Source organism: Eleutherodactylus coqui, chromosome 5 (genome assembly GCF_035609145.1).
Source record: "Eleutherodactylus coqui strain aEleCoq1 chromosome 5, aEleCoq1.hap1, whole genome shotgun sequence".
Taxonomy (NCBI): domain Eukaryota; kingdom Metazoa; phylum Chordata; class Amphibia; order Anura; family Eleutherodactylidae; genus Eleutherodactylus; species Eleutherodactylus coqui.
The window spans coordinates 59,793,961-60,370,676 of NC_089841.1; the positions used below are offsets into that span (position 1 = coordinate 59,793,961).

Consider the following 576,716-nt stretch of genomic DNA (forward strand, 5'->3'; position numbering starts at 1 on the left):
ACCACGCGATGTTCGGGTTACTTTCACTTTCATCTCTGAGACGTTGGCGCACTTTTCTGGCCAATTGAAAGACAGGGAAGGCATTACAACTTCCCCCTGTGATGTTCCAGCCCTATACCACCCCCCTGCTGTGAGTGGCTGGGGAGATCAGATGTCACCCGAGTATAAAAGTCGGCCCCTCCCGCGGCTCGCCTCAGATGCCTTGTGAGATAGCTGAGGGACAGTGCTGTTGGTGCCGGAGCTGCTATAGGGAGAGCGTTAGGAGTTAGTGTAGGCTTCAAGAACCCCAACGGTCCTTCTTAGGGCCACATCTAACCGTGTGCAGTACTGTGGAGGCTGCTGTTAGCAGTGTTGCACATTTTTTTTTTTTCCAAATCGGCCGTGCAGAGCATTGCGCCCTGCAGTAATACTACAGGGACAGAAGTGGTGGTTAGGCAGGGAGAGTTTAAGGAGTTAGTGTAGGCTTCAAGAACCCCAGCAGTCCTTCTTAGGGCCACATCTAACAGTGTGCAGTACTGTGGAGGCTGCTGTTAGCAGTGTTGCACATTTTTTTTTCCCAAATCGGCCGTGCAGAGCATTGCGCCCTGCAGTAATACTCCAGGGACAGAATTGTGTAGGCAGGGCCAGAAGACATATTTTATTGATTGAATATACGCAGTGGGCCTTTCCTTTAAAAAAAAAAGGGCAAAAATTCTATTTGGCCTGCAGGCTTGCGCCAATTTATTTCCTGCCTGGGAAATCACCGCTCTGCTGTAGTTAATAACTCTGCAATACTGCAGTTCTGTGACACATTGCAGGGCCACAACACATTTATTATTGATTGAATATAGTCAGTGGGCCTTTCCTTTAAAAAAAAGGGGAAAAATTCTATTTGGCCTGCCTCTGACAGTCCTCAGCGTTCTGGGTACGTGTGTGCTGGGTGGAGAACGTAAAAAAAATCATACGCAGCCAGCTAAGTTTAACAGCAGGCTTGCGCCAATTTATTTCCTGCCTGGGAAATCACCGCTCTGCTGTAGTTAATAACTCTGCAACACTGCAGTTCTGTGACACATTTGCAGGGCCACAACACATTTATTATTGATTGAATATACGCAGTGGGCCTTTCCTTTAAAAAAAAGGGAAAAAATTCTATTTGGCCTGCAGGCTTGCGCCAATTTATTTCCTGCCTGGGAAATCACCGCTCTGCTGTAGTTAATAACTCTGCAACACTGCAGTTCTGTGACACACTGCAGGGCCACAACACATTTATTATTGATTGAATATACGCAGTGGGCCTTTCCTTTAAAAAAAAAGGAAAAAAATTCTATTTGGCCTGCCTCTGACAGTCCTCAGCGTTCTGGGTACGTGTGTGCTGGGTGGAGAACTTAAACAAAAATCATACGCAGCCAGCTAAGTTTAACAGCAGGCTTGCGCCAATTTATTTCCTGGCTGGGAAATCAAATCACTGGTAATACAGCATGCTGAGGGGTAGGGGTAGGTCTAGAGGACGTGGACGCGGCCGAGGACGCGGAGGGCCAAGTGAGGGTGTGGGCACAGGCTGAACTCCTGATCCAGGTGTATCGCAGCCGACTGCTGCGCGATTAGGAGAGAGGCACGTTTCTGGCGTCCCCACATTCATCGCACAATTAATAGGTCAACGCGGGAGACCTTTATTAGAAAATGAGCAGTGTGAGCAGGTCCTGTCGTGGATGGCAGAAAGTGCTTCGAGCAACCTATCGTCCACCCACAGTTCTGCGCCGTCCACTGCTGCAAATCCGAATCCTCTGTCTGCTGCTCCTCCTTCCTCCCAGCCTCCTCACTCCACTACAATGACACATGCTCAGGAGCGGGAAGACTCCCAGGAACTGTTCTCGGGCCCCTGCTCAGATTGGGCAGCAGTGGTTCCTCTCCCACCAGAGGAGTTTATCGTCACTGATGCCCAACCATTGGAAAGTTCCCGGGGTCCGGGGGATGAGGCTGGGGACTTCCGGCAACTGTCTCAAGACCTTTCAGTGGGTGAGGAGGACGATGACGATGAGACACAGTTGTCTATCGGTGAGGTAGTAGTAAGGGCAGTAAGTCCGAGGGAGGAGCACACAGAGGATTCTGAGGAAGAGCAGCAGGACGATGAGGTGACTGACCCCACCTGGTTTGCAACGCCTACTCAGGACAGGTCTTCAGAGGGGGAGGCAAGGGCAGCAGCAGGGCAGGTTGCAAGAGGCAGTGCGGTGGCCAGGGGTAGAGGCAGGGCCAGACCGAATAATCCACCAACTGTTTCCCAAAGCGCACCCTCGCGCCATGCCACCCTGCAGAGGCCAAGGTGCTCTAAGGTCTGGCAGTTTTTCACAGAGACGCCTGACGACCGACGAACAGTGGTGTGCAACCTTTTTCGCGCCAAGATCAGCCGGGGAGCCACCACCAACAGCCTCACCACCACCAGCATGCGCAGACATATGATGGCCAAGCACCCCACAAGGTGGGACGAAGGCCGTTCACCGCCTCCGGTTTGCACCGCTGCCTCTCCCCCTGTGCCCCAACCTGCCACTGAGATCCAACCCCGCTCTGAGGACACAGGCACTACCGTCTCCTGGCCTGCACCCACACCCTCACCTCCGCTGTCCTCGGCCCAATCCACCAATGTCTCGCACCGCACCGTCCAGCCGTCGCTAGCGCAAGTGTTTGAGCGCAAGCGCAAGTACGCCGCCACGCACCCGCACGCTCAAGCGTTAACCGTCCACATAGCCAAATTTATCAGCCTTGAGATGCTGCCGTATAGGGTTGTGGAAACGGAATCCTTCAAAAGTATGATGGCGGCGGCGGCCCCGCGCTACTCAGTTCCCAGTCGCCACTACTTTTCCCGATGTGCCGTCCCAGCCCTGCATGACCATGTCTCCCGCAACATTGTACGCGTCCTCACCAACGCGGTTACTGCCAAGGTCCACTTAACAACGGACACGTGGACAAGCACAGGCGGGCAGGGCCACTACATCTCCCTGACGGCACATTGGGTGAATTTAGTGGAGGCTGGGACAGAGTCAGAGCCTGGGACCGCTCACGTCCTACCCACCCCCAGAATTGCGGGCCCCAGCTCGGTGGTGGTATCTGCGGCGGTGTATGCTTCCTCCACTAAACCACCCTCCTCCTCCTCCTCCGCAACCTCTGTCTCGCAATCAAGATGTGTCAGCAGCAGCAGCACGTCGCCAGCAGTCGGTGTCGCGCGTCGTGGCAGCACAGCGGTGGGCAAGCGTCAGCAGGCCGTGCTGAAACTACTCAGCTTAGGAGATAAGAGGCACCCGGCCCACGAACTGCTGCAGGGTCTGACAGAGCAGACCGACCGCTGGCTTGCGCCGCTGAGCCTCCAACCGGGCATGGTCGTGTGTGACAACGGCCGTAACCTGGTGGCGGCTCTGCAGCTCGGCAGCCTCACGCACGTGCCATGCCTGGCCCACGTCTTTAATTTGGTGGTTCAGCGCTTTCTGAAAAGCTACCCATGCTTGTCAGACCTGCTCGTAAAGGTGCGCCGGCTCTGCGCACATTTCCGCAAGTCCCACACGGACGCTGCCACCCTGCGGACCCTGCAACATCGGTTTAATCTGCCAGTACACCGACTGCTGTGCGATGTGCCAACACGGTGGAACTCTACGCTCCACATGTTGGCTAGGCTCTATGAGCAGCGTAGAGCTATAGTGGAATACCAACTCCAACATGGGCGGCGCAGTGGGAGTCAGCCTCCTCAATTATTTTCAGAAGAGTGGGCCTGGTTGGCAGACATCTGCCAGGTCCTTGGAAACTTTGAGCAGTCTACCCAGGTGGAGAGCGGCGATGCTGCAATCATTAGCGTCACCATTCCTCTGCTATGCATCTTGAGAAGTTCCCTGCAAAGCATAAAGGCAGATGCTTTGCGCTCGGAAACGGAGGCGGGGGAAGACAGTATGTCGCTGGATAGTCAGAGCACCCTCCTGTCTATATCTCAGCGCGTTCAGGAGGAGGAGGAGGAGCATGAGGAGGATGAGGAGGAGGGGGAAGAGACAGCTTGGCCCACTGCTGACGGTACCCATGCTGCTTGCCTGTCATCCTTTCAGCGTGTATGGCCTGAGGAGGAGGAGGAGGAGGAGGAGGATCCTGAAAGTGATCTTCCTAGTGAAGACAGCCATGTGTTGCGTACAGGTACCCTGGCACACATGGCTGACTTCATGTTAGGATGCCTTTCTCGTGACCCTCGCGTTACACGCATTCTGGCCACTACGGATTACTGGGTGTACACACTGCTCGACCCACGGTATAAGGAGAACCTTTCCACTCTCATTCCCGACGAGGAAAGGGGTTCGAGAGTGTTGCTATACCACAGGACCCTGGCGGACAAGCCGATGGTAAAATTCCCATCCGACAGCGCTAGTGGCAGAAGGCGCAGTTCTGAGGGCCAGGTAGCAGGGGAGGTGCGGAGATCGAGCAGCATGTATAGCACAGGCAGTGCAACAGTCTTTAAGGCCCTGGACAGCTTTATGGCTCCCCAGCAAGACTGTGTCACCGCTCCCCAGTCAAGGCTGAGTCGGCGGGAGCACTGTAAAAGGATGGTGAGGGAGTACGTAGCCGATCGCACGACCGTCCTCCGTGACGCCTCTGCCACCTACAACTACTGGGTGTCGAAGCTGGACACGTGGCCTGAACTCGCGCTGTATGCCCTGGAGGTGCTTGCTTGTCCTGCGGCTAGCGTCTTGTCAGAGAGGGTGTTTAGTGCGGCTGGGGGAATCATCACAGATAAGCGTACCCGCCTGTCAACCGACAGTGCCGACAGGCTAACACTCATCAAGATGAACAAAGCCTGGATTTCCCCAGACTTCTCTGCTCCACCAGCGGACAGCAGCGATACCTAAGCAATACGTAGGCTGCACCCGCGGATGGAAGCATCGTTCTCTCTCACCATCCAAAACGGGGACATTTCTGCTTCATCAATCTGTGTATAATATTCCTCCTCCTCCTCCTGCTCCTGCTCCTGAAACCTCACGTAATCACGCAGAACGGGCAATTTTTCTTAGGGCCACAAGGCTCACTCATATAATTTTTCTAAACAATTTTTATACGTTTCAATGCTCTTAAAAGCGTTGAAACTTTAACTTGAACCAATTTTTCGTTAAACTGGGCTGCCTCCAGGCCTAGTTACCACTTAAGCCACATTAACCAAAGCGATTAATGGGTTTCACCTGCCATCTTGGTTGGGCATGGCCAATTTTTTCTGAGGTACATTACTACTGTTGGTACACCAATTTTTTTGGGCCCTCACCTACAGTGTAATCATAGTAATTTCTATGTTCTTCGCCTGCACTCATGGTACAGAAAGGTGTGTGGGGTTGGCCTACACTTTAGCTACATAAATGTAACTGGGGCCTTGTCTATACTGCAGCTACTGAAATGTGAAAGAGACTGTTATCTCCCTAAACTGCTGCAATGGGAATGTTACTGGGGCCTGTCTTGAGTGCTACTATTACTGAAATGGAACTAAGACTGCGCTCCCCCTATACTGCTGCTAGTGATATGTTAGTGGGGCCTGTCCCTAATGCTACCGCTGAAATGTTAATAATTGTGGGCTCTGCCTATACCGCTGCTAATGGTATGTCACTGGGGTGTGGAAACAGAGGCTTCACAAAGACATGATGGCGGCGAGGCCATTTCCCACCAACGCTGTTACTGTTAAGGTGCATATAACCACGGACACGTGTAGAGGACACATAGTGCCTCCAAAACATCCCCCTCCTCCTCCAACAATGAAAACATTCTTGGCAAATACCTTTGCATTGGTCCGTCTGGTGGCAGTCCAAGAATTTCACCTTTAACGACACAACAAGAGAGCACCACCACCATCCCCCCGCCACGGCCCACTTAATCCTGGCCACATTCCGAAAACCAACTACATAAAACCGCGCTACCAGGTCCGCAGTCACCACCACATTACCACCAACGAGGTTACTGTTAAGGTACATATTACCAGTCTGACTGGGGCATGCAGTGTGGGCCGAAGCCCACCTGCATTAAGCACAACATTACTACCTCAGCTGTGTTGGGCAATGCAATGGGATATTTTTATGTACCGCCGGTGGCTTCCTGGCACCCACCCATGCTGTGGGTCCACAGGGAGTTGTTACTACATCTGTCCATTTGTAAAGAACCCCAGTCTGACTGGGGCATGCAGTGTGGGCCGAAGCCCACCTGCATTTCATCTGACGTTAGCTCTGCTGTCCAGGGCACTGCAATGGGATACATTTATGTACAGCGGGTGGGTTCCAGGGAGCCACCCATGCTGTGGGTGCACACGGAATTCCCATTGCGGAGTTGTACCTGCCTGTGACTATTTATAAAAAACCGCGGTCTGACTGGGGCATGCAGACACCTTGACAGAATGAATAGTGTGTGGCACATAGGTTCCCCATTGCTATGCCCACGTGTGCAGCTCGAGATGGAGGTGGCACAGGATTGGATTTCTCATTGCTTCTGTACAGCATTGTGGACTATCGGCCCGCCCCTTTTATGGGGGGGTCGCTGCCTAGCCATGCCAACCCTCTGCAGTGTGTGCCTGCTTTTCCTGTGGCAGACGCACTTATAAATAGACATGAGGGTGGCGTGGCATGAGGGCAGCTGAAGGCTGGGTAGGGACAATTTGGTGTACGCTGTGGACACTGTCGTGCGGGGGGGGGGGGGGGGAGGGGGTTGGGCAGCATGTAACCCAGGAGAAGTGGCAGCGGAGTGTCATGCAGGCAGTGATTGTGCTTTGTTGGAGGTAGTGTGGTGCTTAGCTAAGGTATCCATTGCTAATGAGGGCTTTTCAGAAGTAAAAATTGTTGGGAGGGGGGGGGGCCACTCTTGCCACTATTGTGGCTTATTAGTGGGACCTGTGAACTTGAGATGCAGCCCAACATGTAGCCCCTCGCCTGCCCTATCCGTTGCTGTGTCGTTCCCATCACTTTCTTGAATTGCCCAGATTTTCACACATGAAAACCTTAGCGAGCATCGGCGAAATACAAAAATGCTCGGGTCGCCCATTGACTTCAATGGGGTTCGTTATTCGAAACGAACCCTCGAGCATCGCGATAATTTCGTCCCGAGTAACGAGCACCCGAGCATTTTGGTGCTCGCTCATCTCTATTAATGATATTGCAATGATTTTCCCAATACTAATCCAACTGATTCTTGACTGTGCCGCATTAACATTTGTGTGTTTGTTCAGCATTTCACATCTATAGAATGAATGTATGAATGAAACTTGTACATTAAAGTTTATAGAAAATACTTAAACTGCAGAAAAAAGTTGAGATCCCTGCAGACCTTTTAGAGTTGCCCAGAGGAATAATACTACAGTATTATAGCAGTTATATTCTACTGCGTAGGCAGGAAGTATTATAGTAATTATATTCTTGTACACAGGTGGCAGTATTTCATACTTATATTCTTGCACATATGGGCCAGTAATATAGTAGTTATATTCTTGAACAAAGAAGGCTGTATAACAGTAGTTATATTCTTGTACATAGGGGGCAGTATTATAGTAGTTATATTCTTGTATATAGGGGGCAGCATTATATTAGTTATATTCTAGTACACAGGGGGGCAGTATTATAGTAGTTATATTGTTGTACATAAAGATCAGTATTATAGTAGTTATATTCTTGTACATAGGAGGCAGTATTATAGTAGTTATATTCTTGTACATAGGAGGCAGTATTATAGTAGTTATATTCTTGTACATAGGGGGCAGTATTATAGTAGTTATATTCTTGTACATAGGAGGCAGTATTATAGTAGTTATATTCTTGTATATAGGGGGGCAGTATTATAGTAGTTATATTCTTGTGCACAGGTGGAAGTATTATAGTAGTTACAGTCTTGAACATAGGACGCTGTATTATAATAGTTATATTCTTGCATATAGGGGGCAGCATTATATTAGTTACATTCTTGTATATAGGAGGCTGTATTATAGTAGTTATATGTACATAGGAGGCAGTATTATACTAGTTATATTCTTGTATATAGGAGGCTGTATTATAGTAGGTATATGTACATAGGAGGCAATATTATAGTAGTTATATTCTTGTATATAGGGGGAAAGTAGTATATTACTTATATTCTTGTACATAGGGGCAGTATTATAGTAGTTATATTCTTGTACATAGGGGGCAGTATTATAGTAGTTATATTCTTGTACATAGGGAGCAGTGTTATAGTAGTTATATTCTTGTACATAGGAGCAGTATTGTAGTAGTTGTTTTCTTGCACATAGGAGGCAGTATTATAAAAGTTATATTCTTGTACATAGGAGCAGTATTATAGTAGTTGTATTCTTGGACTTAGGTGCAGTATTAAGGTAGTTGTATTCTTGTACTTAGGTGCAGTATTAAAGTAGTTATATTCTTGTACTAAGGGGCAGTATTATAGTAGTTGTTTTCTTGTACAAAGGGGGCGGTATTGTAGTAGTTATATTCTTGTACATAGTAGGCATTACTATAGTAGTTATATTCTTGTACATAACTATAAGAATATAACCACTGTAATACTGCCGCCCTATCTACAAGAATATAACTACTATAATACTGCTCCCTATGTACAAGAATATAACGTCTATAATACTGCCTACTATGTACAAGAATATAACTACTATAATACTGCTCCTATGTACAAGAATATAACTACTATACTACTGCCTACTATGTACAAGAATATAACTACCGTAATACTGCTCCTATGTACAAGAATATAACTACTATAATACTGCCTCCTATCCAAGAATATAAGTACTATAATGCTGCCTCCTATGTACAAGAATAAAACTAATGTAATAGTTGCTAATATAATACTGTCCCCTATGTCAAAGAATATAACTACTATAATACTGCCCCCTATGTACAATAATATAACTGCTATCATACTGCTCCTATGTAAAAGAATATAACTACTTTAATACTGTCCCCTATGTACAAGAATATAACTACTATAATACTGCCCCATGTGTAGAAGAATATAACTACTCTAATACTGCTCTTACGTACAAGAATGTAACTACTATAACACTGTCCCATGTGTACAAGAATACAACTACCAAAAAAACTGCCCCCCCTATGTACGAGAAAATAACAACTATAATGCTTCTTCTTATAGTAATTATATTCTTGTACATAGGGGGCAGTATTATAGTAGTTATATTCTCGTACACAGAAGCAGCATTATAGTAGTTATATTCTTGTACATAGGTGCAGTATTATAGTAGTTTTATTCTTGTACATAGGGGGCAGTATTATAATAGCTATATTCTTTTACATAGGGGGCAGTATTATAGTAGTTTTATTCTTGTACATAGGGTATAGTATTATAGTAGTTATATTCTTTTATATGGGGGCAGTATTATAGTAGTTATATTCTTGTACATAGGAGGCAGTATTATAGTAGTTATATTCTTGTGCATAGGAGGCAGTATTGTAGTAGTTATATTCTTGTACATAGGAGGCAGTATTGTAGTAGTTATATTCTTGTACATAGGAGGGAGTATTAGAGTAGTTATATTCTTGTATATAGGAGGTAGTATTATAGTAGTTTTATTCTTGTACCTAGGGGCAGTATTATAGTAGTTATATTCTTGTACATTGGTGACAGTATTATAGTAGTTATATTCTTGTACATAAGAGCAGTATTATAGTAGTTATATTCTTGTACATCGGAAGCAGTATTATAGTAGTTATATTCTTGTCCATAGGAGGCAGTATTATAGTAGTTATATTCTTGTCCATAGGAGGCAGTAGTATAGTAGTTATATTCTTGTACATAGGGGGCAGTATTATAGTTTTTATATTCTTGTACATTGGTGGCAGTATTATAGTAGATATATTCTTGTACATAGGGAGCAGTATTATAGTAGTTATATTCTTGTATATAGGAGGTAGTATTATAGTAGTTATATTCTTGTACCTAGGGGCAGTATTATAGTAGTTATATTCTTGTACATAAGGGTCAGTATTATAGTAGTTATATTCTTGTACATAAGGGGCAGTATCATAGTAGTTATATTCTTGTACATAGGGGGCAGTATCATAGTAGTTATATTCTTGTACATAGAGGGGAAGTATCATAGTAGTTATATTCTTTTACATAGGGGGCAGTATTATCGTCGTTATATTCTTATGCACAGGTGGAAGTATTATAGTAGTTATATTCTTGAACATATGAGGCTGTATTATAGTAGTTATATTCTTGTACATAGGAGGCAGTATTATAGTAGTTATATTCTTGTACATAGGAGGCAGTATTATAGTAGTTATATTCTTGTATATTGGGGGCAGCCTTATATTAGTTATATTCTTGTACACAGGGGAGCAGTATTATAGTAGTTATATTCTTGCATATAGGGGGCAGCATTATATTAGTTATATTCTTGTACACGGGGGGCAGTATTATAGTAGTTATATTCTTGTACATAAGAACAGTATTATAGTAGTTATATTCTTGTACATAGGAGGTAGTATTATAGTAGTTATATTCTTGTACATCGGATCAGTATTATAGTAGTTGTATTCTTGTACTTAGGGACAGTATAATAGTAGTTATATTCTTGTATATGGGGGCAGTATTATAGTTATATTCTTGTACATAGGAAGCAGTATTATAGTAGTTATATTCTTCTACATAGGAGGCAGTATTATAGTAGTTATATTCTTGTATATAGGGGGCAGTATTATAGTAGTTATATTCTGGTACAAAGGGGGCAGTATTAATACTGCCCTCTATGTACATGAATACAGATACTATAATACTGCTTCCTATGTACAAGAATATAATTACTATAATACTGCTTCCTATGTACAAGAATATAATTACTATAATACTGCCCCCTATGAACAAGAATATAACTACTATAATACTGCCCCTCTGTGTACAAGAATATAACTAATATAATGCTGCCCCCTATATACAAGAATATAACTACTATAATACTGCCTCCTATGTACAAGAATATAACTACTATTATACTGCCCCTTATATACAAGAATATATATTTACATAGGAGGCAGTATTATAGTCATTATATTGTGGTACATTGGGGGCAGTGTTATAGTAGTTATGTTCTTGTACATAGGCGTGTAACGACTGTGGATGTGGAACCACTGTGTCAACTGGGTAGGTGATGATAAAGTCCAGCACGGTTGATAGCTGACCCCAGCGTGGGAGGTAAGATACAGGATGTACTAACCCCGTATGCAGATGGAAACTAGGGAAGGTATCGTGCTCTGAACTAATAACCTGGAGAGGGGAATCCCTGCAAATAAGCAGAACACTCGTCCTGATAAGGATGACCCCACAGTCTTCATCTGGGCGCTGACTGACCCTGATAGGACAGAACAGCTATAAAACAAATGACAGAACAATACCAGGGCATACAAGATCACAGGAGGTACAGACTGACAAAGATAAAGAGAGAGGCAGACTCACGAGGATAACAGACAGCTGGATACAGAAACAGAGGACACAGAGCCTGAGAAGAAGGCAAGGTAGCACGGAAAGCACTGACTAAAAGGCCCAGGGCATCTGTGTAGGGCGCTGATTAGAAAAGATGCATCAGCTGAGCAGGAGGCCAAATAGCAATTAACCCTAGGAGTGCTGGAAGAAAGTAAATGAAAGTTCAGTGAACAGGGAGAGTCGGACGACGCCCATGCTTGCAGACACAGAAGCAGAGGATTGTGTTTGACCAATGCACCTAACAGTACCTACCCCCTTACACCCCCATCCCCTCCTGCCAGTTCTCGGCAGAAATTTCTGAATCCAATGTGGGGCGTTGATGTTCTCATATGGCTCCTATGACCTCTCCTCTGGTCCATAACCCTTCCAATCCACAAGGTAAAAGGTTTTGTTCCTAACCTTCTTAACATAAGGAATATTCTTCAACTCGAAGATATTCTCTGAACTGACCAAAGTGGCATCTGGTCTGGGATTTTTGGAAACCCTATTGAACACAAGTGATTTGAGAAGAGAGACATGGAAGGAGTTGGGGATACGCAGTGAGGGAGGGAGTCGCAGCCTGTAACACACAGAATTAATTCTCTCCAAAATTCAAACGGACCCAAAAATGTGGGTCGAGCTTATAAGACGAAACTCTCAGCCTGATATGTTTGGAAGAAAGCCACACTTTATTCTCTGGGACAAATTGCGGAAAGGACCAACGCCTGCAATCAGCAAACCTCTTCATGGAAGCTACTGACCTTACCAGATTCACCTTGGTCTCCTGCCAAATCTTGGCACAGCTTTCTGCTGAAGAGGCTGCGGCTGGAACCACAGAAGTAGTGAAGACAGTCAGGGGAATTCTGGGTTGGTGCCCATATACTATGAGAAGTCTTTGTGGAGTCACTGACGTGCTGGTTATGAGAAAACTCCGCCTAGGACAGTAGACTGACCCAATCATCCTGGTGGGCATTGGTAAAATGGCGGAGATATCCTGTCAGGATTTGGTTGGTGCGCTCCACCTGCCCGTTGGACTGTGGATGGTAGACCGAAGAGAAGTCTAGTGATATTTCCATCAATTTACAAACAGATCTCCAAAATTTATATGTAAATTGCACCCCTCTATCCGAAACAATATGCTTATAAAAGTTATGGAGGCGAAAAATGCGATCAATGAATTTCACCGCAAGTTGACTGGCAAATGGCAAACGGATCAGAGCCACAAAATGGCCATTTTAAAAAATCGGTCCACTGCGACCCATATAACGGTACAGCCACTGGACCAAGGTAGATCTGTAATGAAGTCCATGGCAATAGGCTGCCATGGAGCCTCAGGTATTGGTAATGGACACAGGAGGCCTGCGGATCTCAGTTTCTGCGGTTTATACTGGGCGCAGGAGGTGCAGAAAGACACAAATTTGTGGATATCCATCATGGACGGCCACCAGTACAGACTGCGGATTATCTCGCTAGTCTTGCGAGATAATAGAATCATAGAATGGTAGAATTGGAAGGGACCTCCAGGGTCATCGGGTCCAACCCCCTGCTCAGTGCAGGATCACTAAATCATCCCAAACAGATGTCTGTCCAGCCTTTGTTTGAACACTTCCATTGAAGGAGAACTCACCACCTCCCATGGTAACGTGTTCCACTCATTGATCCCCCTCACTGTCAAAAAGTTTTTTCTAATATCTAATTTGTATCTCCTCCCTTTCAGTTTCATTCCATTGCTTCTAGTCTTTCCTTGTGCAAATGAGAATAGGGATGATCCCTCTGCAGTGTGATAACCCTTCAGATATTTGTAGACCGCTATTAAGTCTCCTTTCAGCCTTCTCTTCTGCAAGCTAACTGTTATGTGTGCTGCTGGGATCTGTAGTTCTAAGCTTCCTAGCAGCACAGCCCTCACAGGGTTAATCGATTGAGCTAGCTGTGTGTAGTACTTCCTGCTAGCCAATCTCCTGGGTCTGTGCTCACATATAAACCCAGCTCCTGGTCAGTCTTTGTATGGCCCCTAGGGTGAGCAGTCAGGAATCCTTGTCTGTTGAAGTTTGCTGTGTGACCTGCTATCTGTGTTTTGTTGCAGCTTGCTGTGTGATCTGTGCCTTGCTGTTCATGTCTGTTTGTTCATTTATTTTCTGTCAGTTTTGTGTTAGCTTGCTGTGTGACCTGCTATCTGTGTTTTGTTGCAGCTTGCTGTCTGATCTGTGTCTTCCTGGTTCATGTCCGTTTGTTCATTTATATTCTGTCAGTTTTGTGTTAGCTTGCTGTGTGACCTGCATTCTGTGTCCTGTTGCTGCGTTCTGTGTGAGCTGTGTATGGTTCTGCTGGACTCCTGGTTAGTGTAGGGACTAGCAGTATAACCAGGAGCCGTGAAGTGGCCTGCTAGCTTTCACGTTTTGTACAAAATGTCAACTAATGCCTGGTATTTATATTCAACTTCCTATCTGTTACTAGTGGTTACATTTTGGCTGTTGTATGCTGTGTATTCTGGCTCTGTGTGTCCTGTTATTTAGTCCCTGTCATGTGGCATGTGAATGTGTCCTGTTCTGGTGCGTGGCTCCTAGGATCAGCTAGGGCCCAGATCCAAAGACCGCTGGGCTGCCCTTATTGGGGCAATGTCCCCGCTTAGGTAGGGCCAGGTCACCTCCCTATAGCCAGGGCCAGCTGCTTGAATACCGTGTGATACCCGTGTGCGTACCCAGTCTGCCTTGGTTGCGATCGTGTAGGCCCGTGCTCACTTTGCCCACACGATCGTAACACTAAACATTCCCAGATCCTTTAACCGTTCTTCATAGGACTTCATTTGCAGACCACTCACCATCTTGGTAAGTCTTCTCTGAACTTGCTCCAGTTTGTCTATATCTCTTTTAAAGTGGGGTGCCCAGAACTGGAGACAGTATTCCAGATGAGGTCTGACTAAGGAAGAGTAGAGGGGGATAATTACCTCACGTGATCTAGACTCTATGCTTCTCTTAATACATCCCAGAACTGTGTTTGCCTTTTTGGCTGCTGCATCACATTGTTGACTCATGTTCAGTCTATGATCTATTAGTATACCCAAGTCTTCTTCACATGTGCTGCTGTTTAGCCCAATTTCTCCAATTCTGTATGTGCTTTATTCATTTTTCTTGCCCAGATGTAGGACTTTGCATTTCTCCTTGTTAAATACCATTCTGTTAGTCGCTGCCCACTGTGCAAGCTTCTCTAGATCTTTTTGAATACTCTCTCTCTTCCCTAGTGTTAACTATCCCTCCTAGCTTTGTGTCATCAGCAAATTTGATCAGTTTCCCATCAATTCCCTTCTACAGATCATTTATAAAAATGTTGGACAACACTGGGCCTAGGACAGAGCCTTGTGGTACCCCACTTGATACATTCTTCCACTTGGATGTGCAGCCATTTATGACCACTCTTTGAGTACGATCACTCTGCCAGTTCTGAATCCACCTAACAGTTGCCTTGTCAATCCCATATTTGGTCATTTTTTCAATAAGTATAGTATGAGATACTTTGTCAAAAGCTTTACTAAGGTCAAGAAAAACCATATTCACCGCATTTCCCTGATCAACCTAGTCAGTGGTACTATCATAGAAGGAAATTAGATTAGTCTGCTGGCTCTGGTTAATTACTCCATTTTCATCCAAGTACTTGCATACATGCTGTTTAATAATTTGTTCAAAGAAGTCAGGCTCACAGGCCTGTAGTTTCCTGGATCCACCTTCTTCCCTTTTTTGAGGATTGGAAAAGGGCAAATATTGTCCCTACCTTCTGGGACTTCTCCTGTTCTCCAGGAATTTTCAAAAGATTATGGCGAGTGGTTCAGCAATTACCTCTGCTGCTTCCTCTAGTATCCTAGGATGTAATTCATCTGGACCTTGAGACTTGAATTCATTTAAGTTAGCTAAGTGTTCCCTCACCATCTCTCTGCTTACAGATAGCCTGCATTCTTTTATTCCCCCAATAGCACGGGGAAGATCAGTTGATGTTCCATCTACTTTCTGAGAGAAAACAGATACAAAATAGGAATTTAAAAGTTCAGCCTTCTCAACATCATTCTTAACCTGACAAGATGAGAAGGCTACTTTTAAGGCTTGAAAAGCGGATTCTGCCTCCGAAGACCATTGCTTGGCATCAGTTCCTTTTTGTGTGAGAGTAGAGATGGGAGAAGTCAGACAGGAGAAGTGTGGACTAAATTTTTGGTAATAGTTTGCAAAGCCAAGGAATCATTGGATTGCCCGAAGGCTGGAGGGACGAGGCCAATTTAGCACTGCAGAGACTTTTTCAGGATCCATCTTCAACCCCTGCTTGGAGACAATATACCCCAAAAAGGGGAGCGACTCGCATTCAAAAGCACACTTTTCCAATTAGGAAACAGACGATTCTCCCTTAATCGTTGGAGCAGCGTGCGAACCTGTCTCCGGTGCGAGGGTATATCCGGGAAGAAAAAAAACAGGATATCGTCCAAGTATACGACAATGCATTGCTGCAGAAGATCTATGAAAATGTCATTAACAAATTTCTGAAAGACAGCGGGAGCATTAACCAGACAAAATGGCATCACCAAGTATTCGTAGTATTCGTCTCGAGTATTGAAGGCTGTCTTCCACTCATCTCCCTCGTGGATGCGGATCAAGATATAGGCACCATGCAGGTTGATCTTAGTGAAAATCCGAGTGCTACGTAGGCGATCAAATAGCTCAGGGATCAAAGGTAAAGGATATTTATTCTTAACCGTGATCCCGTTCAGACCACGATAGTCGATACAGAGCCGTAGTGACCTGTCCTTTTTAATGAAGAAACAAACAGCCCCATCAGGATATGAGGATTTACAGATGAACCCTTTGGCCAGGTTTTCCTTAACGTATTTGGGCATGGGGTCTCAGGTAGAGAAAGAGGGTATACTCTACCTCAAGGGGGCACAGCACCAGGCATGAACTCTATAGGACAATTGTAGGGGTGATATGGTGGCAGACATTCAGCCTTTTTCTTGTCAAAGATGTTTGCAAAACCATATTAAGGTTCCGGTAGACAATGGAGGTTAGATGGTAGAGTGACCCGTTGAACAGGATGCACAGGACACAATTACTTGGTATAGCAGGTGGTACCCCAATTTAATACCTTTCCAGTACTCCAGTCCAAGGTGGGGGTTATGAAATCGGAGCCACGGTAAACCTAAAAGAGGAAAACTGGTTGCCTCAGGCAGCACTAGCCGGGAAATCCTCTCAGAATGGAGAACGCCAAACCTCAACTCAAGCAGCTCTGTAACAAACTGAGAGGGTACTACCATTAACTGTGGTTACCACGAGTGGTCTCTCGAGATAGCGGACTAGAATCCAATAGCAGTCCACAAAAGTTTGTTGAAAGAAGTTGCCGGCAGGGCCAGAATCCAAGAAGACTGACATGGAAACCTTGACCCCTGAAAGAACGATGGTTACAGGTAAGTTCAGCCTGGGAGAGGAGCAATCCTCACCTAGGGTAGCCTCTCCAACTGGCCCTAGGTGGAGGAGTTTCCCAGTTTGAGGGGACAAGCGTGAACAAGGTGACTTGGAGACCCACAATGCATACAAAGGTTCTTGGTACGTCTATGTGTGCGCTCCTTCTTGGAAAGTCTAAGCCGCGCCACTTGCATAGGCTTAGGTTTGCTAGATTGAGTAGTGGTCAGTGGGGAGAGAAGTGGTCTCAATGAGCCAGACAGATAGAGCTCCGCTCTTGGAACCGCAGATCAATCCTCGTAGCCAGAGAAATCTGGGCGTCCAGAGAGGTAGGAACCTCATGACCCGCCAACTCATCTTTGATGCGCCCTGCTAGTCCCTCCCAAAATGCTGCTTCGTTGTTCCACCCTAGCTCTGAGGCCAATGTTTGGAATTGAATAGCATATTGCCCCAAAGTGGGGTTATTTTGATGGAGACATAACAGGATGAAGGCAGCTGAAGAAGATCGACTGGGCTCATCAAACACCTTCCAAAAAGACTCTATTAACAGACCGAGGTTATTAAACAGTGGATCAGTGCGCTCCCAGTGAGGATTCATCCACGCCAAAGCCTGGCCAGAAAGGTGCGACATTATGAATGCGATTCTGGTGCGGTCTGATGGGAATAAATGTGGCAAAAGCTCAAAGTGCAAGGTACATTGGTTAACAAAACCGCAACCATCATAACGAGGCGGTGCAGCCAGGCAAGGACCTGGGCCAGAAACGAAGGCTGCCAGTGGAAACAGTGTAGCACTTGCCACAACAGTGGAGGGCTGCGGTACCGCTATGGCGGGGAAAATATTACCAAGACAGGTACTCTCATTGTGAAGCTAAACCAGGACTTGCTCTTGCCTCTCACATTACTGCATCATCTCCTGGAATAATTCAGGATGACCTCCATGGTTGGAGCCAGCGGGATCTATGGCTGTTGTGTGCTGTAACGACTGGGGATGTAGAACCACTGTGTCAACCTACTGGGTAGGTGATAATCCAGTCCAGCACTGTTGACGGCCGACACCACAGTGGGGGGGTAAAATACCGGATGTACGAACCCCATGTGCAAATGGCAACTAGGGAAGGTATCTTGCCCTGAACTAATAACCAGGAGAGGGAAACCCCTGCCTATAAACAGAGCACTCGTACCAATAAGGATGACCTCACTGTCTTCTTCTAGGCGCTAGCTGACCCTGACAGGACAGAACAACTATAAAACAAATGACAGAACAATATCGGGGCATACAAGAACACAGGAGGTACAGACTGACAAGCATAAACAGAGAGGTAGACTCACAAGGATAACAGACCGCAGGATACACGAATTGAAGACACAGAACACGAGCAGAAGGCAAGGTAGCAAGGAAACTTCCGGAGCAGCGGCTGAACATGGAGGTATGGACACGGATCAAACAACAACACAACAGCACTGACTGAAAGGACCAGGGCAGCTATATAGGGAGATGATTAGAACAGATGCGTCAGCTGAGCAGAGGCCCAGAAGCAATTAACCCTAGGAGTGCTGGAAGAGAATAAATGAAAGTTCAGTGAACAGGGAGAGCAGGATGACTCCCATGCCTACCAGACACAAAAGCAGAGGATTGTGTCTGACCAGTGCAGCTAACAAGGAGCAGTATTATAGTAGTTATATTCTTGCACTTAGGGGGCAGTGTTATAGTAGTTATATTCTTGTACATAGAAGAAAGTGTTATAGTAGTTATATTCTTGTACATAGGGTATAGTATTATAGTAGTTATATTCTTGTACATAGGAGGCAGTATTATAGTAGATATATTTTTGTACATAGGGGGCAGTGTTATAGTAGTTACATTCTTGTACATAGAAGAAAGTATTATAGTAGTTATATTCTTGTACATAGGGTATAGTATTATAGTAGTTATATTCATGTATATAGGGGGAAGTGTTATAGTAGTTATATTCTTGTACATAGGAGGCAGTATTATAGTAGATATATTTTTGTACATAGGGGCAGTTTTATAGTAGTTATATTCCTGTACATAGGTGGCAGTATTATAGTAGTTATATTTTTGTACATAGAGAGCAGTATTATAGTAGTTATATTCTTGTACATAGGGGCAGTAATATAATAGTTATATTCTTGTACATAGAGGGCAGTATTATAGTAGTTATATTCTTGTACATAGAAGAAAGTATTATAGTATTTATATTCTTGTACATAGGGTATAGTATTATAGTAGTTATATTTTTGTACATAGGTGTATTATAGTAGTTATATTCTTGTACAAAGGGAGCAGTATTATAGTTATATTCTTGTACATAGAGAGCAATATTATCGTACAGGGAAAAAAACTAAATATGCAAAGATAAGATCAAAATTGCTAAGGAGGAGGCGGAAAGACTGATCGCCAAAGAGAGCAAAAACAACCTGAAACTATTTTTCAACTATATTAACAGCAAAAGGATTTGCACTGAGAGCACTGGCCTTTTAATGAATAATACAGGAGAAATCATTGATGATGATGGAGGGAAGGCAAAACTACTAAATAATTTCTTTTCAAGTGTATTCACAAACGAAAAGAATATGCCCCACGAGATGCAGGGGAATAAAATGAACCCCTCACAAAATATCTCATACCTAATGCAGGAGGAAGTGCGGAACCGGTTAAAGAAGATTAAAATCGATAAATCGCCAGGCCCAGATGGAATACACCCAAGGGTACTAAAGGAACTAAGTGATGTGATAGCTAGGCCGCTATTTCTAATATTTGTGGATACTATCAAGACCGGGATTGTACCATTGGATTGGCGCATTGCCAACGTGGTTCCAATTTACAAAAAGGGGACCAAAAGTAAGCCTGGTAACTACAGGCCGGTAAGTCTTACTTCAGTAAATATTCAGAAAAATATTCAAGGGGTTTCTGGGTGAAAACGTGTGTAATTGGGTTAAGAATTGGCTCAATGATAGAAAGCAGAGGGTGGTAATAAATAGTTCATACTTTGATTGCACCACCGTCACTAGCGTGGTGCCACAGGGTTCAGTATTAAGCCCCATTCTGTTCATTATATTTATTAACGACCTGATAGTGGGACTACACACTAAAATATCAATATTTGCAGATAACACAAAATTATACAATATAATTAATGCAACGGAGGACAATGTATGGCTACAAACAGACTTAGATAAGCTGGGGGTTTGGGCAGAAAAATGGCAAATGAAGTTCAATGTTGATAAATGTAAGGTTATGCACATGGGCGGGAGAAACGGATGTCACCAATATACACTAAATGGGGTACTGCTAGGGAAAAGTGAGATGGAAAAAGACCTGGGGTTACTAGTGGATTGTAGACTAAACTGGAGTAACCAATGCCAGTCAGCTGCTGCAAAAGCTAATAAAGTCTTTGTGTGCATGAAAAGAGGTTTAGGGGCGAGGGACGAGAACATTATCCTCCCACTATATAAGGCACTTGTCAGGCCTCATATGGAATACTGTGCACAGTTCTGGTCACCGGTGCTCAGGAAAGATGTTACAGTGCTGGAGCGGGTTCAAAGAAGGGCAACTAAACTAATACATGGAATGACGGGACTGGAATACCCAGAGAGGCTATCCAAATTAGGATTATTTACCCTGGAAAAAAGAAGGTTAAGAGGCGACCAAATAACTATGTATAAGTACATGAGGGGACAATACAAGGATCTCTCCCATGATCTGTTTACACCAAGGACTGCAACGGTAACAAGAGGGCATCCGCTACGTTTAGAGGAAAGCAGGTTTCATCACCAACACAGAAAAGGGTTCTTTACTGTAAGAGCAGTGAGACTGTGGAACTCTCTGCCTGAGGATGTAGTGATTTCAAAATTCATAGAGGAGTTTAAAAGGGGCCTAGATATCGTTCTGGAGGGGAAGGATATTACAGGATATAAATCTTAGGTTAATTGTTAATCTGGGTATACAGGCAGGTAGGAACTATTAGGGGTTGATCCAAGGATTAGTCTGATTGCCATTAGGGAGTCGGGAAGAAATTTTTACCCCAAAAGGGCTAATCGGTTTCTGCTCTTGGGGCTTTTTGCCTTCCTCTGGATCAACAACACAGGAGGATAGACAGGCTGGACTAGATGGACATTGTCTTCATTCGGCCTTACAAACTATCTTACTATGTTAGTTATATTCTTGTACATAGGGGGCAGTATTATAGTAGTTATATTCTTGTACATGGGAGACAGTATTATAATAGTTATATTCTTGTACATAGGGTCAGTATTATAATAGTTATATACTTGTACATAGGAGGCAGTATTATAGTAGTTATATTCTTGTACATGGGCGACAGTATTATAGTAGTTATATTCTTGTACATAGAGGTCAGTATTATAGTAGTTATATTCTTGTACATAGGAGGCAGTATTATAGTAGTTATATTATTGTATATAGGAGGTAGTATTATAGTAGTTATATTCTTGTACATAGGGGCAGTATTATAGTAGTTATATTCTTGTACGTAGGAGGCAGTATTATAGTAGTTATATTCTTGTACATAGGGGGTAGTATTATAGTAGTTATATTCTTGTACATAGGGGGCAGTATTATAATAGTTATATTCTTGTACATAGGAGGCAGTATTATAATAGTTATTTTCATGTACATAGGGAGCAGTATTATAGTAGTTATATACTTGTACATAGGAGGCAGTATTATAGTAGTTATATACTTGTACATAGGGGGCAGTATTATAGTAGTTATATTCTTGTACATAGGGGGCAGTATTATAGTATTTATATTCTTGTACGTAGGGGGCAGTATTATAGTAGTTATATTCTTGTACATAGGAGGCAGTATTACAGTAGTTATATTCCTGTACATGGGAGGCAGTATTATAGTAGTTATATTCTTGTACATGGGGGCAGTAGTATAATAGTTATATTCTTGTACATAGAGGGCAGTATTATAGTAGTTATATTCTTGTACATAGGGGGCAGTATTATAGTAGTTATGTTCTTGTACATAGGGGCAGTATTATAGTAGTTACGTTCTTGTACATAGGGGGCAGTATTATAGTAGTTATATTCTTGTACGTAGGGAGCAGTATTATAGTACATATATTCTTGTACATAGGGGTCAGTACTATAGTAGTTTTATTCTTGTATATAGGGGGCAGTATTATAGTATTTATATTCTTGTACATAGGAGGCAGTATTATAGTAGTTATATTCTTGTACATAGGAGGCAGTATTATAGTAGTTATATTATAGTACATAGGGGCAGTATTATAGTAGTTATATTCTTGTAAATAGGACCAGTATTATAGTAGTTATATTCTTGTACATAGGGGGCAGTATTATAGTAGTTATATTATTGTACATAGGGCCAGTATTATAGTAGTTATATTCTTGTATATAGGGGGCAGTATTATAGTAGTTATATTCTTGTACATAGGAGCAGTATTATAGTAGCTCTATTCTTGTACATAAGGGGCAGTAGTATAGTAGTTATATTCTTGTACATAGGGGGCAGTATTATAGTAGTTATATTCTTGTACATAGGAGCAATATTATAGTAGTTATATTCCTGTACATAGGGGGCAGTATTATAGTAGTTATATTCTTGTACACAGGGGGCAGTATTATAGTAGTTATATTCTTGCACATAGGGGACAGTATTATAGTAGTTATAGTCTTGTACATAGGGGGCAGTATTATAGTAGTTATATTCATGTACATTGGGGGCAGTATTATAGTAGTTATATTCTTGTACATAGGAGGCAGTATTATAGTAGTTATAGTCTTGTACATAGGGGGCAGTATTATAGTAGTTATATTCATGTACATAGGGGGCAGTATTATAGTAGTTATATTCTTGTACATAGGAGCAGTATTATAGTAGTTATATTCTTGTACATAGGGGAAGTATTATAGTAGTTATATTCTTGTACATAGGGGACAGTATTATAGTAGTTATATTCTAGTACATAGAGGGCAGTATTATAGTAGTTATATTCTTGTACATAGGGGGTAGTATTATAGTAGTTATATTCTTGTACATAGGGGCAGTATTATAGTAGTTATATTCTTGTACATGGGGAGCAGTATTATGGTAGTTATATTATTGCACATAGGGGGCAGTATTATAGTAATTATATTCTTGTACATAGGAGGCATTGTTATAGTAGTTATATTCTTGTACATAGGAGGCAGCATTAGGGCTTATTCACACGACTGTGTTTTCAGCACTTATTACAGCCACGATACCTGGCCACTTGAAACATGGTGAATGGAGTCAGTTAAAGTAAATAGACTTTCAGTGATATGTTGACATTAGCGTGAAAACACTGCGTGTCGATACGCACGAGAAATAGATTGCAGCTTTTTCTCTGCATACCACACATCGCGAGCCCTATACTTTTGTATGGACATGTACACAAGCGCTGTACATACACAGAGTACGAGAAAAAAAAGACAGAGTCACTCTGCGCATGACCGTGTGTGCGAGACAGGCGGTCATGCAGAATACACTCGCTGCCATCTGCCGGCTCACACATACTGCTAAAACACTGCTGGACTTCCACAGCATTTTACAGATACAGTCGTGTGAATTAGCCCTTAGAGTCGTCACATGCTTGTACCTAGGCAGTATTATAATAAATATTCTATTTATATTGGTGTTCATTGTTTTCCATCACTAACATAATATATTTACTACGGTCAATAGGTAGCGCTCCGAACGGCGGATACGGTTAAATGTTGAGAATAAAAGGGAATGGACTCACCCGACGTCACCTGGTAGCCCCCCTGGAGGTACCGATACGTCAAAATCCAGAAAGGCTACTAGTGTCCACTAAACATTACACCGGTTGGTTGCGACATACCTTCGGGAGAGCGTCATGGTATGGTTCCAGAAGTGCGGGTGCACGGAAAGTATAGATGGACAATAAAAGAAGAGTAAAAAATTACCAGAGCTCGGGTGTAGAATGCAAATGGGGAGTAAAAGAAAATAGTACAGATCAAACTTACTTCGCAGGGGTGCCTAGTCCTCGTCACCCCTCATCCCAGACAGCATGTAGTTTCCCAGACATAAGCATGAAAAAGGCTTCTGAAATAAGCCGAAACGCGTTGCAACCCTGGAGCAATAAATTGTCATATTCAACTTGTTGAACCTTCCATTTTGCTACGTCTGGGATACTACATGCTGTCTGGGATTAGGGGTGCTGAGGAGTAAGTTTGATCTGTACTATTTTCTTTTACTTCCCTTTTGCATTCTATTATTGTCCATAATCTATTTACTGTAAAGCACAGTCTCATGAGAGCAGTGAAGAATCTTCCTCAACAGTCCCAAAATCTTCTCAAGTCTATTCCAGTCTCATCAGGTTGTAGCTATAGGGGTTCCGAGGTTACTTCACTTCTGAGCCTGATGCCTGAAGGAACCCAAAGGTCCCTCTTCAACATAAGAAGACAACAGTTTTATCATAAACGACACATGGTAGGTGGGGGTCCCGTTTTTGATTTTGCATCGACGCCCAGGAGCTTTGGGTTTTATAGGTGGCTGACAAATATTCATAGTAGAAATTTACATAATAGTTCTTCCATAGATGATTTCGTAATCTTTGTACTTGTGAAGAACCTTTTCCATATTACATGAAGACGTTCCAAGATTTTTCTTGTGACCCTCGCAGACGTCTCTTGAAATGTCCATCCTGGCTGAGCTGTCTTCTTGGCCGCTCTTTGATAATGATGAGTTTTGTAGGAGGCTGGAGGAGCAGATGTTGTTTGCAGTGACACGCTGTGATTCTTCCTGACTCTACTACACGGTCTCCGGGTATAATTGTCCTTGTCAATGATTTTTCTGCATTTCCTTGCCAGACAGACAAGCTTCCTGTAGGCCAAGTCCTGTTCCATCTGAACGAAGTATCATTTTCATAGAGATCTAGTACAAAAGACAACAATACAAATTCCCCATACAATCTCTCAATGTGCTTCTGATTGCAGCCATTATTCTGCAAAGCACAAAGCCAGAGACGTGTCCTAGAATTGCAGATGGAGCTCCTAAGACGGCACATGGTACAGCAACCCTTACGAGGAAATGAGTCTATCACTTCTATTTATTGTGAGACGTAATAGATTCAACATGAGTAACTAGACCAAGAACCACATATGGTATGGTGGATTTCAGAGTATTTCAAACTGATCTACTGTGTTGAGCTCTCGCGGTTGGTTTTGGGAGTATGGCAAAGTCAGGACCCCGGGGGTGTAACTATAGGGAGTGCAGAGATTGCAGGTCCCAGTACCTGAGGGGACTTCTGCATCATATATGAAGACAGCAGTGTTTTAAATGGTATCTAATAGCTGGGTTAGTGATGCGTAAACTTTTCAAAAGTTTGGTTTGGCCGGTTTTCAGAATTTGGTACTTAACGCAACAGGACATAAACTTACGTTGTGTGGATGGTGTGGGCTCAGAAGTGAGCTCGCACTATTCTGCAGCAGGCACCGGCTATCAGTCACTGCAACAGAGAGGATCGATGGGAACAGCGATCCCCGCTGTAAGTCCCCTACTTCATAGCAATCATAGCTTTTATGGTTCAAGTCCACTATAAATAATAATAAAAATGTAACAAGAAAATAAAAATAGTGTAAAAAAAACACAAAACGAGAAAAATCCCTCTTTTGCATACTTACCTCTGTATAAATTTTTCTTTTTTTAAATCCCACAAATTTAGTATCACCGTATCTGTAATGACTTGTACAATAAATGTAACACACTACTTAGCATGCATGGAAAAAACACCTAAAAATGGAGGCAAAATGCTTATTTTGTTCATTTTATCAACCAAAAAAAGCAATAAGGGCTCTTTCCCACGAGCGTAAGCGTCCTTACGGGCGCCCGCCGGGGCCATAAAATTGCGTGAATGGGTGAACAAATTTAAGGTTTTTGCGCCTGTTCAGATGACACGGGCCCGGCACATATACGCCGAGGCCACAATGCTATTGCCTCCCCTTCACCAGCCTACCTCCCCTCTCCTTCCCTCCGGCTGTGTGCAATGAGAGTGGGCAGGACAGGAGAGGAGCTAATCACACCCCACGCCTTGTTCGCAGCCAGCAATGGGAGGGGCTCCCCTCTCCCATTGCAAATATTCGGAGGGGAGGAGAGAGGAGGAGAGAAAGGGGAAGGAATTTAGCAGTTAGCTGCTAAACTCCCTCCCAAATCCCTTTTCGGCTGCTGTCATTGGCTCTCATAGGAGCCCATGCAACGACCAACGTAATCTGGGCACAAAGATAGTTCCAGGACTATCTTTGCTGTCCGGAGTAAAAGTGCCCGGCGCTATATTTGCCGGCTGGGCGCTTTTACGCCACGGGAATAAGCTTGTGTGATCTGCTGCATTGGAATCAGAAGGTGCGATGTTGCGAGAAAAAAAGATCACGGCATGCTCTATACTGCCGCAATTTGAAATGTTTTGTAGCCCATAATCCCCTATGGAGCCTCCTTGTTTATCGCATCGCATCTCACGATCTAGTGATTTTCGTCAGATGCAATGCATTTTCCTACCACTGTAATAAACCCTAGCTGCATTCCTAGTGAAAAAAAAAGAACAGTTACCTATCAGGCTTGGTCCGGGTCCTCCTGCTGCTCTCTGGAGCTCCACCGGGTGTCCTAGAGTCCTCGTTCGCGCACAGAATATCACTTCCTGGTTGCAGGATTCAAAAATCCCGCTTCCAAGAAGCGATGGCTCTGATTGGTTCATCCACCTGCTTTGATTAACCAGTACTCTCAACATGCGTACTAATGCACTGACCAGTCAGAGCAGCAAGTAGTGTCTTAGACCACCGATGCATAGTATGTATATCAGGTAGTCAGAGAAGCGGTTCAGCCATCTTTGTTTCTCCAGGCCCGGAGGGATCACTTTAATGAAGAAAAAGGAAGAAAAAAAGGTTGTTCCACTTTTAGCTATTTTGCTGCAGGAAGCAGGCAGCTCCGGGAATGGTACTGTAGGTTTAATCCTATTGAAGTGAATAGGACTCAGCCTGCAGTACCAACCCTGGCCACTACTCAATGTACGGAGCCATCTGCTTCCTGCAACAAAAAAGCTAGAAGTGGGACAGCCCCTTTAAATAGAAGTATGCTATTAAATAGATCAATTTACCCAACAATGAATAAAATGTAACAGAGCCGTGCCGGCGATGACTTCCAGAACTGGTATACCATGGCGACAAGCATCCATTGTGAACCATACAGACCCCGAGGATCTTTCCTGGTGAGCTGATTTTGCTTTTCTATCCTTGTGCAAAGAAAAATTGGAGGCGTTAACCATAACAACCAATCAGATTGCTTAGCTAATTTTCCAAAGGTTGCTTGTGAAATGAGAGCTGGAATCTGGTTGGCTGCTCTGGCTGATTGCTCCACTTTTTTGCACCCGCTTTGATCAATTTTGCTTATTGTTGTGTGTTGTAGCGCTGCGGTTCTGCAATCTGTTTGGTGCCCCTTCTTCTCTTACCTCCTGGATGTGGCGTTGTGTGCGTGGATTTCTCTATTTGCTTTCCTCTAATAAATCTGTCTGCAGTAATTTTCTGCTATGTGAATCTCTCGCTCTATTTCATCCTTAAAATTTGCAGATTTGTTCCATTACTATTCTTACAGTTTGGGGAAATTCATCGTCCTATTCTTATGCATCTTCTGATTATAATGCTGTTACATCTGCTCAGTAGTCACCGACTAAAATATTTCCCCCATAAAGCATATAAGATTCATCAGTAAATAATAATTTCCTTTTCTATTGGGTCCTTTAAATTCTGTCCCTTTGTTTCTTAGTGAAATCCGTTCCTAGGAAAGCTGTGTGAGTGACCGTAACCCAACTTTCCCAGACTCCTAAATCCTAAAGAGGGCCTGTCAGCTTTCATGATATGTCTATTTAAAGGGTTTTTCTAGGACTTGCATATTGATTACCTATTCTCAGGACATGTTATCAATATAAGATCGATGGGGGGCCGCCACTTTAAACCCCCACCAATCCGTTATTTGAGTGACTACCACAGCACCTTCTCACGCCTGTAACCTCTTGTCATCGGTCACATGGCCTAAGAGCAACTCAGTAACATTCAAATGTGCCTGATATGCAGAGTGCGCTACGGCCACTTTAAATGGATGACTGGCCGGGGGCCCGAATGGTAGCCTCCAACCAATTTGATGTTGATGACCTATTCTGAGGACAGTGCCAGAAAACCCCTTAAAGTTACCTGCTATCCACACCGTAGGGGGTTACTTGCTGATCAGTAGGGTCTGACTGGTCGGACCCCCACTGATCCAGAGAACTGCAGTGCCGGCAGTCCCATTAAAATGAATGGAGTAGCAGCATGCATACTTGACCGCTGCTACATTCCTTCAGGACCTCTGTTCTCATGATCTCAAGCAGTTGGACCCCAACGATCAGCAAATTATCCCCCTTTCCATTTGTAGGCCATCAATATCTTAGTCCTGGGAAATCCCTTTAAGTAAATACTTGCATTTTATTTGAAAGCATTTTGGAGCTTTTTTTCTTAGAACTCTTCATTGTGACGTTCCTCTGTCATTCCTCCTGGAAATGTATCAATAAGTTGACCACTCTGCTTTACCATTCCTCTTGTCAGTAGGGTGTGACACCAGGAAATCTGACAGGACAGTGTCAATCATCATGACAAACCAGAAAGAAAAAAAACACCAAAAAGGAGCACAACAAACAACACAGTAAAGTATGTCAACTTTTACCAGTTTAACCCCTTAGTGACGAAGCCTGTTTGCGCCTTAATGACTAACTATCTTGTCACTTTTCTTTAGCATTGCACTCCTAGAGCCATAACACTTTAATATTCTTGCTGATATAGCCATATGAGGACTTGTCTTTTTGTACAGTTTTTTTATGTATTGCTACACTTTTTTAAAAAAAGATTTGCTTTTGTGTCGCCGCATTTCAAGGGCCATAGCATCTTTATTTTTCCATCGACGGAGCTCTGTGTGTGTGTGTGTGTGTGTGGGGGGGGGGGGGGGGGTTGTTTTTTGCGGAATGAACTCTAGTCTTGATTTATCAAATTTTTGGGAACATTTTGATTGCTTTTTATTCCATATTATTATTTTTTCCTAGAGGCAAGATTCACAAAATCTGCAATTCTAGCATGTTTTTATTTTTTAATGGTGTTCACCGTGAATAATACATTAATTCCGCAGGCCAGCATGATTACGTCAATACCAAATATATATATATATTTTTTTTCCCCAACTTTTTCACACTTAAAAAAAATAAAAATGAAAAAAATTGCGGGTATCTGATGAGTAACAGAGGGAGCCCCCCACCCTCTGTCAGCCTTTTACATGCCATGGTCGCATTATGCGCGGCATGTAAAGGGTTAAACAGTGGGGATCAGTGGTTTCTCTGTTCCCCGCTGTTGGAGCAAGTGCCAGACTGTTATCCAACAGCTGAGTGCCTGCTCCCCATAGCATGGAGTCCATACATGAGTAAGCTCTTAAGTTCTTGTATACTCATGAGGAAGCAATGAATCTAGTGACAATATGTGTGGGGCATCTTGCCCTCAGGATCTTGTCCATGCTCATTGTCTTGTCCTACTATACCTCCTTACTTATGGATGCTTGGTTTATGATGCCATATAACTGTCACCAGCTACATGCTGCCCGAACCACGGGGAGCATGAACCCGAGATGGAGACGCCCATTTGGTCCATTTCAGAGTTGAAGGGGCAGGCTGCACCAGGCTCCCCCCTCCCACACCATAAAGAGTCACAGCCTCTCTCCCTGCTTGTATATAAGGAGAAGGCTGTCAGTCTTGATGACACGGGGCGGGGGGAGAATCCGGTGCGACCCTCCTCCATGACTCGGAGCTCAAATTTCTAAGTATATTTTTTTCTGAAATGCAGCATAGTTTCAGAATGAAACATACATGGGTCAATATCGAACTTGGGTCAATATCGCACTTGTAAAATTGCCTGTGAGTATGATGCGTGTCGCGATGTGATGCGGTGCGATTTTAACATTTGAAAGTCCTATTAACTTTCACCCCAAAAATCGTGTGAAAATGGCGCTATAAAAATGCGCAAGAAAATTGCGAGCAGCAGCAATGAAAAGGAAGCGCTGATGCGCAAAAATCGTGATCGCCTGCGTGAAACTACCCTTAAATAGATAAACATATTTGCACATGTTTTTGAATGCGTGACTCACGACCGCAAAACGTGCTGAAGGGAACCCTTTGATTTCACTGGGTAGGCTTTCATGAACGTGTTTTTCGCACATAATTCCTGCATGTGAGAAAAAATAGGTCTTGCCCTATCTTATTGCATTTACCCCCAAAGCTGCCGTAGAAGTCTATGTCAGGTTAAAAAAATCCCGGGAAGGGTGCGACACTGCGGACAACGCAGGGAAAAGAAGACAACTGGCAAGTATTAGGCTTTAAACAGCCGTACTATTTCACGGAAAGAGAGGATCGTGCATGCGTGAGAACTGACGATAGGAATTTTAAGCAAAAACGTTTGCAAGCTCGATATTGCGCCAAAGTTTTTCAGCCCAATATCATGCTTACCCATGTGAACATAGCCTCACAGTGATTTTTCTGCACAAAAACATAATTTTAGGCTAAATTTACATGTGCGTTAGGGATTCCGTTTTTCTACTCCGTTATGGGAGCAGGAAAATGGAATCCTTGGAGGAAATGATCCGTCTCATAACGGAGCCAGATCGTGCTGATCGGACCCCACTAATTATAATGTGATCCGTTCGGTTCCTGTGCCTGTCTGGCATTTTTACCGAATGAAAAAGGACTTTTGATATTTTTGGCTGGTGTTTCATGTTAGATCTGCGCCGGAGGCCCTAAATGTAGCCTATGACGCACTTGTGAACAGAGCCTGAGGACTTCAATAGATGAGCACATGCGCGAATACGCTCGCCGCTACGGAGCGTATTTACGCATAAACAAGTCCAAAGTCTTTTTTTTTTATCGCACGCGAAAAAGAAAAAAGCTAAAAGATAGGGCAGGACCTATCTTTTCTTGCCCATATAAAACACACATGCAAGAACGGTAGGGCAAGGCCTACCATTTTTCACGCATAGGAATATCGCACGAAAATCACACTCGTAAGAACAAAACCATTGAAATCTATGGCTTCGCTTTATCACATTTCGCAGGCATGATTCTCACGCCCCCAAAAACGTTCTGAATACTCGTTCGTCTGTTTAAGGCCCGATGTCCACGGTCGGGTCGGATCCCGCAGGCAGGAGCCCGCAATGGAATCTCACCCTGCCCGAGGACCCTCCATTCTTGTGCGAGAAATCGGCGGCGTCCGCATGGACCTCTCCACTTCTGGGTTATCTGTACTGCGGATGGCGCATCTTCAGACATGGGCAATATATATATATTTTTTAATCTCCTGCTTTCCCGCGAGATCCGCAGCCTGCCTCCAGTGTCAGCTGCGGACGGGCCGCGGATAGGATGGTCTCCATTGACTTCAATGGAAGCTGTCCGCGCGGGAACCGCAGAAAAATGTAGCATGCTTAAATCCAAAAGGTCCACAAATCTGCATGCTTAAATCCATTTGCGGACGCCCATGGGGGTCTTGATTTGCGGATCTGCAAATCAAATCCACCCGTGGACAATGGGCTTTAATGTGACCTGCACTTTTGCTAGTTATCCCATTAGCTATCACATAAGCACAAGTTTGAAAAGTTAGTGACCATTTAAAGTTTAATTATTAGTATTACAGTTAGCAAAATAATAAATGTGATTACAAATATTACTAGTAGTAAATAATACTGTATAATAACAAAATTCTGCATCAGGATATGAAGCTCAGGTGATTTCCATAATATCATATATGTGCATAGAAAAGGTACAAAAGAATAAACAAACAAAAAAACAACAGTACAGGATTTGGTTGAAAACGATGTAATATTTCTCCTTCACCCACTGGCAGCTGAGATAAATCATTGCAGAATACTCAGCCTGCCTGGTGTCATGCAACAGGGCACAATGCTGTATGCCTGGAGCTGTGTCCTTGGGCAGATGCACGGTATGACCTTGGCTATGTGCAGACACAAGACCCTCAGCAATCAGCCCTGTGATCAGGGAGAGAGGCTGCAGCTCAGCTCTGTGCACTGACTGTCAGCACAGAATGCAGCTCCTTTCAGCCCAGCACAGACAGGAGCCCAGCACTGCAGCTGATCACTGCAGAGGCTGGCACATCTGATGCTGCTGCCAGGGCACAGACATGAGGGAGATCTGATGCTGCTGCTGCCAGGGCACTGGCATGGGGGAGATCTGGGGGTGCCTCCTGCTCCATGAGCTGCTCACAGTCACCAGGAACATCAGCCTCATAATGGAGAACATAATTACAAGCAGCAGCAGAGGTTTCTGAGAGGGGAGGAGAGACAGACACAGAGAAAGGGGCTGCAAGAGACCTGCCTGTTCTGCACCCCTCTAAGTGGGGAGATCAGGGGGGGAAATCGTCCCTTTTCCCATGTCCTGGGCTTTTTGTAAACTTTACCCTGGAAGCTGCACAATGGGGTACCTTGTCCTCTGGATGGTAGAGCTAAGGGGGGCTGGGCAAGGGGCTTGTCATGCTTTCACTGTGAATAACAAGGACATCTTCTTCCCTGCAGTCCTGCAATAAATAAGCAGCTTCAGATACATCACAGTCCCTGGGGTGGTGGTTTTGGGGGGGTGCCTTGGTCATGGGGTACGCAGACCCCTCATCCAGCAGGGATCTGCTGGGGAACCGAACTTTATTTTTCATCTTCATCTGCGCCTTTGCCCTGGTGACCTTGCTGCAACAGATCCTGTATGGCAGGAACTACATCAAAAGGTAAGTGGCCCATTCATTAACCCATTCTTCCACAGCTAGTCATGCTGCATTAGAGACCGTAGCATAATTCCTGTGACTTTGGGCAAGGTGATCCATTAACCTTTTCATTAACTCTAACCCTGCACCATTGTGGTGGTGAATATTTCTGCAAAGGTCTGCACAAGAGGGGTTAAGAGACCATGTGGCCAATGCAGTCACATTTGTAATGTATCCATGTGTGTGTCCTGTTATGGTAACATGCTGGGGACAATGTATCCTGCACCAGGAGCATGACATAAGTGTGAACAAGCAGGGCTGCACATAGAATCAAGTTTTTAGACTGATAGCACCAAGTTGTGATGGGTGCTAAGAAAAAATGAGCTTATGGGGTTCATCAATTTTTAGGACTGTATTACCTCTGACTAAGCAATATCACCTTGTTCTTTACCACCCCCTCCTCTGTAACAGCTTGCAATAACATAGGGTTTCGCCTGTACATAGAATGAAAATCAAGTTTTTTGACCCATGGCACCAAGTTGTGCTGGGCAGTGGGCACTCAATTGTTAGCTCTGTGTTACCCCTGATGATGCCTTATCACTTTGTTCTGTACCAGTCCTCTTCTATTTAAGTGTCTGAACAGCTTGCAATAATATAGGGTTTCGCCTATACATTAATAATGGTGCAAACTGTGTGTTCTGTACGTAAGGTTTATAATGGGTGCGCACTGTGAGAGTGGGTGGCAGTGCCACTTTGTACTGAACAGCAGATATAATTACGAGTGACTGTAACATTTTCCATACAATCGTGTGCATACTGTGTGGGGTGGGCGGCTCTAAGAGCTCCTGTGTGCATCCCTAGGGGCTTATTCACACGAACAATTTAAGTGTTGTGCCCGAGAGTCTCAGGTGTAACTCGCATTGGACAGCACGCGGACACCCTGCTCGATATGCGGGACACCGCACATTTACATGTACTATTTCCTTTCGAAAATGAAGCAAGAAAAGAACATGATGCAACTTTTCCCCCTATGAATGTTAAAAAATGGCAAGTGTTAATATCACCATCTAAAACAATATGCTTTATGTCCGTCTGATTTCAGTGCGATTCTTTGGGTCCGTAAATTGGACAGGTAAATTGTCCTGAAAATTCGGTCCTGAAAAATTGGAGCCATTTCGAATAACATGATTTATTTCTATACAATTTCAGTCCGATTTTCAAACTGACAAAAGTTGTTCATGTGAATATGCCCTAACACTAGCAGTATCTAAAGAAAGTAGTATAGGGATGAGCGAGTATGCTCACTAAGGCACTACTCGCTCGAGTAATGTGCCTTAGCCGAGTATCTCCCTGCTCGTCCCTGAAGAGTCGGGAGCCGCCGCAGCTGACAGGTGAGTCGCGGCGGGGAGCGGGGGAAAGCGGGCGGGAGAGCGGGCGGGAGAGAGAGATCTCCCCTCCGTTCCTCCCCGCTCTCCCCCGCAGCTCCCCGCCCCGCGGCGGCACCCGAATCTTCAGGGACGAGCCGGGAGATACTCGGCTAAAGCACATTACTCGAGCGAGTAGTGCTTTAGTGAGTATACTCGCTCATCCCTAATGAGGAACTTTCGTACAGTCAGAGTTAAGCAGAGGGGCGTGATTTTGTCCTGTTATGCGGCCGTGATGATCATTGATTTCAATGGTTTCGTTTCCACCATCGGGATTTTTGCACGTCAATACTACATACGAGAAAGATAGGGTAGGACGTATCTTGCAACTTTTTTCAAACTGGCTCGCATTAGTGCAAAGTTTGAATAGTCCGAAAAAACCCGCCAAAATCCCGGTTTATGTGTTTATATGCTCTGTAGCGGCAGGCGTATTAGCGCATGCGCCCATGTGTTTTTGCCCTAATATAAAGGATGACAGAATAGGTTCCTGTATGGATGTATATATGTACACAAAATTTGCAGGCGCAATACACAAAGAATAGAACCCATTGTATCATTGGGTTTACAAACCTTTTTAGTTTTTGCCCTCACTAGGACCTGCTCTATTTTGTGCGCATTTGCGCACCAAAGGTCCCCACAGAAGTCTATTACACAGATGTGCAGCATGTTGCGCAGTTCCGTGAAAAAAGAACACATCTGGTACTCACTAAGCTTAAGAGACATTTACATAGGGTGTGTACGCCTGCGTGCGCAAAAATACAATAAACTGCAGCGATACACGCACATAAAAACCTTGTTCGTAGCACAAATGCGTTGTGCTGAGGTGTGCGTAAAAATGCATACGTGAAGGAGCCCTAACCATAATATAAAATGCTGTTCTATCACCTATACACAATTGCACAGAAGTGTACCGATGATATTACTTATAGCTCTGCATCTTGGTGCGTATTCACACGCTTGATTTTTCTGTGCAAACTTTGGACCAAATAAATCTTTCCGAAATCGCATGAAAATCGAACCAATTGGCGCATTTACGTGGGCTACTTTTTTATTCAGACAAAATTCCAAGTAATTTCAACATGTCCTATTTCAGTGCAATTTTTGTAAGAAAATCAGCCATTCAAGCCTATGTATGTGTTAAAAAAATGGATTGCACTTGCACTTTAGATGCATGTAACGAGGGTGACCATAAATTAAATAAAAAGAAAATCTCAAAGCGTTTTTTTTTTGTACGCAATTCAGAAATGCAGGCAAAAAAAGATGGAAATCCGTACAGAAAAGCTGCAAAAGTGCAAAAGCAAAATCAAGCCAATTTGTTGAAACTAGAGATGAGTGAGCATACTCGCTAAGGCACATTACTCGAGTGAGTAGTGCCTTAGCCGAGTATCTCCCCACTCGTCTCTAAAGATTCGGGGAGCGGCGGGGGAGAGCGGGGAGGAACGGGGGGGGGGGGGGAGATCTCCCTGTCCCTCTCTCCCCCCCGCTCCCCGCCGCAACTCACCTGTCACCCGCGCCGGGTGCAAAAAAAGATTAAGACTGCCTGTCCACAGGCATTGCGGTATCCGCCCGGGAGTAGGAGCCGGCAGACGGATCTCTGCTGTCAGCCTATCTGACAGATAGGCGGACTGCGGAGAATCGCAATAAATTCACAGCATGCTGCAAATTGCCGCCCGCGAGCGGATAATCGCAATGATTCTCCGCTCATGGACAGGGGGAAAGCGCTCTCCATAGTGCTATGGAGAGCTTTCACTGCGTTCCCCGCGGCCGGATTATCGCCACGGGGAACGCAATTCAAACCCGCCAGTGGACAGGCAGCCTAAGTGAACCCTTTGGAATGATCTGGGTTTCTGAATTGATGTGGTAAAGTTGTTATCCAACTCACAACTACACACAAACGCAATCTGACAAATAGTCGTACTGTTCATGTCTTTTATTGAGCACACTAACATCCACAATGCACGGAGATAAAGTTAGTGAACCTCTCTGTTAAAGGGGTTTTCCGGCATTGTACTATCCTCAGGATAGGTCATCAATAGTTAATCGGCAGGGATCTGCTGCTTGTAATCCCCACCAATCAGATATTGAAGAGGTTGCGGTGCTCAGGTAAGCGCCATTGCCTCTTCTCAGGCCTGTGACATCATGTTCATCAGTCACATGGCCTGAGAGCAACTCAGTCCCATTCATGTGAATGTGATTAGGCTACAATACCAGGCGCAGCCACTATACAATGTTTGGCACTGTGATCAGTATAGACCGAAGTAACAGCTGCACTTACCTTTGCACCACTATCCTTTCAATGAACTGATTGGTGGGGATCCCAAATGGCGGATCACATAGACGGTAGAAACTGCCTGCTGACTCAGCAAATAACTTGCTGTTCAACTGTTGAGGCCCCAACCAATCATGACAGCAAGGGGCGCCAAAGCAATGAAGTACCGATTGAGTATGCGTGCTGCTCCTCCATTGATTTCGCTGCGACTGCTGAAGATAGCTGAATTCAAACAGACATCTATGCAGGGCTGTACCATTGAGATGAATGGAGTGGCAACATGCGTGCTTAACCACCGCTCCATTCATTCGGGGATGATCTAGACTCTTGTTCACTGGATACAAGAGGTTGCACCCCCACTGATCAGCACATAATCCCCTATCTTGTGGATAGGGTATATCTAGTAGCAACCCTCTGGTTCTGGAGAAACAAAGATGGCTGCAGCAGCTTCTCTGTCTACCTGATGTGTATAAGTATACATCATTAGTCTAAAACTGCTATGATTAACCAGTGCTGCCCACATGAGCAGTGCTGACCAGTGGGATCAGCGTATAGTGCTTGGGACTTGTTCACACAAGGGACCTAATTTTGCAAAAATTCTGCGCGCAAACAAATTCACAACTAACTCGCAAGAAAATTGTGTGAATACACAATTTTCCACTATCAAGTCCTGAGCTTAATTAGCAGTGAAATTGCCCATTCATACGATTAGTAGCTGCGTGTTACAGAAAAAAGTGCTGTTCCTCCGAGAGGAGAGAGAAATGAAGGAAAGTCCCGGGGTGTTTACCTTCATTGCTGGTGATAGGGGTCAATCATACAGTTCTTCCCAAACAAGAAATGTAATTAACAAAACCTGTATTATCACACTGTAACTGTTTCCATGTCTACTTCAAACAGTTTTGTTGATACCTTTTGTTTAGAAAAGCTTGTTGATTTACAGTTGCCAAAAGTACTTTGTAACCAGGCATCAGGTAACATTTGGAAACGCCTTCTTTACAACTTGCATATAAACTAGCAATGTACAACAATAAACAGAATTCATTCTGATCACTAGACGGTCTTATGTGTAGTGGTTATTATGGTTCTCTATGAGTACTCTATATAATATTTCCTCTTAATTTGGATACAGGCAACATTCGCATTACGGTCTGCGTTCCAGACCCCCACAGTTTATTTGGCGCCCAACGTGGGGCAGAAGCTAACTCCTTACCTGCAGCCGATACCTGACTACACTACCTGCCGACCAGCCGGACGAGAGGCCACGGGACCCCAGATCTACAAAACACCGGTATACGGTAAGCTCTTGACTTACCACTCAAGCTCTGGGCTCTCCTGACTTCAAGTCTCGTGTCGACAGGGGGTGAGTTGCTGTATGTTATATAGGACGCTTCTGCCTGTTATTTACGGTGTTCTTAGTAACCGTGCTAGACGGAAGAACCCTTGTGTGTATATTGCCATGTTGCCTGTAGTAATTGTTGAAATCTGTACGTTGATAGTCTGTGTCATGTTAGCCATAATTTGCTTTTACTGAGTCTGTTATAATATCACCAGAAATCCCCTAAACCCCCCCTTAAGGAGTCCGTAAAACTATTCCAGGACCAGGGACCAGGGGTCCTTAGTTTACTAGGTGATATCAGGTCCTGTTTACTTAGTGATGAATAGTGGGAAATAAAATAAATAGTTATCCTGCCAGTTTCGGACTTGGCAGAAGGGACCGCCAGATTTATCTGAGGAAAGCCGTATGCATCCTCAATGCTGTGTTACAGTGGTAAATCAAGAGGTAAGTCCATAAGAGAAAGGGAAGGGGGAGACGTACGATAAAATATAGAAAGATAGGACTTAGAAAAGCGGGAACCTTTAACTATGAGTTCTGGCAATAGTACGGGAAAAAGCATATGAAAGATATCAGAGACGCCGGTTTAGATAAAGGAACAGACAATATGGGAAACGTACAGGGCAAGTAGTATGCCTATATGGAAATCAGCTAGAGAAATAGTAAAAGACTGCACAGAAAATAGTGAAACACAATTGTTTTATGTGTGTGAAAGAATACAAAATAATAAGCCTCTTGGTGTACATAAACCGCCAGCCATTGTCCATACTGCTGGTAAAGAGGATAAGGTGTGAAGGATGGCTGGGGAGGTTGGCGGATGAGTGTTGGTCCCCATCCCACTTGTTGGGGTCCCAATCAACTACAGTATGAACCTTTTATAGTGTCTAACTCTCTTTAAAGCGTAATTTGAACTAAGTCTTGCTCCTTGCAGCAATATACATTAATAGCGCTGTGAACAGGATTACGCAGAGAGTAATACACTAGTTTGTTTTAAAGGAAAATTTTGATAAACTGATAGTTGAAGAATTTCTTGTGATAATCTGGCATAGTGTGAAAATGTCGCCTTTTAAGAAAATCCGCAATAGTACGAAAATGTCGGTAGCTAAGAACAAAGAAGTGTCCGATGAATTGTTAATTATGCCAGGGTGGAATAAAGCCCCCTATAATATATTGGCCGCTGAGTGGTCGCAGTGTGGTGAATATCAGTATGTGGGTAGAAATGGGCATAAGTTGTATTGTGTTTGTCATTGGGTAGCCTATTCTGAGCGAATCGTGTAAAAACCGCGGTACTAAGAGTTTTTCTTATCTATACATAATTCGCTCATTATTGGAAGTCTGGTGTACAGTAAATACAATCCCAATTTCTACTTCACATACTATCAGTCCGTATAGGAATGAATAAAACCCCCCTTAGTGAGTGTGAATTTGCAGTTTAGAAGATGTTTACAGGCGGTGGAACCAGTTATACAGCTATTTGTCTGGAGAAGTTTCTGTGTTCTATAGAAGATAAGATACATTTCAAAGGGTGGGGAGTACTGGGCTTTAGAAGACCTACTTGTCTTTGCAAAGAAATGTGAATTAAGAATTGGTTATATTTGGCTACATAGGAAGTATGTTGTATTATATATATATATATATATATATATATATATACTGTTCAATAGCTAAAAATAAAATGAGAAAAGAATTCAAGACACAGGTATATAATGTTCTCTCATTGTGGGGTCAGTTTCCTCTTCAACCTTCACCCCCTCCTTCATCTCAATTCCAACCGTCTCCTCCCCCCCCCACCCTATGCCAAGTCATCCACTCCAAGGTCAAACATTGGACTGGAGGGATGGACCTGCTGGCATTGTGGACAACAGAACCCGGATTGGAGAGAGAGCTGCCCTGCTTGCGGAGCTCCTCGGTGCAAACCGGTTATGCCTATGCTCACTAGATCCTAGGCTAGTGAGTGGAAGCATGAGGACAAGAAAGAGATGCAGGGAGCGGAGGGTGATATAGAAGCAGATGTAAAACAGGGAAGGCAGTGGGAACTATAATCTAAAATTATGTGAAAGACTATTGTGGCACAGATTGGGATAAAAATAAACATAAGAGAATTAGTAGAGACGAGGGAAATAAGCAGGGTTGGGAAGTACCGACACTTTTAGACAAGTGAGGAAGTACTGACACTTAAAAAGTAGTAACTGACATGCAAATGTTTTTGTCTTTATGTGTGTGTATTAATGAAGGGCCCGTATGAGAGTTAGATTGTGTTATATGGTGTATACTGTCCGGTGGCTAGAAACTAAATGAGGCAAGAAAGACCAAACACTGAGCCAGACCACAGGGGGTGGGGCTAGGTGATGTAAGGAGATGGGAGGGAAGAACAATAGGAAGAGGTGTTCTTCCACCCTCAACACAGACCAGCCTAGGAGAGAAGTATACGTCTAGTAATTACTAATAATTAATGCTGTTTGAAGTCTGAATGTTTTAGTTGCTTATTAATATCTTAGCTATTGTTTCATAGAGATAAAATTCAGTGTCATAGAAAGGAAGAAAGACGCTGATGAAACAAGAAACTTGTAATGAATTATGTGAATTATACGGTCTTAAAAATAGAGAACATAGGGATTTTAAGATATATATATATATATATATTTTTGCTTTTTGTGTAAATGTCAGTTCTGTGATTGGTTGGACGTCTATATCACTGCTAAATGCTGTTAGTACTGCACTGTCTCTGAAAGAATGTTCTGTAGGAGAGACATGCAAACGACCAGCATCGAAGGAGTGGAGCTAGATAATGTAAAAGTAGGTAATGTTTCATCCTTCTTTTGTCTACAAAGGAGGGGGTGAGGAGCTTGGGCAGTTAGGAAATTTTTTTTCTTCTCAAATTTGATGAGACATTGCAGGCAGGATCAGATTAATAATGAATTTGCTTAAAGAATATCATATTCCAATATGAATACATGTTTGTGGATTATTCTGCCTTGTTGTAATTCATGTCTGTTATTTGTACTAATATCTTACAAGCCTTATCTGCATCCATCAAATTTTCACCGGATGGATCGGTACGGGTTGAGACCTCAAGTGACAGTTCAGAGGAGGTTTTGTAAACTAACTGCTCTCTTGGTAGATCCGGCTCATGTATTTGTCTTGATAGTTACTGCAGAAACTCAGCTTTCCGCAGGTCCTGACAAATAGTAAGTCACCTCCAAGACAAACTCCAATTCCTGAGTCATTGCTTAGCCCAAGGAACTGGATATCTGACATAGGTGATCCAGGTATTGCAGGTCAGCAATTTCTAAATTTTTAATTTTTAATTTTTTTGCTACAAGGTTCTGATCTATTTTAATAGAATACCAGCTTGATTATCTAGCAGTAATTGGTGCAAGGGGTTTCAGGAGTGCCGATTCAGCTGGCAGAAACTGAACCACTAGAGGTAATGTTTAAAGGGTCACGATGCCTCATGCGCTTCCTTGTGCTGGAAAGTCCTGAAAGCATATTGGGAACCGAAATGATGGGATCCTTGGGATCTTGTATCGAATTTCACCCGTCCGGTGAGGCTCGTATACACCCCAGGTCTGAAAGTCACCCGACCTTCGGTCGGATGGCAGCAGACCTAGCGACACCTCTCCCTGTCTTCACTCTTACGCACGCAGAGAAACAAGTTCTTAGTGTCGTTCCTTTGAGCCTTTGGGCTACCAGTCAGACGGACCTCGACAGACTGTCTGTATTTGTTTGTATTTAATTTCAGAGGAAAGCAGTACTGTTGGATAGTGCTGCCACAAGGGGCACAGTATAGCCCAATACCAGTTCACCAGATTCATGAAACTGGTATTAGACGCCTGGCCAATTCGCGAGGGCACCGCCCTCTTGTAATATGTTGATGATTTGTTTTTAATTTACTTTTATGTACTGCTGACAGTTACCTCAATGCATCACTAAGCCTTTTGTGTTTCCTCCATCAGAGTAGAATGGCTGAAAAGCCAGCAAAGAGAAACTTCAGTTCTGCAAGTCTCACGTAGTGTTCTTGGGCCACTGCCTAGGTCCAGGTACTAAGCACCTGACGCCGGAACGCATGAAGGTGGTAAGTGACATGTAACTTCCCACCTCCCATGCCCAGTTGCGTACCTTCTTGGGACTGGTTTCATACTATTGGCAATGGACGCTCTGCCTCCATGACCATGCAGCCTCTGTACGACTGTTTGGGTTCACGGCCATTTGCCCTGACCTCGCAGGCCGAGTCAGCCTTCTATCTGCTGAAAGTACAGGTAACCGGGTGCACTGGGGCTGCCAGACTATGACAACCCTTTCCAAATGTACGTCACTGAGATGGAGGGACACGCCACCGCTGTACTGACACAAAAAGCGACCTGTAGCATACTACAGTGCCCATCTTGACGCGGTGGCTAGAGGGTCTCCATCCTGCGTCCGAGCGGTTCTAGCAGTTCAGGCACTAATGGACAAAAGTTCTGACGTTGTCCTAGATCACACCATGGTGATCTACACCCCACATGACATACATGGTATCCTGACACAGGTAAGCCATAGACATCTGTCCCGTGCTAGACAGATCAAAATGGAACTTGCAGTACACTCTTCATCCAATGTCTCATTTCAACGTTGCACCACTTTGAATCCGGCCACCTTATTACCATTAGGTGACACTGATTCAAATGGGGGAGTAAGTACAGAGGACCAGCTCTTTGCAAATTCTCTGACTAATGATGAAGAGGAGGCCTTTGACGCAGAACACCAGCATGATTGTGACAGCTGGGTTCGCACATGTCACTGACAAACCCCTCCTAAACCCCCACCTTGAAATGTTTGTGGATGGATCTAGATACCTGAATGACAAAGGAAGGCTTGTAACAGGTTTTGAAGTAGTCACACTGAATGAGATACTTGTACAAAAGCCACTGCCGCCATACATGTCAGCGCAGGAACTGAGGCCTGTACGATTGCGAAAAGTACCACTGCCAGCATCTACACTGATTCCAGGTACGCCTTTGGTACTGCACACGATTATGGACCCATCTGGCGGTCCAGGAGCTTTCTCACGGCACAAGGCAAGCCCATTAAGCTATCATGTTGCCAGGACAAGTGGCCATAATAAAGGTTAAAGCACACACGCAGGGGCAGTCACCAGAGAACAAGGGGATAGGGCAGCCAAGGCTGCAGCTCTCCTAGGACAGGACGCAAGACCCCTTGTGCTGTAAGTTGGATCTTGGTCCCACCGCTCTTGTTGATTTGGAATTTGGCGTCCTACGGGACGTAGATGATGTACCAGCGGCTGCCTACACCCACCTCGCCGTCCTAGCTCACGGGAAAGTGCATGCCTCTCGGAATGCCATGGTTTCTGTTATGGACAAGGTATGGTATGCTCCAGGGTTCGACAGGTTGGCAAAGGCATATGTGAAGGCATGTGAAGCGCACACCCAGACCACTGTATCCTATTCAGAGATTACAAATCGATTACATCCAGCTTCCCAAATCAGGCAGGTATGAGTACGTCCTTGTGTGTGTGGACCTGTTCAAAGCCACCGCACAATGTACAGTGGCTAAACTTGTGTCAGAACTTGTATGTAGATTTGGGGTACTAGAGACAATTGAGAGTGACAGAGGTACACAATTTACAGGTTAAGTGATGCGAAAGGTGATGTCAGCCTTGGGGTGGAACAAGCGTTTTACACTCCATACCACCCGCAGAGTTTAACAAAGTTGAAAGAACTAAAATTATATGCTTAAGTTAAAAGAAGTGTTGTTTGGCTCTATGCCAAGATTAGGCCTGTACCATCCACAGGCCCTACAGCAGGGGTGTGATAAGGTTATTGAATATGTAGAAGAACTATGTCGTAAACTGAAAATAACACCCGATCTAGTGTTTTCCCCAATTCCAGACCCTGACAACCTAGAGGGGACTCATTTCTTGCCACCTGGAGATTGGGTGGTCGCAAAAAGACACGTAGTAAAGGCCTTGGACCCAAGGTTTGACGACCATACCAAGTTCTGTTGTCAACGCCTACTTCTGTAAAAGTGGATACATGCCTCCCACTGCAAGAAAGTTCCCGAGCCAGAGGAAAAGTGATGGGTGGGATCCCGGCGTTGTTTGGGTGGGGGAGGTAATGGACATTTTGATTTTGATTTCTGCATTTGTCTTATTGGACTGTCTTCTTATTGGGAAGCACCACTACGAACGATCCACATGGAGAAGCGATGGACTGGATGGGCAAATATTTCCCACACATGTATGCCCAACCTCAGGAGTGGAGAAGACATTTTGCGGACTTGTCTATTATCTGTCCCCACTCCTGTAGAGACTTTTTGAGACATACCCAAAAATACACCCCTTTAAGTGTCTAATATGACGATGACGATATTGATGTTGATAAATCTAAGATTACTGTATTGTGAACTTGATTGACTTGCAATATTTGATATTATGTCTTCATATCTTGATGGACATAGAGTGCACCATTCCTACCTGGGAACCCGGCACCTATGGGTGACAGAACCAGGAGATAATGGTGGCTCTGATGTCCAAATGGGGGAATGATAGGGGTCAATCAATATTTTTAATAACCTAATATAAGAAAGATAAGGAAACAGTGTAATAAATGTGACATTAGTTATTTGGTTATATAATGTTATGTATTATATGTAAAACATTCCGGAAGTTGCTAGTAGAATTTGGATATAGAATCATATGTAAAAAGGTATATTCAAGCGTTTATTTGAATATTGATTTTAAAATACTAAATGTATGACTAATTAGATTTTATTCAGTTATCTTACTGAATACCAACTTACCAACTTTGTGCTGACTTCCGAGTAGGTGGCTGAACCAGTTTTGTCTATGTGAAAACTAGAAACAATGTCCCCTCTTTTGATGTGCAAATTGCTGATGAACTTTGAAGATTACAGTTCTTCCCAAACAAGAAATGTAATTAACAAAACCTGTATTATCACACTGTAACTGTTTCCATGTCTACTTCAAACAGTTTTGTTGATACCTTTTGTTTAGAAAAGCTTGTTGATTTACAGTTGCCAAAAGTACTTTGTAACCAGGCATCAGGTAACATTTGGAAACGCCTTCTTTACAACTTGCATATAAACTAGCAATGTACAACAATAAACAGAATTCATTCTGATCACTAGACGGTCTTATGTGTAGTGGTTATTATGGTTCTCTATGAGTACTCTATATAATATTTCCTCTTAATTTGGATACAGGCAACATTCGCATTACGGTCTGCGTTCCAGACCCCCACACTGGGGATTCCCTTCATCTCAGCGGGGATGGAGGGATTACCCTTTAGGAGAGATGAAGGTATATCCCCATAGCGGGAAGAAAGAGAGAGGCCCCCACAGGGCAGAAGGAGGAATATCCCCACTGCAGGGATGGAAGGATTCACTTGCAGGGGGAAAGGAGGGATTCTCTTGTAGCGGGGAGAGATGGGTTTCCTCCAGCTCTCCTGCAGGGGAATCCCTCTCTCCTCACCATGGGGAAATCCCTCCAGCTCCCGGGCTCGCATAGTCTCCCATAGGAGTCTATGGAGGCTTCTGCGATTTTATGCCAGAAAATTGCAGTTTCTGAATTCTGCTGCTGGTGTCCTATCTTTTTCTTGATTTTTTGATGTGGCTACAAGTCGTTCATCTGAAGATTTCCATAGGAGACCATTAATTCTATTAGCCGCAATTTTTTGATGCATGTAACGTGCGATAAAATGCCAGCCCAAAATGGCGACCATCTGAAGCATTGGATTCCAATGCATTTGTTCAGATGGGCGATTTTCCGGTGCTTTTACGCTGGCCAGAAAAGATAGGTCTTGGCCTATCTTGTCCAGCAGCTTACACAGCTAAAGTCTCTCTCCCTCCCCTTGCCGGCAGCGCCATATTCTGGGGAGGGAGTTTAGCACGAATAGCTCTGATAAACCGCCGACTTGCCTCCTCCCCGGCAAGGGGCAGAGAGGGGGAGGGAGTTTAGCAGAGCTGAACTTTCTACCCCCGGCCTACGGTATTCCGGGCTGTTGCGTGTACACGCCGCACTCGACCTTCTGAATGTCCGAGAAAACAGGAGATGCAGCGGCGACTTGGTCATGGCTGCCTCTCATTCATGCGATTTTTAGCCAAAACTCACAGCGTTCGTGTGAAAGAGCCCTTAGCTACAGAAAATGGTCCACGTGAAAGAGACCTAAATGTAGCTGATTCTATCTGTGACTGCTTCCAAAGAGCCACCCAGCTGCAGGCCCCCCACATGCGGTACGAGCCTCACCTGGACCAGCTCTGTCCCCCGGGTGTTAATACTGCGCATTCAGCACACTTGTGCGGACGGAGATTCCTCGTATCCTCCTACAACCGCTTTAGGCTCATTTAGCAGAATAAAACATGTCATTTTTCAGATTTTTATATTTTTTTTTCATTCTTTTTCTGGATTGATAATCTCTTTTGTCAACTAAATTGAGCTCCCACTAAGCTGGTTCAGCTGTAGATTGAAGCACGTGGAAAGCAGCTTCCTCACAATCCCGCAGTCTTCAGTCTGGACTAAGCATAGGACGACATGGTGAAAACCATCATGTAATTAGCGCTGGGGCACATTAATATATATAAAAAATGGAGATTAATTATATCACATATATAGGTGCGTAAGAGACTTGGGTGCAACTTGCGCTTACAACCATGAGGTTCGTATTGTATTTGTGTAGCCTCGTTGGCTGGAAGAGGCCCGTGTGCTGTTCATGGAATTACAGAAATATGCTGGTGGCCAAATGCAGCTGCAAATACAATATAATGTAGGAAGGAAGTCTTTAGTCTCCAGCGTTCCATCTACGGCGTGCTTGTGACGCACTGCGACCCCTCCTTGGCAGGGATGACGTCACATGCATGCACCATCCTCAGTGCAGTGCGCCGTACGTGGAGCACATGACGTCTTCAGCAGACGGAGCAGGGGACGTCCATCAATATAGAAGGGAGCGTTTTTAATGGAAAAGGGGGGGGGGGAGAGAGACCGCTGACAGAAGGGTGGTCCAAGGCTAATTAACATATGGTCACAGTGCGCAGAGGTAATGGTATCGTTCTAACCATCATTCAGTTGCGCATACGTTGATATATTGAGTTTGCGTGTCACACAAATGTATTTGCGCACAGTCAATTGATTCCAATGGGTTGGTTCACATAAGCATATTTTCCGTGTACATTTGGTTTGCGCAAAAAAAGTTTGCAGCCTGCTCTATTGTCCTGCACAGGGAAAGAGCACGTTAAACTAATTACATTGACAGCCCACTTCAATGAATGGGAGAATGGTAAAACATGCACATATATGCAACACCTATTGGGTAAATGCACGCATTATGCGCTTACGTCCATGTGACACTGACCTTATAGGCAAAAATGAGCTGACAACCTTCCTTTAAAGGGTTTTCCTATATTTCTGAAACAGCACCTCTCTTATCTATAGGCTGCTGCTTAGTCCAGTGATGTAGAATGGGGCTAGGCTGCAATACAAAACAGCCCATTGAAAAGAGTGGCGCTGTTTTGGGGGAAAAAAATGCATATCCTTATTTTTAAACATGGAAAACCCCTTTAAAGGGAACCAATCACCATTGAAGAGCACCATTACCTTTAAAGAGATGAGGGAGAGTGGGGATGTATTTTTTACCTGCTCTCTCGTTCCCATGGTGAAGTCTTTGTTCGGTCTCAAAATCTGATTCTTTTCAGACTACTGTGTGTAGAAGTCTATGGATGACCCATCCTATTCCTAGCGCTCGTGCAGAGCATTTAAACAGGCAGGTCACCGCTTAAGTATCGCTCGCTTCTCGCTCAGAACATACAGAACATTATCTGTGTGTAGTGTTACTATCCTGACTTATCTAGGCCTCTAGCTGTACAATAAAGACTTCAATAACGCTCCTCACTTTCTAATGACAATGAGATGACTCTGCTCATTGTGTCTGAATCTATACAGCAAAGTTGACAGGTAGGTTGCAGAAAACAGGAAGTGTTTATTGTGCTGCTTTAGTGGCCAATATGAAAACTGCAATATTTCAGGATTCATTTATGTGAATAGTTACAAAAAATAGCACTCATTTTTAGAATAATAGCCTGATTTAAGTAATATGTCATTTTCATGGTTCCCTTTAATGAATAAATTTGTAGCCCTGCTGTTCACGGGCAGTTGCTTGAAGATGATCGACTGTTTTGTAGCAGTTCTCACCACGGCGGACAGTCTAGACACAGAATTTCCATGCCGTGACCACTAGGAGAGCCACATTTTAATTCTTGTTAAAGGGCCCCCTCGTTTATTGTACTGCACAATGAAGAAATCCATAAATCTGTCATGTCATCACTACCATCTGTCGTAAGGAAATGAAACATGAGTTCTGGATTCTGTGATCCGGGAGCCGTCAGGATGTTGAGGTTTTGAACATTCAGCATTTTTTCGGAGTAAATTACTAGTTTTCCCTCTGTTGAATTATAGACGGGATCTGAGCGTGCCATTAGCTTCTATCTAGACGTGGTTTGTGTTTGGGAAGTTCCAGGCACGGGGCACAAAATCTGAAAACAATTTAAAAAATCATAGAATGTGTCAGTCACTTGTCGTCCTCTTTTATGAATCTTCACACAAAGCTTCTCTTTTCCACGCCGGGCTCCTGTGAAAAGGACATTTGTTTCCTTTGCTAGAGCTTTTGGAATCCGATTTTTCAACTTTTTGACAAAATATTTCCCTTAATTCTTAGAGATCGGAATTAGAAGTGGATGTCAGCCCTGATTACGTCATGACGGGAACCTCAGTTCTGGTATAGAAGCACTAAAAGATGGATTTTAGATTTTTTTTCATTGAATAGTGTAGTAATTGCTTCTGAAAACCCATTACGGCCTGCCATAGAAGGGAAGCCCCTTGCTTAGGACTTCCCTCTAGCACAATGGTGGTCAGTGATGGACTTACCCTCTTAGGAGCCATAGCAGTTTCTTTGGGGCCGCTGTTCCAGCGGGGCTGTCCAGGACATCATATGCGGCAGAAGTGGCACAACACTGTACATAAAGTTACCAAGCGTTCCCAGGGTCGAAGCGGGATAAATAGGTGTTGTCAGGGGCAGGGCTTATCACAGCATATGATTTTACCTCAGTCGTTATAAAATGTACCAGGGCGTTTAAAAGAAGTCAGGGAGCCAATTGTGCATCATTTCCCCATCTAAAAACAGGCAAAATCTGGATCATTGGTGCGGATTTTGACTGGAAATCAGGCGCATACCTGCAGCTGATTCCACACTATGCAGCACTCCCCCTCCCCTTCTCCATAGGCTTCCCATTGTCAGCACTCCCCGGCTTCCAGGTCACAGCGACCTGGTCATGTGAAGCCACTACATGTCGCTGGGAACTGCAAGCCGGGAAGCACTGACAGTGTGAAACCTATGGAGGAGGGGGAGCGCCGCACGGTGTGAAATCAGCTGTGGATACGCACCAATGATCCGGATTTTGACTGTTTTTGGATGTGAAAATGCTGTGGAATTTGCAGAAGAAATTTCCACTGTGGACATTCCACAGCATTTTTGCCATGTGTAAACATATCCTAAGTCAGCTTGAGATATGCTGCCACGTGTAGAGTGGCCCCAGTAGTAATAGTGACCTCTACAATGGCCCCAGTAGTAATAGTGTTTCCGACACTGACCTCAATAGTAATAGTGTCCCCCACAGTGGCCTTAGTAGTAATAGTGTCCCCCACAGTAGCCTTAGTAGTAATAGTGTCCCCCACAGTAGCCTCAGTAGTAATAGGGACCCCCGCCAGTGGCCTCAGTAGCAATAGTGACTCCCACAGTAGCCCCAGTAGTAATTGTGACCCCCCCCTTCCCCACAGTAGCCCCCGTAGTAAAAGTGACCCCCACAGTGGCCTCATTGGTAATACTATTAATACTAAGGCTGATATAGGGGAAGCCATTACCAGTAGTGTCCCCTATATCGACTCCAGTAGTAACTGTAACCCCCCACAGTAGCTCCAGTACTAATAGAGCCCCCCTGAAACCCATATGCTCACCCTTTCCCTGGTCTTCAGAGCGCCACTGCTCCTCTTCTCAGCGTTGCTGCAGGTGGAAGTGCGTGAACCTGCAGCAGCACTTACTTTCTTCTCCTCTGCTTTTGCGGAATCAAAGAGGAGAGGATGAAGATCCCGGATGCACACACTGCCGTCATTGTGTGCATCTGTCCGTGACGCAGCTAGGTGATTACTAGCTGAGGAGCTGCGGCACCCTGGTTGGTAATTACTTTAATGGTGACTCGACGTCCCAAAAGCGGGACAAATGGGTGTTTAGCTCGGTTCCCAGGGGAAAGCGGGATACAGGGTCCCAAAGTGGGACTGTCTGCTCTAGGGTGTATTCACATTTTGGCATGGATCTGCACCAAAATTCATGTCACATTTTGAGTCAAAAGCAACATAATTGTTGCGGATTTAAATGCGAATGTTTCACCCTTTCAGCTGAAGGGGTGAAGTCTGCTGCAAATTCACATCAATATCTGCTCCAGTGGTGCGTATTTCTACTCGGAATGTGATATGGATTTTGGTCTGCATCAAAAAATCTGCATCAAATCTGCTTCATGTAAACACATGCTGAAAGGGGTTGTACCAAGATTTTAAGTTATCCGCTATCCACAGGATAGGGGATAATCTGATGATTGGTGGGGCTCTCACCACTGAAACTCAGGAGAACAGGACTCCTGGAAACTTTAGGGACGTAGGCAAATATCAGTAAGGGCAGTCTTACTGCACCCACGCAAAATCTGCACCCGCAAGGCGCAGCAAATAGAATCCATTGACTTCAATCGGTTCCTGCACATGTGTTTTTTTTCCAGGCGCATTTCGTGCGTGGAGAAAAAAATGCGACATATTCTCTTTTTTCCGGCCGCAATTAGGCACCCAAGGCCCCCATAGGCACAAAATTGTGCATGGAACTGCACAATTTCACGGGACTAAACGATAGCACCTGAGCCAACAAGGTCAGCTGATCTGCCTACAGAGCCAGTTCTCCCACTTACCGAATCAGCTGACCTGCTTATTGAGTCAGCTGACCCACATACTAAGTAGGCTGTCCTGCCTTCTCAAATAAGGAGCTGCTGGGACCATGCCAATGTGAGCGGTCCCGTCAGCGCAATAAATTACAGTAGAATGCGCCGATATGGGTGCAATAGCCTGTGATCATGCACCCTGCTTAGCGCATATATGCCTCTCAATAGTGAGCATATATGTGCTTACTATCATGTGAGGCCGCCCTATGGGTGCATTCACATGGCCGAGTGTGATATCGGTGCAAGAAATTCGTAAAGAAATTGTACTCTTAGGTCTCCTTCACATGTATGTATGTGCAAAAGCACACGCTTCAGCGCAATGTAATTACAATACAATTCCACAAAAATAAGACCTACTACTCAGCCCTACCCTAAATTTCGGGGGAGAAGGTGGGCTTGAAATATAAGCCCTACCCCGAAAATAAGCCCTAGCTACACTACATGAAAAAAACAATACAATACTCACCTAGCAGGCGCCAGGTAAGTCCCACTGGTCTCCACAGTTCCGGCAGCCTTGCTTCCAGTTCTCAGCATCGACGGAAGAACGCTTGCTGGTAACGGGGTTTGTAAACCCCGCCTCCAGCAAGCAATTGCTCTGATTGGTTCTCAAGCGCCCCGGCTCAGCCAATCACTGCAGCACTCAATCAACCAATCACAGCCATTGCATTGAATGCCAATCAAAACCATTGTGTTTAAATAATGGTTAGAATTCCACCTTTGTTGAACATAGTTCATAAAACACATCACCACACAGAAAAACCTAAAAACATTAAAAAACACACGTGCGGCCAGAATTATTATCATCATTTGAGTGCTGGCATATGTTTGCTTGCTTCTTGCTCTCTCTGTATGTACCGTGCATTGGCACGCCCATTGAGCATGCATTTGCACACCTTCCATGGGAATCTTTGCTGCACAGGACAAGAGAGTATTTCCTATTTTTTTGCATGCGCACGAAATGTGCCCCCCAAAACAGGAAATGTCTACAAACCCATTGATATAAATTTTCTGAGTCGTTTTTTTATTCTATTTTCCCTGCACTATTATGTGGGCGGCCATCTTGCCTGAACTGTTCTTAACAATAGTTCAAAGTTTGGTTTACTGGAGCCACATGCATCATAAGAACCTGGTGATCTAGTGATAACTCCCAGACTTCAATGGGAGTGTGTTGTGAGCATCCTCTGTGACCTATACAGGGAGGGGGAGGAGGTGAGCTGTGATCATCACCTGTTGTCAATCATGGATCCTGTGTTATCTATATATTTAACATATAAACTTGATTTAAACAATAGGTCTTTTTTAGATGACACTTTCCCTTTAAGTTCCTGACGTGACCGAATGTGCATATTTAGATAGTTCTACGGGTTGCATGCTTTACAAAACCTCCATGTAAAACAGAGAAATTTTAATATACACTTTAAGATTATTTTTTAAGGAATTTTCTAGTACTTCATTGAACTCAATGTGAGTTGCGCCTGCATTTACTAACCCGGGCCGCAGCAATGTGGAAGGAGCTGTCGGCTTCCAGCTCTGTCCTCACTGGCAGCAGAGAATGATCAGCTGATGGATGGGGATCCAGAGTAGCGTACCCCCATCCATCAGCTGATTGCCTGTCCAGAGGATAGGTCATCAGTTGAAAAAAGGCAGAAAAGCCCTTAGAAGTCACAGAATAGTCCCTTTAATATCAATGGCCTATTCTTAGCAAAGGCTAGCAATATTTAGTCAGTAGGGATCTGTCTCCTGGCATCTCCACTGATCAGCTGGGAAGGGGACACTTTTTATTCCAGTGAGATCCATGTTCCCTTTATTATATACCCAGGCATAGTGCCATACTTATCATTGTGGTTGTGTCTGGTACTCCAGCTCAGTTCCTTTCTCATGGGGGTTCCAAGAAATAGACACCCACTAATTAAGAAGAAAGAATTGAATGTAGACCATTGTTATTAAATCAGCCAATAGATCCAGGGTCCAAATTTTGTCCAGGAACTCAAGGCTGGAGTTCTATTATTCGCAGTCCTTCCTCAGAAACATTGTCCCTTTTTACCAGTTACCATTTTTAGTCTTCCAAGACGCCACTGCAGTCTTCTGACTATCTAATGCAATTGCACATTGGTAGAGCGTTAAGGCCCATTTACATGCAACAATTATTGCTCAAAATTAGTTCAAACGACCGAAAATGAGCCATAATTGTTACATGTAAACGCGAGCATCATGCACTTTTCACCTGAACGATGATTTTAAGGTGAACTTAAAATCCATCGTTTAGCCACAGAGAGATAAAGTATCTGTCAATAGACCACGTGCTGTTATCTCCACGGAGGTCAAGGGATTACATTGTAAGCTGCCGAAAGCCCAGACGAAAACAATGCAGCTGTGTACACAGCTGGGCGTGGGATTAATCACATGCTGGGCTCTGTGAACAGCTCTTGAAGGCCCTTTTACATGCAAATGAAGATGATAATGTCCATTAACACATTATGCAAAAAGATCGCAAAAACTTTAAATCTTTCAATCCTTTGAAAGATTCTTTACGTGTAAATGGGCCTTTAGACTACAGAATCACTACACCTGCCCTCTGATTGACCGATGCTGTTCATGTGACCTGCGCTGACCAATCAGAGAGCTATGGAAAGTGCCTAGGACTACCAATGCATAGTGTGCAATAAGTAGGTAGACGATTACAGTGAACATCTTGGAGGACCGGACATGGCACCCGGGAACCTGCAGATCCGAGGCACAATGGTATAGAGGACGGAGGGCTGGTAATATCTCAAACCCTTCAGCACCATTGGTATCGGTACAAAATGTTGTCCTTTGAGCAGAGAGGTGCTTTAAAGTCCAGGAAACTCCCTTTAACTGTAGATCTTGATAGTCCGTAGGGAATTGCTCTGTATTTGACTGTCAGCGGTTGCACTCAAACATATTAATATTTCAGGTTCTGGCAGTGATTTGTATACGTTGATGTGGTTGTCCTCGCAGTCCCCTGTGGTGTTGAAAGAGTGAAATATTTCGTGAGAATAAATGTAATGATTTTTACTGGACAGAACAATACGGGAACACAATGTAAACTGCTTCCTTTTCTTACTAGAGGGCTGCAGTTTAGCTGGCAGAGCGGAGAGGAGATGGGGAATTGGACGGGGATCTTTAATTTCACGGATGACGGAGCAGTGAAGACGGGCAGTGACGCAGGCGCCAGGTACAAACTCACACGGAATGACAATACACAGCAATATACAGTATGACAGACTGCTGCTCCTGAGAGTCAGTATTAATACACAACACAACACTGTACAGCCTCACATAACCTAAAGAACAATTCCAGTCATGTATGAAGTCACCTAACTGTACTGAGCAATGTTCTTATACAAGGGGGGGGGGGGGGGGGCAGTATTATAGTAGTTAAATTCTTGTACACAGCGGGCAGTATTATAGTAGTTATATTGTTGTATATAGGGGCAGTAGTATAGTAGTTATATTCTTGTACATAGGGGCAGTAGTATAGTAGTTATATTCTTGTACATAGGGGCAGTAGTATAGTAGTTATATTCTTGTACATAGGAGGCAGTATTATAGTAGTTATATTCTTGTACATAGGAGGCAGTATTACAGTAGTTATATTCTTGTACATAGGGGCAGTATTATAGTAGTTATATTCTTGTACATATGGGACAGTATTATTGTAGTTATATTCTTGAACATAGGAGGCAGTATTATAGTCGATATATTTTTGTACATAGGAGGCAGTATTATAGTAGTTATATTCTTGTACATAGGAGGCAGTATTATAGTAGTTATATTCTTGTACATAGGGGATAGTATTATAGTAGTTATATTCTTGTACATAGGAGGCAGTATTATAGTAGTTATATTATTTTACATAGGAGGCAGTATTATAGTAGTTATATTCTGGTACATAGGGGGCAGTATTATAGTAGTTATATTCTGGTACATAGGAGGCAGTATAGTAGTAGTTATATTGTTTTATATAGGGACAGTATTATAGTAGTTATATTCTTGTACATAGGAGCAGTATTATAGTAGTTATATTCTTGTACATAGTAGGCAATATTCTAGTAGTTATATTCTTGTACATAGGAGCAGTATTATAGTAGTTATATTCTTGTACATAGGAGGCAGTATTATAGTAGTTATATTCTTGTACATAGGGGACAGTATTATAGTAGTTACATTCTTGTACATAGTAGGCAGTATTATAGTAGTTATATTCTTGTACATAGGGGGCAGTATTATAGCAGTTATATTCTTGTACACAGGGGGCAGTATTATAGTAGTTATATTCTTGTACATAGGAGGCAGTATTATAGTAGTTATATTATTTTACATAGGAGGCAGTATTATAGTAGTTATATTCTGGTACATAGGGGGCAGTATTATAGTAGTTATATTCTGGTACATAGGAGGCAGTATTATAGTAGTTATATTCTCGAACATAAGGGGCAGTATTATAGTACTTATATTCTTGAACATAAGGGGCAGTATTATAGTAGTTATATTCTTGTACATAGGAGCAGTATTATACTAGTTATATTCTTGTACATAGGGGGCAGTATTATACTAGTTATATTCTTGTACATAGGGGGCAGTATTATAGTAGTTATATTCTTAGACATAGGAGGCAGTGTTATAGTAGTTATATTCTTGTACATAGGAGGCAGTATTATAGTAGTTATATTATTTTACATAGGAGGCAGTATTATAGTAGTTATATTCTTTACATAGAGGGCAGTATTATAGTAGTTATATTCTTGTACATAGGAGCAGTATTATAGTAGTTATATTGTTTTATATAGGGACAGTTATATAGTAGTCTTCAATATGAGAAGTTACAGTTCCTTAAAGGGGTTGTCTCGAGGAAGCAGTGAATTTTTTTTTTTGCCCAATCCCCCTAATTAAACATACATTACTAAGCCCCCCTGTAAATGACTTTTCTAGCTGGTTTGTACTTACAGTTCCAGCGTTTCAGCAACTTATAAAAATTTTCCCAAGATGGCCGCCGGCTTTTTTCCCGTCGCTTGCTGTAGCCCGACGTGCGCGCTCCCGAGACGCTACCAGCTATGTCTCCCTGACAACCAGACGCCCCGCAGCCGCCGACCGGACCCACCGCAGCCGCCGACCACGGCACACAGTCACCCACCGCCAGGCAGCAGGTAACCGGCGCTAGACCCCTGACAACAGACGAAGGCCCCCCCGGCCCAGCGGCAGCCCCCCCCCCGGCCCAGCGGCAGCCCCCCCCCCGGCAAAGCGGCAGCCCCCCCGGCCCAGCGGCAGCCCCCCCGGCAAAGCTGCAGACCCTCCCGGCCCAGCGGCAGACCCTCCCGGCCCAGCGGCAGACCCTCCCGGCCCAGCGGCAGACCCTCCCGGCCCAGCGGCAGACCCTCCCGGCCCAGCGGCAGACCCTCCCGGCCCAGCGGCAGACCCTCCCGGCCCAGCGGCAGACCCCCCGGCCCAGCGGCAGACCCCCCCGGCAAAGCGGCAGCCCCCCGGCAAAGCGGCAGCCCCCCCGGCCCATCACTTACGTGGGCGGCAGGACGGCGGGACAGCTGGGCGGCTTCTCGGGGCGGCTGGGCGGCTTCTCGGGTCGGCTGGGCGGCTCAAGTTTCTGCACCTTCCTCTAAGAGAGGATGGTACAGAATGGCCGCTCCAGCGCGCCCCGGAGAAGTGACAGCTCGTCTGCGCATGCGCAGAAGAGCTGTAGCGGCTAGCAGGCTGAAGCGGCTCGTGCTCAGAGCAGAAGACCGGACTGCGCAAGCGCGTCTAAAAAAGCAAGCTGCCAGCGAATTTAGACGGAACCATGGAGACGAGGACGCTAGCAACGGAGCAGGTAAGTGAATAACTTCTGTATGGCTCATATTTAATGCACAATGTATATTACAAAGTGCATTAATATGGCCATACAGAAGTGTATAACCCCACTTGATTTCGCGAGACAACCCCTTTAATTACATAGAAGATGCATGAACATTGACTGTTTAGTATTTAGAAAATGTTTAATTGTTTCATTAATGAAAGTTATCTTAAATATTTTATATCTTACTGAATGTATCAGCTGAAATCTAGAGATAGTGTTTAAAGGTAATGTCTCTTGTATGTTATTTTGGGTTCATTGCTTAGCTGTTAGTAGGTCTGTAGAAGTGAAATAATGTGTTTTTTTTTGGTGAAGCTACTGATTGTCACACACTTCTGTATTGTCTGCATACACAGTGTAGCACAACGCTGCATGCAGAGATCTAGATCTCTAGCAGTATGATAGAACTCTTATCTATCATTAAATCCACTGCATTTTAATGAAATGATGAAATTACTCTCCTTATTTGTCGCATTCTATACAGCAAATTGGATAAGTAAGCTACAGAAAACAGGAAGTGTCATTGTATTTAATCTGATATATTTGCTGGTGTGAAATGGCAATATTTCACAATTTTTCATGTGGATATGAAGAAAAAAGCACAACCGCAAAAAGAAAATAAAGTGATATATATATATATATATATATATATATATATATCATAAAAACCTGATTTAAATAATTTGTGTTTTTCTGATAATACATTCCCTTAAAATTGTTTTGCTATATTCTGATTATTTTTCTTTAATCTTCCGGATTTGTTTTTCTATCCTACAGCCACCTTCAGCCCTAGTGGTACCTTTCCACCTACCAATTTGCCATCTGCCCATTCCCCATGAACTCCTGTGTGATTTCTCTGCACACTAAGCTAGAGACAATCCCGGGTGGATTTTGCTGTATCTAATAATAGTGAGTGTAAAATTTATCACAGCAGCTCCTTATGTCGTCCAAACACCTTAACAAGTGAGAGGAACACCTCAGCTTGTTATTCTGCCAGATACCAGTCATAATTCTGTTCTTCCTTTTATTTTTCTTCCTTTTTAGGTCTCTTTCTAGTTATGGAAAAGAAGTCTGCTTACAAAAATGCTGGACATGATCAAAATCAGTAATCAGTATTAAACAGTAGTTCCACCTAAAAATCATGTTCGCACTACAAACATAAACACTATAACACTACCCCTTATGTACAAGAATATAACTACTATAATCAGGGGTGTAGCTAAAGGCTCATGGGCCCGAGTGCAAAAGTTTATCTTGGGGCCCTCTAACGTCTCTTAACCCTTTAATGCAGAGGTGTAACTGAAGCTCCTGGGCCCCAATACAAAACCTGTAACAGGGTCCCCAACTATAATCCTTTATTCATAGTACTGGGCTCCCTATATGGAGAAGAAAGACCTTATGGGCCCCCTAAGGCTCCTGGGCCCGGGTGCAACTGCATACCCTACATCCTCTATAGTTACGCCAGTTACGCTATGTATGACGTTAGATCATGCAGCGATCTTCCTCCATACATCGTGGGCACCGGCTGTTTCTTACAGCCGCGTAGCTCATCGGAGCTGTTAACCCTTTAAATTCTGCTGTCAATTCTGACAGTGGCATTTAAATCCCCCAAACGATGTTTGGGGGTCCCGTATGGCCACCCCCGCGATGAGATAGCAGGGAGACCTGAGGGTGTCATGGCAGCCAGGGGCTTTTGAAAGGTCCCAGGACTGTCATGGCAGAATGCATATGAGGTGGCTTGATAGAATGCCTGCCCAATCGCAGTATGTTGTAATGCTATGGCATTACATCATACTGCAGGAGCGATTAAAGCACCTCAAGTTGTTCTCCTCTCTGGGTACTAAAAAAAAGTAAAAATAAGAACAATAAGATTTTACTAATCATTAAAAAAAGTAATAAAATACAGATTTAAAATAAAATAATCTAAATAATAAAACAAAAATACATATTTGGTATCGCTTCGTCTGTAAAAATCCAATCTTTCAAAGTATCGCATTATTTACCCCACACAATAAACGTCGTCAGAAAAAAAAAGAACCCCAGAAACGCGCTTTTTTGGTCTCCCTGTCTTCAAAAAAATGCAATAAAAAGCAATCAAAAACTCATATTTATTCCAACACAAACTTCAGGATGTCCCACAAGAAATGAGCCATCGCACAACTATTGTGCGGTAGAAAATAATTGTAAAAATTTAAATATCTTTGAAAAAAAATACAAGTAGTACAGCAAAAAAAAGAACTACACAAGTATGGTATCGTAGTAATCGTATTGACCCATAGAATAAAGTTATCATTTTTGTTGCAGTTTGTGCGCCGTAGCAACAAGGCGCACCGAAAGATGGCAGAATTTCATTTTTTTTATCATTTCTTAGAATTTTTAAATATTTTTTCAGTACATTATATAGTAGATTAAGTAGTACCATTGAAAAGTACAACTCGTCCCACAAAAAAAACAGCCCTCATACAGCGACATCGATGGATAAATAAAGTGTTTTTTTAAAGGGGAGAGGAAAAAATGAAAATGGAAAAACGAAAAAAAGCGCGCTCCATAAGGGGTTAAAGTGGCAAAATAATGCACTCATGCATACGTTTGTTGTTTCAAAAAATGTGCTTCAGAGAACCTGGCCACCTGAATGAGATGAGAGACGGAGCAGCGAGTGCGCAAGTGCTGGACACCGTTGCTCGATAGCGGAAGTGGCTGGTTACCCTGGCAGCAGGCTGTAAACAATTAGTCTGAACTAAGAGGAATATATGGGGAAGTGGCAATTTTAGAAATAATTAACTTGTTTTAAACATGGTGAAAAGGGATTTCAGAGATAGGAATATGCCTTTAAGGATGGAGAAGCAGAGTTCAGATCTTATTGCGCTTCGCTATGATTTCTTCCCTGCTGTGAGTATAGTGTTCCGTCTATAACTGCTGCCACAATACGTAGACCATGAAGCATGTAGGTCTTGGCTGCTCTCTACAGATGGTATGTGTAGGATTAGCACAAGGGGACATGGAAGATCCAAGCACATGATAAGTGAAGGGGACATGTCAGAACTGAGGCCAAATATGATACCAAGGCAAGGTCAGGACTGTCATTAGTGTGACATTGTCAACTGATTGTGGTATATGGGGTTTTCTATTGTAGATTGATGCAGAACTCCATAGGACTGAAGAGATAGCGGAAACTAAAACAGATACAAAAATAGTGGTCCATTCCTCTCTGTAACATTCCACTATCCTTTGTAGTGTTGGCTACATGAGGGTATAGCATGGATATAGCATAGCTGAGCTTGACGTTTGGGACGTTCCACTGGGTCATTCATGTAAACCTTGCAGGTTTCAGCTCTGCTGCATCTCTATCCAAATCTTAGATTGTATAGATGCATCAAAGTTTAAAAGGGATTGTCCAGTTACTTGATGATTTTGCCAATCTAGCTCAAACTGTGTAAAAATAAGAAAAAAAGCAATACTTACCTGTCCTCTGCGACGGGGATCTTGCACTGCAGCCCTGCTGTGGTCCCGCAGTTTGTTGTTGCTGCTGACATCATCATAAGTCACCTGACCGCTGTAACCAATTAGAGGCTGCAAAATCATTGCCTGTTCTCTTGGCATCAGTGCTCACATTCTGCCAGGAGTTCAGAATGATGAAGCTGCTGTCTCTGATTGGCTGCAGCAGTTATATGACTTCCGGTGACATCACCAGCAACAAATTCCATGTCGGAGCTACAGTGCTGGATCCCTGTGGCAGAGGACAGTGAATGCTTCACTCATTAGGAGAGCTTTAAATTAGAGCAATATGGAAAGGGAAGTGAAAAACCAGGTAAATATATACTGCTAATTAATACATTTGAGAACCTCACTATTGGAAGTGGAAAGAAAGAACAGAGATAAAAACTTCAGAAGGAAAGAAGAGTAGTAAGAGACACCGATCACAAACTAAAATGTTTCTACACAAATGCACAGAGCATGGGAAACAAACAAGGAGAATTGGATCTCCTAACATAGGAAGAGAAATATGATATCATAGGCATCATGGAAACTTGGTGGAATGATACACAGGATTGGAACACAAGGCTTGAAGGATACAACTTATTTATAAGAAACAGACCTAGTAAAAAGGGAGGAGGTATTGTGTTGTATGTTAGGAAAACCTTCATCTCCACAGAAAGTCCAGCTTCAGAGCATGGGAGTTCTGTAGACACTGAGTAAGAATACAAGGAGAGAACAACAGAGAGGACACCATTGTGTGCATTTACTATAGGCCACCTGGACAAGCAGAAGATTTTGATGAACTCTTCCCACATCAGATGGCCAAGCTCTCAAAGAAGCATAACATAGTGATTATGGGAGATTCTATTGGGTGCTTACAATATGAAAATGGTGAATTGGTTAAGGATGATGTTGAGAAGGCTGAACTTTTGTATCTGTTTTCTCTACTTTATGTTTTCTCTCAGAAAGTAGATGGAACATCAACTGATCTTCCCTGTGCTATTGGGGGAATAAAAGAATGCAGACTATCTATAAGCAGAGAGATGACGAGGGAACACTTAGCTAATTCCTTGAGGACAGGAGAAGTCCCGAAAGACTGGAAAAGGGCAAATGTCCCTATCTTTAAAAAAGGGAACAAGGTGGATCCAGGAAGCTACCAGCCTGTGAGTCTGACTTCTATAGCGGGAAAGATCTTTGAACAAATTATTAAACAGCATGTATGCAAGTACTTGGATGAAAATGGAGTAATTAACCAGAGCCAGCATGGATTTGTAACCAACAAGTCATGCCAGACACATCTAATTTCCTTCTATGACAGAATTACTAACTGGGTTGATCAGGGAAGGGACAAAAGGTTTCAATAACGATTTATGGAACACCTTGTGAACCCTCCATGTAGCTGGCAACCCCAGTTCGTAGGCGAGCGGGTTCACCACCCGCGTGATGACAAACGGACCCACGTAACGTGGCGCCAGCTTCAGGGATGGAACCCTTAATTTGAGATTTTTAGAAGACAGGTATACCTTCTGTCCCACCTTGTAAGGTTCAGATACAGACAGACTCTTAGCACTATGCAACTGCATACGAGTCCCCGCTGCTTCCAAGTTTTTCTGTACCTCTTTCCATACTCCCCTAAGGGTATCTGTGGCGACATCAGCTGTAGGGCAGACCGAGGGAGTAGGGATTGCTGTAAGGAAGCGAGGATGCTGACCGTATACACAGAAAAATGGAGATACCCCAGTGGAAGAACAAGGGCGGTTGTTTAGTGCAAACTCTGCCAATGGCAGGAACTCTGCCCACTGATGAGCCTTTTCGCTAGCAAACAACCGTAAATATTGCACTAAATCTTGGTTCTTCCGCTCAGTCTGACCATTAGTTTGCGGGTGGAATGCTGAAGAGAAGGAAAGCGACGTTCCCAAGTTTCTACAGAAGGCACGCCAAAACTGCGACACAAACTGAACCCCGCGATCAGATACAATATTTTGGGGAACCCCATGTAGGCGAATTATTTCTTTTACAAAAATCTTGGCAAATTCTTTTGCCAACGGTAGCTTCTTTAACTCCACAAAATGTGCCATCTTTGAGAACCGGTCGACCACCACTAAGATAGTGGTGCACTTCTGGGATTCTGGTAGATCAGTGATGAAATCTACCGATAAGTGCGATCATGGACTGGTAGGGACCGGTAGCGGTCTCAGGGGGCCCCTCCGGAGGACGCCGCTGACTCTTACTGCGAGCACAAACCGAACATCCCCTAACAAAGTTGCGGATCTCCTGAGACATGCTCGGCCACCAGGAGTGTCTGGAACAAAGATCCAGGGTCCAGTGGATCCACCTCCATCGGCTCGGGAACAGAGACTGGTAAGGAGGATGAGGGACCAGGGCAACCGACCTCCCTGACTCTACGGGTCTGCCTGTCTTGCTTCCTAGACCTGAGCCTCCTATCTGCCTTCACCGCTAGCTCCATAGCCTCCCTTAAAGACCCGGGAACGGGATGGGAAATTAACAGGTCTTTAACTGCGTCCGAGAGGCCCTGCAGGAAAACGCTTTCAGAGCGCTATCGTTCCATGCCGTAGCCCCCGCATAGCATTTGAAGTTGGAGCAATAATCCTCCACACAAAATGACCCCTGCTGCAGCGCCAACAACCGCGAAACCGCCAACCCCGCTCGGTCCGGTTCGTCGAAGATACCCCCGAGTTCCTGGAAAAAGGAGTCCACAGACTGCAGGCAAGAGGAACCCTCGGGGATGGAAAAAGCCCAGGTCTGGGCAAAGCCTCACAGCAGGGACATTATCAGCCTGACCCTCTGAGCCTCCGACCCGGAAGAACGGGGACGCATCCGAAAAAACAGGCGACACGCCTGTCGGAAAACAAAAAACTTGTTCCTCTCCCCAGCAAACACCTTCGGAAGAGGGCACTTGGGTTCTGAGCTGGTTGAGGCGTCCGGCCCCTGCGACAACCCCCGCTGCTCCTGGGCTGCCATGCGAGTGGATAAATCCTGGACCAGGGCTTGCAGCTGGGTCGCGAGGGAGCTGATCGCCTTCATGGAAAACAGTTTAAAGGGCCAGTTATTATGTTACGGCACTCTGACCCCCGAGCGCCAGGTGGGGTGCCCTGAACTTCCCAAACCCCACTATCCCTGCCTACTTGCCTCGGCCCTGGCTAACCCCAGGCGGACAACTGGGCGGCGGTCCCTGCTCTGGCTAGGGACCTGGCGACTACCTAGATGGAACTCACTAACGGGGGACAGAGTGCCGACAGAAGAGGCAGGTGGAACAGACCAACAGAACAAAGACTGAGCAAAGACAGGCTGGAGGAAGCTGACTAGCAAACTAGGAGCTGCTGAGACGAGCTGCAGACAGACTAACTAGTGGCTAACAGAACCAATAACTGGCAGTGAGCTCAGGTCACTGCCAGCCTTATAACTGCAAGCCTCCGCCCAGGGGTGGAAAGTGGGAGGAGCCGACTCTCCCACTGCTGCATAAGAAAGGTGGATGAGTGCGGGCGGCACCCTATGGGCGGACACGCCCACGCCGCCGCACACTGGCTGCCCCACGCCGCCGGGAGAGCCCCGACTCCAGAGCTCCAGGACGCCGGAGCCGACACTGGAGCGGCGCACACCGACCGTGGGACCCTGCGCCGCCCTGCATGGTAACACATACTTATTGAAAAAATGACCAAATATGGGATTGACAAGGCAACTGTTAGGTGGATTCACAACTGGCTGATCATACTCAAAGAGTGGTCATAAATGGCTGCACATCCAAGTGGAAGAATGCATCAAGTGGCGTACCACAAGGCTCTGTCCTAGGCCCAGTTTTGTTCAACATTTTTATAAATTATCTGGAGGAGGGAATTGATGGGAAACTGATCAAATTTGCAGACAACAGAAAGCTAAGAGGGATAGCTCATACTAGGGAGAAGAGAGAGTATGCAAAAAGATCTAGAAAAGCTTGAACAGTGGGCAGCGACTAACAGAATGGTATTTAACAAGGAGAAATGCAAAGTCCTACATCTGGGCAAGAAAAATGAAAAAAGCACATACAGAATGGGAGGAATTGGGCTAAGCAGCAGCATATGTGGGTATACTAATAGATCATAGACTGAACATAAGTCAGCAATGTGATGCAGCAGCCAAAAAGTCAAACACAGTTCCGGGATGTATTAAGAGAAGCATAGAGTCTAGATCATCTGGAATACTGTGTCCAGTTCTGGGCACCCAGATTTATAAAAAAAAGACATAGACAAACTGGAGCAGGTTCAGAGAAGAGTTAACAAGATGATGAGCGGTTACCAAGATGGGATCAAACTGATATTAGAAAAAACGTTTTCACAGTGGGCGTGATCAATGAGTGGAACAGGTTACCATGGGAAGTGGGGAGTTCACCTTCAATGGAAGTGTTCAAACAAAGGCTGGACAAATATCTGTCTGGGATGATTTAGTGAATCCTGCATTGAGCAGGGGGTTCGACCCGATGACTCCTGCAGGTCCCTTCCAACTCTACCATTCTATAATTCTATGACAGGTAAGTACTGCTATTTTTTATTTTTACACCGTTCAAGCTAGATGGGTAATGTCCAGAAACCAGAGAATCCTTTTAACTTGTCTGTGACAAGTTTCTGGGACACGTTATCTTATATTAAGCCATTGGAACAGTTATTGAAAGGGCAAATAACCTGTTGCATAGATACTTATCTTAAAGGGGCACTTAAGCCTCATTTACACAGGACAAATTTCGGGCAAACGTTGCCAGACACTCGTCCCTGCATGTACTCGATCCCGTGCTGCTTCACAGGAACGAGTATCACTGGCTCTTTGACAGAGCAGCCAGCAGGGGATCGGGAAGGCTGGAGGAGATTTCACTCCTTTCTCTCCTCCGCCCCTCTCCATTCACTCAACACAGCGGCTGTTCAGTACTGAATGGCTGCTGTTTACACTGAACGATCATCGTTCAGGATTTTATGCAGCTTAAAATTCTGAACAATGATCATTCAATGTAAACAGCGGCCGTTCAGTACTGAACGTCAGCTACTAAAGTGAATGGAGAGGGGCAGAGGAGAGCGAGGAGTGAAATCTCCTCCAGCCACCTCGCTGTGGTCCAATGATGCTACACAGGAGCGAGTATGTGCAGGGACGAGTGTCGGGCATTATTTGCCAGACAGTCGTCCCGTGTAAATAGGGCTTAACTTTTCAGACAACTTCTGGCCGTTTAATTAAAAATGTTTTCGTTTTACCTCTGTATATCAAGGCTAAAGTGTATTAGGGATTTCCCTTCCAGCTCTTCTACAATCCACTGGCTGCTGTTAGGTATTGAGCGGTATTAGTGTAATATGTCTCCTCGGGAAGTGTGGGTGTGACCGGGCTGAGCTAGAAGTAATGCCCAGGTCATGGCCACAGCTTCCAATTGGCTGCGGCATACATACACCTTCACCGAGCTGCAGAAAGAGAGAGATAGCTCGGTGGAAGTGATGGCGAAGCGGGACGCCTGTATCTGGCATCCTGTTGTCATGGTGACCCATCGGGCCTCAGCGATTTTTCTCGCAGGGATCCGATGACCTCATGGAGGGAGCGCGCTCCCTTTGTGAAACCTTTTTACACACCACGATCTACATAGATTGCGGCATGTAAGGTGGTAACAGCGGGGGTCGCAGCTCCGAGGCACCCCCAAGCTGATGCAGCTGGAGGCCGGCTATCACTGACAACTTGATCTCCCGCCGCTGCTGAAGCTCGTCAATATCTGGGCTGATGGCAAAGCAGGATGCCTGTATCTGGCGTCTTGTTGCCATGACAACCCATCGGGCCTCCGCAATTTTTTTTATCGCGGTGGTCCGATGACAATACCCTGTACACGCTGCGATCAACATAGATCTCAGCATGTAAGCGGTTACTGGCATTCCTATAATGCAGCTTGGTCAAGCTGGGTACGCCACTCGGGAGCTGTGGGCGTAGCATGGGCATTACCTGTAGCTCAGTCCGGACATGCCCACACCTTTGTTGTTTACATATTAGTTATTGAGATGCTGGGACATGGTGGAGGAACTATCTTCACAGGCTGCTGTCATGCACTTATAGAACGACAGATCTGCAGGCGTAGTATATACAATCTCCACAGTCTCTGCCTCTCCTGGCATTACAGCATGTGTTTGCGCATTATTTGGCTACCAATAATAATATTCCATTTGGACAATGTAAACGTATTCAGAAAAATGACGGTATTATATTCCAGAAACAGGCCATATTACTTTGGAAGCTGTTTACGTGTAAAGGGTACCCTAAGGGCCTTGTTAATAGTGCAATGGCTTGGATTAGCAACCTGACTCAAGCAGATTGCTTATCTAAAAAGCCTTTGAATAGTCCCAACCAAGGAGTCTGAATGATCTGGAGGGGTATATAAAAGGAGGAGTGCTGTGCCAGAGAGACATGCAGGACAGGAGCTGTGGGAGCGGCCCAAAGGCCACAAGCTGGACAGAGACTGCAAAGCAGGGGAGCCATAGTAGTGTGCATAGTTTAAGGCCTCTTTCACACCAGCTTATGTGCATGTACGCAAGACTCAGCGCAACTTTTTTTGTGCACTGAACGAGGCTTTTTGCACGTGTATCGGTGTATCTTACTGTATGTTTTGCGCCTGCAAGGCCCGTTCATTTCTGCGCAAAAGACATACCAATTTAAATTGAGTGCCAGATATGTTCTTTTTACTATGCAGTTACCCAGTGTTTCTTGCATTTTCTCGTGTATTGTGCGTGCATTTGTGCATCCCCCATTGATGCATGCTGTGTTTTTTTTGTGTGACCAAAATGCACAGGAAATTTATGCGCATGTGAACAAATCTATTGAAATCAAAGGGTACTATTCTCTGCGTATTGCGCGCGTACATTTTTGCAAATACGCTTGTGTGAAGGGGGCCTAAGAGGAGATCAGCAATCTAGCTGGTGCTGCTGTTTTGATAAGAAAATAACCCCAAGAAAGAGTTCCCTGTACATACAGTCATACACAGATAGCTGTCAATCACTGGTAGGACCGCCCATTGGATTGTTCAGCTCAGGATGTGCAGAGGTATAAATAAATAAAATACAAGTAAGGCTGCCTGTCCACGGGCGGGCTTAAATTGCGTTCCCCGCGGCGATAATCCCTGTCTACGAGCGGAGAACTACTGCGATTTCCCGCTCGCGGACGGCAATTCGCAGCATGCTGCAAGTTTACCGCGATTCCCTGCAGTCAGCGGGATACCGCAACGCCCATGGACAGGCAGCCTTACACTAAATCTTTCACCATAAAACTATATATAAGTCTGCTCAGCTCCTCCTATTATACAACACCATGCCTGCAGTTTGGACAGTATGTTCCAGGTGACAGACTCCCCTTAACAGTCCTGCTAATAAGGACTCAGGACCAGTGCATTGACTAAAGCAATATGTGTTTATCTGAAACATAAGACTGAGTTTAGTAGCAGGAACTCGGGAAGTTTTGTCATAACTTTGGAATCTGCCCGTTGTGGAGCTGGTGCACTCGATTTATGGACTGAGTGAGGCAAGCTGTGATCACCAGTAAGGCCTCATGTCCACAGGGAAAATCAGGCCCGCCGCGCATTCTTTATGCAGAATCCTGCAGTGGGTCCCTCCTTTCCCGCGGACATTAGGCCTAAAAAGACTTACCTGTCCGAACGCTGCGGATCTTCCCTCTGTCGCGGCTGGATCTTCTTTCTTTGGCCCAGCACATGCACTGTGCACTCTATCTTTTTTTTGAACTCCTGCTCTTCTGCGCCAGAGAGCAGAAATTCAGCTGCAGGTGTGCAGGGGATCCGGACGGCTAACATAGGCTTCAATAGAAGCCTGCGGGAGCCGTCCCCGCAGGAGACCCGCACTAAAATGGAGCATGCTGCAGGTGTTTTCCCGCACACGCAATCCGCGCCTCAGGGGAAAATGACATCTGCAGGTATTTAATTACCTGCGGGTGTCCAATGCATCCCTATGGGGTGCGGATCACGCTGCGGATTTTAGCCGTGGACATGAGGCCTAAATGTAGTATTTCTTGTTATAACTAAGCTGTCCATTACTGTTGTTGCAAATTAATAATTGCTCTTTTACATGACATATAAAAGCAGTTGTTCTCACTTTCAGTTAGCAGTGATCAGGCTTGTGTAACATAGGAGTTATATATTTACTATACGGCTTTCTAGAAGTTGCACAACCATTTACCTTTCACAGTTTATTCTTTACAATTAAAATATGTATTTTTGTAACTCTGATGTCCGCTTCGTACCCTGGTCCCTGTGACGCCTACCACCTGTGTCGTGAGCCTCTCATAGATTATAATGGAGGAAGGTGTACACATGCGGTTTACCTATTAAAGGGGTTGTCTCGCGAAATCAAGTGGGGTTATACACTTCTGTATGGCCATATTAATGCACTTTGTAATATACATCGTGCATTAATTATGAGCCATACAGAAGTTATTCACTTACCTGCTCCGTTGCTAGCGTCCTCGTCTCCATTGTTCCGTCTAAATTCACTGGCGGCTTGCTTTTTTAGACGCGCTTGCGCAGTCCGGTCTTCTGCTCTGAGCACGAGCCGCTTCAGTGTGTTTGCCGCTACAGCTCTTCTGCGCATGCGCAGACGAGCTGTATCTTCTCAGGAGCGCGCTGGAGCGGCCATTCTGCTACCATCCTCTCTTAGAGGAAGGTGCAGAGCCGCCCAGCCATGCCGAGAAGCCGCCCAGCAGAGCCGCCCAGCCCAGCCCAGCCCAGCTGCCCAGGTAAGTGATGGGTGACGGACTGACGGGGGTGACGCGTGACTGACTGCCGCTGTGGCCCCGGAGCCTACCGCTGGGCCCCGGAGCCTACTGTTGGGGAGCCGGGGCTAGCGCTGGGGAGCCGGGGCTAGCGCAGGGAAGCCGGGGCTAGCGCGGGGGAGCCGGGGGCTAGCGCGGAGGAGCCGGGGCCTAGCGCCGGTTACCTGCTGCCTGGCGGTGGGTGACTGGTCGGCCGCGTTCAATCCCGGGGACCGGTCGGCGGCTGCGGGGCGTCTGGTTGTCAGGGAGACACAGCTGGTAGCGTCTCGGGAGCGCGCACGTCGGGCTACAGCAAGCGACAGGAAAAGAACCGGCGGCCATCTTGGGGAAACTTTTTATAAGTTGCTGAAACGCTGAAACTGTAAGTACAAACCAGCTAGAAAAGTCATTTACAGGGGGGCTTAGTAATGTATGCTTAATTAGGGGGACTGGGCAAAAAAAAAATTTCACTGCTTCCTTGAGACAACCCCTTTAATGGCTTATCATAATAAGCCACCAAGAGTATAGTCCCAGAAAACCCCTATAAAGACTTGTTCATGTTATTATTATAGCTGTCCAGTCATGACATAGATTTAAAAGGAACAGTGGGGCAGAAAATTGCACCAGTTTTTTGCCCCAAATTGCACCAAAAAAACTGTCTTACATGCTTTGCATCACATTTATGATATGTTTTAGATACTTTTAGGCACTCTGGAATCCTGGACATCTTAAATAGGTTCATTTTCCAGCTAGTCCAAAAGAGGAATGTGTCTTCATAAGGAAAGGGGTGTGGCTTTGTAGGAGAAGGGGCATGGCCTAATGACAACATTTTGGTGAAAAATCTATTAGAAAACTAAACAAAAAGCTAGACTATACAGTTTAAACATGTGCCAAATGTATCCACCACCAGTGTGACTGTGATAAATCTTGCACATTTTAAGACTAAGGCCATTCTCACATGGCTGAAAAAATCGTATGAGAATGAACCCCATTCTTTTGAATTAGGTTATTCACATGAGCAATTTTTTTCCCTCCATTGCGCATGTCCTATCTTTGGGCGTTCCCTTAGAACGACTCACATCGCATTGCTCATTGTTTTCAATGGGGCCAGCACGGCATCACACAGAGTGTGAGGTGCACTCAACCGTTTGCACTGTCTAACTATTACGCCTCATGTCCACGGGGACACATCCGCAGCAGGTCACCCGCTCTATTGATCCGCGCCCCATAGGGATGCATTGGACACCCACAGGTAATTAAATACCTGCGGATGTAATTTTCCCTTGAGGCGCGGATTGCGTGTACGGGAAAACACACGCGGCATGCTCCATTTTAGAGCGGGTCTCCCGCGGGTACGGCTCCTGCAGGCTTCTATTAAAGCGTATGGAAGCTGTCCGAATCCGCGGCACACCTGCAGCTGAATTTCTGCTCTCTGGCACGGGAGTGCCGGAGAGCAGGAGTTAAAAAAAAAAATAGAGTGCACGGCGCATGCGCGCGGCACGCTGCCGGCATGCCGAGCACATCTGCCGGGCCGAAGAAAAAAGATCCAGCCGCAACGGAGTGCAGATCTGCAGCGTCCCGACAGGTAAGTAATGCTTACTTTTTAGCCTCATGTCCATGGGAAAGGAGCGACCCGCTGCGGGATTCTGCATGAAGAATCTGCGGCGGGCCTGATTTTCGCCTGGGACATGAGGCTTTAGACAGCATTGGTAAATCTTCTCCAGTTTGCCTAATGTGTCTAGTAAGATGTGCCACTTACCAGTATATTATGCCACATGCAGCAGTTTGATAAAGTTGTTGTAATTTGCGCCATTTCTGCAAACACCTAAATTTATGTATCTTTCTACATTTTTGATAATTCTCCTCCAGTGCGTCATGGTTGGGAGTAGATGGATTTATTCTTCTGTTCAGCCCTATTTTATCTCAAGTGGTCAGCAGCAGAAACCGCTTACCTCTAGTAGGTAGTCATTGGCATATTCTACTATTGCCAGCTTCATTTTCAGCGTTCCCCTCCCTTTTTTTCCTGTCACCCCTGGTATTTTGTGTATGTTCCTATCACATGTCCAAGTGCAGAGTTTATTGTCTCTGTGTGTAATGTTATAAGAGCAAAGTGTCTCATAGCAAGTGGAGCTGAAGAGACATGGGCTTTGTGATGTTCCTCCCGGAGAGCGCAGTTATGGGGGCATTGATCAGGGGTCATTAAGCAGACATCCCATCCATGGCGAGATCATCTGGCAGGAATGCCGCAGGTTTTCGAATCCGAGTGTACGCTCTGCTGAAGAGAGCACAGCTGAAAGCTGAATGCCATCATTATATAATCCCTCTATTCCTTCTACTCTTCTGCACCAAAGCTGGTTAACCCCTTGTGACTGGACCCCGGGCACACCCCGGAGAAATGGGTCTCACACTGATTTGCATTTGCTATGTGACAGCCTGACATCTTGGTGCTTTCTTTTCATAATACAAATCATCTGGCTTTATTCTCAATATAACTTCCAACATAGTCTGCAGAAACTGGAGATTACTTGTATGGGGGCCTAAACCTACCCTGAAGAGCTTACTATCATGTGGATGCTGATAAATGTCAAAGTCTTTTCTAATCGTTACATTATATTTCGCTTGACTGACATGTCAAAAAATGGTATCTACCCTATCTGGGAAGAACAGTTAGTCTTGTTCATCCTGGGCCGCCTGCTTCATGAATATGCCAAGAGTGCTTGATTATGTTTGGAGAGGCTAAGCAGTAGGGAAGAGGGATCAAAGGAGTAGGTGCAAGAAGGAGGAGAGGTGGGTCATAGATGACTGATCTATCTATCTGTATGACTGTCTGGGGAAGAACATATACTGTTGCAAGAAAAAGTATGTGAACCATTACTTTTTAGCACAATGGTGTATTTGGAGGAGAAAGAATGCTACACACCAACACCAAATTCTCATCCAACTATGAGGCATGGTGCAGGGGGCATCATGGTTTGGGACTGCTTTGCTCCCTCAGGGTCTGCAGACTTTGCAGTGATTGAGGGAACAATATATCTTAAGGTGGATCTGAACATTTTACAGGAGAATGTAAGGACAGCCAATGACCTCAAGCTGAAGAGACGTTAGGCACACAAAAGCACACAAGGAAATCAACTAATAAATGTTAGGGCTTATTCACACGGGCGTATATCGGCCGGGTTTTTGCGCCCTGGCCGTTATACGCTGCCCCTCTGATGCATAGGTTTACAATGCATCAGTGCACAGGGGTGTATCCCCGCAGCGTAAAAGCACCCAGTCGGACGCTGCCACGTCGGCGGCGGCAGCTGCATTGACTCCTCTCCGTCCCTTTCTGCTGTTTGCAATGGTAGGTGCGGGACGGGGGTGGGGTTTAGATCCACCCCTTCCAACCTCCCATTGCAAACAGCGGTGAGGGGTAGCAGCTCAGCACACTAGCTTGCAGAGAACCGGCCGATATACGCTCGTGTGAATGAACTGGATCATATTTTCCTCCAGCAGGTTTCGGGGTATTCTGTAGCTTCCAAATTGTATAGTGTGCACACATCATCGACCAGATCAGACACAAGTGCTGGTCTAAAACTGGGAGAGTCTCTACCCAAATGTGTAGAGTCTCAGGCGTTTATTGTAACACATGATAACCGCCTTTTTATGGGTGTGCAACAGATTACATCAGTAACATATATATATTCTTATTCGTCGGATCATATAGAATCCTCCCCTCCTTCCTGCCCACCTTCTCTCAAGTCCAATGTAGCTTGGACTTTGTCTTCTTAGCATGCAGGCAACCTTAAGGAATTTCTGTGTACGTGACAAGTCATTGTTTGAGAGGTCTCTGTGTTATTTAAGAAGTTTCTGTGTGGGGGCTGGGCTGGGGAAACATCCAAGATGAACACAAGCAAAACATATAGTACTGTGATTTAACTCTTTCCTTATGCAGCAGAGTTCCACATTAGGCTGAAGTTATAAAACACACATCTTTCACCATGCCATTGTCCAGCAATTACTATAATGAAATTATGCAGTCATTAGCCTCTAAGAGTTAAAGTCACTACAGCTGCGTAATACATCTAGTTTAGTACAAATCGATAGACATTTTACACTGACTAATCATCATGTCTATCACATGAATAAGCCCTTAGAAATAGAAAATTTGTGTTTCTGATTGGATGAATAGCTAAGCACTGCCTGTAATTGGCTGAGCGCTCAGCCAATCAGCACAGCCCTTTCAGGAGGTGGGGTTTTTTAAATCCCCGCCTGCTAAAAGTGCTGGACAGCAGTGCTGAAGAGCCAGCCAGAGGACACGCCTGAGCGGTGAGTAAAAATTTTTTTTGTTTTTTTTAACCAACTAGGGTGATTTTCAGGGAAGGGCTTATATTTCAAGCTCTTCCCCGAAAATCACACTGCAGGGGTTGTCACAAAACCACTGCTTTCAATGAGGCCGGCAGCAGCACCGACCCCATTGAAAGCAATGGGATAGCATCCTGGACTTCTGCCACAGCTGTGGCAGAAGTCCGCGATATACTCCCTATGTTTTCAGTGGGGCTAGCCCTGTTGTCGCTGGCCCCATTGAAAACACTGAGCGATATTGCAGATTTCTTCTCTGCGATGCGAAGCTCTGCTGAAACATCGCAAATGATTATGAAGCCATTGAAGATCATTGGTTCCATAATCCTCGCTGTCACATCGGAGAAAAAAAAAGTGCAAGTGGGTGTCCACCCTTAGGGCTCCTACACACTTGCGTTTTTCTTGCACATTTTTTTCACGCGATATCGCTGCGGGGTTTTTTGCGCAATTGTCAATGGGACTTTCTAATGTTAAAAACGCATGGCAAGTTGGTGCTTTGCAATTTTTGTGCAATGTGTTTTTACTAGAGATGAGCGAGCACGCTCGGTAAGGGCAGTTACTCAAGCGAGCCTCGCTCATCTCGAGTAACTGCCTTCTCCTCCGAGCATGCTCAGGGGACGGCGGGGTAGAGCGGAGGGGAGCGGGAGGGTGAGTGAGAGAGATCTCTCTCTCCCCCACCCTGCTTCCGCCCCCCCCCCTTCCCCCCGAGCACGTTTGGAGGAGAAGGCAGTTACTCGAGATGAGCGAGGCTCGCTTGAGTAACTGCCCTTACCGAGCGTGAGAAAAAAAAGTTGTATGTGCCCTAAAATTGTATCAATAAAAACAACAGTTCATCATGCAAAAAACAAGCTCCCATCTATGGAAAGATACTAATGTTCTGGGACTTTGAATGCAATGATATAAAGAAGAAAAAAAAGAAGTGGAAAAACCTAAAAAAAAAAATAAAAAATCGTAGTATCGTCGGTAGGTCATTTATGCTGCATGATTAATGCGGAAAAATATAAACAAAACAATGGCAGCATGGATGTATTTTCTCTCTCTAGAAAAATGTATAAAAATTCATAAAAGTTTTATAATATATTATATGGAACAAATAAAAACTACAGTTCGCCGCACAAAAAACAAGCCCTCATATGGCTGTGTTGACAGAAAAATAAAATGGTTATGGAAAAGTGGAGATGAAAATCCCCCCTAAAACCCTTTGCGCCCCTAAGGCCAAAATAGACAATGTCCTTAAGGGGTTAAACGTGTACAGCTTGAGGTGGATGACCCCTTGAAGTTGAGTTGTTTCTAGCAGGGTCCTATGGAGGAGTGTGCTGGAGAGGACATTACATGGACCCCCTCCCGTCTCCTGAGGCCGAGCAGTCAGACGGGGGCCATAAGTGCCGCTTCCTCCGGATCTGAAATGTTATCTGTGAGCAGCTGCAGTGCGAGTGTTATTACATGACTGTCAGTAATAGGTATGCACAGGCTCCCAGTGTGAAATACTCTCCATATTAGTGTACCCTATGACTGGAAAATATACTGGCTTCAAGATTTCTGCTTGCTGTCAGTGAACGGAACGTCCTCATTTACATTCAGAGTGTGAAATCTAACATTTTGCTACTTTCATGCATTTTGTTACAGTGCGTTAGTCCAGCAGGCGCAGAGGCCACAGTCGGACACCGGCCCCGGAGCCTTAGGGGCCCAACAGGACACCAGTACAGGGTTATTACAAATCATCTTCCCGATGTGACCCCTCATGCTTTCCGTATAATGACATTCAGATACAGAAATTTGATCTCAATGTAAACAGAGACTGAAAATTTCTCATTCAGCAAAACAGTCTACCATAAAGTGTCCTTGTTGCCCCTAGCAACCAATCACAGCACAGCTTTCATTTTTCAAGCTGGTGAGGTAAAATGAAAGCTGTGCTGTGATTGGTTGCTATGGGCAACAAGGTCATCTTACTGGTAGACAGTTTTGTGGAATGAGGCCCAGATAGTTTTATTCTGCCCTAGACGTTGCTAGGGGAACGTGAGACAAAATGGCTGCCAAGAAGCTAAAAGAGTGTTTTTCGTCCTTGATTTTCACATCTACCATCAGTTATTAATGTACAGCGTCGTCTTTAAAGTTTTCTGAAGCACCACCAAAGGCCGCTCTCACACAGGCGTTTGTAAAAACGCTGCATTTTTCCACGCAGCGTTGTTACTGTGGGCAGAGCTGCTTTATACGGCGTTTTTGTGAGTTTTTGCCTGCGCTGTTAATGCATTTTTAGCGCAATGACAATGCAGGCAAAGCAAGCTGATGACATCACCACTTTCGTTTCCCCCTCCCGGTTTTACCGCGGTTTTAATGCACCCCATTCAATTCAGTGGGCAATGCAGTGTGTTAAAATGTGACACCCATCCGGCCATCCAGCAGTAAGCGAGGAAACAGCGGAGAGCGTCCGTGCAAGCTTCACACAAAGTCCTCAGAAATCCACCGTCAGAGCAAGCAGAGAACTACACTTACCACCGCCGACTGTGTGGAAGATTCTGCGCAAACTTTGCCATGTTATCCCCCCAATTGAAGATGTTACCGGCCCTAAAACCGGACACGGCGACATTCTTTCTGCAAGTATATGCAAAGCGATAGTCTCATGGAGTCTTTAGTGTTTAGTGATGGAGCCGCCATCAACTGTAATGTCAGAATCTGGGGGAGAGAAAACCCACCGGTCTACGTGGAGAGTATGTGCGGCCCCCCACCTGTAGGGAAGTGTCCGGCCCATTCTATTTCAATGAGGAAACCATCCCGGGGATTTCATACCTGGACGCTCCAGATATGACTTCTGCCGCAATAAAGTCAGAAGTGAGCTCAGTAGGCGACTACCAGACAGACGGATTAGTCGTGTAGGTCGTGACGACACTGAACTTCTTCCCTAGGCTATTTGTCTGTGGTGGAGTGTTAGGGCTCCTTCCCATGGACGGATTTCCACCGCGTAATACGCAGTGGAAATCCGCCGCATTGCCCGCAGCTATTAGGTTCTATTGAACCTGATAGCATAATGCTCACGGTGTGGAATTCCATTGCGGAATTCCACACCGTGAAATCACCCGACCTCACCCGCGGCATGCTCTATTTGCCGCGGGCGTACGGCTTCCATTGCAGTCAATGGAAGCCGCCTGTCACGCTATCTTCCGCTGTAGCACAGCGGAAGATAGCGTGAAACCGCTTCCCCGCGTACCGTTAGGCGCGTCATGTGACGCTGTGGGATAGTTATATGACGCGGCCGGCGTCACAGGACACTATGGCGCATCACGCGCTCTAGTGCGCATGCGCGCCAAAGTGTCATGCGGGACGTAGGACGCCGGATCCACAGGTAAGTATTGGGGTCTCAGGGGGGGCATCGTGACGGGCTCCGCCGCGGAATTCCGCGGCGGAACCCGTCGCGGCCATGTGAAGCCGGCCTTAGAGTCTACATGCCACCCACCATGCATGATCTGCCAGTACACATCCCAGAAGCCATTGCATCAGTCAGTCGTGATCCGCTACAACGTGTATGGCTGGAACTTGACTACAAGCTCCATGTGTGCCGAGTGACAAAGGGGGCAGCACCGATCCCCTCTGATGGCGAAAAAAATTTCTACGTCGTACAACGAAACTTTGTGAGTATCTGTTCTCATTGATATCCAATTCATGTATCCGAGTGTAATAAACTTCAGTTATGAGGGTTTCAAATTGTGAAGACCATTTGTTATAACCCTGTATTTCAAATGTCACATAATAGGCAGGTGGCGCTGTGATAGACTTGGACCCAGGAGCTTCATGTCCCACTTCTACAGTCTACATAAGAGCTATAAGCCTGGGGTCTGGCACAGCTTATTCGCAGAGAAGTATCTACGCTGATACATTATAACAAAACTTCAGGATCAGATAAAGATCGTTTACAACTTCTAAATTGAACCTTTGGAGCATCTTAAATACTAATCTACTTGACTGTATTTTTGGCATGGCTATTTGCCAGCTAAAAGAAGCTGTACTTGATAGACAAAAATGGTGAGTGTTGATCTATTTGCATATTACCCAGAGGAGCGTGCATGGCCATTTGAGTCTCCTCACTTAATTTCTAGTATAGTTGCTCTCCCTAAGGAGAAAAGATAGCGTTTCTGACCCCCTTGATCTATAGGATGACCCAGAGTCCGCAACGACTGAATGATTAATTGTTGTCATTTTTGGTTCATGTCCCATCCAATTCTACAACATCTGACAGCACGCAGACCCACAGTAGTCAATGAACCAATACACACACCAGTTTTTTCACATGGACACACAGTGCACTATTCTAATCTGATTGGTTGATGAGACTTGCAGTCTTTAAGTCAATGGCGACGCAAAGAAACGGCCAATGAACTCCCATTTTTTTCATTATTCAGCTCTGTGGCTTGTGATGGGTAGTCTGGGATTTCGGACTGTGTTAAAGAACTTGAGCTACGACCCCTATAGAGAAATGTAAAAGTCAGAGCCACCTGTACTGTCTCCTGAATGGAAAGTGATACAAGTAGGGAAGTTTGTAGAACACCTAGATGAGTGGGGGACAACGTTTTGGCACTAGGGTAGTGCCTGTTGACCATCTTAGTGACAGTGATCTTGGATTCAGCCTAACTTTATTAGATCATGTAATACCTGAGTTCCAGGTGGCCCTGAAGTTTGAATCACTCTGCATTATGAACCTAATAAGCACAGAATTTTAATCCTACATGTCTATAATGAAAATTATTACATCTTCGTGCAATGGAGGGTACATGTTGTACATAAAGTCTTTAGATTTTATGATGTCCCCACCAGTCAGGACATGCATATTTAGCATTGACTTTTCACCTTTTGCACCATGAGGATGGGGAATACATATCAGGATAAACAGGAAATAATTAACATAACTGTGGGTTATAGGGATAATAATATCCATCATATTAATGTCTCATTGCTATAAGTAGCCGGGTTACTTCTGTCTGTGAAGGACGTGTGATATGCGAGCTCTGCTCTATTGGAGGGTGATTACACATTCCGGAAAGTGAGCTTCCAAGAGCAGAGATATCTCAAGAGGTCCCTCTATCGTGTATATAGGAGTCTTCTAGCACCTCATGGGAGCTTTCTGAGTAGATAATATAGTACTTATATTAACTCAGATGTTCAGGACCTGATTGGTGGGGGTCTGCTGCTGGGGACCCCTACGGAACTACTGTTTGCTGGGCCCGCTATCAGTGGGGACAGTGTTGGAAGAAGCCCGGGTTGCTACTGTAGGCACAGCTCCCCATGATTTTAATGCTAAAAGTGCCTGTAGTGCCAACCCAGGCCACCGCACTGTTGACAGCGCTATCTGCTTCCAGGTTTGTATGTGAGTGAGTGAGTCTCATAGCTCGGCTCCCTGGCGACATCATAACCCACTTTGATGTGCAGAACGTTGTGCCAGCTTGTTGAAAGGAACCTTCCGTTGATTCGTCATCTGTTAATTGATTTTTTTGTATGGTGCAACAGTATTAACAGCTGCAGTATTAAGGAAGAGTCATTGTGCCTCAAAATGCGTCCTATATGGCAAATATTACAATATGGGTACGTTCATACGTAGTGGAAATGCTGCAGACTTTCCGCAGCAAAATCCACAACATTTCCATATCATAAACAGAATCAAAATCCAGACTATTGGTGCATATTTTGACTCAAAATCAGATGCATATCCTCCTCTCACCTCGCAATCAGTAGCTGATCACTGCAACGCACTGAGCAGACCTCATCCTGCAACAGCTACTAAGCACTGTGGCCGCCGGTCAGGTGATGCGCCCACTTCTGCATCACCTGACTGGTGGAGCTTTCCGGGTGAGGGATGCGAGGACTGCCCTGTGTGCTACAGTGTGGACCTGCTGATTGCGAGGTGAGAGGAGCTGCAGGCCGACTCTGTTTTGATGGGGAAATTCTGAGGATATTGCTGCAGAAAATCCCCAGCGTTTCCGCTACATGTGAATGTACCCTAGAAGAGAAGTTGGGTTTTAATTCTTGCCTTCATGTTTCACTCCTGGAAAGTTGTACCATACAGTATTCTTTCTTCTCAGTCCATATACTGTGTTCTTCCTTCTAGTCAGGTGTCCAATTTGGTCTGGCTGCACCCCTATATTACACCCTTTGTCCAAAAACATCACAACATAGATAGAGTTGTTTTGCTGCAAACCTCAACATGCAGTTACATCTCAGGCAGATATGCCAATGATTAGAGTTGAGGTGCGATTAGATGAACAGTCTTACCACTCCTGGCCTTTAAGAAGACTGTCAGAGGCTCCTTGTGTGTAGTGCCCTCTTCTTCTGCTTGTGTAGAGCTTGTTGACCACTAGACACCTCTATGACGCAGAGAAGAGATTTTACCCCTTACAAGAGTTTAAGAGGGGCGCATTATTGGAGTGTGAGAAGCTGGTTGGTCCTATTGACAAACTGACCACTGTTGGGGCTATTCTGACAAGACTTTTAAGAGGTGTTGGGACCAGTGGATGTGTGAGGGCACACAAGGTGACTGGGCTCAGGATGCCTTCGACAGACCACCAGTAGAGAGGAGTATCTGGTTGTTTGACAAGCACATGTCGACAACTCCATTGCGGTACACTGCCCCCACTACTGGTGTGACCATTGTGACCAATCACATAGAACAGTCAGTCACCTCTAGTAGCCTAGTAGTGGTACGAAGGACAACAACAGCTCAGTGATATGTTCAGGACATCCTACAGCCACATGTGTTGCCTCCCATGTCAAGGCTTCTAGGAGGCATATTCTAGCAGGACAATGCTCGGCCGCACATACAAGGGTATCATAGGAATGCCTCCACAACAAACCAGATTTAGCTCCAATAAAACATGTATGGGAACATCTGGGACACAAAATTCGATACCCTACGAGTTTTCACAATCTAGGGGCTCAGTTATAGGAAATGTGGAGTGATATGCTGCAGGATACAATACGGAATCTGTATGCCTTCATGTCCGCTAGAGGCGGCACAACAGGATACTAGAGCCTCCATGTCCACCCATATCACACCTTACATCCAAGCTAAAGTCAGTACAACATTATTCTGGAGCCTCCATGCCCGCCCTTATCACATCTTATATCCAAGCTAGAGGCGGAACAACAGGGTACTAGAGCCTCCATGTCTGCCCATATCACATCTTACATCCAAGCTAAAGGCAGTACAACATTATTCTGGAGCCTCCATGCCCGCCCATATCACATCTTATATCCAAGCTAGAGGCGGAACAACAGGGTACTAGAGCCTCCATGTCTGCCCATATCACATCTTACATCCAAGCTACAGGCAGTACAACATTATACTAGAGCCTCTATGTCCACCCATATCACATCTTACATTCAAGCTAAAGGCAGTACAACATTATACTGGATCCTCCATGCCCACCCATATCACATCTTATATCCAAGCTAGAAGAGGAACAACAGGGTACTAGAGCCTCTATGTCTGCCTGTATCACATCTTGTATCCTAGCTAGAGGCAGTACAACAGGACAATAGAGTCTCCATGCCTGCCCGTATCACATCTTATATCCAAGCTATAGGCGGTACAACAGGTTACTAGATCCTCCATGCTGATCTGTATCACATCTTGTATCCAAGCTAGAGGTGGTACAACAAGGTACTAGAGCCTACATGCCTGCCTGTATCACATCTTGTATCCTAGCTAGAGGCAGTACAACAGGGTACTAGAGCCTCCATGCTGATCTGTATCACATCTTGTATCCAAGTTAGAGGTGGTATAACAGACTACTAGAGCCTTTCTTCAGGGGGTCAGTTTTGTTCTGATATTGTAATCACTTACTTATATCAACGTTACAATCACACAGAGAAAGTTTCATTCCATTCCGATAACTTCTAGGGGAGGGATTGTTTTTGACAATCAGTGTATATTATCACGCTCCATTCTTCTGCCCACAAGATTCTACCAAAGTTGTTAGCCTTTGGCATCACACCAGGTTCCTCCATCCTCCTTTTTTTTCTCCTTGCACTCACATTAATGGTGCTTTAAATTAATAACCTCATAAAGGTGCACCTTCTCTTTAATGCGTTTTTGCATTCGCCCTCTGTATGTCTGTATGTCTGATGTCTTTTGGTTTTGCTTTGTTTCAGGTACTTTGAATTTTATGAAGGTCCTTTGGATTTCAACTCATCCAAATGCTTGGAGTTGAGGCAGGACATCATCGATGTGAAGGTTCTCTCAATGTGAGTATGGAAGAAGATGGGAGAGTGCCCATTTGTGTACTATCCAAGCTACACAGAAAGTGCACATTGCATGTTCTATTCTTATCCGTAAACACTGACGAGCAATGGATTTGCAGTGTGGTTTTATTTTTTTTACACCGATTTGTGTGAAAACTTGCCCATGTGTATAGCCTCATAGGACAGGGTACATCAGCTGTCCATGAAATACACAGGCAGCACACAAACAGAAAATATGCCCATCTGAATAAAGCCTCAGGCCAGCTGCACGTGGGTGTATTTGCGCAACGGGTCCAACCCCATGCTCAATGCAAGATTCACTAAATCATCCTAGACAAATGTCTGTCCAGCATCTGTGTGAAGGCTTCCATTGAAGGAGAACTCACCACATCCCGTGGCAACCTGTTCCACTCATTCATCACCCTCACTTTCTAATATCTAGTCTGTGTCTCCTCCCTTTCAGTTTTTATCCCATTGCTTCTAGTCTTTTCTTGTGCAAATGAGAATAGGGCTGATCCTTCTGCACTGTGACAGCCCTTCAGATATTTGTATACAGATATTAAGTCTCCTCTCAGCCTTTTTTTACAAACTAAACATTCCTAGATCCTTTAACCGTTCCTCATAGGACATGATTTGTTACCATCTTGGTAACTCTTCTTTGAACTTGCTCCAGTTTGTCTGTGTCTATTTTGAAGTGCGGTGCCCAGAACTGGACAAAATTTTTCTGATGAAGTCTGACTAAGGGAGAGGAGAGGGGGATAATGACCTCACGTGATCTAGACGCTATGCTTCTCTTAACACATCCCAAAATTGTGTTTGCCTTTTTGGCTGCTGCATCACATTGTTGACTCATGTTCAGTCTATGATCTATTAGTATACCCAAGTCTTTTTTCACATGTGCTGCTGCTTAGCCCAATTCCTCCCATTCTGTATGTGCTTTTGTCATTTTTCTTGCCCACATGTAGTACTTTACATTTCTCCTTGTTAAATACCATTCTGTTAGTCGCCACCCACTGTTCAACCTTTTCTAGATCTTTTTGAATCCTCTCTCTTCTCTAGTGATAGCTTATGGTGAGAAATAAAATTAGGCCGATTTTTGCTAAATTGGATCTTCCTGATTAAAATTTTTGCAAAAAATCAGCAAAATATTTCCTTTCTGCATAAAGGACAGGTGTGTTGGCTAGGCATTGCTGCCCTGCAGTGCTAGAATTCTAGGCTTGAATCTGATCTTGATGTGGATTTGAATCTGGGAACCACTTGGCCACCACCTCCACTGTTGTTCAAAGAGCCAAAGTTAGAGAACCCAAATTTTACTTTTATCGATTTTAATGGATGTCAGAATTGGGAGTCACGATTCACAATGACTTTTTAAAATCTGTTCCGTCACTCACGACCCGATTTATTTCACTAATCACTCAACGCTATTGACCCAATGTCCTCAGGTCATCTATATTTGATCAGCAGCAGTCAGCTACTCAGGTTCTTTGCTGATCACAGGGCTGCCTTCATTGTGGACAGTGCTGGAAACAGATAGCACTGTTTGTATTGCAGCAATCTGGATTGGTACTGCAGGCACAACTCCAATTGAATTCAATGTATTACCAAGCCGGGCTGATGCTATGTTAACAGCGGACCCGGTGAACAGCTGATTGACGGGGCTCCTAAGTGGCAGACTCCCACTAATCAACTATCGATGACTTATCCTAAGGACGGCTTCACATTTGCATATTTGCGTGCGCAAAGTTTGGACACGCAATACGCAGAGAATAGAACCCACTGAAGGGGTCCATTCTCATTTTCTCTTTTTTTTGGTGAGTGAATTTTGCACGTGCAAAGAAAAATGTTGCATGCTCTACTTTTGTGTGCATTTGCATACCAAAGGTCCCCATAGAAGTCTATGGGGGTGTTCAATTGCATGTGCAATGCACAATGGAATGCGCAATACGCTGCGCAATTCCGTGCGAAAAAGGAACACCTCTAGAACTCATAAGCCATTTCAATTGGGGCATGGTTTTGTCCCGTCACCAAGAGAAATATGCCCAGTGAGTGCAAAAAGTACAGTAAAATATGCCAATTTGTGTGCAAAACCCTTGTTTGTTCCGCAAAAAAGCAGCACTTAGGCGTGCACAACGACTCATACTCCTGTGTGAAGCCCCGCCAAGGATAGTCCAACTATAGCAAACTATTCTAGTCTCATAGTAATGGTCTTAAAAATGTTATTATTTGGCAGTGATGGAAAATCAGAGAATATTAGTAAGGACACAGTATAGAGAGTTCCATCTATTTCGGCTCTTGTGATGCATTAGGGTCTTTATACAGGACACTGAGTCCGCATATTTCAGGCCGCATTCTAGAACACCATTGATTTACCCATAGCATCTGGGTTTGGCAGTGAATCTCCAGCCACTTATCCCACTTAGTACTGCTGCTGACTCACCCCGAATCCTTTAGGAAGTTACAACATGTATAATTAAAGAATAGCGGCTCCTATTTTTACATTTCCCATGATCAAATACTTTTTAAGCTTAAAGTGAATGTGTATCTTATAAATAGGCCCCGAATTCTGTGCTGATTAATTTCTAACTTATCTTTTATAGCAATTGGAGCTCCATTTTTCTTATGGAGAGCCCTAAATGGGGAGCCTTAGAGGTGCCTGCAAACTTATGTTAAACTACTAGCTTTTGACCACAACTTTGTTCGCGTGAAATTTGTTTTACTCTTTCTAGATGATACAAATTGTAACTATCTTCATAATTATTATATTGCTTACCCATCGCTAATTAACTTATGTTATGTCACGATCAGGTGCTGGTTCGGAGCTTCTTGTTGCAACCAGTACAGGCCGATAGAGTAGTCAGGGTGAAGGTAGTGGTTGGTACACGGGGAGTATAAGTTGCAGTATAGTAGGAGGAGACAGGTAGCGTAGTCAGGGTGAAGTCAGTGGTCGGTACACAAGTCTATCCATTTTGCAGTGTGGACGAGTGGGCAGGTAGTGGAGCTCGACTACAGGCTTAGAGCACAATAATCTCGCAGGAAGAGAGAGACAGGGCCAGGTTTATATAATGTAGTTACTCAAGGGACAGCATGGGGCTAATCAGGGAAACAAGAGTAGGGAACCAGAACCAAGTCATGCAGGAGAGCTGTCCAAAGGGCTGGATAGCTCAGGCAATAGAGCCGCTGCCTGGAGTACAGGAGAGTTCGTTTTTCGACAGTTATATAAACTATTCTCATAATACCTGCATTATGAGAGGCCCTTCACTAACCTTCAGATTCGTAGTATTACCTTCAGGCGCAAGGATCACCAAAATGAAATGTTCTGACTGACTGATTCATCAATGCAGAGCCGAAACTACTGAAGTCAGAAAAGTGAAATTTGGACAGTTTCATATAACATAGAGATCCACTAAGAAAGGATTTTTTAAAATTCAATGTCTAAAGGGGGTAAAAAGGTGGTCAGAGTTTGTATTGGAAAACAAAATCTAATGCACCTATGAACGTGAAACCTGGCAAAAATAATCTATTGAACAAATAATTAAAGACGTATTTTACAGATTATCGAAAACACTGACTTAAATATTTGCCTGGCAGCTACTAATTTGCACAAACCACCATAAGTGTGAGGTCTCGACATATCAGCAATATAGTCAGCAGAACTGTTATAATTATTCCCATCTCTATCATGAGATAAAATGACGAAGTCATCCCAGTGAAATCATCCCATTACTGAAAAATAATAATGAAAAACAACCCTTTTTGCGCATTTTCCTTTCTTTGTTTATAAAAAAATATTGTAAAAAATAAAACCCCCATATGTTTGGTATCATTGCATCCATAACAACCTGTACAATACATTAAACACATTTTTCCTGCACAGCAAAAACTGTAACAAACCCCCCTATAAAATGGAGCCAAAGTGCTTATCTTGTTCATTTTGCCTCCCCAAAAAACAATAAAAGTGATAACAAAGCCATCTGTACCCATAAACGGTACCAATAAAAATTACAGCTCGTCACACAAAAAACAAGCTTTTACAGTGCTACGTTCATGGAAGAATAAAAAAGTTATGGGACTTTGAATTCCACCGTGATGGATAAATAATATAATCTCCTAACAGTTTGGACTTTTACAATGATACTAACTATATCTTTTTTATGTTTTAGATTTTTTATATGATAAATGGACAAAGGCTTTTAAAAAACTTTTAAATTGTTTTTTACATTTTTATATAAATTTATGCTTATTTTTTAGTCCCATTAGATTGTTTGATAGATTTTACAATACACTTAAATACTTATATATTGCAGTGTATTGTAGCTGTGTTGGCATTCTATTACACCTTGCTAGAGGCTTAGAAGTACTAAATGGCAAACCTGGGAGACGTTACTGGATTCCTGGCTACCTTAACAACCACCCCATGATCACTTTGCGGAATGGGCAGTCGTGTTAAAAAGTGAGCTTCCTCCTTCTCTCTGGCTGCTCAAAATCTGTGGTCATTATTGACTGACATCAACAGAGTTAAACGGCCTCGATTGGAGTTACCTCAATTGAATGTGGGGTGTCAGCTGTATAACACAGCCAGCACCTTTCCTGTACAGGGTCCGCCCAGCTCCTAAGCCCCCCAGATGCATGTTCTGTACATAATGAGTTAAGAGTTGCATCTTGGGCTATCTTCCCAATTTTTTGACCAAGCCATTAAATATGAGCAGGTCCAGAGTTATGTTTCTTATGCCGGCTTCACATGGGCATATTTGTGTGCGCAATACACAGAGAATGAAATACATTAATTTCAACAGGTTCGTTCACATTTACGTATTTTACATGCGCATTTTGTTTGCACAAAAAAAAAGAAAATTCCCCAATTTTTTGCATATTTGCGCACCAAAAGTCCCTATAAAAGTCAATGGGGGTACGCAAATGTGTGCACAATATGCAAGGAGATGCATGAAGCACTGCATAAGGGTGGGTTCACACAAGCGTGTTTTTGTGCGTACTTAGGTCCATACATACGTGCGCACCTAGGTACGAGCAAAAACACGCGTGAACACAGCTGCGTGCTTGTTGTCAATGGAGCCGCAGCTGCTGTCGGCGGCTCCATTGAAAACAATGCTCTGCCGAAGGGCTTTACATATAAACCCTTCCCTGAAAAAGAAACATTTTAGCGTTAAAAAAAAAAGTAAAGAAAAACGTACCTCTCCGCCGCTGCCATTTCCCGCGGGGATGCAGAACAAATCTGCTGTGTGCGGCAGATGTTTCCTGCATCCCCGCAAGGAAAAATAATTCCCTGCTGCACCTGCCACATCTGTGACAGATGCAGGAGAGGAATTCTAAATCCCTGCGGGGAATAAAGAAGTCCCTACCGCAGCTGTCACACATGACAGCTGCAGTGGAGGATCCTGCTGCCAGCACCCCTGAAATGTTTTTTCAGGGAAGGGCTTTAAATATAAGTTCTTCCTCGAAAAACAAAGAAAAGTGTTAAAAAAACAAAACAAAAAAAACATACTCACCTCCCTTCGGCTGCCGGGCTCAGACGCGTCTTCTCCTGGCTGCCCCCGGCTCTGTAGATCTCAGCTATCAGCAGGCGGGAATTTAAAATCCCCGCCTGCTGGTAGCTCTGATTGTGATTGGCTGAAGCACTCAGCCAATCATAATTAGAGCTACCAGCAGGCGGGGATTTTAAATCCCCGGCTGCTGATAGCTCAGAACTACAAGCCCCGGCAGCTGAAGGGAGGTGAGTATTGATTTTTTTTTAATACACTTTGTTTAAATGGCTTTTCAGGGAAGGGCTTATGAAGCCCTTCCCTGAAAAGCCATTGACGGGGATGCCGGCAGCAGGTAGAGAATTGAAGAATTCCTCTGCTCCATTGAAAACAATGCACGCATTCCCTATGGTGCACGCATGTCCTATCTTTGCAGGCACGCACCTGCAAAGTATGGACATGTGCACACACCATAGGGAATGCATTGTTGTAAATACAAGCATGTTTTTGTGCGTGCCCACGCACGCACAAAAACATGCTCGTGTGACCCCACCCTAATTGTGCAGAAAAAAGAACACATCTAGAGACTAATTAGCTATTTCAATCAGTGTGTCTGTTTGCTGCACGCAAATGAACCGGCTTTGTGAGTGCATAAAGTGCAGTAAAATATTCTGACACGTGCGCAAAAAACCCATAGTTCATTCCGCAAAAAACGCTACTCTCCTGTGCACACAAATACGCGTATGCTTGTGTCAAGAGGGCCTAAATCAGTCATTTTCTGGAATAAAATGTTATAAATATTGGCCTTGTCTCCTCCTGCTAAGCCCCTCCCTATTCCTTGTCACTTTTAAAAATTGGCAAAAGTAAATAATTAAATTCGTGTCAAAATTTGAGACTTTTTAATGTCAAAATATTGGCACAAAGCCCTTGATAAGCTCCCCCAATAACTCGGCTCCATCCTGAGGCATGATGGGGGGGGGGGCAATCACTGTGGTACGGCGATTATACAGCAGTCTCTATTTACAGCGTCTCGATCTTATAACTTGATTTAACTATTCGTTTTAATATATTTATTTATCTATTCTTCCCCAGGGTGAAAGAAACAGATTTGTTTGATCGCTGGAAAAGTCTTCAGATCTGCAAATGGGAAATGAATGTGACAGAAGCCAATATGTTCAAGTGAGTGACCCCCAAAATCAATGAACATGTAAGGCCGCCTTCACACATGCAGGATCTGAATATACTCTTGCGGAATCGCTGCAGAAACTTCACAGCAATTACAATACAAGTCCACAGAGGGGATTTAAAAAGATGTCCATATGGTGCAGATATTTTCTGCGACGAGTCCGAAGCATTTTTGAAAAACGCTGTGCATTCTGAATCCACAGCATGGCTATTAATGCTGCGAAATTGTGCTTTTGAAGCTGTTCCACAAGTGAAAATGTTACCAAATGTTGCCAAATCCGCTACATAATTCTTGCGGAATTGCTGCGGGTACTTAGGATAAGACATCAAAAGTAGATCAGTGGGAGTCTGTTGCTCAGGATCTCTGCCGATCAGCTATTCGCCGCGTCATCAGACAGCACTGGCAGCAGATAGCGCTGTTCGTATTGCAGCCCCCCAAATTGGTATTGCAAGGACAGCTCCCATTAAATTCAATGTAATACTAGCAGGGCCACTACAATGTTGACAGCGCTCTTTGCTAACAGCTCTTTCCGCACTGACAGTGGGCCCAGCAAATAGCTGATTGGCGGGCATCCTGAGCAGAAGAGCTCCCGCCAATTAAGTGTTGATGAGATATTTTAGATCATCAGTAGTAAAAGTCTCGGACAACAATTATAAGCCAAAGCAATACCAGCAACTCTGCATGGTTTAGAGCTCACATTTCCCAGCCATTCCTGCTTGCTCAGTGTCTGCAGTGCTTGCTCTGGCGACATGCAGTCTGGGAATAGTACTATTTATACAGAAAATGTATAATAATGAGTAAAACTAACCATCCCACCGCATTAGTAATACAATTTAAATATGTAGTAAGTCCGTTTTATTACTATATAGCAATTGGTTATTAAAAAGATATGTATTTTTTAAGTGGGTGCCAATATTTTCTCTGTCATCGGTAATCATGTATTTGGCAACACAACATTTTTTAAGGACACACAAAAAAATTCTATCTTGCATGATGCTTGGATAATCACTCTGCAGGTTTGTATGCTAGAAAACAATTGAAATCGTTGCCAAACCAGGCAAGTAATAGGAAATGCAGTGGTTACAGTGGTGTTTCTGCATATCTAAAGGTTCCTATAGAAGAACCACTTCTATAAATGGAAAGTTGGTAGCGGCTCATGATTTGCACTGGTGCCCAATCGCTTCATAATTGTCTACATCCTGTTTTTAACCCTTGTGACCCTCCATGATGACGTTCTTGGGTTTTATATTTTCTAGATCTCAGCTGTCTAAATGTTGCAACGCCCCTTCCTTCCTTTTCACCACCCAGAAGAACACACCACTCGGGACGAAGCTCAGATATGAAGTTGATACGAGTGGTATATTTCAGATCAGCCCTGAAATCTTCAAGATATTTCCCAAGGTACTATCACTACCAGGGGCTGCCTGAAGCGCATGTCATAAATACAATACCAAAACCAATCACTACATAAATACAGTTCTAGAACCAAGATCATAACTTAAATACAGCACCAGAATCAAGATTATAACATAAATACAGCACCAGAGTCAAGATTATAACATAAATATGGCACCCGAACAAAATTTATAACATAAATACAGTACCAGATCCAAGTTCAGTGCATAAATACTGCACCAACTCTGAGAACTGCACTTGCACTACCAAGCCCACAGTCCTGGACAAAACTTCTAATGTGATCTATATAGTCATCCATAGTGTTTAAGGCTGAAATAAGACATATGTCCATCCAGTTCAGCCTATTACTTCCCAGTGTTGATCCAGAGGAAGGCAAAAAAAAACAACAATGAGGTAGAAGGCAATTTTCCTTATTTTAGGGGGGGGGGGGGGGGAAATCCTTCCACACTAATCTGGCAATCAGAATAATCCCTGGATCACCAACACTTCTGAAGCAATCAGTGATATAACATGTAATATTGTTGCACTCTAGAAAGGCCCCTCTTGAACACTTTATCGAATTTGCCATCACCGCGTCCTCAGGCAGAGAGTTCCATAGTCTCACTGCTCTTACAGTAAAGAACTCCCGTGTATGTCGGTATAGAAACCTTCTTTTCTCTAGACGTAGAGGATGCACCCTTGTTACAGTCACAGTCCTGGGTATAAATAGATTATGGGAGAGATCCTTGTCTTGTCCCCTGATATATTTATACATAGTTATTCGGTGGCTCCTTAACCCCTTCCCGCTATATAATGTACATTTACGTCATGCAGCGTCAGGGTATGTATGAAGAGAAATCGCGGGGAGACCTCTCTTCTTACAGCTGACAGCCGTGGGCAATTGCTGCAAACAGCCGCACGTCTGATCGGCACTATTACCCTTTAAATGCCTGGAACGATGTTCTGGGGTCTCGTACGCCCCTGCTCCTGTGTGAGATCGCAGGGAGCCGTGTGGGTGTCATGGCAGCCGGGGGCCTTCTGAAAGGCCGCAGGGCTGCCTTAGCAGACCGCCTATCAAGCCATCCCCATGGGGCGGCCTGATAGACTGCCTGTCAGATTGCCGTATGATGTAATGCTATAGCATTACATCATACTGCAAGAGCGATCAAAGCATCGCTAGTTGTGGTCCCCTAAGGGGGCTAAAAAAAAAAGTAAAAATAAGATCAATAAACTTTTACTAATTGTGAGAAGAAGAAAAAAGTATCAGAAATTCAAATCACCCCCCTTTTGCCATATCTATAATAAAAAAAAAATCTAAATCCTAAAACAAAAATATATATTTGGTATCGCTGTGTCCGGAAAAAGTCCGATCTATCAAAGTAGTGCATTATTTACCCTGCACAGGGAACACCGTCCGAAAAAAAATAATAATAAGGTACACCACAAATGCACTTTTTCAGTCACCCTGTCTCCCAGGAAAAATGCAAATAAAAATCAATGAAAAAGTCGTATGTATTCCGAGAGGGTACCAACGTAAACAACAGCATGTCTCACAAAAAGCAAACCCTTGCACTAGTATATCGACGGAAAAGTGAAAAAGTTATTCCACGCAGAAGATGGCAGCAAAAATAATTTCAAAAATTAAATGTCTTTGAAAAAAAATAAAATACAGCAAAAAAAAAAACTATACACGTTTGGTATGGTAGTAATCGTACAGACCCATAGAATACAGTTATCACGCCATGTTTGTTGCAGCTTCTGCGCCGTAGAAAGAAGACGCACTGAAAGTTGGCGGAATGTCCCTTTTTTTTTCATTTTACTCCGCTTAGAATTTTTTTAAAAGGGGGGAGGATAAAACCAAGATGGAAAAAAATGGCCTTGTCATTAAGGAGTTAATGTCTTTTTTTCTAAACTAAATAACCCCAATTTTGATAACCTCTCTGGGTATTGTAGTTCGCCTATTCCATTTATTACTTTAGTTGCCCGCCTTTGTACCCGCTCAAGCTCTGATATGTCCTTCTTGAGTACCAGTGACTTGTAAAGAAATTTCTCATAGCTTACTATAGGTGTTTCTATTTCTTGCAGGACATGCCTTATTACCGATCACAGTTCAAGAAGTGCGCTGTGATCGGGAATGGAGGAATACTGAAGAACAGCAAATGTGGAAAAGAAATAGATAATGCTGACTTTGTCTTCAGGTAAATCAAATATCGGTCACTGTGCAGTCAAGTATAATGTGGTCAGAGGCTGGAAATTTAGGCTACACAGTGACTTTGGCCACGCCACATGTCATGTGATCAAGGAGTGTAGTGTTGCGCTGCCTGTGTCGGATGTTATATAAATGAATATGCTCACATTGCGTCTCACAAGTTTCCTGACAATCACAAGAAGTCTAGAAAAAAAATGGATGCCGGCCCAAAATACATGCATTTAAGGGAAAAAATGTTTCTCCCCCAAAGGTTTCCATAGCCTTTAAGTATTTTTTTGGTATCTCACTCACTGCATTCTTTGTAACAGCCATGCTGAATGTGGCAGCTCTTCCTCCAATTCAGAGCAGGAAATCACAGCATGATCTGATACACAAGCCAAGACCTGAGTTCTATACATGTATTAAGCTTTAGGGTGCATTCAGACAAGCGTGTGCTGGTGCGTACATAGGTGCCCACAAAACCGGCGCCCTGCACAAATATGCGTGAATGCAGGTCTGTGCAGCATTGCTTTCAACGAGGCCGTGGTTGCTGCCAGCAGCCCCATTGAAAGCAATGATCTGCCAGCAACCCCTGCAGTGATTTTCATGGAAGGGGTTTAAATATAAGCCCTTCTCTGAAAATCATTCCTATCTGGTGTAAAAATGTAAAAAAATACATACTTACCTTTTTGCCGCTGCCGGGGCTCAGGCACGTGTAGCCGCTTGGGTCCCATCACTGTAATAAAGTTCTTTCAGCAGGCAGGGATTTAAAATCCCCATCTGCTGAAAGGGCTGCATCTGATTGGCTGAGTGCTCAGCCAATCACAGGCAGTGCTCAGCCAATAATTGAATGACAGCTGAGCCGTGCCTGTGATTGGCTGAGCACTCAGCCAATCAGACGCAGCCCTTTCAGTGACCAATGCAAGTATGCATTTAAAATTTTTTTTTTTTACTACAACTAGGATTAATTTCAGCGAAGGGTTTATATTTAAAGCCCTTCCCTGAAAATTACTGCATGGGTGCCGGCATCCTATTGCTTTTTAATGGGGCCGCCGCCAGCAGCGGCCCCATTGAAATCAATCGGAGAGCTTCGCAATCCTCTGCCACAGCTGTTACAGCTGTGGCAGGGAATTCTTTACTCCCCGTGGGAAGTCCCGTGTCACTAAACACTGTGACAGTGCTGTCACAGTGTTCAGTGATGAGGGGACTCCCCGGGGGGAATGTTGACATGCACCACGGACCTATGTGGTGCACGCATGTCCTTTCTTTTACAGGTGCACACATTTGCATGCATGTAAAACACGGACATGTGAACACACCATAGGGAACCAATGGTTCTAATACGTGCGTGGTCGTGTGCGCACGTATGTACGCACATAAACACACTCGTCTGAATGCACCCTTACTGCTGATTATTTTACAATTTTAACACCTTTAATTGAGTCAGGAAGGGTATAGTTTCTCCTTAAGGAGAGCACCTACAAGGTGTGTGAGGAAACTTATAAAGTCATCCAAACTCCTCTGGCAAATATGCAAATAGGGAAGATGGAACATTGCCTCTGCAGCATAACTATTGGAAGGCAGCATTCCTGCAAGTCAATGTCAGACTCTTTATACAAGCCTTGTAACAGTGACTGGGAATTGACAACCAAGCCAGAATACCATACACAGACAGCTGTTTTAGGGATTTTTGCCCCTCATCAGTGTGCAGTGGGTTTCTGGCTTAGCTAGTGAGGCCTATGAGTTGGGTCAGAAAGGGTATTGTGTCTCCTTAAGGAGAGCAGCTAGAAGGCGTGTGAGGAGACAGCTAGAAGCTGAGTGAGGAGACTTATAAGGCCATCCCTGCTCCACTGGGAACTATACAAATAAGGAAGATGGAATAATACTTCTGCAGCGCCACCTATTGGAAGGCAGCATTCCTGCAAGTCGATGTCAGAATATTTATACAAGCCTTATAACAATGACTGGGAATTGACAACCAAGCCAGAACACCATACACAGACTATAATTACTCTGGTAGGGGATACTCAGAATTAGCTGGAGTGCGTAGGTTAAAGAGTGGATACGATCCATGGAAATTACAATGTCCTAGAACATTCTGTCTCATTACAAAGATTTTGTCAAAGCAGCTGATTTTTCTAATCCTTTCTGAAGCATTGTTTTTCATCCTGACCTTGGTTTTAATCTACTGAGCACCGCTGCTTCCGCTTTCGCTAATTTATCAGTAGTCAATAGCTGCACAGTCAAGGCCGCAGCAAGGACAATGCTCGGCTTTCTGTCAGGACGGCTATTTCTAGAATGTGTGGATTTACAAATGAATGAATACGATAAATGTGTTTTGTCCTCACCGTATTGTCTCTTGCTGATCGGAGAATTACGCTATCAATCTGTTTGGCTCCATCTGTTGTCCAATACAGACAATTACAGCCTCTGCTTTCGCTTGGTACATTGCGGTGCTCGTAGAAGGGAACAGAATGTAAAAATGGAAATTTTGCAGATTTCATTTAATGATTTGGGTTCTGTGTGCCATGAAGACTCCAACAATGTTGACTTCTTTGTGACTGGACTATTTTCTTCCTTAAAGGGACCTTCATGTGTCTGGACAAAATTTTGTCCTGGGACCAAAGAAGGCAGTTATGTTACTTGCTGGTGTTCTTCTGTGCTAGTGTCCCTCCCATCACATGCTCAGGGTCCCATTTTTAGCCATCCAAGATGGCCGATGCAATCTTCAGACTACCCAATCCCCACAGTGCAATATTAGTGCTGGAGTACCTGCTCTCTGATTGATCAGCGCTGCTCACGTGATTAGTGCTGGCCAATCAGAGAGTAGTACACATCATATTTTCTCTTTCATTATTTTAAACACACTTTTCCCCTATAGGCGATGCAATCAATACATGAAGAATATAGTCATGTATATCAGATAGTTGTCACAATCTAAACGAACTTGGATGACGTTGAATTAAGCAGCTTTGTCTGAGTACTGGCATCCTGGCCGTCAGTCATGTAACACAGGAAGCATCACTGCAAGGCATTGACCCTTGTGTATATAATGATGAAGAATTCAGGACAATAGCTGAAACTTTATGGGGGGCTCTCTTCTGGCACAATTTATGGGGACACTGTTCATGAATTGTTCTCGGCTAGTCTGTTTATGGGTCACTTTGATGGCATTTTTAAAGGTGGCACTTTAGCTGCCATTGTGTGGATGTGCACTGTATGGATGGGGTTATTTTGCATGCCTGGCACACATTGAGTAACCATCCACAATGCAGGGATAAAAGGTAAGTGAACCATTGAATTTAATAAGCTGTAGATTCCCTTTGGCAGCAAACACCTTCTCCAGGTGGTTGCTATAGTTGAATATACAAGTTTGAGTCCTGACCATACCCGTATAGAGATGTAGTGGCATGACCTGAAGAGGGCATCCCAGAAATATCGATAAACTGAAACATAAATGCAGGTAGGAATAATCCAAAGTTCTCTTCAGTATACACAAGTATTAAATAATGCTGAGGAGGACTTTTGGACCATTCCTCCCCGCAGGTGTGTTTCAGTTCATTAACCCTTTCCAATCCACTGTCTGACCTCCTGAAGATATTATGATTTAAGACTTTACAGCTCCATTGTTGGAAGACATCTGTCGGGGTTCTCTTACTGTATACTGCCAGCCTCTCTGCTGTCGGAGCCTATCCAACGTGTCACCTCATGCAGTACTGGCTTTAGAGAGCATATAACGCCCTTGTATAACGGCAAAAAAAGAGTAAGCCCCCTAGGAAAACCAGGATACAAATTGGATTGGAAAGGGTTAATATTTCTGGAATGCCTTCCATCCACAGTCCTCTTCAGGTCATGCCACAGAATCTCTATAGTGTTAAAGTCAAGTCTCGAACTTGGCAATTCATTGTTTACTGAGCACTCTTGGTTTGACTATTGTATTTTGTCCCTTTTTTCAGATGTAACCTTCCTCCCATATCTGATAAATACCTGGCAGATGTTGGTATGAAGACAGACGTGGTGACAATCAATCCAAGTATTATAACAGAGAGGTCAGTCAGTCATGTGATCAGGAATGAGGTGCCATTTTTTCAGGTTAAATAGGTTAGAGAGGCGATTTATAGTATAGCTGACTGTAAACTGTACGGTCCAAGGAGTCTTGGCAAAATGTCCGAAAATATTGAGACAGCTTGCGAGGAGGTCATTGTTGCCCTCTGTCTCAATGTGTTTGGATATTCCAAATGTAAAAATTACATCTATCAGCCTATTAGGATTTCTAAATGGCCAAGATTCTGCTTACTGTCAATGCATGTCAACCTTCTTGCTTACATTCTGAGGAAGAAACCTTATCTAGTCCTGCTCACAAGGCTAAGGATTTGTAATAATGTATCAGTAGGTTAAAGGCTTATGCAGCTTTCTATATAATGGTGCTGTACAACCTTTGAGTTGTATGTTGCCATAACAGAACGCCCATAGAAGACAATGGGAATCTACTGTAGCTCCATATGTCTCTGATTTCATATAAAGGCATACATTGTTTTTTGGTCAGACTTTACATAACTCTGAAAGAAAGTAAATTGTGCCATATACCATTGGATGTTATTTTATGACATTCCCCCCATTCTGCTACATGTAGGTAACCATATGGTGCCTATAGCTTCATTGTAGGGAGCTTCATGTTTCAATGGGAGGGATTTATCATCCTAAGACCATGCGCCCACTTGCCGTGTGTGCAATTTGCCCCCAGTGGTTCAATCACAACTCACATCAGATGCCATACGGACACCTGTCTTTGTGCTGTCCAATACAGTGACAGCCCGCACGTTATACACTGACAGCCTGCACGTTGACATGCATTTGCATTTCCTAATTCTTGTGTATGGCTTATCTAATTTGCATACTTTTTTCCCATGAGACTCCATGCACAGCTAGATCTCCACAATTAAAACCAGTACTCCCCATAGCAGCCTCCAAATGTAAACCTTCTCTACCACCACTGTAATCATTTATATTCTTCATTGATAGGTTCCAAAAGTTGGAGAAGTGGCGGAAACCTTTCTACGATGTGTTACAGGGTTACGAGAATGCTTCTATCCTTCTCCCTGCCTTCTACAACACCCGAAACACTGACGTCTCCATCCGGGTAAAGTACGTCCTTGACGACTTCGAATCTCAACAGTCCGTGTATTATTTCCATCCTCAGTATCTCATCAACGTCTCCCGATTTTGGCTCATCCAAGGTGTGAGGGCCAAACGCATCAGCAGTGGCTTGATCCTAGTAACAGCCGCTCTGGAACTGTGTGATGAGGTCCACCTCTACGGCTTTTGGGGCTTTCCCATGAACCCATCAGGAATCTTCATTACTCATCATTACTATGACAATGTCAAACCTCGACCAGGCTTCCACGCCATGCCTTCGGAGATCTTCAACTTTATCCATATGCATAGTAAGGGCATCCTCCGTGTCCATACCGGTACCTGCTTCTAAGAAGCTTCATCCATGCATACCATATGCGCGTTGGATGTTTCAATCGAAAATTATGCAATAATGCTTTGAGCAGACTACAAAGGATGATGCCTCCATATGAGTTGGCGATCACTAGAGCCACTATAAGAAATTATTTATCGTCAAGGGGGAGTATGGGGAAGCCAAAAACATAAAAAAAGCATTTTCATCAGCAATGGTTTGACAGCTACAATTCCGCAAAGCACACAAGAAGAATTAGCACACGCAGTGCATTTACCAGCATTTACCAGTAACCCGCCATCCACCCTGGAGATTGGTTGAGGACAGAAACAGTTGGTGTCCTCACCATGACCATAGCGTTCCGCATTATCTTCCGCTTTTTGGGTTTGATATGACCCTCGGAAAAAAAAAAATTGGTCAAGGAAAACAATGGAAGATTATGTTGCGGTGGAGGCCAATGAAGCACAAACAGGAGATTATCTATGGGGCAAGCTGGTCCATTTGTGACCCATTATGCCTTCACCATGAAAGCTTGCTATTGCCTGTCCCAACTGGTCTTACTGGACACAATCATAAGTCCTTTCTTGGAACCGTGGGCATATGCAACATTGGCGCACAGGTAGACAGGAATTACAAGCGGAATAAAAAGGAAAGCAAAGAATATGATGTATTTTAAAGTGAAGCGAAGCTCCAGTTTGGAGCCCCTTTTAAATGTTTGTATTAGGGAATTGCATTATATGCGATTCTCTATTGTAATGTAAGAGTGAGGGCGAACCTGATACAAGCCAATTGGATGGGGAATTACGGCGTTTTCAAAGCACTTTACTGCATCGGACTTCTTCTCACTCTTAAAAGAAGCTGCTCCAGTATCAATTATTAAATGATCGCTCATAATGCAATTCCCGAATATCATTTTTACAATTGCTCCAAACCAGTGTGTTCCTTTTAATGGGGTATTTTCAGGATATGCCATAATATCCCCAACTCTGGGACCCTCACTTATCCTGAGAACTGGGGTCCTCTGCCTGGCGATGCTACATACAAATCAAGATGAATGGGCTACCTATCCATACTTCCCGGTCTGGACATGGCATTACCAAGCAGGACGGAGGTTTGGGGTTCCCCATTCTGGAGATTTTAGAGATTTGAAACTGCACCTATAAGACATTTATGGCATATCCTATGGATATACCATACATGTCTATAATGTGAATACCCTTTAAAGGGGTTTTCCAACACTCAGGGCCTAGGGAGTAACAAAAGAAGTCATAAAATGTTCCCCAGGTCCATCACAATCACTCTCATCCCCGCCACTCTGGAACCTGGAAGTTGTTGCAGCGGTCACATGCTATTCATTGTGCATGTGACTGCTCAGCCAATCACAGGCTTCAGTGGTCACATGGTAGAATCACTGCTCAAGCTTGTGATTGGGCGGGAGTGATCACATGCACAGCATGTGACCACAGCAGCAACTTCCTGCTTCTGGAATGATGAGGGAACGGAGCTGCTGCTATGTCATCTTGGGACATATGATTGGTGAGTAGGCCTTAGTTTCTTATTTTGTGCCCTCCGCCACTTCTTTCCCTGAAGGTTGGAAAACTCCTTTAAAGAATTTACCACCATTTTATGCCTTTTCTGTTTGTTAGAAGATTCTTTCGTCAGCGGATTATCCGCTCCCTTTGTTCTTTGTTGTTTCGGGAATGTTTTTGGAAGTACTGTTTTGTCTTATTAATGTCATAGCAGGCAATACAAATAAAAGAGTCAATATTGATTTGGTGTTAAAGCTCAGGTATATTTCACAGTACACTCACTTTTACCGCAGGCTGGCATGTATATATTTTTTTTATTTTTGCTCCATTTTACCTCAGAAAAAAAAATTAGATTTATTTTTTGAAATTTCAGATCAAGTTTGTGAGAATTAGAGGGTAAAGTAAAGATCAACATTTTTCTTTCCTCCTCTGTGGATTAGGTTGGTCCATGGCCTTGTTCACACACGTGATCATATTGTGCTTGTATCTGCAGCTTTTGCACCTCCTATTGGCCAATATGTGGGAGGGGGTTGGGGTCCCTTTTTAAAAATCTTTTTTTTTTAAATCAATGTATCATGTTTTTGTTCTTACTTATTGTAATTGAAATTCTTTAATATTTGTAAAGATTAAACATTCATTTTACATTATTAATGTTCTATTGTTGAAAACCCTCTTGATCGATCACTTAGCAGTAGTGAGTCCAAATTTACGGCAACTGGCTCCCTCTGCTGGCCAACGGTGGAAAATATGAAATCTGCTAAACACATTTTTCATATTTCCTTTTAAGTAAAAAATAGAGAAAAAAAGGAACATATAAAACATAATGCAATCCATTTAAGAATTCTGTATCAAAAATATTGGTTAAATCTTTTATAGTAAGATGGCAAGCAAATGGGGTACAGCATGTAAAAATACAGCAGAATTTTTGTTTTTACATTTTATGATTTTTCCCAGTAAGTCAATGTGAAAAAATGTTGTAAAAACGGGTTTTCTGGCTTTATGTAAATTAAGCTTATTTATTCTGTAATGAAGAGTTATGAGCATAAGAATCTATGATAAGCCTAAAATTTCACAATTCCAGATAGAAAATTCTGGATAAAAACTGAATAGAAGGTTAACATGTTTTCCCTTAAAGGGCGTTTCTGCCCTTTTTTCATCTGATGACCTATCCTCTGCATAGGTCATCAATAGATGATGGACAAGGATCCGAGACTCGGGACTCCGTGTATCAGCCGATTATCCAGCCCACTGTTACTGCAGTGGGCCGGATGTCATCATCATCGGATAGGGAAGGAAGTTGGAGCAGTGGCTTCACTCCCATTGTAACAGGAGCAGAAAGTGGAATAGCAGTGTGACGCTCCCATTGATCTCAATAGGAGTGAAGCCGGCGTTCCCACGTTGATAAGCAGGCAGCATAGAACATTTGTGATTTTCCTGTCTGTCCTCCTGTCTGAGGGGAGGTGGGACATTGACTTTTCTTCTTGTTATTACTACCTCCCTCATCAATCAGAGAGCATATTTGCTCTCTAATTGTCACATGTAGGGATCTTTTTCCCAAAAGAAGAGTGGGGGTGAAAAGATGAGGATTTGCCCATCTAATCACTCCTCTACACTAGAGGCACACTGGACGGACTGAATGATCAGCTGATGGATTGGGGTCCTAAGTGTTGGATCCTCGTTCATCTTCTACTGATGACCTATTCAAATGATAGGTCATCTGGTAATAATAATAATAATAATCTTTATTTGTATAGCGCCAACATATTCCGCAGCGCTTACATAGACAGGGGGGAATACAGAAAGACAAAATACAAACATTACAGAACCACGGTTACATATAGTAATCAGTTGATGGAAACAATAGGGGTGAGGGTCCTGCTCCAACGAGCTTACATACTACAAGTAATGGGGTGATACAGAGGGTAAAGGGGCTGGAGATGTGCACAGTATGGCGAGGTGGAGAGTGAGCGATGCTATACACATAGACAATGGTCAGACATTTAGCCGTGTGACGGCAGAAACGGTGTGACTACAGGAGCGGTTTATGATGGCTAGCAGGGATTGCAGTCAGTAGGTCAGGGAGCATGTTATCAGGCGGAGTACAGAGAGGTTTGTTTAGGGAATGCGGTATGCCTCCCTGAAGAGGTGCGTTTTTAGAGCACGCCTGAAGTTCTGCGAGTCCTGGATTGCTCGGGTAGCCTTTGGTAGTGCGTTCCAGAGGACCGGTGCTGCTCTGGAGAAGTCTTGGAGGCGGGAATGAGAAGTTCGAATTAAAGGGGCGCTCAGTCTGGTTTCATTAGCAGAGCGGAGAGCCCGGGCTGGTTGATGGATTGAGATGAGGGAGGCGATATAGGGTGGCGCTGTACTGTGGAGGGCTTTGTGGATGAAGGTAGCGAGTTTGAATTGAATTCTGTATTTAACGGGCAGCCAGTGCAGTGACCGGCACAGGACAGAGGCGTCCGAGTAGCGGCTGGACAGGAAGATGAGCCTGGCTGCCGCATTCAGGATGGACTGGAGAGGGTAGAGTCTGGTGCAGGGGAGGCCGATCAGCAACGAGTTGCAATAATCGAGCCGGGAGTGGATGAGGGCGACAATAAGCGTTTTTAACGTCTCCACAGTGAGAAAAGAGCGGATTCTTGCGATGTTCTTGAGGTGCAGCTGACATGTTCGGGCGAGAGATTGGATGTAGGGGGCAAAAGAGAGATCAGAGTCAAATATGACCCCAAGGCAGCGGGCGTGTTGTCTAGGAGTTATGGTGGCGCCACACACTGAGATGGAGATGTCAGGATGAGGTCGGTTAGTGGAGGGTGGAAATACCAGTAAGTCAGTTTTAGAGAGGTTTAGTTTTAGGTAGAGAGAGGACATGGTGTTAGAGACAGCGGACAGACAGTTAGTGATGTTTTGGAGGAAGGGTGCAGAGATGTCACGGGCAGAGGTGTATAGCTGGGTGTCATCAGCGTACAGGTGGTATTTGAGGCCAAAACTCCTGATGGTTTGTCCAATAGGGGCTGTGTAGATAGAGAAGAGAAGGGGGCCAAGGACCGAGCCCTGGGGGACCCCAACAGCAAGGGGAAGAGGAGGGGAGGTAGAGCCAGCAAAGGAGACACTGAAAGAGCGGTCAGATAGGTAAGAGGAGAACCAGGAGAGGGCAGTGTCCTTTAGGCCAATGGAGCGTAGCATACTGAGGAGGAGTTTGTGGTCAACAGTGTCAAACGCTGCAGAAAGGTCGAGGAGGATCAGTAGGGAGTAATCGCCCCTCGATTTGGCTGTCAGTAGGTCATTGGATACCCTAGTAAGGGCAGTTTCTGTCGAGTGTTGAGGTCGGAAGCCAGACTGTAGGGGGTCTAGGAGAGAGTTCTCTGATAAATAGCTTACAAGGCGGGAGTAAACTAGGCGTTCTAGTAGTTTGGAGATGAAGGGGAGGTTTGAGATGGGTCTGTAGTTGGCAGCATCAGTCGCGTCCAGAGTCGGTATCTGGTGAAAAAGAGCAGAAAAATTCGATAAATTACAGCAAAATTCCTTTAGTTCGCCATGTGGTAAGATGGAAATAGAAATTCTGATATTTTAGAAACAGAGCAGACAAATAATTAATCAGGAATGACAAGAAACTAGAGAGATAACAAGTATGAGACTCTTAAATAAGGTGATGGCTGGATATTTTATATCTGGCCTATCAATTTTATATATTTTCTGCAACAATCCAATAATCCAGAACTTTTGATAATCTGGCAGATAGTATTAGTGCACATTTAAAGCAATCCAAGTATATTGGTTTTTTGTCAAGGTCTTTAACGTAATGTGTGATCTTCATATGGTACAGGAAGCCATACTGTTATATCGCCAATAGTCGCACGACTAATGTCAGTGCTTCCCAGCTATATAATAGGCAATGGTGGAGAGACTCATACAAGGGCCACAACCTACTGCCATAACTGCTAGCAAATAATAGTAAAGCACTCAAAATAGAGAAAGTTAAAGTGACCCTCTGGTCTTGAGACAAAATCTTGTCCTGGGTCTAAGGGAGGTAGTTACACTACCTGCTATAGCTCTTCTGTACTGATACCACTCCGATTGACTGGTTCTGGGTCCCATTTTCAGCCATGCAAGATGGCCAATGCAATATTTAGACTACCAATTATAAAATCGGAGGGTCAATTTAAGTGAAAAAAATTATATTAGAGCAAAGCATATGCAAATGAGTGATGGAATAATCCCCCATAGCACCACATAGTGAAAAGTAACTACCTTACAATAGATGGCCCTGTGGAGGATAAGTCCATCACTTTTTTGCATGGCTTTCTTCCATGCAGCATTGCATAGCCTAGAAGACTCCCAACAACCTCATGGTGCTCTCCACAAAGAGAGACATCACCCCCCAGTGCAGAGCATACACCAGTAAGTTACTAGTAAGTCATCAGGTCAACTTGCTAAGTTGCATAAGTTAGAATAATAGAAACTAAAAAGTTATTATCCACTATGTGTATTCGGGTGTGGGTTCATGTCAAAGTTTTGATATTGATTTTGATGCAGATTTCACCCCCTCATAAAACATGGTGAAATCCGTACTGCAAATCCAAATCTTAAAGTGACATGCTGCGGATTTAATATATCTATAGTTTAGGATGAACAAAGCTCATCCAACTTTAAGCAACTGTGGCTGTAGTTCTATCAGTGCCACTGATGTGTTTTTGGTGTAATTGTATAACCAAAATTCTGGAGTTACAACCTTTTGAAGTGGGGTTGGTAATAAAGAATATACAGCTGTCACTTTTCAGTGTGTGCAGAGCAGAGGGGGAGGGGGATAAGCAGCCAGCATAGAACAACTATTATTCTCCTGTTTGAGGGGAGGTGTGACATTGACTTTTCTTGTTATGGCTACCTCCCCCATCAATCAGAGAGCATATTTGCTCTCTCCTTGTCACATACGGGGATCTTTTTCCCTAAAAAAGATTGGGAGTGAACAGATGAGGATTTGCCCATCTAATCACTCCTCTACACTATTTAACCCTACAGATGCCACTGTCATTTGCTGACCGTGTCATCTAAACATTTTTACAGAAAATTTCAAAAAGCTTTTTTTTCCTCACACAAGTATTTTAATGATGAAAAAGAGAGAAAAAATGCCCCTTACTATAAAATATTACATTATTTATCCAGCATAGTAAATTCCATTAAAAGAAAAAGGGGAAAAATGCCCAAATCAGTTTTCTATTCATCTTGCTTCCTTAAAAACAGGAATAAAAAGTAATGAAAAAGTCATATATATACCTCAAAATAAATACTACGCGTTGTCCCGCAAAAAAACAAGTCTTCGTAGAGCTTGTGTCGACAGAAAAATAAAAATGTTCTGGTCTTGGAATGTGATAACACCCGAGCAGTCTTTTTGTACAATAAAGAACTGCTGTGCAAAAGTAGTAAAACACAATAAAACTCCTGTAAATACGGTGTTGTCAAAATCGTAATGACCCGTAGAATAAAGGTGGTATAATATTTATATCACACGGTGAGCACCGTAAAAATAAATGCCAAAAAATTATGGTGAAATAGCTTTTTTTTCCATTGCCCTCTAGCAAAAAAAAGATGAAAGATTCAATACATTATAGGTACCCAAAAATTAGTTCTTGTAAAAGCCAGAACTTGTCAAAAAGTTCTGACCGCTGAAACACAAGAGAGCAAACTATTTACTAGTTCTTAATTAGTTATGTCACTAAGGGGTTAAAAATGCGACTGATTTCAGCTCCAAATATATTTACATAAGACATAAATGTAAAATCTACAGTAAAAACGTGACTTTTTGAAGAAGGTTTATATGAATATAATGTGATTGTTGGGGGTTCGCTACAGGTGAATGTACGCTGTGGATTCTTTCCGCAATGTGCATCTACGCTGCTGCTACTATACAATGCTACAGATTTCCGACAGTCAATTCCGCTGCAGAAAGTCTGCAGCATTTCCGTTACATGTAAACGTTAAAGTGGCCATAAGGTAAATGAGATGTTGAGTTGTTGGGATGGTTGTTTTTAATGAGCTAAGTAGGACATGTTTGACTTTCATGTTAGATTGCTATTATAAATTGAATTATATCAGGGTGGTGGGTAATATAGACCCTCGTACCCCACCGCCATCTTGAAATGAGAATGCTTGCAGTGGCTTTCCCTTTGGATGACCTCAGATGGCCATTATTTTCAATGGATGATATATAAGGCTTTACTTTATGGGAAAAGAGCAATTATCACATTGAGAAGTGCAGATAAAGGGGTTGTTATGGGTGACCACCACTTTGGTCTTTACGATGAGTGGACACTACTTGGAAATGAAGTGACTGCACTTTCTGGGACAGTTGAGCAAACTATATGTGTGTCCTTACAGCTATGTACACAGTTAAGGCAATGCAAATACACTCTAACCCCCCTTAAGCCGTGATTCCCAATCTCAGGACTGGAACCCAAAATGTGAATCTCCCCTTCGGCACAATGTTGGTTGTACCATCTGCTGTTAGACAATCTTGGGAGATTTGAGCCCCCCAAATCAATTTAGTCTAAGTAATGCTTGTAGGAATCCAAAGTAGAGAAGAAGTGACGGTACTCGTCATGTGATGCTTTTCTAGCCAATCGTATAACAAATACACCTTGCTTATCTTGTGATTGGCTATAGCCGTACCGCCACTTCCTCTCTGCCGTACACACAAGCATGTTCAATTTGAAGGGCAAAGTTCAAGATCCTCCAGCAAAGTCACCACATATGAATAGGGCTTCCTAAACCCCTGCTCATGTGTAGAGGAGCTTCCGCTGTGGACTTGAGGATGGGCTGCTGATGTCCAAACCCTCACCATGTCTATTATGTTGTGAAATCTGTGGCAAAATATGTGTCCGAAGTCAACCTTAGGCCTCATGTTCACAGGCAAAATCTGATTTTAAATCCGCAGCGGATCCGCACCCCATAGGGATGCATTGACCACCCGCGGGTAGATAAATACCCACGGATGGTCAATAAAAGTGAATTTAAAAAAAATGGAGCATGAAAAAAAACGTGACATGCTCCATTTTCATGCGGGGCTCCCGCAGGCTTCTATTGAAGCCTATGGAAGCCGTCCGGATCCGCGGGAGACCTAAAATAAGAATAACTTACCCGCAGCGGACCGGGCAGGTCTTCTCTTCTTCACGGCCGGATCTTCTTGCTTTGGCCCGGCGCATGCGTGCGGCACGCCGCCGGCGTGCCGAGTACATCCGCCGGCCGAAGAAAGAAGATTCGGCCATGAAGAAGAGAAGACCTGCCTGGTCCGCTGCGGGTAAGTTATTCTTATTTTAGGTCTCCCGCGGATCCGGACGGCTTCCATAGGCTTCAATAGAAGCCTGCGGGAGCCCCGCATGAAAATGGAGCATGTCACGTTTTTTTTCATGCTCCATTTTTTTTAGCGCTCATGTCCGCGGGGCAGGAGGGACCCGCTGCGGATTCTCCATGGAGAATCCGTAGCGGGCCTGATTTTCCCCGTGGACATGAGGCCTTAATCTTAGTGTGTTATAGAACTGTATCGATATGTCATTATTCTGGACCCTGACTGTCACTGTGTCATTGTGCTATACCCAAAGTGCCATCACCCTGTACCACATGTGGCAGTGTATTGCTATTCTGTACCCAAAGTGTCAGTGTGTCCTTGTCTTGTCACCGCATGCGTCAATGTATCCTTGCCCTGTCACCTCATTTTAGTATGCCATTGTTCTGTTACCCCAAGTATCCATTTATCATTGTCCTGTAACCCCAAGTGTAAGTGTATCATTCTTCTGTCACTCCAAGTGTCAGTGTCCCATCGATCTATCACCCTCATGTCAATGTGCCATTGTTCTGTCACCCCACATGTGGCAATGTTCTGTCTGTCACCCCAAGTGTCAGTGTGCCATTGTTCTGTCACCCCACATGTGGCAATGTTCTGTCACCCCAAGTGCCAGTGTATCATGCTTCTGTCACCCCAAGTGTCAGTGTCCCGTTGTCTCATCCCAAGTGTCAGTGTGCCATTGTTCTATCACCCTCCTATCAGTGTGTCACTGTTCTATCACCCCAAGTGCCAGTGTATCATTCTTCTGTCACTCCAAGTGTCAGTGTCCCATTAATCTGTCACCCCACATGTGGCAATGTTCTGTCACTCCAAGTGTCAGTGTATAATTCTTCTGTCACCCCAAGTGTCAGTGTCCTGTTGTCTCATCCCAAATGTCAGTGTGCCATTGTTTTATCACCCTCCTATCAGTGCGTCACTGATCTGTCACCCTAAATGCCAATGTATCATTCTTCTGTCACTCCAAGTGTCAGTATCCTATTGTTCTATCACCCTCATGTCAGTGTGCTATTGTTCTGTCACCCCACATGGGGCAATGTTCTGTCTGTCCCCCCAAGTGTTAGTGTGTCATTGTTCTGTCATTCCAAGTGTCAGTTTCTTATTGTTCTATTACCCTTGTGTCAGTGTGCCATTGTTCTGTCACCACACATGCGTCAATGTTCTGTCACACCAAATGTTATCGTGTCATTGTTCTGTTACTCCAAGTGCCAGTGTATCATTCTTCTTTAACCCCAAGTGTCAGTGTCCCGTTGTCTCATCCCAAGTGTCAGTGTGCCATTGTTCTATCACCCCCCTATCAGTGTGTCACTGTTCTGTCACCCAAGTGTCAGTGTCCCATTGTTCTATCACCCTTATGTCAGTGTGCCATTGTTCTGTCACCCCACATGTGGCAATGTTCTGTCACCCCACGTGTGGCAATGTTCTGTCTGTCACCCCAAGTGTTGGTGTGTCATTGTTCTGTCACTCCAAGTGTCAGTTTCTCATTGTTCTATCACCCTCATGTCAGTGTGCCATTGTTCTGTCATCCCGCATGCGGCAATGTTCTGTCACTCCAAATGTTAGTGTGTCATTGTTCTGTCACTCCAAGTGCCAGTGTATCATTCTTCAGTCACCCCAAGTGTCAGTGTCCCATTGTCTCATCCCAAGTGTTAGTGTGCCATTGTTCTATCACCTCCCATCAGTGTGTCACTGTTCTGTCACCCAAGTGTCAGTGTCCCATTGTTTGTCCCATTGTTCTATCATCCTTGTGTCAGCATGCCGTTGTTCTGTCACCCCACATGTGGCAATGTCCTGTAACCCCAAGTGTTAGTGTCTCATTCTTCTGTCACCCCAAGTCTCAGTGTCCCATTGTCTCATCCTAAGTGTCAGTGTGCCATTGTTCTGTCACTCCAAGTGTCAGCATATCAATATTTTTTAACACAATAATTGTGTTATTTATCTGTCACCTCATATGTCAGTGTTAGTTGTCTCATGTCCCAAGTTTCAGTGTGTGATTATTCTGCACCCCAAGTGTCAGTGTGTCACTGTTTCGTCACCCAAAGTGCCAACGTGCCATTGTTCTATCATTCCACACATCAGTGTGTGATTTCCATGTAAGCCCAAGTGTCAGTGTGCTATTATTCTGTACCTGTCAGTGTGTCATTGTTCTTTAGACTGCACTAGTATCATTTATCTGCCACCCCAAATGTCAATGTGTTATTTGTCTCAGATCCCAAGTATGAATGTCATTGTTCTGCACCCCAAGAGTCAGTGTATCATTGTCCTGTACCTCAGGTATCACTGCACCACTGTTCTGCCACCCTAAGTGTCAGTGTGTCATTGTTCTGTAGCCACGTATGTGAATGTATCTTTGTTCTGTACTCCAAGTGTCAGTGTGTCATTACCTTGTCACCAGAAGTCTCAATGTGTCCTTGTGTTGTGCCCCAAATGCTACTGTTCTGTCACCCAAAAAATAGAAGACACCTGAAATAAGCAATGTGAGGTGTTTTTAGAATTTATGGGGTTGTATACTTTTGCAACCAATTTTATTTTCAATTGCTCCAAAATACCTAACTAAAATGTAGCAACTTTGCAAATTCTATAGGGAGAATTTATCTTGTCTTACTCCAGTTTTCTGGTATAGAAAAGTTTCCCATTTCTGTAGCATTTTGACCTTTCTCTGGCCCTCTGGGGAATTTTCTAAAAGTGGGTTGGCCAAAAAAACGAGTCGGGACCTCCAGCGGCCTATAATTTACACTAGTTCATAGCTGGCAAAAAATTCACATTCTGGCTCATGTGCTTGAGCCTCTTGAGAAATTTGGTGCACTTCACTCTAGGGCACTTTGGACATAGACTGGCATATAAACCACCGGTCTAGGTAAATTTCCCCCTATATGTCTCTATGGTTACAGACTAGAATGAAATCTTGTGTACTCTGATTCTGCTGTCTCTCCCTCTGCTCCCTCTTCTGTAGGTGGTTATCAGAGGGAGTTGAGTGGTATACAACTGCAGGGTCAGATTATACTATGGAGACACATAGATATGCAGAAGAGCTGTAAACACAAAACAGTAGGAAAATTGTTTCTTTTTTTAATTTCAGATGCAATAGAACAATTGAAAAGACTTGCCAAAATCAAACCTCTTAGTGATGAGCAAACTTTTCAAAAGTTTAGTTTGGCCAGCTTGCCGAATTTGTGCAAAAAATTTGGTCCCATCCAAATCAGTTCAATCTGAAGTGGAAATTCACCAATGCCCCTAAAACTAGTGTATAACACTGTTTAAGAGCCATAAAAGCCCTGTATAACAGAAGAAGAACAAAGAAGCAAGAAGAAGCGGCCATTATAGTGAATTTGTATGAGATCAACCATCCAAAGTTTATGCCGAACCAAACTTTTACCAAAGTTTCACCCAAACTTTGACTGTTTTGGTTCTAACAACACTATTACCCTTTACTAATTAACAATCCTCAAACACCAGACTGTCCCATTTCGTAAAGTTATGGATATAAATTGTACAGTGCCTTAATATACGTTCCAGATCTGCCTCCCTTTGGTGCTATATTTAGTTGTGAAATTTGGAAATATTGAGAAGATCCCTGACTGCTTCCAGGACTGTCCATATGGATCCTGTAGTGAATAGTGCCCAGGATATATAGATGACGTGTATAACACATCCACCATATTCCATGGACATGTCTTTAACAGGAAGTTGTTTTCATTTAAGCAAATCCTATTATATAGAAGAAAGAAAGTCCAAGAGGCGATGGGTGCCCCGCTGTGAATTTTGGCTATCCGTCATAAGGTTTTTGAATGGATGGTGCAAATTTAGAGATTTACTACATAGTGTAAATTAGAGGAAGGGGCAGAACAGATTGTGATCTATTTTATATGCTAGCTCCCAGTCCGATACCGACTCTAGTGCCAGCTCCAATGTTAGGCGGAGTTCCCACTGGCGCTTTTTCAGTGGATCAAGTTTTACAAAAAAATGAAGCTGTTCAAAAGGAATGTGAAATGGAAATGACCGGAAAACATTCTTTCTATTTTTTGGGCGGATCCATCATGCAGCTCCTTCACAAAACCGGAAAGTATGCTTAACGTTTCCATTTTTCAGCCTTCTAAACGGATCCAGTTTTTGTACTGCTTGATTGGTTCATCTTCATTTTCAATGTATTTCGATGGACAGGAAAACTGAAACATTTTCTTTCCATTTTGCTGCCCCCACAATTAAAACAGCTAAACGGAAAGTAAAAACGCTCATCTGAAATAGACGAAAACCAGTCACTGCGAATGGGAACACTTTGGCGTCTGACTTGTATATTAGCCACTTTGTAAAAATGAAAGTGGTGATAGCCATTATCAAGGGGGACGATCGTCATTAGGATTTAACCCTGTCTTTTTAAAGAATTGCCATCTTAGACCAAACACTGTATCTGTAATACGTCATCTACACTGTATATTAGTCATAAGCAAAATAGGACTGTTGTATAATAGCCATCAATAGCATAGATATGCTTTGTATGCTGGCGGTATGCTTTATAGCTATTCATTGGTAAAGTAGAATCTGCTTTTGTATACTTGCTATCAATAGTGAAGGTCTGCCTTGTATATTAGACATCAGTAATCTACTGTATAGTCCGCTTTGTATGCTAGCTGCTGATGCTACTACCTACTAATGAACGGTTTGCCTTGTATACTAGCCATCAGTAATGTGCTGTCTGTCTTGTGCACTGCTCATGAAAATGTGAGGTCTACCTTGTATACTAGCCTACAGTAATGTACTATCTGGTAAAAAGAAAATCGTTTCGTACCATGTTAGCCAACAAAAAAGAATGTGATTGTTCTTGGTAAGACAAAGTCATCTTACAGATATGGTGCCTTTTAATAGCTAACAAATAGAAATGATGTCACAGTAAGCTTTCAAGACCACTTGGATTTCTTCATCAGGCAGGGTGTAACTTGTTATGCTAACCTGATGAAGAGGCCCAAGTAGTCTCGAAAGCTTGCTGTAACATATATTTTTGTTACAGCCATTATTGTTTTAACAGGATTACTTTTTTCTCTTATTGAGAACAATCATGTAATGTGCTGTCTGTCTTGTATACTACCCATTAAAATAGGGTCTACCTTGTATACTAGCCTACAGTAATGTAATGTCTGGTAAAATGAAAAAGCTTGGTACCATGTTAGCCAGTAGAACAAAATGTGATTCTTCTTGGTAATACAAAGTAATCTAGTAATCTTTTAATAGGAAATAGAGATGAGCGAGCATACTCGCTAAGGACAATTACTCGATCAAGCATTGCCCTTAGCGAGTACCTGCCCGCTCGGAAGAAAAGGTTCGGCTGCCGGCGGCAGGGGACAGCAGGGAGGAACGGAGGGGAGATCTCCCGCTCCCCACTGCTCACTGCCGCAACTCACCTCTCACACGCGCCGGCAGCCGAACCTTTTCTTCCGAGCGGGCAGGTACTCGCTAAGGGCAATGCTTGATCGAGTTATTGTCCTTAGCGAGTATGCTCGCTCATCTGTAATAGGAAACAAAAAGAAATGGTGATACAGTCAGCTTTCAAGACCGCTTGGGTTTCTTCATTAGGTAAGGTGTAACTTGTTATGCTTGCCCAACGAAGAGGACTAAGTAGTCTCAAAAGCTTGCTGTAACACTTCTATTTGTTATCTATTAAAAGGTATCTTATCTACATTATCTATCTTACTGAGAACAATCATATAGTGTGCTATCTGTCTTCTCTACTACCCGTCAAAATGTGAGGACTACCTTGTATACTAGCTAGCATTAAAGCACTGTCTGTCTTGTATACTACTAACCATCAATATGCGAAGACTACCTTGTATACTAGTGATCGGTGATATGGGGGTCTATCTTGTATACTAACCTTCAGTAATGTGCCGTCTGTTTTGTATACTTGCCATTACTAAAAGGGAATCTGCTTCACATACCAATCATTATTAATATGGCATCTGACTAGTATGTACAGTATAACATTGGGCAGGGATGTCCACAGGCGATACAACCGGGCCCCTGCACAGAACAGCATGAGGGGCCCTAGCTTTCCATCTACTAATGAATGTTTCTGGTCATCTCTTTAGGTACCTTTATATAGTACGACTACTGAGTGCATAAGTGCCCAACGTCTGTACAAGCGACTATTACTCCTGTGCTTCACACAGTGAATGGAAGCTGAGCGGGTCAGGGATAGTTCCGGCCCACCCACCTCCATTAATAGGTAACGGGAGTTGCTCATAGATTGAGCGACTCCTGTTTACAGTGATCAAGAAGCCACTTAGCAGTCGTTCCGCTTCAGTAAAACAGACTGTCTAGCAACTATTGAGCAACTTCTCGCTCAGTGCCCTATTGAGTGCATGTGTCCACGGGCCGACAGTCGCCTGAAATCACTCATTTGAGCGATTTTCTTTTTTTTTGAGGGGGGGGGGGGGGGCAACTATCGGCTCATGTTACGGTACTTTTGCTGCGCCTTCATCTCTGTCTAGAAGTACTTGTGAACCATGCAATCTAATGGACATTAGGAAGTCTTTAGGGACCAGATTGCATATATGGCATATCTTCAATTGCAAATCGGGAATACATGGTGTATGCTAGCCTTCTCATTCACTATTAACTGTCGGGCAGACGTAAAGAAGTGCATTATTACTTAGATGGGGGAGCTGTGCTGTGCTCTCACATATCTCCACCATGCTGCTCCAGAGAATTAGAGATACTATACTGCATCTGCATCCCCCTCCTCCCCCTCTATATTCTCTAGAGAGCCTACAGACAGTAAAAGGGGAGCTACAGGCTGCCGGAAGGTGAGGAAGATGCCACTTAATAAATAAAAGATTATAACTATAGCAACGCTGTGGTAATTAGAATATACTAAAACATTACTAAGAACAGATGGACAAATGCAGTTTTTTTCATATCATATTTGCAAATGTAAATTACTCGTTATAGTAAAAGCAGAGGAGACTTTTATATTGTATCCAACTGGGAATTAGTGGTATATATAGGAAATTTTAAATGATTGCATGTTAAAAAATGGAACTATGTTTAGGGGTGTTTTCTATCTGTGCTGGTAAAAAGTAGTACTGCAAGCAAAATAAATAATTGCTAATTTCCTTAAGAATTCCTTTTAAATGGTTTTTTTGGGACCTGATGTTGATGACCTCTCAATATCAGATCGGTGGAGGTCCGGCGCCTGGTACCCCCATGATTAGCTGTATGCAGGTACCGCTGTGCTCGGGAACTAGCACACCTTTTTACTGTGTAGTGGCCTGGAATGGTACTGCAAGCAAAATAAGTAATTGCAATTTCCCTTTAATATTGTAAGGAAGCATTCCTCAAAAATTATAGGCATCAGGTATTATTATCATCATTTTTACAAGGTTTTTGCAACCAATTATGAGTTAGCTTTGTTTACTGCAAATCAGTTTCTCCATATATGACAATTGTAACTGTTATTACAGCTCCAGTGGTCGATGATGGGATGTTATATATGTGATAGATAGTTGAACGTTATACATGTGTTTGTCATCTCACTTTATGCATTAAAGGGGTCATCAATAATTAATCACCAGGGACTAACGCTTAGGGTCACCCAGCTGATCACCCAGCCTGCTGCCAGTGCAGCAAGCCCGACATCATCATCGGGGATGGAAGCGGAAGTGCCATAGCCAGCTTTATTCCCATTGAAATCAATGGAAGCTGAAGCCTTCTATTAAACTTCCATGTCCAACCCCTTGTGGAAGGCAGAAGTGCCGGAAATTTAATAGCCAGCTTCAGCTCCCAATAGGAGTGAAGCTGGCTATGGCAACTTCCGGCCCCTCTGCACTGACAGCGGGCCAGACGATCAGCGTGGATCCCCGGCAGCGGGTCCCGGTCGATTAACTATTGTTGAACGATTACAATCTTATTGAAAGTTTAGACAATCATAAGAAATTAGCCCTTTCCTACTACGATGACGGACAGCCATAAGGTATATTTGGTATATTAAAGGGGTGTTGCAGTCTTGGCCAAACATGGTCAAGATGGGGACACTGCTGATTTTAAGGTAGCTGCAATGATGGAGATAGCTGAGATCAGCTGAACTATGCCGTTTCTGTAACTCCCATAGAAGTCAATGATATAGCACAGTGAGCTATGCTGTTTCAGCAGCTCCTGAGTTACAGAAATAGCAGAGCTCCCTGTGTGTAACTCCCGTTGACTTCTATGAGAGTTACACAAGCAGTGCCGTACATGGAGTTTGGCTATTTAAGTCCTCCTGACCACCTCTTGCAACTGAATTCAGAGTGGCCGGAGGAGGTGCGGGGCCCTAACTCAAGATAGGTGCAGGTCCCAAAGATGGGATATCCGGTGGATATGCTGCAAAGGTTTGAGATGGCAATACCTATTTAAGGAGTTACCTCCTTTTCATATCCTGTTAGTGAGTGTAAGTATCATACTGTAGTAACGGCTCCTCATTTGGGGCCCCTCTGTTAGCCAGAGTCGAGAACCCCCGCAAACACCCCAAGTAAAGATGGTAATTTATGCAGGGCCATCACTTTTAGGTAAAATTGGAGGTACAGACCCCTAGGACTGCACTCACTTTTAGGTTTCCATATATCCCATTGATTTTAATGACCATGGGACATCCATCCAGGATAAAGAGTCCATGAAAGTGGATATTAGTGGGGAATGTATGAGCAACATGTTATTAAAGGGAATGTATTGTTTATATATTTTTTGTTACTAATTAAACCAGATAAAATATTTTAAATTTTTCTAATAAGTTTATATTTTTTCGATTGTAGATGTTTTTTATTCTGTTGTCTATACATGACTGTGGGGGTGGCCTTTCTTGAGATGCAGTTAACAGCAATTGGAAATACGCTTAAGAGCAGCCTCATGGACCAGAGAATTAGACTGGAGATTGTTCATTCATTTCTATGCGAAAGCGCTGCGGGCATGCTCTATGACATGTACAGATGGGGAGGAGGTATGCTGTGACCATCATCTATTATGAATCATGGATCCTGTGTTATCTTCATATAGATAACAGTTACCTTTCATTGTTATCTTGCCTGTGATGATAATGAGATGACAGCTTAGAAGGTTCCTCTATAGAACAGGGAGTGTCAGACTATTATTAGGCTTAGTGGTCAGTGTACATGGAGGGGGAGGAGGTGAGCTGTGTCCATTTCCTATTGTGAATGCTGGATCCTGTGTTATGTATGTTTAGCTGTTACTTTTCATTGTAATCCTGCCTGTGATAATAATGAGATGACTGCTGAGAACTTTTCTCCACAGAAAAGGAATTTTCAGACTATTATTAGGCTTAGTGGTCTGATTTAAGACTTTTTTCACATATCAAAATTAAAAAAAAACACCAACAATTGTTATAAAATATTTTTAACATAAAAAACACAATTTATACAATTTACTGCAGCACTATTTTTCTGTCCGAAAAAATGGAAGCCTAACGGAATGGAAGCCTTTCTGTTTGCTTTCCATTTTTTTGAAACCCCATTGAAATCAGTGGAGAAAAAAAGTGGATCTGTTTTTTTGCGTTTTATATCAGTTTCTCTCCTCCAAAAACAGAGGAACGGACACCCTAAATTGATCCTAATGCTGGTGTGAAAGCAGCCCTACCTGCCTACTTTGATTCCTATAGAAATCAATACAGCTACGAGCCGGGATCCTAAATGTATGAAGATAAGCAGGTAGCAGTTTTGATGTCCACCCTGAGACTTTGAATAATTTTTCATAAATGATCTGAAAATGCATTTTATAGTTTTTATGGGAAAATCCATAGCTGACAATGAATTTTCATTCTAGCAGTCTCAGCAGCCACCATGATCGATGGAAATGGATATACCAACTATGATATATAAGTCATGTCACATCTTCCTGGCCTCATATCTTTTGGTATATCCCTTGTTCCAGGGATCAGATTACTACTTGGTTGGCTTCATCTCATGGGTGCAATTATGACTTTGACAGGATATGAGTAAGATCTGAGAGACGGATCCTGTAGGGTCATCCCGCCATTGTGCTAGGCAACTGGCTAATGATAACTGGTACTGACAGAATTAAAGGCTATGCCTTCCTTTGTAACTGATATAATATAAAATGAAGCAACTTTGTAAATAATTTTGCTTAGAAACATCCTACCGTTCTGTGCATACAGCACATATTCAGATCTATGTGTCCCCATAGTAACAGACTACAAGCAAATCTGTATGTAGTCTGATCCTGTAGTCATGCTCCGTTCCATTTAGTCTCTTCTTCTAACTTACCAAATATACTGTCCCCATTACCCGTGGTAGCAATCTCCAGAACCTGAGTACACCTGAGTGCAGGAGCTGCAGAGTGAAGAGGAGGGGTATTTTGCTATTTAATGACATTTTTTGTGGATCCTCTTTAATTTGTACTTCAGGGAGAAGGGTTCATGGGTTTTACTGTTTTTTCTTTTCAAGTGAAACCTCAATATTTTGAAAATCTCTCCTTGCTTTTCGGAATGGAATCACTCTTATGTCCATTCAGCAGCTGAATAACTGTATTGACATGATACTTCTTACGTCTCAGTTTGGTGGGATTGTATCCTGTGTAAATAATCCTCGATGAACTAAACCGCCTTTACTGCAGAAGACGCACTTAATACATTGTAGCATCACTACAGGAAAGAGTTGTGCTCCTGATATCAATATAGCTGACTTCAGCTGTGAGAAGTATTAGGTGTAAATAGTTTTCAGCCTCTAGGTGTAAACATGAATATACATTTTCACAGACAGCAAGCAGAAATTTTTTACATGATGTTAACAAGACTATGGACACTTTTGGGGGTATTCTTGGATGACAATCATTTTTGCAATGGGGTTTGATTAGAAATTGTGCAGTTTGTCTTCTGCAGCTTCTACATATCACTGTAGATAGAAACTGCAGTCTAAGGATACTTTTACACGGGCTGATAGTCACCCAAGTAATTGCTAAAAAAAAGCGATAATGGGTGACTATGATCCTGTGTAAACATGGGACTCGACGGGGCAATTGAGAGAGAATCACTCACTTGTCGGAGTCACTTGGTTTTTGGCTCACCTAAAAATCAAGCGACTGTTGGCCCGTTTAAACAGGCTATCTTCAACTATGAGTGACTGCCTGTTTGCAGTGCATTGAGGCAGGTGGCCGTAATGATCTCTGGCTCTCTCCTCCATTCAATTGGCAATCACCGCTCCTGTGTGAAAACAAAGAAGCGGTCATTGTTGGAATGACTGTCAGGCACTTAAGTCCCTGATAGACATCCTGTGTAGAAGTACCCTGGATCTCAATAGGAGATCTGTCAGTGAGGCTGGACTCATGGCTTGATTTCCCTCTGCTCCCTCCTCTCCGGCACCTTCTTATAAATTCATTTATGATCACAACAATGTTTATCTTTGTGGTTATAAGTTAGCCGATAAAAAAATTGCAAGAGAGGAGAGATAAGGGCTGAAAACTAAGTTGTCAGTCCAGCCTCACTTACTGATCTCATATGGAGACTTAATCTGTCTTCACAGCGGTGTCGAAGGTTTGGTTCAGAGCCTCCGTGAAAGTGCTGGAGTGCCTAACGGCACTGAATGGAAATCCATTATAGTCAATGGGTTCCGTTCCATGCTGGACCCAACACTTCCACTTTTGTTGTAGTTCGGCTCCTAGAACTAAATCAAACAACGGAGGCTGTTCCTGCAAATGTAAATGAGCCCTTAGACCGCAGTTCCTATAAACAGGGATATGTACAAGCTGCGAAGACACAGTGTATATTTTAAAATAAATCCTATTGCAAAAATGATTATCAGTCCAAAATGCATGCATTTGGGTCGAAAAGAAATTGCCCCCAAGGTGTCCATATTCATTAGAAATAAATATGCCCCCTTGTGTTTAGTGTTTTGCCAGAATTCTGATGTAAGCTGAGTCATTTTTTGGTTCAAATCAATTTAGACAAATTCACTATTGATTTGTGCCAAGAACACACGTCACGCTTCTTACTCCACTTTACAAATATGTCTAGAAAGGGGGGCGAAGTGAGACATTTTTTTTTAGAGACACTTTTTAAAAAGTTGCAAAGTAACGCCACATCTCTAGACATATTCAAAGATGCAACAAATTTATGAACATTCTGCAACATTTAATACGTTTCTTGCATCTTTAAACCAGAGAAGGGAAGAAAAGCTGCCAGAAAACTGATGATAAATTCCTCCCAAAGTATATTAGAAAGTTGCAGAACTTTTCATTATGCAATGACTAAACTTTTTATTTACATAAAACCAGAAGGAAAAAAACTTTGTTAAAGAGTTTTGGGTAACAGTTGCACCCCCTGTAGACATATTCTGGAACTGCAATATTGTATAAAGGATGTGTTTTAATGAAGAATGTAGAGACGTATATAACAATGGTGCCTGGTGATACAATATTTGTTCATATTGGTCCCACCCCTGTGAATCCTGTGGGTGCTGGTTGAACTATTGTACTATATACATTGGCTAAAAGAGACATCTAAGACTATTTATGAAGCAAATGGAAACATTGTAATTCTGCATTATCCTGAAGGAAGTACTGAGAGGACTAATCTTGTGTTAGTTAACTGTACAAACTGTACAAACCAGGAGAATGCAGAGCAAAGCTTTGATATGAGCCTAAATCGCTGATGTAAGCCATAACATGTAGACTGCTATCAGGGTAATACTTGTCTGTCACTGTGTCCACAGCAAAAATGATGTGCGTGTAATTCCATTTGACAATGATGAGATTACAATAAAGTCATAAATGATAAGAGACAAATTTTGTGAAGTTTCATTGTTTTGTTGCATTTACCACTGTGTTTCAGTAGCTGATCTTGATGGCTCTGCTTGTTGTCATTAGTGCCCACCCATGTCACCAGCCACAGTGGGTCCTTGGATTTTTGGGTAAGATTTTATAGCCAGGTGGAAACACTGGGAGATGTAGTTCTCTCCTCTTCTGACTTCCCATTATAACAGCCTGGGAGTGCTGGGAGTTGTAGTTCTTTTATACCCCCTCCTTGTAATGTTTTTTCATATCACATAACAACATATGCATGCTGGGACTAGTAGTTCCACCTCTTATATTGTCCCCTTATAATTTCCTCTGGTATTCCGGGACATTTTAATTTTTTTTCTTAGTAGATGATTGGCAGGGATACACTGTTCGGGATCACTGCCGATCAGCTGATCGTGTGGCTGCTGTCACTGCAGTCAGCGCACAAAGCAGATTGTGCTGACTGTTCCGCAGTGGTTCGGCTTGGTACTGCAGGTATTGCTGCCACTGAATTCAATGAGAGCTGCACCTGCAATACCAACCCAAGCCACTGCGCTATGGTCAGCGCTTCTGCTTCTTGCGATGACCTAAATGACAGAGGCCCTTGGAAACAGATGATCAGCAAAGATCAAAAGCAAAAAATAAAGTCCCAGAATACTCCTTCAACAGAGAAAATTACAGAGGCAGAATATAAGAGGTGAACCTACGAGTCCCAGCGTGTTTTATGATATCACACCTCCCAAGCATCTCGGGTCCTGCGGGACAGTCCCAGTTTTCACCTGCTGTCCCTGAAGTTCTTTTGCTTGTCTCGGTTGAAAGCCACTCTGGTGGCCTGATGATGTCACTGCGTCGCCTGCATCATTCCAAAGGATGTCAGCCAGAAAAATACAAGAGGTGGATGTAAGGCAGTGTGGGACTGTGGAGGAGGTAAGTTTATTATTCTAATATGGGCAACATTATGTCTATATGTTATTACAGGCTATGGCTAATTGTTACTATAGGGGGACAGTAAGGCTTTATTTATAACCATAGGGAAAAGTATGGCTATTTATTACTACATGAGGATATTATGGCTATATATTACTACAGGGGGCAGTATGGATGTATATTCCTACAGGAGGGCGATATGGCTATTTATTACTACAGAGGAACCTTATTTACTACAAAGAAACAGTATGGCTACAGGGGGACATTATGGCTAGATACAACCCGAATTCCCAAAAAGTTGGGATGCTGTGTAAAAGAAAAAAAAAGCATTGATTTGGAAATCTCATATGACCATATTTTATTCACAATAGCACATAAAACACATATCAGAAGGTGAATGTGAGACATTTTTCCATTTTGTTAAAAAAAATTAACTCCTTTAGAAATTGATGGCAGTAACACATCTCACAAAAGTTGGGCCAGGATCGTGTCTACCATTGCGTAGCATCCCCTCTTCTTTTTACAATAGTCTGTAAATGTCTAGGAAATGAGGAGACCAATTGCTGGAGTTCTAGGAGAGGAATTTTTCCCCTTTCTTTTCTGATATAGGATGCTAGCTGTTCAACAGTCCTGTTATATAGGGATTATGACAAAGCAAAGAGCCAAAGATATCTGTGTGGAAATCTCTGATGAGACAAGTTGTGTCCAACAGAAGCCGTCATGTCGGTCTGGAGAGGATGGAGAAGAATACCCCAATGCTAATTAGTGATGATGTCCTTTGTGAGTCACATGTGAGAATGTTGTTGTTTATCCTGCCACTGACTACCTCTGATAAGTCACTGTTTGGTCTGTAGAGCGATGATGGGTAGTGGCATTCTTGTTTGTGAACTGATACCTCTGATAGGTCATACTAGGAAGTACAAACTTAAAGGGGTTGTCCAAGCTGTAAGAACTTTGGACAACCTCTTTCCCATGTATTCAAATAACAAATGGTGATATATTCACCTCTTATTGCTCCCGCTGTGTCCTACGATGGCATTTGGTCCACCGCTCTTGTCTCGGTTGACAGCTCCAGTCTTGCCCAGTTTACGAGACATAACAGGGGCTACAGTCAATAACAGAGCTTAGTGATTGATCACCGGTCCTTTAGCTATCTCTCCTTCCTTCCCAGTAAAGTTGGAAGGTATGACATTATGAAGGGACCATGTTTGATCTTTGCTATGGGTCTTCCTCTCTTTTACACACTTTCTACCAGTTAACTAACATAACACTTACTGTATATCTAATACCCATCTACAAATTAAGGGTGAAGTCACACAAACGTATATCGGCTCGGTTTTCACGCCGAGCCGATATACGTTGTCCTAGTGTGCGGGGGGGGGGGGAGGATGGAACAGCCAAGTGCAGGAACTGAGCTCCCGCCCCCCTCTCTGCCTCCTCTGCACTATTTGCAATGGGGAAAGGTGGGACGGGGGCGGGGCTAATTCTCGGCACTTAGCCCCGCCCCGCCTCTTCCCATTACAAATAGTGCAGAGGGGCGGAGAGGGGGCCGGGAGCTCAGTTCCTGCTCCTGGCTCTTCCATCCTCCCCCTCCTGCACACGAGGACAACGTATATCGGCTCGGCGTAAAAACCGAGCCGATATACGTTCATGTGACTTCACCCTCAAGGTGACCAATTAAGAATGCTTGTTTAGCTGACAGATATCCCTTACAAGCTCCCCCATATACATGCATAATGAGTGTGCATGTGTTCTTAATACAGTGAAGAAACAAGCAGCTCCCACAAACTTCTGGCGGTTGCTTATTTCCCTTGAGAACAAAAATACATTAGTCATTGGCGGAGAGTTGGGACACCCTCACATACATTAAACAGTTGGTCAATCTAGCTGAAATCAGTATGTCTCCACCTTAATGATTTTGACATTAATGGTCATATGCAGCTGATGTGAGCTAATGCTCAGTAGCATCAAGGAGTATTTCAGTCACAAAGATTTATTACATATCCACTGGAAAGATGCTCGGTGTGGATCTGTTACGGTAGGGGCAGGCGACACAGGAATCAGTACGATGCGGACTGCGGGCTTACAAAAAATATGTGTTTTTTTTTTTTTAACAAATAAACTTGGGGGATAAGCAATATGCTTAATTCTAACACGAGTGGGGGATGGTAGCAATCTTTTATAAATCACAAAGGTCAGCACACACTTCAACTGTTGAACACATGATAGTATCACTGAATGTTTCAACTCAGCAATGGCAGTCGCTCCCAAGTGTTGCGCAATAACTTGTGCACAACTGATAGATGAATACGTGTACCGCTTGGGTTGGCTCGAGTTTACATATTTTAACTGGCAGGCCTGCTTTTAGTCACTACTCTGTGCACACGTTGAGCCTTTTCTTGAGGGCCTACCTCACTTACTTATCTCCAAAGTGTTTGGTACCACAATGTAGGTGATGCATTTTTGAATGTCTGTTGGGAGAAGCCCGATTCGCAGAGCTGCAGGACGATGTGAATCCTGTATAGCAGTCCCTCTAGCTGAAGTTCCTGCAGTTCTGTTCTCTTAATGATGTCGCTTCTCAAACACTGGCTGCCTTCTTTCTTGTGCAACTGTCCCTCTCTAGCAGCCACAGATTCTCCTGGACATGTCTCACATGATTCCCCAAACAGGTCCTCTGCAGCCAATGGGAAGTCACATTAAACACTCCCTAGAGAAATAAACTGCAGTAATGTAGGATGACCAGTAGAGGCCACATTATACCATCCAGATTAAATAACTATAGCAACCATAACAGAGCTCATTACAGCACAAACTCAAACCTGGCCTCCCTCCTTACAGGTCTAACCACTGGAATCCCCATGATCACTAGAATGAGTAACTCTATTCTACCCCAGTCAAACAATTGGAAGTGTTTGAATAGAGCAACAGATGATCAAGCATCCTGGTGCTCCATTCTATGGGCAGAGGTGGCACCATCACCCAACAGATTCGGGCAGATGCAGAGGACCACTTTTAGGGTAAGTTTACATGGCGTAATTGATGGGGCTGAAATAAATTCAAATTTTGAATGTGTAATACACAGTGTATTAAATTCATCAATTTCAATGGGTCTGTTCACATCAGCGTATTTTTTCACGAGATGTGTGATTGCATGGAACAATATGCCGCATGACCAATCTTGTGCACGTCTGCGTGCTGCAAGAGCCCACTGAAATCAATGGGCCTCCGTGAGTGCACACAACATATGCATAAAATCTGCATATTCGCTGTGCAAACACGCACAAAATGTGATTTTGTGCATATTTTTTGTGCACACTAATACATGCTGGATAACGCAGGGTACAAGAGCAGCCTCACATGGGCGTAAGCGCATATATGCTTGCTATTGTGAGACGTATATGTGCAGCGTCCTGTAGGATAACCCCGGACACATGGCATACACTGAGGTGCTGGGAGGGTAAAGTGCTGACTTTTCACGATGGCACTTACCAGACTCCCTTCTGGAGGGACACACGTAACCAAGGCCAGGGCAGCGCTGAGCCTCTTCCGGACACCCCTGGGCATGGGGATGCCTAATAAATAGGAAAACAGGTGTAGGGGATGTCACGGGTGATGCCACCATTCCAGTACCCCTCGGCATGACCATCGGTGGGGAAAATAAATGAGCCACAGACAGTTTAAGTACTTCAGGTCCCCGGCAACGGTCAGAGCCTGAAAAGAACTTTACTGAAAAGTCCACTTAAGTAGTACAAGGCATAAATTCAAAAGATATACTAGTGCAGGCAAAAGAAGAGATTTGAGATCAGAGAGGAAACTCAGGATGACACCGGTCCTGCAGTCTACATTATCTATCAGGTACCGCTCCTGGACGGGGAACACTCCAGAGGAGGAAAAAGGTAGGGTCACTCCACAGACTCTCTAGCAGACAAGTACCTCCACTCAGCGAGACTCAGATTTCAAGACGCTTGAGTGTGAACACAGACAATTGAGTACCTCTGCACTAGGCCTTGACTGACTGAACTTGCACTCTACTCACTCTCTCTCTTTGGGGGCTCACTTACAGTTTGAGTTGCAGACACATATTCCGGGAAAACCTCTCCTCTTCTTCCATCTTCAACACATGAGGGCTGACGGTGCCCCCATGTGCCTCTGTGTTTTCTCCTCTGGTGGAACTCAAGATGGAAGACAGATTAAGGACCTCTTCCCACTCTCATGCACTCACATTTCTAGTCTCTCTCATACCACCCGACAGGATAGAATTGACACATTCACAGGCAGACAGCTCATGTTTTGCAGACATTAACCCATCACGCACTGCAGCTGTGCAATACACATAACAGGATGACAAGACAGTTTGCCCAGTGCATCAAGAAAAGACATTACATGTATGACATTATGGAGGGGGCCAGGAAAGCATGTACTGGGCCACTACATATGCGCTATGCAGTGCGCATTGACGCGGGCTATTGCGTATCTATCCCCAGCAGTGCCATGTTGAGTAGGCGGGTCAGTTGACTGAGTGAGCGGGTCAGCTGACTTGGTAGGTGCGTTAGCTGACTTAGTTAGCTGTGGTTGCATTGTTTAGACCAGCAATATCCCGCTGTTCATGCAGATGAGAGCCTTCGGTGCACAATTGCACCCGAAAATAGAGCATGATGCATTTTTCCCGCGCGCAGAAGAAAAACATGTGAAGGAAACCCTTGAAGTCAATGGGTTCTATGTGCTGCGAAATGCGGGAAAACATTTTGTGCCCGCAGATGCACTCGTCTGAGGCAGCCCTAAGTGCATTTCGGTCACGCAAAATCGTGGCAGAAATGTGCTTACACCCGTGTCAACTTGCCCTGATCGAAACAGCCAAGAGCTGTCTATTATATCTGCAATGATCTGTCCTCTGCTCCAATATTACTAAAAACCTAGGTGTTTTTACTGTTCAGAAGTCTGGGAAAGCTGGGTGACTAGAAGTGTAATGCAGCCATACATATCATCATGCCATAACTAGTGATTAGGTGGAGAGTGCAGCTATAGTCATTGCAGAAAATGGGATTAATCAGAAAATCAAAAGATGAAGCAACAAGAATGTTACATATAATAGAATAATGAATATTAGTGCTGCAGTGATCCGGGGTGGTAGAAGGAGGACGAGTGGTTGGGATCTATAGATCAGTAGTGATCCAGGGTGGTAGAAGAACGAGTGGTTGGGATCTATAGATCAGTAGTGATCCAGGGTGGTAGAAGGAGGACGAGTGGTTGGGATCTATAGATCAGTAGTGATCCAGGGTGATAGAAGGAGGATGACTGGTTGGGATCTATAGATCAGTAGTGATCCGGGTGGTAGAAGGAGGACGAGCGGTTGGGATCTATAGGATTAGTAGTGATCCGGGGTGGTAGAAGGAGGGCGAGTGGTTGGGATCTATAGGAATAGTAGTGACCCGGGGGATACAATGTTCTGCTAAGTGTGTATTGTCCTCACAGCTTCTTCTTTGGTGACTCATTCAGTACCTAATACCTTACACACCCTCAGGCTGGTCTCTGCGTCCTTAGCAACTCCTGTGACTGCATGTCTGATATACATACCGTATGTGACTAGAGATCCCTGGAGAATCCTGATCCCTGCACACACAGTAGATCCAAATATCACCCTCTGCAGCAGATTTGCACTCACTAGAGCTGTGTGTATACCTGAGGAATATATAGTAAGTGCATTGTTTTCCATAGAACAGCTATCTTATGGACTCTAAATGTACTGGTCACTGCACTGCAAGAATACTGGTCTACTAGGCACAACTGCTGGACACTACTACTGGTCTACTGGATACAACTACTGGACACTACTTCTGGTGTACTGGACAGGACTACTGGTTTACTGAGCACAACTACTGGTCTACTGGGCACAACTACTGGACACTACCAGTGGACTGCTGGTCACCACTACTGGTCTGCTGGTTTCTACTACTGATCTACTGGACACTATTACTGGTCTACTGGGCACAACTACTGGACACTGCTACTGGTGTACTGGACAGGACTACTGGTCTACTGAGCACAACTACTGGACTACTGCACACTACTACTGGTGTACTGGACAGGACTACTGGTCTACTGAGCACAACTACTGGACACTACTACTGGTGTACTGGACAGGGCTGCAGGACACTACTACGGGACTATTGGACACTACTACAGGTCTGCTGGTCACTACTATTGATTCACTGGTCACTACTATTGGTCTACTGGGCACGACTACAGGACTACTGGGCATGACTACAGGACTACTGGGCACTACCAAGGGACTGCTGGTCACTACTACAGGTCTGCTAGTCACTACTACTGGTCTACTGGGCATGACTACAGGACCACTGGACTCTACTACGGGATGACTGGACACTACTACTGGTCTACTGAGCAGAACTACTGGACACTACTACTGGTGTACTAGACAGAACTACTGGACTATTGGATACTACTACAGGTCTGCTGGTCCCTACTATTGATCTACTGGTCACTACTACTGGTCTACTGGGCACAATTACTGGTCTACTGGGTACTACTACAGGACTACTAGACACAAATACTGGTCTTCTGGGCATGACTACTGGTCTACTGGGCACCACTTCTGAGCTAGTTGAATTGTATTGCTTGTTCTTCCTCAAGGCATCGCTGTGTACAGATTCTGTGTATTATTCAATGCAACAAAGCTTTGTAACTTTTCAAGGAGCGCAGAGAGGAACTTGAGAACTGATACAAATCTTCAGGTAAGAGACCTAGAGAGGACTGGGGATTGCAGAATAAGTGAGGGGTGTATTTAAAGGGGCTATCCCACCCAGGTTTGGACTGGCCCACAGGGTGATTCCCTGGTGGGCCCCCAGCCTCCTACCTTCCACATGAACTGTGCACATATTAGGTAAATGAGAGTCTACAACTTCCTGCCCATTGCATTCTCCATATACTTCAGTGGAAATGGGGCCGCAGCCACCTTTCTATTGACGTGTATTGAGAATGCAGTGGTGAGGACTTTATGAATGAGGATCAGGTAATATTTGCAGGTTGCAGTATGGTGGGCCCCAAGAATTCATCCGACAGGTGGGCTCTTGGCGACCCAGTCCGATCCCATGAATGGGGGTCCTGTGTCCCCCTCTCCTCCTCACTGCACCCCCTACAATAAAGAGGAGCTTGAATGGATTGGTAGTCATGCATGTGTGCAAATAGAACCCGTAGACTTCAATGGGCTCCTGCAGATGTGTTTACCCATGCATTTTGAGCGTGGGGGAAAAAACCGCAACTCTATTTTCTGACGCAATTGCGCACTGAAGGTCCCGGTCTGTACAAGGTTGTGCATGCAGCTGTGCGATTTCATTGAATTAAACGATGCCACCTGGCCTACTAGGTCATTTGACCCACCTACCAAGTCAGCTGAACTGTCTACACGTCAGCTGACCCACTTACCTAGTAGGCTGGCCCGCCTACTCAAACATGGCGTAGCTTTCATTTTACCTCAGCAGTGTAAGAAATGAAAGCTGAGCTCTAGCGACCAATCACAGCGCAGCTTTCATCTTACCTCAGCAATAGAAGAAAAAGCAACCAATCACAGCACAGCTTTCATCTTACCTCGGCAGTATAAGAAATGAAAGATGTGCTGTGAGTGGTTGCTATTGGCAACACAAATTTGACTTTTGCTCCTGATGTTCTAGATCAGTTTCTAGAGAAATGCGTTGTTTTGGACCTTTTCATAAGCTTTAGGCCGGCTTCCCACGGCCGTGACGGGCTCCGCCACGGCACCCCCCAGAGACCCCAATACTTACCTCCAGATCCGGCGTCTTCCGTCCCGCATGACGCTTCGGCACGCATGCGCAATAGAGCGCGGGACACGCCGCACCGTCATGTGACGCGCCGGCCGCGTCATATGACACGCCCACAGCTACAGCGGACGACAGCGTGACGGACGGCTTCCATTGACTGCAATGGAAGCCGTCCGCGCGTACACCCGCGGCAAATAGAGCATGCCGCGGGGGAGGACGGGAGATTTCACGGTGCAGAATTCCGCATCGTGAGCATTGAGCTATTAGGTTCAATAGAACCTAATAGCTGCGGGCAACGCGGCGGATTTTCGCCGCGTATTACGCGGGGGAAATCAGTCCGTGGGAAGGAGGCCTTATATATAGATTTTTTTTAATAAGATATCCAACCAATGCATTTTCAATATTTTTATATCTATAAGGCTAACTTCACACAGGTGACTGCGATATCGGGCTGTGAATCACGGGCCAATACTGTGCTTGCCAACATGTGATTTCCCCTCGGATGCAAGGCGTTTTTATATCAAAACTGCCTTGCTTCACTTCGGGGAAGTCGTGGTGAAGGATCACAGAGACTCACATGGTTTTCAATAGGGATACCTTACATCGCAATGCATGCAGCTTGATTGCTGTGCCGGCCCCATTGAAAATTGCACACAGCGCAGAAAAAACTTGCGCTATGAACACGGCTTTTTTGCGTGCGCATTAGTACATTTTACTACATTTTTTGTGCATGCAGGACAGCGTTTTTTGTATACGAGACACGACCTCACCCTGAATTAAAAGTCTATTTAGCCTAATGAGCTCCAAATGTTTTCTTTTTTTTCACGGAACTAAGCAGTATATTGCGCATTTGCACGCGCATTGAGTGTGCATTTGCGCACCCACCATAGACTTCTATGGACACAAAAATAGAGCATGTCCTTTTTTTTTTTGTGTGTGTGCGCATAAAAGGAAGAACAAACCCATTGAAATCAATAGGAATGGTCCATTTTTTTGACAAATCTGTCTATTGGATCCGATAAGAAAAACTAAAATAATGGCTTCTATTTGGTTTAGTTTTTCATCCCTTTTGCTATTGGTTTTATTAAAAAAAAACATCTATTAAAACCGAAAAGCAGAGCGCCAATGTGAACTAACCCTGAGGCAGACTGGGGCACATTTACTGGCAGGTCACAGGCCAATCTAAGTAAATATGTATCAGTGTTCCAACCACGGATGGATTTAGTTTTCTGGCACAATTTGTATGAAACGCCCTTCTACTTTCGTGGAATTGTGCAGCTTCATGCGCACCTCCTATAGACGTCTACGGGGCCCTTTGTGTGCAAATACACAAGAAAATAGGGCAGGTCCGTTTTTTTCTGCGCGTGAAAAATACGGAAACGAGAATGAACGCATTGAAATCAATGGTTCTATTCTGTACGTGTCGTGTGAGCAAATTTTGGACGCTCAAATATGGTTGTCTGAAGGAGCGCTAAGACAGATTTATTAAAGGGTCACGGTCATTATCTTTGAGCTCCTTAATGACGTTATCGGGGTCAGAGGTGATGGAACGGGGAGTCCACGGAGTTGTATTTCATTAGGCGCCCCATTCCAGTTCAGCATCGCTACAAAGTTGGTGTGCACTAACCGCTTGACTCTTTCTGCACCAGAAAATGGCGGTAAATTTTATCGGAAATCTATGCTTGCACATAGCAGGAGTAGATTTCATTTTGTGACTTCAGGAAACTTCAAAATATGCCAAATTTATCAAGACACGTTTGTACTTTTATACATTTGGCACAATTAACTCCAACAATATTTTTTCTTTTAGGCTAACATATAAATCGCCAGTCCTAATAAATGCGGGTAGAAATATAGTAGAAAGTTGCAGAATTCGTTATCCACCTGAATAAGCCCTTTAACACATTAAGTTGTCCTAGAAGAAGCAGGTTAGTAACACATTTAGCTCTGCTACATGTAGTAGTGAGGAGAGGGTTAAGCAGTGCCATGTTTGCTCCTACGATGGGGAACGCTGCTGACTGTCCCGAGGATCAACCGCGTCTCTAAGGAGCGATGACAACATTGCAGGTTGTTGGGAGGAGACTAGAACTTTCCATGCTTGCTACAAGTCCTGCAGGCCGGCTTCACACGAGAGTATTTACACGGGGAAAGCACAATGAATAGAAGCCATTGATTTCAGTGGGTGCGTTCACATGCATGTATTATGCGTGCGCAAAAAAAAAAAGTCTTTCAACTTTTGTATGCTAGGGCATCATAGATATGTCCCCGTTGTCTAACTTGAAGTCAGCAAAATGCTCCAACCTTTAATAAGTTTAGCTCAAATTACTTCCGTTTTAGGCCGCTTTCACACGGCCAAGAAAATTGTGCGTTGTGAAACGCACAAATCACGCCCGAATACTAACCCTATTATTTTGAATGCTGTCATACACATGTGCGATTCTTTTTCCGCATGTCCTATCTTTGGGCGTAACCTCGGAACACATCGCATCCTCGGGGACGTCGCACTTTGGTGAGCACAGTATTGAGCCGAGTTAAATGGGCCGATATCGCACTCGTCCGTGTTAAATTAGCCTTAGACTAGCATGTGAATCATGGCAAAGGGAGGTGTCTAGTGATGAGCGAGCATACTCGCTAAGGGCAATTGCTCGAGCAAGCATTGCCCTTAGCGAGTACCTGCCCACTCGAGAGACAAGGTTCGGCTGCCGGCGGCGGGCAGGGAGCTGCGGGGGGGGGGAGCGGGGAGGAACGGAGGGGAGATCTCTCTCTCCTTTTCTCCCCCCCGTTCCCCCCTACTGACTGCTGCAACTCACTGCTCCCCCGCGCCGGCACCCGAATCTTGTCTCTCAAGCGGGCAGGTACTCGCTAAGGGCAATGCTCGCTCGAGTAATTGCCCTTAGCGAGTATGCTCGCTCATCTCTAGAGGTGTCATATTACATAATGATGGTCTTCTGTACACTTGTCCCTCTGATCCATTGCTCCTGGGCCTTTTTTTACCATCATCAAGGACAGCTGCTGAAATTTTCAAACTCTACCTAATCCCGACAGTGCATTGGAAGTGTTAGACTACCTATGCACTATACTTGCCCTCTGATTGGCCAGAACTGATCATGAGATTGAAGCTAGCCAATCAGAGATCATACACAATGTGCATAAGGTAGTAATAAAACTGCTATGGCCATCTTGGACAACTGATAACGGAGCCTGGCACAGAGGATCACCGGCAGTGATCGAAGGATACCTTTAATAAATCTTCTCCCTTTGGTTTCAATTCCTCGCCATCTTCAAGATCTCTGCTTGCTGTTATTGAAAGAAAATATTTTTTTCTTACTTAGATTGATGAACACTTTTGAGACCTAGCCTAATGTCGGTTTCACATCTGCATCAGAACCTCTGGTTGGAGGTTCCATCACACATCCGGCTCAAAGTACTGATCCAAATTCTGGGCAGGAACCAACGAACGCCATTATAGTCAATGGGGTCCATCTGGCACTGTTTGCTTCTTTCCAGCTGTGTGGATTCCCCTTTCCTGCTGCCCGAACGGAGCAGGAAAACTAAACCCTGAACAAAGATGTGAAACCACACTTACACAGTTTCGTTACAATGTATCAGATGAGTATAAGACTGTTTTCACATCTTCGTCAGGGATCCTGTTTTCCTGCCCCGTTTGGGGAGCAGAAAAGGGGAGTCCCCTGGCTGAGTGTGCCCATCTTATGACATGCCGAACAGAACCCATTCACTATAATGGGGTCCATTTGGTTTCCGCTCAGCTGCCTGGCATTGCAGCGCTATTTCTTTCAGTATTTTGTGCCGTATCTGCGAAGAAACCTCTGGAGGTTCCAGCGCAGATGTGAAGGCAGCCTTACAGCCATCTTTCTGAAGTCCAAGTCCAAATCTAAATTCTTCCTCCATGCTAGACAGATATTAGAATAACCCCTTGTGAACGTCTCCTGCAGATTCATAGTGTCTGCAGTCATTGTCACCCAGCTTTTCTCTGACCCTGAGTGGTGCCTACACCTGTATAGTCTTGGAATTATGTCATGTGTTTCTGTTATAGGAAGAAGACGGATATTAAATCATCACAAATCTGCAAATGCCTACCCAGATCCAGTATTATAACTCTTCGCCCTCAGTCACGGGCATACTACAGCCACAAAATGCTCCTGGTTCTTTTGGCGCAGTCAGACCCAAAGATGTCTACCCTGCCGCCACAGTGCCACGTATCCGTCCTTCTACTGGTAAGATATGAATAAGATGCCATGTGCCCCCAAAGTAACTAGAGACACCCCTTCTAATTAATAGCTTTGGCCATTTCTACCAATTCCAAGAGATGTGTGAAATTTTCTATGCAGTCCACCAATCACCGTAGACCAACCTTACAGTTGTAGCAAATGTTATCTTGACATTTAACACATTATGGTAACTTAAAGGGGTTATCCAAGCAGCAGATGGCGGGATATAGATATAGTATAGAATAGCGTAGTCAATTAAGTTATATACAAATATAACGGAAACTAATGGAAACCTTATAAAACAGACACCGAAGAGGTGTCTGATTCACAAGAGGAAGAAATGGCCACATTTGTTTCAATTCAGGGATTCTAGTTATTGATAATGTCACAACTTTTTTTCCTCTCGGTGGCATAGTGACCTGTGTAGAAATGCAGTATTACGCGTGCGATTGAATATTTCCTGCGTTTTTAATGCACACTATTTACTTCAATGTCTGATTTAGTGTGTAAAATACGCATTAAAAAGGCCGCAAATAGGACATGCTGCAACGGCAGTGTGAGAAGCCCCATTGAAATAAATGGAGGTGTAGTGCTGCATATTTTGCGCGTGCGAAATACGCAGCAAAAACGTTTGTGTGAGAGTGGCCTAAAGGCTCATGCCCATGAGCGTTGCGGATTTCCGCCACGGATTTCCACTGCGGGAGTACCGCATTGAAAACCGCGAGTAATCGCGGATTTCTGGGTCTCTATGAGTACTATATTAATTGAGACCTCCTGCTGCGGAAATCCGCGGTGAAATAGAACATGCTGTGTTTTTTTTCCCGCAGCGGAAATCCATGGCAGAATTCTGCATGTGAGCATTGGCAGCAGGAAAGCTATTAGGCTCAATAGAACCTAATAGCTGCGGATTTCCGCTGCGGGAAACGCAGCAGAAATTCGTCCGTGGGCATTAGCCCTAAGGCCCCCTGTCCACGGCAGTGATTTCTCCGGCAGTAAATCGCCGGTGAATCACTCCGCCTGAAGCTTTCCCTAGCATTGCTATGGAAAGCGCCGGCCCATGTCCACAAGCGGAGAATTATTGCGATTCTCCGCTCGCGGCCGGGAATTCGCAGCATGCTACGAATTGCCCCGGTTCTCCGCGGTCAGCCTATCTATCAGATTAGGCTGACCACAGAGATCCGTCTACGGCTCCTGCTTCCAGGCGGTGGCTCCTGCGGCAGAGCTCCGCCGCGGGATACTGCAACACCCGTGGACAGGGGGCCTTAGTCTGATCTGGTGTGGTTTGTAGAGATGAGCGAGCCTACTCGGTAGGGCAGTTACTCGAGCGAGCATCGAGAAATCTCTCTCGCTCTTCCTCCCGCCCCGCTGCCCCTCCTCAGCCCAGCCGAGCCTGCTCGGATCACTAAGCAGATACTCGAGAAGAGCGATGCTCGCTCGAGTAACTGCCTTACCGAGTAGCTTCGCTCATCTCTAGTGGTTTGTTATCAAAACAACTCTGCCGTCATGTGTAGGCATGGGATTATAAATCATAACTAACAGTAAACTTTAACCATATCAATAAGGCCAAATGCCCATGGACGAACCTGATAGCTTTTCTGCCAGCCTATGCCGACATTTTGAATTTTAATGCCAATTTACACGAGCGTTAAAAAAATTGCAGCATGTTCTATAGTATTAATGGAGACCGTGGAAAAACGCACGTTTTCCCGCAATCACCAGCAGGCACGTTTTGTTCACCAACGCGGTACTTCCGTGGTGTAAATCTGCGGGTGTATCCCGCGTGACGGTTGTGGGCATGAGCCCAAAGACACGTGGAGACAGGTGAGCCAATAAATCAAATAACTGAACATAATACTCTGGCTAAGCTAATACATCAGTTACCCGATCCTTATGCCTGAAAGATAATCCCCAAATCAGCGGCATGAATCTCAACATTAATCTATTGACCTGTTTCCGTATACCGTCCAAATACTTCAAGTTGGAGCAGGAGAACCAAGTTAACTTGGGCACGATTTCAAAGAAAACTCGGCGCACATCCGGAAACAAATGCTGGGTACGGACCATACCCTTCTTAAAGGGGTTGTCCGGCCACACAGGGTAAAAATTTTTATAATGCTGCTGCTTTCCTTTCAATAAGGATAGTAACAGACAGCATACAGGGGCTCAAACCGGCCGGCAGATCAGCTGCAATGTCAGTTTCTTACCTTAGATTCTGATCTTCACTGCAGCTTTCTAAGATGGCGCCTCTGTGCTGCCTTCCCACAATGCTCTGCGCTCTCCCTCTTCTGTGTGCGCGCTCTCGATGGTAGTAAGAGACATGAAAAGGCAGGATTTCCCTCAGCTCATGTCCTAGCCCCGCCCACGACACGCCCACCTCTATTGAACTGATCTACAGTCTCTCCCCGCCCAGGCCCCGCCCCCTGCTGCATACTATAATCAGAGGGGTTGTGGCCAGGGGAGACTGTCATGGTTCACGATAAAATCCTACCATGAGTGTAAACAGCAGCACAGTGTATAGTGAATGGAGAGGGGCTGGGGAGAGCCGAGAGAGAACTCTCCTGCAGCCCCCCCACTGCAAAGCTACTTACTGCCCCCCCACCCTGCTAAAGTAAAGTAAAACATAACATTTCCCCACACACACATGCCCTCATAGTGCCCCTCCCACAGCGACCCCTCTCACAATGACCCCCCCCCCGACTTCTGTCAGCCGGGTCCCTGCACACACACACACACACACATCACTGCACCCCCCCCCTTGCACACATCCATCCATCCATCTATCCATCCATCTCTCCCTCTCCACCCCCCCCTTCCCCCGGGACTTCTGACAGCCGGGTCCCCAGACACCACGAACACACACACACATCACTGCACCCCCCCCTTGCACACATCCATCCATCCATCTCTCCCTCTCCACCCCCCCCCCCCCCGCGAGAGCCCGCCCCTCCACTCATTCTTACCTTGGAGATGAAGAGCCAGCAGCCACGCCTCCCCTGCAGGCAGAACTGAGCTTCCCAGCGGCTGAAGTTCTTCTGCACATGCGCAGAGCTGTGCTGGAGAAGCTTGTCCCCGTCGTTCCGACAAGAAGAGGAGAAGAGACTTGTCGGAACCCATGGCAACCGAGGAGCAACACAGGGGGGGGGCAGCCCAAGAGGTAAGTGAATAACTTCTGTTTGCCTAATTTACAATGCACAATGTATATTACAAAGTGCATTGTATTGGGCAAACAGAAGTAATGAGACCTAATGTTTATGGCCGGACAACCCCTTTAAGCTCAAAATCCAACTCAATGGTACTCATCCTCCCCAAGTCATTGCCCCTGAATAGAAAATAATGACATTAATATCAGGATACAAATCACTCGTCTGCAATACTGCATCAATCCAACCTTTGCAGTGAAGACCCCCAGATGCCAAACCAGTAAACCCGGGCCTCCGCTGCATCCAGTAACAGGTCCACGCTGTACAATCCTTATTTAGCTCTATGTTGTGCCCACTGAATTCAGGAATGGCCAAGGATCCATACGGTACAACCTGTAAAAGCTAGCACAAAAAGTAAAAAATGGTAGTAAGAGAGTAAATCCTAGGAAAAAAAATGTTCCCTTAAACCCAACCCGTGCAAAAATTTGGCCGGCGTCAACGAAGACCGATTCTCATGGAATTAGAAATGATGCCCACCCGCTGGCCTCATCCCCAAAAACGTGGATAGTAGAGATGAGCGAGCACCAAAATGCTCGGGTGCTCGTTACTCGGGACGAAATTTTCGTGATGCTCGAGGGTTCGTTTCGAATAACGAACCCCATTGAAGTCAATGGGCGACCCGAGCATTTTTGTATATCGCCGATGCTCGCTAAGGTTTCCATTTGTGAAAATCTGGGCAATTCCAGAAAGTGATGGGAACGACACAGCAACGGATAGGGCAGGCGAGGGGCTACATGTTGGGCTGCATCTCAAGTTCCCAGGTCCCACTATTAAGCCACAATAGCGGCAAGAGTGGGCCCCCCCCTCCCAACAATTTTTACTTCTGAAAAGCCCTCATTAGCAATGCATACCTTAGCTAAGCACCACACTACCTCCAACAAAGCACAATCACTGCCTGCATGACACTCCGCTGCCACTTCTCCTGGGTTACATGCTGTCCAACCCCCCCCCCGCACGACCCAGTGTCCACAGCGCACACTAAAGTGTCCCTGCGCAGTCTTCAGCTGCCCTCATGCCACACCACCCTCATGTCTATTTATAAGTGCGTCTGCCATGAGGAGGAACCGCAGGCACACACTGCAGAGGGTTGGCACGGCTAGGCAGCGACCCTCTTTAAAAGGGGCGGGGCGATAGCCCACAATGCTGTACAGAAGCAATGAGAAATATAATCCTGTGCCACCGCCATCAGGAGCTGCACACGTGGGCATAGCAATGGGGAACCTATGTGCCACACACTATTCATTCTGTCAAGGTGTCTGCATGCCCCAGTCAGACCGCGGTTTTTTATAAATAGTCACAGGCAGGTACAACTCCGCAATGGGAATTCCGTGTGCACCCACAGCATGGGTGGCTCCCTGGAACCCACCGGCTGTACATAAATGTATCCCATTGCAGTGCCCTGGACAGCAGAGCTAACGTCAGATTAAATGCAGGTGGGCTTCGGCCCACACTGCATGCCCCAACCTGACCAGGGTTTTTAATTCGTAGACACAGGCAGGTACAACTCCCTATTGTGAAGTCCGTGTGGACCGACAGCATGGGAGGGTCCCAGGAAGCCACCGGCGGTACATAAATAAATCCCATTGCATTGCCCAGCACAGCTGAGGTAATGTCATGTTTAATGCAGGTGGGCTTCGGCCCACACTGCATGCCCCAGTCAGACTGGGGTTCTTTATAAGTAGACACGGGCAGTTACAACTCCCTATTGTGAAGTCTGTGTGGACCGACAGCATGGGAGGGTCCCAGGAAGCCACTGGCGGTACATAAATAAATCCCATTGCATTGCCCAGCACAGCTGAGGTAATGTCATGTTTAATGCAGGTGGGCTTTGGCCCACACTGCATGCCCCAGTCAGACTGGGGTTCTTTAGAAGTGGACACATGCAGTTACAACTCCGTGTGGACCGACAGCATGGGTGGGTGCCAGGAAGCCACCGGCGGTACATAAATATATCCCATTGCAGTGCCCAACATAGCTGATGTAACGTCAGCTTTAATGCAGGTGGGCAAAAAATTAATTGGATTACACTGTAGGCGAGGGCCCCAAAAAATTGGTGTACCAACAGTACTAATGTACGTCAGAAAAATTGCCCATGCCCTACCAAGAGGGCAGGTGAAACCCATTAATCGCTTTGGTTAATGTGGCTTAATTTGTAACTAGGCCTGGAGGCAGCCCAGTTAAAATAAAAATTGGTTCAGGCACAAGTTTCAACGCTTTAATGAGCATTGAAACGTATAAAAATTATTTACAAAAATTATATGACTGAGCCTTGTGGGCCTAAGAAAAATTGCCCGTTCGGCGTGATTACGTGAGGTTTCAGGAGGAGGAGCAGGAGGAGGAGGATGAATATTATTCACAGATTGATGAAGCTAAAAGGTCCACGTTTTTGATGGTGATAGAGAACAATGCTACCATCCGCGGGTGCAGCCTACGTATTGTTTAGGCATCGCTGCTGTCCGCTGGTGGAGAAGAGAAGTCTGGGGAAATCCAGGCCTTGTTCATCTTGATGAGTGTAAGCCTGTCGGCACTGTCGGTTGACAGGCGGGTACGCTTATCTGTGATGATTCCCCCAGCCGCACTAAACACCCTCTCTGACAAGACGCTAGCCGCAGGACAAGCAAGCACCTCCAGGGCATACAGCGCGAGTTCAGGCCACGTGTCCAGCTTCGACACCCAGTAGTTGAAGGGGGCAGAGGCGTCACGGAGGACGGTCGTGCGATCGGCTACATACTCCCTCACCATCCATTTACAGTGCTCCCGCTGACTCAGCCTTGACTGGGGAGCGGTGACACAGTCTTGCTGGGGAGCCAGAAAGCTGTCAAAGGCCTTAGAGAGTGTTCCCCTGCCTGTGCTGTACATGCTGCCTGATCTCCGCGCCTCCCCTGCTACCTGGCCCTCGGAACTGCGCCTTCTGCCACTAGCGCTGTCGGATGGGAATTTTACCATCAGCTTGTCCGCCAGGGTCCTGTGGTATAGCATCACTCTTGAACCCCTTTCCTCTTCGGGAATGAGAGTGGAAAGGTTCTCCTTATACCGTGGGTCGAGCAGTGTGTACACCCAGTAATCCGTAGTGGCCAGAATGCGTGTAACGCGAGGGTCACGAGAAAGGCATCCTAACATGAAGTCAGCCATGTGTGCCAGGGTACCTGTACACAACACATGGCTGTCCTCACTAGGAAGATCACTTTCAGGATCCTCCTCCTCAGGCCATACACGCTGAAAGGATGACAGGCAAGCAGCATGGGTACCCTCAGCAGTGGGCCAAGCTGTCTCTTCCCCATCCTCCTCATCCTCCTCATGCTCCTCCTCCTCCTCCTCAACGCGCTGAGATATAGACAGGAGGGTGCTCTGACTATCCAGCGACATACTGTCTTCCCCCGCCTCTGTTTCCGAGCGCAAAGCGTCTGCCTTTATGCTTTGCAGGCAACTTCTCAAGAGGCATAGCAGAGGAATGGTGACGCTAATGATTGCAGCATCACCGCTCACCATCTGGGTAGACTCCTCAAGGTTTCCAAGGATCTGGCAGATGTCTGCCAACCAGGCCCACTCTTCTGTAAAGAATTGAGGAGGCTGACTCCCACTGCGCCGCCCATGTTGGAGTTGGTATTCCACTATAGCTCTACGCTGCTCATAGAGCCTGGCCAACATGTGGAGCGTAGAGTTCCACCGTGTGGGCACGTCGCACAGCAGTCGGTGCACTGGCAGATGAAACCGATGTTGCAGGGTGCGCAGGGTGGCAGCGTCCGTGTGGGACTTGCGGAAATGTGTGCAGAGACGGCGCACCTTTCCGAGCAGGTCTGACAAGCGTGGGTAGCTTTTCAGAAACCGCTGAACCACCAAATTAAAGACATGGGCCAGGCATGGCACGTGCGTGAGGCTGCCGAGCTGCAGAGCCGCCACCAGGTTACGGCCGTTGTCACACACGACCATGCCCGATTGGAGGCTCAGCAGCGCAAGCCAGCGGTCGGTCTGCTCTGTCAGACCCTGCAGCAGTTCGTGGGCCGTGTGCCTCTTCTCTTCTAAGCTGAGTAGTTTCAGCACGGCCTGCTGACGCTTGCCCACCGCTGTGCTGCCGTGCCGCGCGACACCGACTGCTGGCGACGTGCTGCTGCTGACACATCTTGATTGCGAGACAGAGGTTGCGTAGGAGGAGGAGGAGGAGGGTGGTTTAGTGGAGGAAGCATACACCGCCGCAGATACCACCACCGAGCTGGGGCATGCAATTCGGGGGGTGGGTAGGACGTGAGCGGTCCCAGGCTCTGACTCTGTCCCAGCCTCCACTAAATTCACCCAATGTGCCGTCAGGGAGATATAGTGGCCCTGCCCGCCTGTGCTTGTCCACGTGTCCGTTGTTAAGTGGACCTTGGCAGTAACCGCATTGGTGAGGGCGCGTACAATGTTGCGGGAGACGTGGTCGTGCAGGGCTGGGACGGCACATCGGGAAAAGTAGTGGCGACTGGGAACTGACTAGCGCGAGGCCGCCGCCGCCATCATACCTTTGAAAGCCTCCGTTTCCACAACCCTATACGGCAGCATCTCCAGGCTGATAAATTTGGCTATGTGCACGTTTAACGCTTCAGCGTGCGGGGGTGTGGCGGCGTACTTGCGCTTGCGCTCCAACACTTGCGCTAGCGACGGCTGGACGGTGCGCTGAGAGACATTGGTGGATGGGGCCGAGGACAGCGGAGGTGAGGGTGTGGGTGCAGGCCAGGAGACGGTAGTGCCTGTGTCCTGAGAGGGGGGTTGGATCTCAGTGGCAGGTTGGGGCACAGGGGGAGAGGCAGCGGTGCAAACCGGAGGCGGTGAACGGCCTTCGTCCCACCTTGTGGGGTGCTTGGCCATCATATGTCTGCGCATGCTGGTGGTGGTGAGGCTGGTGGTGGTGGCTCCCCGGCTGATCTTGGCGCGACAAAGGTTGCACACCACTGTTCGTCGGTCGTCTGCACTCTCAGTGAAAAACTGCCAGACCTTTGAGCACCTCGGCCTCTGCAGGGTGGCATGGCGCGAGGGGGCGCTTTGGGAAACAGTTGGTGGATTATTCGGTCTGGCCCCGCCTCTACCCCTGGCCACCACACTGCCTCTTCCAACCTGCCCTGCTGCTGCACTTGCCTCCCCCTCTGAAGACCTGTCCTCAGTAGGCGTAGCAAACCAGGTGGGGTCAGTCACCTCATCGTCCTGCTGCTCTTCCTCCGAATTCTCTGTGCGCTCCTCCCTCGGATTTACTCCAATTACTACTACCTGAGTGATAGACAACTGTGTCTCATCGTCATCGTCCTCCTCACCCACTGAAAGCTCTTGAGACAGTTGCCGGAAGTCCCCAGCCTCATCCCCCGGACCCCGGGAACTTTCCAAAGGTTGGGCATCGGTCACGACAAACTCCTCCACTGGGAGAGGATTCGGAACCATTGCTGCCCATTCTGGGCAGGGGCCTGAGAACAGTTCCTGGGAGTCTGCCTGCTCCTCAGAATGTGTCATTGTAATGGAGTGAGGAGGCTGGGAGGAAGGAGGAGCAGCAGCCAGAGGATTCAGAGTTGCAGCAGTGGACGGCGCAGAACTCTGGGTGGTCGATAGATTGCTGGATGTACTTTCTGCCATCCACGACAGGACCTGCTCACACTGCTCATTTTCTAATAAAGGTCTACCGCGTGGACCCATTAATTGTGAGATGAATGTGGGGACGCCAGAAACGTGCCTCTTTCCTAATCCCGCAGCAGTCGGCTGCGATACACCTGGATCAGGAGCTCGGCCTGTGCCCACACCCTGACTTGGGCCTCCGCGTCCTCGCCCGCGTCCACGTCCTCTAGGCCTACCCCTACCCCTCAGCATGCTATATTAGCAGTAGTGCAGAAACAGAACACTGTAATTAAATGTGCTGCTTATTGGCCTGTGGTTGGAGGCTGACTTTGCTTACGGAACGCACAGCAGAGGCAGGAAAGAATTTTGTGCAAGCCTGCTGTAACACTTAGCTGGCTGCGTATGAGTTAGGACAACTGCCCCCAGCAGAGACGCAGTACACTGAGGATGGTCACAGGCAGCCCAGATAGATTTTTTTCCCCAAATTTTTTGGGAAAAGCCCACTGCCTATATAGACTGTATATGTCTTTCACTGTCCCTGCCTCACCACCACTACTGGCCCTGGACTATGTAAAATTACTGCAGACTGTTTCACTCTGGACAGGATGACAGCGGTGATGTAAGAGGCAACGCAGAGCCAGGAAAGAATTTTGCGCAAGCCTGCTGTAGCACTTAGCTGGCTGCGTATGAATTAGGACAACTACCCCCAGCAGAGACGCAGTACAGTCAGGACGGTCACAGGCAGCCCAAATAGATTTTTTTTCCCAAATTTTTTTGGAAAAGCCCACTGCCTATATAGACTGTATATGTCTTTCACTGTCCCTGCCTCACCACCGCTACTGGCCCTGGACTATGTAAAATTACTGCAGACTGTTTCACTCTGGACAGGATGACAGCGGTGATGTAAGAGGCAACGCAGAGCCAGGAAAGAATTTTGCGCAAGCCTGCTGTAGCACTTAGCTGGCTGCGTATGAATTAGGACAACTACCCCCAGCAGAGACGCAGTACAGTCAGGACGGTCACAGGCAGCCCAAATAGATTTTTGTTCCCAAATTTTTTTGGAAAAGCCCACTGCCTATATAGACTGTATATGTTTTTCACTGTCCCTGCCTCACCACCGCTACTGGCCCTGGACTATGTAAAATTACTGCAGACTGTTTCACTCTGGACAGGATGACAGCGGTGATGTAAGAGGCAACGCAGAGCCAGGAAAGAATTTTGCGCAAGCCTGCTGTAACACTCAGCTGGATGCGTATGAATTAGGACAACTACCCCCAGCAGAGACGCAGTACAGTCAGGACGGTCACAGGCAGCCCAAATAGATTTTTTTTCCCAAATTTTTTTGGAAAAGCCCACTGCCTATATAGACTGTATATGTCTTTCACTGTCCCTGCCTCACCACCACTACTGGCCCTGGACTATGTAAAATTACTGCAGACTGTTTCACTCTGGACAGGATGACAGCGGTGATGTAAGAGGCAACGCAGAGCCAGGAAAGAATTTTGCGCAAGCCTGCTGTAGCACTTAGCTGGCTGCGTATGAATTAGGACAACTACCCCCAGCAGAGACGCAGTACAGTCAGGACGGTCACAGGCAGCCCAAATAGATTTTTGTTCCCAAATTTTTTTGGAAAAGCCCACTGCCTATATAGACTGTATATGTCTTTCACTGTCCCTGCCTCACCACCGCTACTGGCCCTGGACTATGTAAAATTACTGCAGACTGTTTCACTCTGGACAGGATGACAGCGGTGATGTAAGAGGCAACGCAGAGCCAGGAAAGAATTTTGCGCAAGCCTGCTGTAACACTCAGCTGGATGCGTATGAATTAGGACAACTACCCCCAGCAGAGACGCAGTACAGTCAGGACGGTCACAGGCAGCCCAAATAGATTTTTGTTCCCAAATTTTTTTGGAAAAGCCCACTGCCTATATAGACTGTATATGTCTTTCACTGTCCCTGCCTCACCACCGCTACTGGCCCTGGACTATGTAAAATTACTGCAGACTGTTTCACTCTGGACAGGATGACAGCGGTGATGTAAGAGGCAACGCAGAGCCAGGAAAGAATTTTGCGCAAGCCTGCTGTAACACTCAGCTGGCTGCGTATGAATTTGGACAACTACCCCCAGCAGAAACGCAGTACACTGAGGACGGTCACAGGCAGCCCAAATAGATTTTTTTTCCCAAATTTTTTTGGAAAAGCCCACTGCCTATATAGACTGTATATGTCTTTCACTGTCCCTGCCTCACCACCAGTACTGGCCCTGGACTATGTAAAATTACTGCAGACTGTTTCACTCTGGACAGGATGACAGCGGTGATGTAAGAGGCAACGCAGAGCCAGGAAGGAATTTTGCGCAAGCCTGCTGTAACACTTAGCTGGCTGCGTATGAATTAGGACAACTACCCCCAGCAGAGATGCAGTACACTGAGGACGGTCACAGGCAGCCCAAATAGATTTTTTTTCCCAAATGTTTTTGGAAAAGCCCACTGCCTATATAGACTGTATATGTCTTTCACTGTCCCTGCCTCACCACCACTACTGGCCCTGGACTATGTAAAATTACTGCAGGACGCAATGCTCTGGACGCAATGCTCTGCACGGCCGATATACAAAAAAAAAGTGCAACACTGCAAAAAGCAGTCTCAACAGTACTGCACGCGGTCAGATGTGGCCCTAAGAAGGACTGTTGGGGTTCTTGAAGCCTAAAATCAATCCTAACACTCTCCCTATAGCAGCTCCGGCATCAGCAGCACTTTCCCTGATCTCTGTCAGAATGTATCTGTGGCGAGCCGTGGGAGGGGCCGATTTATATACTGGGGTGACACCTGATCTCGCCAGCCACTCACTGGAAGGGGGTGGTATAGGGCTTGAACGTCGCAGGGGGAAGTTGTAATGCCTTCCCTGTCTTTCTATTGGCCAGAAAAGCGCGCTAACGTCTCAGAGATGAAAGTGAAAGTAACTCGAACATCGCGTGGTGCTCGCCTCTAGTAACGAGCATCTCGAACACGCTAATACTCGAACGAGCATCAAGCTCGGACGAGTACGTTCGCTCATCTCTAGTGGATAGCATACTTACCGGACAGATCTTGCTTCCAACCACCTCCACATGCAGCCAAGTACCTCTGCCTTCCCCATCCGTCTTGGAAAGAAAAAGTAGAACATATTTAGAATGAACCCGCAGACGACACAATGCCAGGCCCGCGCTACTTGTCCTAGGGAAAGCTCACCAATTCTAAGTGTTCCCCAAAACATAACAGAATGCCACAGAAAACACCATTACCTCAAATCAGTCTATGCACTTTGTAGGCAGAATAGTGAGTGCAGTTCTGCAGTATAACACAGGATGTAACTCAGGATCAGTACAGGATAAGTAATGTATGTACACAGTGACTCCATGAGCAGAATAGTGAGTGCAGCTCTGCAGTATAATACAGGATGTAACTCAGGATCAATACAGGATAAGTAATGTATGTACACAGTAACTCCACCTGCAGAATAGTGAGTGCAGCTCTGGAGTATAATACAAGATGTAACTCAGGATCAGTACAGGATAAGTAATGTATGCACACAGTGACTCCATGAGCAGAATAGTGAGTGCAGCTCTGGAGTATAACACAGGATGTAACTCAGGATCAGTACAGGATAAGTAATGTATGTACACAATGACTCCACCAGCAGAATAGTGAGTGCAGGTCTGGAGTATAATACAGGATGTAACTGAGGATCAGTACAGGATAAGTCATGTATGTACACAGTGACTGCAGCAGCAGAATAGTGAGTGCAGCTCTGGAGTATAATACAGGATGTAACTCAGGATCAGTACAGGATAAGTAATGTATGTACACAGTGACTCCACCAGAAGAATAGTGAGTGCAGCTCTGGAGTATAATACAGGATGTAACTCAGGGTCAGTACAGGATAAGTAATGTAATATCTGTACACAGTGACTATATAGTAGTAGGGTAGTTATAGAGGTGATTAACTTTGTTTTAAATTTATGATGTAGTTTCTGAGTTTTTTTCTTTTCTCAGGGTTTCAGTTTAGAGACATTTCCCCTCCTCATGGTAAGCCAGTGTGGAGTGATTTTCGCAAATCGGGGGTTTGGACAAATTCATTACGAAGATCTAAAGTCAGCCTCCATCATAGGCCTGTGGAGTCAGTGCTAAGTAAGCGGGCTCCATTTGCAGGTAATAGAGCATTACTTAAGGTCTAACAAAAGTATTGTAGAATGTAGCTACAAGTGATTGATGACAATAACCAACCAAAGAGTCCAGCTCTATAGAAACATAATACTGGTAATCCTGAGAGTTCTTTGTTTCCACGCAGATAAGTCCCTCTGATTTCTAATCCAAATGCAGTAAGAAGCATTTAAAATGAAGCAGATAATATTCAGTATTACCCATATTATGTGTAGAGTGCCTGCAGGTGGGCGGGCACGGCAGGAAGTCTGTGAGGTGCAATTTCAGCCAATAGCTGCAGAGCAGGAAATGATGTCGGGCAAGGGGACATCATTGTGGCAACTCTCTTACAGCCTAGTTACATGCAGCTATTTTTTTACTCCCTGTGATGTTAAGGACTCATAGTGTACTGGTCACCCTGGAAACTTTCATTTGAGGGGCCAGAGTAAAGGAATTAATTACCCTTATTAATTTAGTGAAAAATTGGCTGGGTCTTCACTTTAAGCACTTTTTTGATTCCCTTTGTATATTCTGTCTTGTTACCCATGAATGGTAATAGGCACAGCATATATTTTGTTTGCACTCCCACAAGCATACTGGTTGTCAAGTCACTGTGGACCAGTGTCATCCCTGCTGTGGCCGATGTTCCCCCTCCTGATGCGCACTGGGCAGCCTGGGAGATCTGACAGCCGCCGGGGGGCATATTAGCCTTTTACTCCCCACTTCTACACTAGCCAACCTAAACAACCAATCACCGTGAATCAGCCAAACCAAGTAACCAATCATCGTGAATCAGCCAACCCAAATAACCAATCACCGTGAATGAGTAAATCCAAACAACCAATAAGGTTACGAATGGTGTGGATTTGGGGAATAATATAGATATATGCCGCCGGGGGACGTGAACAGAGACAGCGCACGGCGTCTTTCAGTGGCGGAGGACTATGGCAGCAAGCATTACACCATATAGGGAAGGCGGTGGGGGAAAGTGACAACGCAGGGCCAGGAAGGGGACAAGGGAGAGTGGCTGAGTGTCACTGCCCCCCACTGCTCTGCCTTCTCACGTCTCTGCTCCGGCGCCGTCGGTCACCCGCTGTCATTCTCCTTGCCGGCCTTGCATAATGCTTGCAATATGTGAAGCCCGTGGGGAAAATGACAGTGCAGGAGGCGGTAAAGGAACAAGCGAGAGCGGCGGCAGAGGGGTTAGTGACACCAGGCAGGAGGAGAGATAATGGCCACCCAATCTCCACCCCAGCCAATCAAGTTGGGGCATTGGTTGTGGGCGTACATCTTGTCTCCATCCATTCTTGTGGTGGAGACAGAATACAACAGTACCGATGGCACTAACCATAGTGCAGTGGCCGAGATTGGTACTGCAGGCCCATCTCCTATTGAATTCAATAGGAGCTGCACCTGCAGTACCAACCCGAGTCGCTGCACTATGGTCAGTGCCATGTGCTTCCTGCACTGTCCGTACTGACAGCAGTATCAGGAGTCAGCTGATAGGTGATGATCTTTAGCGGTATACCTCTGCCGATCATCTATTGATGGCCTGTCCAGAGGATAGGTGATCAATCAAAAGAATTCAAAAGTCCTGGACAACCCCTTTTAATTAAAGGGTTATTTCCATCTTAGATGTTTATGACACATCCATGGGATATGGGAGTTTTCTATATCAAATTTCCCTCCATCTCTTTTCTATATCAAATTTCCCTCCATCTCTTTTCTACAGCTGCCGCAAAGGAGAAGTCTTGGAGAAAGGTGTTATGAGGTTGAATGATAGTCATGTCATTGGTTCACTGAGCAGATGTAGTTTGGTAGATAAGATAAGAAAAGACATTGAGGGAAATTTGTAGATGAGGAACAAGACAGGTTGAAAATCATAAAGACCGACCCACAGTCCTGATACATAAAACTGTGAAGAACCATTAACTGACATGATATTTCTTTAAAACCATCAGCACGGACCATGAGCGCCAATTCTGAAGGTTATCGGTATAAAAATGGGCACGTTGACACCCTAACTACATACAGCTCCATGAACGACCCTCATTTATATGATTACTATGCTAAGAAATTTGGGCTACAAGTGAACACACATCCTTCAACTAGTGTGAGTATTCCATATCGGAGGAGGACATTAATGGAGGGTTAATGTCTACACTGGAATTCGGTCATTAAAGGGGCTTACTGGTGAAAAAAATGAAAATTCTGAAAATGCTGAAATCTAGGAGGTACAGCTCAGTAGCGCCAACCTGTACCTTTATCTTTTGTTGTGGACCCTCTTTTTTGTCCCGTGCAGCCACCGATCTTCCGCTGTGTTTGCATGCATCATTTCCACAGTAAACACAACAACAGACTGTCATCTACAGTTCCCAGCATGCATAGAGCTTGTTTACTGGTCAGCACTGTAGCTCCGCCCACAGCTTACAGGTCCTACAACTTACCAGCACCAACCTCCTTCTCAGAGTGCAGAGAAAGCTACTGAAGCAGACAGGAGCTTCCAGGACTCCGAACTGCACATGAGCAATACAGCACAGTGCTTTTTCCTCTTGTCCTCCCATCATGCACTGCTCACAGGACGTTGGAGGCAATGGAAAAGGGAGGAAGAAGCAAATGCAGACAAGATGTCTGAGGAATTGGAGAAATTTTTCAGGTGGAGGGTCATGTGATATAGATAGAGAATGAAGAAAGTAGCTAGACAGTGAACTTATTACAAAATGACTTATTGTGATGGTGTACATTAGAATTTATAATACCGCGTTTCCCAGAAAATAAGACACCCCCTAAAATTTGCAGAAGTCCCAAATATAAGGCACCCCCTGATAGTAAGGCATAGTAAAGTGTGCAGGCAAGTCAAGAGGCCTGTCCCCTGCTGCCATCCCCGTTGTCTCCTACCTCCAGATGTATAGGTAGATCTGCACACAGTCTGCTGTTATCCTGTCCCTGCTGTGCTGTACGAGTGTGCTGTTGTGAGCTCCCCTTGCTGGCTGGAAAAGTCCATACTGTACGTTCTGTTCCTGCTGTACATGTCTGCTGTGATGAGCTCCCCCTGGTGGCCGGAAGCTGCAATACCATCCCTGCTTACAAGTGGTACAGGAACTTATGTCTGCAGACAGGTACGTTACTTTACAGCCCTTATTTTTTATGGCTCTGTGTGTGAGTCAGGCAACCTGTGTGTGATTTTTAAGGCTGGGTTCTCACAGAGCGTATTTCCAGCGGAAATCTCGCAGTTTGGCCACAGCGATAAACAGCGAGATTCCCGCCGGGAAAGCGCTGCTTCAAAACCCACAGCACTCAGCCGCTTGTTTTGAAGCGACCTGGCTGCACGCTTTTCTGTTTCTGTGGCTGGTGAATCCGCACCACAACACCGGCTTCTCCCAGCTTTACTGTGACAGATTTGCTGTCCCATGTGGATGAGATTTCTGAGAAATTTCATCCACAAAGCTGGCCAATTGAGGGACTAGCGGCCACAGACGGATTTGCCGTGGCGAAATAAGACACCCCCTGAAAATAAGACGTAGCGCATATTTGGGAGCAAAAATTAATATAAGACGCGTCTTATTTTCGGGGAAACAGGGTATTAGTCTGTGCCCAGAATACTCCCCTAAAGAGTGGAAAATTCCATCCTCTTAATGGCTTCCATTGATATGTTGAAGTCCATTTATTTTCAGGCTCTCCCCAATGCCTACTTCTGCATCATTTCCAGAGCAATCTTCTCGTACTTCCAGTTATCTACGTGAAAAAACACAGAGGGCGGCCATACTTACTGATATACGGGTACAAAATACAAGAGCAGGTATAGACACCACATCCCACAGCATGCAGACAGGCAGATTACTATATGGAGGAGTATTGCACATGTTAGCGCAAATTTTACGCTTTTTCAGATATACTGTGGGTGCCATATTAGATAATTTACAGGCCTGGAGAGCCTTTCAAAGACCACACGTCTGACCATCATGTGTCCCCAAAAGAGTCTGTCTTTATTCACGCGCGTAAAGTTTAAATAAAATTTCAACACAGGAAGTTAGATAATTTAGGATAGTTACATTATTTAGTGTGCTGATAGGTCATTCTCAGAGGGAGGTATTTGTGAGGTAGCTTGTGATGTCATCCATCTGGGAGGAACTTCGGTGAGCACGCTCAGTTCATTCTTGAATTTGGTCTCATGAGAAGAACATCCTGTTTCTCCTCTCTGCTTGTCCAAGACAAAGACATTCCTAGATAGGTTTCTGCCAGTTAGAACCAGTCTGACCAGTTTATGGACACAAAACACTGCTCCTCCAATTCTTGTGGAGGTGGGGGGGGGGGGGGGGGGGGTGATGTTCCCTTCCCCCAGAGGTTTACATAATAGACACCATATAGTATCTTCACAGTTGACAACAAAAAATACATACAAAATAGTGAACCTATCGGCCATCTCCCACAATTCCCTCCTTTGTTGTGCGTTTTTTCATTCTCCTGGATAGTTTTTTCCCTCCTATTTGTGTTCTCGGGCCTTTCCCTACCGCCTACAGGGGACCCTAGCTGTCACCTCCGCCATGGGAAATGCCTCCCGCAAGGGTGACACCCCAAGCTGCTGCCCTTTCCCTGTCTCCTGCCTTATCCCTTCCTACTGCTGGGTGATATCCAGGATAAGGAAAATACCTCACAACACGTTACAGTTTCCCAACGGTATTCTAGGTAGATGGCTCCTAAAAGATTGATTTTTTTCACGTTTTCTGCATAAGCCACCTTGTTCATAGTTTGGATGCCATAACATTTCTATTGTGATCGGCTTACCAAGGTGTGATTTCAGGTTATATTGTTTGTTACATGTTAACATTTGTCTGATTACACAATATGGCTGAATCATTGGTAGATTTACTGCTACCTTATTGTATCTGTTGACATTTTCCGATCTCTGACACATTACCAGGGGCGTAACTTTAGAGGATGCAGGGGATGCGGTTGCACCCAGGCCCAGGAGCCTTAGGGGGCCCATAAGGCCTCTATTCTCCATATAAGGAACCCAGTACTATAAGTTAAGCATTATAGTTGGGGGCCCCGTTCCAAGTTTTGACTCGGGGCCCGGGAGCTTCAAGTTACGCCTCTGCACATTACATATGAAACAGTATAACCCTCTCCACAGGATTTACGTCTTGTGTTACCCTTATGAGGAAGAATAGAAATGACAGCCCAATGACCGCAAGGGTCTTACATATAACAAAGGATATGGGACACATTTGTCTCCTTCCTTGATAATCTTTATTCAATGTCTGACATGAACCCAAATTAGCTTTCTTCAAGTGTCACAGAGACGTGTGGTCTTTGAAAGGCTCTCCAGGCCTGCACATATTATCTAATTTTGCACACACAGCTTATCTGAAAAAGCGTAAAAATTGCGCTAACACACAGGTGCAATATACTGATGAACCACAATTAACACACCTCCACATATTTTGGGAGAGTGGCTGCTTAGTATTATAGTAGCACATAGATAAGGCAAACAAATGGTTTCAGTCCCACTAATATGTGTAATGCACCATGCAGGCTTACAGACTATTAATGACACCCCAAACGATGAAGCCCACAGGGCTGCCCTGCACCTCAAATGTGCACCACAAGGGTACTGACACTCCCTCAGCATTTTAAAGGGAGACTGCTTCTTACAAAGATAATGCTAAGTACTGATTAATGCAAGGTATTATTTAATATTTTGGCCAAAATATTAATGCTCGCAACCCACGTCAAGGGTTCTTGTTATCTTGCAGGTCTCTCTACACTAACAGAAAAAGGGCATATCAATTCAAAAATCACTGCCAGCGGCCATACTTACTGATACAAAATACAAAAGCAGGTATAGACACCACATCCCACAGCATGCAGATGAAGAAATTGCTATGTGGAGGCGCAATTGTAATCAACATATTACCAAATACCTCATATTTATTGGTATGTCTTGTTATTTTTGCAGCACACAGTCTGGCCTTAAATGCTAGGGAAGCTCAGGGTGTCAGTACCAGTGTGGTTCACCTTCGAGATGGAGGGCAGCCCACTGGGCTTTAGTGTATGGGGTGTCATTAATAGGCTGTAAGCCTGCATGGTGCATCACATATATCGGTGGGACTTGGCACCCTTCGCAGGACTTGTCTATGTGCAAGTATAATACTAAGCAGCCACTCCTCTCAATATATATCCGCCCGCCGAAACGTGTCGCTCTGTCATAATAATAAAAAATAAAAAAATCTTTAACCCTACGAGCACAATCAGCTGTTTTTCCCTATTACAAGTCCTCTCAATATATGGTGGGTAAGTGGTTGTCCATCAGTATATTGCACCCATGCAATGCTTCTCTATATATACTGTAACAATTTGCCTGTCTGCATGCGGTGGGATGTGGTGCCAACACCTGTCCTTGTACTTTGCTTTAGTATTATCAGTAAGTATGGCCACTTTCTGTGATTTTTGAATTGATATGTCCTTTTTCTGTGAACTGTTATCTAAGTGGGAAGGACCTAAACAAGTCTGTATTGGATTGTAGAGCCACTCTAATGTATAGCAGAACTTCCTAAACTCACTCATCCTAGAAAAAATCCTAAGGCCCCCTGTCCACGGCCGTGATTTTGCAGGCGAATCATGCCGTCTGAAGCTCTCCGTAGCATTGCTATGGAAAGCGCCGGCCCCGTGTCCACGAGCAAAGAATCATTGCGATTCTCCGCTCGCGGCCGGCAATTCACAGCGTGCTGCGAATTGCCGCGATTCTCCGCGGTCAGCCTATCTGTCACACAGGCTGACCGCTGGAGATTCGTCTGCCGGCTCCTGCTCCCGGGCGGTGGCTCCTGCTCCCGGGCGGTGGCTCCCGCCACGGTATAGCGCAACGCCCGTGGACAGGGGGCCTAAAAGAAGGCTGCAGGAAAAAAATAGCCTTGCAGGAATGCATCTTACGGACATTGAAATGTTCTGCTTGTTTTCCTTTCACAGAAGCGGGCCTTCAGTGCCCCATCCAACAGATCCCAGGCTGGTTTTACCGCAGTAAAGAAGGGGGTGTACAAGGTGGTAGTGAAGACTGGAGATAAGAAGCAGTGTGGGACCAGTGCCAGGGTAAGCTGTGCTGCCTGTCATCAGATCCCAGAAGGGGTATTCATCAGTCCGTCATTCAGCTACTGATTTTTCTTCTCTATCGCGCTAACCTTGGCATGGGTCAGAGGGGGGAAAGTTATAACCTTAGCATGGGTCGGAGGGGGAAAGTTATAACCTTGGCATGGGTCAGAGGGGGGAAAGTTATAACCTTGGCATGGGTCAGAGGGGGGAAAGTTTCTTACGGGACCTTTAATACTGGTTGGAATTGCACTGCAGGAAGCAGCTAAATCTGTAGCTGTGGAATTCCACACCAAAATCCAAAGCTCTAACTGTGAATTTTGATGTGGAATTGCGGGTAGGTTTTTTAAGCGCTTTACATTTTGGTGTGGAATTTACTGCGGCTTGCAGTGCGTTGTGCGGCCTATTTCATCCTATTTGAAAGGATCCTTAGGGAGAGCATGTGAACGGTGTAAGGAGACTTATAAGGCCATACCTGCTCCTCTTGGAAATGTATGCAAATGGGAAAATGGAGCAGTGCCTCTACAGCGCCACCTATTGGAAATGCATGTAACTGCGCAATTTCGCAGGGTTAAACGATATCATCTGGGCCTACTAAGTCAGCTGACCTGCCTACCAAGCCAGCTGGCCTGCCTGCTAATTAGGCTCTCCTGCCTACTCAAACACGGTGCTGGAAAGACCACGCCAATGTGAGTGGTCCCAAGAGTGCAATTAAGGACAGTAAAATATGCCGGGACAGGCGCAATAGCCTGCAATTGTGCACTCTGCATAGCGCATATACGCCTTACGATAGCGAGTGCATATGCGCTTAAGCCCATGTGATGCCGCTCTTAAAGTCACATGGGATTTTTTTCACACACGTGAAAAACGCTTGTACTGCTATGTGAATTCCGTGGAAACGCATCGCAGAAGCCTTAAAATCGCAGATTCCTATATCGCACTCGCCTATGTAAATACAGCCTGAAGTGTTTTTTTTTGTAATGTTTTTTCTGCTTAGATGTGGAAATTAATGTATTCTTGGCGAAAACCTTTTCTCTGCACCCCAGTGAGGTTTCAGCTGCATGTGCTTATTTTATATGTATATGATATATAGAATATTAATAGGCTTCTTATGTTCTAGGTGTATATTCAGATGAAGGGAACCAAAGGAAAACTTAACAAGATGCAGCTATATAAGAAATCGGGCCCTGACAAAGCTGCAGAATTTAAATTCACTAAAGGATCAACCAACACGTTCAAAGTTTACGGCCCTGATATCGGGGACATCAAGAATATCACACTGGAGGTAAGTATTGGAGAAGCCATCCAAATGCCTGCTAATCTGAATGGGAGAACTTGCTAAGTAAGGCTGGATTCACATGAACGTATATCAGCTCGGTTTCCACGCCGAGCCGATATACGTCGTCCTCATCTGCAGGGGGGGAGGATGGAAGAGCCAGGAGCAGGAACTGAGCTCCCGCCCCCTCTCTGCCTCCTCTCCGCCCCTCTGCACTATTTGCAATGGGGAGAGGCGGGATGGGGGTGGGGCTAATTCGTGTAACTTAGCCTCGCCCTGTCCCGCCTCCTTTCATTGCAAATAGTGCAGAAGGGTGGAGAGGAGGTAGAGAGGGGGCGGGAGCTCAGTTCCTGCTCCTGGCTCTTCCATCCTTCCCCCCTGCAGATGAGGACGACGTATATCAGCTCGGCGTGAAAACCGAGCCGATATACGTTCGTGTGAATGCAGCCTAAGGGAGGAGTGTGCAATCTATTGTTAAATGGTTGATTATACCTTCCAACATTTGCACCCCATTTGTGTTGCACATTTAATCCCACCCCAATATGTCTAGGACTGCCCATGGAACTCCTACTTTCACATGAATTTAAATAACCCTGACAACTTTGTGACCCATTTTGTGGGACAATCTCGTGAAATAAGGGAAAGTTGGAAGGTAAGTAGTTGATGAGGTTGAAAAAAAGATGTAGGTCCAACTTAAAATCCTACAGTATTGATTGCATAGACCAGCAGAGATTAATGGGCGACCAACTAATTTATTGTAACTACAGCCCTCCCAAGCAGTGGCTGTCCGCTCTAGGTACATTAGTGTTCAAAAACATAGCAGTGACTTGGAAAAGCAAATAAAGTGCGAAATCATTAGGATAACTTTTTTCTTCATAAATGTCCTGGAAATACTACACATTCAATTCCAAGTCAAAACTATAAGAACATTTGAGTTTGTGTTATTCCTTTACAGAAAGTAAAGAAAAAGGAATTTTGGGCTGTAAAAAAGAAACTACAGTGCCAGCGTTTTTCTAAAATTGCTGCTAATTATGAGGTCCTATTGTCTTTATCAGTAGGGGTGCAAGCCATTAGTGTTTTTCCTGGATAACCATAATAATCTTCTCCCAAGTTACAGTTCTCTTACAGAATGCAGCAGGTTTATTTGCATTTTCCTTGCAGTCTCTCACAGACTGCAGCAGGTTTTCTTGCATTTTCCTTGCAGTCTCTCACAGACTGCAGCAGGTTTTTTTGTATTTTCCTTGCAGGTTTTTATACACTGCAGCAGGTTTTCTTGCATTTTCCTGGTAGTCTCTTACAAACTGCCTTAGGTTTTCTTACATTTTCCTTGCAGTCTCTCACAGACTGCAGCAGGCTTTTTTTGCATTTTCCTTGCAGTTTTTTACAGACTGCAGCAGGTTTTCTTGCATTTTCCTTGCAGTCTCTTACAGACTGCAGCAGGTTTTCTTGCATTTTCCTTGCAGTCTCTCACAGACTGCAGCAGGTTTTCTTGCATTTTCCTTGCAGGTTTTTTTGCATTTTCCTTGCAGTCTTTTACAGACTGCAGCAGGTTTTCTTGCATTTTCCTTGCAGTCTCTCACAGACTGCAGCAGGTTTTCTTGCATTTTCCTTGCAGTCTCTCACAGACTGCAGCAGGTTTTCTTGCATTTTCCTTGCAGTCTCTCACAGACTGCAGCAGGTTTTTTTGTATTTTCCTTGCAGGTTTTTATACACTGCAGCAGGTTTTCTTGCATTTTCCTGGTAGTCTCTTACAAACTGCCTTAGGTTTTCTTACATTTTCCTTGCAGTCTCTCACAGACTGCAGCAGGCTTTTTTTGCATTTTCCTTGCAGTTTTTTACAGACTGCAGCAGGTTTTCTTGCATTTTCCTTGCAGTCTCTTACAGACTGCAGCAGGTTTTCTTGCATTTTCCTTGCAGGTTTTTTTGCATTTTCCTTGCAGTCGTTTACAGACTGCAGCAGGTTTTCTTGCATTTTCCTTGCAGTCTCTCACAGACTGCAGCAGGTTTTCTTGCATTTTCCTTGCAGTCTCTCACAGACTGCAGCAGGTTTTCTTGCATTTTCCTTGCAGTCTCTCACAGACTGCAGCAGGTTTTTTTGTATTTTCCTTGCAGGTTTTTATACACTGCAGCAGGTTTTCTTGCATTTTCCTGGTAGTCTCTTACAAACTGCCTTAGGTTTTCTTGCATTTTCCTTGCAGTCTCTCACAGACTGCAGCAGGCTTTTTTTGCATTTTCCTTGCAGTTTTTTACAGACTGCAGCAGGTTTTCTTGCATTTTCCTTGCAGTCTCTCACAGACTGCAGCAGGTTTTTTTTGCATTTTCCTTGCAGGTTTTTTTGCATTTTCCTTGCAGTCTTTTACAGACTGCAGCAGGTTTTCTTACATTTTTTCTAACGCTTTAGAGGTTTCTCCTCCAAAATCACAAACCATCTAAATAATTAATTCCACAGCATAATGCTGCCACCCCCGTGGCATACAATGGATAGTTTTATAGTTAGTTATTCTTTATTTAATATTTGAGATATACTTTTGAGTTAAAGAGTCTATTTTTGTCAAAAAGTCTAACTGCATCAATTGTGATTCTATGATGTAACACAATGAATAATGAAAATGTCTAAAGGCTGTGGGTGGAATACTGTTATCTCTTGTCTGCATTGTTACTAATCGGATTGTGAATTCTAATTAAACTCTTGTGTTTTTGCACAGCATGATGGGCTGGAACAGCATCAAGCCTGGTATGTGGATGAAGTATTTGTAACCAATACAAACCGAGACAAGACTTGGCATTTTCCTTGCCGGAGGTGGTTTTCTCTGTACCATACAGATTGCCAGCTCAGCCGAACATTAACACCTAGCAGAAAAAGCTCTACGCATCTGCTGGATGGCAAACCAGGCGATCACACTGGTAGGAAGACACTTCTCCTTTTGTAATGTACTTAAATTAGGATTAGGCATACACCCCCACGTTTAAAGAGGAACACCACTATAAATGTTCTATATTCCCTAAATGGTAGTACAATTGTATTTAAAGTGTAACTCCATAAACATAGTTGAACATCTGGTGGGTCCGGGACTGGTGGGAGGAGTCTTTTGTGAGCAGATGAAGCAGCTGATTCTTGCTCTAAAGTTCTTCCAAGCTGTCAACAGAACTGATTCTGCTGTTAGATTAGAGGTTTGCTTACAGCAGCCCACCCCAGGGGCCCCATAGCAATTGCTTGATCTACCAACATTGGATGTATGCCACTCACTACCACCTGTTATTGCATACTGCAGGCTGTAGATTAGTGGTCAAAGGAGGTTATATATTGCTCTCTATAATACTAATTTTATTGCCCTTGCTATGGTGCAACAACCTACAACCATCAATTAATGAGATTTTAGCTGATTGACTGAATTAAGAAAGAAATTTTGCAGAAGAAACATTTCTAAGGCAAAATGTTATTCCAGTCATGGATACAACTAGTCATAATAAATAAATCAATATGCATGCTAGTGGCCAACGTCAGCAGTCACTGACACATGACGCCCAGTTTCCTGATGGCAAAAGTCCTAGAAAGTAATTTATGCCGGCAGAGGAACCTTAGCTGAATCTTCCTGCTCTTCTATTCTAAACCCTCAACAATAACAGGTAACTTTAGCCATTTCCTTGTTGTAGAACCAAGGATATATCAAAGGTTGCCCCAGTAATCGAGTCCTTGGGGGTTACTCCAGGCTGCTCATTCCATCACACTCTCTCAAGGCTCCTTCACTCCCTGTTGGCTTCATATTTTTTTAAAGAACTCATTAAGGCTGAAAGGCATCTAATTTCTCAAGCAGTGTGGTTAAATACCCTACGTCAGCCTTCGAGACCCTTCTTGTCCGGCCGTGGCTGTCCTAAGAGAACTACCTAGAAAGCTCTGTCAGTTTGACTTGAGCAATATATCTAATGGAATCTGACGCAATCACTGGTACTTCACCTCGCCAAGGGTAATACATTACTGACACCTGGGATGTGGTGGCGGAAGAAATGGCAGAGTCGGAAAACTGGTAGGAGCCAAGAGTTTCTATAAAATGTGAATTTGGAGGAGATTTCTACCTATGGTCACCTAATGCTCCTCAAGGGGTCTTCATATTTTCTTATCATCTGATTTCCGTGTTTCTATCTCCTATGTATAGCGCTATGTCTGGTTGATCATTCACCAGGAAGAGGGTGACACATTGTTTTAAGATGGTTCTCAAGATGGCCATAGACATGACACAACTGTTGGCCATATTTTTGGATGGAAAGAGGGGTAGAGAATGAATATTGAACACCTCGTATGATACCAATTTTGTGGGGCAAACATAGAGGTTTGACCAAAAGTACCGAAAATGCCAATTCTCTCGCCACACTCCCGGTATGACTAACAAGTGGTATCATGGGCCTGGCCAGGAAGGCAGTGGTGTTGGGTGGATAATAACGCCCCATGCCAGGAGAACTCTTTAACCTGTACCATCCCAAACTAAAACGATCTCCTCTGCTCTCTTCAGTCCCAACAGATTTGAAGGGAAGTACGCTCTATTTATTGATTGTAGTCATCTCAGACATTGGACAATGCTAGTAACTAGGCATTTATAACAGAAAATAAAGTACTGCTTTGTATAGATCACATGCGTCAAACTCAAGGTCTACTGGCCAAATCTCACCTTGACAAGGTCTGAATGCAAGACTGGTTGTCCACTTTCCCCGGAGGACGCAGTCATTGTTTGGCAGAGGGGGAGCAGGTGCCATCTTGAATTATGAGCCTGGCGCGCACCTCCAGACTGCTCTTCTCAGCAGGTGGAGGCACAGCTCTGACAGCCCTACCCAGACACCCTAGCCACCCTCCAAGGTAGGAAGCTCAGTGCTAAGGAAGTGGTAGGGGAAAAAACACCATCATAGTGCGTAGAGCGCCATAGCCATGTTACGGCTATATTCACACGGATGAGTGCAATTTAAACCCATTGAAATTAATGGGTTCTATTCTTTTTGTATTCGTGCGCAATATGCCCGTGTGAAGCAGCCATTAAGGTCCCATTGAAAACAATGGTCGAGGCGTTCCGAGGGAATGCCCAAAGATAGAACATGCTGTGAATGAATCCATTCAAAAGAATGGATTTTCATATTGCATTGCACAAAACATGTGTGAGAATATCGTTCGTGCAAATAAGCCCACACTTACAGGCCCATAATGCGGATGAGGCTGTCGGTGGAAATTAGTGTGACCCCCCTGGAATAGATGACGATCCGGGGCAGTAGATGGAAATTTTATTTTAGAAAATCTTTATAAGTTTCTGCAGGTTGCGATGTGATAGTGTGTTGGACGATTCTTCAAGTTCTGCTGTCATAAACTGTAAGCGGGCTTGAAATAAGGCGCCGGTATGGTTATACGGCCAAGATTATTCCAGCATGGTCTATATGATTAGATGCTAATATGCATGGTATATTGCATATGCTATGGCGGCACTGTGGCTTTCATTGTTATTGGTACACGTTGTGGTTGTTGCTGTAATGAAAGCTTCCTATGTGGCTCTTATGACGGCACTGTCACTGCTACAGTGTTTGTGGCACAATGGCTCTCCTTGGTGGCTGTGAACTATGGCCACCATTGATATAAGGGCACTGTGGTTTTCTCATTGTGGGGGCGCTGTGAAGATCATTATTGTTGTGCATTATGACCATCACTGTTCGGCCTTTTTCACATGGGAGAGTGTGATTATTGTTATAGTATCATGCCGCGGTCATTGTACATAGATTGTGAGTCTCAATGGTGAGATAACCCAATACCATGTGATGTAAAGTGTTGTGTATATAAATGAAGGTGATTATCATGGTTATGGAGGTACTGTAGCTGGCTTTGTTATGATATTAGTTGTCACTATTATGGAAGCACTGTGATGGTCTCTGTATAAGCATACGTACATTTGCGCGTGCACAAGTGTATCATTTTTGCAAAATGAACAATACTTTTTTGCATGTTGTCCTGTGACTGTGTCATGTAAAAGGCTGACAGAGAGAGAAGGCTCTGTCTATCACCCATCGGAGGTGATCGCAGGGTTCGATGGGTTGCTATGGCACCCGGAAGCTTGAATATGGCCTCCACGTCTGACGGCTACGGTGGCCTATGAGGCTTAGCCTATGGCTGAGCTTCAGAGACTTTATATTATGCTGCAACACTGAAGTATTGAAGTGTATTATAAGATGATAAAAATGGGCATATTCAAGTTCCCCAGTGAGCTGAAAAGAAAAAGGTAAAAAAGTATACAATAAAAATGTCAAAATGCCACCTTCTCCCCCTTTACTATGTAAAAAAAAAATCACAAATGTGGTATTGACGCGTTTGTAATAACACAGAGAAAAAGGTTGTTTTATTTAACCTGCACAGTGAACGTTATGAAAAAAAATACAGAAGACATTTTATCTATCTTGAATTACAAAAAGCAGAATAGAAAGCGATCAGAATGTCACATGGATCAACAAATGGTACCATTAAAAAGTACAACTCATCCCACAAAAATTCAAACCTCACACAGCACAGTTGGCAAAAAAAAAGAAAAATGTTAGATGTTTTTGAATGCAGCGTAAAAATAGACTTTTTTTTAATAAAGTTTGAAAAAGTTGCAAAAGAAAAAATCTGTATAAAAATGGTATAAACATAATAGCACCGGCCTGTAGAATGAACTCAACATATTATTTATACTTCACGGTGAACACCGTTAGGCCGCCTGCAGACGGGCAGAAATTCCGCGGCAGGATTTCACGCGGAATTTCCACCCATGGAAGCTGCCATATGATTGCGTTAGCAAACGCAATCCTAGGCAGACGGCCGCGATTTGGTCGCACGAAATCTCGCGCGGCAAACAAATCGCGGTATGCTCTATTTCTATGCGGGGCTCGCAGAACCCCGCACAGAAATCTCACTCCCTGGCCGCCGGCTCCGGTCTGCGCATGCGTCGGCTGCCCGGCAGCTGGCACATCAAACAGCCGGGGGCCGCGGGAGCAGGTGAGTGACGCGCTGCTCTCTGCAGGCGCTCGGGTCGGGTCCCGCTGCGAGAATTCCCGCAGCCGGATCCGAACCGGCCGTCTGCAGGTGGCCTTACAAATAGAAATAAAAACATGCCAGAATTGCAGATTTTGTTAACCTTGCCTCTAGAAAAAATGGAATAAAAAGCATTCAAAATGTTCTATGTTCCCAAAACTTGGATAAATAAGGACAATAGTTCATCCTGCAAAAAAAACCAAGCACTTATAGAGCTCCATCGATGGAAAAATAAAAATGCTATGGCTCTCGGAATGCGGCAACAGAATAGCAAATCATTTTTTAAAAAGTGTTTTTATGTACAAAAATAGCAAAACATAAAAAAACCTTTATAAACTTGGCATTGCCCTAATGGTGCCGACCCAGGAAATTATGTTATCATAGGCATGCTGAATGCCATAAGAATGAAATCTAAAACCCAACTAGCAGAACCTCTTCTTTTTTTCAAATCTCCCTAAAAAATGTATAAAAGACATACAATTCATTATATGTACCCAAATACGATGTCGTTAAAAATACAACTTGTTCTGCAAAAATCAAGCGCTCATATAGCTGTGTCGTCGTAAAAATTAAAAACTAATAGCGCTAAGAATGGGACGATGAAAAAAACTGAAAAATTAGTACTTCAATAAGGCACAAACAAGCTTTGTCACTAAGGGGTTAAGGATGCATCTAATTCATCTTGCTTATACAGTGCCATCTAGTGGTCAAAGATGGTTAGTACTGGTGTTTCGTCCTGGGTTGCCAAGCTGAATTTTTCTTTTTTTAGGACCACTTATCCAACCTCCTCAGACAGCCAACATTTTTTATGGACCTACAATGAATGATGAAGATTATAGCTGTTACGTGTTTATACATCAGAAACGGATATTAACCCATTACCAGCCTTAAATTGATGGTAATTAGTTATAATGACCTGAAGTACTAACAGTCTCCCCAAAAATCATGGACGCTTCTATTTTTTTCCATGAACACTGAAAAACTTTGCCCTGTTTTACAGACTGTCCAGGAAGTTGTGGCTGGTTGGCGACTATGGTTGCATCCTAGACAATCAGAAAACTCCTCCAGATAAAAAATGAATAAATCTATTAAGACTCTAACAGGGTGAGGTGTCATTCATAACGACGCCGCGTGATGTGGTGGGCAGTCACTGCAGATGAAGGAACACTTGGTCTCTACTCATCTGACAACTTTGACATAAACACACTGTAAGGGCTCATTCACACGGGCGTACTTCGCGTCCATATTTTCTACAGACAGCATAGAGCACCAGCGGTTCCCATTGGTGTATTCTGACATGCAGTTTTCAGATGCGTATTTTACGTGCATGAACAAAAGAGCAGCATGTCCTATTTTGGTCTGTATTATGGACCATAATTGCCCATTGAGGGCTTATTTACAGTGCATTAGGTGCAACTACCCTGTTTCCCTGAAAATAAGACATACCCAAAAAATAAGACATAGCATGATTTTCCAGAATTTTTGAGGATGCAAAAGGATTTTTCAGGCTTTTTGAGGATGCTTGAAATATAGGCCCTACTCCAAAATTAAGCCCTGCTAACAGTTAATTAAAAAAGTCAATTTAAATAGTGTCCAGGCAGCTATACATGTAAAAAAGTTTAACTTTTTTGAACAAAAATTAATATAAGACACTGTATTATTTTCGGGGAAACACGGTATGCTCGGCAGTATGGAGCGTAGCTGCGCCTGAATGAGGGGAATCCCTTCCTTTTGGCTGCCAATTCGAACCCCACGCCAGAGTGCAAGAGGTGGGACGGTAGTGGCAGCCTGTTCCATCCCGGCAGGTCATATCTTTTCCTGGCCGTACAAATCACGGCTGGGAAAAGAGGTGGTGAAAACGAAAGCACTGAAGTCCATAGAGATCAGTGGTTTTGTTTTGTCCCGTTATGCGGCTGTGATTATCACGGCTATATAAGGGGAGAAAACCTTGCTTGTCTGAGTCCGCCCTTAAGGGTGAAGTCAAACGAACGCATATCGGCTCGGTTTTTACGCTGAGCTGACAACATTGTCCTCGTGTGCAGGGGGGGGGGGGAGGATGGAAGAGCCAGGAGAAGGAACTGAGCTCCCATCCCCCTCTCCGCCCCTCTGCACTATTTGCAATGGGAAGAGGCGGGGTGGGGGCGGGGCTAAGTTCCGAGAATTGGCCCCCGCCCCTGTCCCACCTCTCCCCATTGCAAATAGTGCAGAGGGGCGGAGAGGAGGCAGAGAGGGGGGCGGGAGCTCAGTTCCTGCTCCTGGCTCTTCCATCCTCCCCCCCCCCCTGCACACAAGGACAACGTATATCGGCTCGGCGTAAAAACCGAGCCGATATACGTTCGTGTGACTTCTCCCTTAGACTATGTTACACGCGTATTCCGTACATTTTTACATGTGAAGCCAGGGGGCAGTGTAAAAAACGTGACATAAATTGGTCTTTCTTGCATTTTTTTACACACATGAAAGACTCAGTGAATACGCGTGCAAAAAAACCCAAAACATATGCGCCAAATACGCACTGAGCGCGGTTTCAGACGGCTATATGCGCACTGACCACAGTGTCCCATGAAAGTGATAGCCACAGCGCCCACATAAACGAGTGAAAACAGTCTTTTGCATGACTATATGATGTAATGTGCAGACTGACCACTAGAGGGCTCCACAGGACCACCAGCAGGTTATGTAACACCTATGGAAGTGCCCATAATAGCGCTTTATTTTAGTAAGTGTTATTGCACTCACAGATTAGATGACATCCTTGGAACTCAATCCAGTCTTGCGGCAGGTCACATAAGGGCTAAACACACCATATTTCCTCCGTAAAGATGGCTATCTCTGATCTGCGCATTTGGATAATTGGATGTCGGCTGAATTTAATAACATCTATCATTGCGGAGACCGCGTGTGCAGTAATAACGGTGGGTCTTTAGGGGGCACTGACTTATTGGGAAGGCTGCAGAAAATGAGAACGCAGTCCTGGAAAGAGAGGTGGAATTATACCCTCCATCATGTAACTGGAGCAGGCGTCCTGAGGGTTCAGGGCGGCTAAGAGGATATCGGAACTATGCGGAGCGCACGGATCAGTTCAGGTGCATGACACGTCACCATTCTGCCGATGGACATGGAAAACTGGCTCAAAATTGCAGACACGTATTTTAATTCCAGGCGTCATATTCGCCAACCCCGGTGATAGCTGGCCGCAGTTCGGTTGAGGTGATTGAGCTACAACTAAGGGCTTATTGAGTCAATGGAGATATGCGGACATACGTTTTTTTTAATGGTGGTCCGTGTAAGAAATTGCTATTCAGGTCCGATTTCTTAGACAATAGTCATCCATTCAAGTCAACGGGTGCGCAAAATATTCCAAAGCACACATCCGCATACGCTTCGTTCTTCAAGGATCACTGCTACACAATGCTATAAAAAAAAAATCAGGCCTCCTTCCATTTTTTTTTTGCACATGAGAAAAAGCGGATGACATTTGAATGTTAAAAAACGGACACGTGCAATACATAAGATGCGAAACCGACATATGCGCAGATTAAAATTGGTACATTTTTCAAAGACCAAAATTGGACACATTCGTTTGAATAAGCCCTAATTGTCTCACGACTCCTTAGTAACCAATCACATTAGGGCTGCGCTCACACGCTGTGTTTACCTGTGGGCTGCGCGTATCTCTCAAGCCCGCAACAAGTACGCAATGACATGCGCACTTGCTGCATGCCACCAATCCACATACACTACATTGGTGTGCATGCGCCAGTAATAGGCACCAAGATAGGACATGCCACGACTGTGAGTGGGCGAATATAAATCTGTTGGCTAATGGCATTGTGTGCGAAAATTGCAACGTGCAATGACCATACACCCCTGTGAGCCCATTGTTCCGCCAGCTTTACTTATTAGGAAGGCAGCTGCCAACATAGTGTGGGAAACTCCATACAGGGACTCTAGCGCTAGGCATAAACGCGCTTATGAGAATGAACCCCTTGAAATCAGTGGGTTTTGTTCTCTGTGCTTAGCGTGTGCAGATTTCGTGTGTGCAATTCCTGCGCAAACACGGTGATGTAATGGAGCCTGAAGACTGTAATCCTATATGTACAGTAGTTTTTAATGTAGTCTTTGAAGCCAAAGCCCGAAATGGATCCATCAGGACTAACACTGCCTTCTAATCTGTGTTAGGGGGTTGCGTTAGAGATCTGGCACAAAATACCGTAGCAGCTGAGCGGAAACCCAGCGGATTTCAATATAGTCAATGGGGTCCATTTGGCGCTGTTCGGATCCGTGATAAGATGGACCTATCCTGCTGCTGGGATTCCCCTCTTCTGCTCCCCGAAAGAAGGAGGAAAATGGAACTCCCGGAACAGATGTGAAGGCAGCCCAAGTCCTTTCTTTGTATTTTCCATTCCTTGTAAATCCACTTCTGACTTTGGCTCAAAAAAACTTCCCCCAAAACTTTTGTGTGTGATTCCAGCCTTCAGCGAGTTTCCATTTTTGTTGCAGTGTGTGATTTCTCTCTCGGTCCTCTGAAGCTTGGCAGAAGGTTCCCCTGTCCTCACCCCGCACCAGTTATCAGCAATAATGACATAATAAGCTCTTATAAATACACTTGACAACTTTAACTAAGGTTTCCAGCCAGTTTCTTGGTCGTTTTCCCAGTTTTCCTCTATGCACCAATACCTTCTATTGTTATCAGCCACCTGCCTGTAAAAGGGCGATCCTGACAAAGAGCTCAATGGGCTTCTCCTGTTATTTAAGGGAACAATTACACAGGTCGGGGCTGTACCCTTTTCTCTTGGCATTGGCCCTGTGGTATTACGTTGGGAGGACTGCTTGATTGTGTCCACCTTAAAGATTTATCCAGTTTAGAAAGCTGATTTTCATGTACCCTATGAGGGAACTGTGAGTAATTAAAGGGGGGGGGGTCTTCTGTTCAGGATTCTCATTGCCTGTCCAGAATGGAAAGTGGTTACCCAGAGCAGGAGGTCTTGGAGGGCAACCATTGATCCAGTGGGAGTGCTGCAGGGGAATTGACCACACAGATTACCCCCACAACTAATCGCTGGGGGTCCACTCACTGATCAGCAAAATGTTAAGGGACTCTACTACCCTGTTTTCCCCCAAATAAGCAGGGTATTATATAAAATTTAGCTTGAAAAGATTTTACTTTTTTTTTTTTTTACATGTATAGCTGTAATATGTATAGCTATTTACATTGACTTCTTTATTAACTGTAACTAGGGCTTAATTTTGGAGTAGGGCTAATAGATCAAGCATCCTCAAAAATCCAGAAAAAATATTCTGCATCCTCAAAAATCCTGAAAAATCATGCTAGGGCTTATTTTCAGGGTATGTATTATTTTCAGGGAGATGGAGTGACAAGTGGGCATTGTGGAAAGCGACAATCCCATTAAGTTAGCCCCACAAAATATTTTGCCAACATGCATCTGCCAGTCTTGATCTGGTCCTGCGTCTTCTTATACACTAGTCATACTGGGTGTGACTGAGACATGTATGAGCCCGATGAATTTGCCACGGACAGTGGCCTTTGGGGTCCATAGATCGAAGGGTGTTTAGCACAGGGTCAGGGACAGACCATACTTAACTATAGAGAATCTAAGGATGGTCTGTCCAATTATCCATCAGCCCTATGTGAGCATAGGGGCCCCAAATCATTAAGTGACGCTACTGCTCAGAGTGGTACCATACCCGTTCCTCAAGGCCAGTTAAGGCCCATTTAGACACAACGATTATCGCTCAAAAGATGTCTTTTGAGCGACTTTTGAGCGATTTATCGTTGTGACATTTACATTGCAAGCTTTTAGCGATCACCTTGCGCTCCAGAGGATGCAGAGAACAAGCGGGGGGCTGCTTGTTCTCTGCCTCCAGCTGTTCCCCGCTGGGAGCGCCCGGCTGTCAAACATCCAAGCGCTCCCTGCGGAGGATGCAGAGGACAACCAGGGGGCCACTTGTTTTCTGCATCTAGCTGTTCCCTGCTGTGAGCGCCCAGCTGTCATACAGCCGAGCGCTCCCAGCGGAGGATGCAGAAGACAAGCGGGGTGTCCCTGCTTGCCTTCTGCATCCAGCTGTTTCCTGCTCGGAGTGCCCGGCTGTTATACAGCTGGGCACTCTGAGCAGGGGATGCAGAAGACAAGCGGGGTGTCCCCGCTTGTCTTCTGCATCAAGATGTTTTCTGCATGGAGTGTACGGTTGTACGAGTGCTCCGAGCCCGGTATGGAGAACAGAGCTGGACCACTCTGTTCTTCATACCCAGCCTGTCATCAGCGAGCGGGATACAGCTGAAACGATAGTATCAGCTGTATCGCACTGTGAATCCCTGATAAGGCTCATCGTTGTCTTTTAGCATGCTGAAAGACAACAATGAGCGACGGCTTAGCAAAAATTGCACCATGTCAGTGCACTAAGACTCAACAATTATCACTCAAAAGACGGCTTTGAACGATTTTTGAGCGATAATCGTTGTGTCTAAATGGGCCTTTAGTGCTCCCTTAGATGACGGTATTTGTATGCGAAAAATAAAAGCTTTAATAAGGAATGTCCTGCAGTACCACTTTAAAGGTGTTAACTAGAGATGAGCGAGCATGCTCGTCTGAGCTTGATGCTCGATCGAGCATTAGTATACTCGAAAGTACTCGTTACTTGAGCGAGCACCACGTGGTGAGAGAGAGAGAGAATCACACACCCTCCCATATGCAGAGCATGGGCCACCTTGAAAAATACTCGAGTCTCCCATTGACTTCAGTGGGGTTCGTTACTAGAACCAAGCTCTCGAGCATTACGAAAAGTTCGGCTCCAGTAACGAGTACCTGAGCATTTTGGTGCTCGCTCATCACTAGTGTAACCTATTCTCAGAATAGATCATCAATACTTGACCAGCTGAGGCCCACCGTTCATCATTCCCACCGACCAACTGATCCTCAGGCTGGAAGCAGATAGTGTCTATATCGCAGCAGTCAAATTTGGTACTGCAGGCATAACTTCCATTGAATTCAATAGAAGTTGTGTCTGCAGTATGAAGGCAGGCCACTGCAATATGGACAGCACTATCTGCTTCCAGCGCTGTCCACTCTGGCAGTGACCCTACAATCAGCTGATCGGCAGGGATCTCAAGCAGTGGACCCTCACCAATCAACTACAAATGACTTATCCCGAGGATAGGTCATCAATAGTGAAACTCCAAAACAAACCCTTTAATATAATGAGTAAGGGCCCTTATCCAGCAGGAATTTTTATATTCAGTATAAATGCATGCCCCGACTTAACTACTAACAAGAATTTGTTCCCTTCTCGTTCGTTGTTCAATTTCTGCATACTAAAAAACTAAATGACGGATCGGACCATATAAACAGGCACTTGTTCACTTACTGTGAATGGAAGTGGGTGCGCTGAAACGATCTCTGTCCCGCTCTGCCTCCATTCAGTCAGCCAGTTTTAAGCCTCCTACACAGCTATTTCTGTTTCAGTTAATGACTGTGGTGATATCTGGGGGTATTGAGCTCATCGGACTGTCATCTTTCTTTCATCTGATGGGTGGCAGAACTCCAAAAAACTCCATCCAGGCCAGGAGTTTACAAAACCTGGTAAATCAGTACTTTTATTGTGGTAAATCAGCAGCAGTCATACAGTCCTTACACTGCTGTTAATCACCACCGTGTACTCTATACAAACAAGACCTTGGCCATGGGGCCGCTAAATAACATAGGCTTAACATAGCATAACTCAAAGTCCATCACCTCATACCCATCCAGGGTGCCAGTCTAAGGGCTGTCCACCCTTGTCAGACTCGTGGTACAATCTTACAAAAGTGTACCATAGAAGAACTGATGCCACACCAAATATTGATTTGATTTAGATTTCTCTTTTGTTCATTTTTATTCATTCACTTTGCATTTTGTTAATTACCAAAACTGATCATTAATTTTAATTGACAAACTATTATTACTTCTATTTTTGAAAGCATTCTTACTTTGCAGCATTTTTACATACAAAAATAATGGGGCCAATGGCAATGATTTCTGGTCATCTATAGCATTAATACAGCATAGAGAATATAGGACCCTCTATGATCTCTCTTTATGTTCTCCTTTTTTGATTTTCTGCGCTCTTCTTCCCTTCAATCTTTTGATGATAGCTGGACCGGGTCTCTGAAAATATTGAAGTAAAACTGAGACATCTCTTATCTGTAAAGCGATCCTGACACTATGAATAATGGAGAGGAAACTCAGTGCAGTAAGATAAGCTAGCTCAGAGGATCTCTTTTTTCACAGTTGCTTTCTCTGCCGGTCACATGGCATACGAAGCAGTAAGTAATTTTTCATGAGGTTACTCCCAGCAGGACATAGTATCAGGGACAGGTAGATCTTTCTTTCGTAGCACTAGAGACAAGATCAGAGTTTAACCATGTGCCCCTCTTAGGTCTTTTTAATTAAGGGGCCCGGATTCCATTGGCCAGTTTTCATATCTCTGCCTATATCATTACTCGATTCAGCCAAAGGAGGTGAAAGTCAAGGTTGAAAAAAGAGGGTACATTTCCATAAATAAGTGATGGCCCCGAAAAAGAATAAAACACAGAGCCAAGACGAAATCCAAGAGGGTGATGAAGACGGGGACTTGGAGGAGAGGCCATCTAACTTGAAAAGCAAGAAGAAGTCTTCGAGTAGTGCAGCTAGTCACAGTAAGCAGAAAGGTGAAGTCGCGCTAAAACAGAGCCTCTCGGAAGAAGAAGATAAGAAAGCAGAACCAGTGAAAAACCCACTACGCAAGTCAACAAAGAAGAAAAAAGACCACGGAAAAGTATCTAAACCCAAAGAAGAAGCTCCGATTTATGAAGAAGAAGAGAAACTTTTAGAAGAAGAAGAAGAAGAGGATGACTTTATAGAAGAGGAACTCAAAACTATTAAGGAAAAAAATAATAATGACATGAAAGAAAAGCATAAAAAAAAGAGAGATGAGGAAGAAGAGGAGGAGGCGGAAGAAGAAGAGGAAGAAGAGCTTGACGATGAAGAAGATGTTGTAGAGAAGAAGAAGAAAAAGTCGAAATCTGGAAAAGATAGTGATGGGAAGAAGAAGAAGAAAAAGAAAAAGGATGAAGACGAGGAAGAGATCTCTGATGTAGATGAGGACGACGATAGCTCAAAGAAGAAAAAGTCCAAGAAGTCTGGCAAGGAGTCAGACAAGAAGAAAGGGAAGGATGATAAGTCGAAGAAACCCAAAAAGTTGAGTTACCTTGAGCAGTATGAACAAGAACTTCTTCAGTATCACTCTGAGTCTTCCAATGAAGACGAGGATGACTACAACAAGAAGAAAGGTTAGTGATATGTGTGATTGCTTTACCAGAAGCACAAGTCTACACATACATGGATATGATCATACTTACAGTAAACCCTTAAACGTTGTAACCAGAGATGAGGGCAAGATTTACGTCATATATTCAGTGGAATTTAAATTATATAAGTTCTTGCTATTTATCACTTGCAATGTTATAGCATATGATCTTTACTATCTATGGCCAATGCATGTGGTTGTGGCAGCAGAGGACCCTGGGTGTCTATTAGATTTAGTGGACCTCAAATGACTTTGGGGTGCTCTATATTATAGCCAAAGAGGTCTCCACAGAGAGAATGCTCCATTGCTATTGTGGTTTCCTATACATAATACACTAGTTGGACAATAATCAATAAAGGCGCATTTATAGAAAGGGGATTAGATGATGCATATCATTTCCTGGAATTGTTCAAGATATTCGCTTGCTGTTAGTGAATGGAAACATTTTTCTTTTACAAGGAGAGACTAAAAACTCCTATAGACCTAATACTTTGGTAGCTGGGAGTTTGTGATGATGTATCAATGTACGCAACTCCCTATACATTTAACTCAGCAGCACAAATCTTTCTCCTATCCTGCTCTCCAGCAGATTGTGATAACTTGCACTGATGCATTGTAACGAGCTCATAATTACTGTGTCTTAGCAGAAATGCTTAGTTATATTTGTATCTGGATTTTTGACATAAACTGTATCTTGATCATAGACAATATTTATAATTTGTAGGCTTTTCTAAGGTAGGATTCATGTTATCAACCCTGTTTACAACTTTCCTGCATGATAGGAAGATACAGTAAAACTAAGATGTTGTGGCACTTACTAGAAAAATGTGGCACGTCTATTATTTTAGTGCTGTCTATCCAAATAAATGAAGTGGCACAGTGAAAGTCTGCTAACAGCGGGTGCAGAGCTTTCAAGGATAAGGCTCTAGGTCCACAGTAGAGACCAACAAAGGGTGAAAAAGGAACACTTTAATATCTTTTATGAGATGTGCAAGGTGTAGTCCCCCCATGGTTATACAGCAATGTCTCAGCTCCACATTGGGGTCACTTATGAGGAGCTGAAAACGTGCACATCTTATTGAATATATTGGCGCGCTGGTGCTTTTTACCTTTATTATTTTAGTACAATGTCATTCGGTGTTCATTTTAATAGTGTCAATCAGTGTCAAAGTCATAGTCCCATACAAGACCTAAATTCATAGATTCTTAGTGTCCAAATAATAGTTCTAAATCAACGATTAAATGTTATCTGCAAATAATATTACCATAAAATGTCTAAATACTGCCAAAGTGCCCAAATAGTAGTGCTATGTAGCATCCACATAATAGTGCCCTATAATATCACCATAATATGTACAAATAATAGCGCTATACAGTGACTAAAGAATAGTGCTGCATCATATCCTAATAATAGTGCTTTATAGTACCCAGCGGCACCACTATAAAATATGACTTTCACTGATGCAGAATGAAGGTCTATTTCCAAAACTAAATGCCCTCCACAGTATAGACACCGCTAAAAACAAAACTTGATTTGATATATTAAAACTAGCGCTGAGTCACACATACATAGACAAACAAAAGAAACCCTGCAAGCCACTTTGCGAGATTAGGAGCCTACATTCTGGGTCCTCCTGAGCTTGGAGTCTTGCAGAACCTCTTTCTAAACACAAGAGTCTTTTCCATTCAGGCAACTGCCTATTGAGACCTAGTACTTTGCTAGCCGCACGAATTAGATCTAGATACGCTTACGCTCTGATTCTAAGTTCTCACAGACTTGGCGATACCATATCACCTTTAATTCTATTAAGAAAACGCTCAAATGGCTTCTGATGAAGAGTCCAGACACAGAGAAACGTGTCAAACCGAGAACCAACTAAATGTATGAATGGAGAAAGTACTAACTTTACCTGAGATACTATATAGAACAAAGAACCAACTAAGTGAGAACTATTCAATTATATCTAAGATACTATAGAACAATGTACTTATTATCAGCGTATTCAACTGATCGTATCATGCATCTTATGGCAGGAGTGAGTGAGGCCATGGAAATATTTTCGCCCACCCATTCTCATTGCATTCATCTTATTCGATTAGCTAAACTTCAATAACTGACTCCTTTGACCGGCCCTCTCATCTTCCTGCTGAAGGGTACTGGCTAAAAGGATTTAGGTTTACCAAGATTGGTCAGGAGATCTCTACCTTTCAATCACTGACCTACCTATCCGCAATAACTGATTGACTATATGTGTGGTGTTTGTATGTTGAGGGGCCTGGGTATGTGTTATTCAGCCCTAGTTTTAATACATCAAATAAAGTTTTGCTTTTAGCGGCGTCTATACTGTGAAGGGCACTATCAAATGTGCAATTAATAGTTTTATATAGAGCCAACATAATAGTGTTATATCATATCTTAAATAGCACTTTATAATACCGAAAAAACACCACTATAAAATGTCCAATTAATAGTGTCATGTAGTGCCTAAATAATACTGTGATGTCCTATTCTAATAATAGTGCCTTATAATACCCAAATAGTACCACCGTAAAATGTCCAATTAATAGTGTCATATAGTGCCTAAATAATACTGTGATGTCCTATCCTAATAATAGTGCCTTATAATACCCAAATAGTACCACCGTAAAATGTCCAATTAATAGTGTCATATAGTGCCTAAATATTAGTGTTATATCATATCTTAATAATAGTGCCTTATAATACCAAATTAATAGTGTTGTTTAAATAAAGCCCAAATAATAGTTTTATATCATATCCTAATAATAGTGCCTTATAAAACCTAATTAACAGTGTCATATAGTGTCTAAATAATACTGTGATGTCCTATTCTAATAATAGTGCCTTAGAATACCCAAATAGTACCACAGTAAAATGTCCAATTAATAGTCTCATATGGAGCCCAAATAATACTGTGATGTCCTATCCTAATAATAGTGCCTAATACCCAAATAGTACCACCATAAATTAAACTTTTACCTGCTGAATAAAGATCCACCTCACAATCCAAAGCAAGGCAGCAACTGTGTGAATCCACTGTTCTAATTTTGGAACATTGACAGATAAAAGGTTAATAGTGCCAAAAGGTGCCCAAATCATAGTTTTGTACAGTATTCAAATATTATTGTTAATGGGATATTCCCATCCTGGACTTTTATGACATATGCCCAGGATATGCCATAAAAGCCTGATAGATGCGGCACCCACCTTTGAGACCAGAACCTGTCTCGAGAACGGGCACCAACTACCCTCCGATCAGTTATTTGGTAGTCAGGGGTGGGTTGATAGTTACAGAAACAGCCAAGCTGGCTGTCTCCGTGCTATGCTGTTTCTGTAACACTCATTCGCTTCCAAATACCTTTGTCCATCCTGGCCATGGAATACAGAGTGTTATTCTTACCTCTACTATGACTACCCCCTTAAACTATTTTCAAATAATACCACCACGCAATGCCCAGCATGAACCCTCAGTAGTGACCAAGACGTTCTCACCATGGATGAATGTGGACAGTTGGCAAACAGGGTTAAAATTCCTGCATGCTAAGTAATTAAATGGGAACGCGTCCGTGGGGTTCTTGACCAGTTGGATGCCTCAGCTAAACCGTCTGTGTTTGCCCCCTGATTCTGGCTTCTCATTTAGAGGTGTCCTAGTTTGTATTGTGAAGTAGGCTGATGCAAGTTCTAATATGGTGGAGCTCCAGGGTAATTCTCCCATATGCCATTTGGATATGCCCCTGCATGCCATTGACATTTGTTAGAGTCTACTCACAAAAGTAGCTGTGAAACTGGATACAAAAAGAAGAATTAGCCGTGTTGAGGACACATAATGAGCTCTTCTTTCAGAGGACGTGTCACTGTCGGTGTGATTGCTCTGTGCCCTGTACCGTATATTGTTGCTGCCAAGTTCCTGACCTGGCACAGACTAATCTTGTTTCAAGTCTCCGATTTCACTAGATATAAAAAAGAAATCTTCATTTTCCAGGAAAGTGACAGGTACAGCACCAGGGACTGTCAAACAATGTTCTGTCTGTCCTTGCAAAACTGGCCACAGGCCACTCATGGTGGGACAAGGGGTCTCACCGAAGCTTTTGATGGCTATGATCTCTGTTTGTATCTCTTACCCCAGTTTGATTACATTGTTTCATTCTCTTTAGTACGTTAGTTATAGCGACATGGCTATTGTGCCCTTGGGTAGTTGGATGCTTGGTACCTTATCCCCTACGAAAGCACTGCACTGATGTGGCATCTTTGAAGAGTCAGTAAGAGGATAGCATCCCATAGATGCCAATAGAATTACTACTCCTATTATGTTCTTGTGCTGTTCAGCTGAGTAGGCTCTTATGGGGAATGCCAGACATTGCCTAGCACCCTACCATCAGGTGTTTGCCCAACAATGTCTGAGGTATATTAAAATGGAGCTGTAACTTTAAATGAGATTTTAATTGCTGCACAAATATAGGGCTGCTTATTTAAAGTTTATGGAAACCCTTGTACCTAAAAAAATTAATGCACATATCTTACTAAGTACCTCCAGAACAAATTGTGCACTTATCTGTGTTTTGTATTGTTTTCCTTCTCATGCATTTATAAAACCTCATACTTGGTCTTGCATTCAAGTGTCTGGCAGGGGGGTACCCAGCACTGATCAGCTGGTCTCTTTCATGAACATGCACAAACTAAGCTCCCACTTACCCGTCCTCTTTCAGAGGTTGTGTAGCATAGCCACACCTACTCAATACTACTCGGCTATCTCTCCATCTATCTCATCCTGTCTCTGAGTAGCTGGTCCTATTCCCTCTCACTTCTGATAAGAGCAGAGAATTCACCCAGATTGAATGACAGCCCTCTGTAACAGTAGCTTTCTTTGTTCTCTGTCCTCATGGTCTCCTTCACCATTTACTGGCACTCTGTAATAGTAGCTGTCTCTGCTCTGATCTCCTCCACCATCCCCTAGCACTGTTATACAGCCCTCTGTAATAGATCAGTGATAAGGCAGTGAATGCACATTCACAACAGGGGGCAGGTTAGGAGAGGAGATATCAGTTTACTCTGACAGAATTAGTTAAGATCTCAGTCCTTTAGTCTGCAGTGTCTTGGAGAACAATACAAGCATAGAAACCAAACAGTCAGACATTTGTAATGAAAACCAATTACAAAAAGTCTTTATTTCCAAAAACACATTAATTTTAAAAAGTGCTAAGGTGTACATAGCCTTTAAAGAACATTATTCAGTAGTCATGTGAAAAAAGTAACTGCTCCCTTACACTTAATATATAAAATCTTTCGGTAGTCAGTCTTTCATTTTTTGGGGAATTTTACCCAGCTGTTCCATGCATATGTCCTCTGAGGGCATATAGACCTCATAAAGGGGGCTCCCTAAATTGGGACCACACTCTGAGGCCTACAAGAACTGTAAGAGATGTGTCCGCTTTGGATGACCCAGCTATTCCATAAATTCCATGCTATATGAAAGCCCAACATGTAATACTGCATTTTGCTACAGGGGGGCTATTGCCTGATTACTGGAGGTTAGAGAAGCTGGACCCATTGACTTCTTCACCACTAGCATTGGGCAAAAAGTGACAAAAGTGGTGAAAAAAATCAAAATAGTTGCACATTTTTGAACTAATATGCTTTGCACCAATTTATGCAACAGTTTAACCCCAGAATCTGGCACATTTCACTTAATAAATTTCCCCCCTAATGCAACGAAATTTGAACACATTTTACAACAAGGTCTACGCACAAACATATTAGTAAGTCTGCACAGTTTTGTTTATAATATAAAGTGAATTTAAAAAAAACATTTGACTTTATTATTTAGCCCCAGTTATTGTCACACGGCGGGCTGATTTGATTTTCGGCTTCTCTTGCGAGTAGCAACTAGGGGTTCACTGGTTTTCACTGGAGGAACAGGCAGAGATGTAGTCAACACACAGGCCTAGGTCAGGACAGGTAGTGTTCTTGCCTAAACGGAGAGACAGGCAGAAGATCAGGGGAGGCGCCAATCGGGAAAAAAACATGGTCATATGACAAGTTGAGGTCAGAACAGGAGAAGATGGAAAAACTGGGTGAACAGGCACAGGTCAGAACCAGGAATCCTGAAGAAATCTTTGCAGGAAGAAGCACAACCTGTTTCTCAGGCACCTTCCAGTGAAGCAGGGTGCCTTAAGTAACCAAAGGATAATTCGGATTGGTCTGGGGCACGAAACTTGGATGCATGTTCTGGCCTTTTAGAAAGCAGAATAGGCTGTGTGCGAACACTACGGGTAGCTCTGACTATGGCAGAGGCACTGAAAGGTACACTGATGGCTGCAAACAGCGGGAAGAGGGGGTGGAGAAAGCTGCAGGCCGCAACCAGCATCTACAGCAACTTTATTGCTACTTTTTGGTGTATTTCATTTTAAATATTGCAAAATTAGGAAAAAAATGTTAAAATAGATTCCCATTTTCATTATTATGCTTTTAGCGTATGATTTCAGGTGATTGTGGCAAGCTAAGAGTAGGATTTGGCTTGGCATCATGCTTATATTTTATTATTGTTTTTTCTACATTTAGTATTGTATGAATACACTAGCTTGTTACTCATGACTTCCTCCTCGTGGAATTTGTATCTTTTTTATCTAATCTATGTTTTGCTGTATATTGAAATGTAAAAAGTTTAAATAGTCAAAAGAATGTAACTGCAATCTGCTTTGTCAGCACCATTCTGTACACAACGTTTTTGGTCTTGTCATCAATTTCTAGGATATAAAGGTTTTGTGGGCTGTATACACGTGAGCACGCCTCATACAGTTGCCCATGAGAAAAACCAGTTTTTTTCTAAATGTACACCTGCTACCTTAAGTGTTTGCCATAGAGCCTTATTGATTGTCATCACAAATGCTAATTTAAGAGGGAATTGCAGCCTTTTAAATTGAAAAGGCAAATCAATTGGTCTTATCGGTATGCATGGAATGAAAACACTTTCTCCTTTTGCTATTCCAGTCATGATAATGACTCTTACAATATTTCGCCCCAGGTGTGTAATTTGTAATTGTTTGCCATTGCACAGTTTAGGCACATCAAGAGTATGCATTAATATGACCAGGACACCAACTTTTAATCTCAGTTCATAGAAAGGCACTGCTGACAATTCCAAAGTGTTAAGGAACTCTACAGGGTATAAGGCGACTTGTTCAGCGTCCATAATATTATCCATCAACAGATACGCTACAATTTCTCCTTCGACTTGTGAAATAATTTTTTCATACATCTGTCCTACAGGTTCATTAGTTGGTGTCAAAATTGCCCTTTGACACAATCATCCTTTATTCCCCATATTAGGCTGCAGTTGAGAATAAACCTTGCAAAATCTATCTGTTTGTGTCGTACAGCCCAGCTCTCGTTTGTTATACTGCTGAGGTAAAATGAAAGCTGCGCTGTGATTGGTTACTATTTGTTATATTGCTGAGGTAAAATAAAAGCTGCACTGTGATTGGTTGCTAAGATTTTCTTAAAAAAACTTAATCCATGTATTAATGTGCCTTTTGTTCAAGTTTCAATGCCGGGCAATGCTGGGTATCCCTGCTAGCCTAATAATCGCATACATGTGGCAACGACGTCTGCTCTCACGTGTCTGCCCGTTTGTGTAGGCACAGCTTATAATTTGCACCCCCTTCCACTGCCTTGCCACACGCCGCAGCGGAGGGGAGGTGTGCCTGCTCCTCACAAAATAAATCTGTCTTGTCGCGCTCCCTAGAGAACTCTATAAATTTTCAGGATAAAACATAGCCTATGTCCTTCTTCAAGATGCAAGCCATCTCCCTGCCAAATTTCATCAAAATTGCTTCAGTGGTTTAGCCCTGAAAAGGTAACAGACAGACAGAGTTACTTTCACATTTATAATATTAGTATGGATATGGTACAGTATATTTTTTTTCTTACAAACCTAGTCTCATTCATCAACCCTGTCTAAGACCAAAACTGTTCTTGTTGCTGATAGCAACCAATTACAGATCAGCTTTTGTTCTACCAGAGCAGTTTCAGAAATTAAAGTTGTGCTCTGATTGGTTGTTAAGGGGAACACAGTTTATGTTTTAGACAGTTTTGATATGAGGCCCAAAATGTGCTCCCTTTTGAAAGGTCTGGTTTGCAGGAATGCTGCCTTCCAATGGATGGCACTGTAGAGGTACTGTTCCATCTTGTCATTTGCATATTTCCCAGAGGAGCATAGTTGGCTTTATAAGTCTCCTCACACCTACTAGGTGCTTTCCCTAAGTAAAAACGATACACATTCTGAACCTTGGAATTAAGAGACAGTGCTTTTTTTCTGTTACACATGTTCTTTTTCACCAAGACTGAGACACAGAAACGTGTTGCATTCTGGAATCCTAGAATGGTAGCGTTGGAAGGGACCTTCTGGGTCATCGGGTCCAACCCCCTGCTCAGTGCAGGATCACTAAATCATCCCAAACAGATGTCTGTCCAGCCTTTGTTTGAACACTTCCATTGAAGGAGAACTCACCACCTCCCGTGGTAACCTGTTCCACTCATTCATCACCCTCCCTGTCAGAAAGTTTTTTCTAATATCTAATTTGTGTCTCTTCCTTTTCAGTTTCATCTCATTGCTTCTAGCCTTTCCTTGTACAAATGAGAATAGGGCTGATCCCTCTGCACTGTGACAACCCTTCCGATATTTGTACACAGCTACTAAGTCTCCTCTCAGCTTTCTTTTTTTGCAAGCTAAACATTCCCAGATCCTTTAACCGTTCCTCATAGGACATGATTTGCTGACCGCTCACCATCTTTGTAACTCTTCTCTGAACTTGCTCCAGTTTGTCTATGTCTTTTTTAAAATTAAGATACTCAGAACTGGACACAGTATTCCAGATGAGGTCTGACTAAGGAAGAGTATAGGTGGATAATTACCTCACGTGATCTAGACTCTATGCTTCTCTTATTATATTCCATAATTGTGTTTGCCTTTTTTTTGCTGCTGCATCACATTGTTGACTCATGTTCATTCTGTGATCTTATAGGCCCCCTGTCCAAGAGCATGATTCCGCCGGCGGTAGATCGCTGGTGAATCACTCTGTCTAAAGCTTTCCATAGCATTGCTGCGATTCTCCGCGGTCAGCCTATTTGTCAGGTAGGCTGACAGCGGAGATCCGTCTGCCAGCACCTGCTCCCGGGTGGCGACTCCCGCAGCGGAGATCTGCCGCAGAATACCGCAACGCCCGTGGACAGGCAGCCTTAGTATACCCAAGTCTTTTTCACATGTGCTGCTTCTCAGCCCAATACCTACCATTCTGTTTGTGCTTTTTTTCATTTTTCTTGCCCAGATGTAGGATTTTGCATTTCTTCCAGTTAAATAGAATTCTGTTAGTTACCATCCACTGTTCTACCTTGTCCAGATCTTATGTAGTTGACCAAAAAAAGTATCCAAAAATTTATCATGTCTGTACATTTTGCACCTACCGCAACAGTTTTGAAAAGTGTCTAGAAACTTAAAATTATTTTTGCCAGGGACTTGGTCACGGATTCCGCACCCCAAACTGCTGTGAAATCTTCATTGGTTTAGGATTCTATTCAATGCCCTGAAGATCTGCGCTATAATTCATACAGAGAGAATTTTTCCACATGTCACGTTGCAGGGAAAAAAATGTAATGTGTCAACGACATGTCCAAGACTGACCCACATAGTTCTGCCGTGGACGGAGATGTCAGATCCACGCCAGGAAAATCCTGTGTGGAACTAATAAATAAATTCCTGTATGATTGAGGCCGAGGGTGGTTTCACGCATGGTTCAATATTTTGCATGTAAAAGTATGCACCAAAATCTTTGTCTAAAATGCGGATTTTGACAAAAATTTGAGATGGAATTGCTATGGATTTCATCATTTACAAATTTATTAGACATGTGGATTTTGGAGCAGATGAGGTGGTACCCGTTGCACCAAATTTTTCATGCCCCGAGCACCATTTTAATTTTTGCCATGTTCTAAAATGATTCATCTAAAATTTTTTAAATCTTCGCCATTATTATCCATTTCCGTAATTCTGGAGGTCATTGATGCAATGTGATCACAGTCTAATTCTTCTGATAATACATACTTTGTCTTCTTTGTAGTTTATGAAGTGGTCACTATCACCGGAGATGTGCGAGGGGCGGGAACTGACGCCAATGTCTTTGTTACCCTGTTTGGAGAGTGCGGGATTACTCCAAAGATTCACCTCACCAGCAAGTATGTATTAAGGCAGAGTGAGACGTCAGGCAAGAGAATGATTTAAATACAGTAAAATAGAGACAATGTCCTCAGAAAGGGCCATTTTTTTTAATTCTTATTTTTTGTAGAAATTTTATTTCATTTTTGTAAATGTTTACTTTATATTTGGTCATGTCTAGATGTTAAAAAATGAAATATTGCAGTTTTCTCATGTACTGACATCTAGTGGCCAAACAGACTACACTGCACACTGGTCCAAAAATACAGCATCTCATTTTACAGCCTGGAGTAAAGCTGATCAGTAAAATGTTATTACTTTACCTTACCATTTATTAACATAAGACCCAAAAGCAAAAATCATTAGAGGGAAGGGATGGGGTGAGAAGGGTTGGTGATGTCACCATGACCTCAGTCTGTTAACTCAACTGTATAGCTTCCTTGGCCTCACGAATTAACGATAATGTAATTTGAAATTATTATAAAATACGTATTTTACATGAAAAATACTTAAAATACTGCTCCTAAAGCAAACGTTTCTTAAAAGTGTGACCTTCTTAGGGTGCTTTCACACATTCTGGAATATTCTGCAAGACACTTTGAAATATGAAAGCAGCCCTGATACTGCAGATATTGGCACCTTGAAAATTGGGAAATAGGGAACTTTACAGGTTCAGATGGCCCACAGTACATGTACATCGGTGCCGCCCGAGCTCTGTGGAGCAGCAGCGAAAATCAAAGTTCTGCCAGTGGACGATCGCAGCCCAGCATGGCAAATTCAACACCTGAATATGCTATTATCAACAGTCTGGTCGGCTGCCGTCATTCGGACTTGATTGATTCAGGTCCCGATGACGTCATCACTAGAAGCAGAAACCAAAAAGCGGCAACAGCCCTTAAAATACATTTACTATCAGAGGTATATATACCTATAATCAATACTCTAACCACATTAAATAATGTAAGGTTCTTGGTATATAATCTGATCAAATCATATTGGCCCATCTACCAACGTCCAGCTGACCAAGCTTTCAGATGGGTCTTAACGATAATACCAGGTAGTTTAATCTTAACCCGGAAAAGATGGGTACCTACCTCTCAGAATGCTCCTCTCTTGGGACTAAGCCTACAAATAAAACCAGGGAAAATAGGATACCATTTATATGGTCCAATAGGAGGGACAGAAGGTAAATGGGCGACGGGCGTGCACAACTTGGTCACCTGGACGTTGGTAGATGGGCCAAAATGATTTGATCAAATTATATACCAAGAACCTTGCATTATTTAATGTGGTTAGAGTATTGATCATAGGTATGTATACCTCTGATAGTAAATGTATTTTGCGTGTTGCTCCTTTTTGATTTCTGCTTCTATTGTATGTTGCAGTCCTGATTTAACATGCACCTATAGATATCTATTGGAAGCGATGACGTCATCACTCACAGCCAATCACAGTGCTGGGCAGGAAAGTTTGTACACTACATCTGCTGTGTCTCCTCTCTCCCCTGCTCTCCTGTCAGTGTGAGATAAAGAGAGCATACAATGTAAAATACCACACATTAACCCCTTCCACTACATTACATTCGACACTACATTCTACATTAACTTCAAATTAACCCCTTCTATTACAATCACCTATACAACTGAGTTAGTATAGGCAATTGTATAGTGTAACATTAATTTTTAATTTTACACCCTTCGGCTATGTTCCCACTAGATGGATACGCTGTGGAATGTCATTTTCGGATTTTCAAGCGCAGCTAAATGAATGACTTTTGCTGCGTAATAGTGCTTGCGCAAGGGATTTTAATGTTGTGGAAAAGGAGCCTATAAGCATCTTTATGTGCACGTTTCCACAGGAGAATTTAACATAGAGGTAATATAGATCAGTGTTTCCCAACTCCAGTCCTCAGGGACCGCCAACAGGTCATGGTTTCAGGATTTCCTCAGTGTTGCACAGGTGATGTAATTATTGTCGGTGCCTCAGACATTGCCACAGGTGTTCCTACTATGGGATATCCTAAAAACATGACTTGTTGGGGGTTCCTGAGGACTGGAGTTGGGAAACACTAATACCCTGTTTCCCTGAAAATAAGACATAGCAGGCTTTTTCAGTATTTTTGAGGATGCTTGAAGTAGAAGCCCTACTTCAAAATTGAGCCCTATTTACAGTTAATAAAAAAAGGACCATATAAATAGTGTCCAGGCAGCTGTACATGTAAAAAAGTACAATCTATTGGAGCAAAAATTAATAAGACACTGTCTTATTTTCGGGGAAACAGGGTATATAGGAACATATTAACATAGAGGAAATTCCGCATAAATGAATGAAAATCAAAATCACACTAAAATCCACACCAAAAAAAAACGCACCCATAGCCAAGAAAAACACCACGATATCCGCAACAAACAGCAACTTTATGTCTTGCAGATTTCAGGACGGTTTATCAACTGCCCTGTGAAAATTCCGCAGCGGGCATTCCGCGGCGTATCCATCCAGTGTGAACATAGCCTAAAGGTACTTGTCATAGAGCACCTGGTACAGTGAATGTGAATGACTGAACGGTTTGCCAACGCAATTCCGAACAAAATTGTGAACAATTTATCTGCCTACAGGCTGCACAAGCGAATGAGTGTACTCTGTCATTCTCTAGTCCGAACGAGTTATTGCTCCGTGTAACAAAAGTCTAAATAGGAAGGAGGTTGCAGGCTACTTTACTCCAGTACCTCTGTGTGGCCGTTACACATGCATTATACCTGACCCTGCCCTAATAGCACTAAATTAATGACACATCTGCAAACTCTAAAATATGGACCCCGCAATGTGTAGTTTGTAATATTAGATTTTTAGATTTTTCACGCTTGATAAGTTAATATTTCAAATTTTAGTTAACATATTTTACTTGCAGCACCATTTGTGACCACACGGTGTGCTGTCTACAGGAAACACCTCTATGAGTGACACGGAACACAAAGCACTTCCATTGAGGTCCATTTAATATTTTAAAGCACCCTCTAGTGGCTAGGAATGTTTACTGCAGCCATTTGCATTTTCTCATTTTGCCCTTGTGATAATTGTGATGTCATTTCCATAAATTGCATTGTTAAAGTTTGCATATTGTGTTTTATCCTTGTTACAGCACTGACAGAAGGTAACCGCACTGTTCTGAGTGTTAGGAGCAGTCAAGCGACCCTTACACTCTGTACAGAAACTGAAGTGGGACTGGTAAAGAAAATACATGGGATTTCTAAAGCCGATTTTTTTTTTTTTGCCATACATTTAGAGTTTTGTCTCTAATCTCTATCTGCAGGAGACCCTGCTTGGGTGAGCAGACACAATAAGGCGCTCACTCATTGCCTTAGTGTGAGAATAAGGCAGCGATTAGGCATGTCAAGGATTAAGAGGCTGGACGCTTCCTGGGACTGATAACGCCATTTTCTCATTAAAACCCCTTCTAAATTATATGATTTTAATAAGTTTTTCAGGCCGGCTTCTCTATAGTAAGGTGCCACTCTGGAGCAGTTTAATCCTTGAGATGCTAAGGAATGCACCTTAAACGTTTCAGAGGAACAGTAAATGAAAGCAAGAATATTTCAGGTCTCTCTCCTCATATGATGCAGCTTTCACATACAGATATGAAGGATATAATTCCTTAAGGGAAAGCTTATTGAAGAAGACTTAAAGTGAACTTCACAATGTACAAGCATAAATTAAAAAAAACAACTATTTCTCAAGTTTGTAACCTCTAGGTGGCGCTGTTGCTATTGATCAAACTTATACTTTAGAGGCAATAGTTGATATAGTTGATAAGTATCTGAGTTGCGGCAGTGAGCAGGGGGGAGCGGGGGGTGGGGGGAGAGAGAGATCTCCCCTCTGTTTCTCCCCGCTCTCTCCCCGCCGCTCCCCGCCCCCTGCTGGCAGCCGAATCTTTAGAGATGAGCGGGCAGGTACTCGAATAAGGCACTACTCCCTCGATCCAACAAAAACCGGAAACGATTGTTTCAGATTGCCATCTGTTTTTAAATCTGTTTATAGAAGTGTATTCATATGTGAACAGAGATGCTAAAGTCTTGCTCACATCTGCGTCGAAGATTAGGTTCAGAGCCTCCATCACAGATAACCATTAAAGTCCAAGACGAAATAGCAATGCATTCAGCAGTATTTCATCCCAGAAAATGACAGATGTTAATGGGGTCAGTTTGACCCTGTTCTATTCCATCATAAGATGCACCCGTCTGGACAGGGGATTCCATTTTTCTGCTCCAATAACAGAAAATAAAAACCGAAACCATAACGCTGATATGAAAATGGCCTTGCTGAAGTTATAATTACAACTCAGCCTTAGGGTTCATTTACATGGGCGTAAATGCGCTGTGCATTATGCACATTTTTTGCACATATAATATACAGTGTATAGAAACCATTGTTTTCAATAGCTTCATTCACAGCTGCGCAGTTTTTCACACAGCCTAACATGTGAATAAGACTTTGGTATACTAATAGACTGCAGACTGAACATGAGTCAACAATGTGATGCAGCAGCCAAAGAGGCAAACACAATTCTGGCATGTATTAAGAGAAGCATAGAGTCTAGATCACGTGAGGTCATTATCCCCCTCTACTCTTCCTTAGGGTGGATTCACACAAACGTATATCAGCTCGGTTTTCACGCCGAGCCGATATACGTCATCTCTCTCTGCAGGGGGGGGAGGCTGGAAGAGCCAGGAGCAGTGCTCTGAGCTCCCGCCCCCTCTCTGCCTCCTCTCAGCCCCTCTGCACTATTTGCAATGGGGAGAGGCGGGATGAGGGCAGGGCTAATTCTCGGAATTTAGCCCCACCCCCGTCCTGCCCCCTTTCATTGCAAATAGTGCAGAGGGGTGGAGAGGGGGCAGAGAGGGGGCGGGAACACAGTTCCTGCTCCTGGCTCTTCCATCCTCCCCCCTCCTGCAGATGAGGATGACGTATATCGGCTCGGCGTGAAAACCGAGCCGATATACGTTCGTGTGAATCCACCCTTAGTCAGACCTCATCTGGAATACTGTGTCCAGTTCTGGGCAACCCCAATTTAAAAAAAACATAGACAAACTGGAGCAAGTTCAGGGAAGAGCTACCAGGATGGTGAGCAGTTTCCAAATCATGTCTTATGAGGAATGATTAAAGCATCTGGAAATGTTTAGCTTGCAAAAAAGAAGGCTGAGAGGAGACCTAATAGCGGTCTACAAATATCTGAAGGGTTGTCACAGTGCAGAGGGATCAGCCCTATTCTCATTTGTACAAGGATAGACTAGAAGCAATGGAATGAAACTGAAAGGTAGGGGACACAGATTAGATATTAGACAGTGAGGGGGATCAATGAGTGGAACAGGTTACCACAGGAGGTGGCGAGTTCACCTTCAAAGAAAGTGTTCAAACAAAGGCTGGACAGACATCTGTCTGGGATGATTTAGTGATCCTGCACTGAGCAGGGTGTTGGACCAGATTACTCTGGAGGTCCCTTCCAACTCTATGATTCTATGACTTGGTCTTGCGAAAACTACAAGGTTCACTGAAGGAGTTCTTCAGCTCAGAAAAAGGCTGCAATCAGATTTATTTTTGCATAGCAAAAAAAAAGAAAGAAAATCCATGTATTTTCAGAGTATACATTGACTTGATATAAGCATGCTGCTAATCATTGTTTCTTTTGCACAGGAAGATGCTCAGACTACCATGTACTGTAGCCATTTAGAGGACTGGATTTACAGCAGTATTCTGGGGCTTAAAGGGGTTCTCCACCAAGGTTTAAGAAAAATCTCATTTATATCACAGCTTTTGATGGAGACTGCCATGGCATGACTGCTGCCACGCTGCTCTCCAGCATCTCTCTTGTCAGCACAGCATTCATTTACATCACATATGCATAATTGAGACTGACCTTTGCTAGTGACAAGTTGCCTAACTAAAGGCCCATTTACATTGGACGAGTGTCGGGCAAACGATACCCGACACTCGTCCCTGTGTCTGCGCTCCCGTGCTCCTAGCACAGCTGGCTCTCACATGGAGCGGCCAGCAGGGGGGCGAGGCAGTGCAGGAGATTTCTCTCCTCTTGCTCGTCCGCCCCTCTCCATTCACATAACACAGGCGCCATTCGCTATGGAATGGCGGCTGTTTAAACTGCACTGTGAGCGATGAGCTTCATCGCTCATCTTTTAGCGCTACCAAGATGAACAGGAAAATATGTGCATGTGAATGAACCCATTGAAATCAGTAAATTTTGCGCTTGCAAATACGCACGCAAATACATCCATGAGAATCTAGCCATTGGCTCTATTCACAGGGGCGTATTGGCGTGCACAATACGCAAAGAATAGAACCCATTGATTTTGCTGGGTTCGTTCACATGCCCGTATTTCTCCTGGCATTTTGGTCACGAAAAAAACCCAACAGAACGCAGAAGTCAACAGGGATGCGCAAATGTACAATGACTTGCAGACTCAAAAAAGTACAATAAAACATGCCGATGTGCGTGCAATAAAACCCCATTGTTCATCCCACAAATACGCTTGTGTGAAGAGGGCCTAAGAGTGCAGCCTGGAGGCCTGGTGCCCAGTTCCTACACGTACCCCACCTCGTCCTCTACCAGGCCGTGCAGTCGGAGGTCCTTGGGAACATCGGATTACTATGACCAGGACTAGGACTGTGCTGGCGACAGAGAGCTCTATGGGGCTGCACGGCACACAAACCTCACATTCTCGTGCCCTATTAATCAGATTTTCTCTTTAGGTGGAGAACTCTTTACCCCGCCACAAGCTCTCCTGTCAGGGGCAGTTTGTTGGTTGCCCTGGTAGTCAAATACATGACAATTTACTTTATAGCCTTACTGTATATTACAAGTAATGTGTCATCTAACTTTGCAGCCGGTGCTGGAGGACAGGCAACAAGCCGTCCTCCGCCTCACTGTGTGAGCGCCAGCCGCAAAGCAAGTGTCTAAGTGTAGAAACAAAAAGTTAAAATATATGTATTTAATTATCATGTATTTAAAAAACATTGCCTTTAATAATTCTGCCATAACAAGTCAAATTTAGATTGTACTGATCACCGAGGCTCAAGACACCTGATGCCTCACTTATGTCCAGCCTTCTTCTGAACTTTTAGTACAGCAGCCAATCACAATGCAAGAAGGCCAATTCTTCTGACAGACGGTTTTGTGTGTGGGGATTCGAACCGCCATCCATATCATTGTCTAAATATACAATATAAACACAACTGTCATTCTGCAGGCTTATTTGAGTATTTAAAGGGGTTGTCCAGTTGTACACTATTGATGATAGAGCCTTTAGGATAGGCCATCAATAGTAGATCGGCAGAAATCTGCCACCTGGGATCCCCACTGATCAGCTCTTTGCAAGCTCTGTTCCTGGCAAACACTAGCCCCACAAAAAGTTTATCGGTGGTAGTCCTGGGCATCAGACCCCACCAATTTGCTATTGATGACCTGTCCGTAAGCTTTGCTATTAATAGTTTATATCTGGACAACCCCTTTAAGAGGATGATGATTAGGATCTGTAATGTGTCCCTATGAGAACACTGAACTACCAGGAAGTTTCTTGTACACCAAAGGGCATTTTTAACTCTTTCTGTCAAGTTCCTCTAAGTCTTTAAAACTATAATAAATGTTACCATTTCCATTCTTTTGGCAAAATTACTAAGGCAAATGATTTTTTTTATTGTGTCCTCTAGGAAAAATTGCTGATACTGTATTTGCTGTTGACTGGTTCAGAGTATTGAGTACTGCGGGAATTTTTTTTTTTACTTATATCCTGGTGCAATTAGTATAACTGTGGGACCAGGTTGAGGGGACCTCAATGTGCAGGTGCAATAAGAGACAGAGAACGGAATCTAGTAGTCAACAACTTTAATCGGCAGCTGAATCAGAGGTACATTTACTTGAACACGTTACACAGTTTAGGAACCTCGCGACACAAAGGCGAACACTCTAGTCGTGCTGACTTGCTCTGCAGCACTAATAATGATCACCTTTATTTATAAGCACCTTGCTACAACTCGCCAACCTTTGTGGAAATTAGTTTCAGTCTTTCACAAAAGATTGCCAGTCTTTAAGGTACGAAGTAGTCTCAGTCTTTGACACAAGTATGGGCCTAGTGTATACAGTATTAGCTAGCAGTGCAGCCTTATGTTAGATAGCACTCACTGCAGAATGTTTTTTTTGGCACCCCCTTGTAATATGAAAACAATTATATATATATATATATATATATATTGCATTGATAGGCAGTCTGCCTATACTCTGCTTGTGCAGAAAGTAGAAAGACAGCAACAAACCCACACCAGAACAGCTCGATGATTAAATAATCTACCAGAAGCACGCTCAGTGCATAAATACAGCACTAGAACCACACTCATAACATAAATACAGTCCCAGAACCAGGCTAAGTACATAAATATAGCATCACAACCAAACTCATAACATAAATACAGCACCAGAACCAAGCTTGTAACAAAGTAGCAGAACTAAGCGATTGTATTGCAGGAGAACAGTTTGGTTAATGAATATATTCTACCAGAAGTAAGCTCGGTACATAAATACGGCACTAGAACCAAGCTCATAATATAAATTCAGCTCCAAAAACTGGCTCATAACATAAATGCAGCACTAGAACCAAACTGATAATGCAATACAGCACTAGAACCAAGCTCAGTACATAAATATAGCACCGCAACCAAGTTTATAACATAAATACAGTAGTAGAACTAAGCAATTGTGCTGTGGGAGCACCAATGGGCTGACAGTGGCACCTTGGAACAATCAGAGGCAAGGAGACAGAGCCTGGAGGAGGATGATTCATCTAGCTCCAATAGATACTGCCAAATAGAAAAAAGATCATCTGGCCAGGTAGACCTAAGCGGGACAATTGCCCCCAGTCTACATCCGCCTGATACTCCCCTTAACAAGCAGGTGACTGGTGCGCTGTGTGACTGCATGGGCCGCATGTAGCTAAGAGTAGCCATGTTTTACAAGGGTTCCATTTGTCTCCCTTCTATATTGCGTGTAGAATAGTGTCGGATGGACCACAGGATGATTCGAACCCCATTCTAAACCCCACAATCCAGCTACTTACTATACATATTACTACAAATCAGAGGCACATGCAGACAAGAGTTGGTGAAATCCCAAACTGTTCCTCAAGAGTCAGCTATGCAGCCCAGATATTTACCTGATACTCTGCAGTTAATAATAGATTACAACATTCATTTTCTATGCCTCCATTCGCCATGATATAAGAACGTTATTTAACCCTTACATGCTTCTTTATCAGAGTGAACAGACGGTTATTTAAAGGCAGCGGCCACCTTTTGAGGGCATTTTTTACTTAAATGCATGGATTTTCAGCTAAAAATCATTTTTGTAATAAGGTTTTATTAAAAATTTTCACCATTTTTATCTTCTGCAACTTTTACATATCACTGCATGCTGCAGAATGCTGTTCACCAGCAAGTCCACCTGTGAGCTTGTCTGCTGCGCAGTTTCCAGCCCATTTCCTCTCCTGAACAAACTTATCAGCTGATTTTTGACCAGAACTAAAAATAATTTTTGATCTGATCATAAATCAGCTTAGAGGTTCAATAGGAGAAGAGATAGAGGAGCCTGAGACCAAACGATCAGAAAAGCTCAAAGACAGATTTGACAGTGAATGGCTTTCTGCAGTTTCCATAGACAGTGATATGTAGAAACTGCAGAAGACAAACTGTAAAATTTTTAATAAAACCCTGTTGCAAAAATGTTTTTCAGAACAAAATACATGCAGATATGTAAAATAAATGCCCCCAAAGTTGTCCACAGCCTTGAAAGAAAAAAAAATACCGCAGTACTCCTATACAGCTCCATGGGGTAATTGTATGAAAATTGGGTGCAGAGTACAGAGTGCTGTGGTCTGTAGCAGCTAGTGCCGCCTGAAATAGCCATGTTGTCACTGATAGTAGAAACGTGACCAGTTGACCCTCCAGACTGTCTTTGTTCTTGCTGCCTCTATACTGTGAGATACAGAGTCCATATTCACAGCGGCATAAGAGTATCATCCATGATCAGTCCTCACTTTTTGTTATATTGCACCCACTTCCCTGCTAAGAGTAATTGGTTGCAAGGCATCCCACCATTGGAAGATCCTGCAGTTTGGGTTTAGCATATAAGAATTATCTGTGCAATCTCTGATCTTCCTAGTACTGGACCTTATTGGATAAGTATCTCTTGTAATTCATTGGGAGTCATGGAGGAAACATCATAACTTGGGAGCTGTGGAAACTGTGTAGCTCACTGTGTTAGGCAGTTTATGTAACTACTGCTCACTTCTGAGTTACTGAAACAGCCTAGTGCAGTGCTTCAGGTATATCCCTAAATCCAACCATCCCCAGCTACAGGCTGGGTAGTGGAGGTGGAACTAGAGATAAGTGCAGGTCCCAGGGGCAACCCTGCATCTATCAGACTTTTTTTTGCATATTTTGTGGAAATGCTATGAAAGTCTTAGATGGGAATACCCCTTTAAAGTACACTATCCTATCAAAAGTATTTGGATACCTGAGCAAGAATCAAAAGTAGTATTTATTACCAGATCTTAATACTTAGTGAGGCTCCTAGACCCTAATGACATCAGATACTCTACGTGGCATACCTTCCACTTACGCCTGATCCACTTCAGCTGGTATTTTCCTACATTGATCCTGCAGATGTCTGGAAAGTTCTCATATTTCCTGACCCAACGTTCCACTTTGTGTTCAGTAGGGTTCAGGCCGGACTCTATGCAGCCATTCCAATCGTGGAACATCCATATCCTCAAACCAACATAAAACAGCGTTGGATGTGTGATAAGGTGCGTTGTCTTGTTGGAAGTATGGCTGACCATTCCGGAGTATTGTCCCGTAGTCGGCAGCACATAAATGTCTAGAATGTCAGGGACACCTCCGTGTTCATGGTTCTTGTCACTACAACTAGTGGAGCGAGACCATGCCATGTAAAATATCCCCAGACCATAACAGAACCTCCGTTGTATGTAATGTGAAGATGGAGTAGTGTGATTCGTCACTCCACAGAATGTTCTTGCATTACTCAACTGTCCAATGAAGACGTTCCTTGCACCATTGTAGACATGCTGATGCAATGCACTTCGTGACGTAACCCGTATCTCCAATAGAGTGTAGTTCCCGCTATAAAGTACGGCTGACATCTTAAAGAGTCCGCATCATATGTAGCATGGTTTAGGACACAAGACATGCTAGTAAGACACGATCCATTCTACTGATAGGGCTATCCAAATACTGTTGGTAGGATAGTGTAAATGTTCATCTTCCAACTCCATGTTGCTTTTAGATTAAAAGGGTTTTCTGCCCTCTTTTTCACTGATGCACTGGACATCGAGCTGGATGATCAGCTGATGGATGTGGATCCCGGAGCGGTGGACCACCATCCATCAACTACTAGATAGGTCATCAGTGGAAAAGAGGACAGACAACCCTTTTAATGCACAAGATATGCCCTAAATGTCTGATAGATGTAGGTACCACTTCTATCCCCCAACCCCATTCCGTCCCACCTCAACGGCCACAAGGGAATAGTATTATGGTAACTGCTAAGCTCACTGTGCTACTCTGTTTCCACAACTTCCATTCACTTTCATGAGAGTTATGGAAGCAGTGTAGAGCAGCTAATCTGGCCGTTCACAGGATCACAGCCACCAGTGGCCGTGGCATTAGGCTAGCTTTTCCCATCTCCACCCTAATGCTCATGGAGTATATGAGTGTCCATCACACAAGCACTTTGGATTTACCATTATGGACAAAACCTTTAAGCCGCCATTTTTTCTAGTACAGTGAACAATGAATTTCAATTAGCTGACTGGCTGCTATGACTTATAGAACTTTTCAGCATATATTCCTCTGCACCGGATTTTATCTACACGCCCCATGTATATAAGGTAATAAACTTCTTCTGCTCTGACAAAGAGGATTCTGGGGCTTTATCCGTCCTGGAATTCTCATTGACTTTGCACTTTTTATAGGTGTTTCATGCACAAGAAACACATTTGGAAGCGATGTATATAAATTACCGATCAGTATGGCCTCCATGACTATAATGACATTTCTTCCAAAGATCCTAACCTACATACTGTCCGGTTTTCCTCCTCTCTGGTGGCATGCACCTAACTACTGGATTCAACGCCAAAGAATGTTTTCCCATTTGTTTCGATGACTTTTGCTTTGTTTTTGTGCCTACGGTAGTTTTGTGGTGTATTACTGATGAATGTATGTATGTTATAGGAGCAGAACAGCTTTTGAGAGAACGAAAACAGACGTGTTCCGGGTAAAAACCAATAATGTCGGACCAATTAAAAAAATAAGGTAGGAGCTTTCAAAGGGGAGTTGTGCATGTGCTGTACCTGCTAACAAGCTGTAGATGGCGGCATAAACCTGTTTAGTTTCCAGAGGAATAATAAGTTTAATTTATGCAAATCTTCTTTGGAAATATTTGGTACAGGTGATTATTGATAAGGGGTAAAAAAAACAACAACCAAAAAACACATTATTAACCCCTTAATGACATTGTCCCTATTTTTACATTTTCATTTTTGGATTTTCCTCCCCAGTTTAAAAAAAATTATAACTCTTATTTTTCCATGGACGTAGCGGTCTGAGTGCTTGTTTTTTGCAGTACAAATTGTATTTTTGAATGATATTATTTAATGTGCCATATAATGAACTGAAAAACTTAAAAATTTCTAAGTGAAGGGAATTGGAAAAGAAAAGCAATGTTAGGTGGGTGTGGGTGTTGCTTTCATGGCGTACACACTGTGACAAAAATCACATGATACCTTTATTCTATAGGTCAGTACTATTTGAATGATAGCAAGTTTATGTAGTTCTTTTTTTGCTTTTATAAAATTAAATATCTTTTGAAAAAAATGTAATTTTCTCTCACCATTTTCTGACAGCTATAACTTCTGTTTTTCTGTTGAGGCCTCTTTTTTACAAGATGTCCTCTAGTTTCTATTTTGGAGTTCATCTTACTACTTGATAGAAGAAAATTATGATATAGTAGGAATACCGGAAACATGCCTTGATGATAAGTGCGATTGGGCAGTGAATTTACAGGGTTACAACCTCTTCAGAAGAGACTGTGGAAATCAGAAAGGGGGAGGGGTATGTCTGTATGTTAAATCCTACTTAATGCGGAGGCTACGGGAGGATGTAGGGGCAGGAGATGAACACGTGGAATCTCTGTAGGTAGAAATACAGGCAAAGAAAACTAACAAAATCCTGATAGGAGTTTTCTATAGGCCACCAAAAGTAACAGAAAAAAACTGAAAACTTATTACTAAAATAAATAGAAAAGGTGTCAAACCACAATGAAGTAATTATTATTGGAGACTTTAATTATCTGGATATAATATGGAAAGACAAAACCTCCGAATCTCACAAGGACAATAGGTTCTTGAGAACAATTAAAGATGACTACCTTACCCAACTTGTGCAGGAACCAAATAGAGGGAGGGCCACCCTGGACTTATTATTAACTAACAAACCAGACAGAATCATGGGGGTGCAGGTTGAGGGACACTTGGGAAATAGTGACCACAATATAATTAATTTCCAGCTGTCATTTAATAGGAAGCCTTATCAGGGAGCGACAAAGAAACTAAACTTTAGTAAAGCAAAATTTGATCAGCTCAGAATTACTCTTGGCAGCATTAAATGGGAAAATGTCTTCAAAAATAACAGTATAGGTGACAAATGGGTGAAATTTAAAAACATGCTAATTACCTCAGGTGAGCAGTTGATACCCTTCAAAAATAAAATAACTACTCCCTAGTAGAAGGAAACCAATGTGGCTCAACAAGACAAGGGGTTCACTATAAGCGAAAAAAGAAAGCGTTTAAATTGCTAAAAAGAGAATGTAGTGAAGACAAATTATGTAAGGAAAAGATCAAAACTGCCAAGGGGGAGGCAAAGAGACTGATTACCAAGGGGGGCAAAAATAACCCTAAATTATTTTTCAATTATATAAACGGTAAAAGGATTTATACTGAAGGCACTGGCCCTTTAACAAATAATGCAGGAGAAACCATAGAAGATGATGGGGGAAAGCAAATCTATTAAATAGTTTTTTCTCAAGTGTATTCACGAAAGAAAAAGAAATGCCACATGAGATGCAGGGGGATTAAATGAACTCCCCGCTAAATATCACCTGCCTAACGCAGGAGGAAGTGCAGAGTCGGTTAAAAAAGATTAAAATCAACAAATAACTGGGTCCAGATGGGAACTAAGTGACTAGATAGCTAGACTGCTATTTCTTATATTTAAGAACACTATCGAGACCATAGTTGTACCACTGGATTGGCGTATTGCCAATGTAGTTCCAATATACAAAAGGGGGTCAAGAAGAGAGCTTGGTAACTACAGGCCGGTAAGTCTCACTTCAATAATTCAAAAAATATTTAAAGGGTTTCTGAGAGATGCCACCCTGGAATAGCTCAAGGCAGGGGCGTAACTATAGAGGATGCAGGGGATGCAGTTGCACCCGGGCCCAGGTGCCTTGGGGGGCCCATAAGGCCTCTCTTCTCCATATAGGAAGCCCAGTACTATGAATAAAGCATTATAGTCGGGGGCCCCGTTCCGGGTTCTGCATTGGGGCCCAGGAGCTTTAAGTTACGCCTCTGGCTCAAGGAAAACAATGCTATAACTTCTCATCAGCACAGGTTCATGAGGGGCCGATCATGTCAGACCAATTTAATCAGCTTCTACAATTAAGTACATTTTAGGCTGGAACTGGGAGAATCTATTGATCTCGTATATCTGGATTTTTCTAAAGCACTGTGCCGTGTAATAGGAGGATATATAAAATGAGACAGCTCTGTCGGGGTTAAAATGTGTGTAGTTGGGTAAAGAACTGGCTCAGAGATAAAAAGCAGAGGGTGGTAATAAATGGTTTGTACTTTGATTGGACCACTCTTGCTAGTGGGGAGCCACAGGTTCAGTACTGGGCCCCATTCTGTTCAATATACAGTGGTGCCTTGGGTTAAGAGTTTAATTTGTTCCGTGACGGAGCTCTTAACGCAAAACACTTGTAAATCAAATCAATTTTCCCCATTGAATTTATTAGAAAAGCTATTAATCTGTTCCGGATCGCAAAGCTCACCCACTGATTTCAATGGGGATGGCATTGCCCCATTGAAAGCAATAGGATGCTGGCACCCCGCAGTGATTTTGAGGGAAGCGCTTCAAATAAAAGCCCTTCCCTGAAAATCATCCCTAGCTGTAGTAAAAAAAAAATATATATATACTCACCTGTCTGCCGGGGCTCAGGTGTGTCTGGCACCTTTTCATCAGACAGGGATTAAAAATGCAGGGACAACAAGCAGCGGATAGACACGCCTGAGCCCCGACAGCAGCGGACAGGTGAGTATATATTTTTTACTACAGCTAGGGAAGATTTTCAGGAAAGGGCTTAGATTTAAAGCCCTTCCCCGAAAATCACTGCAGGGGTTGCCAGCAGGCCATTGTTTTCAATGGGGCCACTGGCAGCAGCTGCGGCCCCAATGAGAGCAAGGCTTGTAACCCAAATTTTTGCTCTTAAATCAGAGCTAAAATTCGGGAGAGAGCCTGCTCTCAAGTCAAAAAGCTTGTAAGCTGAGGCACTTTTAACCCAAGGCATCACTGTATTTGGGTAAAGAACTGGCTTGGAGATAGAAAGCAGAGGGTGCTAATAAATGGTTCGTACTCTGATTGGGCCACTATTGCCAGTGGGGTGCCACAGGGTTCAGTAGTAGGCCCCATTCTGTTAAATATATTTATCAACGACCTGATAGAGGGGGTGCACAGTAAAATATCAATATTTGGAGACTATACAAAATTATACAAGATAATTAATACAATGGAAGACAATGTAGATAAACTGGGGGCTTGGGTAGAAAAATGACAGATGAAGTTCAACATTGATAAATGTAAGGTCATGCACATGGGCATGACAAACAAATGTTACCAATACACACTAAATGGGGTACTGCTAAAGAAAGGTGATATGGAAAAGGATCTGGGGGTACTAGTTGACTGTAGATCTAACTGGAACAATCAATGACAGTCAGCTGCAGCAAAGGAAAATAAAGTCTTTTGGTGCATTAAAAGAGGTATAGGGGCGAGGGACGAGAACATTGTTCTCCCACTATATAAGGCACTTGTTAGGCCTCACGTGGAATACTGTGTATAGTTCTAGTCACCGGTGCTCAGGAAAGATGTTACAGTGCTGGGGGGGTTGGGTTCAAAGAAGGGCAACTAAATTAATAAACTGAATGAAAGGACTGGAATACCCAGAGAGGCTATCAAAATTGGGATTATTTACCCTGGAAAAAAGACGGCTAAGGGGTGATCAAACAACTATGTATAAATATATTAGGGGACAATAAATCTCATGAACTGGTTATACTCAGGACTATGACGGTAACAAGACTATAGATGTGGCAAAATATACCACATACACTAAATGACCACTTTATTAGAGCCCTCGACCCTTTCCTGATTGGAGCTTCCCTGCATGGAATTTAGAGTCGTGACCCTGGAGTGCAACATGAAATGTGACAAGTTTTCAGTGGATCATTTTTAGTGTGTATCCTCATTAGATGGGAAAATCAGGGATCTGAACGACTTCCAATGAGGCCTGGTCATCGGTGCTAGACTATCGGATTTCACTGCCAGTCTTGTAGAGTTTTCTCATGCAGTGTTGTGGAAAGTATACCGAGAATAGTGCGATTGAGAAAAACATCCAACGAAAGAGGGTCAAGTGGACGGAAACAACTTATCACTGAAAATGGTCAGTGGAGGATGTCAGGAATAGTTGTGATGAGCAGACGCTGCTCAGTCAAGCAAACTGTGCCAAATAAAATACTGATGCTCCAACTAATTTATCTAAATAAACCACTGGTTGTTCCTTAGAATAGATGAGCTATAACAGCAGAATGTCTAAGAGAAACAGAAAGTCAAGACTCCAGTGGGCATAAGAACACAAAAATTGGATCACTGTGCAATGGAAAGACATCCCCTGGTCAGACGAATCCAGATTTCTGTTGGACAATGCAGAATTTGGCACAAGCAGCATGAATTGATGACCCCTTCCTGTCAGATGATCAGAACATGTCAGCACCTCCATCTAATTTGTGCTAACTACAAGAAGCTTCCTGTCCACATGAGCCAATATTCTTGCAGAACGATTTCAGCACCTGTTGCAATCTCCACCATCATGATGCTGTAGTTCTGAAGTCCAAAGGAAGTACAACGCACTACTAGATGAGGGTCTCTAATAAAATTACCATTCAGTGTAAGTGGCATTAGACTTAATTAGAATCACAAATCAATCTTATAAGGAAATAAGGATGAACCTTCACAGTTCTGAAATGAAGCAGAATAGTACTCAAAGCATATAGGACTGTCCCCCGTGGAGCACTGCAGATCTAAGCCCCGCCCATGAGTAACGCCAATAAATCATGTTTGTTCATATGCCAAGCCTTGCTTTTCTTGGAATTAATACTTAATAATTGACATTAAAACACCACTATAAATGTAGCAGATTATTGTGGAAGCAAGGGCCATGCCAATAGGAAACAAAATCTTCATCTTATTCATTGAAATTCCAAATTCCCTTTATGATCCACTCTACTTTTATTGCCCACCCTAATTGATTGAATGGTCTCCTCATGATTCATTCAGATGCACATGCCTCATTTAAACAGGGAAAAATGTATTTTAATGCTGCATAAGCTTCATACAAAATATGTGACCCCATAATAGTCTCACCAACTCCACTACTATTTCATTATTAGTACTTTTCCTTTACATCGTGATTCTTACCAGTACCATATTTATAATAATGTTTAATCCATGTGATCAAACCCTCCCTGAAAGCTGTCATATTATTTTCTAGAATTGAGCACGATAACACAGGGTTGAATGCAGGCTGGTACCTCGATCGTGTCATTGTCACCGACATGAACAGGCCTCATCTGCGCTTCTACTTCCCATGTAACAACTGGCTGAGCAAAGAAGATGGTGATGGGTTGTATGTCAGAGATCTGCTAGGAAGCCTCAACCCCATGGACGTGCCTAAAAGTAAGTGCGCTGGTCTACTAAATCATCATATTTCTCTTAACTTTCTACATCCTTTTCCATTCTTTCTAACATTTTTGTCCCAAATTATGCGACATTTAGAAGTCCCACCTCTTTCTGCTTAGTAATGCCACTAACATGCTATAAACACCCATTTTAATGTAAATTAAGTCCCATCCCTTACTCTGCATTTATCTAAGACCAGTGTGTAAAACTTAGTTATGTTACAAAATTACAGAGCCCTTTAACGATAAAGGGGTCTTCCCAAGACAGACCTTTATCACCTACCCAGAGACCATCACGATCCTGAGAACAGGCGGCCTGTGTTCCCCTCTCTTAATTCACTGTAGGCTCACTGCAGCTTTCACAATAAAGAGGAGATTGAGTGAGACGTGTGTGGGTGTCACTCCATTCATTTTTAATAGGGTTGCAAAGCGCTTCTATTGGCCTATTTCTGCAGTTTCTGTAATGACAAAAGGGGGACATGGGGAGGTAACAAAAGACAATCTTTGGATAACCCCTTTAAGAAAAAAAAGGAGTGCCACTGTTAGGGCTAAGTGGGGGCGGGGCCTATTCTGAGTTTTGCTATGGGGCCCCACTATGATGTTTCAAAATCTGGAGATACTTTTCAGAATGGGTCTTAAACAAACGACCATTAAATAAATATTTTGTAACTAATTCGAATACATTACATTTAGCTTATGGAAAAAATATCATTTTTCATTTTTTTTCCTGTTTTCCCTACAGTCAACAAATATATCGCTCGTGTGTTTACTGGTTCCGCCAACGGCAGTGGAACGGATGCCGATGTGTTCTTGAATCTCTTCGGTGATAACGGAGACACGGGTACAGTAGATGATCCTTTTATTGACACTATTCGTTGGTACATTGCATTAGTGTATCAAAGTTCAGGCTGTTGGCAATCTGACTCATTCAGTATCTATAGAAGTCTGACCAGATCTGTGTACAGTCCCATACATTCTGGATCGTTCGTAGTCACAATGAGGGAGCTGCTTCCACCCTTAGATGGAAGTGGTAGAGTATACGGTGGACTGTAACAGATGGAAAGAGCTTTAGTGTGAACTACTGTGCTGTAGCTATAATATGTGTGGAAAATACAGTCAGTTGGTAGATGTAATACATTACCCGACTTGCACAATCCTGAAGCCTGCATTATACTTCAGAGCTACATTCACAATTATGTTTGCTATTATTGGAAACAATCAGCAAGTATCTTGCCAGATACACCCCTAACAGCTTAGCTGAGCTAATGTAATGCAGGGGTCTCACACCACCGTGTTTGAATTGCGGAACCAGCGATCGTTACCCAGACGAACGATCTACGGCATTCCAAAAACATTCATGCAAATAGAACATTTGCATGTCCGTTCACATTGAAGTCAATGCAAGCCGTCTGACACGCGGCCCTTCCATAATTGATATTGTGGAAAGGACACGGAATCCGCATCAGCACCTAGCGACGATGCGGGATAAAAATGCTTTGAAAAGAAATTTGCACTGCACCGTCCGGAGCAATCGAAGTACAGATAAATTCAGGTGCGCACGGACGCACAGGGTTGATTCCGCTGTGGGCTCCCGCGTGCGGAATCCAACCCGTTTGTGTGAGATCGGCCTAAGTATACTGTACAGGGCCTGGTGTGCAGATACATAAAACAAAATGCAAGTAACTTGAGCAAACCCTATGCAGTACTAAAGTCTGCAGAATTTTGAATACAGCTCTTGAGTATAATAGAGGATATAACCCAGGATCAGTACAGGATAAGTAATGTATATACACAGTGACTCCACCAGCAGAATAGTGAGTGCAGCTCTGGAATATAATACAGGATGTAACTCAGGATCAGTACAGGATAAGTAATGTATGCACACAGTGACTCCATCAGCAGAATAGTGAGTGCAGCTCTGGAGTATAATACAGGATGTAACTCAGTATTAGTACAGGATAAGTAATGTATGTACACAGTGACTCCACCAGCACAATAGTGAGTGCAGCTCTGGAGTATAATACAGGATGTAACTCAGGATCAGTACAGGATAAGTAATGTATATACACAGTGACTCCACCAGCAGAATAGTGAGTGCAGCTCTGGAATATAATACAGGATGTAACTCAGGATCAGTACAGGATAAGTAATGTATGCACACAGTGACTCCATCAGCAGAATAGTGAGTGCAGCTCTGGAGTATAATACAGGATGTAACTCTGGGTCAGTACAGGATAAGTAATGTATGTACACAGTGACTCCACCAGCACAATAGTGAGTGCAGCTCTGGAGTATAATACAGGATGTAACTCAGGATCAGTACAGGATAAGTAATGTATGTACACAGTGACTCCACCAGCAGAATAGTGAGTGCAGCTCTGGAGTATAATACAGGATGTAACTCAGGGTCAGTACGGGATAAGTAATGTATGCACAAAGTGACTCCATCAGCAGAATAGTGAGTGCAGCTCTGGAGTATAATACAGGATGTAACTCAGTATTAGTACAGGATAAGTAATGTATGTACACAGTGACTCCACCAGCACAATAGTGAGGTCAGCTCTGCAGTATAATACAGGATGCAATTCATCTTTTTATGTAGACTAATCGTAAATTTATAATTAAAGACTATAACATTTTTAAACTATCGAGCATTCTTCAGTTCACATTGAGCAGCAGTACCACGCTCTATCTGTATCGCTGGGCTCATACGGCTGCATACTGCCACATACGGCGGCAAAATTGTACTGCGCTTGACAACGTATTCATGCACACTGTCATGTGCAGCACACCTGTTTTTTTTTTGTTCACATTTCCGGCGCTGTCACTAAGCGATAGCGCATATACAATGTAATTGCGTAAGGGTGAGCATATATACATGCCCATAGAGAACAATGGGTTCAATCCTGTGTATACACATGGCAAAATAGAACATGCTGCGTTCTATTTTTGTGCTGGCGGTTTACGCAATTCTGACAAACTAATGTGATTAGAACTGCGTTAGGCAATGTAGTTGATTGCCTGCAAGTTACCGCATATCGCATGGTCGTACAGAGCCTGCGTAATACAGAGTAATCATGTGCCCGTGGGAGCCCGGCCTATTTGTTGTGGTGCTGTTGCACTAATATTCAGTAGCTCAGTGTCTACTATTGTACTGAAAATTTCTTAATTTTTTTTACTTAGTACTTGTTTTTTTTTCTACATATTTATTGATAATTTTGTTAGATCTCCCCTCATATACAAACATGATGAAAAATTATATATCTGCTCTTGTAATGAAGAGGAATATTAAAAGAGGTGATATATGTGATATACTTGCTCTGGTACTGATATTTTTTCTTCATTCCATCCCATCCTGTCAGGGGAGAGAAGATTGGACAATGATAGAGACAACTTTGAAAAGGGAGCGGAGGACAAATTCACCATTGATGCGCCAAATTTAGGAAAACTTAGGAAAATTACAATTGGCCACAACAATAAAGGAGGATCTGCTGGATGGTTCCTGGAAAAGGTCTGTAGAGGGGAAAGACTTAGAAGTTGTTGTACTTTACTTATTTTATACAGTTCTCTGCAACTTAAACTTTGTTGGCTTATTATTAGGATAGCCCACCAATGTTTGATCGGTGGGAGTCCGAATCCTAGGTCGATCAGCACAATGACTGTGGCTTGCTTTGTTGGCTATGATGTTGATGTGGCTATGGTGCCACTGATGCCCCATCCTATTCATTGTTTACACAGACAAGGTGATTTAACATGCATTGGGGCACATCACATATCCAGTTCAATCTGTTTCCACCCCCCCATGTTGATCCAGAGGAAGGCAAAAAAAACCTAATGAGGTAGAAGCCAATTTACCCCATTTTTGGGGAAAAAAAATCCTTCCAGACTCCATAATGGCAGTCAGAATAATCCCTGGATCAACACTCTTCAGAGAAAGTTCCATCCTGACTCCAAGTCCGGCTGTTGGAATATGCCTGGATAAACAGCACTTCTGACTATTTAAGGTCTATATCCTATAATATCATAGCGCTCTAAAAAGACATATAGTCCCCACTTAAATTCCTCTATTGATTTTGCCATCACCACTTCCTCAGGCAGAGAGTTCCACTGCTCTTACAGTAAAGAACCCCGTTCTATGTTGGTGATGAAACCTGCTTTCTTCTAGATGTAGCGGATGCCGTCTTGTTACTGTTGCAGTCCTAGGTATAAACAGATCATGGGAGAGATCCTTGTATCGTCCCCTAATGTATTTGTACATAGTTATTTGGTCGCCCCTTAACTGTCTTTTTTCCAGGGTAAAAAATCCCACATTTTGTAGCCTCTCTGGGTATTCCAGTCCTCCCATTCCGTTTAGTTGTCCTTCTTTGGACTCCCTCCAGCACTGTAACATCTTTCCTGAGCACCGGTGACCAGAACTGTGCACAGTATTCCATGTGAAGCCTGACAAGTGCCTTATATAGTGGAAGGATAATGTTCTCGTCCCTCGCCCCTATACCTCTTTTAATGCCCCCCAAAACTTTATTAGCCTTTGCAGCAGCTGACTGGCATTGGTTACTCCAGTTTAGTCTACAGTCCACTAGTACCCCCATGTCTTTTACCATATCACTTTTCCCTAGCAGTACCCCATTTATTGTATATTGGTGACATCCGTTTCTCCTGCCCATGTGCATAACCTTACATTTATCAACATTGAACTTCATTTGCCATTTTTCTGCCCAAGCCCCCAGTTTATCTAGGTCTATTTGCAGCCGTACATTGTCCTCCCTTGTATTAATTGTCTCGTATAATCTTGCATCATCTGCAAATATCGATCTTTAAAGGCCCATTTATACACAACGATTATCGCTCAAAATTCGCTCAAAAGCTGTCTTTTCAGTGAGAATCGTTGTGTCTAACTGCACTGACATCGTGCAGTTTGCATTAAGCAGTCGCTGATTGTTGTCTTTCAGCGTGTTGAAAGAGAACGATCAACCTTATCCGGAATTCACAGCGGGATACAGCTGATACTATTGTTTCAGCTGTATCCTGCTCCCTGAACACAGCCGGGATATAAAGAGCACAGCGCTCCAGCTCTGTTCTTCATACTCTACACGGAGCGCACAGCTGTATACCAACTGAGCGCTCCGTGAACAGCTGGGGTATGAAGAACACAGCGGTCCAGCCGGGCGCTCCGAGCAGAGAACAGCTGGAGAACAGCGGCCCCGCTTGTCTTCTGCATCAGCCTCTTATGCGGCATGGTGTCAAATGCTTTGGAAAATCTAGATGTACAAAATCAATAGACTCTCCCTGGTCCAGCCTGGAACTTACTTCATTGTAGAAGCTGATCAAATAGGTCTTACATTATCGACCTCTCATGAACCCATGCTGATGAGGGGTTATTCTGTTATTTTTCTTGAGGTATTCCAGGATGGCATCTCTCAGAAACCCCTTGAATATTTTTCCAATTATTGAAGTGAGACTTACTGGCCTGTAGTTACCAGGTTCTCTTCTTGACCCCTTTTTGTATATTGGAACCATATTGGCAATGCGCCAATCCAGCGGTACAACCCTGGTCTCATTAGAAATATAAGAATTTCTAATTATATATAAGAAATAGCGGTCTTTCTATCACATCAATATTATTACTGGGGCCTCTTCTGGGCACTGCTGTGAGCGGAAGTGTGTGCACCCAGATGCCTCCTCCCTTCTCCTCTCCTCCTGCGGAACCATGGAGGAGAGGTCAGGGTAGGATGATCCCCGTTGCACAGACTACTGTCAGTGTGAACATCCCCCAGCAGTGCCGCAGAGTGATAACCAACCGGGGAGCTGCGACACCCCAGCTGGTCATCATCTCCATGGTAACCCCGCGTCCCAAAAGTGAGACAAAAGCAGGACAGACATCCCGAAAGCAGGACTGTCCCGCCTAAATTGGGATGTCTGGTCACCTCAGTATTCATTCGTATTATTTTTTATTGTGCAACAAAACCAGACCCATATTTGTCCTGTAAAAAAGTGAAACCAATGGAAGCAAATGCAGATGAAATACTGATGCAATTTCATCTGTATATATCCGTATTACAGATATGTTATAATACACTTTCGATTCAGGATTTCCTAGGGGTTTTTCTTTTTCTGCCATTATACAATGGCACCACCTGGTGGCTAGAGTCAGTACTGCAGTTTAGGACATGCTGGAGAGGCTTCTGACAACAGAGCGGCCAGTAATATACAGTAAGAATACCCTGCCGGACGTCTTCCGACATCGGAAACTGTACAGCCTTCAATCAGAATGTCTTTAGATGTCAGACAGTGGATTGGAAAAGGTTAAACATAGAGAATGAATGTAATTAGTACTATTCATTATGCCTGAGGAAGAACCCTGAGTAGTATTTTTGTAACCATTAATAGGTATCTACAAAAGTACTCTTACTGAGAACAATCACAATTAGTACTACATATACTGAATCTTAACAAGGCAAATATTCATATATGCGCATAAAGATCAAGGCAATAGTTTGCCCCTGATACAAGCCTATAGGGATTTAGGTATATTTAAAGAAATATTCCCCTCTGGCAGACACATTGTTATTGGAATATTAATTCTAAAGGGATTATACGGTAAAAAATATACGAGGATGCCTCTTTAACAAAGGGGCTGAGCTGAGAATTCCAGTTACAGAGTTCAGTCATCAGGGTGCTTTCATATCGGCGTTGGAATCTCTGGTCGGAGTTCCATCACAGATCCGGCACAAAATTCTATAAGAAAAAGCGCTGCATGCAGGGCTTTATTTTCCGTCAGAAAGCGAACAGAAACTGGAATCTCCAATGCAGATGTAAAACCACCCAAAGGCCTCATGTCCACGGGGAAAAGAAGAATTAAAATCCGCAGCGGATTTTAACTCTTCTCCCGCATGCGGATCCGCATCCCATAGGGATGCATTGACCACCTGCGGGTAGATAAATACCCGCGGATGGTCAATAAAAGTGAATACAAAAAAATATAGAGCATGAAAAAAATGGACATGCTCCATTTTCGTGCGGGTCTCCCGCGGGGACGGCTCCCTCAGGCTTCTATTGAAGCCTATGGAAGCCGTTCAGAATAAGAATAAACTTACCCGCAGCGGACCGTGCAGATCTTCTCTTCTTCGCGGCCGGATCTTCTTTCCTCGGCCCGGCGGATGTGCCCGGCGCATGCACGCGGCACGCCGCCGACATGCCGAGCACATCCGCTGGCCGAATAAAAAAGATGCGGTCGCGAAGAAGAGAAGACACAAATGGACCCCTGCGGGTAAGTTTATTCTTATTTTCAGCGCTCATGTCCGCAGGGCAGGAGGGACCCGCTACGGATTCTCCATGAAGAATCCGTAGCGGGCCTGATTTTTCCCGTGGACATGAGGCCTAAGGCTGGGTTCACACAGGGCGGATTTGCCACTAAAAATTCAGTGCGGAATTTCGTTGCGGCAAATACGCCTGTGGCCTCTTATTCCGTGATTGAGCAGCCATGTGGATGAGATTTGTCAAAAATCTTGTCCACATGGGACAGCCAATTCTTCGCGGCAAAGCTGACAGAAGTAGGATTCCCCGGTCGCAGCATGCTTATTTGTTTTCCGTTGCGCCCGCGCAGCTCTCTATGGAAGTGCCGTCCGCAACGGAATAGCATGTGGCCAAGCTGCTCCAAAACCTGCGGCTAAGTGCCACGGGTTTTGAAGCAGCGCTTTCCTGGCGAAAAACTTGCGTTTTTTCGATGCAGCAAAACCACAAGATTTTGACCTCTTAACCCCTTAAGGACATGGCCTATTTGGGGCTTAAGGACGCAACGATTTTTGGCTGATTTTTATCCCCATTTTTCAAAAGCCATAACTTTTTTACTTTTCCGTCGACGTGACTGTATAAGAGCTTTTTTTTTGCGTGGCGAACTATAGTTTTTGATGTTGCCATTTTTGGGTACATAGACTGTATTGTAAAACTTTTATTATTTTTTTTATGATAACAGGGAGAGAAAACGCATCAATTCTACCATAGATTTTTTTTTTTTTTACAGCATTAATCATGCAGCATAAATGATGCAATACATTTTTTGTGCAGGCTGGTATGGTTACAACTAGAGATGAGCGAACGTACTCGTCCGAGCTTGATAATCGTTCGAGTATTAGCGTGCTCGAGATGCTCGTTACTAGAGGCGAGCACCACGCGATGTTCGAGTTACTTTCACTTTCATCTCTGAGACGTTAGCACGCTTTTCTGGCCAATAGAAAGACAGGGAAGGCATTACAACTTCCCCCTGTGACGTTCAAGCCCTATACCACCCCCCTGCAGTGAGTGGCTGGCGAGATCAGGTGTCACCCGAGTATATAAATCGGCCCCTCCCGCGGCTCGCCACAGATGCATTCTGACAGAGATCAGGGAAAGTGCTGCTGGTGCCGGAGCTGCTATAGGGAGAACGTTAGGAGTGATTTCAGGCTTCAAGAACCCCAACGGTCCTTCTTAGGGCCACATCTGACCGTGTGCAGTACTGTTGAGGCTGCTTTTAGCAGTGTTGCACAATTTTTTTTGTATATCGGCCGTGCAGAGCATTGCGTCCTCAGTCTGCAGTCATTGTACAGAGTATAGGGCCAGTACTGGTGAGGCAGGGAAAGAGATATTCAGGCTATATAGGCAGTGGGCTTTTTCCGAAAAATTTTGGGGAAAAACTATATTTGGGCTGCCTGTGACTGTCTTCAGTTTACTGTGTGTCTGCTGGGGGTAGTAGTCCTAATTAATACGCAGCTAAGCGTTACAGCAGGCTTGCGCAAAATTGTTTCCTGGATCTGCTGTCTCTGTTACATCAGCGCCGTCATCCCGCCAGAGGGAAACAGTATACATAATATTATACGCTGCCCACAGTATCTATCTGCTGGGGGTAGTAGTCCTAATTAATACGCAGCTAAGCGTTACAGCAGGCTTGCGCAAAATTGTTTCCTGGATCTGCTGTCTCTGTTACATCAGCGCCGTCATCCCGCCAGAGGGAAACAGTATACATAATATTGTACGCTGCCTACAGTATTTATCTGCTGAGGGTAGTAGTCCTAATTAATACGCAGCTAAGCGTTACAGCAGGCTGGCGCAAAATTGTTTCCTGGATCTGCTGTCTCTGTTACATCAGCGCCGTCATCCCGCCAGAGGGAAACAGTATACATAATATTATACGCTGCCTACAGTATCTATCTGCTGGGGGTAGTAGTAGTCCTAATTAATACGCAGCTAAGCGTTACAGCAGGCTTGCGCAAAATTGTTTCCTGGATCTGCTGTGCGCTCCGTAAGGTAAGTCAGCCTCCAACCGCAGGCCAATAAGCGGCACATTTAATTACAGCGTTCTGTTTCTGCACTACTGGTAATACAGCATGCTGAGGGGTAGGGGTAGGCCTAGAGGACGTGGACGTGGGCGTGGACGCGGAGGCCCAAGTCAGGGTGTGGGCACAGGCCGAGCTCCTGATCCAGGTGTATCGCAGCCGACTGCTGCGGGATTAGGAGAGAGGCACGTTTCTGGCGTCCCCACATTCATCTCACAATTAATGGGTCTACGCGGTAGACCTTTATTAGAAAATGAGCAGTGTGAGCAGGTCCTGTCGTGGATGGCAGAAAGTGCATCCAGCAATCTATCGACCACCCAGAATTCTGCGCCGTCCACTGCTGCAACTCTGAATCCTCTGGCTGCTGCTCCTCCTTCCTCCCAGCCTCCTCACTCCATTACAATGACACATTCTGAGGAGCAGGCAGACTCCCAGGAACTGTTCTCGGGCCCCTGCCCAGAATGGGCAGCAATGGTTCCGAATCCTCTCCCACTGGAGGAGTTTGTCGTGACCGATGCCCAACCTTTGGAAAGTTCCCGGGGTCCGGGGGATGAGGCTGGGGACTTCCGGCAACTGTCTCAAGAGCTTTCAGTGGGTGAGGAGGACGATGACGATGAGACACAGTTGTCTATCACTCAGGTAGTAGTAATTGGAGTAAGTCCGAGGGAGGAGCGCACAGAGGATTCGGAGGAAGAGCAGCAGGACGATGAGGTGACTGACCCCACCTGGTTTGCTACGCCTACTGAGGACAGGTCTTCAGAGGGGGAGGCAAGTGCAGCAGCAGGGCAGATTGGAAGAGACAGTGCGGTGGCCAGGGGTAGAGGCAGGGCCAGACCGAATAATCCACCAACTGTTTCCCAAAGCGCCCCCTCGCGCCATGCCACCCTGCAGAGGCCGAGGTGCTCAAAGGTCTGGCAGTTTTTCACTGAGAGTGCAGACGACCGACGAACAGTGGTGTGCAAACTTTGTCGCGCCAAGATCAGCCGGGGAGCCACCACCACCAGCCTCACCACCAGCATGCGCAGACATATGATGGCCAAGCACCCCACAAGGTGGGACGAAGGCCGTTCACTGCCTCCGGTTTGCACCGCTGCCTCTCCCCCTGTGCCCCCACCTGCCACTGAGATCCAACCCCCCTCTCAGGACACAGGCACTACCATCTCCTGGCCTGCACCCACACCCTCGCCTCCGCTGTGCTCGGCCCCATCCACCAATGTCTCTCAGCGCACCATCCATCCGTCGCTAGTGCAAGTGTTGGAGCGCAAGCGCAAGTATGCCGCCACGCACCCGCACGCTCAAGCGTTAAACGTGCACATAGCCAAATTTATCAGCCTGGAGATGCTGCTGTATAGGTTTGTCGAAACAGAGGCTTTCAAAAGTATGATGGCGGCGGTGGCCCCGCGCTACTCAGTTCCCAGTCGCCACTACTTTTCCCCAATGTGCCATCCCAGCCCTGCACGACCACGTCTCCCGCAACATTGTACGCGCCCTCACCAACGCGGTTACTGGCAAGGTCCACTTAACAACGGACACGTGGACAAGCACAGGCGGGCAGGGCCACTATATCTCCCTGACGGCACATTGGGTGAATTTAGTGGAGGCTGGGACAGAGTCAGAGCCTGGGACCGCTCACATCCTACCCACCCCCAGAATTGCGGGCCCCAGCTCGGTGGTGGTATCTGCGGCGGTGTATGCTTCCTCCACTAAACCACCCTCCTCCTCCTCCTACGCATCCTCTGTCTCGCAATCAAGATGTGTCAGCAGCAGCACGTCGCCAGCAGTCGGTGTCGTGCGGCGTGGCAGCACAGCGATGGGCAAGCGTCAGCAGGCCGTGCTGAAACTACTCAGCTTAGGAGAGAAGAGGCACACGGCCCACGAACTGCTGCAGGGTCTGACAGAGCAGACCGACCGCTGGCTTGCGCCGCTGAGCCTCCAACCGGGCATGGTCGTGTGTGACAACGGGCGTAACCTGGTGGCGGCTCTGCAGCTCGGCAGCCTCACGCACGTGCCATGCCTGGCCCACGTCTTTAATTTGGTGGTTCAGCGCTTTCTGAAAAGCTACCCACGCTTGTCAGACCTGCTCGGAAAGGTGCGCCGTCTCTGCGCACATTTCCGCAAGTCCCACACGGACACTGCCACCCTGCGCACCCTGCAACATCGGTTTCATCTGCCAGTGCACCGACTGCTGTGCGACGTGCCCACACGGTGGAACTCTATGCTCCACATGTTGGCCAGGCTCTATGAGCAGCGTAGAGCTATAGTGGAATACCAACTCCAACATGGGCGGCGCAGTGGGAGTCAGCCTCCTCAATTATTTACAGAAGAGTGGGCCTGGTTGGCAGACATCTGCCAGGTCCTTGGAAACTTTGAGGAGTCTACCCAGATGGTGAGCGGCGATGCTGCAATCATTAGCGTCACCATTCCTCTGCTATGCCTCTTGAGAAGTTCCCTGCAAAGCATAAATCAGACGCTTTGTGCTCGGAAACAGAGGCGGGGAAGACAGTATGTCGCTGGATAGTCAGAGCACCCTCCTGTCTATATCTCAGCGCGTTGAGGAGGAGGGGGAGGAGGATGAGGAGGAGGGGGAAGAGACAGCTTGGCCCACTGCTGAGGGTACCCATGCTGCTTGCCTGTCATCCTTTCAGCGTGTATGGCCTGAGGAGGAGGAGGATCCTGAAAGTGATCTTCCTAGTGAGGACAGCCATGTGTTGCGTACAGGTACCCTGGCACACATGGCTGACTTCATGTTAGGATGCCTTTCTCGTGACCCTCGCGTTACACGCATTCTGGCCACTACGGATTACTGGGTGTACACACTGCTCGACCCACGGTATAAGGAGAACCTTTCCACTCTCATACCCGAAGAGGAAAGGGGTTCGAGAGTGATGCTATACCACAGGACCCTGGCGGACAAACTGATGGTAAAATTCCCATCCGACAGCGCTTGTGGCCGAAGGCGCAGTTCCGAGAACCAGGTAGCAGGGGAGGCGCAGAGATCAGGCAGCATGTACAGCACAGGCAGGGGAACACTCTCTAAGGCCTTTGACAACTTTCTGGCTCCCCAGCAAGACTATGTCACCGCTCCCCAGTCAAGGCTGAGTCGGCGGGAGCACTGTAAAAGGATGGTGAGGGAGTACGTAGCCGATCGCACGACCGTCCTCCGTGACGCCTCTGCCCCCTAGAACTACTGGGTGTCGAAGCTGGACACGTGGCCTGAACTCGCGCTGTATGCCCTGGAGGTGCTTGCTTGTCCTGCGGCTAGCGTTTTGTCAGAGAGGGTGTTTAGTGTGGCTGGGGGAATCATCACAGATAAGCGTACCCGCCTGTCAACCGACAGTGCCGACAGGCTTACACTCATCAAGATGAACAAAGCCTGGATTTCCCCAGACTTCTCTTCTCCACCAGCGGACAGCAGCGATACCTAAACAATACGTAGGCTGCACCCGCGGATGGAAGCATTGTTCTCTATCACCATCAAAAACGTGGACCTTTTAGCTTCATCAATCTGTGTATAATATTCATCCTCCTCCTCCTGCTCCTCCTCCTGAAACCTGAGGTAATCACGCCGAACGGGCAATTTTTCTTAGGCCCACAAGGCTCAGTCATATATTTTGTAAACAATTTTTATATGTTTCAATGCTCATTAAAGCGTTGAAACTTGCACCTGAACCAATTTTTATTTTAACTGGGCTGCCTCCAGGCCTAGTTACAAATTAAGCCACATTAACCAAAGCGATTAATGGGTTTCACCTGCCCTCTTGGTTGGGCATGGGCAATTTTTCTGACGTACATTAGTACTGTTGGTACACCAATTTTTTGGGGCCCTCGCCTACAGTGTAATCCAATTAATTTTTTGCCCACCTGCATTAAAGCTGACGTTACATCAGCTGTGATGGGCACTGCAATGGGATACATTTATGTACAGCCGGTGGGTTCCAGGGAGCCACCCATGCTGTCGGTCCACACGGAGTTGTAACTGCATGTATCCACTTCTAAAGAACCCCAGTCTGACTGGGGCATGCAGTGTGGGCCGAAGCCCACCTGCATTAAACATGACATTACCTCAGCTGTGATGGGCAATGCAATGGGATATATTTATGTACCGCCGGTGGCTTCCTGGCACCCACCCATGCTGTCGGTCCACACGGAGTTGTAACTGAATGTGTCTACTTATAAAGAACCCCAGTCTGACTGGGGCATGCAGTGTGGGCCGAAGCCCACCTGCATTTAATCGGACGTTACCTCAGCTGTGATGGGCACTGCAATGGGATACATTTATGTACAGCCGGTGGGTTCCAGGGAGCCACCTATGCTGTGGGTGCACACGGAATTCCCATTGCGGAGTTGTACCTGCCTGTGACTATTTATAAAAAACCGCGGTCTGACTGGGGCATGCAGAGACACCTTGACAGAATGAATAGTGTGTGGCACATAGGTTCCCCATTGCTATGCCCACGTGTGCAGCTCCTGATGGCGGTGGCACAGGATTATATTTCTCATTGCTTCTGTACAGCATTGTGGGCTATCGCCCCGCCCCTTTTAAAGAGGGTCGCTGCCTAGCCGTGCCAACCCTCTGCAGTGTGTGCCTGCGGTTCCTCCTCATGGCAGACGCACTTATAAATAGACATGAGGGTGGTGTGGCTATGAGGCCAGCGTGTGGCATGAGTGCAGCTTAAGGCTGCGCAGGGACACTTTGGTGTGCGCTGTGGACACTGGGTCGTGCGGGGGGGGGGGGGGGGGCGGTTGGGCAGCATGTAACCCAGGAGAAGTGGCAGCGGAGTGTCATGCAGGCAGTGATTGTGCTTAGTTGGAGGTAGTGTGGTGCTTAGCTAAGGTATGCATTGCTAATGAGGGCTTTTCAGAAGTAAAAGTTGTTGGGAGGGGGGGGGCCCACTCTTGCCGCTATTGTGGCTTAATAGTGGGACCTGGGAACTTGAGATGCAGCCCAACATGTAGCCCCTCGCCTGCCCTATCCGTTGCTGTGTCATTCCCATCACTTTCTTGAATTGCCCAGATTTTGACAAATGGAAACCTTAGCGAGCATCGGCGATATACAAAAATGCTCGGGTCGCCCATTGACTTCAATGGGGTTCATTACTCGAAACGAACCCTCGAGCATCACGAAAATTTCGTCCCGAGTAACAAGCACCCGAGCATTTTGGTGCTCGCTCATCTCTTGTTACAACAATACCAAAATTCTTATATTTTTTTAAGGTTTTTCCACTTTTCTGCAAAAAAACCCTTTTTTTGGAAATCTTTTTTTTTCTAAATCGCTGTATTCAAAGTCCTGTAACGTTTTTTTTTTCTATGTACAGAGCTCTGTGAGGGCTTATTTTTTGCAAGCCGAGCTGTAGTTTTTATTGGTACAATTTTGGGGAATATGTGTCTTTTTTGTTCACTGTCATTGCATTTTTTGGGAGGCAAAATGCTAAAATTAGCATTTTCCTCTGTTTTTTTCTTACGCTTTTTGCTGTGCAGAATAAAAAGCATGTTCAACTTATTGTACATGTCGATACCCCATATGTGCCATTTAAAATTTTTTTTTTATGCTAATATTAGAAAAAGCATAAAAAAAGGGTTTTTTTTACATTTTTCTTTTTTGTACATTTTAATTATCTTTTTTCTTTACACCATCTATGTCCCTCTGGGGGACTTAAAGCACAGCACTGATGATCGCTGTGATAAGGCATGGCAGGACTTCTGTCCTTCCATGCCTTATCGCTTATACAGTGGCCAGGCTTGGTTTTGCAGGCCAAATTGTCATTGAAGTGAATGGATGCTTTGCCTGCAGTACCAAGCCTGATCACTGCAGTAGGAAGAGAACTGTCTGCTTCCTGCAGAAATCAGCTTTGTGGACGAGCACACTGATCCAGTGAACAGCTGATCAGAGTGGGTCCCAAGTGGCGAATCCCCATTGATCTACTATTGATGGCATATCCTGACAACAGGCCATCAACAGTTTATAACTGGGCGACCCCTTTAAATGATAACATTTTGGGCACCTGAACCCACAACTAGGGAGAGCACTATATGTATGTATTTTCTATGGAGCTCAATAAAAGCTATATACAGAGGCATGCATAAAATTGACAGGGCCCCAAAGTGAAAACTTAATTGGATCTCACATTATGCTGTTTGCTTTTGCCACCTAGGACAGGAGGGGCTGGTGTTTGTTTTCCATTCCATGCCCTTTAAAATGACCTTTGGGCCAAATCTCTACCTCAGTTTTTGCTAACAATGCAGGTTCTCTTTGGAGAATGAACCTGCATAAGTTGAGGTCCATTTAGACCCAACAATTCACGCTCAACATTTGCTCAAAGCCGTCTTTTGAGCGATAACCGAATCGGTCATCGTTCAATTCTAGCTTTCTTGAATTGAGCGATGAACTCTTATCAGTGGTGCAGGCTGTTATCACAGTTGGCAGTACCACTGGTCCCACTGGTAGTTCACAGCTGTAATCCTGGAGAACAATACAGCTGTTTGCTTATGCAGAACAGCTGTATTGTTCACCGAGTGATAGCGGCGGTGTCACGCTCTGCCTGCATAGCTCTTAGCTACTATAGGCTATGCAAAGATGATCGCACAAAACTGTCACTCAAACTATTGTTTGAGGGACTTTTGAGCGATCATTTGTCAGTGTAAATGGGGTCTTAGAGATAATAATAAACTTTATTTGTATAGCGCCAACTTATTCCACAGCGCTTTGAAAACACGGGAGAACATAGAGGGTACAACAGTTACATGCAGTATTCAATTATTAGGAACAGAAGGGGTGGAAGGCCTGCACCAATGAGCTTACATACAACAAGGAGGAGGTGATGCAGAAGGTACAGGGGCTGGAGATGTACATGGGAGGCAAAGTGAAGAAATGTGGGGTGCCATAGATAGATCATATTAAGAAAAAACGGAAAACAGCGCCAAAGGAAAGATATACAAAACTTCTCCTTATACTTCCAAAAGAAAGGAGAAAAGAAAATTGGTATAATACCTTCAAGATCTCACCTCAACGTGGATCTTCTCAAGTTCTGTATTTGTATGCAAAATATCCTCTCTTGTTTGGAGGAGAGACGCTGGGAGTCACTCAGGGATCCATAAATGGAACCCCCATATAGAAAACAAAGAGATTTTTCATTCAATAAAAATACTTCCTGCGCTCACAGAACTTTAAAATCGCATTTAAAAGAAAAAAACTTTTTCTCCTTCAAAAGAAGGAGACTTACTTTGAAGGAGGGGGTTATGATGTCCAATATTCCCCCTCCTATTTCCCACAGGTCTTAGTCACTCCCAAAGGATAAGGTGTCCAATCAAAAGTTTTCTCCTTTAGAGTTTATTAAAATATAGCAAAGCAATGGTGCAACAAGTCAACTCATATACAATGTGACAAGTTCACCAAACGATCATAACAACGCGTTTCGGTACAAACGGTACCCTTATCAAGTTATGCAATTATAAAAATACAAGCCATTTATATAGGAAAGTTTACCTTTGATGGTACTGATTCTGATTCCCTTCAGAGGAGTGGGGATTCATCAGCGCATTCACAGCGTCATGTACTGCGACTCTGATGAGTCCGACGTGTGACGTCGACGCGCTTGAACACATGTCATTACGCTGTGCGTTCCTGTGTAGCGTGAGTCCGCTGAGCGGGCGGTGCTACTGCGTTCCACCTGGACACGTCATTTGGGGCGTGTCCATGTGGCGCTTATGCCTGGATCCCGTCGGACTGCACAGCGTAACAGCGTCATCACGTTCCATATGTTGTATTTCACGAATGCGTTTCACTCTGAACCGCAACGTTCAGCTATCATGTCCTATGGACCTATCGTACCCTAATTTCATCTTTCTAACAATTTGAGCAACTTTGTACATATTGCTCAGTATGTATTCAGGCAAATATCTTAATATTGCCAAATATATTATTTCAATGATAACTTCCTAATCCTTTTAAAAAAAGAGAGAGAGAGTGAATACAGGGGAAGGGAATAAACACCATATCCTACATAGTGCAACCAAATAAAAAATGTCTAATCCATATGCTCTAATAAACACATTATAACTTATAAATAAACATGAATAAATTAGCATAAAAATCCTTTTTGTTAAAATGTTATTAGATTTTTTCTAAAACTTCATTTAGTCCCCCTGGTTTGAGGGTTCCCAATCTAAAAATCCAATACATTTCACGATTTTTAAAAAAAGTAAATAATCCTGGTTTGATACTCTCTAGCGGTGTAATTTTTAATAACGAATCATCTTTGTTATGAAAATTTAAAAAGTGTTTCGATACACTGTGTTTTGTAAATCCATTTTTTATATTTGTTCTATGTTTATTGGTCCTAGTCCTCAATGCATTCGTGGTACGACCTACGTACCTAAGTCCACACGGACATTCTATAAGGTAAATGACATAGGTCGTACCACAATTCATATATTTTTTCAGTGGGTATGGAGTCTTGCCCTTTCCCATTTCTATTTCTTTTCTCCCATGGGTTATATTATAACAACATTTGCAATTACCCACCCCACATCTGTAGGAACCTAAAATTTGTTTTTTTATCAAAAAATTCCCTTTTCTATTATCACCCACGGGTCTAGCATCTTTTAAGTGTGGGCGAGAGGGGGCCACAAAGTCTTTAATATTTTTATTTCTCCTAAAGGTGATTACAGGGTTACTCGCAAGAGAGGACTTCAAAAATGGATCCTCCTTAATGATATCCCAGTGTTTCTTCATAATGTTTTTAATTTCTTTATGTTGAGAGTTATATTTGGTTATAAATCTGGATTCTATCTCCTTTTTGTCTTTTTTCTCCCCTGGTTTGACTAATTCTGTGTTCTGGAGAGCTTTTTTATAAGCTGCTTCCACCAGGTTGGAGGGATACTGTTTTTCTTTAAACCGTTTTTTTAGGATTTTTGATTGTTTATGGTATATCTCCACATCCGTACAGTTGCGTTTAATTCTTGCAAATTGTCCGTACGGGATGTTGGTTTTCCAACATCTAGCATGACAACTTTTAAAATTAACATAACTATTAGTATCAGTCTTTTTAAAAAAAGTTTGGGTCTTAATTTGACCTTCCCTAATATTCACTTCTACATCCAAAAAGATAGCCTTGTTCGAACTATGCTCCCCTGAAAACTCTAAACCCCAATCATTATTATTCAATTCTGTTATAAAATTTAGCAATCCTTCCTCCTCTCCTTTCCATATTAAAAAGATGTCATCAATGAATCTACAATAAAATTTTATATTGGGGGTTAAAATATTTTTCTCGAATGCCCCCATAAATAAGTTGGCGTATGCCGGGGCAAAACGAGTCCCCATTGCGGTCCCCTTTTTCTGGATAAAAAACTGATTTTTATATATAAAATAATTATTTTTTAAAATGAATTGGATGCCTTCTATAATGAAATTTTTTTGTCTCTCTGGCATCTCCATATCTGTTTGTAAATATTGTTTAATGGACTCAATTCCCTTATCATGGGGAATGTTAGAATAAAGCGATTTAACATCCAGTGTACATAAAATGTAATCTTCCTCCCAATCTATCTGGTTTAAAAGTCGTAAAAAATGCCCTGTATCCTTAATGTACGCAGGGAGTTTTATAACTAACCTCTGCAGGATGTGATCAATATACTCCGATAGGGCGCTTGTTATAGAGCCTACCCCCGCTATTATCGGGCGCCCTGGAGGGGCTTGTCTATTCTTATGCACCTTGGGTAAAAAATAAAAATACGGGACCTCCGGTTGGCGTATCAAAATAAAAATAAAATTCTTCTCTTTTTTAGTCAAACAATTTGATTCCGAGGCTCTATTAACCATAATATAGAGGGATTTTGAAATATCCGCTGTAGGGTTGTGGTCTAACCGACCATAATACTCTTCATCATTTAAAATTCGTAGGGCTTCTTTTTCATAATAGTCTGCATCCATGATGACAGTGGCACCCCCTTTGTCTGCCTTTTTAATAATAATATCCCTATTATTTGCTAGGGCTATTAGGGTATTCTTTTGTTGTTTGACTTTAAAATTTACATAATCATGTTGTGTTTCACATAATTTAGTAAAATCACTTAAAACTTTCTGATAAAAAGTTTCTAAAAAACTCCCCCTGCTTTCTGTCGGATAAAATACACTTTTGGGTTTAAGTCCAGTTACAATTGGTGGAAGTTCATCACTTTCATTATATTCTAAATCATTCCTTTCTTTGGGATCCGCTATCTGTTTAATATTAAAATACCTCGTGATAGTGAGTTTTTTAACATACTGATTCAAATCTATAAATAATTCGAACAAATTAGCTGGGGTAGGGGGGCTATAAGACATACCTTTTGCTAAAATCTCTAATTCTTTTCTAGTTAAAATATATTTAGAAATATTAAAAATACCTGCTAATTCTTCATCTTTTTGGGTTATTTCTTGATTACCCGTTTTGATAATTCGTGTTTTTTTACCTCCTCGTCTACCCCTTCTCCTCTTTTTTTGGGGGGGTGGGTCGCTACTACTTTTTATTGAATGAAAAATCTCTTTGTTTTTTATAGATAGATCATAGTCCAGGCATGCAGTGGGAGGGGGGGGGGGGGGGTGGCATGTTGTAGGGTGTGAGCGGGGATTAGTTCAGGAGATTTCGTATGCTTCTTTGAAGAGGTTCGCCTTTAAGGCATGTCTAAAGTTCCGTGCATCGTGGATTGTATGGATGTTTTGGTGTAGTGCCTCCCAGAGTATTAGTGCTGCTGTAAAGAAGTCCTGGAGGTGGAAATGAGAGGTTCAGATTAGGGGGGGTTTAGTCTGATGGTGTTAATGGAACAGAGAGCGCGGGCTGGGTGATGTATGGACAGGAGGAGGCAATGTACGGAGGTGCAGCGCCATGGAGAGTTTTGTGGGTGAGGATGATGAGTTTGAATTAAGTTCTGTAGCGGATGGGCAACCAGTGCAGTGACTGGCATAGTGCAGGGGCATCCGAGAAATGACTGGATGGGAAGATGAGTCTGGCTGCCGCATTTAGTATGGATTGGAGAGGGGAGAGTCTGGCGTGGAGAAGGCCAATTAGGAGCGAGTTGCAGTCGTCAAGTCGGGAATGGTTGAGGTTGACAACGAGTGACTTTAGCATGTTTGTGGTGGGGAAGGAACTGATTTTTGCAGTGTTCTTGAGGTGCTGGGGGCATGTTCGGCCCAGTGATCGGATGTGGGGGATAAAGGAGAGGTCAGAGTCCAGTGTGACCCCCATGGTAATAATATATTTACAGGGACCGTTTCATCAGAAAATCTTCACCTAAATTAATGGGAATTATGGAAACTTCCAATGACATGTCAACAAAATCTTGAGTCTTTATCAAGATGTAATGAGCCAAAATATCATAACCTATGAATTAGTATATTGCAATAAAAAGACTATTTTTTTCTGCTTGTAATATGACTAGTAAATGTTGCTGCTTTATCATCTTAATTGGCGACTTTTTCTTCAAGAACAGACAGGTCAACACTTAAAGCGGTTTTCCAGGCCTACGCTATTGATCCGCAGGGGTCTTCCACCCGAGACACTCACTGATTCACTAATTATCCTGCCATATGTAGCCAAAAACACAGAACATGGCAGTGGCCCGGGGTGGTATTGCAGGCAAAGATTTCATTCAAGTGAGTTTATACTTCTGATATGAGCAGAAATCCCAATGATAAACTTATTCCCATACAGTTTACATATTACTGACTAGATGTATAAATGTCTGCCCCGTCACAGTGACCTCATTCAGATGGGTTCCTACACTAAAACTAGATTTATAGAAGAGGAGATATTCCGATGTGGCATGTGTCACTTCTTCATGTGGCTCATACCATCATCTGTCAGAAGAACCAAGAATCACATTCTTCATGATAATGCATCACTATGATGCAGAACCTTCTAATAACTGATATACCGTATATACTCGAGTATAAGCCAACTTTTTCAGCACATTTTTTAATGCTCCCTCGAGTAAGGGACTTGGTAAAAAAAAAACCTCGCAATACTCACCTCCCAGCTGGCGTCTGTTTCCCCGACGTGATGGTTTCCCCGGCGGTGCAGCAAGCTGCTATGTAATTCTCTCTGCTGTTATCTCTCTGCTCAGCTTTGTATTCCCCCGCCATCAGCGCTGTGTAAGTAACCGCTGAGATTGGATCGAGTGCCAGCCAATCACAGCAGGCGCTCAATCATTCACAGCTATTCAATGAATGACATCACTGAAGGGCTGTGATAGGTTCATCGAGCACCGGCTGTGATTGGCTGGTGCTCCATCCAATCACAGGGCTAACTTGCTGACAGCTGGGGAATTCAAAGCCGAGCAGAGAGATGACAGCGGGGAGAATTACATAGCAACTTGCTGCATCGCCAGGGATACTATCGCATCGGGGACACAGACATCAGCTATCTACTTATCACACAATACAGTCACATAAACATTAACAGGGTACAATAAAAAGCTTATACTGAACATAGTATTATCTCAAGCAATTAAACATACATTATATGTTATTATATATACAATGTACATAAATACAAAAACATTAAATTAATTACATTAAAATACATTACATATACACCTATTCATATATTATTGATACAGGCATAAATATACACATTACCAATGCAAACAATATGTGCATTAAATATATAACATGAATACATATGTGGGCATCCATCATATATACATATATTGATGTGCTCATGCAGTAAACAGAAACATTAACAGACTATAGAAACATCTAATATACACATATATATTACAGAGTTAAAAGTACACAGATAGATATGCATATATAGATACATATATATACGCACAGTCTTCTGGCTCCCTAAGGATCTCTATTGTTCAGGCACTATGTCGATCTTCTCCTTTTTGCTCCTGTGAACTTCACTTAAGGCCACTTTTATATCTGCATTGGAATATCCATTCGGAGGTTCCAACACAGATCCGCTACAAAATACCAGAAGAAAACGTCCTGCATGCAGTAAAATCCTGGACAGCTGAGCGGAAACCAAATGGACCCCATTATAGTCAATAGAGTCCATTTGGCATTGTTCGGTTTTGTCATAAGAACGATCTGGTCGGACGTGGTGATTCCCCTTTCCTGCTCCTATAATGGAGCAGGAAAATGGAACCGCCGCTGCGGATATGAAGGCTGCCTAATTCATGGGAGAGATGCATTTGTTATCATTATACTGTGTGTATGTGTGTGTGTATGTGTGTATATATATATATATATATATATATATATAATATGGACATCAGTATATCCAAACTTTCTATAAAAATAAACGGGCATAACAGGCCAAAAAGTAAAGTCTAAATATTATATGTATAAACACTGTGTGCACATTATATGTAGATTATGTATAAATATATATATAAAATATGTGGACATTTATAATATGTACAAACATTGCAATATTAATAATAAATACACAAACACTGTATTCAAAATGTTATGTACATAGCAACATAAATATAACTTACATATGTGGACATTGCAGAATATATATACACTATTATATACATACAGATGCTGACATTATATACAAACCGAACACATGAGTAGTCAGGATAGGTTATAACTGTAATAATTAACATACGTTTACGCCTTAAGGTGTAGGTTACTGACATGTTACTATTCAGACACCTGATTTCTAAGAAACAAAAAGAAAAAAACTACTAGCAGAGAACTTGTACTATGATAAAGAATGCAAGGGGGTTTGTAGCATCGTCTTCTTATCAATGAGAGAGATGAAGCTGCTCTCAGAGGAAGGCAGAGAGAGAAAGAGTTTTTCCATGAGAACGAAGCGTAGGGGTAAATAGAAGAACCATGCTCATACAAACATATAATATTAAACACGTTAATTATTCAGCTGCTGCTTATATAGCAAGGTGCTATATGTTGCCCAGTCTAGGAAACTTAATACATATGTCCCCTTATACATTTTAAATATTTGGCTGCTGCTTATACTAGCAGGGTGCTATATGTTGCCCAGTCTAGGTGCTTAATATATATGTTCTTTTATCCATTTTCACTATTTAGCTGCTGCTTATACTAGCAGGGTGCTATATCTTGCCCAGGCTAGGAGACTTAATACATATGTCCCCTTATTCCTTTTAACTGTTTAGCTGCTGCTTATACTAGCAGGGTGCTATATCTTGTCCAGTCTAGGAGACTTAATAAATATGTGCCCTTATCCCTCCCACCAGTAATGCAGTATATACCGTACACAGACACTAGCAACATTGAATTTAATATGTATATTACATTATTCAAAGCTATACTTACCTGACTTACCTGATCACTATTATGAAGGTCTTATGGAACTCATCTTGTCCTTCAGTTCCTGTCATGTACTCTTGGCGTCCACTTGCTGTCAGCTCTATATCAACAAGATAATTTGGTATTTGTGACTTGGAGGATATGATCGCTGTGAAATATCTAGAATAGAGGCAGCGTTGACATGTAACCATAGAAAGTAAGAGAAGACCTCTATATCCTCAGAAATAAAGACCCAGAATTGGACTCACAAGGGAGGAGCCTGCGGGCAGCAAATGCCCTCCATAGGGAATAAGTGCTCATTCACCCGAGCGTATTTTCACAGCATATTACGTATGTAAATTTTGCATGCATAATACTCAGTAAATAGAATCTATTGATTGCAGTTTCATGCAATCTGTGATCATATGAAAAATACCCAGTATGACCTTTCTGGAGCCCATTCACAAATCAGTGCGCATGGCATTTGTGAGCGCAAAAATGTGGCGCATATGCGCACTCAAATACATGCTAAAACTGGTGAAATACGCTGGCATCAGCACATTTTGGTCATGCAAACACGTGGCGTATTTCTGTGGCTGAAATGCCATTACGCCTGTGTGAATGAGCCCTAAACACAGGGTGACTATAAATCTTCTCCTAGAGCTTCCACTATAGGTCTCCATCATATGTCTACTAGCAATGAATGGAGAGAAGTACATCACCCACCAATAACTGACTGCAAACAACTGACATTTTTCAAATTGACGACCTGCAATCCTATTGGTAGTTGCCTCCTGATGTTACTATGGCAACATAAACAACTTAAGATTTATAAAGAAATACCTCTATGTCATGAGACTGCATTTTCCTACATTTCTATATGTAGACTACATTGACTACCTAAAGGTATATACAACTATGTATACTTGATAGATACATTATATATATATATATATATATATATATATATATATATATATATATATTATAGACTTACTATTTGTATAGGATTGTTATTATGACGCCTATTTTACATAAAGAGTTAAAGGGGTTGTCCGGCCAGAAACATTGCTTGTCATTACTTCTGTTTGCCCATTTCCATGCACTTTGTAATATATATTGTGCATGGAAAATGAAGCAAACAGAAGTGTTGGACTTACCTGAAGGCGTGGCCCCCCCCCCTGTGTTGCTCCTCTGTCGTCCCTTCTTACCACAAGAATCTTCTCTTCTTCTTGTCGGGCCGCAGCAGCTCTTGTCGGCGCGGGAACGAGCCTCTTCTCATCCACGCATGCGCAGTTCTTCTCTCTGCAGCCGGGACCGATGGCTGAGATACCACTTATCACATGGGATCTTACGCTTTATTAAAACCTTACCAAACTCTTATAAATAACCGACACAGACACCAATATTGGATAAAGAAGGCCGCGGTGTTTATTAATAGGGTTACAAACATTGGGGAGAAATGTAACCAATAATAACCATAACACTTCTTGTAAACTCTGTTTTACAGACCCAAGTTTATCAACCAATCAATAACCATAACAGTTCATGTAAACTCTGTCTTACAGACACAAGTTTACCACCACCAAACTCTCCCCAAGTTTACCTGCCCACCCGCCTAATGCGGGCGACAATCCCCCATTAACTACACCGCGACAAACCTAAGGGAGGGAGGGGGGATGCTGCTTCCTTTCCAGATGATGATGGCCCACATCTCTGCACCTCCATATCTCACTGCTGCTCCTCTCGGCTTGCTCCTCTGGGCCAATCACCAGCTGCTGTCAGGCCACCAGATTCTGCCTGACAACCACAGGCATTTCCCACCATTTTTCTTCTGCCAATCATCTGCTGCTGCCAACCAGTCCATCACTGGGCAGAACTCACTCTGTGTCATCTCATCTGACCCAGTAATGGCCTTTGTTACATATCATGGTTAACCAGAAAACCTCCTCCATAGACATATCATCCATCCATCATGTACATGAAGCTCCGAGATCCCATGAGGCTCCATAGAGAGTGACATATCATCCATCCATCATGTACATGAAGCTCCGAGATCCCATGAGGCTCCATAGAGAGTGACATATCATCCATCCATCATGTACATAAAGCTCCCAGATCCCATGAGGCTCCATAGAGAGTGACATATCATCCATCCATCATGTACATAAAGCTCCCAGATCCCATGAGGCTCCATAGAAGGTGATATATCATCCATCCATCATGTACATAAAGCTCCCAGATCCCATGAGGCTTCCCTCCTAACTGTCCCTCAAGCCTTACAGATGTATTGGTTACGATGAGGTCACAACACTGGAGTTCTGCTAATGCTTAAAGTGGTATTCCAGTAATATAAAGTTATCCCCTATTCATAGGATAGGGCATAACTATAGCTACAATCCAAATGATTCATCCCCCGCTGTAAATTAGGTTTGTCAGATTTACAAACTTTCAGCTGTTTGCAAAAAGCAATCAAATAAAAACAATTTAAATAAATCTACACAACTGATTCCGTCGACACGGCCGTATGAGGGCTTGTTTTTTTGCATGGCAAACTGTAGTTTTTATTGGTGCGATTTTCAGGTACATATTGTAGTTATGTACATTTATTAATTTTTTAATTAATTTTTAAAAATGTATCCATTTTTTATGATAGCAGGGAGAGAAAACACATCAATTCTGCCATCTTAATTGCGCATGCGATCTGCGATCTGCGATTTTATAGAACCATTGCTTTGCAATAATATCGGACACATGGGCACTTTTTATGCGCTTGTCCGATAAATTATAGAACACAAGAAATCGCAGATCTCACCTATCTGCGATCTGCAATTCCTTGTGTTCTCTATATGCGCTCAATGGGGCCGGCGGCAGCTGCGCTGACCCCATTGTAAACATATACTGCACAAATCATTCTCCTCTGCCACAGCTGTAACAGCTGTGGCAGAGAAGAACGATGTTCGCCCATTGAATTCAATGGAGCCGGCAATACAGCCGGCTCCATTGAAAGCAATGGGCTGCCGGCAAACGCGGGATGAATTTTCGGGAAGGGCTTAAAAATATAAGCCCTTCCCTGAAAATCATCCAAAAATGTGTAAAAATAAAAAAAAAATATATACTCACCTTGTCCGTGCAGCCGGAGTTCATCCGTGGCCGGCCAGCAGTTCTCCTGCACTGCTCTGAGTAGTATTTAAAATCCCCGCCTGCTGAATGGGCTGCCTCTGATTGGTCACAGCCTTCACCAATCAGAGGCAGCTCTCACTCACCCATTCATGAAATCATGAATGGGTGAGTGAGTGGTGCCTCTGATTGGCTCAGCACAAGGACCAATCAGGGGCAGCTCTCAGCTGTCATTCAATAGCTGTATTGCCGGCTCCATTGAATTCAATGGGCTGGACAGCGCTCCTGGGATTGGGCCCGTTTCAAAGGAAACGCGGCTAGGAGCAGATTTTTCCGGCGATTTTTCGGCCCCGGTCACGCGATTTGCGGATGCGCATCCGTCATGTGATCTGCAAATCGTGGCAAAAAACGCCCGTCTGACCGAGGCCTCAATCAGGGCTCAGTCAGACGGGCATTTTTTTGCTGAGCATGTTTTTTGCGTTTGCGATTCACATCTATTATAACTAGAGATGAGCGAGTGTACTCGGCCACGCCCCTTTTTCGCCCGAGCCCCGCGATTTTCGAGTACTTCCGTACTCGGGCGAAAAGATTCGGGGGGGGGGCGCCGTGGGTGAGTGGGGGAGTTGCAGCGGTGAGTGGGGGGGAGAGGGAGAGAGAGAGGGCTCCCCCCTGTTCCCCGCTGCTACCCCTCGCTCCGCCACGCCTCCCCCCGCCCCCCCGAATCTTTTCACCCGAGTACGGAAGTACTCGAAAATCGCGGTGCTCGATCGAGTAATTACTCGAAACGAGTAGGTTCGCTGATTTCTAATTATAACCAATGCTTTTCAATAGCAGCGGTCACATGTCCGATTTTTACATGCTCAAAAAATTCAGCGTCGTACATTTTTGGAGACCGTATTTTAAAACGCGTCTATCTGCGACCTGCGTTCGCAAATAATTTTCTCAAACACGCAGGACTTGCCATTGCCTGCTTTTATGTTCTTTAGAATATGCCGCACTGCGCATTTTTTTCAGCGTGACGCACGCTTCGGTCAAGTAAATATTTTTACACATGCGTTTTGTGCAAAAAAAGGGCAAAAAAAAACGCCCGTCTGACTGAGCCCTGATTAACGCAGTAGAAAAAAAAATTACCCCTCATGCAGCATAAATGGCACAATACATTTTTTTCTGTGGGTACGATTGCAACAATACCAAAATTATTTTTTTTTCTTTTAGGTTTTTCTACTTTTCCGCAATAAAAAAAAAAAATTTTTTCTCTAAATCGCTGTATTCAAAGTCTTATAACTTTTTAATTTTTCTATGGATGGAGCTCTGTGAGGACTTGTTTTTTGTGTGACAAGCTGTAGTTTTTATTGGTACCATTTTGGAGTACATATAGCTTTTTTGATCACTTTTATAGCGTTTTTTTGGAAGGCAAAATGAAAAAAATAAGCATTTTTCCTCAGTTTTTTTGTGACTTTTTTTACGCTTTTAGCAGTGCAGGATAAAAAGTGTGTTCAATTTATTGTGGATATGACGTCATTATGGATACGACAATACCAAATATGTGGGATTTCATTTTCTTTAATAGTAATAGGGGAAAATGCACCAAGGTTTTTTTTTTACAATTTTTTAAAACTCTTTTTTTTACACTTTTTATATCCCTATAAGGGACTTGTACCATACCAGCTATGATAAAGCATTGCAGGACTTTTGTCCTTCAATGCCTTATTGCTTGTAATATCAATTATAGGCAATGGCAAAGCAGGACGCCTGTATCTCGCATCCTGTTGCCATGACAAGCCATCAGCCCTCTGCGATTACATCGCGGGGGTCTGATGACATCACAGAGGGAGCATGCTCCCTCTGTGAGCCCTTTACATGCTGCGATCTACATAGAATGCGGCATGTATGGGGTTTTTGTGTGACAAGCTGTAGTTTTTATTGGTACCATTTTGGAGTACATATAGCTTTTTTGATCACTTTTATAGCGTTTTTTTGGAAGGCAAAATGAAAAAAATAAGCATTTTTCCTCAGTTTTTTAGTGATTTTTTTTACGCTTTTAGCAGTGCAGGATAAAAAGTGTGTTCAATTTATTGTGGATATGACGTCATTATGGATATAACAATACCAAATATGTGGGATTTCATTTTTTTTAATAGTAATTGGGGAAAATGCACCAAGGTTTTTTTTTACAATTTTTTAAAACTCTTTTTTTACACTTTTTATATCCCTATAAGGGACTTGTACCATACCAGCTATGATAAAGCATTGCAGGACTTTTGTCCTTCAATGCCTTATTGCTTGTAATATCAATTATAGGCAATGGCAAAGCAGGACGCCTGTATCTCGCATCCTGTTGCCATGACAAGCCATCAGCCCTCTGCGATTACATCGCGGGGGTCTGATGACATCACAGAGGGAGCACGCTCTCTCTGTGAGCCCTTTACATGCTGCGATCTACATAGAATGCGGCATGTATGGGGTTTACAGCAGGGGTCACTGTCCTTATGCACCCATGCTGTTGCAGTGGGAGGCTGGCTATCAGTAACAGCTGGCTCCCGCTGTTGGATGGCGCAGGATCTCTTCTGATCTCGCGCTATCCACAGGGTATAAGTGTACGTCTTCTTGCGTTAAGTACCCTTCTCGCTCAGTGCTTCACACTCTATGAGAACCAGTGAGCGGGCAGGCTTTAGACGCAGCGAGAAGTAAGCAAACCAGCAATGATTTTTATCCTGGTTGAAACTGAGCGAAAAACAAATAATAAACGAATTGTGCATGAGGGCTTTATATTTAGACTCAACGATTATCGCGCATTTTCTTTCATTTGCACTACTTTTGCGCGATTATCGGCCTGTGAAAATGGAGCATTAGTACTTAGTAGAACACCGTTTGGCTTCCAGCTGTATCCCTAGGAGCATTCAGTTCGTTATCTTTTTGTATCCCTTTCCTTGTTTATACAAGGCAATAATCTCTTTATCTATCTATCTACTATCTTTATATCTAGCTATATCTCATTACTATTTATCTATGTATCTAATTACTGTCTTTATATCTATCTATATCTACTCGATCTATCTTACTATCTCTATCATACTGTATCTATCTATTATCTTTATATCTCATATCTATGTATATCTATCTATCTCATATTTATCTAATTACTATCTATATATCATTATTGTTTATCTAATTACTATCTTTATATCTATCTCACATCTGTCTATATCTCATATTTATCTATCCCACATTTATCTATCTCATTATCTCATATCTATGTATCCAGGGGCGTAACTATAGAGGGTGCAGGGGATGCGGTTGCACCCGGGCCCAGGAGCCTTAGGAGGCCCATAAGGCCTTTCTTCTCCATATAGGGAGCCCAGTACTATGAATAAAGCATTATAGTTGGGAGCCCTGTTACAGGTTTTGCATTGGGGTCCAGAAGCTTCAAGTTATGTCTCTGTGCAGCATGGTTTAGGTATGGGTACGGGTACAGATACCGATAAAGGGGGGGGGGGGGCAGCTCACGTTTTGCATCAGGGCCCCTGAGCCTTTAGTTACGCCCCTGTATTTATCTATCTATATCTCTTTACTATCTATCTCATATCTATCTATCTATATCTCTTTACTATCTATCTATCTATCTATCTATCTATCTATCTAAATCTCTTTACTATGTATATGTTTATCTATCTAATTACTATCTATCTATCTCATATCTATTGTTCTCAAGAACTTATCACCCTTGTGAGATTCACAGGTTTCGTCTTCCCATATTATCCGCAGGACAGGGTATAAATGTTTGATTTGTAAGAGTCCAGCCATTGGGATGACCAGTGATGCCTACATCTTCACATCCAGAATGACCCATGTGAGTGGTCGGTAGTGTGCATGCATGATCACTTCTCCATTTATTTCTATGGTTCAGAGGAAGATTGCTGTGCGCATTGATCTCTACCGTTCCATAGAGGTAAGTGGAGCTGTGGCTAGGCATGCAAACTCCCGTTCCACTCACATGGGGAATTCAGGGTACGTAGATCTCCAGTGGTCAGATCTCCAGTGATCGGCCATTTAACCTCTAACCTATGGATAGAGAATTTAAATCTGTAACCCCTTCCCGATGTGGCACACATTGGGTGTGTGTGTATGAAATGGGCTCGGGAACCGAGCCCACTACATACACAGTGGGTGTCAACCATCTTTGACAGCTGACACCAACCAAGTAATAACCACCTGTGAATGCTGATTGTGGCTGTTAACACTTTAAATGACACTGTCACTTCTATCAGCAGCATTTCAATGCCCTGATCGGCATTCGGGGCTCCTGAACAAGCCGCCGTAGTGCGATCAGGGGGTGCTGTTTGGTTCTCATGGCTGTCAAAGTGTGCCTGTAGCACATCTTAATAGTCTGCCTGTCAGAATATGGAGTACTATGGTATCACATTAAACTGTATGAGTGATCAAACAATCGCAAGTTCAAGTCCCCCTTAAATTATACCATTGAAAATACACATTGTGCTGCAAAAACAAGGTCACAGACAGCTATGTCGATGGGAATGTAAAAAGTTATCATTTTTTGAAAATGGTGAGGAGAAAAGAGAAATGAGAAGAAATGTCCGTGCCCTGAAGGGGTTAACAAAAATAATGTTATAGATGTTAGTTGTTCTAAAGTCATTTTTAGAGGGGGTCGTCCTCTACTTGACCTCATGGACCCTGCTGTGGTTGGGCTCATCGTTAGGACATACAAGAGAATACTTGGGTCCTCTAGAGGTCCGCTCCTGCTCCGTACTCAGGTATAACCAATTAGAGATTGAAAATAAATCCATTGTTTCTGTACAAAAAGAAAACCAAAATAGTTAGTAGAGCATGAAATGTTCTCTTCTATATCTGAAACCTGACAGGTCATAATTAATCACTAATTAGTTGCTTTTTTTAATGTATAATAATATATAATTGTATTTGTTCCTCAATTCACAGACGGTGGTTAACTGACAGCTGGATAAATACTAGGAATATTTTTGTTTTTGACTATGCTTATTTTTTATTGTGTCTATCAAATTTTGTCTATGTAAAAATAAATCATAAAAAGTGATAGGATGGCATTGCTGAGTCACTCACAGGTGACGTCCTCCTGACTCCTTCCTTTTCTCCTCCATCTGCCCAAACCCTTTATGACTTCTGCTAATTTTTGCCTCTGCAGAGTTTGCTGCTCAAATATCTTTGGTTCCTTTCAAAATACTATCACCATACACTGTGTCACCTGAAAATAGTGCTACTCATGGTGCCCCCAGAAATAAATTTTCTTTTCTTTTCTATCAGGGCCCAGACCTCCATGAATACTTCTTCCAGCTACTACTTCTCTTCACATTCTACCCATGTTGCCTCTACCCCTAATGCTTCTCTCAGTGTCCCTTATACAGTTACAATTCCCACACTGTGCCCACCACAAAATAATTCACCCTATGTGGCACCCACAATAATTAGGTGGCACTATTTGTGGCCCCCACATTGTTTAGTTCTCCTTCTTTGTGGCTCCCATGGTCATTTGTTCCCCCTGTTGCTCCCATAGTCATTAGCCCCTTTATTGGTATAATTCAGTAAAATAAAAACCCTCTACAATGCTCACACTTTTCTCCGTCTTCTGCTACAGAAGACATTGTCCTGCCATTCTCAGCTGGCATCCCGGCAGCCTGTAACATGACTGCTGTGCCAATCCAATGACTGGCCACAGTGGTAACATGATAAAATCATGTGACTTGGCCACCAGGAATTGACCAAAGGGCAGTGGGACAGTGAAAGAGATGAATATTGTCATTTTTTTATTCTACTGATGGTTTTCCTGAGTGTTGAGTTAGAGACCAGGAGAGGGGGCTTGAAACCCAGGTCTCTCTCTGTTGACATGCCTGTCTGTGTTGTCGCTTGTTAGCTCTTCAATATGTTCTACAAGCTGCCAGTGCATTTACATTTACAGATATGTCCACACTTACCTTAGCTCTAATTTGGTTAAGGACTGCATTTTCCCTGCAAACTATTGCAATATAATATCATGACATACTTACCAAAGCCTTTAATTCTGCAATGTATTTCACAACCTCTGGATGGCCACAATAGACACTCATAAGATAGACATCTCATGACAGAGTATCGCAAAATCATGTTGTGTTCATGATTTTGATGTGGGTGATCTCGGAACACACAATGTGATCACATCTTGCCGAGAGAAAAGGTAATATCCTGTATGCCATGACATTACAGTAAGAAATAAAGATCCCAAATTATATTTCTTTTATAGGATAAAAACCTATAATGACATCAGAAGACAATAATATGTTTGTATATTGTATCCCCATAACCGTAGTAGCCCATAAAATAAATCTGTGGCATTAAATATGGTGATCAGAGTACAACATATAAAAATTACGTAAAAATAATTGAAAAATATTTTTGCTTTTGCATCCACCTCAAAGTATAGTTGACTATAAATAACTAATGTAATGTACGAGAAAAAGGGCATGAGTAAAAATATACTATTTGTTCTGCAAAAATAAAGCCTCAGAAAACTTAATCTGCATAGAAACAAAAAAGTCATGCAGTGAGCCAAAAATCTGAAAAAATTGAAGTTCGGTGTTGTACTTTGAAGGACCTTTTACGTTGGAAGGATTTGGTCCGCGCAGACATTTCTGCATCACAGTGTTATCCCTATGGGGCTTGAGTTCTGCACCTGTTAACATCAGCACGTCTTTACTTCAAAACCGCAAGGTTAAATTCCCAGGGGAAAAGCTTTTAGCTGCAGAATTAAGGACATTTTGCAGGATTGTTGTTGCAGATTTCCAATATACAGGAGATATAATTCAGCAATTAAAGGGGTTGTCCCGCGCCGAAACGGGTTTTTTTTTTTTTCAACCCCCCCCCCGTTCGGCGCGAGACAACCCCGATGCAGGGAGGTAAAGAAAGCTCACCGGAGCGCTTACCTTAATCCCCGCGCTCCGGTGACTTCTCTACTCACCGCTGAAGATGGCCTCTTCCTCCGTGGACCGCAGCTCTTCTGTGCGGTCCACTGCCGATTCCAGCCTCCTGATTGGCTGGAATCGGCACGTGACGGGGCGGAGCTACACGGAGCTACACGGAGCCCCATAGAAGACTGCAGAAGACCCGGACTGCGCAAGCGCGGCTAATTTGGCCATCGGAGGCCAAAAATTAGTCGGCTCCATGGAGACGAGGACGCTAGCAACGGAGCAGGTAAGTATAAAACTTTTGATAACTTCTGTATGGCTCATAATTAATGCACAATGTACATTACAAAGTGCATTATTATGGCCATACAGAAGTGTATAGACCCACTTGCTGCCTCGGGACAACCCCTTTAAAGTCTGCAAAATAAAATGTAATAAGTTCCACAAAATATTCCACAGGATGCATTCTACAGTTAAAAACACAACAAAATCCACATGTGCGCTGCGTTCTGTAGACAATTCCATCCCATCTGAAATGTCCCTACCTCCGATAATGCTACTGTGCTTTTATAAATTGTCTACTTAAAGGGGTTTTTCTATTAAATACATTTATACCCTATTCACAGAGTAGAGGGTAAATGTCTGATCACTGGTAGTCCAACCTCTTGAACCTCCAGAAATCCTAAGATCGACACACCCGAATGGCCCCTGTGAATGGAGTCGTGCTTGACCGCTGCTCCATTCACTTCTAAGTGACAGGGGTAGATCAATGCGCTCAACATTTTCCCTTCACCCCAAGTATATGCACCACTTCTCCACTCACATAGGATATTTGGGTGCACCAGTCTTGAGATTTTTGGGGGTCCCAGCAGTCGGACTCCAGGCAATCAGAATCAGACATTTGAAGGATGTCTTTAGTGGGAAAACCCCTTTAGGATTTACTGCCCCTTTAAATGTATATTTTTGCTGACACTTTTGCTGAATGGCCTGGACTTCCTCATCACTGATGAGCTTTAATTCCTTGTCTCTTACCAGGTAATCATTGAAGACATTGGTAACAAAGCAATCTATGAATTTCCATGCTCTCGCTGGTTCGCTATTGATGAAGATGATGGAAAAATCCAGAGAGATCTTCTTGTTGGGGGAAGTGAGGCAACAGGTGGGTAGATTGTTGTAGAATAGATGCTATCTGTGCTTTGTAGTCTCTATTGTACTTTCCATTGGGGTCCATAGTGGATGAGGGGGCTCTACCTGTTTGTATATGTTTATCCCGTCAAGAAGGAATTTTTTTCCCTTAAATGGGGAAAGTTGGCCTCTACCTCATTGGTTTTTTTTTGCCTTCCTCTGGATCTACATTGGGGGGTAAACAGGCTGAACTGGATGGACATATTTTTTCGGCCTTACATACTATGACTATGATCCACCCTCTTGTATCTGCAATTTCAGCATTCAAGGACAAAATTAGGTGGAGCGTCTACCAGTATATGTATATTGGGACTTTGCCTGAGCTTGGTTTCCACCCTGGTCACAATGTACCTCTCACAAAGTTTTCGCCCATAGGACAAATTGAGAGGTTATGATTCTTTAGCTCATTCAGTGGTTTCTGTGTGAATGTTCCCAGTATCATACTTGGGCCTCATTTATACGAATTGGACTTTTTCTCAAACCCTGTAGAACTCCGCTTTCCTCGATTCCTCCCCCAGGCACACTTGCTTCAGCCTCAGTTACAGATGGCCATCACAGATCCTGCTAGCACTTATTCAGGGCTATCACCACTATGAAAGACTGCTGTTCATCATCGTCTCATCTCAACAGTAGCTACGCCAACCCCAGCCAGTAAGGGAACAAGACCTTATATACTCAGCTACTTACAGGGACCCTCCCTATTGTGATGTAAATATCCGACCAGTAGTTGCTTCCCACATTTGTTTACTACAAATGCATATAACATATGAGCATATAAAGCTACATCTCATACAACACTAATAACCTTAATAAACGTTACAAGAGTTCAACATGCCCATGCATGTCCTTACTCTATTAAGGATAGGCCATCGAATGGACAACCCCTTTAAGCAATGTTCAGTCCCAATGAGGGCCACCAGTCCCACCCAAGTCTAAGCAGCACACCTTTCTTTCAGACAGCTTCTTCACTTAGCCTGACTTGGTCTACAGCTGTTGTTTGCTCTGGTCTTGGTGGGGAAGGAGACTCGCTCCCCTTCCACTCACTGGTGCTCTTTGCTGGGATGCCAGTCATCAGCAACTAATTCTACTGAGAGCCCACATCACCACTCTAATCACACCACTTCTTCACCTACTGTGCCCCCTGTTCCCCTTTAATCTAATTATGTGTTTCTTGTTGCCCTAATTCTGCATCCCCTGTGTTGCTCTGACAATCTAATTGTGTGGGCTTTGTGCATCTGCCCCCCTTCCCCCCCCCCCCCCAGTGAAAGCACTCCCTCCGTGCCCATTCTCTCCAATAGTGCACCCTATATGCCCCTGATCCCCCTAATTGATGGTGCTCCCCTTGTGCCCATGCCATGTAACAGGGCATTCTCTGTGCCCCTGCCCCACCTAACTGATATTGATTTTGTTCTCTGGGGTTCATATGCTTTCTTGGGGTGACCAAAAAAGCATAACTCTGGAATTCCATGTGCCCATGCCTCCCAAAAATGGTCTTCTGGGAACCCAATGTGTCTTGTACACTAGAGGAGCCAAGGAGGATCTAAGCTGCATAAAGTGTCATACACTACATGAAGAGGTACATAACAAATATATGAAGTTACCAGAACAGCACTATTGTGGCAAGGGGAACTTCCAAGGCCCTCCATGCTGTGGGGCCTAGTCACAATTGAGACGCTGTAACCCCTATAGCTATGCCATTGTATTGAACTGTTATTCGGTCACTGTATGTTGGTATTATTTAAGCACTGTACTGTGTTATTTACTATGGCTTTGTTTGGCACTACTACGCCAGCACTGTTTTTCGTGCACGGTGACGGCATCACTGAATATGCATTCATGTAATCGGGCATGAACATAATATGCCAACTATGCTTGTTCTTTAATTATCAGGGATTGTGTATAGCGTTTCTATAATGACTGGAGACATCCGAGGTGCTGGCACCAACTCCAAGGTTCACGTAATGCTCCATGGATCGAAGGGTTTAAAGAACAGCGGGAAGTTATTTCTGGAAGGAGGAGAGTTTGAACGAGCAAGAATTGACATCTTCAATATAGAGATTGCAGCTCTGCTCAGCCCTCTCAGCAGAGTGACCATTGGGCATGACGGGAGAGGTGTCAGTTCTGGCTGGTATTGTGAGAAGGTACAGTCAGTGATATTCTATGCTTTTTACTCTAGTATTATAAAGAGAATATGTTACTTTTTTTTGTCCCATGAACAGGTCCTTTTAGGCTACAGCTGTATTCTTTGTTATCTTGACATGTGTGGTGCTGTGTGTCATTATTGTAGCATGCCTATGCTATCTGCATAGCCTGGCAGTCAATACACTGCAGTGGGCTATGCAAGTAGCCTAAGGCACCAAATGCGAAAAGCAGTGGCATGCTGAATGTACATTTAGGAAAGACTACAATTGTATGTCAAGTTGGCGGTCCCCACTTCTCACTGTTAATGGGTGACCTCAAACTGTCAATCAGGTTTGACATCACCAATTGACAGTAAGCTATGGGGACTGCTTACTTGACAGATTCACAGCCTCAGAAGCTGGATCAAAGAAGAGGGCGAAGGGAAAAATATACGGGCGAAGGCAGGTGAATGTGGGGAAAAAATGGCTCTGGAGTAAGTAGGGCCGCGGCTGCGGAGCTATACAGTCCGTACTACTGATTTCCCAATGTGACAGGTCCTGTTTAAAAGGCCACTTCGGTGAAAATGCAGCTTTCTATGCCTGCCCTCCTCACTTGATTGCCTATCACACTCTGGAGGTCTCCTATATGTATTCCAGTCACTTCCATGCCATGCAGCCCCAAAAGCATACACCATCATGATGGTAAGATTTTTTACTATCAATTTCAATCAATCCCATGATGCATCAACCCAGCATTAGATAAGGATAAACCATTTTTGTCTGTAGGGGGGCAGTTTAATAGTATCATTACCTTCTATATTCACCTCAATAAGCTACAGCCCATATGTATACAGTCAGGAGGATGAGCTGTGATCTCCTCCATTGTTACTGTGTGACTGCAGCTGTGTGATCATTTTCAGTAACTGTGACAGAAGGATTTGCGTCCCCCTCTAGGAAATTTATGTGGTAGATCAATATAATAGCATCAGACAGCCTGAGGAATTGACTAGAAAATGAATACATAACCCCAAGTAAATCTGAGCTGGTAAGTGAAAGAGCTGCAGAATAAGTTGGCGCTATACAAATAAAGATTATTATTATTAACTGAGATCACATGACCATCTGAGTAGAAAGAGACCAGGGGTTTCAGACAGAAGGTAATAACTAACCAAGGTAACACTAAGTCACTTATATATTCTTGGGAAGAAGGGGGAAGCTACATAATTTAATGAATTTTAAAAATCACAGTAGAGGCCCTTTAGGCACAGTGTGTCCAGCCTCCAGCTGTTGAGGTGTGCTGAGAGTTGTTTATCAACAGCTGACAAGTAACAGGATGGAGACAATAGTGCAGGCTGTCACCGCCGCTGTCACCATGTATAAAATGTAACTTTAAAATCAAAAACTTAAATTGAAAGCTGGGAATACGGGCAGACACAAAGTCCTGTTTTGAAAAATGTATTTACCGATCTGTATTCCTTAGAGTTTTCAGAGTCAATATCATCTAAACTTTGTCACCTCAGACACTAGCTGCTCTGTCCAGCTTCTTGTAAATGCATCAATCTTGTCTTTTTGTTCTGTCAGAAATGATATCAAAAAAGCATCTACAGTACACAGATCAGACCTCCTGAACCCGCTATCTAAATTGTTAGCTATTAATCCCAACCCTGAGATATGACAGGCTTAAATCTCTGTTTCTTTAATACAGTCCCTATTGATAGGAATGTAACCACAATAATACTACTCCTATGTACAAGAATATATCTACTATAATACTGCCTCATATTTACAAGAATATAACTACTATAATACTGCCTCCTATGTACAAGAATATATCTACTATAATACTGCCTCATATTTACAAGAATATAACTACTATAATACAGCCTCCTATGTACAAGAATATAACTACTATAATACTGCCCCCTATGTACAAGAATATAACTACTATAATACTGCCCCCTATGTACAAGAATATAACTCCTATAATACTGTCCCTTATGTACAAGAATATAACTACTATAATACTGCCTCCTATGTACAAGAATATAACTACTATAATACTGCTCCCATGTACAAGAATATAACTATTATAATACTGCCCCCTATGGACAAGAATATAACTACTATAATGCTGCCTCCTATGTACAAGAATATAACTACTATAATACTGTCTCCTCTGTACAAGAATATAACTACTATAATACTGCCTCTATGTACAAGAATATAACAAATATAATACTGCCCCGTATGTACAAGAATATAACTACTATAATACTGTCTCCTATGTACAAGAATATATCTACTATAATACTGACCTCTATGTACAAGAATATAACTACTATAATACTGCCTCCTATGTACAAGAATATAACTACTATAATACTGCCTCCTGTGTACAAGAATATAACTACTATAATACTGTCCCCTATGTACAAGAATATATCTACTATAATACTGCCTCCTATTTACAACAATATAACTACTATAATACTGCCTCCTATGTACAAGAATATAACTACTATAATACTGCCTCCTATGTACAAGAATATAACTACTATAATACTGTCTCCTATGTACAAGAATATAACTACTATAATACTGCCTCCTATGTACAAGAATATAACTACTATAATACTGTCTCCTATGTACAAGAATATAACTACTATAATACTGCCCCTATGTACAAGAATATAACTAATATAATACATAAAAACTATGTACAAAAAGGTGAGGAAAAAATAGAAATAAAAGAAAAAATGACATCTAAAAGTAAAAATATCATCTATCTGTTAGAATGCCCTTGCGGCTTGCGTTATGTTGGAATAACCACTAATAGCCTGAATATAAGGATTAATCAACATCGATATAACATAAAAAGGGGGTACGAAAAACACAGTATATCTAAACATTTCCAAGAAAAACACAATAAAAACAGTGAAAAATTAAAACTAATTCCGTTAGAAACCATAAAACAAAACTCAATAATGAAACTGAGAAGAAAAGAAATGTACTGGATCTACCGTCTGAACACCTTAATGCCAGAAGGATTAAATGAAGTACTGGAGAAATTTTAACAAAATAAATGCACTTATATGGGAATTAGATAAAAAATTATAAAAAATACACAATAAAAAATAAAAAGTTTTTATGTAGAATATAGTAAAATGAATAGATAGTAATCCTAGATAATAATTTTATATGAAAATTTTTTAAAAACAGAACTGGATTATGGTGTGAATAGGAGAGACAATTGAAACGAAAACAATAAAGGTTAATGAAAAAAAAACAAAAAACTATGGAATGCGATGCATTCCAAAAGAGCTCCGTGGACAGACAAGGGAACAATAAAGTACCCTAATTGAAGAAAAAAAAAAAAACCACGCCCCTAGATGATTGGGGAGTGAGCCACACATACATGTTATTCCACACTATATAAGGCAGCATATATGAAAATGTCTGTATGAAAAAGACACATATTATGTTGAAACGCGTTGTTTTAAAGAATAAAAAAAGATTGGTTTTCTGCCAAGGCGCGGGATAGTTTTTATTTTTTACTTTTATACTAATATAATACTGCCCCGTATGTACAAGAATATATCTACTATAATACTGTCCTCTATGCACAAGAATATAACTACTATAATACTGCCTCATATGTACAAGAATATAACTACTATAATACTGCCTCCTATGTACAAGAATATATCTACTATAATACTGCCCCTTCTGTACAAGAATATAACTACTATAATACTGCCCCTTATGTACAAATATATAACTACTATAATACTGCCTCCTATGTACAAGAATATAACTACTATAATACTGCCTCCTATGTACAAGAATATATCTACTATAATACTGCCCCTTCTGTACAAGAATATAACTACTATAATACTGCCCCTTATGTACAAATATATAACTACTATAATACTGCCCCTTCTGTACAAGAATATAACTACTATAATACTGCCCCTTATGTACAAATATATAACTACTATAATACTGCCCCCTATGTACAAGAATATATCTACTATAATACTGCCTCCTCTGTACAAGAATGTAACTACTATAATACTGCCTCCTATGTACAAGAATATAACTACTATAATACTGTCTCCTATGTACAATAATATAACTACTATAATACTGCCTCCTATGTACAAGAATATAACTACTATAATACTGTCCTCTATGTACAAGAATATAACTACTATAATACCGCCTCCTATGTACAAGAATATAACTACTATAATACTGTCTCCTATGTACAAGAATATAACTACTATAATACTGCCCCTATGTACAAGAATATAACTAATATAATACTGCCCCGTATGTACAAGAATATAACTACTATAATACTGCCTCCTATGTACAAGAATATAACTACTATAATACTGCCTCATATGTACAAGAATATAACTATTATAATACTGCCCCCTATGTACAAGAATATAACTACTATAATACTGCCCTCTATGTACAAGAATATAACTACTATAATACTGCCCCCTATGTACAAGAATATAACTACTATAATACTGCTCCTATGTACAAGAATATAACTACTATAATACTGCCCCCTATGTACAAGAATATAACTACTATAATACTGCCCCCTATGTACAAGAATATAACTACTATAACATTGCCTCCTATGTACAAGGATATAACTACTATAATACTGCCCCCTATGTACAAGGATATAACTACTATAACACTGCTCCCTATGTACAAGAATATAATTACTATAATACTGCCTCATATGTACAAGAATATAACTACTATAATACTGCCCCCTATGTACAAGAATATAACTACTATAATACTGCCCTCTATGTACAAGAATATAACTACTATAATACTGCCCCCTATGTACAAGAATATAACTACTATAACATTGCCTCCTATGTACAAGGATATAACTACTATAATACTGCCTCCTATGTACAAGGATATAACTACTATAATACTGCCCCCTATGTACAAGAATATAACTACTATAATACAAGTAATCTTGAAAAACATTTTAACACTATTGCAGTTTTTTAAATGAGTATGTTGTGTAATAATCAGAGATGTGGGTGAGGTGAGGGGGAGATGTGTTCAGGATACAGCTGTCAGAAACGGCAGTCAAAGTTCTCTTGGACTTGGTATAACCTTTTTCTTTCCTCATGCAGGTTGTCGTCTATTGCCCTTTCACGGGAATTGAGCAAACCTTTCCATGCGGCAGATGGTTGGATGTGGATGAAGGAGATGGGTTGATAGAACGGGAACTCTATGAAATGGTTTCCTTGCGTCAGAGGAGGCAAAAAAGTAAGTTGGAAGAGATGAAAACTTCTTATGTGGTCGGAACATTTCATCACACGAGTCTCTGCAAAGAAAATCATGATGTGTGCTGTAAGGCTCGATCAGATCGGAGCTTCTGGTTTACCCTACGTTTCCTTCTCTCATTTATGTTCTTTTTACAATACTCTGTCAGCTGCTTTTTACATCCTTGGAACTGCAGAGTTGAGACATTCTTGGCAATGAACCCTCATGCAGCCTACAGAAAAAGTTGAATAGTGTCAGGGTAGTGCAGCTCTTTTCTAGCTTCTTTCCCACTTTGTTCTGGTGATTCGTTCCCCCACAGATTGGAGTTTTATGACTGGTGTTGATTAAACTTTAACAGTAGAACTCTGTTCCTGGTTGAACTTTGTTAACAGCTTGCTTGGTGTGAACCCGAACATCAGGTAGTTTGTCTCAGCCGAACCCATAGGGGACCAGAAAGAAGAAAAGGAAGAGGAAGAAGAAAACCGTTCCCTCTTCCTTTTCTTGTTTTTCTTCCCTTTTTCATCTACTCCTCCATTTTCTTCTTCATCTTCTTCTCCTTCCTCCTTCTTTCTTCAGCTCTACAGGGCTTTTATGTCTCTTAGACAGTCTTATTTACACCAGTTTTAGGGGTATTGGTGAAGTTCTATTTTGGTACAAACTTATTCGGACCGAACTGAACTGTTGCCACATTTTGATTAACTAGTCAAGCTGAACTTTTGTAAAGTTTGCTCAACACTATTCATGATATATACAACGATCAGCCATAATGCTACATTCATTGAGAGTTGAGTAAAAATATGACGTGACATTGGCACCTTGTCATGGGTGAGATATGTGAAACAGCAAGTGATTAGTCAGTTCTTGAAGGGGATGTGTTGGAAACCAGAAAAATGGGCAGGTGTAAGGATCTGAGTGACTGCAACAAGGCTCAAATTATGATGTCTAGACCACTGCGTCAGAGCATCTCCCAAACGGCAGGTCTTGTGGAATGATCCCAGCATGTTGTGGTTAGTACTTACCAAAAAGTGGCTAAGGAAGGAGAATTGCTAAACTGGCAAAAGGGTCATGGGTGCTAGCCAAAGACAGCCTGTGTGCTCCGAACCAGCACATAAATTGATGAAGATTAGAGATGAGCGAGCCTACTCGGCCATGCCCCTTTTTCACCCGAGTACCGCGATTTTCGAGTACTTCCGTACTCGGGCGAAAAGATTCGGGGGGCCCCGTGGGTGAGTGGGGGGTTGCAGTGGGGAGTGGGGGGGAGAAGGAGAGAGAGAGGGCTCCCCCCTGTTCCCCGCTGCTACCCCCCGCTCCGTCACATCTCCCCCCGCCCCCCGGCGCCCCCCGAATCTTTTCATCCGAGTACTGAAGTACTCGAAAATTGCGGTGCTCGATCGAGTAATTACTCGAAACGAGTAGGTTCGCTCATCTCTAATAAAGATGTTTCTGCTTGTGATGATAGAAAGGTGTCAGATCATAAAGGGCATTGCAACTTTCTGTGTATGGGACTTTGTAGCCACAGACCAGTAATAGTGCCCAAGCTGACCCTTGTCGGTACTTGAAAGCATGACTGGCTATAGCTATGTGCTGCTCATATGGTTGCACAGGGCCAGAGCCACCAGCTTGTAGAGGGGCACCAGACGAATGTAGTCTGGCGGCATTCACTCACCTTAGGTCCGCCTGGCCAGGTGATTGCCCTCTTCTGTGTGACAACTCTTTCCCCTCCACTCTGATGTTCTGAAAGCTATCAGTCCATTGGTGCCCCTGCAACATAATCGCCCAATTCCGCTACTGTATTAATGTTATGAGCTTAGTTCTGGTATTCTATCTATGTATTGAGGATGTTTATGCTGTATTTATGTTAGGAGTTTGGTTCTAATGCTATTTTTTTATGTTTTGAGCTGCTTGGTTTCTGGGGCTTCATTTATGTTGTGTGCTTGGTTCTGGTGCTATATTTTTGTTTTGCGCTTGGTTCTGGGTCTGTATGTGTTTTATGTGCTTAGTTCTTGTGTTGTATCTAGGTACTGAGTTTGGCCTGTGCTGTATTTATATTACAAGCTTGGTTCTGGTGCTGATTTTATGTTATGAGCTTGGTACTGGTACAGTATTTATTCCCTGAGCTGTTCTGGTTTGAATATTCTGCTATCTTTCTGCTTTCTTCATATACAGAATTTAAAGGCAGAGCATCTAACAATACAAAATCTATATATTTTTTCTTATTATGGGGGTTGCCAAACACAATTCCGCATACGGTGCCACCTAACCCAAAGCAGCACTGGTTGAAAGCATCTATAACGGACATGTGAGCATAGCAACTGCATAATGGAGCAATGGAAGAAGCTGCCTGAATTCACCAGGAATGATGTTCTCTTTTCCATCATGTGGATGGCCTGAATGTGTGTACGTCACTAACCTTAGGAACAATATCAATAGGATATACTATAGGAAGAAGACAAGCCAGTGGAAGCTATGTGATGCTTTGGATAACATTCTGCTGGGAAAACGTGTGTCCTGCAAAAATTGTTCATGGATGGTTTGAGAAAGAAAAGATCAAAGTGATGACTTGTCCTCCAAATTCCCGAGGTCTAAATTCATGCGATGATCTGTGGGACGTGCTGGAAAAACAAGGGATGTGTTCTTCTCTGTAGGACTTCAGGTTCTCCTACATATACTGGGCTGTGGACTCACATAGAGTTGTCTAAAAGATACAGCTAAATGACACATTCAGCTCTGCTACATGTACGGAATGTATCAGTATTCTCTTTTTTAACTTAACTCTACCTACTTTGATGCCCCATGTCCTCTGTTGTGCGGTGTCATCAGTAAAGTCCTCAATTCCATTACAGAACTCCCATGGTCTATTTGGATCTGGACAAGTGACATGAAAAATGCCGGGACAGATGCAAATATCCTTTTTCAGATCTATGGGGAAAAGGGGAAATCGGATGAAATTAGACTGGACAACAAATCAGACAACTTTGAAGCTGGACAAATAGACAAGTTCATGGTAAGACATGGCATGGAGGGGGGCAGATAGTTTCTTCTTGATCACATTCCTGTAGAGCTCCTGGTGTGAAGATCCAATATCCATAATACAAATAGCCAGAACCAGACATTGACTAAGTAGGGAATGCTGGGAGATTTCAGCTCTTGCAGAATAGTGAGTGCAGCTCTGGAGTATAATACAGGATGTAACTCAGGATCAATACAGGATAAGTAATGTATGTACACAGTGACTCCACCAGCAGAATAGTGAGTGCAGCTCTGGAGTATAATACAGGATGTAACTCAGGATCAGTACAGGATAAGTAATGTATGTACACAGTGACCTCACCAGCAGAATAGTGAGTGCAGCTCTGGAGTATAATACAGGATGTAACTGAGGATCAGAACAGGATAATGTATGTACACAATGACTACACCAGCAGAATAGTGAGTGCAGCTCTGGAGTATAATACAGGATGTGACTCAGGATCAGTACAGGATAAGTAATGTACACAGTGACTCCACCAGCAGAATAGTGAGTACAGCTCTGGAGTATAATACAGGATGTAACTCAAGATCAGTACAGGATAATGTATGTACACAATGACTACACCAGCAGAATAGTGAGTGCAGCTCTGGGGTATAATACAGGATGTAACTCAGGATCAGTACAGGATAAGTAATGTATGTACACAGTGACTACACCAGCAGAATAGTGAGTGCAGGTCTGGAGTATAATACAGGATGTAACTCAGGATCAGTACAGGATAAGTAATGTATGTACACAGTGACTCCACCAGCAGAATAGTGAGTGCAGCTCTGGAGTATAATACAGGATGTAACTCAGGATCAGTACAGGATAAGTAATGTATGTACACAGTGACTCTGCCAGCAGAATAGTGAGTGCAGCTCTGGAGTATAATACAGGATGTAAATCAGGATCAGTACAGGATAAGCAATGTATGTACAAAGTGACTCCAGCAGCAGAATAGTGAGTGCAGCTCTGGAGTATAATACAGGATGTAACTCAGAATCAGTACAGGATTAGTAATGTATTTACTAATTAACTTAGTAACGAATTGCTGACCTCGGCATCCACTGAAGGCAGTGGTATATACAGGAAGACATAAGTCACTGGAACCTCAGTACCAGATGACTGTGAAATGCTCCTATATTATCTTAATGGACCCACTTATGGTTTTATCTTTTATAGATTGAGCTCCCAGACCTGGGAATCTTTTATAAACTCAGGATTTGGCATGAGAAGAGGAATGCATTCAGTGGCTGGCACTTAAATAAAGTAAGGCTACAACTTTATAATATGATTGGACGATTTAGTGGTGTTGGTGGGGCTGCTGACAAAACATAGATACTTGCATCTCAATACCTTGGTTACCAGTAATAAGATCTCTTTATATTGGGAGATTGCATTCCAACATTGTAACATACATAGACTACAGAATAAAAGGGCTTGGGACAATGCAGGGAGCCTTCCTCCTTATTTCCTAGATCATTACCACCTGTGTCTTGACCATTCAGCATTGTCTAAGGCCTGCCATGGTCATAAAGGGCCCACTAGAGCTGTAGTACCAGTATAGCTCCCCAAGTGGACATGTGACACTTCCTGATATTTACAAGCATACACTTACTTACTATGAGATCAAATCAGCCGACACCACTGTATCAATTCAACATGGCCTCTGAAAAGACTAATTTCCATGGTGGTCTAGGTTGGTTATGTGTTAATATCCCTGGAAATATAGGTTAGTTTACAGGATAACAGCTAATATCCTTTGGCATAGTTAAGGGGTTAACACTGGGAGTCTAGTACACTGCATATAATTTCATTTCATCTAAATAGGTCCAGAATTCATTGTAGATATTTGAGCTCTATTGTTAGATTCGGATATAGAGGGCTAACATTCGCTTAAAACAGCCATGAGCTAAAAGATAAAGTTCTGACTGCCTGTAATTGCCACTAGGGGGAGCTCACTGTATAGAGAGTAATACAGCTGCTATTGAACTCAGTGATAAATCCACATGCAGTGCACTCCTGGAGTGGTGATGGAAAAGTGGCTCGGAAGGTCTTTCTATGAGAAAACCCACGCTATGTTTGCCACAATGTATAAACTACATGACATATTAACTGTATGTTGCTCCGGTAATTCATTGTCTACTGCAAAACCCACTTATCCTTATAAAAGAACATGGTCTTTGCTTGTCTTAGATTTACTATATGGATTAGCCTACCTCATGCATAATAAGCCCTCGTATTCTCTGTATTTCTGGATCATCACAGGTTACCATGCTGAAAACACTCACCAAAGAAAAATACACCTTTAAATGTGGCCGCTGGCTGGACCCCAATGAGGATGACTGTGAGATTGTGAGAGAGCTTCCAGCTGAGGGTCCATTGGTGGCAAATGTATTACCAGGTGAGACTATATGTGTGAGGCAGTGGTCAGGTGGTGAAGCAGGTTGGTGGTATGTGTGATGGCACGGCGGTGGCAGATGGAGGCGGAGGCAGCAGATATTTTATAAAGCAGAGCAAACTTTACTTAACAAGCAATAAGTAAATGACTTCACTCCATAGGAGGGCACTAGTACTTAAATGTTACATGAGGACATCACGACACATTCTGGATATGTCGCCTTTACACTTCTTTTCCCGAACTGTGAAGCAACAAGTCACCTGCTAATTCAACAGCCCATTACTGACTCCGACATCTGTAGTCTGGACCTTTAACACCACTTTGGTGGGTGAGGAGGGGTTGGAAGTAGAGATGAGCGAACGTACTCGTCCGAGCTTGATACTCGTTCGAGTATTAGGGTGTTCGAGATGCTCGTTACTCGTGACGAGTACCACGCGATGTTCGAGTCACTTTCATTTTCTTCCCTGAGAAATTTGCGTGCTTTTCTGGCCAATAGAAAGACATGGAAGGCATTACAACTTCCTCCTGCGACGTTCAAGCCCTATACCACCCCCCTGCAGTGAGTGGCTGGCGAGATTAGGTGTCACCCGAGTATTAAAATCTGCCCCTCCCGCGGCTCGCCACAGATGCATTCTGACATAGTTTAGGGAAAGTGCTGCTGATGCCGGAGCTGCTATAGGGAGAGTGTTAGGAGTGATTTTAGGCTTCAAGAACCCCAACGGTCCTTCTTAGGCCATAGAAATCGCAGATCGCAGCTATGTGCGATCTGCGATTCCTGATCTCTTCTCTATATGCGCTCAATGGGGCCAGCGGCAGCAGCGCCGACCCCATTGAGAACATATAGAAGACAAATAATTCTTCTCTGCCACAGCTGTAACAGCTGTGGCAGAGAAGAATGATGTTTGCCCATTGAATTCAATGGAGCCGGCAATACAGCAGGTTCCACTGAAAGCAATGGGCTGCCGGCGATCGCGGGATGAATTGTCGGGAAGGGCTTAAATATATAAGCCCTTCCCTGCAATTCATCCAGAAATGTGTTACAATAAAAATATATACCGTATATACCGGCGTATAAGGCGACGTGGCGTATAAGACGACCCCCCAACTGTCACCTTATACGCCGGGAATACAGCGGAGCAAAGAATAAAAATCATTACTCACTTCCCCCGGCGTTCTGCGGTGCTGCTGCAGGCTGTCGCTCCCTCCTGGTCCCCGGCAGAGCATTGCTTTCTGGATGCAGGTCTTGAAATCCCCGCCTCCAGAAAACACACGTGCCTTCAGCCAATCACAGCCATTCAATGACATCATTGTCATTGGCTGTGATTGGCTGAAGGCATGTGTGTTTTCTGGAGGTGGGGATTTCAAGCTCTGCGTCCAGAAAGCAATGCTCTGCCGGGGACCAGGAGGGAGCGACAGCCTGCAGCAGCACCGCAGAACGCCGGGGGAAGTGAGTAATGATTTTTATTCTTTGCTCCACTGTATTCCTGGCGTATAAGGTGACAGTTGGGGGGTCGTCTTATACGCCCCGTCGCCTTATACGCCGGTATATACGGTATATATTTTTATTGTAACACATTTCTGGATGAATTGCAGGGAAAGGCTTATATATTTAAGCCCTTCCCGACAATTCATCCAGCGCTGTCCGGCAGCCCATTGCTTTCAGTGGAACCTGCTGTATTGCCGGCTCCATTGAATTCAATGGGCTAACATCGTTCTTCTCTGCCAAACCTGTTACAGCTATGGCAGAGGAGAATGATCTTTATGCTGACAGTGCAAGGGGGGGGGGGGCACTCTTGCCGCTATTGTGGCTTAATAGTGGGACCTGGGAACTTGAGATGCAGCCCAACATGTAGCCCCTCGCCTGCCCTATCTGTTGCTGTGTCGTTCCCATCACTTTCTTGAATTGCCCCGATTTTCACAAATGAAAACCTTAGCGAGCATCGGCGATATACAAAAATGCTCGGGTCGCCCATTGACTTCAATGGGGTTCGTTACTCGAAACGAACCCTTGAGCATCGCGAAAAGTTCGTCCCGAGTAACGAGCACCCGAGCATTTTGGTGCTCGCTCATCTCTAGTTGGAAGGCTTTACTCACAAGACATGTCAGGTGGCTTGTTGCGCCGTCCCACCCATAATATTAATCTATGTGCAATAAGAGACTATTATTTCACTTACTGTAGCATCGGATTATCATAACCCTGTTAGCATTCAATAGCAACTTGAATTCTAACACTATTTAGTAGAACGTCATAACACAGATTTCTGCACACAGTCTGTCATTAGAAAAATAACCCTCCACTAACTGCGAATTTCGAAACTCAGTTTGCACAAGTAATAGTGTTCAAATCCTCACTATGTTTGCAGTAGGCCTCCTGACTAGCTCTTAAGCCCCCTGTTGGCCGACTATTAGTGAGGCCGGCCTCATTTAGATTAGTTGTGTGGTGGTACTAGCTTTGACTGGTTCCAGGTAATCCTGAATCAATAGCGTTCTTCATCCATGAGTCCTCGGAAATCTGGATAGTTGTCCCAATGTCCTTCTGGAGTTAGAGACTTCATTCAAATACCCTCTTACCCACAGATCATTACACCTCCAGTCCGGTCCTCTGTACCTCCAGGCAATCTTTGATCTTCAGCCTCCGGTCATCAGGGCCCTCTGGCTTGTGCTGCTCCCTGTTTCTCCAAGCAGCTACCTGGCCGCTCCCCAGCATGGTGGGGACATGGCTTCTACAGTCTCTATAGCAGGGCCTCTTCCACTTCCCCTGCAGCTGCTGCTTTGTGCTGCGTCAGTCTGCTGCATCATTCTTTTTATGACATAGTTACATCCCCTTATATAGGGTGCCCACAGTGCCAAGAAACTTATCGCTTATTCCTTAAGCAGTTAGGACTTAGCCCTTCATATACTTCCCTGCTGTAGGTCGTTCATCCTAGTGGTAATGTCCTAGCCACATCACCGCTAACACCATATGGGAGGTGAAGCTCTACTGCATAGAGCTTCTCAGTGATCATCGTCCTCTCCTCCTGCCCAGCTGCTGGACCGTCAGGGGGAACGGTCTTTCGCATTTGCGCCTGAAGCACCAATGTTCAGCGTGGACGAAGGACACCATGGGAGACCTCTGCAAATATGACAGGGAGGTGGTGAGCGGAGATGCCACCCCGCCGGCAGCGGCAAGACTCTAACAGGGTTGGCAGGATCCGGCAGCCATAAAAATCTGAGACCTGCTGGTGGGAGGAGAGTCACAGGGTCGCCAGCAGCTGACACGGCATGCCGCAGAGGCCAGCTGTGAAACAGCCACTAGAAAGCGTACATGCCAAATGGGGCGTGTGCAGCTGTCAGCCTGGCCCTTCCTTACTGCTGTCCCCGGCTAACCCATATCCACACTCCTACTTCTGGTGTAGACAAGATACAACAGTACCCACTTGATCTACAATAAAAAGTTGAATCTAGAAGAAATGTATCGCCCGCAGTGATTGGTGACTCTGGTCAGGTGATCTTCCCAGCATTTCTAGCAATAGTAAAAACATCGCAGTGAGCGTAAATTCAGCGCCCAGGAAAAGCTTATCAGGCTAACAGATGAGTGTCGTCTTGAATTTCAGCTGCTAAACTAAGTTCAACTAGTTTGAGCTGCCAAAATTAAGGGATCAAATTATACCTAGATTTGAACAATATCACGGGATACATCGTGGTGATCTACTTGATCTTAGATCAACACTTTGGTGCAGCTGGCCGTTAATTTACTCTAAATTGATGGCTGTTCTATTAGAGTTCATCTGTCATCTCCCATGGGTTTACTAGATTGATACACTGTAACTAAATTATGCTAGCATCAGTAGCCAAGGATGGGTTTTCGGTCTGCCAATATTCAATTAGGTGTTTTTCATTCACTGAAAACAAGCACAGATCTTGAAAATAACAAGTAAACAGAAAGATTAGAAAGTTGCAGAATCTTTTTTGATTATAAAATAACTAATTATTATTGGTTGATTGGTAACAGTCATAAAAGTTGAACTCCGACTTTGAACATCATTTCATTTTAGGTCCAGAATTCTGTGCTGATTCTTTTCATAATATATATTTTTATAGGGATCAGGCTGCCTGGTTCAGAGCTCTGAAATCTGACTGCCTCTAATAGGGAGAACTCACTGAAGACAGATTTATTGTAAACTGCTCCATCTAGTGGTGGCTGCCAGAAAAACAAATATATCCTGTAACTGTATGACTGTGTGAAGGGCAGCAGAGGATTTTTAGCTCCATTTCAGAAAAATGGAGCTGTAGCTATTAGAAAAATATACCGTATTATGCAATTAACCATCCCAGAATTTTGGACCAAAAGTAAATTGATGCTGATAGTTGGAGTTGTACATCACAAGATGCCTCCACAAGTTATTACCCTGTTTCCCTGAAAATAAGACATAGCTTGATTTTCCAGAATTTTTGAGGATGCAAAATGGTTTTTCAGGCTTTTTGAAGATGCTTGAAATATAAGCCTTACTCCAAAATTAAGCCCTGCTAACAGTTAATTAAAAAAGTCAATTTAAATTGTGTCCAGGCAGCTATACATGTAAAAAAGTCAAACCTTTTTGAACAAAAATTAATATAAGACACTGTCTTATTTTCGGGGAAACAAGGTAGCAACTGCATCTCCAGGCATTGTCCCAGAAAATAAACAATAGTCACAATTCTCAACGTCATTTTTAGATTTCTTTTAACACATAACATTGAGAAACTTTGAAAACACTTTGCTTTACTGTCATATAGATTTTGAGTCACGTCTTGACTTACTCCAGTCACACGCAAAGTTGCATTCATCATTTCCCATCTGTCATGCAGTTCATCCACATCAGTACTGTCCTGGCACACAGGTCTTAAAAAGCTGCACTAAAACACTGTACTCTTTATTGATAGTTTGTCACTAGATCAGTAAAAAGGCAGCAGTAAAGCAGAATTTTGAGCGCTGCTCTTGATGTGACTGGAGTAGAAGATATGACGCAACTCAAAACCAAAACTAAACTTGTAAAGCAAAGTATTTGCACAGTACATTTCTATTTTCATTTACAAATTAGTAAAGTGCAGGTGAACATTGATCTTCTAGGTCTTTCCGAAGTGAAATTCGATCGCCAGTGTAAATTGTCTATGGGGTGCTCGCCATCTGTCGCTGCTGAATAATGTAGCACATAGGGTGTTTTGTGTGGTGTAGCCACAATTACTACGAGAGCAGGTAGAGGGATCCTCTGCTAACCGCTGTGTTACCCCCTGCAGTGATAAAGTATCGAGTGACCGTCTTCACTGGGAATGTAAGTGGAAGTGGAACTGATGCTAATGTCTTTCTCTGCCTCTTTGGAGATCTGGGGGACACCGGGGAACGCTTCCTCATTGACTGCAAGAACAACGTGAACAAGTTTGAAAAAGGCAACGTAAGTACGCAGATACGGACACATGGACTTCTAGGGTCCTAGAGGACATATGTATCAGGGATAACTAAGATGCAGAAATTTAGAAGAGCTGAGTTCTTATTTTCACATTCATTATGGTGATATGATGATGCCGTTTCTATAGGGCAGCCAGGAAACTTACATAAAGGAACTGTTCAATGACAAACTCAGCTCAGTAGTGTTGATGGATATGAAATTGAAGGTAATTGGTACAGAGCTACAAGAACAAGATCATCAGCTAGGGATACTGTGTCATCCGTGTACAGTAAGCTCTCAATAGACGAAAGACAATTCACAAAAGATAGATGATAATAAACTGTATTTGTATAGCGCTAACTTATTCCACAGCGCTTTCAGAATACAGGGGGGCGTAGATGATACAACAAATACAGATACCCTGTTTGCGTGAAAATAAGACCTACCCTGAAAGTAAGCCCTAGCATGATTTTTAAATAGTGTCCAGGCAGCTATACATGAAAGAAAATAAATATTTCAGAACAAAAATTAATATAAGACCCTGTCTTATTTTCAGGGAAACACGGTAGTAATCAGTCATTAGGAATAAAAGGGGGTGGGTGGGGCTGTACCAATGAGCTTACACACAGCAAGGAGGAGGTGATGCAGGAGGTATGGTGGTAGGAGATGCACATGGTAGGCAAAGTGGAGAATCTGGGGTGCCATACATAGACCATAGTACAGGCGTGGGTGGGAGGAGGGGGGGGGGGTGTTGTAGGGGGTGAAGGGAGGGTTAGTTCAGGAGGTTAGGTATGCTTCTTTGAGAAGGTGCGCTTTCACTGAGCACCTGAAGTTCCCTGCATCAGGAATTGTTTGGATGCATAGGGGTAGTGCGTTCCAGAGGACCGATGCTGCTCTAGAGAAGTCCTGGAGTCGAGCATGTGAGGTTCGTATTACCGAGGTGTTTATTTTGAGTGTGCTGGCAGAGCGGAGCACGTGGGATGGGTGATGTAGGGACAGGAGGTTGGCGATATACCGTGGCGCAGCACCATGGAGAGCTTTGTGGGTGAGGATGATGAGTTTGAATTTAGTTCTGTAGTGGATGGTCAGCCAGTGCAGTGACTGGCATAGTCCAGAGGAGTCAGAGAAGCAGCTGGATAGGAAGATGAGCCTGGATGCTGCATTTAGTATGGATTGGAGAGGGGAGAGTCTGGTGCGGGAAAAGCTCATTAGCAGGGAGTTGCAGTAGTTGAGTCGGGAATGTATGAGGGCGACAACGAGTGTCTTTAGCCTGTCCGTGGGGAGGAATGGTTGGATTTTTTGCAATGTTCTTGGGGTGCAGGTGGCATGTTCGGGCCAGAGATTAAATGTGGGGCATAAAGGAGAGGTCAGAATCCAGTTTGACCCCAAGGCAGCGGGCGTGCTGTCTGGGGGTTATGATGCTGCCAGATACCGTAAGGCTGGGTTTACACAGGGCGGATTTGCTACAAAATTTCGCTGCGGCGGGTCCGCCTGCGGCCGCTAATCCCAGGTTTGGCCAACCATGTGGACGAGATTTGTCAAAAATCTCATCCACGCGGGGCGGACAATCTGTCGCAGCAAAGCTGGAATTCTTTTTTTTTTTTCCGTTGCGGCCTCGCTCCTCTCTATGGGAGAGCCTGCCACAATGGAAAACAATGCGGCAAAGCCCATCCAAAACCCGCGGCTAAGCACCGCGGGTTTTGAAGCTGCGCTTATCCCGCAGGGATCTCACGTTTTTTCGCTGCGGCAAAACCATGGGATTTCCATCCTGTGTGGCCCCAGCCGTATGGAGATGTTGGGGGGAGTCTGATAAATAGATAGATAGATAGATAGATAGATAGATAGATAGATAGATAGATAGATAGATAGATAGATAGATAGATAGATATGATAGAGATAGATAGATATGATAGAGATAGATAGATATGATAGAGATAGATAGATATGATAGAGATAGATAGATATGATAGAGATAGAGAGATAGATATGAGATAGATATGATTTAGATAGATATGAGATAGATAGATAGATAGATAGATAGATAGATAGATATGAGATAGATATGATTTAGATAGATAGGCAATTAATATATCCCGCTTCCACAGCGCGATGGCTGTGATTGGTTCTTCGAATGCCGGGGCTCAGCCAATTGATGCAGCACTCGAAAAACCAATTACAGCCAATGTTCTTGGAGGCGAGATTTATGAATCCCATAACCAGGAAGTGATCATGTGTGGGCGACTGAAGATTGCGGGAACTGCACCGGAGCACTGGAGAGCAGTGGGCAGGACCTGGACCAAGCCTGCTAGGTAATGTATTCCTATTTTTTTTTTGTAATGTATTGTAACGTGGGCTTATTTTTAGAGTAGGGCTTATATTTCAAGCCTCACTGAAAGTCCAGAAAAATCAGGCTAGCGCTTTTTTTCAGTGTATGTCTTTTTCGAGGAAACATGATAGATAGATATGAGATAGACAGATAGATATGAGATAGACAGACACATAGACAGATAGATATGAGACAGATGGATAGATAGATAGGAGATAGATAGATAGATAGATAGATAGATAGATAGATAGATAGGAGCCAGATGGATAGGTAGATATGAGATAGATAGGAGACAGATGGATAGATATATGGATGGATGGATGGATGGATGGATGGATGGATGGATAGATAGATAGATAGGATATAGATAGGATATAGATAGGAGACAGATGGATAGATAGATAGATGTGAGATAGATAGATAGGAGACAGATGGATAGATATATAGATAGATGGATGGATGGATGGAAAGATAGATAGATAGATGGATGGATAGACAGATGGATAGCTATGAGACAGATGGATAGCTATGAGACAGATGGATAGATATGAGACAGATGGATAGATATGAGACAGATGGATAGATATGAGATAGATATGAGATAGATAGATAGAAAAGAGATAGATATGATTTAGATAGATAGGCAATTAATATATCCCGCTTCCGCAGCGCGATGGCTGTGATTGGTTCTTCGAATGCCGGGGCTCAGCCAATTGATGCAGCACTCGAAAAACCAATTACAGCCGATGTTCTTGGAGGCGAGATTTATGAATCCCATAACCAGGAAGTGATCATGTGTGGGCGACTGAAGATTGCGGGAACTGCACCGGAGCACTGGAGAGCAGTGGGCAGGACCTGGACCAAGCCTGCTAGGTAATGTATTCCTATTTCTTTTTTTTTATGTATTGTAACGTGGGCTTATTTTTAGAGTAGGGCTTAGATTTCAAGCCTCACTGAAAGTCCAGAAAAATCAGGCTAGGGCTTTTTTTCAGTGTATGTCTTTTTCGAGGAAACATGATAGATAGATAGATATGAGATAGACAGATAGATATGGGATAGACAGACACATAGACAGATAGATATGAGACAGATAGATAGATAGATAGGATATAGATAGATAGATAGGATATATATAGATAGATAGGAGATAGATAGATAGGAGATAGATAGATAGGAGACAGATAGATAGATAGATAGATAGATAGATAGATATGAGATAGATAGATAGGAGACAGATGGATAGATATATGGATGGATGGATAGATAGATAGGATATAGATAGGAGACAGATGGATAGATATATGGATAGATGGATGGATGGATGGATGGAAAGATGGATAGATAGATAGATAGATAGATAGACAGATGGATAGACAGATGGATAGATATGAGACAGATGGATAGCTATGAGACAGATGGATAGCTATGAGACAGATGGATAGATATGAGACAGATGGATAGATATGAGACAGATGGATAGATATGAGACAGATGGATAGATATGAGATAGATGGATAGATATGAGATAGATGGATAGATATGAGATAGATGGATAGATATGAGATAGATAGATAGATAGATAGATATGAGATAGACACATAGATAGACAGATATGAGAGAGATAGATAGATATGAGATAGATATCAGACAGACAGACAGACAGACAGACAGATAGATAGATAGATAGATAGTTATGAGATAGATAGATAGATGGATAGATAGATAGAAAGAAAGGATGGGGATAGATAGATAGGATGGGTAGAGATAGATAGATAGATATGAGATAGATATCAGACAGACAGATAGATAGTTATGAGATAGATAGATGGATAGATAGATAGGTATAAGACAGATAGATACATAGATATGAAATAGATAGATAAGAGAGAGAGAGATATGAGATAGATAGATATGAGAGAGAGAGAGATACATATGAGAGAGAGATAGGTATGAAACAGATAGATATGAGAGAGAGAGGTATGAGATAGACAGATATGAGATAGATAGATAGATAGATATGAAATAGATAGATAGATATGAGATAGATAGATAGATATATTCTGTATTCACTGGTACTCGATAGTTATAAGGAAAGTGGCAAGCAACTGTGTAAACCCTTGTATATAGGATTGCATAAACAGATACATTGTAAACACAGTGTGTGTAAGGCTATGTTCACATCTGCATTTGGGAATTTTGCTTTTTTGCTATTATGGGAGCAGTAAAGGGAATCCCTTTGTGCAGGAATGTTATACCTGATCTGTGAAGGAACACAGATGTGAACATAGCCTAAACACAACATGTTTCTCTTATCCCTATGGACCACATACAGCAGATCAGTCCTTAGGCCTCTTTCATACGGGCTACAATATCTCGCTACAAAGCGCATGTATGTGAAGCCCAGGGTTTCCAATGGGTTCTTTCACATGAGATGTTCTGTAGCCTGAAAGAACCCATTGGAAACCATGATCTTCACATACATGCGTTTTGTAGTGAGACTTTGTAGCCCGTGTGAAAGAGGTCTCATATCTCTGGCTCAGCCGTTATCTCTTGCTATGGATTGTAACTGGAAGCTTCACTTATCTGCAGGGAGATGAGTTCATCATTGAGGCTGTGACTCTAAAGAAAGTGAGGAGGGTCCGCATTGGGCATGACGGAAAAGGAGGAGGCTGCGGCTGGTACATGGACAAAGTGCTCGTGAAGGAAGAAGGACAGCCTGACAGTGAGGCAATTGAGTTTCCTTGTGACAGGTGAGACAAAAAAAAATCAATAAAACAAGTCCTATCATATCATATCATATCAACCTTCTGACCAAAACCTGACATCCACTGTGACCAAGAACTCACTTGTCCTAGAGGTACTCGCTGTATCAGAGAGGCAGGTGCAGCATTAGTGGAGACCTCTGTGCCCGAGGCTGGGTGATGCTCATCTTACCATTGGGTCCCGCCTTTTCCTAGCTTTTCCAGAATCCTAATCTTGATATTACTAATTAATCAGTCTGTCAGGGCGCCTTTACACTGGAGATAAAATCGCACGCTTTTCATGCAATGCGAGAGGGAGTAAAAGCGCAGAATTATGAAACCTATGATTTTCAATGGTTTCCTTCACATTTGCGATGTTTTCTCTCATGCGATGTTGCTAGAAGAAAAAAATCACAGCATGTCCTTTCTATTTTTAACATAAGAAAGTTCTATTGACTTTCACATTTAAAAATTGCGGCAAAATCATGTGAAAAAAATATGCAAGAAAATCGCAAGTGGCAGCGATGATCAAAAATCACAGGAAAAAAGTCACGATTTTGCCACAATTTTCTCACGACGATTTCGCGATCACCAGCATGAAGGAGCCCTTAAGGGTAGTTTCACATGGGGTATCGTGATATGGCCATGAGAAAATCACGGCAATATTGTAATTTGGCTCAGGAAATGTCTGGGCAAAAACATTGCTGCCACTTGCATTTTTCTCGCACGATTTTCACGCAAGAAAGACAATTGGACTATCTAACGTTAAAACCGCATTGCACGAAAATCGCATGTTCGTGCGTTGCGATGCGATAAAACGAAGGCTCTATAGTGAAACATGGGTGATAAAAAAAGCAAAAAGCAGAAAGCTCGGACATGCCGTGACTTTTTTTTCATGCAACATCGCATGAGTGAAAACATCACAACTATGAAGAAACTATTGAAAAGCATGGGTTTCATAATTCTGCGTTTTCAAGCACTCTCGCATCGCACGATTTTGTCGCCTGTATGAAACTGGCCCAGCACTACCTCACCTCCTAATCTCTCCCTTAGGGCTTATGTCCACAGCCGTATGTGTACAAAGCTGCAGGTCTTCCCGCAGTGTATTACACATTTTCCAGCCATACCCACTGCCAGCAGAGACTGTGTATGGGCTGTGCATGCCCACGAATCACACACTCACGGACATGCGCAGTGTGATTTTTATTTGGCAGGGGAGCGGGGGGCTAAAATTCCACCCTCTGTTTAGAGTAGGGATGTGTATGGAAACGCTACCCATATGCAATGTACTGCATATGAACAGTGTATCATACACAGCCTATACAAGGGTATAGGGCGCACACTGCATACGTATGCAGATAAATAGAGTATGCTGCAATTTATTTGACTTTCATTGACTTGATTCACCGCATATCAAGCGGCCGTGTATGATATGTGGTGAAAACTAACACTGTCCTGCAACAGCAAACATCACTTTCCCTACACAACTTTATGGATGACCTTATCTAAAACACAATTTCTGAGAACAGGAGAGCACTAGAGATGAGCGAGCACCAAAATGCTCGGGTGCTCGTTATTCGAGCAGAGCTTTTCGTAATATTCCAGAGCTCTGTTTGAGTAACGAACCCCATTGAAGTCAATGGGAGACCCAAGCTTTTTTGCAATGGACCCGCCGGGTGGCGGCCTTTTTTTTTTTTCTCTCTCTCTCCGATACTGTTGTAGACATGCGCACGCTGGCACGTCACAGCAGGAAGTGGTAATGCGGGGAGGGGCCATAAAATTTCCTTGAACACGGCATGGTGCTCACTCGAATAACGAGCACCATCGAGTATTCTACTACTCGAACGAACATGTTCGCTTATCTCTAGAGAGCACCAAAGACCAGAATGACCCAAACAATCAGAAAGAAACATGGAAAGATTAAATGAACCACAAACTAACAAATACAGACTGGACCAGAAAATCATGGAGCAAGACACACTAACTGGACAGACCAGACAAAACTGGACTAGAATTAGGTACTAGAACATGGAATACTGGTAGAAAACATGTCACAGCTATAAGCCGCACAACACTGCCGAAACCAAAAGTATTTAGAGAGAAGAGAAACAATCAGACACTCCTATCAGTGTGGTCTGATGATCCCCTCCAACGGGTCTTAGTGACTGCCCAACAACTTAGAAAGCAGGAGCTAACAGTGCAGCATGATTTCTTCTGCTGATCGTTACACCTCTGTCCTCTGTCTAGGCTTATGATTCTATTTTGGATGAATGTTATATGATGCTGTTTGGTTTTACTATGTCTGTACAGGTGGTTTGATAGGAATGAGGATGACGGTCACATTATTCGAGAGCTGGTCCCAATAGGAGACTCGCAAAATCTGAGAAGTAAGTTTGTTACTTATGAAAAATGCGATTTCATCTATTTTAATGTACCAGATGATGACCGTACCTTGATCTTTTCCGCTTCTGTAGGTATAAGTTACCACTTCCACATCAGGACAGGAGATATTAGTGGTGCTAGCTCTGATTCCAGAGTCTTCGTGAAACTGTATGGAGAAAAAGGAGACACCATTAAGCAGTTCCTGCTCGTCTCGGACAATGACTTAGCCGATAATTTTGAGAGAGCACGGGTGGACAGTTTCACTATAAACACTATAGATATTGGAAAGGTAAAGGCTCCTTTACATTTGTATGCTGAGATATCATTTTATAGAATTTATGACTGAAGTTAGAAGCCACATGTTTGCAGCTCATCTGCTCTGTTGTTCCCATGACAAAACTTCCTGCTCTCTACTTTGCAGTTTATGTTCTCAGAGATATGGAGGTGGATGGACAGTTGAATCCATATAATGCCCACATCCTAAAAAGCCACTGCTCATGTGTGTGGGGGATTAAAATCATTTGACAGAACTGAAGTTTGACATGGGACTATTTTAGTTGTTTATTAATTGGGGCACAGGCTCAGAATGAGCTTCCAGGGTCGGAAGCAGAGGGTGGACCATATTTTGTAGGCCACACCCATGCAGAACCCAGAAACGGCCAGTATTCCTTTTCATTTCTTTCTGGGAGTGTTCCTCTAAACAGTATACATTGAATGGCCACTTTGTTAGAGACCCGCAACACATTGGACCTCCTTTGGCCTAATGAATTGCAGCAATTCTTAGTAGCGTCCAACTACAATTATCAGAGAACCCAAGGTGTGCCAAGAAAATTACATCATTACTCCATCTCCACCAGTCTGAATCGTTGATACCTGACAGAAGTAGTGCCATGCACTGGTCTAGCTCTTCCACCTGAAAGGGCCACATTAGTCGGACTTGGCACAAATCATTCTACCTAATAGGATCTTTGAGGCTCCTTGTCTTCATTCTTGCCCCCTCAACAAGGGTTGTAATTGTGTGCAAAGAGCCTTTTCCTGCAGTTGCTGGGCTGAACCTGCAGGTACAGCCCAGATATTAGTGCTATTACACAAGCATTAATGGTGCTCATGTAATAGCACCCTTACTAAGCTACAATACAACCACATGTGGACAGAAAGCTTCTAGTAGTTGCCACAAATTAGATGGAGGTGCTGACATGTTCTGACCAGCTGACAGGAAGGGAACAACGATTCATGCTGCTTGTGCCAAATTCTGACCTCCCATCAGCACGGTGCAACAGAAATCTGGATCCATCTGACCAGGCGCTGGGTTTCCACTGCTCTCTTATTCAATTTTTATGCTCTTTTGCCCACTGAAGTCTCGTCTTTCTCTTAACAATGGTGTTGGAAGTGGTCGCCTGCTATTGTACCCTATCTGTGCATTGAGACATGTTAGTTGGAGCACCAGTATTGCATTTGGCTGCTGTTTATTCGACTGTGCAGCGCCTGTTCGTCAGGACGAATCTTGTCATCCTCCTCTGACCCCTTTTGGCAACAAATTGTTTACGTCCCCTTTCTCTGGGTGCTCTCTTCGACGATACCATTCTCTGTATACTTTCCACATCGCTGTACAATAAAGGTTGGCAGTCTAACCCTGCCCGGCTAGTCTATCACTGATGACCGGCCCTCGTTAGAAGTCGCTCAGATTGCTGGATTTTTCCACCTATTGTAGATTCACACTGAAACTGATCCACGGAAAACTTGTCATGTGATTTTATGCTGCACTCCGGGGTCACCGGGATAGTTTCCATACAGGGAAGCTTCAATCATGAAAGATGTATATGCTGATCAGTACATAACTATGTAAAGCATGCGCCTAGACCGTGCAATGGAATGTCATTTCCTGGAAACCATCATCAAGTAGGCTCTCTGCTATTGACAGCTCTTAAGCCTTGGAAAATACCCAGGACAGATCTGCTTTTTCTATTACCGGTAATTCCTTTTCTCCTATTCCAATTCCTTACTTGACTTTAGCGCCAGATAAGGCTGCTTTCACACCTGCGTTAGGGTCAGATCTGGTTCTCCATTAGAGATAAGCGAGTACTCGCTAAGGCAAACTACTCGAGCGAGTAGTGCCTTATGCCAGTACCTGTCCACTCGTCTCTAAAGATGCGGGTGCTGGTGGGGGAGAGCGGTGAGTTGCGGGAGTGAGCAGCGGGGAGCCGGGGGGAGAGAGGGAGAGAGAGATCTCCCCTCCGTTCCTTCCCTCTCTTCCCCGCCACTCCCCGCCCCTCGCGGCACCCGAATCTTTAGAGACAAGCGGGCAGGTACTTGCATAAGGCACTACTCGCTCGAGTAATTTGTCTTAGTGAGTATGCTCGCTCATCTCTAGTTTCCATCTCTCTGCTCCATTTTTAGAGGAGAGAAACTGAAGTAAAACAGAAAAAAAAGATTAGTATTTTTCCCCTTCGATTTCAACGGGCTTTCAAAAAAAACTAAAGGCTTCCATTTGCTTCAATTCCGCCACGTTTAAGTTTTTTTTAGACTGCGCTATTTTTCGCCATTCAAAAAAACGGAATGAAGCAAACTGAAGCCTTTCCGTTTTTTTGAAACTCTATTGAAATAGATTAAAAAATAAAAACGGATCTATTATTTCCTGTTATTTTTTTCAATTTCTCTGTTCCAAATACAGAGCAGAGAGACAGAAACCCTGAACTGACCCTAACGCAGCTGTGAAAGCAGCCTTACTGAACCCTCTCCCAGCATTCCTTTAATAACATATGTGAATTAGAGCCGCCTTAGCCGAAATTACACCGTATACCATGGACTCCTGATGAGTCCGGAAAAACAATATAACACTATAGCAATCTCAGAATGACCAGTTAAGTTACCAATAAAGAGATTTCCAAAGCCCTACAGGGTGATTTAAAGAATTACCAGCACAGCACCCCCTGCTGCTTCTCTCTTAAAAGTCCATTTATTTGCCATTACCGGAATAGCTTTAGCTTTTATTGCTTCGTGTTTGATTTGCTTGTTTTCCAATAAACTTTGGCGCATTCATTATGTGATTTTTCAGTGAGCTTCGGAGACTTCCAGCGTCAATAAAGGTAATATTAACCCAGAGAAATGGAGATGTTAGAAGTCTATTGCTCGTAGTCAGAGCCTCATAGGTCTGGCTGGGACTTGCTCCAAATCCATGGGATGTGCCTTAAATTGCAGGTTCAAAGGATTAGGATCCCCTCTCGTTTTGTTGTAATGACTTTCACCCCGATAGGCCAAGAATATGTCACTAGTGATAATAGTAATTGCTTTTCTTCCCCCCATCAGATCAATAAGCTGCTGATTGGTCATGACAATGTGGGGATTCGTGCCGGCTGGTTCCTGGCTAGTGTGGTAGTGGAGGTTCCAGCACACGGCAAGCAATACATGTTCCCGTGCAACCGCTGGCTCTGTAGGGACGAGAGTGACGGCAAAGTGGAGATCGAAGTGTACGCCAGCGAGGTGATTGACATTGAGAAACGTAAGTTTGGGCAGTTTATAAGGTGACCCGTTGTATATAGACCGTTATAATACTGTATGTCACTGCTGTAAAATGTCTTTAACCCTTTAGTGACATGGCCTATTTTAGACCTAAGAACACAAGGATTTGGGGATTTTCATCTCCACGTTTCAAAGCCATAACTTTTTTATTTTTTCCATTGACATGGCCGTATGAGGGCTTGTTTTTTGTGTTGTGAGCCATAGGTTTTACTGGTACCATCATTATATAATGTATTGCATAACTTTAATTCATTTATTACGCTACATGCCCACGGACGTGTTTTTCGTCTGATTTTCGGACCATAATAATTGGTCTAAAAATGAGACAGAGGTAGCACACTTTCATTAAAACGTTTTTTTTTTTCATTCTTTCTTTCTTGCATTGCTGCATTCAAAACAACTTTTTTTATTTTTCCATGGACGCAGCTCAGTGAGGGCTTGTTTTTTGCATAATGATATGTAGTATTTATTGGTAGCATTTTGGGATACATATCTCTTTTTGATCACTTTCACTGCATTTTTTTGGGAGGTAAAATGAACAAAATAGCTTTTTAGCATTTTTTTACTTTTTTATAGTGTTTGCAAGATATGCAAGATAAAAAGTGTATTCAAACTATTGTACGGGTTGTTATGGATGCGGCTATATCAAACAAGTGTTTTATTGTTTTTTTTAAAACAAAGAGAAGAAAGGAATTTTTAAAAATAATTTTAAATGTTTTTTTTTTTAACATTCTCCACTTATATTTATTTTCTCCGTAGGGGACTAGAACATGTGATCCTATGATCGCTCTGATAACATTGCAGTACTTCTGTATTGCAATGCATTATAACTAATTGTGGCGATCACAGGCCATGGCAGATCTGGCCACCATTGCCTGGTGTCCGGTTGCCATGGTAACCCATTGGCCCTGTGTGATTATATGGTGGCGTGCCGGTGATGTCACAGAGGGAGTCTCAAGCACAGCTGATGTAACTAATCATGGTCTTCGGTAGTTGCATCAGGTGTGCTTGAGATAAAACAGAACAAATGCCTGGATAGGCTAGGGCTGTGTTGACTATGATGTTTGATTTCATGTTAGAGATATAGCTAATTCAAGTGAGTGGCCCAAACGTTAAGAGAAGAGATTGCCTTGTACAAACAAAGAAAATGTTACGAAAAAATAGCAAATGCGCTGAATGTTCCTAGAGATACAGTTGAAAGCAGTTCACAAGTTCAAAGTTAAAGAAACACTGGCTACACCAACTGAATGTGGTAGAAAGAGGAAACTATCACCGACTTCCATCAGATTCCTGAGGAAGCAGGGGGTCCAAAACCCTCGAGTGACTGCAAAAGACCAGCAGCAAGACTTGGTGGCAGCAGGCACTGAGGTGTTTGCACAGTAAGATGCATACTAAACGCTGAAGGTCTTTATGCCAAGACTCCAAGATGTACATTTCTGCTGACTCAAAAGCACAAGAAACATTGGCTCTAATATGGTCAAACCCTTATAAATAAGACACCGACGTTTGGGGATTCTGTTCTGTTCTGTGATGAAATAAAACTGAAACTTTTCAGGCGTATGGATCAAGGACATGTTGAGAGGAGGAAGAAGGAAGCATACGCTGAAAAGAACCCCCTGCCTACCATGAAGCATGGTGGTGGCTCAGTGATGCTTTGCTTCCTCTGGCACTGGAAAACCTTCAGTGTGTAGAGGGCAAGATGGATTCAACCAAGTATCAGGAAATCCTAGGAGAAAACGTCATGCCTTCTGTTAAGAAGCTGAAGCTTGGATGTGATTGAACCTTACAATTGGACAACAATCCCAAGCGTACCTCAAAGCCCACCAAGGTTTGGTTTCAGAAGACGTCCTGGAAGATTCTGGTGTGGTTATAGCAATCGTCTGACTTTAACTCTAGAACATCTTTGGTGGGCTGTTAAGAAGGCGGTTGCAGCACACAAACCCAAGAATATTAGTGACTTGGAGGCCATTACCTAGGAGGAATAGAGAAGCTGGGATCTAGCAATGCATCACATTTGCAGCAGGTTTAAACAGCAAAAGGTGCTCTACTAAGATGCCTGTCATGAAGTGATTGAATAAGTCTGAGACTTCATTCACACGAGCGTATAGCGGCCGCGCTTTCACGGTCGGCCGATATACGCTGCCCATCTGATGCATTGGTTTACAATGCATCAGTTCAGATAGGCGTATTCCTGCAGCATAAAAGCACCCAGCCAGCCAAGATAGTGCATAGGAGCACATTCTGGTCGGGCGCTTTCATGTCAGCTAAGAAAGATAGTTCAGGAACTATCTTCTGGCTGGAACACGGTGGTGGCATCCATAGACTCCTATGGGAGGCTATGGTACCGCCAGAGAAGGGAGGTGGCAGGAAGTTTAGCAGCGTGTCCCCTAAACTCCAATCCCCTTCCCTTCTCCTCTCCATCCCTTGCTGACTGTTTGCAGTGGGAGGGGGTGGGAGCTAGTTGCTAAGCTTCCGCCCCATCCTACCACCTTCCATTGCTTGCAGCTGACAAGGGGCGGAGAGGGGCTGGGAGCTTGGCACACTAGCTCCTGCCCCCTTCCCTCCCCTTGCCGAGAGACAGTGAGGGGGCGGAAAGCGGGAGGCAGATTAGCAGAGCTTAACTGTCTACCCCCGCCCAACAGTATCTCAGGCTCGGCATTTACTCGCCGGACCCGTACTGTCTGAACAAGCATTAAAATGGGAGTTTTAACGCCCATTCACACGATTTTTGTCGGCACTGTGTCATCATGCCCGTGTGAAAGAGCCCTGAGGCTGCAGTAGTCAATAAAAGTCGCATCGTGGTGTGAATTTCAAGAAACCGCTTCTTATATAACTCGTGTTGAGCTATTTAAATTGTTCGTTTGATTGTTTTTTGCAAACAACCGAAAGTTTATAAATGTAACAAATAAACCTAATTTGCAATTAGAGATGAATAATTTAAATTGCAATTGAGATAGGTCCGGCCTATTCATGAGGGGCCACTTGCTCCATCTACCTGCTGTGATTGACATTTTCTCAATATGCATTTTAACCCCTTAACGACCGGGCCATAGTGTTTTTACGTCCTGTAGCTGCAGGACGTGTATGGAGGGAGGTAGCGGCGCTATCTCCCTCCATACAGCGCGGGCGTCAGCTGTTTATTACAGCTGACACCCGCGGGCAATAGCCGCGCTCGGCCGTTCGCGGCTATTAACCCTTTAAATGCCGCTGTCAATTCTGACAGCGGCATTTAAATCCCCCGAATGATATTCGGGGGTCACGCACGGCCCCCCCGCGGTAAGATCGGGGGATCTGTGCAGGTGTCATGGCAGCCGGAGGCCTAATGAATGGCCCCAGGGCTGCCTTAGCAGACTGCCTATCAAGCCATCCACACAGGGTGGCTTGAAAGACTGCCTGTAAAAAAGCAGTATGACGTAATGCTATAGCATTACGTCATACTGCAGGAGCGATCAAAGCATCACATGTTAAAGTCCCCCAGGGGGACTTCAAAGTAAATTTAAAAAAAAGATCAATAAAGTTTTTTAAATTGTAAAAAAAAAAAAAAAGTTATAAAAGTTTAAATCACCCCCCTTTTGCCATATCTATTATTAAAAATCTAAATCATAAAATAAAAATATGTATTTGGTATCACCGCGTCCGTAAAAGTCCAATCTATCAAAGTAGTGCATTATTTTTTCTGCACAGTGAACGTCGTCCGAAAAAAAAATAAAGAACGCCAGAAATGCATTTTTTTAGTTACCCTGTCTCCCAGAAAAAACATAATAAAAAGCGATCAAAAAGTCGTATGTATTCCAAATTGATACTATCGGAAACTACAGGACATCCCGCAAAAAATGAGCCCTTGCTCAACTACGTCGACGGAAAAATAAAAAAGTTATCGTGCGCACAAAATGACCGCAGAAAATAATTGAAAAAATTTTTATATCTTAAAAAAAAAAATACAAGTACTACAGCAAAAACAATACTATATAAGTTTGGTATCGTAGCAATCATACTGACCCATAGAATAAAAATATCAGGTCGTTTTTCTTGCAGTTTGTGCGTCGTAGAAACAGGACGCACCGAAAGATGGTGGAATGTCGTTTTTTTCCATTTCTCTCTGCAAAAAACAAGCCCTCATACAGCGCCTTCGATGGATAAATAAAGGAGCTCCCTTTTTTAAAAGGGAGTAGGAAAAAACAAAAATGGAAAAAAGCAAAAAAGCTCGGTCACTAAGGGGTTAATAGCCAGAAAGAAATGTAAATCACAGCAGGTGGGCGGGCGGACTATCACTGGAATACGTACAGTATGTGCAAGGAAACCACACATCATTGTCTCATATGTGGCAGACCGCTGGACTCAGCTCATCTCTCACTACACTATGCTGCCCTCACAGAGGGTGACAAAAACTACCAGATAGATTTCCTTTAATCTGGCATTATTAGAGCTGCTAAATGCTGGATTATGAAATGTTCTGTTTGCTTAGTCTTCTGACTCCAGACTCCACAATAACATTCTAGAATAGGATTTTTTTTTCCATTACTTTTACTTTCTTTTATTGCATATTATTTTTAGTTATTTCATGTTACAGTTGTATTCCAGTTTCAGCAAATAAAGTTTACTTATTAACTTGTATTATAAAAAGGTCTTTACTTTTTTTTTAGAAACTTTGTGCATTAATTTATTATAGTTTCTGAAATCTTACCTTGCTGTCTTTTCTTGGCAATGTTATTTGCCTAATTTAAAGTGTATCTGCAATTTCAGAATGCTATGTATATACATAAGGAATAACACTATTTCTGGCCATTATTTGACTTGTATCCTGCAGTTTCCCCATTTGCTCCTTGTATATCTGATTCCCGCGTCTCTTAGGACTGTTGGGAGGAGCCTGGCTGCCGTGCTGTATTTTATAGACTTTACACAGAGAACTACAGATTCTGCTCTCTGTCTGTAACATAGAGAGAGCCATAACATCATCCTGTACAACAGGACTGAAGAGTGGAGATGTGAATAAAAAGCAGCAAAGCACTCACCATTAGTTTTAACACCATGTCTGTGTGAGTCTCTAATTCTGTCCCCCTCTTCCGTCCTCCCCTCTGCTGTACAGTGTTCAGTTATCACAATGATTTACCACCCCCTTCCACTTCCTGTTCTGCCATTGTGTTGTCTTCATTATCCCAGTTAACGTCACTTGAAAACAGGCAGTGGACAGCAAATTAGGAGGAAAGGTGACCGCTCGTGGTCAGTACACTATTCATACCCTCCTCCTTTTCTAGGCAATTTTTGAAAGTGGAGTGAGATGTCTGTTCTTTCTGGCACAAATAGATAGTATTAGTAACTTTCTCTAAATTGATGGGCCCCCTCTCCCCCCCCCCCAAAAAAAATGATATAACTTACACCAAAATCATAAATGTGCCCTGATGTTTATTACTAGCATTTTTTTTCTCTGCAGTTGTTAATTATGAAGTTATTGTGACCACCGGCAATGTGCGAGGTGCAGGCACCAACGCTAATGTCTTCATGCAACTATTTGGAGACCAGGGGAAGACAGAGGAGACTATCCTACGAAGCCGCTCAAATGACTTTGAGAGAGGAGCCGTCGACATCTTTAAGGTCTAGAATACTGAACTTTCTTAGAATAATCTGATATATAACTTTAGTATAGATAGAGAGGGAATAGAAAATTTGATTTGTGTCTTGTTTTGCAAAAAAAATTTTTGAATGGCTATTTTGATTTTTTACCATCCCTTTAATGTGAATTTACCCGCTCACAGATAGAGGCACTGCCTGTTGGGAAGATTCTCAAGATTAGGATTGGTCATGACGGTACAGGTTTCGGAGATGGTTGGTTTTTGGAAACGATTGAGCTCAAACGTATTGGGGTACAGATGTTACCAGTGGCCTCTCCACCCGACAAGAAGAAGAAGCAGCCAAACAAAAAGAAGAAATCCAGCAAAGAAGAAGAAGCGGATCTGCAAGCGCAGGAAGTGGTGGAGTCATACAAGTTTGAGTGCAACAGGTGGCTGGCCCGAGGAGAATGTGATGGAGAGGTGGTGGTGGAGCTTCTTCCCCAAGATACTGAGCTTGAAGGTAAATCTTGTAAAAATACCTATAGATTGAAATGAGTGATACTTGCAAGTATTCCACAGTAACGATACTGACAATATATAACATTGGACCCTGCACTAAATATATTTTTGGGGTTATTCTCAAAAACTCCACCACAACAGCAATGCTTTTCATGTAATCTAATAATATTGGGATACCAACTATACTGTACACAGCAACTAGTCATGATGGGATGCAATATGGCACATGACATTAATGCATCCCACTGCTGTCCATGGCCCTACCATTGTACCACAGTCTGTAAACTGGATGCGATATAGCCCCAATGTAGGAGTTACATCCTGTATTATACAATCATTTTCACATAAAATCTCTCCCCTAGAAGGAGTTGTTGGAATTTAAGGAAACTTTCTCTGTGTGATTGTAATGTTGATATAAGTGATTACAATTAGAGATGAGCGAACACCAAAATGCTCGGGTGTTCGTTATTCGAAACGAACTTCCCGCGATGTTCGAGGGTTCGTTTCGAATAACGAACCCCATTGAAGTCAATGGGCGACCGGAGCATTTTTGTATTTCGCCGATGCTCGCTAAGGTTTTCATGTGTGAAAATCTGGGCAATTCAAGAAAGTGATGGGAACGACACAGCAACGGATAGGGCAGGCGAGGGGCTACATGTTGGGCTGCATCTCAAGTTCACAGGTCCCACTATTAAGCCACAATACCGGCAAGAGTGCCCCCCCCCCCTCCCAACAACTTTTACTTCTGAAAAGCCCTCATTAGCATGGCATACCTTTGCTAAGCACCACACTACCTCCAACAAAGCACAATCACTGCCTGCATGACACTCCACTGACACTTCTCCTGGGTTACATGCTGCCCAACCGCCCCCCCTCCCCCCCACAGCGCACACCAAAGTGTCCCTGCGCAGCCTTCAGCTGCCCTCATGCCACACCACGCTCATGTCTATTTAGAATTGCGTCTGCCATGACGAGGGACCGCAGGCACACACTGCAGAGGTTGGCACGGCTAGGCAGCGACCCTCTTTAAAAGTGGCGGGGCGATAGCCCACAATGCTGTACAGAAGCAATGAGAAATAGAATCCTGTGCCACCGCCATCAGGAGCTGCACATGTGGGCATAGCAATGGGGAACCTATGTGCCACACACTATTCATTCTGTCAAGGTGTCTGCATGCCCCAGTCAGACCGCGGTTTTTAATTCATAGACACAGGCAGGTACAACTCCCTATTGTGAAGTCCCTGTGGACCCACAGCATGGGTGGCTCCCTGGAACCCACCGGCGGTACACAAAAATATCCCATTGCATTGCCCAACACAGCTGAGGTAGTAATGTCGTGCTTAATGCAGGTGGGCTTCGGCCCACACTGCATGCCCCAGTCAGACTGGGGTTCTTTTCAAGTGTACAGATGTAGTAAAAACTCCGTGTGCACCTACAGCATGGGTGGGCGCCAGGAAGCCACCGGCGGTACATAGAAATATCCCATTGCATTGCCCAACACAGCTGAGGTAACGTCAGCTGTAATGCAGGTGGGCTAAAAATTCATTTGATTACACTGTAGGCGAGGGCCCACAAAAATTGCTGTATCAACAGTACTAATGTACATCCAAAAAATTGGCCATGGCCAGCCAAGAGGGCAGGTGAAACCCATTAATCGCTTTGGTTAATGTGGCTTAAGTGGTAACTAGGCCTGGAGGCAGCCCAGTGTAACGAAAAATTGGTTCAAGTTAAAGTTCCAACGCTTTTCAGCGCATTGAAACTTTTAAAAATTGTTCAGAAAAATTATTTGAGTGAGCCTTGTGGCCCTAAGAAAAATTGCCCGTTCAGCGTGATTATGTGAGGTTTCAGGAGGAGGAGCAGGAGGAGGAGGAGGAATATTAGACACAGATTGATGAAGCAGAAATGTCCCCGTTTTGGATGGTGAGAGAGAACGTAGCTTCCATCCGCGGGTGCAGCCTACGTATTGCTTACGTATCGCTGCTGTCCGCTGGTGGAGAAGAGAAGTCTGGCGAAATCCAGCCTTTGTTCATCTTGATGAGTGTTAGCCTGTCGGCACTGTCGGTTGACAAGCGGCTACGCTTATCTGTGATGATTCCCCCAGCCGCACTAAACACCCTCTCCGACAAGACGCTAGCCGCAGGACAAGCAAGCACCTCCAGGGCATACAGCGCGAGTTCAGGCCACGTGTCCAGCTTCGACACCCAGTAGTTGTAGGTGGCAGAGGCGTCACGGAGGACGGTCGTGCGATCGGCTACGTACTCCCTCACCATCCTTTTACAGTGCTCCCGCCGACTCAGCCTTGACTGGGGAGCGGTGACACAGTCTTGGTGGGGAGCCATAAAGCTGGCCAGGCCCTTAAAGACTGTTGCACTGCCTGGGATGTACATGCTGCTCGATCTACGCACATCCCCTGCTACCTTGCCCTCGGTACTGCGCCTTCTGCCACTAGCGCTGTCGGCTGGGAATTTTACCATCAGCTTGTCCGCAAGGGTCCTGTGGTATAGCAACACTCTCGAACCCCTTTCCTCTTCGGGAATGAGAGTGGGCAGGTTCTCCTTATAGCGTGGGTCGAGCAGTGTGTACACCCAGTAATCCGTTGTGGCCAGAATGCGTGCAACGCGAGGGTCACGAGAAAGGCATCCTAACATGAAGTCAGCCATGTGTGCCAGGGTACCTGTACGCAACACATGGCTGTCTTCACTAGGAAGATCACTTTCAGGATCCTCCTCCTCCTCCTCCTCCTCCTCCTCAGGCCATACACGCTGAAAGGATGACAGGCAATCAGCCGGTGTACCGTCAGCAGCGGGCCAAGCTGTCTCTTCCCCCTCCTCCTCATCCTCCTCATGCTCCTCCTCCTGTACGCGCTGAGAAATAGACAGGAGGGTGCTCTGACTATCCAGCGACATACTGTCTTCCACCGCCCCCGTTTCCGAGCGCAAAGCAGCTACCTTTATGCTTTGCAGGGAATTTCTCAAGATGCATAGCAGAGGAATGGTGACGCTAATGATTGCAGCATCGCCGCTCACCACCTGGGTAGACTCCTCAAAATTACCAAGGACATGGCAGATGTCTGCCAACCAGGCCCACTCTTCTGAAAAGAATTGAGGAGGCTGACTCCCACTGCGCCGCCCATGTTGGAGTTGGAATTCGACTATAGCTCTACGCTGTTCATAGAGCCTGGCCAACATGTGGAGCGTAGAGTTCCACCGTGTGGGCACGTCGCACAGCAGTCGGTGCACTGGCAGCTTAAAGCGATGTTGCAGGGTGCGCAGGGTGGCAGCGTCCGTGTGGGACTTGCGGAAATGTGCGCAGAGCCGGCGCGCCTTTACGAGCAGGTCTGACAAGCGTGGGTAGCTTTTCAGAAAGCGCTGAACCACCAAATTAAAGACGTGGGCCAGGCATAGCACGTGCGTGAGGCTGCCGAGCTGCAGAGCCGCCACCAGGTTACGGCCGTTGTCACACACGACCATGCCTGGTTGGAGGCTCAGCGGCGCAAGCCAGCGGTCGGTCTGCTGTGTCAGACCCTGCAGCAGTTCGTGGGCCGTGTGCCTCTTATCTCCTAAGCTGAGTAGTTTCAGCACGGCCTGCTGACGCTTGCCCACCGCTGTGCTGCCACACCGCGCGACACCGACTGCTGGCGACATGCTGCTGCTAACACATCTTGATTGCGAGACAGAGGTTGCGGAGGAGGAGGAGGGTGCTTTAGTGGAGGAAGCATACACCTCCGCAGATACCACCACCGAGCTGGGGCCCGCAATTCTGGGGGTGGGTAGGACGTGAGCGGTCCCAGGCTCTGACTCTGTCCCAGCCTCCACTAAATTCACCCAATGTGCCGTCAGGGAGATGTAGTGGCCCTGCCCACCTGTGCTTGTCCACGTGTCCGTTGTTAAGTGGACCGTGGCAGTAACCGCGTTGGTGAGGGCGCGTACAATGTTGCGGGAGACGTGGTCGTGCAGAGCTGGGACGGCACATCGGGAAAAGTAGTGGCGACTGGGAACTGAGTAGCGCGGGGCCGCCGCCTCCATGATACTTTTGAAGGACTCCGTTTCCACAACCCTATACGGCAGCATCTCAAGGTTGATGAATTTTGCTATGCGGACGGTTAACGTTTGAGCGTGCGGGTGCGTGGCGGCGTACTTGCGCTTGCGCTCCAACAGTTGCGCAAGCGACGGCTGGACGGTGCGCTGAACTACACTGGTGGATGGGGCCGAGGACAGCGGAGGTGAGGGTGTGGGTGCAGGCCATGAGGCGGTAGTGCCCGTGTCCTGAGAGGGGGGTTGCATCTCAGTGGCAGGTTGGGGCACAGGGGGAGAGGCAGGGGTGCAAACCGGAGGCGGTGAACGGCCTTCGTCCCACCTTGTGGGGTGCTTGGCCATCATATGTCTGCGCATGCTGGTGGTGGTGAGGCTGTTGGTGTTGGCTCCCCGGCTGAGCTTTGCGCGACAAAGGTTGCACACCACTGTTCGTCGGTCGTCAGGCGTCTCTGTGAAAAACTGCCAGACCTTAGAGCACCTCGGCCTCTGCAGGGTGGCATGGCGCGTGGGTGCGCTTTGGGAAACAGTTGGTGGATTATTCGGTCTGGCCCTGCCTCTACCCCTGGCCACCGCACTGCCTCTTGCAACCTGCCCTGCTGCTGCCCGTGCCTCCCCCTCTGAAGACCTGTCCTGTGTAGGCGTTGCACACCAGGTGGGGTCAGTCACCTCATCGTCCTGCTGCTCTTCCTCCGAATCCTCTGTGCGCTGCTCCCTCGGACTTACTGCCCTTACTACTACCTCACTGCAAGACAACTGTGTCTGATCGTCATCGTCCTCCTCACACACAGAAAGTTCTTGAGACAGTTGGCGGAAGTCCCCAGCCTCTTCCCCCGGACCCCGGGAACTTTCGAATGGTTGGGCATCAGTGATGATAAACTCCTCTGGTGGGAGAGGAACCACTCCTGCCCAATCTAAGCAGGGGCCCGAGAACAGTTCCTGGGAGTGTTCCCGCTCCTGAGCAGGTGTCATTGTAGTGGAGTGAGGAGGCTGGGAGGAAGGAGGAGCAGCAGACAGAGGATTTTGATTTGCAGCAGTGGACGGCGCAGAACTGCGGGTGGACGATAGGTTGCTCGAAGCACTTTCTGCCATCCAGGACAGGACCTGCTCACACTGCTCATTTTCTAATAACCGTCTCCCGCGTGGACCCATTAATTGGGCGATGAATGTGGGGACGCCAGAAACGTGCCTCTCTCCTAATCGCGCAGCAGTCGGCTGCGACACACCTGGATCAGGAGCTCGGCCTGTGCCCACACCCTGACTTGGCCCTCCGCGTCCTCGGCCGCGTCCACGTCCTCTAGGCCTACCCCTACCCCTCAGCATGCTGTATTACCAGTGATTTGATTTCACAGGCAGCTAATAAATTGGCGCAAGACTGCAGGCCAAATATAATTTTTTCCCTTTTTTGAAAATGAAAGGCCCCACTGCCTCTATTGAATGAATAATCTAAGTTTAATAACTGTGCTGTGTGCCTGCTAATGTGTCACAGAACTTGAGGGTAGCAGAGTTATTAACTCTGGCAGAGCAGGTATTTTTTCCCAATTAAGGAAAGCAAATGGCGAAGCCAGCAGTAAACCGTAGCTGGGTGCGTCTGATTTTTTAACGTTGTACACGCAGCTCACACGTGTCCACAGCCCTTAGGACGGACAGAGACAGGACAAATAGATTTCGTTTCCCTTTTTTACACCAAAAGGACCCACTGCCTCTATTGAATGAATAATCTAAGTTTAATAACTGTGCTGTGTCCCTGCTAATGTGTCACAGAACTTGAGGGTAGCAGAGTTATTAACTCTGGCAGAGCAGGTATTTTTTTCCCAATTAAGGAAAGCAAATGGCGAAGCCAGCAGTAAACCGTAGCTGGGTGCGTCTGATTTTTTAACGTTGTACACGCATCTCACACGTGTCCACAGCCCTTAGGACGGACAGAGGCAGGACAAATAGATTTCGTTTCCCTTTTTTTACACCAAAAGGACCCACTGCGTATATTCAATGAACATGAGAAGTTTAATAACTGTGCTGTGTCCCTGCTAATGTGTCACAGAACTTGAGGGTAGCAGAGTTATTAACTCTGGCAGAGCAGGTATTTTTTTCCCAATTAAGGAAAGCAAATGGCGAAGCCAGCAGTAAACCGTAGCTGGGTGCGTCTGATTTTTTAACATTGTACACGCAGCTCACACGTGTCCACAGCCCTTAGGACGGACAGAGGCAGGACAAATAGATTTTGTTTCCCTTTTTTTACACCAAAAGGACCCACTGCGTATATTCAATGAATAATAACTGTGTTGTGGCCCTGCCTACACAATTCTTTCCCTGTAGTATCAATGGAGGGTGCAATGCTCTGCAGAGGCGATTTTGAGAAAAAAAAAATATGCAGCACAGCTAACAGCAGCCAGCACAGTACTGCACACGGTTAAATATGGCCCTAGAAAGGACCGTTGAGGTTCTTGAAGGCTACACTCACTCCTAACACTCTCCCTGCCTATCCAACACTTCTGTCCCTAATGCCGGGTGCAACGCTCTGCAGAGGCGATTTTGAGAAAAAAAAAAAAAGGCACTGCTAACAGCAGCCAACACACAGGTATTACTGGCCCTAATAAGGACCTTTGGGGTTCTTGAAGCCTACACTAACTGCTATTTCTCTCCCTACAGCAGCTCCGGTACCAACAGCACTGTCCCTCATCTAACTCACAAGGCATCTGAGGCGAGCCGCGGGAGGGGCCGACTTTTATATTCGGGTGACATCTGATCTTCCCAGCCACTCACTGCAGGGGGGTGGTATAGGGCTTGAACGTCACAGGGGGAAGTTGTAATGCCTTCCCTGTCTTTCAATTGGCCAGAAAAGCGCGCTAACGTCTCAGGGAAGGAAATGAAAGTAACCGGAACACCGCATGGTGTTCGTTACGAATAACGAACATCCCGAACACCCTAATATTCGCACGAATATCAAGCTCGGACGAATACGTTCGCTCATCTCTAATTACAATATCAGAGCTAAAGGAGAATTGATTGCGGAAAGCTGACTCCTTGTAGGGAGGCTCTAGTACCCTGTAGTACCGCCTCTAGCTTGGAAGCAAGATGTGATTTGGGTGGGCATGGAGGCTCTAGTACCTGTTGGGCCACCTTTGGCTTGGATACAAGATGTGATATAGGTGGGTATGGAGGCTCTAGTAACCTGTAGTACCGCCTCTAGCTTGGATACAAGATGTGATATAGGTGGGTATGGAGGCTCTAGTAACCTGTAGTACCGCCTCTAGCTTGGATACAAGATGTGATATAGGTGGGTATGGAGGCTCTAACACCTTGTTGGGCCACCATTAGCTTGGATACTAGATGTGATACAGGAGGGCATTGGAGGCTCTAGCACTCTGTTATACTGCCTCTAGCTTGGATACAAGATGTAATACAGGCGGGCTTGGAGACATACAGGTTCCGTGTGGTATCCTGGACCATATTTCTCCACATTTCCTGTAACTGAGCCTATAGCTCATGCACACTTGTAGGCTGTCGAAATTGACATTGTAGTTGGTCCCATACAGGTTCTATTGGTGATAAATCTGGTGACCTGGCAGCCGCAGAAGTGTGGCAATGTTGTGGTGATATTCCTGTGATACCCTTGTGTGTGCGGCCGAGCATTATCCTGCTGGGATATGCCTCTTGGAAGCCGCCTTGACAGATAATACATGTTGCTGCAGGATGTCCCTGAGATCACTACTAAGGGTGACCGACTGTAGTATGCGATGGCTCTCAAACCATCACACCAGCAGTGGGGGCAGTGTGCCACTCCACAGTAGAGGCAGGATCGAGGTGCTCATCCCTAGGTCTCCAGACATGAACACCGCCGTCATCAATGCCCAAACTAAACCCAGATTTGTCGCTGAAGACAACCCAGTTTCAGTCCGTAGCGTCCAGTTTCGTTGTTCAAAACACCACTGCAAAAAAGGGGCAATAGTGCGTATCAAAGGCACTGTGAGACCAAATGTCGCTCAACCAAATGACTGAAAATGGTTCTGACAGGTATAATGGCCTGTAACAATGGTGCCAACATCTAACACTTTGGTCAGAACGGCCCATGGGACAGGCAATTTGTCGATATGACCATCTAACTTCTCACATTCCAGTAATACACCCCATATCAAACTCTGTTAACTGGGTGAAGTCTCTTGGATTGCATTGTAGAGGCATCTAGTGGTCAACAAGCTCTACACAAGTGGAAAGAGATGTCCACTACATAAAAGTAGCCTCTGAGAACCTCTTTATAGGCCAATGGTGCAACCACTTTTAGGGCCTCAGCTGGTAGGACCGTTCAGTTGATAACGCCACAAATCTAGTCATTTACATTTCTGCCTGAGATGTAACTGCATGCCGAGTTTTCCAGGAAAACAACAACTCTTTCTAGGTGCTTGTTTTTTATTGACAAATAGTGTACTTCAGAGCTGCATTCACTATTCTGCTGGTGGAGTCCTTGTGTACGTACATTACTTATCCTGTACTGATCCTGAGTTACATCCTGTATTATACCCCAGAGCTGCACTCGCTATTCTGCTGGTGGAGTCACTGTGTACATACATTACTTATCCTGTACTGATCCTGAGTTACATCCTGTATTATACCCCAGAGCTGCATTCACTATTCTGCTGGTGGAGTCCTTGTGTACATACATTACTTATCCTGTACTGATCCTGAGTTACATCCTGAGCTGCACTCACTATTCTGCTGGTTGCTGTTCGAAATAGTCAACAAGCTCCTGTAATGCACAGGACATTTAGTTTTTTTTTTTTTAGACTTCACAACTGTACAGTGCTTGATGTAAAGCACAATTCAAATCACCAGAGCAAGGCAATGAACAAACAAGCTGAAGCGTGCAGAATTGTGAATGCAGCTCTGGGCTTCAATAAGACTTGAACTCAGTACACACAGAATTATTACTACAATATAAGTAATGCAATGTATTTCTAAAATGATATTTGTGAGGGGCTGGCAGTCGGCTGCCCTCCTGACTAATATGATAATGAGCAGGATGGGCATGATGTGACAAAAATAAGACCATGAGTATAGTGAGTAATATATCATACTAGTAGGAAAAGCGATAGACTGGAATGAATTCATGACTTAGTGAGGAAAGATTAGATGAAAGAAAGCAAAGTCCCACCCTGGAGTATGAGACAACTCCTCCATTTCTGGCAAAGTCTCGTTCTTTCTGATTCCACACAATCATGGGAGTTGTCTATTGCTGTTATATACTATGAACGGACCCTTTATTAGATACCCCGGCCCTCTCACGATTGGTGCTTCCCTGTGTGGAAATTATCCCTGTGACCCCGGAGTGCAGCATAAAATCACGTGGGCAAAACTTTCTTGGATGAGGTTCAGTGTGAATCCACATCAGATGGGAAAATCCAGCGATCTGAGCGACTTCCAACGAGGCCGGGTCATCGGGGCTGGACTAGCCGGGCCGGGATGTCACTGCTAACCGCGTGGGTTTTTTTTGTACAACAGTGGGCAGAGTATACAGAGATGGTGTGATCGAAGAAAAACACCCAGTGAAAGGGGATCCTGTGTATGTTAATAACTCATTGACAAAAGGGATCACAGGAGGATGTCAGGAGTCGTCCCAATGAACAGGTGATGCACACAGTCAAGGAAATTGCAGCCAAATAAAACGCTGGTTCATGGACTAACGTCTCCGAATACACAACTCATTATCCCTTAGCACGGATGGGCTATAACAGCAGATAACCAGTTGCAGCGCCATTACTGTCTTAAAGAAACAAAAAGGCAAGACTCAAGTTGGCAAAAGAGCACAAAAATTGTATCACTGAACAGTGGAAAACATCTCCTGCTCAGATGAATCCAGATTTCTGTTGCACCGTGCTGATGGGAGGTCAGAATTTGGTAGACTCAACATAAATCGATAACGCCTTCCTGTCAGCTAGTCAGAACATGTCAGCACCTCCATCTAATTTGAGGCAACTGCAAGAAACTTCCTGTCCGCATGGGCCAATATTCCTGCAGAACGATTTCAACATCTATTGGAATCTATGCCATGAAGAATTGCTGCTGTTCTGAAGACCAAACTAGGCCTAACACGCTACTAGATGGGGATTTCTTATAAAGTGCCAGTAATTAACAGATTAGTACATCTGTCCCAGTTATTGCCATTCATACTTTGAGTCCTTTATTATTTCTCTTCTAGAGAACAGTTATGAAGTCAATGTACTTACCGGATCTATGTGGGGAGCTGGAACTGATGCCAATGTCTTCATCACCATTTACGGGGAGATCGGGGATACCGGGGAACGGTCGCTGAAAAAGTCCAACCATCTGAATAAATTTGAGAAGGGACAGGTATTGTGTTGTGTTGATTGGAACCATAACTTTGATATGGTAGATGATGGATGAGTTGATTTCGGTCAATATTGCATAATGGTGTCTCACCAATGAGGTTCTAGGTTAAAAACTGCATTTAATTAGTATGGTTTTGCAAGCAAGGAAACGTCCCTCTATTACATCTGTATGGACTTATGGAAAGGAGTAGCCTAAAGTAGATGACTCCTGTACTTGACCATACTGGGATGAAGACAATGTAGTTATGAACGATTCAGATGTTGTATTTCATGCAGTGATCATCAACCAACATTTCATGTGTTCCTCTTTTTTCCTGTGTATTGCAGGAAGATACTTTCAGCATCAATGCTGTAGATTTAGGAGAACTGATAAAGCTGAGAATCCGTCACGATAACTCTGGGCCAAACGCTGCTTGGTTTCTAGACCAAGTGGTAATTGTAGATATGAAAGACGAAACAAAGTAAGTATTTCTTATTATAGATGATGGAGATAAGTCTGATGGTCTGCATGACAATAGGATGTATCTGTGGTGCTGAAACAGGGAGCCCCAAGTTGATGTTCGGGACCTTACTATGTTCAGGGGATAGGGCTCTTGCTTCAGCTTGCTTCTTCTCCGAGACCCTGGTGCCACCAGTATCAAGGGAGCCACCTCTGTGTCCCATGGTGTAGGTTCTTGAGCTTAGGCACTGTTACATCACAGTATTTACAGTCCTTTACTTAGGCCCAGATTAAACCCGATTGTAGTATCAGGCCTTAGAAGAATAATGCACCAGTCCACCTAAGCAGGGACACCTCCATGTGACTCCCACAGCCAATAGGAAGCAGCTTATATAACTATGAGAATAATAACAATGACAAGCACCAAAACTTTTTCCACACTACAGGGTCCCCAAAAGTCGCATATTACGGTAATACCGCAAACAACAAAATTAGAGTACACTATAAATCCCCAGGCTCGTTACTGCACAAACCCTTACATAGCTATTACGGCAGGGATCCTCCTTTATAGTGACATGGCCAGCCTTAGCTATTTGTGACCCTTGTGGTTGTATAGAGCAACGACCACCAGCTTTTTGGGGGGCACCAGGTGGATACAGACTGGAAACAATCACTCCTCTTAGGCCCTTTCTATCTACATCTCCTCACTTCTGGTGTTCTGAGGCACCCCTGTCAGCCCATAGGCACCCCACAACACAATTGCTTAGTTTTGCAACTGTATTAATATTATGATCTTGGATCCGCTGCTGTATTTATGTTATGAGCCTTGTTCTGGGGCTATATTTTGTTATGAGCTTGGCTCTGGTGCTGTAGTCATAGCATGAGCTTAATGCTGGGGTTGTTTTAGGTTATGAGCTTGGCTTTGGTGCCATATTTATGGAATGAACTTAGTTCCGGTGCTGTATTGATAGTATGAGCTTTGTTTGCGTGCTGCATTTATGTCATGAGTTTGGCTCTGATACTATATCTATGTACTAAGGTTTGTTTATGCTGTATTTATATTATGAGTTTTGACCTGTTGTAGTATATATGTTATGAGCCTGGTCCTGGTGCTGTATTTATGTTATAAGGTTAGTTCTTGTATTGTATCTATGTATGGAGGTTGGTTCTGTTGCTGTATTTATATTATGAGTTTGGTTCTGGTACTTTTTTATGTTATGACATTGATTCTAGTGCTGTATTTATGATATAAGCTTGGTTCTGGTGCTGTATGTATGGCATAAGTTTGGTTCTAGTGCTGTATTGATGCACTGAGCTTGGTTCATTTGCTGTATTTATGGTATGAGCTTGGTTTCTGTGCTGTATTCATAGTATGAGCTTAATGCTGTGACTGTTTTTATTTTATGAGCTTGGTTTTGGTGCTGTATTTATGGCATTAACTTAGTTCTGGTGCTGTATTGATATTATGAGCTTGGTTTGTTGGCTGTATTTATGTTATGAGCTTAACTCTGGTGCTGCATGTATGGTATGAGCTTGGTTCTAGTGCTGTATTTATATTACAAGCTTGATTCTAAAACAGTATTTATTTGGTTATAGAAAATTTCTAGGTATTTAAAAAGGATTATTCAATAGACATTTTAGAGACATTTGTATTGTAGCCCTATGAGAGTTCCTGAAATGTATGATTGAATGTACTGTGATCAGGTTCGAATGGCTTTACAGATCCTAGGACAGATATAAAGACTGGTGCTGTTCAGCTGACAGTGTTCATTATTTTTAATCAGGGAGCCCTTGTGAATTGTTGGTGGTTCTCAATACAACCAACAGCAATACTTTACAAAACTCCCCACATAGAGTAGAAGTTGGCAGTCACCAAACCTTAAAAGGAACTATTGATCTCTTCCTAAAGCTGTTACTGAAATAGTAAAGGCTCCTATTCATTGGTATCATAAGATTTGACGACTATTGAAGGCCATAAGTAACTATAGGGAATGTAGAAGTTGCAATTGAACCTGGACCCCGGGGGACTAAGGGGTACAACACGTGCCTCTGCCACATGTGTGAAGACCAGGACAATAAATTGCTTGTGGTAGTTGGATGGCCATGCTGCAGATTTTGAATTGGGGCCAGGGAACTTCACCTCACCCCTTTGGATGTCTGATAATCATTTCCATTGTTGCCACATTTATCCATGCAGGTACTTTTTCCCATGCCAAAGGTGGTTGGCGGTGGATGAAGATGATGGTCAAATTTCTAGGATGCTGGTTCCAGTAAATGAAGCATTTATGAAGAAAGAGGGAGACGGTGAAGAGCAATCTCCGGCAACACTGGGATTAGAACAGAAAGGTTTGTATGGTCTTGTTCCTGGTCAAAAGCTCCCGACTCTTCCATGTAAAATTGAATGTATGCGTGCGTGTCTGTCTGTTTGTCCTTTATGCGCTACTACACCATTCATCCGATCGCCATGAAACTTTGGGAAGTTGTTGAGTACACTCCTGGGAAGATTATAGGCATAGTACAACTATCCTATGATAAATGGCGCGCGTGCGAGCGTCGTCGTCAGTTACACCCCCCCCCCCGCGTAGATCGTTCGATTTCCATCACTGCCACTAATTCTCTCACTTCCCAATGTCGTAGAAACATGAAATTTGGCATGAGCATTGATTATGTCATAAATAGGAAAAGTTAATGGGTCCCAACTCGATTACTCAATTGTAAGCGCCAAAGAATTAGCCTCCAAATTTTACGTACGGAATCTAATTTTCTCGCTTTCCGGTGTCATAGAAATGTAAAATTTGGCACGAGCATTGAGTATGTCATAAATAGGAAAAGCTAATCGGTCCCAACTCGATTATTCAATTCTATGCGCAAAAGAATTAGCGTCCAAATTTTACGTACGGAATCAAATTCTCTCTCTTCCCAATGTAATAGAAACTTACAATTTGACATGAGCATTGATAATGTTATAAATAGGAAAAGTTAATGGGTCCCAACTCGATTATTCAATTCTAGCGCAAAAGAATTGGCGTCCAAATTTTACGTACGGAATCTAATTTTCTCGCTTCCCAATGTCATAGAAACTTGAAATTCGGCATGAGCATTGATTATGTCATAAATGGGAAAAGTTAATGGGTCCCAACTCGATTATTCAATTCTATGCGCAAAAGAGTTAGCGTCCAAATTTTGCGTACGGAATGTAATTTTCTCACATAGAAACTTGAAATTTGGCACGGGTATTGAATATGTCACAAATAGGAAACGCTAATGGGTCCCAACTCGATTATTCAATTCTATGTGCAAAAGAATTAGCGTCCAAATTTTACGTACGGAATCGAATTCTCTCGCTTCCCAATGTAATAGAAACTCGAAATTTGGCACGCACATTGAATATGTCATAAATAGGAAAAGTTAATGGGTCCCAACTCGATTATTCAATTCTAGGCACAAAAGAATTGGCGTCCAAATTTTACGTATGGAATCTAATTTTCTCGCTTCCCAATGTCATAGAAACTTGAAATTTGGCACGAGCATTGATTATGTCATAAATAGCAAAAGTTAATGGGTTCCAACTCGATTGTTCAATTTTAAGTGCAAAACAATTGGCGTCCAAATTTTACGTACGGAATCGAATTTTCTCGCTTCCCGATGTAATAGAAACTTGAAATTTGGCACGAGCATTGATTATGTCATAAATAGGAAAAGTTAATGGGAAGTTGTTGAGTACACTCCTGGGAAGATTACTGGCATAGTACATCTATCCTACGATAGGTGGCGCGCGCGCGTGCGAGCGTCGTCGACAGTTATGCCCCCCCCAGACAAAGATCGTTTGATTTCCATCTCAAGCACAAAAGCAAAAGGCATTAGGAGCAACGGGATGAGTGTTCAACTACAAAATGATGCATCCGCCGAACGTATCACAAGACAATTCCTGGATATTGAGAATGCTGAGGTAAATTAAAAGCTGTGCTGTGATTGGTTGTTATATATTATATCGCTGAGGTAAAATGAATGCTGCCCTGTGATTCATTGCTATTTTTTATATTGCTGAGGCAGAATAAAAGTTGCGCTGTGATTGGTTGTTAATTCTCTTACTGCTGACGTAACATGAAAGCTGCGCTGTGATTGGTTGTTATATATTATACCACTGAGGTAACCTAAAAAAGCTGCGCTGTGATTGGTTGTTATCTAGATATATAAAAACGAATGTATGTCTGTCTGTATTCGCAGCAACGCGCGACGGGTAAGCTAGTAATGATATGAAAGTTGGTGCAGATTTCAGTTTGTGGTGCATGAGCAGCCAAAGAGGAGTCTAATTAATCAAGAGCCAGGCACTTCTTAATAAACTATTTGAATCCTACTTCAAACCACTCTATATTGAGAAATGTACCCCATTGTGGCCTAATGGCGGTAGTATCTAATATACTGCTTAGTTCTTGAATTACAGAGATTTGTGGTCTTATGTAAGAAAAAGCAGTATTCACGTCTTGGACCATCTCGAATATCTGATAGAATTGGGTTCCATCTCTTGGACCTGCAGCTAACGCAAGATCTGATTATGAAGACAGCCAAAAGAGCTCTAGAAGTGAATGGGGGCTATGAAAAAGTGTAGCACGGTCCTGCTCGGCTGTTTCTTTTTTCCCAGTTGCTTTGTAGAGTATAGTCCCATAATTTGCCAAGATAGGAATACATCTTTAATCATTGTATAATAACTTCTGAAACTTTGTAATATACATTGCCTTTCAATTCCTCACCATGTTTAAGATCTGTGATGTGATGAGCAAAGTGTGTGGTATTCAGTGTGAGGGGACAAGGCCGACTATGGCCTGACAGATTTACTGTAATAAAGGCCAGAAATTGGCTTCTATTATAGCGCAAATCTACACCAGCTCAATGGCACGTCTACCAGCCAGCATTTTCGTGCTTGCTACTTCCGGTTTATCTTTGTGTGGCTGGAGGTTAGCCTAAATTGGTAATATACCATTATTGTAGAAAACATGGCTGCCTTTCGCCAAAAACAGTGCCACATTTGTATTGGCTATTGCAGCTCAGCTCTATTGAAGTGAATAGAGCTGAGCTGCGATTTACCAAATAATCTATGGAAAAGTGTCCCACTCTTTTTCGAAGAAGGCCACCATGTTTTACTAATTCTGGACAACTCCTTTCATGTAGTAGACACCTCCCTCCACTGTTCTGTATGAAAGGAAAGATAAATCAAATATAGCTCCACCCACTAATCTAAGCCCCACCTCCTCAAAGATTATGGGGATCATTTCTGTTCCAGATTTAACGCAGAACTTGGCAGATTGACAACTGGGTGTTTTTGTTTCTCTGGTTAAAATTGATTATTTCTTAAAAAAAAACAAAAACTCTCCCATTAATCGCTCTCCCGTCCCTCTTACTGGAGCTCACCCTGTCTGCACTTCATTCTTGGTATTTTATGTGTTTTAATGATGCTGTCACTATTTTAGCAGCCGCAATCTCCCAAGACTCCAATTTACAGCAGTAACATATGGTCTATGATCTGAATACAGCTCTGAGGGGACTTGTGTCGATTTCTTTATGTTCTCAGATTGTAACTACAAATCTGCGCAGTGAATTCACTTACTGCTTACATCATCCCGAGCCATCTGGTACAATGGCCGACACAAGTCACCTGGACTGGAGTCGTAGATACATCTTTCACAACATTGGTTAAAAATGTTAGTAAATCACACTTGTAACATGAAGCAAGCAAATACATGGAGAATGGTTATCCTTAAAGACTGACAAACTGGATGGAGCCGTCCTCGTTCATAGAGTATATTAATATATTACATGTGTAGTCATAGTGCGGTAAGAGTACTAGTGGCCTGCTTCTGCAAAAACCCAACAAATAGTCCTTAGCTGTACTCACATGCAGAAAGACATGAGATAGCTAGATAGATAGAGTGGCAATGTCTGCAAGGGGTGGGGAGGGGGTGTCGGTGACGACACAGCGGCACACTCACTCCATGTAAAAGTCTGCATAACTTTATTTTCTTGAATGTTCAGAGATAACAGAAAGCTCAGTGGAAAACAATCGGCAGTGGCAGCACATACAGTTTGTGCAATAAACAAAACAAATGCTTGCCTGTCAAGGCGCTAATTAAACAGCACTTGTACTCTCCCTTACTACTAATGTGCAGCAATGGTCAGCAAACAGCAGACGTCCACCAGGGTAAATGTGCTCTCTCCAGGCTCTGACCCTGATCGCCTGAGTTTGCAGCCTTTTATGTCCCAGCAATTATCTCAGTGGGTCTAGCTGAGCTCACTGGGATATAGAAGGAAGACCTGGAGATATGAGATGGATAGATGGATAGATAGATAGACAGATGGATAGATAGATTTGAGATAGATAGATAGATATGAGATAGAAAGACAGATAGATAGATATGAGAGAGATAGACAGATAGATAGATAGATATGAGAGAGATAGTTATAAGATAGATAGGTATAAGACAGATAGATACATAGATATGATATGGATAGATAGATAGATATGAGACAGATAGATAGCTAGATAGATATGAGATAGATAGATATGAGACAGATAGAAAAATATGAGACGGATAGATAGATTGATAGATATGAGATAGAAAGATAGATAGATATGAGAGAGATAGACAGATAGATAGATATGAGAGAGATAGTTATAAGATAGATAGGTAGACAGATAGATACATAGATATGAGATAGATAGATAGATAGATAGATAGATAGATAGATAGATAGATATGAGATAGATAGATAGATATGAGACAGATAGATAGATATGAGACAGATAGATAGATAGATAGATAGATATGAGATAGATAGATATGAGAGAGAGAGGGGGATAGATAGATATGGGAAAGAGAGAGATAGATATGAGCGAGAGAGGGGCTCTGACCCTGACCGCCTGAGTTTGCAGCCTTTTATGTCCCAGCAATTATCTCAGCGGGTCCAGCTGAGCTCACTGCGATATAGAAGGAAGACCTGGAGATATGAGATAGATGGATGGATAGATAGATAGACAGATATGAGATAGATAGATAGATAGATATGAGATAGATAGATAGATATGAGATAGATCTATATGAGATAGATAGATGTGAGATAGGCTGCCTGCAGACGGGAGGGTGGGATCCGGGTGCGAGCCCCGCACAGAAATAGAGCATGCCGCGATTTGCTTGTTAACGCAATCCTATGCAAGCTTCCAGCGGCGGAAATTCCGCGGGAAATCCCGCCGTGGAATTTCCGCCTGTCTGCAGGCGGCCATAGATAGATAGATGGGTACAGATGTAACCGAGTTACCATGACTGTTATAACTTTTTGTAATAAGTTATTTTACTTCAAAGCCTGTGTACACATTTGGACTCTTTTTTTGTAACCAATGCGTTTTTTGGAAAATGTAATTGGTTTTCAGTAAAATAATTTTGATTGTTTAATTTATATGCTCGTATTGTTTTCCAAGGCACTGCAGACTGGTGGTAAAACCTTACCATATTTTGTCAGTCAGAGTAAGCTAAGAGCTCCTTCCCCAGCTGGCTGCCTGTTGGGAACTACATTCACTTCTTTTCCACTGAGCTATTACAGAGAGCTGTGTGACAGTGCTGGAAGATGGTGGAGACAAGTAGAGAAAGCTAATATTACAGAGAGCTGTATGATAGTGTCAGGAGCTGGCTGAGGAGAGCACAACAGAGAAAGCTACTATTACAGAGGGTTATAATTCTCTACTCTTATCAGCAGTGGGGGAGAAAGGGACCAGCACCTACACAGATAGAGGATGGAGAGATAGCTGTGTAGTATTGAGTAGGTGTGATTATGCTACACAGCCTTTGAAAGAAGAGAGGGAAGCTGAGCTTGTGTACTCTTAGGCCGCCTGCAGACGAGCGGGTCGGATCCGGCAGCGAGAAATCTCGCCGCGCGATCCGACCCCAGAGCCTGCAGGGGCGAGCGCGTACTCACCCGCGCCTGGCGGCCCCGGCTCTTTGATGTGCCGGCTGCCGCGCAGCCGGCGCATGCGCAGACCGGAGCCGGCGGCCAGGTGAGTGCGTGCCCCGCAGAAAATTAGAACATGCCGCGGTTTGTTTGCCGCGCGAGATTTCGCGCGGCCAAACCGCGGCCGTCTGCATAGGAGTGCGTATTGTAATGCACTCCTATGCAGACTTTCAGCGGCGGAAATCCCGCGGGAAATCCCGCGGCGGGATTTCCGCTCGTCTGCAGGCGGCCTTAATGAATGAGACCACCTGATCCGTGCTGAGAATACCCCCAGCCAGAAACTTGAATATAGGACAGCCTACAAACCAAGCATGAGACTTTCTAAATGCATGAGAAGGAAAACTTAATGCAAAAAAAAAAACAAATAAGTCAATATTTTTTTTCTGCAGGGACTTATTTAGATATGTGTATATTGATTTTTCATGCACAAAGTTTTCCATATCCTTTCAGCCATTGAAAAATTATTGTTATCATAACATTAAGAACTCTTAAAAAAGTAAACAAAGTGTGGCACAGAAAGTAATTTTAATGCATAAAGAGTCAAGTAAAGTAAAACTTTGCTACATTTAGACTGACAGATGATAGATAGATAAATTAATAGATATTAAAATGTCTCTGCCTATGTTAGTATATTTAATGGATTGGATATTATAACATCATTATGTTATATTTTTTTCTACCACAGCCAAATCCACTACATACACTGTAAAAGTGAAGACCGGAGACAAGAAGAACGCTGGGACTGATGCCAATGTGTTTATAATTCTGTATGGAGATAAGAACGACACTGGTACGCAGCATCAATGCTAACCGCTCATTCTATGTATCTCCCTATGGCTGCATTGCCCAATGGGTCTCTTAATTTGAGTTTGTGGAGGGGGGTTAGTAATATCTGGGCTGTCGAGTAGTCTTTAGTTATTGTTTATCTCTGTCTCCCCCAGCCCTGACTTGGGACCTCCCTATCATTGTATGGATAAAGGCCAGGGTTTGGAAATTTGGACCTCTGGGCTTTTACCCATCGTATGTGTAAATGACCTATAGTAGGTGAATTTACTGCAGCTATATACAAGGCTGTGTCTATAGGCCCATGCTATAATTTTTTGCACTCGAAAGAAAAAGTTCCTCATCATGACAAATCCTGTTTAATCTAATGTTCCACTTCTACCTAAATAAAGCAAAATCATTTTACAGATTTGAATAAACAGCACTGTGGAAAAGTTTTATACAGGTGTGAAAAAATGCTGTAAAGTAAGAATTCTTTAAAACATAGAAGTGTTAATAGTTTATTTTTGTCATTTAACAAAATACAAAGTGAATGAACAAAAGACAAATGTGCATCGCATCAATATTTGTTGTGACCGCCCTTTGTCATCAAAACAGCATGGGTTCTTCTAGATGGACTGCACACAGCTTCTGAAGTAACTCTTGGAGAACTAAGCACAGATCTTCTGTGGATGTTGCTTGCGCAAATCCTTCTGTCTCTTCATGTAATCCCAGACAGAGTGGATGATGTTGATATCAGGGCTCTGTGGGGCGATATCATCACTTCCAGGACTCCTTGTTCTTCTTTACACTGAAGATAGATAGTTCTTCATGACATTGGCTGGATGTTTGTGGTTGTCCTGCCACAGAATAAATTTGAAGCCAATCAGATGTCTCCCTGATGGTATTGCATGATGCATAAGTATTGCCTGTATTTATCAACATTGAGGACACCATTAACCTTGACCAAATCCCCAACTGCATTTTCTGAAATGCAGCCACAAACTTGCAAGGAGCCTCCACCATGCTTCACTGCTGTCTGCAGACACTCATTATTGTACCACTCTCCACCATGCTTCACTACTGCCTGTAGACACTCATTATTGTACTGCTCTCCACCATGCTTCACTGCTGCCTGCAGACAGTGATTATTGTACTGCTCTCCACCATGCTTTACTGCTGCCTGCAGACACTCATTATTGTACCACTCTCCACCATGCTTCACTACTGCCTGCAGACACTCATTATTGTACTGCTCTCCACCATGCTTCACTGCTGCCTGCAGACACTCATTATTGTACCACTCTCCACCATACTTTACTGCTGCCTGCAGACACTCATTATTGTCCCACTCCCCACCATACTTTACTGCTGCCTGCAGACACTCATTATTGTACCACTCTGCAACATGCTTCACTGCTTCCTGCAGACACTCACTATTGTACCGCTGTCCACCATGCTTAACTGCTGCCTGCAGACACTCATTGTTGTACTGCACTTCAGACCATCAGCGAACAAACTGCTCTCGATTACAGCCACACAGCTCAGCGATATGTTCAGGACAACCAGCAGCCACATGTTTTCCTCTCATGGCAGGGCTACCAAGAGTCATTTCCCAGCAAGATAATGCTTGGCTACACACACAAGGGTATCACAGGAATGCTTCCATAACATTGCCACACTTCCATGGCTTGCCTGGTTGTCAGATTTATCACCAATAGAACATGTATGAGACCATCAAGGATGCCAACTTTGACAACCTACATGTTTGCACAATCTAGAGGCTCAATTACAGCGAATGGGGAGAAATATGCTCCAGGATACCATACGGAAGCTGTATACCTCCATGCCCAACCCATATCATATCTTGTATCCAAGCTAGAGGCAGCCCAACAGGATACTAGAGCCTCCATGCCTACCTATATCCCATCTTACATCCAAGCTAGAGGTGATACAACAGGGTACTAGAGCCTCCATGCCCACCCGTATCACATCTGGTATCCAAGCTAGAGGTGGTATAATAGGGTACTAGAGCTTCCATGCTCACCTGTATTACATCTTCCACCCAAGTTAGAGATGGTACAACAGGGTACTAGAGCCTCCCTGGCCGCCCGTATCACATCTTATATCCAAGCTAGAGGCAGTATAACAGGGTACTAGAACCTCCATGCCCCCGTATCACATCTTGTATCCAAGCGAGAGGTGGTACAACAGGGTATTAGAGCCTCCATGCTCGCCTGTATCACATCTTGTATCCAAGCTAGATGTGGTACAACAGGGTACTAGAGCCTCCATGCCCACCCGAATCACATCTTACCTCCAAGTTAGAGGCAGTACAACAGGGTACTAGAGCCTCCCTTCAAGGGGTCATTTTTCTGCAATAAATTCTCCTTTTGCTCTGATTTTGTACTCCCTTATATCAATGTTGAATCACACAGAGAAAGTGTCATTCCATCCGACAACTCCTTCTAGGGGAGGGACTTTTCCTTACAAGGAGTGTATAAACACTTCTATTTTTGAAGGCATTCTTGATTGCAGGATTTTTCACACCTAGCTAAAACTTTTGCCCAGTATTGTGCTTAATGATATATCCTCATCCCTTTGTTTGCTGCTGTTCGGTGTGATCTTTCTTATATGCTACTGAAGGCTACACAGCTGAAGCTTTGCCAAAATTGTATCCAGTCTTAACAATCCTCTATGAGCTAAATCCATCTTCACCTCACAGAGGATTGCCTATACTGGACACAGTTCATTGTAGCAGATCCTCAGACTGGGAAATATTAGGTTTGTACAAGTTTTCTCCCTCTATTCATTGCCTCTCAAGCTGTAGTTGCTGCCATATGACTAACTCCACACTCCATGTTTTCTTCTTAGGTTTTATGAATCTGAAAGCATCCAAAACCAACAAGAACAAATTTGAAAGGGGGAAAACGGATGTGTTCACAGTGGAGGCTGTGGATATAGGGGACCTAAAAAAAATAAAAATAGGCCATGACAACAAAGGTATGTTTCTATCTAGCCAACTAGCCATTCCTCATGAATGGCCCCTTTATTCGAGCCCCGGCCCTTTTACAATTGGCACTTCCCTGTATGGCAATTCTCCCCGTGACCCCGGAGTGCAGCATAAAATCACGTGACAAGTTCTCCATGGATCAGTTTCAGTGTGAATCCACATTAGTTGGGAAAATCCAGCGATCTGAGCGGCTTTCATTGGTACTAGACTAGCCGGGGCCAGGATTTCCCTGCTAAGGATAATGTCACATGAGCAAGCCCAATATCGGAGCATGAAAATCGGTCAGATATTGCACTGGTGCACATGCGATCTTCTTGCGGATGCGAAGCGTGTTTATGTCAAAAACGCTTCCCATACTTTGAGGGAGTAGCTTTGAGCTGCGCCAGAGGTTCTTTTGAATGGGGTCATACACATGAATGATGTTTTTTTGCATGGCATCGGAAAAAAATCGTGGCACGTCCTATATTTGGATGTGTTCTCGCATCGCCCATTTTTTTCAATGGGACCCCCACAGCATTGCACTGTGTGCTAGGTGCATGCAAGTGCAATGCAAACAATGGAAAACACTCCGCGATCCTCCGCCGCAGCTGTTAGGAGAATCGCTATCTCCCCAAAGTGATGTGAGACGTTTTTGAAACGAAAATGCCTTGCATCCATGTAAATCGCACGTTGGTGGCCCGATATCGCACTCGCCCGTGTGAAAGAGAAATAGAAAGACAAGACTCCAGTGGGCAAAACAGCAAAAAAATTGTATCTCTGAGCAGCGGAAAAACATCGCCTGGTCAGATGAATCCAGATTTCTGCATCATGTAGATGGCAGGGTCAGAATTTAGCGCAAGCAGCATGAACTAATGAACCCATCTTGTTAGGTGCCAATAGTTCTGGCTGGTAGGAGGTAAAATAATGGTGCGGGGATATTTTCATGGCACACCCCGGGTCATCTGATATCTACAGATGGATAGCACAATGAATGACTTCAGTTTTGAAGGCCAAAGGAGGTCTCTAGGTGGGTGTTGCTAATAAAGTGGCCATTCAGTCTATCTATCTATCAATCTATCTATCTGTCTGTCTGTCTATCTCTTATCTCTTCGCTCATTTCTTATCTCTTATCTCATATCTCTTCGCTTATCTCTTATCTCATATAGCTTCGCTTATCTCTTATCTCATATCTCTTCGCTTATCTCTTATCTCATATCTCTTCGCTTATCTCTTCGCTTATCTCTTATCTCTTCGCAACACCCCAGAGGAGTACCCCGGACACTTGACTATTGTGCAGAGCTGGGAGGGTTAAGTGTTGGCTTGTCACAGCGGCACTTACCAAGCTCTGGTCCCAGAGGGATGACACGTAGTCAAGGCCAGGGCGGGATTGCAGGCCACCTTCGACACTCCTAGGAGAGGGCATGCCAATAAACTGGATGCTGAGGGTAGTAGTAGTTATCACTCGTGACGCCATCGTTTCCACACACCAGTATGCAACACAGCGGAGAAATAACACAGAGACTTGTGTATAGTACCTCGAGTCCCCAGGAACGCTTAGGGCCTGGTATAACTTTACTTGGTATAACTTTGACAAAACAATTATTCAAGAAAAGCAGGTACAATTATTTTAAATGCAAGTAGACTAGAGCTCAGAGGTAAGGAGGATACACAGGATGAAACCGGTCATACAGTCCACATTATCTGTACGGCACCACTCCTGAACTGGAAGCACTAAAGAGGAGGAAGGGGGTAGGGGTCTCTCCGCAGACACTCCGGCAAAAACAATTATTCACTTAAAGGATCAACAGTAACACCCCCCACGGCAGGCGAGTGCGTGTGTCTCAGTAGCGTACTTCTATGCGGTGATCCTGACTCTGGACAGCCACATAGGCAAAACTTGTAGTCTGAATTGGTACCTGTATGGTGGATTCCTATATACAGAATTATTGGGGGATGCTCTCTCTCTTAGGATCTTGGGACTCACTCCATTCACATCCAGACTCCAATTGCTACAGGATATCACTCCTCTTCCTCCATCTTCACATACATGGAAGCTGAAGGTGCTTCCATGTGGCTCTGTGTTAGCACTCTCTCAGAACTCCTGAAGATGGACTCCTTTTCCCGCTCTCAATCACTCCTACTACCACATGACATGACAGACTGATATATTTACATGCACTGATTTTATTACTGTTAACCTCTCAAGTGCTGCAGCTGTGCAACACACACACACACTGGATATAACAGGACAAGCTTTGCACAGTGCATATACATAGGACAAACATGACATTTATGGAGGGGACCAGGATGGTGTTCTGGGCCACTATCTATCTATCTATCTATCTATCTATCTATCTATCTATCTATCTATCTATCTATCTATCTATCTATCTATCTATCCATCTATCTATCCATCTATCTATCCATCTATCTATCCATCTATCTATCCATCTATCTATCCATCTATCCATCTATCCATCTATCCATCTATCCATCTATCCATCTATCCATCTATCCATCTATCCATCTATCCATCTATCCATCTATCCATCTATCCATCTATCCATCTATCCATCTATCCATCTATCCATCCATCCATCCATCTATCCATCCATCTATCCATCCATCCATCCATCCATCCCCCCCCCCCCACCTATCCATTCATATCTAATCTAATCTAATCTAATCTATCTGATTTGAGTTGGGAAAATACATGGCATAATTTGAGGAGACCCCCTAAAAAATAGTCCCCTATATTGGTGGTGGTTCATATCACCACGTTCTTCAAATTTTACCAGTTCTTTACCAGAAAGAGGAGCCACGTGTTCTCCAAAGCTGCAGTGTGAGGGGGTGCTGCTGTGTATGATTCTATCATCTATTGATAACTGGGCATGCCTGGCTTGGTCTTCTTTTCCATGTGCTCTATAGCCCCCATGATCTGCTTCTATGATATGCTAGCCCAGGAAAATGTCAAAAGGAAGACCACCAGATTAGTTCTTTGCATTTCACATCTGGATCAGGAGGTCCTGTACATGTAGCTCACTCATGATTCCTTTTGCGGCTCCCTGTGTCTTGCAGTCTACACAAGTTGCACGTATGTTACATTCTGAGGTCAGGACAAATGCTTGTCCTTGGATTAGATTCAGGTTCTAGTCTCCTGAAGTCTCAGCTAATGCATTCCTCCTGCAGGTTATTTCAGGTGAGGTATAATGTATGATTGCAGTGGGGTCACATTCATCAATAATATTAATAGTTGCTTTACGCAGCTGCCTGGGATGAGGAGGACATTTTGGAGGTGACACCCCGCCAGCTTCTCGGACACTTTCTTGGCTAGCTTTGTCTTGCTGTGCTTGGCGTCTCACACCAGGAAATTATTCCTCTGATTGCTGTGTGATTTGTTCATCTAGGCAACTCTGCTGGGTGGTTCGTTGACTGGGTGGAAGTTGATGCTCCATCGATCGGACAACGCTTGAAATTTCCATGCGGGCGGTGGTTGGATAAAACAGAAGATGACGGATTCATCGAGAGATACCTGTTTCCTTCAGATTTACAAACTGAAGAGTATACACCTTGTATGTAGAGTCGTAAGAAGGATTTGTATTGTTACTTACAGGGGGGTGGACAGAAATCTGGAAACACTGTACGACATGCGTTAAGTTACATGGGATTGTAAATCATATTTCAATAACACATGTAGAGACCGTTTTTAAGTGGAGGTAATATGACACAGATGCTGCCGGGCAGAAGTAAACATTTGCTTAAGCAACAAGGTTCCATTGGTCAGAGGTTTAAGCCAATCCCCTGCTGTTACCAGCTGGCTCCCAAAACCACCCAGAGCCGGGCAAGAGGTGAAAGTAAACACAAATTTGGCAAGAAAGCTCTCAGCCAAGCAGGGGTCAAAAGGGCAGCTCAGTGGTGATGATTAAAATCACATACATTTCGTACGGTGTTTCCATATTTTTGTCCACCCACTGTACCTGGGAGATGTAGAACATTGTTGGTCTTTGTTAACCTTTGCAATGATCTCTACAAATAGCGTAGAACCTCAAGGATGCATGTAGAGTGGAGAAAGCCCTTTGCTAAAGAGTCTAAATGCCCCCGTTCCCTTCATACTGATTACAGTATCATAAATGGTCCTTCACATCTGGACAGGAAGATCTTTACCTTGTACATCTCCTCTAGGAGACTGTGACTCTTGGCTCAATTCCCCTTAACTTGTTTCAAGGGTTGCTGGCCATTCAAATCAAAGATACTACTTATAAGTTATCCTTGGAGCGATGTACTACGCTGCCACGGTGTGATATAGGTGTTAAATAATTAATAAACTCTTTGCTCTCGTTCTCCATCTTCTCCCCATTCTTGTGCAGAGACTTACCTGCACCCCCTCTGGTCTCTTGCCTCCAGCAATGACATGTTGTGAGAGCTGCTGCCAGTAACAGGCTACAGTGGTTTAATCGGTCGAAAGGTCATCACTGGGGGTCAAGAGAGAGTGAAGGAGCAGGCAAAAGTCTTCACAGGAGCAGGAAGGGGATGGGGAAGCCGAGTATCCCATTTTTCAAACCAACTTGCAGCAACAAATCCACAAGCAAACCTGCACCAAAATGGTGAAGACTTGACACTAAAACATTTCCTGTGGATTTGCTTCAGAAAATAGTCACGCAATTTCTGCCATAAATCCACACTGTGTTGATGTATCCTTATTGTCCATAGTGCCTATGTTACATCCTTACTCTCTGTGGGCATTGTATGACATAGGGGAACCATACTATTCTGGGGAACAGTATTATGTAGGGGAGCCATACTGTCCATGGTCATGATGTAAATGTGGGGAGCCATACTGTCCATGGGCATGATGTACATGTATGGAACCATACTGTCCATGGGTACTGTGTACATATGGGAACCATACTGTCCATGGTCATGACGTACATGTGGGGAACCATACTGTCCATGGGTACTGTGTACATATGGGAAACATACTGTCCATGGGCATTGTGTACATATGGGAACCATACTGTCCATGGTCATGACGTACATGTGGGGAACCATACTGTCCATGGGTACTGTGTACATATGGGAAACATACTGTCCATGGGCATTGTGTACATATGGGAACCATACTGTCCATGGTCATGATGTACATCTGGGGAACCATACTGTCCATGGGTACTGTGTACATATGGGAACCATACTGTCCATGGGCATTATGTACATGCAGGGAACCATACTGTCCATGAGCACTGTGTACATATGGGAACCATACTGTCCATGGTCATGAAGTACATGTGGGGAACCATACTGTCCATGGGTGCTGTGTACATATGGGAAACATACTGTCCATGGGCATGATGTACATGTGGGGAACCATACTGTCCATGGGCACTTGTGTACACATGGGAACCATACTGTCCATGGGTACTGTGTACATATGGGAAACATACTGTCCATGGGCATTGTGTACATATGGGAACCATACTGTCCATGGTCATGACGTACATGGGGGAACCATACTGTCCATGGGTACTGTGTACATATGGGAACCATACTGTCCATGGGCATTATGTACATGTAGGGAACCATACTGTCCATGAGCACTGTGTACATATGGGAACCATACTGTCCATGGTCATGAAGTACATGTGGGGAACCATACTGTCAATGGGTGCTGTGTACATATGGGAAACATACTGTCCATGGGCATGATGTATATGTGGGGAACCATACTGTTCATGGGCACTTGTGTACACATGAGAACCATACTGTCCATGGGTACTGTGTACATATGTGAACCATACTGTCCATGGGCACTGTGTACATATGGGAACCATACTGTCCATGGGTACTGTGTACATATGGGAACCATACTGTCCATGGGCATTGTGTACATATGGAAACTATACTGTCCATGGGTACTGTGTACGTATGTGAACCATACTGTCCATGGGCATGGTGTACATGTGGGGATCCATACTGTCCATGGGCACTGTGTACATATGCGAACCATACTGTTCATTGGTACTCTGTACATATGGGAACCATACTGTCCGTGGGCATGATGTACATGTAGGGAACCATACTGTCCATGGGCACTGTGTATATATGGGAACCATACTGTCCATGGGCACTGTGTACATATGGGAACCATACTGTCCATGGGCACTGTGTACATATGGGAACCATACTGTCCATGGGTACTGTGTACATATGGGAACCATACTGTCCATGGGTACTGTGCACGTATGGGAGCCATACTGTCCATGGTCATGATGTACATATGGGGAGCAATATTGTCCATGGGCACTGTGTACATATGGGAACCATACTGTCCATGGGCATTGTGTACATATGGGAACCATACTGTCCATGGGTACTGTGTACGTATGGGAGCCATACTGTCCATGGTCATGATGTACATATGGGGAGCCATATTGTCCATGGGCACTGTGTACATGTGGGGAACCATACTGTCCATGGGCACTGTGTACATATGGGAACCATACTGTCCATGGGCACTGTGTACATATGGGAACCATACTGTCCATGGGTACTGTGTACATGTGGGGAACCATACTGTCCATGGGCACTGTGTACATATGGGAACCATACTGTCCATGGGCACTGTGTACATATGGGAACCATACTGTCCATGGGTACTGTGTACATATGGGAACCATACTGTCCATGGGTACTGTGCACGTATGGGAGCCATATTGTCCATGGTCATGATGTACATATGGGGAGCAATATTGTCCATGGGCACTGTGTACATATGGGAACCATACTGTCCATGGGCATTGTGTACATATGGAAACCATACTGTCCATGGGTACTGTGTACGTATGGGAGCCATACTGTCCATGGATATGATGTACATATGGGGAGCCATATTGTCCATGGGCACTGTGTACATGTGGGGAACCATACTGTCCATGGGCACTGTGTACATATGGGAACCATACTGTCCATGGGCATTGTGTACATATGGGAACCATACTGTCCATGGGTACTGTGTACATATGGGAACCATACTGTCCATGGGTACTGTGTACGTATGGGACCCATACTGTCCATGGTCATGATGTACATATGGGGAGCCATATTGTCCATGGGCACTGTGTACATGTGGGGAACCATACTGTCCATGGGCACTGTGTACATATGGGAACCATACTGTCCATGGGCACTGTGTACATGTGGGGATCCATATCGTCCATGATCTGTGATATAGGGAAGCCTATTACCTTGTCCATACTAAATGAAGAAGCCGTCCATATAACCTCAGTGACAGATGAAGCCTTCCAGAAGCCCATTCCTCGGATTGCTCTCTGGCAGCTTTTGGTACATATTTGCTGATGTTTTAGTAATGACTCTCCCAGTGACATTGTGGATAATAACACAGCCACGTTGTGTTTGTATCTCCGCAGTCGTTCCCTATGAAATCACAGTTTACACAAGCGACATATTTGGCGCTGGGACAGATGCCGATGTTTTTATCGTCCTTTATGGGAGAGATGGAATCTGCACGCAGCAGAAATCCCTGTGTGTAAACAAGCGGGAGCGCAGGATGTATTTCGAGAGGAATTCCGTGGACCAGTTCATCGTGGAGGTAACGTATCTAGACTCTGCCGTACAGGGGTGGTCACCCAGCTTTCCAGGGGTCTCAGGGGAGGTATCACTACAGAACTAGTCAGAACTGCCGTTCAGGTCTCCAGGAAAGCTGGGCATCAACCCTTACAGAAGCTGTAATAGTCGTCACTTATCTGGTCGCTGTACCAAAGTCAGATGAATAGAATATCTACTAACAACAAAAGTGGACATACAATATGAATGTAGCAGTGCCGGACGGGTCAGTGCAGCTGAGTTGGGTTGGTCATTCAGCACATCTCATGGTGACATCTTAACACTCTAATACATTAATAAAAAAGTTTTTTTCCAAAAAGCAAGGTTGAAAATCCCCAAAAGTCGTCACATCCTTAGGTTCAAAATAGGCCACGTCACTAAGGACTTCTTTACCGTATTTGCATATGTTTTTGCGTACGTAAAATATAGGTGCGCAAAACACGCAGAACAGAATCCATTGAATTCAATGGGTTTGTTCTCATGAGACTACCTACACATGACTGAGCGCGATATTGGTCTGTGACATTCAGCCCGATATCGCGCTCATGAATGTGCGAGTTATCCAGAGAAGTGTTTTTTAGGCAAAAATGCCTTTCATCACATCTGTGAAATACCGATCTTATTGCGCGAATTTCATGCCCGATAGAGGATCGGCAGTGTTTCCCACTGATTACAATGGGAAACCTTCCATCACTCTCACATGCACATCGCACGGAATGCGAGAGCCATGCGATGCATTAAAGGTCGCAGTGAGCTCAATGGGCAACGCATTACGAGAACAACGTAAGATAGAACATGCCACAAGATTTTCCCGCGCTATTTTGCTCATGTATATGACTTCATTCAAAAGATTGCGATTCCTACTTGTTCGAGATTTTTGTGCCTGAGCATGTTCAGCAAAATGCGGACACAAAAAAATGCTTTGTTTTCCTGCGTTTTTGCGCACCAAGGACTCCATAGAAGTCTGAGAGGTGTGCAAATACGCAAAGGGATGCGTGAGATGCTGCGCAAATCCACAGGGAAAAGAACACATCTGGACCTCATTAGGCTAAATAGCCTTTTAATTCACGGAAAGGGTGTGCCACACGCGTGTGAACGGGCCCAGCATGCACAAAATGGCCTGTACTATGTGCAGATACTTGCAAACCTACCTCATCCATCCTCGTTGATGAGAATATGCGCTAGCTAATGATAACGCACCCGCCACTATATGAATTCTTCGTGGATGCAAGGCGTTTTTTATGTCAAAACCACCGTGCATTACTGCAGGGAAGTAGTGATCCTCCAGCACGGCTGACAGACAAGGCGGAGAATCGCAGGGTTACTCCCATCGTTTTCAATGGGAGACCTCACATTGCACTGTGTGCACCTGGCATGTGGTGCAATGCTGCCATGGGTACTGCATTGCGAAAGCACGCACAAGATAGAACATGCCGCGATTTGTTTCCCGCATCACAGTGCCATGCGGGAAAACATCGCTCATGTGCATGACCCCATTCAAAAGAATGGGGTTCATATTTGTGCATCTTGCACCACACAAATCGTGTGTGATTTTCTAGCCCATGTGAAAGCAGCTAAAGGGCTCATTCACATGAGGGAAGTTGCACAGCTAAGTTAGCTGTGCAAAAAAACCCCATGACTATTAGAACCAATGGTTTCCTATGGAAACATTCAGAAGAAGGAATTTTAGGTGCACAAAAAAAAACGCACCTAAAAAAGGTAGGACATCAGCGACTGAAATTCCTCGCTGCGCAGAAATATAATTCTTAACTAGGGATGAGTGAGCGTACTCGGAAAAGCACTACTCGCTCGAGTAATTTGCTTTATCCGAGTATCGCTGTGCTCGTCCCTGAAGATTCGGGTGCCGGCACGGAGCGGGGAGCTGCAGGGGAGAGCGGGGAGGAACGGAGGGGAGATCTTTCTCTCCCTCTCTCCCGCCCGCTCTCCCCTGCTCCCCGCTGCGACTCACCTGTCAGCCGCAGCGGCACCCGAATCTTCAGGGACGAGCACAGCGATACTCGGATAAAGCAAATTACTCGAGCGAGTAGTGCTTTTCCGAGTACGCTCGCTCATCTCTATTCTTAACCTATCCTTAGTGCGCAATATGTAGGAGTGTCCATAAACTCCTATGGGAACTGGAAAAAAAGGGAGTGGTAGTGAATTCTGCTACGCTGCTAAACCCAGAAGCACGGTGTCCCCGTGGTGATGAAGGCATACCACAGGGCTTTTCTTCATTTTCCCCGGGGGTTACCTTCATGGTGGGGATGGAGGACTCCCTGGGGTTTCCCTTCATCTCCCCAGAGACTAACAGGAGTTTACAGTGGAACATTTAAAAGTGAAAACTTTCAGATTCAGAAGGAACTTTGGGACTGCTCCTATCTCTCTCTCGTCCCCAAACTCCCGGACAGCATTTTTTGCGCATCTAAGGGTGACTACCCACTACAGTTTTTTTCACTGCGAAATTTGCAGCGTTTTTTTTCTGCAGTTGTCTATGGGACTTGTAATGTTAAAATTGCGATCGCGCAAAATCGCGATTTTGCGGTAAATTGTGATTTTGCGCAATCCCGATTTTAACATTACAAGTCCCATAGACCCCTGCAGAGAAAAAAACGCTGCGAATTTCGCAGTGAAAAAAACCTGTAGTGGGTAGTCACCCTAATAGCTGCATGAATTCCACACCCATGTGAACGAGCCCTAAGGCTGCGATTATACTTGCTCTTTTTTGCTGTATTTTTGAACAACACTAAAAAAAAAAGCATACGGTTTAAAAAAGAAAATCCGATTTTGTTAAAAACCGTATGCGTTTTTTCAAGAAACAGTGCTTTTTTTTAACAAGGCATGCCTTTTTTTTGCTGTGGTTCAAAACCGCAGCCTTAGGGCTCCTTCAGACAAACGTAGGCGCAGAAACTCTTGCAATAGTGCACCCTTCACAGGAAAAAGGTGGTGTTATCGCATGCATCTGCGCTGTTTACTGTACTTTCTGCACTGCCAGGACGTTCAAATCACCGTGATTTAAAAAGTCCCTGATGTTATCGATTTCCATATGAAATTGCAGAGTTCAATGTGCAATTTTCATGGGAATCAGGTGAGCAAATGCGAACAAAAATAGAGCATGTCCCGTTTTTTTTTTTTCATGTGCATGAAAACAATGGGTTCTATTTTCTGCACAATGAATGTGTGTATTTTGCGTGCGCAAATTTGCTCTTGTGAGTAAGTCCATAGGGCGCACTGACACGGACGTCTTTGCATGTGTATTTGTACGTGCAATAAGCAGAGAATAGAACCTACTCACTGCGTGTGCGTTGTGTGCCATCCTCGCGTATTGTGCACACATTTGCGCACCCTCATTGAATTCTCTGTGCAAAAAAGTAGAGTGTGCTGCTTATTTCCCATGACTGAAATGCGTATGCAAAATACGAAAATGTGAAATCAATGGGTTCTATTCTTTGCGTACCAATTGGTCTTAAGGAGCCCTAAGCAGCATCATAGTTGTATCCTTAAAAGCAGAGCTTGACAGCCGCCAAGTCAGTACGTTCTATTTCAATGTCATGTTTTATGTCATCCGTAAATTTCCCTCTGACCTCCAGTGTGTAAAACCATGAATAATATATCATGGCAGCATGATTTTTGCCCAATGACAAACTCGGCTCTACTACATCCAGACCTAGCGTGCTTCCACAATTACCAGGAGCAACCGCACAGCTGGAGGATCGGCTTCCTTTAGTGGCTGGTCTGTCACAGTCAGGCGGAGACCCAGCAACGCAGTGATAATAGGCTGCCTGTTGAATTATTCAGCAAGCCTTGACAGTCGCTGTTGGTGATTATCGTGCCGGAATGGGATCCCCGTTTATACGTTCCCTGACTGACACTTTCCCGTTGATTTTGTTCTTATATCGGCCCAAAGTCAACTTCCACTTGACCCTCCCCAAAACCAATTATCTGTCTCGTTGTTCTCGCCCCTTCTGCAGCTCGAGGACATCGGGGACGTGATCGAGAAGATCCGCATTGGGCACAATGATGTAGGTGTCAATCCTGGGTGGCACTTGGACAGAGTGGACATTCGTAGACTCTTACCCAATGGAAAGGTGGGTTATAAAGCCAACGATGCCAAATTATATCTGTATATTATACCTGTATAATAATGGTGTATTTAGCTGACATTGAATGCACTTAGAGGTTCGCTGTAGGCGGTGGCCTATTTTTCATGATTTTCATTGAATTTTGACCAGTAGATGGCGCACTGTCAGCATATGTGCAAGTTTAAGGTCGGTGTAACATGGCCGTAAGCGCATTTACGCCCGCATTCGCACCACCTATTTGTGCAACGTCCGTTGGGTATTTGCGGACCGCACTTGCACGGAAAAAACGTCCATGTGAATAAGCCCTAATGGATGATTTTATCTGAAAAAGCACCAAAATAGGAAATGTTGTGATTATTTTTTCTTTTTAACAGGGACTATCAGTCCGTGAAAAAATTGCTCCCGTGAATGACTGGGTCCGTGTTCTGCTAACTGCAGACTGCAGATGTTAAACTCTCCTGTGTGAATATGGTGCTATCCTCAGGATAGGTCATAAATATCAGATCGGTGGGTTCGCTGCTCAGAACCCCCACAATCAGTCGTTGGACAGGCCGCCCTCTCTCAGGCATGTCCTATCTTTGGGTGTTCCCGCAAAGCGCCTCACCCATTATTTACAATGGGGCTGTGAAAAACTTTGCACGGTGTAGGATTTGCACATGATGTGAGGTTTCCATTGAAAACAATGGGAAACACTTGCCGATCCTCCGACGTGGCTGAAAACCAACCCGGAGAATCGCAACTTTCCTAAAGTGATGTGAGGCATTTTTGACACAAAATCGCCTCGCATCCGCGGGGAAATCTCACATTCAATATTGTGATATTGGGCTGAGTTTCATGGCCCGATATTGCACTCGCTCACGTGAAATAAACCTTAGGCCCCCTGTCCACGGGTGAGGTGGAATATCTCAAGCTGACAGTTCTATGTGATGAGCCTATCTGACAGATAGGCTCACCACGGAGAATCGCATCAAATCGCAGCATGCCGCGATTTGAGTCCTGCGAACGGAAAAACGCTATGATTTTACGCTCGTGGACGCCACGGCTGCACTTGCCATAGCAACGCTATGGAAAGTGTGCACTGCGTTACCCGCAGCCGGATAATCACTGCGAGAACAGATAATCGATATCTTAGTATCGGAAGACCCCTTTAAGTCAAATCTGCCTGGTTTCACCTATTGTGGTTGCGTGGCAAGTTTTTGAAAACATGATAGAAAGTCAGTAGTACAGAAAAAGTACGCCGAAGAAACAACCCCCCCCCCCCAAGATGGCGGAATTGTTTATTGTGCATCCTGTTGTGTATTTTGTGCAAATTTGCGAATGTCCCAAAGACTTCTATGGGGCCCTTTGGTGCGCATAGATGCAGGAAAATAGAGCAAGTCCTATTTTTTTGTGAATGTACGAAATACGCGCAAAAAAAAAAATCGATTTTGTGAATGACCCCCATTGATATCAATGGGTTCTATTCACTGCGGATTGCGTGCACTTTGTATGAGAGGACGACGCTGGGACTTTTCCTCCCAGGCTACTTTGGGGGTAAATACTCTATAAGTGACCTTTCGCATGGGACAGATTTAGTCATTGTGGACATTTCTGCGCCACAGTGTTATACCTATGGGCCTTGAATTCCACGGTTCTTAAAACCTGTGCGTCTTTACTACAAAACCGCAAGATTAAATACCGCAGGAGCAAAGTTTCTGCAGTGGAACTAAGGATGTTTCGCGGAATTTTCGATGTAAGTTTCCAATATACAGGACAAATATAAAGTCTACGTAACAAAACGTTAGAAATTCCACAAGACGTTCCGTAGAACGCATTCCGCAGTTAAAAACGCAATAAAATTCACACGAAGTGACCAAATCCGCATCAGCGCTGCGTCCAATTTCGTCTCGTATGTAAGGTCCTTAAGCCATTGTATTTTGAAGACGTCTCCGTGATTCCATAGACCACTGTAAAGACATTAGTTACTGGCTTGTACTAACGCAATCTGTCTGTAATGTGGCCAGGGCTCGCAAACCGTCACCTTCCCCTGTGAGAGATGGCTGGCAAAGTCTGAAGACGATGGAGAAACAGTGAGGGAGCTCGTCCCTTCAGACATCTTTACCGAAAAGCTTACGAAGGACGGAACTCTGAAACAGATCGAAATGGAGGTTGAAGACCCCTTGGAGAGTAAGGATATAGAAACTGGTGCAAGAGAAGTGTGTGGAGTAGATGTAGAGTAGAGAATGGCGCACGCAATCAGAAGAACACATTACATGCACATATACAATGCATACAACCCACATGGACAATACATACAGCACATACAAACTGTTGGGGGTGCGCAAAGCACAGGAACATGCGCAATTCCGTGAAAAAGAGAACACATCTGGACCTCTCTAGGCTAAATAGCCACTTAAATAAGGATGTGTTCGTGTGCTGCGTGAACATGAACATGCCCAGCGTGCGCAAAAAGTATTTAAACTCCATGTTAGGGTGGCTACACATGCGCACAAATGCTTGCCGCAGCGTTTTGGCTCATGAGCGAGGTTTGAAGAGATACCTAATCTGTTTGTTGTGCATGTGTCTGCATGTAGTACTGTAATTTTTGCACAGGCAAGGCACAGTTTACACGCTCGCATGACACGGCCTTGGGAGGTGGAAATAACGCAAGTGGAAGGGTGTGATACCGCGCAAAACACAGTAAAGAGGACCCTAAAACACCTCTGGACCCTATTAGGCTCTAATCAGCCATTAAATCTGTGGAAAGGGTGTATTTGCACGTGCAATATTTTTGCGCGCAATATGCAGAGAATAGGACCCAATAGGTTTGTTAACAGTTTCGTATTTTGTGCGTGCGTTTCGTCCACGCAAAAAATGATAGAATATATGTTCAATCTTTCTGCGTATTTGCAAAGCAAAGATCTCTATAAAAGTCAATAGGGATGCACAAACGAGCGAATTACGCTAGGATATGCGTGAAATGCTGCGCAATTCATTCGGAAAGGAAAACACATCTGGAACTTATTAGACGAATTAGCTGTTTCAATCGATGCGTCTTTGTGTCCCGTGAGCAAAAAAACACGCGGGCAGAAACAGAATAAATGAAATGCGCCAATACGTGCGCAAAAGGGAGGGGGAAGGAATGGGGGGCGGGGGGTGCTGGATGTTCACTCCTCACCAACTCCTTGCGTCCACCAATGGAGTATAAAATACACATATGGCATGAGTACGGCAGAGCAGCAGCCTCATCATTACTCAACAGACCGCTTCCTTATGACGGCAGCCGGTTCTTACAGCAGCAAAGGCCTCATATATCTCAATCCTGATCGCCGATCGGTGTCAGGAGAATTGGGCCTGTAAATTATAAACTTACTGGATGGTGAGAAGTTTTATTGCAGAAGCCACTTCTTTCTAATGCTAATGCCATGTGGCTGCAGAGATTTACAGAAGCACTAAGGCGGTGTCCCCCTCCCCCGCCCTGCTACAGACATAGCAGCTGCTACTGTGTTCCCCCAGTCTGGACTCAACCTCCCTGATTTATATTGAGCAATGTCGGGGGCCAGCAGACATCACCCATAACAAAGACCGGGGCTAATGTGCTGCATTAATGCGCATTAACCTGTATTGTTACTCGGTGCTCACCCATCTGTTCCATACTGGGGACATTATACATACAGTGCTGTCACTGGAGCCGCAGGGCATAGTCTGGGCACATTCCACAGTTCCCGACACTCTCACTACATTTCTGGGAGCACTTTTTGCAGTTGTCAACCTGATACTTTTTGTCACATTCACGGTTGATTGTTGTTTTTTTATGTATTATTTTATATATTATTACGTACTTTTATGTGTTTTTTTTTATTATTACCACATCATGTAATCTCCTTATTTTATAGAACTAAACTAAAATACGTGTAATTTCTTTACAGTATATTAATATAATCTGCTCTAATCCCAGCTTTATGAATGAAATACAGATACATTAATAATAGATATGAGATAGATAGATTGATTGACTGATATGAGATATATAGGTAGATAGATAAATAGATATTAGATAGATAGATAGATAGATAGATAGATCTGGGATAGATAGATGGAAAGATAGATATGAGATAGATAGATAGATCGATATGAGATAGATAGATTGGATAGATATGAGATAGATAGATAGATTGGATAGATATGAGATAGATAGATATGAGATAGCTAGATATGAGATAGATAGATTGGATAGATATGAGATGGATAGATAGATTAGATAGATATGAGATAGATAGATAGATATGAGATAGATAGATAGATTGGATAGATATGAGATAGATAGATAGATTAGATAGATATGAGCGATAGATAGATATGAGCGATAGATAGATATGAGAGATAGATAGATAGATATGAGATAGCTAGATATGAGATAGATAGATATGAGATAGATAGATATGAGACAGATAGATTGGATAGATATGAGATGGATAGATAGATTAGATAGATATGAGATAGATAGATAGATAGATATGAGATAGATAGATAGTTAGATAGATAGAGATGAGATAGATCGATATGAGATAGATATGAGATAGATAGGTAGATATGAATAGATAGATTGGATAGATATGAGATAGATCGATATGAGATAGATCGATATGAGATAGATCGATATGAGATAGATAGATAGATAGATATGAGATAGATAGATATGAGATGGATAGATAGATATAGATCTGAGATGGATGGATGGATATAGATCTGAGATGGATGGATGGATAGATAGATAGATATAGATAGATCTGGGATGGATAGATAGATAGATATATAATAGATAGAAAGATAGATATGAGATAGATAGAAAGATAGATATGAGATAGATAGATATGAGATAGATCGATAGATAGATTGGATAGATATGAGATAGATAGATAGATAGATAGATTGGATAGATATGAGATAGATAGATATAGATCTGAGATAGATGAATAGATAGATCTGGGATGGATAGATAGATAGATATATGATAGATAGAAAGATAAATATGAGAAAGATAAATATGAGAAAGATAGATATGAGATAGATAGATATGAGATAGATCGATATGAGATAGATAGAGAGATATGAGATAGATAGATAGATAGATATGAGATAGATAGATAGCTAAATATAGATAGATCTGGGATGGATAGATAGATAGATATATGATAGATAGAAAGATAGATATGAGATAGATAGAAAGATAGATATGATATAGATCGATATGAGATAGATTGGATAGATATGAGATAGATAGATAGATTGGATAGATATGAGATAGATAGATAGATATAGATCTGAGATAGATGGATGGCTAGATAGATAGATAGATCTGAGATAGATAGATAGATAGATAGATAGATAGATAGATAGATAGATCTGGGATAGATAGATAGATATATGATAGATAGAAAGATAGATATGAGATAGATAGAAAGATAGATATGAGATAGATCGATATGAGATAGATGGATAGATAGATAGATATAGATTTGGGATGGATGAATAGATAGATCTGAGATAGATAGATAGATCTGGGATGGATAGATATGAGATAGATAGATATGAGATAGATAGATATGAGATAGATAGATATGAGATAGATCGATATGAGATAGATTGGATAGATATGAGATAGATAGATAGATATAGATCTGAGATAGATGGATGGCTAGATAGATAGATAGATAGATAGATCTGAGATAGATAGATGGATAGATCTGGGATAGATAGATAGATATATGATAGATAGATATATGATAGATAGAAAGATAGATATGAGATAGATAGAAAGATAGATATGAGATAGATCGATATGAGATAGATAGATTGGATAGATATGAGATAGAGTAGATAGACATGAGATAGATAGATAGATATGAGATAAATAGATAGATAGATATGAGATAGTTAGATAGATAGATATGAGAAAGATATGAGATAGATAGATAGCTAGATATGAGATAGCTAGATAGATTGGATAGATATGAGATGGATAGATAGATTAGATAGATATGAGATGGATAGATAGATTAGATAGATATGAGATAGATCAATATTAGATAGATAGATAGATATGAGATAGATGGATGGATAGATAGATATAGATCTGAGATGGATGGATAGATATGAGATAGATAGATATGAGATAGATAGATATGAGATAGATAGATAGATACATATGAGATAGATAGATATGAGATAGGTAGGTAGATAGATAGATAGGTAGATTGACTGAATGGCCACTGTATTAGCAACACCCACCTAGAAGCGCGTTAGACCTCCTTTGGCCTTCAAAACTGAAGTAATTCATTGTGCTATCCATCTGTAGATATCAGATGACCCGGGGTGTGCCACGACATAAATAGATATGAGATAGATAAATAGATATGAGATAGATAAATAGATATGAGATAGATAGATAGATATGAGATAGATCGATATGAGGTAGGTAGATAGCTAGATAGATATTTAAGTAGATAGATATCAGATAGAAAGATAGATAGATAGATAGAAAAAAGATTCTGAATACCCACTAGATTGATAGATATATAGACAGAGATAGGGGGGGAGAGAGAGACACTTATAGATTGATTCTGGATAAATGTTTTAACTAGATAAATTGTAGATAGACTCTTGATTGGTCTAGGTTTTAGAGAGATGGATAGATACTACAGATAGACACAATAGATGTTAGATAGATAAATATAGGATATTCCAGATAGATATAGCTAGATTGATTCTAGATAGATGGATACTGGTAGATTGATTCTGGTTAGATAGACTATAGACTGATAGATATATAGCTAGATAGTTTATTGATAAATTATTTCTGAACAGATGAAAAATTCTAGATAAATAGATTTATTTTAGGTAGATACATAGCCAGATAGATTCTTGATAGATACATACATATATTTTTACATAGATGTACATAGATTGATTCATTATAGATAGATTGTATATACAGTAGATGATAGATACAGTAGATAGATGGCTATATGATACATAGATTCTAGACAGATTTTTTGATTTTCGATAGATAAATGCATCTGACTGTTGGATGTTTTTGAAATCATACCATCCTTTACAGCTCACACATATTGCGTGTCTGTGTACACTGGAGACGTCTATGGGGCTGGCACCGATGCCAATGTTTTTCTCACTATATACGGAGATCTTGGGGACACTGGGGAGAGAAAACTCAGCAAATCTGAAACCAACTCCAACAAGTTTGAGAGAGGAAAGGTAACCAATTTTATAGGGAAAGCCTCTAATTGTCACATGGAAACTGTCAATAAGCTGTTGTTGATGTACAGTACTAGATAAAGACATAATAATTGCCAGTGAGTCCCGTTGACCAATTAAACAGTTAATTCTATGACATAATGTGGCTATCAAGCATGTTAATAAGTATATGGTATTCATTTCTTATGACCTAAGCATGACTTGGGTATTCGCAGAAACCATAATTAGAATACAAATAAAGCCATGATTATCATATCAGTCAAGCACAACCAACCAACCTATCAGCCAACTAGCATGTTGATGGTTTCCTTACAGCAGCTAAAGAGTAAAAACTTAGTGAAAATTGTAAAGTATTAATAAAAATATCACAGAGATGCCATATCATATATCTTTATTACTAGGTGGACAAATTCATCATAGAAGCTGTTGACCTGGGCACTCTCTACAAGATAAAAATCTGTCACGATAACTCCATGCTGAGCCCTGACTGGTACCTTGAAAAGGTGGATATCCTTAACGAGGATACAGAGGAGCCATATACGTTTTTGTGCGAACGTTGGCTCTCCATGAAAAAAGAAGACAAAATGATTGAAAGGATTCTATATGAAAAGGTATATAGCCCTACATAGTGAGGAGGTCAGACTAATCTTTTTGCAGCGTTTTCAGCACTAGGTTTGGCATCGTGGGTGTAGAAACTATGCAGGTCCAGAGAGTAGTCAGGGAAAAGCCAGAAGTCAGTATCAGGTGGTCTCAGGTTCGCAGTACATAAGAGGAGGCAGGTATCATGATCAGGAGGAAGGCCAGAGGTCGGTATCGGTAGTTCTCAATTAGTTTGTAGAGGAGCAGGCAGGAGAGGAGCTTGAGTAAGACTGTGAAGCACAATACTCTCGCATTGGGCAGAGGCAGGGCCAGGCTTTTATAGTTAGCCTCATTAGGAACAGGGCAGAGCTAGAACAGGGACTGGATTTGCAGGATCTGGGAACAATGCAAAAGTCATGCAGGGGAACTGTCCAAAGGGCTGGATGGCTCAATGGGGAGAGCTACTGACTGGAGCACATGAGGTCCTGGCTTTGATCCCTGACACTCTTTATCAATGGGATACGTGGAATCTCAAGGTTCTGAGTCACGGTCCCGAGGGTTCTGTTAATTCTTTCCTGGTAATGGCAGCAGCCTATTTAACAAAGCATTTCTCTTTGAGAATGCCACTATTAGTTTTTGCCTCATACCTTGGTGGGTCATACACTGTTGGGAAGCGTTTCTTGTAGACTGAACAGGATACGTGATTTAAGCGGCCAATGAGAGATGTTTATATAATCCACCACCAGGTCCAATCAGGCACCATTACTAATGTTTAGCAAACCTTTGAATAGTTCAGTAAGGCCAGTTTACCAAAATTCGACTTAAGCCGCCAGCCTACTATCAAGGCACTTTTTATTTATTTATTTTTGGCTAGGACTTCTTGGAGGTGGTGACTTTCCTCTAGATAGAATAATCATCCAATCTAGGTTATTTAACCAGTCCGTATTACGGCTTAGCTGAAGATATTACTCTCTGAGTAGGGGTACTACTAGGTTACCAGTATAGGTATGGCGGTCTAATCTGGATACTGAGGTAGGTCTGTTCTTTACACCAGTGCAGGGTTGGACATTCATTCAGGCCCTACGCCTTTATCTGTTCCAGCTAATTCCAGTCTAGCTAGTTAGTGCAGACTACATAGTATACAAGCATTCCGAGTTATGTGTACTACATTTAGTCAGTGCAGTTGTGTGTACTGCATTGAATTTTTTTTGAGGGGGTTTTTGATGAGTTGGGTGACCAACAGAAATGCATTGAACCTTGAACCCTTGAGGGCCAATACTTGTGAGGTTTGATTGTTGTGGTCTATCCCTGCATTTGACTAGAATCGGGGATATGAACTACAACATTCTGTTAAAAGGTTTCTCAGCCACAAGAAGACACCAATATTATAATTTTTCACATGGTATGAGGAGCTCTGTTACATATTTTGCATTAGGGCACATGAGCTTCAACTCAGGCCTCTAGGTTCCATGGTGTGGTCTTTATCTGAATTGGGTCTGAAAACATTTGGGAACGGTTCAGCATATTCTGTTCCTGACAGTGACAGATGAAGATTTATGCTTGTGTATACTGTATACTAACAAGGAATCAATGGTTTCTCCACAGGATTATGATGGGGATAGACATAGCCAAGGTAGCTCATCCCAAAATTTATTGGGTTCTGCTCTGAGCCTGAGGAGCCAAGATAATAATGCCAATCTAAGGACCAAAGGCAGCACAGATGGTTCCTTACAAGAGGAACAAAGTAAGATATTGCATGTATTACCTATCAACCTGGAGCAAACCTGATCCACGTCCTGTACCTTCACAGTAATATATTTTGTTATGCATCATCATTTCTGTAACTCGCTGGACTATATTTACTTATGCCACCATACACTGGCATAAGTAATACGCCGCCGTAAGCCTCTGGTGGCACATCAATGTGCAGACTGAACCCTACACCAGCTAGAAGCTGCCATTGATTTCTGCTATGACTTATGCCAGGTTCTGGCATAAATTATGGTAAATCTGATGGCTCACTTGCGGCCAGCCTTCTTTTTTGTTAGGCTCTGCCTGTTTTTATAAAAGTAGCGTACGTCGTTGCAAAAAGGCCATAAGTCACAAATTATGGTGAGCACCATACTTTGTGACTTTTGTACAATGGAAATCTGGCTTACAGATCTTAATACATTTGCCCATTGTATCCACTTCTAAAAATTGTATCTGCGGTGATATATATTTGTATCCACAATATCAGGATATTCCATAGAGGAACATCCACAGTGAGTCATGTGACAGAGGTAGATTTTGATCTGAACAAACAAATGCAGAGTAAAGCGTTGGGAGAGACAGAAGCAGGCTCTGATGAGAAAGGAGGTAGATCTCAGACTACCTTGAACTCCAGTAAAACAGCGTAGCTAAACTGCAGTCACTGACCATAGATTTGCCATAGTAGAGCTCAGCTAAAACGTAGTCAGCGCTAAAGAAAATAAATAGGTAAGAAATGGTCACCTACATACGTCCTAAGACCACAACTGGACATCCATGTTAATTGCCGTAATGATTCAGCAATTGTTGATGTTGATTGGATATTGCAAAATCCTGTCAATTCTGTTCTAGTGATCCCCTACCACATTACCATCACCACGGGTCAGGAACGAGATGCGGGAACTGAAAGCCGAGCATATGTGATCATTATGGGGCCCCAGAAGATAAGAACAGAGCGCCTGTGGCTAGACCTGCCCAAAGACAAGAAGGGCTATGGTCTTGGTTCTGTTGAGAAGTTCTCTGTAGTGGGAACAGATGTAGGAGAAGTGAAAAGAATGGAGGTGAGTATAACTTAGTAGGTTGCCTTTATTGGTCATTTTTATAAAAGAATACTGGGCAAATTGATATTTACCTAAAGTACCTGTCCATAGTTGGGCCATGACGGGACTGCTCCTGAGAGCTGCTGGCTAGTGGAAGAAATACAACTCTGCGTGCCTACCAAAGGAGTGTTGTACACCTTTGCATGCAAATGTTGGTTTGCCAAAGACAGAGGCGATGGACTTTCCTCTCGGGTCTTCAACATGTTAGATGCAACCGCCATCAGCGTTGGCCAAAAGGTATGTATGATGTGGTATGACTTCTCTTCATGGATTCATCACTACTGCTCAAGTACGGATTTTGTTCGCAAAGATTTAGCTGGCAGGGAGTCTTTGGGGCAATGCTGCATGGGAAAAAGATATGCAGAATAACTAAGGTCCAAACTAAGTGCTCTTCACGAATTTTCCAGATTCTTTACGAGGTTACCGTAATCACGGGGGATGTTCCTAATGGTGGGACAGGTGCCAATATCTATATGACATGTTTCGGTGCCAGTGGTTACACAGAGGAGATGCTTTTGCCAAAATGTGGAGATAGGTGAGTATTATGTTTCTTGATCTACCGAGTGATGCATGTGGCTCAGTGAGTTTAAATCACTGTTCATAGGACTTCTTATGTCTTCACTGTGTTTCTGTGTGGAGATCCTCCAAGTTCTCCTATTTCTACTCACATTCTTGATAGGTTATAATTAGAGATGAGCGAGCATACCCCTTAGCGAGTACCTGCCCGCTCGAGAAACAAGGTTGGGGTGCTGGCGCGGGGGAGCGGTGAGTTGCGGCAGTCAGCAGGGGGGAGCGGGGGGGGGGGGGAGAGAGATCTCCACTCTGTTCCTTCCCGCTCTCCCCCGCAGCTCCCTGCCCACCGCCGACAGCCGAACCTTGTCTCTCGAGCAGACAGGTACTCGCTAAGGGCAATGCTCGCTCGAGCAATTGCCCTTAGCGAGTATGCTCGCTCATCACTAGTTATAATAGGTCATAAGAATAAATAAATGGGAGGACAATGAAGGCTTAGAGTTAGGAGAACCTCTGTGACTCATAGGTCCATAATATGCCTATGGTACCTGCAGGTTTGAGAGAGGCCAGAAAGACACGTTTATCATGGAAATCGCTGACATTGCCCCTTTCAAGAAGATGAGGATCCGCCTAGATGCGAAGGGTAGTCGGCCTGAATGGTATCTTGAAAAGGTAACAAGAAGTTGATCATTTTATTTAAATGTTATAACCCAGGCTTCCAATACCACATTGTCACAGCACGAACGGCGCCATGACTTCTGTGATTCGTGAGCGAGTCCGGGGTGACATTGCTATGTCCGCTCTGGATCATGTGATGCGCTGGGTGGTGAACACCAAGGAATTAATATTTCCCTCTGGTTGCAACACCGATAGGCTGGTTGGTTGTCTTTCAACTCAGTCAGCCTATCAAGTTCTATGTAAGCGTATTTAAACTGACCTCTTGGTTCCAGGCTTGCTGGATATACTTACTGTGTACTGGCCAGCACTTTGTGCCAGTGTGTTCTGTGCTCCTAGTTTATAGTGCTCAGTGGACCTTTGCTCAGAAATTCTTATTAGTTCCCTGATCCATGCCTTGAACTCAAGTTCTCTGTCGTTTGGTGTTTAGTGTCGCCAGTCTGTCTCGGACCTATTCTCAGCGTCTCTTCCATAGTGGGCTTACCCTTTTTTGGGGCAGGTGCTTTGCTTGAGGGGCTGGTCCAGTTTGGATCATTCAGGTGATACATGGTCGCCTTTCTCACAGTTCTTTTTTACAGTCTGTTATAGCCTTCTGCATTAAACAGTCAATACCCCATTTATTCGTCCACCGGCGTGACCCAGTTTACAGTTATGGATTTTGTCACCTCCAGATATACAAATCAGACTTACTAGATGTTACACACATAAAGAGGGGAGGTTCTTCTTTCAATGATTCAAGGAAGAAATAAAACAGAACACACTTACAGTAGTTCTCAGTCTGCAGGACTTTTTGCAAAGTCCTCAGACAACCAGTAGAAATAGCTTGTTTTTCTATTATCAACAATTTTTTGGCCAGAGCTCATTGGTAGTGGGTGACCGATAAGGAGCAAGGCCTAGCTTAAGTGGTTTCCCATTACAGATTGAGAAATCAAAAAGAGTAACTCCAGAAACAGACAGGGTTTCGGTCAGAGATTGTTTGGATTTGATGTAGAAAAGAGTGGGAGGTAAAACAGATGCCTCCTGAAATGTTGGATTTATATTTTTTCTCCTCCAATGCATATTGAACCTCTTATATCATGTGTCTCTGGGCAGATTATACTGAGGAACACAGGGACAGATGAGGAGACATCCTTTGCATATGGAGAATGGCTCTCAAAGACGAAGGGTGAGAAGAGAACCCTTTCTTGTGAACTGGCTGCTGTGGTTGATGAAGAACAAATGGTGGAGACCACCACTTACATCATACAAGTGAAGACAAGCGATGTCTCAGGTTTGTCCACAGATGCATGCCCTTCTGTCAGTGTAAGGTTTTTTTTTTGCTTTTATAAGTTAAAATGAATGTGCATATGATTCTTCAAGGAAAGATGTAGCGAGGCTGTGCAGGTGGCTTGGGGGAAAAGGTCGGGAACTGAAGGGAAGTGGATGCCATCTTTGTAGTGTCATTGGCTTTAGCTGTTCCTGCGAGCAGACGTGCGAGTGAGTTTTTCTGAATAGAAGGAGACCGCTATGTCTAAGTTATCTCCCTGTGCTACTATACCAGTTTTCAGAGGATCCTGGTTGAGCTTGTTATATAGTGCCAGTACATTGACCGGATTGGAAGTGGGATTGTCCGAAAAAGACTATATACAACTTATATTGTCAAAACAATAAAACTGTTCAAGTTTGCAGCATAGAGAAAGCACATTCTTCGGCTTTATTGTCACATACCTTGTGAATAGGCACAATGCACAATTCCAGGAATGCACACTGGAGGCCAAAATCTGGTCACCCGTGAGAGGAGCGCCTTCATCAGTGCCATTGTCTGTGCCTGGACAGGTCCAAGAGGCCATAGGAAACACTACAGGTTTTGGGAGAGAAGTTTGGGGTCTGGCCCAACCATCCGGTGCTGAAACATCTCTGTCTATGCCCAATTTAGGTATGTTTCACTCTGCCCCCAGACCTGTTAAATCACTACTTCCATGGCCTGCCCAGGGTTCCTTACTAGGGAAGTTGTTGTAGCAACTCCTCGACACCCTGCGATCAAGTGACAGAGGGAGCCCCTTCCTTCAGTCTAACCATTTAGATGCAGTGTTTGCTATTGACCTCTTAGCGGTAAATGCTGTAATCAAAGTTATCTCCGATCTTGGCTGTTGCAGGCAGGTGTCAGCTAAGGTGTTAAATCTATGTCTATGGAGGGGATTTGGAGCTCTGTATCAGAAAAACCAAGCTCTGGCCACTATAGAAGTATATAAAGAAATTAATCAGCGGAGATGGGCAGTAATTCATTTAAAGCCTCTAAATGTCACTGGCTCCCAGAGAATACATTGCTGGAAAGTGGTTAAATGCAATCATAATAGGCTATTGTGGATTGTTATAAAGACATTTTTCAAGAACTGGTCAGGAAGGGAATAAACATGAACGTGAGAAACCACAGAGGTACAATATAAAGCACAGAGTGGCAATGGAGATGAGCAATTATGGAAGACATTGGAAGGAAACACACTGGAGAATTTAATTTAATGAAAATTGCTCCTTTTTGTTCAAACATCTCTAGTTAAATGAACATTAAATTGCAAGCAATTCTCTGTAGAGTCTGTGTTGTATAAACCAAGTGCCTTGAGAAAACAAATGTTCATGTCAGTGAATAGAACTTCCATTTACACTTTTTTTTTAGAGACACCAGCCTTTTATTAGAGTCCCCGGCCCTTTTACAATTGGCGCTTCCCTCTATGGACATTCTCCCCGTGACCCCGAAGTGCAGTATAAAATCACGTGACAAGTTTTCCATTAATCAGTTTCAGGCCTTGGTCAGACGACCGTTTTTTGCCGCGATTTGCGGATGCGCATGCGATCTGTGCATATATAGAACCATTGCTTTGCAATGGGATCGGTCACATGTCCGCTTTTTATGCGGATATGCGATAAATTATAGGACACGACGTATCGCAGATCGCGCCTATCTGCGTTCTGTGATTCCTTGTGTTCTATATATGCGCTCAATGGGGTCGGCGGCAGCAGCGCCGACCCCATTGAGAATATATACTATAAAGATCATTCTCCTCTGCCACAGCTGTAACAGCTGTGGCAGAGAAGAACAATGTTCGCTCATTGAATTCAATGGAGCCGGCAATACAGCCGGCTCCATTGAAAGCAATGGGCTGCCAGCGGGCGCGGCATGAATTTTCGGGAAGGGCTTAAAAATATAAGCCCTTGCCTGAAAACCATCCAAAAATGTGTAAAAAAAAAAAATAAATATATACACTACCGTTCAAAAGTTTGGGGTCACCCAAACAATTTTGTGTTTTCCATGAAAAGTCACACTTATTCACCACCATGCGTTGTGAAATGAATAGAAAATAGAGTCAAGACATTGACAAGGTTAGAAATAATGATTTGTATTTGAAATAACATTGTTTTTACATCAAACTTTGCTTTCGTCAAAGAATCCTCCTTTTGCAGCAATTACAGCATTGCACACCTTTGACATCCTAGCTGTTAATTTGTTGAGGTAAGCTTGTGAAATTGCACCCCACGCTTCTAGAAGCATCTCCCACAAGTTGGATTGGTTGGATGGGCACTTCTGGCGTACCATACGGTCAAGCTGCTCCCACAACAGCTCAATGGGGTTCAGATCTGGTGACTGCGCTGGCCACTCCATTACCGATAGAATACCAGCTGCCTGCTTCTGCTGTAAATAGTTCTTGCACAATTTGGAGGTGTGTTTAGGGTCATTGTCCTGTTGAAGGATGAAATTGGTTCCGATCAAACGCTGTCCACTGGGTATGGCATGGCGTTGCAAAATGGAGTGATAGCCTTCCTTATTCAGAATCCCTTTTACCCTGTACAAATCTCCCACCTTACCAGCACCAAAGCAACCCCAGACCATCACATTACCTCCACCATGCTTAACAGATGGCGTCAGGCATTCTTCCAGCATCTTTTCATTTGTTCTGCGTCTCACAAACGTTCTTCTTTGTGATCCAAACACCTCAAACTTGGATTAATCCGTCCACAACACTTTTTTCCAGTCTTCCTCTGTCCAATGTCTGTGTTCTTTTGCCCATCTTAATCTTTTTCTTTTATTGGCCAGTCTCAGATATGGCTTTTTCTTTGCCACTCTGCCCTGAAGCCCAAAATCCCGCAGCCGCCTCTTCACTGTAGATGTTGACACTGGTGTTTTGCGGGTACTATTTAATGAAGATGCCAGTTGGGTACCTGTGAGGCGTCTGTTTCTCAAACTAGAGACTCTAATGTGCTTATCTTCTTGCTTAGTTGTGCAATGCGGCCTCCCACTTCTTTTTCTACTCTGGTTAGAGCCTGTTTGTGCTGTCCTCTGAAGGGAGTAGTACACACCGTTGTAGGAAATCTTCAATTTCTTAGCAATTTCTCGCATGGAACAGCCTTCAATTCTAAGAACAAGAATAGACTGTCGAGTTTCAGATGAAAGTTCTCTTTTTCTGGCCATTTTGAGCGTTTAATTGACCCCACAAATGTGATGCTCCAGAAACTCAATCTGCTCACAGGAAGGTCAGTTTTGTAGCTTCTGTAACGAGCTAGACTGTTTTCAGATGTGTGAACATGATTGCACAAGGGTTTTCTAATCATCAATTAGCCTTCTGAGCCAATGAGCAAACACATTGTACCATTAGAACACTGGAGTGATAGTTGCTGGAAATGGGCCTCTATTCACCTTTGTAGATTTTGCACAAAAAAACAGGCATTTGCAGCTAGAATAGTCATTTACCACATTAGCAATGTATAGAGTGCATTTGTTTAAAGTTAGGACTAGTTTAAAGTTATCTTCATTGAAAAGTACAGTGCTTTTCCTTCAAAAATAAGGACATTTCAATGTGACCCCAAACTTTTGAACGGTAGTGTATATATATATATATATATATATATATATATATATATATATATACACTCACTTTGTCCCTGCAGCCGGAGTTCAGCCGCGGCCGGCCGGCAGTTCTCCTGAACTGCTCTGTGTAGTATTCAGCAGGCGGGGATTTTAAATCCCCGCCTGCTGAATGGGCTGCCTCTGATTGGTCACAGCCCTCACCAATCAGAGGCAGATCTCACTCACCCATTCATGAATTCATGAATGGGTGAGTGAGTGCTGCCTCTGATTGGCTCAGCGCAAGGACCAGTCAGGGGCAGCTCTCAGCTATTGAATGACAGCTGAGAGCTGCCCCTGATTGGTCCCTGCGCTCAGCCAATCAGAGGCAGCACTCACTCACCCATAAACTCAGGCTGCAGGGACAAAGTGAGTATATATATATATATATATTTTTAGGTGAGTATATATATATATGTTTGTTTTTTTTTACACATTTTTGGATGGTTTTCAGGCAAGGGCTTATATTTTTAAGCCCTTCCCGAAAATTCATGCCGCGCTCGCCGGCAGCCCATTGCTTTCAATGGAGCCAGCTGTATTGCCGGCTCCATTGAATTTCAATGGGTGGACAGCGCTCCTTTGATCGGGCCCGTTTCGCCGAAAACGCTGCTAGCTGCAGATTTTTCGGCGAATCGTCGGCCCCGGTCACGCGATTTGCGGATGTGCATCCGTCATGCGATCCGCAAATCGCGGCAAAAAACGGTCGTCTGACCAAGGCCTCAGAGTGAATCCACATTAGATGGGAAAATTCAGCAATCTGAGCGACTTCCAACGAGGCCGGGTCATCAGTGCTAGACTAGCCAAGGCTAGAATGTCACTGCCAACCGTGTGGGGTTTTATCGTGCAGTGGTGTAGAAAATATTTCCCCGAGAACGGTGTGATCGAGAAAAATCGCCTAGTGAAAGCGGATCCTGTGGATGTAAACAACTCATTACTGAAAGGAGTCAGAGGAGGATATTAAGAATCGTTCTAATGAGCAACATTGCTAAAAGTGACAAGCCCAGTAAAAAAGTAGGTGGACAACAAACAGGTCCTTATTTGCTCATCTTCTTACTGGCGGAATTACTTATTATAAATATGGATATCCAAATACTCCTTTACAGGGGTTATCCCAAGATATGAACTTATTCCCTATACACAATAAAGGAATGTGTCTGATTATAGGGGGTCTGACCACTGGGACAGGGATCTTGTGTCCCAGTGGTCACACCCCCTATAATCAGACCCCCCTATATAAATGGAGTGGCAGGCGGGCATACATGCCTCCACTTTATTCCTCTCAATGGGTCTGCATTGATTACAGGCCGCTGTACACTTGCATAATATTAGTTTCACTTTGCGTTTGCCTTCTTCTGGATCTACACAACATAAATATGCTAGCACAAATCTGATGAATCTTAAATCAAGTTGCCCATGCTATAGGCAAATTTGCTTCAAATTTCAGCGAGAACTGCAAATGTAATGGCTCGAATGATCAAAGATCTTCATGCGTCTGTTCTTAGCTATCATCAACATTCGCGGGCCAGCCAAATAATTAATGTCTACAAGCTACAGACTCTAGAGGTTTGCAATTACAGAAAGCTGATTCCAGGGAGCATGGAAAAAGCACTCAACTATTTGCAGGGTGACTACAGTTGTCTCTAAAAAACGGTGTAGTAGGGATTACCATCCCAGAATAACCTCATGTTTGACACTTTTTTTGGCAGAGTGGTGTCTGTCATATCTTCGAATCGAAAGAATGGGTCCTTATGGTTCTACAAAAAAAAATTTGTAACTCTATTGTCGCAGGTGGTAGTGCAATACGGGTTCAGGATAGCGCAGCAGATGACAGACGGAGGCAGAGGCGGCACATTTTTTACAAACATATGCTTTACTGAATGAACTGGTTAACAGGATATTCGCCATAGGATGGTTTGTGTACTTTAACGTTATGTAATATTAACAGTAGAGATGAGCGAGTATACTCGCTAAGGCACATTACTCGAGCGAGTAGTGCCTTAGCCGAGTATTTCCCTGCTTGTCTCTAAAGATTCGGGGGCCGGCGGGAAGGGGGGGGGGAGCGGCGGGGGAGAGCAGGAAGGAACGGAGGAGATCTCTCTCTCCCTCTCTCCCCCCCACTCCCCGCCGCAACTCACCTGTCAACCGCGCCGGCCCCTGAATCTTTAGAGACGAGCGGGGAGATACTCGGTTAAGACACTACTCGCTCGAGTAATGTGCCTTAGCGAGTATGCTCGCTCATCTCTAATTAACAGCAATTCACACCTCCAACATATTTATCTACATTTCCATATCAAGGGACACTTTAGCAGAACAAGGAGCTTCAACTCCCTCACAACTAAACGTCTCTCTATCGTAGTACTACATACTCATCGCCGTACTTCACATTACAGTATTGTAGGTCTGTGGCATGACAACATTGCGACCTCATGCACCGAGTACATCGCAATTTAGGAGCCCCTCATCACTGTGGACCCAAACAAATATCCCTAGTACATTTTCGTCTTATATTATCGCTTACTGACGCATAGCGCTGCTACCCCGAAGTGCCCTGTCCCCATCACGGTACATCATAGCTAAACATAGCATCACTTCACCTTGTCTCCATCTCCATTTCACAAGTGTTCTCTACTTCACATCACCTACTCTTGATAAATGTCAAACTGTCATATAAACCAATAAACAAGGTGTCACGTTCCCCAGATCACTATGGCCCCCTTGGAGAGCTGCTCTCACAGTCCGCCATAGAGTGTACAGACTAACGTTGTTGGACCAGTCTTACATGTCCTGCAGTTGTCATTATTTAGGATCCATGGTGCTGTCAGCATCTTCGTCAGAGCCTCCCTCTCCTTTCACATAGCTTATTTCTATCTCTGGCCCCTGAAGCATCAAAGTCCTTTGTCTTCCATCATCAGGTCCTTTGATGGTCTGTTCCTTCAGCTCTGGAGGTTGCCTGAAGTGAGCCCTGCCCTCTCCAATCAAATTCCTGACCGAGAGCGGGAGAGAAACCTCCCTGCTGGCCAAGAACATGGCTGGGCTGGTGGAAGAGAAGTGCAGGAATGCACCTGTAAAACTCTGCTCCCCTGCCAGAAGAGCTGCAGTAGGGAGCGGGGAAATGAAAGGTGCACTCTGGGCGGTATGTTGGCTAGGGGCACAGGAGAAGGTCCTGCTCCTCTATGATGTGACTAGCAAGTCATCACCCCAAAGATCAGCCATTAGCAGGCTAGTGTGGTAAGTCCTGCATTCCCCCTTCTGGGCACACAGCCAGGCACTGTATAAGGACATTACTGCAGTATTGGAACGTAAGTGAGGCTCGGCCTCAGTTTGGTGTGCACACCATGTGACTTTAATGGTATTAGTAAGCCTGTGATAAGGGAGATGGGTTTACTGACAGGAGTGTTGTTTTTATATGTTATTTATGTGCAGTAAACCATAGTTTTTATTCAAGTATGCCATGTAATATTTAAGCTGTAAGAGTGCAGCAAAACACCTGTATTACAGAGAAAGAACATGATGTAGTTGGGAATAGACCTGTGTAGTATTGTAATAGTTGACATCTATGGTTTCTGCGTCTGGGTGAAAGACACAGCCCCTATGGGGTAGAAAAGGTCTAAGCTACATTTCAAGGGGATTACGGCCAATGGTCAGCTCATTGTTGTGGCCAAGATCAAGTAAGAGTCAATGTACGAAAAACATTTAACATTGCTGTGTCGGTTATGCCATATGACAGTTCCAGTATAATGTTCTAATGCAAATGGAAAATGCCATTCTGCGTTAAAAAGCGTTTAGATAATTTGTGCCCTCATATTGAGTGCTAAATGAACATCTGTTAAGGCCCATTTACGCTGGACGATTATCGCTAAAAATTTGCAAATCGGCGATCGTTATAGCGATAATCGGTGCGTGTAGATGGGCGTGGGCACCCACATTTCGGGCACTTTTAGGTGATCCTTAAAATCAAGCTCACCTAAAAATCATCATTCACTCTTATCAGCGGTTCTCCACAGGGAGTGCTGATAGCATTGTTTCCCATTGGAGAACAAAGGATCTGAGCAAATAATAGCCTATTAGCTGCATTCAGGGAAGGCTTCATTTGCATGCATAATTGGTATTTAAGTAACTGAGTAGCTACTTTAAATACCAATTATTTTTTATGCAAAATAATCGTTCAAAGCTGTCACTAAAACTGTCATTTGAGCGATCTTTGAGCGATTATCTGCTCGTGTAAATAGGCCTTTACGTAAAGTTTTTTTGTTTGAAATTTCTGAGTGCTGCTTCTGCCTCCATCCTGTCACTGCCGCGCCATAGTACCACCCATCTTCTACATGTACAAAGCCCGTCGTCTATACTATATTTAATATTTTTCTATGAAATATGAATTTGTTTTACATGTTCACAATCTGATTGGTATCTGCAGCTCTTAGGCTGTAAATCCGGAGAGAAGTGAGTAGAAATGTTGCAGAGGTTAAATCTATCATGGTCTGTATGGCTTGTCTTTGTCTAACTTTATGTTTACTTTTAGACTTGATTGTCTTTTTAAAATGTATCACCCACACTCCTTTACTAGGTGACAAAAATTAATGAAAAAAACAAAAACATTTTCCCCCCTTCCCTTTGTTTATAGGAGCCGGTACCGATGCCAATGTATTTCTTATCATTTTTGGAGAGAATGGAGACACTGGGACGCTCGCCATGAAACAGTCCAACAATTCTAATAAGTTTGAGAAGAGTCAGCTTGACACTTTTCGGTTTCCAGACATGCTGAGCATGGGTGACCTGTGCAAAGTGCGTGTTTGGCATGACAACTCAGGTAAGGCCGAATTCAGATGACCTCCAAAAAATGTATATAACACACAAAAATATTAAAATCCTGTTGTTTCAATCAGTAACACAAAAATGCTAATGTTCCAGGTAAGTAGCAGCCTATTCTTCTTTGAAGTTTTTGAGAAAAAAATTCTTGACCTCTTACTGACAAAATAATCAATCAATAATTAGTCTCAGGCAGAAACTACATGCTACTGCCTAGTGATTTAACCTTGGCCAAAGTTCAATGCAAGAGATACACAGGCGAGAAACAACATTAATTAATGATTGTTTAGCTGCACAAATTGTATGCGCTAAGGCCAGCTTCACACGGGCGAGAAAATCATGCAAGATTTGCCCATTGCTCAAATCTCGCACAAAAATGAACCACATTCTTTTGAATGGAGTCATACACATGAGCGATTTTTTTCCCCTACATAGCACCGCCATGCGATGCCTTGGGAGAAACAAATCGCTGCATGTTCTATCTTGTGCATGATCTCGCATCGCACTGCCCATCGTCTTCAATGGGGCCGGCGGCAGCAGCGTTGGCCTCATTAAAAGCAATGGGAGCAACTCTGTGATCTTCTACCATGGTTGTGATAGCCATGCTGGAGGATCCCTACATCCCCGAGTTGGCGGAGGCTATTTTCCCATGAAAACGCCTCGCATCCATGGGGATTTTACATGGCGGAGAGCGTGATATGGGGGCGGGATTCACGGCACCATGTCATGCTTGCAGCAACCTGGAGTTGGCAGGGAGGTAGCTCGAGCAGTTGCGCCAAATCTGTCATGGTCTTGGTGATTGCTACTCTGCCTAGACATGGTGATTCGTGCATTCGGTGGATTGCAATAAAATATTTAGTCATTATGATGATTAGTTTGTGTATTATTTTATTTCTTCTTTATTTTATTTTTTTTTAAAAAGTAGAGCGCGCTGGGCAGTAATCCACCTAGTCATGATGGTGGTATTCCTCCAGCTGTCAGTGGGTACTCATTGCACCGACCTCGGAAGGACAGAAGGCTGAGTCGACCCTGAGCCGGCTACCTGACCCATGCGGGGGATTGAACCCGCACACTTCAGGTCGTGAGCGAGAGCTTAGGACTGCATACCGCTGCCCTAATGCTCTGCGCCACACGAGGCTCACCTGTTTGTGTATTATTTGATGTGACGCCAGTGCCTTTGAGTGTGATGCAACGATGAAATAAAACAGTCCCAAGCGTTTAGTGAAACCGAAGGCACGTAGTTTACTTGCAGTTTGGAAAACAGATTATAGTCCAACAATGACAACTATGTACAGAATCACTTCCCCATTCTTGATGAAAGATAGAAACACGGTAGCCAGGCTAAGCTATCTGGCAGCTAGACTTAGGTGGTTATTCGTGGAGGAATGAAGGGAACAATGCAGGCTCTCGTGCAGGTTGACTTTCTAACTCTACGGGGACCATTTAGATTCATGATTGCGGTGGCTGACTTCCTTCCCGCTGACAAGCTGACTTTCCTTGGCCTTAATTCCTTCAGGGCAAGGTGGAAGATGACTGTAGAAGACTCCCTTCTGTCCTGCTGCATTCCTCTCCTACTGGCTTCACATCCAGGCCTTCTCCTTGGCTTGGTCTACAGGCCCAGGCCAGCCACCCTCCAGGCCTGAGCTAGACTCCTGCCTCATTCTCTCATCTTTGTTTTCTCCTCCAACTCTTCTCTCAACAAGAAGACTCCAGAGCTCTCTTAACCCCATCCATGGGCTGTCCTTTATACTCCCTTCCTAACCAATCCTGGGTAAAGGGGAAATCTAGCTACCTAATAAGAGGACTAGACAGAGGTGACTGACAGGCAACAGGAAGGACTTGGGTAAAATTCTGCAAAGTCATGCAGAGATATACAACACAGTCACCAGACGTAACTGTTTAGTAACCAGACAAAGCCAATACACAGTGACAAGTGTTAGTAAGCAGACACATATACCTAGACATAGACAAACATACACGCACCACATGAGGTAGTCAGCAAAGTGCTGTGGTGGCCCCTAAGGGCTAATGCCCACGGCCGGATTTCTGCCATGTTTTGCGCGGTGGAAGTCCGCGGTGTTGAACCGCAGCTATTAGGTTCTATTGAACATAATAGCTCAATGTTAATCAATATAGATGAAAGAAATGGCAGCATCCGTAGTGCAATTAAAAGTTGATTTTATTTCTAAACGATAGACAACGTTTCGACTCTTTGTGGGTCTTTTTCAAGTACTTAAAAAAGACCCACAAAGAATCAAAATGTTGTCTATCGTTTAGAGGAATAAAATCAATTTTTAATTGCACCATGGATGCTGCCATCTCTTTCATCTATATTGATTTACAATTGGGGTCCTTTTCTGGATCAGGACCTGCATGGTGGCCGTGCATACGTCTGTCCAGCTGTATTCAGCCTTGAAGTTGTGCTGTTGGCATCTCTTCTGTTTATCTCATAATAGCTCAATGTTCATACTGTGGGATTCCACCATGGAATTCCGCAGTGTGAAAGAAAACGCAGCAGGCTGTATTTGCCGGGGGAATACGCATGGCCGGCTTCCGTTGCCGTCATGCTATACTTCCGCTGCAGCACAGCGGAAGTATCCCATGAATATGCGTCCCCGCCCACCCCCGGCCGCGTCATCTGGCACTGCCGCCTCGTCACGCGCTGTATGCACATATGCACCAGGACACGTACAGCGGATCCAGAATTGTGAGTATGGGGGATTTGGGGGGCGCTGTGGTGGACTCCACTGCGATATTTTGCTGGCGGAGTCCGTCACAACCGTGGGCATGAGGCCTAACTCTGGGCCACTACATGCTCGCCCATGTGAAGTTAGCCTAAAGCAGATTTCTCACCCAATTCATGATATGAAGGATAATCAGATGTATTTGGTCATATTTGACACCACTAAAAGGGTTTCAGTATTGAGTTGATCCCTATCAAGAATTGTTCCTCAAAAAGTACAAAACGCTTTCCTCAAATGTAGTGGTAAGAAATGTCAATGTATAGAGCAGATAGATACAGTTTTTTTTTTAGTTTTCTCTATTGAGTAGGTCAGTTCCAAAAAAGTGTTGTAATTTTTGTTCCAATGTAACTTTAACCTGTTGTGATATTACAATGATCGGTAAATATGTGATAAATCTACATGACACCTTGCACATCTTCCTACACGCAATAGTTTCTGAGATATGAATTATCAAAAAAATGTAATGTTCTTGGTGACATTTTGAAAATTGACTCAGTCAACAGTTGTGTAGCTTATATTGACAGTAAAGTCAGTCCTCAACTTTACGGACTGAAATAGCCACAACATTGTTCCTGGAGCTCAGTGGTTGCAGTATATACAGAAGACATGCTGTCAGCACTCATGATAATGCTTCCTTATTAAGTAAAACCGTAAACCAATATAAAATACGGTTATATGTTTTAAACCTCTCCGGGTTCTTGCAATCCTCCAATTCCTAGATAAACAAACATGTCTGTATTGCTTCTCTGACTACCTGATGCATATTGTACATTAGTTAGCATCTGTAGTCTAAGGCTGGGTTCCCACACGGCAGAATCCCGCCGGAAATCTTGCAGTTTGGCCACAGCAAAAAACTGCAAGATTTCCGCCAGGAAAGCGCTGCTTCAAAACCTGCGGTACTTAGCTGAAGGTTTTGGAGCGGGTTGACCACATGTTTTTTCCATTGTGGCCAGCGCTCCCATAGAGAAGAGCGCGGCCGCTACGGAATAAAAAAAAATTGACATGCTGCGGCCAGGGAATAATACCAGAACAGGATGAGTAGAGGAGCAAATACTTAATTAGTCTACTGATAAGGATGTGAAAGTCTTATCATCTCTAGATTAGTGTTAGATCTGTGCTATAGATTTCTCATAATCTCCAGTGATGCTGAAACCACCTCTGATGTTAATTCCATTCTTGAGAGTTTCAATGATGGTTATAAACTTGTACTCCCAAATTCTTCTATGACGTTGAGATTTGAAGTTGCCTTTTAATATAGTAACTCTCACATGTTCTATGTTGTGTCCGTGACTAGAAAAAAATCTTCATCACAGGGAATTCTGTCTGTTAGGGATATATTTCAGGGAGTAAATGATATGTTGCCGAGTTCCAAATTATAATTGTATATCCGGATGGAAGGAATGAATGAGATACAGCCAGTTCTCTGTATTCCAAAGAGATTCTACATTTATTACTACAGACAAGTGTTTTTATCAAGAAAACAAGAAAAAAAAAGGAAAGGAAGGAGTATGCATGGCTTTATGCCAAAGCGTCAGATAAGGTCTCGTGTGAAACTATTCATTTAAACAAGTTTTCATTCTCATGTGAAACTAACACAGTACATAACTACAAAAACTTGTAACATTTGTACTGTGGAATGCTGAGATAACTGAAAAAGCTATATTTCATGAGACATTCTGAAAGAACGAAGGAATGGCTATACACTCAGATAAATCCTCATCTAAGGTGAGAAACAGAATTGGGCTAAGGTTCATAGTTAGTGTTGTATGAGACAAGACAAAATGGAGTTTAACAGAGCTTCAGTCTTAACACTGTCGTTCTCTCTTTAATTGTGTGGTGATGAGACCTCATCCTCACTTTTGCCCTGTTTCTTCAACATAAATGCCCCCAACAGGATATTTACTGCACTGGATCAGGTACACAACATCGGGCATGGAACATGTGAATGTCAGCGGGATCGTATAGCCCTGCTGTGTGTTGGGGATTTGTATCCTGTCTGTGGTCAGTACATGTGAGCAGGTCTTGCAGCTCCTTACATTGCAGGGATAAGCTCCGCTCTGTGTGTCGGAAGGCAATGGACTCCTGATTTTATATATGTATGTATGTGTGTGTGTGTATATATATATATATATATATATATATATATATATATATATATATATATATACACACACATATATATATACACACACATATATACCTCTTCAGATCTATTTCATTAACCTAAGGAGGAACCCTAAGTAGGCTGGAAAGCTCGCTATAACATCATGTCTTTTTGCTAGCCATTAAAAGGTATCATATCTACAAGATTTTAGCTCACTAGTCATTGTGTTTCAGTGAGCTAAAACATAACAACTAGCAATTACTAAGCAACTTCTTGCTCAGTACCTTTTTGGGTGCTATGTTTATACAGGCCGACAGTCGCCCGTAAACGCTCATTTGAGTGGTTATTTAGGTGACTATCATCCCATGTAAAAGTAGCCTATGATACTTCATGTTGCCCTGAATGGCCAGTGCTGCTCACATGGACAGCACTGACCAATCAAAGAAGAGTGTAGTGTTTTAGATTTATGATGCATGCTATGCACAGTGTACATCAGGTAGTCAGAGAGGCAGTACAGCCATCTTTGTTTGTCCAGGACCAGAGGGTCACTTTAAATATAATGTGTTTTATAGAATCCCAAATCTCCTAATTCAGAGGTTTCTTAACGCCAATTCATGACAACTTAAAGGGGGTTGTCTGCTTAAAAATAAACTTTTTAAAGTTAGACCCAAGTGATTTAAAACAAACAGTACTTACTCTCCTCAGTCCTGGCGATCCAGTGCTTCAGCCTCGTGATTCTACCGGTCTATGTTGACAGTGGAAGTCTATTGCAGCCAATCTGAGTCTGCAGTGTCACCATTCCAAACTAATGGCATCATGGTGCCTAGGATGTGAGCGCTGATCCCAGGAGAACGGGTGGTGACACTGTGACCTCTGATTAGCAGGCAATGGTCACCTGACATCATCTGTGAGAGTTAAAAGACAGCCCAAATGCGCTCAGACCAGAATAAGTCCAGAGGATACTCACTCAGGAGAGGGGAGAATACCCAGCCGGATACTGAGTACAAACTCGCCCGTAGGATTCCTTGATAGCCTTATACAAAAGGAAGCTTCAAGTCAACTCAGGAAATGGGAATCCAATTTTTTTGGTGATGACCGAAAAAACAGGCCTCAGGTAGAGGACCTGAAAGATACAATGCGTTTCGGCTAAGAATAGAGCCTTTTTCAAGCATAAAATCAATGTAACATCAAGACTTTCAATAGACCTACACTTGCAAACAAGGACATGATGAGGTTGATCCGTGCTGCTCGGCTACATCGCGGCACTGCCTGATGACGTGCGAGGTAGTGGAGTGTCACGTGACACGCAGCGGTGTCCGTTGCAATGTAAACATGCGTTCCAAGAGAGTAGGGAGGGCGGGTTACTGCTACTGTCAACACAGGGCGGCAGCACTGGATGACCAGGGCTGAAGAGGGGAAGTACCTGTTTGTTTTAAATCATTTGGAACTTATTTTTTTCTAAGTTGGCAGTACTTGCCGTCCGGCAGTGGCGTAAGCTGGCACTTTGCCAGGATTTGCGGTCTCTCCACCACTGGCAGTTAGAGCAGGAGACTGGCTGTCAGTATTCAATTAAGCCACTTCTTTATGTTTCAAAAGTATTTATTGAAAAAAATTTAGACTGTTGGCAACATTCCTGCCGCATAGACCCCACGCAGGGGGCGACAAGTTTAGCAAAACAACAGGAATTCTTCGCATATGTAGCATCATTTAGCTCTAAAATTAACAGTTATAAACTGGTACAACTTCAAAACTAGCATTGTATAGGGTGAAACAGCAGGAGGAAAGGGGAGGGAGGGGGAGGGGCCGAAGATCCAGGCCCAACTTTGATATACAATATAATCTCTGTGCTGGCATATTACCACGAGTCGGGGTGGTGCTATGTTTAATCTCTTTTCTTCTATCTCTTAAGTTATTCAATCGATCCTCTCTCACCATGATGACATACTTAAAGGGGTTGTCCCGCGCCGAAACGGGTATTTTTTTTTTCAATAGCCCCCCTGTTCGGCGCGAGACAAACCCGATGCAGGGGTTTAAAAAAAAATGGATAGTACTTACCCGAATCCCCGCGCTCCGGTGACTTCTTACGTACCTTGTGAAGATGGCCGCCGGGATCTTCACCCACGGTGGACCGCAGGTCTTCTCCCATGGTGCACCGTGGGCTCTGTGCGTTCCATTGCCGATTCCAGCCTCCTGATTGGCTGGAATCGGCACACGTGACGGGGCGGAGCTACGAGGAGCAGCTCTCCGACACGAGCGGCCCCATTCAGAAGGGAGAAGACCGGACTGCGCAAGCGCGTCTAATTGGGCGATTAGACGCTGAAATTAGACGGCACCATGGAGACGAGGACGCTAGCAACGGAACAGGTAAGTGAATAACTTCTGTATGGCTCATAATTAATGCACGATGTATATTACAAAGTGCATTAATATGGCCATACAGAAGTGCTGAACCCCACTTGCTTTCGCGGGACAACCCCTTTAAGGTACAAATGGTCATTAACATAGAGTTGTAGGTGGTATTGTAGGTTAGGAATATTAACAAAAGTGATCCACGGAACCCAGACGGTCTTAAATTGTGCAATCTTGTCTTGGCATATGGCAGTCAATCTCTCATTCAGGAATGTCCTATTAATTCGGGTAATGAGGGGATTGAAGGGAAGAAGCGATTTTCACCAATTTTGAGCAATATGGGTACAAGCTGACATAGTTATAAACTGCATAAGCTTTAACCCCTTAATGACACGGCCTATTTTGGCGTTGAGGACCAAGCGATTTTTGGTATTTTTCCATCTCCATTTTTCAAAAGCCATAACTTTTTTATTTTTCCGTCGACGCGGCCGTATAAGGGCTTGTTTTTTGCGTGGCGAGCTGTAGTTTTTATCGGTGCCACTTTTGGGTACATAGGTTATATCGTAAAACTTTTATAATTTTTTTTATGATAACAGGGAGAGAAAACACATCAATTCTGCCATAGATTTTTTTTTAAATTTTTTTTACAGCGTTAATCATGAAGCATAAATGACTCACTAAATTTTTTCTGCGGGTCGGTACGGTTACAACGATACCAAAATTCTTATATTTTTTTTAGGTTTTTACATTTTTTTACAATAAAAACCCTTTTTTTTGGAAATCTTTTTTTTTTCTCTATAGCTGCATTCAAAGTCCTGTAACTTTTTATTTTTCTATGTACGGCGCTCTATAAGGGCTTATTTTTTGCGAAACGAGCTGTAGTTTTTGTTGGTTCCATTTTGGGGAATGTACGGCTTTAGGCCTTAGTCAGACGGGCGATTTTTCGAGCGATTTGCGCATGCGCATGCGGCCGGCGATTTTATATAACCATTGCTTTGCAATGGTATCGGACACATGGGTGCTTTTTATGCGCTCGTCCGATAAATTATAGAACAAAAAATCGCAGATCGCACCTATCTGCGATCTGCGATTCCTGTTCTCTTCTCTATATGCGCTCAATGGGGCCGGCGGCAGCAGCGACGACCCCATTGAGAACATATAGAAGACAAATCATTCTTCTCTGCCACAGCTGTAACAGCTGTGACAGAGAAGAACGATGTTTGCCCATTGAATTCAATGGAGCCGGCAATACAGCCGCTCCATTGAAAGCAATGGGCTGCCGGCGTGCGCGGGGTGAATTGTCGGGAAGGGGTTAAATATATAAACCCTTCCCTGCAATTCATTCTAAAATGTGTTAAAATAAAAAAAAATTGTATACTCACCTTTCCGCTGCAGCCGGAGTCCAGCCGCGGCCGCTGTCAGTTCTCCTGAACTGCTTCTTGGCACTATTCAGCCGGCGGGGCTTTAAAATCCCCGCCTGCTGAATGATCTGCCTCTGATTGGTCACAGAGGCTGAAAACACTCACACACCCATTCATGAATTCATGAATGGGTGAGTGACTGCTGCCTCTCAGCGCTGAGCCAATCAGGGGCAGGTCTGACTCACATCCATTCATGAATTCATGAATGGGTGTGAGTGAGGCATGCCTCTGATTGGCTCAGCGCTGAGCCAATCAGGGGGCAGGTCTGACTCACACCCCCTTCACACCCACTGCAGGACGGCTGCGCGGAGCTCCGGCTGCCGGCAGAAGGTGAGTATACAATTTTTTTTTATTTTTACACATTTTAGGATGGATTGCAGGGAAGGGCTTATATATTTAAGCCCTTACTGACAATTCATCCCGGGCTCACCCGCAGCGCATTGCTTTCAATGGAGACGGCTGTATTGCCATCTCCATTGAATGCAATGCGCTGGACAGCTCCGGCCCGTTTCTAATGAAACGCGGCTAGGAGCAGATTTTCGGGCGATTTGCGGGCCACTTGCGCGCACCGGTCACGCGATTTGCGGATGCGCATCCGTCATGCGATCCGCAAATCGCGCGAAAAATCGCCCGTCTGACTAAGGCCTCATTGAATTTTTTGGGAGGCAAAATGCTAAAAATTAGCATTTTGCCTCTGTTTTTTAGCCTTTTTTGTTACGCTTTTTGACGTACAAAATAAAAAGCATGTTCAACTTTTTGTACACGACGTTACAGACGCGTCAATACCCAATATGTGTTTCATTTTTTTTTTACTTTTTTTATGCTAATATTAGAAAAAGCATAAAAAAGGTTTTTTTTTACATTTTTCTTTTTTTTTTTTTACACAATTTGAGTCCCTCTGAGGGACTTACAACACTGTACTGATGATCGCTGTGATAAGGCATGGCAGAGCTACTGCTCTGCCATGCCTTATCGCTTATACAGCGATCATAGGCATTGGCAATACAGGACGCCAGTGTCTGGCGTCCTGTTGCCATGGTGACAGGCCGGGCTCTCACGATGACATCGCGAGAGCCGGCCGGAGACACAGAGGGAGCGCGCTCCCTCTGTGAACTCTTTCCCTGCCGCGATCTACTTAGATCACGGCAGGGAAGGGGTTAACAGCAGGTGGCGCATCTCCGATGTCCCCCCGCTGTTGCAGTGGGACGCCGGCTGTGACTGACAGCCGGCTCCCGCTGCGGGATAGCGCGGGATCATATGTGATCTCGCGCTATCCCCAGGATGTACCGGTACGTCCTGTTGCGGGAAGTACCAGGCTCCCAGGACGTACCAGTACGTCCTGGGGAGGGAAGGGGTTAAGGGGGCATTGCGTTTTTGGGGGGGTTTATTACCTAGGAGCAGCACATATGGGTCCAAACCCAGAAAAGTCCCTGTGACTGATGAAATAAGGTGGATAACCTTTTTCCAGAAGGCCCTCACTATGGGGCACATCCACCATATATGTAAATGGGTTCCAATGTTGTCACATCCCCTAAAGCACATGTTGGAAACCTCAGGGTAGATAGCATGTGTGCGAGCTGGCACCAAATAGGCTCTATGAAGCACCTTTAAGGAAGACTCAGTAAGACTAACTTGCCAGCTGTTTTTGCTTAGACTCTCACTGCAATGACACCATCTTTCTACTGTTCAAGAGGAATTTAAATCTCATTCCCATTGAATCATGTAAGGTAATTTGTCTGGTTCTGCCTTATTCAGTGCATTATAGAGAGGATGTCTGGGTAAATTGGACAATATTTGCAGAGCGCCTCTAGTGGGTTCATTTCAACCTTAGTCTCTGGGGGAACCAAGGATGACCAAAAGTGGAATACTTGGATAATTCTACACCACTCTGTTGGGGGTGGCTGGAAATTGTTTCTGAAGGCAGAAAGTGAAGTTAGCCTACCATGGAGCAAGAATTCGTTTAGGGTAGTTATTTTATTAAACTGCCACCAGGTAAAGCTTGAGGTATCAAATCCTGGGGGGAATGCTGGGTTTTGACTGGAGTGGGGTCAGAGGAGATGGTCCTGAATGAGAAGTCAACTTGAATCGTGCCCTTCGCCATAGTAAAATTGTGAAAAATGAAAGAGGAGCTGGCATTCTGAGGCTAGTTAGGAGAATGGCCTTGGTTCAAAGTAGGGTTGGCCAATTATGGCGACGTAATCGTATGTCCTCTATGGCGACCCATAGAGGGGAGCTAGTCCCTGCATAAATTGGCGGGATTTGGGCTAAACGGGCTGCCTTATAGTAATTAAGGAGATTAGGTACTGATACTCCACTTGATTTCTTTGTGAAGAAGCATGATATTCTTTGATATGCTAGGACATTTATGGGACCAAATAAAGGACATGATTCTTTTTTGTAGAGCTTCAATGGCCTGAAGCGGGACTGGGACTGGGAGTGTTCTAAATAGGTATAATATCCTTGGTAAGAGCACCATTTTTATACTGTGAATCCGGCCTATCCAGGAGAGGTATGGGCAATCCCACTTTACTAGGTCTTGTCTGAGATTTGGAAAAAGGGGTTCGTAATTCCACTTATAGATAGAATCTATGTTGTTTGTTAGTCTGATTCCAAGATAGGGTAAATTTTGTGGGCAGATGTGGAAGCGAAAATTAATATCAAGGAGTTTTTGAAAGGGGGGTGGAACATTACAATGAAGTATTTCGGATTTTGATTGGTTTATTTTGAGACCGAATGCCCTTTCAAAGATCCCCAAAACCGACAACAGATTAGGGAGAGAGGTTAATGGTTTTGTCAGTGTCAGAAGTTGGTCATCGGCAAAGAGACTGAGTTTTGAATTTTGAGAATCCACAGGGACCCCAAAAATGTTAGGGTTGTTACGTATGGCTATAGCTAGGGGTTCTATTGCCAACAGGGCTGGAGAAAATGGGCAACCTTACCTAGTGCCTCTTCGTATATTAACAGGAGTAGGCCCGGTAGAAGGGATTTTAAGAAAAGCTGTAGGTTTTGGAATAAAGGGCTTTAATAAGGTTGGAGAAGGGCCCCCCAAATCCTATTCGATGAAGGACAAGTTGTAAGTATGACCACGATAGACTATCAAATGCTTTCTTGATGTCGAGTGTGAGAACTGTTAACGGTGTTTTTTGGAGATTTGCTATAAGCCACTTCTTTAAACAGATGTATGTGCAGGTTTAAAGCCCATTGGTGAGATCGGTAAAATGGTGTATTGGCCATCACTAACGGGTTAAGATGAAACATCAGTCTTAATAGATCAGTCCTTAAGTCTGTCTGTTTGTTTTTGCTTTTGCCTTTGGTAAAACTCCCTGTAGTGTTCATAACCTGTTGAAAGTCTCTCTCGCACCGTCTTTCATGTTTTCTCTCTTGTTATCTTTTTGTACACATTTTTGTACTTTTTTTTGCCATCCATTTCTTTGATGTAGCCTCTTGTCTTTTATCTCCAGAGACTTCACTCCCATTCAGCGTTTTCCTTGTTCCTTCTTTTACTCCTTCACGGTCACTTGCCTGTGTAATTCATACTGTTGATGCTATGTATGTATTATGTCAGACACAATACTGCCATACCCCATTACAGGACACATTATTGTATAACATTAGTCACAGTTTTTAAAAAGGAGGCCGCTGGTTTACAAAGTAATATGGGAGGATGGCGCAACTTTTATCCAGACGTCTTTATCTCCAGTGTCTGTTCTATTCTGGGAGCTTCATTCAGTTTGTGCTGCATTTAAATGATAAGCAGGAATCAGGAGATAATGCGAGGGGCTGGGGTCTGCGCTTGTTATCCCAGATTCCCACCAGGGCTAAGACAGATTTGCATATTGTATCTGGCTGCTGATAGAACAATGGCTTTGCAGATTTATTAGTAACTTGGCAGACCATGAACCGCTCCCAGGAAAATTAATATTTCAGGAAAACTGTGAAAGTTTAAAGGGAATAGAAAACTTGAGAAAGTGAATGGGAGCCTTTGGCTCCTGCAAATGAAGTGTCAATCAGAGGTGCTATATGTAGTCACTGACACTGCTATGTGTGTCATTAGATATCTCTGTGCTAGTCAATTTAGGTTACCAAAGCTAAGGTTATATTTTTGTTTTAAAGCCAATGTGCATATTCTAATTGGAAATGGCCAAATGACTATTCATCAAGGTTATATGCATAAATGCAAAGAGTGATCATTACCTGTGGCCTGAAACTTTTACATGCAATTACACCTAGACATTGACATTAAGGGAAGATGCATTTTAGAATGACGTTTATTTTAGCAATTATTATTTTAACAAATATGTTTTTATCTTGAATGCAATCGCCGTCATGTCGTGGGATGACCCACAGATTTTACATTTTCTTAAACCAAGAATGTTTTCCTCTAGCCATTGTTGCATCATACATTTCCTATTGCATCTACCATAATACTGTCCGCTGTGTAGAAAAATATAGCTACCATAAAACTGCCCCCTATGTACAAGAATATAACTACTATAATACTGTCCTGTATACAAAAAAAAAAACTACTATAATACTGCCCCACTATGTACAAGAATATAACTACTATAATACTGCCCCCTATATACAAGACTATAACTACTGTAATACTGCTCCCTATGTACAAGAATATAACTACTGTAACACTGCCCCCTATGTACAATATAACTACTATAATACTGCCTCCTATGTACAAGAATATAACTACTATAATACAGCCCCCTATGTACAATATAACTACTATAATACTGCCTCCTATGTACAAGAATATAACTACTATAATACAGCCCCCTATGTACAAGAATATAACTACTATAATACTGCCCCTTATGTATAAGAATATAACTACTATAATACTTCCCTGTAATGTACAAGAATATAACTACTGTAATACTGCCCCCTATGTACAATATAACTACTATAATACTGCCTCCTATGTACAAGAATATAACTACTATAATATAGCCCCCTATGTACAAGAATATAACTACTATAATACTGCCCCTTATGTATAAGAATATAACTACTATAATACTTCCCTGTAATGTACAAGAATATAACTACTATAATTCTGCCCCCTATTTACAAGAATATAACTACTATAATACTGCCTGATATGTACAAGAATATAACTGCTATAATATAACTACTATAATACTGCCTCCTATGTACAAGAATATAACTACTATAATACAGCCTGATATGTACAAGAATATAACTGCTATAATACTGCCCACTAGGTACAAGAATATAACTGCTTTAATATAACTAGTACTATACTGCCTCCTGTGTACAAGAATATAACTACTATAATACTGCCCCCTATGTACAAGAATATAACTTCTATAATACTGCCTGATATGTACAAGAATATAACTGCTATAATACTGCCCACTAGGTACAAGAATATAACTACTATATTACTGCTCTCCTATATACATTAATATAACTGCTATAATACTGCCCCCTATGCAAGAATATAACTACTATAATACTGCCTCCTATGTGCAAGAATAGAACTACTATAATGCTGCTTCCTATGTACAAGAATATAACTACTATAATACTGGCCCATATGTACAAGAATATAACTGCTATAATACTCCCCCCTATGTAGCAGAATATAACTACTATAATACTGCTCCTATGTACAAGAATATAACTACTATAATACTGCCCGTAAGTACAAGAATATAACTACTATAATACTGCTCCCTGTGTACAAGAATATAACTACTATAATACTGCCCCCTATGTACAAGAATATAACTACTATAATACAGCCTGATATGTACAAGAATATAACTGCTATAATACTGCCCACTAGGTACAAGAATATAACTGCTTTAATATAACTAGTACTATACTGCCTCCTGTGTACAAGAATATAACTACTATAATACTGCCCCATATGTACAAGAATATAACTTCTATAATACTGCCTGATATGTACAAGAATATAACTGCTATAATACTGCCCACTAGGTACAAGAATATAACTACTATATTACTGCTCTCCTATATACATTAATATAACTGCTATAATACTGCCCCCTATGCAAGAATATAACTACTATAATACTGCCTCCTATGTGCAAGAATAGAACTACTATAATGCTGCTTCCTATGTACAAGAATATAACTACTATAATACTGGCCCATATGTACAAGAATATAACTGCTATAATACTCCCCCCTATGTAGCAGAATATAACTACTATAATACTGCTCCTATGTACAAGAATATAACTACTATAATACTGCCCGTAAGTACAAGAATATAACTACTATAATACTGCTCCCTATGTACAAGAATATAACTACTATAATACTGCCCGTAAGTACAAGAATATAACTACTATAATACTGCCTCCTATGTACAAAAATATAACTACTATAATACTGCCCCCTATGCATAAGAATATAACTAAGATAATATGTCCCCCTATGTACAAGAATATAACTACTATAATACTGCCTAATATGCACAAGAATATAACTGCTATAATACTGCCCCCTATGTACAAGAATATAGCTACTATAATACTGCCCCCTATGTATAAGAATATAAGTAATATAATATGTACCCCTGTGTACAAAAATATAACTACTATAATACTGCCTCCTATCTACAAAAATATAACTACTATAATACTGCCCCCTATGCATAAGAATATAACTAAGATAATATGTCCCCCTATGTACAAGAATATAACTACTATAATACTGCCTAATATGCACAAGAATATAACTGCTATAATACTGCCCCCTATGTACAAGAATATAGCTACTATAATACTGCTCCCTATGTACAAGAATATAACTACTATAATACTCCCTAATATGCGCAAGAATATAACTACTATAATACTGCCCACTGGATATGGGGCACTTGGGGAACAGTGATCACAATATAATTAACTTCCAGCTGTCATTCAATAAGAAGCCTTATCAGGGAGCGACAAATAAACTAAACTTTAGTAAAGCAAAATTTGATCAGCTTAGAACTACTATCAGTAACATTAATTGGGACAACATCCTCAAAAATATCAGTACAAACGACAAATGGGAAAAGTTTAAAAGGATTCTAATCACCTCATGTGAGCAGTTCATACCCTTTAAAAATAAAAGAAATTCAAGCAAAAGGAAACCAATGTGGCTCGACAAGACGGTAAGAGGGGCAATAAACGAAAAAAAGAGAGCGTTCAAACTGTTAAAGCAAGAAGGCAGCGAAGAAACGCTAAAATCGTACAGGGAAGAAAACAAAATATGCAAAGGAAAGATCAAAATTGCTAAGGTGGAGACAGAAAGACTGATCGCCAAAGAGAGCAAAAACAACCCGAAACTATTCTTCAATTATATTAACAGTAAAAGGATTTGCACTCAGAGCACTGGCCCTTTAACGAATAATGCAGGAGAAATCATAGAAGACGATGGGGGGAAGGCAAACCTATTAAATTGTTTCTTTTCAAGTGTATTCACAAATGTAAAGGAAATGCCACACGAGATGCAGGGGAATAAAATGAACCCCTCACAAAATATTACATACCTAACGCAGGAGGAAGTGCGGAACCGGTTAAATAAGATTAAAATCGATAAATCACCAGGCCCAGATGGAATACACCCAAGGAGAACAACAGAATAACTCCTCACCAGCATGGGTTTATGAAGGGTCGATCATGTCAGACCAATCTGATCAGCTTCTACGATGAAATAAGTTCTAGGCCGGACCTGAGAGAGTCAATTGATCTCGTATATATGGACTTCTCTAAAGCATTTGACACCGTGCCGCATAATAGGCTGATATATAAAATGAGACAGCTCGGTCTGGGTGAAAACGTGTGTATCTGGATAAAGAATTGGCTCAGAGATAGAAAGCAGAGGGTGGTAATAAATGGTTCATACTCTGATTGGACCACAATCACTAGTGGGGTGCCACAGGGTTCAGTACTGGGCCCCATTTTGTTCAATATATTTATCAACGACCTGATAGAGGGGCTGCACAGCAAAATATCAATATTTGCAGATGACACAAAATTATACAATATAATCAATGCAAGAGAGGACAAGGTATGGCTAAAAAAAGGAACTAGATAAGCTGGGGGCTTGGGCAGAAAAATGGCAAATGAAGTTCAATGATGATAAATGTAAGGTTATGCACATGGGCAGGAGAAACGGATGTGACCAATATACCCTAAATGGGGTAATGCTAGGGAAAAGTAATATGGAAAAAGACCTGGAGGTACTAGTGGATTGTAGACTAAACTGGAGTAACCAATGCCAGTCAGCTGCTGCAAAGGCTAATAAAGTCTTGGGGTGCATTAAAAGAGGTATAGGGCGAATGATGAGAACATTATCCTCCCACTATATAAGGCACTTGTCAGGCCTCACATGGAATACTGTGTACAGTTCTGGTCACCGGTGCTCAGGAAAGATGTCACAGTGCTTGAGGGGGTTAAAAGAAGCACAACTAAACTAATACATGGGATGACGGGACTGGAATACCCAGAGAAGCTATCAAAATTGGGATTCTTTACCCTGGAAAATAGACGGCTAAGGGGTGATCAAATAACTATGTACAAATAGATGAGGGGACAATACAAGGATCTCTCCCATGATCTGTTTATACCCAGGACTGTGACGGTAACGAGAGGGCATCCGCTACGTCTAGAAGAAAGCAGGTTTCATCGTCAACACAGAAAAGGGTTCTTTACAGAAAGAGCAGTGAGACTGTGGAACTCTCTGCCCGAGGATGTGGTGATGGCAATATCCATAGAGGAGTTTAAAAGGGGACTTGATGTCTTTCTAGAGTGGAAGGATATTACAGGATATAAATTTTAGGTGACCAACGGGTTGTTGATCCGGGTATACAGACAGGTAGGAAGTATTAGAGGTTGATCCAGGGATTAGTCCGACTGCCATTAGGGAGTCGGGAAGGAATTTTTCCCCCAAAAGGGCTAATTGGCTTCTGCCTCTTGGTTTTTTTTTGCCTTTCTCTGGATCAACAAGGAGGTTAACCCCTTAGTGATGGCGCTATCGTAAAACTACGTCCTGCTGTTGCAGGACGTGTATGGAGGGAGGTAGCGCCGCTATCTCCCTCCATACAGTGCGGGCGTCAGCTGTTTATTACAGCTGACACCCGCGGGCAATAGCCACGCTCGGCCGTTCGGCCGATCGCGGCTATTAACCCTTTAAATGCCGCTGTCAATTCTGACAGCGGCATTTAAATCCCCCCCCCCCGCGGTGAGATCGGGGGAGCCGTGCAGGTGTCATGGCAGCCGGGGGCCTAATGAATGGCCCCAGGGCTGCCTTAGCAGACTGCCTATCAAGCCATCCACACAGGGTGGCTTGATAGACTGCCTGTAAAAAAGCAGTATGACGTAATGCTATAGCATTACATCATACTGCAGGAGCGATCAAAGCATCGCATGTTAAAGTACCCCAGGGGGACTTCAAAGTAAAGTAAGAAAAAAGATCAATAAAGTTTTTTAAATTGTAAAAAAAAAAAAAAAGTTATAAAAGTTTAAATCACCCCCCTTTTGCCATATCAATTACTAAAAAATCTAAATCATAAAATAAAAATATGTATTTGGTAAAGCCGCATCCGTAAAAGTCCGATCTATCAAAGTAGTGCATTATTTTTCCTGCACGGTGAACGTCGTCCGAAAAAAAAAATAAAGAATGCCAGAAATACACTTTTTTAGTTACCCTGTCTTCCAGAAAAAATGCAATAAAAAGCGATCAAAAGGTTGTATGTATTCCAAGTTGATACTATCAGAAACTACAGGACATCCCGCAAAAATTGAGCCCTTTGTACAACTACGTCGACAGAAAAATAAAAAAGTTATTGCGCGCACAAAATGACCGCAGAAAATAATTGAAAAAAATTAAATATCTTAAAAAAAAAATACAAGTACTACAGCAAAAAAAAAACCATATAAGTTTGGTATCGTAATAATCATACTGACCCATAGAATAAAAATATCACATCGTTTTTGTTGCAGTTTGTGCGCCGTAGAAACAGGACGCACCGAAAGATGGTGGAATGTCGTTTTTTTTTCCATTTCACTCCGCTAAGAATTTTTAAAAAGTTTTTCAGTACATTATATGGTACAATAAATAGTGCCACTGAAAAATACAACTCGTCCCACAAAAAACAAGCTCTTATACAGTGATGTCGATGGATAAATAAAGGAGCTACGATTTTTTTAAAAGGGAGTAGGAAAAAACAAAAATGTTAAAAAGCAAAAAAGCTCCGTCACTAAGGGGTTAAACAGGCTGAACTAGATGGACATTGTTACTATGTACAATAATATAACTACTATAATACTGCACTCCTATATACATTAATATAACTGCCATAATACTGCCCCCTATACAAGAATATAACTACTATAATACAACTGCTATAATACTGCCTCCAATGTACAAAAATATACCTACTATAATACTGCCCCCTATGTATAGGAATATAACTACTATAATACTGTCTGATATGTACAAGAATATAACTGCTATAATACTGCCCACTATGTACAAGAATATAACTACTATAATACTGCCCTGCTATATACATTAATAAAACTGCTATAATACTGCTCCTTTACAAGAATATAACTGCTATAATACTGTATCCTATGTACAGGAACATAACTACTATAATACTGCCCCCTATGTACAAGAATATAACTACTATAATACTGCCTCCTATATACAACAATATAACTACTATAATACTGCCCTCCTATGTACAAGAATATAACTACTATAATACTGCCCCCTACGTACAAGAATATAACTACTATAATACTGCCCCCTATGTACAAGAATATAATTACTATAATACTGCCTCCTATATACAAAAATATAACTACTATAATACTGCACCCTATGTACAAGAATATAACTACTATAATACTGCCCTCTATGTACAAGAATATAACTACTATAATACTGCATGTAAGTACAAGAATACAACTGCTATAGTACTGCTCCCTATGTAGAAGAATATAGATTTAAACAGAACCATTTTAGTAATTTTCAGCGTCTCTCCTCAATCTGTGAGGCAGAATCTACTAGACATAAGAGATGTATAACAGTCTGAGTTTGTAGATTTTTAGAGCTGAATTATATAATTATCCTTTGAGTGAGATGGAAAATCATTGAACTTGGCAAACATGATAATTGATAAATGATTAGTTATCTTCAGAAGAACAAGTTCTGTACTTGATGGAAGATTTAGTTGTTGGAAAGAAGGACACGTCTGGTGATGGGCTTTCTTCATAATAATCATACACAGCCCAATGCCCCGGAGGCGAAGTCATGCTGTGTGACGGCAAATCTGTTTAAGAACAAACCTATCTTCTTCTCTTTCTCCATCTCTTCTCCTAATTAGTGAGACTTGTCGGACCTATTTTCTGAAAACCTGATATATGTTTCAGTCCTTTCCCTGTCTTCCCATCGAGAGGCCTCTTCATGCAAATAATTGCCTCCGTTTCATCTGACAGGCCGCACTTTTGTGCCAGGGCCTATTAGCAGACAGCTGGCCTTCCACCGGAACCCAGAAGAGCCGATCACCGCTGTTGAAGCTTCTTCTGCTCTGCTGACTAAATCCAGATGATTGCTGATTCATAGGGGAAAACACAATTACAGCTTTATCCTGCATTTGTTAGGCACTTGTCCTGTGGAATTAGTTGAAATTCGAATGTGTATGGGCACCAGCAAACCTTACTGGCCATACTTTCTCAGGAGTAGCTATACTGGATTTTGATGACCTATCCTCCCTGTGGATAAGCAGCACCATAATAGTCTTTAGAAAATAATTTAGGCCCAGTGTGAACATATGATTTGTTGTCTAATTTTTCTGTAAAGTGTCGTGCTTCAAGTTTCCACCAATTACAATGACTCTACTGGCTGTCAGTGAATGGGACCATTCTTGCTTACTTTTAAAGGCTTAAAACCTTCTTTGATCTTTTTCTGCTCACAAGAGGTGTAGGCAATAGCTATTAATTTTGTCTTCTGGACATAAGAGACTTTAGCTTCTGCAAACTGACTACAGATTGCAGCATGAATTCAATAATGATGAAGACTGGGTTATGAAGGAAATTCAGCCTCAATAATGTTTTAATTCACTGAACAGCAAGCAAAAGTCTTGCAAATGTTGAGGTTTTGCACCCAAACTATGTTAGAAGGTTGTACAAAGTGGACATGGACTGCTCAACCCTTGTAAGGTCGGTGGATAGAGACTTTTTTTTTTTTTTTTTTAAATTCTTTATTTATTGCAGAAAGTTATTCAATGCCAACTGGGTAACAACTTAAAGAATCAATCTCGTTCACCGTGCCTGTCCGTCTCAATGTTGGACAGATTAAGTGGCACAAATTTCCATGTAAACTTAGAAAACAAGTCAAACTAAACAATAAATCAGGTCTCGCTTAACTTCCTGGCTCCGTCTGCAGCATTTTCCACATTACACTATGCCGAACTTCGTGGCTTTATGCATTGTATAACATATTCACAAGTAGCTACTGAAACAGACTAGACACATAAGGGGTGCGTACAGGGTTGCGACTGGGCTTGTCGCTGCTGGGGTTATGGCAGGGGGGGTGTGGTTGGGAGGGGGTGAGGGATGTTTTAGTTAACTTGGGGGATAAGTAGTTGGCGGTATTCTTCTGTGTTTTGGAAGTCTATCCAGTGGTACCATGTTTTCCGGAACTTTTCTTGCGTACCCTTTAGTGCTGCAGAGAGGTCCTCCATCTCCTTAATCCAGTTGACTGTATTTAGCCATAGTGCCAGTGAGGGCGGAGCTGTCTGTCTCCATCGCCTCGCTATACACGACCTCGCCGCGCTCACCAAGAAGCAGACCACAGATTTTTTATAAGACGCCAGTGGGATGTCACTATGATGTAGGAGGAAGAACGCAGGCGTCCTCGGGATGGCGTAGTGGGTAAATTTAGAGGTGACCCGCCATACCTCTGACCAGTAGCCCGCCAGCACCGAACACTCCCAGAAGACGTGCAGCATGGTTCCCTGTTCCGCGCCGCATCTCCAGCACGTAGGGGAGACCGACGAGAATATCTTATTCAGAAGGGAGGGCACCCTGTACCATCTGGAGAGAATCTTAAAGCCAGATTCTTGTATTCTGCTGGAGATGGATGCCGAGTGTGTGATAGTGTATATTTTGTCTGTTTCTTCAGCGGTGAGGATGATTCCCAATTCCCCTTCCCATTTTTCAATGTATTTTGGGGGGGCGGCTCCCGGCAGTGAGACAAGGATATTGTAGATTCTAGATAGCGTGTGTCTCGAGGGGCCCTCTCCAGTGCAGATTGCTTCAAATTGTGTTTTTGGGCGTGAAAACCTATTTGGCTGAGGTAGAGACTGTAAAAAGTGTCTTAGCTGCAGAATCTGCCAGAGTGGGAGAGGGGTTGGTACGGAGGGCCCTCTCAACGTGTCCACCGAAAGCCACTGGCCATTTTGTAGGAAGTGTTCTGCCCTATATCTGCCTTCTGTTATCCAAGTGTGGAACACTCCCTTCTCCCCCCCCTGGGTGGAAATTCGGGTTTCCTAGGATCGGGAACATTGGGGATGGCCTGGGGGACACGTCTATCCTCTCTAGTATCTTGGCAGCCATTGACAGTGTGGGTCCGATGGTGGGATGTCTCATCACTTCTCTCAGGCTGGGTCTGTCCAACCAGGGAAGGGTCACCAGCGGTGCATGTGACGCCGTTTGCTCGATGGCTATCCACTGCTTGAGTGCAGCGTGCCGATGCCAGTCTATGATGCGTACCAGGTGTGCCGCTTGGTGGTATTTCACAAAGTCCGGCAAACCTAGGCCGCCCTCCTTTTTTGGTCTTGTCAGTGTATTACGCGCTATCCGAGATGTCTTTCCTGCCCATACAAATGTGGTGGTGAGAGATAGGAGGTGTTGGAAGAAGCTCATTGGGACATGTATGGGGAGGGCTTGGATTAGGTAAAGGACTCTAGGGAGGATATTCATTTTAATAATAGCTCCTCTGCCAAACCAGGAAAACGTACCCTTGGTCCATTAGCTGAGGTCTTGTCTGACCCTGTTTAGGAGCGCTGGGAAGTTAGCCGCGTATAGATCCTCAGTTCTCGGCGTTAAGTTTGTACCTAGATATTTAATATGGCCCCTTGCCCATGTGAAGGAGAAGAAGTCCTTGAGTTCCTCCACTAGGGGTTGTGTGAGTGAGACGTTGAGCGCAGCTGACTTATGGTAGTTGATCTTGAAGTTGGATAAAACTGAATAGTGTTTGAACTCGGCCATAAGGTTTGGTAGAGTAATTCGAGGGTCTGTGATAAAAAATAAAAGATCATCTGCATAGGCTGCTATCTTGTGTTCGGTGTCGCCTGTTGTGATCCCGTGTATATTTGGGTTGGCTCGAATCTTGGTCAGTAGTGGCTCAAGGCACAGGATGAAAATCAGTGGAGACAGGGGACACCCCTGCCTCGTGCCGTTCGTAATGGGGAATGGTTCTGAGAGCTGACCGTTTACTCTTACAGATGCTGTTGGGTGGGAATATAGGCTCATAATCCATTGCAGCATGTTTGGCCCCATCCCCATATGGGTCAACGTTGCAAACAGGAACTCCCACTCCACCCTGTCAAAAGCCTTATCTGCGTCTGTGGACAATAGGCATGTTGGCAGGGAGAGTTTGTGCGCTGCCTGAATAAGGTTAATGGCTTTGGTTGTATTATCCCTTGCCTCTCTCATAGGGACGAAGCCCACTTGGTCTGTGTGGATTATGGCTTGCAGGTAGGGGGAGATCCTGTTTGCAAGTATTTTGGCGAATAGTTTCAGGTCCGCGTTCAGCAGGGATATTGGGCGGTAACTTTGGCACTGTGAGGGGTCTTTACCCTCTTTAGGAATGACCGAGATGTTAGCAGTTAGGGTGTCTCTGGGGATTTCGCTCCCGTTGGTTATGGAGTTAAATGCCTGGATAAAATGGGGGGCCAGCGTTTCCGCATATTTCTTATAGTACGTTAAAGTAATCCCGTCGGGTCCCGGGGCTTTTCCAGGCCGCGAGGTAGCGAGCGCTTCTGCCAGCTCGCTTGGCGAGATAGGTGATTCCATCCTGTCTATTGCCTCCTGCGGGAGTTTACAGAGATTCGCCTGTTGCAGGTATTCTCGAATTGAGGCTCTCTTTTGCTCTCTCGTCTGAGTAGACTGTGGGGGGGCCAAGTTGTAAAGGGAGTGGTAGTATTCCCGAAAGGCACTGGCTATTTGTTGCGATGAGTGTTGTACGTGACCTTTGGAGTTATTGATGTGCGGGACGTATGTGCTGGCTCTAGTGGACCGCAGTGCTCGTGCCAATGTACGACTGGGTTTATCTCCGAACTCATAAAAATGCCGCCTGCATTTCGCTATGCCTGCTTTGGCCCTCTCCATGCAGTAAGAGCGAATCTTTTCCCTCAGTTGGAACAGTTCTGCCCCGCTAGCGCTGTCGTGGGTAGTTTTATGGCTAGACTCTAATTCCTGGACCCGGTCCAGGAGCTTTTTAAGGTGCGCGGACCTTTCCTTTTTAATGCGGGAGCCTATTTTCACGCACTGACCACGGATTACGCACTTGTGCGCCTCCCAGATCGTTAGTGGGTCTACGTCCGGCGTTGTGTTGAAAGTGAAATAGTCTGTGATCGTTCTGTGTATTTCGTCCGAGACTACCGGATCTTGGAGGAAGGACTCATTGAATCGCCACTGCCAAGTCCTGTTATGTAGGGATGGTAATTTTACTGTTAGTGTAATCATGGCGTGGTCGGAAAAGGTAATGTTATCTATTGTTGCTGATACTAAGGACGATAGTGTGGAATGTTGGAGGAGGAAATAATCGATTCTCGAATACGTGTTGTGTGGGTGTGAGAAAAATGTGTAATCTTTGGTCGTGGGATGCAGTATTCTCCATGGATCAACCAGTTGGTGACTGTGTAGTGTACGCTTAATCCTACGGTGTGCGGAGACGGAGTGGCTGTCAGATCCTTTGGAAGTGTCAATCCGTGGGTCCAGGGGGACATTGAAGTCACCTCCTAGCACCAGGGTACCCTCTCTGAATTCGTCCAAGTCCTCCAGGAGCCTCTCGAGAAAGGCCACCTGGTCGGAGTTGGGGGAATAAACCGCGGCAAATGTGAATGGTGTGCTGGCGAGCTTACCTTTGATGAACAGGTACCTGCCACCCGGGTCGTAGCGCGTCTCCCCGTGCTCCCATGGAACGGAGTTGGCCAGGAGAATTGAGACCCCCTTAGACTTGGACTCCGCATTCGTACTGTGGTATGCCGTTGGGAATCTGGCGTCCGCGAACCTCGGGCAGGCGTCCGTACGGAAATGGGTTTCCAGCACAAAGGCCACCTGCACCCTCTTCTTCCGGAGTAGATGGAGGATGGAGGACCTCTTCTCTGGTACGTTTAAGCCCTGTGCATTAATTGAAGATATCAAAAGGTTATTAGGATTCGTTGACATGGCACCTCAGGTCTTTGGGGTTGATACTGGGGGATTCGCTCCGGGAAAGGAGGGAGGACGTATTGCGCAGACGGGATAGGTGGGGGAGGGTGTGGAGGGGGAGGGGCAGTTGGGGGGACACACGACACAATAGGGAAAACCAAATGACTAGAAGGTTAGCCTCTAACCAGCCTAGTGTTTGGCCGCTACAACTTAATCAGGGAGCCTGGTTCCCCCCGAAACCACGGGGCCGGACCAGGTCCCCTGATACCCTACTGGGGGAAAACGTGGAAGTACACCGAATCAGCAAGGCCGCCTCCGGGCTCTCAAGTCTGTTGGCCAAGTCTGGAGAGAATATGGCCGCTTTCTTTTCTTGTGTAGGTTGGTTTCTTTTACGATCTTGCCTGGGAACTCCAGGCCGCCGCCAATGAGGGATCTGCTGTGTGGGGGGACAATTGTGGGAACTGCTGAAGTTAGTGTCCTTTTTTGTATGTCCGTCTTCGCTTGTGGGTACTTTCTGTCGAGCTGTCCGTGGCGGGAATAAATGGAAACATAACCAGTGAGACCCACGCTCTGTGAATGTGGTGTATCACTCAAATTCCAGGGCTGGGGTGTTGGTGTCCTCCTCCTGGGGGACTCTTTTGCTCAGGGGATTGCGGGGGCAAAGTCCATCGGTTCGGTCCAGTCCGGTATTGGCACCGCTGGGACCTCCAGGAATCTGAACGCCCCTTCTAGGTCTGACGGGGATCTGACCGTAAAGATGCGCCCTCTTTTTCGTAGGATCAAATGGAAGGGATGTCCCCATTTATATGTGGCGTCTGCTCTGCGTGCTGCCTCGAGCAAGGGACGGATTAATCTCCTGCTGTTGAGAGTCAGCCTGGAGACGTCAGGCAAGATGGTGATCTCCGCTCCCTTGAATTTGATCGGTCCTCTTTCCCATGCCAGCCTTTGGATTTCTTCTTTCTGCCTGTAGAAATGCACCCGGCATATTACGTCCCTCGGCATATTGGCGTTCCGTGTTCTGCCTCCTAGCGTCCTGTGGACCCTGTCCAATTCTATTATGCGGTCCTCCGGGCGCTGCATTAATTTATTGAAGATGGCCGTGACACAGTCATGCAGCGCATCTGGGGGAACGTCTTCTGGCAGGCCTCGCAGCTTTAAGTTGTTGCGGCGCCCCCTGTTCTCGATGTCATCGAGATGAAAGGTCAGGTCTCTAATCTGTCTTTGCTGTCTTTCTATTGTTAGAAAAAGTTGTTGAAAGTCCGTTGTCGAGACCTCTGGGTTTTCCTCAAGGGCCGCCACCCGCTCTGTGAGTGCCTGTACAGAATGACTGACTGTCGCGATATCTTTGTCATGCTTTTCTTCAATGCGTCGCAGTTGCGTCTCGAGGTCTGTCTTGGTGGGTAACGCACGAATCATGACCCACAGGGCTTGCAGTGTTTGAGAGTCATCTGCAGGCGGTGTCAATGGGTTGTCAGGGGGTCGTCGTTGCCGGCGGCGGTGTGAGGTAAGGGCCGGATGGTGACTGGCTAGTGCGGGGGGGTCGGGGGCCCTCTTCTTCTCCTGTAGTGTGGGCTGCCTTGTCTTTTGTGTGTCGTGTGGAGACTTCTGCCTCGGTACCTCTAGACTGCGGCTGTCCCCTGCTGTCGTGCCCCAGGTTGGGTGTTGCAGCCTCTCCTTTTCTCCCTGTGCAGTATATTGGTCTAGCTTGTTTCTCCTGCGGTGTCCCCGGGTCTGCTGCCCCCTTCCCCTTACTGACCTTCAAAGTTGTCCCTCCTGGGAGAAGCGTAAGAGCGTTTGTTGCATACCGGGATCCCTTCACCTCGTGGTGTCTCGGCGCCATGTTGTTTAGGGGAGAGGGGGGGGGGGGGATCTTCCTCCGTTCACCGGCTCCGCATGTGGAGCCTCTGCTCCCCGGTCCTGCCACGGGGTAAGTTCCTCTTCCCTGTACAGGGGTATGAGGGTGTCTGTGCTGCACTCTGTCCCCTCTTCAGCCGGGTCCGGCGCCTCAGCCTCGCTGGCGGGCTTTCTGTGGGGACCCGGCGCCATGTTGGTCAGGCTTGTCGGCGCTCCCGCAGCGCCCGGCATCGGGGAGCCCTTCTCCTCTCTCCGAAGCTTCTGCAGCCCCTGGTTGCCTGGCGACGGCGTCCTCCTCGTGTCTGCCGCTACTGCAGGTGAGGGCACTTCTTCCTCTCTCCGGGGCTGCGGAGCCGGCTCCACGTGTGCGCCGGCGGGGTCCCGCTGAGTCCCGGCGCTCGCTCCGTTCAGGTAACTGCTGATGGGAGGACCGCAGTGCTGCGGCTGGCTCCCCCTTCTCTTCCCTACCCTTGTCATACTTTGTGGGTCTCGGTATCAGGATGATTCCCCGTTTTTTGGAGGCTAGCGGCGGCGGAGCTCCGGAGCCTGCGACCTTACGCTTCCATGGCTAGCCACGTCCCCCGATAGAGACTTAAAGGAGCACTAACTTCTGTTCATCTACTAGCTTGTGTAAAGGCCCATTTACACGGAGCAATGATTGCTCAAAGATCTCTCAAACAACAGTTTGAGTGACAGCTTTGAGCGATCATTTTGCATAAACTATTAAGTAGCTACTCAGCTACTTAAGAACAATTAAGTGTGCAAATGAAGCCTTAGCTAAAAGCAGTTAATATCCTGAGGGCTCTTATCAGCTTTAAGTTCTTTTGTTCTTCAGCAAGAAACAATGCTATTAGCACTCCCCGTGGAGAACTGCTGATAAGGCTAAATGACGATTTTTAGGTTGGACTGAATTTAATGATCAGCTAGCAGAGCACGGAAAGTGCACAATGGGCGTGCGTTTATCGCTCAAGCGATCGCTTTTTAGCAATTTGTGAGTGATCATCGCTCTGTTTAAATGGGCCTTTAGTCTCATCATTTCTGTAGTACACTCGCATTAAAAACTTTGTTGCTCTACCACTGTAATTCATGTTTGAAATGACTGCCATTAGGGGCCTCCCTTGCAGCTTTTCTGCAATCCAATTTGTCCTTAGTTGCAGAGCTTGTGTAGTAACAAGGACAAATGGATGTTTCCATAGTAACAGGGGGAGGGTCTATCTTCATAGGCGGCTCCTATGCACTAAAGCCCCATTTACATGCACTGATTATTGCTCAAAATTTGTTCAAATGATAGCTTTTGAGCAATAATTGTTGCATGTAAACGCTTCCATCTTTCACTCTTTGGCTGAACGATGATTTTTAGGTGAGAATAAAATCCATCATTCAGCCGAAGAGACATAACAGGGACCGCAAACTGTGTTCTCCATGGGAGCAGCTAATTACATTTTATTCAGCTGACAGCCCATGGCAGCTTGTGCGAAGACAATGCAGCTAAGTGCAAAGTGCAGACCATATGCTGGGATTTGCAGACAGCTGCTGGAGGTTCATTTACATGCAATTTAATGTAATAAACTGCTAATAGACATTAGTGTCCTTTAGCAGTTTATGCAAAACCATTACTTAAGGCCCATTTACACCAGCAGATCACTCAAAGATCGCTCAAACGACAGTTTGAGTGACAGCTTTGAGCAATCATTTTGCATAAAGTATTAAGTAGCTACTCAGCCACTTAAGTACCAATTGGGTGTACAAATGAAGCCTTCGATGAAAGCAGTTAATAGCCCGAGGGCTATTATCTGCACTCAGATCCTTTATTCTCCACAGGAAAACAATGCTATCAGCACTCCCCGTGGAGAACTTCTGATAAGAGTGAAGGACGATTTTTAGGTTAGCTTAAATTCAATGATCAGCTAGCAGTGCCCGAAAAGCGCACAATTATCGCTAAAACGATCGGCGTTTAGCTATATTTTTTTTTTAGCGATCATCGCCTGGTGTAACTGGGCCTTTAAAGCGGTCAATATTTCAATCATTTGAAAGATTGTTTTTGTGTCTAAAAGGGCCTTTACAGGCTGCAGGCTGACAGATATGCAGACACTGTGATAAGGATCTCCACAGTCTCTGCCTTTCCTGCTGTTACAGCGTGTGGGTGTATGTCAATAGTGGGTTTATTTAACCACTTTTCCACAATGTCTCTGAATGATTGAATCATCCTAGGCAAGCAGAGGGTTGGGCATTCAGATACCTTCTCACTGCTGATTGGACCAGAAACAGTGCCATGCAGCATGAGAAGTTAGGGCAAGAAAGTCTGACTGTCTGAATGCTAGGCTTCATGAAAGTGGATAGCAAACAGCAGAGCAACAGAAAAACTGTCAGTATCACCTGAAAATTAGGACTTACAGACATCAAAGAAGTGCAAAGTGATAGCTAATGAGTGGGTAAGGAGAACGTGGTGTGCAGTGGCCCAGAGTTGGGGCCCTACAGCACTTATCCAGCTATCTCATTTGGTGTGTATGTATGTATGTATGTGTGTACTGTTAATTGGGTTAACATATGTGTATTGGCCAAGACAGGTCGCAAAAAGGTCAATGTCTGGTGTCTTCTCTGACAAACCTGTGTATGACTTAGCACAATTCACCCTAACTCACTCTGTCCTGTATCAATCACCCTTAACTAGCCCTGGGATTGGGTATTGGGAACTTCCTTTTGCTCAGCATTGATTGATGGGGATAGTATAAAGAGTCAGAGCTAGGGTAGGGGCTAGGTCTAGTCTGGCAGGTCCAATCTGGGAGGTCTAGTCTGGGGGAGAGAAAGGAGGAGAGTAGGCGAAGTCTGAGCTCAAGTTAGGTCGAGCCTAAGGGAGGCTGAACCAAGTCAAGCAGTGTCATGGAGGTGGCTGCAGGAGAGTCTTTTTCCACCCTACCAGAAGGCATCTAAGTCTGGGCAGACCCCACACAACTGGAAGGAAATCAGGCCTAGTAACCGGTAGTTTACCAAATCCCTGAGTCAGAAGTCAGGGTGTCCACAAGAGAGCCTGCACTAGGCAGGCCCAGCGCAGCAACCAGCTAACTTAGTCTGGAAGTCTTGTCCCCCAAAAGTGAGAGTTCAGGAAAATCTAATCTGCTGTTTCATGTGTGAGAGAAGAACTGTTGAAGTTTTCTACCGCCTGCTGACACTGTCAAGTAATTCCTAACCTGTCATCTCGCAAGAGTCAGTAAAAACTGTGTGCCTCCGGTTTTACTAAAGTTTGTTGGTCTGGACTCTTTATTTCACCGTTACACCATTCTCAGAGGCACTGGCTTCACTTTAAACTTGTACCATTTGCTGTCACCCATCAGCCTTGTGAAAATCCGCCTACTGTGCGTTTCAACGTTCCACGCAGAGTAACCACCATTGTGACTAAGCCTAAGGCCGCCTGCACACGGGCGGAAATCCCGTCGCGGGATTTCCCGCGGGATTTCCGCCACTGAAAGTTTGCATAGGAGTGCATTACAATACGTACTCCTATGCAGACAGCCGCGGTTTGGCCGCGCGAAATCTCGCGAGGCAAACAAACCGCGGCATGTCCTATTTTTGTGTATTTTAGAAAACATGTTAAAAAATCAGGTACACTCAGGTTGCTCTGAAAATTGATGACCTATCCTCAGGATTGATCATCAAAGTCCCACCAATCAGCTGCCTGCTAGACTGCTGTGTCAGTGTACGAAACTGGAATCACACAGCTCCATACACTTTGTATTAAATACCAACATGGTAAGCCACTTCAAATTGTACATTGACACAGAGACCTAGCAAAACGAAAAAGGTTTGGTACCGTGTTAGCCAGTAGAGCTAAATGGAATTGTTCTCAGTAAGAGAGGCCAAGTAATCTTGTAGATATGATACCTTTTAATGGCTAACAAAAATACATAATGTTATAGCGAGCTTTCGGACCTCCTTAGGGTTCTTCCTCAGTCATAATGAAATAGATCGGAAGAGGTGTGCATATATATACACACATACCTATGACAAGGCACAGACATGGATGTGATTAATTTGCACTTAACACAATACCAGAACAGGATGAGCAGAGGAGTAAAAACTTAATTAAACCACTGATGAGGGATGTGAAAGTTTTATGGTCTCTAAATTGGTATTAGGGGGTCACCAAGCCAGCGTTTTATCACTGCTCCACATTACTCATATTCTCCACTGATGTAAAAAGCCCCCTCCTAGGTTTAGTCTATTCTTAATAGTGTCCAAGATAGTTATAAACTTGTATTCCCAAATAGTTCTATGACGTTGAGATTTGAAATTGTCTTTTAGTATCGTAACTTTCATATGTTCTATGTTGTGTCCGTGACTAGAAAAAAGCTCCGCCACAGGTAATTCTGAAATATAGCCTATAGTTTTCGGGTTCACTTTTCGATACCTTTTTGAATTTTGGTACAACATTTCCTATGTGCCAATCCAGTGGAATAGACTCCGTCACTATAGAGTCCTTAAATATAAGAAACAGTCTGTCTGTCATATTACTTAATTCCCTTAGAATCCTGGGCTCTATGCCATCAAGACCCATGATTTGTCCATTTTAATCTTTTTAAGGGGGTTCTGCACTTCTTCCTGGGTTGGACTAGTGAAGTTTAATGGAGAGTTTACTTTATCACTCTGTATTTCACCTGTCATTTTATTTTCTTGAGTGAATACACTGGTGATAAAGCTATTTAACAGATTTAGTTTCTCTTCCTCACTCTACTATTTTCCCTCATTACTTTTAGAGGGCCAGCACTTTGCATTTTGATCTTTCTGCGAGCAAAAAACACCTGTGTAAATGAACCCATTGGAAATAATAGGTTAATACAACACATAAGTTCTGTGCATCTCGCAAATGCACAGAACTTGCACGTTTATCTCGACCATGTAAATAAGCCCTTAGGGTGCTTTTACATTGATATTTTCATCATAATAGTTTTGTGCGTAGTGAAACACACAAAACTCACATGAAAAAATAACCCATTATTTACAATGGGTCTGTTTAAATTGGCAATGTTTCTATAACAACATATGTCATTTTTAGGGCGATCTCGCCCATCATTTTCAATGGGACCACAAAAAATTTCAATTCACAGTCCCATGCAGATGCAATTTTCATATGAGTGCAAAGTGATTTTTGATATTGAAATAATATGCAATTTTCACGAGAAACGCACTAGCATAGAAAGTTGCATATTTAAGAGTACAATATCAGTCCGAATTTCATGGACTGATGTTGCACTCACCCATGTAAATACAGCCTTTTGCAAATAAAGGAGATGGAATAATACCTGCACAGTGCCACCTATTGGACGGCAGCATTCTTTCAAGCCAAAATTAGACTCTTTATACAAGCCTTGTAACAATGACTGGGAATTACAAGCAAAGCCAGACTCCATGTACAGACAGCTGTTTCAAGGTATTTTCCCTTCATCAGTGTAGTCTGGTTTTGCTAGTGAGAGGCCTGCGATGGGGGTCAGAAATGCTATATTTTCTCCTTAGGCAGAGCACTGTCTAGGTGCTCCTCCTAAGGAGAAAAAAATACAGCCTTAAGAACAGAAATCTATTGGTCTGCACTTCTAAAAATGAGGTACCATATCACTCCCACAGGAGGAACAATCAAGTAGCCCAATGACACCACTGCTGCTAGGCTAAAGCTGGCCATACACATGAGTTGGCTATTAGCTGGCATCTTTCTTTCTCAACCTTTCCATAAATGTATATGGTTAACTCAGCTGACCATTCATTCATTTAACCATGAAAAGCCATCAGCAGCTATCAGTAGTATTGGCTTATCTCCCACGGGTACAGAGGATTGGGAATCTTTAATGTCCCACAACATCTGCTATTAGAGGACACTAAAGAGGTCACCTTACACATTAGATTGTCAGCTGAACTAGCCTTAAATCTATGGGTTACACCACCTATGTTCTAACATTTATGGCGTACTTGGACATGGCTCTTAAGTTTCCATATTTGAGTGTTTATTGACACAAGAACTGGTTAGAAAAGTGGGCAACCAGTGGTTAGCAATATTGCCTTGTGCGAGGCCATCCTAGCAAAAACATCTACTCTCCTCCATACTAGAGTTTACCTTCCAATCACCAGTTACTAGTTACAATTATGATAGGTGGCTTGTGCACCCCCCATATAATGGACAATACAATGATGAAAATGAGCTATCACAACTATGCCCATTATATCTTTGAAGGCATTGCCCCTGGATGGCACCTGGAATTCATTGACGTTAAAGATGAGGTGATGAACAAGACTTTTCGGTTCCAATGTGACCGGTGGTTGGCCAAGAATGCAGATGACAAGCAAATCTCAAGAGAGCTAGCCTGTGCCAACAATGATATCCTGGACCTGAAGGAACGCACGTGTAAGTGGAACTGCGTATTTTGTAGAGTAGTCTTAGTTTGTAATGGGCAAATTTTTGGTAATATTCATTGTGCTTCTTGCAGCTTATGAGATTGTGACCGTAACAAGTGACCGAGAAGATGCTGAAACTAAGGACAACATATGGATAGTTCTAGAGGGGAAGAAAGGAAGATCTAAGGAAATGCTCATGGAAAATTCCTCCAAGAAGAGGAGATTTGCACAGTGAGTCACATGGTTATCAGTTTTGGTACCAGTTCTGCATAGCACGTCAAAAGGTTTTTGGGACTTTAATCATGAGCATTGCCAGCCTTGGGCTAGATGCCACCCTGTGCGGAATTTTGTTTACCCCTTCTCCCCCGATCATAAGAAAAAAATAATACGTATTGCATTGATAGGTGGTCTGCTTATATTTTGCTTGTGCAGACAGCAGCCAGATAGCAGCATACCCATACCAGAACAGCTCAGTGAATAAATACTGTACCAAAACCAAGCTTGTAAAATAAATACAGAATCAGAACCAAGCATAACTACAGCCTCAGAACCAAGTCCATAATATAAATACAGCACTATAACCGAGCTCATAACATATATACAGCACCAGAATCAAGCCCATAACATAAATTTAACATGAGAACCAAACTCGTAACATAAATACAGCACCAGAACTAAGCTCATAGCAAATACAGCACCAGAGCCAAGCATAGTACATAAATACAGCACCAGAATCAAGCTCATAACATATATACAGCACCAGAATTAAGCTTATAACATAGATACAGCACCAGAACCAAGCTTGGTACAGAAATGCATCACCAGAACCAAGCTCATAACATACAACACCATAATCAAATGCTTAAAGGGAGGTTTCTGTGAATAATACTATTGATGACCAATCCTCAGGATAAGTCATCAATAGTTAATTGGCTGGGGTCCGGCTCTTGGGACCCCACCGATCAGGTGAGTGGGTGCATGCTGTCAGTGCTGCAAATACACAGAGGTTGGAGTGAAAGTAGCAGAAGTCTCCGCCCGACCTCAGTGTAGTGGCCGGCGCTTGTAACTGCAAGCATGGCTCAGTTACAAGCACCGGCCACTACACAGAAGTCCACGCAGAGACTTCTGGTACTTCCACTCTGGCCTCTGTGTATTTGTGGTGCTGACAGGATGCGCCAACTCAGCTGATCAGTCGGGGTCCCAAGCAACAGACCCCAGCCGATCAACTATTGATGCCCTGAGGCTAGGTCATCAATAGTATTCTCTCTGGAACACCCCTTTAACAAATTTAGCATCAGAACCAAGCTCATAACATAAATACAACCCCAGAACCAAGCTCAGTACATAAATACAACACTAACTATCCTCAGTACATAGATACAATACCAGAAACAATTGATAACATAAATGCAGTAGCAGAACTTAATGATTATGCTGTGGGGTCACCAGTGGACTCACAGTGACCCTTCAGAACAACAGAGGAGAGGAGAAAGATCCAGGAGAAGGTTGATTCATATAGCTCCACAAGACACTGTCCCACAGAGGAGGAAGATCATTTGGCCAGGTGGATATTGGGAGTGAGGGTGTAATTTGTCCTGACTATACATTCGCCTGGTTCTCCCTTACAAGCTGGTGGCTGGCACCCTGTGTGACTTCATGGGTTGCAGGTAGGTAAGGCCGGCCATGATCATGAGCTTGATGATACTTTGAATTTTACAATGGATGAGCTTATGCTCTATAATACGAGGCTGTATATGAGGTAATCTTCTGACCAATCGATATACAAAGATGTCATTTATAATTGCATCCTGCCCGGATTCCGATCTCTTGGAGAACCCTTTTATTTGAATGTATGACTTTTTATGTGCAATCTATATTTCAACCCCCTCTTGATTATCCTGCACTGTGCTCAGGCAGGAGGAAAAAAGGACATGCTCCGGCAGAAGTATGAGTTGCTTGTAATTATCAGCCGCAGCTTCTCTCGGAGCAGTAAAAATACAGAACAATGAAGGTAATTTATCATCGGGGGAATTTTTGATGCCACTTTTCTGGCACCTTCTCTTCTCCACTTTAAAAATGTGACAAATTTATCAAATGTTGTACGATGTTGATAAATTTGCTGCATATTTAAATATGTCTAGAGATGTGGAATCACTTTGTACCCACCCAGCTACTGGAGGGAGAATGCAACACATTTTATGACTTCGCAAAAGTCTAAATTCTGAAACTAAAAACCTTCCACCACTGAAGCACCGCTCCTTTTTCTAGACACTTTTGCAAGGTGGAGTAAGAGACGTAACATCTGTTCATTTTGGCATAAATCAATAGTAAATTTGTCTAAATTGATTTGCAGCAAAAACGTGCAAGGTATGCAAGAATTCTGGCCCAACACCAGTAAAAAATGTGCCCCAATGTTTTTACTGTTTCTTTTTTGTAAATATTAAAATTTTCTTATGTCATTTTTGAAAAAAATTATGTCACATATGGTATATATTAGTGGACTTTATTCTCTAATCTTCCCGCTTGATGTGCTTTGGCCTCTCACATTAGATCTGTTATGTTCATTCAGAGCACAACTACAGTACCCTTTACGTGCTGTAGTCCTAGTCCTAAATTTAAACCCCTTGATATTCCATACTACTAAAATGCATAAAATAAAATGTAACAAGGTGTAAAAAAGAAAAAGAAGTGAAGGAAAATGAACAGTAAACTATTCATGAATAGCTAAGCACTGTCTGTAATTGGCTGAGTGCTCAGCCAATCAGCACAGCCCTTTCAGGAGGTAAGGATTTTTAAATCCCTGCTGCTGAAAATGCTGGACAGCAGTGCCGGGGAATCAGCCGGTGGACGCCCCTGAGCGGTAGAGAGGTGATTAAATTTATTTTTTGGTTTTTTATCCAGCTTATGATGATTTTCAGGGAAGGGCTTATATTTCAAGCCCTTACACAAAAATCATACTGCGGGGGTTACCACAAACCACTGCTTTCAATGGGATAGCATGCTGGACTTCTGTCACAGCTGTGAGAGCTGTGGCAGAAGTCCGCAGTATTCTCCCTATGTTTTCAATGGGGCTAACGCTGCTGCTGCTGGCCCCGTTGAAAACACTGGCGATATTACAGCGTTTTTCTTGCGCTGCGAGGCGAGTGTTTTTACTTGCTCTCGCAGCGCAAGAGAGAATAAAATGCCAGTGGGTGTAAGCCCTAATACAGATACAACTCGTCCCGCAAAAAAGCCAAGACCTCATATGGCTGTACTGATACAAGAGTAAGAGAGTTATGACAAAAGTATTCAGTATTGATTATCGTTACATTTCTGACCATCTTTGTTGCTACCAATTGCAAGGGAAAAAGCAGAAGTGTTTGCTGGCAGCTGTTTTTGCCCATTCTAACAAGTTTGTTTTTGACAGGAATGCAACGGATGTATTCAAGTTCTCCTCCAAGAATGTCGGGGACATCGCAGCTATATGTGTCGGGCATTGTCCTAAGGATGGGAAGAAGTTTTCACCTAAACCAGATTCCTATTGGCACGTGAAGGAGATCACCATTACTGAGACTGAACTTGGGAATCAGTAAGTGATGTCTCCTCAGATATTGAGTGTACTTAATTCCAATATATGAGTTTGGTTATCTTGTTCTCATTTTGAATTAAGATCATGTATTATATTTCGATCACCCCCAGAGCTATAGTTTGAATGTTGCTACTAGCCCTTGAAATTAAAGGGGTTGTACCAAGATAACATCCCTGTTCATATTCCCTATTAGGGCATATGGACATCATAGAGCAGGTTCCCCCTTTCCCCCTCTACGTCCTGTGTCCCAGGATGGTCATGCATGCGAATGGCTATCCTATAATACCTCATTTCTGTTCCTAGGATAATGGTAGACTGGCCACTGGCCGCAGCTTTCCATAGCGAAAGATTCCTCAGCTGTTTGCCAGAAGTGCCGAGAACAGGACTCAGGACTCAATTGATCACCCCAAACCCCACATAAACAATGGGGTTGTACATCTTGGCACAACCCCTTCAAGGCATGTTGTGTCTACATATTCCTATCAGTTATGTGACCTAACAACTTTGCACAACTGCCTCTTCCCACAACGCACTGCTTTCTAGTAGCAGGAAAGTAGTAGAATTTCACAATTTAGCTTTGGACACAGTTGGAGTAAGAAACATTGGGGAAGCTGCCTCTGAACAAGGCTTGTCAGCTCTAGTTCAAAGGGTGAAGGGGTTAGTGAAAGGGTTAACACTATAAGTGGTGTCTAAAATGTCGGGATTCTTTCCATTTCCATACAGAATTTCAATTTCACTTCCATTTATTTTCCAGATACATTTTTAACTGCAATGCCAAGATACCCCTGCGTAACAAGAGAGACGACTACAAAGTCTACGAATGTGCCAAGATCATTGAGAGCTTCGCCAGCCGGGCACGCAGCTTGGTACCAGTGAAGTACGAAGTTATTATAGTGACCGGTTTTGAAAAGGGAGCAGGAACGGACGCTAATGTCTTACTCACCATGTACGGGTCCAATGGTGACTCTGGGAAGCTTTCCCTAAAGCAGAAGATGAGGAACCTCTTTGAGCGTGGAAAGACCAACCGCTTTGACATTGAGACTTTAGACCTAGGCGAGATGAAGAAAGTGAGAGTGGAGCATGACAACAGTGGCCTCAGCCCTGGGTGGCTGTTGGAGAGGGTTGAGGTGACCAATTCCGCAACTGGAGTCACTACCATATTCCCTTGTGGCAAATGGTTGGATAAGAAAAGGGGAGATGGTGAAATCTGGCGAGAGATCTACCCAGTGTACTAAAGAGCTCACCCGGCATAGACCAATTTGACTCACTGGTGTCATCTGCCACAATTTTCATAAATTATGTATTTTATAAAATTTTTGTATACAGACTTTGTAAAATGTGTATAGAATAATGACAAGCCAAGATCCAACTGCTTTATGCTACATTAGGCCTGCAGAAAACAGGAAAGAATGATGAATCAATTTCTTCTGAGCTTCATAGTTAGACTGAGGGCTTATACAATGGCATAAAGCTAAACTCCCTTGCAGTTTAGGAGGGGCTTAGTTAACTCTGCAAGAAAAGCACATTACAGTTTTGGATGAACTGAGCTAGTTCTACTTCAAACAGCTGTAGCTCCGGTTCTGTCAGTGTTAAGGCTCTTGGCTTTCAAATGACACAAAAAGTCTGTTGTTAGCTCTTATAGAACTGGATCTACAGCCGGTTGGAATGGAGTTTGGAATACTGAATTTACTGCTGTCAGAGGAGAGGGGAGAGCTGGGCAGCAGAGAAGATGTATGATCCTCCTGTCTATCTCCCTGTCCCAGGGAAGGGGTGACATTAACTTTTGTTCAAGTAGCAACCACCTTGATAGAGCATATTTGCTCTCTGATTGTTACATATGGGGTTTTCTCCCAGAAAAAGACTGAAAAAAGTGGAATTACTTATCTAATCACTCCTTTACACCACTTAACCCTGTTGATGCTGCAGTCATTGCTGACCATGGCATCTAGAAGCTTTTACAGAAAGAAATAAAATAAAGTTTTTTTCCCTCTTACATGAGGCTTTAAATATTGAAAAAATGAAAATAAAAAAACACACACATAATTGGTACCACCGCATCCATACCAACTCATACTATAAAATAGCGCAATACTTATATGGCTCTGTAGAGGCTGTAAAAATAAATAAATCCCAAAAAACAATGATCAAATAGCTTTTTTTTCAATTGCCCTGAAGAAAAAAATTAATAAAAGTTATTTAGTACATTATATATACGCAAAATTGTATTGCTTCCTATAAAAACTGGAACTCGTCCCGCAAGATAAAAAGTCTCATACCACAACACTGACAAAAAGGTAAAAATTTGTAATTATTAGAACATAAAAGGGCAAATTATTTACTGATTCTTAAGGTTAACATTAGTTATGTTATCAGGGGGTTAAAAATGCATTTGAGGAAACTGAGTTTTGCACCAAATAAGTGTATATGAGACAAATTCAAAATCTACAATTTCAATGTAATTCACGTTTTTGAAATCTGTCTTTTGTTTAGTTGTTTTTGTCTTTTTATCACTGCTTCAACAATCATTGGTGACTGCAACTTAATTAAGGTACCTATTGCGAGTATGAGGTAGTCTGAAATCCACCTCCTACCCTATTAGAAGCCCATGCTGCTCTTCCCCATGTTTTAAACTGCAGCTATAAGCATACATTTACCACAAGCTCAACTTGAAGTCAGTGTGTGGATTACTGACATTACACTGAAGAAAATGAGGCGGAGCCTAAAAAGTCTGCTTAAAGTGTACATAACTTTTCAAGGGACTCAGAATAAGCTACCATGTATGTACATGAGGGATAGCACTATTTCTGCCCGGTATATCTCACATTTATCATCAGTTTACTCTCCAGTTTACTTTCTATTTTTTATTTTCCCTGAGCTAGCTGAAGGGGAAAGCTACTATGTCTCCATACACTGCACATGGAAAAACTGCAGATTCCACTCTCTGTAGCACACACAAAGAAATACAAGCATCATGGAGGGCAATATACAGCAATACTGAAAACTGTAGATGTGATTCCAGTAGCTGTGGGAAAGTAAATAACTTACTATTAAGTCTAGCAGCACCTGTTTGAGTCTTTCTGCTTCTCTCCCTTCTCCTCCCTTCTCTCCTCTCTATATAGGCAGCATGAGCCATCACCCTCCTCCACCTCTTGTTTTCCATCTTGTTAACCTTGTTACTAAAGTTGAAGTTTACATAACAACAGGTAGTGTACAGCAAATTAAAAATAAGGGAGACCCCTAGTGGCTGGCAGTTTAGTGCGATTTTTCAGCACAAAAATCTCATTTTAGGTAAATGGTGATTTGCACGTTTTCTAGTTATCACATTGACATCATATAAACACAAGTTTGTTGAAAAGTTAGTTACCATTTAAGGCTGAGGTTTCAATGCAATATATTGCATTTGACATTCTGCAAGGAGATTTTAGCGGCGCATTCTTCTTTTTAAGGGTTAAAATAAAATTAAAATTGCATTGTGATCTCACATTAAAATCACGACTGCATATGATTTCATTAGAACAAAAATGTAGAAATATTTGTAATTTGTTCAAAACATTCATCATTGCTGGATGAATACATGCACCGACTGAAACATGAACAATAATTTGTTCACTAACAGTTCGTAATTCAGTTTCTGCATGTATAAAAACTGAATGACGATCAGCTCATGTAAACAGGCAGTTCTTCATCCATGAACAACTGCCTGTTTACTGTGAATGGAGACTGATGGGCCGGTACGATCCCTCACCCACTCTGCCTCCATTCACTAGAGATGATCACTCTTGTGTAAAAGCACAGGAATGATTATCACTAGGAGGACGACCTGTCAGCCATCTGCGCCCGTGTAAAAGTGCCCTAATGAAAGGTCATGAAATGAGGAGTGAAAGTTGCATGGAGGTGCTGCCAATCAGATTAACACCTTACTGGAAGAGGACATGAGATAATTAGAGATGAGCGAACGTACTCGTCCGAGCTTGATACTCGTTCGAGTATTAGCGTATTCGAGATGCTCGTTACTCGTAACGAGTACCACGCGATGTTCGGGTTACTTTCACTTTCCTCTCTGAGACGTTAGCGCGCTTTTCTGGCCAATTGAAAGACAGGGAAGGCATTACAACTTCCCCCTGTGACGTTCAAGCCCTATACGACCCCCCTGCAGTGAGTGGCTGGGGAGATCAGGTGTCACCCGAGTATAAAAATCGGCCCCTCCCGCGGCTCGCCTCAGATGCGTTGTGAGATAGCTGAGGGACAGTGGTATCGTGTTGGAGCTGCTGTAGGGAGAGTGTTAGGAGTTAGTGTAGGCTTCAAGAACCCCAACGGTCCTTCTTAGGGCCACATCTAACCGTGTGCAGTAGTGTGGAGGCTGCTTTTAGCAGTGTTGCACTTTTTTTTTTTTTTGGTATATCGGCCGTGCAGAGCATTGCACCCTGCAGTAATAGTCCAGGGACAGAAGTGTGGAGGCAGGGAGAGCGTTAGGAGTTATTGTAGGCTTCAAGAACCCCAACGGTCCTTCTTAGGGCCACATCTAACCGTGTGCAGTAGTGTGGAGGCTGCTTTTAGCAGTGTTGCACTTTTTTTTTTTTGGTATATCGGCCGTGCAGAGCATTGCGCCCTGCAGTAATACTCCAGGGATAGAATTGTGTAGGCAGGGCCAGAAGACATATATTATAGATTATAGATTGAATATACGCAGTGGTCCTTTAGAAAAAAATATTTGAAAAAAATCTATTTGGCCTGCCTGTCACTCAGTGTTTTGGGTCTGTGTCTGCTGGGGGTAGTAGTTCTCCAAATAAATACGCAGCCAGCTAAGTGTTACAGCAGGCTTGCGCCAAATTATTTCCTGGCTCTGAAATCACCGGTCTGTTGCAGTTAATAACAGTGCAACACTGCAGTTCCGTGACACACACATCAGGGACAGAATTGTGTAGGCAGGGCCAGAAGACATATATTATAGATTATAGATTGCATATACGCAGTGGTCCTTTAGAAAAAAATATTTGGAAAAAATCTATTTGGCCTGCCTGTCACTCTGCTCAGTGTTCTGGGTCCGTGTCTGCTGGGGGTAGTATTTCTCCAAATAAATACGCAGCCAGCTAAGTGTTACAGCAGGCTTGCGCCAAATTATTTCCTGGCTCTGAAATCACCGGTCTGTTGCAGTTAATAACAGTGCAACACTGCAGTTCCGTCACACAGTCCAGGGACAGAATTGTGTAGGCAGGGCCAGAAGACATATATTATAGATTGAATATACGCAGTGGTCCTTTTGAAAAAAATATTTGGAAAAAATCTATTTGGCCTGCCTGTCACTCTGCTCAGTGTTCTGGGTCCGTGTCTGCTGGGGGTAGTATTTCTCCAAATAAATACGCAGCCAGCTAAGTGTTACAGCAGGCTTGCGCCAAATTATTTCCTGGGGTTCCGTAAACGAAGTCAGCCTCCAACCACAGGCCAATAAGCGGCACATTTAATTACAGTGTTGTGTTTCTGCATTCCTGGTAATACAGCATGCTGAGGGGTAGGGGTAGGCCTAGAGGACGTGGGCGCGGCCGAGGACGCGGAGGCCCTAGTCCGGGTGTGGGCACAGGCCGAGCTCCTGATCCAGGTGTATCGCAGCCGACTGCTGCGGAATTAGGAGAGAGGCACGTTTCTGGCGTCCCCACATTCATAGCACATTTAATGGGTCCACGCGGTAGACCTTTATTAGAAAGTGAGCAGGTCCTGTCGTGGATGGCAGAAAGTGCTTCCAGCAACCTATCGTCCACCCAGAGTTCTGCGCTGTTCACTGCTGCAACTCAGAATCCTCTGGCTGCTGCTCCTCCTTCCTCCCAGCCTCCTCACTCCATGAAAATGAGACATTCTGAGGAGCGGGCAGACTCCCAGGAACTGTTCTTGGGCCCCTGCTCAGATTGGGCAGCAGTGGTTCCTCTCCCACCAGAGGAGTTTATCGTGACTGATGCCCAACCATTCGAAAGTTCCCTGGGTCCGGGGGATGAGGCTGGGGACTTCCGGCACCTGTCTCAAGACCTTTCAGTGGGTGAGGAGGCCGATGACGATGAGACACAGTTGTCTATCAGTGAGGTAGTAGTAAGGGCATTAAGTCCGAGGGAGGAGTGCACCGAGGATTCTGAGGAAGAGCAGCAGGACAATGAGGTGACTGACCCCACCTGGTTTGCTACGCCTACTGAGGAGAGGTCTTCAGAGGGGGAGGCAAGGGCAGCAGCAGGGCAGGTTGCAAGAGGCAGTGCGGTGTCCAGGGGTAGAGGCAGGGCCAGACCGAATAATCCACCAACTGTTTCCCAAAGCGCCCCCTCGCGCCATGCCACCCTGCAGAGGCCGAGGTGCTCAAAGGTCTGGCAGTTTTTCACTGAGAGTGCAGACGACCGACGAACAGTGGTGTGCAACCTTTGTCGCGCCAAGATCAGCCGGGGAGCCACCACCAGCAGCCTCACCACCACCAACATGCGCAGACATATGATGGCCAAGCACCCCACAAGGTGGGACGAAGGCCGTTCACCACCTCCGGTTTGCACCGCTGCCTCTCCCCCTGTACCCCAACCTGCCACTGAGATCCAACCCCCCTCTGAGGACACAGGCACTACCGTCTCCTGGCCTGCACCCACACCCTCACCTCCGCTGTCCTCGGCCCCATCCAGCAATGTCTGTCAGCGCAGCGTCCAGCCGTCGCTAGCGCAAGTGTTTGAGCGCAAGTGCAAGTACGCCGCCACGCATCCGCACGCTCAAGCGTTAAACGTGCACGTAGCCAAATTTATCAGCCTGGAGATGCTGCCGTATAGGGTTGTGGAAACGGAATCCTTCAAAAGTATGATGGCGGCGGCGGCGGCCCCGCGCTACTCAGTTCCCAGTCGCCACTACTTTTCCCGATGTGCCGTCCCAGCCCTGCACGACCACGTCTCCCGCAACATTGTACGCGCCCTCACCAACGCGGTTACTGCCAAGGTCCACTTAACAACGGACACGTGGACAAGCACAGGCGGGCAGGGCCACTATATCTCCTTGACGGCACATTGGGTGAATTTAGTGGAGGCTACGACAGAGTCAGAGCCTGGGACCGCTCACGTCCTACCCACCCCCAGAATTGCGGGCCACAGCTCGGTCGTGGTATCTGTGGCGGTGTATGCTTCCTCCACTAAACCACCCTCCTCCTCCTCCTCCTCCTCCAACGCAACCTCTGTCTCGCAATCTAGATGTGTCAGCAGCAGCAGGACGTCGGCAGCAGTCGGTGTCGCGCGTCGTGGCAGCACAGCGGTGGGCAAGCGTCAGCAGACCGTGCTGAAACTACTCAGCTTAGGAGATAGGAGGCACACGGCCCACGAACTGCTGCAGGGTCTGACAGAGCAGACCGACCGCTGGCTTGCGCCGCTGAGCCTCCAACCGGGCATGGTCGTGTGTGACAACGGCCGTAACCTGGTGGCGGCTCTGCAGCTCGGCAGCCTCACGCACGTGCCATGCCTGGCCCACGTCTTTAATTTGGTGGTTCAGCGCTTTCTGAAAAGCTACCCACGCTTGTCAGACCGGCTCTGCGCACATTTCCGCAAGTCCCACACGGACGCTGCCACCCTGCGCACCCTGCAACATCGGTTTAATCTGCCAATGCACCGACTGCTGTGCGACGTGCCCACACGGTGGAACTCTACGCTCCACATGTTGGCCAGGCTCTATGAGCAGCGTAGAGCTATAGTGGAATACCAACTCCAACATGGGCGGCGCAGTGGGAGTCAGCCTCCTCAATTATTTTCAGAAGAGTGGGCCTGGTTGGCAGACATCTGCCAGGTCCTTCGAAACTTTGAGGAGTCTACCCAGATGGTGAGCGGCGATGCTGCAATCATTAGCGTCACCATTCCTCTTTTATGCCTCTTGAGAAGTTCCCTGCAAAGCATAAAGGCAGACGCTTTGCACTCGGAAACAGAGCCGGGGGAAGACAGTATGTCGCTGGATAGTCAGAGCACCCTCCTGTCTATATCTCAGCGCGGTGAGGAGGAGGAGGAGGAAGATGAGGAGGAGGGGGAAGAGACAGCTTGGCCCACTGGTGAGGGTACACATGCTGCTGGCCTGTCATCCTTTCAGCGTGTATGGCCTGAGGAGGAGGAGGAGGAGGATCCTGAAAGTGATCTTCCTAGTGAGGACAGCCATGTATTCCGTACAGGTACCCTAGCACACATGGCTGACTTCATGTTAGGATGCCTTTCTCGTGACCCTCGCGTTACACGCATTCTGGCCACTACGGATTACTGGGTGTACACACTGCTCGACCCACGGTATAAGGAGAACCTTTCCACTCTCATACCCGAAGAGGAAAGGGGTTCGAGAGTGTTGCTATACCACAGGACCCTGGCGGACAAACTGATGGTAAAATTCCCATACGACAGCGCTAGTGGCAGAAGGCGCAGTTCCGAGGGCCAGGTAGCAGGGGAGGCGCGGAGATCAGGCAGCATGTACAGCACAGGCAGGCCAACACTCTTTAAGGCCCTTGACAGCTTTATGGCTCCCCAGCAAGACTGTGTCACCGCTCCCCAGTCACGGCTGAGTCGGCGGGAGCACTGTAAAAGGATGGTGAGGGAGTACGTAGCCGATCGCACGACCGTCCTCCGTGACGCCTCTGCCCCCTACAACTACTGGGTGTCGAAGCTGGACACGTGGCCTGAACGCGCGCTGTATGCCCTGGAGGTGCTTGCTTGTCCTGCGGCTAGCGTCTTGTCAGAGAGGGTGTTTAGTGCGGCTGGGGGAATCATCACAGATAAGCGTACCCGCCTGTCAACCGACAGTGCCGACAGGCTAACACTCATCAAGATTTCCCCAGACTTCTCTTCTCCACCAGCGGACAGCAGCGATACCTAAGCAATAGGTAGGCTGCACCTGCGGATGGAAGCATCGTTCTGTATCCCCATCAAAAACGGGGACCTTTTCGCTTCATCAATCTGTGTATAATATTCCTCCTCCTCCTCCTCCTGCTCCTCCTCCTGAAACCTCACATAATCACGCCGAACGGGCAATTTTTCTTAGGCCCACAAGGCTCAGTCATATGATTTTTCTAAACAATTTTTATACGTTTCAATGCTCATTAAAGCGTTGAAACTTTCACCTCCACCAATTTTTATTTTAACTGGGCTGCCTCCAGGCCTAGTTACCAATTAAGCCCCATTAACCAAAGCGATTAATGGGTTTCACCTGCCCTTTTGGTTGGCCATGGCCAATTTTTCTGAGGTACATTAATACTGTTGATGCAGCAATTTTTGTGGGCCCCCGCCTACAGTGTAATCAAACGAATTTTTAGCCCACCTGCATTACAGCTGACGTTACATCCGCTGTGTTGGGCAATGCAATGGGATATTTTTATGTACCGCCGGTGGGTTCCAGGGAACCACCCATGCTGTGGGTCCACAGGGAGTTGTAAATGCATCTGTTTCCACTTCTAAAGAACCCCAGTCTGACTGGGGCATGCAGTGTGGGCCGAAGCCCACTTGCATTAAACATGACATTAGTACCTCAGCTGTGTTGGGCAATGCAATGGGATATATTTATGTACCGCCGGTGGCTTCCTGGCACCCACCCATGCTGTGGGTGCACACGGAATTCCCATTGCGGAGTTGTACCTGCCTGTGACTATTTATAAAAAACCGCGGTCTGACTGGGGCGTGCAGACACCTTGACAGAATGAATAGTGTGTGGCACATAGGTTCCCCATTGCTATGCCCACGTGTGCAGCTCCAGATGGAGGTGGCACAGGATTGGATTTCTCATTGCTTCTGTACAGCATTGTGGGTCGCTGCCTAGCCGTGCCAACCCTCTGCAGTGTGTGCCTGCTTTTCCTGTGGCAGACGCACTTATAAATAGACATGAGGGTGGCGTGGCATGAGGGCAGCTGAAGGCTGGGCAGGGACAGTTTGGTGTGCGCTGTGGACACTGGGTCGTGGGGGGGGGGGGGGAATTGGCAGCATGTAACCCAGGAGAAGTGGCAGCAGAGTGTCATGCAGGCAGTGATTGTGCTTTGCTGGAGGTAGTGTGGTGCTTAGCTAAGGTATGCATTGCTAATGAGGGCTTTTCAGAAGTAAAAATTGTTGGGAGGGGGGGTGCCCACTCTTGCCGCTATTGTGGCTTAATAGTGGGACCTGTGAACTTGAGATGCAGCCCAACATGTAGCCCCTCGCCTGCCCTATCCGTTGCTGTGTCGTTCCCATCACTTTCTTGAATTACCCCGATTTTCACAAATGAAAACCTTAGCGAGCATCGGCGATATACAAAAATGCTCGAGTCGCCCATTGACTTCAATGGGGTTCATTACTCGAAACGAACCCTCGAGCATCGCGAAAAATTCGTCTCGAGTAACGAGCACCGGAGCATTTTGGTGCTCGCTCATCTCTAGAGATAATACTTTGAACAAAAATGTGGAAACACTGGTGTGTGGCACAACCTTCAAGCATAAAAAGGTAACATTCTCACCAATGTTGTGTCCAGGAATAAAATACTGCACAGTAAAAACAAGGAAAACAAGGAAATTCCAGACCAGGCGTCGTGTTAACTTTCAGTGATTTTTACTAAACTAATTTAAAATAATTACTTATTAGCCCCATAAGGACCAGGGTCTTTTTGTCCTAAAGAACCAGACACTTCTTAAGGATTTTACCCATGTGGTGGTTTTACTGTTGAATTTTTTTCTTCGCTACCACAATTATTTTTGCTGCATTGTTTTTCTAAGACATATTGGATAGAGATGAGCGAACGTACTCGTCCGAGCTTGATATTCGTGCGAATATTAGGGTGTTCGGGATGCTCGTTACTCGTAACGAGTACCACGCGGTGTTCCGGTTACTTTCAGTTTCCTCTCTGAGACGTTAGCGCGCTTTTCTGGCCAATTGAAAGACAGGGAAGACATTACAACTTCCCCCTGTGACGTTCAAGCCCTATACCACCCCCCTGCTGTGAGTGGCTGGGGAGATCTGATGTCACCCGAGTATAAAAATCGGCCCCTCCCGCGGCTCGCCTCAGATGCCTTGTGAGTTAGCTGAGGGACAGTGGTATCGTGCTGGAGCTGCTGTAGGGAGAGCGTTAGGAGTTAGTGTAGGCTTCAAGAACCCCAACGGTCCTTCTCAGGGCCACATCTAATAGTGTGCAGTACTGTGTTAGCACTGTATTTTTTTTTCAAAATTGGATCTGCAGAGCATTGCGCCCTGCAATAGGGACAGAAGTGGTGGTTAGGCAGGGAGAGTGTTAGCAGTGAGTGTAGGCTTCAAGAACGCCAATGGTCCTTTCTAGGGCCACATCTATCCGTGTGCAGTACTGTCCAGGCTGCTGTTAGCAGTGTTGCATTTTTTTTTTTTTTTCTCAAAACCGGCTGTGCAGACCATTGCACCCGGCATTAATACTACAGGGATAGAATTGTGTAGGCAGGGCCAGAAGACATACATTATTCATTGAATAGACGCAGTGTGGCTTGTCCTTTGAAAAACAAGGGAAAAAATTATATTTCGCCTGCCTCTGACAGTCCTCAGGGCTCTGGGTACGTGTGTGCTGCGTGCAGAACGTTAAAAAAAATCAGACGCAGCCAGCTACGTTTTACTGCAGGCTTGCGCCAATTTTTTTCCTGCATGGGAAATCCCTGATCTGCTGGAGCGAATAACTTTGCATCACTGCAGTTCTCTGACACATTTGCAGGGCCACAACACAGTTATTAAACTTAGTAGTATTCATTGAATACACGCAGTGTGGCTTGTCCTTTGAAAAACAAGGGAAGAAATTCTATTTTGGCTGCAGGCTTGCGTCAATTTTTTTCCTGCATGGGAAATCCCTGATCTGCTGTAGCGAATAACTTTGCATCACTGCAGTTCTGTGACACATTTGCAGGGCCACAACACAGTTATTAAACTTAGTAGTATTCATTGAATACACGCAGTGTGGCTTGTCCTTTGAAAAACAAGGGAAAAAATTCTATTTTGGCTGCAGGCTTGCGCCAATTTCTTTCCTGCATGGGAAATCCCTGATCTGCTGGAGCGAATAACTTTGCATCACTGCAGTTCTCTGACACATTTGCAGGGCCACAACATAGTTATTAAACTTAGTAGTATTCATTGAATACACACAGTGTGGCTTGTCCTTTGAAAAACAAGGGAAAAAATTCTGTTTTGGCTGCAGGCTTGCGCCAATTTCTTTCCTGCATGGGAAATCCCTGATCTGCTGGAGCGAATAACTTTGCATCACTGCAGTTCTCTGACACATTTGCAGGGCCACAACACAGTTATTAAACTTAGTAGTATTCATTGAATACACGCAGTGTGGCTTGTCCTTTGAAAAAAAAGGGAAAAAATTCTATTTTGGCTGCAGGAAATCAAATCACTGGGAAATCAAATCACTGGGAAATCAAATCACTGGTAATACACCATGCTGAGGGGTAGGGGTAGGCCTATAGGACGTGGACGCGGGCGAGGACGCGGAGGCCCAAGTCAGGGTGTGGGCACAGGCCGAGCCAGTGCGGTGGCCAGGGGTAGAGGCAGGGCCAGACCGAATAATCCACCAACTGTTTCCCAAAGCGCCCCCTCGCGCCATGCCACCCTGCACAGGTCAAGGTGCTCTACGGTGTGGCAGTTTTTCACAGAGACGCCTGACGACCGACGAACAGTGGTGTGCAAGCTTTGTCGCGCCAAGATCAGCTGGGGAGGCACCACCAACAGCATGCGCAGGCATATGATGGCCAAGCACCCCACAAGGTGGGACGATGCCCGTTCACCGCCTCCGGTTTGCACCACTGCCTCTCCCCCTGTGCCCCAACCTGCCACTGAGATCCAACCCCCCTCTGAGGACACAGGCACTACCGTCTCCTGGCCTGCACCCACACCCTCACCTCCGCTGTCCTCGGCCCCATCCAGCAATGTCTCTCAGCGTAGCGTCCAGACGTCGCTAGCGCCACAGTTTGAGCGCAAGCGCAAGTACGACGCCACGCACCCGCACGCTCAAGCGTTAAACGTGCACATTGCAAAATTGATCAGCCTAGAGATGCTGCCGTATAGGCTTGTGGAAACGGAGGCTTTCAAAAGCATGATGGCAGCGGCGGCCCCGCGCTACTCGGTTCCCAGTCGCCACTACTTTTCCCGATGTGCCGTCCCAGGCCTGCACGACCATGTCTCCCGCAACATTGTACGCGCCCTCACCAACGGGGTTACTGCCAAGGTCCACTTAACAACAGACACGTGGACAAGCACAGGCGGGCAGGGCCACTATATCTCCCTGACGGCACATTGGGTGAATTTAGTGGAGGCTGGGACAGAGTCACAGCCTGGGACCACTCACGTCCTACCCACCCCCAGAATTGCGGGCCACAGCTCGGTGGTGGTATCTGCGGCGGTGTATGCTTTCTCCACTAAAGCACCTTCCTCCTCCTCCTCCTCCAACGCAACCTCTGTCTCGCAATCAAGATGTATCAGCAGCACGTCGCCAGCAGTCGGTGTCACGCGGCGTGGCAGCACAGCGGTGGGCAAGCGTCAGCAAGCCGTGCTGAAACTACTCAGCTTAGGAGACAAGAGGCACACGGCCCACGAACTGCTGCAGGGTCTGACAGAGCAGACCGACCGCTGGCTTGCGCCGCTGAGCCTCCAACCGGGCATGGTCGTGTGTGACAACGGCCGTAAGCTGGTGGCGGCTCTGCAGCTCGGCAGCCTCACGCACGTGCCATGCCTGGCCCATGTCTTTAATTTGGTGGTTCAGCGCTTTCTGAAAAGCTACCCCCACTTGTCATACCTGCTCGGAAAGGTGCGCCAGCTCTGCGCACATTTCCGCAAATCCTACACGCACGCTGCCACCCTGCGGACACTGCAACATCGGTTTAATCTGCCAGTGCACCGACTGCTGTGCGACGTGCCCACACAGTGGAACTCTACGCTCCACATGTTGGCCAGACTCTATGAGCAGCGTAGAGCTATAGTGGAATACCAACTCCAACTTGCGCGGCGCAGTGTGAGTCAGCCTCCTCAATTATTTACAGAAGAGTGGCCCTGGTTGGCAGCCATCTGCCAGGTCCTTGGAAAATTTGAGGAGTCTACCCAGGTGGTGAGCGGCGATGCTGCAATCATTAGCGTCACCATTCCTCTGCTATGCATCTTGAGAAGTTCCCTGCAAAGCATAAAGGCAGACGCTTTGCGCTCGGAAACAGAGCCGGGGGAAGACAGTATGTCGCTGGATAGTCAGAGCACCCTCCTGTCTATATCTCAGCGCGTTCAGGAGGAGGAGGAGGAGCATGAGGAGGATGAGGAGGAGGGGGAAGAGACAGCTTGGCCCACTGCTGACGGTACCCATGCTGCTTGCCTGTCATCCTTTCAGCGTGTATGGCCTGAGGAGGAGGAAGAGGAGGAGGAGGATCCTGAAAGTGATCTTCCTAGTGAAGACAGCCATGTGTTGCGTACAGGTACCCTGGCACACATGGCTGACTTCATGTTAGGATGCCTTTCTCGTGACCCTCGCGTTACACGCATTCTGGCCACTACGGATTACTGGGTGTACACACTGCTCGACCCACGGTATAAGGAGAGCCTTTGCACTCTCATTCCCGAAGAGGAAAGGGGTTCGAGAATGATGCTATACCACAGGGCGCTGGTGAACAAACTGATGGTAAACTTCCCATCCGACAGCGCTAGTGGCAGAAGGCGCAGTTCCGAGGGCCAGGTAGCAGGGGAGGCGCAGAGATCATGCAGCATGTACAGCGCAGGCAGGGGAACATTCTCCAAGGCCTTTGCCAGCTTTATGGCTCCCCAGCAAGACTGTGTCACCGCTCCCCAGTCAAGGCTGAGTCTGCGGGAGCACTGTAAAAGGATGGTGAGGGAGTACGTAGCCGATCGCACAACCGTCCTCCGTGACGCCTCTGCCACCTACAACTACTGGGTGTCGAAGCTGGACACGTGGCCTGAACTCGCACTGTATGCCCTGGAGGCGCTTGCTTGTCCTGCGGCTAGCGTCTTGTCAGAGAGTGTGTTTAGTGTGGCTGGGGGAATCATCACAGATAAGCGTACCCGCCTGTCAACCGACAGTGCCGACAGGCTTACACTCATCAAGATGAACAAAGCCTGGATTTCCCCAGACTTCTCTTCTGCACAAGCGGACAGCAGCGATACCTAAGCAATACGTATTATGCACCCGCGGATGGAAGCTACGTTCTCTCTCACCATCCAAAACGGGGACATTTCTGCTTCATCAATCTGTGTCTAATATTCCTCCTTCTCCTCCTGCTCCTCCTCCTGAAACCTCACGTAATCACGCTGAACGGGCAATTTTTCTTAGGGCCACAAGGCTCACTCATCTAATTTTTCTAAACAATTTTTATATGTTTCAATGCTCTTAAAAGCGTTGAAACTTTAACTTGAACCAATTTTTAGTTAAACTGGGCTGCCTCCAGGCCTAGTTACCACTTAAGCCACATTAACCAAAGCGATTAATGGGTTTCACCTGCCATCTTGGTTGGGCATGGCCAATTTTTACTGAGGTACATTAGTACTGTTGGTACACCAATGTTTTGGGGCCCTCACCTACAGTGTAATCATAGCAATTTGTATGTTCTTCGCCTGCACTCATGGTACAGAAGTGTGTGTGGGGTTGGCCTACACTTTAGCTACATAAATGTAACTTGGGCCTTGGCTATACTGCAGCTACTGAAATGGAACTAAGACTGCGCTCCCACTGAACTGCTGCTTCGGAATTGTTCCTGGGGCCTGTGTAGGCTGCTACAATGACTTAAATGGAACTAAGACTACTCTCCTCCTATACTGCTGCTTCGGAATTGTTCCTGGGGCCTGTGTAGGCTGCTACTATTACTGAAATGGAACGAAGACTGCGCTCCCACTATACTGCTGCTTCGGAATTGTTACTGGGGCCTGTGTAGGCTGCTACTATTACTGAAATGGAACTAAGACTGTGCTCCCCTTATAATGCTGCTAGTGATATGTTAGTGGGGCCTGTTGCTAATGCTACGGCTGAAATGTTACTAATTCTGGGCTCTGCCTATACCGCTGCTAATGGTATGTCTCTGGGGTGTGGAAACAGAGGCTTCCCAAAGACATGATGGCGGCGAGGCCATTTCCCACCAACGCTGTTACTGTTAAGGTGCATATAACCACGGACACGTGGAGAGGACACGTAGTGCCTCCAAAACATCCCCCGCCACGGCCCACTTAATCCTGGCCACATTCCAAAAACCAACAAAATAAAACCGTGCTACTAGGTCCGCAGTCACCACCACATTACCACCAACGTGGTTACTGTTAAGGTACATATTACCAGTCTGACTGGGGCATGCAGTGTTGGCCGGAGCCTACCTGCATTAAGCATGACATTACTACCTCAGCTGTGTTGGGCAATGCAATGGGATATTTCTATGTACCGCCGGTGGCTTCCTGGCACCCACCCATGCTGTGGGTCCACAGGGAATTATAAATGCATCTGTTTCCACTTGTAAAGAACCCCAGTCTGACTGGGGCATGCAGTGTGGGCCGAAGCCCACCTGCATTAAGCACGACATTACTACCTCAGCTGTGTTGGGCAATGCAATGGGATATTTTTGTGTATCGCCGGTGGGTTCCAGGGAGCCACCCATGCTGTAGGTGCACACGGAGTTTAACCTACATGTGTCCACTTGTAAAGAACCCCAGTCTGACTGGGGCATGCAGTGTGGGCCGAAGCCCACCTGCATTAAGCACGACATTACTACCTCAGCTGTGTTGGGCAATGCAATGGGATATTTCTATGTACCGCCGGTGGCTTCCTGGCACCCACCCATGCTGTGGGTCCACAGGGAATTATAAATGCATCTGTTTTCACTTGTAAAGAACCCCAGTCTGACTGGGGCATGCAGTGTGGGCCGAAGCCCACCTGCATTAAGCACGACATTACTACCTCAGCTGTGTTGGGCAATGCAATGGGATATTTTTGTGTATCGCCGGTGGGTTCCAGGGAGCCACCCATGCTGTCGGTCGACAGGGACTTCACAATAGGGAGTTGTACCTGCCTGTGTCTATGAATTAAAAAGCCCGGTCTGACTGGGGCATGCAGAGACACCTTGACAGAATGAATAGTGTGTGGCACATAGGTTCCCCATTGCTATGCCCACGTGTGCAGCTCCTGATGGCGGTGGCACAGGATTCTATTTCTCATTGCTTCTGTACAGCATTGTGGGCTATTGCCCCGCCCCTTTTAAAGAGGGTCGCTGCCTAGCCGTGCCAACCCTCTGCAGTGTGTGCCTGCGGTTCCTCCTCATGGCAGACGCACTTCTAAATAGACATGAGGGTGGTGTGGCATGAGGGCAGCTGAAGGCTGCACAGGGACACTTTGGTGTGCGCTGTGGGGGGGAGGGGGGGGCGGTTGGGCAGCATGTAACCCAGGAGAAGTGGCAGTGGAGTGTCATGCAGGCAGTGATTGTGTTTTGTTGGAGGTAGTGTGGTGCTTAGCAAAGGTATGCCATGCTAATGAGGGCTTTTCAGAAGTAAAAGTTTTTGGGAGGGGGGGGGGGGGCCACTCTTGCCGCTATTGTGGCTTAATAGTGGGACCTGTGAACTTGAGATGCAGCCCAACATGTAGCCCCTCGCCTGCCCTATCCGTTGCTGTGTCGTTCCCATCACTTTCTTGAATTGCCCAGATTTTCACAGAAGGAAACCTTAGCGAGCATCGGCGAAATACAAAAATGCTCGGGTCGCCCATTGACTTCAATGGGGTTCGTTACTCGAAACGAACCCTCGAGCATCGCGAAAAGTTCGTCCCGAGTAACGAGCACCCGAGCATTTTGGTGCTCGCTCATCTCTAATATTGGACTATTTTTTTATATGTTTTTTCCCCAGACTTTTTTCCCCCATTTTTTACTTTTATTAATGGTAAAATGCTACAAAATATATATATATTTTTAATTTATAGGTGTTCCTTTTTTAATTAGTATAATTACACTAAAATAAAGTACAGATGTTTTGCTATATGATTTGTGTAGTCTGGGATTACAGGGCACATATGGTGATGGTCTTGGTTGGTGTCAGTCGATTTCTTTTTGACATATTTTTATATTGTTCTGTTATTTTTTACTTATTTTAGTAACTTTTTTCAAACATCTATGTCCCCATGACGTCATATAAGACCTCTCGGGGTCATTCACATTTGTCTTTTTTTATTTCACACTTTTCTACTATAGGAGCCCCAGTTACGTCCCCCTGTAGTGTCAATACCCGCTAAAAGAGCTGATATGGGTGAAGGCCCTGCAGCTCTGCTGTGGTAGGAGCACAAGGCGGTCACCTAATTGCTAGGTTGAATAGCGGATGTAACATTTCCGTTTTATCTCTTCACTTAAAATTGCTTCTGCCTCCTCCTCACGGTCCTCAGCTGTCAGAGACAGCCGAGGACCAGACCTACTTCTGCCACATTGCAGGAGCTTTATTCGCGTACCATATTTTTACTATCATCTGAGATTAAAGCCCAGGTCCTAACCCTGTAAATTTACTGCGCATGGTCCTTAGGAGGTTAAAGTCATTTGTTACAGTGGTGATGAATAAGGGTGTGGCCTGAAAAGTGTTGACCAGAGCTCTCCTTGAATTCTGCCTGTATGTTTGGTTATATACTGCTGCTGTATTATCAGTTTTCTTGATTTTATGGATAAAGCAATAAGGGAACAAAGGTTTTTATTAGAACATCTAGTCCAGAATTTCCTTTCTTTCTGTGTTCCTACTAAGGCACAACCATCCAAAGTATTTGAACAAGAGGGAAAAGTTTAACTCATGTTATTGAATTAATAAACCAGCAACAAAACACATTTTGAAGCAGAAGTTCGCTTTTTCAGTTCAGCTTGATACACAATTTCAGAACATTGTATTATAGTTTCAAACTCCTTGGCAATGTAATTAGTAGTATATGACAATACTGACTCTAGAATCTTGGCAACTGTTAGGTCTGCCACCTGTGTCTGCCGCGCTCTTGCTATTCCGAGCAGACGTGGGCATTGCTCTGCCCCTTCTGTATGAATATACTCTTTGTTTATATTTTCTTCCAGCAATACACTAGTTAACCCTGCTCAGGTGCTCATAGCCCAGCTGCAGCTTAAATGACAATTGCCTTCCTATTTAAGGTAGCTGTGGGAACCCCACCCTTTCCTCAAAATTGATTTGTGTTTACTTCAGACACCCAGTACATTTAGGTCGCCGTTCACAGGACTGTTCTGTCTCCTGAGCTAGTATTTGTATCTGTTTATTTTCTATAGTCCTTACCTTATTCTTTAGCCTGTGTGCATGTGTCCATTTCTGTCCAGTTTGCGCATTGCTCCTGTTTCTATTGTAGTCAGTCCTGTTGTGTTTTGTGTACACTGTCCGTGCTTCCTGTCACAAATAGTCAGATCCAAGGTTCCAGCGTGGAGACGTCCTTATCGGGGCAATCACCCTGCTTGTAGACAGGGCCCCTTCCCATCTTCCTGCTTACCTTAGGGCAAGTTACCCATCTGTAGTACCCCTGGTCTAGTCTAATAGCCAGGTTTGGTTGGTCAGCACAGTGGGTCCACACCCAGAGCCCTAACAGCAACACTATATCAGCTAGTTGGCTTTAGTGGAATTAAATATACTTTCTCTTTAATGAGCAGCAGACTATTTGTACTTACACAGTCTCTTGGTATACTGATACTATCTCCGATACCTGCAGCACATTCTTGACTTCACTGCCCATGCGGGATACTACACAGTCTCTAAATGCTTGCAGTCTCTTGACAATATCACTAGGCTTTTGTAAATATGCAGTCCTCTCAACAGTATATCACCAGTTCTTTGACTACAAATAGGCAGGCCTGGCGTAACTCAGTGGACTTTCAACACGTCTCTCAATGTTTAACACTTCTTATTAGGAAAAAGTAGTTCATGGCAGCATAAAGTGATGCAATAGTAATCAAAACTTTATTTTACCTACAGAGTAAAAGCTGCAACGTTTCGATCTGTACAGGAGATCTTTGTCAAGCATAATGAGACCCACATCACACCCTCCATATATAGCAGCAGAATAAAATCTCAAACAATCAACCGGTGTGTGCTTACAAACATACAGACATACCATTGGTGTAACCCTAACGTGTCCTCACTCTCCCTAATGCCTTGCAGGGTCTCCAAGGTGTAGTGCGCATATGCAATTACTATAATGAATCGCGAGAGTTAAATGACATGGCAACAAATCCGCTGATGTCATTCACCCAATCGTGCGTGCGCAAAAATTCGCAAGCATCGCGGCAAATAAGAAAAGAAAATGCAACATCGCTGCGCACAGCGCGCATGCGCGGAAATTCGCACATATCGCGAGACCATCGCGGCGACCAGGGGAAGCAGCACTATCAGTATCGCTGTGTATAACGCGCATGAGCGAATATTCGCACACATCACAAAACTGTTAGTTTTACTCAATAGTCTAAATGAGTAGGGCAAACGAAAAATTGTATGTACACCCGCACACACCAGTAAACAGCTGAAGTGCATGGTAGTATAAAGAACCTACATTCTCACTCTCCTTATCACTAATCAAGGGCAATAAGCCCTTTGAACATCATAGGGTGCAGCACTTCTTCCAGAAATAAATTATTTTAACACAAAGTGCCAAAAAAGGAATTTTATTAACAACCATATAATGTAGATGTATATATATATATTTTTTTTTTTAGACATTTTTGAATGCAGTCATAGCGAGAAGAGGACATGTACAGGTAACCCAAATGGCCTAAAAAACAAAAAAAACAAGCTGCAATTAAAAACAGGGTCAGGAAACAGATCATTTACAAAAAATACAAACACAAATACCAGAAGATTTAAAGATGCGGCATAAAAGGATAATTAAAGGGGTTGTCTCACGGCAAACCTCAAAATTTTACATTCCCCCATTCCCCCTGTCACCCCCCGACATAAAATAGCAAATTAAAGCGGTTTTTAAACCGCTTGCTACTCACCGATCCGACGAAATAAGGACTTTAAAAAATCTTCTCCCAAAGATGGCCGCCGGTCCTTTCCCAGGGATGCACTGCGGTTTTCTCCCATGGTGCACCGCGGGTCTTCTCCCATGGTGCACCATGGGCTCTGTGCGTTCCATTGCCGATTCCAGCCTCCTGATTGGCTGGAATCGGCACACGTGATGGGGCAGAGCTACGCGATGATGTGTAGAAGGGGGTGGAGCCAGAACGCCGCTCGTGCCTGGACCGAGCAGAAGGGGAGAAGACCGCACAGCGCAAGCGCGTCTAAAAAAGCAAGAAGACAGCGAAATTAGACGGATCCATGGAGACGGGGACGCCAGCAACGGAGCAGGTAAGTGAATAACTTCTGTATGGCTCATGTTTAATGCACGATGTACATTACAAAGTGCATTAATATGGCCATACAGAAGTGTATAACCCCACTTGCTTTCGCGAAACAACCCCTTTAAGGTTCAAACCAAGTGGCGCAAGTGTATCCAACTCATGTATCCACTTAAGCTCTTTGCGTTTTAATATAGCCAAGCGATCACCCCCCCCCTCGATAATGGGGGTACCCAGTCTATAACACTAAATTTAAACTGGCTAATGGAATGTCTGTATTCTTTGAAGTGTTTCGGAATCGGTAAATCTACCTTACCCGTGCGGATTGTGCTCTTATGGTTTGTCATACGGGTACGTACCTCAATACTGGATTCCCCTACACAGCCCAATCCGCACCGGCAGGTGATCAAATAGATGGCAAAAGACGTCATACAGGTGAATCTGTCCCTTAAATAATACTTCTTACCCGTCAGAGGGTGTCTGAAGTGATCTTTTAATATATTGTTGCAACATGAGCACGATAAACAGGGAAAATTTCCTTTTTATACTAGATCTCAATACCTGTTGCATCGGTTCACTATTTGATGACACCAAGGGACGTACCAATTTGTCTCGAATGTTACGTCCTCTTTTATACGCTACGAGTGTAGGCTCGGAAAATTCTGGAATATTTCCACAACATTTGCCAATCAATGGCCAATGTTTGTAGATAATGTTTTTAATCCTACCACTCATGGGCCCCAATACTGAGACAAATGGTATCCTTTTGGCCTTTGGAGTTCGTACCTTGACCGCCAACGTCTCCTCTTTAGTGAGTTGTCTAGTCTTAGCACTGGCTTCTGGTAACAACTCATTTCCTCCAGGCGTATATCAATTGATGTATCATCGGTGACCCGTCTAACCCTAAGCATTTGTGACCAAGGGAGTGACTCCATCATTCTCCGAGGGTGACCGCTATTGAAGTGCAGAAGAGAATTTTTATTAGTATCCTTAACAAATAAATCCGTAGAGACAGTAGAACCTGTAAGGATTACCTTAACGTCCAGAAAGTTAATTGTCTCTTTGGATGACGTCATACTGAACTTTAGTTCAGGATAAATGTAATTAAGGAATCTGTGAAAATTCAGTAGTTCAACCTCCAAGCCTGTCCATAAAACGAACACGTCGTCGATATAACGATACCAGCAGGACACATATTGCCAGAAAACTGATGTATAGATGTGGTCCTCCTCACACATACGCATATAAATATTTGCGAAGGTGGGTGCCACGTTTGAACCCATCGTGGTACCCTGTCGCTGCCGGTAGTACACCCCCACAAACACAAATAGTTGTTTACAGTCTCTCATTAGTTGGTTTCCACACTGTCAGCAATACAGCATAAAATATGACTGGAGCAGCCAGAGCTACAATGGTCCAACTGTCAGGACACTTTGTCTTCTGGACAGTAGGCTCCAGGAAATGCAGGCAGTTAGCTTAGAATCATAGAATGGTAGAGTTGGATGGGACCTCCAGGTTCCTTGGGTCCAACCCCCTGTTCGATGTAGGATTCACTAAGTCAGGGGTGTCAAATTCATTTTCACCGAGGGCCACATCAGCCTTATGGTTGCCTTCAAAGGGCCGATTCTAATTGTAAGACAGTAAAGTAAAAGTGAACCCCATAGTGGCCCGATTGGTAATAAGGTCCCCCATAGTGGCCAGTGACGCACACCATTCTGCGCATATACACGCACAGACGCACACCATTCTGCGCAAACACAAGCACAGACACACACCATTCTGCGCAAACACACGCCCAGACGCACACCATTCTGCACATACACACGCACAGACGCACACCATTCTGCGCATACACACGCACAGACGCACACCATTCTGCGCATACACACGCACAAACGCACACCATTCTGCGCATACACACGCACAGACACACACCATTCTGCACATAAACACGCACAGACGCACACCATTCTGCGCATACAGACGCACACCATTCTGTGCATACGCACGCACAGACGCTCACCATTCTGCGCATACAGATGCACACCATTCTGTGCATACACACGCACAGACGCACACCATTCTGCGCATACAGATGCACACCATTCTGTGCATACACACGCACAGATGCACACCATTCTGTGCATACACACGCACAGACGCTCACCATTCTGCGCATACAGATGCACACCATTCTGTGCATACACACGCACAGACGCACACCATTCTGCGCATACAGATGCACACCATTCTGTGCATACACACGCACAGATGCACACCATTCTGCGCATACAGATGCACACCATTCTGCGCATACACACGCACAGACGCACACCATTCTGCGCATACACACGCACAGATGCACACCATTCTGCGCATACACACGCACAGACACACACCATTCTGTGCATACACACGCACAGACTCACACCATTCTGCGCATACACACCCACACCATTCTGCGCATACAGATGCACACCATTCTGTGCATGCGCACGCACAGACACACACCATTCTGCGCATACAGATGCACACCATTCTGTGCATACACACGCACACACGCACAGATGCACACCATTCTGTGCATACACATGCACACCATTCTGCGCATACACACGCAGACTCACACCATTCTGCGCATACACGCACAGACACATATCATTCTGCACATACACGCACAACATTCTGCGCATACACATGCACAGACGCACACCATTCTGCACATACACACGCACAGGCGCACACCATTCTAAGCATATACGCACACTATTAGGCATATATTTGTACAGACACACACATATATACATATACACATATGCACACAAGGACATTTCTGCATTTTTATACACATTCTTATACTTACCTGCATCCAATGTGGTCCCACTGGCAGGTATACTGGCTGCTCTCAGTCCTTCTTGGGGCCCTCTTGCATACTTGGGCCCCTGATGTCTACCGAGGGCTGCAGCCATGAACAGAGGGAGGGCCGGTGAGAGAAGGTCAGCGCTGACCAGGCTCTCACCCTGCAGCTGCTCCCCCTTAGCGTCGCTCTCCTCGCTGCAGAGATCATGTTCTCTGCAGTTTTCTTCCCTTCTCCGCGGCCGTTGTCAGTCTGCTATCGGCACTCCTCTATTCCTGTCTGCACTAGACAGAACAAGCCGATAGAAGATCGCCTACTGACAGCAGCATGGAGGTGAGGGAACTTACTGCACAGCCGGCGGGCCACAGAAAATGAGGTGGCGAGCCGGATTTGACCCGCGGGCTTTGTGTTTGACATCTGTGCACTAAGTCATCCCAGACAGATATTTGTTCAGCCTTTGTTCGAGCACTTCCATTGAAGGAGAACTCACACCTCCTGTGGTAACCGGTTCCATTCATTGATCACCCTCACTTGCATATGGCTGCACCCAACCTCTTCACACAGGTTTCCAGGGTTTCACTGGTGGCTTATATTTGGTTGACACTCAACCTTACACCACTAACACATACTTGCAGCTTACAGTAACACAACTTTACACCACTAACACATACTTGCAACTCTTCTGCCACTGTGGCAACATAACAACCAGTATCCGTGCCACAGTCCACCTTTGATACCTAATCAGGCACTATCCTAAATGTCCTCTCATTCGACCGATAGATGCACATCTCGTCCAGCACAGTAGCCTGGTGATGTAGATTTTCCAATGCCACTGTGTCTAGGAACAGAAATGCCCACACAATATCCACAGAGGCCACAACTCGACCTGTGATGTAAATCCAACCATCTGTCACATAATACACTTTACCAATGTACAATAACTCCTGCAGATAGGCAATGTTCATCTATCACTGCAGTATCTCTCTCAATACACCCCGACATAATAAACATCCTTCACAACAACATACTTCTTAATGAACATCAGCTTTATATAACTTTCCTAACTAAGCATTAACACATTACTCCTCTTCACTAGCTAAACTCATATATATATACTGTGTAGGCAGTTAAAGGGTGAATTTCTGGATGGAGTATATCTCCCTCCCAGGCTCTTAGTCTGGACAGGGTGGTGGTCCAGTCCACAAATTCACCCTAGTTCTCAGGAAGCTCAGCTGCAGGCACTGACCCCGTTACTGGAGCATAAAAGACTGCAGCTCCAGAGAGTCAGTGTCTGACAAGCTGAGGAGAGAGCAACATCCTATTGTGTGGACCTGAGCAACCTGCGTGGTGCACCTTTTCGTTTTATTACGTTGAAATTGTCTTTTTCTGCTTGTCTTCTGAAATAAACTGAAGTAAGTTTACCAACTGTCTAGTCCAGAGTGTCTGTGCTGCCCCACCCCCTGAAGGACTGTCTCCCATATGGTGCTCGGATGCGGGGAGCAATCCTAACTCCTAAGGGCAACAGCACAGCACCTGGTGAATGTCCTGGATAAAGCCTGCAATGCAAGTGCCAACCCCCGCTATGAAGGAGCTGTTGGCACGAATGGACCGGTTGATGGATGTCCTCCTCAAACATCCAGCCTTGAGGAAGGACGGAGTTTCGACTAAAGCCAGGCCCAGAGAGACTGTGCAGGAATTTCTGCAAAAGATGACTCCTGAGGACAATATTGAGGCCTATCTGACTGTGTTTGAAAGAACCGCAGAACAGGAGAAACTCCCCCAGGCTGAGTGGGTCGAGGTTCTAGCACTGTTCCTCACGGCGGAACCACAGAAGGCATATCACGACCTCAGTAGTCACGAGGTAAATGACTACACCAGGTTAAAAGCAGAGATCCTGGCCCGTCTGGGTGTTACGGCGGTGGTCTGGGCTCTGAGAGTGCACAGTTGGAGCTACAGGTCAGACCAATCAGCCAGTTGCAGATGTTTGACCTGTACCATCTCGAAAAAAAATGGCTAGAGCCAGACGTGTGCACACCCGCCCAGATGGTCGATAAGGTCATGGTGGATCGTTATACCCGTGCTCTGCCGGCAGATCTGCAACGCTATGACCCAAGGATGCTAACCAGCTGGTAGACCTGATCGACCGGTACACCGCGACTGAGAACTACCTCCGGGATGTCCATTCCGTCCAGGCCCCCGCTATGAGTTCCAGACCTGCACGGTGTAAGAGTCCACTAGATACCGGAGGAAAGCTGTGGCATGGCGGGAAGGAGGTCGGGCCACCGGAGATGGCACCGTTGGAGTTAAAAGGGTTCAATAGCCCCAACTAGTTTTCTAAGCCAAAGAAACCAGGGTCTTTGAGGTGCTGGAGATACCAGGAGCTCGGGCATGTGTTGGCTCAGTGCCCTATGACCAATGAGCCTATGAAGTGTGACGGTTCTTGGCACCGGTCCTTGTTCGCAAGGCCTATTTGCAATGCCTCACAGAGACTAGAGACTGAGCCACAACTGTGTTGCATAAGTGTAAACCACCATTCTGTGGAGGCTCTACCGGACTCGGGTAGCCTGGTCACCTTAGCGCATGCCAGCCTGATAGCAGAAGGCTTCATACCGGGTAAGCACATAAGTGTGGTATGTATACACAGTGATACAAGGGTGTATCCTATGGCCCAGTGTACCTATGAAAATCATGCGGAACTGTGACCTACAATGTAGGTGTTGTCAAAGGGTTAATGCACAGCATGATATTGGGATGCGATTTCCCTGTATTTTGGGACTTGTGGGGGAAAATGATAACCCCTTCTAAAGAGACAGATGCAAACCCAGCTGACCTTACACCTCCGCAGGATAGCGGGGTAAATGTGGACATTGAACTGGAGGATGTAACTTTTCCTTTTCTAGTCTTGGCTGGAGATGATGCTGAGGAAGAAGTCTACCCCTTGGTTCAGGATGTGTCCGATCTGGAGGATGCGCCTGGGAACTTTGGGACAGCGCAGTTAAGGGACCCCACACTTGTCAATGCAAAAAAAAAAGTCGTAGTGATAAATGGTGTGTTACAGGTTCTGACCAACGGTTCCTCCATTTTGCCATGAATAGTAACTTGTTATATAGAGTAACAAAAACAAGCGAAAAAGTGGTGGAACAGTTGGTCGCGCCGAAGCCGTACAGGCGCAAGGTGCTAGACTTAGCACATAATCATGTATTAGGAGGACATTTAGGAACTGATAAAACACAGGATACAATTCTTCAAAGGTTTTTCTGGCCAGGGGTATACAAGGACATAAAGGAGTATTGTGAGTCGTGCCCCACCTGTCAGATCACCACTCCTGTGTCGCACTTCTGCAGTCCTTAGTGCCTCTACCGATTATAGAGGTTCCCTTTGAAAGAATTGAAATGGATTTAGTGGGTGTCATAGTCAAGTCGGCTAGAGGACATCAATACATTTTGGTCGTGTTAGATTATGCCACTTGACACCCTGAGGCAATCCCTTTAAAAAGCCCTACTGCCAAAATATTGCGCAAGAGTTGTCCCTTATGTTTTCCAGAATAGGTCTTACCAAGGAAATCCCCACGGACCAAGGGACTCCGTTCATGTCCAAAGTAACGAAAGAATTGTGCCAACTCTTTAAAATTGACCACATACGAACCTCGGTATACCACCCTCAGACGGACTGGTTGGTGGACAGGTTCAATAAGACCCTGAAGCAAATGCTAAAGCGGGTAGTAGAGAAAGATGGTCGGGACTGGGACCATCTATTACCTTATCTCATGTTCTCCATACGGGAAGTTCCACAGGCTTCCACAGGCTTCTCGCCATTTGAGTTGCTATATGGTCGGCACCCCAGAGGATTGTTGGAAATAGCCAGAGAAACCTGGGAGACCAAGTCTATTCCCTATAAGAGTGTCATAGAGCACGTGGCTCAGAGGCAGGACTGCATTAATACCGTAATGCCCATTGTCAGGGAACACTTGCAGAGGGCACAGGAGGCCCAAAGCAGAGTGTACAATTGTTCTGCCAGGGTGAGAATTTTTAGTCCTAGTGACCGAGTTCTTATCATGGTGCCTAATGTAGAGAGTAAATTCCTCGCTAGATGGCAGGGTCCCTACGAAATCGTTGAGAAGGTAGGCGACGTAAACTATAGAGTGCATCAGCCAGGGAAAAGGAAGCCGTATCAGGTGTACCATGTTAATTTAATAAAACATCCAGCTGTCCCGCCGTCCTGGTAAGTGATGGGCCGGGGGGGCTGCCGCTGCGGCAGGGGCGGGCTGCCGCTGCGATGGGGGGGCTGTCGCTGCGATGGGGGGGCTGTCAATGCGATGGGGGGGCTGCTGCTGTGCCGGGGGGGGGGCTGTCGCTGCGATAGGGGGGCTGCCACTGTGATGGGGGGGCTGTCGCTGCGATGGGGGGGGGGCTGTCGCTGCGATGGGGGGGCTGCTGCTGTGCCGGGGGTGGGGGGGCTGTCGCTGCGATGGGGGGCTGCCGCTGTGATGGGGGGGCTGTCGCTGCGATGGGGGGGGCTGCTGCTGTGCCGGGGGGGGGGGCTGTCGCTGCGATGGGGGGCTGCCGCTGTGATGGGGGGGCTGTCGCTGCGATGGGGGGGGCTGTCGCTGCGATGGGGGGGCTGACGCTGTGATGGGGGGGCTGTCGCTGCGATGGGGGGGCTGCCACTGTGCCGGGGGGGGGGGGGGGGCTGCGCTGGTTACCTGCTGCCTGGCGGTGGGCGACTGGTCGGCCGTGTTCACTCCAGGGGTCCGGTCGGCGGCTGCGGGGCGTCTGGTTGTCAGGGAGACACAGCTGGTAGCGTCTCGGGAGCGCGCACGTCGGGCTACAGCAAGCGACGGGAAAAGAGTCGGTGGCCATCTTGGGAAAATTTTTATAAGTTGCTGAAACGCTGGAACTGTAAGTACAAACCAGCTAGAAAAGTCATTTACAGGGGGGCTTAGTAATGTATGCTTAATTAGGGGGGACTGGGCAATAAAAAAAAATCCACTCCTGCCTCGAGACATCTCCTTTAAGATACCATCTCTTTGGGAAAGAGCTCAAATTGGTGTCAGACCATGCCCCCTTGACCTGGATGAAGCAAAATAAGAATGCGGGGGTAACAAGGGGGTTTCTTTCGCTTCACAACTTCACGTTCACCCACGAATATAGACCTGGCAAGTCACAAGTTAATGCTGATGCCCTGACGAAGGTGCATTGTCTGATCACCAAAAAGGCTCAGCCCTCCGGTCTGGAAAAGGGGGGGGGGGGGATATGTTGGCTGTTAAAGGGTGAAGTTGTGGATGCAGTATATCTCCCACCCAGGCTCTTAGTCTGGACAGGGTGGCGGTCCAGTCAACAACTTCACCCTAGTTCTCAGGAAGCTCAGCTGCAGGCACTGACCCCGTTACTGGAGCATAAAAGACTGCAGCTCCAGGGAGTCAGTGTCTGACAAGCTGAGGAGAGAGCAACATCCTGCTGTGCGGACCTGAGCAACCTGCGTGGTGCACCTTTTCGTTTATTATGTTGAAATGGACTTTTTCAGTTTGTCTTCTGAAATAAACTAAAGTAAGTTTACCAACTGTCTAGTCCAGAGTGTCTGTGCTGCCCCACCCCCTGAAGGACTGTCTCACAACTGTTATATTTTCAAATTCCCAGTGGTATGTTGCCAATGGAGGGAGACCACGTGACTGCTACGGGAAGGTCGGGACCGAGGCCAAATGGACATGCCCCATCCTACCCACTGAACGTTGGCTCTACTGCCTTGTTTCCTACCACCAGTAAGAATTTTCATACAAACTCACATAGTCACATGGACGCTGGCCGGAGCTCTCTGAGCTTTATCTGACTCCTCCTCCTGTGTGAGTTTGTATGAAGATTCTTACTGGTGTCATCAGTGTAGAGAATGGAATGAGGCTCGGGTCCAGCATTGCCAACTGGAAGCCACTGTTACTAAGTGGGGGGCACAAACGGGCTACTGTTACTAAGCACGGGCCACAAAGAGGGAAATAATTACTAAACAGGGGAAACTTAGTGATGACCACAAAAGCTGACACTATTACTAAGCAGGGACCACAAAGGAGGGCACTGTTACTAAGTGAGTGCCACAGAGGGGGGACACTATTACTAAGTTGGGGGCACTGTTACTATGAGGGGCATTGAGAATAGTGTCAGGATGGGGTGCAGTGTGTGTAAAGACAAGTTGTGGATGGGAGACTTCTTCATGATGACCTGGATAAAAAAGATAGAAAAGTAAAAGAAAAGCAGATGTCACCAGAGACTTTATCATAATAGACATCACCTCTGATCACTGGAGGTAACTGCACTGCAATGACTATCACTGTGTAGAGCTATCTAACGATTATATATATATATATTTTTTTTTTTCTCTGTTGCAGAAGTGAGGGGACATGAGTTCAATGTATACCCTAGCTATTCCCCCTTATCGCTTTTGCACCAGGGCCTGGGCAACCAAGCAATGCCACAGTTTCCACTCCTAAAAGTTTCAGTGACCTCATCTGTGCACATTTCTCGCACTTCTCTCCTCATCTGCCTCTGGCATGGTGCACTGCGGAATGATTAGGAATGGAAATAATCATGGTAGGGATTCTGTATGCTTGGTAGAATTGCCTATATGTGTACATTACACTGTACTGTCATCTCTGCCCTTCAGCTACTCATTTTGTTAAAGGTATTGATCGTCGCTGTAATTGGCTTGAAAGTGCATCTAGTGAGACCTGGAATTCCCAAATGCGGACGAAACCGGCTAATTGTCTGCAATATTGCTGAGCAACGCTGACACAAGCATAAGGAAGGGGGTGGTGTGGATTTCTTGCTCTGCGGGTGAATTGGGAATAGCAGCATATGAAATGTGCTCCATCCAATTCACTGAATACTCAGTTCAGAAACAGCTTTCAGATATCATAGAGAATACTGTATATAAGATTTGCGCACTTACGTTTTGTAGTATAGGTAAGGCATAGCATCGAAGACTGATTCTGCAGCAAGTTCATACCTGGTATGAACCATCCTATGACTTTGTGGCCCCTGGACTAAAATGGACTTGATGAAGGGGCAGAATTAGTGCCGCAGAGAAGCAGAAGAGTTTCACACAGCTGCCAGATTTCACCACTGATTTTTTTTTAATGCCCTATGGAAAATTAGTGCAGAAACTTGGTTGGTTGTTATAGGAAGTGCCACCAATTTAGTTCCATTTCACTAGTTCGTGCTTCATAGAATGGTAGAGTTGGAAGGGACCTCTAGGGTCATCAGGTCCAACCCACTGCTCAGTGCAGGATCACTAAATCATCCCAGACAGATGTCTGTCCAGCCTTTATTTGAACACTTCCATTGAAGGAGAACTCACCACCTCCCATGGTAACCTGTTTCACTCATTGATCCCCCTCTCTGTCTAATATCTAATCTGTATCTCCTCCCTTTCAGTTTCATCCCATTACTTCTAGTCTTTCCTTGTGCAAATGAGAATAGGGCTGATCCCTTTGCAGTGTGACAAACCTTCAGATATTTGTAGACAGCTATTAAGTCTCCTCTCAGCCTTCTTTTTTGCAAGCTAAACATTCCCAGATCCTTTAACCGTTCTTCATAGGACATGATTTGCAGGCCGCTCTGCATCTTGGTAACTCTTCTCTGAACTTGCTCCAGTTTGTCTATGTCTTTTTTTAAAGTGGGGTGCTCAGAACTGGACACAGTATTCCAGATGAGGTCTGACTAAGGAAGAGTAGAGGGGGATAATTATCTCACGTGATCTAGACTCTATGCTTCTCTTAATACATCCCAGAATTGTGTTTGCCTTTTCGGCTGCTGCATCACATTGCTGACTCATGTTCAGTCTATGATCTATTAGTATACCCAAGACCTTTCCCTCTTAATTCTAGGGCAGGAAGTAGCTCCTGTACCTAAAAGCTAAGGTTGTCAGCCATACTGGCTCTTTTACCTTGTAGATTTGCATTTCTGTCAATCACGAACCCAGAAACTCCTCCTCACTCCCTCTCTCTACTCTCCTTGGCAGCCAATGACAATAAGGGTACACTTTGACCTTTTAGATCCGAATCCATTTCTTGCATAAACAGTGTGAAGCCATATCCCATTGGTGCACTGTTGGGATTCAGCAGGCCAGTAATGGCGGCATCATGGTCTGGGTAGCATTTTCCTGTCATGGCCTAGGACCATTGACTGTCATACCATGATTCCTTAAATGGTGAAAACTGCAATAATCTGTTAGCTGACCATTTGCACCCATATCTTCAGACCACAACGCCATATTGCAACAGGAAAAAGTTCTCTGTCGTCAAGCTTGGATCACTAGGGAGTAGTTGGAGGAACACAACAATGAATTCTCCACACTGCCTTGGCTCTCCAAACTCACCGGACTGTAACCCCATTGAACATGTTTGAGATATGCTGGACAGGGCTGTGAGATCTCCTCCCACATATCTGCAAAATGTGCACCATTGACGGAGCTGCTGTAGCAGGCATGGGTTGAGTTGAGTATGCAGGATGTTCACCACTTTAGGGAATCCCAACGTATGAAATCTGCAATTGTCCAAAAAGGTGGACCAACCCTTTATCGAGTAGATCTTCCTAATGCTTGATCAATCAGTTTATAGTGCCCTGTTCCTGTTCACCGATTATGACATGGTCTGTCCAATCCATAATGTACTGGATGCAGTTCTTGGTGGCCCAGGAATAACCTCAGTGCCAAACGGGTGCCAAATTGTCATTGGCATTTGCTAATGCTTGGTCAGTTCATGGTGTATTAGTTCTTACCTGTCTACTACCTGCTTATATACATTCAATATCCCATCAGTGGGACAAACATCGGGCTATCACTCATATATGCCAATATTGATCATTCAACTCTTTCCCTTCTGAACCTCTCATATTCTGCTCCCTTCTAATAACAAGTTTCTACGGCTTGCAGTTCTATATTAGAGCCAAATGATGTGCAGCAACCTCTTCATCTTTAATTAAAATGAAATAAATAAAATGTATAAATGCATGTGAAATTAGGAATGAAACTGCGCCGGGATCCGCCTGCATCTCTATAATGATTTCACTGCTGTTATTTATTATGCACCCTGTGCCATCGTAATGCATCCGACTGGCAAGTACCTCGGGGGTTCTGTGGTTCTGTATACATCTATCAGTATACAGTTAATTATTCATGTAGCTAACAAGACAACATAGCATGCCGCCTGATTCTTTATCTACTGGAATGTTCTAGAGATGAGAGGAAATGGGGCCAACGGTGAAGTGATGCCCTGATCTCATTGATATTCCTATAGGGCTCATATGCCTGGATGACAAGCATTGTGCTACATGGTTGTATCATCTCATAGAAACGTGCGGGACTGCCATACCTCTCCATTATATATAGGTAAATGCTGTGATTGAGTCTCCCATTGTGAGCTTGCATTCAGCATGGATACTTGGAAGACTTCCAGTACTCATGCAGAGTAGTTGATAGGAACGAGGCCAAGTCAGCTAAAAGCATTGAGCAATTATCACAGAACAATGCATGTGAAGAGTCCAAAGCACGGAGATCTTTGCGTTCGGCTAGTGTTTAGCACTATGGTCATGGTTCTAAATCTGAACAGTTTTCCGTCTGTCTGGATTTTTGAGGTTCTACCTATCCTAACATTGATTTCCTCTTAAGAAACTAGAAGTTAACCCGATAAGGACAAAACACCATAAATATATAGCGCTTGGTCCTGGGCTTTAATCCGAAGCTGTCATAAATATATGGCGCAGGTTTAAAGCTCCTGCACTCTAGTAGGAGTGGGTTGGGTTTAAGAGACAGCCGAGGACCCAGAAGAGTAGACAGCCAAGGACTCAGAAGAGTAGACAGTGGGTTAGGTGTTCAGTGACAGCCAAGGACCCAGCCTACATAGCACTCAGTGAGTGCCATGTAGTGAATAGAGAAAATGGCAGGGCCATGTGACTGCTGGTGACCCCTGGCATGGTTGACAAACCCCAGCCCAGCTCTCATAGTGACTATTGTCACTATAGGGGGATGTTTTCCCCTATAACTAGGGCTCCTATGGATTGCAGAGTAAAATACAAATATATTAATTAAAATGTATTGATAAAAAATAAAACGACCCACGCCAACCTAAACCACCGGCATAGCCGCACTGTAATCCGGAACAGTTTATATATCAAATTGTCTGGAACAAAGTGGGGAACCCAATCCTGTACCTATTTTAGCGTAAAGATACTAATTTAAAAAAGCAAGAAACATAAATTTAAAAAAAACTTTTTTTTAACTATTTGTACACAAAATCCCGATTGAAACAAAGAAACAGAAAACACTTCTGCAAAAACTGTTTTAAAAAACGGCCCCATATGTCAAAAAATGCAGCAGAAACAATTTTGGGAGCCCCCCCCAAAAAAATAGGGCCATGAAACCACCATATGCGTAAAATTGCTAAAAAATATCTGATCCTTTAGGACTGAAACACTCTGATCCTCGAGGAATTAATACTCTGTCAGTATTTGAGAGGCATGTCAGAAGCATACTGACTGTCCCTTGTAGTCTTCCTCCAGTAGTCACAGCGGAGTCCTTCAGGAGTTGCAGCATGGTATTCTCCCTTACTCCAGTAATCACAGCAGCAGGGTCGTAACTAAAAGATCAGGGACCCAGGTGCAAGAGTTCAGCTCAGGCGCCCCGACCCCTGTACCGGTACCTGTACATAAACCGCGCTGCATACAGCTGCAAGACAAATTTACGTACATGTTCACGTGAGAGAGCCCATTGTTCTCTCTGGGCGCATAATCAACGACCTCCACATGCAATTAGATTGAAACGGCGCAGGAAATACAAAACAGGTGGACTTCACATGATAGCGTGCATAAGATATATGCCGCCATGCACTGTACAATTTTGCTGCTAGAGACGGAGCTGTTTGGCCGTGGGGATTCCCTGAATGGAGCAGAAACGTGATATCCCCAATGCAGATGTGAACCTACCCTTAGGCTGCCTTTTAACTGGCATGAAAATCGTGCGAGATTTGTGCGTTGCGAGATGCAAAAATCTTGCACAAATATTAACCCCATTCATTTGAAGGAGGTCATACACATGAGCGATATTTTCCTGCATGGCAGAGTAATGCGATGCAGGAACCAAATTGTAACATGTTCTATCTGGCTGTGAGATCGCAGCTACCGACAGTGTCTTATATTAATTTTTGTTCAAAAAGGTTTAACTTTTTTACATGTATAGCTGCCTGGACACTATTTAAATTGACTTTTTTAATGAACTGTTAGCAGGGCTTAATTTTGGAGTAGGGCTTATATTTCAAGCATCCTCAAAAATTCTGGAAAATCATGCTATGTCTTATTTTCAGGGAAACAGGGTTGCGGCCCCATTGTTTTCAATGGGGCCGTCAGCAGCAGCGTCGGCCCCATTGGAAACAATGGGAGAACTCAGCGATCATCATATTATATATGTACAGCTGCTATAAATTCTACATCCTGTAAATAGTGATATACCAGGTTATACCCGCATGGTCCATATCACTACATACAGGGGAGGTATAGCTTATACCAGCTATACATATAGTTATATACAGGAGATATTAGGTTATATCAGCATGCTCATACCAATATATATAGCAGATGTACATCCTGTATATAGTAATATGGAACATGCTGATATAACCTGGATATCTCCTGTATATAATTATATGCATAGAGTTATACCAGCTATACATACAAGATAGCATGTAGTACGTACCTGGTTGTACCGCATGTACTGCTCCTCGGCTTCCAACACTGTCACTGCACCTCTGGACAGACCAATCACAACTGTAATCACTCAGTGCAAGGGAGGAGCGCGTGCCCGGGAGAGCCTCCAGCCTGTCATTGGCTGCTGGCTTCCCAAGTAACAGTCCTCCCCTCCCTGAGTCCGGGCTGCGGGCCACGGTGATGACATAGCATGCGGTGAGGGCTTGCGAGCCTCTGTTCGTTAAGGGGCCGTGTTGCAATTGTGATCTCTGCGACCCTTAGTGGTACGCCAGTGCACAGCGGGACCTCTCTGCTCATTAGCCACAGCTGTAGTTTCATCCTTCCCCCATTAGTCACAGGAGGCTTGCACCAACTGTTTTCCAAGTAGTAACAGAGGTGCAATCATTTCCCCAATGGTAACAGCAGCTCCCTATAAACTCAACTTCAGTATGCTCCTACTATGTTGGCAGTAAGCTTTTTTGGGAATAGTCCTACATAAAGCTTCCTGTTCCTTTATCAATCTCAGCAGGTGCCTTCCAAGCATCAATAGCAACAGAAATGTAACTACCATGTCTTATGGGTAATGGAGGAGTGTCCTAGAAGATGGCATATCCACAGTCTGATAGATGCGGGTTCTACCTTTGAGACCCGCACCTATCTCTAGCTTTGGTCCCTACTGCCCCTGGCCTGGCTGAATGTGGTGACAGTGGGTGGTTGGAACTTATGGAAACAGATGAGTGGGCAGCGCCACCCTGTTTCTTTAACTCTCATAGATGTGCAGCTTCCGAGTCATGGAAACAGTGTAGCCCTGCCCGCTTGGTTGTTTCCATAAGTTCCAACTACCCGCAGCCACCGCATTCAGCCATGCCAGAGACAAGAACCAGATGTAGGTACAGGTCCCAGAGTTGGTACCCACATCTATCAGACTTTTGTAATGCCATAGAAGTTGACTCATCGTTGATTTGTCTTGGAACTTCTAATATGTGTAAATCTGGAGAAAGCAAAGTTGGCAACCCCTGCAGCGATGCGGAGCGCCTGAAGAACACAGACCCAATGCCTGAAGCCATCATAGCTGTTCTCCAGCAGGGAGCCAGCATTATCAACCTAATTACATGGAGTTCCCCTTTATCGTGGGGCCTCAGTGTCTGCCGTTCTTTCAAGGGATGTAAATGACACAACATCCTGCAGGAAAGGTTTACAGTAATAACTCTGGAGAATTCCTTTCCATTATGTATCAGCAGGAATAGAGAAATGTTTATGAGACTGACACATCAGAGGAAGAAAGGAATAGATTTATGCATTAGGCAGCAGGAGATGTCATAATGATGCATCTAATTAATGTGATATTAACCAAAACCAAATGTTGTTCCTGATTACACGGATAATTACGCATTACCTGATCTTCTGCAGATTGCATCAGATGAGTCTATATGTGGAAACAATAATTGCACCTCCAGAAATGTGTTCTCCAAAGCGACCCATTTCAGTTAGAGACAGCCTTCGGCTTCTGACCAGGCTTCCAAACTGACCAAAGTGCACCATTGTCCATGATATTTTGCTCCAAGATTTAGCTCTTACACAATGTCCCCTCGTAGACAAAGTTTAATTTACCAAAGCTGCATCTACATTGATGGACAACCTGAGCAAAGGATGTGTTGGGTCCCTATGCCCGTCTTTTGCTGTCTTTCACCAGCAGTCACCTCAACCCCTAAATCTGAGATGGCAAGGAGGTTTGCACTGGTTCTTCCGATGTTCCAATGCATTTCTTATGGCTACTCCCAGGGCTGCATTATCATTGGAGCAGTTGAAGCACTGGCTCCAGGCCTCGCATCATCCCTTATTCATGGGGCCCTCAGTTACCTGGTCTTTTCCAACACTGGTCCTCACTGGTTCTGTTGAATCAGCGAAAAGCAGTTACATTAACCCCTTTCTGCTGGTAAACCTCCCCCCCAAAAAAGATATACTTACCTTTTTCGCTCCTCATACTGTACTGGTCCTTCTTATTTCTGAGTAGCATTGGTGCATTCTCATGGTGAGATATGTGACCGCTGCTGGCCAAGCAGTCAAAGCAAATAATGTCTCCTGTCTTTTTTACCAGTAGGAAATAAGGTATTATTACTTATGGAGGCAGAAAAGGGGAGATTATTACTGATGGCAACATAAGTGGGCATTAAATGAGGCACTTTTACTGTGTGGAGGGCACTAAAACCAGAACTAAGGCTAATTTCACATGGGTGAGTGGGATATCGGGCCATGAAACTTGGCCCAACATCGCACTAACCAACATGCGATGTCCCCCCGGCATTTCTGTGTTAAAACTGCCTTGCATCACTTCGATGAAGTAGCAATACTCCGCCGCGGCTTTTAGCTGGGCATAGGATTACGGAATATTTCCCATTGTTTTCAATAGGTAAACCTTGCATCGAATTTAAGTGCACCTCGAAAACAATGGCTGATGTGAAGCGTTCCGAGGGAACCTCCAAATATAGGACATGCCACATTTTTCCCCGCTCTGCGATGCAATGCTTGAAAAGAATCACTCATGAATATGATCCAATTCTAAAAAATAGGGTTTATATTCGTGTGAGATTTATGTGTCTCGTAACGCTCAAATCTCGTGCGATTTTCCCGGCGATGTGAAAACAGCCTTACTGTGTAGGGTCTAATTGAAGTCCCAGATGAAGTGCTGGCATCACGTGACAAACCACCGTCTTTTGTGCCACTGTGCTGCGACTGAATCGGGCACCTTTGCGGCCATTGTCGGGACAGATTGCAGAGCCACCAGTGACATCCATCTTGCAATCCCCATGGTCTCCCCGACTTTGGCAACTCTCGCTCGGACGTTGCAGAAAGACACCAATTAGAGAAGACGTCACTTGTGATCACTGGAGGTAACTGCACTCCAATATCACTGTGCACTATAATGCCACTACATTACGTAGAACTGGACTATTATTTTGAGGTATACTTGTACTGTGAGGGGCCACAGAGAAGCATTATTAGGGCTTGTGCAGATGAGTGCTGTTTTAGCGCAGTATAAGTGCGTGAAAAGACTGCGGCTATACTGCACTAAAGATTGCGTGAATGGGTGATTTCCAGCTATTTTAATGAGCCCATTCCCACGATCTGAGGTGCGCAGTGTGTGTTTTTCAGCTCCAATTGGAGCCTATGGAAAGCACTAGAGATGAGCAAGCGTACTCGGAAAAGCACTACTCGCTCGAGTAATTTGCTTTATCCGAGTATCGCTGTGCTCGTCCCTGAAGATTCAGGTGCCGGCACGGAGCGGGGAGCTGCAGGGGAGAGTGGGGAGGAACGGAGGTAAGATCTTTCTCTCCCTCTCTCCCGCCCGCTCTCCCCTGCTCCCCGCTGCGACTCACCTGTCAGCCGCAGCGGCACCCGAATCTTCAGGGACGAGCACAGCGAAACTCGGATAAAGCAAATTACTCGAGCGAGTAGTGCGGTCAGGTCCTATCTTTTCTAGCAGCACAGACCTTAGATGCACGCATTGCAATCGCATGTCCCATCTTTGGCAGGTCCCAGGATTTTGCGCATCTAGAATTCTTTCATGTGAATGCTTCTATAGGAAAGCATTGGTTCTTTTAGAAGTGCTCTTTTCACGCGCCTATAATGCGCAAAAACATTGAATGAGCCCTAGGTACTCCAGTCTTCTTCCCCATACCAAAATTCATACTCATAGGAAAATTGACTCCAACACTGGCAGATGTTGATTGGATAAAGTGTCTCGGTGCTAAAACTACCATGTCTGGGGGCAACTGGAAAGGAATGAGTGGTTGAGATACCTGGGCACATCCATTTCTGCCTGCCCTGTAATTCACTCGATTTTTGGTATTTCTACTTTTCTATCCTTATTTCGAATTTTGGTTTTATCCTGACACAACCAAACTTTTTGTGTAGCCTTCCCAAGCTTTCAGTTATCAGAGTTGGACAGATATAAGTCTGTATAGTATGAAAAGGCAGTCTATCATGTTATAGGAATAAATCATATTCCAGAAGATTTCACTGGTTTGCTCCAAATTGGTTATAATGAGAAGCTTCATGCATGAATATATGTATTTGGACTCAAGGGTATTCCTCCTGAGCCCCCATACCCTTCTGGTTTATTGTAAGGAAGTACAATACAGTTATACTGAATATGACGCACCGATTACATGTATACCCTTCCCAACATCATAACAACCCATGATTGGCCTAGCATGTAAGGACGCTGATGACTAACATATGTTTACACCCTAGGTGTATGTTGCTATGTGAACACGTAATTTCTAGGAAACGCAACTAGAATAGACTATCAATATCTCTGCCTGGACTAAGGAATCCAAGGGAGTAGATAAGAAGTAGCCCCCCCCCCCCCCGCTTATGAGCGCTGGGCATCGCAGGTCTTTCTCATGAGAAACACATCTCAGAACCTTGTAGAACTTGAGATAAGGCGTGTATTTCAGGATACCAGCATAAGAATGAACAAGTTAACCATTTCACTGCTAGCTATTTTCTATGAAGGTGGAGATATGAATATATACATACATATATTTGCATAGGCTGCTTTAAGAAACCCAATTACATTATTATTACTACAACAATCATATAGCAGCCATGATATATGTACTAAAATGTCATGCCATACTATGTACTGGGTGGTGGTCCCCCAGGTAGAAAGACAAATGGTTGGCAATTTGAAGCTCTACCCCGTGCAGAATACCCCAAGACAAGAGCTGCATTCTGCCCCATTTCACAAGAAAAGACAAAAACATTTATAAACATACTTATATAAATACAATGAGACTATGGACCAGGATAATGAAAAATCCTTCCATGTGAACATCAGATGGTTTTACCTGTTGTAAACCCTTTAAATCATCCAGCATCTATATAATCTGTGGTTCATTTTGCAGTGACTTAAAGGGGTTTTGCTACTTTTCTACTATTGCTGACCTATACTCAGGATAGGTCATCAATAGCAGATCGTCAGGGATTTGACACTCGAGATCTTCGCCAATCAGCTGATCCTACAGTGAACCCGAAGTGTAATAGACGTTTTTAAGACCATTGAAATAAATGCATTTGCTAAATTTGTTGCATTTTAAATTGGAGAAAGAGGGAAAAAAGCTGCCAGAAAACGGATGCAAAAGATTCCCCTCGTGATAAATACCCCCTTATACTTACAGACTACACAACCAATGTTTGTTCAAGGATGACTGTCACTTTAAGGACATAAAGCCGTAACTATACAAAGAACTACAATAAGAAAAAACCCTGAAATATATAGTAAGCAATGCAATTTGATTTATTAGTTATAAATAAAGTACAAAAAATTCCACAAAGTGTGAATTGAAGCAAGTACACAATTGCTAATGTCTCCTCGGTAATGCACTATTGCTTTCATATTGATAATAATAAATAATCTTCTAGCATTTTTTATTCTTGTCTTTTTTTTCCCTTTTTTTTACTATAAAATATTCTATATGTAACAAAATGTTCCACCACAGCAAATCAGACAGCAGTAGAGATTACACAACCGAGAATGACCATTTCTCTCACCCATGTTATTAAACAATTTACTCAAGGAATTTCCTTTGCATCTTCCAGTTTTGCATCTAAAAAAATTAGTTTGGCCACCACACACATACACGATATAAGGAAAATCTAATGATAATGGTCCTCTTGTATAGAAATAATGATCCAAAGCAACCAATCAGATCACTGCTTCAATTTTCAAAACCTACACTGGAAAAACAAGCTGAAATCTGATTGGATGCTATACGAAACACACCCACTTCCTGTCTGCAGTAATTTTCTTGATAAACTCTATCTTATGAGTCATGTCATTGACTTTTCTCATTTGGTAAGATTAAATGCTTTTTGTAATCTAACGTATAGGACATATACGTGTCCTACATAGTGTCTTACCATGAAAGAATGTGTCAACTGTATTTTATTTTTTATTAACACTAGAACTGATGTGATTTTTTTTTTACAGCGTTGATTTGGAATTGCTGAAGGAGTCATAAATGTCAACAAAAGGAGTCAAACAAATTATGAAAAAATATGGAAATAAAAAAAAAAACAGAGTGACCAGGCCCGGGTTACTTTTTGGATTCTATTAGAAAACATGGCAACCGCCGAAATTTAATATCAAATATAGTATCTCAATTGATCACTTTCTGTTTTTAAAAATAAATAAAAACAACAAAAATTGTATAAACGAGGCGGTGATGAGCAGCTATATTACTGGTATGTACTCGGCCAGAGATAGCACTAATGAGGATGCAGCATGAATATTACTAGTACACCCAAACAGCAGCAGAAACATTCAAGGCTACGGATAGATAGATAAACAGATAGATCCCCAATTCCAAAAAAGTTGGGACGCTGTGTAAAATGTAAATAAATGTTAGGAAAATAAGAATGCAATGATTTGGAAATCTAATCTAACTATATTTTATTAACAATACAACATAGAATATATATCAGAAGGTGAAAGGGAGACATTTTTCCATTTCATCTAAAAAAAATTACTCGTGTAGAAACTGATGGTAGCAACACAACTCAAAAAAAGTTGGGACAGGGTTAACAAAAGACTGGAAAAGTACTAATGAAAAGCAGCTGGAGGGTCATGACTGTGTATAAAAAGAGCATGTTAGAGAGTCAGAGTCTCTCAGAAGCAAAGATGGTCAGAGATTCGCCAATCCGTGAAAAACTGTGTCTAAAAATTGTGGAACAATTTCAGAAAAATGTTCCTCAAGATAAAAATGGGGAAGACTTTGAATATCCCACCATCTATAGTATATAATGTCTTCAGAAGATTTAAAGAATCCGGAGAAACTCATGTGCACAAGGGACAAGGCCGACAGTCAATATTGGATGCTCAAGCTCTACAGACCCTCAGGCGTCACTGCATTAAAAACAGGCATGAATCTACAACTCAAATCACTGCATGGGGTCAGCAATACTTCCAGAAATCATTGTCTGTGAAAACAGTTCACCTTGCAATTCACAAATGCAAGTTAAAGCTGTATCATGCAAAGAAGAAGCCATATAGCAACACAATCCAGAAACGTTGATGTCTTCTCTGGGCCAAAGCTCATTAAAAATGGACTGAGGCAAAATGGAAAATTATTCTGTGGTCAGGTGAATCAACATTTGAAATTCTTTTTGGAAACCACGGATGCCGTGTCCTGCGGACTCAAGAGGAGAGGGACCATCCAGCTTGTTATAAGCTCACTGTTCAAAAGCCTACATCTCTGATGGTATGGGGTTGTATTAGTGCCTATGGCATGGGCAGTTTACACGTCCTGAAGGACACTATCAATGCTGGGCAGTATATAGAGGGTTTAGAGCAACGTATGCTCCATCCACACAACGTCTTGTCGAAGGCCTTGCATATTTCAGCAAGACAATGCTAAATTAGATACTACATCCATCACTACAGTATGGCTTTGCAGAAGAAGAGTCCGGGTGCTGAACTGCCCGCCTGCAGTCCGAAACTTTCACCAACAGAAAACATTTGGCGTGTTATGAAATGAAAAATCTGGCAAAGACGACCCAGAACTGTTGGAACAGCTAGAATCCTTCATCAGACTAGAATGGGACAACATTCATCCCCCAAAACCCCAGCAATTGGTCTCCCCACTTCTCAGACACTTACTGACTGTTGTAAGAAGAGGCGATGCTACACAATGGTAGACACGGCCCTGACTAACTTTTGTGAGATGTGTTGCTGCTATCAATTTCTGAAGAAGTAAATTTTTTTTTAGGAAATGAAAAAATGTCTCCCATTTTCATCTGATATGTTCTATGTTCTACTGCAAATAAAATATGGTCATATGAGATTGCCAAATCATTGTATTCTTTTTTTTCTTTATATTTATTTACATTTTACACAGCGTCATAACTTTTTTGGAATTGGGGTTATAGATAGATAGATAGATATGAGATAGATAGATAGATATGAGATAGATAGATAGATAGATAGGAGATAGATAGGAGATAGATAGATAGGAGATAGATAGATAGATATGTGATAGATAGATAGATATGACATAGATAGATAGATAGATATGAGATAGATAGGAGATAGATATGAGATAGATAGATAGATATGAGATAGATAGATAGATAGATAGATAGGAGATAGATAGATATGAGATAGATAGATAGATAGATAGATAGATAGATATGAGAGATAGATATGAGAGATAGATAGATAGGAGATAGATAGATAGGAGATAGATAGATTGTATAATGTTGGCACAATTAGTTACTAGTCATCCTACTGTCTACCTCACACAAGGTAATGGGGATTTTTGGTAATCAGACTAATTCCCCCTCTTGGATGGCCATGTTACAGAACTACTTATCAGTGCTCCTCATTTGCATGCGGTAATTGAAAGCTCCTGGCATCCGTCTCCCTTGTCCTCCTTCACTTGTTGAGACTACAGTTCCCCATCACTGGTATTACCTCTTCAAGTATAAAATTAACGTCATGTTCTCCGTTTTATATATCCCTGCCATTAATTAAAATGAAAAGCGAGATACTGACTGCATTTCCAGTACATTGAATGTAAAAAACATGAGGACAACTGAAATTGTAGCAGAGATGAACTATCTTTTAACTCTTTGGAACTGTATCATTGGTGCATTGCGATAATGTAATAGTAGGTTGGCCTACAATAAACACTTTGTGACAAACTCTGCTCTTCTGCATCTGCATACTATTCAACATAGCTGGTTTTCAAAGGTGTAGCCAGGTTAGAGAATCAGTACTCAACCTATGACAGCTGCCAGAGCACGCAGGGAGTTATTGACTCTCGACAATTGGAAAGCCACTGATTGCAGACCACTGTTTGTTATTAACCCAGTCGATAGACATATGGGTGTAGCAAAGCCGAGTTTGTCAATCTGTATGACTCAGTTTCTTTTTTTTTTAGTAGTTTAATCCAATGGAAGATAGTTCTTGCCAGTCTTGAAAGCTGATGGGAGTTGTAGTTACAGAACAGTCAGAGGGACATAGATTATAGACCGCTACTTACATCCCAAATATTTGCCTTCCCATCGACATAAAAAAACTACAAAAAAAGAGTTTTGTACAGACTTGATTATAAAACTTTAATTGTACAAAATTCCAAGTGTTTTCAGACAAATGAGATTGTACAGACCACTCAGCATTGTTTTCTATCCACCTCGCACTCGTCTGGAGAACGGTACATTGGTATGACAACAATACAAGCCATTATCAAAGCCGACAGAAGTGGCGCCTTAAAAACCCGCTCTGTGTGACGCTCCGAGATTAGAATAATTGGATTTTTACATTATCTTTCCTCTTACTCATTTCAAAGTGAGAATATTACATTTTCCACCAGGTTGCCGGATAAATTAGTCATATTTTACCGTATTACAGCAGGATGACTCTTTGGTTCTTCAAGGAAAAATATAGCTTGGCCGTAAATACAGTTTATTTGTATAAATGAAGAGCTGTAGACCGTTTCGACATAAAGTATTCGGGGATGAAACATTCAATTTCTGCATTTTAAAATTCAGAGAGTCCCATTATAGGATTATTAGGTACCCTAATGGACAAAAAACTTCCTCATACCAGCCAAACCAGAATGTTCTCCAAAAAGGAAGAGTCCCTCATGTGTAGTAGTGATCTCTAAGAGTCAGTTCTTTTACGTGAATGATGCAAGCCAGATTCTCTATATATGCCCAGTTTTTATAGAGGTTGAATAGCCATTCGCTTAGGCTGTTCTGCCTTACTCTTGTCTCTGTGCCATAGTCTGGCTCTGTAGAAATGAGAGGAGGGCAGAGCAATAGGTGGGCAGTCCCTCTCCCTTACCATGAAGTGAAAGGGGAAGAAGATGGGCTTCCCATCCGTTGTTCTGCTCTCTTCTTGTCTTTATAGGCTCCACAGTCAGATCAGAGCAGAAAGACTAGAGACTAGAGAGTGGCAGAACAGCCTGAAGTGCTGGTTGAAAAGCCATACTAGAGCTAGACAAGCTTACTCTTTTTGGCGAGCTGAACCACAGGATCTGGCTCACCAAAAAGTGCCGGAATGCTCATTAATCTGTAGAAAGCTGATTTTTGGTTCCTGCCCTTACTCAGCACAGAGCAGGGTACAGGTTAATGCCTGTTCGCTTCTCATTTGTGTTTTTCATCCAGGGGTTCCATTGGGCTTTATGTCTAAATCCTCAAAAGTGTGTTTGAGATGGAACTATTCACTTCTGTTGATGAAATCTGTTGAGGTCTCTATTTTGACAGGCTTCTTTTCATTTCAAGCTGAGAAGAATAACATGGTGGATCACATTATTCTTCCTGGCTCAAAATGCTGGAAAAGGAATTGAAAACTGCTGAAAAAGAGACCTTTGGGTCACTGTTTCAGCAGATTTCTTTAATAGACATGAACAGTTTCTTCTTCGGGGATTCAGATATAAAGCCAACCAGAATCCATGGACAAAAATAAAAAGAAGAGTTTTTTGGTTCATGAGATGTTTTTGACACAAGTTTGGATGATATTGATTCTCATTGAAGAGATTCAACATGATTGGGAATTTACTTCAGGCAATGCTCCATGGGAAAGAGGTATGTAAATTAGCTCTGCTTCAAAAGAAAGAAAACTTAGTTCTTTCCATTTTGGAGGAGTCTCTAGAGTAGCTGGTAGTTTTCATTATATTGGAGGAGAGCAAATTTTACATACTTTTTTCTAATTGGTCATCGGGTACGAATGTTCATTAGAATGCTTGTTTGTCTGATCGTTGGTCCATGTAAAGCTGCTGATTGTAGCTTTTGTATAGCTGAGAAAAATGATAATTGTCGGAAGCACATCTCCCCAACAGAGCATGCTGACACAGAGTCTGAATCAGTCCTTGCATAAGTTAGGAAAACAAGCACCGATCATTTTAAAAGGGCCCTTAGTCTGCATACACCGCTGGATCTCCATAATGAGAGCCAGTAGTCCCCATAGTTAGGTTGCCTAATAAAAAGTTTCTAAGTGGTTCCTTTTATGGAACTTCATGTAATGATTGCCTAACAACACATTATACAGCCTTTAGGAGACAACACAGAATCTCCAGTGTAACACTATGGGGCCCATTTATGAAATGTTATGTATCAGATATCTGACGTATGCTATAATGTCTGACTTTTGAACTTTCTAGGCTGGCCTCTAACACTTTTCAAAAAGTGAGTGGGACTTGTAGACCCATTTACTATAATTTACCCCAGAAACTAGAGTAAATTATAGCTGAAACCTACACCAGAAGGCTCATAGCTGGCCCAGAGTTCAGTCTGGTGCACAGAGGTGCCACCAGATGTGACAGATGTATTAGGAAGCTTGCCCTGCTTAATACATTTGCCACACTTTTGACAGTGCAAACTTTACTTAGACTAGTGTATGAAATGTAGCTTTAAGTAACTACACCCATATATATTTATTATTAATACCAATGTGTCAGAGCTGTCTTATCAAGGGAATTCCTGTTCTACAGATCAGATCTAGTACCTGAAACCCCCTAATATTTATAAGTTATAGTTGCTATACATTTATCCTGCAGGGGCCACTGCTGGGAAAAGTAGTATTACAGGTCGTCCATTGAAATGAATGGGCCCGATACACTGAAGTGGGAGCTGCTCTTACTTAGTGGCTCTCCACTGTAGTTTCTAGAAGTGGTGTCTATAGGGGTTGTATTTATCTGAAAACAGAAGGGGTTGTGAATGACCCCATGGCCATCCCACTATGTGCCCTAGTTCAGCACCCAATGGCTTTCTGAATTTATGCCCTGCAAACTGCTCTTCTTGTTAAACAAAAGAAGCAATTTTGAAAAGATTTCCTTACCCAAACCTCCATAGTAAGATGCTAATAGCGTTTCTTATATATGTCTTATTTAATATAAACTTCATTGCAGTCTGGATTATTCTCTCCCTGGTTACAAATACAGGAGCTTTAGAGGTGACAACCACAATAGGCAGCTATCATAGGCTTATTCAGGGTTGTCACTTTAGAAAAGTAGCTAACTTCTTGGTCTATACAGGTAAAATTAACTCCTTCTTCTTTGTCTTGGCTCCAACTAAAATCTTGACATAACTGTCCCATCTTAAGTCAACTCTTTTGACCCCTACTTGTGACCCGCCTTGTGTATGATTTGCCTCACAATGAATTTCAGGTGTTATAGTTCATGGGGTATGGAGCAGATGTAGGATGTTATCTCTCTTAGCCATTCTATTTCTGCTTTGAGTGAAGGGGGATAAAGAAATATGACAAAAAAGAGGCAAGAAACTGTTTTTATCAATAAACATGAGTTTACTTCAGTATCCTACACTGCATGGGTATATGCAGTTTGCATGACATCACTGTAATAGCTCTTCAAATATGTGCATATATTCAAGTGGCAGCAGCTTCATGTGAAATAAGTTTTGCTTGTAAAAGACAAAAAACTGTGAAAACTCTCTATAGAGAGCAAATGCAACAATGGCACCACCATGGAAGGGCACATAATAACCTGGTCCTTCCATTGGTTTGGAATAATGACAGATCTTAAGACTGGTCTTTTTATATATATTGTATATATTTTCTCAATAGATTCTGCTCCTTCATATAGGGTACAACTTTTTGTATAATTTTCCTTTAGATCACCATAATTGTCATTAGAAATCAGCTAAGCTGACTTTGGCTATGTTTCCATTCCAGCAAACAAACCTTGAAATCCAAAAATAGAATTGGAAATGCAAAAATACAACTTAAAAGGGAGTTCCACCTTTTAACAAAAAGTCATGTGATGTCATCATGACATCACTGGGGTGAGAGTTGTGACCAAATGAATGGTGCGAATGGACTGTGGGGCTAAAGAATTAAAAAATGTGAGGATTCCCCATTTAAGACATTAGACATGATTTCCTTCAAAATTAAAATGTTGCTAGTTCTTTGTCAAGTTGTTAACAACTCTATTCAGCCACTTACTATACTTTTGGGAAACTGGGTGACAATCAAAAATATTGCCACCATTACTGTTCCATAAGGATTGCCACATAGCTTTCCCAGAGTCCTAAATAGAAAATAAACCTTTTTATGCATTAACTAGTGATATTATGATCTTTCTCCTGATTGGGACTTTAGGACAGTTGGATAACAACATAAATCTGAACTGTAATGGCAGCCCTGTTAGTTGCCACTTAAAGAGGTTTTCCCATTGAACACATTTATCCTCTATTTACAAGATAGGGGTAAAAAGACTGATTGCAGGAGGTCTGACAGCTGGGGCCCCCAACAGTCCCAAAATTGGGCCATCCAAAGCACTATATGAATGGAGCAGTAGTGCACATCATATGGATGACCACTGCTCCATTTACTTCCATGGAACAGAGGGAGAACACATCGATCTCTGCTGGTCTAAAAGAAGTGAATGGAGTGGCGTTTTAGCATACGCACCGCAACTCCATTCACAAGAGGCATTTACATATGCTGGTCTCGGAATTGCTGGATCTTCCCAGCGGCAGTCATGCCCCCAGTATTTTATTCCTTAGCCTGTAAATAGGGGATAAATGTCTCTAATCATAAACCATCTTTAATCTTCAAAGAAACTTCTTAGAAATTGCTGAATAGAATTTTTAACAACTTACCAAAAGAGGATGACTTAAAGGGGTTGTCCACTTTTACAATCCCTTTTAGTTTGAAGGGTTCACAAAAATTAAGTTATTCACAGGTTGTCCTGTGAAACTGTTACTGATCAATCAAAATCAGCAGGGAAATGTTGCAACAAGTGGTCAATATTCCTGCAGCGCTACCACAGGGGAAATAAAGCATTACAGGGTGGGGTCCTCCAGAGACAGAGATGCTCTTTCTAGGTACTCTCTGTTCTGGCCAGTCCAGAATGAGATACTCCCTTTTTATACATAGACAACCCTTCTAAGGATTTAAAGGGATTTTCTTTGTTTTACAGAGATTTTCTTCTTACCAGCTTCATTACCTCATTATTATTGACCATTAAATGTATATTTAGGCAACGTTCTATTTGGCTTTTCAAGTTTGTCGTACCAGAATTATTTAATAGACAGTGAAGAAAGTGAAATGGTCATCTCGGTTTGATTATGAGTGCAAATAATATGTATATGTGCTAAACACGTCCACTATATTGCAGTTATCCACTAGGTCACAGCATACAGAATCAAAGGTTTGCATTCGTAAGGAATGTATCCAAGATTACAGCACCACAGTAATACAGTTCATAATCACACACCCTGAATTATTATTACTTGTTTTTTTTTTGTTTTCCACAAGATAAAGATTTCATTTGTTTAAAAGTTACTATCACATGCAAAGCATTCCAGTCCAGAGCAATGCAAAATATGAGGTAATAGGAGTTATGTATATTTATAGATATCCATATATAAAAAAAATTAGTATCGTCTCTAAATAAATAAATTATAATTAAAAAGGCCAAAACAACTATAAAAATAATTAAATAAGAACCCACAAAAAAGTCTACAAGTTAGTCATAAATTATGATTGTTAAATATAAGGCATTGAAACTCACAAAACCCTGTAAACTATCAACAGTTGATTCCTACGGACTCAAAAAAATCGTTCTACAGTGTCGTATTCTCACGAGATATTTAACACACTGAACCCTATACACCAAATACAATCTGCAACGTTAAGCTTTACCATTAAGGGTTTCATACACACAAATGTACTTCCATTAAAAACTTGGTGCTTTTGCTTTCATCGTTGTTTTTTTTTTGTTGTTTTTTTTTTTTTAGAAAAAAATGTGCTTGTTCGCTAGGCAATAATGTAATACTTTTTCCATCCTAACACACTCTGATGGGCTCTATGTATCATGCACTGATTGTTTCAGGCTCCAGTGGAGGGTAGATTCTGTATGTTATAGACCCTTCTTAATGTCTGTGGTTTATGGTTTACTCTGCTTATGTTGGAAGGGGTTGCGTATGACCCCATGGCCATCCCTCTATGTGGCCTAGTCCAGCACTCTACAGCCTTACCAATTCATGCCGTTCTTGTGATTAAACAGAGGTAGCAATAGACATACAGACTTCCAAATTTTGGGAAATTCATTAATTTTTTATGATGTTCAAAGATATTTTGTTATCATTGCAATAATTCTCTTTGTATGATTGAGAATTTGCGCTGATATCCTTGGGAAATTGTTAGTGATTGCTAGAACAGATCTGTCATTGTGGGACATTTGATTTTAAATAAAACTTACCCTGCTATGACTTGGGAGATCCTTGGATACTGGAGACTTTCCATAGAATTGACGAACCATTTAGACGTCCATCATATTCTTTGTTGCAATTTAATGCATGAAACTGTCCAAAAGCCTCAATCTTCTGACTATGGCATGTACCTGCTGTGAGAGCAGGATCTCCCGAGCCACAGCATGTCATACTTCGTTAACAGATGCCATTGTCATGACAGATGCTTTTGTAGCAGCTGAATCAAATTTTGAAGTCTGTCCAAAACAGCCAATTTGGAACCAATTTGGCTCATTCTTGGACATATTGGACAATTTAATATTAAAAGTCTATGGTCACCTCAATTTGTGCTCTTAATAAAGACCGTAAACACCCATCATGCATGGTAAATGTTAACTTTTTGGAATGAGTCCATTGAAGTAAAGGCTACTAGGGTGCTGATATTTATCCACCACTATGATATTACCATTCTCAGGAAAATAATGATAAAGCTAGGGTGAAGGCTTAGAAAATTTTAGGAGTCTTGCCCTCAAAGGCAACATATATTACACAAAGTCCTATGGCACAAAAAGAGTTACATGCAATTAGAGATGGCAGAATTCATCTACCATTTCATAAGGCCTTTTTCTACAGGAAGCAAACTTTTTTTTTTTGCAAAACATTACAACTTTTTCAAACTTTTTAAAGAGTACCTGCCATGTCCTCAGATCAGCCACAAACCCTGCGTCTCTATTACAGGTTTTATTTTATTTCTACTCCCCCTGTTCTCCTATTAGTTTTGACTCACACACTTAACATTAAGTTGGACGTCTCCACTGTTCTCTGTCAATCAAATTGGACATCATCCATTGATAGTGAGTGGTGGAGGTCACCCACTTGGCAGACTGGGCTCCCAGTACTTCAAACAGGACTCAGTATGGGGTAATAGGGTGGGGGATAGAAAGCAAATAAAATGAGACTGTGGCTGCACAGTTATGAGGCTGACCTCATAGACTCAAGGACATGACAGGCCTTCTTTAAATCAGCCATGAAAATCTTTCGACTTATGTGTAACTTAATGTTCAGCTGCGGAATATGACATGGGTTGTACAGTAGTTGTATAAAAATGCAGAAGCTCAGAAAACGGAAGTTTAAAAATAAGAGAAAATAAGAGAAAACAAAAAAAAATGGCTGTGCTTATAGATACATTTTGGCACCGGAATAGTGGTAGAGTACAACCCAATGTAATTGATGTAATAATCTATGGTGTCCAAAATAAATTTACAGTATTGAGCTAATGGTGTTATTAAACTGGCTATCATGCAACATTTAAAAGCTCCTCAACAATCATGGCTGCAATTTATTCAAGACTCGTGGGGAAGCGAACCATAACAATGAAGAAAATAGGTCCTAGTGGCCATCGTGAGATTACTATTTCCATAGCAGTCCCAACAAAAGCAGAGTAAACCAAGGTAATAATCTGATTGTTTGCCCTTTATATAACTCTTTGTAAACATAACAAGTGTAATAAATAAATTAGACTAAATTAAAGAACAAACTAAAGGCTACAAATTAACTTTTTTCTGTAAACAGGATTTTTTTCTTTGTAGCTTCTTATTTTGGAAGTTTGGGAAATGTCATTTCAATGTATCTACCATAATGGCTCATCCAAGCACCAAAAAAACCCCCTAAAAACAAATTACACAAAAAATAAAAAAAAAGAAAATATATAAATAATAAAATAATATTTGGTGCAAAATTAGGCTAATAGCAACATGTCCACCACAAGATGACTAGGGCATCAAACACAGAACATTTTTTTTGAAATAAGCGAACATGCTCCAGATGCCGTCCACATAAATACTGTAGCTAAGTAACCCCTACTTGATTCTACTTATTGGAGAGGTATATATACAATCCTTTGAAGTGCAGGATTGGCAAGCCAGACTATCACACTAGTACCTCCAAGAGCTAGTCTCCATCTCCAGCGATCGCCCTCTTTGGCTCTAGGAAGGCCAGCTTCCAATGCAACAGGGCATTATGGCTGTTAAGATCCTCTGGTAATTGTTACATGCCCACAATTCGTCTACAGAATAATGTGCTTGCAGGCTGTCCTCTAAAACAAATGGCTCAGAAGGCAAAAGTTTTGCTGCAGGCAATGGCCACGTGACCTGATAAGGAACATGGGATCCTGACAAGAAAGTCCTCGTTCTCTCAACTGTCTTCTCCCAGTTGTGTTTCAATGTCCACTCTGCAGATCGGACACTTCTTACTGGTCGCCAACCACTGGTCAACGCAGACTTGGTGGAACAGGTGCATGCAGGGTAACCTCCTGGTGGAGCACAAGGGTATAATTAGCAAGTTTGCATACAGTGCCTGAGTTATGATGAATAGCCTTATACAATAAAATCTTGTAGAATATAACTTATGTTGTAATATAAAGTAAAAGTAGGCAAAAACCTTCCCATCCCATTCTTTAATTGTGATGGAAGTTAAAGGGAATTTGTCACCTACTTTTAACCCTTTGAGCTAAGCTTATGGACAGAAAGTAGGTGATCCATGGAGTCTGGTAATGTAAGTTTTAGATTTACCTTCCCCGCTACTCCCCCGATGTGAACGCTGAAAGCCGCCACTGAATGTATTGAGCGGTGCGCTAAGTAAACCACCTATTCTAACTTAATAATGGGTGGACTGCTTAGCAGCATTGCTCAATGCATTTAACAGCGGCTTTCAGTGCCCTCATCGGGGGAATGATAGGGAAGGCAAGTACAAAACTTTCCTCCCCGGAATCCACGGGTCACCTACTTTCTAGAATAGTTTATAGGGTTAAAAGTAGGTGACATACCCCCTTTAAACTTATAGAAACCTGTGTTAAAGAAGCTCATTGTAATGATAGGGACACTAGGCCTAATAGTGACCTATCAGAGTTCTTTATTTACTATCAGAAAATTAGCACCAAAATCCATGTCAAAATTTGCACTATTTTGGTGCAATTCTAGGATCGGTCGCTCATAGACTGCAGTCATTCTTTTCTATTCCCGGAAAACCCCCTTAAAGGGGTTCTGTCACTAAAAAAGAAAAATGCTCTACTTATCTATTCCTCCCCCATCAGTCTACTTACCAGATCTTCACATCCCTTATCTTCTCCTGTCTCCTGCAGTCCCACTTGCCTGATTCTTCTCCTTCCTGTGAGGTTACGGACATTAGGTCACAGCTCACAGGTCAGCAGGAGGACTGCCTATCTTCTTCAGATATTGCTCATGCGAGCTATCTCTGAAATAGATTATAATTCCTTCCTAGGCAGTGAAGCTACAGCACAGGGATGTGACCTTCACTGATCCAGCAGGAAGGAGTTTGTGATGAGCAGCCTTCATAACAAGCTGGGCCCAGCCTGCAGTGAGCTGACCTGGGACACTGGAGAAGCTCAACCAGGAGAAGATGTGATAAGGAGACAGACGGAAGGAATAGGTAAGTTTAGATAATTTTTTTTTTATGACAAAACCCCTTTAAGTACAACAGAAATTTAAGTTGATCTCAATGAGCATAAGCAGAAGAAAGTCACCCTCACAGTGTAAAATATATGAATGATATCATTCGAAGTTAATAAAAGTATATAGAAATGTAGCAAATTTCATCCAAAGCTGATATCTTACTGCAACGAGTTATGTTAACACTACAAAAGCCACTGAGAAGATAAGAAAAAGTTTTGTGTCGCTCTATCGGTACATTAAAAAAGGGGTAAAAATATTACAGTGGGCATTCCCTTTAAATACAGTCCTGCTTTTTGGTAGTGCTGTGTCAAATAAAGGGGACACCGTAGGAGAGCACAAGATTCTAATTACCTCACGTCCTCTCCGTCTTCAAGCATCGACAGGCAGATTGTGCACTTTTCATCTGTATCCGTCTCCTCCTCATCTTCTTTTGTGTCTTTGCAGTCATGTGGCATTCTCTGTTAGTCAGGAAAGGAAACAATGTCACAAAATTCTTAATAAAAGATGAAATGTTGAAGCGACCCTCTGAATTTTGTCCCGGGTATGGATTGGGAGGAGTATATTACATGCAGTTGTTCTTTTCTGCCATCCTTCAGATCCACCCGTTCCAGGTCCCATTTTCAAATGATCAACACAATCTTCAGACTACCTAATCCCCACAGTGCATTGATAGTGTTAGGCTACCAATGCACTATATCTGCTCTGATTGGCCAGAACTGCTCACATGGTCAGCACTGGCCAATCAGAGAGCAGTGCACATTAGGTAACAAAAAATTACTGTAGCCTTCTTGAACAGATGAAAATGGGGCTCGGAATCAGCAGATTGGAGAGGCAGCAGAAGAACTACATGTAATATACCCTTCTCCCACTTCTGTCCTTGGACAACATTTTGTCCTGAAACTGGAGGGTCACTTTAAAAAGATAGTTAAAAGAAGAAGTGGGGCAAAAGGTGGAGTGATTCTGAAGATGAAGGAGATGGAGTCTATTGTGTTAATTGCAAAAATGTTAGCCCATCCCCCCCCCCCCCCAGTGATGCATCTGTAGGGGGCTGAGAAAGTTGATACTTTTGGGCTCTAGAGTCTAAAAGACCACAAAAGTGCAATAAATATGCATGTTTTTGGGGTCCAGATGCACACTTTACATTGAAGACGTCTTCTGAATGCCCACTCCAGACTCAGACCCTTATTCTAGTGCTTTGAACTCAAATAACTATTAATCACTAATCTACAACTTTTTGAATGAACTAAAGTCATATCTTGTATAGTCAAGAAAAATTACAAAATCCCTTCTTAGATAATAATAAAACTAATTATGGATGACCGTACACATAAGATAGCTGTTGGTTCAACGCTCATTCAGCTGACCGCTCTCTTGCTTGACAACGCCCATACACGTGCATGCTCGACTACTGATTGCCCAAGAACAAAAGTAAGGGGCAAATTAAAACCACCTGTAGATGTTTGGGTAGAGTCGGCAGCCTGCAGACACATTAGGTGATTGGCAGGACTTATTGAAATTGGCATGTTTTCAGATGATGGATGCCTCTCATGTATGGGCACCCTTTGTCTTTACAAGAGTTATCTCATCTTGATAGTGACTTTCCTTATGCCCTATTAGGTCATATAGATGTCATAGAAGTCCCCCCCCACACCCCACATATGAGTGGATGTTCATGAAATGCATTGGGTCTCTTACCTTCTTGTATTTGTGCGGAAATGTACACCTTTCTATAATGTTCTGCACGGCTCCTCGTGTCACACTTCCCAATCTGTCTTCTAGTTGTAGGAGTTCCTTTAATCAGAGAGATGCAACAATTAAATATAGGTTCCTACAGCTACTAAATTCTTGAATCCATTAAACTATGCTGCCGTGCTCAAACATCACCTAAAATTGTTGTCCAGGTGTAGATTATATTGATGGACATCCCCAGAATAGCCCGTCAACTGTAGATTGGTGAGGGTGTTACGCCAGAGACCCCATGTGATTAGCTTTTTTTCTGGCCAGTACATTCCTGCACCGAGCCGATTTCTGTAAGAAGCAGACGGCTCCATTCCCACTACATTGGCCTGGTTTTGCATTGCAGACCAAGTTCATTTCAATCCCTGTAATACCAAGCCTGGCCACTGCAGTGTGAATGGAGCTGTCTGTTTCCTGTAGAAATCAGCTCAGCATGGAAACATACCGGCCCGATGAACAGATGATCCCTGAGGGTCCCTACCAAAGAACCCCTGCTTAACTACTACTGATGACCCATCCTGTGGATAGGCTATCAGTAGTTTACAACTGGATCACCCACTTATAGGAATACTAAATCTATTTAAAAAAATCACTTCATCTTCTCCTTTCTATCATCCCACTCATAACACAGTAAAATCTGGAAGGGGTTTTCTGGGGGGTGGATATTGAGGAGATATCCTCAGAACCCCTGCCAAACCCGATAAACTTGCCAATTAGTTGTTTGATGAGGTGGCGGCGCAATGGATGAGCACTGCTGCCACTTTAAACAGCTGATTGTGCGGTTCCCAAGTGGCAAGACCCGACAAATCAAATACTGATAATCTATCCATCATACAGGCCATCAATATCCAAGTCCTGGAAAACCCCTTTAAAAGACTTTTCTAAGTGAGTCTTAGTAGAAAGCCAATTTTCCTTCCTTTTCCACTTCACAAAACAATTTCACTGTAAAGGCAAATGGCTGCAGCTGAACCCTTTCCCTACAGTTCCACAATTGGAGCCCAGAACCAGAAACCACTCCCATTTGACAAACCACTCCCTTACCGTCATCTTAAGGGATCAACAAGACTTCTACGAGACTGTTAAATTCAGGAGCATGCAAAAATCCAGCAGGCTGACAAACACTGTGGAGAACTCCTCTAGGCCGGTGACACAGATGTATTCCAGCCACACCTATATGGACAAATGTCCTGGTCTGAATGTCGGTTTTCTAACGCCGTGAAAATGTGCAGCAAAGACTAACTTATCCTGACTAAGCTGGGCTGCTGCATCCACCTGCTCCTCACTTGCACTGTTTGCAGTGGAATGACCGGGACTGGTCTGGAGTGAATCCACGTGAGTGCTGCTGTTGCCTTTATTATTGGTTTTCTAACGCCAACCTTGAGCATCATAGATTACTATGATCTCTGAGTTCACATCATAAGACCTCCGATCAGGCCACGACGCTCGTCTGTACTGCGGACATATAATTGTGGCCGGAATATGTTGTGTACCACCAGCCCTTCTCTGTTTTCAGGTTTAGTGTTCCATTAAAAAGGGTTGTCTGGCTTTAAACTATTGATGGACTATCCTCAGAATAAGTCTTCAGTAGTAGATTGGTGAGGGCCCGTTGCCTGGAAGCCCTGGCAATCAGCTGTTTTCAGGCTGGTGTGCTTGTGTATTTAGCTGATTTCTGCAGGAAGCAGACACCCTCATTCTTAGGCTGCATTCACACAGGGCGGATTTGCCGCGGAAATTCCGCCGCGGTAAATCCGCCTGCGGCCGCTAATCTCGGAATTAGCCAGCTATGTGGACGAGATTTCTCAGAAATCTCGTCCACACAGGACGGCCAATCCTCTGCAGTAAGTCCGGCTGAAACCGCGGCTGCGGCGACCGCAGCCGCGGCTTCAGAATATGCAGCATGCCTTATTTTTTTTCTTTCCGCCGCGGCCGCGCTCTCCTTTGTGGGAGCGCCGACCGCAGTGGAAGAGTGAGCGGCCGGGCCGCTTCAAAGCCGCCGTGGGTTTTTCCGTGGCGGTTCTCCCGGCGGAAATCTTGCGGTTTCGGCTGCGGCCAAACCGCGGGATTCCTGACGGGAATCCGCCTAGTGGGAACCCAGCCTTACTGTAGTGGTCAGGCTTGATATTGCAGGTAAAGTTTCCATTCATTTCAATGCCTGCAATACCAAGCCTGGCCACTACAGTAAAAACAGTGCTGTTTGCTTCCTGCAAAATTCAGTTCAGCACATGAGTGCACTGGCACGACAAATAGCTGATCGGCACGTTTCCTGAGCAGCAGATCCCAGCCAATCTACTATTGATGACTTAGCCTGAGGATAGGCCATCAATAGTTTACAATCGTACAACCCCTTTAAGTCTCCCATGACATTTTTCACACTTGTTACTGGCAATAAATCAAGTTAAAAATACGTAATGCTTTTTTCCAGCACAACTGACTTTGTTAAATTTTTTTTGGTGCAATAACAACTAAACAACTAAATTAGCAACTAAATTACTAAAAGACATAAAAAAAGTTGCAAAAATGAACAAATGTTCACGTGACATGAAGGCAGGAATATGGAAAAAGTTTGCAGAAATCAAAATGAATAAATACTAAAAGACTTTATGAAATTCCTGTATTAGTGGAATGAAGATAACGAACCTTTAAAGGGGTTGTCCAATTGTTAACTATTGATGGCCTATCCTTAGTATAGACCATCAGTAGTAGATCGGTTGGGGTCCATTGCAAAGACCCCAACTGAACAGCTGTTGACCAAAGCCAGCAGGCACATGCACTAAGTTGATTTCTGCAGGAAGCAGACAGCTCTGTTTTAACTATAGTGGACAAGCTTGGTATTGCAGGCCAAGTTCCAATTAATTTCAATGGGTACTTTGTCCGTAATACCAAGACTGGCCCCTGCAGTAAAAAATGAAGCTGTCTGCTTCCTGCAGAAGTCAGTTTAGTTCATGAGTGCCCTGGCCTAGCAAACAGCTAAACGGTGTGACAGACCTTCACTGATCTACTGTCCTGCAACTGGACAACGCCTTAAGGCCAAGTAATGAAGGATTTTACAGTCTTTGGTACTTAAATGATAGTCAACCCATAGTTAAATACTCTATGTTACTGTTTGACTATGAAGATATTATGAAACACACATGTGAAGCTGATATGGAACAGAGCATCAAATACAGGGTGATTGAAAAAGGAAAGGCGCAAAAGTAAAGCTCTTCATACATGAATTGACATACAACAGCCAGAATGACATGAAAAGATAGGAGAACTTTTCAAGTTTTTAATGAACATTACAGATGTTTGATGTGGGCGCTGTTGGTGGCACTAGATGACCTAAAATAACTAATCTCCGCTTCAGTGGACTTGATAATAGGGCATATTGTGGGAGGCATCTGGCCAGAACTGAACTACTGACTTGATACCTGCCGTGCCACCAACAGAGCCCACATCGAACATCTGTAAGGTGCATTACAAACTTGAAGAGTTCTTCCATCTTTTCATGCTACTCTGGCTGTTGTATGCCAATTAATGTATGATGGAATCAGCTTTCCTTTTGCACCATCCTTTTCTGATTCACCCTGTACATAAAATGTGTTATATAAGTCCTGTTACTAGCAGTGTTATCTGGGAGGAGCATATACACAGTGTACTGTACCATGTGTGAACTCAACAATCCCTCTTCTGCATAAGTACACATGTAACAATTTGGAATGTCCATTACATATTTTTATTGGGGTTAAATAGGTTTTCTGGGACTAAACTATTGATGGCCTATCTTCGTTATAGGTCATCAATAGCTAATCAGTGGTTCACCACCGCTAGAAAGCCCCGCCAATCAGTTGATTGAAGAGGCCACAGGGATTGGGTGATTGCTGAGGCCCCTTCTTGGAGATGTGATATTAAGTTCATTGGTCAAATTGCCTGAGAGCTGCTCAGGCCCATATCCAACCACTTCTATTAGATGTTTGCTCCAATCATCTAAACTCTTTGAGTAAAATAATATTTCCTGATGTTGCTTCTGATCTTCCCCCAACTAATTTTTACCATTTGCATGCATGTATTTTGGTCTGACAATCAATTTTGCAATCATCAATGTCTTTCTGTAGATGAGGTCCCCAGAACTGAACACAGTATTCCAGTTGTGGTCTCATAAGTGCTCTGTACAGCAGGATCACAATCTCCCTCTTTCTACTGGTTATACCTCTCACTATGTGGCAGAGCATCCTACTTGATTTCTTTCCTGCCTGACCGCACTGTGGACTCATTGTGAAGCTATCAGAAATCAGAACCCCTAAATCCTTCTCTTTTTAAGTCCGGCATAAAGTGGAATAGCCAATATGATACTCAATCTGAGAATTCATTCTCCCAAATGTATTATTTATTTTACATTTAGAAACATTGAACTGCAGTTTCCATTGTCTTGACCATTTATTCAGCTAAATTTTTCTCCATGTTCATAATGGAAAACTTTGGGAGTGTTAACTCTAGTGTACACTATTGTGTTATCAGCAAACAGACAGACCTTACCTATTAGACCTATGTCACTTACCAACATATAAAAGGTTGTGATTGGTTGCTCATCAGCATATTGCACCCATGGATGCTCCTCCATATAACAATTTGTTTGTCTGCCTGCTGCGAGACATGGCATCTATACACACCTTTGTATTATTTTGTTCTAACATAGTAACATAGTATGCTAGGCTGAAAGAGGACAATGTCCATCCAGTTCAGCCTGTTTCCACCCCCCTTTGTTGATCCAGAGGAAGGCAAAAACCCAAAGAGGCAGAAGCCAATTTAGCCCATTTTGGGGGGAAAAAATTCCTTCCCGACTCCATAGTGGCAATTAGAATAATCCCTGGATCAACATTTGAAAAGTTCCTACCTGACTCCAAAGACCCGTATTGATATGTCAGTAAATATGACTGCTGGCAGTGATTTTTGAATTAATGTCTCCTTTTTCTATAATTTATTACTTTGGTTGTGGGACTGTATTCATGTACTGAGCATGGTTCTGGGGCTGTAATTATGCTATGGAGTTGGTTCTGGGGCTGTATTCATACACTGAGCTTGGCTTTGGAGCTGCATTTATGTTATAAGGTTTGTTCTGGTACTGTATTTATGTTATGAGCTTGATTCTGGTATTGTGACTATGTACTGAGGTTGGTTGTGTTGTATTTATGTTATGAGCTTGGTTCTGTACAGTATTTATTCACTAAGCTGTGTGAGTATAGTACTGTCTTGTAGCTTTCTGAACAAGAACAATACAGACAGATTACTCATCAGGGTAATATATATGTCATTTTTTCTTATTAGGGGAGGGCACAAAAACACTTATGCACAAGTTACCATTTAATGTAAGGCAGGCCCTATCTATCTTTTACCTAACCGCGAGTCAACTTAACTGCAATGTACTACAGTTCTATAAATCCAGTTTGCACAATGCACCAGTCATGCTGACAATTGCTCCATCGGTATAAATGGCGTGGGATGGTAGAGGTGTCCTGTTGCACGTTTTACATTGTGGACCAGGAGCTTCATGTTGCCCCTTTAGACAAGGCTAAGCTTGGGTTGGAGCCCACATTTATCCTGATTATTACAATGTCAGCTCAGTGGACATTCAGCCTCAGTCAGAATCCAGGTTCCTTGCAAGTTATACAATAAAAGAAGAGATATGATTGCTTGCTATGAGGCGTATGTCCCCCTATAATAACATGCATGGCCAAGACGGGTGGACGGGTAAAGACACTTTTCTCACGGGTGGCTGTAACTTTTGTGGTAACTTGAGCCTATATATTTCACAAATGATTATTAGCATCCGCAGTGAATAGAACTATAGAACCTATTAAACTCTCGTGTAGTACCACTTTCAAAGTTCAGAACTTCAATAAACAAGGCTGGGGTCAAATAGACCCCTTGGCACCACATGAGGGTTATTGCAACCAGTGCATTAAAAGTTGTAATTTTTCACAAATTCTGGAAATCAGAACTAAGGAGACAACAAAATCAATATATAAGAGTGCATATTGGGTATAGCAGATATCTATGTCCCACGCCATAATACGCCTAGTACCATATAACACGTACATAACATTAACTGACAATCCCGCAGCACAATGTTCCCCCATGGAGCTACTTTTATCATTATATTGAAACCCCCACATATAGAAAAAAGCTGGATTTTCTCATTTTCTCCGGCAGTGATGATATTGGTTCCATCACTCAGAGTAGTTGCCTGGAAGAGTTACCATTTCATTATAAAGGTCGCAAGAAAGTCAGCGCTGTGATACTAAGCACAAAGGGGGTCATATTGTATGAAATATAGAAGCGAAACACCCACACAATTCGCTTAGACAATGTCACCTGTAGAGGAGATCCCTGGCTTTATACAAAGACTCCTCATCTCTAGCCATAGACCCCTTATATACATACCCAGGTCTCAATTTATATACTGAGAAGCCTCATCTGTGCAAGTAGACCCCTTATGAATACATGAAGATCCCAGTCTACATACTAGGAGACCTCATCCGTACCTCTAATGACCACTGTCTATACTGGACACAGAGACCTCTAATTATAATCTTCTTTGCAAATAGAACCGTAATCTATATATCAGGATTCCAGTCTATAAACACAGATCTCTCACAAGAACACCTAACGTATACCGTACCCTTCATGTAGAGACTAGTTTTCAACCCGAACCAATAGAACCCTGTTTCGGGTTGAACTTTGCTAAAAGTTTAGTTTGGGCACAACCCATAACAAGCTTTTAGCAGAGTTCTACCAGAAACCGGTTTTGGTTCACTCAGAACTAGTCGGCTGTATAACACTGTAAAAGCCATAAAAGCTCTGTATAATACTCTGAGAGTGTTATACAGGGGTTTTCTGGCTCTTAGACAGTGTTATACACCACTTTTGGGGGTTTTGGTGAACTTCCAGTTCAGTTCAAAATAATCTGGACTTAACTGAAATTTTTGCAAAAGTTTGGCGAACCGGCCGAACCAAACTTTTCAATCATTCACTCATGACTAGCAGAAAACTCCTATTTGTACACAGAGACTCCAACCGAAGCTTCAAGTTACACTTCTGATCACAATATATGCACAATGATCTCACATAAGTACATGAAGATTCTTCAACTGTATGTAGACCTTAGCCATCTATACATAGAGACCCCTCATCTATATGTAGACATTCATCTAAAGCTTTGTTCACATCAGTGTCGAAGCATCTGGTGAGAATCAGGCAAAACAAATAAATAGATAAAATAGCGCAACATGCTGCATTATTTCATCCAGGAGAATTCTGGGCGGCATGTTGGAAGCCCAAGGGAACCCCAATATAGTCAATGGGGTCCATCAGGCACCATTCATGCCTGGCATGTACTGGATCCATCTCCTACGATGAAGAGACCTCATATCTGTGTGTAGACATTTATCTAGGTCTTATCTGTCCTGAACCCCCAGCAAACAGGTGATGTTGCCAGGAAGCTGTGGGTAGCGGCCATTGTGGAGTAGATGCCCCCCGTTCAATACCGGTGAGACAGGCAATTGTTCCATTAATGGACCATCCGGATGGTCATTCGTAAACTAGTTGTAGCTGGTCGTTTGGATGGATGAATGGACGACCACTGCATGATACGTCACATGAAGAGCACACGTAAACAGTACCGGACACAGAGCAACTTTCAGGCATACACGCTCATGGTTGCATGGACCATCGCACACACAGTTGTCACTATGGATGGTCTATCTCTCTCATTTAGGGTGCACTAAGTTCTAGGATTGTTCATGAATGTCAGATTATCCTGAACACATTCATTTGAAGCTGGAAGCTACTCACTTCATAGCTTTCCCTCACAGCAGACGTATGCCGCGCTGGACTGAGACCCTGGAGGGCAAGGAGATGAAGCTGCGGATAAGGGTAATTTCTGATTTCATGGACAACCTTGTAAAACAGACAGACAAGAGAAACAGTTAATTCATAAAGAACTGTTGCATCCAGCCTGACTATGAATGTCGAGCAAATACCATCCACATTACTTCAGAGCTGAAGGGTCTTAATGAGATCGTCCCCCGGAGCCCCATATTCCTGTAGGTCAGGTTCTTTTTCGAAGCCAAAAAATATGTGTTTGCAGCAGGAAAAGCAAGGACAAGACAAGGACGCCGTGCCAAGACAAGAAGACCATCACAAACAGCCACCCACCGAGCTGGTGGTTCTACTCTACTAAAGATCTGCCTAATGCGTTCACAGATGAACAACCAATGAACTGTACCTTACCACGAAGGTCTTCTAGCTTCATCAAAGGGTCATTCAACTTTTCTGGGCCTATAAAGTCCTTAATAGGGTTGTCCCAATAAGGCAAACCCCTTTCTATTTATACTATTTGGATGTTATAGAGGGTATTTTTCACCAGAAGTTGCTTTTTGCCAGCTCTAGCGAACCCAGCTGGCTCATCCATGTATTATAAGGTAGCCCATTCATTTAGCTTCCCTTGGTGATATCAACTGTTTGTGTCAAGGAGCAGGATCGGAGCCGCACAAGTCACATTGTGCAGTGCAACTAGAACAAAACTTTACTTTTTCTCGGGCAACTGGCTTGGCGGTTACAGAAAATTTACAATTGCTTGGTGGTTAACAGTAAACAGTGTCTCAGTATGAGGGCACAGACATAGTAGCATTCAGTGTGGCGGTTGGTGGCAGTCACTCACCGGCGGTTCATGCACACTTTAGGGAGTTTGCTTTCATTGCTCGTTGTTCTGGTTTCCCACAATTGCTCTACTGCACTCGCTGGATCTAGTCCCCTTGCTATGTTTTTTTCCATATCCCACCATTTTTCATGACATCTCTTACTTCTAAGACGGGATGACACACAAGTCAGGGCAAATGCAACTAACCCTAGCAACTCTCTACCAGATCTTGTCTCAACCGTGACAACTCTCAGTACTCTCCGTACCTTAAGCTAGGAAACCCACACATAATCTCCCTAACTATTCCCAATCCTATCATGACGCAGCAGTAAAGGCCCATTTACACGCAACAATTAGGGCGCCCACCCACTGGCGTTTGCGATTTTCGTGCGTGAAAAACGCAGCGTTTTCTGCGGCGTTTTTTGCGGCTTTTTCGCGCCTTTTCCATTAATTTCCATTGACTTTCATGGGTGCATTAAGAGAAAAATAAGGACACATATGCAACTGACAGTTCCTATGTTAAAAATCGCAACGGACCGAATAAAAAAACGCCAGTGGACAGGAGTACATTCAATTCTAATTGCTCTTGAGAAAAAACGCAAAACGCAAAGAAAAAAAAATCGCCAGTGGGTGGGCGCCCTAATCGCTCAAAATTCGCTCAAAAGACGTCTTTTGAGCGATAATCGTTGGGTGTAACTGCACTGACATTGTACAGTTTTCGTTATGCCGTCACTCATCATTGTCTTTCAGTGTGCTGAAAGACGACTATGAGCCTTATCAGGGATTCACAGAGGGGTACAGCTGATACTATTGTTTCAGCTGTATCCCGCTCCCTGATGACAGGCTGGGAATGAAGAACAGAGTGGTCAAGCTCTGTTCTCCATACCTGGCACGGAGTGCTAGGCTGTATAACAGCTGGTCACTCCATGCAAGGAACAGCTGGATGCAGAAGACAAGCAGGGACAGCCCTCTTGTTTTCTGCATCCTCCGCTAGGAGCGCTCGGCTGTATGACAGCCGGGAGCTCACAGTGGGGAACAGCTGGATGCACAAGATAAAATAGTTCTTCCTTTGGATTTCCTCCTTCTAATATATAGCAATAGAGTTTAGTGACATGACGCCCAGATACTTAATCCCCATATCACAACTAGAAATTAAAATCATCAAACGCATGACCACATGACCATCAATCTCCATACCAATCCATATAGCAAAAAAAAATAAAAGTAATAGTACAGCAAAGTACCCCTACTCTGCAGATATATTAAAGGCTATAGACACCTTTTTCAGTTAAATGCATGTATTTTCAGCTGGCAATCATTTTTTGATTAAACATTTTGCACTGTTTGCCTTCTGCAAATTCTACATATCACTGTATACAAAAACTGCAGTACACATTTGAATAAGAGGTCCATCAGTGAGGCTAGACTGAGGGCTTAGTTTCCCTCTGCTCTCTAATCTCCATCATTTATTATCAGCTAATTTATGACCAAAAAAAAAAAAAAAGCTTTGTTGTGGTCATAAATTAGTTGTTAAGAATGTGGAGGTGAGGAAAGAGCAGAGGAAACTAAGACATCAGTCCAGCTTCACTAACGGATCTGATATGGAGAATCCGATTGCAGTTTCTATATACAATGATATGTAGAAGCTACAGAAGACAAATGGCGAAAAATGTTTAAACAAACCCTATTGCAGAAATTATTGCAGCACAAAATACATGTATTTAAGTGAAAAAATGCCCCTCCAAAGTTGTCCATAGCCATTAAATAAATTCAATCATTACTTTCAGGTGCTTTAATGACTGCTGTATTCAATAAAGACGGCACCTTTTATTAGCACCCTATGGGATGATGGCTAAAAGGTCAATGCCAGAGAAAATTCCACAAAAAGCACAGACCACAAAAAAATTGCCACTTTAAAAAGCCAGTACCATAACATAAATAACTATTATTTTCCTTATCCGCAGGCAGAAAACGCAGGTACAATGTACAACAAAAACATTTCCTCCTTAAGGGCTTCTTCAGATGATATTTTTGTCCCATTTGTCCTGCAAGATTTCAATGGTTTCATTTTCACTATTGGGATTTTAACACATTAAGGCCTCATGTCCACGGGGAAAATCAGGCCCGCCGCGGATTCTATATGTAGAATCCGTAGCGGGTCCCTCCTGCCCCGCGGACATGAGGTCTAAAAATAAGAATAAACTCACCTGCTCCGGGCGATGCGTGTCTCCCCTTCTTCGCGGCCAGATCTTCTTTCTTTGGCCCGGCGGATGTGCTCGGCATGCCGGTAGCATGCCGCGCACATGTGCCGGGCACATCCGCCGGGCCAAAGAAAGAAGATCCGGCCGCGAAGAAGGGGAGACACACATCGCCCGGAGCAGGTGAGTTTAATTCTGGTACGGGTCTCCCGCGGATCTGGTCGGCTTCTGTAGGCTTGAATAGAAGCCTGCAGGAGCCATCCCCGCGGGAGACCCGCACTAAAATGGAGCATGTCCATTTTTTCCCCCGCACGCGTGCGGGAGAACTGCTGCGGATTTAAGGCCCGTGGACATGAGGCCTAATACTACGTGCGAGAAAAGATAGGACTTGCCCTACCTTTCTCGCACATAGTTTTTCTATCATTGAATGGCTGTGATTGGTTCATTAAGCGCTGACTCTGATTGGTTGAACCGTGGCGCTCGAGAACCAATCACAGCCAGCGCTTCCTAGAGGCGGGGATTTTGAACCTCAAAGCCAGGAAGCGCTTGGTGAAAACTACAAGCAAGAGCTGAAGAGGAAATATGCAGCGGCCATGACAGCGGCGGACCTGAAAATCCCGGCAAAAGAACGCTAAAAAGTCGCGTGACTTTGTAGCGACACATAATCGTGATATCGCCACGAGAAAATGCAACAATATCACAAATAACACACATGCAAAATTGCAGCGATTTTCTCATGGCGATATTGCTGTCGCTGGTGTGAAACAGGCCTCAAGCTGTTTATAGGTGAATGTTCTTTAGGAGATGCATATGATAGAGGACTTCCCTGGACAATCCCTCCGCAAACCTACTTGAGGTTTAACTGCCACTATACATAGTATGTTTGATTATCATGACGGTAATATGGAAATCTCACCTCCAACCAGGTTTGAGTAAATGTATGGTCATTGGTAGAACAGTAGGCTTGTATTTATATGCAACACCTAATGTAAACAAGAAGAGCTGCAGTGTAAAGCATGAAAAAGTACAAAAGCGGAAAAAGAAAAGCCTGAATCTCTGCAATACTCAGAAATAGGACTTAACAGAATTCAGTGAACCCTGTAGATAAGCTGTACTAAAATATTAGTAAGCATCCTATTGAATTCTATGAACACTAGGAATCCAGCAGAGCATAGAACCCAACCATGGCTCATATCTGTGCTGGCACTGGCAGGAAAACCTAAAAAGCCCCTATATGAGGATGTAAAAGCTTTTAAATGTAGTTCACAAGAATAAGAACAGAATGAAGAATACTCAACTATTCATTGGGAGGAAGGGTTGATGGCCCATGGACTTAAAGGGGTTGTCCAGCTTGGAAAACCTATTTTAAAATACCCTACCTGGTTCAAGACTCATTTATTAGCCTGAGCAGAAAATGGTAGTAGAAGGTCTGTTTTTGGAGGACCTGACACGTCCTTGTCTTACAGCTCAGCCCACTGATTTCCATGTAATGTGGTAGCGCTGCAAGGAAATTGACCATCGTCCTGTTCAGATTACAGCTGATCACTGGAGCTTTAAAACTGATGGGTTACCCTGTATTAAAATTATTGTTGGGGACTAGAGATAAGCGAGCATACTTGCTAAGGGCAATTACTCGATTGAGCATTGCCCTTAGCGAGTACCTGCCCGCTCGGGAGAACAGATTCGCCTGCCGGCGGCGGGCGGGGAGCGACGGGGGAGAGCGTGGAGGTACGGAGGGGAGATCTTTCTCCCCCCCCCCCCCGCGCTCCCCCCTGCTCACCACCGCAACTCACCTGTCACCCGCGCCGGCAGCTGAACATTTTCTTCCGAGCGGGGAGATACTTGCTAAGGACAATGATCGCTCGAGCAATCATGTTACACGCAGTACACACATCTTTGTCTAAAAGTAGAGAGTAAGCTTCAGACCTAATTCTTAATTTTTTATTTTGGCTCCCTATATGTAAATATCCAGTTTTAAGTCAACTGGGCGATGCCTGCATCATGCGAGGAGCCACACCCACTCCTCTCCATTGTCTCCTCCCTGGCTCTTGTTGTCAGGATTTGTTGTGCTAAAATCCCATGCAGCCCTCTCCCCCTGTCTTCCCTTCATGCGTAGAGCACCGATAAAGTCAAGGTTTATACACCTTGATTCAGGGCAAGCACTGACATCTTCCAGCCTGTGCAGAGAGAAGGGGAAGTTTGGGTGTATATGGCTTGATTCACTATTCATGTGCTGGGCTACCCTGCGGATGCAAGGTATTTTAACTTGACAAGTGGGGGCATGGTGTGACGCAGGGACTTGGGGAGCCGGGGTGCCGCCCAGATGACTTGAGCAATTTTATTCAGATATTAATTGTACATGAGTGCTGAGGCGTGTGTTTCTGTTACTGTAACTGTTGCAGCCATGGCTTATACACATTATCACATTTAGGCTGGTTCACACGGGGTGGATTTGCTGCGGAAATTCCGTGCGGAATTTTGCCGCGGCAAATCCGCATGCGGCCGCTAATCCCGGGATTAGCCAGCCATGTGGACGAAATTTCTCAGAAATCTCGTCCACACAGGACGGCCAATCCGCTGCGGCTAAGCCGGCAGAAGCCGCTGCTGCAGCACGGATTTGCCGACCGCAGCATGTCCATTCTTTTTTTCTTTCCGCTGCGGCCGCGCTCTCCTCTATGGGAGCACCAGCCGTAGCGGAAGAGCGAGCGGCCGGGCCACTTCAAAGCCGCCGTGGGTTTTTCCGCGGGAGGTTCTCCCGGAAATGTCGCGGTTTTTGCTGCGGTCGGGAATCCGCCCTGTGTGACCGTGGCCTTAGTTAATGTGTTGGAAGTGCTGACTTTTGTTTTTTACATGCACTGTATTGGTTGTGAGTGGCTGCCCTTACTTTTGTTCTGCACTCCATTCACTCTTCTGTCCAAGGTGGCTTAATGAAAGTATATAGCCAAGTATCCAGCTTTCCCTGAGTCCATTAGAGGCCTTTAGCCCAAAGAGAGGTGTTTTGTGGAGCTAGGTACCCATCCAATAAGGTTCGCCTGGACATCAGATGGGCTCTCATGCTTTGATCAAAATATGTGCTCAGAACCTCGCATTTTATGTGGCTGGTATAAACAACAGTTGTACAACTTTATTCATATATTAAATGTGTGCTAGTGCTGAGGCCTGTGTTTCTGTTACTGCAATTGTTACAGCCATGGCTTATATGTACCTTCACATTTGATTTTTTTTGTTGGAAGTGCCAACCTTTGTTTTTTGTTTGTCTAGATGACCTGAGACCAAGCATTTACATACAGGGCACCGAAATATAAAAATAAGAATTTGGCCTGACATTTATTCTCTGTTCTTGGACAAAGACATATGTGAACTGTAGAGGCGTAACTTGAAGCTCCTGGGCCCCCATGCAAAATCTGAAACAGGGCCCCCAAATATAATGCTTTACTCATAGTACTGTGCTCCCTATATGTAGAGGAGAGGTCTTATGGGCCCCCTAAGGCTCCTGGGCCTGGGTGCAACTGCATCCCCTGTATCCCCTATAGTTGCGCCCCTGGTGTACTACATGCAACATGATTGATAGTGCTATGGCGGTGGGCCAATAGCAAAAATGCTGCTCATAGGTTCCCTTTAGTAAGGCTGACACTATGTGATTCCTTGTTGTGAGACCCTCAGTTGCCAAGGAAATAAAAAAGTGAGTTTGGCCATTCATTCCGCATTCGAGAGAGCAGGCGGGATGTGTCCTCCTTATGGCTTGATAGACATCTCAGCTTGAAGTAATTAATATAAGACCTGGAAATTCCTTGTCTCAATCTGTTCCCTGACAGGTTTTCATACGATATGAATAGTAACAGCGCTGTACGTGCTCATAGCGTGCCATCTACAAGCTGTAATATGACTTGGTGTCATGGACACATTTTCTTGATATTCCTCTGGATGTACAACAGGAATTATTAGCGGTAGAGATGCTGAAGCACTTATATTGAAGGTAATCCACGAAAATAGGGGTTTACGACAAGCTCTGACATTCAACATAAAGGACGGCTCTGCGGGAATAAGAGCAACTGCCATTTACTACATCTCCTCTTGTGGATACTTGTTGGCTTGTAAATAAAGAATAACATGAGAACTAGAGACAGATATTAAAGGGAACTCATCATGTTAAAAATGCAGTCCAAACTGCAGGCAGCTGAGCAGATTTATATATATATATATATATATATATATATATATATATATATATACACATACAAATATATCTGTGTGTGTGGGAAAGGATTCAGTACAACATGTGATTCATCCATTGAAACCTCCCTTTCCTCTAGGCTTAGAAGTCCAGTGGGCGGTCCTAATTAATCAGTGTGCATGAATGTGCATAGGACCTAGTATCACCTCTAGTTGACTCTTGTTTCCTTCCCATTTTCAAAAAATCACAACTCTTATTCCTCCGGGATGTAGCTACTTGCTTTTGGAGGACGGGTTGCTTTTTTTAATGGTGCTATTTAATGTGTCATGTAATGCACTGAAAAAAGTTTTAAAATTTTAAGTGGAGTGAAATGGAAAAAAAGACAATTGTGCCATCTCTGGGGGTGAGTAGGGGTGGGTGGAGTATTGTTTTATGGCAAAAATGACACGATCATTTCATTCTGTGGGTCTGTACAATTATGACAATAGCAAATATATATTTTTTTCTGTAATACTTAAAAAAAATAAAATATCTTAAAAATGAATAATAATAATTTTGCTGTAATCTTCTGACCGCCATAACTTTTTTATTTTTGGATATAGCTCTGTGAAGGCTTGTTTTTTGTAGGACGTGCAGTGCTTTCTATTGGTACTGTTTTAGAGCTTGTACAACCTTTTGATCGATTTTTATTAGCTTTTTACTTGGAGGCAGGATGATTTTAAAAAAGTGCAATTGTGTTACTTGGTAGGTTAGACGGATGCGGCTATTTATTATTACATATGCTTCTGGGTTTTTTTTTTTATTTTTATAAAAATTATAAATACAGAAAAAGGAAGGTTTTTTAAACTTTTATTATTCTTTACTTTTTACAATTCACTTACGCAAGGTTGACAAAATATTGAGACCTCAACCAATCCAGTGCTGTCAGGTGAAAGGGATATGTAAATCGGATGTGTGAGCATTAGATATAAAGGAGAGCATCACACAGGCATATCCCAGAACAGAACGCATCAGCATGCCAACAGGTGTAGAGCTGACAACGGGGTCTGGTGGAGGGATGTCACCTGGCAGCCAATCCATGTGGGACATCGTAGGACTTTTGGATCTTCCAAAGGCCATTGTTGGTAATGTTATTTAGAAATGGAAAACATCTGGTGTGTGTGCAGTGCAGCCACGTTTGGGGAAAACTTGTAAACTGACAGAATGTGGACAATGAAGCCTTGTATGAGCTGTGAAGACATCACTCACATCGTCTGTCGAAACACTCACTCAGGAGGTATCACAGACCATTCAAACATCCATTGGCACCAGAACCAATCCATAGGGAACTGCCTATGAAGGGTTATCATGGATCAGTGACTGCACACAAGCTCAACATCATAGCAGTGAATGCACAGAGACACCTATAATGGGGCTTGGAGCGTCGTTCTTGGACTAAAGATGATTGGAAGCAAGTGTTGTGGACAGCTGAATGACTGTATAGCATCTTTTGATTGAATGGCCGCACATGTGTGTGGGGGTTGCCTGGAGAGTAATTTCTATACAATTGCTTCATACCAACAGTGAAGTTTGGAGGAAGTCCTGTTATGGTCTGGGGATGTTTCTGCTGGGAAGGACTAGGGCCTTTGGTTATAGTGAAGTCCACCCTCAATGCCAATGGGTACAGAGATATTCTGGACAATGTGACATTACCTACCCTAAGGTAGAACTTTAGCAAAGCTTGTGACTCTACCACCTGAGCACCATGTTATATAGCACACACTGTTGAGTCTTGGATTAAGTACCAGATTGTCTGCAAACTTCATTGGCCTTCCTAAAGTCCGGATTACAATCCCTGATTGAGCATCCTTGGGACAAACTGAAATGTCAAATCTAGGCACACCCAACATACCCATCATCTCCCACATCTCTTTTTGAAGCTCTTCTCAAAGAATGAAGGTAAATCTCTCAACAGACCTATTGGAATTTGGTGAAAAGCATGCCTAGGAGGGATACTGCAGTCACTGAGGCTAAAGGTGTCCCAACACCATAAAAATGCAAATAAAAATGCGAATAACTTTGAATTTTATCACCTTCTATATATGTGCTAAGACTTTTTGTCAACATAGTATATTTTAACTTTTTTTTGGTGTCCATAGAGGACTTATGACCGTTAGATCGCTTATATCATATACTGAAATACTTCAGTACTGCAGTATAAGATAAGTCAGTCAGCATTATATTAAAACATGTAACAGGCACATCTTACTAGGCAGAAATACATGGCAGCTCTGTGGGTCTTCAGAAGGCCCTTGGCTGCCATGACAACTAGATGGTACCCCACCATCTCATCTGGGGGCTGCTCAGGCCATGTTGAAAGAATGAAGAGGGGTGTCAAAAAAAAGCGGATCAGCATACGAACAAAGTAAAAGGAGGGCAGTAGGTGGTATAGTTCCCACTTCTGGTGCCTGGACAAATTTTAGTCCAGTGAGCATGGGATCACTTTAACTCATGTGCTTTGCCTCATTTTTGGAGGATCACAAGGCTGTTTGGTTGATACAAATGCACTTACAAACATTTCTTTGTTCTTTACTATTTGACTTTTATAAGCCACTATATAATTAAAATAATAATAGAAGGTATCTTGTATAGAAGGACATTCAGAGTACATTTATCTTTATTTATATGTGGTCCATCTTGGACTAACCAAATACTTTCAGCATTTTCTTGTTAAACAGTATGGGGTTCTGTATGTTAACAGGAAGTCATTTAGAAAAGCACCACACAACAATACATCTTCAAGACAGAGGTTGTCCGAAATTGCCACCTAGATTCTTGTCCTGCCCTGGTATACCTACTTCCCACAATAGGTGTATTAGAGCATATGTAAAACCTAATGCACAAATACATAGTAGCCAACATAAAACCAAGGCAAGTTAGGTTACACCATAGATCCACCAAAAGGTATCACTTAGCCTGAACCTTGCCAAAATTTGCAAATTGCACATATTTTGGGTCAACTCATTAAAATTAGGCACATTCTACAAAAAAACAAACAAAAAACCCCCAACAATAACAGCAAAAATAAGGAGACAAATATGGAAATCTCAGTACTCTACACTGGACTACTATGTGCTCATTGGAGTCTGATCTGGAACTGACGATAACGTTTGTTGCAAGTATAAAGGCCTTAATTGGATTTGCAGAACATAAAAGATCTGAATTTTTCACTAATGCACCATTGCTATTGGCTGCTGCAAATGGTGTCTATATTAATATTACCAGCAGTAATTGGACACCTGAGCAAGAAACAAAAGTCATACCGTATATTTGTTTCCATATGTTAATATTTAGTGGGACCCGCTTTGGTCCTAATGACATCAGATTCTGGTCGCATACTTTCTACTAACTTACTACTAAATGTCTGGCAAGTTCTCTCAAAGAATATGGATGCTGTTCATATTTCCTGACCCAACATTCCAGTTTATCCCAAAGATGTTCAGTAGGGTTCAGGTTAGGACTCTGTGTAGGCCAATCCAATCGTGGGATATTCATATCCTCAAACCAACATAAAACAATACTGGATGTGTGACGAGGCGCTTTGTTTTGTTGGAAGTATAGCTGACCATTCCCAGAGTATTGTCACATTGTCGGCAGCACATTGTCTAGAATGTCAGGGTCACCTCCGTGGTCATGGTTCTTGTCACTACAAGCAACAGACCGACACCAAGCCACATAAAACATCCCCATACTATAACGGAACCTCCACCATACTTAACTATTGGCAGAACACACTCGAACAAAAGGCGTTCCCCAGACATCCTCCACACCCAGGTACGTTCATCTGATTTGAAAATAGAGTAGTGTGATTTGTCACTCCATAGAACGTTCTTTCATTGCTCGACTGTCCAATAACGATGCTCCTTGTACTATTATAGACGGGTCGATACATCTTCTTTGAAAGAACTCATCAGATACTTGCAGGATCAATGCAGGGAAATACCAGTTGAAGTGCATCAGATGTTAGTAGAAAGTATGCCACCAGTATCTGAGGTCATTAGGGTCAAAAGATGCCCCACTAAGTATAGACATTTAAATACTACTTTTGATTCTCATTCAGTAGTCCTTGCACTTACAGGTTTCCGTAACTCCATTTAATGATTTAATGTAGGGTTACCATGCATATGTAGGTGCTTCCCCACTAAGAACAGGGAATCATATTCCCTAATAAGGGATCATAATGGCTGCACCATAGTAGAGCAAACATTTACAAGTCGCCTGATTGCCTTCAAATATTGAGCTTCACTCTAGACACAAAATGGGCATACAATAGCAAACCCAGGTAACAAAAATAGGCAACTAAAGGTATGTTATGATTTACAGCTCCACATTAAAACTAAAGTCCTAGAAAGCAAAAGCAAAATGATAAAGAACAAGAGTTTTTCAAGACAACCAGAAGTCTCACCATTTGTGTTAAAGATGTGGTCCTTGGGAAGTGGTGTAGGCGCGGACTCGTTAAGTAATGCTGATAGTGCTGTGGGACAGGTCTGACTTGGAACTGAGGATGTGTCAAACCGGCATCCACACTGAGGTCCCTGGAAATGGAAAAAGTTGGACAAAATAAGATGCTGCATTAAGTTTAATGAGTTACAGGTTAATGCTAATTAGGACAGACATACATATATGAAGGTATCAATATCTCCTTGACTTAGCAGGGACTTACAGTCTGAGCCAAAGCAACTATGCAATCAATCAACCAATGAACCAACCAACAAACCTACACTTCTTTTGGCAATTTTAAGCGTACTTTCCCTTTAACTGAGTCATATTAACCTATAACAAACAGCAGAAGAGAACTGGCAAAAATGGGACAGATGGACAGCTCTGCTGGACTGTTGGTTGTATAAATGACCAAGAGTTGGACCTGTATTGGGTGTCTCTACGTCCCTCCATCTTACATGATGAAGGAACTGTAACATGTACAGTAGATACCCCTAGAATGGACAAATTTAGAAGGGCTATCCAGAAATCCCTATCTGAGCATGTCAGGGGAAAACATTGAGTGAAATAGTGTATATAAGATCAAGTGTTAACCAAACCACTCTAGACCTCCAGGGATATTAAATATTAATTCATAACCATTCTAGACTATCATGAATAATAATGAATAGAGATAATAGGTAAAAACCACTAAGCCACTCTAGACCACCAAGGTATTAGAAGAACACTAGACCTTTAAAAGGGGATAGTTTTATGATCTGTGGGGGTCTCAGTGCTGAGACCCCCACTGATCTGGAGAATGGGGGTCCCATGTTCTCCTCTTCTGTCAGTGCGGGCATGCTGCCTCCACTTGCAGTGAGATTAAATTGCATGGAGCAATGGGCGAGCATGCACATCTGACACTCCATTCATTTCAATGGGACAGACAGAAATAGCAGAATAGAAGCACTCGCTATCTCTAGGCAGTTTTACTGCAAATGAATGGAGCGGCAGTACGCATGCACGGCCACTGCTCCATTCAAACTCCTCCTTGCTGCAGGTGTGCAGGTCTGGGGGAGGGAAGTGATCCTGTAGTTAGGAGGAAAGGAGAGCATGGGAACCACATTCTTGGGATCACTGGATAGGGGATAACTTTAGATTTTTGGACAACCCTTTTAAAGGCGTTTACCCATTGGTACTATTGTACCTTGTCACCACCGGAAGCGAGGGGTGGAAACATTATTTATCTGGGGTGACATGCAGGTGACACCCCCAGCTTCTGATTGGCTGTCCCTGCTGCCTTTCAAAGTTGATGTTTCTGTGCTTTATATGTGCCGTCTATGTGCAGACACTGCTGGTGTCACTCCCGTGGATTGGCTGTCCCTGCTGCCCTGCCATCTTGATGTTCCATCAGGAGCCAACCTTTAAAAGTGTCCCGACCCGACATAGGAGCGCGCTGCAGAGCGCCAGTTGGGGTGAGTGTGAGCAGCAGAGCAGGGCGAGGAGATGGAGGAGCACGCTGCAAAGGCACATTGGCAACAGCGAGGTGTATATAGGCACATGTCAGCACTGCTGAGTGGCGCTGGGGCCGAATGTGAGGAGTGCAGCAGTTTGCCGGCAGCAGTGTGGTGTATGTTCCCTGTCCAAAGTCTGTATTGATGTTTGCCTGCCCTGGAGGCTTAGGGTTACTTTTCCAGTTAGGCTTAGATTATTACCTCTAAATGCTTCCATGTTACAGCTGTAACATGGAAGCTTTTCAAACTCATAATGTAAGCCTAAGAGGAAACTAACCCTAACCCTCCAGGGCAGGCAAACATCAATCCAGACACTGCTAGGACCTTCAAGGACCTTCAGGAATTCACCCAATCGTGAGCTAGGGCAGTGACAGGGTCGTTCCTCGATGAAAGCCCTGTCAAACCCCTAGCTTCCGGTGGTAACAAATATTGCCAAGATGGGAACAGTGCTCATTACAAGTGCCCAATTGCCCAGGATGGTGGAAACAGCAGAGCTTAGTCTGCTATGCTGTTTCTGTAAATCCAATGCAAGTCAATGGGAGTTACATACACATAGCACAGCAAGCTATTATGCTTACTTAGCTCCCCACAGAAGAGTGCAACTCTAGCCCACGGCAGAATGCAGCCCTAGCCTACAGTACAATGCAGCCCTAGCCTACAGTACAATGCAGCCCTAGCCTATAGTAGAATGCAGCCCAATCCTACAGTAGAATACAGCCCTAGTCTACAGTAGAATACAGCCCTAGCCTACAGTAGAATACAGCCCTAGCCTACATCATAATGCAGCCCAATCCTACAGTAGAATACAGTCCTATCCTGCAGTAGATTGCAGTTATAGCCTACAGTAAAATGCAGCCCTAGCCTACTATACAGTGCAGTGCTAGCCTACAGTAGAGTGCAGCCCTAGCCTACTATACAGTGCAGCCCTAGCCTACTATACAGTGCAGTCCTAGCCTACAATAGAGTGGAGCCCTAGCCTACAATAGAGTGCAGCCCTAGCCTACAATTGAGCGCTGACCTAGTCTACAATTGAGCGCTGACCTAGTCTACAATTGAGCGCTGACCTAGTCTACTATACAGTGCAGCCCTAGCCTACAGTAGAGTGCAGCCCTAGCCTACTATAGAGTGCAGTCCTAGCCTACAATAGAGTGGAGCCCTAGCCTACAATAGAGTGCAGCCCTAGCCTACAATAGAGTGCAGCCCTAGCCTACAATAGAGCGCTGACCTAGTCTACAATTGAGCGCTGACCTAGTCTACAATTGAGCGCTGACCTAGTCTACAATAGAGTGCAGCCCTAGCCTACTATACAGTGCAGCCCTAGCCTACTATACAGTGCAGTCCTAGCCTACAATAGAGTGCAGCCCTAGCCTACAGTAGAGTGCAGCTCTAGCCTACTATAGAGTGCAGCCCTAGCCTACTATAGAGTGCAGCCCTAGCCTACAATTGAGCGCTGACCTAGCCTACTATACAGTGCAGCCCTAGCCTACTATACAGTGCAGCCCTAGCCTACAGTAGAGTGCAGCCCTAGCCTACAATAGAGTGGAGCCCTAGCCTACAATAGAGTGGAGCCCTAGCCTACAATAGAGTGGAGCCCTAGCCTACAATAGAGTGGAGCCCTAGCCTACAATAGAGTGGAGCCCTAGCCTACAATAGAGTGGAGCCCTAGCCTACAATAGAGTGCAGCCCTAGCCTACAATAGAGTGCAGCCCTAGCCTACAATAGAGTGCAGCCCTAGCCTACAATAGAGTGCAGCCCTAGCCTACAATAGAGTGCAGCCCTAGCCTACAATAGAGTGCAGCCCTAGCCTACAATAGAGTGCAGCCCTAGCCTACAATAGAGTGCAGCACTAGCCTACAATAGAGTGTAGCCCTAGCCTACAATAGAGTGGAGCCCTAGCCTACAATAGAGTGCAGCCCTAGCCTACAATAGAGTGCAGCCCTAGCCTACAATAGAGTGCAGCCCTAGCCTACAATTGAGTGTAGCCCTAGCCTACAATAGAGTGCAGCCCTAGCCTACAATAGAGTGCAGCCCTAGCCTACAATAGAGTGCAGCACTAGCCTACAATAGAGTGTAGCCCTAGCCTACAATAGAGTGTAGCCCTAGCCTACAATAGAGTGCAGCCCTAGCCTACAATAGAGTGCAGCACTAGCCTACAATAGAGTGTAGCCCTAGCCTACAATAGAGTGGAGCCCTAGCCTACAATAGAGTGCAGCCCTAGCCTACAATTATGTGCAGCTCTAGCCTACAGTAAAGTGCAGCCCCAATATTTGGCAACTCACTAAGAAGCTTTAAATGCTTCCCTACAAAAGTATGGAGCTGTATACAAATCTTATCACCCAATATTCTGGAAAGCGGATTGTTAAAAAACTGCTGTGACACTATTACTATAGCATACAGTGAAGGGGAGAGGGAACAGCTGGTGCCAGTAAATCATCTTCGAAACACAAGCTCCATCTGTTTTATAACAGAAGCGCTAAGATCACACAGAAGAACACATAGCAACATTCACCTTACAAAGACCCCACAACTGTCCCCATATGGATGTCTTTACAACAATGCGTGACTATTCAGACAATTAGTAAAGCAAACTAAACACCCATACAGTGAATAAAGAGGTTTTCCTTGCAGTAAATGGGTCAGGAAGGGTATCGTTGCTCCTTAGGGAGAGCACCTAGCAGTATGAGGAGACTTATAGGGCCATGCATGGCTCCTCTGGGAAATATACAAATGAAGATGGAACAATGCCTCTACAGCTCCACCTATTGGATGGCAACATTCCAGCAAGTCAATGTCATACCTTTTAACAAGCCTTGTAACAATGACTGGGAATTATAATCCTTGCAGTCAATACAACACAAGAAAGCTGATCCCCCAATAATCAATGCAAGACAAGTAATTAGCATCTTCTATGTAACTAAACTGAATCCTTAGGTCACCTGCATATGGTATCCCAAGGCATAGTAGCCGAAATAAGACTCATTTATGGCAGTAGCTGATGTTTCTTATTTATTTAGTCCTTTACAGATGTATTCTGGTTTCTTAGTGTGGCTTTACACAGGACAATTATTGTCTGAACAGTCACTTGAAGGAGTCACTAAAGTGTACGAATGGCTGTTGTTTGTATGCCTTTACGCGGAGCGACTGTTCTTTTCTTGTTCAATTCCAAGATGGCAGAACGAATTGTTGGGTAAATTTACACAAGCTGAAATATCATTCGTCAACTAGTTGGGGGGGGGGGGGGGGGGGGAGTTTTTTTTGCGGGTGTGTATTTGAAACTTTTACTCCCCCATAACACTCACTCATTGGTAGCCGAGTGCACTGAATGCACATAAATACATACAAGCAATCATCATGTGAACACCCAGTGTTGCAAGCGGCGGCAGCAGTAAGTGTTCCATCAAGGACCAAACCATCGAGATACGGCATCTTCAAAGAGCAAAACCTTCCAGTTTTCTTTTGAAGACCAGTAGAAACGGTTCAGTCGAGGATCACTCACACTTATTTATGTGTTTTGGGGAACTAATCAAAGTTAAGTGGTAGAGCAAAAAGTTCAAAAACAGGCAGGAGCAATCAGCGTTCAGTGAGAGGTGCACTCTGAACAAGCACACACCTTCCTGCAAAGTTGTTGGCTAGTTGTTGAAAGACAGCGATTGCCTTTTACATGAGATTAATTAACTGTTTACACCCGATTGATCAACCAGTGACTATTTTAGGTGAGCTGAAACAAAATGATTAATTAATGAATTCTTGCTTGTCACCCAGTTGATGGCCGTGTTTATGTAAGAGTCTTACCCCTAAGGGTTGCTTCACATGAGCGTGTTTTTGTGCGTGCATACGTGTGCACAAAAACTCGCTTTTACCCTGTTTCCCTGAAAATAAGACATCCCCTGAAAATAAGACATAGCATGATTTTCCAGAATTTTTGAGGATGCAAAATGATTTTTCAGGCTTTTTGAGGATGCTTGAAATATAAGCCCCACTCCAAAATTAAGCCCTGCTAACAGTTAATTAAAAAAGTCAATTTAAATAGTGTCCAGGCAGCTATACATGTAAAAAAGTTAAACCTTTTTGAACAAAAATTAATATAAGACACTGTCTTATTTTTGGGGAAACACGGTATTAGGACCAGTGCATTCCCTATGGTGTGTTCACATGTCTGTCCTTTACAGGCATGTGCCTGCAAAGATAGGACATGCGTGCACCATAGTGAATGCACGCATTGTATTCAATGGAGCCACGGCTACTGCCAGCGGCTCCATTGCAGACAATGGTCTGCCGGCACCCCGTAACTGTTTTTCAGGAGAGATCTTTAAATATAAGCTCTTGCCTGAAAAACAACAATTTTAGTGTAAAAAAATATATATATACCTACCTGTCCACCGCTGCTGTGTCCCCTGCGGGGATGAAGAACACATCTGCCGCATGCAGCAGATGTTTTCTTCATCCTTGGGGGGAAAGAGAATTCCCTGCTGCACCTGCCACATCTGTGACAGATGCAGCAAGGGAATTCCAAATCCCCGCGGGGAATAAAGAATTCCCTACCACAGCTGTCACAGATGCAGCAAAGGAATTCTTCATCCCTGCGGGGAATAAAGAATTCCCTACCACAGCTGTCACAAATGACAGCTGTGGTAGAGGATCCAGCTGTCAGCATTCTGTAATTGTTTTTCAGGGAAAGGCTTTAAATATAAAGCAGCAGGGAATTATTTTTCCCCGCAGGGATGAAGAAAACATCTGCTGCATGTGGCAGATGTGTTCTTCATCCCCGCAGGGAACACCGCAGCGGTGGACAGGTAAGTATATATATATAATTTTTTTACACACAAAAATTGTTGTTTTTCAGGGAAGAGATTATATTTAAAGCTCTTCCCTGAAAAACAATTACAGGGTGGCGGCAGACTATTGTCTTCAATGGAGCCGCCAGTGTATTGTGTAACCTGCCTTTCTAATAGACTTTACTGATTGTACTGAAGTGTTAATCCCAAAGAGAAACTGTACATTATTTTCCGTGATTTGTGAAATGGTCCCGACATTAGTGAAGAGTTATTGAAATTGTTCACCGGGAATTACTGTTACTTCAGATTGCTCACCAAATATAACCAATCCTAAGTTTTAGTAAGCAGTAGATAGCACCTGGGTATTCAAAGGTAAAAGTTATTTGCTTAACTGTTATTATACTGTTCAGATTTATTTCTTTATTCTTTAATAAACATTACATATTTTGGTCACTCCATCAGCTGCATCGTATCCCAGAATCGGTGAACTTCCACAACATTTACACAGAACTACTGTGTAGCGACCTTTCCTATGATAGGTGTCCTGTGTAAAGCCACCTTAAGACATTGAGAAAACCAGAAAGAGTTATAGGAAATTCTAAAATTTCTAAAGTTATGCCCTGTAGGCAACAGTGTAGACCTAGTGCCATCTTCAAAGTGATTGTCCTTCTGTAAGACAAGGGTTTGGTGGTTCAAGGACACAGTTCGTGTGCCACTCCGTTCCTACAATCAGTAGTGATCCCAGCTTTTGGATCCCCAACAATCTGACACTTATCCCTATCAGGTAGATAGGGGATGCATTTAAATCTTGGTACAACCCCTTTAAAGAGTTGTCATGTGTTGACCATTTCTTTTTGTTAGAAGAGTTATCTGAAGATACACTGATCACAGACAGTCCAGATGCTGTGATCCCTCCAGATGAACTGTGATCTGCAGATGAACTTGGAAACAGGTTTTCAATTTCTCTGCAGCGCCACCTGAGGAAAAATGAAGTATTACATGTTTCCCATTAAAATCAATGGGCTGTCCATGTAATGCACAGACATGTCAGGTACTCCAGATACTCTTTGTCGCTGCTCACTGCGCTGGTTCATTGATGGAAGTACCAAATGAGGAAATCTCCTCTATTAACTAAGAATGCCTTAATAGTGTATTTTAAAACGGGTTTCATAAACCAGACACCTCCTAATATACAAGAGTCTAAGTTAGTAATACATTCTCCATATAGAGGTTCAATATCTGTTTCAAATTCCTGATCCCCTGCAGGATTTGTGTGACCAAAGGGCACTTACCAGTCTGTACCTTCAGCCAAGTACCTGGGCCCCAGAGGCTGAGACATTTGCACTTGTTGGTTGAAGTCAAAGCTTGGGCGTAACCGGTGTGGATGCACAGACATTTGCTCTTGAGTCCGCCTGTCGAACCATATAGAGAGGTATAAAACATAGAAATTTCTATTGGCAATATTAATGTGATATTCTAAGATATGTTAATAGATGTATTTCTGGTTCTATCGGTCAATTGACGTTCATAAAAAAATGTAGGAGTCCTGTGGGCGGTCCTAATCAGTGATTAATGGCTATCTCCATTTGCAATCATACAGGGAGGGCTGCCAAACACTGAGTAAAACCTGTCACTAGACTCCTAATCACAGAAAGAGAATGGGTTTAAATAAAATATGTTATACTAAATCCTTTTCCAAAAAACTATAAATCAATCTGCTTAGCTCCTCCTGCTCAATAACATGCTTCCCCAGATTGTGTGTACAACATGACAGGTTCCCTTTAAGTCACATTTAATATCACTAAATGGAAATAATAGAGCACAGGAGTAAATATTTTCACAGCAGGCTATCATCAAAAAACGAGACTGAGATAAGAGAGATAGGATACAACAACTAATGCCATGGTGGCGACCACCAGTCACAACTTTATGCCAGAATGGCAAAGAGAAAGCTACTGTTGAAAAACACCCCTATAACATCTTATCTAAGGCGACTCTGTAATTAAGCGGAAAAAGTTCTATGGTCTGATAAGAACAAAAATGAGATACATCACAAAAACACACCAACGCCACTGCAAAGAAGAGTGGTCGTAACATCACATTCTGAGGCAAACTGTAACATAAATATAGTAAAATCTATGTAAAACCTGGAAGAAAACCTGCTGCAGTCTGCAAGAGAACTGTGCCTTAAAATCTCATAGAGACCTACCCACATAGACTTAAAGGGGTGGTCTCGCGAAACCAAGTGGGGTTATACACTTCTGTATGGCCATATTAATGCACTTTGTAATGTACATTGTGCATTAAATATGAGCCATACAGAAGTTATTCCACTTACCTGTTCCGTTGCTAGCGTCCTCGTCTCCATGGTTCCGTCTAAATTCGCTGGCAGCTTGCTTTTTTAGACGCGCTTGCGCAGTCCGGTCTTCTCCATTCAGCACGAGCCGCTTCAGTGTGCTCCCCGCTACAGCTCTTCTGCGCATGCGCAGACGAGCTGTCACTGCTCGGGAGCGCGCTGAAGCGGCCATTCTGCACCATCCTCTGTTAGAGGAAGGTGCAGAAACTGGAGCTGCCCAGCGGAGAAGACCAGCCCAGCCCAGCCGCCCCGAGAAGCCTCCCAGGTAAGTGATGGGTCGGGGGGGGGGCTGCCGCTGCGCCGGGCTGCGCCGGGGGGGGCTGCCGCTGCGCCGGGGGGGGGCTGTCGCTAGGCCGGGGGGGGGCTGCCGCTGCGCCGGGCTGCGCCGGGGGGGGCTGCCGCTGCGCCGGGGGGGGGGCTGTCGCTAGGCCGGGGGGGGGCTGCCGCTGCGCCGGGGGGGCTGCCGCTGCGCCGGGGGGGCTGCCGCTGCGCCGGGGGAGCTAGCGCTAGGCCGGGGGGGCTGTCGCTAGGCCGGGGGGGCTGTCGCTAGGCCGGGGGAGCTAGCGCTAGGCCGGGGGGGGCTGTCGCTAGGCCGGGGGGGCTGCCGCTGCGCCGGGGGGGCTGTCGCTGCGATGGGGGGGGCTGTCGCTGCGCCGGGGGAACTAGCGCTGGGGAGCCGGGGGCTAGCGCCGCTTACCTGCTGCCTGGCGGTGGGCGTCTGGTCGGCGTCTGGTCGGCGGCTGCGATGCGTCCGGTTGCCATGGAGACACAGCTGGCGGCGTCTCGGGAGCGCGCACGTCGGGCTGAAGCAAGGGCTGTACACTTTGGGAGAAGAACCGGCGGCCATCTTTGGAAAAGTTTTTAAAAGTTGCTGAAACGCTGGAACAGTGAGTAGAAACCGGCTTTAAAAGTCATTTAAACGGGTGCTTAGTTTTGTATGCTGAATAAGGGGGACTGGGCAAAAAAAAAAATTAACTGCTTCCTCGAGACATCTCCTTTAAGATTGGATTTGCTACCACTACTAAATACTTTCTAAATCAATGTTTAGTAATGGCAGCAAATACAGTCGTAAGTCCATGTGGACAGAACTCACAGTACTCTTGCAGATGGCAGCACGTTTTCTTCAAGGTTTTTCCTAAATGTTGCTACATTCTTTAACTTCACGAATCATCTGTAGAGAAGTATTCTCATACTACCATTCTTCGTTCTCTAGCTGCAGTTGGTTTCAGCAGTTTCAAGCTGGAGACAGGTTCTATTCAATAGTAGTAATGTTTAGAGATGACTTGTAGAGATTTGGCATTTATGTGATTATCAAATTTGTCCAAATTGGTTTTTGCTCTAAATATAATTGTTTAGATTTCTTTTATCTAATGTTAGATATTATTTAGGGATCCTCTGTACTCCAGCACGGCAGCCAATCTGCAATTGGCGGTGTGAACTGGCCATTCCCCGTCAGTGCTGTAGTCCAAACCCATGTCTCCACCCCTAGTTCCGGTGGAGACAAAATGCACCAGTACCCTATTCATTGTGGTAGATATGCAAAAATTGGTGCCAACTGGAGCTACATCATGGTACCAGAGTTCTAAACTATTACAGATACCCACTCCATCTGTCACAGGGACTGTTGAGAACTAGATATAAGGATGAAGTGACTCACCTGGGATGCGTGACTAGCCTGCGGTGCTGAGCCTCCAGGAGTTGTTGCTGGAGAAGGTATTGCTGGTGTAGGGCCTGAGGTAGGAAGGAGGGTCCTGCCACCTCCTGAAACTGTAGACCAGTCAGAGATGGCAGGGGCTGGTGCAGTGGTCCATTATGCTGGTGAGCAGTAGCCATGTGAGAGGTCATTCCTTGTTGCGACTGAACTGGGTGAGGATGAATAGGGAAGTCGGGGAGCTGAGGTTGAGGGCTCAAATGAAAGTGGCGGCAGGAGGTAGCATGGCCATGCTGTGAACGCTGAAATGGGGCACCTGAAAAACAAAAACACAGTGGCATCCCATTAGGAAATAGGACTGACCATCTTAATCTTCAGGACATCACTAGAAAAAAAGATTACTTAGATAACAAGACATTTTTTCAGTATAAACTCTTGACTGTGTTTTAATATACCCTCGATGAGAGAAAACATCTGGCATGTCATATACTGTACAACTTGGCAGCAGGGCCAGATTATAGTGCATTCTCTTCATTTGGACCAAAAGACAACTATATAGTACACTCTCCTACCAAACAGAATCAAAAGTAGTATTTATTTCCATATGTTAATACTTAGTGGGGCTCCTTTGGTCCTAAAGACATCAGATACTCTCCATGGCATACTTTCTATTTACATCTAATACGCTTCAGCTGGTATTTCTCTCAATTCATCCTGCAAATCTTTGGCAAGTTCTCTCAAAAAAGATGCAGCGCTCTATCTACAATGGTACAAGGAGCATTGCAATTGGACAGCTGAGTAATGAAAGAACGTTCTATGGAGTAACGAATCACACTACTCCATCCTCAGATCAGATGGAGGCACTGTGTGTGGCACCCTACTGAACATCTCTGCGACGAACTAGAACATTGGAACAATCTGCCAATTTCTGGTACAGATTACAGCAAACGTAATGGGCTATACACCACCCTTTGCCCACTTGTTGAAAAATGAATGGTGGGCCAGGCATAAATGCCTGAAAAGTCAAAGTTTTGGAACGTAACTTAATAAATGGGCCCCACTGTGTACCGGAAATGTACAAAATTCTGGCACATTTTAGAAGATTTAGGTGCTTTCACATTAATTCCCCTTTTTGTGTTCCTTCCAAAGTAATAGTGCCCCTCTGTGCCCCCATAAAGTAATTGTACCTCCTCTTTATACCCTCATAGCAATTCTGCCACCATAGTGCACCCCCGTTACGTCTTCCAAATGACCAAACTCAGGACTTCAGACCGAACTCAGATGCAGAGACAGAACTCAGCCGGCATTGCAGAACTCAGGAACTCAAACAGAATACAGACACTGAGAAACAGACTTCACACTCGCCGACAGGCGAACTCAGGAGAACTCAGACAGAACCGCAGGATTGAGAGGCGGACTACATAATCGCAGACAGGCATAAACCAAAGACTGCCAAGCACACAAAACACTCACCTGCTTACCTGCACACATAGCCAGATGGAATAACTATAGGATGTACAAGGTACTTGTTCATATTTTGGCCAAGATACCTAAGCCCACGAGCCCAATTCACGAGTCCTTGTTGTCTGCCGGTCCCTACTCTAATCAGACAACTAACCACAGGAAACCTGCCTGCATGCGGGGTGATCGTCCCAACAGGGACGACCCTGCGCTGGGGCCTAGGGACCTACATCATCCTAGATGATAAAGGATCCACAGCAAAATATAGTCCATACCACACATACAGAAACCTGCACAGACATGCAGGAAGAGGACACTGTTCACACTGAACACAATGAAAGCTGCACAGACACACAGGAACATAACACTGTTCCCACTGCAAATACTGAACAAACAGAGGAAAGACCAACAGCCACAGCAGAGGAGCAGGTATATATGAGCAGCAGACCTGGGGGATTTGCTGGCTTGAGCAATCCACACCCAGCCAGCTCAATCAACCACCACCTGTGGAGCTGAGCTGCTGGGAAACCATGTAGAACAACAGATCCCAGCAGAACGCTCTAACATCTCCAAAGTTATTCTGCAAGTTCAACCTCTATGACCCCTATAGCTACACCATCTATGGCAATATTAGGATAGTTTAGTATTGCTAGGATCATCATGATGACAGAATATTGGATCTACCAAATGCCAAAAAAGGGTTCTGATAATGTATACATATCAACCAAAAATGAATCCGTTTTTTTACAAGCCATAAACCACATGAAGGAGTGGAATTTACTGTAAACAGGCGCTACAAGAGGATAAAATATTGCAAGCTCATGACAGAGGACTGTCCGGAAAAACTGGGGCACGTTGTAGCATAATCATAGCCCCCAGCTAATGTATCCACCGTGGCCAACACAGCAGCACAAAGAGCCAATTTCTGGATGTTACTTGAAGCTATTTTACATAGCGAATCATGTATTTTACTGTAAGTGTAATGACCCTTAGAAACATCTTCTCCATATCCTAAGTATCTTGTAGCGACAGAAAACACAACAAAATGCAACAAACATCACTGGAGTAAGACTGTCGGGTCAATTAGCAAAATCTACAATGTGTAATATCATAAATCTGTGCTATCATAATAACCTACATCATCACCCATAATATCATAATCTGTGCTGTCATATTACATAATCTCATAATATATTCTATCATCTATACTGTCATAAACATAACATCATCATCCATAATACCGTAATCCATAATATCATAATCTATACTGTAGCAAAGCATAATATCATAATTTATAATCCCATCATATATTCTATCATACTCCCAAGTATCATAATCGATTTTATCATAACCCGTAATATCACCATCTACAATACCGCCATCTATAACATCATGATGTAGAACATTTGGTCTTAAATTTAATGGGTTCAAATAAATCCTCCTCAAAGATGGAACCGGGAAATTCTGTTTATTAGATGCTTCTTAGAGCTGATTTAAAGCATTATTAAAGGGGCATTTGGCCTTGGACTCCACTAACAGCTTGTTACCTGCACTCACTAGTAATGTTGTGGTGCTAGATGTGATATTCTTTAGCACTATGTGGTACTATTATACACCGACATGCCAAAAATCATGGGAAGGGAAATAATATCATGTAGCACCGGCTTGAGAACGGTGAAGCGCAGGAACTCGACATGGCATTGATTGCACAAGGGTATAGGAGACGTCTGGAGGGATGGTAAGCTTTCTAGATAGCCACCCGCACTCCGTGGTATTCGTAGGTGCAGGATCTCAGATGCCAATGGACCTCTCCACCACATCCCATAGATGCTTGATTGGATGTCGGGTGAATGTACAATGCAGACCATTCGTAGGAACTCTCCAGAATACTCCTCGAAACTATTCTGGACAACTTGGCCTGGTTGGCATAGTGTATTATCCTGGGGGAGTATTTCATCATTGTGAGGGTTCATGAAGTCCATGAAGAGCTACAAATGGTCACCAAGCAGTTAAACTGAGTGGGCAGCATTCAGTGGCGTATTTAGGCAGACCAGTGGGCCCAATCCATGCCACGAGAAAACACCCCACACCAGAATGGAACCACCAACAGCCTGCACAGTGCCTTGTTGATAACTGAGGTCCATGGCTTCATGGGGTCTGCACCACACATAAACCCTACCATCAGTCCGAAACAACTTCTACTGTGATTCATCGGACCGTTCCACATGCCCAGTGTTATGGTGGTAACAGAGGCCTCTAAAGGGTTTTCTGCTCCCACATCCCATGGAAGCTAAAGAACCCAGCAATGACCTGCAAGATATGTGTATGGGGTCTCCTGCACTGACCTGCAGGATATGTGTTTGGAGTGTCCTGCACTGACCTGTGGGATATATGTATGGGGTCTTCTGCATTGACCTGCAGGATATGTGTTTGGAGTGTCCTGCACTGACCTGCGAGATATGAGTGTAGGGTCTCCTGCATGAATGTGGATGTGATTTCTGCCAGTCACTTGTTTGTTCACACGGACACTTTATGGCGTTGCTATGCAGGCACTATATTTGGTGATATTATATATGCACTATATGCTACTTTTATTTCACAATCTTTGAGAATCAGTCTCCAGACACCTTAATATGGCCTTATTAGAGCTGGATGAAAGAAATGGAAAAGGGACATTTGGCCTTGGACTCCACTAACAACCTGTTGCCTGCACTCACTAGTAATGTTGTGCGGTGCGGTATGATATTATTTAGCACTATTTGGCACTACTGTATGACAATCTGCAAAGCTCTGTTTTTTCAAGGTTGCACAGCACTATTATATGAGCACTCCATTGCAGTGTTAGGAGCGCACAACATGGTTCTGCCATTTGCACTTTACATTGCACCATTACGAGTGCTCTGCACGGTGCTATTATTTGGGCACTGTATGACACTATTTCTGCACTATGAGGCACTGCTACAGTATTACATTATATGGTATTACTATGTAGGCAGTGCATGATAGGTCAGGCTCATACGAGCAGGTTGGATTCCGCATTTGGGAATTTCCGCAGGAGGAGAACTGTGATCATTCATGGCAAGAAATTGCGAATGATGGTGGATGCGAGTGTTTTTCTGCGCGGATGTACGCCATGCACAGCGTATCGTCCATGTGGAAGAACGATTGTTTTTCAATCTATTTCCTTTGAAGTTGTGAGCGTTTCTGCTGCTCTTACGCAATGCTAATTGCGTATGGGCGACGGAACACTCGCATCCATTGACTTCAATGGGAGCTGTCTGCGCCGAATCCACGCCAAAATAGAGCATGCTGTAATTTTTCTTTCACTCAATTCGTACCCGTGAATGTGACCGAAAAATCGAAAATACATGCCTTTGAATGCCTGCGTTTTACCGCCGATCTTTATCGGCAATCGCGGCTTTCGCTATTAACATCCGTTCACGTGATACGCCTCTTACTGTTTTATGGGCATTGTAAAACACTCCAATAAGGACTCGTTAAGTTAACGTTATTTGGATACTTTATGGCACTGCTCTTGGCGGTTGTACTATATGGTAGGGGGGAATAGTTACAATGCGGCCATGTTTTAAGTCCCGGATCAATGCCAACTCAAGTCCCAGGATCAATTGGCAATTTGCGACTGTCAATTATTCTGAGCAGCACAGAAATGTGTGTGCGTTAAAAGCAAAATGAGAGAAAAACGTATCAGGCTTCGTAGCAGTAAAATCCCATAAATGATAGAAGAGAGACACAAAACAAGCAACGTACAAGGCAGCTGATTTCACGCGTTTCAGCGAGAAGCAGCCCTTAGTCATAGCATGCTGTGACTACGCAATGTCCCCCATTGGCCTGAAATGCGTTTTGTTGGACCATATTATGGGATCTGTACTACAGCCGTGATGTTATCGCCTATGGAGGTGGGTCGGTGTCTCTCTGCCTCGATGTAGTCCTTTATGTGAAGCTGATCAGAAATTAAAGATCGTAAAAGCAAAATAACTCTAAAAACACTGATATCCCTAATAAATGTACCTCGTAGGGTATCGCCCCGACGCTGTGGGATTACAGAGGCTGTCAGTGTAACACTCCTCGTACATTGTACACAGCACCTGCTGCACGGAGAAGCAGCTGCTGGAAGACAAATCGCAGAGCAACTGGGCTGTGGAAATGACTTGGCTTCGATTTAAAGGGCACAGCAGCTCCTCGGCAAGTGTTAAAGGGACAGTAGCGCCATTCAGTAATTAATCCAGCCTCACCCTCATTCATGAAATAACGTCCTGTTCTCACATCAATGGGGGTGGGGGGGGGGCTTTTTCGTTTTGCAACTGGCATACTGAAAATTTTCCTCTTTACCGTCCCAACTGTGCCCCTCTGCAAAGTGTGTGCGGCTTTTATAGGAATGGGGGAAGGTATAATGCCATAAGAGGCCATTATCAGTAAAGCTGTCTCCTCCAATATTTCTATAGCACTGCTCATCCTGAGCCACTTGGTGCATGGATTGAGCAATTAGGGCTTTTGCGTACATTCCATGGACTTCTATGGGACTTTTGCTGCCAAATGCGCACAAGAATACAGCATGCTGCATTTATTTTCAAAAAATTTATTTTTAAACAAAGTCTGTATTCTGTGGGTTGTGACTAAACTGATATCACTTGGGCCTTCTTGCTTTTTTTTGCGCAAGTAGAAAAACAGATGACACACGGATGCAACACAGATGTGAAACACTACATACTAGATGTATCAAATGTTATCTTGGCGTTTAATGCGTTATGACAACCTAACAACTATGTACAATAATGCCGTAAACTACGTAAACATGTAGTAAAAGGGGGTGTCCTACCAACCAAAACTGAATCCGTCCGCGAGAATTCGCCCTAAAACTATTGAGACAAAAACAAGACAGAAGAGAAGCAGCAGCTGACGGTGTGATATAGCATCAATTTGCATAATAATGAGTATTTATATACCATTGATGCTCTGTGATGTTCGGATGTTGCACCATTGAGATAATGAACGCAATGTCAAATTTACACCATTGCCAATATTTAGAAAGTCCCATGTTTAGACCGCTTGTCTGAACGAAAAATGTCAACCGCTTTATAAATATGGCCGACACCTTAAACTGGCCTGATGTAGCATGAAAAAAATGGCCGCCAGGCATATGAAAAAATTGGTGCCCAATTTTCTTCTTTGAATAACTGCCTGTGTAATGATAGTCAATATTATAACGGGGTTTACCTCCACTTTGTGATAATCTATGTAAGTTTGTCTGTTCATTTGTAAGGCCCCATTGATATCTGCACCGGTGGCTCCATTATGAGCCTAAAGCGCACATCCGGCTCCAAAACACAGAAGGAATAGTGCAGAATGCTGCATTATTTCATCCAGGAAAGTGCTGGCTGGAATACCGGAAGCCGGAAGAACCGCGATATAGTCAATGGTGTCCGATTGGTGCTGTTCGGGTCCAGCATTTGTCAGATCCGGGGGTTCCAATATTTTTGTTATTTGGCTCCAAGGACAGAGCCGAACAATGGAAATAAACTGGAAATGCTGGTGCAGATGTAAATGGGTACTAACATGTGATTCCCATTTATATAATCAGTAATAGAGGAGTATTGAAAGGAGTAGACTGGAATTTGTGTAAATTAGCATCCAGCTGTGCATTATGGCATCACCACTTGTTCCTGACGTAGGGCTATAAAAAAGCCCACCGCTGGAGAGAAGTGCCCAATAGGATGGCTGAACCATCTGAGAAGGAAGACCCTGTAAAGAGCTGGAGTAGCACCCGTCAATCATTCAGAAGTGAGAGAGTCCATAGGTAGAGAAAAGGAAGAGTCCCTTGAAAGAGCCAGTGCCATGTGTCTCGGAAGAACTTAGCAACACAAGAACGGTGGATAGCTAATAGGATACTCAACCCCAGTAGCAAGTAAAGTTGACTGCCCAATATTGATCAGAGAGTTCCAAGTTTGCCCATCTTGATAACAGTAATGAGCAAACTTTTTAAAAGTTGGGTTTAAAAGGTTCACTGAATTGAGGTAAAAAAGTTTGGTTTGATGCTAATTAGTTTGAAGTGAACCAGACCTTCACCAGTACCCCTAAAACTGGTGTATAACACTGTTTAAGAACCATAAAAGTCCTGCATAGTACTCTTATCTTACCTAGGAGTGCATCCAAGTACTTTGGAGCTGTTTTTAAGTCAAAGCTAATGAAGAAGGAAAAAAAGAAAAGTAAGAATAAAAAAGGAGAAGGAAAAAGTATAAGAAAGTAAAAATAAGGAAAAACAAAGCAAAAGAAAAATAAAGAAATAGAAGAAGGAATTTTTTTTCTTTTTACTCCTTTTTCTTCTTTTCCTTGTATTCCTTTTTCCTTGACACTACTTGGCAAGTCATCACATCAGAGATATAGTGAGTAAAAATCAATGGTTTGTCCCAGTCTAATCTCACTGCACAGACTATTCATTACCTTACACTTCAGATAAGCTCAATCAGATACTGACTAACTTCCACCACCATATTGTTGTTAACACTAAAGGAGCACGCTGAAATTAAAATGGTATTATGGGAACTTAATCCCTTGTAGTATTGATCACCTATCTTCACAATAGGTCGTTAATAGCTGATCAGTGGGAATCCCTCACTCAAGACCCCCACATTCATTGCAGTGGGCCAGATGTTGAAAGCTCCATGTGCATTGGGGTCATAATAACATAGTACATAGTTTGTAAGGCTGAAAAACCGATTATTCAACCGATTATCTCCCAATGTCTATCCATAGTAACATAGTATGTAAGGCTGAATGAAGACAATGTCCATCTAGTCCAGCCTGTCTATCCTACTGTGTTGATCCAGAGGAAGGCGAAAAACCCCAAGGCCAGAAGTCAATTAGCCCTTTTGGGGGAAAAATTCCTTCCCGACTCCCTAATGGCAATCAGACTGTTCCCTGGATCAACCCCTAATAGTTCCTACCTGCCTATATACCAGGATTGACACTTAACCTAATATTTATATCCTGTAATATCCTTCTTCTCCAGAAAGACATCAAGTCCCCTTTTAAACTCCTCTATGGATTTTGCCAGAGGCAGGCAAAAAAAAAATACAATCCCAAATGAATTAGAAGCCAGTTTTTCTTATTTTAGGGGAAATAAATCCTTCCCCACTCCAATCTGGCAATCAGGATAATCACCGGATCATCGACCCTTCTGAAGTAATCAGTGATATAACATGTAATTATTACGATCGTGTGGGCAAACTAAGCATGGGGTCCACACAATCGTGACTAAAGGTAGTTGCAGTAGTATGCACGCACACGAGAAAACAGGGTATTCACACGAATGTCAGGCAACTGACCCTATGCTACAAGGGAGATGACAGTGGCCTTACCTAAGCGGGGACATCGCCCCAATAAGAGGGCGGGCCAGCGGTTTTCGGAACTGGGCCTTAGCTGATCCTAGGAGCCACGCGACAAAACAGGAGACATACACATGCCACATGACAGGGACTGAACCACAGGATACACAGAGCTAGAATACACAGCATACAGCAGCCAAAATGCAACCACTAGTAACAGATGATAAGCTGAATATAAATACCAGGTATTAGTTGTACAAAACCTGGAAGCTAGCGGGCCAACTTCACGGCTTCTGGTTATACCGCTAGTCGCTACACTAACCAGGAGTCCAGCAGAACCGGACAGAGTTCACACAGAATGCTGCAACAGGACAGGACTAAGCACAGGGCACACAGCCCAACAGGACAGAACAGAGCACAGGGCACACAGCTAGCTGCATCAGAAACAGGACAGAGCACAGATCACAGATCACACAGCAAGCTTGCATCAGGAACAGGACAGAACACAGGGCACACAGCCAACTGCAACAGGAACAGGACAGAGCACAGGACACACAACCAGCTGCAACATATAGTGAAAACCAGACAGACTCCACCCAGAGCTCACATGCACACAGATGGAACTCACAGCAAGTCTATGTGTCCTTATACAGGGGGAATAGACAGTCAGCCACACAAGCTGACATAGGGAACAGTGTCAAGTTCCACCAACTGACACACAGAGCAAGACATAAGACGTTTGGAGGCCGCACCTGTACAGGGGAAAGGAAAGGAGAGCTGCATGTAATGCACACCGTCTCAGGGAAGCAGAGAGACACAACCAGACCTACTTGCAAATACAGATCTGAGTGGGAACAAGGCAGATACCTCCAAACAGTACAAGACCAGCTTCAGACAAGGATTCATGACTGCTCACTCTGAAACCCAGAGACTGACAGGAGCAGGGATTATATGTGAGCACAGACCCAGGAGATTGGCTAGCAGGAAGTACCACACCCAGCCAGCTCAATCAATTAACCCTGTAAGGGTTGTGTTACTAGGAAGCTTAGAACTACAGATCCCAGTAGCACACGTAACAGTAATATTGTTACACTCAAGAAAGGCATCCAGACCCTTTTATACTCTTTTAGTGAGTTCACCATCACCGTGTCCTCAGGCAGAGAGTTCCCTAGTCTAACTGCTCTTACAGTAAAGAACCTCCTATGTTGGTGATGAAACATTCATTCATCTAGACGGAGAGGATGCCTCCTTGTTACATCACAGTCCTGGGTATAAACATATCCTGGGAGATATCTCTGTATTGTCCCCTGATACATTTATACATAGCAATTAGGTCACTACTGCTTTCTAAAGTGATTAACTCCAATTTTGCAGTTATAATCTCTCTGGGTATTGTGGACCACAAATTCCAGTTATTAACTTAGTTGCTCACTTTTGAACCCACTCAAGCTCTGATAGGTCCTTCTTGAGTACTGGTGCCAAAAATAGTACACAATATTCCATGTGTGGTCTGCCGAGTGATTTGTAAAGAGGAAGAACAATGTTCTCATCATATGTCCCAAGACCTCTTTTGATGTACCCCATGTTCCTATTTGCCTTGGCAGCAGCTGCCTGACACTGGTTGCTTTAGTTCAGTTTACAGTTGAATAAAATCCTGAAGTCCTTTTCATGTCAGTGTTACCAAGCGGTTCCCCATTTAGTGTGTAATGGTGACATTTTCCCTGTTCATGTCAAAACCAGAAGTGCTATAAAGGATATAGTTCTAATTTATTTTAATGGGAGTGAAGCCTTCTATTATACTTCTGTCTCTAACCCCAATTCAACCCACTGCAGTGAGTGCGGAGTCTGAAATCAGCTGATTGCCAGCAGTCCTGAGCGTTAGACCCCTGCCGAACGACTGTTGATGACTGCATCCTGAGGTCATCAATAGTGTACAGGAATAAACTATTATAATACTGCACTCTATGTAGAACAATATAACTACTAATACTGCCTCCTACATACAAGAATATAACTACTATAATACTGATCCCTATGTACAAGAATATAACTACTATAATACTACCCCCTATGTACAAGAATATAACTACTATAATACTGCCCCCATATACAAGAATATAACTACTATAATACTGCCTCCTATATACAAGAATATAACTACTATAATACTGATCCCTATGTACAAGAATATAACTACTATAATACTGCCCCCTATGTACAAGAATATAACTACTATAATACTACCTCCTATGTAGAAGAATGTAACTACTATGATACTTCCTCTTATGTACAAGAATATAACTACTATAATACTGTCCTCTATGTACAGGAATATAACTACTATAATACTGTCCTCCTATGTACAAGAATATAACTACTATACTACTGCTCCTATATACTAGAATATAACTACTATAATACTGCCTCCTATGTACAAGACTATAAGTACTATAATACTGCCCCCCTATGTACAAAAATTTAACTACTTTAATACTGCCTCCTATCTACCAGAATATAACTACTATAATACTGCCTCCTATGTAGAAGAATATAACTACTATAATACTGCCTCCTATGTACAAGAATATAACTACTATAATAATGCCTCCTATGTACAGGAATATAACTATTATTATACTGCCCCCTATGTACGAGCATATAACTACTATAATACTAACTCCTATATACAAGAATATAACTACTATAATACTGTCCCCTATGTACAAGAATATAACTACTATAATACTGCCCCCTATGTACAAGAATATAACTACTATAATACTGTTCCTTATGTACAAGAATGTAAATACTATAATAGTGTCCCCTATGTACAAGAATGTAACTACTATAATACTGCCTCCTATGTACAAGAATATAGCTACTATAATATTGCCCTTATGTACAAGAACATAACTACTATAATACTGCCCCCTATGTACAAGAATAGAACTACTATAATACTGCCTCCTATGTACAAGAATATAGCTACTTTAATATTGCCCTTATGTACAAGAATATAACTGCTATAATACTGCCCCCTATGTACAAGAATATGACTTCTATAACACTGCCTCCTATGTACAAGAATATAGCTACTATAATATTGCCCCTATGTACAAGAATATAACTACTATAATACTGCCCCCTATGTAGAAGAATATAACTACTATAATACTGCCTCCTATGTACAAGAATATAACTACTATAATACTGCCTCCTATGTACAAGAATATAACTACTATAATACTGCCCCCTATGTACAAGAATATAACTACTATAATACTGTTCCTTATGTACAAGAATGTAACTACTATAATAGTGTCCCCTATGTACAAGAATGTAACTACTGTAATACTGCCTCCTATGTACAATAATATAGCTACTATAATACTGCCACCTATGTACAAGAATATAACTACTATAATACTGCTCCTATGTACAAGAATATAACTACTATAATACTGCCCCCTATGTACAAGAATAGAACTACTATAATACTGCCTCCTATGTACAAGAATATAGCTACTATAATATTGCCCTTATGTACAAGAATATAACTACTATAATACTGCTCCTATGTACAAGAATATAGCTACTATAATACTGCCCCCCTATGTACAAGAATATGACTACTATAACACTGCCTCCTATGTACAAGAATATAACTACTATAATACTGCCCCCTATGTACAAGAATATAACTACTATAATACTGCCCCCTATGTACAAGAATATAACTACTATAATACTGCTCCTATGTACAAGAATATAACTAATATAATACTACCCCTATATACAAAAATATAACTACTATAATACTGCCTCCTGTGTACAAGAATATAACTACTATAATACTGCTCCTATGTACAAGAATATAACTACTATAATACTGCCCCCCCTATGTACAAGAATATGACTACTATAACACTGCCTCCTATGTACAAGAATATAACTACTATAATACTGCCCCCTATGTACAAGAATATAACTACTATAATACTGCCCCCTATGTACAAGAATATAACTACTATAATACTGCTCCTATGTACAAGAATATAACTACTATAATACTACCCGTATATACAAAAATATAACTACTATAATACTGCCCCCTATGTACAAGAATATAACTACAATAATACTGCCCTCCTATGTACAAGAATATAACTACTATAATACTGCCCCCCTATGTACAAGAATATGACTACTATAACACTGCCTCCTATGTACAAGAATATAACTACTATAATACTGCCCCCTATGTACAAGAATATAACTACTATAATATTGCCCCTATGTACAAGAATATAACTACTATAATACTGCCCCCTATGTACAAGAATATAACTACTATAATACTGCCTCCTATGTACAAGAATATAACTACTATAATACTGCCCCCTATGTACAAGAATATAACTACTATAATACTGCCCCCTATGTAGAAGACTGTAACTACTATAATACTGCCCCCTATGAACATGAATATAACTACTATAATACTGCCCCCTATGTACAAGAATATAACTGCTATAATACTGCTCCTACGTACAAGAATATAACTACTATAATACTGCCCCCTATGTACATGAATATAACTACTATAATACTGCCCCCTATGTACAAGAATATAACTATTATAATACTGCCCCACTATGTACAAGAATATAACTACTATAATACTGCCCCTATGAACATGAATATAACTACTATAATACTGCCCCCATGTACAAGAATATAACTACTATAATATTGCCCCCCATGTACAAGAATATAACTACTATAATACTGCCCCCTATGTACAAGAATATAACTACTATAATATTGCCCCCCATGTACAAGAATATAACTACTATAATACTGCCCCCTATGTAGAAGACTGTAACTACTATAATACTGCCCCCTATGAACATGAATATAACTACTATAATACTGCCCCCTATGTACAAGAATATAACTGCTATAATACTGCTCCTATGTACAAGAATATAACTACTATAATACTGCCCCCTATGTACATGAATATAACTACTATAATACTGCCCCCTATGTACAAGAATATAACTACTATAATACTGCCCCACTATGTACAAGAATATAACTACTATAATACTGCCCCTATGAACATGAATATAACTACTATAATACTGCCCCCATGTACAAGAATATAACTACTATAATATTGCCCCCCATGTACAAGAATATAACTACTATAATACTGCCCCCTATGTACAAGAATATAACTACTATAATATTGCCCCCCATGTACAAGAATATAACTACTATAATACTGCCCCCTATGTACAAGAATATAACTACTATAATACTGCCCCCTATGTACAAGAATATAACTACTATAATACTGCCTCCTATGTACAAGAATATAACTACTATAATACTGCCCCCTATGTACAAGAATATAACTACTATAATACTGCCTCCTATGTACAAGAATATAACTACTATAATACTGCTCCCTATGCACAAGAATATAACTAATATAATACTGCTGCTATGTACAAGAATATAACTACTATAATACTGCCTCATATGGATAACAATGCATTAAAGTTTTGTCCGTTTTCACTTCGTCTGCACTCATCACCGTGTATACAGTGTAATGACTGGCAGGAGGAGAGGGATTTTCTTCTTCCTGTGATGATATGAGTGAAGTATAATGATGTTCCCCTCGTGGTCGAGGGTAAAGCTTCTGAAAAGCTCCTGATTCTGCACCGGTATTCTAGAATGAGTTTTTATTTGCACAGCAGAAGCATCTTCCACATCCGTAGATTTATGCTTTGTTGTGTTTGTTTTTGATTACATTTTTCCACATTCGGTGATTTCCTGTGTACTTTTCTAGTTATGAAATAAAACCCCTAGGGAGAGCAGGTTATGACTGCAATGGATGCTGATGCTTGGTAAAACACATAGGATTTACTATAAACCAGCCTTATCTGAGCAGTGACTGTAAACTAGGCATCGGGTGGTAATTCAACAACCATGATATTCACTCTATCCATCTCATATCTATCTATCTATCTATCTATCTATCTATCTATCTATCTATCTATCTATCTATCTATCTATCTATCTATCTCTCTATCTCTCTCTATCACATATCTATCCATCTCATATCTATCTATCTATCTATCTCTCTATCTCATATCTATCTCATATCTATCTATCTATCTATCTCTCTATCTCATATCTATCTCTCTATCTCATATCTATCTCTCTCATATCTATCTATCTCTCTATCTCATATCTATCTATCTCTCTCTATCTATCTATCTATCTATCTATCTATCTATCTATCTATCTATCTATCTCATATCTATCTATCTCATATCTATCTCTCTATCTCATATCTATCTCATATCTATCTATCTCTCTATCTATCTATCTATCTCATATCTATCTATCTATCTCATATCTATCTCTCTATCTCATATCTATCTCTCTATCTCATATCTATCTCTCTATCTCATATCTATCTCTCTATCTATCTATCTATCTATCTATCTATCTATCTATCTATCTATCTATCTATCTATCTATCTATCTATCTATCTATCTATCTATCTATCTATCTATCTATCCAGGGGCATAGGTAAATAGCTAATGGGCCTGGGTACAAAAGTTTATCTTGGGGCCCCCCAACTTCTCTTAACTCTTTAACGCAGAGGCATAACTTGAAGCTCCTGGGCCCCCATGCAAAATCTTTAACAGGGCCCCCAAATATAATGCTTTATTCATAGTAATGGGCTCCCAATATGGAGAAGAGAGGCCTTATGGGCCCCCTAAGGTTCCTGGGCCCGGGTGCAACCGCATCAGCCAGACACAAGCAGAAATTTTTTTTATTGCCCGCTTCCACTGGCACCCAGGACAGATGCCCCACCTGCTCTCCCCCAGCTAATGGTCTGTATTTAAATACATGGTTTTGTTTCAGGTCTATTTGTCTCTCACTTTACCCGCTATGAAGGCAGCAAACTATCATTAGTCACCTCCATAGCTGCACTCACTCATTCTCCTGTTATCATTGTGAGGCTTAGACATCTATTATGCAGTTACACTATGTACACCAGCCTTGCTCCTTATTCAGGCCGACTTCCTGGCTCTGCTCCTGGATTAGATGCCAGTTTTGGGTCAATGAAATATTGATTAATGAACCCTGGTATATTTTATCATGGCCGTAATTGCTTTAGACTGAGTGACACAGAACACTTTACAATACACGGCCCCTAGCTGTTTAATAATTGTGTAACTTCAAAAAAATATTATAGATTAAAACATAACTCTTAATCCATCAAGATTAAAAACCAACGTGGAAGAACAGAATATAAAAACAAGACTGACCCCCCCCCCCCCCACCACCACCACCAACGCGTTTCAGGCTACCTCATCCTGGCTCTTGCTCATAGCAAAGATCCGAGGTTGCTGTCTCCAAAATAAACCAAAAACCTCTCCTCCCACGGGTGCATAATAGAACAGACCACCTTTAATTGCCATACCCCCTTCATATCCACGTAGTATATACTGTCCTATGTTCCTATGGCTTCATGTAACTGATAGCGTTTTTGTACATAAAGACAAAATATTTCAACCCTTTCATATCCACATGTTGCATGTTAACCTATGTTCACACTACTAATACACACTGTCCTATGTTCTATATGAGCCTCATGTGGTACAAAGTGTTAATGCAGCAGAAATGCAGCTCTTCCTCACGACCTGAAGGTTGCGGCTTCAATTCCCACATGGTTAACCCTTTCCAATCCACTGTCTGACGTCTAAAGACATTCTGATAGAAGGCTGTACAGCTCCAATGTCGGAAGACGTCCGGGAGGGTATTCTTACTGTATATTACTGGCCGCTCTGTCGTCAGGGGCCTCTCCAGCATGTCCCATACCGCAGTACTAGCTCCAGCCAGCAGATGACGCCATTGTAAAATTGTAGAAAGAGAGAGCCCCCTAGTAAACCCTGAATCCAAAATTGGATTGCAAAGGGTTAAGGTAGCCGGCTCAGAGTTCACTCAGCCCTCCATCCTTTTGAGGTTGGAAAATGGGGGGGGGGGTAATAAATTTGAAAATCTTAAATAAAAATTACAGTAAAAAAAAAAGAAGATGCGGTATATCTAAGCCTGTCACGTGACCTACAGTTTACTGAGAAGATGTATCTAAAGGCCATGTGCACCATTTTGCTTTAATCAATGTGTCTTTGGAAATGTTTTTTTTTGCTGTGCATACTGTGGGATTTCCGCAGCATTTACACCTTGCCAACAGGTTACGTTCACACGGCGGAGTTCACAGTGGAAATGTTCCATGCAAATTCTGCCTCTTAAATCTGGGTCTTTTTTATGTTTTTTGTGTGGATCCGCATGCAGAATTTACCCTGTCAGTGACAAAATCTGCATGTGGAATCACTTCTTGATGTGGAAAAGCACCGAAACGAGATTTTTTACAGCAAAATTCCGCATGTGGATCCACGCTGAAAAGTGATTAAAAAAGACTTGGATTTTGATGTGGATTTTAGAGGTGGAATTCATGTGGAATTTTTGCATGGTGAGCTCCGCTGTGTAAGCATCCCCTTAGGCCAGCTTCACATGGGGGGCTTTGTGCTCGTATTTGTGCACGCAATACACAGATAGAACCCAATGATTTTGAATTGTTAAAAAAATATATTTAGGTCGTGCAAAAAAACGTAACACATCAAGCTCTACTTTCCTGAGCATTTGCACACCAAAAGTCCCCATAGAAGTTGATAGGTGTGCGCAAATGTGCTCAAAATACACTGGGAGATACACTGCGCAATTGCGCAAGAAAAAAAAACACATCTGGAACTGATGAGGCTAATTAGCCATTTCAACTGGTGCATTTTTTTTTACACATGCCTTGTGTGTGGAAAAAGTACAGTAAAGCCTGGTTTAGACACCGATTATCACTCAGAAGCTGTCTTTTAAGCTATAATCGTTGTGTGTATTTAGAGGGCAAGGTGATCGCTCAAACCGCAGTTTGATTGACAGTTTTGAGCGATCACTTTGCGCTCCGAGCAGGGTATGCAGAAAACAAGTGGGGGCCGCTTGTCTTCTGCATCCAGCTGTTCCAATTCTCAGAGCGCTCAGCTGTCATACAGCTGAGCGCTCTGAGCTGGGTATGCAGAACACAGCTGGAGCGCTGTGTTCTTCATATCCCGACTGGACCGCTACAGTGAATTCTGTAAAAAAAAACAAACACAAAAACAATGGCAGAATTGAGGTGTTCTTTTACCTTACCCCCCCCCACATTGTCTAAACGTTACACACTATATGTACCCCAAATATGGTACAAATGAGAACTACAGCTCACCATGCAACGAACAAGCCTCATACAGTTATGTAGATGGAAAAATAAGAAAATTCCAAAAAATCATTGCATCCTTCAAGGATTAAAGAAACAACAAAAAACAACAAGAAAATAAATCTCATCCCTCTACTGACGTGAGGCGGCTTCAGGTTACTAGGTGTGCGTCCTCAGACTGTGCGTCTTCCCTCCCTCTCACATTTTGTACCTGTTAAGTATGAGAAAACATTGGCAGGCGGCCAGCGTCACTGATAGACGGCGCCCAGCGTCACTGATAGACGGCGCCCAGATGGCCTCCTCTTTCTATTTATAAAAGTGCCAGAGTTTTTAGCTTTGTTTTTCTTTATTGCGAGTCCGGAAATCATCCTAACTTTACACTCTTCCATACGGAGCTTTCACTGCATGTAGCGATGGTCTTGTTGTATGACACCATTGTGACGAGTCTAACAGTTGGCACAACTCATATGACTACTAAATGTCTTTCGAGATTTCCTTGGGGCTGCGTTATCTAAAAGCATATTAGAGGGGTTGTCCCACAAAGCAAGCTATTCCCTTTCCACAGGATAGGGGATAACTTGCTGGGGTCGAAACATTGCGACTCAACCCATGTATAGGATGGGACGTCAAACACTATTCTTAGTGCCCCCAATTAAATGAATGGAGTAGCGGTGCACATGTGCAACTACTGCTGCCCACACTTCACGATGCTCTGGAGCCCTATAAAAGGCATCAGTAGCGCTCCTGGAGGTTCAACCCCTTCCAATCAGCAAGTTATTCCCTATTCTATGACTGTGCCCCAATCTTCAAATCCTGTCATTTCCTTCACCCAATCATACTTAAAGGGGTTGTCCAATAGTAAACCTTTAATGGCCTATCCACAGGATGAATCAGTAGATAGGTAGGGGTCCGCTGCCTGAAATCTTTACTGATCAGCTGTTTGCCAAACCAGAGTGCTTGTGCACTGAGCTGATTTGTGCAGGAAGCAAACAGCTCTGTTTCCACTGCAGTGGCCAGGTTTAGTATTGCAGGCAAAGTTCTCATTCATTTCACGCCTGCAATACCAAGCCAACACTCTTTCTTAATAAAATTGTGTAGTACAACACTTTTTTTTTCCTTGAACACAAAAAACCCTATACATTAGGCATATTGAAACGTACAGCCATACGTCTCCATACATTTTCCATTGACTGCAATGTTAAAAAAAACCCGCATAAAAACGTATGTCAGGCCAAATGCAGCTCAATGTATACATAGTTTGACTATGTATAAACCATTATAGCCTGTGGATCCATGAAATGCTATATTTTCAAGTATTTTGTGAACCAAAAATGTGTGTTTCATGGATGAACATATGCCAGTGTGGACGAAGCATTGTGAAATGGCCATGGAAAGGTGATAAATGTAAGTTTTGGGAATAGCCCTTTAAAGAAAGTCTTTCTTGTGAAACTAACCCTACTATAGCGCTGTCAGATCAGCACTTAGACATGCAGGGACATCATATCATGAATTCTTCTGGCAGAGTTTCCAAGAAAGACTTCATATTAAATCTGTATGTAGTAAGCTCCTAAGCTCCCCCTAGTGGTGGTGGCATACAGTCAGAATTTTAGCATGTAATTAACTCTATGGCTGGACCAGCACAGAATTTTGCACCTATCTAGGTAATACAAGAATGAAGTAATTGGTATACTTTAAATAATATTGGCCAATCTGTTTCATACATATGATATGCCGCTTGAGTCAGGTTCAAAGGAATTCTTTGGCAGTGGGAGATTGGTGGTTTAAGATATAACCTATCGCTGCTGTTTTTATAGATAAGGTGTTCCTTGCTTTTCTTGCCGCCAATTAAGAGCCCGCTCTACTTTAATAATGTTTGCACAATATTGCCGCTAATTGAAGCCGAATTTGATTTAGAATTAAATAAAACAAAATTAATATTTAATGTTTAAACCTCAAAACAAAAGTTGTTCTTCCCGGAGCCTAATGCATGTAAATTATGTCCAATATTTGCTTTTTTAATGCAATTACTGTCATGGTTCAATAAACAGAACTCAAATGAATAGACATGTTAATTTAATGTAGGAAGCGAGTGTCAGGAGGGAGGCGGCAAAGCAATAGCATTATGAGGCACTGATAAACAATCAAGGCTTGTTTGCTGTTACAGGTAAATGATTCCGAAATACAATGTATGCAGATTTTGTGGCAAGGAGTGGGGGGATCAACTCCTGAAACCTTGTAATTGGATTAACAGCAGCACAGAGGATTTTATTAGAGGTGTGTGCTGGTCTTGTGTTAGGCCGGGCTATTGTGGAATCTGCAGCCGCCATCCGCAGCATGCATTGGAAGGTATTGATAGGGGCTAAAAGGGTTAATATATGTTGCTTAGCAATCCATTTGAAAAAAATAAGGATGAATACTGCAATATTTTATGTGTAAAAGAACTGATGACTATTTTGAGGAACAAGCCTGTGGTTTCTTGTTGCCCAACCTGAGTGGAATCAGGAAGGTCACTAGAGCAGATGTTCCTTAGTCTGTCAAGAAATGGCTTAACCACAGAGAGTTATCAGTTCCTAAAAAGAATGTGCTTGCCTAAGTCATATGTGGAATCACAAGTTGCACCCGGTTTAACCTCAAGTCGCATCCTGCGAGGGCGATTGTCTATAAAAACCAGGACATGCAAATAATAAATAGAGTCACTTGTTTCAAACCATACTGAGTGTACTGGTGTGTTCTGTGTCTCTCCGAGCGCTCGATCTGATACCTGTAATTTGGACTCGGACAACATCGCTGACCAACCTATTTGGAAAGGTTGACCCCCAACAGTTCTTGGCGCCCAAACGTGGGGCGGGCCTCCGGTCAAGGAGACTGCAACCAGTACCTACAACCAACTTCTGGACCGTTGACCTGGGACATAGATCCGGAGACCCCAGACTAAAAACACCGGTGTAAAGGTAAGACATTATCTTACTGACCTCTACTCTGGGCTCTTCTGACCAGTGACCCCTATACGGATCAGAGGTTTGTTGTTGCAGGTTTCCTATATTTTCTGGCCCGCCCAAATTTTAGAGTGAATAAGTTCATTTTAACTGTATTAGACGGAAGAACTCACTTTCTGGGACAAATTGAGCCATGTTGTCTGCAGTTGATATTGAAGGAATTGTTTTATTAATTGTCATTTTTCTTGCCGTAATCCTGTTACTGTGGATTTGTTATAATATTACTAAAAGTTCCCTAAGAGGCGAAGTCTGGTCTCCCCTGAATCCTAGTGTTTGAAGTTGACCACGTTTTAGTTCTGTAAATCTATTCCGGGACAGGGAACTGTGTGTTCCCAGATAATCTCAGTGATTATCTTAGTTTACTGTGTGAAATATACGTCCTGTATACTTAGTGAAGAATAGTTGGAAGTGGTCAAGATGGGGTCTGAATAATCTAAGATATATCAGACTCCTATTGAAATAATTAAAGATAGAGAAGGGGAGGACATTTGCAGACAAGCCTATAAAGTTTAGGCCTCAAGAAGGCGGGAACATTCAATTATGAATTTTGGTCACAATATGAGGATAAGCATAGAAAGGAAATAAGAAATAAGGGTTTGGAAAAGGGCATGAAGGCCATCCTGGACTGCTCTAAAACAGCAGAAGACGAACACTGGGACTCCGAGTCCCGAGGCGAGGGCATTTTAGTTTATTGTCCTATGGCCCGGCCACCAATAGACATTCCCATGGAAACCCCTACGGTTCCATTGGCCCCTCCTGTCGTCCCGGCCGCTCCACCAATGTCTCCAAATAATCCCTTTAATTCTCTGTATCCCAATTTGCCGCCCCTGCCCCCTACGTATCCACAGGCTACTGCCCAGATGGATACACCTCCCTACAGCCCTCAATCAGGACCCCCGGGCCCTGAAGTAAATAGGGGTCCGGCTTGGGATTGTCCACGTTGTGGTCAACAGAATGCCTGTTTTAGAGAACTCTGTACGGTATGTGGGACTCCACGTCCCAGGGACCAGTGTAGACAACCGGTTCCCTTGTTCCCCGTTACAACCTCCACTACCCATTATAGAGAAACAAACAGACCGAGTCCACCATTGGGCACGGTCAGACAAGAGGACACCGGCGGACCATCGTCTTCTAATGACAGACCCACGGACGCAAATAGACCAACTCCCGGGTCTACGGTCACTACATGGCGACCCTGGAGCGCCACAGACCAGATGGCACTGTGTCAGCAACTGCCCGATCCCCAGACAGAGCCAGCTGCTTTCCATAGAAAGTTGGAAGTCATACAGAAAAACTACTCTGCCACTTGGACAGACATGGAATGTCTTATGAATGTAAAATGTCCTCTGGGCCTTTACAATAGTATTGCCCAATTTTGTGGTCTTGAAGAACGCCCAGATGACCCCCAGACATTACTTAGTGGTACTCACTTCACTGGAGAGGTAATGAAGGAAGTCATGTCCGCCTTAGGAGTAGAGCAGGCGTTCCACACCCCCTATCATCCACAAAGTTCAGGAAAGGTGGAACGCATGAACGGTACACTAAAACTAAAAATTCAAAAAGCCATGGTTGAAACAGGAAAACCCTGGCCCAAGTGCCTACCTTTGGCCCTCTACTCAGAACGGACGACACCTAACAAGAAGACAGGACTGTCCCCATATGAGATTCTCTTTGGCTCTGTGCCTAGGCTAGGACTGTACCATCCCCAGGTCTTGTCCCTGGGTCATGATAAAGTTACTTCCTTTGTGCAGGATTTATGCCAAAAACTGAAAATAACACACGACCTAGTGCTCTCTTCTATTCCAGACCCTGATAGTTTGGAAGGATCCCACTCTCTGCAACCTGGAGATTGGGTGGTGGTAAAAAGACACGTCAGGAAATCACTGGAACCTCGCTTTGACGGATCATACCAGGTACTGTTAACCACTCCCACCTCGGTCAAGTTAGAGGGCAAACCCACTTGGATCCATGCCTCACACTGCAAGAAAGTTCCAACGCCTCAGCACCACGAGGGGGGTGGAAAATAGGCCCAACCCAGGGTGGTGGAGGGGGATGGCAACCTGGACACCAGCACTGATAGTCTGGATAGGTGTATTATCTACCCTTTGTCTTCTTGGACTACTCTCTTTTCGGAACAACTCCTCACCAACTGTCAATGTAAGAAGAAGATGGACTAGTTGGGCGGAAGGACACCCCAACATGTGGGAATACCTCGCTCGTGATGTGTTGAATATCTCCCATATGTGTATGCCCAATTTAAAGAGTGGGGAATCCATCCTGCGTACTTGTCTCTTGTCAGTCCCCACTCCGACGACAGAACTAAAAAGGGTATACGGGCACCTGCTGGGTAACAATGAGAGTGAAGTGGAGGAAGGCGACATTCATGAATTTGTAGGACCATATGATTATTGTATGTATTGTGATGAACAGCCTGATACGAGATGGACTAACATGACTGCTTTTATGGTGAGAAATGTAACAGAAGCTGAGGTTTGCTATACATTCACATGTAACCCGGACAAAATAGGCAGATGTAAACACAACACCATAAAAAACGCCTCATACATTGCGGAAACTCATATCCTGTGTAATAGGACTGACCGTCACTGTAAAAAACTCACCACTCAGATGTCATGCAACAAAACGCAGGAGACACCTAGCCACACCAAACACGTTAAACTCCCCTTAGGGTGGGTTCTGGCCTGTGGCAATCTAACATATACATATATTCCAGCTAACCTGACCGGAGGTCCATGCTCCCTAGCTAGACTGAGCATACTAATGTACCAAAAACCTAACAGCTCACAGCTCACCAAAAGACGAAAGAGGGAGGTAGAAGGACTGGATAGCAAATGTGAAGGACCACCCACTCTGCTTAGCTACACAGAACATACGGCACTGGCGGTCAGTATTGTGGGTGTTCCCGGGTTGGCACAATATAACGCAAGAGTAATCAATGGATTGGCATGCGATATGGTAAAGGGCCTGAATGCCACATCACAGGCCCTGGACCTTCTCCTACTAGACATACAAGGAGTCAGGAAAGCAGCTTTACAAAATAGAGCCACCATAGATTACCTGTTGCTCGCGGTAAACCACGGATGTGAGGAATTTGAGGGGATGTGTTGTTTCAACCTCTCTGATCACTCAGAATCCATTCACCAAAGGATCAATACCTTGGGAAAAATAGCTACTAGCATAAAACAGGATAAAGACCAGGGATGGTTTAGTTTTCTTAACCCTGCAAATTGGTTTTCTGGTCTGGGAGGATGGTTCATGGGAATCCTACAAAGTATAGTACAGATAATTGTCATGCTGTTGTGTATATATATAGTAATCAAAGTCATAATCTCTTGTGTGGGCAAATGTACGGCAAAAGCCTTTTCAGCCCATGTGTAGGCCGACCCTTGCTGGATGAAGGTTAGACATATTGTCCAGGGATCTGACTAGGCCGTCAGCGCCATCGGGCGATAGAACTGGACCCTGCGTGTGTCTTCCTGATGTCCAAAATGGGGGAATGATAGGGGCTAAAAGGGTTAATATATGTTGCTTAGCAATCCATTTGAAAAAAATAAGGATGAATACTGCAATATTTTATGTGTAAAAGAACTGATGACTATTTTGAGGAACAAGCCTGTGGTTTCTTGTTGCCCAACCTGAGTGGAATCAGGAAGGTCACCAGAGCAGATGTTCCTTAGTCTGTCAAGAAATGGCTTAACCACAGAGAGTTATCAGTTCCTAAAAAGAATGTGCTTGCCTAAGTCATATGTGGAATCACAAGTTGCATCCGGTTTAACCCCAAGTCGCATCCTGCGAGGGCGATTGTCTATAAAAACCAGGACATGCAAATAATAAATAGAGTCACTTGTTTCAAACCATACTGAGTGTACTGGTGTGTTCTGTGTCTCTCCGAGCGCTCGATCTGATACCTGTAATTTGGACTCGGACAACATCGCTGACCAACCTATTTGGAAAGGTTGACCCCCAACAGTATGTACTTTTGTTTTTTTCCTACATATTTGTGGAAACGAATTGTGTATTCCATGAGTGAGGAATAATCACAGCATGCTCTATTTCACTGCTGCTCCGCGTGGACAGCCTCCATTGAAGTCAATGGAGGCCGTCCGATATTGACATTGCGGATAGGCTGCGGGTACCTGCATCATCGCCACAAATGGCGAGAGGAATACAAATGTTTTTAAAAAAAATCTGTACTGCTCATGACCGATGGAGAGTGTCCGTGGTTATCTGTAGTACAAGAAAAGAAGACACGCGGGGTCGCCAGCCGCCATCCAGTCGTGTACAGCCGGCCTAAAGGCTACTTCACATGGGCATATGAGCAATGTATAGGGAACCACAACTATTAAAACCCATAGATTTCAATGCGTGCGCTCACATTGTCCAATTTTCTGCACAAATTTTCTATTTTGAGCCATATTTGCATATAGGAGTCTATGCTGTCCCGAACGAAGTTGCTCTATTCACAGTGCAATTTTGCGGTGTTCTTCGATAACACCACAAGGCTGGCCCACCTACTCATTAGAATGCTCCGCCTGTTCAAACATTGCATGGGTGTCTCCCGCACTGATGTGAATAGGGCCAGCAGCGGGGCAAAGAAGAGTGAGGAGCGTGGATCCGCTCGCCAGAGGACGGGATCGGCCTCCATTCACAATGCAATCACATCCTCCTCTGGTGAGCATTATGCAATCACGCTCAAGTAAAGGAGGCTTAATAAGGAGCATGGGTCAGATACTATGGAGTGTGACTACCAGATCAGACTACATATGGGTTTGTTTGTAGTCTGTAACCATGGAAACACATAGATATGCATAGCAGCTGTGTACATAAAAGGGTAGGAGATTTTCTGGAATGAAGGCTAGTTGCTCTAAGTTCTACAGGAGGGATGAGGAGACGGTAGATCATCCACCCTGATCTGTATTCAGTTTCTATTCTCCTTCTTTTCAATTGAAACCACAAGGTAGAATTAAATTGTTATCAAAGCCGCAAAATGTGATTGCAGGTAGGGGGCGCCACCACAGCCAGTCACAACTAAATTAATGCATTGATTGATATTTTATAGCTTGCCCAGCAATGTCTGACCAGAACAAATAGGGCAAACCAATTCCCTGCTGTCCAAAAACACTTATTTATCATCACTGACGGCGCTGTATTATCAGCGGCGCCCATTCCTCCCCCCCCTAGATTAACTAATGACTGATGAGGATATAAATCCATACACTGATCCATCATCCCTGACAGGGCTGAGCACAAGGTAATTTTTAGAGTACCAGATAAGAGAGATGTCTAAGCTATTTCAGGGCTCCGGAAACTGTATTCAAATGTCTTGTCGAGGTAAACCGAATATCATTATTGGTTTAATCTATAATGTCCATAGATTATCTATACGGACAAGGGGTACTATAGGGAAGTCGGGCTGGAGCCTAAAGGTAGACATAGAGATATCTGGCGTAATCGGCGTTGCCTCATTTGCTCATTCATGCCCTCAGTGCTATTAATTAAATGCAAGTCGGTGGAAGAATAATTATGTATTTATTTAAAATATTGTAGCTCCATTTTCAAGGAGGCGGCCATATTGAAGTCACACACTTCCTTCCTGTATTGTCTGTATAGACAAATCATTAGGATGTGTTTACTTTATAGCAGCTGCAAAGAATGGGCATTCATTGTAAGAAAAGTCTTCATGGACTAATACAGTCTCCAGGAAGTGAAGTGCAGCCCCTCCAACATAGAGCTGCAGGAGAGCTGCATACAGAGCCTCATTGGTGTTCATAGTGCTGCTATAATATTGCACCTCTACAGAGTGTACTTGTACGTCCTCTGGGTACAGGGTTTGTACGCAGCAAGATCTAGAGCCCATCCCGCTCCATATACGGAGGGTGCCAGCTGTCTTTGACAACCGCCAACAGCCCGCAAAAGCCGCAATTAGCTGATTGCGGCTGTTAACCCTTTAAATACTGCTGTCAATTCTGATTTCAAAGTGTTGTTCAGTTTCCATGGCAGCCTGGGGCTTTCTGAAGGCCCCCGGGGCTGCCATAAAGGAAGTTGTGCCTCTGGTATGCCTTGATAGACTACCTGTCAGAATCCAATATAATGCAATACTATGGTATTGCATTTAACTGTATGAGTAAAAAAACAATCATAGAGTCCCCTTAGAAGAATAAAGGAAACATTTGTGAAAAAAGGGTATTTTGATTATTGTAAATATTATAGGATATCACAGGTTTTTGAAGAAAAACAATCAACTCTTTTTTCATATTTAAAGTAATAAAAAAAAAACGAAACAAAAAAAAAAACTTCAAACATGGGTTTGGTATTGACACATCCATTAAAGTCCAATCTAAGAAAAAAATGCATTAGTTATCATGACACTAAACACTATCAGAAAAAAAAATGAATACACAGCGGCAGAATTGCTCTTTTTTGGTCATCCTATCTCTAAAAAAACGTAATAAAAAGTGATCAAAAGTCATATATACTCCAAAATGGTACCAATAGAAACCACAAATCATCCCGCAAAAAATGAGCTGTCAAGCAGCACTATCAGCGCAAAGATAGACAAAAGTAATGGTGGTCAGAAGATGGTGACGGAAAATATATATACTTTGTAAAGATATTTTGTTTTAAAAAATAGTACAGGAAAAAAATACTGGCCCACAAAATAAAGTTAACTGGTCATTTTTGGTGCAGTGTATATGCCATTAAACCAATGTCCTACGCCCCCCCCCCCCCCCAAATGTTAAAATTGCATTTTTTTCCCATTTCACTCCACTTGAAAATTTTATACGTTTTTCAGCATATTATATGGTACATTGAGAAGTCCCATTGAAAGACACAACTTATACCCCTGAAAACAATCCCTTAGAAAGCTGCGTCAACGAAAAAATAAAAGAGTTATGATTTTCGGAAACTCACAAACCATTTTTTTTTAGAAAGGGCTGTTGGTGTCCCAAATACTTTAATGAAGGTCCCCAAGTACTTTCCATTATGTTTTCCCCATCCTCATTCCCAGTATCACCGCTGCACACCCAGTTTTTTTGTTTATGTCTCCCACTTACAGCCACCATTACTTCCATTTCCATCAGCGGTCACTACCTGGGTCTACTAGCACTGATCGTAAGAGACTACATGACAATAATAACTGCTATTACGGGTCTGATATAATTGGTATAAGTTGTTTGAAGTAGGACACACCTTTTAACTAGACCTCCAGTTGCCATTTGTAATTGAATCGCTTATACCACAATTTTGTGGCTAGGTGATGTAGTCTGATTGGTAGAGGTCTCACTGCCAAGACCTCCATTGATTCCAAGAATGGGGTCCCATGCTTGCTGTGCCCATCCGTCGTGATGTGGAGATTGGATAGAATGGTGTTTGCATATGTGCAGCACTGCTCTATTCATTTCAATGGGGCTGACAGAAATAGTAGAAGTGCTTGGCTATATCCGGCATTGAAGATGAATGGAGCAGCACTGCACATGAGTAACCGATACTTCATTCAATCTCCTCTTCACTGCAAGGAGTGCAGCAAGCCCAAAGTGAGGAGTAGAGGGAAACACAATCCCCATTCTCACTAATTAGACTTTTATCACCTATGGATAAAAGTCTATTGTGGTACAACCCATTTGAACCCTTGTCCTTAAGGACGGCTTCAGACAAACGTGCATGTGCGCTTATTGCGCAGGGAATATGATCCATTTTTTTTCAATGGGTTAATTCTCACTGTGCTTTTTTGCATGCGCAATTCACTTGCGCGGAAAAACTCAGCATGCACTATTTTTGGTGGGTTTCCAAAACAAAGGTCCCCATAGGACATGGATCGCAACACACTGATCATACCCACTAACAACGGCACTTAATTTGGCTTAATAGCCATTTAAATTAGGGTGGGGGTGATTCCCTCGCCCATGTCAATGAGCGGTGCCTGCGCAAATGCGCACTGTATTTGCACAGACATGGACACAAAAAGCCCTCCTTCAGAGCACAAATACGTTGCGCTACCCTCAACTGAAATGATAATGAGATGGCTCTGCCCCAGTCTATACAACAAAGCTACACTTTGTAGCTTTGTTGTATAGACTGGGGCAGAGCCATCTCATTATCATTTCAGATGAGGGTAGCAGAAAACAGGAAATGTCAGCCTATTGTATGTGCTCCAGTGAGCTGTGTGAAAACAGCAACATTTCAAGATTTTACTTTTATATGAATGGTTACTTAAGATATTAAAAAATATATCAAAAGAAGTTTATAATAAACTTCGCTTAAAACAGTCAATCACTGATGATCCAGTCATTTGAACTCTTTCCTTCAACTGAATAAGTCACAGAGGCAGAAATTCTTCAAAAATAAATATAAGGGTAATCACTGAAAAAGAATTAATTAAAAAACTAACTTTATTAATAATAATTAAAATCAAACTGGACAGAACACAACATATATCTAAGGGTGCGGGCAGACGAGCGCATAAACGGCGCGTTTTTGCGACCAAACGTATATACGTGACCATCTGAGGCAATGGTTTTGAATGTATTCGTTCACATGGGCGATTTTACGGCGCGTAAAAACGGCAATTCGAAAAAAAACGGAACATATGCGACCGAAATACGCGCCAACGCATATTCGATCGCCGAAAAGACCGTTTGCAAAGTAGGAACAAACGAAAATACGCTTTCTAGCTCTGGTCGTGATCAGTGAAAAACGATCGCTCGGGCGATTATACGTTGCGCTCGTGCGAACGTAAATACGCCTACGCTCGTCTGCCCGCACCCTTAGGTTGAGGTATTAGGAAAAACCCTTCACTCCTCTTTCTTTCAACTGCAGCAATTGCCCAGTCGTATCAAAATGACATATAAGTCAATAATCGGCTAATACCTGCTGCTTTTTAGTTTTGCATCATTAGGACACGGCTATCATCAGTGACTTCAGCCTAGGGAGCCTAAAATCCACTTTCTGGATCCCAATCAGTTAAAGGGGTGTTCCTATTAAAGACTTTGATCCCCTATCTACAGGATGAATGATCACTGGTAGTGCACCCACTGGGATAGACCATCACTCCACTCACCTCTATGGAATGGAGGAAGATAGCGCAATGACCTTCTGCTCCATAGAAGTGAATGAAGCAGCGATCAAGCAAATGCACTGCTGCTCTATTCACATGCGGCATTCAGGTGAGCAGATCTTGAGATCACTGCAGTTTCCAGCAGTTGTACTACAAGCAATCAGACATGTATCCCGATTTCTGTGGGTTTTTATCTTAAAATTGTCTTTCATTTAAAAACCCTGTTAAGGCTGCTATTCTGCACATCCACAATGCTTTACACTGCAGCTCTGCTTACCCAGATTGGCTGCTATGTATTTATTAAAGTCTCTAAGAAGCTCAGCAGGAAGACAGTGTACATTTAGATGATTACTATTACGGCATGGATATAATGATCAAAAACTACCAGCAACTAAGCCTCCAGTAAAAAAAAAAGATAATCCATATCAGTTTACTGCTGCAATCTAGATCTGAGACAACTACTGATCTTGAGAACGGGGGTCCCGTGTCCTCCATCCTCCTCACCACATGGTTACTGCACCCCTGCAGTGAGAAGGAGACTGAATGAAGTTTTGGTTGCTCAAGCACACCAGCACTCCATTCACTTTTAATGGGACTGCAGAGAGAGTCGAGCAACACCTGCTTGAGTATTTCCTTCAGCGCCATTGAAATGAATGGAGCGCTGATCTTGCATGCTCGATCAGCGCTCCATTCACAGTGACGTCATGGCAGGGGGAGAGGTGACCCCCACAGTGACAGTCAGAGCGGAACATGGGAGTTCCATTCTGGAGATTGGCAGGGGTCTCAGTGGTGAGACCCCCATGATCAGCAAGTTACCCCCTATCCTGCGGATAGGGAATAACTTGCAATTTTGGTACAACCCCTTTAACATATAACAAAGTCGTGTGTTAAAGGGTTGTACAGAGCTTTTACAAACTTTTTACTGTTGATTTCCTATCCTCTAGATGGATCATCAATAGTTGATTGGTGGGAGTCTGTCACTTGGGTTCCCCATTGATCATCTGATCCCTAGACTACTGTCAATGCGTAAAGCTCTGGAAGCAGATAGCGCTTTCAACATTGCAGCAGCTCAGGTTGGTAATGCATTGAATTCAATGGCGGCTGTGCCTACAGTACTAACCAGTCCACTACAATACAGTCAGCGCGATTTGCTTCCAGCGCTATCCGCATTAATAGCTGGCCCAGGGTTCAGCAGATACCCAGGGATCCCAAGCGGCGGAACTCCTCCAATCAACTATTAATGACCTATTCTGAGGATAGATGGTCATCAATAGTAAAAGTCTATAAAAGTCGCAGACAACCCCTTTAATTCTATTTAGATGGGAGAGATAAGTGGTTTACCAGGCAACAGCACTAAACACTAAGCCACCACACTGCTATGACTGACTGGTGCTACTAATGAAGGGACTATTACTATTGGGGCGACTAACAGGGGCACTATTACTACTGAAGCCACTAACGGCTCTATTACTACTGGGGCCGCTAACAGGGGCACTATTACTACTGGGGGTGCTAGCAGGGGCACTATTACTACTGAAGCCACTAATGGGGGCTCTATTACTACTGAAGCCACTAAATGGGGCTCTATTACTACTGGGGCCACTAACAGGGGCACTATTACTACTGAAGCCACTAATGAGGGCTCTATTACTACTGGGGCCACTAACAGGGGCACTATTACTACTGAATCCACTAACGAGGGCTCTATTACTACTGGGACTGCTAAGGGGGGCACTATTACTACTGAAGACGCTAATGGGGACACTATTACTACTGGGACCACTAAGATTGTATTTACATGGCCAATATCAAATTGCGTCCGAGCTCCTCTGGTGCAAGTTGCATCGCACAGCACACACACACCCCACCCATGTTCTGGGCAGTGTGCGAGGCACCACACACTACAATGCCTATTCTCATGTGAGGGGATCACTGTAGGGCACTGTTACTGGACTAACCCTTATGGAGGCACTATAACTGGCACTCATTGGCTTAGTGTGTTTGTTCCTTATAGGAACCCTTTATCAGGCACTATGGGGCAATATTTGGGTATTTAAGCAGCAGGGGCATATAAAAACCTCGGCTGCAGCTTGCATGTCGTAGAATGTACCTGTTTTTGGCTTCTAAGTGTTAGAAGACGTGTAAGCATTGTCTCTGGATATTGGGGGGTAGTGGTTTAATATATGTGGGAGGAGGCCTCTCTTCTCCATGTCACATCTAGATCCTATGCTACGGGCTTGTCCTATATCTATACGGACAGTACAGCGTATTGAAGAGTCGTCGTATATAGCAATATTTATAGACCGGTGAGCACCGCCGGGAGCATTATGTATAATTCTGTTTGTTTTGCGATATATTGAACATTTTTATCTTAAGACGCAGTTGCTTCCTCCAGCAATGTATAAGGAAGCTTCCGAATCTCGCTTAGAGCCATGGATTGAGCTGCCTACATCCATACATCACAGCTAGGCTGGAGGGATGATGCTCCTGAGAGGGCTTTGTATGAAATGCTCTCCGGGGTGGACGTGACTTAGGAGAAATTTCAAGCTACAGAGGTAGCATTAGTTAAAATGACTGGTATATAGCAATATCTTGATTTACAGCATTATAGTACATTGTGGTTACCATAATGCGTTAAATGTCGAACTAACATCTGCTACACTTGTAGGTGTGGGAAGCTGAGAGGTCAACTTTAAAGTATGCCCCCTAGTGTGGGAGGGACATATGACTAGAGGAGGTGCAGAAGATGAAGGGTTAAAGGGATGGGTGGGTTAATGCTTGGGGGCAAGACAAAGGGGTACAGAAGCTAATAAAAGGACATGGAAAAGGGGAGAAGGTGAGTTTGGCCATGTGTGAAGCAGAAATTGCCCACCCACCCCTTGTGTTTACCCTCTTGCTGAAAAGGGGTATTCTTTTGGGTTAAAGGGTTTTGAGATTTGGCTGGAGTAGGAGGGGTTTTTGGAGGCTCATGCTGGAGAGGAATTTTAAGCGGTGGAATAAAAAGAAAGGATGGTTGCAGGTCTAGTTGAGTTTGGTTCCCTCAAGACAGGTGGGGTACAGCTGAGGGTAAGGTGATGTGATTGATCGGCTAGTAATATGGAGGATGAGTAATAATGGGGAAGGCCTACAAGTACTCCACAGAATGTATGGAATAGGATATTGTGAGTATTGGCAAGGTTTAACTAAAATGTGAATGTTTTTACTGATGTTATAATATTATTGTACTCCTAAAATGTCATATCTTTATTGTTTGGCTTAAATAAACAGGCCTTTTTCACCATAATACGGGTGTCAATGGTTTGTTCACCAACGGGGCCTTATGGTGGGAGGGACAAGCAGCAGTTGTCAACTTTACAAAAGAGAGAAACACCAGATCACCAGTCAATCTCGTCAGAGGACAGAAGCATGGACACGCTTGATCAGGCGCAGTGAAGATGCAAAAAAGACAAAAGGAGGTTCAGCTCATCCAATGAGAAAAATTTCTAAAAATACTAAGCCTTAATTTTACATGCCTCTAAAAAAAATATTGAGGTCACATTCAATTTAATGGAAACTTTGCCTGTAATACCAAGCCTCACCACTGCAATGGGAATGGAGCTGTCTGCTATGTTCCTATAGAAATCAGTTCAGTGCACAAGCGTATCGGTCGAAAAAACAGCTGATTGGTAGAATCCTGGGTGGCAAACTCCCATTGATCTAGTATTGATGACCTATCCTTAGCATAGGCCTTCAATAGTTTATAACTGGACAACCCCTTTAAAGGGATTGTCTGGTTTTTAGTAAACGAAGCTAATAATGACCGCAACGTACAAGAAAAGTGTTCTAAACCCACTGCCACATTTCCAGCGCCATCCATCACCCTTAGGGCTTATTTACATGAGCGTATATCGGCTAGTGTTTTCATGGCCGGCCGATATACGCTTCTATCTGAGCAGCTCCCTCCTTCCCTCCCCCTCACCGTCTCTCTGCCTCTCTCCTCCACTCTGGCGTTTGCAATGGGAGGCGGCAGAAGGGGGCAGAGCTACGCTGTAAAAATGCTAATTGTAAAAATAATGAACCTATTTTTTTGTACACATTACCCCTAGGAAGAAAAACAAAAACAGATATTAAAAGGTATTAAAAATACTTTATGTCACCAATACAGCCAAAATTCTTTTAGCAGACCAAGAAAAAAAGGTTATAAAACCAATGCATGCATATAAGCAGTTAAGGCTGAAAACACTCTGGCCCTTAAAGGATTACCGTAATTACCATATAGAGAAACGTTTTCAACTTTCTGATAGATGTTGTTTTTCAATCCCTCTCCATATCCAAGACATGAGTTTGCTCTCAATGAATAGGAGCCTCCAAAAAAACTATCGCGGAGTGTCTCCCATTGTTTTCAATGGGAGACCTCGCATCACATGACACTTGTGTGCACTTAAAGGCCCATTTACACGTAACAACTATCACTCAAACTTTGTTTAAACGACCGTAAATGAGCGATAATCAATACGCTGCCATTGTGCGCTTTTTGTCTGAACTTAAAATCCATCGAAATTAAGTATTTCTTAACAGACCGCATACTGTGTTCTCCACGGGAGTCACGAGATTATATTGTATTCTGCCAAGAACCACATGAAGAACAATGCAGCTGATTAGTCCCATGCCGGGCTCTGCAAACGGCTCCTGGAAGCCCTTTTACATTCAAATGAAGATGATAAAGTGTTAATGGGCAAAAACATCGCTAAAACTTTCAGTCTTTCAATCGTTCGAAAGATTATCTCTGCATGTAAATGGGCCTTAACACGTGGTGCTATGCTTTCACCAGCCCCATTAAAAACAATGGGAGATGTGATGCGAGAGCACATCCAAAGATAGGACTTGCTGAGATTTTTTACCGCACCGCGATACGGGGGAAAAAAAATCGCTCATGTGTCCAAAAGAATCGGGTTCATATTCTTGCACGATTTGTGCGTCTTACAATGCATAAATCTCGTGTGATTTTCTCGGCCAAGTGAAAACGGCCTAAACAATCCTCTGTGAGCTAAGCATATCAAGAACCTCAGCTTTCTCCAGTCTTGAAAGTTTGCTACAATGTATCAATGTGGATATAATGTATCAGTTTGGGGATTACTGTATCTAGGTGTGGATAAACAGAATGTTTAGATTCACTTCATTTCAGCAAGCAGAACAAATGGCAAAAAATAAAAACAAAGTATTTTAAAAAGTTGCAAAACTTTTCATGATGATTCAGCTTTATTTATAGAAGATAGAAAACCCTTTCAAGCATTGGGTAATATTTTGTCAGGTTTGGATGAGAAGTAGCTGGAGATTTCCCAGATAAGATAAAACCTCATCCTTCTCTCGTCTTTCTTACCCCATTTATCTTTCAGCAGAGACTACTGGATTAAGAGTCTCAGGACAGAATGTAACCCTGGATTCTGCATCTTGGCCGAGGATCTGTCTGAACTGATGTGTCATAGACATAGTGATAGCAACAGCTACAATAATAAGTCCTTTTTTTCAGAACTTCCACAGATAAGTATATTCTTTAGAAATTGTTATTTGAGCAATTCCGTATGTAAGAAATTAAAAGAAGAGAGAGATGATGTCATATGTAGCTGATATATTATGACTCGTTTATATGAACCTCAATAAATCCTATTAGTATGCCGTTTTACCCCAACCTCATGATTAATAATTATGGATTTGTTGCCCAATTAAAGGACTTTTCCGTGTTTGAATTGTTGCATCGTAAAATGTTAGGCAGCTTTGTAATTCAATTTCTTGGCATTTTAAAAATAACGTCTTGCAGTCATTGAATGGAAGCATTCTTGCCTGCATATGTCATGATTAGAGATGAGTGAGCATACTCGATAAGGCAAACTACTCAAGTGAGTAGTGCCTTATTTGAGTACCTGCCCACTCGTCTCTAAAGATTCGGCTGCCGGCGCGGGTGACAGATGAGTTGCGGCGGTGAGCAGGGGGGAGAGAGAGATCTCCCCTCTGCTCCTCCCCCCTCTCCCCTGCCGCTCCCCGCCCCCCGCCGGCACCCGAATCTTTAGAGACGAGCGGGCAGGTACTTGAATAAGGCACTACTCGCTCGAGTAGTTTGCCTTATCGAGTATGCTCGCTCATCTCTAGTCATGATCATGTCAACTGGCACAGGTGCCCTCTCTAATGTACAGTACTCAGATGCTTTCTTGTTACGCCTGTGTCTGTGGGATATAAATATAATGGACTCTCAACAAGAATATTTGCATTAAAGGGGCTGTACCAAGATTAACTTTTATCACCTATCCTATGATAGCCTAATCAGTGGGAATCCCTACCGATCTCAAGGATGGGGATCCATTTTCCCTGTCCTCACTGCACCCCGAACAGTGAGGAGGTGATTAAATGGAGCAGTGGTCGTGCATGCGAAGTGAAGCTCCATTCAAACTCAGTGGGACTTAACTCAGTTCTTGACTATTTCCATCAGCCCAATTGAAATGAATGGAGTGGCCGCTGCACATGCACAGCCACAGCTCCATTCATTTTGATGTCACTGCAGGTGGGAGAAGAGACTGCACAGTGATAAGAAAAGGGGGGACATGGGACCTGTGGATAGGTGATAACAATGTATCTTGGGAATATCCATTAAAACTGACAGCAAGAACTTGGGCAAAACGGACAACCATAAGAACCTGGAAAATGTTGGCAAAGTTCAAATTGTGATATGTGCTGTTGATTATTGTTGCTCATTGTGATCGGCCCGGGTGATAAAATCAGGCCAATTTTTTGCTAAATCAGATTGGGTCATCCCTATCCGATTTTTAGCAAAAAACTACAAAATATTGGCTTTCTGCTTTGAGCAGAAAGGACAGATGTGTTGGCTTGGCATTGCTGCCTTGTAGTGCTGGAGTTCCAGGACTGAATCTGACCTTGATGGTTATTTGAGCCTGAGACCCCACAACTACAAGGTAGAAGTGCTAACCACTAAGCCACCACCATCTCTGCTGTTGTTCAAGGATACCAAATTAGAGAACCTGATTTTAATAGTAGGAATCAGGAGTCCCAATTCACAGTTACATTTTAAATCAGGTCAGTCACTCCAGACCCGATTATTTCACTAATCGCTCAACACACTATAGATGACTACGTCAGAGTATATTCAAAAAGGCAGGTCTTGTAGGGTGTTCCCAGTATGTAGTCGGTAGTACCTATGAAGAGTGGTCCAATTTAGGACAACCAGTGGATCAGAGACAGGGTTGTGATGGGTACCCGAGGCTCATTGATGCACGGCAGGAGTGAAAGCTAGTTCGTCTGGTTCGATCACATGCATTGCAAATTGCAAAAAACATTACTGCTGGCAATGATAGAAAGCTCTCAGATAACTATGTAGCTGCAGCCTGCTCAAAGTGGACATGGTCAGCCCTGTCTATTGCCCAAAGTGCCTACAATAGGCACATGAGAATCAGAACTGCACCATGGAACAATGGAAGAAGGTGGCCTGGTTTGATGAGTCATGTTTTCTTTTACATCATGTGGCTGGTTGGGTGCGTATGAGTCACTTACCTGGGGAAGAGTGGGCACCAGGATGCACTATGGGAGGAAGACAAGCTGGCAGAGGCAGCATGATGCTCTGGGCAATGTTCTGCTGGTCTACTGAGTACTTGTGGATGTCATATGTACCACCTAACTAAACAATGTACAGTCAAGTACCCCCCACATCGCAGTGGTATTCCCTAAGGGCAGTGTCTCATTCAGCAGGATATTGCACACAACCAAACTGGAAAAATTATTCAGGAACAGGACAAAGATTAAGGTAATGAATTGGTCTCCATCATTGAGGACACCAAAACTAAAGACCTCTGATCCAGAGAGCCAGGCCCTGCATTCTGCACTCACCATTTTTAGAGACTGGGACTGTGCTTCGGTTGTCATGACATTAATAAAAGTTGGATTACCAAAAACATCCAAGCAATTCTTGCTGCTAGGTGCCTGTCCGGGGAGTGTGTGACTGGGCCTATTTCGCATAGAGTGATTATGGAGCGCCAACACGCATCAGATGCAAATTAAACACTAACTGCCCAAGTGGCAACCCCTCTTGAGCCTATCCCTAGACCCTAATACCCCTCACCTGACACCCTACGTGGTATTAAACTCCCAACAAGTTGCCCTAGACCAGTGTTTCTCAACTCCAGTCCTCGGGGACCCCCAACAGGTTATGTGTTCAGGATATCCCATAGTAATTACATCACCTGTAGAAGACTGAGGAAATCCTGAAAACATGACCTGTTGGGGGTCCCTAAGAACTGGAGTTGAGAAACACTGCCCTAGAGAACCATTTACTGTCTACTGGGTATGTTGGCACTCATTTCAAGTCACTTATTGATAACAACAGTAGTGGACGGTCATCCAGTACAAAAAGTTTTCTGCTATAGACAGCATAGGGCTGTGATTCACAAATTTATTTTCATGGAGAGACTCTTCTACCTCGAGGGAATCACTATTCATGTGCCTATAGTACCTCAAAGACATTTAGTGCAGGAGAGACTAAAGAACCTTGCAACGTATATATTATGGCTGAGATCTGCTGCCCTCTTTGCCTTCCTTCATGCCAAGTATCCGCGAACAAGATAAAATCAGTTTTTCAACCCTACTGTACAAGTGTCAGGTCTGCTGCCATCTCGGGAACGGAAAGGGGATTACTAGTAGGGACCCTCTCTTATAATACCTCAAATAAAGCCACTTTTACATGCGCCCATTTTGATACCTCCTTGGTGGAGGATTACGTCGTAAGTTTCACAGTTTTTTTTTCTCTTGATGCTAATACAGAAATACCGCATCGTAGGAAAACATTTGTAGCTAATTGTCATTTAACATAGAATCAGTGCCAGGAATATTTGCCAGAACTGCCCCTTTAAGGGCTTCTTCAGACAACCGTATTTGCGCGTGTTCTTGCGTGCGTAAATTATGGCGTGCAAAACACAGAGAATAGAACCAACTGATCTCAATGGTTTTTGCACATGCAAAAAAATAGGAACTGCTCTGTTTTTTAGCATATTTGCGCACCAAGGACCCCATCAAAGTCTATGGAAGGTGCGCAACTATGTAGTCAATATCCACGCAAATATACAATATACTGCACAGAACTGCGGGGAAAAGAGCAGATCTGGACCTCATTAGGCTATATAGCCTTTTAAATCAGAGTGGGGGAGGGGGTGGTTGCAAAAAATACAGAACTATCCGCTGATACACACACAAAAATGACTTGTTCATACACAAATACGTCACGCTGAGGCGAGCGTATTTGCGCATGCAGTCATCTGAAGGAGCCCTGAGAAGCACAGCTTTGTGATACTATGTGAAAGCACTCTGGCATGATATTTTACGAGGGTTTTCTTCAGCCGATGATGCCTTTTAATGACTTATGTCTCTATAAATTTTGGTGACGTGAACGGTATAATTTGCTCCTCATCAACCGTTTAATTTACAAACCCGAGACGCACAATCTGTACTGACAAAATGATTGCTCGCCGTCCTATATTAAGAAATTCTCGGTCGTCTTGAGAAAGGTCTGCCATACTTTGCTTTCGAAGTACAAAAGAACTTGCTATAATTAGACAATGAGATGACACACGCTTCCAGGAATGCTCAGTAAATAGGAACATTTCAAGTCAGGCATAGTACATGTCATTTTTACATTTTAACCACTGGGTAGATGGAAGGAGCAAAGCGACATCTGCAATTATACTGTAGTCAAATGTGTAGTCAGGGTTTCTGTGGTATTCGGCATCGGAGCAGCGCTGTCGTGCTTGCATAGACATAAATATTCACATACCTACACAGTTTCAGTGGTGGCATAATTTAGCTCTCCCAAAAGTTCCCTTTGATTGTAATGCTTTGGGTGGTTACTATGCGTTTTATCTAAATGGGTGGGGTGGAACATATAACTGGAAACCATAACCATATTCTGTTTACATGTCCCGTAGATGCCAGTGGGACTGCTCTGTAATCTCAGACCCTGAGAAAAGTCCATTATAGTTGGTCACAGTGTGGGATTAACCTACAGATGTGTTCTTCTTTACCTTGGCTTGAGAAATCCTGAGATGAGTGACTCTAGATGATCAATTTTTAAACTCTTCGCATTACTTACAACTAGTGATGAGCGAACTTTACAAAAGTTTGGTTTGGCCAGATTACTAAATTTGGGTGAAAAAAGTTTGGTTTGCTCCAAATTAGTTTGAACCAAATTGCAACTTCTCCAATACCCCTAAAACTGGTGTGTAACACTGTCTAAGAGCCATGGAAGTGCTGTGTAACACTCTTAGGTCACCTATGGGTGTATCTAAGTACTTTTGAGTTGTTGTAAAGGCAAAGTTTATAAAGAGAAAGAAGAAAAAAAGAAAGATGGTAAATGAAGAAAAGAGAAGGAAAAAGAAGAATTTTAGTGGGTTTGGCCAAGATGCCCCAGGTGAGGGTTAGCACTGATTCGAACTTTTAGAAAAGTTCGACTTAAAGCAAGGTTCTACTGTTTTGGTTTGCTAAACTCTTATCACAATACCCAAAATAGTAACATCAAAATTCCTCTTCTTCCAAGTTGGTCATCACATGCTTCTCTTCTTGCGATAGCCAAGTAAGGGAAGGACACATCTGATGGGTGGGGTGGACCAACAGCAGTATTCAAAATCTCTATCCAGAATCTGCAACTACTGTTCTGCTCCAAAAAAAGGATACCAAGACCTTATTTCCTATTGATCCCTATAACAAACATGTGCAGAAGTTTTTGTGGCCAATACAGATACTCAAGACCAGCAGATGTACTGGATTTCTAAGAAATGGGTAACTAAAATCACAGATTATGGCTTAACCTTCTCTGCTGGATTTATTCACCCCTAAGGCTTCATGCCCACTGTCGTGACAGACTCCGCCAGCAGAATATTGCAGCAGAGTCCGTCCCTCAAAACCCCCATACATGCCACTCCGGATCCACCGTACACGTCCCGCATGGAGGGCCAGCACGCATGTGCAGTACAGCGCATGACTCTCCAGCAGTGGGTGAGGACGCATATTCACGCAATACTTCCGCTGTGCTACAACGGAAGTATATTGTGACTACCGGCTTCCATTGACTACAATCCGCGGCAAATAGAACATGCCGTGTTTTCTTACACGCTGCAGAATTCTGCGGTGGAATTCCGCAGCATGAACATTGAGCTATTAGGTTTATTAGAACCTAATAGCTGCGGGATAACGCCACAGATTTCTACCGCGTAAAACGGCATGTAGAGGTGCTGTCAACTAGAGCTGTACGTCTATGGACAGGGCATGAAACTGATAAGAGACGTAGACTGGACTGTGGCGCAACCCTTCGGAAAGACTTATTGAAAAAACAGTTAGGTGGAAGAGAATTTTTTTAATTGTAGGAAATTAAAAGCCAGCTAAATTGGCTAAGTTAAAACACAACCATAGCTCTAAGAGGAGACTTGGTCATGCATAGGGACTCAACAGGGAAGACACCACTGCTGCAGGGTATGCATGTAGGGACCGAGTCAGGCTGCCAGAGAAGATTGCACATGATGTTTTTCAAAAAGTCTTTTTAGAGGGTTGCACCATAATCCGGTAGTTCTATCTACGTCTCCATCAATTCCCTGTTTACGGTCCTTTTATGCAGTCCAATGATTGGGCATGACTGTTAACATTTGTTTGCCCTATCAGTGGGTCATGTGAAGCTACGTTTGATCTGTCGACAACCAAACAAGTGCTCGTTCATTGGCTGTTTGCATCTTTTGTGCAGCCGATAAAAGTCATCGTTGTCGGCAGCACATCTCTCTGTGTGAACTTGGGGTGTGCTGCCGGCAGTGATGAAACTAAGGGATGTTAATGGTTGCATGTTAAATGGCCCTTATCAGCCCGTGCAAAAGGGTTCAATGTGCTGCTGACAATTTTTTTTTGGCTACACAAAAGTTGTGATCATCCGATGAACGAGTCTTTGCTCATCCATCGGCTGATTAAGTAAGTACAGCTTCACACGGCCCAATGATCTGGCAAACGGCTGTTCTTACAAACATTGTTCCCAATCAGTTGCCTGTGAAATACTGAAGGAATTGAGCATGGACCTACCTCTTAGCCTGGAAGTACCATTGCTTAGTCCTGAGTAACCAAGACCATTTCCTAATTGCAATAATTATAGTAGAACTGGATGAATGAAGCATTAAATACCTGGCTGCTATGCAGTAAGCTTTATTGAATGATTACTTTGCACTTACTGAATAAAAACCCTTAGAGCTTTTGATCAAACATTCAGTCTATCCATCTCCTTGTCCGTGCAGTCAGCATTAATTTATGACAGTTAGGGAGCAGAATGCTAACGGCTCAGTTCAGTGATTATAGCAGCGAGGTTCTGGATGCTTTCTACCAGGTCATTGCTATCATTACCCAAATCAGTTAGGACTTAATTGTCTCATCTACATGTAAATGCACAACCATAAGAGAAGAAGAAAAGTTCAGGTCATACAATTTTTCATTAAGATAACTCTGCATAATGCCACATCTCCTGGGCATCGTTTGGTACCCATGTAAAGCCAGCCATGGGCATCAAGTTGCTTGTTATGGCAATAAAGTCACCATAACAAGCAATAACAAAAGTTTCTACTATCAAATCAACTTTTAAACAAAGATATCTGTGATAGCCCGTTGATGGAAACCTAGGATGGGGACTGGGGTGACGTCATGGAGTCAGTCCCGGCCCACGTGACCTGCTTTTTGGCCCATGCTCTATGTTATTTTGGTGTTACACACACACAGGAGCACTTCCCTATTTGTGTATGGGCGGATTAGTTGGATGGGGGGCTGGACAGCCCAGCCAATGAATGAGCAGTTAGTTTATGTACATTTTTTACGGCTCCTCCTCATAGAGGACGCTGATTACTCACTTGGTCTTGTCTGACTCTCTGTCTGATCACACTATTGAAGATCTGGTCTGATCTGACACCCATCTGATTCTAGTCTAAATCCTGTCTGAAGACTATCTACTCTGCAGTTCCCTGCCTTATTTGGGTCTGGTGATTAGTATATTTCTGGGGTGTTATCACTTGTATTTCTGTGGTTTCTATATTTGTATGTCATGTAACTTTTGCTACTATTCTCTGGCACCAATTAGGGAAAGTCAGGGTCATGCCAGGTTCCTAATGTGGGGTTGCCCTTATCAGGGTGATCACCCTACTTAAAGGTAGGTTTCCTTCTTATCAGTGGGTTACGATCAGTTTTCCTGCCTTCCATTTTTAGGTTTTCTTATTTATACTTCGTATTATCCATGTTTTATTGGGTGTATTCTTGTTCTTTTTTAAAACATTTTTCTTATGTCTAGGCAGGTCACAGTGGTTGCACCTTACAAGGACATAACAATATCTATCAAACAAATGGATTGGCAAGGCTGGATTGTTTGGACCATTCATTAATGATGATTGGCCATTGTTAGATGCTATCAATTATGGGAAGATTTGGTGATGCTTAGGCTTTCACAAAACATTTATTCTCAAAGCTACAGATCTTCAAGACAGACTAAGACAAAATTGCAGTATACTTGAAGATTGAATATCTGTGCCTTACAATTTTACTACACGAGACATGCTGAGCATATCATAGCACATATGACAGCGCGTTAGCCATAGTACCTCCATAAAAGTGATAGACGTGGTGCCCTATAACAATGTGAGTCAACCATAAGACTGATAGCTATAGTACCACATAAAATGACTGGGCCAATGTAAGATCTCAATGTTCTAATGTAATCCAGCACCCAAATAGTGACGAGTCACTTATAATATCTTCCTGTAGCAGTGGCATATAAGGAAGAGTGCATCCATTACGTTGCTATGTATTACCACAAGGATAGAAGCGTTTGATATTTATTTCCTCTCCACATCCTTACTATGACCCAAGGAGGATGAAAAATAGAAATAGGACAAATGCCTCAAGATACATTTTCGTGAAGGCGTAGGCTATTTCACTCACCTCTGTATTACACAGCTATCTATACAGCGGGTAGATAATTATGTCCACACGCAGCCGATGGTGGTTCTCTTACTTAAGGTATGGTATTGGCACAAGCTGGGTGAAATGCTCATAATATGGTGAGTATAAGTAACCTTACTTATACCCACAGCATGTGCCGATACTGTCAGTGGTGTTCTTCTACATCCATTTCAAAGAGGATGAATCTTATCAGGTCTGGGCCCTGGAGCAGAGCATAATACAGTATGCAGTATGCTCGTACCTTGTGTTAAAGATAAACACTTGAAGAGGAAGACTGCAAAAATAAGAAGGACACTACAGTCAATCTGGGGTTTTTGGCAGGCTTACATATCCCAGTTGACCAATCACAGCTCAAATAGGAGGAGTGGGGTCTTGAGCTGCTTCTTCAGAAGACTAGATAGGGTGATGAGGAACTTTTGGCACCAGAAGAAGAGACAACATAGAGAGTGAAGGCAATGCCAACCATATGGCATTGTCCAGTTGAATCTGGGGCACATAGTTAAAGGGGTTTTCTAGTGAAATACTATTGATGACCTATCAGCAGGATAGGTCATCAATAGTTGATTGGCTGAGGTCCATCGCTTGGCTGAGGTCCGTCGCTTGGGACCCCAACCAATCAGCTGAGCGTGCACTTGCTGTCAGCGCCGCAAATGCACCGACATCAAAGCAGAAGCCTCAGCGTTGACCTCTGTGTAGTGGCCGGCGCTTGTAACTGTAGACACAACTTTCATTGAAATCAAGGGAGCCGCGCCTGCAGTTACAAGCAGCGGCCACTATACAGAGGTCAGTGCGGTGGCTTCTGCTCTGACCTCTATGTATTTGGAAAAGAAGTCTCTGCGCCGACCTACCATGAAGTGGCTGGTGCTTGTAACCGCCGACACAGCTGTCATTGAAATCAATGGGATCCGTGCCTGTAGTTACTAGTGCTGGCCACTACACGGAGGTCTGAGCAGAGGCTTCAGCTCCAACCTTTGTGTTTTTGCGGTGCTGACAGCATGCGCCCCTCAGCTGATCGGTCGGGGTCCTGAGCGATGGACCTCAGCCAATCGACTGTTGATGACCTATCCTGATGATTGGTCATCAATAGTATTTCCCTGGAAAACCCCTTTAAGACCAATCACTGCTGAGGAAAAAGAGTGAAGTCTGAAGTTTCTTCTAAAATGTCCTAAAAGTAGACAGTAGCTCCTGGCTCTGTATTCAGAGAACTCTATTGTTATTAGTAAATAATTTTATTTCTGACTAGCGTACCCGTCGCGCGTTGCTGCGAAGACAGACATACATACATACATTCGTTTTTATATATATAGATGACGGCAGCAGCGACCACTGAGGTTTTGTAGGCCGCTGCTTCCCCCTTGCAGGCTGAATAAAATAGCCATTGTGTGAGAATCGCTGGGGGGGGGGGGGGCATTCTTACTGCTGGGAGAATTGCTGGGGGGGGAGGGGGAGACATTCTTACTGCTGGGAGAATTGCTGGGGGGGATGGGAGACATTCTGACTGCTGGGAGAATCGCTGGGGGGGATGGGAGACATTCTGACTGCTGGGAGAATCGCTGGGGGGGGATGGGAGACATTCTGACTGCTTGGAGAATCGCTGGGGGGGGATCGGAGACATTCTGACTGCTGGGAGAATCGCTGGGGGGGGATGGGAGACATTCTGACTGCTGGGAGAATCGCTGGGGGGGGGTGGGAGACATTCTGACTGCTGGGAGAATCGCTGGCGGGGGAGCGGAGGCATGACTGCTGGGAGAATCGTTGGGGGGAGGGGGGGCATGGTGACTGCCAAGAAAATCTCTGTGGGAGAAGGGGGGCATGATGACTGCCAGGAGAACCGCTGGGGGGGGAGCCATTATGACTGCTGGGGGAACCGCTTGGGGGGAGGGGGGCATTATTATTGCTGGCGGACAGCTGGGGGTGGCATTGTGACTGCTGGTGGACCACTGGGGGGGGGTATTATGACTGCTGGGGGAACCGCTGGGGGGGGGGGACCACTGAGGTTTTGTAGGCCGCTGCTTCCCCCTTGCAGGCTGAATAAAATAGCCGTTGTGTGAGAATCGCTGGGGGGGGAGACATTCTTACTGCTGGGAGAATTGCTGGGGGGGGAGGGGGAGACATTCTTACTGCTGGGAGAATTGCTGGGGGGGATGGGAGACATTCTGACTGCTGGGAGAATCGCTGGGGGGGATGGGAGACATTCTGACTGCTGGGAGAATCGCTGGGGGGGGGGATCGGAGACATTCTGACTGCTGGGAGAATCGCTGGGGGGGGGATGGGAGACATTCTGACTGCTGGGAGAATCGCTGGCGGGGGAGCGGAGGCATGACTGCTGGGAGAATCGTTGGGGGGAGGGGGGGCATGGTGACTGCCAAGAAAATCTCTGTGGGGGAAGGGGGGCATGATGACTGCCAGGAGAACCGCTGGGGGGGAGCCATTATGTCTGCTGGGGGAACCGCTTGGGGGGAGGGGGGCATTATTATTGCTGGCGGACAGCTGGGGGTGGCATTGTAACTGCTGGTGGACCACTGGGGGGGGGGGGTATTATGACTGCTGGGGGACCGCTGGGGTATGTCACTCTTATTACTAATGGGGGGAGTGTCACTATTATTACTGCTGTGGGATGTCACTATTATCGCTGGGGTGAAGGTGTCACTATTACCGCTGGGGTATGTGTACATGTGGCAGAAATGGGCAGGGCTCTTTCAGAATAGACCGGGTGCAGATTTTGACTGCTTTTTAGATGCGGAAATGCTGCAGAATTTTCCACAGAAATCTCCGCTGAGGACATTCTGCAGTATTTCCGCGTCCAAAAAGCAGTCAGAATCTGCACCCGGTCTATTCTGAAACAGCCTTGTCCTTTTTAGAACGACGGGGGTAAAATCATACGTTGTGATAAGCCCTGCCCCCTGACGTGTTGGCACTTTGCGATACATAAGTGGGTTTTGGGTTGTAGTTTGGGCACTCGGTCCCTAAAAGGTTCGCCATCACTGGCCTAGTACATGTTTGCCCACTTCCAACTCCAATGGAGACTGACTGTAAATGGCTGGCATGCTCTAGTATTTATGGTTTCAAGCTGTACGTGTCATTGCATACAGTCTATCTATCTATCTATCTATCTATCTGGGTTATTGCATACAGTCTATCTATCTATCTATCTATCTATCTATCTATCTATGACATCAGGAAATGAGAGAATTAGATTTTGTAGGCCGCTGCTTCCCCCTTGCGGGCTGAATAAAATAGCCGTTGGGTGGAACATACAATTTATCCGGCTGCTGTGGCTTCTTAGGAAGATATCCTAGTACTTGTTTACCCACTTCCAACTCCAATGGTAATTGGCTGGCGTGCTCTAGTGATTCCAAGCTGTACGTGTCATAATACAGCCTTAATGACATCACAATGCAGCTTTATAGAACATGTTGGGGCATGTTCAAGGGCGTCCGATGTTGATGACATCACAATAGCAGGTGGCTTACTTACTCGATCTACGTGGGGGGGGCGTAACTTTCGACGACGCTCGCGAGCCATTTATCGTAGGATATTTGTACTATGCCTATAATCTTCCCAGGAGTGTACTTAACAACTTCCCAAAGTTTCATGGCGATCGGATGAATGGTGTAGTAGCGCATAAAGGACAAACAGACACGCACGCAGACACGCACGCACGCAGACAGACATACATTCAATTTTATATATATAGATGAAGTAACAATTCTGGAGGATCTTTTATTAGAACTCTGTTCCCCTATTAGCACTCCTGAAAAAGTAATAAACTGACAAGGGAGTGTTGCCAGCACTGATTAGACAGTGTCAGAGTGTGTAAGGAAACACCCCATTAAAAGGGTTGTACCAGAATTACGAGTTATTCCCTATTCGAAGGATAGGAAATACCTTGCTGACTGGTTAGAGTCTCAACACTGAGACCTCCAGCAATCCTGGGAATAGTGGTCTTGTGTCCTCCTTTCCTCCCCACTACAGAGTTATTGCATTCTACCACCCCCTCCCCCCCCCCCCCCCCCGACGTGAGGAGGAAACTCAATTGAGCGCTGGTTCTGCAAGCACATTACCACTCCATTAATTCATTAATTTTCAGTGAAACGGTGGAGATAGCCAAGCAGCAAGAGCTCCTGTAGTTCCATAACCCCCCATTGGAACAAATGGAGCACTAGCCATGCATGCTCGGCCAGCGCTCCATTCACATTGACATTCCTGTGGGTGGGAGAACAGGGTAAACACAGGACCCTTATTCTCAGGATTGGTGAGGACCTCAGTGATGAGACTCCCACCGATCAACACATTATCTCCAATCCTGTAGATCGGGAAAGATTGGAATTCTGGTACAATGCATTGAATACTAGCAATAGCAATGCCCAGTTGTCCATTTATTCATATATTTCCGGGAGAAACAAGAACACCCACATGATCTAAGAAAAGATATTTTATGGGGGAATGGCAATATTTATTAGAACATATTAGGAATCATAGAATGGTAGAGTTGGAAGCAACCTTCAGGGTCATCAGGTCCAACCCCAGGCTCAGTGTAGGATTCACTAAATCATCCCAGACAGATATTTGTCCAGCCTTTGTTTAAACACTTCCATTGAAGGAGAACTCGCCACCTCCCGTGGTAACCTGTTCCATTCATTGTTCACCTTCACTGTCCAAAAGTTTTTCCTAATATCTAATTTGTGTCTCCTCCCTTTCAGTTTCATCCCATTGCTTCTAGTCTTTCCTTGTGCAAATGAGAATAGGGATGATCCCTCTGCACTGTGACAGCCCTTCAGATATTTGTAGACAGCTATTAAGAATCCTCTCACCCTTCTCTTCTACAAGCTAAACATTCCTAGATCCTTTAACCATTCGTCATACTACATGATTTGCAGACCGCTCACCATCTTGGTAACTCTTCTCTGAACTTGCTCCAGTTTGTCTATGTCTTTTTTAAAGTGGGGTGCCCAGAACTGGACACAGTATTCCAGATGAGGTCTGACCAAGGCTAGGCTCACATGAATGGGTTGAATTCCGCATGCGGGAGGCCCGCAGCGGATTCCAGCTGTGAGCCCGTCCGGTGACCCTGCGTACAGCACTTACCTGTATTGCAGATGACTGTGGAGGCTTACAGGCGGTCATGTGCAGCACAGGTTTTTTTGTTTGTATTTCCTGTGCTGTCCCCAAGCAATGATGTGGGTACCTGCAGCCCATATGCAATGGAGGCCTTCCACGTGGATAGAACATGCTGCGATTTTTCTTCCTCTTACTGAATATGCAATTCATATCCGTGAGTGTGAAGGAAAAATCAAAGATTTATGTCTTTCAATGCCTGAGTTTTACCGCAGAAAGTCCGTCCAGACACCGATTGCGGAATCCGCAATACAAATCCGGTCCTGTGAGACCTGCCTAAGGAAGATTAGAGGGGTATAATTAGCTTACGTTATCTACACTCTATGCTTCTCTTAATACATCCCAGAATTGTGGTTGCCTTTTTGGCTGCTGCATCACATTGCTGACTTATGTTCAGTCTGTCATCTATTAGTATACTCAAGTCTTTTTCACATGTACTCCTGCTTAGCCCAATTCCTCCCATTCTGCATGTGCTTTTTTCATTTTTCTTGCCCAGATGTAGGATTTTACATTTATCCTTGTTAAATACCATTCTGTTAGTCGCCGCCCACTTTTCAAGCTTTTCTAGATCTTTTTGAATACTCTCTCTCTCTCTCTTCCCTAGTATTAGCTATCCCCCCTAGCTTTGTGTTGCCGGCAAACCTGATTAGTTTCCCCTCAATTCGCTCCTCTAGATCATTTATAAAAATGTTGAACTAAGAGAGATACAGAAGATCTGACATGTCCTATTTATATTCCAATACCCAGCAGGACTGTACATAGAGGGCTGCTTATTAATAGGGGTAAGGCAAATACTGGAAATACCAAATCCAGCAAATACTGGACCTGAACAGCGCCGAATGGACCCCATGGACTATAAAGGGGGTCAGTCTGTCTTCCATTCCAGCTGGCATTTTTAGACAAAATAGTCCAACATACTGTGATATTTCAACTGGGCTTTTATGTCTGATCTGCGCCAGAGGCTCCCAAATGGCACTTCTTTATCACAGAAAGGAAAATATAAAAACAAACGAACACTGAAACAGCCATATACTTACTGACACAGGAGGGCAAACATCTGCACCAACCACAGCATGCAGGCAGCCATACTGCAAAATGAGGGAGGTTGTGTGAGCTCCCTCATTTGGCATTATGGCTGTCTGCATGCTGAGGTTGTTTGCCCTCCTGTATCAGTAGGTATATGGCCGTTTTCAGTGATTGTTTCTTTGTTTTTATATTTCCCTTTTTGTGATACATTTATATTAGTTTAGAGACTCATAAAACACAAGGAGCCTTGACGATTGGCTTGTGAGCTCAAATATTTTGGCCAAAATCCAACTAATACCTCACATTTATTATGTATTATTCACATGCAGTGCGGCCCCCTGTGGTTACCTTTTTAAGGTGCAGGGCAGACCACCGAACTATTATGGTGTCATTAATAGGTTGCTTGTTTGCATAGTGCACTACATGTATCAGGATGGTCTGACACTTTGTATCTGCTCTGTGCAGGAGTATACACCAAGCAGCTACCCCCCTCTATATAGGAGGTTGTATGAGTGGCTGTCTCATCGATGTCCTCCACAGGTGTAATTGGCCCCCTCATTTGGCATATGGCTGCCTACATGCTGAGGTCGGTGCACGTTTGCCCTCCTGTGTCAGTAAGTGAATGGCACTTCTGATACAGATGTGAATGGGAACTAACAAGATTGTACTCAGTTCCATGAGCAAACTTTGAGTTAATAGTGGGAAATCTTGTTTGCGTCATAAAGGCATGTAGTGGGGCTTATATATTATGTGCCTATAAGTTAGAATCACCATCAATACAGAACATTATACAGCATATACTTATATAAAAACAGTTTGTGGTTGTGACCCTATATAGAGTTTTATAAAACATAATCAGTTTTATATGAAGTGGTTGTACTGCAGTTTGGAACAATGCCATTAAATCTGCACATGTGAATCCGGCCTCTAACATCCATAGAAGTAACAGGAAATGCTAGCTCTGGACTGAAATGACCTCGTATGGGTGTAATGGATCCATGACTGCAGCTTGGTGCAGTTGCGTGCTAAATGCACAAGGGCCGATGTAAAAGAACCAATTGATTTTCACTGACTGGATGGACCTGATTAATTAACTTGGATGCAGGTTGTGAGATGTCGCTGTGGTTTGATGAAACATTCCTATGTGGCATAATTAAAATGTTCGCACTTAGAGTGAATTAACTGTTGAAATTTTACTGCTGAAGAAAAAGACTAATCGACCTTGTGCTGGTAGAGACTACGTGGATCTTATTATACTGTCAGACTCGTGCTGAATGCTTATTAACCTGTTTGCAGGTTTCAGTCAAAGAAAGGCAGATGCTAAGTATATATCTATTTGAATGCCACACATTGGGAGGATCACCTGAAATCTGGAGAACATAACAAGCTGTTTAATACTTCTCCACGTGGACAGGTAAAGTATAACATTATTACTGCACTTTCCCCTGAAAAACAGCTTAAAATGGAAACAAGATAACTACCGTACTATAATACTGTCCCCTATGTACAAAACTATAACTACTATAATACTGCGCCCTCACGTACTAAAATATAACTACTATAATACTGCTCCCTGTGTACAAGAATATAACTACTATAATACTGCCTTCTATGTACAAGAATATAACTACTATAATACTGCCTGCTATGTACAAGAATATAACTACTACAATACTGACCCCCATGTACAAGAATATAACTACTATAATACTGTCCCTATGTACAAGAATATAACTACTATAATACTGCCTGCTATGTACAAGAATATAACTACTACAATACTGACCCCCATGTACAAGAATATAACTACTATAATACTCCCGCCTATGTACAAAACTATAACTACTATAATACTGCGCCCTCACGTACTAAAATATAACTACTATAATACTGCTCCCTATGTACAAGAATAGAACTACTATGATACTGCCTTCTATGTACAAGAATATAACTACTATAATACTGACCCCCATGTGCAAGAATATAACTACTATAATACTCCCCCCTATGTACAAGAATATAACTACTATAATACTACCTTCCATATACAAGAATATAACTACTATAATACTGCCTCCTATATACAAGAATATAACTAATATAATACTGCTCCTATGTACAAGAATATAATTACTATAATACTGTCCTCTATGTACAAGAATATAACAACTATAATACTGCCTCCTATGTACAAGAATATAACTACTATAATACTGCCCCCTATGTACAAGAATATAACTACTATAATACTGCCCCTATGTCCAAGAATATAACTACTATAATACTGCCCCCTATGTACAAGAATATAACTACTATAATACTGCCCCTATGTACAAGAATATAACTACTATAGTACTGCCCCCTATGTACAAGAATATAACTACTATAGTACTGCCTCCTATGTACAAGAATATAACTACTATAATACTGCCCCCTATGTTCAAGAATATAGCTGCTATAATACTGCCCCTATATACAAGGCTATACTATAATACTGCCCCCTATGCACAGGAATATAACTGCAGTACCACCTCATATGGATGAGAGTATGGATGTGAATGAGTAAGAGAGTTCTCATCTCTGACTTGTCTCTATAAATAAACCTGCTGCAGCTGTCAGTGGAATTGGTGTGTCTGAGCAGTACTCATGAATTAGAAGCAGTGCTTTGTGGGAAATCCTTAGTCTCCTGTGATTCACATTTATCACGTAGCTTTCAGAGACTGAAGGTGTTTGTGAAGACAAAGGAAAAATTACAGTTTGCTCTGGCGGCCTGTAGTTATCTTTCGGCTGGAGGAGTCATGATTCATGTTGCTGGATTTTCGTCATGACATTTCTGTAAGGTTCTAGTCATATTGCTTTAAAGACATGTGTTTGATGTACAGGCCAGGAAATACTCCCTACATATACCCTACCTCCGATAGATACTTGTGATACATGCAACTGTGCTGTAGAATCACATACTTCACCCCTAGAGCAACCATGCAAAACAGTCACGACATGTATTATATAAACTAAGCCCCATCTAGAGGAATCCTCAGATTGGGACCCTCAACTATTAAGAGGAGGGCAACTTCAAAAACGATGTCCTGCTTTGCAGGATCCAGGAAGTCCATGCCTTATACACTGAGCCCATTGATTTCATTGCCATGACAATCTATGGGAGATAAATGATTGTGTGAACTTTAAGCCATCCTCCATATAGCCTAAATTGGCCTATGAGAAGGCAATGCAAATGAGAGCCAATCTTGATGATCTGCGCTCGTCCAACGCATGATGTCGCCACCTTAAAAAAAAATAAGCTGAATCAACATGCGACTGATATGGGTTTTGGTGCAGATCCACATCAAAATCTGTAGTGCAAAATATGCTGTGGATCTTGGGGTGGATCTGCAATAAAATACGTATGAACATACCGCTAGGCTGGCTTCACATAGGAGTAAAGGCATTTACGCGCACCTGAGCCCTGTGTTTTTGCAGAATGAACGATGCTTTCTTACAAGCACATCGGCGTATTTAACTTTTTTTTGCACACGCAGGGCATAATAATTTGCATGCCACAAACAAAAACTTGCTGATTGAAGTGGTTAATGAGTTCCAGATGTGTTTTTTTCCAGCGTATCACACATCTCCTTGCGTATTGCATGCATATTTGCGCACCCCTAATTGACTTCTATGAGGAACTTTGTTGTGCTTATTTTTTTGCAAGACCGAAAGGCGCACTCAAAACTAACCTATTGAAATCAATGAGCTCTATTTTCTGCATGTTGTTGGCACAAATACGCTCGTGTGAATCTGGTATTAAAGTGGTTATCAAGGATTAGTAAAACATGACTGCTTTCTTCCAGAAATGGTGCCTTATATAAGGTGTTGCAGCTCAGACCTTTTTAAGTAAATAGGGCTCAACTGCAATACCACATACAACCTGTGCACAGGTGTGGTGCTGTTTTTAGAAGACAGCAGCCATGTTTTTCTAATCCTAGCAACCCCTTTAAGCAGAGGCCTAACTTGAAGCTCCCGGGCCCCGATGCAAAACTGATAACAGGGCCCCCAACAATAATGCTTTACTTATAGTACCGGGTTCCCTATATGGAGAAGAGAGGCCTTATGGGCCCCCTGAGGCTCCTGGGCCCGGGTGCAACCGCATCCCCTGCATCCTCTATAGTTACGCCCCTGCTTTTAAGACAGGCGAGGAAAGGGTAGGAGAGGCCTAGATTAAAATTGCGCAACTGGCCGCTTCCAGAGTCTGTATGTAATTTAGCAGACAATAGAATATGTATGAACAAAATCTGGACCGAACTCCATCATCTTCTGTCAACAGATCGAATATCTATTGTTGCTTGTCCACTTCTCTGCTCTCAGTGGAGACAAGTGGTGCCAGAGGTGTCTAGCATAACTCCATTGAAATAACATGCATGTCTATCTGAGTCTGGGGGAACAGATGTTTTATGTCGATGGCCAATATTGCTCAAAGTTGAACTTTGCAGAAAAATCGCTAAATGTCTGTTTTTGGATTATATCAGCTACCATTGTGAGCAAAGTTTACAAATAAGGGATGGGAAAGTACTTTTACAGTGCCACCTATGGGAAGGTAGTGCTATGCAGATACTTTTCCATCGCCTATTTGCATACCTTTTTCCCAGGGAGCATTGCAAGGCCTATAAAGACTCCTTATGCCAACCACAAAGAGAAGGTTTATTCCCCCCTCATCCACTGTGAACAGAACAAAGTCTAAAAAAAAAAATCTTCTACTTTCGGGACACAATTTTGAGTCCAGAGTGGGCAGTTATATTATATTGGTCTTTTGTTCTGCTGCTTCTCCCATCTACTGGTTCTGTTTGCAACAGTTCAAGATGGCCGATGCAATCTTTACGCTACCTAATCCCTTCTGTGCATTAGACTGTCAGTGTACAGTACTGCTCATGTGATCAGTGCTGGACAATTAGAGAGCACTGTGCATTAGGTAGCTAAAAAATGGAGGTGCCCATCTTGGACAGCTGAGAACAGGATCCGGAAACAGCAGTTTGGAGGGTCATTGGCTAAGTAGATCAACAGCAGGTAATCTATCCCACCCTTCAATCCCAGGTGAGAATTGTCTTCCAGGACTGGTCGCTTTAGGGTCATGCAGCCAGTTAAAGGGCTCAAAATGTCTATTCACTCAGTTTAGTCTGCTAAAAATGGCCAAGAATGAAGAGCCCCAGAGAGTGTGACTACAAAGGGTGCAAGAGTCACATCTGGTAGTGGCATATGGAGCCTGATAGGGTCCAAGGACCCCTCTACCACATAAGTAGACGCCAGTATTATAAATGACACATGGGAGGTTTGTGGTCCCATTAAAGATTTTGTATTGGGGCTCAGAAGCTTCAAATTTTCCCTTTGATAGTAGAATCGTAAATCGGCACTTAGTATAATTGAGAATCTGCAAGGGCGTAACCATAGGGGATGCGGTTGCACCCGGGCCCAGGAGCCTTACAGGACCTATAAGGCCTCTCTTCTCCATATAGGGAGCCAAGTACTATGAATAAAGCATTATAGTTGGGAGCCCTGTTACAGGTTTTGCATTGGGGTCCAGAAGCTTCAAGTTACACCTCTGGGTGGAGGCAACATTTGCCCTGTTTCTCTACTACATCAAATAGGATCAAATAGGAGTCACCAGTAGTGGAACTGTTTTTAAATCTGCAGTAATGGCAAGACCAATCAGTATGATCGAATTGACCAAGTAAATCAGACCACCTTCAGTGACGCTTCACTCTTCAGAGACCAAAGTGGATGTGTTATGTGCCATCCCCTACTTATTCTAGACTCAGTCTACGGGGTGTCTGTTCCAGGAGATGGATGGAAATAGTAGGATATTCCGTGAAGGACAATCCTCAGCTCTGGGAATAAGACAAGGTATACGGTATATATGGTGACATTCAATAAATAACACCGCCACTATGGAAAGTAAAAAATTACGTACCACACCATGCTGAGGTCGTAGGTTACATTCATATGCAGCAGATTTGTTGCACACATTTCCAAGTGGAGTTATTTCTGCAACATATGCATCGATTTCTGTAAGCCCAGGTCAAATGAATGGGACGGTCTCTGAAATTTTTGCGACAAATCTGCCATGCGTGAATATACGGTCGTACCTTTGACCAGAGTGTATGTGAAAAAAAGCCCAGAGCTCTGTTGTCAGGCGTGGGAAATAAGCTGAGATCTAAAGCTGTCCATCCACATAAGATAGCTGATGATCGATGGGACCCTCTGTGTCTAGACTCCCCCGTAAATATTTATCTTGGTGCAATGTGTCTGTTTCTTCACTAAAGCGGCTGCCAGACACCTATGGTGGTCACATATCGGAGAACGAAAGGTTCAGACAGACAAGAAATCAATCAGCCCAGTTTGTATTTCACCCGACGGGATGCAACTGTGTAGAGTGTGATTGGAACCTGTCAAAGTTATCAGACTCTTCGCACCAATATATAGGACATGTGTCTAGCTTTAAAGGGACTATATTTTTAATCAAAACTAGATAGAAGTGTATTTTCAATTTTTTAATCTGTTTGTATGTACATGACTATGGGGGCAGCCATCTTTCCTGAGCTACATCTTACAAGCATTTAGAGAGATGCTTTACAGCAGCTTCATGGGCCATTCACACAATCGCCAGTAGCGGACTCATTGACTTGTATGGGAAACTGTTCTACATATGCTCTGTGGCCTGTACAGAGGTTATTTTGCAGGGAGGGGGAATAGATCGTCATGGCTTATACCTATTGTGAATGGTGGATCCTGTTTTAACTACTTATAACTGTTATCTCACCATGTAATCGTGCCGGTGATGTTAGAGAGATGACTGCTGCAAAGTTTTCCCTGCAGACAGGGGCGTAACTAGAAGCCCTTGGGCCCCGATGCAAAATCTGTAACAGGGCATCCTATCACCATGTGCCATTTATAATACTGGTGTCTAGGTATATAACAGGGGGGCCTTTGGGCCCCCTAAGGCTCCTGGGCCTGCACCCCCTATAGTTACGCCCCTGCCTACAGAACAGGAAGTGACAGACTAGTATTAGACTCTGTGGTCAGTGCAAAAATGTGATCAACATTTTTTTTTAAATCACCAAAAACTCTTTAAAAATAATGTATAACACAAAAATGTAATGTATATAACAGGTCGTTTTCTGATGACACCTTCCCTGTAACAGTATAGCGGATTTGCTGTTGGTTTTGCTGTATTATACGGGGATTTTGCCCTTTGTATTGCAAATTCTGAAACCTGAAAAAAGTGACATGCTGCAGAATTCAAGTTCGGCACCACAGGTCAACTTGTGTCTTGAAAATGCACACAAGATAAAATTTTGTCTATTTTGCGGGTACAAGGGGAATAGTTTCTTCTTGTGGAGAGCGCAAGTTATCATAGGGAGTCTTGTATAGGGCATGCAATGCTCCCGGGGGAACAGGTATGCATATAGGGGGTTGGGAAGTATCTGGAAGGTGACTTCCCTGTAAGCCAATGTTGCACTTCTTATGACAAGACTTATAGCGGCTTCACATGGGCGTATGCGCAATTGTGCGTGACTTGATGCAACATATGAGTGCCATGAACGAGGTTTTTTTGCGCGTTTATCGGCGTATTCTACTTTACTTTTTGCACTTGCAGAGTCTGCTTTTTTTGCGCAACCACGCCACAAATTAAATGGCTATTCAGCCTAATGAGTTCAAGACGTGTTCTTTTTACCCATGAAATTGCGCATCTCCTTGTGCATTGTGTGCATTTGCACACCCCTTCATAGACGTCCATTGGGACCTTTGGTGTAAAATGTGCAAATGTGGTTGGAAAGCTTGCTGTAACATCATGTATTTTTGTTAGCCATTAAAAGGTATCATAGCTACAAGATTACTTGGTTTCTCTTGCTGGGAACAATCACATCTTTCGGGGTGCAAACAAAACCAGTGTTGTGGGCAAACCCATTGAAAATAAATGAGTTTTGTTCTGTACGTATTGCGGATGCAATTACACATGTGTGAAGGAGCCCTAAGTCCATCTTCATATAGGCATATTTGCGCACGCAATACGCAGTTAATAGAACCCCTTTATTTCAATGGCTTCGTACACAAGCACTTATTTTTAATGCGCATTTCGGTCACACAGAAAAATACGCAGCATGCTCTATTTTGTGGCGGATTTGCCCACCAGAAGTCAATAGGGATGCGCAAATGTGCGCGCAATATGCTAGGAGATGCATGATGCACAGAGTAATTAGCAGCAAAATAACACATGCAAAAACGAGCTAATTATACGCTGATGCGTGTGGAAAAATGCAACGTTCGTTCTGCAAATACACAACGCTTATGTTTGCGCAAATTCGCATACGCTCTTGTGAAGCCGGCCTTAGGCCTCTTTCAGATGGCTGTATCTTTGATCCGTGTGGTGTTTGTGTCTTCCATGGAAAGCACACGGCCCCATAATAGCTCGGGTTATTCACACTACCAATTTTTTCACGTGAGCCGATGGTCCATGAGAAAAAGATCGCCGCATGTCTACTAAGCTTTCACAGACGAAAATATCACATACAATGTGTGGGGCCTGCGCATATTGGACAGCACATGCACAGGTGTCCTATGCAGAGGTAATGGGTATAGATGAGCGAGTATACTCGCTAAAGGCAATTCCTCGAGCGAGCATTGCCTTTAGCGAGTATCTCCCCCGCTCGAGACAGAAGGTTTGGGTGCCGGCAGCGGGCACGGAGCTGCGGGGAAGAGCGGGGCGGAACGGAGGGGAGATCTCTCTCTCCCTCTCTCCCCCCCCCCCCCGCTCCCTCCTGCTGACAGCCGCTACTCACCGCTCCCCCGCGCCGGCACCCGAACCTGCAGTCTCGAGCGGGGAGATACTCGCTAAAGGCAATGCTCGCTCGAGCAATTGCCTTTAGCGAGTATACTCGCTCATCTCTAGTATCTGCAGGAGGTCCGCTGCTCAGAATCCCCACCAATCAGCTGTTAGAAGAGGTCATGGTGTTCACATAACACTGCGGCTTTTTCTCAGACCTGTGACGCCACGTTCACAGGTCATATGGTATGAGAAGAACAGATCAGTCCCATTCAAGTGAATGGAATTGAGCTGCTATACCAGGCACTGCTGCTATACAATTAGATGGCGCTGCGCCTAGTATGGACTGTTCCTTCAACCAGCTGATCGGCACGGATCTTGAGTAGCGGACCCCCACAATCAACTATTGATGACCTATCCTGAGTTAGTCTGCGAAAACTCCTAGAAGTGCATACGCCAGCCAAGTGTCTTGAATAGATGTCCTGAACATGAAGCCCTGACATACCCAGTGCCAGATTTGTCTATCATAGAAATAACATGGCGGTCTGGTTGACTCATAGTCACAGTTATGATCAACTTGCAGTCACGGGAGAGAATTATCTAATGTCTATGGCCAGACATACAATATCTGCACACTGTCCTATAAATAGGCCTTTTAACTTAATTTTGTTTTGCTTTACTATGGTATCTGTCCCCTGAAGAGACCCTTATGAGAGGGATGAAATGCATTGGGGCATCTGGGATGTCCTCATAGGGATACAGAGTGCATTCTGTTATACGGACATGTTCCTAACAGGGTTGCTCTTATCAGTGCGGTAGCTCAGAGTTAGGCAATAAGGCCCATTAGGAGCAACTGATAGGGCATACTGGGGCGAGCCATTTGTCCCATTGCATTCATGATTGATATTCTACCTTACATAATGGACAGATCATCTAGGGCCATTTGAAGACCTTGGCTAATAACATCTGGTTTGGTGGGGATCTTCTTTCCTTCATTTATCTTTACGTATCATGTGATCTTGTCTCTAGCCATATTTTTAAATGCTATATTAAAGGGTTTTTTTTATTCATACATCTACATACATCTAAAGTTCTCACCCTTGGCTATAATTATAAAGGGGCCATTTAACTTCATTTCTTGCCCCCATTAGTTTTGCTTTTCTTTGTTCATCCTTCCTTGATTATTGGTAAGTTTTTTACTAATGTTTTTTTATTTTCTTTGGTATATTGGGGACATAACCCGGGCACTGTATGAAGAATACATAGGTTTTATCAGATTATAAAGCTACAATAAAAACGTTCCCTTCATGATGCGAGTATAAAATGTGTCGCTAAACATTAGTTAGTCCATAAAACGTGACCATCTGTTGTCTGCTGGTGCAGGACGTTAAGAATTAGAGGCTTCACAAAGAGGCCCAGTGTTATACAGTCACCAACAGCCATTTGTTCGTCTGAGAGACCGGTATGCAGATCTTCACTGAGGCTTTAATAGGTTTTTAGGAGGACAATATAACGAGCCAGGACTCAGCCATGGAACCAAGCAAACCGTCAGCTAAGACATCTGTGTAAGAACTAGAAGTACGGGGGCAGCAAAATGTCAGTGTTTATTAAAGTGACCCTATGGTCAGGAGCTCGACATTGAAGTCAGTATTTATAGGAGATGATTACCTGCTATATATATATTTTTCTCAGAACTTGCTCCTTGGCTGTTTCTCAGCTCAGTGCTATGAAGGGCTCCTTCACACAGACATATGCACAATTGCGCACACCTCAGAGCAACGTATTTGTGCTATGAATGAGGTTTATCTTCCGAGAGATCGGTCTCATCATATGAAGACAAAATAAGCGAAACCTTCATTTAGACCAATGGGACTTTTACAGCTTAAGGGCTTATTTAGACGACCGTATATCGGCTCGGTTTTTACGCCGAGCTGATATACGTCGTCCTCATCTGCAGGGGGGGGGGGGGAAGGATGGAAGAGCCAGGAGCAGGAACTGAGCTCCCGCCCCCTCTCCGCCCCTCGCCACTATTTACAATAGGAGGGGGCAAGATAGGGGTGGAGCTAAGTCCTGGCACTTAGTCCCGCCCCTGTCCCACCCCTCCCATTGCAAATAGTGGCGAGGGGCGGGAGCTCAGTTCCTGCTCCTGACTCTTCCATTCTCCCCTTCCCCCTGGAGACAAGGACACCGTATATCGGCTCGGTGTGAAAACTGAGCCGATATACGGTCGTCTAAATAAGCCCTAAGCAAAAGACCCACTGGGCACTGTAGGGAAGCTATAGTCACCGATCACATGGCTTCTTTACACGGGTGTATGTGTAATTGCGTAGTATTGCGCAACGGCGTATCGTACTGTACTCTTTGCGCTAGCAGGGCATGTTTTTTTGCGCCCGGGACACAACTACACCCCGATTTAAAAATCTACTTAGTCTGATGAGTTCTAGATGTATTCTCTTTCCTGCAGAATTGAACAGTGTATAGCCCTTCTCCTTGCCTCTTGTGTGCATAGACTTCTATGGGGAACCTTGCTGCACAAATGCACACAAAAGTAGAGCATGCGGCATTTTTTTCTGCACTCGCAAAATTCTTTTCTTTGTAAATGGTGTGTGATCATTTTATGCATGCAAAAACGTACGCAAATACGACCGTGTGGAGCTGCCCTACGCAATACACAGAAAATAGATCCCATTGGTTTCAACAAATTCGCTCACAAGTCCTTTTTTTGCGTGTACATTTCACACGCCTGGAAAAACACGCAGCATGCTGTACTTTGGTGCGCACCGAACGCAAGGAAATGCACAATATTATAACCATTTAAATTGGGGTGTAGTTGTGCCAACATGTGGGAAAAGGCAGGCCCTGCCCTAGCTTTCTGCTTTTCATTTTTACGTGCACAATAGCGCAGAGTGTAAACTGCAGAAATAATAAAGCCTTTGGGCTTATTCGTGCGCTCGTCTGCCCTTAGTCTGATTGGACACACATATACCGTACATACTGATAGCTCTAAAGATGAAGAAAGACAAAACTGTATCATCAGCCCCACAAAGGTTGCGGGAAGACTAACCTATGGCACATAGCATTTAATGAACGGTATTTGCTGCGGATCCGCGGTGCGAACGCCGATTGCGGATTTCACAATGCAAATCCGTTCATGTGCAGGTGGCCTTAAGGCAGCTTCACATAGGCGTAGGCGTTTTTGCATGTGACTCGGTGTAATGCATTTGCATTATGAACAGTGTGGCGCACAGTGCTAAGCTCTCACTCACAACCTGAAGGTTGTGTTCAATTCCCGCATGGTTCAGGTAGCTGGCTCAAGGTTGACTCAGCCTTCCATCCTTCCAAGGTCGGAAAAATGAGTTCCCAGCTTAGTGGGGGGTAATAAATAAATAAATTACCTTACATGTGTGTATAGAAACTGCGTGGGGATTGGAGCGAGAAATAGATCGCAGCATGCTCTACCTCTCGGTGTACCACGCAGCGTGAGCCCTATATACTTGTATAGGCAGCATATGCAGACGCTGTCCATACGAAATACATTGTGTACGGGCGCTGGTTTCATACACAACCCCGCTCTGAGACGGAGCACAGAATTTTAAAAAACAGAGGAAAGAGTCCCAATGCGTGTCCCATGACCACGTGCGCACTAGCAGACATACGCCGCTTCTGGCAACTCTCTGCTGGTATTTACAAACACCGGTAAAACGCTGCGGGTAGTTAAACTACGTGCGGGGAAGATCCGGCGGCACCTGTCTTCTCGCGGTAATTTCCAAAATCCTGCACTCTGGTGCGAAGCTTGAACTGCCAGCAAACAGGAAGGGATTCCCCACGTTCAGGCGTAACTACGCTCCGTAGTTGTGCCTACGGCAATCTGATAATGCCGCAGTGGCGGCTTCACACGGGCATATATGTTTTTGTGAGAACAAGTTGGTTTTGTGCACTTTAGGCTGAGTTCACGGGGTGGTTTTGCCGCGGATATTCCGTGCGGAATTTCGTTGCGGCAAATTCGCCTGCAGACGCTAATCAGGGGACTAGCCAGCCCTGTGGGTGCGATTTGTCAAAAATCGCGTCCACACGGGATGGCCAATCCGTTGCGGCAAAGCCGGCACTGTGGCGCGGATTCCCATGCCATAGCATGTCTATTTTTTTCCCGTTGCGACCTCACTCCTCTCTATGGGAGCACCAGTCGTAACGGAAAAGCATGTGGCCAGGCCGCTCCATAACCCGCAGCTAAGTGCTGTGGGTTTTGAAGCTGCGCTTTTCCAGTGAAAATCTCACGTTTTTTAACTGGGGCAAAACCGCGAGATTTCCGGTGGGATTCCACCCTGAGTGAACCCAGCCCTACTGTACTTCTTTGCGCACACAGGGCATGATCACATGAGTGTAGGATCCCCGATGACCCTGATTTCAATGTCTATTTAGCCTTATGAGTCCCAGGTGTGCTCTTTTCTTGCGCAGTGTTTTATGTATCCATTTGTGCACCCCCCATAGACTCCTATGGGGACGTTTGTTGCACAAGTGCGCACAAAACAGAACAAGTTCTATTTTTTTTCGCATGTGCAAAAAATGTGCACACAAAATTGGGAAATGTGCGTGGACCCATTGATGTCAATGAGTTCTATTCTCTGCATCGCGGGCATAGCGCTGTTCATTAGTGCGCATTCACATGTGTGGAGCTCTCTACAATGCATTGGTTAGCTGGGGCTCATGATCCCAACCTCTTACTATATAGATATTGACTTTCTGTGGGTGCGTGCTGTATAGCCCCAGTCCTCTGATGAAGCCATGTATTGGCCAAACATGTCTGGGGGAGGGGGGGGGGGGGGGTTATTAGTTGAACTTTTTTACTTTTCTGGGCTCCCCAATACAAGCAGGTGGAGCCCCTGATCCTAGAACTACTACTTAGACGTTCTGTTTAAGGTCTCTTTACCCCGCAAGTGGAAGCATAGCTACTGTACCGCAGACCGCAGTGTGGACCTTCTATGCTCATATTTGCTTCAAGCTTGTATTATTAACTCTTTTTTATCCTAAAATATTTTAGGCACTTTAATAAATGTTATATTTTAAAATGGATTGGAGCGCTCAGACTTGGTTTACCACTAGGTGCAATTTATTGTATAGAGCTGTAATAACAGACACAAACTGTGGGCAAGTGTGGCGCTGTTTCTAGATAAACAGCTAAGTTAATTCTAAACCATCTAAAGGGGTTGTCCCACAAAATAAACTTATCCTCTTTCCACAAAGGCTATGTTCACGTGGCAGAATCCGATACGGATCTTTCCACAGGGATTTCACCTCTAAGGGCTACTTCATATGGGCCTATGCACAAATGCCCCCCTTAACCCCCAGCTTCTTGCGCTGCGAACAAGGTTGATTTATGCTCTTGTCTACACAATGTACTGTACTTTTTTGCATACAGTAGGACTTTCTATACGTGCAGGCTACACCCCTTCCCCCGTCCCCTCCTTGATTTAAAAGGCTATTCATCATAATGAGGTCCAGATGCTGTTTTTCCTGCATCCCCTTGTGTATTGCGTGCAAATTCGCGCACCCGCCTCATAGACTTCCATGGGGCACTTTGCTGAGCAAATATGCACAAAATAGAGCATGTCCTAATTTTTTTTTGCGCAAGTGATAAATGTGCGCACAAATACGGGAAAGGATACACGCTACGTGCACAAAGACGCCTCTGTGAAGGAGCCCTGAAAGCTCATATCGCGTGTGCAAAAAAAGAACGTGATATGCTCTATTTTGGTCTGCACTGAACATTTAGCTTGCTCATGTTGCAACCTGGCCTTCTGCATTCTACCAGGGTCTAATGGTGATTGAGCCGCCCTGCACTTTATCGGATGGTGCATTTTGGCTTTTTTTCTGTAAGTTAAGGCATTATTGGAGTCTATGGGAAAGCACAAATGTTCACCCAATCCCCGGGGAATTTTGTGGTGAAATCGATAACCCCGGGGACTAATTAGGCAGCACAGTCACTTAAATCACACCTGCGCCAATGTGCACGGTCCCTGGCATCTCAAAAAGTACAGTACGCGTGCGATAGTGCGACCTCCACAGCCGTGTGAGACCGCCCTAAGCCACCATGTTCTACCACATATTTTGCCATGTCAATCGGTGAAATATACATGCAGAATTTCCGATGCAATTCTGCACAGATCTGCGTTCAGAAGTCACATGTCGCTCTTCACACGGATCCACACGGAATCTTGTTGGATATTCCTCACGTGCATGTCACCCATTGACAGGTCTAAATCTTCTATAGGCAGAATCCTTGGAGAAAAGAATTACGAAATGTGAACACACCTAAACTGATCCATGCGGGGTGCAACTGCCTGGACCTCCACTGATCACAAGAAGGGGTGATCCCTGAAGCCATTATATGAATGGAGTGGTAGTCAAGCATGCATGTCGCCATTCCATTCATTTCAGTGGGTCTGCCGGAAATAGCCAAGCGCTTGTACTCAACTGCCTTTGGCCGTCGTATATAATGAATGGAGTTATGGTGTACATATATTAATTCAGAAGCCCCACTCTCATGATCGGTGGGGGTCTTAGTGGTCAGATCTGTGGATAAGGGATTACTTAGTTTTGTGGGACAACCTCTTTACGTTTTTCACTGCTAGTGTTTTTACTATATAGCAACATACCAAAAAAAGGTTAATCCCTATATAACACATTGTGTGTAGAGATATACAAACTGTTCCTGTAGGATTTTTCCTCTTTTCATTAGGGTGCTGATCAGCCGATCAATTAATTGTAGGGCGGTTGCAATGCTAGGACCCCCCATTATGGGCACTAATGTATTTTGCAGCTCTTCACCATACAGAAGGACTTGTTTGGCAGATGGTACCTTTTACCTCTAATATCTGCAGCCATGTTTCGTTCTACTTTATATACCTACTCGGAGTAGTACGCAGGGTGCAGTTACCCCTACTCTGAGGTGGCAACAGCCGCATGGAGGGCCACATGCATCCTGGGGGTTAACAATGCAAACTCTTTTTCTTTTGATGGAAGATGAAGTTTTTTATGGCACTGATTGAGCCTGACAGGCAGTTATAAGACGAGATTGACATGAATGGCCCCAAATCCTATTCACCAAGGTCCTTGTGTAATAATAACGCAGACAGGGGGTCTTCTTTGTGGCCATGAATTTCATAAAAGACTCCAGGAATGCTCAAGATCCCTGGACACAGAAAATTGGCTTATTGAATTTATGCTAAACTAATTGTGTAAGATTTCCCAGGGACAGCTGGATCAATGTTCTGCCTCTCGTGATGGTGGCGTTGCTGATATCACTATGCATGTGGCGGGATTGCACAAGATGGATCAATTTCCTTCCAAGACAGCTGCAACTACAGTAAGGGATCTGCAAGGAAATACAATGGTTCTTGTGAAATATAAAAGTATAGTCTTACCTTTTGTGAGCTTTATGTAGTAAGGAATTGCAAACATAGCAATTCGCAAAAAAAAAAAAAGATTCTATGGTTAGAATGTTCCCTATAGGAGTGGGTTTAAGAACTAAGTGTGAGAGGTGCCAGGTCAATGTGTCCAGGGTATGAGGACTAGTGGTGCAATCACACTTTATAAATGCACAACACGTACAAGGTTGGTTCTGGCTATTGATCCAAGCACAGAATGTATTGTATAGTACTCCAGAGCTGCATTCATGATTCTGCTACTTTCAGATCTGAAATCTTAAAATCTGGTGGAGAGCAAGCTGAATATTGACTACCTTATCAAACATACAGTAGTATTCAATGTCAGTGCAGTGAACCCTATGTCTTACATCTTCCACTGAATGAGAGAAATGGCGTAACGTCCAGTAATAATGTACTGTAAGTACTTCTTTACACCAGTGAAGAGCAGTGCTATCTTTTCATGTTGTTTGGTTCTGCTATTGGAGCTGCAGAAATAGAAGTTCCAGATCCAAATACCGCCAAACAGAAAACATTGATGGATTGACTATGTTGGGTTCTGTTCAGCACCCCTATAGCGGCCGAAATTACGTTGCAAGCAGCATGATTCTGTCTGGAATTTTCATGGAAATCGGTGATGGAGGCTGCAAAAGGAGCCTCCAGAACTGATGTAAAAAAAAAGAGCCCTTAGGGTCCTTTTGCATAAAAAGATAACAAGATCATCACTTATCTATTGGGCCTTTAATAGATGAAGTGTAGGCCTTAGAGTCTATTATGGGGATGTTTGTCTCCTACAGAGCTTCATCATTGTTGGCAGCATATCCCCTGATTCACATGAGGAGATGTGCCACCAACAATAATCTTGGTACCACATAAATAGATGCCATCACCCACCGTATGAGTACCTCCTTGTTCATCAGGTGATCAGCGGCACCTTTACATGGCCCAATGCTTAAGCAAAGGAATGTTCCTCGGAATGTTCCTAACCCAATCATCAATGCCTTAAAGACATATGTACAATGGCAGATTTGAAGTCTGTATGATAGCTGCATATTTCTTGCCAAAAAATTGGAACAATTTCAGCAGAGGAAGGTAGAAAGGCAGGAGGAGGACCATCTATGTGACCGGATAACAGGCAAAAACCGCTCCATCAAAGCTAATAAGCAAACAGTATCTACACATAATGAGCTGAGTTTTCCTTTTCTACTGGAGGTCCACTTTATGCGTAACTAAATAAGGAATTTATATGCATTTAAAAGTCTATTAGTATAAACTGATTAATGTTAAAGGGGGTGTCTGGCTTAGAGACCCCACTTTTAAAGAGAGGAGTCCTTCATTAAGGAGCTCCATCTCATAATCAGTCTAAAAAGGGGCTACAGAGAACTTCTTTAGCTTTTTGGTATATCCTTGGATTACATGGCTAATCCATTGATTGCATTGGTGACCATGCAATGCTTCCTTTCTCCTGTAGTAGAGCTGTAGTGACATTGAATACTTTGCTGCAGTGTTCTCCTGCATCGATCACTTGGATTGTTGGGATAATCAACCACTTTGAGAATGGGCTGTCTCTGGACAACTCCAATGAGAAAAACTATATGTATCTTTCCCAGGTATTTGTGGAGATTTACCATTAATGAATAGAGCAATATGGCTACTCAAGTCATGGGTTAGTTCCCACCACTTTGCTGATGTGTCTCAGTAAAGCCAGGATAATATAATACAAGAAAAACAAAAGAAATCCCTTTCTCGGCTTGTCCTTGGACAGGTGGCTGGAAGACAATAGTCCAGGCGGACGCATTGATATACATTGTTCTAAGCAGTGAAATTCTCTCTTTTCAAGATTTCTGAAACACAAGCTATTGACAAGGAACACTCAGGTGCTGCCGAACATTAGCCGAAGGCCGATCCTGTTGAAGACATTATTAGACCTCCAGATGCCGGCTGTTCCTTTGTGCCTCAGATTGGGGGTTTACAACTTACATCAAACACTATAGAACTATCCCAGCAGGACTGTCATAATACAATATGGGGTAATTATTGGGTTGGGTAGTGAGTGGTGAGTCATTGGCACTGGATTGGTGCTATGAGATTGTCCAAGGTTTTCTTACATTACGTAGGGGATCATGGGAGGAAACTTTCATTAAAGGGACAGTAAACCTATTATTTATTCACTATTTACAGTCTGGATGTTGCTCTTTTCAGCTGGTGCATGGTTAATTGTAGGGTCTTCGAGAGGATGACTGCTTCTATTATCCTTACCCTCCTTTAAAATGATGAGTGTTCTTCAAACTGATATGGACAGATGGTATGGGACACTTAAGAAATGGGCTCAGTTTGCCTCTTATTGTGGAGAATTTATAGTTCTGGTCAAGACCCCTTTTAAGAACAGTGAAGGCCATTAATAAGTAATGATAAATTTGCTATAATTTATGTAAGATGTATAAGAGTCAACAAATAGATAAAATGTGGATGAACTTTGACAATCCAGCTACTATGGATATATAGGTTACAGTTACGATTGCCAATAAGTCTGGAAGGGTAATGTTTATCCTTGTGGAGATGACCAAAATGGAAAAGCTCTTTAGGAAATAAATTATGTAAATGAGGTGTTGAAAAATGCCTCTGTAGTGCTTTCCTATAAGTCAATGTCTGACCTTTTAACAGGCCTTCCAACTCAAGATACACCAGTACCCAACTCTACTAAGGATGTAAACCAAACCAGAGTCTTCTCCAGAAAGTCTTCTGTCTGTACATAGGTATCTTTTCCTTCTGGAGAAGACTTTAGTTTGGCTTATATCTTCAGTCATGTTGCAAAGGCTGTTAAAAGGTCAGACATTGACTTATAGGAAAGCTACCTTTCAATGCGTGGTGGTATAGAGGCATTTTTCCATCTCCCATTGACAATGAGGTGTATGGCATTGGGGCATTGAAGGTTCCACATTATCTGGATGGCCAGTGATTACCCACTTTGTACCTGATCATAGCTTTACTCCAGCAGTCAATTTCACTTTTTTCAGTGACCCCTTAGATAAGAATATCCTATAACCTAAAAAGTAGGATTCAACAGCAGATCACCAAACCAAGAGGTTATACAGGATTAAAAAAACAGTGCCACATCTGTCCACAGGCTGTGTCTGGTATTGTAGCTTGGCTCCACTGAAGTGGAGCTGTAATATAATACACAACTTTTGGACAGGCAGTGACACTCTTTTTAGAAAGAAAACAGCCATGTTTTATTAATTCCAGACAGCCCATTTAAATGCTTGCTTTCCTCTATTGACCACGAAAATTAGAGTGATCTGGAATGACATAGAAGAGTCTACAGAGTTTTGTGTGGGAAAACTTTTACCAAAAAGATGTGTACATATTTGTTTATACACAGAGAACAAGTGCATCTAAAGTAAGTGTGTTATCTATGGCTGCTGGAACCCAAACCTTTGGTTTCATGATCCTTCAGAGAAGTCACGCACCATATGCTCTGAATAGAAGGACTACTAGAACTTATGAAATATGTTTTTAAATTGACCCACTGATCCCAGAAAATCGAAGATGACCATACTGCTTCTCTAACTACCTGATGTTCACTGTGTATATGCATTAGTAGTCTACAACACTACATGCTGCTCTGATTGGTCAGTACTTTCCATGTGAGCAGCGCTAGGTGATCAGAGCAGTGTGTAGTGGTTTAGACTACCAAAGCACAGTGTGCATCATGTAGTTGGAGACGTGGTGGGGCCATCTTCCATAGCTCAAGAAGGAATGGCATGGTGTGACTGCTACCAGCTACTTTTTCCTTTTTTAGTTGGCCCCATTGTTCACTACTGTGCCAGTCCAACTTTGAATTGAGTGCTGGTTAGGGAAACACTGTTTGACAGCTGATTCTTCTAATATGGGGTTGTCAGGCAGTGAGCCCCTACCAACCAGTTTGTGTCAATTTACTTAGGCCTTAAGCTTAAAGTGAAATTGTCAGATGGCAGAGAAACATCCAGGAGGCTTGACAGGGGTTCAAACCAAGCATCTTTTTGTTTTAACAGTCCATCAGCACCAAATTTGTCTTCTAAAGGCCCTCTCACATGAGTCAGTGATAATGAAAGAATGTTGGTCAACCTTATCATTGGTCCGTGTAAACAGGGCAGTGATGAGCCAACAAACGAACAAACTCTCCTTTGTGAGCTGATCAGTTCCTTCGTGCTGCCAAGAAAAATCATTATTGGCAACTCATTTCCCCATGTTAACACTGAATCGGCTAGTGTGAAGGCCTTGAACTGATCGCTAATCTTGTTGACTATAGGTCAAATGGTTCACATCAAGCCAAGTAACACCACACTACCAAAAGAGTAATTCATTGCCTCCATTGGAAATCCTGGCAGAGTTCACAGGATGAATAATGCTGAATTTTAACTTGAAAATTATAGAAACCATGGTAAATCCCGACGAAACCCACTAAAGGTCAATAGGCCAGTCAAGGGCTGTCGATGCCCGTTCTGCAATGGATCCAGCAATGTATCATGGTTTCCTTTATGAGACCACAGTGCAAGTGTAGGCCAAGCCTGTTTGGGCCTATTTTCTCCTTCTGAATGGCTTAGAATGTGCTACATAAAATACCCTGACAACCATACCACAAAGTTGAATAGTGTGACCTTCCACTAACCTTGAGATCTATTGTGGAATTAAAAAATATCTTGATACCTTCAAGTCCGCACAGTCTGAGATTTATTGGCACCATAGTTTTGGATGTCACATGACCAGGCTGTCCAACTATTGTCACCCCAAAATATGTTAGTAGCACAAGAAGCATGTCCCTCCATGTAGCAACACATGGACAGCATCGTCATACGATATCCAGGCCCCATTTTAGAAATTATCATCATTGTTGTTTTAATGGAAGTGAAAAGAATCAAATAAAAAAAAAAAAAATCACATTTGAAATGAGCAGCCTCAAAACACATGCATGTTTTCATTCATGCAAGGCGAAGCACAACCTCCCTTACTGACACGCGTGTTATGTGTGCATATGTCGCTGCTGAGAGCTTAGCCTACAAATCCAGATTAGAAAGAAAAGAGCAGAGAAGGGGGGTTCTGTGCATTGTTTACAAAGATAGAGAAAAGACACCAGATAGAGGCCTCGCTAACCTTGTATCGTAGAACTTCCTGTCCATGCTCCATGTTTGCATAAGGTTCTTGGTTTAGATTCCTATGAATGAGCTTTTGGACTTCTTGCGTATATTTTATTTTAGACTTTTGCTAAACCTTTGTTTTCTTCATTAACATTGATGCAAAAGATTTCCTACCACAATTTGTAGCAATTCCATGACTTCCAGCTAAAATAGAATCTTTAAGTGTTCTATCTCTCTGGTAGGTGGTGTAATATCCATCAGCCCTTATATATAGTAGGGTTCTGGGCCTTAAACATAAATGGGACCTCAGACAAAGTCATACTATCCCCTGTAGAGGAGACCACACTAGACTGTTCGAGATTGGGAGTGGTGATAGGCAAGGAGATATCTCATGGGCATGGATGGTTGATGAGATGTCTTCCAGTCTTTGAACCTCCTTAGTGGTGGACATTATCCTTCACTTTGTTCTTGTGTTAAATACAAGGGGATTGTCCAACATGCTGGAAAATGTCCTTGTAAAATACAGGGTACTTCTAAAATACTATATCGATGGAAACTCAATCACCTACTCAAGAGCAGAGATGTTTCTGGACAGACAGATTTCTCACCAACCAATAAATAGTTGGTAAGACTTCTTCCAGTTCGGGGACTTCCTTGGGCACCACTATTATAGGATCATTAGAAGAAAAGTATCCAACATGGTGGAGAATTTCCTTGTAGTGTTTGATCATTTTAGGTAGTCTGATATTATGGAAACAACCTCTCCAAGGTGGTGGGAAGCCATTAAAGTACCACGGTCAGTGTTTTGAGGGAAGCAAGTCAAAGTATGATAAACAGTAATGAAACTGTGTATTCATTTTAGTGTTTAGGCCTCTAATCCTTTTAACTTAGTAGTGTATTAAGGTGCCCATAGCTGTTGGCTGAATTCTCATTTGACCGACAGCTATTTCTCCCAGCTCTCGTATACATCTGTACACATAGTCCAGCTGAACGTCCATGTGTTTTACATGGTAACAGCGGAGAAAGCCCTCGACAGAGAGTTCTGGCAGTGGCTTATCTCCAAGGGAAACAAAAGCATCGGATGTTCAAATTCAAGGTGCTCAAGACTTCTCGATGTTGGGGGAAAGTTGCAAGGCCCCCATACACATATGACAGTCGCCTGCTCCTGCTGAAATCTGCAGGTATGGACACCTTTGTCTAATATGTATGTGGGTCCTTTACAAAGAATATACCTTTCTGCATACAATGGAGGCAGACTTTTTGTGCCAAAATGCACAATGGCTGTCTTGACTGCACTTAGGCAACAAATCCAAACAAATGACACACACAATCTAATGATTTTACCACTACAGAGTTACATCCCTTTATTAAACCACTGCCTCATCCCAAGTCACCTCTAAAAAAATGAATTTTTTAAAATTTTAGGATGGGAAACCTCTTGTAATAATGGCGGCCAATGGAAATTTTTTACTTTCTAAGTATAAAAAAATGTATATAGATAAAGGAAACCAAAAAAATAAATAAATTCTGACAAGGGCCCCATAGAGAAGGGACTAAAGTCATTCACTCACAGGAAGGAAATTCAGCAATAAAGGTATGAGGGATATATAGATCTACTAGAGAAAAAGGAGTACGACAATAAATGGGAAAACAGCAATAGAAAAGGCAGACTAGGTTAATATAGGAAAACTAGTTTCTTTATTGAAAGATTGTTGTATTAGTATTTGTGAAACTGAGTGTAACAGAGTCATGCACACGATACAAAAGGCAAGCCCACCATGCTTTGGAGGGGCACAACAGAACAAAAGCGGCATACAATGAGTAGATGTGTAGGCTACAGCACAGTACATTTCAGCAAAGGGTACGTCTCTACAGAGAGATTTACATCAGAAAAAACTAGGTAATGTAAAAAAAATACAGAACATGCTTTAGTCTTAGTACATGAAAATAAAAAGGTGAAAGGTCCACGACTAAAGGCTTTCAGATACAGAACATTACCCACAAAATAAGAACAGGAAGTAGTTTTTATAGCACAGCAGAAAAAAAGGATACCCCTGTTAAATGGATTATCCATTTTGCCCACAAATTCCAATTTTTAAAAAAAATATTTTTTGTATTTACTAACATTTTTTGGAATTTTTTTTAGCCAATATCAGTCCTTCTCAATGATAGTTGACTTTGCTATGTTGTGCAACGTGTGCCTACACACGTTGCAATCCATTAAAGTTTCCCCATCATTGTTGCAGCTGGTAGACTGCAGACAATAGATTTCGATTGTTCCAAAATACAATAAGGAAATGGACTATTCCCATATGCCCCTTTTGGTATCTTACTGCATATAAAACCAGGACCGAGGCCTGGCCTCCCCAAAGAGCAAAATGAATCCACTTAACAGAAATTTACAGTGTAATGTACTCAGCTAAACAAGATGAAGATACAAATAAAAATGGCTGTTACTCTCTACAGCTCTACTGAATGACTAGGTTCTATGTTACTACAATGAGACTACAAAGAAAAAAAAAAACAGGTCCAGGGTTACATTCTCTACAGTTTTCAACAAGAAAAATATGATTTTAGGAAATTCATTTTAAAGCATCAGTATCCTCTTGTTGCAAGGCTATAATGCCCAGAGCTCTGGCTCCAGATGGCTTTACAGGCTTAACGTTATTGCTCTATTATTGGCACCCAAGATTCAAAAACTGCTATGGGAATTTTTTTTTTCTTTAAATTTGTTTAACTACTGGTAAAAGCGGACAATTTTTTGCTTAAAAAAAAATATAATAAAAAAACGAATATTTTTTTTAAAAATGAGACAGTGAAACAAAAGCCTCTATTGGAGCCTAAAGGTGGTGGCAGTGATAGTGGCAGCAGAGGGGAAGGGGAGGAGGATAATAATTGCATTTGCATGCAAGCAACAAGGGTAACCCAGAAAGTAAACCTTCTCCATCAACAAAGAAAAGGGCAAGCAGCCATGAAAAAAGGGGATACTGCAGCTTAATTAAAGAACAATGTTGTCTTCAGATGGAAACAGGAAATGGTTAAGAGGGTGTCACAATACAGGTATATGCAGAGGCAGAGGACTACACCAAGAGCAGCATGTTGGGTCATTCACTGAGCTACACAATGAAGGAAAAAAAAAAAGAATTGATAAATGCAAATGTAAAATCCCATAGTCAATAAAGCTTTTTTTTTGTTTTTTTTTTGTTTAAGGGTTGATTTTTTTTTTTTTGCATGCATACAGTTTAGATGCGTAATAATAAAATTATACAGATTTTTTTTATTTTATTACTGGGGCATCATCCCAATGACTAGCCAATACTCTCACACTCACCAGGCTGGAGAGGACAGGAAATTATTGAAGAGCAATGATCTGCTGACCTCACCAGTGGAGGAAGGACAAGTCTGTATTAGAATGCAGGACAGTGGCTAGTCCACACACACCACCTATATATATATATACACACACATGTACTCCTAGTGATGACATACAGTGCACAGTAATCCCAAACATAATATATCCTACACCTGAGATCTATTGCAATAACCTCTAATCTAACGCCAACCGCCAGCTGTAATTGAGCTGGTTAAAAATAAATGCACTGTGCCATGATTAAAAATGTCAGGTCATCAGCAATTTGCATTGGGTGGGGGGAGGGAGTGTTTGATAGCCTATGTACATTTTACTAGCTGCTGTATTCCAATACTTAAGCATCTGCTAGATCATAACAACAATCCCACATACCGGTGACACCAGCCCCCTCCCCTTCTTTTAAATGCACCCCAGCACCCCCTGAGCTGCAGCCACCGGTTTTTGCAAGAGAATTTGGTGACAGTAGTAAAAGCAGCTGATGAGAGGATGAAACAGAAGCATTGAGGAGGGGGTGGCTCCACAAACAGTAATTGGAACTGATTTTACCTTAAATAAAACAGTATACAGCATAGGTCTAAATAAAATTATGATTTAACATATATATTCAGGATATAGAAACCGATGCTGCAGAACACTCCATAGAATGCAATGTTGCGGCAATGTATCCATACAGCATGTATTTATAAATAATAAATAGATACAATGTATCCATTACACTATAATCAACAGGAATATGAGTTAAAATGTATTCATATAGCACAATATATACGTGTATTTACAATAAGGTATAATTTATCTATTCATATGGAGTTTACTTGATTTGATGGCCCTTGATAAAAAATACAAAGTATCCATACAACATAATATTGGTATGTTTCCACGCATCTAATGAGAAATAAATACAAGGTAGCATAATTCAGATAGTCAACAGGATTGACTGGATGGTATTTCAAAAATCATACATTGTATCCATGCAGAATATTAGGTGCATGTAGAAATAGATACAATGTATCCATAGAGCAGATATACTGTGTATATCTATAAATAGATACAAGGCACACAAGCAGAAGATTTCAGACCTCAAGGACCTGGATGATCAACATATCTGCCCTCTCCCTCCCTCCTATGTCAGGCACACCATAGCATTCAGTGCAATCCCCCCCACCAGAAGCCACCACCACCGTACCTCGGTTCCGTACAGAGCCAAAGACTGGAAGAACAAGATATCCTACGTGGACTAACACCATGCTGGCAGAGACAGTGCTTGCAACCCTTGGTGCTGATCACTGTGACTATATGGACAGGCTGATCCTAGTCTGCGTGCTCCTACTGCTGGCTGGGAGACAGATGGCCCATTGGTAATGGTCCTTTCAAATCCCCCCTATATACATTCAAATGTGCTGCAGCTGCCTCAACACAAAGGGAGGGGGCTTGGAGCTACCTTCTACAGCTCCCCTAAGACAAAGCAGCCCAACCAATGAGCTCGGAGCTGGGGGGAGGGTGTGCAAGCTCCCTGCAGTCTGTCTGGGTTAGCTTGCTTCATTGCATTGGATTTATCATCTTTTTTTTCTCTAAGATTTGTTAATCAATGAAACAATGACTTGAGTCAAGGGGCACTCAGCTGGAGCAGAGGTGGCACCATGCCCTGCGTGGCCAATCTCATGGAAGAAGAGGGTTTATGAGTCTGACCCAGACATTTGTTCTGAATTTATAGGAAGTGTATTAAAGGCCACATAGGCTGGACTGCTGGACTGGATGCTGCAGGCACTCTTGGGATTAGCTGTCAATCAATGTAATATTTCTATCTGTGTTGGCTGCTTGTCACTACTCTGAATTATTTGCTAGTAGATTGGATCTGACAATTCAGGTGTAAGCTAAACGTTAAGCCAACTTTTAACAACTATTGGGGTTACAAAAATGTTTTTTTTTTTGTGACAACATATTGACAACTTGTGGAAATATCGGATCCAAATATGCCTTAAAATGAAGAAGAGTCAGTAAGCAAAAATAGACCTTCTACAATACTGCTCTCTATTTACAAGGATATACCCATATTAATACTGCTCCTTTGTACAAGAATATAACTACTTTAATACTGACCCCGATGTACAAGAATAAAACTACTATAATACTGCCCCCCTATCTACAAGAATATAACTACTATAATACCGCCTCCTATGTACAAGAATATTACTACTATAATACTGTCCCCTATGTACAAGAATATAACTACTATAATAATGTCCTCCTATGTACAAGAATATTACTACTATAATACTGCCCCCTATGTATAAGAATATAACAACTATAATACTGCCCCCTATGTACAAGAATATAACTAAAATAATACTGCTCTCTATGTACAAGAATATAACTACTATAATACTGCTTCCTATATACAAGAATATACCTACTATATTACTATCTCCCATATACAAGAATATAATTACTATAATACTGCCCCCTATGTACAGAAATATAACTACTATAATACCGCATCCTATGTACAAGAATATAACAACTATAATACTGCCCCCTATGTACAAGAATATAACAACTATAAAGCTACTATAATACTGCCCCTACGTACAAGAAAGTAACTACTATAATACTGCTCCTATGTACAAGAATATAACTACTATAATACTGCCCTTTATGTACAAGAATATAACTACTATAATACTGTCTGTGTACAAGAATATAACTACTATAATACTGCCCTTTATGTACAAGAATATAACTACTATAATACTGCCTCCATGTACAAGAATATAACAACTATAATACTGCCCCCTATGTACAAGAATATAACAACTATAAAGCTACTATAATACTGCCCCTACGTACAAGAAAGTAACTACTATAATACTGCTCCTATGTACAAGAATATAACTGCTATAATACTGCCCTTTATGTACAAGAATATAACTACTATAATACTGTCTGTGTACAAGAATATAACTACTATAATACTGCCCTTTATGTACAAGAATATAACTACTATAATACTGCCTCCATGTACAATAATATAACTACTATAATACTGCCCCCTATGTACGAGAATATAACTACTATAATACTGCCCCCTATGTACAAGAATATTACTACTATAATACTGTCCCCTATGTACAAGAATATAACTACTATAAAACTGCTCCTATACATAAGAATATAAGTAGTATAATACTGCCCCCTATGTACAAGAATATAACAACTATAATACTGCCCCCTATGTACAAGAATATAACTAAAATAATACTGCCCCCTATGTACAAGAATATAACTACTATAATACTGCTTCCTATATACAAGAATATACCTACTATATTACTATCTCCCATATACAAGAATATAATTACTATAATACTGCTCCCTATGTACAGGAATATAACTACTATAATACCGCATCCTATGTACAAGAATATAACAACTATAATACTGCCCCCTATGTACAAGAATATAACAACTATAATACTGCCCCCTATGTACAAGAATATAACAACTATAATACTGCCCCCTATGTACAAGAATATAGCTACTATAATACTGCCCCTACGTACAAGAATGTAACTACTATAATACTGCTCATATGTACAAGAATATAACTACTATAATACTGCCCTTTATGTACAAGAATATAACTACTATAATACTGCCCCCATGTACAAGAATATAACTACTATAATACTACCCCCTATGTGCAAGGATATAACTACTATTATACTGTCCTTTATGTACAAGAACATAACTACTATAAAACTGCTCCCATACATAAGAATATAACTACTATAATACTGCCCTTTATGTAAAAGAATATAACTACTATAAAACTGCTCCCATACATAAGAATATAAGTACTATAATACTGCTCCCTATGTACAGGAATATAAGTAGTTTAATACTGCGCCCTATGTACAAGAATATAACTAAAATAATACTACTCCCCATGTACAAGAATGTAACTACTATAATACTGCCCCTTATGTACAAGTATATAACTACTATAATACTGCTCCCCTATGTACAAGGATATAACTACTATAATACTGCCTCTATGTACAAGAATATAACTACTATAATACTTCTCCCTATGTACAAGAATGTAACTACTATAATACTGCCCCTTATGTACAAGTATATAACTACTATAATACTGCCTCCTATCTACAAGACAATAACTACTATAGTACTGTCTCCTATGTACAAGAATATAACTACTATTATACTGCTCCTATGTACAAGCATATAACTACTACCCCGTGTGCAAGATAATAACTACTATAATACTGCCCCCCCCATGTACAGTAATATAACTAGTATAATGCTGCCCCCTGTGTGCAAGAATATAACTACTATAATACTGCCCCCTATGTACAAGATCATAACTACTATAATATTGCTCCTTATATTTAAGAATAAAACTGCCATATTACCGCCCCTTACTAGTCTAACAGTAAAACACAGCATAATGAATAGAGATGAGCGAGCACCAAAATGCTCGGGTGCTCGTTACTCGAGACGAACTTTTCGCGATGCTCGAGGGTTCATTTCGAGTAACGAACCCCATTGAAGTCAATGGGCGACCCGAGCATTTTTGTATTTCGCCGATGCTCGCTAAGGTTTTCATTTGTGAAAATCGGGGCAATTCAAGAAAGTGATGGGAACGACACAGCAACGGATAGGGCAGGCGAGGGGCTACATGTTGGGCTGCATCTCAAGTTCACAGGTCCCACTATTAAGCCACAATAGCGGCAAGAGTGGGCCCCCCCACCCCCCAACAACTTTTACTTCTGAAAAGCCCTCATTAGCAATGCATACCTTAGCTAAGCACCACACTACCTCCAACAAAGCACAATCACTGCCTGCATGACACTCCGCTGCCACTTCTCCTGGGTTACATGCTGACCATCCCCCCCTGCACGACCCAGTGTCCACAGCGCACACCAAACTGTCCCTGCGCAGCCTTCAGCTGCCCTCATGCCACGCCACACTCATGTCTATTTATAAGTGCGTCTGCCAGAGGAACCGCAGGCACACACTGCAGAGGGTTGGCACGGCAAGGCAGCGACCCTCTTTAAAAGGGGCGGGGCGGTAGTCCACAATGCTGTACAGAAGCAATGAGAAATCCAATCCTGTGCCACCTCCATCTGGAGCTGCACACGTGGGCATAGCAATGGGGAACCTATGTGCCACACACTATTCATTCTGTCAAGGTGTCTGCATGCCCCAGTCAGACCGCGGTTTTTTATAAATAGTCACAGGCAGGTACAACTCCGCAATGGGAATTCCGTGTGCACCCACAGCATGGGTGGCTCCCTGGAACCCACCCGCTGTACATAAATGTATCCCATTGCAGTGCCCTGGACAGCAGAGCTAACGTCAGATGAAATGCAGATGGGCTTCGGCCCACACTGCATGCCCCAGTCAGATTGGGGTTCTTTAGAAGTGGACACAGATGCATTTACAACTCCCTGTGGACCCACAGCATGGGTGGCTCCTGGAACCCACCGGCGGTACATAAAAATATCCCATTGTATTGCCCAACACAGCGGATGTAACGTCAGCTGTAATGCAGGTGGGCTAAAAATTCATTTGATTACACTGTAGGCGAGGGCCCACAAAAATTGCTGTATCAACAGTACTAATGTACATCAGAAAAATTGGCCATGGCCAACCAAGAGGGCAGGTGAAACCCATTAATCGCTTTGGTTAATGTGGCTTAATTGGTAACTAGGCCAGGAGGCAGCCCAGTTAAAATAAAAATTGGTGCAGGTGAAAGTTTCAACGCTTTAATGAGCATTGAAACGTATAAAAATTGTTTAGAAAAATTATATGACTGAGCCTTGTGGGCCTAAGAAAAATTGCCGTTCGGCGTGATTATGTGAGGTTTCAGGAGGAGGAGCAGGAGGAGGAGGAGGAATATTATACACAGATTGATGAAGCGAAAAGGTCCCCGTTGTTGATGGGGATACAGAACGATGCTTCCATCCGCGGGTGCAGCCTACGTATTGCTTAGGTATCGCTGCTGTCCGCTGGTGGAGAAGAGAAGTCTGGGGAAATCCAGGCTTTGTTCATCTTGATGAGTGTTAGCCTGTCGGCACTGACGGTTGACAGGCGGGTACGCTTATCTGTGATGATTCCCCCAGCCGCACTAAACACCCTCTCTGACAAGACGCTAGCCGCAGGACAAGCAAGCACCTCCAGGGCATACAGCGCGAGTTCAGGCCACGTGTCCAGCTTCGACACCCAGTAGTTGTAGGGGGCAGAGGCGTCACGGAGGACGGTCGTGCGATCGGCTACGTACTCCCTCACCATCCTTTTACAGTGCTCCCGTCGACTCAGCCGTGACTGGGGAGCGGTGACACAGTCTTGCTGGGGAGCCATAAAGCTGTCAAGGGCCTTAAAGAGTGTTGGCCTGCCTGTGCTATACATGCTGCCTGATCTCCGCGCCTCCCCTGCTACCTGGCCCTCGGAACTGCGCCTTCGGCCACTAGCGCTGTCGTATGGGAATTTTACCATCAGCTTGTCCGCCAGGCTCCTGTGGTATAGCAACACTCTCGAACCCCTTTCCTCTTCGGGTATGAGAGTGGAAAGGTTCTCCTTATACCGTGGGTCGAGCAGTGTGTACACCCAACAATCCGTAGTGGCCAGAATGCGTGTAACGCGAGGGTCACGAGAAAGGCATCCTAACATGAAGTCAGCCATGTGTGCCAGGGTACCTGTACGCAACACATGGCTGTCCTCACTAGGAAGATCACTTTCAGGATCCTCCTCCTCCTCCTCCTCAGGCCATACACGCTGAAAGGATGACAGGCCAGCAGCATGTGTACCCTCACCAGTGGGCCAAGCTGTGTCTTCCCCCTCCTCCTCATCTTCCTCCTCCTCCTCCTCCTCCTCACCACGCTGAGATATAGACAGGAGGGTGCTCTGACTATCCGGCGACATACTGTCTTCCCCGGCTCTGTTTCCGAGTGCAAAGCGTCTGCCTTTATGCTTTGCAGGGAAGTTCACAAGAGGCATAGCAGAGGAATGGTGACGCTAATGATTGCAGCATCGCCGCTCACCACCTGGGTAGACTCCTCAAAGTTTCCAAGGACCTGGCAGATGTCTGCCAACCAGGCCCACTCTTCTGAAAATAATTGAGGAGGCTGACTCCCACTGCGCCGCCCATGTTGGAGTTGGTATTCCACTATAGCTCTACGCTGCTCATAGAGCCTGGCCAACATGTGGAGCGTAGAGTTCCACCGTGTGGGCACGTCGCACAGCAGTCGGTGCACTGGCAGATTAAACCGATGTTGCAGGGTGCGCAGGGTGGCAGCGTCCGTGTGGGACTTGCGGAAATGTGCGCAGAGCCGGCGCACCTTTCCGAGCAGGTCTGACAAGCGTGGGTAGCTTTTCAGAAAGCGCTGAACCACCAAATTAAAGACGTGGGCCAGGCATGGCACATGCGTGAGGCTGCCGAGCTGCAGAACCGCCACCAGGTTACGGCCGTTGTCACACACGACCATGCCCGGTTGGAGGCTCAGCGGCGCAAGCCAGCGGTCGGTCTGCTCTGTCAGACCCTGCAGCAGTTCGTGGGCCGTGTGCCTCTTATCTCCTAAGCTGAGTAGTTTCAGCACGGCCTGCTGACGCTTGCCCACCGCTGTGCTGCCACGCCACGCGGCACCGACTGCTGGCGACGTGCTGCTGCTGACACATCTTGATTGCGAGACAGAGGTTGCGTTGGAGGAGGAGGAGGAGGAAGGTGCTTTAGTGGAGGAAGCATACACCCCCGCAGATACCACCACCGAGCTGTGGCCCGCAATTCTGGGGGTGGGTAGGACATGAGCGGTCCCAGGCTCTGACTCTGTCCCAGGCCCCAATAAATTCACCCAATGTGCCGTCAGGGAGATATAGTGGCCCTGCCCGCCTGTGCTTGTCCACGTGTCCGTTGTTAAGTGGACCTTGGCAGTAACCGCGTTGGTGAGGGCGCGTACAATGTTGCAGGAGACGTGGTCGTGCAGGGCTGGGACGGAACATCGGGAAAAGTAGTGGCGACTGGGAACTGAGTAGCGCGGGGCCGCCGCCGCCATCATACTTTTGAAGGACTCCGTTTCCACAACCCTATACGGCAGCATCTCCAGGCTGATAAATTTGGCTACGTGCACGTTTAACGCTTGAGCGTGCGGGTGCGTGGCGGCGTACTTGCGCTTGCGCTCCAACACTTGCGCTAGTGACGGCTGGACCTTGCGCTGACAGACATTGCTGGATGGGGCCGAGGACAGCGGAGGTGAGGGTGTGGGTGCAGGCCAGGAGACGGTAGTGCCTGTGTCCTCAGAGCGGGGTTGGATCTCAGTGGCAGGTTGGGGCACAGGGGGAGAGGCAGCGGTGCAAACCGGAGGCGGTGAACGGCCTTCGTCCCACCTTGTGGGGTGCTTGGCCATCATATGTCTGCGCATGCTGGTGGTGGTGAGGCTGGTGGTGGTGGCTCCCCGGCTGATCTTGGCGCGACAAAGGTTGCACACCACTGTTCGTCGGTCGTCTGCACTCTCAGTGAAAAACTGCCAGACCTTTGAGCACCTCGGCCTCTGCAGGGTGGCATGGCGCGAGGGGGCGCTTTGGGAAACAGTTGGTGGATTATTCGGTCTGGCCCTGCCTCTACCCCTGGCCACCGCACTGCCTCTTCCAACCTGCCCTGCTGCTGCCCTTGCCTCCCCCTCTGAAGACCTGTCCTCAGTAGGCGTAGCAAACCAGGTGGGGTCAGTCACCTCATTGTTCTGCTGCTCTTCCTCCGAATCCTCGGTGCGCTCCTCCCTCGGACTTACTGCCCTTACTACTACCTCACTGATAGACAACTGTGTCTCATCGTCATCGGCCTCCTCACCCACTGAAAGGTCTTGAGACAGTTGCTGGAAGTCCCCAGCCTCATCCCCCGGACCCCGGGAACTTTGCAATAGTTGGGCATCAGTCACGATAAACTCCTCTGGGGGGAGAGGAACCACTGCTGCCCAATCTGAGCAGGGGCCCGAGAACAGTTCCTGGGAGTCTGCCCGCTCCTCAGAATGTCTCATTTTCATGGAGTGAGGAGGCTGGGAGGAAGGAGGAGCAGCAGCCAGAGGAGTCTGAGTTGCAGCAGTGGACGGCGCAGAACTCTGGGTGGATGATAGGTTGCTGGAAGCACTTTCTGCCATCCACGACAGGACCTGCTCACACTGCTCATTTTCTAATAAAGGTCTACCGCGTGGACCCATTAAATGTGCTATGAATGTGGAGACGCCAGAAACGTGCCTCTCTCCTAATCCCGCAGCAGTCGGCTGCGATACACCTGGATCAGGAGTTCGGCCTGTGCCCACACCCAGACTAGGGCCTCCGCGTCCTCGGCCGCGCCCACGTCCTCTAGGCCTACCCCTACCCCTCAGCATGCTGTATTACCAGGAATGCAGAAACACAACACTGTAATTAAATGTGCTGCTTATTGGCCTGTGGTTGGAGGCTGAGTTCGCTTACGGAACGCCAGGAAATAATTTGCCGCAAGCCTGCTGTAACACTTAGCTGGCTGCGTATTTATCTGTAGAACTACTACCCCCAGCAGACACAGACCCAGAACACTGAGCAGAGTGACAGGCAGCCCAAATAGATTTTTTTTCAAGATTTTTTTCCAAAGGACCACTGCGTATATTCAATCTATAATATATGTCTTCTGGCCCTGCCTACACAATTCTCTCCCTAGACTGTGTGACAGAACTGCAGTGTTGCACTGTTATTAACTGCAACAGACCGGTGATTTCAGAGCCAGGAAATAATTTGGCGCAAGCCTGCTGTAACACTTAGCTGGCTGCGTATTTATTTGGAGAACTACTACCCCCAGCAGACACAGACCCAGAACACTGAGCAGAGTGACAGGCAGCCCAAATAGATTTTTTTTCAAGATTTTTTTCCAAAGGACCACTGCGTATATTCAATCTATAATATATGTCTTCTGGCCCTGCCTACACAATTCTCTCCCTAGACTGTGTGACGGAACTGCAGTGTTGCACTGTTATTAACTGCAACAGACCGGTGATTTCAGAGCCAGGAAACAATTTGGCGCAAGCCTGCTGTAACACTTAGCTGGCTGCGTATTTATCTGTAGAACTACTACCCCCAGCAGACACAGACCCAGAACACTGAGCAGAGTGACAGGCAGCCCAAATAGATTTTTTTTCAAGATTTTTTTCCAAAGGACCACTGCGTATATTCAATCTATAAGATGTCTTCTGGCCCTGCCTACACAATTCTTTCCCTGGAGTATTACTGCAGGGCGCAATGCTCTGCACGGCCGATATACCAAAAAAAAAAAAATGTGCAACACTGCTAAAAGCAGCCTCCACACTACTGCACACGGTTAGATGTGGCCCTAAGAAGGACCGTAGGGGTTCTTGAAGCCTACACTAACTCCTAACGCTCTCCCTGCCTCCACACTTCTGTCCCTGGACTATTACTGCAGGGCGCAATGCTCTGCACGGCCGATATACCAAAAAAAAAAAATGTGCAACACTGCTAAAAGCAGCCTCCACACTACTGCACACTGTTAGATGTGGCCCTAAGAAGGACCGTTGGGATTCTTGAAGCCTACACTAACTCCTAACACTCTCCCTACAGCAGCTCCAACACGATACCACTGTCCCTCAGCTATCTCACAACGCATCTGAGGCGAGCAGCGGGAGGGGCCGATTTTTATACTCGGGTGACACCTGATCTCCCCAGCCACTCACTGCAGGGGGGTGGTATAGGGCTTGAACGTCACAGGGGGAAGTTGTAATGCCTTCCCTGTCTTTCAATTGGCCAGAAAAGCACGCTAACGTCTCAGAGAGGAAAGTGAAAGTAACTCGAACATCGCGTGGTACTCGTTACGAGTAACGAGCATCTCGAACACGCTAATACTTGAATGAGTATCAAGCTCGGACGAGTACGTTCGCTCATCTCTAATAATGAAGTATTTTCTCTTTCCTGTAATGTACGTTTTGGAATTTTAACCATGCTCAGTGTGATCCAGCTTAGAGTGTTGTTAGCAGTTTGGGAACTTGATGGTCAATCCACCATTAACACCCACAAGTTAGTTTTAAGAGAGATTGCCCCTTTGTTCATGGATGTTTTATTTACAGCCTCTTGTGTACCACAAAAGTAACATGGGGAGGAATGCTTTACCCCATGAGTTCAGAGGAAACATTTGTTATAAACCATGACATGGTGTAGAAACTGCTAAGGCCATTGAGGGAGGCAAAAGGGATGGAAGGTCCCAAAAGACGGCAACATTTTATTTATTTTTTCTCCTTTCTAGGAGTGAAGAGCCCCCTAGTTTAAAAACAGATGAGCTGAAAGGAGGCGGCAATTCAAAGGGATTACAGATTTTTTATGGTTAAATTTAACAAATATAAATTTAGAGATGCATAGTCTAAAAGTAAAACTAATAATTAATTGAAAACACACACATTTAACCCCTTCCAATCCATTTATTTTTTCTCATCCATTTTCCCCAGCTCCAAATAATTTGGAGCTGGGGAGAATGGATGAGAAAAAATACATTTTTCCTGCACCCTCCTGAACTGACAGAGTCAGGAGGGTGCAGGTGCTCACTGCACCGTGGGGTGACCTGTTTACCTGTCCGGCATCTTCCGCATTCTCCCTTCTGCCTCCTGGCTCGACAATCATGTGACTGCTGGGGTCAGGCGGCACCCAGCGGTCACATGATCGCCGAGCCGGGAGGCAGAAGGGCATTCCCCCCGCGGTGCAGGCTCCCGGCTCGGCGTTTATGTGACCGCTGGGGTCAGGTAACACTGGCGGTCACATGATCGCTGGCCGGAATCTCTATGCATTACATAGCGCTAATTGAGCGCTATGTAATGTGTAAAGGACAAGGCAGAAAGGGTCAAAAACCCTTTCTGCCTTCTCCTCGGGGGTCCTTGATGAGAATCAGTGCAGGAGTGCATCTGCACCTGATGTGTCTGATGATCGGGTGCAGATGTTCTCCTGCACTGCAGTGTCGACCTGCCCCGACATCGGAGCTGTAGAGGGAAATGATGATGTCGGGGCAGGCCCGACATTGGATTGGAAAGGGTTAAAATCTATAATGCGGTCAGTTGGGTCCCTGAATAATGGATATGGGATAAAATCCAAAATGTGAACATTCTAAAAATTTTATTTTTGAATTTTAAAAAGTTGAAACGTTTTCTTTGTTAGTTATTATCTTTTGAGAAGATGGAGGAGATTTTGGAAAAATGACAGTAGACTAAGATACTGAGTATGATTCCTCATAATCATGTGATTCGTCACAGAATGCAGCGTCCCGTAGGGTGACCCCAGACACAGGGCATACGTTGAGGAGCTGGGAAGGTAAAATGCTGGCTTGTCACGTTGGCACTTACCACACTCCCTCATGGAGGGATACACGTAGCCTCGGCCAGGGCAGTGCCGAGCCTCTTCCGGACAGCCCCTGGAGAGGTGACTCCACCATTCTGTTACACACTGGAATGGCCTTTGGCCTAATATACAAGATCTAAAGACAGATATAACGTACCTCAGGTCCCTGGGAATGGTCAGGGCCTGGAATAACTTAAGTTGAATAAAATTCCAACAGTACAAGGCAAAGTAGACAATATTCCAAGTGCAGGCATTTAGACAGACTTGATTAGGAGTACATCCACACGGCGATCCCAGGCTTCAGGACACCCATGTATTAACAATTGAAGATGCGTACCTCCACCCAGCGGTCCCAGACTTCAGGACGTTCGGGTGTGAACAACTGATAAAGAGTACCTCTGCACAGGGCTTTGGGAGATTAGACTTGCAATTTGGCTCATGCTCTCTCTCTCCACTTGGGGCTTACTCCTCTTGCATCACTGGAACACTCACTCTAGGGAACCTCTCCTCCTCTTCCATTCTTCACTACATTAGGGTTGAAGGTACCCCCATGTAGCTGGCACTCTTGAACAGGAACCAGAAGAATCTCAGATGGAAGCCGGACTCTCTTTCCAGCTCTCACACACTCCTATTTATATTCTAACTCATACCACGTGACAGGACATAAATTGATACATTCACAAGCAATCTGCACACTTTTGCAAACAATTAACTCATCATACTCTGCAGCTGTTCAATACATATAACACAATGACTAGACAGATTTGCACAGAGCATCAACATAAGGACACCTTCAGACAATGTCCCTCCCTGCAGGGGGAGGAGGCTGGAAGAGCCAGGAGCAGGGAATTGAGCTCCCGCCCCCTCTCCGCCCCTCACCACTATATATCAGCAGGTGGCCGATATATGGCCTTCTGAAGGCGTCTTAAGATATACATGTATGACATTATGGAGGGGGTCATACATGAGGCCACTACAACAGAAATACACCATTTTTTAAATAACACAGTTATTAATAGACACCTGATAAATTAGAATGGGGAATAAAAAACAAAAAAAGTACTTGTAAAATTTGTGGTGCGGAAAGGTGCTGTTACAGTCTGTGGTCCACAACGGAGTCGTTGCACGGGGATGGACAGTCTGCCCTACAGGTTAAGGCCCTTTTACACGCAACGATTTTCGCTCAAAAGCCATCTTTTGAAAGATAATCGTTGCTTGTAAATGTGTTCCCATTGTGCACTTGCCTTGCAATTTTCGTGAGTTCGGCTCAGCTTAAAATACGTCATCCCTTGTAAGAGGGACTGCACGCTAAGTTCTTTCAGCTGATGTCCTGCTCGAGAACAATAGCGATGTATTTAGAAAACAGACCACCCGCTGTTCTCTAAATACATGCAAATAAAGCTAGTTAGCTACTAATGGGCTAATTAGCCCATTAGTAGCTAATGCAAAATGATCACTCAAAACTAGAGAAACTGACGAATTTTGAGCTATCATCTGTACGTAAAAATGAGGCTTTAATCTTTTTTTATGTGGTTTTTCATTTCTTAAGGTGTTGCTTAGGTCGTTTGTCTGTATTCCCTCAGTGGTTACCCTGTCATTGATTTTGTTCTCTTGTGTCGTATGTTGATTTTACCCTGGTGTTTGTGGAACTTTGTCTGCCCTATTGCATTACCTTGGCCATTATATTGGGCTGCTTTTGGGTGTTCTTGTTGTTGAATATTGTCTCAGTCTTGGTGGAGCGAAGTCCTGTTTATTGGAGTTCTGCTGGTAAGCTAAGTAGTGTTTTTGTTCATGAGTTCTGCTGTAATGCAAAGTTGTGCTTTTGTTGTCCATTTGTGTTTTATTTTTTTTAGGTGCTAGAGTCAGCGGCTGAGGCATGAGACGTGGGACCACCTTTATCAAGGCAAGAACCTCACTTTTAGGCAGGGCTGTTCTTTCCTAGAAGTCAGGGTGAGGTTGATCCTTCCTTCTTTTGATTATATGGTACTGCACTCTGCTCCGCTGTCTGCTCACTGTGTGAACACAAACTTACGTTTGACCTGGATGTGGTGTGCCTTACTTTAAGGGCGAACATGATAGGTGCCTTGATCCATCTCCTATGGCCATTGCCAAAGACTGTATAGACACTGGACAGCACAGAAGTGATGAGTGGAGATGAGCGAGCATACTCGTCCGAGCTTGATACTCGTTCGAGTATTAGGGTGTTCGAGATGCTCGTTACTCGTAACGAGTACCACGTGATGTTCGAGTTACTTTCACTTTCTTCCCTAAGAAATTTGCGCGCTTTTCTGGCCAATAGAAAGACAGGGAAGGCATTACAACTTCCCCCTGCAACGTTCAAGCCGTATACCACCCCCCTGCAGTGAGTGGCTGGCGAGATTAGGTGTCACCCGAGTATTGAAATCTGCCCCTCCCGTGGCTCGCCACAGATGCATTCTGACATTAGTTCAGGGAAAGTGCTATCGTGTTGGAGCTGCTATAGGGAGAGTGTTAGGAGTATTTTAGGTTTCAAGAACCCCAACGGTCCTTCTTAAGGCCATAAATCTTCTGTATATGCGCTCAATGGGGCCGGCGGCAGCAGCGCCGACCCCATTGAGAACATATAGAAGACAAATACTTCTTCTCTGCCACAGCTGTAACAGCTGTGGCAGAGAAGAATGATGTTTGCCCATTGAATTCAATGGAGCCAGCAATACAGCAGGTTCCACTGAAAGCAATGGGCTGCCGGCGTGCACGGGGTGAATTGTCGGGAAGGGCTTAAATATATAAGCCCTTCCCTGCAATTCATCCAGAAATGTGTTACAATAAAAATATATACCGGCGTATAAGGCGACGGGGCGTATAAGACGACCCCCCAACTGTCACCTTATACGCCGGCAATACAGTGGAGCAAAGAATAAAAATCATTACTTACTTCTTCTGACGTTCTGCGGCGCTCCTGCAGTCAGTCAGTCACCCATAGTAGTGGTATGAGGAAAAATGACAGCTCAGTGATATGTTCAGGACATCCTGTAGCACATGTATTATCTCTCATAGCAGCTTCCAAGAGGTATTTTCCAGCACAATAATACTCAGTTGCACACACAAGGATGTCACAGGAATGCCTCCACAACATCACCACACTTCCATGGTCTTCCTGGTCACCAATAGGACATGCATAGGACTGTGTGGGATGCCAACTTCAGCAGCCTACGAGTTTGCATGATCTAGAAGCTCAGTTACAGCAAATGTGGACTGATATGCTGCAGGATATTATATGGAACCTGCATGCCTCCATGCGCACAAGTATCACATCTTGTATCGAAGCAAGAGGTGGTACAACAGGGTATTAGAATCTCTCTTTATGGCCTCATTAACACAAGCGCTGTTTTAGCGCAGTATAGGTGTGTGAAAAAAATCGCACCATAGCCCTATCTCAATGCTATGGGGATTAACCCATAGCCCCGCTTTATCTCTCCCGGCTATGGGGATCCCCAAGGGATATCCTCATGGCACAGAGTGTGGGCAGGGCTAGAGAGAGGGGGCAGGGCTACATGACATCTCACAGGGGTTGCCATAGCACAGATAGAGGGAGCAGACCTAGAGAGACTGGGTAGGGGGCGGATCCGTCTAGCCCCACCCCGCCCCTCCTCCCACGCTTTCTGGGAAGCTCTCTGGGTATGCCCTGTAATCCCACCCTCCTCTTTCTCCCTGCTATAGGGAAATCCCTTGGGGAGAGAGGTGGAGGGAGTTCCCTACTGCCCCCTGCTGCTGGGAAATTTCCCAGTAGGGGGACTGGAAGAATACCCCGCTTCTTACTGCCGGACATTTAAAACTGCTACCCAGAAGAAGTTTACAGTGGTTCATTTAAAATGTTCTTCTGAGTAGCACGTTTTAAATGTCCTGCTGTAAGCAGGGGGGTATTCCCTCGCTCGGCAGAAATCTTCAATGGAAACTCCTGCGCAGCTCGCATCAAAGATACATGTCCTATCTTTGTGCGCGCCTCAGAGTCCACATGTGAGTGTGCACTCGCATGTCCTATCTTTTGTTAAGTCCGCTGATTCAGCGCGCCTAAAATTCTCTCATGTGAACGTTTGTATAAGAACCTATTGGTTCCTATTAGAGGCGCATTCTATGTTCTGCCAACAGCGCGAAAATGGAGCTCATGTGAACGAGGCCGAAGAGTTCAGTTTTCCACATGATCTTTTGGCTCTGATATTGTAACCACTTACTTATATCAACTTTACAATCACACATAGAACGTTTCATTCAATTCTGACAATTCTTCCTAGGTTCCCGATTTATTTTGACAATGAGGGTAATTTTAGTTTATATCATTTCATTGTTATGGTGTGGTAGTGGACAGACGAAAGGAAGACAGTTTTTCTGAATCGCACAGGAACGTTTTATTGTAATACTTAAAGGGGTTGTCCCGCGAAAGCAAGTGGGGGTATACACTTCTGTATGGCCATATTAATGCACTTTGTAATGTACATCGTGCATTAATTATGAGCCATACAGAAGTTATTCACTTACCTGTTCCGTTGCTAGCGTCCCCGTCTCCATGGTGCCGTCTAATTTTAGCGTCTAATCGCCCGATTAGACGCGCTTGCGCAGTCCGGTCTTCTCCCTTCCGAATGGGGCCGCTCATGCCGGAGAGCTGCTCCTTGTAGCTCCACCTCGTCACGTGTGCCGATTCCAGCCAATCAGGAGGCTGGAATCGGCAATGGAGCGCACAGAGCCCACGGTGCACCATGGGAGAAGACCCGCGGTGCATCGTGGGTGAAGATCCCGGCGGCCATCTTACTAAGGTAAGTAAGAAGTCGCGGAAGCGCGGGGATTCGGGTAAGTACTGGACGTTTTTTTTTTTTTACCCCTGCAGCGTGTTTGTTTCGCGCCGAACGGGGGGGCTATTGAAAAAAAAAAAACCCGTTTCGGCGCGGGACAACCCCTTTAACATGCTTCACTCCATAGGAAGGCATACTTACTTTCAGTGTTGCAAACACGTAGGCCCAACTGTCCTCAAACATCACGGGCCTAATACCGTCAGGAATAGCAGTCTCTTATGTGAGTATGTGACCGTCTCTCAACCAGGCCTTTACTGTCCACTTCCATACTCTGATGGTTGTGGCTGCTTTTTAAGTCATTTACTCCTGTGTTTGTGTAATGGCCCAGTATATGGTTTCCTGGCCCAGTCCATAAATGTCATACATGTAATGTCTTGTGTTGATGCTCTATGCAAAAACTGTCCTGTCATTCTGGTGTGTGCATTGCACAACTGCAGCAAATGAGAGGTTAATGTCTGGTGCTAGCTGGCTGTCTGGTAAATGTATGCATTCTATCCTGTCACGTGGTATGAGAGAGGCTATAAAAGTGAGTGCCTGAGAGCGGGAAAAGGTCTTCCATCTTCAGTTCCACCTATTCTACACATACACGCACAGGCGCACACTATTCTACACATATACACACAGACGCACACTATTCTACACATATACAAACAGACGCTCACTATTCTACACATATATGCACAGACGCACACAATAATACACATGTACGCACAGACGCACACTATTCAACACATATACGCACAGACGCACACTATTCAACACATATACGCACAGACGCACACTATTGTACACATATACACACAGACACACACTATTCTACACATATACGCACAGATGCACACTATTCAACACATATACGCACAGACGCACACTATTCTACACATATACACACAGACACACTATTCTACACATATACGTACAGACGCACACAATAATACACATATAGGCACAGATGCACACTATTCTACACATATACAAACAGACACACACTATTCTACACATATACGCACAGACGCACACAATAATACACATATAGGCACAGACGCACACTATTCTACACATATATACACAGACGCACACTATTCTACACATATATGCACAGACACACACTATTCTACACATATACACACAGACACACACTAGTCTACGTATATACACAGACTCACACAAGTCTACGTATATATGTACACACACGTCTACGTATATATGCACACACGCAGTCTAAGTATATACGCACAGACGCACACTATTCCACATATATATGCACAGACGCACACTAGTCTACGTATACATGCATACTATAATACATATATACACAGCCGCACACTATAATACATATATGTTATGGTATACTACCCTGGATACGCCAGCCCGGGTTTCCTAGATCTCACCCACAACCCCTGTCCTTGCCTGCTTGCCTCCACTTCTGGCTAACTCCAGGCTATAGACTGAAAAGAGATGCTAGCATACCTGGATGGAAAGGGTAGAATACCGATAGAAAAGGCAGATGTAAATAACCAACACGAACAATACTAAGCAGAACTGAGGCAGATGGAAAAACCTGGCGAACAATAGCAAAGTATAGCAGACAAGATGACAGAGCCAGGAGACCAACAGAGGCAGACTAGCTAGCACACTGAGGGAAACCAATAACTCGCAGTAATTGCAGGTCTCTGCCCAACCTTTAAACAAAAAGCGTCCGCCCAGGGGAGGAGAGAGGGAGACAGCCAACTTCCAACAGAACATAATAAAGGGGAGCTTGTGCATGGCAGCTGCACTCACAGGTGCGTGCGCACACGGTGCCGCACGCCACCAGCACCACGCCACCCGCGCTGGCAAGGCACCCATGCCCCTGGCAGGTGGACAGCAAGCCAGGGGGATGCGCCCCGACTGCGGGACCCCACCCACCACCACCCCGAGGGGACCAGCAACCGCATAGTAACAATATATACACACAGACGGACACTATTATACACATAAGCGTACAGACGCACACTATTCTAAAAGTATATGCACAGACACACACTATTCTACACATATAGGCACACTATTCTACACATATACGCACAGACACACACTATTCTACACATATGCGCACGGACGCACACCATTCTACATATATATGCACAGACACACACTAGTCTATGTACATACGCACACACGCACACTGGTCTACGTATTTAAGCACACACACACTGTAATACATATATATATATATATATATATATATACACACAGACGCACAATATTCTACATATATACGCACAGACGCACACTATTCTATATATATATGCACAGACGCATACAATTCTACGCATATAGGCACAGACGCGCACTATTCTACACATATACGCACAGATGCGCACTCTTCTACATATATACACACAGACGCACACTAGTCTACGTATATACGCACATTATAATACATATATACACACAGACGCACACTAATCTACATATATATACGCACAGACGCACGCTATTCTACGTATATACGCACAGATGCATGCTATTCTATGTATATGCGCACAGACGCCCACTATTCTACACATATACGCACAGGCGCACACACAGGCATATATATTCTACACACACAGGCATATATATATATATATATATATATATATATATATATATATATATATATATGCACACAAGAACACTTCTGCATTTTTATACACATTTTTATACTTACGTGCATCCAATATGGTCCCAATGGCAGGTATACTGGCTGGCTCTTAGTCCTTTTTGGGGGCCCTCCTGCATACTTGGGCCCCTGATGTCTCCCCAGACCTGCAGCCATGCACAGAGGGAGGGCCGGTAACAGGAGTTCAGCGTTGACCGGCTCTCCTCCTGCAGTTCCTTCTCCTCCTCAGCGCCGCTCTCCTCACACCAGAGATCATGTTATCTGCAGTCCTCTACCCTCCTCCCCAGCTGTTGTCATGGTGATATCGGCACTCCTCGATTACTGTCTGCTCTACTGAGACACAACAAGCCAATAGAAGATCACATACTGACAACAGTACTGAGGGTGGGGGAACTTGCTGCACAGTCAGCAGGCCACAGAAAATGAAGTGGCGGACCGGATTTGGCCCACGGGCCTTGTGTTTGACACCTGTGCTCTATAGTCATTGTTCACACTCAAGCATCCTGAAGTCTGGGTCCCGCTGAGTGGAGGTACGTGTCTTTATTTAGTCACACACATGCGACCTGAAGTCTGTGTCTGTCATGTGGAGGTGCTCTAGCTTCTCTAATTCCTGCACTTTTCAAATCTTGTCATTTGTGCCTTGTATTGCTAAAGTTAAATATTAAATTAAAAGTTATTCCAGGCCTAGGCCGTTCCCGACACCCTGAGGTACTATACTACTGTCTGCGGCTTGTTTATTTCATCGCCGATGTTTATGCCGGGGGGGGGGGGGGGGTACTGGAATGATGTCATTACCCGTGACAACCCTTTCTCCTGTCCTAATGTTTTTTGGGCATCCCCACGCCAGGGGTGTCGGGAAGAGGCCCAGCGTAGCACTGGCCTTGGCTGTGTGCATCCCTCGAGGAGGGAGCGTGGTAAGTGCCGCTGTGACAAGCCAGCATCTTGCCCTCCCAGCTCCTCAACGTATGCCATGTGTCTAGGGTCACCCTGCGGGACGCTGCAGTTGGAATTCCAGACTGTTGCTCTCTGCCCTGGACCAGCACTCTTCAGGGTACATCACAAGACTTCTGGAGTCTGCTCATCTGTTCTGCCATGCCACTAATACTACACTGTAAAGGGGTAACCCCTGTGCCCCCTTAGTTTTGAGAAATCAGTAAATACCAGACTCTGGTTTATTTTATTTATGGGCTTTGCCTGACCTCTAATGGCCAGATGTTGCCACTACTATGTTAATTCTTTTCTTTATTTTTAAGTTCGGTTGTATCATCTGTTCTCTGATAGGTTTTGAAAGGTCATGTGTGGCATGCAGATCCTGCTCATGTATGCTGAACTGACATAGTAGATACCAAGTCCCCTGCAAGCAGTGTGTGTCATGGCCTGATATGTTGACCATGATTGCAGAACAGCTGCACAACAGTTCTTATCACTTACCAAATCTAAGGTGTACCTGAACCTGAAGAGGTTCCAGTGCCTGCCTCTCTTCCACTCCCCCATCCTTAGATCTGGAGGAACTACAGTTAACCTTCTGTCTTGAGTTGTTATCTGCATTAATGGCAATTTCAAGTTCTGCTGAATAAAGCCACATCTAAAGTATCAAATATGTGGGCTCTGATTTCGCAGCCATCCCGCCGAAGGTCCTTATCCAGCATGTGCTGCCTGTGCAACTGGGTCACTTCTTCCAGTATGTCTTGGACTCCAGCACCAACCATGCTGCCCCCCAGGTGTCTGCAGGCCCCTCATTTAATGGTCTACATATGGCCCCTCCAGCATCTCAGGGGCCCCTCATTTCAGCATCACCAACTGTCATGCCATCTTCTCTCCGGCTTGGATCCAACAGTACTCAATTGTGGCCTAGTCGTCACAACACTGGTTGCCCATCTGGTCATTGCGGGGAAGGAGACCCTTCTGCTTCTTCATGCTGTTGCTCTCCTACTCTGGGCCACTCCAGTCATCAATGGTCACTGTCTGCTCTACTTGGCCATACCAGTTATCCACGGCTGCCCACATTCAGTCCCTGCACAGGCATTTACATAGGGACTCGGGTCTACTGATCCCTGCTGACTTTCCTGATCCCCCTCTGCTTCTGGCCCTTTGGTCACCTAGTTTCTGTTTCTTGAGCTTGGTCTTTTGGCCTTCTTAACTGCTGGGCCTTTGCTGTGGTCACTTTGCCTCTCTCATCTTCAACGTGCAGGACTCGGACAGAGCAATTTCTTAATTTGATAAGATAAAAATTAAGATAAAGATAAAATTTCTCTCCATTTCCCCCTTTAATATATGATGCATAAAAAATGCAACTGATTAATGACACCATGATAGTGATCACAGTAGACACAGATCCTCCTCCACTCCTTCCACTCACCGTTGAGCTCAAATGTGTTGTCTTGGCAGCAAAGTGCCCCAGGAATTTACTTTAAAATGTCGACAAGAATGTGTCTAAGGATCTGCTACATCCATAACAGATGGTCCCCCCCAGGAGGCTCTCAGCAAAAAGAAGTCTCTCGAAGAGAGTTAATTGATTGCATGGTATATGCAGTGATATGACAGGTAATAGATCATAGGCTCATATGGACAGGGCACCCACCTGATCGATTTAGTCTACTCCGTGTGATAATTTGTTGAAGCAGCTCTGTATCCAGCATTGTAAGGATGAGAGCAAAGCTTCAAATGGGCGATTAGTGCATCACCCACCGAGAGGGAGATCTGGGGAGAAGTGCTAAAGACCATCACTGGGGATGAAAAGAGGAGGGATCGAGATATAAGTGTGCCAGTGTTTGCCAGTTTGAGAGTTAATGATCCATATGCCATGTGAGAAGTTGTATCCTTTGCTAGGGAAAATTGGTCGGGCCTCCTTGGGTGGGCCAAGAAGGGCATATTAGTGTCAAGCCTTGCAGTAATCCCTCTCCTTTTTTAATCATTAGACAAAGTTTGGAGGACCCAGCTGCAGACAGCTGGACCAGAAAAAGCTGCAAGACCACCCATCGGACAGATTACAGCTGATTTGCAATCAGTGCTGGGAGCCTGTAAACACTCCTACAAAAAGAGGAGGTATGATGTGGCTTATGACCAGAGTGTCAATGCACAATTGAGAGTAGCTCAGCGGCAATTTTACGGTAACTGACTTAATTTAACTGGGAGCCCAGGTAGAAAAGTGACAGCTGCTAGACCTGTAGCGTGACATGACAAGAGGTAGGCATTGCAGCATCCTAATGATTGGTAATGTCCATTTACTTAACTTCAACAAGATAACAGTAGTTCAGCACAAATTACATTTCTTGAAGGTGGTATGACAGGAAGGCTCTCTCGGGGTAATCCAGACAATCCACAGTCTTAGTTATCTGTGCGATCCCGCTCCCAGCAACTTTCTCTCTCTCCTTCTCTCTACCGATCAACACTCATGCTTCAGGTGCTTTTCTTCTCTCTCGCTCTCTCTCTCTGTGCTTTCCATCCTAGATAGAATAAGCCCACGCCAAGCTGAAGGGTATCGTTCAGCCTCTTCCATTCTCCACGCACAGACTGACCCGTGTCTGTGGGGTTCACTCAGTTGCAGACTCCAACAACAACTCTCTTAGGCTGACTAGACTCACTCAGACTGACTACCAAAGACTACTGCCCCACTCACATAGCATCCTTACCAACATATATATCAAACACAGTCACATGACATACAACACGATACATTTCTCAGACATAACCAAGCCATTAACCCATTCAGTGCTGCAGAGGTGCAATACACATCACACATGCACACTACATAGAAGACGCTGACAATCCAATTGCACGAGACAAACATATAATGTTATGGAGGGTCCCTGCTAACTTCGGGCCACTACACCTATCAGCTTCAGAGCTGCTTGCCGTAGCAAGGGGAAGAGAAGAGCAGCACTCCGGGTTTACTTCTCCTACCGCTGTACAACTTCTCAATCATTAACTCTATCCTCAATTGTATAGCATAGCAGGTACCCCTATTGTTTACCCACTTTCTTTTCACAGTAAACTTTACAGCTGACAGGGTTGTAGTGACTTTCTAAGCCAAGGTCAGATCAGAATGTTATGTATGCACCCTGCAGATAAGAGGCATACTTTTTGCAGCATAAAATTTGTAGAAAATCCACAGCAGATTTTGATGCAGAAATGCTGCATATTTGCCACAGATTTCAGCCCTTTGCATTGCAAAAGTTAAAGTCTGGCCTGAAAATCCACAGCAAATCTACCGCGAGTAGGGTTGCCACCTTTGTCATGAAAAAATACCGGCCATGGTAAAAAAAGGGGTGTGGCTTAGGTCGTGGCTTATCGCGGGGCCAAAATTTCGTTTTGCACATGCGAGACGGCCATGGACAGGGGACCATAAAGGATCACACATTGGCGAGCAGGACTAAAGGTCTGACTGTCTAACTGAGGGACAGATGGACTAATGGACTGACTGACTAAGAGACAGATGAACTATAAGATTGAATTAGAGATGGACAGACTATAGGACTGACTAACTAACTGAGGGACGGACAGACTAAAGCACTGACTAATTGGCAGACATACCACAGGACTGACTGACTAACTGAGGGAAAGACGGACTAATGGACTGACTGACTAAGAGACAGATGGACTATAAGATTGACTGAGAGACGGACAGACTATAGGACTGACTAACTAACTGAGAGACGGACAGACTAAAGGACTGACTAACTGGCAGACGTACCACAGGACTGACTTACTAACTGAGGGACAGACGGAATAATGGACTGACTGACTAAGACACAGATGAACTATAAGATTGACTGAGAGATGGACAGATTATAGGACTGACTAACTAACTGAGGGACGGACAGACTATAGGACTGACTGACTATCTTTTACACCTGACAAAGTTACTGAGGCAGGACTTCCCACCAGCTTCCCCGCACAGAGCAGCCCCTCCCCCACTGTCACCTGTCCCTGTCGGTCTCCACAGTAGTAGTTCAAATAGTTAGCAAATGGGTCAAGTGGGAAGGAAGGGGGCTTAAAGGGGGGGGGGGGGGGTGAATCTAACGGCAGTTACACAGGGATGATGGCAGCAGCGGATGTCAGCATCTTACCCGGGAGTCCTCAGCTGTGGAACCATGAAGAGGAGGATTCCCAGTGCACAGTACAGGGCCAGGATCACACGCCGGAAGTGACATCACTGCCTCCTGCATGTGTAGTATCCCCGGAGAAGGAGGACAACAAAGCCCTGTGGATGATTGGCTAGCCAGCCCCGGCCAATGGAAGCCGGCGCTGGGTTAACCAATCACAGCCATTCAATGACATCATTGAATGGCTGTGATTGGTTAACCCAGCGCCAGGTTCTAATTGGCTGAAGCTGGCGCTGGCTAGCCAGTCAGAGCATTATCTTTGTTGGAGGCGGGGAATTCAAGCCCCACTTCCAGAAAGCATTAAAAAATACTGGCCTTTAACCCTTTGCAATCCAATTTTGGATTCAGGGTTTCCTAGGGGGTTTTCTCTTTCTGCCATTATACAATGGCGCCATCTGCTGGTTAGAGCCAGTACTGCGGTATGTGACATGCTGGAGAGGCCGCCGACAACAGAGCGGCCAGTAATATACAGTAAGAATACCCTGCCGGACGTCTTCCGACATCAGAGCTGTACAGCCTTCAATTAGAATGTCTTCAAACGTCAGACAGTGGATTAGAAAGGGTTATTAGGGCAGGTAAAAAAAATACCAGCACCGGCAAAATACCGGCCAGGCTGGTGAGTTACCGGCCGGGTGGCAACCCTAACCACAAGTGAACACCCCCACGTATTACACCCTTTTATGTCACAATCAATACTGATCGCTGCATACAAGGTCAGAGCAGAAGATGGAACCTACCTCCGATAACACTACAAGGAATCCCTATGACATAATCAATGCCCATATCATGTAGATGGTCCTTGCTCAATTGCAGGACCCCAGGGTTGTTTGACAATATTGCCTGAGCATTCAGAACATGTTCTTACTAGAGATGAGCGAGCATACTCATCCGAGCTTGATACTCGTTCGAGTATTAGGGTGTTCGAGATGCTCGTTACTCGTAACGAGTACCACGCGGTGTTCGGGTTACTTTCATTTTCTTCCCTGAGAATTTTGCGCACTTTTCTGGCCAATAGAAAGACAGGGAAGGCATTACAACTTCCCCCTGCAACGTTCAAGCCCTATACCACCCCCCTGCAGTGAGTGGTTGGCGAGATTAGGTGTCACCCGAGTATTAAAATCTGCCCCTCCCGCGGCTCGCCACAGATGCATTCTGACATTAGTTCAGGGAAAGTGGTATCTTGGTGGAGCTGCTATAGGGAGAGTGTTAGGAGTGATTTTAGGTTTCAAGAACCCCAACGGTCCTTCTTAAGGCCATAAATCTTCTCTATATGCGCTCAATGGGGCCGGCGGCAGCAGCGCCGACCCCATTGAGAACATATAGAAGACAAATCCTGTTACAGCTGTGGCAGAGAAGAACGATGTTTGCCCATTGAATTCAATGGAACCAGCAATACAGCAGGTTCCACTGAAAGCAATGGGCTGCTGGCGAGCGCGGGGATGAATTGTCGGGAAGGGCTTAAATATATAAGCCCTTCCCTGCAATTCATCCAGAAATGTGTTACAATAAAAATATATACCTGCGTATAAGGCGACGGGGCGTATAAGACGACCCCCCAACTGTCACCTTATACACCGGCAATACAGTGGAGCAAAGAATAAAAATCATTACTTACTTCTTCTGACGTTCTGCGGCGCTGCTGCAGCTGTCGCTCCCTCCTGGTTCCCGGCAGAGCATTGATTTCTCTACGAAGGGCTTTAAATCCCCGCCTCCAGAAACACACGTGCCTTCAGCCAATCACAGCCAATGACAATGATGTCATTGAATGGCTGTGATTGGCTGTGTTTCTGGAGGCGGGGATTTCAAGCCCTGCGTCCAGAAAGCAATGCTCTGCCGGGAACCAGGAGGGAGCGACAGCCTGCAGGAGCGCCGCAGAACGTCAGAAGAAGTGAGTAATGATTTTTATTCTTTGCTCCACTGTATTGCCGGCGTATAAGGTGACAGTTGGGGGGTCGTCTTATACGCCCCGTCGCCTTATACGCCGGTATATATTTTTATTGTAACACATTTCTGGATGAATTGCAGGGAAGGGCTTATATATTTAACCCCTTCCCGACAATTCATCCTGCGATCGCCGGCAGCCCATTGCTTTCAGTGGAACCTGCTGTATTGCTGGCTCCATTGAATTCAATGGGCAAACATCGTTCTTCTCTGCTACAGCTGTTACTGCTGTGGCAGAGGAGAACGATCTTTACGCTGACAGTGCGGGGGGGGCACTCTTGCCGCTATTGTGGCTTAATAGTGGGACCTGGGAACTTGAGATGCAGCCCAACATGTAGCCCCTCGCCTGCCCTATCCGTTGCTGTGTCGTTCCCATCACTTTCTTGAATTGCCCAGATTTTCACAAACGAAAACCTTAGCGAGCATCGGCGATATACAAAAATGCTCGGGTCGCCCATTGACTTCAATGGGGTTCGTTACTCGAAACTAACCCTCGAGCATTGCGAAAATTTCGTCCCGAGTAACTAGCACCCGAGCATTTTGGTGCTCGCTCATCTCTAGTTCTTACAGTACAGTTAATTCAATGAGTGATTATGTTGGGACTCAAACCCAGCAGCTCCTGTGCTCCAGTTGGCGTCTCTTCATGTTGAACTATACAGCTCTTTAGCTAAGCTCCCTTGCTGAATCCTTGCTTCTTGTTCCTTGCTCCTGATCTAGTTCCTGATTGGCTCTGCCCCATTCCATGAATGGACTCCCTATAAAGCCTGGCCCTTCCACTCACTCCTTGTGTGATTATTAAGCTCCACAACCTGCCGGCTCCTCCATACTGCGAACTGATACTACCCGTGTACCGACCTCTGGCTTTCCCTGACCACACTACCGATCTGCACCGCTTACAACAAGAGACTCCAACCAAGAACCAGATTGTTACAGGTTGTATAAACTCTTAAAAAAACAATGGAAACGGAATGGACCCTAATGCCACTGTACACAGTTCCTTAATCCCTTAAGGACATGGCCTATTTAGGTGTTGAAGACGCAATGGTTTTTGGGGGATTTTCATCTCCACTTTTCAAAAGCCATAACCTTTTTATTTTTCTGTCAACATGGCTGTATGAGGGCTTGTTTTTTTGCGTGGCGAACTGTAGTTTTCATTGGTGTTATTTTTGGGTACATAGACTATATTGTAACATTCTTATTTATGTTTTTATGATCGCAAGGAGAAAACCCCCCCCTCAATTCTGCGATTGTTTTTTGTGGATTATTTTTACAGTGTTAGTCATGCAGCATAAATTACGCAATACAATTTTTCCTTTTCTCTGTGGGTCGGTATGATTACAACGATACCAAAATTCTTTTTTTTTCCTGGAAAGTATTTGTTTTTCTAAATTGCTGCATTCAAAGTCCCATAACTTTTTTATTTTTCCATGGACAGAGCTCTGTGGGTGCCTGTTTTTTGCCTAATGAGCGGTATTTTTCATGGTTACCATTTTGGGGAACATACAGCTTTTTTGATCATTTTTATTGCTTTTTTTGGGAGGCAAAATGAAAATAATAAGTATTTTGCCTTAGTTTTCTTAGATTTTTTTAACGCTTTTTGCCGTGCAGGTTAAAAAGTCTGTTCAATTTGTTGTGCTATTTATTACGGATATGAAGATACTAAATATGTGGTATTTTAATTTAAATTTTTTTATAATTATTGGAGAAAAAGCACAAAAAAGGTTTTTTTTTCTTATTTTTTTTAACATTCTTTTTAATTTTAACACTGTTTTGAGTTTTTTCTCACACTATTTGTGTCCCTGTGGGGGACTTGCACCAGAGCACCTATGATCGTTATAATAAAGCATTGCAGGACTTCTATCCTGAAATACCTTATCACTTGTAATCGCGATCATAGGCACTGGCAATGCAGGATGCCTGTATCTGGTGTCCTGTTGCCATGGCAACCCATCGGGCTTTCCGTTATTACATCGTGAGAGTCTGATGATGTCACAGAGGAGTTAACAGTGCTGGTCGCTGTACTGATGCACCCCCGCTGTTGCAGCAGGAGGCTGGCTATCAGTGACAGCCGGCTCCCACTGCCAAACAGCGCAGGATTTCTTCTAATCTCACACCATCCACAGGGGGTACAGTTATGTCCTGTCATGTTAAGGTGTTAGCAATAATAACCAACTTGGACAAGCTTGAGTAAGATAGCAAAAGATACAAAGGCAACAGAAATGCTGTGAGGTCCTGCATGAGTAGCAGCTATCAGCATGAAAACAACAATTTAAAAGCTTTATAAGCCACCTATTGACATTAATAGATGCCTATTATTTTCAATGGACGTCTGAAGAGCTCCAGAGCTGAAAGCTATGCAAGATGTGATAGGAGGAGGGTATTTTAATTCAGTTCCTATTAGGCCATATAACAAGGGTCTGTCTAAAGAAGGTGTAGTGGCCCAGAATGTCTATTCCTGGCCCCTCCATAAGTGTCATACATATCATGTCTTTTGTGTAGATGCGCTGTGCAAATTGTCTAGTCTCCTGTTATGTGTATTGCACAGCTGCAGCAAGTGAGAGGTTAATGTTTGCATGAAACTGGGAGATGCCTGCAAATGTATCAATCTATGTCCTGTCATGTGGTATGTGAGAAATTATAAGTATGAGTGATTTGGGTGTGGTAGTCAGTTAGAGTCCATCTTCTTCTGGGTTCCTGAGTGAGAGTGCCAGCCAAATGGGGGTACCTTTAACCCTAATGTGGTGAAGAGATGGAAGAAGAGGAGTGGTTCCTGAGGGTGCATATACCAGGAACCGTGGAGGAGAGAGAGCAAGAAAAGTAAAAGAGAGAGTTTGAGAGTAAGCGTGCCCAGAAAAGCCTGAGATTACTGTGCAGAGGTACTGTACTATGAGAGTGTCTGTGGCGTGACCTTACCCCTATCCTCCTCTGGAGAGTTCCCCTGCTAGGAGCAGTTCCTGTCAGATAACGTAGACTGCAGGACAAATGTCATCCTGTCTTTCCTCCCTGACCTCTAATCTGCAGTTTTGCCTGCATGGCCGTCTTTTGCATTTGTGCCTTGTATCAAGTTTTCTTCAAGTAAAGTTTTGCCAGGCCCTGACCTTTCTCAGGAACCTGGGGTACGTTACACAGTCTGCGGCTCCTTTATTTACCACAAAGGGTCATTCCAGTGGGTAACGGAACGGTGGCGTCACCCGTGACAACCTTATCTTCTGTTCTTATGTTTATTGGTCATCCCTCTCCTAGGGGTGTCCGGAAGAGGCCCAGCGCTTCTCTGGCCGAGGCTACGTGTGGAGCCTGGTAAGTGCCACCGTGACAAGTGACCACTCTACCCTCCCAGCACCTCAATGTATGCCCTGTGTCTGGATTCACCCTATGGGACGCTGTAAAGCTAACAATCAATAGGTCAATATAATATATGGAGGACACAATTCCTCCCCCCCAACAGTTCCCCCCTGCCCTGCTTGTCCTCTCTTCTTAGAGTTTGGATGATTTTATCATGGCAGAGGTCAAAGAGACGTTGGAATGAGTATTACAAAACATATTTATATTCTTTACAAGCAGAGAAATGTAATATGTACAGCTGCCCGGCTTCAGTAATATAATACCAGCTGCTGAGTCGCTGAGCTGGAAAAGTTTGAAATACCCTTGGCTCAAACAGCAGTGATTGCTATAATGATGTCCTCATGATATGACCCAACAAGGGGGCATTTAGAAAACTGAGGTAAAATACTTAGAAAGTGCATTTGCATTACAATTCCTTGTGATCCCCCTTCAAATACAGTGATGGTCAATTCTGAAAACTTGGTGTACCAACTGGCTTCTGACTTATATTACCCTTTTCATAATAGTACAGCTATCATTTGTTTTGAATGCATGCATTTTTGGAAAATCGTTGTCAATTTTTGTTGTGTTTGGCAATTATCCAAACTTTACATTTTTCTAAACTATTCCTCTATGCAAGTTTCGAAATTCAAACAATATGATTTACAGATAAGTTACACAAGTTCTTCAACTTCAACCTATGTTGCATAGGTTAATACTCCATCTATCCACCCCCGGGAACTAGCATGATAGTTCAACTATTGTTTGTGGATTGGTTAATAAAGCTAAATAATTTGAATAACTTTGTACTTTTGCTTCCCATTTAAGTGTGCAACTTATTTAAGCAGCAGTCACAAAAATTTTCCATAAATTTTTAAAAATGCAGTTTGGCCAACCAGTACACAACAGGAGAAGTAATTACAGAATTGCATAAAAAGAGAAAATCTCAATATGAATTTCCAAAACATTGGATATACCTAACTGAAAAATGTAAGGTATCATTTCAAAATATACTAAAACAAGCTCAACAACTTGGAAAACGGGCTGCCTGTCAAACTTTTTAACCTAAGACAGAAGAGCATTGCAAAGAATTGTGAAGAGGAATCAGCGAATGACAGTTGTTGCAGTTTCAATGGAGTGGAATTCCAATACCAGAAAGAATTTAAGTACTATAACAGGCAGTGAAGTCATATGCAAACTAGGCTTTGGCTTCTACAAGGCAAAGGAAAAACCACTTGTTGCGAGCCTGCAAAAAGGAAACATCAGATGTGGGCTAAGGAGTGCCAAAACTAGGTGCCTTGCCAGTGGAATTTGATAACATTGTAGTACCCTAGAGTTGGGTACTCCAGCACTTTCTTTATTGTCTACAGGGTTAAATTAGGGTTAATGTAATGTATATTAAATGTTAAAGTGCCACGTCATCATGATGTTCATTATAATGCACTATGTAAGGTTTACTGGTAATTTCCCCCAGCTCCTAGTGAGCACTAGTCGCCTAGCAACAGTCAGAGGAGTATTTAGCCAGATGCAGCAGGTCTGTGATTGGTAGAATCTCCTACTAGGCTGGGAGACCTGAGATAGAGACCGGGGAGGAACAAGGAGACGACCTTAACCAAGCCCTCAGAGAAAGCCAGTGTGGTGGGAAGCTAGAACATCTAAAGTGTGAGTACTATCAAGCCCAGTCATTCCAAATAGTTAGCAGAAGAGACAGATAGAGAGAGTGTAAACGGCAATTATCCAAACTTTACATTTTTCTAAACTATTCCTCTATGCAAGTTTCGAAATTCAAACAATACTATCAAGCCCAGTCATTCTAAAGAGTTAGCAGAAGAGACAGATAGAGAGAGAAGAAAAAGAAGTTCAGTCAGAAGGAAATAGCAGCAAGAAGCTAGTAGAAGTAAGCAAGCCAAGAACAAGTAAATTCTTTCCAGTCCAGGTCAGCTAGCTAAAGCTATAGTGGATCATTCACATGGACAGGGATAAGGAGAAATCAAACCCAAGGCTCCCAAATCTAAGGAAAATGTTTTCTTATCGTAACATTTTCTTATCATCTGATTCAAGTAAACCTAAATCAAGTTGTGTAACTGCTGCTGCAAAGTTCAAGAACTCTCTCTCTCACTTCCAATAAAGTGTTAAAGTATTTTACCGGCTAAAGTCTGCTTCCTGGAGTAAATTCCAATCATCTACACCATGTATAACATATGCACTGAGGTACCACACTGCACACTCCAGAGGCAAGGACTAATAGCGCCATTTTTGTTTAGTTCTCCAATTTTTGTATTTATTATTTTGCTCGGAATGGGTCCCCCCCCCGTTCATGAGCTGGTGTCACGACAAAACAACACCTACCCCTACCCGACTGCATAGGTAGCACTCCACTGGGTATTATCATCTTACCCTGCCCGACCCCGCAGGCAGCGCACATAAGAACTGCCAAATTTGCGGCGTGCCGCGCCAGATCATGATTTTTCACGTCTAAGGTAGCAGTAGAGCCACCATGACTACCATCTTAAATCCCTGCTGCTTTCCCCACTTGTCATTGGTCTGTGTTCGGTCCTGCTTGCTACAACATGGAATGACAAGTTGAGGTTCGTTTTCTGTTTTGGCTGAGTATGAATGAGTAATCCGAACTTCTGAAGAAGCATTTCACCTAGACTGTCTAACTTGGATAGTGGAATTTCCAGCTTCTATAACAATGTAGTGATGTTGTCAGCTAAAGGCGCTGGCAGTCTCCATTTCATAGTGGATACTATCAATGCTCCTATCTACCAAAATACTTTGGCTGAACAACCTTTGCCCTCTATTCCGAAGCTTCAAACTAATGATGGACAATTCATTTTCCAACAAGATGGAGCATCTTGTAATACAGCTAAGTAGACTAAAGCCTGGTTGGCTCAAACTGGGATCTTCATACTTCCCTGGTCAGTAAGTAGCCCTGATTTGTTGCCAATTGAGTCATTATGGGGAAAGATGAAGGGGAAGTTGTGCAAAAATACATGCACAAGGATTGGTATTACAGGCAAAGTTCCCATTGAAGTGAATACGCCAAGGATGGATTGAAGGTAAAGATTCAGCTGGATGCCTTTTCAACTAGAAGAAATCATTCCAGGTAAAGGGGATGAAAGAAAATTTTAAATACCCTATTTATTGTTTTTTGATGGACTAGTTCGACAATTTTAATGTGTGTCTACTGATAGTCGCACTATTATGAAAGCATAGGCTGTGCTTTAATATAAGAAATCTCTTTGTTTCTAGTAGCTGAATACTTTTTAACACAATTTTTTGCACATAACTAAATGATTCTTGGTTGGACAACCTTCATTTGTTTTTAATTGTATTAATAGCTTATATACCTAGCATTGCCCAGATATCCCTTGATGTCTTGGCTATTCCCTTCTCTTTTTGAGTTCGGGCCTGATGTTGTTCAGAGGTCTCTGCAGCCCTTGATGTCCTGGTTCTTTCCCGGTCATTGTTCACATTATTTGCTTGTCTCACTCACTTTCTTTGCTTTCAGCTGGATTTATCTAAAGGATTTTTGTTTTTTTGCAGGCATTTGGGATCCACCACAAGTCTAAATTATACACCACGCAGAATCACAAAGCATATTGTTTTGCCATGAATTATATAATAGACCTCATTTTTGAAACTGTGTAAAAATTGTGTTTGTTGTATATAGCAACTAAAGATGAGCGAACGTACTCGGTTCGGGTGTTTTTGGACCCAAGCACCGCTTTTCCGAGTAACTGACTACTCGGACGAAAAGATTCGGGGGGCGCCGGGGGGCGGCGTGGTGGAGCTGGGGGGTAGCAATTGGGAACAGGGGGGAGCTCTCTCTCTCTCCCCCCCCCCCCGCACTCCCCTCTGCAACCCCCTCCGCACCCCAAGCGCCCCCCCCGAATCTTTTCGTCCGAGTAGTCAGTTACTCGGAAAAAGCGGTGCTCAGGTCCAAAAACACCCGAACCGAGTACGTTCGCTCATCTCTAATAGCAACCAATCATCAATCCTTAAGCTGCTCTAGTAAAATAAAAGGGATGCTGTGATTGGTTGCTATGCTATACTGAGTTGAACCCCTCAGTATTTTAGACTGGATCATGAAGAGCATATGTATCAAGTTTGGTTGAGATCCATCAAGCCATATAGGAGCCCATGAAGAACAAAAAACAAATTTTCACTTTTATACATACAGTATAGATTTTTCAAATAAGATCATTCACTAACAATGCTGATCTAACTGAAATTTAGAGGGTAACCGGACTCATGAAAAGGGGTACCAGTATGGAGAATATAAAACTGGTACCAGCTGGCTACTTTGGGAACAATCGATGTTTATGGCTATGTCCAAACGTATGTGCACATATTTTTTATACAGTGGCTTCTACCATTCAGTTGCAGCCATTGCTAATAAGCTCACGCAAAAATATCATTTCACTTATAGCACTATCATTCCCTTAAGGTACAGGAGTCCAGAGGTTGTAACAAAATTGACTTATTACGGATATGGCTAAATCAATTGTTTATTTGTTTTATTGTCTGAGTGTTTTTTGAATTTTTAACCCTTAACATTCCATGATGTCCAGTTATGTCATGGTGTTCGGGGTTTGTATCGAGAGGGTTCAACCCGCTCCATACAATAAGGGGAATGGCTATTTCCTACAGCTGACATCCACCCAAAACATCTCCAATCAGCACTTATGCTGATTGCAGCTGTTAACCCATTAAATGGTGTCAATTCTAACAGCGGCATTTAAATGCCCTGATGGGAGTTCAGGGGTTGCAAATGACCCTCTCTTGATGAGATGGCGGGGTTCTGTTGCCATTGCCTTCTGAAAGTCCCCAGGGCTGCCATTGCAGATTGCCTATCAAGCACTCATGTGGTGTGGTTGGATAGATTGCCAGTCAGATTGTGGTATAATGTAATACTATGGTATTAAATCATACTGAAGGAGTGATCACACTATCGCATGTTGTGTCCCATAAAATGTAAAAAACAGTTTAAAGAAGTATTATTAAAAAAATAAACTGTAACAAAAGTTTTCTAAAAAACCCTTTTACTACATATCTAAATAAAAAAAAACCCTAAAAACATATTTCGTATCCCTGTGTCCATAAAAGTCCAATCTATCAAAGCAAAACATTATTTACCCCACACGGTAAACATCGTCAGAAAAAAAAATAGGCAGCATCAGAATTGCACTTTCTTAGTCACCAAGTTGTCAAGAAAAAAATGGAATCGAAACTGATCAAAAAGTCATATGTAGTGGCCCGGAGGGTCCTTCAGAATAGTCACATCAACTTCTGTCCTGGCACGCCTTTCTGTGCGCTTTCCTTAGGCATAGAAGGTGCCGCACGTCAGAGAAACCTTGTTTCTTCCCTTCCTAAGCTCAGAGTTTAATGCTGACAATAGCTAGTTGCCTTTTGGCTGTTTGTCACGCCTCCACTGATTGGTGAGGGAGACCAGGGTGGCAAACCTTAGCATGAGTCTCTATGAGGAGTGGGTGGAGTTTGGGGAAAGTGCGGGAAGAGAGGGGAAGTGAAGGAGGGGTCAGAGCAGAAAAAGCAAGGGAGGAGAGCTGTCGGAGGAGAATTTGTCTGCAGCAAGTCGTGGTCGGAAAGGAGGTGCGTTCAGCCGAGTGTGCAGTGTTCTACAAAGCCAGCAAGGGTGGTGAGGTCCCTTTCCGCTGCCTTGTCCTTCCTGCAGTGAGGAGATCTGAGTTGGAGGCCAGCGTTCCACAAAACAGTGAGTTTAAATACCCGATGAATTCAAAGCCAGGATTAGTTCAGTGGTCATTTTACATTCTGTTGAACTATCACCCAACACCTGCATCATGCACTTCCAATAAGCCCATCAGCTCACCAATACTGAAGGGAAGTCATTACTGAGTAACCTCTAGGAAAGTAGAGAGAGAGTATTGAAGAAAAGTGTTGTGTAAAGTACAAATCTACTGTTTCAATGTGCTAAACCACTGCATCATTGTCGGCTCTGCTACAATCTTAATGCTGCAAAGTTCAACTGTAATTCATTTGTTATCACCAAAAGCTTCAGCAAATCTGTGTGCTCCCAGTTTACTAATTCAAGCTACTGGACATATCTCAAGTTATTCTGCCATCATTAGACTTGTGAGTTCAGGTTGGAGTACTGGCGTCACCCGTGACAAAACAACTGTTTATTTCAAACGTATCCATATGCATTATTCTTGCCACTGTGCGACAGCTGAGCAGAGCACCATTATCGCCACTGTTGAGAGGGATTACAGAGCCACCCATGACAACCATCTTGCAATCCCTTTGGTTTCACCCACTTTGGCGCACTCAGCTTGGCTGTTGCACATATGTACTCCAAAATGGTACCAGTAGAAACTACAGGATGTCCCACAAAAAAGATCCCTCGCACAACTATGTCGACAAGAAAATAAAAACGTTATGGCTAACAGAATATGGGGGCAGAAAATAATTGTATTTTTTTCCAAAGATATTTTATTTTTTAAAAATAGTACAGCAAAAAAAATAAAATAAATTTGGTATCGTAGTAATCGTACTGATCCATAGAATAAAGTTATCATGTCATTGTTGCTGCACTGTATACGCCATAGAAACAAGACCCCCCAAAGTTGGTAAAATTTTGCGCTTTTTTTCCCATTTCACTCAACAATTTTTTGAAAAATTTTCCAGTGCCTTATATGGTATATTACATGGTACCATTAAAAATACAACTAGTCCTGCAAAAAATAAGGCAACTACATTGATGATAAATAAGAGTTACGATTTTTTTTTTAAATTGAGAGGAAAAAACGAAAATGGAAAAAAAGGGTTGCGTCCTTAAGGGATTAGTATTTTTAATTATTTTTTATATTTTAATATTTTATTTGTGCTGTGCTTTTTTTAACCTCAGTGAAGCATGATGTGAACTTAACCTTAAGGGCGCCCACCCACTGGCGTTTGCGATTTCCGTGCGTTAAAAACGCTGCGTTTTCCGCTGCGTTTTTTGCCGCGTTTTCGCGGCGTTTTCGCGGCGTTTCCATTAATTTCCATTGACTTTCATGGGTGCATTAGGAGAAAAATAAGGACACATATGCAACTGACAGTTCCTATGTTAAAAAACGCCACGCAACGCAACGCAAAACGCCAGTGGGTGGGAGTACATTCAATTCTAATGGCACTTGAGAAAAAACGCAAAACGCAGAGAAACGCAAATCGCCAGTGGGTGGGCGCCCTAAGTGATAGAATCTTACAATCAGTGTTCAAGGTCATCCAACATGTTCAAGATCCCCCGAGCAAATACTGAGACCACCTGGCTGGGAAATCTTCCTCTCCGCTGCCAGAGGAATACAAGACTCTCCGGAGAAGAATCTGATGAATGTGACTGTGAGCTGTAGAGTGACATCAGCGCTGAGCAGACACAACAGCGTTCTGGTGGGTAGAAAGAAGACAGGTCTCCTCCCACAGTGTCGGAATATCAATGTAGGAAGGAACACGGGGTTCTGAGCTCACATCATTCATATTATTTCTCTCCGCTGATGCCGACGACTCACATCTAGGAATTAAAGAGACGCACACAACAATTATGTTCTGATTCCTGTAGAATTAGGAATCGACGGGACCTGAGCAAGATTGTCAAATATTCTAGATTATTAGTTTATAAAATTAGTCTTTAAACGGTTGTCCGGTATAAGAGGGGTATACGGCAGTTCTTGTTCTATGTTTGTTATTGTGTTACTGTATGTATTAATGGTGTCTCTTTAAGAAATTATGTATGCAGTATGTGTAGATGGCTTGGGACTGGAAGAGGCAGCTGGAAGCAAGGGGAGCGGCATCTTGTGGTGCAGTTGTTGAGTCATGTACTGATTTGCCCAAGATAGTTGGAAGCTGCAAACCGAAAGTCTTCTTCATGGGCTATCAGACCTGATTGATAAACTCACCACCAAACCTCCACTTTCAAACCACTTGTTGACTCCAATATTACTGTTGTGCAATCGGTTGGGATACAAGTTACAGTCATTCAGCATGCAAAGAGTGGGTACAACTGCTTCCTTAGGGCGCCCACCCACTGGCGATTTTTTTTTCTTTGCGTTTTGCGTTTTTTCTGCAGAGCAATTAGAATTGAATGTACTCCTGTCCACTGGCGTTTTGCGTTGCGTTGCGTTGCGTTTTTTAACATAGGAACTGTCAGTTGCATATGTGTCCTTATTTTTCTCCTAATGCACCCATGAAAGTCAATGGAAATTAATGGAAAAGCCGCGAAAACGCGGCAAAAAACGCCACGAAAAACGCCGCGAAAACGCGGCGTTTTTCACGCACGAAAATCGCAAACGCCAGTGGGTGGGCGCCCTTAAACTGGATTACTCATTACCACCTATGTGAACCGGCTCATTCGCAGGCGGGTGTCCTGGAAGCCGCCCATTCATTCCCATACAATGTCTCAGTCCACTAAGCCGCCATCAAGAGGTGCCTGTGAGGAGTCAGCACCGCATGGAGATATGGGGAGGGACAAGGCAGAGCAGTCCTTAGTGGCCCCAGTATAAGCCCCACGGCCTATGCCTAACTCAGGTGAGAGTTCCGCTTGTGCTATGGCTCCGCACCAATACATTTAAAGGGGTTGTACCAGAATCACAAGTCATCCCCTATACAATGGATAGGGAATACCTTGCTCATGGGTTAAGACCCCCACCAATCCTGCAAATGGAGGTTCCCTGTCCCCGGTCCTCCTCATTACGGGCATAATGCACCTCCTACACTGAGGAGGAAATAAAATGGAGTACTGGTCTTGCAAGTGTGCTGTCGCTCTGTTCACTTTCAATGGAACTGCTGAGGATAGTGATGTGGCAAGGGCTCAGCTATTTCCATCAGACTCATTAAAATGAATGGAGCACCCGCTGCACATACATAACCAGTACTTTGGGAGGAAAAGCAATCCGTGCTTTGACAGACAGAAGGGTACACGAGAACCCCTTTATCGAGATAGGTGGGGGTCTCAGTGCAGTGACCAAGGTGCAGGGACCACAGCTGAAGCGATGGTGGGGTATCTGAATGGGATGTCATGGTGGCACTACCATCTCCTCCTCTGAGGGATGTGCGCAACCCTTTGCCAAGGTCCTGACAGGCCTCCTCAGGCAATGCTAGTGATGCGGTTACCTGTATAAAACTCTGCATTAAAACTTCTGTATTTGTCACGGGTGACGCCACCGTTCCATCCACTGCAGTGAACTCTAACGATGGTGCAATAAATAGTCCACACACACGTAATAGACAACCGGGAACGGTCAGTAAAGCCTTTCTTTACTAGAACATCCAGCAGGGATAATACACGACAGTTCTTGCATTGGAGGATTGGCTTATAGACAACTTCCATTTGTGATGAGGCAGAGAGGCTATTCTGGGTATCTGGGTGCATACAGTCCTGGTTATCTGTAGGATCACTCTCCCGGATGACTTCTCTCACACTCCATGGTTTATGCCAATAAGTTCTCTGAGCAGCCCTTATTTCCAGTATTCGTAACAGAGACAATAGTGTAGTTGACCATGCTGGTCTCTCCGGCAAAGATGCCAAAAACAAATGAAGCTCAGTTATTGGTTTAAGTTTGAGCACTGGAAGCCTTTGGTTCCATCCAGGTTTCCACGTGGATGCTGTTTTCGGCGATCTTGATGGAATCCTGTGACAGAATCTTTGAGGCACTCAGACACCAGGATATGGGTGCAACTGCTATCTCTGCACCCCCTGTAGTCACACTTCTGGGTATTCACCACTCATTTGAGAAGCAGAATGGGGCCAGTCTGATGCCGAACTCTCTCCTTCTTCCATTCTCTATGCGCCCATAGCAGCTGCTTCTATAATATGTAGATCCTTGATTATCTTCCCATATCTTATTGGTTATATGCACAGGACATCTGGCATTGTAATTTACTGCATTGCAGTCCTAGTCCTTAGAATGCTATCTGATGTTTAGCACATTTCCGCGGTGCCTGGGGCCCATATGACTGTTCCGTAATCAGGTTACACAGTGATTCTAGTTTAATACTGTATCTAGCTGCGCAATAAAATTGTGTCATTATACAGTGAAACGTACACTGCCACTATGTATAATGTATGTGCACCTGTCATGTACACATATAAATGCCAAGTCAACCATGGCCTACCCACAACCTACTGTACACTGCTCCATGAATAAAAGTATGTGAACCCCAGGACGCTAAATCCATATGGGCTTGCTAACCCAACTTAAAGTGTGCTAAAGTAGGATCTGTCCCTCCAGACAATGTGTTTCTACTGCTCCACTGTCAAAATATTATGGTCGGTATCAGACAGGGTTCTTTGGGTCTTCCAGAAAAAGAAGTTTGGAGGACCCACCCTGCACACACGTTGGGATAGAGTTACTAATGATGGGGCCTATCTACGAAGCCCATTGTATTATTCTCTAGATGCCAGAATTCTGGCACCCAAAAGTCACAGTTTTCCACATTTGCCAAAACTGCAACTTTTTGGACACTTACACTGTGCCTATCACTTTCCCAAAAAATTGGCAGTGAACAGATTTAGACTGTGGGGCCACATGCGTACCGTCACATTTGCTTTAATCTACACCAGAAGATGGCGTAGATTAGAGCAACAGCCTACTCTTTTCACCTGGCGCACAGAGGTATCACCAGATGAAACAAATGTATTAAGAGGCTTGTGCGGAGGGCCAGACCCATCGAGGGTCCGATTGGCGAGGTCAGCGAATGACGGTAGTCACAGTGGCACCGCTGCTCATCTACCTAAAAACGTGGCCTGGCGTCCATGCTGCACCAGTGGTAAAATCGATGTTACAATTTGGCAGTTCTTTCTAAGGTGAGTCGGATAGGGTAAGGTGGTAATTCCCAGTGGGCTGTTACCCACAGAGTCGGGAAGGTTAAGATGTTTTTTTGTCGTGTTACCAGTCCGTATATGGGTAGGGACCCGTTCTGAACAAAAATAATTATTATTAAAATGGGAGGAATTTACTTTGCTTTTCTTCAAGATGACTGTAGACACTGACTTGACTGTTAGGTTACTCTTTCTTTCCTTGTCTTTGCTTTCTGATCCATTTAGCTTAGTCCTTGGCCCTGAATCTTCTCCCTTTCTATGGTGTTGATTCTTTACTGTTTAGCTGTTTGCACATGGACAGGTCGAATCCTACGTGCGGGATCCCGCAGCAGAATCCAACCCTGTGTCCGGCTGGTGACCCCCATGTACCTGTCCGCAGTCTTTTACTCTGTGCTACGGATGTGCCGGCCGTCGTGCTGGCACATATGCGCAGTACAGATTGTGCCGCGCCGTCACTAGTTGATGATGATTTCAGAAGGGCCGCAGGTCAGACAGCCTCCATTGACTTCAATAGAAGCTGTCCATGTAGAATCCGCATAGAATTGCAGCATGCTGCCATTTCTCCTCCACGAACGGAAAATTACGATTGATTTCCGTTCCTGTAGAGGAAATCGCATTTTGCCATAGCATGCTATGGGCGGTATTTGCTGCGGAATCCGGAGGCAGACACTCGCTCCGGATTCCGCAGTGCAAATCCTCCCATGTGCAGGCAGCCATAGTCCTACAACCCCTTGCTCTCTCTGACATGGAGGTGATGTTAGTACTCACACTTAGGTTGCCTGCAGACGGGCGGAAATTCCGCGGTGGGATTCCCCGCAGAATTTCTGCCTGTACACTCCTGCATAGGATTGCATTACAATATGCAATCCTATGCAGACGGCCGCGGTTTGTCTGTGCAAAATCCCGCGCATAAAACAAACCGCGGCATGCTCTATTTCTGTGTGGGGCTCGCTCCCCGGCCGCCGGCTCCGCTCTGCGCATGCGCCGATGAGTTCCGCGCTGCTCTCTGCAGGCACTCGGGTCAGGTCCTGCTGTGAGAATTCTCCCCTCCCTCCACAGTGCCCCCCAGTGTCCCCACACAGTGCCCCCTTCAAAGTGCCCCTCCCCCACAGTGCCCCCTCTAAAGTGCCCCTCCCTCCAAAGTGCCCCCACACACACATGCTTCCCCACAGTACCCCCCAGTGTCCCCCCCAAAGAGCCCCCGACACAGTGCCCCCACACACATGCATCCTCCACAATGCCCCCCACAAACACACATGCCCCCCCACAGTGCCCGACACACGCTGCTCCAAAGAGCCCCCTCTACATTACCTCCCCCCACAGTGCCTCCTCCACAGTGCCCCCCACACACATGGCCCCCCACAGTGCGCCCACACACATGGCCCCCCCACAGTGCCCCCACACACATGCACCCCCCCCACAGTGACCCCCAGTGTCCCTCCACAGTGCCCCCTACAGTGTCCCCCCCCCACAGTGCTCACACGCAATGCCCCCCCACACAGTGCCCCCTCCAAAGTGCCCCTCCAGTGTCACCCCCCCACAGTGCTTACACACAGTGCCCCCCTAGTTTCCACTCCACAGTGCCCCCCTCCACAGTGCCACACACCCCAAAGTGCCCCCCCCACAGTGCTCCCCCCACAAGTACAGTGACATCACGCCCCACCCCTCCCCGCCACAAGTACAGTGACACCTATGTATAGATAACACAGCTCACCCCCTCCCCTCCCTGCACAGGCAGGATTACACCGTGTGTGATAAATTACTGTCACAGCCCCCCTCCCATGTGACAGCATCCCTTTCAGCGACAAGTCTATGTGACAGCACCCCACGACGACAAGTCTATGTGACAGCACCCGACGGCCAAAAGTCTATGTGACAGCACCCCCACTGCAAAAAGTCTAAGTGACAGCACCCCACGGCTAAAAGTTTATGTGACAGCACCCCACGGTGACAAGTCTATGTGACAGCACCCCCACTGCAAAATGTCTATGTGATAGCACCCCCACTGTGGAAAGTCTATGTGACAGCACCCCCACTGCAGAAAGTCTATGTCACAGCACCCCATGGCCAAAAGTCTATGTGACAGCACCCCCACTGCAAAAAGTCTATGTGACTGCACTCCCAGCGACAAGTCTATGTGACAGCTTCTCCCTCCCCGCCAACCACAGGACCAGTGACAGCCAAGCACCAACCTGCAGGACCAGTGACAGCCCGTCCCCCCCCCCAAGACCGCAGTGACAGCATTCGCACCCTTCCCCCCAGACCAGTGACATGCAGGCACCGGCACCCCCCCACTCCCGAGACCAGTGACGGCATGGCCCCCCCCACTTCCCGACCAGTGACAGTGCGGCACTCACCCCCCCTCCCCTCTTCCCAGACCAGTGACATGCAGGCACCCGCACCCACTTCCCCCCGAGACCAGTGACAGCGCAGCTCTCCCCCCCCCCTTAGCAGACCAGTGACATGCCGGCACCCGCACACCCCCTCCCTTCCCGACCAGTGACAGTGCGGCACTCCCCCCCTTCTCAGACCAATGACATGCCTGCACCCTCACCCCCTTTCTTCCCAAGACCAGTGACATACCCAGCAGTTCAGGATGGTCCGGCGAGGGAAGCTACTCCTCTTCTTCTGCGGGAGCCAGATGGTGAAGCCGTTGCCATGGAGTGAGAAGACTGCGCATGTGCCTGCATCGGGCGTGTTCACGAGGACCCGACCAGCCTACAAGAGCTACTGTGCATGCACGACGACTGGATGAAGAGACACCGCTGGAATAGTCGGATCCAAGGACAACGAACAGGTAAATATGGGGGGGGGGCCTGATCAGGTAAGTATATATCTCCTGTATGGTGTATTTACAAAGCACACATCATATTACAAAGTGCTTTGCAATGGCCATACAAAAGTATATAGATCCATTTCGCACAGTGGGACAACCCCTTTAAGGACCAAGCACTGTAAATAAGAGCCGCTTGGTCCTGGGCTTTAAGCCCAGCTGTATGTAAAATTACAAAGGGGGTTAAAGCCTGCTGCTTCTGTAATAAATCAGAAACATGACAGGTTGTCAGCTGTTAGTCACAGTTGATAACCCGGAGGAGGGGGAGAAGTGGGTTTTAACCCTTTCTGCCTCCTCCTTTCTTCAGTACACATCGCTCGATGAGCGATATGTACTGAAAAGTGAAAGTGGAAGTGTTTCTTCCACTACGTGAGCCCTGGAGTCACGTGACTGCAGGGATTCCCTGCTACAGCAGAGCTACAGAGTCGTAGTAGACCCTGACCAGCTCTGCCAGTGACTATTGTCACTACAGGGGATGTTTTTCCCTGTAACTGGGGCTCCTATGGATGCCTCAGCTACAGTGGGAAAGTGTGAAATAAAAAAAAAAACAACATGTGAACATTCCCCAGAGGTCTTATATGACGTCATGGGGGACATAGATGGTAAAAAACACAATTACATACTTAAGTAAAAAAAATAACCCAAAGCCGACGCCAACCAAAACCGTCCTTATATGCGCCCTGTAATCCAAAACCATACATATTATGTATCAAAACGTCCAAAACAAAATGAGGAACCCATTCCCATACTTTATTTTAGCATAAATTTACTAATTAAAAAAAAAAAATAACTAGAAATGTTAAAATAATATTTTTTTAGCTTTTTACCCCCCAATATAAAAAAAAGTAAGTAAAAAAGATATTAAAAAATCGCCCTATATGTCACGGGAAAATGACGCTGAAAAAATAATTTTGGCAGCTAAAGGAAAAAAAATAGGTCAGTAAATCTACCACATGACTAAAATCCCTAAAAAGTGTCTGGTCCTTAAGGTATAAAACAGCCTGGTCCTTAGGGCTTATTTACACAAGCGTACATCGGTCAGCGTTTTCAAGGCTGGCTGATATACGCTTCCTTCTGAACAGTTCCTCCCTTCCCTCCCCCCTCACCGGCTCTCTGCCTCTCTCCTCCACTCTGGCTGTTTGCAATGGGATGGGGCCATCCCGCCCTCTCCCATTGCTGGCTGTGAACAAGCTAAGCTCCCGCCCCTGTCCCGCCCACTTCTATTGCAAACAGCTGGAGGGGAGGAGGAGGGAAGGGGGGAACTGCTCAGATGGAAGCGTATATTGGGCGGCCATGAAAACGCTGGCTGATATATGCTCGTGTAAATAAGCCCTTAAAGGGGTTCTGACATGAAAAAAAAAAATTGTACTCACCTTGCCTGGCCTGGCCCGATCGCCAGGCATGTCCCCTCCAGCCGGCATCTTCTTCTGTGCCTTTAAAGCAGAGCAGGAGCGGTCAAAAAGACCGCTTCCTGCTCTGGTCCGTCCGTCAGGCACTTCCGAGGTCAACGGACGGACCGCCACAGCAAGCACGTCACAAGCAGTGCTTGCTGTGGGCGGCCCGTCCGTCCGGCTGAACTCCGGAGTGCTGCGCATGCGCAGTGGAGACGCAGCCCGTCCTGACTCCTGTCAGAGGGCACCTCTCCACTGCGCATGCGCGCGATCCCGGAGCGGCGCGGCTGCTGGAGGAAGAAGACTGCCTGCCGGGAGCTGACCCCCCGATGTCAACAACAACAGAAGACAAGGTAAGTGTTATGTTTTTATGTTTTAGCAGCCATTAAACCATGGGTTCCCTGGGTCCATTAGGCAGACCAGGGAACAATGGCTGCTAAAGCATAAAAACATTATTCATGTCAGAACCCCTTTAAGGAGTTAAAGCGTTTTAAGCCATTTATTTTTAAATTCCCGATTTCTCTCCCCATTTTCAAAAAATCCTAACTCTTTTATTTTCCCGTCAATGTAGCTGTCTGAGGGCTTATATTTTGAGGGACAAGTTGTGTTTTTCAGTCGTACTGTTTAATTTTAATTTACTGAAAAACGTAAAAAAAAATTCTAAGTGAAGTAAAGTGGCAAAAATAATGCAATTTTGACATCTCTGCGGGGTATTGCATTTATGACATACACGCTGCGCCAAAAATGACATGATAACTTAATTACTGTGCATGACAGCGTATCTCACATACGCGGTCATGTGACTCTTGTCTGATTTTTTTTTTAAATTCCCTGCTTTGTCTCATAGCAGGGCTGCATTTGTATCGCATCCATATGCGATGTATTGCATATGGACAGCGTTGTATACGCTGCGTATACAAAAGTATAGGGCTGATGCTGCGTGGTATGCGGTGATATAGAGCCTGCTGCGATCTTCTTCTCGCGCGTATCTACACAGAGTAAATGTGAACGGATCAATGAAAGTGCATTTACTTTCATTTATGCCATTCACCGCATGTCAGCCGTCTGTGCACCGCGGGTGTATTACATGCCGCAATAACGGTTGTGTGAATGAGGCCAATATAATCCTTACTGTGCAGCACTTTGGGAAATCTAATATTTCTAGGTTGACTGGTGTAAGCATTGCATCTTCCACAATGCACCGCAGCAGAGTATTCTCTCTAATCACTTTGAACCAGTAAAAGCAGTGATGAGATGTGAAGTCATGTAGTCAAGGATAACCTGCGAGAAATTTAATGCAGCTTTGGGTGTGACTGGAGCATAAGACATGATGTCACTAAGAAGCAGCATAGTATCTGGCCACGGCCGGTCTTAGCTACGTGCGACCTGTGCAGCTGCCACTAGCTTGTTGGGGGTAAGACACAGGCAAATGCAGGTTTGAGACGATTGCCCACCATAAGCTTACCCTGCCACATGATCTTTTTCCTCTCTGTGGCAGCGTCTTGTGGAGGTAGATCCTTCTCCTGGCTCTGTCTCCTCCCCTCTGATATTTTGAGGGGCCGCTGTCAGCCCATTGGTGCCCTTGCAACACGATCACTTAGATCTGCTACTGTCTTTATATACTGAGCTTGGTTCTGTTATCGTGTTTGTTATGAGCCTGGTTCTGGGACAGTATTTATGTTATGAGCTTGCTTCTGGTATTGTAGTTATGTTAGACCAGTCTCACACTACCGGACTTGAATTGTGGATTCCACGATCGGCATCCCTGTGGACGATCCGCAGTAAAATGCGGACATTGAAAGGCATGCATTTTCGAATTTTCATTCACACTCGCGGATACGAATGGCATATTTCGCAAGTGGAATAAAAATCGCAGCATGTTCTTTTTTTTACCGCGGAATCTGCGTGGACGCCCTCTATTGATGTCAATGGAGGCGTGTGACCTGCAGCACGTATGCAATTAACATTGCGTATGGGCTGCGGGGACCCGCGTCATCACGAAGCAATGGCGCGGGTAATACAAACAAACAAAATAACCTGTACTGTGCATGACTGCCCGCGAGCATCAAAGGTCATACGCTATACAGTAAAGCGCTGTACGCAGAGTCACATGCAGAATCTGACCCGGTTGTGTGAGCCCAGCCTTAAGAGCTTGGATCTGGTGCTGTATTTATGTTCCAACCTGGAATTTGGTACAGTATTTATATTATGAACTTGGTTCTGGTATTGTATTTATGTTCTGAGCTTGGCTCTGGTGCTGAATTTATGTTACAACATGGGTTTTGGTATATTATTTAAAAAAAATCACAGAAGGGGCAGCTCAAGTCTAACCAAAAAGTAAAGCCCTATCACAGAACAGACTTAGGATAAATGAAAGAATTTTATTAATGTTCGTTTAAAACCACACTTAGGGCACAACATTAAACATGACGTTGAAGGTGTCTCATCTAACCCTATGTAATGGTTATGCAGTACTATGAGTTGAGTACTGCATAACCATTACATAACTCTGGTTAGCTCGTAAAAGAACTCATAGAGTTCACACATACTGAAAAGCAGCCCATTTGTCATACCACCATTTATCATAGAACTCCTACATACCAACGGGCTACTGTTGTAGGAGGAACCAGATCTATAGCTGCCCCTATTGACCATCTTCTTGTTAAAGATGTGTGATTCTTATGCATCATAAACAACTCTATGATAGTTCGTTCATTCTGGATAGTGGGGACGTAATTTATGTGTAGTGTCACTGTTTGTCCTACGACGGCTGGACGTGCCATCACCCTGGCGACATATCTCAGGGTTAGATGAGACACCTTCAACATCATGTTTAATGTTGTGCCCTAAGTGTGGTTTTAAACGAACATTAATAAAATTCTTTAATTTATCCTAAGTCTGTTCTGTGATTGGTATATTATTTCTGTTATAAGCTTGGATCTACTGCTGTATTTATGTTATCAGGATGGTTATGGCGCTTTATTTAGGTCATGACCTAGGTTCTGGTACATTATTGATGTTAAGAGCTTAGTTCTGGTACTGTATTTATTCACTGAGCTGTCCTCCTGTGAGTAAGCTGCTATTTTGCTTCTTTCTTGCACAAGCAGAACACATGCTGACTGCCTATCAATGCCAAAACAATTCTGCAGAGGGTGCCATTGAACAAATGGCATGTGGCCACTTGTATAGATATGGGGTTAAAAACTACAGAAATGCATTGTATCGATTAGGACACATTGTACTCCACCTAATGCAAATGATACAATGATGTTGAGCATACTCATTCTCTGTACGGTACTTCCCCTTTAAGAGCATTGATGAGTTAATCTCTGTTCTTCATCTCTCTGAATCACTCTGAGCGCAGCTCACGAGGGAAGAAGGAACTGTTACTCTGATTGATAATTATAGTTTAATGTCGTGAATTCCTCTCTAACCAGGAGAGTGTGGAGCGTCTGAAATGAGAGCTTCCATCCTGATTGACTATAATGTCCGCCGCACTCATCATCCAGAGGCTCTCGTCCGCACCCTTCACAAGCCATCCGTTATTCCGATGATCATATAATGAATGCCATAGTAAAGAACGGAAGCAATTTGGAGCAATTTCAAGTTTTAAAATATGGCTATTACACAGCAGGCTGTTTTTTTTGCGTAATTTAATTGGTACGGAAATGAATTGAAAAAGTTTTCGCTCGCTGCGTGCCGGGTGTGGACATCGACTCCTGACTGACTGCTGACTGATGCACAAAATAGGATGCGCTAAGCATGAGATCATTCACAAAGGCTGTCACCGCTTTAATGGGGAAGAGGCATTAGGACGAAACAGCGCTGAGGTTCCGTTACTATATGTGCCGTATTTCTGGTTCCGTGTAGGGGGCGTGTATATATTCGCACAAGATTATGGAAGCAGATTATGTTAGAGAAATGCAGAGAAACCAAAAGGTAATGTTAGGCAATAGAGTCTAAAATATATGCAGCACCTGTTTTACAAGTTCCATTAACTTTATTGGGGATTATACAGCTGTCATAACTTCTCCGTATGGTTGCGGCGCACATGTACAGCAGATGCCGCTAAGCGGTTAAAGGGAATGTATCACCTATGTATTGTTTTCACTAATTAAAACCAGATAGTAAAACATTTTCCTTTTTTAGAATCTGTTTTTATTTTCTGATTGCAGATTTTTTAAAATTCTTTACATGACTCTAGGGGCAGCCATCATGCTAATCTGCGGTTAACAGTATTCAGAGATATGCTTTACAGCAGTCTTATGAGCCATGGACACAATGGGTGAGAGGGGTCAATGACTTCTATGGGAATATAAGCATGCTCTTTGACCTGTGCAGGGAGGTAAAGAGGGTGAGCTGTGATCATCACCTAATGTGAATGTTGGATTCTGAATTATGCATACTTATGAGCCATATACACGATAGATGAGGTGGGGGTGTCATTGACTTATATGTGAGTTTGTTGTGGGCATGCTATGTGACATATGCAGGAAGTGGAGGAGGTGAGCTGTGACATCACAACAGTGAATAGTGGATCCTGTGTTATTTGTATGTAGGTGTCACTTCTCAGAGTAATCCTGCCTGTGATCATAACAAGATGACTGCTGAGATGTTTTCTTTGCAGAATGGTGAATGTCAGGCTATTATTAGGCTTAGTGGTCACTGTGAGAACTGCATGATTTTACAATTTATTTTAACCCTTTGAAGACATGTGTATTTTTTTAATTTTTGTTTTCTCTTCCCCCCCCCTTTCAAAAAAATCCAGTTTTTGTTTCCCCATCAACATAGCTGTCTGAGGGCTTATTTTTTGTGATAGTTGTGCTGAAAAAGTTTTTAAAGTATGTTTATTTTTTGTGTTTAAATTCTTCATGATCAATATCTGAAAAGGGGGAGTTAAAACTTGTACATTTGTTTAAATTTTCTGCAATAATTTAAAAAACTTTAGTTTGCTTATGTTTATAATTCTTTTGGTCCCTAAGGTTGGATTCAGACAACCGTATATCAGCTGGGTTTTCACGCCCAGCCGATATACAGCTTCTCTCTGCAGGGGGAGGAGGCTGGAAGAGCCAGGAGCAGTGCACTGAGCTCCTGCCCCCTCTCCGCTCCACTGCACTATTTGCAATGAGATGAGGCAGGACGGGGGTGGGGCTAAGTTCCGGAATTAGCTCCACCCCATCCCGCCCCCTCTCATTGCAAATAGTGCAGAGGGGCGGAAATGGGTGGAGAGTTGGCGGAGAGGGGGTGGGAGCTCAGAGCACTGCTCCTGGCTCTTCCAGCCTCCTCCCCCTGCAGAGAGGGACTCCGTATATCGGCCGGCGTGAATACGCAGCCAATATACGGTCGTCTGAATAAGTCCTAAAGGAGACTTGAACTAGTGATCGTTTGATTGCTTATACTATATACTGCAGAACTTCAGTATTGTGGCATATTATATTTCTGCAGGCATTCTATTAAAAATCAGCCCTAGGGGTCTTCACAAGGCTGTCATTACATTCGAACAACCACCCGCAATCTCATTGCAGGTTGGCTGCTTGGGACATTTAAATGCTGCTGTCAAAATTGACAGTGGCATTTAAATGGTTAACAGCCATGATTTGATCGCAGCTGCTGTGGCTGGGTGTCAGCTGTCAATGATAGCTGACACCTGCCATGTATGGAGCAGGCTTGGCTCCGGAGCCCCCACTGCGTACAGACTCTACACACATTGCCATCCATTTACAGCAAATGTCATCCGGGGTTAATACATATAATAATCTGAAAATACCAATAAAAAAAAAAATTAAAAAATTCTGAAAAAATGCATTAAATATAAAAAGGTGATTCATACAATAGGTATTTTTTTTTTAATAAGACAATCCTTTTAAAGGGACAATGTTGCTATTAAAGGTGTTATAACTGACATGTTGGCTTATATATAGTAATGGAAGATGAAACAATATGTTACTATCATTATGGCATTAACTATTTATGGGGATGGATAAATGGGTCTTGGATGTTAATATAGTTCTCCATGTGATGCTGTGCTACACAATGCAGACTAGGTAGGAAGTACTGTTCTGTATCTGTTAGTTTGACTATAAATATCAGTCGGCGTCATTGGTCACCACGTTGGTCCCGTAGAATACGTTATGAAGGGTATATTTCAGGAGGATCCATGTGGAGCGGGCAGCCTCCTGTATTAGTGCGAGCCATGTCTGACATCCGGTATGGCTCATAAATAAGGTGACATTGTGTCAACACATATAAGAAGTCACATTATGAATCCACTGTAATTGAAGGTATCCATCAAATGTGCAGGAATCTCAGTTTCTACACAAGCCGGGTTTCTGTTCTGGGGACACGCCGACTTACATGCTGTGAAAATGATGTGTATATTCTGATCTTAAATTACGCCGGCAGTAAAGTACTGTGTCATTACTATTATTGCTGTTATTACTCTCTTGCCGTGCCATAGTACAGTACAGTACGAGCCAGCTCTGATGTGTAGCCAAACAGTGATTTATTGTTTCAATGTAATCTAGGTTACAGAAGTTGTAACCCACAATTGGGTTTCCATATTCTCCTGATGGCGATTTATATTCCTATTATGTCATGGGAAGACAGAGAGCAAGAAACAAACGAGAGAGAAGACGCCGATAAATGACAGGAATAAGGGCCCTTTTACATGGGCCAATAAATAGTTGAGATTCCTGCATCCAACAAAAATCTCAACACTTAGCCTTCAGTTTAAATGCATGTCCCGGCTGAACGACAATCAGCTCATATAAAAAGGAAGTTGTTCATCTATACTAATGGCGGGGGCCAGAACAATGCCAGGACTGCTCCACCTTGATTCACTCAGCAATGATCATTCCTGTGTAAAATCACCTGCACCTACACCTGACAGGTCATCCCTTGTAAAAGGGTCCTGAGGAGAAGAATAGGAGGATAGAGAGAAAAAAATAAAAGCTGAGAGAATACTGTTATGGGAAAGAACAAAAAACTGCCCCTATATACGAAACAAAATACTATAATACTGTCCCCTATGTACAAGAATATAACTACTATAATACTGCCCTCTATGTACAAGAATATAACTGCTATAATACTGCCCCCTATGTACAAGAATATAACTACTATAATACTGCCCCTATGTACATGAATATAACTACTATAATACTGTCTCCTATGTACAAGAATATAACTACTATAATACTGCCTCCTGTGTACAAGAATATAACTACTATAATACTCCCCCATATGTACAAGAATATAACTACCATAATAGTACTCCCTATGTACAAAAATATAACTACAATAATACTGCCCCCTATGTACCAGAATATAACTACTATAATACTACCCCCTATGTACAAGAATATAACTACTTTAATACTGCTCCCTATGTACAAGAATATAACTAATATAATGCTGCCTCCTATGTACAAGAATATAACGAATATAATACTATCCCCTATGTACAAGAATATAACTACTATAATACTGTCCCCCATGTTCAAGAATAAAACTACTATAAATACTGCCCCCTATCTACAAGAATATAACTACTATAATACTACTCTTTATGTAGAAGAATATAACTACTATAATACTGCCTCTATGTACAAGAATATAACTACTATAATACTGCTCCTATGTACAAGTATATAACTACTATAATACTACCCTCCTATGTACAAGAATATAACTACTATAATACTGCTCCTACGCACAAGAGTATAACTACTATAATACTGTCCCCTATGTAAAAGAATATAACTACTATAATACTGCTCCTATGTACAAGAATATAACTACTATAATACTTCCCTCCTATGTAGAAGAATATAACTTCTATAATACTGCCCCCTATGTACAAGAATCTAACTACTATAATACTACCCTCCTATGTACAAGAATATAGCTACTATAATACTACCCTCCTATGTAGAAGAATATAAGTTCTATAATACTGCCCCCTATGTACAAGAATATAGCTACTATAATACTACCCTCCTATGTAGAAGAATATAACTTCTATAATACTGCCCCCTATGTACAAGAATATAACTACTATAATACTACCCTCCTATGTACAAGAATATAACTACTATAATACTACCCTCCCATGTAGAAGAATATAACTTCTATAATACTGCCCCCTATGTACAAGAATATAACAACTATAATATTGCCTCTATGTACAAGAATATAGCTGCTATAATACCGCCCCCTATGTACAAGAATAAAACTACTATACTACTGCCCTCTATGTACAAGAATACATAGCTACTATAATACTGCCCCCTACGTACAAGAATATAACTACTATAATACCGCCGCCTATGTACAAGAGTATAACTACAATAATACTGCCCCCTATGTACAAGAATATAACTACTATAATATTACATCTATGAACAAGAATATAACTACTATAATACTGCCCCCTATGTAGAAGAATATAACTACTATAATACTGCCCCCTATGTACGAGAATACATAGCTACTATAATACTGCCCCCTATGTACAAGAATATAACTACTATAATACCGCCCCCTATGTACAAGAATATAACTACTATAATGCTGCCCCCTATGTACAAGAATATAACTACTATAATGCTGCCCCCTATGTACAAGAATATAACTACTATAATACTGCCTCCGATGTACAAGAATATAACTACTATAATACTGTCTACTATGTACAAGAATATAACTACTATAATACTGCTCCTATGTATAAGACTATAACTACTATAATACTGCTCATATGTACAAGAATATAACTACTATAGTACTGTCCCCTATGTACAAGAACATAACTACTATAATACTACCCCCTATGTACAAGAATATAACTACTATAATACTGCCCCCTATGCACAAGAATATAACTTCTATAATACTGCTCCCTATGTACAAGAATATAGCTACTAGAATACTACCCTTCTATGTAGAAGAATATAACTTCTATAATACTGCCCCCTATGTACAAGAATATAACTACTATAATACTACCCTCCTATGTACAAGAATATAACTACTAGAATACTACCCTCCCATGTAGAAGAATATAACTTCTATAATACTGCCCCTATGTACAAGAATATAACTACTATAATATTGCCTCTATGTACAAGAATATAGCTGCTATAATACCGCCCCCTATGTACAAGAATAAAACTACTATACTACTGCCCCCTATGTACAAGAATACATAGCTACTATAATACTGCCCCCTACGTACAAGAATATAACTACTATAATACCGCCGCCTATGTACAAGAGTATAACTACAATAATACTGCCCCCTATGTACAAGAATATAACTACTATAATATTGCATCTATGAAGAAGAATATAACTACTATAATACTGCCCCCTATGTAGAAGAATATAACTACTATAATACTGCCCCCTGTGTACAAGAATACATAGCTACTATAATACTGCCCCCTATGTACAAGAATATAACTACTATAATACTGCCCCCTATGTACAAGAATATAACTATTATAATGCTGCCCCCTATGTACAAGAATATAACTACTATAATACTGCCTCCGATGTACAAGAATATAACTACTATAATACTGCTCTTGTGTGCAAGAATATAACTACTATAATACTGCCCCCTATGTACAAGAATATAACTACTATAATACTGCTCCTTATGTACAATAATATAACTACTATAATACTGCCCCC

At 43.8% G+C, this 576,716-nt stretch overlaps 3 protein-coding genes across 4 annotated transcripts; 2 read left to right on the forward strand and 1 right to left on the reverse strand.

Moving 5' to 3' along the window:
* The first annotated feature begins 32,556 nt into the window (after positions 1-32,556).
* Positions 32,557-99,024, forward strand: ST8SIA5 (ST8 alpha-N-acetyl-neuraminide alpha-2,8-sialyltransferase 5). The gene is made up of 8 exons (XM_066601844.1): positions 32,557-32,723; positions 53,858-53,965; positions 81,356-81,448; positions 88,015-88,101; positions 89,365-89,509; positions 91,589-91,701; positions 95,648-95,740; positions 96,714-99,024. Exons 1-8 carry the CDS (start codon positions 32,593-32,595, stop codon positions 97,174-97,176), a joined length of 1,233 nt encoding a protein of 410 aa, XP_066457941.1. The 5' UTR covers positions 32,557-32,592; the 3' UTR covers positions 97,177-99,024.
* Positions 99,025-125,859: 26,835 nt separating this feature from the next.
* Positions 125,860-364,023, forward strand: LOXHD1 (lipoxygenase homology PLAT domains 1). The gene is made up of 47 exons (XM_066602615.1): positions 125,860-126,464; positions 131,563-131,743; positions 144,548-144,703; positions 146,656-146,807; positions 151,661-151,780; positions 152,898-153,062; positions 155,759-155,957; positions 179,566-179,680; positions 191,967-192,047; positions 197,617-197,801; positions 198,546-198,644; positions 201,166-201,314; positions 232,465-232,588; positions 234,505-234,755; positions 239,918-240,053; positions 242,894-243,054; positions 244,246-244,332; positions 245,332-245,467; positions 250,721-250,875; positions 255,785-255,945; positions 258,247-258,323; positions 258,411-258,607; positions 261,625-261,817; positions 267,269-267,429; positions 267,591-267,906; positions 278,130-278,281; positions 278,608-278,741; positions 280,917-281,065; positions 287,403-287,507; positions 290,354-290,482; positions 293,879-294,043; positions 297,896-298,077; positions 302,060-302,176; positions 304,174-304,336; positions 309,270-309,424; positions 309,826-310,035; positions 311,609-311,747; positions 312,605-312,813; positions 312,904-313,089; positions 313,260-313,387; positions 313,917-314,034; positions 315,130-315,307; positions 323,535-323,720; positions 356,854-357,024; positions 357,107-357,245; positions 360,421-360,582; positions 361,337-364,023. The coding sequence occupies exons 2-47, from the start codon at positions 131,599-131,601 to the stop codon at positions 361,815-361,817; spliced, it is 7,479 nt and encodes a 2,492-aa protein (XP_066458712.1). The 5' UTR covers positions 125,860-126,464; positions 131,563-131,598; the 3' UTR covers positions 361,818-364,023.
* Positions 364,024-413,329: 49,306 nt separating this feature from the next.
* Positions 413,330-523,125, reverse strand: ARK2C (arkadia (RNF111) C-terminal like ring finger ubiquitin ligase 2C). Of its 2 annotated transcripts, XM_066601845.1 has the most exons (8): positions 522,928-523,125; positions 446,672-446,981; positions 443,951-444,070; positions 436,356-436,485; positions 424,693-424,797; positions 416,821-416,916; positions 415,477-415,583; positions 413,330-413,966 (listed from the first exon to the last, which is right to left on the reverse strand). In XM_066601845.1, exons 1-8 carry the CDS (start codon positions 522,986-522,988, stop codon positions 413,849-413,851), a joined length of 1,047 nt encoding a protein of 348 aa, XP_066457942.1. In that variant the 5' UTR covers positions 522,989-523,125; the 3' UTR covers positions 413,330-413,848. The 2 variants fall into 2 exon arrangements, with proteins under 2 accessions (XP_066457942.1, XP_066457943.1); XM_066601846.1 differs by lacking the exon at positions 424,693-424,797.
* Positions 523,126-576,716: the final 53,591 nt, after the last annotated feature.

Bases quoted from the DNA above. Each gene is read 5' to 3' on its own strand.
- ST8SIA5 (XM_066601844.1), top strand. From the start codon at position 32,593: ATGGGGTACGCAGACCCCTCATCCAGCAGGGATCTGCTGGGGAACCGA. The intron at 32,724-53,857 runs GTAAGTGGCCCA...TTTTCTTACTAG, and splicing joins GGCAGGAACTACATCAAAAG to AGGGCTGCAGTTTAGCTGGC. The intron at 89,510-91,588 runs GTACTATCACTA...TATTTCTTGCAG, and splicing joins TCTTCAAGATATTTCCCAAG to GACATGCCTTATTACCGATC.
- LOXHD1 (XM_066602615.1), top strand. From the start codon at position 131,599: ATGCCTACCCAGATCCAGTATTATAACTCTTCGCCCTCAGTCACGGGC. The intron at 232,589-234,504 runs GTGGGTAGATTG...TTTAATTATCAG, and splicing joins TGGGGGAAGTGAGGCAACAG to GGATTGTGTATAGCGTTTCT. The intron at 310,036-311,608 runs GTATATAGCCCT...GTTTCTCCACAG, and splicing joins AAAGGATTCTATATGAAAAG to GATTATGATGGGGATAGACA.
- ARK2C (XM_066601845.1), bottom strand. From the start codon at position 522,988: ATGGTGTTAGTCCACGTAGGATATCTTGTTCTTCCAGTCTTTGGCTCT. The intron at 436,486-443,950 runs GTAAGTGCCCTT...TTCCATTTCCAG, and splicing joins TTGGCTGAAGGTACAGACTG to GGACCTCAGTGTGGATGCCG. The intron at 424,798-436,355 runs GTGAGACTTCTG...CTGTTTTACAAG, and splicing joins CCACATCTTTAACACAAATG to GTTGTCCATGAAATCAGAAA.